The 576,716-nt window shown below is 37.9% G+C and overlaps 16 protein-coding genes and 3 long non-coding RNA genes across 30 annotated transcripts; 13 read left to right on the forward strand and 6 right to left on the reverse strand.

The window, feature by feature from the left end:
• Positions 1-642: 642 nt before the first annotated feature.
• LOC124170309 lies at positions 643-61,182 on the reverse strand. The gene is made up of 6 exons (XM_046549020.1): positions 60,069-61,182; positions 52,821-52,946; positions 43,866-44,032; positions 25,802-25,954; positions 18,476-18,605; positions 643-1,152 (listed from the first exon to the last, which is right to left on the reverse strand). The coding sequence occupies exons 2-6, from the start codon at positions 52,928-52,930 to the stop codon at positions 723-725; spliced, it is 990 nt and encodes a 329-aa protein (XP_046404976.1). The 5' UTR covers positions 52,931-52,946; positions 60,069-61,182; the 3' UTR covers positions 643-722.
• A 13,296-nt stretch (positions 61,183-74,478) lies between these two features.
• LOC124170182 lies at positions 74,479-77,069 on the forward strand. The gene is made up of 2 exons (XR_006867345.1): positions 74,479-74,616; positions 76,775-77,069. It is a non-coding gene; the product is annotated as an uncharacterized LOC124170182 (long non-coding RNA).
• Positions 77,070-95,616: 18,547 nt separating this feature from the next.
• Positions 95,617-120,022, reverse strand: LOC124170178. Of its 4 annotated transcripts, none has more exons than XR_006867342.1 (8): positions 119,931-120,022; positions 119,754-119,833; positions 118,544-118,624; positions 114,165-114,244; positions 109,893-109,991; positions 104,098-104,268; positions 102,516-102,620; positions 95,617-96,502 (listed from the first exon to the last, which is right to left on the reverse strand). XR_006867342.1 is itself a non-coding variant. In XM_046548876.1 (6 exons), exons 4-6 carry the CDS (start codon positions 104,256-104,258, stop codon positions 96,028-96,030), a joined length of 741 nt encoding a protein of 246 aa, XP_046404832.1. In that variant the 5' UTR covers positions 104,259-104,268; positions 109,893-109,991; positions 114,165-114,244; positions 114,341-114,970; the 3' UTR covers positions 95,617-96,027. The 4 variants fall into 4 exon arrangements, 2 of the variants coding, with proteins under 2 accessions (XP_046404832.1, XP_046404833.1); XR_006867343.1 differs by having other exon boundaries at positions 119,754-119,856; XM_046548876.1 differs by lacking the exons at positions 118,544-118,624; positions 119,754-119,833; positions 119,931-120,022 and adding an exon at positions 114,341-114,970.
• An 8,976-nt stretch (positions 120,023-128,998) lies between these two features.
• On the forward strand, positions 128,999-140,822 carry LOC124170247. 3 transcript variants are annotated; one of them, XR_006867378.1, is made up of 4 exons: positions 128,999-129,338; positions 129,433-129,512; positions 131,003-131,071; positions 140,495-140,822. XR_006867378.1 is itself a non-coding variant. In XM_046548970.1 (4 exons), the coding sequence occupies exon 4, from the start codon at positions 133,486-133,488 to the stop codon at positions 134,287-134,289; it is 804 nt and encodes a 267-aa protein (XP_046404926.1). In that variant the 5' UTR covers positions 129,020-129,338; positions 129,433-129,512; positions 131,003-131,071; positions 133,345-133,485; the 3' UTR covers positions 134,290-134,466. The 3 variants fall into 3 exon arrangements, 2 of the variants coding, with proteins under 2 accessions (XP_046404926.1, XP_046404927.1); XM_046548970.1 differs by lacking the exon at positions 140,495-140,822 and adding an exon at positions 133,345-134,466 and having other exon boundaries at positions 129,020-129,338; XM_046548971.1 differs by lacking the exons at positions 129,433-129,512; positions 140,495-140,822 and adding an exon at positions 133,345-134,466 and having other exon boundaries at positions 129,020-129,338.
• Positions 140,823-143,506: 2,684 nt separating this feature from the next.
• On the reverse strand, positions 143,507-174,549 carry LOC124170375 (gastrula zinc finger protein XlCGF57.1-like). Its single transcript, XM_046549097.1, has 9 exons — positions 174,529-174,549; positions 174,273-174,410; positions 162,359-162,532; positions 161,553-161,666; positions 160,337-160,468; positions 156,767-156,895; positions 151,771-151,899; positions 146,087-146,159; positions 143,507-145,258 (listed from the first exon to the last, which is right to left on the reverse strand). The coding sequence occupies exons 4-9, from the start codon at positions 161,613-161,615 to the stop codon at positions 143,847-143,849; spliced, it is 1,938 nt and encodes a 645-aa protein (XP_046405053.1). The 5' UTR covers positions 161,616-161,666; positions 162,359-162,532; positions 174,273-174,410; positions 174,529-174,549; the 3' UTR covers positions 143,507-143,846.
• A 1,794-nt stretch (positions 174,550-176,343) lies between these two features.
• Positions 176,344-439,368, forward strand: LOC124170380. The gene is made up of 7 exons (XM_046549103.1): positions 176,344-176,469; positions 430,760-431,523; positions 432,427-432,594; positions 435,609-435,728; positions 437,081-437,218; positions 438,729-438,848; positions 439,273-439,368. Exons 2-7 carry the CDS (start codon positions 430,981-430,983, stop codon positions 439,366-439,368), a joined length of 1,185 nt encoding a protein of 394 aa, XP_046405059.1. The 5' UTR covers positions 176,344-176,469; positions 430,760-430,980.
• LOC124170376 lies at positions 180,392-208,555 on the forward strand. Its single transcript, XM_046549098.1, has 8 exons — positions 180,392-181,144; positions 182,054-182,221; positions 184,630-184,749; positions 189,603-189,800; positions 196,142-196,261; positions 204,419-204,491; positions 207,149-208,198; positions 208,524-208,555. The coding sequence occupies exons 1-8, from the start codon at positions 180,602-180,604 to the stop codon at positions 208,553-208,555; spliced, it is 2,304 nt and encodes a 767-aa protein (XP_046405054.1). The 5' UTR covers positions 180,392-180,601.
• Positions 213,538-214,674, reverse strand: LOC124170377. Its single transcript, XM_046549099.1, has one exon. The coding sequence runs from the start codon at positions 214,672-214,674 to the stop codon at positions 213,538-213,540; it is 1,137 nt and encodes a 378-aa protein (XP_046405055.1).
• Positions 238,684-241,486, forward strand: LOC124170241 (piggyBac transposable element-derived protein 4-like). Its single transcript, XM_046548962.1, has 2 exons — positions 238,684-239,423; positions 239,668-241,486. Exon 2 carries the CDS (start codon positions 240,200-240,202, stop codon positions 241,472-241,474), a length of 1,275 nt encoding a protein of 424 aa, XP_046404918.1. The 5' UTR covers positions 238,684-239,423; positions 239,668-240,199; the 3' UTR covers positions 241,475-241,486.
• Positions 243,063-285,591, reverse strand: LOC124170378. The gene is made up of 10 exons (XM_046549100.1): positions 285,184-285,591; positions 285,045-285,062; positions 273,002-273,121; positions 270,569-270,736; positions 261,319-261,438; positions 260,253-260,381; positions 258,699-258,830; positions 257,914-257,986; positions 255,000-255,172; positions 243,063-243,137 (listed from the first exon to the last, which is right to left on the reverse strand). Exons 1-10 carry the CDS (start codon positions 285,349-285,351, stop codon positions 243,063-243,065), a joined length of 1,176 nt encoding a protein of 391 aa, XP_046405056.1. The 5' UTR covers positions 285,352-285,591.
• On the forward strand, positions 292,191-324,681 carry LOC124170379. The gene is made up of 8 exons (XM_046549101.1): positions 292,191-292,431; positions 292,552-292,689; positions 295,085-295,252; positions 304,004-304,123; positions 307,693-307,821; positions 314,389-314,461; positions 319,675-320,142; positions 324,542-324,681. The coding sequence occupies exons 1-8, from the start codon at positions 292,264-292,266 to the stop codon at positions 324,679-324,681; spliced, it is 1,404 nt and encodes a 467-aa protein (XP_046405057.1). The 5' UTR covers positions 292,191-292,263.
• LOC124170250 lies at positions 340,342-344,459 on the forward strand. Its single transcript, XM_046548974.1, has 2 exons — positions 340,342-340,376; positions 343,394-344,459. The coding sequence occupies exon 2, from the start codon at positions 343,607-343,609 to the stop codon at positions 344,096-344,098; it is 492 nt and encodes a 163-aa protein (XP_046404930.1). The 5' UTR covers positions 340,342-340,376; positions 343,394-343,606; the 3' UTR covers positions 344,099-344,459.
• Positions 388,030-392,700, forward strand: LOC124170238. The gene is made up of 2 exons (XM_046548956.1): positions 388,030-389,911; positions 390,668-392,700. The coding sequence occupies exons 1-2, from the start codon at positions 388,589-388,591 to the stop codon at positions 390,671-390,673; spliced, it is 1,329 nt and encodes a 442-aa protein (XP_046404912.1). The 5' UTR covers positions 388,030-388,588; the 3' UTR covers positions 390,674-392,700.
• Positions 407,929-424,055, reverse strand: LOC124170229 (zinc finger protein 260-like). The gene is made up of 7 exons (XM_046548937.1): positions 424,020-424,055; positions 418,764-418,931; positions 417,931-418,047; positions 416,110-416,241; positions 413,197-413,328; positions 411,595-411,667; positions 407,929-410,830 (listed from the first exon to the last, which is right to left on the reverse strand). Exons 4-7 carry the CDS (start codon positions 416,164-416,166, stop codon positions 409,113-409,115), a joined length of 1,980 nt encoding a protein of 659 aa, XP_046404893.1. The 5' UTR covers positions 416,167-416,241; positions 417,931-418,047; positions 418,764-418,931; positions 424,020-424,055; the 3' UTR covers positions 407,929-409,112.
• Positions 439,369-454,646: 15,278 nt separating the features above from the next.
• Positions 454,647-456,056, forward strand: LOC124170381 (zinc finger protein 271-like; the record flags this gene model as incomplete). The annotated part of the gene is made up of 1 exon (XM_046549104.1): positions 454,647-456,056. A coding segment is annotated over exon 1 (1,410 nt), but the record flags the coding sequence as incomplete, so codon positions are not given.
• A 16,448-nt stretch (positions 456,057-472,504) lies between these two features.
• LOC124170233 lies at positions 472,505-487,795 on the forward strand. 7 transcript variants are annotated; one of them, XM_046548948.1, is made up of 7 exons: positions 472,505-472,597; positions 472,695-472,774; positions 473,859-473,939; positions 478,264-478,343; positions 479,728-479,807; positions 483,374-484,839; positions 485,661-487,795. In XM_046548948.1, the coding sequence occupies exons 6-7, from the start codon at positions 483,517-483,519 to the stop codon at positions 485,664-485,666; spliced, it is 1,329 nt and encodes a 442-aa protein (XP_046404904.1). In that variant the 5' UTR covers positions 472,505-472,597; positions 472,695-472,774; positions 473,859-473,939; positions 478,264-478,343; positions 479,728-479,807; positions 483,374-483,516; the 3' UTR covers positions 485,667-487,795. The 7 variants fall into 7 exon arrangements, with proteins under 7 accessions (XP_046404904.1, XP_046404898.1, XP_046404900.1 ...); XM_046548942.1 differs by lacking the exon at positions 485,661-487,795 and having other exon boundaries at positions 483,374-485,654; XM_046548944.1 differs by lacking the exons at positions 478,264-478,343; positions 485,661-487,795 and having other exon boundaries at positions 483,374-485,654.
• Positions 487,796-499,429: 11,634 nt separating this feature from the next.
• Positions 499,430-505,093, forward strand: LOC124170249. Its single transcript, XM_046548973.1, has 2 exons — positions 499,430-499,512; positions 502,802-505,093. Exon 2 carries the CDS (start codon positions 502,945-502,947, stop codon positions 503,506-503,508), a length of 564 nt encoding a protein of 187 aa, XP_046404929.1. The 5' UTR covers positions 499,430-499,512; positions 502,802-502,944; the 3' UTR covers positions 503,509-505,093.
• A 34,970-nt stretch (positions 505,094-540,063) lies between these two features.
• Positions 540,064-550,193, forward strand: LOC124170269. Its single transcript, XR_006867404.1, has 2 exons — positions 540,064-540,142; positions 548,748-550,193. It is a non-coding gene; the product is annotated as an uncharacterized LOC124170269 (long non-coding RNA).
• A 12,144-nt stretch (positions 550,194-562,337) lies between these two features.
• On the forward strand, positions 562,338-564,317 carry LOC124170264. The gene is made up of 3 exons (XR_006867400.1): positions 562,338-562,361; positions 562,455-562,526; positions 564,170-564,317. It is a non-coding gene; the product is annotated as an uncharacterized LOC124170264 (long non-coding RNA).
• The last annotated feature ends 12,399 nt before the right edge of the window (positions 564,318-576,716 follow it).

The following is a 576,716-nucleotide window of genomic DNA, read 5'->3' on the forward strand; positions in this document are numbered from 1 at the left end:
ATCAATTTTAATATATATCACCAAGGATATTTGCAGGACTTATGTTATGTCACAGGCCATCCATGCGTTGTGATGATTTTATAATAATAACTACATCTGACGGATTACATAAGATAGAACAATTTTTCCCATCCACCAAACTAAATATCACAATAAATATGAGGCAGTCAATTCAAGTAAACATATTACCCCCGGGGAAATTCCATTTCAACAGGTGCTCACTTTATACTTAATAGTAACAAATCAGATGGGCCTACTCCTTGTGAAAACTTAAATGAACAATTTAAAAAGTTTTTAAATAGTTTTGGAGTTGCAATAATTCCATCAAAACTTTGAACAACGTCTAAATATTCACTCATTGTTACAATCACCATATAAAAATCTATAAATACAACACTGATGTCAACAAATTAGTCGCTCGAGCATAATATGAGTTAACAAAATATTTTTCAGAGCGATCTTAAATTATGGAAATTTAAACATATCTTTTGAATTAAAAAAAATAATATCAATCACCAATTATGTATATGTATATTAAGATGTGGGTGTACATGTACTTCTTCCAAATAAATTAAAAAAATATATAAATAAAAAAAAACTATGAATAAATATTTGACAAAAATAACTTAATGCACTAATGGGTTAAGAAAAACTCCTTTGTTACTAAATACAAAAGCATAAATAATGCGATGCTTCTCTGGCTCTTAATGTAACACAGTTTGCTACATAGTGCCAACAACGGGGGGGATGCCAACAAAGGGGCATTCTATCCTATATGTATATGAAGAGGTGGATGTGGATGAACTTTTTCCAAATGAACTTTCCACCCTGATTTTTACCGCTTTAAGATCCTTCCAGAGTATTTTTCTGAGCGGGAAGGGGTCATAGCCCAAAAAATTAGAAATGAGATAGAGAAGAAGTGGCCAGCTGATAATGTAGCCCATTAACATAAGCCCCGTCGGGAACCATCTGCGGAATGCCGACAGATAACTGTCGTCCAACAGAAATGGCCAAGACACGGTCATCGCAAAGGTCTCGAGATGGAATATGAGGTCGTCATAAGTTTCCATCCTCCAAATTACCATGTTGATTGGCGGGATAAAGATGCGGTAGAGCATCCACAGCGTGTTATATGTATGAGTCATTATTTCTCTGTAGGGATAAAAAAGACATGAATTCATATAAAAAATATATGAATTGCAAAGCAATGCATACATGGCTCTACTGGAAATCGATTGGTACTCATTTTTGCCTTGCAAAACACCCATGAAAAACATAAAGTTAGCATTAAATTCGAAAAAAATGAATCTACGTACATAAACTTTATTTTCTATGATATCCTATGAGATGACGGTGCCTTAAAGGTTATGGCGAGGGTTACTGCTCAAGTAAAGATTCTGCGTTCGAGCCTCACTCTTGGATCTTTTGTATTTTATTTTTCTAGGATTTTATTTTTTTTAATTTTTAAAGATTGTTTCTTATCTTCGTTTACCCAATAAAAATATTTTTAATTATATTTTTCAATAATAAAAAGTGCTGGAAAGAGTAAGAAATGAAGCAAGGGCTATATAACAACCTACCCAAGGGCGATTTTGAATTTACTTGTTCTCTCTAGAGATGTATTAGGGTATCGCGAGCGTAAATTGTCTTCAGTAGGGGTGAGGACAGAATTTATGTTACTGATTGGGAAGGAAAATCCACCATAAAGATTGATTTCTCTTTCATTGGGAAACGGAAATGGATCAGCTTGGGATAAGTAACAGAGTATTAACAGTGGACAGAAACCCGGTGACGGCCTTAGACAACTCTTAACGAATGTCGCCAAGAGGATCACGGCTTAACATCCCATCCGACGGACGGTGTACTGCACTGCCGGTGTAAACCACAATACACGCAGGGATTGAATTCCGAAATGCTCTTAAATTAGTTACAAGATTTGGATGTGGAAGGCCAGTACATTACCTAACCATTCCAGTAAAATCTTTATTTTCAATTTTTAGGATGGTAGTCGAACAAACGGAGAACGCGTTTTTTCCTCTGCCGCAACGACTGCCCTGGATTTTTGACGGAATATACACTTCATTCACGTTTACGAATAACTTTCTCGTGCCACTGAGCTTTGAAGCAAACCATGGATGTTCAATCAATTTTGTTAAACCTGTTTTGTTTTGTATATTACACAGGTGTATATTTTCACATCATCACCCCTCGTGTTTTGTCCTGTAAGTATTTCCTGATGAATCATTTTGTTCTGAGGAACCTTTTCCTGAGACAATAAATGAAAAGTCATGAACGAATATATTCCCTGTGTCTTATTACCTTTTTATTAGTGAAGTGCCACTGTTTGCATAGTTAATGCCATTTTCCGATCATCAATTATACTATTTCAAGAAGCCCTATCCCTGGTGGAGAATGGAAGAACTACAACGGTCCCCTAATTGATTTCTTGAGCATACACATGTATTATCCGTTTTTTTCCGGCATAATATCATTTATACACCAGATTTATTCCGTTTTTACTCCGGGAATAACGGTTTTTACGCGGAATAAAACACGTGTAATGCACGGCCTATAAACTAGTTTGCAATAGATTCTGCTGTATGGGTCGAATCCCTGAATATAAACGTTTATTTACTTAGGCTAGAAAAATGCGATAGTAAATACAGCAAGTTCTCCAGGTACAAGCCACGTCGCAACAACTGGAGTAAGGAATTGAGTTCGCAGTATAATTGAGCATCGTTAATATCTTAAAAAGTATTGATAAACTCCTTTCATCTTCATTACGGGCTGCTATGGCGTTTTCGGGGTCTCATTTTTTAATGTGAAGAAACGAGAAATTTGATTGGTCTATGCACCTAGCCTCGAGGGCGGGTGTCACTTTCCTACCAACAAAAGCATGACATATCGAAGTCGCCGGTTGCACCGACGAGTATCGGTAGGGACGTTCCACCAATCGAGTTTCTGTCAGTGAAAGCGGCGTTGGAGGCTACCGATACCAACGATCGTTGGTAGCCGTGTACAGAATTCCGCCCCTGTTATCAAGACCATGGAAGTACAAAGCAGTGTGAGGAACCACCTTGATCGAAGTCAGTCAATATGTTCCTCGTGCAAAACGCAATTCTCTCTGCCTTTGTCAACAGATTCCCTAATGCTCCTAGCTGTTTTGGTAGAAATCCTAATTTCATTGTGAGTAGAGATGAGTTACTTATTATGGGAAGGTCGGAAGAGGAACATGATCAAGCCCTGCAAAATGTGATGAACACTGCCAAGTTGGTTAATGCAAAATTTAATGGAGGCAATGTACTTTAAGAACTTTAAGGTTAAATGTATGTGATTAATAATTTCTGAACAAGGGATGCGAATTGATTCTCAAAGAGTCGAATCTCTAAAGTCAATTAAGAATCAAAAAAATAACATAGAGTTGCAGCGACTTTTATGCTCATATTATTATGTTAAACGGTATTTTCCAATTACGAATCAGCTCATGAATGCCATCATTTTAATTACATCTCATATGATGTTGGGCATGATGTGGTGTTATTTTTTAATATTTGTAAAATTGGTCATAGCGATATTCCCACCAATGAATTGTAAAAAAGTTGTATCAATTTTATGGATTTGACAGTCAAAAGGGTGGGGAAGAAACATGGTTTTCCCATTTTCAGAAAGCACACATGCACAGACATACAGCAGTTGGAAGATGCATTTGATTTGCATAAAGTTCTCGCTGAATATAATTATAGTCCAATCATAAACCTAGGAGACTCACCCTTTTAAGTACTAAATAATAGCTATATGAGATCTAGTATATGATAATCACTATACTAGTCAGAACCAGAAATACAAATTGATTTGTACGAGAAACTTTGTGAGAGACAAAGTTCGATGGAGGACTGGTTTTATAAGAAAGCTCATAGAAAGGAAGAGGATTTTTTTAGGGAAAGAAGGCAGTTGTAAGAAGTGCAAAAGACAATTATTTGGAAAAAGTGACTATCATGAAGTAGGCAGATGAGCAAAATTCCTATAGGATTAATACAGATAAAACAAGATCAGTGGTTCGACATAATATTTCGCAACTGAAAAATAAACAACCGTCTCCTTGTCAGTGTTTTGTATGGACTTTTTTAATGAATGAAATCTTTGCTTCCTTGGTAAATGTAGTGTTAAACACTTAAAGGATTACAGGGGTCATTTGACCCATTTTCAAAGTTCAAATTAATTTTTCTCCTATTAAAATACATTATAACATTTCGAAATGTTTATATTTTCTTAACTTTGGTCAAAATTTTGAAAAAATAGCGTACATTTTACAATAATATTGTTTTACAATTTTATGACAAGTGGTTATACGTTGAAGAAAAGCTGGGGGTTATTTGACTCACAACTTGTTTTCGTGTTATCTTCTACTCTTTTTCTTGTCCGTAGGCTCTTCTGTGATATACATGTTTCATTTTTCGAAGAGGACTTCTGTGGCAGATGATTTTCTTGATTGTGAACCAGAAAAAAACCGGTGATATGCCGGTTTTATCCCATGGGCTCCACTTGAATTTCAAATCTTTGCATAGTGACTTATTGTACTCCGTCTTCCGATATTTCTCGCGTTTGCTCGCTAGGGGGCTCCGCCCCCTTAGAACCCCCGGATCCGGCTTCGCCGTCTAATTTTGTCGGTGTTTGAAGAATTATTTTCAGGAATAATCCGACCGCAAATGATGAACGAAAACGAAATCTCGGCTACGCCACGGTCGGCTTGGTAACGGCCTCGTACTTAATCAAATCTCAGTCCACTAACTCCAAAGCACCCCTTTTCGGTCCAGGGGGAATGTAAGCACCCGCTGGAGCCGCCTTCGTAAGGACTCGGTCGGCCGAAAGTACTAGATATATTGTGTGAATCTTTTATGAATCGAAATTTATGTGATTTTTGGCATTGTTTTACTTTTATCTCTGCAACATAGGGAAATTAAAACAATCTGTTGCCAACACCCGGTTGAAGATATTGACACTATATATGTTAATCATTTTCATTATTCAACCCACGAAACTACGTAAAGGGCAATGGAACATATTATATTTTTCCATAAAATATATTCACAGACGGATTTTCTGCCGACTTCGCAGAAACATCACTTGGAAGCCCCTTCCCAAAATTACCGGGTTCGGGAAGGTGAGGGGGAGGAAAACAAACACTCTTCTAAGGTACGGTCTGCGTCGCCGGCATATTATTCGGAACGGCTTCGTCGTTCCTCGAAGCTCTGTGCACAAAGTCCTCGGGGCTGTCTTCGCCGTCCAGTGAGGAAGGAAAGCGCACACCGCACCCACCTTCTCCAGCTCATTCCTCGGAACGGTTTGCCGTCCCTCGTAGCTCAGGGAATAAAGTTCTAGGTGTCGGTTTCGGCGGCCGTTGGGTAAGGGTAGCAACCGCTTTGTCCGTCGTCGCCAGCGAACTCCTCGTAACGGCTTTGCCGTTCTTAGAGGCTCCGCTCCCAAATTCCCCGTGACCAGAGGGGAAGGGAGGCCCCCCCGCGGCTAAATTATCTTATTCCGAACAGTAATACATAATTTCATGCAAGTGAAAACTTCATGAGAAATCGGTCGTAAGATCAGCGTCAATTTTTAACTTAGAATCCCCCGGTTTGGCTTCGCTGTCTTAGTTTGTGGTTGTCGTAAAATTTCTAATCGAAAATTCTGACCCAAAAGTGATAGGGGCCGGCTTTGCCGGCCAGGGGGTAGAGAGTCTGCTCCACCACAGGCATCGTCGGCAAGGTCTTCAACACGTCATCGCCCATCCTCCTACCGCTGTCCACAAAGTCCTGCGGGGCAATAGGGCTCGAACCCCTAGAAGCCACTTTGCGGCCAGCTTGGTCGGCCGACTCCCTGGATTGCTTCGCCGTTCCCTGTCGCGGACGGTTGGAGGGAAGAGTCACTAACCGCGGCTACGCCGATCCTCGTTTCAGCGATAACATCGCCGCCCAGGGGCAAGGGAGTCCCCCGAATCTGCACTACTCAGAACTGTGGACTGCTTCGCCATTCCTCGTAGGGGGCACCACGCCGCCCGGAGATAAAGGAGTCTTATCGCCGCTGCCACGCTCATTCCTCGGGACGGTTTCGCAGTTCCTCGTTGAGAGGTGGCTTTGTCGCCCAAGGGGTTGAGTGCGCCCCCCGGGGGTACCCCGCTTAGTCCTCGTAACTGTTTCACCGTTATACGTTGTACGCCGTTATAAGGTTAGAAGCCCCCAGCGGATCCGTCGCGTGTTCTTCGGGATGGCTTCGCAGTTTCTTGTAAAGGGCGGCCCGCCCGAGGGTTACTGACGCCACCCGAACCTAGGCCAGTTAGTCCTCGATACGGCCGTCGCCGTCTAATTTTGTGGGTGTTCATAGAATTTTTATACGAGTAATCTGACCGCAAAATGCCAGTACAGCGGGGAGGGAAGCAGACCCTTGGGTGCGTCACGACCGCCGTTGCCGGTTAACTCCTCGTAAGAGCTTTGCTGTTCCTCGAACGTCTGTCCACTAGGTCCTCGGGGGCTATAGGGCTCGACCCCACTTCGCGGCCAGCTTGGTCGGACACCTCCTCGAACTGCTTCGCCGTTCCCTGCGCGGTCGGTCGGTGGAAAGAGAGTCGCTACCCGCGATTGCGCCGCGCCTTCGCCGATCCTAGTTTCAGGGATAGCTTCGCCGCCAAGGGAGAACGGAGTCGCCTAGAGCTGCAATGCTCAGACCTTGGGCCGGCTTAGTCATTCCTTGTTGGGGGCGCCACGCGCCACGATTAAGGGAGTCCTACCGCGGCTGCCGCTCTCATTCCTCGGAACGGCTTTGCCGTTCCTCGTTATGAGGTGGCTTCGCTGCCAAGGGAAGAGTATGCCCCCCCAGGGGTACTCCGCTCAGTCCTCGGAACGGCATCTAATTCGCCGTTCCTCGTTAGGGGCTGGCTTTGCCGCCTAGAGGGCAGTGGCAGTTCCAAACTGTTCCGAACTGAAAAGTAGGTGGAGGTAGCCACCACCGGCTGTGCCGCTTGTTTCTTGGTTTGGCTTCACCGTTTCTAGTAAATGGGGCTTCGCCGTCAAAGGGTTACTTACGCCCCCGCGCTGCGGCAGTTCATTGAAGGGCGGCGTCGCCGCCTCGGTGGTGAGGAGGCCCCTCGCTGCTGCTCCACTTTACCCCCATTACGGGTTTCTTCCTCCGAGGGGGGCTCCAGAGGGATGCAGGGGTTTTAATGTGTGTTATAAATGCGGTCAACAATAATCCACGCTGATTCTGTAGCGATGATTGGAAAGGGTAGGGAAATGCGGCGTAATGGCGGCCACAAGTACCCATAAAAGGAAACGTAATGGCAAATATTAATTTTTTGGGGAGGTTTCAAAAAAATACCGGGGGTTTCATATTTGTGTTCAACCACTGGTCACAAATCGATCTCATAAATTCCGTGCCGATAGTCGTAGTATTCCGGATAAGTGGTGGAATTCTGACGATAAATACGGAATTATGCGATCATTCAGAAGAATAATCTTTTTGGTAAGTTTCACGGGGTTATCGTGGGTTCTAATAACTCGAAGGTTTGAGGAAAACGGCCTGAATGGTGACGAAAAGTGCCCGGAAAGGAGAACTTAATAACTTTTATTTTTCTGGGAGGTCCCAGAAGGTGATCGAGTGTTTTCAGGTTTAATTTTCCCGCATGGTTTACGGTGGCCCGCTATTAGCAAATATTCCATATCTAGACCTGTGAGGGGACGGACAATGCGGCGTAATGTCGGCCAGAATGTCCCAAAAAGGAGAGTAAATGTCACATTTTACATATTTAGGGGTTTCAGGGGGATGCCAGGGGTTTATATGGGTGTACTGCTAGCCGTCATCAGTCGTTCACTATGAGCACATATAAATGAAATATTCGTTATCCTAAACCTGAATTTAAGTCGCGGGGGTAGGGAGTTATGAAATTTCCAGTAAAGAAGAGTAATTGGTTTCTTATTGACCTTCTTGGGCTCACGAGTTCCTGGAAGTTCCAAGGAGATATATTACTACCACGAATCCCTATTATTTCGACAGATATGCCAATTGAATACATACGGGTTCCATTTCTAATTAGATTGGCATTCGCTGTGTCAATAAATAATACCAAAGTACGTCTGTTTGTGGCTTAGATATTCGAAAAAGATAACAGTGATCTCATATCACCATTCACGTTCTATCCTAAAAATTTCAAAATGGTACGCTCAAAAACAAAAGAAAAAATGAGACCTATCGATATTATTTCATTTCGATATATCTTTATAAGGGACCATTACTCATCAATATAATTTGCATGTACGTAAAGAATGTTGCTGTCTAAGCGAATTATTAAAAATTCTATCCCCGTAACTATGTAAATAAGTATGAAAAAGACATGCATCGATTGCACACTCGGATCGCTAATAACTTCGCCTCTAATTATTCGATCCGCTTGATTTAACTTTTGCCTGATTAAAAATGTCAATTCGCGTTTTCGGAGTTCGGAGTTTCCCGAGTTCGGAGAACCCTAAACGGTTTTTTTTGAAGATTCCAAATTTTCACATGCCAAAGTCTCAAAGCCGAAATCCGAAAGTCTCCTCGACAAAGGAAAATCGAAAATCGTTTATTCCTCGGAATTAGTTCGACTTGTTAATATTCCAAAATAGCCGAAAAATTAAGCAAAAAATCTAGTACCTTGCGTTTCAAGGAATTTGTCCTACAATTATTAGAAGTTGGTCAAAAAAAATTCAAAGATAGGCCCGTAAGAAAAGCATTGGAATTAAAAAAATGATAAAAAATAGTAAATATCAAAATATCGCAATGACAACCACATCAAAAAATCAAACAAAAAATCTACTTTGTGTCCATTGAATGTCATCCCCCTAGGGAAATAAAAAGTCCTCAATCGTTGCTATGCGTATAATACATGCAGTTATATTATTTTTTTTCGATGATTATTGTATTGCCCACACCGAAAAATCACACGTATCCAATGAGTGTTGTCCATAAGCCAAGATTCAGAGGTCTCTTAGATATCATTATTTTGCGTTGCAACATCATGTCTACGAATAAGGGTTTCATTTTTATGGTCATTTGGCCAGTGGCGGTATGCCCATAAGGACTCTCGGACGCCGCTCCTCCGAAATATTTGAAAAAGTAAAAAAATAAATATATATTAATTTAAAACTATACATCTGATTAATTAAAGTGTTTCTCCAGTCCCATACATCGAAAGTGTTGGAAAAAATACGAAAAGAAATAGCGCGAGAAGCTCGTGTTTGTAGCCGTGGGGCGCTGGCCAGAACGTCCCAATCCATCCCCATGCAGTTATATGGAGAGTGGTAGTGGTGGGGGCTGCTGGTGCTATGACGCGTCTAACGTTGTGTCTTACGGAAGTCTTGGGACGTCGTCCGAGATTGCGCAGAGCGACGAGTGAGTTGACATCGCTGCGCAGGCCGGCGGGCGTATAATCTGACGTCTACTTGGTGCTGCTACAGAAAAGGGACCTACGGAATCAGAATGGTCACTGTACTGGGTGTAGTTGTACGATGTTTATTTTTAATTACTGGTAGGTATTGCTACAGTAAATAAATTATCCCATTCTGCTTGCATTTTTTGGAGTTTGAATTCCGGAACACATAAAATCCAACCATTTAAAGGCCGTATTGACGAAGGAAAACTATTCTCGAGTATTTTCCACACTTCTGTTATGATTACGAATTTCTAGAACCCTGGGGAAACTAATATTATAATATTTAGGCCTTAACGATGCATTAATATCGTCCCGATGATTAGAAATGCGGTACCTATTTTTCAGATAAATTTATCAAAAGACCTGCAGTATTAGGAAAAATCAGTTATTATTCCCCACTGATTTAGAATTTAAGATATAGGTGCGTGCGTGATAGGGTGAAGGATTAAACATGATTTTAACCGTAAAACGTGACTTTATATAGAGTCATTCAATGAATGTCAAGAAGTGCCGTGTACATTTTTCATTCATGATTCCACAGTTCATATCAGTGCAGAGATCCTTACAGCTCCTATCTGTGGTTCAGAGTCGTCTTCTTTTACGGTCTAGAATTTATATTCTATTATCTCATGGCAATGATTTCGAAGAGATGGTTATTCCAAATGCGACCCGTTGGCGTCCCGTGTGTTTACCACATATGAATCTTAGACTCAAGGAGATGGTCCGTGACGTCCTTTGTTTGCCTGAATGCCTTTTCTGACCTTAAATTCGTCCCTCAGCTGAATCAGCATTAGTGGACCAAGACTTCTATCTCCTTTGAGTCGTCCTTATAGTAACGGCAAGACTCTCGGAAATAACGGAGTGAAATGAGTTCAGACATCATTTTCGAGGAGTTAATTGTGTTTAATTGCCGATTAAGAAGTTTCTTAGTGCTGCGTGTATGTTCAAGAAGACAATTTTGAATTATTCAACAGTGCTCGTTTTCTTAGGGAAATATGGGGAAAAATGGTCCCAATTTTGTGTCCAGGCACCTTGTTCTCTTTGGTCCTATTTTTCGTCGGCCTATTTTGTGCCGTCCCTTGTTTATTTATAGACTAGTGCCCTTACCATGTGTTCAATCGGAAAGAAATCGTTGTCCGGCGCTGATTTCAACGAACGTGTAATTGATCGCTTTGCTGGACAAAAGGAGAGAAGAATGGACTTCTGCAATATAACGAAAGGCATGTGAGTATTTCAGATTTTGTTAAAAATGTGTGATAAATGTTTTATGATTGATTTTAAAGCATACTGTATTCAAGAAGCAACGCGAACACCGCCATCTATGTTTACATCTGCAATAGTAAAGCGCGCGCATTGTAGTAGTGTTTGTTACCTAGTGGAAGTCAGTGACACTCCCCTCCCTCCTCAGGTGTTGCAAGTGTCATTGCTACCTAAATCATTTTAAATGTTGCATAGATTTGACAAATAACGCATTATGATTGCAAAACGAACAACAGAAGTGTATTGCAGGCATATCCATACGAAGAATGTGGGCGCTAAAACCTAAAGTTACGTATTTTCATTTGTATTTGCAATTTATCGCAGCAAATGTATTTTAATTCTTCAAGATTATTGATCAGTATAATCGTGAGTCCGGACTAAGCCGATTCGTATGACCGAGAGTCTACTGCATTTAGTATTTATTAATCAAGCTTCATTAGGAAAACTAGGTATTTTTGTTAAAAAAACGGAACATATGGCATCACAAAATTTAACTCCTAGATTGCCGTAAAATATTAATGAAATACATGAAATATTAAAAATTATTACCCCCCCCCGGTGGAGTGCGCCCCCCTAGCATTTGACTCACGAGCCGCCACTTCATATGGCATTATCACTCCATCATAGCTTTAGCCAGGTGTCCCGCCGTAGTGCCGCCTGACCCCGTCGGGGTTTGTGGTGGGCGGACTGCACGCTGCCCCCCAGTGCTAACTCCTGTCTCCTTTTGAGGGAGTGGAGGGATTGGATGGATTGTAAAATTCTATTGTATATGTATTCTATGTATTCTTCTCTTCCTTCATGTATACATTTGTTCCCTGTTAAATGAACGTTCGTAAGAAATTGACATGGCGCAGTCGGTAGTGCTCGATCAAGGCCATGTGCTCGATAGTAGGTACTCATCACATCGTAGTCAGACGACGCGACGTGTTGAAAGTAAAGTGTAAGAGAAAGTTTCGAGGATGCAGCAAGCAGGGCCTTCTAATCCGTTAGTCTTAACGGGCAAGGTGAATGATGATTTCTAGAAGTTTAAACAGAACTTGGGCTGCTATTCTGGAAAAGCGTTAAATAGCATATGCTATTCCGCGGGTCATTATTGCAACGACCCCGTATTCTGAATGAAGAGGAGTTATAATTTTGTTCGGAATAGCATCTGGCTATTTATTACCCGAGCTATTTCGAAGTTCCGCCTCTTCCCGTACGAAAAACTTTCTGAACTGTTTTCGCAGCCGATGAGGGAGTAAATATTTTTTACATTTTCTGTATTTAACGGAATATTGACTTACAACTATAAATAATTGCTAAATTTATTATAAAAAATTATATTAAAATCTCGCTGCGCTGCGCGCGCGTGGGGCTACTCCCCCTAAAACCCCCTCATTCTTCTGGTCTTATAGGAAGCTGCGTGAAATTTCGAGGGGTTTTCCTGCATACAATTTGTTTGCCTTCCCACAATAAAAATTCCAGCTCTCTAGCTACACGGGAACAATGAATTTTCCCCTATTACTCACATATAGATAACAAATTCTGTGTTCTCCACATAGCGGTGCGTAGGCGCTGTAATAAGGCATTATTCACGCGAATTTCGTGGCCGTACCTTATGGTGAAGTGGTTTTAAAAAATCGCGTTTAGGTGTCCATGAGCAAGGAGTAGCATTTTGCCTCTACTATTTTGTTAAGAAATGTACATTTAAATATTTGAAGTTTTATTACTGGTATGTGCATGGATAATTGAACATGACGGGTAAATATAGCCGACACAATTCCCATTCCGAATCAATAAAAACGATACAACTGGGATGAATGGTACACGAAATATACGACTTATTAGGTAATTTTTATTTTCTGAGGGGGTCCCAAGGGGTTATCGGGGGATTTCATGTGTTTGTCGAGTAAAACGTGGCATCATTTACCATCAGTTTACCGGCTCTTTGGCTGTAGTGCAAGCAAGGTTTTTCGACGGTGTCACCCGTTTAAATTTAATGTTCTGCGTTCTTCTTTTAGCGGCTCGTAGGGGCACAAGAAAGGCATCACTCACCGGAATTTAGTGTATCTACGTCGTCGGGAAGTGGCAAAAATAAATTCCGAAAAATAAAAAATCGTGTGTTGAGGGAATGCAAACTTCACGGCGGATGTGTTGTAAGTTACCAAACGTTGTAGGAGTCGCGATTTCATTGGAAAATCGATTGTCGTTGATTACTCGTTATTCGTTTGAGTTATGGAAATTGTAAGTAATCCAAAAAATTGAGGAAAAATCTAGTATCTTGCATTTAAAGGAATTTGTCCTACAATTATTGCAGATAGGTCAAAAAATACCGAAGTTCGGCCTATAAGAAAAGCATTGGTAATTTCAAAAAGTTAGAAATAATACTTTAAATCAAAATATTGCAGAGTACCACACCAAAAAATCAACCAAAAATTCTAGTATCTCATACGTTAAGCACTTATTCCTACAACTATTGCTAGTTGATTTTAAAAAAATCCAAAGATAGGCCCGCAAGAAAAGCATTGGAAATTTAAAAAAATTATAAAAAATACTTGTAATCAAAATATGGCAAACTGTTTCACATTAAAAAATCGAAAAAAAATCTATTTTTGGTCATCGAAATTTCATGTTCCTGAGGCATTTGCAAGTAGGCAATACATGGAAAAAGTTGCAGTCCCTTAGGCTCTAATGTTTATTCGGATCGATATATCTCGAAAACCGATCGACTTTTTTGAGTTTTCGGATTTTTCCCCTTTAAAAATTTCGTCTTCCCAGCACGTTGGTCGGGAATTTGTATTCGTGAATCAGTGAGTGAATGAGTGAGATATCAGTCACACATAGAGCTGTATATATTATAGACTTGGATGTATATAATACGCTTTGAAAATCACATTTAGGAAATCAGCTGTTTGTTGTGGGTGTGATAGATTTCACAATTGCTTCAGCCAGGTGGGTTAAATCATCGTTTGATTATGATAATGACGATTTATCGGGCATAAATATTGAATCAATTACCTGTATCCTATCGGTTGTTCAATGTGAGATGTATGTCATGTGAAGTAATCAATGAAATCTAAATATGTTTGATTTCCTTCGTAATTGTGTTAGGCTTCGACGTCTGTTTGTTTGTTGCATGACAAAATAAATATGTATAAACTTTTATTGTAATGCTCGTGACGATATCTCTTTACTATATGAACTAGAAGCTTTCGTTTCTAATGCTATCTTTATATTATATGACTCCCTAATTTCAGTATTCATTCTCTGTTTAGGAAATGAAGTAGGCGGCAACGTCACAGCTGTGCTTTCATGTATTATGATGGAATAGTATCGTAATTTCAGCTACAGATGTAAAAAAAGCAGAGGAAGGTGATGGAGAATTTGAGGATGGATGAATCACCTGTGAAAAAGTAAATCTGACAATAGTGAATCGTACGAAAAGTGCTGTTGTGTCTTCGTATCACCTGATTTTAATATGCTCACTGAAATTTTTCAAAGAACACGAACTGTGCCGATAAACTAAATCATAATTTTTTGAATAATTTCTTGCCTATTGAGGAAACAATATGTATTGAATTCCACATTAAATATATATTGCATTATGTTGTTAATGGACATTCCATTAAACATTTGTGGTGAAACATATTTGTTCAGAAACTTTAATGGTGTTCGGAGAAATCCTTTGCATTCAAGAAAGTAATTCAAGCCAACTACCCGCGTTTTACTTAAGTAAATTTTAAGTTTTAATAGTAGAAGCTAGCGAATAGTGGGGAAACTAATTTTGACTTGTAGCATGTATTTGTATATACTGTCTAATTGAGAAAATAAATGGGTGACCAAAATAATGGTATTATTATGGTAGTATATGGTTTTCATTGAAATCTGTAACCATTATTATAATTGACTGGAACGAATTATTTTTGCTAGGATCATGTACAGCAGGTACAATTGTAATAAATCTGAAACCAGTCTTTGCTACCAATCGTATTCCAAGAGTAATTACTTACGACAATATACCTTTTAATTCTCTTTACTTCGGACATTTTTCAAATGATTGGGGAATATGGTTAAAAACAATTAGTTTGCCTCTTTACCCTAAATCAACTGGACTAGCTGAAAGAGGAGTTCAAATCTGTAAGATGATGCTAAGAAAATGTAATGAGAGTGGAGATGATGTTCATCTCTCACTGTTGGAATATAGAAACACTCCTATCTCTGGCCTAGGTGCATCAGTAGCTCAGTTACTAATGAGCTGAAAGCTAACGTCCAAATTGCCAATTAGTAGCAAATTGTTAAAACCACTGATTAAGAAAAATGTACATAATAAACTGGAGATAAATGTAAGCAATATTATGACAGAGGCGCTGTCACCAGGCAAAAATTTCACCCAGGTGATAACATTGTAATTAAATATAAGAGAGAGGGTACATGGTGTAGTAGGTGCTAAAGATAGAACACCAAGGTCCTACATAGTAAAAAATCATGAGTATTGGATGTTGCGAAGGAATTCATTTTGTTGAAGACAATCTATAACCCCTATGCAAACAAATTATAACAATGTAATTGATAGTGAATACAAAACTAGAACAGGCAGGATTGTGAGAAAAAAAGAGGTACTGCGATTGATTTTATTTTGAATATTATTTCAATGTTAATTTTGTATATGATTATTACCAATAATGTAAATTAGGTGATTTTAAAGTACATCACTTTCTTTAAATTTTAGCACATGTATATTCTAATAGTAATGTCTGAAAAGTTTGTTTGAATAAAATGATCATTATTATTTTATAAAGTGTGATATTAACGTTGGAATTGTTATTTTCGTTTGGGTTGATTTTTTTTAAATTGAAAGGGAAATGTAATGATAAAGTCTTTTGTGTTTTTCAATTGTTTTTAGTGCTGTCTACTTTCCCTGTATTCATCTGCTCACTGTTGAATAGAGGTTCGTAAGAACATGACAAGAAGCATAACTGTAAGATATTGAAATATGCGAATCAGCCCCCGGAGGGAGGTTGAGTCCATACCTTTCGAACGGTGCTTAGCATTACTTTTGAATTTTGATCCATTTGTATGAATTTGAAATGCTCCTCCTCCAATTCAGCTGGAGAAGGGTAGACCATATTTCACTTTTGTTGGAAAATTTTCCGCAGGCAAGTCAGTAGCGAGTTGAAGGAAGTTAGATGTCGACAAGGACATCAAGAGAAAAAGTTCATCAAGAGTTTTCATTCAAATGGCTGCTAGGGAATATTGTACACCATATTGTGTAGCTGCTGTTTTATAGGTGATATAAGAATTCTGGAAGCAAATCGGAGACATCAGTCCAAGGACTGTCCGCCTAATCTATAACCATTAGCGTGTGATGGAAGCAACGATTCCAGTTGCAAAGATCAAGATAGTGAATTCGATGGAGACTTCGGCGTAGCAGCCAATGCATAGCTCTATCCAATGAAACGTCGCTGCCCTTTTATGAGGTACATGCCAAATAAACCAGACAAATTGGGAATTAAGTACTAGGTTTTGACAGATTTTCAATCAATATACTGCCTAAATGCTTTTCCATATTGTGGCAAGGATGAATCTTGGCTACCAAATGAAACGATGGGGAAATACAAAGTTACTAACGTGACCGAAACATCAAATAATTCAGTGATAGATGTAACTTTTAACATTTATTTTCCATCCATTCAGCTAGCAGAAAATTTGAAAAAAAATGGAAAATTTCTCTTATAGGGATGATCGAAAAAAATGGGGATTACGTACGAATATATAATGAACCATTCCATGCGAGAAGACCTTCTCGATGTTCTTGTTACTTAGTTTTATTTAACACACAAGGCATAGGATGAAGAAATATTGAGGATTTTACAGATATTTAACAGATTAAACTATGAATGCACATGCATTTTTTGTGGCATCTCTTGAAAACTGGTACTTAAATAATTACAAGACAAAAAGTTGTTTTCTTGCTTTCCCAGTCAAACATTATAAGTTAAAGATGCAATAACGTCGTACAAAATCGGATCCTGCACAGTTAAAAAGCGTGATGTTATTATTGTTGACTCCTTAAGCTAACGTTCTTCTAACTTTTCGATAGGGCACCAATTTATAATTTAATAAATGAAAAACTAATGATAATATTACAGTGCCCTGGTGTTGTAGTGAACGCTCATAGAAAAATATGGACGAAAACCTGGTGAATTAACGGCAAAAATTACCGTAGGGTCGGATGGATTCTATCTGCGTGAAATTCCATGGTAGCCATTTGCAGCGCTTTTTCTTTTTTTAATTGACTGAAATCCTTTAACACGGCAGTAGACATCTACGAAAGGAAATAACCATGAATATAATAAAATAAAGTTAATATACTGTGAGAAAAAGGTAGCCTGTAGCATTCGGTCTCGATTCCTTAAGGAATTCATTTATTTTTCGGAAGTACCTCTTCTTGCATTTTGATTATGAAATATAATGTCCTATGTAATTTATACGAACTTATAAATACGGCTTGCCTTAATGACAGTTTACATCGCATCTTACGATCAATATTAGCTCATTTCCAGTTTCAGGAACACACCAGGCGACGAAAGAAGCGATAATTGTTTCATGGTCTAAGAGGCTTTATTTCATTCGTTGGTTTAATCCATTTTGTTGGAAATGTAGTACCTGCTCAATCCTGTTGAACCACACCAAATTTGATACGAATGTGTGGACACATAATAGTTTGCCTAGATTAATTAAGGTACACAATCCACCGTGGGAAAGGATAGGAGTTCATTTTGTCAAGATTTGATTTAACCTTTCCCCTACCGTACACGTATATATACGTGTGGACGTTTCCTGACCCGGGAGACCACGGACGTATATATACGTGTGAGAGCTTCCCGGTCAAGAAAACGAAACCCGTATATATACGTTTTCTAGCTCTCCCCCTTTCAGGACGGTCGTGGGTTTAGGTCGCCTTTGTCTCGGGACCCAACGCTTCGGGGTTTAGGATTAACCCTCGGAATCCGGGAGCTGGTACCCGGACCCTTCGTCTTTTTTCATCCCTCTCAGCGGTAAGGGACAGCGGTCATTCAATTGTTTATACAGTCAATTTTAGAAATAAATATTGGTTCATTTCTCAAGGAATATACACTAAGAATTGAATTATTCGTCTTTTGAGCAGCGTTTACAATTTTTAAATGAAATTCTACGACAAATATTAACTTATATCTCGAGTTATGTATAAACATAAACATGGAAATTGTTGCCGCATTAAATGCGTTAATAATGGCCTTAGAACTTCGTTTAAAATTTGACAATGCTCAGATAAAAATGAGGAATTCAATTCAAAGTCTGTAATTTACGTGCAAGGAACAATTATCCATTTGCTAAATACATATAAGCAATACATAAGTTGACCGCGAACCAATGCCGCAGGTATGGTCGTAAACCCGGAAAGGAGGGAGCACAACTACTCTCGGAGTCCGAGATAATGCGGAGTCCCACCGTGGAGGGGTCGAAAAAGGTTCAACGAGACCCTTCTTAAGGAATGCCCTCCAAAAATGCTCCGTACCACGAGAAAGAAGAGTCTCTTGGGGCTCGGTACAGCAGTCAAGCTAAGACGAAAACTCCGCGGTCTCGAAAGGGTTAAAAAGTTGAATTAAATTTTTTGCATCTGATACTAATCTAAATTTTACTATTCATGCCACTACATGAAGGATTGACCGTTGAACAAGAAATATAAACTAAATGATTCTGACTTTTATTGTAATTTAAAATTGCAAAACATTACTTTACCTGTATCTACGTCGGTCGGAACCGCAGTTGTAGAGATAAAAGAAGCGGAATCCCAGGTAGGAAAAAGCAGCCACGGGAAACCATTCTGGATAGGAGGCCATGAGAAACGAGAGTGCAATGATCCTGATACCTATGGATACGGAAGAAAACCACAGGGAAATGCAGGAAGAGAAAGTGAAAATTCTGAAAATTTTATATTATGACACATTTATTGCTCAGCAATACAATTACTCTTGTTTGCCATAAGAAAAAAGTAGAGGATGAAAGGTCGTCCTAGCACAAGGTCCGACCGACAGCAATACATGCGGATTTTTACGGAACAAACCAGCCAGTGCACATCCCGAGGTGACCTCGTCCCCGGCAGAAACACGCGCGACGATGAAAAACATGAAAATGTCTTTTCCCCATGCCACTGAATAAAATAATGGGCATTTGATGTTTGATGCAACTAAACCAACCACTTCCAACGCAAGTTTCATCTTTGTATGTTGCAATTTGACTGGACTTGCGCAACGACTCAGACGCAAGTCGACCCCTTTTCGAGAAAATTTTATTTGTGATTAGATGACCCGGTGTACTTTGTATTATTTATTCAATTATCTACGCATCTGCACTTATTTAAGATTAGTTAAATTATGTCTCACACGAACAAAAAAAATAATTTTATTAGATAGTAATAGTCTTTACTGCCTTGTGAGTGGGAATTGTATGCTGCTACCTTCTTTCATTAAAAACTGCTACCTCTTTATATTTACAATTTTTTCCATATTCCCAGCGGCAGTGACATTCTTTACACATCTATCCCTCGCGTTGAAGACATTCGACTTTTTTCACTTTTTCCTTTCGCGGGGATCTACACCGCATTTCCCATCCACCAGCTGCATTATCCGACTGACTGAGATTGTCATAAGCAAGATGGACTTTCAGTTCGAAAAATAACACCGATTTTTAATGCCAAGGAGTGCCGATGGGCACAAGTATAGTAATGGTTAATGCCTTTTTCCGGGAGAGGTATAAGTGATGCTCGGGATATGGTTGCCGATGTTATTATCTGAAACTAAATAGGTAAGGTAAAATAAATATCACGGCTCTCTTACACATAGGCGGGTTTTACAGGTTTTCGTATGTAAAGACTCCGCACACCATGACTTAAATCGAGTAATCTTCGCTTACGTGCTTCATGAGATCTAGGTTCCGATAATCACCAATAACCATTCCAGTTAGAACCAGATATACAAATAGATGTGCATGGGAAACAGTGCGAGAGACAAAGTAAATGTAGGGATTGTGTAATGAGAGAGCTCATAGGAAGGAAGAGGACTGCGACCTCGGTGATGTAACGTCATTTACTGTTTAGAACACTTGTGGCGTCATTTCTCTCTCTTAATTTTAGAAATCGCTGTTACAACTCTTTCCCATTCGTTTAGATTAATAACTTCTAATTTCATATTTTTATAATTTTCATATTAGTTTATGGAATTTAAATGGAGTTCAGAATGGTGCCTGACCACGTGACCTTCAGGATATTTGTAATTACGTAGTAAAATAAATTTCGTATGAAGCAAATAAAAACTACTATGAATTAAAAAAGGGCATGGCTCACTAGCAAGAGTATTGAAATCCGCAGAGATTTTTCAAATACAAACAAAAGTTTAATGACAAAATATAATGGTGATTTCATCATCAGTGATGAAACTAGGTGCTCATATAGAGTTGGCATTAAGAGAGCGAGAGCCTCAAAGGGGCAAAATTCTGTGCATATGGTAGTTGGGAGTATTAAAAAACTCACCCACTCCTACACGACGCAGTAGGCGATAACTGCGTCCAGGAAAATACTACTAAAAAAAGTGTTTGTGCATGAGAGAGCCAGCCAGTAATTTTGGTTCTCTGGTGTGCTCTATATCTGGAAAACCCACACTTCAATTGAGTTGTCTTACAAATGCTTCTAATACCTTATGTGGCAAGATATTTTTAACTTAAAGTAGATTCCCATGGAGGGCAAACAAGCGGTGTAATGTGGACGAATTGTTAAAAATGACAAAGGAGATGCAAATTCAGAAATAAAAGTTGGAAAACCCCAGTGATGATGATAACATTACCCGGAGAATTACGTGTAGTTAGGTATATACATCCTCAAAATTTGCGTGGGGAGGCACAATTTGGAGTTTCATTTCTAATCCATAAACTAATATGAAAAAAAAGGATTAAACGAATGGGGTTGAGTTGTGACAGTGGTTTCTAAAATTATAAGAGAGAAAAAAAATCAGCATACACCAACACTCTAACCCGGAAGGATCGCATTAAGGGTCCCTGAGAAAGTTCACCAGACCGATACACAACCGAAGTGATTGATATGTGTAAATTACTCAAGCGAAATCACCGAGCGCGAAATCTTTACATTCCAACATTTCTCGAACCCGGACCTATGTGGACGAAAGCCGTGACAACTTTTCTGCCTTACTTATATAGTTTCTGGGAATAACATCGGCATCCAGATCTCAAGCATCACTCTCGCGATGTCTCCTTGTAAGAGCGCTGACGTTTCGTGTTCCGACTCATCACCCATTCTGAAGGAACTGAATGAATATTTGAAGTCACCTATAAAGCTCAACATCAGGAGGGGCGGAGTTTTTCGAGTCCCGATTTTTGTGGTGGAGGAGCGTGGACCAGCGTAAAAATAGCTCTGGAAACCAATATTCTCTTCAGAGCTCGATTCCAAGAACTGCCAATCGGATATCTAGTATCTCTGTTGACAATTTTACATTACATTTTTATCTCTATAACCTATTTAGTTAAACAAAACCCAAAATTTGTTTGGTCACCATAAAACTCTAGTGTTATCCTGGCTTAATTTGTGTAGATTGGTCTGTTATGATTCTGTTTATATTAACAATTTAGCTCAAATAAAATAATACCACTTTATTTCATGACTGCTTATATTGTTGGGTGTTCTGTTAGAGTAAAAAGATGTAAGTAAATTTAATTATCATGTAAATAAGACTATATGCGCAGGGTATCACTGTCAGCGGAAGTTTGTTAACATTATATTTGGACGAGTAATTTTGAAAAAAAGTGAAATAATTTGGGTAGCATGCCGTAATGACTTAGATATATGTTGGTAGTACAATGTATTGGATGGGTGCTTAGGTTTCGAAGTACAACAATTTCTGTAGTTTGATATGCGTTGGCCTTCTATACACCCGCCGCCGTGGTTCACCGTGCGCACGAGGCGTGGCGCTGCGTGCGATTTGCGGTGGAGTGTTCACGGGCGGCGGGACGGGCACTTCGAGTCCGGAGAGGAACGTGAGGCATTTAAAACCTGAATTTTCAACAACATTTATTGTATTTTATTCTATACAAAGTGAATAATTTGTTCAAACGAAACGATAATGTTGAAGTTACTCAAAGAAAATATTTAATTTGCGCGTGAAGAAATATGCTCTCATATGGATATTTTACTTGCTAATTGATTATTCTGTTTTAAATTACGTAGGATTTAATGATTATTTAGTGCAAATATACTACATACTTGCCCTTGTTTTCACTGCTGGTTTCCATGTTACGTATTATAAAGCCATCACAGAAATCAGCTACGATGACCTAGTGGAGTAAACGAGTGGCAGAGAATGCGATGTATATTGGGTCGAATTCCGCAGTAAAATTTTTGTTCATATTTTTTTCGTTTCGTGTTTCTTTATATATTTAAAATAATTTAAAATTTCCTGTAATAAAGCAAAATTTTTCTAACGATTATGAGTCATACAGCTAGGATTTGCATAGGACCAGACGTATAATTTCTATGTATGGCTGTGATGTCATGAAGTTAATGGATTTGCAAAAGATGTTAATTGAAACCGGAGGATGAAGTGTGCATAATATTCAGCGTCGGTGTTACATTATTGTTTAAGACTAGCGACAAAGGGTCATTCATATCAGTGGATTATTGAAAATTTATCAAATTGTTTCCATTGTTTTTTAATGTTGGTTTTTGATGATTTTCCGCTATGAACATCATGCTGATTACCCACTTCGTGTGGTAGTTATAGAAGCAAATGGTTAGACATCGTAAACCTAAATCTCGGTATTCGTAAAAAAGGCAATCCAATGGTAAGGATTGGATAATAACCTCGCCTCGGCGTTGACGTACTCATACCAACGGGAAGTGTCACTCTTTTCCTTACGTTACTAACCACAATATGTTCTGAGTAACTGTAATTAAGAAATAATTTAACGGAAAATATAATAGACTAATTTTATAATTTAAAATGCACAATATTATCAATCTCCCTATGCATTCGTTCACCGATATATCAAATATGATATAATAAACGCATGGATCACCTTCTGTCATAATATAAAAAGGACAAAATATTAGCAATTCACTAAATGTAAGAATTTGTTTCAGATTCTCTGCATGTTTGAATTCCTGTTCTTTCACAGTTTTATTCTTCATTATTTTATGTTGCAAAAATTTATCACGTCAAAGAAAATGGTGAGATTTCAAAAAGCCTATTCCGAAACTATATTATTCCCGCTGAGTAAGAGCATTGAATATTTTTGTAGGTCTGTTAGGAATAGCTTGAGGGTAGGATTGTGGATTTGAACACTAAGCTCCATCACCCGCCTTATATCGGTTGCGTAGCTGCATCGAAATTACCCCTCCCAGGATAAGGCAACTACTCTACGGACACAAATGATTATCCTCGATCAAATGGGGAATCCTGATGGCCTCGAAATTATGGATGGCTCGAGGACAGCCGCTCCTTTGCCCATCGATCAGCGACTCGTCGCATTCCTTGAAACACCTTGCCCCGTAACAAACATTATTCTGGGACAAATTAAGCCGCCCAGCCATTTAGGCAACTGTATTTCCGCCCTCTACCTGTTATGTCTATTATCTGTCTCCGTAAGGCTCAACTGCGTGCTCCTTTGCTCTTCAATAGCTCAGACGTTCAATACTGGTTCTGAATCATCCATTAAGTTGCTTGTGAACCACATGCTTTCCTTAATATTTTTTCTTTCCATTGTTCACGGTTCACAGGTCCTGGCTCTATCATGATTACTCAAAAACAATGTCAACCTTTAATTTTCATATTCTAGAAATTCGTGACAGGATGAAGCGGTATAAGATTTCTGTGATGAAGTCTCCAAACTTTTTACTAAATTGTTTTGGTCATGAAAATCTTTGGCTTCTACGTGTTGATTTTTATTATTATTATTTAGTTTTACCGCGTGGTTTATTAAGAGTTTTAATGCCAACAAATAATAAAAAATAAATGGAAGAAGGGTGAAATTGAGTATTTTAATGTGTTTTTGTTTTGCTCGCTTTTCCGTGGTTTACAGTTCCATGATTTACATTTCAATAGATACCAATCGAAAATTATTTTCTAATCGTTCATTTGCGTTCAATTGAATTGACGAGGTGACATGGTATGCGCGTTGATTAACTTCATTGACCCTGGTTCTTATTCCAAAGAGCTCACATTTTTTGTGAAGAAGCATTTCCTCAAGCGAGGAAAGTTTAGATTACTAAAAAATTAGAATCGTTCTTACTAATTTGCTCACTAAAAAGAAAAATTGAGTATCTTTAATCAAATTTATGCTAGCAGCTATTACTAAAATCAGTAAGGACTCCTATCAGGAATCTTCTATATGATCACCAGTGAAAAAGAAAATGTTATATTTTTATAAATAAAGCCAGAAACATTTTATAAATTACAAAAGAAACAGTTATTATTAGTTAAAGATCCTTATGAATATAGTGATGCTGGAAATACTTAAAATGCGATCGACCTAACGCAATTACGATATGAAAGTTTGTCACTACAATAAGTCTTTAGGTCTTTAGGTCTTCTAGGTTTCGCATTCACAATTGGGAATAACTTCCACAAGTTTTCTTTTTCATCCCACCGATTAATTAATTAGAATCCGTCCTGAGAGATAGGTATGATTATTGCATTAATTGAAAACCATAGAACGCAATTAACTCGAAAAAATAGTTAAGTAATATGTGCTGATAATGAAGGCTTTTGCGCTACTTTACTCAAATAAGACATCACACAATGACGCAAAAAAAGGTAGGTTAACCAATAGCGATGAGCGCAAAATACGCACATTCCATTAAAGTTGAAATAAGTTTTCAAATCTGATAGCACAATCGAAACAACCGAGGATAGTGCGAAGTAAATGAATTAGGACAAATAATTAAGATCAATATTAATAGAAAAAGAATATTATATTTCTACTAATGAAACGAAATATGTTACTCCTTGCGCCAGTCTTTGGACTGTTCAATAACGCTAACACCAGGTTTTAATCCGCTCTTTACCACCGGCTGACAATATTTTTCAAATCCCTTTCCTTTAAATGTAGCCAATTTTATAATGGATTAAGCCACACTAGCCCTCATCTTAAATTATACATGGCGCCTTAGGGTAAAGAAAAGTATGTGATGCTGTTTCAGGAACTTTAAAATGGTTTAAAATGTATAAAGAAACACAAAAAGAGTAGATGACCTGAACAAATGACCATTAAATTCTACGCTTGGGATTCAATCCGCCATACCGCACAATCTCAGCTGCTCATTTACTCCACTAGACCACCGTAACTCATTGCAGTGAAGGCTTTCGTAAAAAAGAAACCAACTGAAAACCGGGGCAAGTACGTAGTACATGCACAAGAAATAATCATTAAATCCGGCATTAAAAAAACAGAATGATCAATTTTTATGTAAATATCCCTCTAAAAGCATGTTTCTTCACGCGCAAATGAAATATTTTCGTTGAGTTACCACGGAAAACAAAAAGAGTAAAAGAAACTAAAATTTCTCGAGAAGCTGAATTGTCACCACAATCTTTGTTCTAAAACTTTTGAGTGACTGCATAATTTTAAGAACTTGTCATTAAAGGAATCGTTAATCGTAGCCTTCTGTTTAAGATAAACTTCAGAAAAAATATACAGGTACTTGACGGTTAACAAGCAGGTAATTTATTGCACATATTGTGATGGCAGCGCCTCCATTGGGTTTCAGGGGCCATACTTACATTAGAACTCCATGTTTACCGTTTATTTCTGAATATTATTCGAAGTACTCCTCCAATGGTAGTAAAAGTATATGAACATTGCATTGTAATCCAGTTTTCAGCTATCCCGAAAATTTCAGCTCTTTAGTTAATCAAGAATTGGTCTTTGGAAAATTTGAGTTGCAAAGTTTTTCTCGTATGGGCAAACAAGAAAGCGAGTATAATGAAATGAGGTAAAATTGGGTGCTCATACAGAAAATAATAGGTAAAATATAATGTAAAATGTTTAAAAGACAGTGCTTACCCACGAATAACAAGTGAGCCCCAAAGTCAAGGGATCTGTGCAACAGATCGAAGTTGTTCAAGAGGCCGTGGTAGTGAAATACGTAGTGGTTCAAATGAAGGGTCGAACAAAAAAATACAAGTGATGCCTGGATTACTATGAGGGTCGACCAACCTGGAAATGACACAAACGTCACACATTAACATCTTTGTATAACAGCGAAAAAGCCATTTTCACACAAGGCACAAAAACCTCCTTAATTTAAAAATAATACTTAATTGATCATATCACCCACACTAATGTTGCCAGTCACGTACCCTGCCAATAACGAAAGCACGTAAGCTGGGAAACAGCACCTACATGGTAATAAATTAATCACGTTGAGAATCAGGGTATGGAAACATAACTCCCATTCTTCAAAACTATATAAAATCCATTATGTGACCTAGAATTCTTTAAAATAATGTACGCACATATTTTAATTTCTTTTATATACAGTTTTGAAAACAGAATCAGGTTGAAGACATCCCCTTTTCCCCGTAGGTTGAGTAAACTGATACATGTCGTTTGCAACGACTATTGCTAGCGTAGCATAGGTATTTCTGTCGATATCTACAAGGATTTTGGTCTTCAAAGCTCATTACGTCCTTGAATTTTTCTCCTTAATATGGGATTCAAGATCGCCTGAGAGAGTAAGCACTAGGGGCCCAATCGGGAGAGCAGGCTTGTCCCTCCAAATTTTCTCTTATTTGGGTGAGTGAGATGGCTCACGAAGTGTTTCCTCAAATCAGCCATCGATGCTCATTATAGTGAACCATTAAACCGCCTTGTAGCCACTGAATGTCCTTAAGTCCAACTTATATAGTCGATGTAAAAAAAAACTCAGGTATCACTTTTACATACCAGTCAAATAATAGAATTTCAAACTGATAGCATATGTGAATATGCACGTAGGTAACAGATTCATAGTTACAGGAAATATTCAGCGAAATATTACTGACATGTTGACGCCATGTTTCATATTTATAATTTCTGTTTTCCACTTATGTGTCGTGTTAGCTCACGATGAAGCATCCAGTGGGGTAAGTCTGTGACTTTAGACGCTGCGTTTTGGAGAAAGATTTCTCTTTCAAACGTTCCTCCTGACCCAAGTCTGTACCTGAGTAGCGCGAGCTGCTTTTCCTGACCAGATGAGAAAAATGTCGTAGTATGAAAATTTCGAAAGGTGACTCTGATGATGGGACGGCAGCCCTTGAATTAATATTGAGAGCCAATAAAAACACTTTTAGAAAAGATATTTCACTAAATATCTAACATTTAACCTGGTCAGAGATTTTTATTTGGAGTTCTTAATAATGTGTCTTGTTATATACGAGGAGCTGGCAATTTCTTTCGTTTTAGGTAACATAGGCGCCTCTAAAATTTACCCCTTATTCAATTACGACGCATATTTTGTGTTATTGGTTACTCGTTTTCCATTTCTTATAATCCCAAATGAACACAAAATTTCGACGAATAACAGGGTCCCCCAATTTCCATCGTATCGGCGATAAATACCGCAAGATAGCGAAAAAAATTTGGTTAAATGAAAAGTAAAACAGTGGAAAAGCAAATTATATCTTACACACAATTCACTAGATAAAATATTCACTTTCCAACGTCCGTCGAGCATGGTAATCCCCGTGGCCAGCTCCGAACTGAGCCACACGTTCAAAAAATCGATCTGAAATTTGGCGTCGCAGGTGGTCGAGATTCTCTTTTTGGTATCATAATCTATAGGTTTTATGGTGTACGCGTAGTTTTACGTGTGTTTTGTTGTAAATATCTCGAGGTATCTCGGAGATCCTTTTTTTATAATCCTAAATGGACACAAAATTTTGACGAAAAACTGGGTCCGCCATTTTGTATCGTATCGGCCACAAGCAATACAAATGAGTCGTGGAAGTTACTAATAATTAACAATAAAAAACGGCATAATAATATTGTAAATTTTTGTTTCTATTGAATAGTTGCAGAAGGTGTGGCATTAGGGTTAACATGAATTTCGAAAAAAAAAATTCAATGCAGTTAATTTTTTCGAAATTTGTTAAAATTTGAGGCCAAGTAAACTGCTTTAAAAATTAAAATTTGAGAAACAGTTTGCGTCAAAAAACGCAATAATGTATTGTAAACAACTGTGTAAAGTTTCAAATTCCGCATTAAAAAATTGATTATGAGGTTTTGTCCAGCTTTTTTCGATTTCAGCCCACTGTGGGCCGTCTGGGCGCGAGCCCCTTTGGCGCGAAGCCATCTCGGCGACGAACGTCTTATAGCCAGGTTCTTATTGAACATTCTGGCCGGCAATTAATTACAGCATTAGCCATCCACCCGCTGTCACTCAACTGCGTAGGCCGGCCCATGGATCCAAACACCCTCTCCTATCTACAAGAAAGAAAAGTGTTACTCTCTAATCTCTCACTAATGCATATTTTTTCCAAGCCAACAGACCTCTTTTTTATCTTATTTCATCCCACTGGAATTCTCCTGCTCCGGACCGGCAGCTCTGCACCACCTATTAGTCCACTACGATGAACGATCGATTTCGCCGAGTTACGCCGACGTCAATTTCCATGTCGTATTACCTCGGCTAGTTGCGTATGTTAACAATTTTCCCGTTGTCTCCAGAAACTCGACCAAACTACGTCCGTGGATTCAGCTCTGGCAGAGCTCGAGTCTTATATTGTAATTCTTGTTGGGCTATTCTTTCTTTACTCTTTTTTTCTCCCTTTGCTCCCTCAGGTAGGACCACGATGGCGTCAAGGAGTCCAAGGAAGTGGGAAGATTTGTGCTTAATTTCTTTCCACTTACAGCTGTGTTTGGCTATATCCGGTTTCCTGGATTGTTTAAAAGTAAACGAGTAACCCTATATTTGGGTCTTTCTCCGTCAGTAGAATTTTTGTAACTAATATCACTACCTATTTTCCTTGGTAAATGCTTCTCGATAATAAAGTACTGCTCGTTACAAGACGGAATTTGCATTATTTTGCAAATACCGTCATTTCTCCTCCAAACTCTGGCCCATTGTTGGATCTAACAACTTCTGGAATTCCAAACCTAGACAAATGGCATAGCTGGATAAGAGGGTGAAAAGTCCCTCCTCCGAGATTTTTCCCATTCTTACACTGAAAGAAAAAATTGGTTGTGGTATCCAAGAGTTGGATCCCACACCCAATTTAAATGGATGCTGGGGCGCCATCCATTTAGTTGGATGAGGCAGCCATTTTAAATGGCTGGGTAAGAGATGGCTGTGACAACCAACTCGTTGGATACCACAGCCAGCGTCGTTGGGTCTTACGCCCATCTATATTGGATGCCGCAGCTTTGCGAAATTGTTGCCGTAACGTTTAATGAATGCGTAATATTTTAGCGGATATTATTATTATTACTAGTGACACCAGTTGAATAGGTTAAATAATAAAAGATAACAATGATATTTTAATATACGCCTTTATTAAAAAATGGAAGAAACTTTTTATAAAGAAATTTAAAAAAACATACATATGCCAAAGGTACTCTTGAAATTTTTCCAAACAGAACATTCTACAATGCCAGATTTATCAATCCTGCCAAGACATCATCATTATCATAACTATCAATATTCTACAATTACACCGTACACTTTCCTTCCTCTCCTGCAAATCTGTGTGACTTGCTTTTGACTTTTACATCAATGACAGAAATAATTGGCTTTAAACTGTATTAACAAAGCCCAATATGTCATTTAACCCCAAATTATCTTCAAGAATTCCAAAGAGAGAAAAAAGAATTCTCTGCTTGCCAACCTCTGCATCAGCCTCAATTCCATACCTTTGCATACAATTTATGCCTTCCACAAGGATGTTTAAGACCTTAGAGTTTTTGTATTTTTTCTATTTGTACAACGAGAAAGAAGGGCTAAAAAGATATTTCCTAATAATGAGGTGTTTAGTGACGAGACATAGAAATTTAAGTATGTATAGTATAAGTGCCCCTCACCTTCTAGCCGTCCTTTTACTTATTTCATGTTCATCAACTTAAAAAGTCAACATTATTCTCCAGTGACGCACTCCCCCCTAACGGCATAGGGACTTTTGTCCGACACCTCCACTTGGGCATGATTTAAGTGGCTTCGAAGAGCTCATATGAGAGCGGATATTCTAACTGCTTCCATCTGTGGCTAAAAGTTTTCTACTTTTACTATCCGGAATTTATTTTCTATTTCATCATGGCAACTATTACGAAGGCGTGACTACTTTAGACGTGATTACTCCCGGCGTGGTCATTCATATCCGCATGGGACCTATGAGATCCATTAGTGTCTCGTGAGTTTACCACACATTAATATTAGGCTCTCAAGGAGATGGCCCGTGACGTCTCTTGTTTACTTAAATGCATTTTTTTGACCTCAATTTCGTCCCCCAGCTGAGTCAGTCTTAGCGGACCATGGCATTAGTGGACTATCCCTCTTGAATCGTCCTTCTAGTAACGGCAAGATTCTCGAGAAGAACGGAGTGAAATGAGTTCACACACGATTTTCAAGGAATTAACTGTGCGTGCTTTGGATTCATGTGTCGAAGATGAAGTGTTTCAGTGTTTCTTGTACATTCAAATGGTTTGAAGTTGTGTGTGCTCGTTTTCGTTTTCTTTGAAAGTGTGGTTAAATAGGCAAAAGTTGTGCCAATTCTGTTCTCAGGTAGCCTTTTATTTTTGTTTGCATTTATAGACTACCTGTTTTATGTCACCTCTAGTTTATGTAATTCAAAAGAGTCCTTTTCTTTCTTAAGTTGAATATTTACCTCCTATAACTTCAGGAAGAAGTGCATAACATAATAGATAAAAACTTCCCAAAACCTCGGTCATTCCTACCCCTGTTTCGACATATACACAGTTCAACAGCCAAATATCGGGAATAGATATCAGGAAGATGAAAATTATGCAAAATGTAAGTACAAATTTAATAAGTGGTAGTCCAAATTCCATGGTATAAATTTTGAATAATGATTAGAATGCTAGAAACATTAGAGCTGGAGGTTTCACTAATTTTCCGATGTCTATCACATAAAATTACCCAAGATATTTTAAATACATCTGATTAATGTAATACTGGAGGCAACGTACGAGCACGTGTAACGCATATTTTGCTTAGGACACTTGTTAGAGGCTAAACATAAATGAAGGCGTATGTGTACACAAACATCGTAATCCCTCAAAATTTCTTAGAAAACATAATTTTTACTGTAGCCATCACTGTATCGCGAGCATATTCAAATTTGACATGTGGCAAATCTTGGCAAGGGGCAGAAAAAATCAGTTGCCTTACACACTCACAATAGAAATTTGATGATATATAGTCACGTACATATATCAAATGACCTTTACGAAAAAGATTTTCAATAGTCACGAAATTAATAAATACATTAAGGTCAATTCAAATAATAAATGATTGTCTATATCCTTTTAAAATGATAATACCTTCGTGCTTCCGAACATGAAGTATTTTATCACCTTTCGTTTACTTTTTCTGCAGGCCTAATGGGAGGCACTTGACATTCAATGTCCTCTCTCGTCAACATCATTAGGTTTGTGTAGTCAATGTATTCATCTGCAAAAAAAATAACTATGCCATTAAAAATACTCGTGCTGGAAAAAGAGCTTATCTAAGATTCCATTTTTAATTATTTCTTAGATCAAAGAAATAATGCTGTTGAATGAATGAATGATGATCAAAGAAAGGTAATACTCTTGCAAAGTAGTGTTATTGACCATACTTAAAATCTCCACACCATTAAATACGTGTTTCGTTTATTGGTTCCTCTTTTACAGTTAGTTGCCTAGGTTATACATGAAAAGACAGCAACTTCCTACTCTTAGCATAAGCCATTAATGCATTACATAAATCAGCATCTATTTTTTGCACGTGTAAACATCAAGAGTAAGTATATCAGGAGAAAAATTATAAATAAAATTCTGTGATATGTTACACAGCTTCGAATACGGGCAGAAAAGGTCTATATCGACCTGAGTTCTAAATTTCGTGATACACAGTTCTGAATTGCAGTTCATACGCATGACAATGTATGCATTTAGGGTACAGGCTAAAATGTATTCATTCATCTAGTAACAAAAAGCATAATTTATATGGCAGTCATTGAAAATTGACCGGAATTATTTCCGAGAAAACAAGGGTTAAAAACACAATATCCAACCTGAGGATAACATCAAATAACAAGATAAAACCTTTAGCGGCGAAATATAATAAGAGTTGCGCATAATAACGGAAGTACAATTAGCAAGCTTACCAGTAAATTTTCCCGCGAGACTGGTCAGGTCCAAAGTATCAAGAAAATCCCTAGTTTGGCTATCCATATCTTCTCGTCTTCAAGTGTACTAGGAATATAAAAAAAGTATTATGCCAATGGATGGCTATATTTTCATAAACGCTAGAGCAAACAGAAAAACCATTTACTTACCTCCAAGCACGCCAAGCACGCTAAACATGTGCACTTAAGAACTGTATGGGATTTTATCGCAAGATGGCTCTGGCGTAGAAGCAATATTCACCACCGAGTTGGCTGTGGGATCCAACTGTTGGATGAGCGATCTCTTCAAGATTGGTGTGGGGACCAACACGTGGACCCTACAACCAAGTTGCGAGCGTCCAATTTAGTTGGATAGTACACCCAATCGCGTTGGCTGCCGTGTCTTTTGCAGTGGATACTGCATCCAACTTTCACTTACCCAATAAAAATTGGATGCCACATCCAATCCTTTTTTTGAGTGTAGGGTATGCTATTTGTGATCAAATAGGTCAAACCTCCCCACATTTTCATTCCGCTAGATTTTGATCTAACCGGCCCACCAGTGCCGGCTAGATCATAAATACGATTTTCACTCTTTTTTAAATATCTTGGTAAAGAAGGCATATTTTTTCATACGGTTTGCGACACATGAAAGCTTATTTAATGAAACAGATGAGCAACAGTTTACAAGAGACATCTCGTTGGGGGGAAACTTTGTGTTCTCGCTCACTTGGAGTGCCACATACTTGTGTGCGATTTTCTTGTACGCCAAGAAAGTTTTCTTTTAATTGTGAATTTATCAATTATCTAATTGGTCGGCGAAAACAACTGCTTGATCAACTATGCCTGGCGAGGACGCCATGGCATCAACGACCTCAGACGACGACGACGCGCTCTCAACTGAGAACGCGTATTCTGACGACGACATCGAATCGATTACTGCTGCCAACGACAACGGTGCCTCTTCCTGCGACGCAACCATCCACGTTCCGGCATCGGTAAGTCAAGTGTGGCTTCCCCTCATTCTATCCCTGATGTGAAAATCCCAAATAGAAAATTTATTACTATATCTGTGCCAGAAAAAGTTACTTACGATCATCGTATCCGTAAACTTGCCGGCCTTCCGCCAATTTCTGCCGCTGTGGCAGCTGCTGTAGATTTTGAATCGACTCAACGACCCTTTCCTTCTAAAACTAACCTTGCATTAGAAACTGACGCCGCTGATGCTAGTGAAGATGATTATTGACTTCCTTTGAGATCATCTAAAAAGAAATGCCTCAAAAAATCACCCACATTGTCAGAATATGCTCCGGTTCCGGTATCAAATCAGTTTGCTGCACTTTCGGATAGCCATTATGATCCCTCAGCTGAACCGCCATCAGTGCCATCTACATCGTCAAACTTGAATCAAAATTTACGTAACAGCCTTCAGCGCCATCTCAACGCCAACCTCGAAATCAACCCAGATCATCTATCCCATTGATATTCCTGAAGGATCCTTCAAACTTGTCTATTAAATTTAGAGCAATTAAATCCGCATGTGAATTTCCGTCAGTATGTCACTCAACTGGCGCGAATATTAAATGTCAACCGACTACAATCTCTGATTTTTGCTCGTTGGTCCGTCTCTTTTCTGAAAAAATGGGAATACTTAACATACCAACTCCCTGAAGATAAGAAGACTTATTTACTTATTCGCGGACTTCTCACGGATACTACCATTGAGGAAATCAAGTCATCTCTAGCTGAAAGAAATATTTTCTCGGAAGATGTTGTGCAGTAGCGCACTACTCGACCAACCCGCCGCGAACAGGAGCGCCGTGATAGAATCCTTGCTGATGATCCCACAGCTATAATTCCAACGCCACCCACTAGACTGCTTTTGCTATTCCAGGTAAAAATTTCTTCGCAAGATGACCGTCCTAGATAATAATCCGTCACCAATCTCTGTGATCTTGGTGTAACCTTTGAGTCTTTCAAACCTTCCCCCGGTCCACCACAGTGTAAGAATTGTCAGCGTTTTGGACACACGCAAAAATCATGCGGTATGTCGCCTAGATGAATCCGCTGTGGTGATCTCCATTCTCATACTGAATGCACTGTCGTCAAACCGGCCCCGGCTACCTGCGCAAATTGTAAGCAAAATCACCCCGCTAACTACCGGCAGTGTTCTGCATATGTTACTTACTCATAGCGTCTGCAAGCTTCTCGCCGTGCAGCCTCCACTCCTTCTGCTCCGCAAATTCAATCAACCAGCGCTTTCCCCTCTCTTCCTACTCCTACCTCCCCTCCTTCTGCTACCCAAACTCAACCGGCTCCTCTACATGAAACCATTAACTCCTTTTTTACCCCATCTGTGAAAAGCAAAGTTTTCCCTTGGCTTTCTCAACTTATTAAAAAAATCAGAGCCCCCTCTGATAAACCTAAAACCGATATCCTATTAGAAGAAATTATTCCAGGCGCTCTCTTGCTATTCAGCGATGGCTAATACAAGAAAAGTCAATCAATTGAGAATCCTTCAATGGAATATCAATGGAATCTCCAACAAAATAGAAGAGCTGTTGCAGTTAATGCAGGAAAATCTAATTGATTTGGCTCTTGTCTCAGAAGCTCATCTCACTTTTGGAAAAAAATATTTTCACTCCCGGATTTAGACAATTTTGTAAGTGTCGTGAGGGAAATCTGGTGGGGGCGTACTAGTCCTGGTAAAATCTTCCCTTCGATCAACTCAACTGTAGTCTCCTGATGTTAAATCACTCGAAGCCGTGAAAACCAGCATCTCTACCGAAATAGGAAAAATCAACACCTGGTCAATATATCACCCGCCAAAAAAGCTTGAAAAGGATGATCTTCGAGTATTCAACTTGCTGCTTACCGAAAGTTCTTTCCTTGGAGGGGACTTAAATGCTAAACACTCCCAACGGGGAGCTTCCACTTCATCGCAAAGGAGTGGTCTGCTTCCATTCCCTCGCCTGCAAGTTTCACACACTACGGCGCTCACGGATGCGACGATATTTTGGATATTGCATTTGCCATAAAGCACCCCCAAATCAACCAGCCCTGCACCATTGATTCTTCAGCCTCCGACCACCTCCCAGTCCTTTTTACACTCCATTGTTCTCCTACTTCCCGCGCTCCTACCCCCAAAACAGCCATCAACTTTAAAAAAATTTCTCGACTTATCAGAGACAAACTGCACAGCCTTCAAAAGCTTCCGCTTACTTCCCGCTCTGATGCCGATACCTGCATAAACAAACTCACCGATACCATCCGCTACTGTTCTGAAAATGCCAAATTCATCATTCCATCGGAGAAATCCAACGATACCTTACCATTGGAAATTCTCCAGACTGTGCGAGAATGAAACAAGGCTCGCAAAGCTTGGCAATCACAAAGGACGAGAGAGAGCCACGAAAAATTCAAAGCGCTCAGAAACAGAGTCAATTCTCTTCTCCGCACGCACCGCCAGACTTTATGGGACAAGAAAATCGCCTCTCTCTCTCTACTTTAGATAATTCAGTATGGAAAATGGCCCGGGCACTCAAAAACCCGCGTCGAGCTACTCCCCCGCCCTCCTGCGAAAACTGCTCCGCTTCCACGGATGACGCAAAAGCTTCACTTTTGCAGTCAATTTTGGAAAAGCGATTCACCAATAACCTCCCGTCAGATATGGAAGAAGAAGCAGAAGAGCATTGGCTGAGCATTCAACATTGCCCTTCCGATCAACCTGCCCCAACGTCTTCCAGTGAACTCACTGACATTATTGCCAACCTAAATACCAAGTCTGCCCCTGGTCCTGATGCAATATCAAATAAACTACTCAAACACCATCCCTCTCCTGCAATAGCCTTCCTTTCCGATTTATTTAACTTTCTCTTTCAAATATCGTATTTCCGAAACTCATGGGAGTGCGCAAAAGTAATTATAACTCTCGAACCATCGAAACCTGCAACAAACCCTTCCTCTTATTGTCCCATTTCCCTCCTGAATACCCTGTCCAAACTATTTGCATCTGTAATCCACTCCAGACTCCTACATCACCTTTCCCTTCACAATTGCATCAGGCCAGATCAGACTGGTTTTCGACGCCATACTTCCACCACGCACCAGATTCTTCGCCTGACGGAATCTATCATCGGCGGCATCAAGCATCGATGGATCACGCAATCCTTATTCTTTGACTTGGAGGCAACATTTGACAGGGTTTGGACTCTGGGCCTTGTACTGAAACTCTCCTTCCTCCCGATGCCTATCTTATTCCAGAAATTAATCCAATCTTTCACCCTTGCCCGCACCTTTTATGTTCAAGTCAACTCCTCATTATCCGATACCGCAGCCATCTCCTCTGGCGTTCCTCAAGGAGCCATTCTCTCCCCCACCCTTTTCAACATCTTTATAAACGACCTTCCCACCATTCCCGGCACTTCATCTTTCCTGTACGCTGATGACACCACCTTTATTGGCCAGGGTTTAAACCCTAGATCGACGGCAGAACTCCTCCAACGGCAGGTTGATGAATACGAAGAATGGGCCAATTCCTGGAAACTGACAACAAACCCGCGAAAATGTGTCAACGTCACATTCTCTCGCCGCCCGAAAGCAGGGATTGGAGAACCATTATTCTACGGCAATACAGAAATTCCTCGAGCTGAAAAAGTCGCATTTCGTGGAGTAATTCTCGACCAAAGAATGCGTTGGAAGCAGCATTTCACCTAGTCTACCGGTAAAGCAATGGCAGCCGCTGCTGCACTTGGACCCCTGCTCCATCGAAACTCGAAACTTTCCCTGAAAACTAAACTGCTTATTTTAAACTCCATGATAAAGCCATTACTTACGTACGCTTCGCCAGTATGGCTCATGGCGGCAAAAACCCACCTGAAGAAAGTGCAAACAACGGAAAATAAGATTGTAAGGAAGATTGCTGGGGCCCCATGGTTCCTGCGCAACAAGAATATCCGGAAAGATTAAAAAATTACCCCAATATTAACAGACCCCAAATCTAACTTATTAACTTTTGAAAAATCTCTGGCATCACATGCTTCCTGGAGCCTCCTAACACGGCTTCAAGGCGTTCGTCGTGCTGCTCCCCCGTTTCACCAAAAACTAAGACATCATCGAGTAAATAGGTGACACCTTCTGAAGGTGACAGTCTAGATGCGCACTCTTTCTATGGAGAAAGAGATTCATCGGGCACTGGAGTGGAACGTAACTGAAGGGCCAATCTCGGGCGCCGGAAGGCGTTTGAGGAGACTTATATGCATGGGCTGGGATACCCTCAGATAATACCCTCCTTCCTCCGGCGAAAAATGTTAGACACAAATGGGAGAAAACATTCGTGCAGGCACTTCACGAATCTCGTATTCCCCGTTTTTTGGGGAAAACCGAGTTAGAGACTGGCCCTTCATCTGTAGTCACCCATCATCCATACTGCACTAGTGCAGTGCATTTGGGCCGGTGGATAGAATCCCAAAAGGGTACTTTGAATTAATCCTCAACCAATAGCTTACTCAAGTAAGTGTGATGAGATTTAGTTTTCTCCAGTGCGTGAGTTTCGGAAGCTTACAGAAGATGCTGCATTATTTTATTATTGCAGTTCTCCATTCCGATCTTCTTTCTAACAGATTTTCAATGGCGACGCATTTATTCACTTTAAAATACTTAATTTTCTGATCCTATGTAACAATATTTGGGCGCCCTTTGGCAAATTTTCCTTCCACATGCCCATTAACGATTATTTTGTCAGTCCATCATGTGTAATGACGGGGCCGATAATGCTGTCTAGTTTTCATTTCTGAGTTTTTAGAAGACTTATTATTTCTTCCACTCTTTTAGCACTCTTTCCACTCATATAATTACTACAAAACTGAAGAAAAAAGATGCTATTTACACGAGATTCGCAATGAATGAATGTTTCATTGGGTTCATATGGATGACCTCTCCACTGGTCTCAATTGGAATCAAATGTCTTCAATAACTGGCTGATTTTTAAGTTGCCGAGTGGTCCACTGTAATGGCCAGATTTGAAATTGCTTTAACACTTAGATTGCGGAAACTTCTTTTGACAATCTGACCAGTGCTCGACAGTATACGGTAGTTTCCAGTATTATTTTTGCCAAGCTAGTAGAGCTCACGTTCATCTCCCTTACTGTAGGGATCGCTAACCGGCTACAAAATACCCCGCAAGGCGCCTAAAAGGCGTGTGGCAGGGGATGTTAGGACATCTGCCGTCTACACATAAATAATGAGTGCTCTAACGAAGTTGGGACTAGCGTTTATTAAAGTCCTTTTTGGTTCGGGGGAAAACGAATTCCCATATCTATCTCTCCGGCAAAACATCTCTCTTAATCTATTGCTCCTATCGGACCTAGAAATATTGTGTGGCTGTACTATTATGTTCTCCGTGTCGCTCTTAAAGATATCCATTCTCATACGTTCAAGCAATTTAAGCCTAGCGCGCAGCCTCTGAGTCTCCAGCGGTTCCCAGCCTAATTTGCCTAACATCTGGGTACGCTGTCTGAACGTCCGTAGCAGTTTTTCCAACCCAGTTCGTAGATGGCCGCTAATTTTTTTCTCAAGTGGTATATGGGAGGAACACTAAAGCCCGTGTGACACTTCTCAATTTATTTTCAAATCCATCGGATATTGGACTGTGGTCCAACTGACACACACCAATTTATATTTTTATATCCTTTTCAAAATATTGGACACAATTTCTTGCCCAATTTGGAATTTAGAACCGGTTATATTTTTACACTGCCAATCTCTAATCAGAAGTCAGTTTTTTGACTCCTAGTGGTCAAAACAAGAAGGTCTTTGCAAAACATTGTTTTTTAAAGAAATTTATAAAATATCGAAGAAAGAAGTTGTTTCACTGCTGATTGTAGCGCACATATCACCTAATGCTTATGCAACGTAAAATCATCAAAATGCAATGGCCTTTCTCTAGCGGGACATTTGAAAACCATTATGGCCAATATAGGTGTGAATATTGATACGTGTCATACGGTACGTAAGCCGAAATTTTAAACTATGCTTCACGCCGATTTATTGGCCAATGAATTGGAAAGTGTCATATGGGCTTAACGGGAGCAACTTGTTAACCAAAAAACTCAAACTTGCAGTCCTTAATGGGGGGCTAGTATTAAAATACCCGTATACACACGGAATTTTTATTTTATAAGTATACTCATTAAACTCAATCTAATTCTCACTCACTCACTATATTTTATTTTGATAAATATTTCTGTATTAATTATCCTATATTTATAGATGATTGTTTATAATTGTACCCTAAAATGTAGCCATTGTTGCCATACCAGAAGTTATTGCGCTATTTCTGTGGAGTTATTCACATATTACTGTACAGAAAAAATCTCAAACTCTTAGTTAATAATAATAAATGAGAGTACCATCACACGGACCTTCCTAAAGAATGAGAAACTTATTGTTAGTCTGCGCACAAACAAAAGTTACTATGGGAGATATCAGATAAACTATTTTCTAACCCTATTTCTTTTTCATTTTTGTACATTATTTAATTTCCATAGTTTTATTTACTCTGCGACTAGTGTACATAACTCAAGTATCATTAATTTATATGCATTACATATGATTCAAAAGTTTAACTAGAAGACTTTTTGTCATACAAAAAATATAAACAGTGTTACGATAGTCTTTATTAAGATGATCCTACCAATTTTCAAGGCCACTGGGCTCAAAATAAATTTGAATTAGGATAAGTACGGAGGCACATTTCTTAGATTTGCTTGGTCCTTCCAAGAACTATGCACTGAAATTGCAAGTTTGAGCTCCACATATTGAACGTGTACTCTATTTTGTCCTCAGGTATGAGGCAGATTTTACAAATATGAACTCGCCTTTGAAAGCTCGCAAAGTTGCTCAGCAAACTTCTGTTAAGTAGAGGATAGATAAGGCAGTAATGTAAGAAAGCAAGTTGGCTGAAACGGCAGGTGGCATCACTGAAGAAAGATATGCCTAGCGAAGGAAAAGCTCTTTAAGTGGTGGTGATGCTGGAGATTTTTTGCAGTTAAGGCAAAAACCTTGCATATCCTTAGTGAATTCAATCCATGCCAAAGTTTAGCCGTATAAAATGTATTTTCATGCTGCCATTTGCCAAATAATTAACTTATTTACGGAAAGTAAAAGAGAATGACGAACCTTGATAACTCAACGTTATGTAACGTTCCCATATCAATTAACTTATTTGCCCCATACAAATCAATATCTTGTTCATTACACTGTTGAAGTGCATAAAAGACTATCATATATAATATTGTTCTGCTTCTGCCTCGACATGAGAGCTTTTTAGCGATAATGAATGTACCTACACTACTTGGTAGATGACAGCGATTGTTTCTTCTTTATTTACCTTGAGCCGTTTCCCTATCAACCCGGCCGAAAATTATCGGTCGTATTATGTCAGTTTTGTAGGTGTTACGCATTTACGCACTTCAATACGCCCATAGAGTAGACACTTGGCATTGCGTCATCATATACGTCATGACCTAAGTTATCTCGGAGAACTACGTGACGAAATAAGCCCCCACCACTTATTAAGGGTTTACTTAGAAACGCATGTAGGAATCTCTTGTCAAGAAGGGACAGATAGGTAGGTTCGTCTGAGAATACGGCCTTACATATTCAAGAGCGGGGGACGCTGATGCATTTCGTTCCATTCATATATGTTGCTGCTTTTAGTGCTGAGTATTGGTCGATGTGTATAATACTTGCTTTGAAAATGCCTATTTGTTTTGTACGACTGTACTCAATTTTTGAGTGCTGAGAAACGATCTTTTTATGACGGTCTAGAGTTGCTCATGGCATTAACTTTGAGTTTGCTTGTTTATTATGTGCCACTGAAAAATTATTTTTTTAGTGCCGAGATACGCTCGTTTCAACTGCGATTCTCACATGCCTAATTCCATTTGTTTATAATGTTACTTTTATTGATGAGGATTAGGGGTGCTCAAGATATTTGCTTTGAAGCTGCCCGTGTATTGGCACCCACCTCCCTCCTTTATCCACCACTGGCTTATGCAACCTCTCTGCAGGACGATTGGAACTTACATCGATCAAACAGCTCGCGGATTAAAATTACGCGCAAAGTATCTCTAGAGATCTACGATTGAATTAAACAAGAGTACAGCTTGAATTATTATAAGACAATCTCTACAAAGAGAAAATTTCTTGTGAACAGAGTCGGAGATGTTGAGAAAATTGGACCTTGAAGTACCAAGGCATTCTTTCCGATTCTTCATATTTCCGCACGCTCTTTTATTTTATCTTGAGAGGGATAATTAATGACCAATGACCATCACCAGTAATTATGTTGCATCCATTAAAAGCCGATCCAAGCCCATCCGATGGAATTTTTTTCTGGATGTTTATTTTGTCATCAAAACCTCACTCCCTGATGAAATTGAATGGCAGCAGGTAAATACCATTAACTCAATGGAAATTGTAAAAACATTCTGCGTGTCATAATATGAAATATGGACCATGTACATTCTAATGAAAACGGGTACCAGGAGGGAAGGATTGAGGAAGTAGAAAGGTGTAGGAGGCGTTGTCGCAATGAGGGCCCTGCGACGTCTCCAGGGAAAATATAAGAATGGAAGGTAGTGCGTAGTAATAAACCCACGCTGACATAGGGACGATGATATTGAAACCATAATTTAATATCCGTACGAAATTGAAATATTTTTCTATAATGAGCATAATCCATCGATCACTTCGTTGGACCTTCAACTCTACGGTGTCACATATTGTCAATCCTAAGAGAGATCCACTCCTGCCAAACCTTGGCAGGATAAGGAACAGGATGGCAGTACTTGGTTAAAGGTTACTTGTTGATGCTTTCTTCTTCTTACTCATTTCAAAGCGTGCATTAGGTTAGATATTTTCTGCATCCAACACAAAACGTCTCCATTTGTTACGGTAGATATTTTGGAATAATGATCTACGATCATTTGCTTGGCGCAAAGAGGAGCCCTCATTTGTGCCGCGCAAGACGAGAAATGGAGAGGGATCAGGTTCCTTTTCATGTTTTATCTTCTGTGTTGAGAACATTTTCAAGTCGTGTAAATGTACTTCAGCTACTAACGACTCTAGTTTAACCCTTTAACCAAAGATGTGCCGATTTCAGCTCATACTTACAGAATCATTCCAACATACCATCAGCGTTCGTCCCCCTGTGGTAATACGGCAATATATCAGTGTAGGACAATACATTTCTATCAAAACCAGATGTCTTATATTTCATAAATATACTTCATGATATCGCCGTATTTATATCATTGAGTAAATGGCAGTTATATGACTAAGATCTAACTTTTATGCGTGACAGTATTAAATAATTTTTATTCTGCTGGAATTTCAAAAATGACTCCCATGACTTTTTATGACAAAAGGAGGAGAAACGTTGTTCAAAATGTGATTTTGCCACCTGAGGAAGCTTGTGAAAACTATAGCAATGAAGATTTGAAATAAGAGTCGCCTGATGACTCCAAGAGTTCTTCAGAAGGTTTTTCAAACCTTTACGAAATGCAATCTTCACTTGTGTTTGAATAATAATTCTTAATTTTCATTACATTTTGTCAAAAATAACTTGGTTTCTTGTTATTTATAACAACCATCTACGGAAATTCTTCAAATGTATCCCCATTGCTTTTATATTTTGCTGAAATGATAACAGCTTATAGTGCATCCAGTTTATAATTGGTGTTTGATTCCATTATGTAACACTCTCCAAATTTCTTTGACTAAAAGGCCTAATTCCATCAGACACGTTATTATGGATGCGTTCTTCTCTGCTTTTTGAAAAAATACCTTTTTTCCTGGCATATTATTTTTATGCTGCCGGCTACTGTTTGATTGTGATAGTGTTATTAATGATTTCCTCATCTCGCACTGGCATATATAATGGAAGGGAAAATTTGAACTAGAATTCTTCAATGCTTTGCTAACAAGGATAAGTATTGTAAATAGGCAGTTCATAATGACTTATTTCTTTAAGATATAACTGTTGTGAGGCAAGTTGCCTACCTTATAACAAAGCCTAACAGTGACGGGAATGCCCAATGTGCCTAATTCTGCATAAACCCTAATTTTAATCTGTTTGAGACAAAGTTATTAAAATGGTAGGGTGTGCTTCCCATGAGCTCCCTTCATTGACATTTTTTCTTCAAGTTAGTAAATTGTATTCCAGAAAAGGATGATAATTTTAACCAGAAAGCAGCCCACTTTTAAAAAGGAGAATAGTTTGGAAAAAAGACCTGTGGATGATCGATGCCGAGTTGAAAATTGCCAATATTATCTGGCATACTTTATTAATGTACCTCAGAATGGGTTTACCAACAACACACTGGTCGTGTTCCGATTCTGTTAATGAACAGTGTCTGCGATTGCCATTGTGACGTCAGTGCTTTGTTGACTGCCATGTTTTACCCTGGGTGACCAATTCGACCCTACTAACTTCCATCTCTTCGCCCATACCTCCGTCAGAGGCGTGTAATGAGAAATGACTCAATTGCAGCCGACCAATTATGCCCGCATACTCATACAGTCTTGTATCTCTCATTTACTGTTGGCAGAGGTTGAAGAAGCAGAAAAAGAAAATATTATTTAACCATTCCATTTCCATTTATAACTTCCCATTCTCCATTTTCAGGGTGTTTAGGCTTTCAGGAGAGTTTCTTTCTATTCCATCGACCAAAGCCAACCCTGATCATACACGCACATCCACTCACCCATCCACTCGCCGTTGAGAACTCGGATTGCGGCGATGACAAATTGGAGGAGAAGCTGCGGTGCCGACTCGTAGAGCGCCTCGTGAATCTTCCAAGGAAGCTGCTCCCGTTCGTTTTCCACCATCGCAGCGAAGGAATACGCGTTTATCAAGGGTATTTCATTCTGTCTGTGAAAGAGAAACAAGAATGAAAACTGTTATTCTGTAAAACATTCACATTCAGGGCTCATGCCCACCTTCAGCAATTTATTTTCCTCCAAGTCAAGTTCCTTGCTACCTGTCAAACCCGTCGAAAAATAAAACCTTTATCGGCCCTTTCATCCATTATTGTAACCCAAGAAATCCCTAAAAATAAATACAGAGTCGCTTGTAATAAAAATAACAACATCTTGGGAATATTATTAAACAATACAAAAGATGTAATTGAACCTAACTTAAAATCTGGTATCTATAAATTAGAGAGTAATAATTGTCATTCATGCTATATCGGCCAAACGGGACGAAACTTCAAGACAAGGATGAAAGACCACGAAGCATGCTGGAAGAAGAAGGATAACATGTCAGCTTTATCTGGAAACCTCTTGGAAATGCGGCGACAAAGAATTTTTGAACCAGAAATAGTCCATTTTACTGGGAAAGGGAGTAGGATGGTAGCCTTAGAAATTGGAAAGACAGCAACAGAAGAACACCTTGTTAACGACGTAATCTTTCCCAATCCATTCCCCTTATTACTCATCACTCTCCCAAATACCTACGCCTTTAGTATATAGTAGGGAAAAGGTAAAATATATTCCACATTTGAATACATACATTTTTCATATAAACGGCATAGCAGTTAGCATTTCATTAACATTTGAATACAACCATCAAAATTTCTGATACTTATTCAGCGTCCATAGCAAGGATACACGGGTATTTTATTTGTAGAGTTAGCCTTTTGTCAGTTATTACAAGGTGTTCATCCTTCAACGTTATATCAGATTCATTGATTATTTTTTTACGTAATGTGTTCGTGTTTACGTTCGTTTTTGTGTTTAACTTACGTGTTTCGTTTATACACATAAATCTCCATAGTGAATGGCGACTCTGACGCATGACGTCACAGCACCATCTACCTTAAATGTCTTTCACATTTTAATAAATATATATTTTTGCTATGAACGGCGAAGCTGTTAGTATTTTATTATCCTTCAAATACTTCCATCGAATTTTCTAGTACTCATTCAAGGTCCAAAGTAAGGGTAAAAGGTATCTTATTTGTAGAGTTAGCATTTTTTCAGTTGCTACAAAAAAGTTCCCCCTTTGTCGTTATATACGAATCAATGTTAATATTTTACGTATGAAACCCGTAAGCCTCAGAAAGTGTATGCCAGAGCTGGTGCTGACGTCACAGCATCATTTACCTTAAATGTCATCCACATTTCAATAGAAAAATGTATGCAGTAAACTATATGGCTATTAGCATTTTATTATCTCTCGGATGAAACATTTAAATTTTCTCAGACACTCGAGGGTGCAATGCCAGGGTCTATGCTATGTAAGGTATGCTGAATTAAGTTGGAGGCTCTTAACCAAATAGTGATTGAAAATTATCTATGAGAAATATAAAAATGAAAAACAATAGGAGGACGCACATTAAAATACATAGATTATAGTAAAAGATTGTGCTTACTTTTGCAATGAAAAACCATTGACTTTTGCAATAAATATGTAATTACTTATATAGATGTATCCTAATGATGATGCAGAATATGCTTAGATTTTTTCACAAAATTAGAAAAGAAAAAAGAATTTGCGGTAACATGAGAGCTTAGGGATCCATAAGAAACGACAGGAAACGGGTGGTCCCAGTCTGAACAAATTAGTGTGCTTCTTGACCAATACGTTATTTGTAGCAATACGTAAAAATCGCTTATGTGATAAATATGGTATTGATGCAATGCATGTGAATATATGTGATATAGGCACGATGGCTGGACTTTTTTGTGGTTTAATCAAGAAATTTGCCTTTTTGATGGTAGAATTCGTAAATTTAGTGACAAGCGATGCTGAAATGCTCTACCGGCACTTACTGCTTATTAACTGGGACTTAAAATAGACCATACAAGCTACACCACCGCCCCCGCCAGCCCCTTTTCGTATTCTTCCGCCTCAAAGGCGCAAAATCGGCGAGTACACCAATTGGAATAAAGAAGCGTTTCCCTCTCTTTACCTTTCCTCCTGATAATGTTTTTTTTCAAATTATGACCTTGACTACGATTATTAAAACGCTACCAAAGATCGTTAGAGATCTAATTCTAACGATAATGATATTTTGTGCTTTGTCTGGTATATCAGTAGGTGCTTGGTTCAATGGAAATATATAAATATGCAGGGTAGACAGGGGTAGGTTTCCACATGGGGTACATGTACGCGAGACATTTTTCCTAACCGAGTTAAAACTAAAGCGAGCCACAAGTCATAAAATAATAATGCTCTTCTTTAGGGACTATTCAAGAGATTTTTAGCGTCAATCAAGAACCTGTCTAGCGTTGCGTAAGCTTGTCCAAAGAACGGGCAAGTTATGACTCCCAACGTACATTGAATAAAGAAAATGTATTTATAGCAAACCATTTTAATACTTACTTTTGAATGCATTGTAGTTTTCTAGAGTGTACATTTTTACTTATTTCCTTACTTTCTTTTTTCCACCACAAAATTATTAAAACTATTCCGTATTTTTTCAAATAACAATGTTTCACCGCAATTTGTCGTCATCTTCTAATAATACATAATGAAAAAAGAAAAGAAAGACGCAAGAAATGCTATAAACTAATTAAAAGTGTTATAAAATTAAAATGAAAGTGCTACTTACACGTATATCCAGTTATAATTGATGCTTCTGGTTTGTTTTGAGGTTTGGTCAATAGGTTTTTAACATCTTTTCCGACTTTTCCATGCGTATTTGTCGCATTCAGATACATCCCACGTCATAAGTATAAGCACCCGAGTTTGAAGCAATATTGTGAGGTAATGGCTCGTCTACTTTTATTTTTTGTTCAATAATAATCCTCATCTAATATAAAAGAGACTTGTATTTCCACAGTTAAAGGCACAACTGGATATATTGTTACGGAGACATGGCCCCTATGATACCCCTTCCCCCAAATTCTATCAATTGGAAAAGTTGCAGAACTACGAAAGGAAAGGAAATAGAAAAATGTCAACTACAAAACCAAAGATAAATAAGAAATTTCCTCTACCGTTTTCATTCGATATTTCGTGGAAACGGGTGGAATAAAATGTTATTTATCATTGTTGTAAACGTTGATATTCAACTTCATGTTGATTATCAATGAAATACACGGAAGTTTACGGGTTGAGAAAATGATCACTTTAATTCATTGCTATAATAATCAATGGAATGATTAATGAGATCACTATATGCTTCTTCCAAAAATAATACAGATACTGGAAGAAAAAATCGGAGTTCTTTAATCTCATTTTTCATTATGATGTTAATTTATCCTCATTCCTTGGCTTTGGAAGGATGGAAATCACAACCACTACAAAAACCGGCACTGCTTACACGATCACTACTTCATACCCTCACTAACACTGCAAGCTCCTCCGACTCATTTGAAAGGGTTTATTTTCTTTTTTGTTATGAAATATATGATTATGTATCTGATTTATAAAAATCTGATATTTCATCTATCCCATTATTCTGGCAGCGATTATTATGGAGAAGATTCCAAGATGCATTCGAGAAGTTCACCTTCCTCAAGAAGTAAGAGGTGAAGAAGGGGGTGAAGTATCGGATGGAGAAGATTTCTACCCGATACGGGAAGGGTTTTGACCCTAATTAATTGTGATGGGGGAGAGAAAATTATACTGTCATCGAATGTTCATGATGCCTGAATGGGGAAAATCTTCATACAATTTAAATGGGGATGAAAAATTTTATGTACGCAAATTCATAAAAAAACATTACATTTGGACTAAAAATGTACTATTTCTTTTTTAATGTATTTACGCCGATCAATGACCATGAATTAGGTTAGAAATTGCATTAAGAGATTGGATACGAATTTTCGATTTAAAAAATAACAGAAAAAATTCAACACAAATTTGGAATATTAGAATATAGTATTAATGTTAGAGAACATAAATGCTAACACAAGGAATGGTCTCGTTTATTACATTGTACGATGTACATTTTCTGTAATAGACGTCGAAGCGATATATCGTCACAAAGGGGTACCGTTAGACCCTGGCATTGCCCCCTCGAGTGTCTGAGGAAATTTAAATGTTTCATCCGAGAGATAATAAAATGCTAACAGCCATATAGTTTAATGCATACATTTTTCTATTGAAATGTGGATGATATTTAAGTTAAATGATGCTGCGTCGTCATGTACTAGTTTTGTGATGCCCTTTTTGAGGCCTACGGGTTGAACACGTAAAAAATAATCAGTGATTCGTATATTACAACAAAGGGGGAACTTTTTTGTAGCAACTGACAAAATGCTAACTCTACAAATAAGATACCCTTTTACCCTTACTATGGATCCTTAATGAATATTAGAAAATTTGATGGTAGTATTCGAAGGATAATAAAATATTAACAGCTTCGCCGTTCATAGCAAAAATGTATTTATTCAAACGTGGAAGATATTTAAGGTAGATGATTCTGTGACGTCATGCGCAAGAGTAGTCATTACGGTACTGCTCTTGACTAACTTTGTTTCTCCCCCTTCTCCTCCAGGAATTACCAACCCCACTCCATCAACAAAAATAGTGTGCATCAACCTGTCCCCAACATGTATTTCATGTACTCTTTACTTGATAATGGTGTAATAGCTGAAAACGGTCAGTAAATAGAAATTTGATATTTTTAGAAGGTACGAAGTGTCTACAATTGATTGTATGGAGCCCTTACACCACGTACAACCATCTTGTTTCCATTTAATTCGGCATGGAGTAGAACTAATTTACTTTCGAGTCAAAAGCTAAGCAAACGTTTCAATCGACCAGTACTCCTTTTGTCACTGATTGACAATAGTATCCTGTAAGAAATTCTGCAACACCTTCATCCTACATGACAGTCTAAAGGCCAGGTTTTAGAAAATGATAACAATAAGTTTTCGGTAGGGAACTTTTCCCGGAGACAGCAGCAGCTCTACGTCAATGGTGGCGCTAAAACAAAGCGTCAGTACTCGCGGAAAATAGTGAAGCGAGTGGGAAAATTTCCATGAAGTGATTTGATTCGTTTTTGAACAAACTGGAAATTTAAGGTGAAACTTAGTGACACGCAAGCAATCGAATTATTAGCTAAGATCGTTTTTCGAACTCATTGTTAAGTGGGTATCCACGGAATTTTGAAATAGCAAAGGTATGAGAGAGATTTAACGTGAATTAGTTTTTTTCAATCCACTGTGTACAGGGAAACAATCTATTAGATCTTTTAAGCCTCTTAACCCATTAATCTCCAGCGTTGCGTAAACGCAACATTATTGAATTGAAATTATTATAAAAAAACTTTGCTTCAGGATAATTTTTTCTCAGGGTTTCTGAATTCCTGAAATACCATTCGCTCTTTTTCTGTTATTTTTGGAAAAATATTCATTAAAATAATAATTTTTATTTTACTTCGAAATTTGCCTATTTCGAAGCGCTGAAGTACTACAAATTGTAAATATTTTTTTACAAAGATTTATTGGGAGATCTTGCTAGAGGTAATGTTTTCTCTTAGTTCTAATCTTCTTTATTCATCATGTTTATTTTTGTCACGAACTTTCATCCCTACTGGTATAAAAATGGTTGTTGTAAATAATGTTGCGTTTACGCAACGATGGGAATTCTCTGGTAGACCAGAGGGCTTGTCTCAAAGCATAACGAAAATCGTCAATATGGCTTTTAATCGACAACGTAGTCTTTTGGAGGCAGTTTAGATGCATTTGTGGCATTCACAGGTTGTGAGTTTGCATAGTAAAGGGTGAATGGTATCTTGAATTCCAACATGGCCATCGGTACGAATTTTACATCGAACACTCTGGTACTTCGTGGAGTCAAACTGTTGCGCACACACGTGGAACCGATACTGGGCAATGTCATTCCCATGTCGTTGAGTGAAAGGATTACTTCGTTGACGTTAAATTCAGCTTCAGATGCATTCATTTTCAGAGATGGTAGAATGAGAGGATGAGAAACCTATTAGTTGAAGCAGGATTGTGATGGAAGGTGGAGCGTTCCTCTAGTCGCTCATTGGAATTTTCTCCGTGCAATCCTGAGTTACCTATTTTTTCTTCTATCGCTTAGGTGATGTAAGGCTAATAATCTAGCTTCAGTTGGGTTCGTATCAGTGAAATTGTCCTCTGAAATGCATCTTTAATTCTCATTCAGTAATTATATCAATCATACCGCAGTAATTTTTGCTCGGCTTTTTGCTCAATAATTTGTTCAGGGGTTTCCTTCAGATTTAAAATTGAAGAAAATTTTATTCGTTATTTCTATGCCTCAGGCGTATACTTTATAAGAAGCGTCAAGAAGGTAACTGAAGAATATAAATTGACAGGAGAGGCGATTTATAATATTTTCTTAACTTTGGAACTACAATGGGGATTACATCTTCTCAGTATTTCGAATATTGCAGGAGGTGCTGCAAGGTAAATCATATTTTACTCGAGCAGTATCAAAAGAAAAATCGTCCAGTAAACGCGCACGCCCAGGTAAAAGATGCAGAGAACAAACAGCGGTTCATCTAAATGTGAAAAAATAGAATCTACCTCCGTAGGAGTCCCGAATTTCTGTGTGAAAAAGGGAATAGAAACACTTATTACTCAGTATGGAGGCCACTCACCAATTAAGCTCCGTCACTTATTTCTCAGTGGAAAATTAATTGAATTAATTTTGAGCTACTCAATAATTACGCTGAGGAGATAAATACCATACATTTACTCAGAGTGAGGCAGATATAAAAAAATGATTGGAATGGAAATGTTGTCGGGGTATCATGTATTACCACGCACTAAGTTGTACTGGACAAGCCAAGAGGAGATGTCTGTCGCAATTGTGAGGCAATTTATGACGAGGATTTGGTTTGATGAATTAAATAAATATCGACAGCTCTCCGATAATTCTCAACTACACAAAGTGATACATTTTTGAAAGTTGGACTTTTTCTCAATAGACTTAACCAAAATTCCATTCAGTTAGGAATTTTCCCAACAAATGGTTTCATATTTCAGGTAGCACGCAGCTAAAATGTTCATTCGTGGGGAACAATTTAGAGTAGGTTATACATTGTGGTGTCTGACCTCATCTACAGGCTATCTCAATCAATTTTTGCCATATGGTGAGGCGGAACTTGAAAGTGAAATGCCTAGGATTTGTAACTTCACTAGAAGAAAGGGTTGTAATAAATTGGCTGAATTTTTTTGTTAGTCTCCGAAAATTCTTGCCAAGTATTTTGATAATTTCTTCATCAGTTACAATCTATTAGTAACTCTTAAGTGATAATTGTTATTTTTCAACGGGAAAAGCAAGAGGAAATCGAACGGAAAACTGCGCACTCATGTCTTCGAGAGATTTGACAAAAAAACCTAACGGGGATTTCTACTATTCGTTTGACAGGTCAAAAAATATTCTCTCAGTGCGATGGCAGGATAACTCTGTCATCGCTGTTGCTCTAAATTATGGGAATATGGTACCCATAGTAAGGACGAAAAGATATTCCCGAAGATTCCCGTAGAAAATCGAAATATCATCAACGATTACAATCAGGGAATGGGAGGGGTAGATTTTCTCGATAATTATGTTGTACGAGTATGTTACCGTATCCACTTTATGAGCAAAAAATGGAGGTGGCCTCTATTCCAAAAAGGGGTTGACAGTGCAGTGGTGAATCCGTGGTGATTTTACGCCTAAGTCACGGGCAAAGCAATTCCTCAGTTAGAATTTCGGTCCGAGATCGTAAAACTTTACTGAGAATAGAAATCGTTTCCAATACAATGGCTGATGACATTTGGCATAAAAATCGATGTCCACATGCGGGACACCTTAGGAAAAATAACATGTATGTGGGGTTAACCGCAGCATGCCCGTGAAGGGAGAATACGGCATTTCATCCGCAGGCTATATATAATTCCCGGGGAAGATGTCAAATTTGCAAATCAAGGATAATTATGTTGTTCAAAGCGCTACGTTTAAATCCGAGCAGCATATTATTGAACATTACATCAGAAAAAACGACTAAAAATAAAATATGCAACCTAAGTTTTCAAAATTTTTTTTTGCTTTTATTTTCCGAAGTTTTCCCAGCGTTGCGTAAACGCAACATTATGCAAATCATATATTATGCTGAATATATTAATTTTGTCCGAAAATTAATCTTAATTAGGCCATAATTAACCGTAAAATACGAAATAACCGGAGTTAAAAGCCCTTTGTGCAGTCTGGGGAATAATGGGTTAATTATTCGAACAACACGTCAGTTTTCTTTAGCAGGGACAAACCCATAGTCATTTATTTATACTTATGAGCAAAATGGTTCTATTACCAAAATTAACATAAGTTCGAATGCAACATCTTTATAGGCTTAACTTGATGTGACATAAATTATGACACACTAACTTTAAATACTAATTTAAAATTTTGTATTTAATCAATGCTTTTGACATCTCCGCCAATAAGTTCCAGTGTGGACTCATGAGAATGGAGCATTTTTATAATAATTAGTTTGACAGTCGGACCCCTGGATTTCATTTCATTTTATAAAACCATAGGCTATATAGTTCAAATTTTCTCAAAATCAGATTAAATTTTGCAATACCATAAGGTTATGGAAGATAAAGCTATCCTAGATAAATTAATAAAAATAATTATTCAATAGCCTATTGAATAACCACATTAAATAGCGAAATATATTTCCATTATTAAAATTAACATGAAGTATGCCAAAGACTACGGTATTTACCTTAGCTTCTCCGCCAATTCCTTGTAATGACCTCCACGTAATCCATTCAGTTCTTTGTAGAATACGTGAAGGTCATGGTCAAATTTTCTCCTCGAATTGATGGAAAACATCACGCTCCTCAATCCTCTGAATGCAAAAGAAAAATATGTAAGTACACTTACAACCAATTTATCATAAGATGCAACAGTAGGTCTGAGTGCCTGCCACTAGCTTTTATTTAAATTAATTCTATTCTATACAGGACCAAAATATCTTCTATAAATAGGCAAAAAAGATGCTACACGATTAAAAAATATGCAATTAAATAGTTAGAGGTGGCTGACGCATTCCATCTTCCATTCCTCTTCCATTTAACCGCAGGGCCCATAACTTTTACTCCCCCAGCCTCCATTGTTCTCCCTCTCCACCCTCCTTTTTCCTCTAATCTGTCTTTTCCTCTACTCGCTTTTATAACGACGTTTTCTGCAATAGAAAATTTTCAAGAAAAAATAGCTGATTACGATACAAATTGTATTAAGCAGATTTAAATATTTCCCATTATATTACTTACTTATTAAAATATAACGGTTAAAAATTGTATTTTGAAAAATACGCCAAAATGACCGGCAGCGATCTCATTTACCATGTGAACTACAGGCGTCGATTATATCTACTGATAATAAATACAATTTTTAATAGACCCTCATCTGAGCTGTTAAACTGAATCGTAATTTAAAAAACTATTTGCTTAGGGGTGCGACTTATATGGAAGTTCACATGGTAAGTATTGCATAATTTTGTTCATGGATATTGCATTAATCTTCTGTCGAGAATATATGTGTTGGGAAACTGAATTAATATAAGGACTTCTCCTTTGTTTTCAAGCTAGTATACAATAAGGCGAATACTCGTGTTATATTTTAATAAATGAAGGTTTTGTAGAAAGTAGGGAATTATTTGCGGAAAAGAATTTCGACTTAAAGTTTGTATATGTATGTATTGTAGGCCGGCCCTTATTTTTCAGAATTGCGAAAAGTTATGTTTTCTTAGTCTCAAAATGATCAAAATGAGGTTTATATTCACATGTTAAAATTTAGTTACCTTAAAATAACGGAAACCCGTGTCCCAAGGGCCCTAAATACTGAGGACCCTCAATTGAGATTTTTTATCAGAATTACAGAAAAGGTGCTCTTTCTACGTAAAACATAAAAGTAAAGTCCCATTGGTCCGATTTTCTGTTTGTTTTGACCTATCTCTAAGCGTTTAGGAGATATCGTCCGTCATAATCCACCCCCCAGGGCGCCACTCCGCACCGCAGGCCCGTGTCCGTGAACTAACTGTCCCATACGAGGCAGTTAGTTCACGGACAGTGGATAGATAGTTCTAGTGTATGTATAGTGTGCTAAGGATAGAAAGTGCTAAGTTTTTTAGGATGTAAGGAGAAATGTGGTGAAATAACTAGTGTATCATGAATACAGGCGACGTTTGTTTTAAAAATAGGCCAACAAGGAAAGGCATGAAATCAAGACTAAATCCAGGCATTGAACTGGTTGGAAAAGAAAGTAAAGAAAAACTTGGCTGAAAGTTACCTACAATGAGAATAGTACTATGTGTTTTCTCCATCACCTGATGGGTTCGAAATGCATGACACTCAGTGCGAGAAAAACTGTTAGAAATTCGTTTCATCCATGGTGCAAAACGAGAATTCCTGTTTTCACGGAACTAAGGCGATTGATAAGTTGGAAAAATTACTCATAAAATGGATGAACGTGCGAACTAAATTGAGGGTCCTCAGTACTTAGGGCCCATGGGGCACGGGTTGCCGTTACTTTAAAGTACCAAATTTTAACATGTGAATATAAACCTTATTTGGATCATTTTGAGACTAGGAAAACGTAACTTTTCGCAATTCTGAAAAATAAGGGCCAGCCTAATGTACAGTCAACTTGAACAACTGATCAAATATGTGGTATTTTTAGTTTCCATTTATAGTTACAATATTTTTTGGCGAGAAACTGAGTCAGTGAGTATACAAAGATTAGAAAAATTCGGGAATGAACTTGAAACGCTACCCTGAGGCTGTTTTCGTCGAACCTAAAATATAACAATAAAATTATAGGTAGTAAATCCTAGGAATGTGTGTAGCACTATTTGATCTCAAGTCGAGTTGAAAACTACTCGCGAGTATCGTAATCGAGTATGGTAAATTCTAGACCAGGCAATGCAACAATGCATGCTCTAATTTATTCTCATTTTTCTGATCCCATCATGAGTTTTTTATTCTAAATGCTTAGCTTTATGCAGAACGAAAAGGATAATGAGGAACTTTAAGGGTAATTGTGCCAGAATTAGGAGATAAATGAATTTAAATTTGTCTTAAAGAGTTCCATAGGCAATATTGAAATGATTTAACCTTTAGAAATTTATCATGTAATCTTTGACCCTTTCAATTTCACGCGGGAAAACAATTTTTCTATTTGATCAGGTAGCAGGTTTTGACGTCTCCATATTTTTGCCTGCTAAAAATAGCCTTTCATGGCAAATTTCTGCCGGCAGTAAAGGCAAGTAAAATTCAAGGCAAGGCAGTTTCTGCACTAGTACTTACTTTCTATCCATAATTGCAAGATTCGGGAACATTGGGAATATATATATCAAAAATTATACCAATGATTGTTATGGGTCTTGAATCTTCATGGAATTTAAGTGGACGAGGTGAACGAACTGTAGAACTTAGTTTTAGCTTTGTAAGGCTAAAATATATACATTTTTCACGTCGTCAAATCAACCTTAGTAACTCTTTTTTGAATTTGTAGAAATAAATTCTCAACAAATAAATAAAAAGAAATTGGCATCCAACGTACGCAGTAATCAAAGGATTGTGAATTAAAGCACCGGGAAAAACTGTCATTGTCCGCCGCAACATTAAAGGTACATATTTCTCTTTATTTCAGAAATCTCAACAATTTATTACGTATTCTCTTGGCGTTTGAGTAAAGAGAAATGAGTAGGCTACAAAGGTTTCGCAAAGAAAAGTATGAGCGATGCAGTGGTCCACTCCGATTACTCCGAATACTCCGCTGGGAAGGAAGACTATTGACTTGTGACTTTAAACACCGGAAAAAAAACTGGCATTGTCCGCTGCAATACGCCGTTGGAATACTCATGAATATATAAATATGTATATACACTTCGAAATGTTCCTCGGCGAGGTAAATATCATAAAAAACCCTAGGGTGGGCAGTATCAGAACACACAATAAAGAATAGAAACTAACACTCACTAAATAACTAAATTTTCGGTGGCATTACCACCTTCCTCGGAGTTAGGTTAAAGACTGTAGGTAGAGGGTAAAGGATAGCTGAGGGAAGGGGAAATAGAGGGGAGGTAGGGTCCAAAGAGGGGGGGAAAAGAAGTGGGTTGAGGCAATTAAGGGATTAGCGGTGGATGTTTAAGCCGGGAGGAAGAAATGCTTTGAATAGCCAAATGTAGCTTAATTCAATAGAATTAAGTTTGAGTGGGTGGTCAGTGGGGGGAAGGGAGGCTAAAACTGAAACATTGTAGCAATCATTGAATTGACGCTGATGAGTGGCCGCATGTTTCGCCACTGGGAAGGATGCAAAGTCAGAGGAAGAGCATGATGCTCTGTGGTTATTAATTCTAAGATTAAGGGGAGTTGAGGATTTGCCTATATAAAAGGAGGGACAGTGCTTGCATTGAATAAGGTAAACTACATTTTTTGAGGTACAGGAGGCCGCAGGAGGTGGTGGTAGGTAGGAGACGAGATGACTGGGGATAGAAGGAGGGGTAAAAATAGGGCAGGTCTTACATCTAGGACGACCGCAGGGCGAAGGTGTGCTAATGGGAGTATTGGGTGACTTCTGTAAGGGGTTAGTAGAACGGAATAAATTTAAAAGGTTTGCAGGTCGTCTGAATGTGATAGTAGGGGGTTTGGCGAAAAGATTGGCCGTCGACTTATTGTTTTTAAGAATAGGGAAGAGGTCTTTAAGAATAGATTGCAGGGATTGTATTCCAGGAAAGTAAGTGGTGCAGAGGGAAAGGTCTCGTGGTTTGTTACTATTGCACGGTTCTGGGGGGCATTTGTGTTTGAGAATTTTTTTACGTAGGAGGGACTCTGGGTAGCCTCTCTGGAGGAGGGAACGGTGAAGGTTGTGCAGAAAATTATTTAAGGCATCAGGATTATTACAGATACGGTGGCCTCGAATGGAAAGGGAATAGGGAAGGGAGCGTTTAGTATGGGAAGGATGACAACTGCTGAAATGAAGGTACTGCTGCTTATTCGTGGGTTTTACATGGACAGAGGTGAGAAATTTGTTGTTGACAAGAGAGATATTGACATCAAGGAAGGTAATCTGGGAATTAGAAATGGTTGAGGTGAAAGAAAGAGAGGATGAGGAATTGAGAGTAGCAATAAACTTTTCGAGGGAATCATTACCATGTGGCCATAGGAGGAATATGTCATCAATAAATCTGAGCCAAAGGAGGGGTTTCAATGGATATTGGGAAAGGAAAATTTGTTCAAAGTGGCCTAGGTAGAGGTTTGCGTAGGAGGGACTGAATCTACTACCCATTGAGCAACCTTTGATCTGTAAATAATGTTTGTTATTAAATGAGAACGAATTGTGCGTTAGGACGATATTAGTTAGGTCTAAGAGGAAGTCGGTGCTAGGGGTATGAGGAGTTGGGCGTTGGGAAAGGAAGTGGCGGAGGGAGGAAAGACCTTCAGAATGAGGAATTGATGTGTAGAGAGAAGTGACATCTATGGTGGCCATGGTAATTTGGGTGTCAGGAGGAATTTGGGTGGATTGGAGACGGTCTAGGAAGTTATATGTGTCTTTGATATGGGATGGTAGAGACAAGACTAGTGGCTGGAGGTAATAGTCAATGAAAGCGGATATTCTTTCCGTGGGTGAGTTGCAAGATGAGACAATAGGACGGCCAGGGTGATTGGGTTTATGTATTTTTGGCAAAATGTAAAAATGTGGAGTATGTGGGTTTGGGGGGGAAAGGATGGAGATGTCAGACGAAGAGAGGCCTTCCGGTGGGGCATGTTCCTTGAGAAAAGACTTGATATTTTCCTGGAAGGTGGGGTTAGGGTCATGAGGCATGAGTGTGTATGAGGAGGTATCAGTCAGTTGTCTTTCAGCTTCCTTAATGTAATCAGAGGTGTTCAGGAGAACTACTGTGGATCCTTTGTCAGCTGAGGTTATGACTATATCAGGATTGTGGATGAGTTTTCGGAGGGCAATGTTCTCCGATTGAGAAAGGTTGGGTTTGGGCTGAAGAGATTTTAGGAAAGAATGGTTGCAGACTTTTGAAAGCAGCAGATCTATAAAAATTTCAATTGGGTGGCCGGTTGGGAGAGGTTTAGGTTCATGGGTCGAGGGTGGTCGAAACCTGGAAAGGGCACTATGGGGAGGAATTGGAGTATTAAGTTCTTTCTGTGTATCCCAAAAGGCTTTCCACCTTAGATTTCTGCAAAATTGCATAATATCCGTGACTAAGGGGACATGGCGCACTTTAGGGGTGGGAGAGAAGGAAAGGCCTTTGCTGAGGAGGGAAAGTTCTTCTTTGTTTAAGGAGGCAGAAGATAGATTGATCACTGGGATGTTTTCATTTTGACGCTCAAGCTCATGGCTTTGGGAGGGGGGGCGTCGAAATTGTTCTCTCTCTGGCAGTCGTCTCGGTGGAGACCAAAGTTGCTGTGGAGGTGGCGGAGGAAGATTAAATAGGGTGGCTAAATCAGGTCTGTAGAGATGTAGAGGAGGTGGGGAGGGAATGACCAAAGCTTTATTGAAAGGTAAAGACAACCCGACTTGAAAATGAGATGCACAAAGGGAGGAGAGCTTTCTTAGGGATTTAGTTCGGCGGAGTTCCAATGAACGGCGGGATGCATGGAGTATTTCATTTATATTATTGAGTAGATGTGGTGCTGTCACAGAAATATTATTAATTAAATTTTTGATAGAATTGTGGAGTGTTTTAGTTAACACATCATATTGATCACGAATAAAACAACAAAGAAGAAATGATTGTTGGAACGAAAAAGCATGAAGGAATGGCCGTAGGTGTGGAGGGAGGCCAGAGAGAGGGTATTTCACATGAAGTCCATTGGGGAAAATACCTAATGCAATGCATGATGATAGAAATTCTGTATGGCAGGTATACTGAGCAAGCTTAAAAGATAATTTACGAATCTGGCGAACATATGAGGCCACTGCATCAACGTCATTCATGATTGGGATTACTAGGAGAGCAAACTGTATGAAATCTAAGTACGAAGAAATAAAACGGAAGGAGGAAAGGAAATAAGGTACAGTGGTAGTAGGAGAGATAGGGAAGTGAGAAAGGTGGTGTCCACTCACGGCCCAGGATGACTCCGTAGCTCCAGGAGTGGCTCAGCAACAGATGAAGGCACAAGTAGATTGCGATGCAACAATACACACTTCGAAATGTTCCTCGGCGAGGTAAATATCATAAAAAACCCTAGGGTGGGCAGTATCAGAACACACAATAAAGAATAGAAACTAACACTCACTAAATAACTAAATTTTCGGTGGCATTACCACCTTCCTCGGAGTTAGGTTAAAGACTGTAGGTAGAGGGTAAAGGATAGCTGAGGGAAGGGGAAATAGAGGGGAGGTAGGGTCCAAAGAGGGGGGGAAAAGAAGTGGGTAGAGATTGCTACAATGATTGCTACAATGTTTCAGTTTTAGCCTCCCTTCCCCCCACTGACCACCCACTCAAACTTAATTCTATTGAATTAAGCTACATTTGGCTATTCAAAGCATTTCTTCCTCCCGGCTTAAACATCCACCGCTAATCCCTTAATTGCCTCAACCCACTTCTTTTCCCCCCCTCTTTGGACCCTACCTCCCCTCTATTTCCCCTTCCCTCAGCTATCCTTTACCCTCTACCTACAGTCTTTAACCTAACTCCGAGGAAGGTGGTAATGCCACCGAAAATTTAGTTATTTAGTGAGTGTTAGTTTCTATTCTTTATTGTGTGTTCTGATACTGCCCACCCTAGGGTTTTTTATGATAAATATGTATATAGATTTTTGTATCTAATTTTGATGCAACACACGCGCACCGTCTCCCACATGGGTCATTGGAACCTGCCTTTTACATTGCGAACGCATTGCACACTTCCAAACTCGCCCAAATCCATGGAATTTAGTCAAATGGTGTTAATGACTAAATTAACACACAGTAGAAGAATCATTATGTAAAAAAAGGATTGTATTCTTACCGAGGTAGCAATTTCAATGAGTCCAGGCTGAACACATCCCTCCAGGTTTTGATGACACGACGCCGAATACTGAAAGGAGTAGGAAGTTTCTTGAACCACAATCAAGACCAATTGATCCAACATTAATGGAAAAAGAGTAGAAGTCATCTAGAAAAAGGAGTATCTTAGGCAAAAACAAAGAATTCATGAATAAAATGGTAATAAACCCAAGAACAAGCAACTACGTTATGTGTCCTTTGATTGGTTTTCGTAGTAGTAGTAAAAACATACATTCCTAAATTTGTTAAATTCAAATTAAATTACTTACACTCACACATACGGCGTTTTAATTCCAATCCTTGTATGAACACATGACGGAAGAGCACACAACACACACAACCACAGGCGCATAAAGACTAAAAATCATGGTAGGGGTTAGAGGGGATGTTAGGGGGGCGATTATTAATAAAATTTTCACACGTATTTATTATTTACTGACGTTTAATGCTATATCCATGATCAACATAATACAACGTTCATCATTTTAAATATGCATAAATTACAAAATTTGACACACTGAAATATTTTCATAAAAGAAATTATCTAAGGTCTGGGGGAGGGTTCCATCGCTAAAATCATCTTGAAAGTATCCCGCCCTACCTGCGCCACTGGTAAACTCAGTAATACAAAACCTAGAATGAATGGCACCAAACTCGGCTGGTCGACTGGTAGTGAGTATTATACGCAGTCGAACTTGTAGGTGGTGCATAACAGTTACGCTACCAAAACGCATAGATTTACTATGACTTCGGCTGGGGATTATGCACAGAAAACTCCCTTTGCTTTTGCTCATGAGAGTAAGTAAAAGATGGCACTGGAACACCTCACCACTCACCAACATTAGCAATGGCAAAGGAAAGAAAAAAGCGAAAATGTTTTTGCGACTTGGACATAAAATAATTGAAACTAGGATTCTGTGTAAAAAATGTTAAAATATGGGACGCTTTTTTATGCTGAAAAGATTTCCACTCAGAAAAAAATAACTTTCTCAGAACGTCATGGAAATAATTGTAAACAGTAGGCTTTTTTATAATGAAAAGTAGAACTCATTACACTGTTCTGCAAAAAAAAGTTCAAAAAATGCTTTGCTACAATTTCCAGTGTTTCTGGCTAATTTTGGGTCGCTAAATTCGAAATTGACCTCCGTTTTTTTCTATCGTCCATTTTCACGCAACCCCTAAATTGGGGAAAATAACCGCTATCTAAACTTATCGCTTTTCAAGGAACTTTTAATTCTGTTATCTGCTTCTGATTGAAAAAAACTAACGTTTTAAAGGAATTAGGCTCAAGAGAGAGACAAACTTCACTGGGGTTGAAAAGATTTAGGGGGTGAAAATTGAAAAAAAAACTTTAAAAATAACTGTAAGTACTAAGCTTATAGGAAGGGCTAGGTTCGTAGAAGGCAGAATGAGATGACAAGTCTGGTTCCACACGTTTAATTGTCAGAGCACAGGTACAAACTCCCCCTCCGAGATACAGCGTAAGACCCCTCGTGTCTATTCCCTCCAAGAGGCTTCCTTCCGTGTCGCGTCCGTCCCGTGACCCTCTCGGCGTCCTCCTATTGTCCGGGAAAGGCCGCATGATAATGCATATCATACGCCTTCCCACGCCAAGATACTGCAACGTGTTACGGCATAAAGTGTTGGAGGAATACGCGGAGACCAATTCCCACGCGAGAGCAAGTTGTTAATCGGATAAGGGTGTCAGAGTCATGCACGAGGATGGATCCCACGCGAGAGGTTGCAACGTGTTATGAGTTTCAGATACTGGACCTATCACTCGAACGTGACTGTGCGATTCTTCCATTACCCCAAGAGCGAAACCGAGCTGACACGAGACGGCAATCGACACCATTACATAACCATTTTTCTTCGTTTTTTATGACATATGATATGGTTGCTAATGATATAATTCTTAAGGGATGAATACACTGTCCCCCCCTATTTTGTACGGGATTTATATAACATAAAATATAACAGGGGAAGGGGGTGTAGGAATGGTATAGGAGGGGGTTTAGGAGGTGGTCTAAAGAGCTGCCACAAAAACTGGAATATGGGTTCCCTTTAAAACAGTGGTGTATCCAACAGGAACCGAAGGTAAATCGTGGCCGTTGTCCGGTAAAACAACCATTCAACTTGCCTTCGATTAGTCCATGAATAGCCTCCATTGGCCTGAATCATTTTTAATCGCTAATTCCCTCATCAGTCATTCAACATCAGTGCAAAAAATCAGATCATCATTTTCATCATCCGTTGACAAAAATTGAGTTAGGGTTGACTGTATGCCTCTGTAGTACGAAACATTCACACTATCGGCCAAAACATTCCACTGCTGCAAATGCGAGCCAAAAAGTTGGGCTTTACCCTTTGGTAAGTCTAAATCTTGTATTAGATCACTTAGGTCCTTGTGTTATGGGATGAGGTGCCTTTTTTGACTAGTCTAGGGTTCTTCTACATCAGAGCTGTGATATATATCTCGATGGCTAGGACCTGCCTCCACTGCCGGTGTGGCTTCGTTCACTAAGACATCAGAATCATCGAGGGTGCTAGTAGCTTGAGGTTTAGGGATGGAAATATCATCAGTATGCTTCACCGGGTGAATTGCTGACGGTAAATTCAAATAAATCATTTCAGGGTTGTTAGTTTTTGATCCATAGTCTTGGTTTTGCAAAAATAAAAAAAATCGTTAAATGGATTGAGGATTATCCAAGAGGATTTATCAGAATGTCATATTTAAAAAGTGCCAAAATCCTGTTCTAGTGGTGATATCTTGGCATAGTGTGTTTTTTACCTTTAACCAACTCGCACTTTGTATGCCTCCCAATGGTTCATTTCAGTGACGATTTTGGTAGTGGACAACTTTCATGAACACAAATTACCTTGAACCTGGGAAATTATGCTGCGTTAAGTGATGGTGAAGAAATTTTAAGATGAAAAAGTAAACTATGTCCAAAAAACTTAGTTCAAATGATTGCTTCTGTTCTAATGAAGTGCATTAACTTCTCTAAAGTGTCATGCTTCTTGAAGATCAATATTTTATTATTACGTTACTATTTCAGGTTGCTTTTTCCTTGGGCTAAAACCTTGTCGAAGTGAAAAAAACTTGCTCGTTCCTATGATCACAAGAGCTTCGCAGGCGGGATACGTTATAAATTACTCCAGGTCGGGCCACAAATGTCAGATAGGTCCTAAGGTATGAGCCGAAAGGTAGTCCAGATGATGGTGTCACATGGACACTCCACCCCCAAAAAAATGGTTGGAAAGGAAGCGGGTAACCCTTCCAACTATTTCTTCCCTGATAACATGGAGTAAAATCGAATGAGCCTCAGAAACACATCTAACGGGACCAGTCCGCGAAGGGCGGGTGTCGTTCACGGCAGCGAGGTCGGCAAGATTTTCGGGGTCATCAACATGCGAAATCCTTGAAGAGACTCATCATCAGCAGCAGCAATGAAGAAAAAAGGAATGAAGACCAGGAAGGTGGAGAAGAAGAAGAAGGTGGCAATAAATATTGGGGGGTGGAATGTGAGGGCAATGATGAGGGCGGGGAATCTAGATAATCTCAAAAGAGAAATGGAGAAAGGATGATAGAATAGATATCTTTGCATTATGCGAAGAGAGGTGGAAAGATGGTGGGGCTTTTGGAGTGATGATATAGGCTTATATATAGTGATGGGGAGGAAAGTCAACGAGGGGTAGCTTTAGTATGAAACGGGAAGAGTGTTAAGCGTGTGGTAGGCATTGATGAGGTGAGCAACAGATTTTTTGGATAGATATTATGGCACAACCCAAAAACTTGTGGTGATTCAAGTTTACATGCCCACTACCAATCATAGGGAGGAGGAAATAGGTAAAGTATATGAAGAGCTAGGGGAAATAATAAGAGGAATCCTCGATAAGAAAAAATTATTATTGATGGGACAGGATAGGGGGGACTGACAAAATTCTGAAATATGCTGAAATGCAGAAACTGAATAGGGCAGTAAGGGTATTAGGAATTGAATTAGCAAAGGAGGTATCATTGAACAGGAAGGAGCTCCTGAGATGATCGATACATAGGCGTTTAAAGAAAAGGTTAGTTACTGATCTGGAGATTCTAGCGCTTTACGGGGCAGGAACGTGGAGACTAAGGAAAGAGGTCGATAGAAGTTTGAAGGCTTTCGAGATGTGGGCGTGGAGAGGAATGGAGAAGTTGGAGTAAACAAAAAGAAGGATGAACCATGTAGGGCTAGTGGATGGCATCAGTAATAGTGGAGCTAGGCATAGTGGATGAGGAGAGGCAGCTTCTATTTGAGATACGAGGGAGACAGAGGCAAGGGTTGGAGTGAGTATTTAGCGGGAGGGGATGTTGAAAATAGTATGAGAATGTTGTTTAAACGGGGGACACGAAGGAGGATAATAGGAATTTTTAATATAATGAAAGTGAGTAGGCCTTATTGTGAATTAAAGAGGGAAGTGGTTGATGGTAAGGGGAACTGCCTGAACGCTTCGTGAATGCTACATACAATCCTACCTTAAACGGTATAGTAATTTCATAATAATATTGCCTTAGATGTTATTTTAATGACTTATATATGCATCAACTTCATTTTTCTAATTATTAGCTATGTGGTTTTGCAGAGATATATGCACAAAATAACATATTGTAAGCTCTTTATTGGAAAAAATATGTTAAGAATTAAAAAAAATTAATGTTCATTTGTAATTGGGAGACTCACTCATCACTTGACGTTATTTTTGTTATTTTTTTATTTAATGCTTCACTCTTTTGCTGAACCATATCGAGTAGGGACGCTCTGAATGCTTAAAGAACCATTTATAGAATCCTCTACACATAATTAGCAGTCGAGTTATGTTCATGCATGCAATGAGCAATAATTTTTTTTATGTCCTTCAGCATTCTATCAGGTTTAGTGCTCATTTACATCAGGTATTCAAGATTAAGCAAAATATGTCAGGCGAGGTGATCTAAAATACTCTGTACCATAATTATTTTAAAAATGTTATCAATATATAACAATTATTAGCTGATGAATATCATGCTGTTAAAAAATAGGCCGTAGTCTTTGCTGGGCAAAAAAGTGTTGCAAGATGTGACATGGAACTTTCGTCGTGAAGTTTCATGCATGAAGTACTTATATAAATATAAATTAAACGATTTTCGTCAACATAGTGACCATGAACATTAAATTTCAGCATATTCATTAATTGAAAATAAAGAAATAAAACTTTCTAAGGCTCACTATTTACCTAAATAATTCCCCGCAAGCCACCTAAAAGGCGTGTGGCAGAGGGTGTTAGGACACCAGCCATATAGAAATTAAAAAATGAAGTGCTCTGACGAACTTGGGACAGGCGTTTATGGCTCAGGGAAAAAACGAATTCTCATATCTATCCGTTCGGGAAAACATCTCTCTTAATTGATCGCCTCTATCGGACCTGGAAATATAGTGTGGCTCTAATATTATATTCTCCGTGTTGCTCTTAAAGGTATCCATTTTCATTTTTTTAAGCAATCTAAGCCTAGCGTGCAGCCTCCGAGTCTCCCAGCCTAATTCGTTTAATATCTGAGTGACGCTGTCTGTACGCCCGTGAAGGTTTTTGACGAACCGCGCAGCCTTCCTTTGTATTTTGCTCAGTTCGCGGATTGTGTCATTCTGCACCGTATCCTATACGCTCGCTACATATTCAAGGTGCGGTCGGACGAGTGTGAAATAGCACCTTTCTTTTACTTTCCCATCCGAAAATTTTCCCATAATGCGCTTGACGAATCCTCATTTCTTGAGAGCTATTCCACAAATATTCCTCAAATGTGTTCCCTACGAAAGGATTAAGGTTATCGTAACTTCCAGGTACTTCATATCGTCATTTGCCTTTATGTTAATACCATCCCTTGCATAAAAATGGTTATAGTTGGAAGAATTCCGCAAGAAATGTACCGTCATGCATTTGCTGAGATTAAGTTCGAGCCCCCACTCTTGGCTCCACAAAAGAACGTTGTTTAAGTCCGATGATAGAATTTCACGCTCAGAGTGATGACTTATTTCACGATGGATGACAGCGTCGTCAGAAAATAAAGCATTTTTAGTGGTAATGCGGGAGCAGAGAATTATTCTACATAATTAACAAAAGAGGACCGATTACGCTTCCTTGTGGAACATCTGATGTTACTTTTACTACATCAGAGCTAACTCTATCGAGAACTACTTTTTGTTTACGATCTCTGAGAAAGCCGCGTATCCAGCTTATCGCTGTTGCGTTTAATCCGCATGACTTAAATTTGTATAAAAGTTCGTTGTGAGGTACAGTGTCGAAAGCTTTCTTCAAATCTAGAAATAATGCGTCAACTTGTCTTTTCGATTCACAAGATTTTAGAAAATCGTGAATAAAGAGCGCGAGCTGTGTTTCGCATGATCTACCTTTTCGGAATCCATGGTGACAGTCTTGGAGGAAGTTACAAATGTTCAAGAAAGTCATGATATTGCTAACGTTGATATGCTCAAGTATCTTGCCTATAATTAATGTTAATGAAATCGGGCGGTCGTTGTCTGGGTCATGTCTTTTTTCCTTTTTAAATATGGTTGTAACGCTTGCGATTCTGCAGTCCAGCGGTACCTTTCCTTCGGAAAGTGAGTTCTTGAATGTTATCTCTCAGTAAGGTGCGATCTGAGGAGCTAAAAATGTATTGGTATTTTTTTAATATGGGCACGATTCGAATTTCGTAAATTGGTTACATGGTCAGGTCACGTTACGAAACCTGGGTCGTTCCCATATTAAAATAATAGTGACCCTTAGAAAATTTTATTTCTTTATTTCTAATATGGAAAGGTTTCCCATGTAAGGCCTGAAATTATCAGTTATAATCATTAACTTTGAGAAAACCGTCCGTAGGCCAACTAGGCAATCCGCCGATTCCGTCAGAAGGGCGAGAGTGGCCTGAAAAAATCTAGAAGCCTTCAATGGAATGTTGCAGCCGTGTACACACAGTGAACATTCAACTCTTACGGGTAAAACGCTCGCTTACCAATGTCCTTCTTGGGAGCAATGAACCTGCTTATAGCCATTCCTGTCTTTTATTACCCGAAGAAATGACTCAATGTGTTATCGCTTCACTATAACTATCTTCCAGCATAGGTCATTGCGGATATTTTGAACGGCCAAATATTTCTCGCTCACATTGCATCATGCGCATACATTAATGATCTCTGCTCCCGCATTAGTAGTAAAATACGTTTATTTGCTGACGACGCTGTCATCTACCGCGAAATTAGTGATCACTCTGACTACGAAATTCTATCATCTGACTTAAACAACGTTTATTTGTGGAGCCAAGAGTGGGGACTCGAACTTAATCTGAGCAAATTCATGGCGGTAAATTTCTTGAGGAATTCGTCCAACTGTAACCATGTTTATGCAGTGGATTGTATTTACATAAAGACAACAGACGAAGTGAAGTACCTGGGAGTTACGATAACCTAGAACCTCACGTGGGGAACACATTTAAAGAATATTTGCGGCATAGCCCTGAAGAAATTAGGATTCGTCAAGCGTATTGTGGGAAGATTTTCGAATGAGAAAGTAAAATAAAGGTGCTATTTCGCTCTCGTCCGACCGCACCTTGAATATGCAGCGAGCGCATGGGATCCGGTGCAGAAAGACTCAATCCACGAACTTAATAAAATACATAGAAGGCTTCGCGTTTCGTCAGAAACTGCTTTGGGCGCACGGACAGTGTTACTCAGATATTAAGCGAATTAGGCTGGGAGCCGCTTGAGACTCGGAGGCTGCACGTTAGGCTTAGATTGCTTGAACAATTGAGAATGGATATCTTTAATAGTGACAAGGAGAACATAATATTAGAGCCACACTATATCTCCAGGTCCGATAGAAGTGATAAATTAAGAGAGATGTTTTTCCGAACGGATAGATACGGGAATTCGTTTTTCCCCCGAATCATAAAGGACTTTAATAAACGCTAGTCCCAACCTCGTGAGAGCTCTTCATTTTTTGTTTTAAACGGCTTGTGTCGTAACACCCCCTGCCACACGCCTTTTAGGTGGCTCGTGGGGTATTATGTAGATGTGGATGTAGATGAAGCCGTTTCGAATCGCACGAATGTGTCAGCCCATCCAATGCCTTGATACATTTCTTAGGGGTGGCATCGAGACTATGCGCATTATGCGTAACTCGGAACGCTCCCTAGTGGTTTGCAAGTTTCTTCACAAACTGAGCGGCATCCCCCCTGAGAAATTGAAATTCAATAATTGATATTGTTGTACATGGTTATGTGCAACAAATATTTATTTTGCTTCTAAATACATATTGTTTTTGAAGGCAAGAGATTAGTATATACGTGTTATTGCATATTTATCTTTCACTCATTGACTTATGTAGATTTCGATGATTTATTCGTGAGCTTTAAATTTTTACTGCAACCCGCAGTTCTTGTCGGTTTTTATTCAGCATATTTTAAGCCTTGTACTTCAAGGAACAACCCCTGTTAAATAATTTTGATTATTATTTCAATTTAACAACATTGGTATGCAAGCCATTTGTAAATTGGGCATGAGATTACTTCTGTGCGTGAAATAGTCCATTGCGATATTTTGTGGAATAGATATTTGAGGTTAGTAAGCATTATTTCGCTTTTATTTTAATTGGGTTTCCTTGAGGTCGATGGCACTTTTTGTATTGTGAAGTGTGCCGAATATCCTGGTTTAACGGAGATTTACTTTGCTTATTCCTATATATAAGTGTCCAAAATGTGTCGAGGGATATCCTTACGATGCGATATACATAAATAGAACCTTTCAGTAGCGGTACTAGTGTGACCGTTGCCTAAGGCATGCATTATTTTCTGTTGATTGAGTATAAAATGTTTTCAATCGTGAATCATTGATTTAAAAAATCATAAAAGGTGCATTTGTTTGGATTTGTTTTCATTTTTCATTTATGGATCAATTGTGATTTGTTGTAAATGATTCGCAGTCATTTTCTACCGAGCCAGGGACTCGCGGAAATAAATCATATAGTATTATTATTAATTTTCCTTTAAATTTTATTCAGTATTCACTGAGTTGTTTTAGTGTAAGAAGCACGGGTTCTCACCGAAATATCTCTCTAATATTGAATTGCGTCGAGAAATTTTCTCGTGATATGACAGGTTGAAATTATTGCAGCCTTTTGCAATTTGATGTATGCATTTCGGTGAAGGTTGAGTATTTTGAAACGTCTCTATATATGTTTTGGGATGAAACCGGTAGCTGAGATGACAATTGGAGCTATATAAAGCTGTTTCATATTCCATATTCTTTTTATTTGTATTGCCAATTCTTGTTACTTATTTATTTTTCCGGCTATTATCTTTTCGATGTTATGCGAAAGTGGCAAAGCAATATCAACGAAGTAACAAGTTCTATATTTCTATTCAATCAAGCTTATATTTGGTCTATTATTAAATATAGTTTTATCTGCTTGGATAGGCAAATCATAGTAAATTTTGAATGCACTGTTTTCAAGCACTGTTTCGGGGTGGTAAATTCATAGTATGGGGTCTAGGTATTTTTTAACTTGTGCTGGTAGGCCATTTTTCGGTGGATAATTTTTGCAACTTGATTAGGTCTATTTAAATATTCTGTATTAATAAACATCTTGCAGCCAAATATAATGTGTTGGATTGTTTCTAGAACTTGAAAACATCTCCTAAATCTGTCATCTGTTGTGCTTTTATCACCTAGGAAGTACTTTGCTTAATTTTTAGTGTGAAAAACCTGGTCCTGCATTGCAAGCATGAACGATTCGGTCACTCCATTAAGTTTACCCAGGCAATTATTATTGTTATTGTTTTAGTCCTTCAATATTTCTACACAAATTAAGTTCATTTGCCAAAATTTATCAAATAAAATTAAAAGTTGACATTTATAATAATTAAATGCTTGATTTAAAGGTAAACCACCTCTTTAGGAGAATAGTCATTATAACTTTTTTAACCGTTCATCCTAGCAGTGATTATGATTATACTTGCCGGAAAATATTTGCAATGATCTCAGTCACCATTGGGCCGAGGATGAACAGGATTGTCAGGGCAAAAGGGATGTAGTGGGATTGGCTGAAGTGCGTAAATGCCACGTAACAATCTGACAGTACGTCCAGAAGGTAGAGAACAGGGAAGAGTATCAGAAAGAAAACCTGTTGGAACAAAAACATCGAGAAATTAGATATACCTTTCATGCTCTTTACATGCAAGCTTGTCTATATCAAACATCTATTTCATGCACGAGTACTAAAACACCTGGTTCAATATATGTGTGTGGTTGAGTTAAAAATATAAAGAAATTATTTGAGTTCCCAACTAATTTCTTTTAATTTGAGTTAAAATGTAGATAATTTAAAATTTTATAGCTATTATAAAGGAGTTTAAACTTGTTAGAATACTTTCTTTGCACATATATCACTTGTTCATGTAAGTAAGAGATAATACGAAAACTTTGACCACCAATTCTCAAGTCTATGAATGTGCCAATCAACGTAGCGGAAATGTACACAGGTATGCCATTCCACTGTCATGCAAAATAAAAACCCGTTTCACATGGCAACAATGACATAATAATCTTTTCACTCAATCATTAAAAATGCCACCAATAAAGTATAACTTGAGTCAAATTTTAAAATTTTCCGTGTAAATAGAAACTATTAGCATTACTGAGTCCTTGAAGAACCCTTCTTTCAGAGGATTGTTTCAATGTAGGTGCATTTAGTGTGTATTAAACTAGTCCTGAAGTGTACATTGTAAAGACCAGGGGTCAATAAAAGTTATCATTACAAGTATAATTACTAAATGCAATAGAATTCATGGCTAAAGAAAGTGGGAGAGGTGGCCTTTTATGAGTGCGCATATAATCTTGGTTGGTTTAGTTGTTGGGATCTGGGGAAAGGGCCGAGGACGTGATGGCTGAATTGAAATTAATATCTCTAAATATTTTATTGGTGAAAAAATTCCCTGAAAATGGAGTGACTCCACGGACCCAAAGTAATTTTACAAAAGAAAGCTGTATCCTTTATAAGCTGTTACGAGCGTAAAACGAAGGTCGGGAGCCGCTAGGTACTCGGAGGCAATATTGAAATGATATCTTACAGATAAATAAAGGGGAATATATATCAGACTCCCACCTTTTTTCCAGGCATCAACTGAAATCATAAATTAAGAGAGGTATTTTACAGGACGAACAGGCATGGAAATTTGTTTTTCCCTTACGTAAAGTACTTAAAAAGGTGCTATGCGGTACTTTTGAGCATTTCCTTTTTATATGTAACCGACTGGACTCCTAACACCCCAAAAAAAGGCCTAAGCTTGCTTGTGACATATTATGCCCACATCTGCGAACTACATGTAGACGTGAAGCTCATGGAAAAAAACCAAGAAATTATCAATTGAAAATTGCATTTGTCACTGAAATTTAATCGGTAGCCAGTCATATTTCCCTTGTTATATCCTACTTTATTCTGCGTCAAGAAAACATGCCAGTGAATTGGAATTTTCGATGACGGAATGGACAGTGAGGCAAGGAAGCTCAATAAACAAACTGATCCATCTATCTAGGTATCATTAAACTCAACCACGGTGCAAAAAAACTTAACCATATCCAATGCTGGGAACGACTAGTATTACAGATACAACAACATATTAAAAGAACCGGATATCGAGTCATTCAATATAACAGAAAAATGTGAACATCGTTGATATTACAATGCCATTAACTCAAAAAGTATTGCTAACAGTTACTATCTATAAAAAAGCAATACACCCCATTTAGAGGAACTCTAGTGTGTAATTGAAGCAAAAAAATTCAATGCAACAAATGCATTAAAATAGAGAATTTGTTCCTGCGATAGATAAAATGCATTTAAAAATTACCCCTTCGTAATATTTCCTTCACTAGAGTTTTACTAAAAACTACCCGTTTTTGCGCGTAACATCAAGTTGCCCAAATTTAAGCGCTTAGTATTCCCCTAGTTTTCGTTTCAATAACTTGGAATTTGATATAATGAATTCATATGTATTATCAGCAATGTGCAGAAAAAAATAGCTTATACAACTGAACTTGATCGGTTTTTGGTAAAGAACGGAAATATCTGCTTACTTCGAAAGCAATGGGTGAATTGATAATTGATTGGTGGGGGATTTCATCTCAAATCAGGCGGAGGGGTGTCAGGTGACCATCGAGGATTTCTCTAAAACTTTAGATATGTGAAAGCAGTATCCTTATGATGAATAGTGATGACTTTATCTCAGCTCAGAACTGAACCGTCATAAAGTTACCGTCCTTTGAACATTGCAGTGTCAGGCCTCAGAGTAAAAAATGAAAAATCACATAAATACTGATTACTAAGGAACGATGGCCCGCAAAGCAGTTGTTATATTTTCATTTTAAAGAGAATTCATTTATGCACATAATAGAATAACTTTCAAGTCATCTGAAGCAATAATAAACAAATAGGACTTGTTTAAACAATAAAAATTAGTCATTATTTAACAATTTATTACTAAAAAAGGCCACCTTTTATTTTCTTTTAAATTTCTCAGAGGATAGCTTAAATGTTCTTCTTTCAATTACAAACATAAAAAAGGCAGTATTTTTATACTTTTTGTTTAAAGGCATGTCAAAGTTAGGCATGTTTTCGACTCTTTTACACCAAGATTGCATACCTTCACGGGGACAAAAAATAAATTTCATTCTACTTAGCATTCATAACAGAGAAAAGTTCATATCTGAATGATTGGTTTCATCTATTGAGCTAAATCAAGTTCAATGTTGTTTACTTCCATGGCATCCAATGTGTGCAAACACCCACTGTTACTGACTGGAAACGGTGAATGAGTCGCAATTTGCACAGAGTATTTTTCAATTAAACTTGACATAAGTCTTCTACTTTGGGCCATGTGGAACAATTCGATGGACCTTGCGGATGAATGAACGAGATACTAATGTCATTCTCTTCTAAACACACTGCAATGATTTTAGGAAATCACCAGGTTTTTCGGAAGCACACGAGGAAGTCATTCATGGTGAGATTTTGAGGACTGTATGTCTATATATCTATGTATATACTGTATGTCTATGGATTTTATTAGTGTCACAGCCTGTTTGATTGTGTGAATTACAGAGAGAGCTATAGTTGTCCCGTGTCTGTTAACTACCAAGACATGAAACTGTTGATGCAATAAAGAGGTGCTCCTTTCACCTAATTATTGTTTTGTCTAAATTGAACCAGAGTCCTCTATATTGCCATATAATAACTACGAAGTTGAGTCGTCGCAGTCGGCCATCTTCACTCTCATCATTAATGGCGGTCTGTGTTGTAGCATAGGCGTAACGTCGAGTTGGTGCAGTTTTTTACATTTTTGTAATTGATAAATAAGAGAGATGGGCGGTTCTTCTGCACCAAACTGTTCCATTAGTTGTAGGGATGTGTTCCGCGCTTTCGTTTTTCCTTGTAATCCTCAGGTAAGGGCTAAATGGCTACAAATGTGGGGGATGGATGAGTGGCACCAAAGCCGTCTTCCACTATTTGTGAGGTGAGTTAGAAGTTGATGTAATTCAATGTATTGGGTAAGTATTCGTATGAAGATCAAGTTCTTACTTAGTTTCGGCATAATTTGATGAAAGGCTGTGATTTACTTCAAGGATTAATACCTTTGCCAATCAGTTTTACGTTGTATACGTAATGTAAACAGAAAAGAGTGCATAATAATTCCTGCTATTGTTGAGAGTTTTTCATGTATAGGTTTAAGGTTATTTGTGTCAATGGTTTTTAAACTTTGATAGTGTCGTAATACTGATACAATTAACCCATGCTACATTCCATTAATTAATTTAAACAATAAACTAGAATACGCATCTTATTCACACAATGGAATGTGGTAAGTTGTTATTATTTCGTCGCGTGAAAGTTATATACTTGTAAGTGTCCTTGAAAGTTATACCTGTAACATATAAGTGCTTTCACGTTTGAAATATCGTGAGGAACTTTACGTGTGATACAATCAATGATACCAGTTTTCATTAAAGACTTACTGAAATCATGTAATATTCATGTCCGTTTTGGAACTATATGTTGTTGGTAACGAATGTTTGTAGTAATTAATTGAATCCATTTTGGATTTTACACCTTGTAATTACATGCAATTTATATAAGCCGCGAAACCTTCCTTAATTAATATTATAGTCAACATATATTACATGCATGTATTTATTTAGCCATTTAATCATTATGAAAACATTTTCCTGCGAGTTTTCCTTGCCACAGGTGCACTTATACGAATCAAAATTTGAATCCATTCGGAAGAGAGGCTGGAAAATATTAAAAGCCCAATCATGTTCCGACGATTTTCGGCGTCGCGAATCGTCCGAAGCCTATTACACCATGAGGAGACCTCTAATATTCGATTGCCGGTCTTGAATTGAAAGTATTTTCCTTTGCTAAAGTTGAAGAGACATCGAGTGTGGTATGTACGTATTGAGGTTGTTCTATTATTCATACTATTGGCATTTGCTGAGAGAGTGTGTTTATGATGTTACCAGTGTCAGTGCATTGTGATGAACGGTATTATTATTGGTGATAACGAAGTATTGTGGCACCGTTCAATTGGGTTATTGTCTATCAGTCATCTGGTTGTTGGGCTTTATTTTCTTTTGTTCATCTTGAGTAGCATTTTCAATTCCATCGTCCTTTGCTGTCACCCACATACCTACGCTCAACAGATAGCACAAGTTTCACTGCCCACTTATCTCTTCTTATGACGATTAAATTATGAAATTATTCAAAAGTAGCGCGAACGGCTGTCCTGTTTAGATTATTAACCAGCCTGAGAGACAATTACCTATTAGCTCTAGGCTGTAAAAATATGATTGTACAAGTACTATCGATCCCTTTATAAATGGGTTCATTGGAAATGTTTCTTACAAACAACTGGTGGATTGATAGTGATATGCCAGGGCATTTATTAGGGAATGGCATCAACAAAGCATTTATGTATCCTCATCGTCCATTCAATAGTTTAGGTTCTCGGTGTCAGGCGCTGCCTGAAGTATTATTATTAAAAGGAAGTGGTAATTAAACATACTCTTTAATTATTGGTTCAAGTTTGTACAAAGTAAGAAGTGGCAAGCATGCACAAGCAAGTGATATCTCTACTTTCCCTTCATAGCTTCATTGTATTCTTGGGGTCTGTGAACTAATTTACAAATCAAAAACATTGCTGATATTGACAATTCAAATGATTTTGAAACTGCCTTCATTTTGTGATACCATATTTGAACTTACTGCGGCTAAAGGAAGAAAATAAAGAGGACTTTTTAGTAATTAATTAAGAAGTACCTCATTGCTATTTTCATTGTTAAAGTCCTATTTTTTTACTTCTTTGAGAGAGTGCTTCAATGCTATATTAAAATGTGAAATGATGCAAATTTTTTGTTTGAAACCAAAACCATTGACTAGGGGTTTCTCGATAGTTTTCCTTGGAAAAAATCACCTGTGTGTAATTCATGTTTGGCATAGTCGAACGCTGGATGAATCCAAGGTCTTGTTTCTAGGATAGGTTAAGTGTTTTTTAAGACTACATGCAGTCTTTTGGGCTGGAGATATTGAGCATGTCTTTATTTGTGTGTTTATTCATGTCATAAGCACCTATATTACCCTGAGTCATGGACTTCTAAAATCTCTTGTACATAGTTTGTCTGTTTCTATTATGCCTCATTTTATTGTCTTTAGGTGGTGTAAGTCAATTCTTTCCTGTCTTCCATACATGTCACCTGGACTTGGTATTTTGCTGAGATATGACTACGTGTGTATATTTTTAAATGACGTATTTGTTAACATTCTCATTCATCTATTATATTTTGAGAAATCAGCACATTTGTTGTAAAATAAGCATGCAGTCTTTGCTAATGCTTATCATCTATCAAATAAGGTAGCTTCTCAAATTGACAAGTTTTCTTGAATGTAAGATTAAACTATATCTATTGCAAGTTCTTTTATTTCACATTGCCTTTGCTTATATTCTGACAATTTTTCAGTTATACCATTTTTCATTACTTCCATAGCATCCAAATTGCTTCTTTACATTGAAAAAGTGTTTTCAAAATACTTCTGGAGTAATTAAATGGAGTCACTGGTTGCTCTTATGTTAAGCTGTTTTGGTGACTGTCTGATTTGAGAACTACCATCGTGTTTGCTAAAGTTATTCTGACACTTTGAAATTCAGTATCGTTTCTTGATTAATATACTTTTGATGCTATTATAATTATGCTTCTATTGCATTAAAATTGAGTGTCTTATTCAATAATGTGCATAAATGTTTCTTCATATCTGGGCTCATCATCTTGTTGCATCATTTAGAGGAACAGGGTGGGCAATATCTTGAATTCAGATCCTCCTAAATGGAGTGCTTAAGAATATTTTGTTACTGAATTTGGCCCATAATATTGTATGGATTAGCTTTTTTTATTTTCTAAGTGGATTGACCTCTTACCAAGGTGTTCTGCAGTGCATATATTGTGCATTAAATTGAAATGCATGTTATGTGAATACCAGTGGTGATTTGTTTTATTCTTATATGTTACTCAAGTTCACTCAGTTGATGTCACCAAGATTATTCCTTTGTTCCAGATTCAATGCTGCCTGTTGTATCATGTTTGGAATTGGTGGCTATATAATGGAACGACTTCTACAATGATAAGATACAATTACTGCATTTCATGTCCAAATAACCTAAGCAGAAGAAGCATGTGCAGCGTTATATTCACAGCAATCATCTTCTGCATTGGCATTGTGGTGTCACCATGTATTTTGCTTAATGAGAGAATATATCTGGAGTAGCAAAATGTATTTTTTCATAAATTTTCTAACTTGTTGTTTGTTTTTTCTATATTCAAGTTCAACGCTCAGTCTAAATCAAATTGAACTTCTATTATGTTAAAACTGATTCCATGGGGTGTAATCTGTATTATTTATTTATGAGCAAGTGTTTGATGTTGCTCCACATAGCTAGTTATTAGAGCATCACCTCTGTCAGTGTTTACCTGGCCTTGATGTATTTTATACAAGAGTAATTTTTTATATGATTACCTCTTAACTACCTGTTACATTGCTTTACTCTGGTAATTCACATAAGTGGTTACATTTTTGAGTTCTTTACATCAAATTTGAAGATGAGTTGCTGATATGGAATTCTCAATCTATTCAATAGCATGGAAGCACCTTTATTCTAATGCTCTGACATAGGTATATTTGGCCTGGTTAAGTGGTTTTCCCTCTTTGTTTGTTGTGTGTTGATACGATGACTAATCAGTTCTTATTGCATATATCCCTCTTTGGCATATACACATTTTATCATTACCAATATGTATAATGTTTATACCATGAATACTTGGTTATCTACCAGTTGAGTCGTGGTTAATGTGGATTGTTGACGGCTTTGCACATTCTAGTGAAACATGTTTGCATTAAGTTGTCTTATATAGAGATATAAAATCAACTGTTTTATCAGATATTTCATTATTTTGGCATTAAAAGAGCAAAGTTTATTATAATTTACCACCTAGTATCAGAGCTTTCTGGTTTAAATATCCTTAGAAGTCCTTAATTTGCAGGAATGATTTCCAAGAACACTTCTTACCTAAGATTTTAATGAATTTTCAAGTGAGAGAAAGATTCTTACATCACTTCTAAAAGGTGCATGGTTCGGTCTTTAAAAAAATTATTTACCTTTGCTTAACATATTGTCAAGATTAAGAGCCATTTTTCACATTTATTCCCATACAGTACTACTACTAGTCCACTTGTTTAGAGAGAACACATGAGATCACATCAAAGGACTTATGAATAAACTTAGGTGATTCATGCATGTTAAATTTTTGTAACTATTATGCAGACGTATGGAAATCATTCTATAATTATGTTAATTATCCTAAGCATATGATGAGGATGTAAAAAATGACTACTAAGATATGGATGTCATTCACATTAATCTCCAATTTAAGGATATTGATACCTAAGTGTATGGAAATTGTATTTTATTCCATGGCATATTTCAGTTAGGCTAACAGAGATGTCCTGTTGTAAATCTTTCGCGGAATTGAATTGAGACAAGAGTGGACTAAATGAGGAGCCTGCTGTTGACAAAAGTCATATCAATCTAGCTGACTTGAAGCTAACTAAGAAGGAAGACTTATTTCCATATCTTATCATATACTTTTGAGTGTTTTGTTACAAAATGCATGGGCATGCTATTACAGGAGTTGTGTCCTGGTCATAAAATACTTCAGTAATCTTTTTTGGGTTAATAGCAAAATAGTTCATGTCATATATAGATTGAATTTTATTCCTACATTAGTGCCCCGGTATATATTAGGCATTTTGGCCTTAATATGAGCACTTTGGTTCTTCTTTATTTATCTTATGTTTCACTTCATTTCACCTTAAGCAGAGATGGGAATTGCTTATAATCACGAATATATTATCTGGGATTGGGATATTATGGGAGAAATGATCTCTATTTCAGTCATAAATAAATTTTTTACCAAATGCGTCTGCTTGGAATTTGAAAGTTAGTACCCTTGTGTCAACTCAGATTGTAGAAGTTAATTTTATATGTCTAGTTAAGTATTACCTACTGCTGCTATTAATCACAATTAACTGTTCACGGAGCTATGTTGTGTTATTAGGCGTTCATTCATTGTATCCCACAAATTTTTTATGTTGATTTAATTGCAAGAGTGCGTCTTAGTGTACGTACTAGGTTTTTTGAGAATGGTCTGACATGATCCCCTGTTAGATTTTGTTCTACTTTTACTTTTCAAGGAATTGTATGGATGTTCATTTTAGAATTGTTTTCTTTTGCTATGTGTTCTCTATTCCAAGGACTTATTTCCCAGGAAAAGACCCCAGTGGTTCACCTAGGCTTGTAGTTATTAAATTTTTTTTCAATTAGTGATGCAGTAAACAGTGGAAGGGCTTGCATAGGGATGATAATAAGCAAGTTGTTAAACCGTGATTCAAGTTTGTTTTTTCTACGTTGCTGCAAGCCTGATTCCGGCTTGCATTGCTATTTGGGTACAAGGGCGGACTGGCCAGGTTGGCAATCTCTGAGTCACCCAAGCTTAGGGGGTCCCTGCTCCATCTTGAGGGGATATTAAAAGTGTAATTAAAAAAAGATATTCATTACTTAGGTTACTTGAACCAATATTTTTTGTAATTATAAAAAGTTTTGTGTTCATTGGTTGCTTTCTTTACTGCATACTCATTGTAAATTAAATGAAGTGAGTTAGGTGTCCAGAAGGTAAAAAAAACTGCAAGTGCTTATTTGGAATGGTTATTTGGAAAGATTGTATTTAGTTTCTTTTTTTAGATTTCAGTGCTGTTTCTGGGACAAATTCATTAAAGAGATATCAGTTCCATAATAAATTATTAATTTTCTCAATTTTCATAGTATTTTTTTATTAACTTTATCTACTATTTAAGAGCGAGGAAATTGTCAAAATCCATTTTCGGGGCATGCAGTTCCCTAAAATTTTCCAAGGAAGACCTCCGAATTCCCCCCATCAGGACCCCAGACCGCTGGATACTACTATCATTGGAACAGATATGCCCTCTGTCTGTTTCTATCATTGGCATTTGGTATTGAGCACATCCATCCATGTGAGTACCCTGCAGGGGCCCAGGTAGTACTTAAGACTGGGGGGGTGGGTTCAGGTGCAACTAATACCAGGGTGTGTGGGGGAACGGAATACCCTCCAGGATAAGCGGTCGGTGCGAGATTAGTAAATTGGCGAATTTTAAGATAAATGGTGAGTTTTATGGCTTTCTGAGGGATATTTTATTAGTCCTTACACTATTCTATTAGTAATATTAATCCAATTAAGTAAAATGGATTAAAATTAAAAATTTCTCTGATCTCTGGGGGAGGAATTTATCCCCCATAACCCCCCTCGCTGCTCCATTGGTACCCAGGATCAAAGCAAGGAGGACATGTCGTGGTCTTTCAAGTAGTAACATTTTTGCAAAGAATGAAGAAGCCAAAATTGTAAGTAAATTATGACAGCGTTTCATTGTTCTATACAATGAAGAGAATGACTTAAATTTGTTACATGTCTTATGCAAATATAATTTTTTTAATAATTTCTTTAAAATTTTCGTTACGAGCTTAATTTATTTTCGCTTCAAAGGGGGGGGGGGGCGTAGCCAGGAATTTCGTTCGGGTTAATGATCGAAAAAACTATTTGTCAAATAAATGTTTTGTAAAATCGTCATTTCTCAATATTTTGTTTTTTAAATTAATCAAAGTAACTGTGTTTTCATATTGTCCGGGGGACAGGGGGGTCCTATCCCACCGCATTACGCCGCTAAAAGGCCGTCTCCAGCTGGTTACGCCCATCTACCCGCTGTCCTACTATCAGATTTCAGTCATTAAACTCGCGGCGGAATTGCTTGTGTCAGTACATATTTTGCAAAGAGCCTTTTCATTGAGGGTAAGAGTTTCCGTTAATAGTATTTTCAGTGATTATTTAGCGCAATTGGGTGTCAACCCATTAAAATAAGGGTTCGATCACGTCGTACTACGTTTAGCCTTTGCCCTGGTTTTACCTTTATTTTCGCCGTTTCCATTGTTGTCATGCCTAGAAAATTTGTACTTATGTTACTGAAGGTTTCGAAAATCAATATCACCTATCCGAAAATTACCAACATTCTTCGCTTACCAAAAAAACGAAGAAATTTTACCACATCTCCTTATGGGAAAACGGAGTATTTACACTGAAAATGGCGGACGTCGTGGTTGCCATAGTGGAAGCCTATGCGACGACTCGACATGATGAGAGAGTAGTGTTGAAAGAGCAATCTAGAGGACTCTGAATTGAACTAATTAGCATGTGGTAATTGAAAATTTCATAGCAGGCAAGAATTTACTTACTTAAATAAAGTGATAAATGTCAAAAATGTACTTCATGGGAAAATAATGTCTCAGCAGCATTTGAAAAAGCGAGATTGAAATGTCTATGAGTGACCATGTTCAACTTTTATCATTCTTTTCCACAAGTTAATCTTAACAACATAATATGGCTGCTTTTCCAGTTTCAACCGAAAATACAATTGACATATCATGCAGAGCTAAAGAAAAGGTTTGTTATATGCAGGTTATACATCCGCAAGGTCCATCGGATTGTTCCATATGGCCCATAGTAGAAGACTTATGTAAAGTGGCATTGAAAAATACTCTGTGCAAATTGCGACTCATTCACCGTTTCCAGCCAGTAGCAGTGGGTGTTTGCACATCATTTCCGTCCGTGCAAAACCTCTCCAACACTAATTTCTCTGACAAAGAGCAATTGCTCTTCTCGGTCTTAACTTTGGTGTCGTTCCCAAAAAAAAGCTTCCTTGAGGACTTAATGGCCAACATTGAATCATCAATCCAATTTCTTGACATGGAGACAAAGAATGGCATCCAAAAAGGCTGCCAAAAAATATTCAAAGCTAATGATTCAAAACCCAAACACGTGATGTCACACCCAAATAAGCATCTACCACGAAATAAATAGCTGAAATCCAAAGAATGCTTAACCTAAAACCTGATGAAGGCAATAGCTGTGTAATTCCAGACAAAAACGCATATCAGCAGAAAATAACATCCCTACTGGAATGCGGTCCTTCCACTAAACTTCCAAAAAGTCCCGCTTTATCCAGGCCGCTAAGGCTACATTGTCCGCCTGAAACGAGCAAAGTTCAAACTTTACGTCTCCTATCTCCGCCTTCCGCGACTATAGGGTCTTTCCGAAATAGCAAAAAAATTGTCCCATGAGACCTATTGTTAAAGCCAGTTACTCTCAAACACACTATCCATCAAAATGGCTTTCTTCGGAGTTTACACGACTTCAACTTCACAGTAATTCCAACTTAAAAAGCACATACGATTTCATGTCAAAACACGACCTTAAAAAGATCCGATATACTAGTTTTCTTTGTGTAGAATCTCTCTTTCCGGGTGTTCCCATTCCAGATACCTTGAAATTCCTAAAACTATGGTTAAGATCTTAATATCTCACAGATGACATAGTTAACGAATATATCAGTCTAACCAACCTCGTTATAAGTGAAAACTATTTCATTTATAACCATAACTGTTACAAACAAGACTTCGGTTCCACATTGGGTGATTCATATCCCCTTCCTGGCTAACGTGTTCATGTCCTTCTTTGAAAAACACTTCCAGGAAATATTTTCCTACTTCCCACGGGTATGGCATAGGTACTTTCTGATATATTTGCTTTTTATGACTCTGAAGCTTGCCCTATCGAGTTGTTCCTTGCACAGCTCAACGACCAGTACCCATCCATTAACTTTACGTGTAAGATTGAAAATAATCTCTCTCTTCCTTTATAGACATTGGAGTTTTCCGAAACAAAGAAAACCAAATTCCCTAAAGCAAATACCATTTATATCCTCACCATATATCCACAACACCTCCTTCGGCCAAAGCAGCCACAAACACGCAGCTTTCTATGCCCTTACTCACCGACTACTCAAAGTACCGATGAGCTAAACAAATTTTGAAAAGTAACTCGAATACATAAAACATACCGCTGCACAGTGGGCTAGAATCGAAAAAATCTGGCTTAAACCTCAAAAACATTTTTTTGAGGCAGAAGGTTGAAATTTCGCATGCATATTTCCAAATAAACTCTGCACAACTACTCAAATTATTTCTCTCCTGTGTCTTCACGTTATCAATATATTTTAGTTATGGGCACTGTGTGAGTGAGTCAGTTCAAATGTGCGACTCAGTAGATTGAGCTGTGAGGCGAGAGTCTTATTCAGTGAGTCGCAGCTCCCTCCCGGCTCTATTCCACCCACTCAATAACTTTCCTTCCCCCTCCACATACCCCTACACATCCCAAATGCCCCGTTTACACCACGATCGTACCGACGTTGATCGCGACTACTGCACGTTTACACGTCTAAAAGTTACCATCGTAACTAAGTGCTACCCTCGTTGTGGAATTGTGTCAGATAACAACTGACGACGACACTGCGTGAGAAAATTGAAATCCTGGAAATTAAGAAGCAAAAGAATATTAATACTTTCATGTGCTAAAACTGAAGCTAGACCGAACTGTCGGTAAAAAGTTAAAGAATGTAGGTTTCTTTATGGGAATCTGTCCAAAGTTTAGCAATATTCATGCGGTAAAGACAGTAGATATGTCTCCTTGCTACGTTCCAAATTGGAATATTTTGCTAACTGGTCACTTTATTATAATATCGACTCAATCCGGATTGAACGTGTCCAAAAAAATTTTTCAAATTAAATAATTGCGATTTATTAATCTCTTTGTCTGATTACAACACTTCATATATTCTTTCCCTAGTTAATTTGAAAACTCTTGCACGACCAAGGATCCTCCAACAATGGCATATTCCTCTACAAAATTATCAAATTATATTTAGATTGTTCCTATCTCCTTTATTAGTAACTTTTAATGGATCCCGTCATAGCTATATAAATCCTCACCTGCTTGTTTTTAATTACCATAGAGCAAATTATGTCTTCAACTCCCAGCTATGATGAGATAAAACTAGTCACAACAGTCCGTGAAGTCTTTAAGAAACTAGATTCTTCGAGAGAATATGTCAAAACATTCAAGAATATTCACGCGTTAAAGACAGTACATATTGCTGTTATAATTTAACTAGAAAAAGCTTACATTTCGGCTTGATTCGGCACAAGTATTGATATCTCCATGTCCTCATCTAAATGTTATGGTTATTTCTGGCGAATTTTATTGTGAAATCCTGTATATAATGATTTAATTGGTTAAAGTTTTGTGCATGTTTGTTATTTTCCATCATCTGTGAAGTATAATGTAAGGATACATGGTTATGGGTTAACCTGTAAATAAAGAAATGCATAAAACTGGTATAGTACAGAATATCCGATATCATTTGGTAAATAGAACATCAGAAAAAAAACTTTCCCCTAACGTCCTTCCATTACCTGCTGAATGATGTCTTCAATCGTTGCCATATATCTTTGATATATTAGAGTTATTTATGAAATATCAGTTATTGTATCAAGATTGCAACGGCGCGAAAGAATCGTATATGCATCGATCTTCATTTCCTAACTCTTTTTTCTTAGCACACTAGCGCTAACCATCGTAAGTTCGGCAGTGTTAGGTACTAAAGCCTACGATGGTAACTCTGCGCGTTTACACGACGTTTTGAGGTTACGATCGTAAGGATCAACGTCGCGACGATCGTTGTGTAAACGGGGCAAAAGTCTTTCCGCACCCCCGCTTCAAATCCCCCGCCTCCCCTCGCAAAACCCGACCCTTCCCCATCATTGGCTCTCCCTGCCTCTGACGTTCGAACAATTGCCTCAACCCGTTCACCGTAATCCATCAATGGTCATTACTTGGCCTATGTTTTCAAACTTAGGGTGCATCCATTTCCACCTTTCTCCCTTTTTTCAATAGGGGAAGAAAAGAAATGATTAAATGCGCATAGCCTTCACAAAAGCGTGCATAATAGTGGCATTGACCAAGAAAGCTACGTGAATGCTTCAAAATTTTTGCGGAGGTGCGTGCTGCACCGCACTTATATATTCTTCGTCCGCTACAACACCTTCAGGAGTAATAATCTGTCCTACGAAAGGAACCGGCAAACGGCAGAAACCAGTTTTTGATAAATTTAATGTAACATTACTAGCTTCGAAACTTCTTGATAATAGTTCCGAATGTTCTCAGTGGGAATCAGAAGTATCTGTCGATACTAACACATCCACATAAATAGTGACAAAATCAGTAATATCGGGACCTAAGATAGCATCAAAACACCTCACCATCGCTTCCCCGCTATTGTTAAGCCCATAAGCCACTCGCTGAAACACATAAGATATAATTCGTATAAAAATGCGGCGTATTTCTGATCAAAAGGATTAAGTCTCATTTTCAAATATGCCGCAGTGATTTCTGTGGCAGAAAAAACATTTTTTCCTCAGAATTTTCTTAGTTATTTATCTATTCAAGGAGGTTTGTAGCATTCCGCATCAGTTAGACCGTTTAACTTCCGGGCGTTTACGCATAAACGAACCCTTGCGTCCGCTTTTTTCACAATAGGGTAATTTCCATCATTTCCATCAAAGAAAACGAAAGGCATTGATTGCGATTCGTAACCCATCATTAGTGTATTCATAATATAAAAATTATCTGGTTGTAGAAATACCGGTTTAGACGAATGGCAATCGTCAATTTTATCCTCATTTGAAAAAGGCCAGATTGGCGCCGTATCAGCGCTCAGAGCCTCACCCCAAGGTCACCTCAGTTGTGGCAGCAGGAACCAGGTGGGGTTTGGGTGTCAAAATTTGGGATATGAAGGTTGTGGAAGATAGAGTCGTTTTTTAGAGTCTCGGTAGATTAGCAGGGAAGGGGGTGAAGAAGAAGGTGTCAAGGTGGGTGAGGGTACTGCGTAGGAAGACTGTGAAGGCTTGCTTGGTACCCTCACCCACCCTGGAAACTTTCTCTCCCCCCCTGACCTGCTCCTCTTCCGAGAGCCGAAAAAACGACTGTTTATCCCACAACCTCCAATATCCCCACTTTTTAACACCCAAACCCAATCCTCCACCTTACCATCTCCTTTCAAGCACCAAGAAATATATGAGGAAGAACTATTAAGACTTTTTACACTCGATGATGAGGTTTGCAACAACGAAACGCGTAGAGTCAGAATAACACTCAGTATAATTATTGCAATATCCAATTTCACTAATCTTTAGAGGAAGGTAATAGGCAGATTATATGGGGGATATGGTGAATGAAAGGATATTCTGCAGTAAGGATCAACACATTATGGGACGGAAGTGGAAAATATGTATTGGTTGGAAAGCCCAGTGGAAATGATGTTATGAAAAGAACACTTTGAAACAAAAAAAGACGCGTGTTTCACAAGTGGAAGTAAGATATTGAAAGTGGAGGCATACGCCTCAAAGAACTGGGAATGATTAATGAATAGGTTATGTTCGGTTAATTGATGCGAGGCAGAGGTGTGAATCAGTGCCGAGGAGGACTTCGAAGGAGTGGGCACTATCGGAGGACAATCAGCATATTTTTCCGACTCTTTTTTCATAACGAGCTCTACGTAGGTTATCTCTTTAAAAAACAAATTTCGAATTTTGGTAATAAAAACTACTTTAAATTTAAAAAATTGCATTACTCACTAAAGAATATATTAAAATCTGCGGGGACTTTTAAATGCAAACTATATATAAAATGACGAAATTTAATAGCGATTTAATCATCACTGATCGAACTAGGTGCTCATATAGAGTAAATATGACGAGAACGCTAACCTCATAGGGGCAAAATTCTGTGCATACTGTAGTTGGGAGTATAAGAAAACTCACACACTCCTACACGGCGCAATATGCAATAACTGCATCCCGGAAAAAACTCCAAGCGTGTTTTTGTGTATAAGAGAGACAGCTAATAAATTTGGTCTTCGTGTGAAGGACACTGTGAGAACGATGGAGGAAGATTATCAAAATATGAATGTGGTGTTCTCTTAATCTTGAAAACTCACAGCTGAATTTTATGGAGTTTTCTTCCAAGTGGTTCTAAAACCTTATGTGGATGACACAATTTTTTCACTGTTAGTGGATTGGAGGGAAGGGTAGAAAATTGGTGCAACGAATGTTTCACAAATGTCGCACGTGATACAAATTGCAAAATAAAAATTATACTACTTCAGCGAAGATGAGCACACTTCCTGGAAATTCACGTGTAAGTAATTGTATGCGTCCTCAAATTCGCATGGTAAGTAACATGCCAGAGTTCCATTTGAAATCCATAAAGTAATATGAAAATAAAAAATTCGCGAAGAAACTAATTAAACGAATTAGCATGAGTTGTAACAGTGATTTTCCTGTGTAAGAGAAAAAAATTAGCCTTCACCGGGACTCGAACTCGAAATCGCACTAGTCTTTAGTCATTGCACCTGTGCCATAAACCGCGACACCACCATGGAAATATTGGAAGAAAATCATGGTGTAGAAATATTTACAGACAAATATCCCTCGAAGCCTATGTGAAAGAAAGCCGCGACACTTTTTCTACCTTACCTATACAGTCTCAGAAAATGGTATTGGCATCCAGATCCCAATAAAACACTCCTGCGATGTCTTCTCGTCAGTTACACTCAAAACTACAAAAATTCATGCAAAATGTGGCGTCGCAGCGATGGAACTACAATCTAGGATATACGACTTGATGTTAACGTTATAACTACAAAATGTTTCCGTATTATTATAAGTTAAATTTAACAACATGATTTACATTTAGCAAGAAACACGACAATGAATAAACTTACGGTCTTGCATAACGTTAGCCCACCTGTAATTTCTCTATCGATTTTCTATTTTTCATTAGTTCTGCTTTCACGGATAAGACATTCAGGTGTTTCTTCGGTAGCGGCCTCGTCATGATATCAGCCATTTGATGTTTTGTGGAGATATTTTGAGCATCAAGCTTGCCTTCTATCATTTTCTTTCTTTTCGTGCGATGAAACTCTGAATTGTTCTAGTCTCACCGCTGCTGAAATGTCAACTTGATTGACTGGAACACTTTTAAGTAGTATATTTTCTATGATAAGTCTGACAAACCAAAATGCCTGTTTGGTCCCTTCATTTGCTGCAATGATTTCTGCTTCAGTTGTGTAAGCTGCTACGACAACTCTTAGTTGGCTCATTCATGAAATCACTCTTCCTGCATACCTAATGATGAACTCCAAGGATAGACGAGCCGTCAAAGTGCATCCTCCAAAATACGCATTGCTGTAGACATCCAGAAAACCCTGAACAACATTGCTTTAATAGACTATCCCCAGTTCCAATGTCCCTTCTTTGTAGTTGATGCGTAGTTTTCCGCGGCGTTATCTGGATGATGTCTCCATGTTCCTGGGTTTCACCGCGTGAATTTTCTTTGTGACGACAGTTTCTCCGGTATTCCAACCGGCGTCATCGACCGCTATTCCAACCGGCGCCTTCAGGTCGATGACCCGAAGACGCCGGTTGGAATACCGAATAAACTGTCGTCACAAAGAAAATCCACTCGATGAAACCCAGAAACATGGAGACATCGTCCCTTCTTTGTGTCTGAAAACTCTCCTGACTCGTACCATATTCTCCGTCACTTGCCTTTTTGAGTGTCCTCTAAAGGAATCCAACCATATAAGCCACGTATGGCCTTGTGCCAAGCATCACATAAATCAATGCTCTAACGGCCTTTCTGTTGGAAAACCTTGGTGCCTCGTCATCTTTCCTTAGTGTGGAAATTTCTGCACCTTTGAACATTGGAGTTTAAACCAGTCTACATTCCGAACATTAAAGCGTTCTATTTTCGCCAGTTCTCTGACTTGAACCTCTCTTCTCGCAGTACTTAAAGGCCCACAAAATAGCTTGCTTGCTTTGCGTGAGTTTTTAACTCCTTCTTCAACTCCTCAATGAAATCTTTATTTCTCATAGATCGGTGGCTGCAATAGAGCCATCACATATGTTAATGGCAAGTATGAGCTGTCTTCCATTTCTATCCAGAATTTACAAACATGGAACTGCATCATTGGTGTAGGACCCATATTGTCAGGAAGGAAGGGTCCAAGTAGTTTATTCCAGCAACTAGGTGCTTGCTAAGTTCCATTAATAGTTCTCTTTATCTGACAAAATTTGCTAATTCCGCTTCAAATCCTTGAGGCTTCTTCTTGAAAAGGATTTCTTCCAGTTCTCGGTAAAAGAATGCTGTTGACTCGACGAATCGTGTCACTAGTTGCTAATTGCTCGGGCTAATTCACGGTGGTACCACACCATAGTCTGAATAAAGCATCATTGCTCAACTCGGTGGATCGTCGATCGATTTATTGTAGTGAAAACCCTTTTCACGGCATTAATTTATTAAGGAAACATTTTGGTCAGTCTCATTTGGGTACTGTATTATAGGTTCCCTTTTATTGACTGCTTAATTACATACATAACTACAAAAAATATCGTAAGAAGCCTGTCTTTGCAGCATCATCTATCGATCACACTGCAACCTAAGAGTTATAACTATATTTTAACATATTCATTTAAACTAGAATCCACTCTTTTGTGCTGCGGTTCGGACTGGGCTCTGGCTTATCTGTAAAGCCGTGGTTACAAGATTCATTAACACGGAGAAGAAGCTAATTTATCTGTTTGTCGTCGCACTTTCCTAACACTCTTTTAACAATACCAAATTTACGATTAGCTTGACCTGTTACTTTCCGAATAAGTATTCCACGATAAATCGTAATTGAGTCTAACTTGAGATATTTAAAGGAATCTAAAGTCTCTAATTGGGAACCCTGATTGACATAGCTATGTTGTAGGGAGTTATTGCTTTTCTAAAAATGCATTACTATTCATTCATTCATATTTAATCCTAACTGCCACGCATTGCACCACGCTAAGATAGCAGCAAGGTTGGTCGTTAGTTCATCCCTATCTTTACTGGCAGGGATTTCCCTCTGAACTGTAGCGTCATCAGTAAATAATAGTCAGTTCACTTCGTACTATTTCACCTCTGTCATTGATAAAAAGATAGGACAGGGTTGGGCCTATGGCACTACTCTGAGGGTCGCCATAATTTACTCTAACCTCGTTCGAGACTGCATTGTGTAATACCACCCTGTGCTCGCATTTTCTTAAAAGATCTCTTACCCAGGATTAGACATCTTCATCTGGGAACGTAGAATATCTCTTGCGTGCCAGAGATCAGTCATCCCCTCCAAAACACCCACGAAATAGCTCAAAGAATATAATGTTGAAGCGGAAACATTTTTGAATTGCTTAAACAGACAAATGGACAAAAAATAAAATTTCCGCTTTCAAAATTAAAGTATGCTCCCATATATCTTAAAATTCGTCCCCACATGGAAGGCAAATGAAAAACGAGACATTCCGTTTTTGTCCAACGGACGAGAAGAAAGACTGCGAGCAGAGCTGCGTGAGAGGACTAATCGGATCAAAAGGGAAGGCACTCTTCTGGCGTCGACGAAATGAAAGCCATGAATCCAAGACCAGAAAAATACAAAAGGAGTGATATGCTAGGAATAAATTTCAACGGAGCTGGCAATGACACATAAGAAAACAAAAAAGGGAAGGAATCGCAAACAAATTTTAGCATTATTACATGTTCCGTCCATTCCAAAAACGTCTCCTATGCAAAGAGACATGAACTCGTATATGTATCGTGTAAACATTAGGGTTGGCCGAGAAAAGTTTTTCTTCCCTGATCAAATTTTCCCAGTGCGGGAAAGTTGCCAAACAATATCATGATCTTGCAAACAAAATGTTTTTCATCGGATGACATTAATCACCCCCGCCCAAACTCAAACGTTCAAAATTTTGCGAAAAAGCAGGCTGATTTCAGAATCAAACGATAATTAAGACTAGTTTTATGCAAATATGGGATAATGAATAATATGAAAGACTGGATACATGTTTATAATTTACAAAAAAAAATTTGAAGTTTATTTGATATAATCTAGGGCTTAAACGGAATAAACAACAAAATTATGGTATAGACTACTTGCAAAGCACTAGGCATTTTTGCCAGCGGAAAGTATAGTTAAGATAATTCCATTTTGGGGACTAAAATGAAGATTAAATAATATTTTTCGATTTTAGTTTGTACTCTAGAACATAATCCATCAAATGATTCTAAATATTCCCGCAAAAAGTAATAATAAGCTTAATTATTTAAATCAACATCGATCATCATTACCAATAACGTACCTGCGGAACCCTTTTCACAAAGAAATTCAGCAAAGGCTGAGAAAGAGCAAAACCTGAACGTCAAGCACGTCACTAAGTAGCTCTCTGCTAGTTTCGTGAAGAAATTACCCAGAGCTCACCACGACGAATTGGCTACCATCGAGTTCCGCCCGTGCCCCCCCCCCAATAACCCTTCCAAAGGACACGTTTGTGTAAGCACATAAATTACTCTGGCAAAATTATATTGTGATTTATTTTCGATTTTGGCTGAATTTCTCTCTCTCTCTCTCTCTCTCTCTCTCTCTCTCTGACGCACGATAATGCTGATCCACGCCTGCGTTCTGCACTGCACTCGGATTTTGATGCTACCGTGATTATTAGTACCATCCTTTTAGCTGTTCCCGTGTGGCAGGGAATAGTAAGTTTTTCTAATACAGCTCTTTTCATAACAACGTCTTCCAAGTCTTTGTTTGCCATCCCAGCTGCAAATGGTGGTTGAGTTACCTCAATTGCTTCCTAGTCAACCAAGTCAATATAATTTTGTGCATCGAAGTTTAGCTCTGGAATTTTGAATTTCCTCGATTCCTCCCGCTGAGTTTCCCTCGATTTCAATATAATTGTTATGGCCATTTCACGAATTTGTCTGCGTTTATTGGCTAACATTACAAGCAGAATATTCTCTGGTTGAGCAAAACATGATTCCTTGAATTATAGAGGCGTAATTTGATGTCACTATCCATATATTTCATTAGAAGTATCATGTTCATAATATTCTTCGGGCCTTTCTTGCAATGGGGTCTGAGTTATATTGAAAACCACATGCAATATTTGATCCTTTTGAATTCTCATGCAGTAAAGTCAATTGTTTCACACGATAAGGTAGCAGGTTTTGATGTCTCCATGTTACAGTAGTAATGAATGCAGAAAATCGTCTTTCGCACCTCGTGTGGCTGGACAAGTACTTTCTTGACAAAATGGCTATATTTTAGACCTACAGGAATTTTTATTTAAAATTATGTCAACGATTTTATTAGGATCTTGAATCCTCATGGAATCTAATTGGGCAATGCCTACGAACTAAAGTAATTACCTTTAAATTTAGAACCACACATTTTTTTCTAAAATTTTCACTTTGTTTAATCAACCATAGCAACTCTTGTTTCGTTAGTTCAAGAAGGAAATAAAATCCACCAAAGGAATAAACGAAAATCAACATCGGACTTAAATAATATTCAAAAAGGCAAAATAACGGCAATATCTGTGACGTCAAACAGGGAAAAACCGCATAGTCCGCAAAAGCCGAAAAGTAGCATGTTTATTCCCAGAAATCTTAACTATTTTTAAGGATTCTACCAACGCTTGAGTTGTGAAAGTCGGATAGGGTATAAAAGTATCGCACAGAAAAGCGAGAGTGAGCGATGCAGAGGTTCACTCCGATTATTCCGAATACGCCGCCAGGTCGGAAGACGGTAAGCCGCAGCGGCTGACTGGTTTTCGGCGCCAACGTACTGGCTACTACGTATACAGCAAGCTGAAACTTCTGAGTCAAGGCATTAATTGACTTTAACAACGATATTATTACATAAGTTTCATGATTGCACCTTCTGTCGGCAGATTTCTGAACTCAATGGCCTCGACAGCTCTGTAACCGAAACTACTCGACTCGACATTCGTAACACTACTCAAAACACTCGAGTGGAGTACCAGCTGCTCGACTCGTCTCGAATTTTTTAGTACTCCCACATCCCTAGAACAAACCAATGCAAATGTATCCTTATGGCCATTCATTTTCCATTCTCCTGATTATTCCGGGACGCCTTCCGGTGTTAACCGCAGTTCTGTCGCACCCAATTGCTTGTAGTCCATCGATATTGATCATTTCCTCCGCTAGAAAGTTCAAGATAAAATCTTAGAGGTCAATAGCTTTGCTGACACATCGAGCATGTGACTTGCGTTCAGTATCTTGAACCGTGCTCTTGAGCGAGAGTTACATGCTCCTGAACAATTTTTTTCGCTTTGACTGAAATAAGAGTTTGAAATAAGTTAAATGAAATAAGAGTTTCCTCCCGTCAAAGTTAACCGCTTGCAGTTAAACACCTCCCACATTCCTCTGCACAGAAATGCACAATATTTCTCTTTCCCTAATGATTTTTTCTTGTTATTGACAAGTAAATCGTGTACTTGAGTAACCAATCTGATTTCTACTAGGAGCGCATATACAAGTGCTGCAGCAGCACGGTTAGATATGCAGAATCGTACACAGGCTGAGGCTATTTCACTATTGTAACCCATTCACACTCTCTCACCCACACTTTCTCATTCCATGGTTCCGAAACCTTCTATCTACATAATACCTTGCGAGCCACCTCTAGGGTGTTTGGCAGGGGGTGATCAATCACCAGCATGCAGAATGCATTTGGACTCCCACATGCACACCACACAGTACAAAAAACGTCACTCTTACTAAGAAGTTATACTACCATATGCTATTAGAAATAAAAATAAAATTAATAAATATGCATTAAGTTTTACATAGGTAAGTAGGCTACACTACAAGTCATGCAATCTATTTCTGAGTTCTATCGCTGCCGTTATAATCTCTTAGTGATCGTGGAAAAAATTATATTCTCAATCTGTCTCTTCTACCATCTATCTCTCTTATTTTATTAATATAATCTGATCTTCCGTAGTACGTTTGCGTCCGCAAGATATGGTTAACTTCGTCAGAAAAGACACTGCTCTTGAATTTATCTAAAAGGTTTAGTCTATTTATACTTTATATACTTTATAAAGTATAAATAGACTAAACTAAAGTATATATACTCTATATATACTTTTAAAAAGACTATCTAATTTGAAAATATCTACTTCTGTTTTACAATGGTTCCGTTCTTACTTGAGTCAACGTTTCCAGGCGGTGAATGATCGGAAAAACAATGTACATTCTGACTTACTCCCTGTTGAACATGGGGTCCCCCAAGGGTCAATAAGGGGGCCATTGCTCTTTGTCATTTACATTCAGGACCTCCCAAATAAGATACGACATTGTAAGTACCATCTATATGCTGATGACTTGCAGATCTATATTGACTGCGATCGCAATGCGATCTCTAGCGCCATTGCACAAGTTAACGAAGATATCTCAATTATATGTCAATGGGCGTCTAAAAATTGTCTGAAACTAAACTCACAGAAAACAAAGAGCATTATAATAGGCAGTGCCAAGGTCTTGTCTTCCATAAACATCGGCTCACTGCCTAAAATTCAAGTTAATGACGTAGAAATAGATTATTCTGAAAAGGTTAAAAATTTAGGCGTTATTCTAAATAAAACACTAACTTGGGACGAACACATAGCATGCATTTCTAATAAGGTAATTAAATCTTTGCACCAATTAAAATGCTTCCGTGACCTAATGCCAATACCATTGAGACTCAAACTAGCGAATGCTTTGTTGATTCCTCATATTGATTACTGTTCTTTGGTGATGTCGAACATTAATATATGTCAGATATCTAAATTACAGAAAATACAAAATTGTATCTTGCGTTATGTGTGTAACATTGGATATTATGAGCATGTCACTCCATATTATAAGGAATTAAAAATTTTAAAAATTGAAAAAAGAAGAAAATTTCAAATGGGTCTATTTATGTATAAACTTTTAAAAACTGAAACTCCCTGTTACATTTTCCAGCCTTACATAGATAACTTTATGAAAAAAACAAGATTTACAAGAAATAAAAATAAATTAATTGTACCTATTCATAAAACAACCATGTACCAAAATTCATTTTATATTAATTCATGTCATGTATGGAATTCGATCCCTCTAGAGTTAAAAAATATCTCAACATTTAATAATTTCAAAAAGTCTTTGTTTTCTTTTTATTTTTATGATACCTAAATTATATAAGCGTCTGCAACTTGCAATTTTTGGGTTTGTATGTTTTTTGTATGGTTTTTCATTTTGTTTTATGACTTTGGAAATCTGTATACAGGTGGTTGTTTGAGTTGGTTGGTTGAGTGTTTCATGATATCTTCTTTTTTTTATGTTAACCTTCTCAGCCTGAGTGTTTATGATTATGTATTAATTTAGGCTCCAAAGGAAAGGATTCCTAGAGCCAATAAAGTTTATTATTATTATTATTTTTCATTCTACGGTCCGACAGAGATTCCCATCCGAGTTTATCTAAGAGGACAGTTACACTAACAAGACTATCGTAACGACCTTTCACGTACCTGGCAGCTCATCTTTGCACGCGTTCTAACTCTGTTTTTAAGCCTTTTTCGTGAGGGTCGCAAACACTGGTAGCGTATTCCAAATGTGGTCTAACGAGGGAAAAGTAGCTTACTTCTCTCACTTTGTCGTTGCACTTTCCTAATATGCTTTTCACAAAACCCATTTTACGATTAGCTTGACCGGTTATTTCTCGAATATGTTTATTTCACGATAGATCATTATTGAGTCTAACTCCGAGATATCTCACGGAATCAACGGTCTCTAATTGGGTACCCAAAATTATATGGCTACGTTTTAGGGAGTTATCCTTCTATCTTATCCAGAAATTCATTACGACGCATTTTTTTCAAATTTAATTCTAACTGCCAACCTTGGGTTGAGGAAGAGGGAGAGGGGGAAGGTATTGAGGATGGGCGGTGTTACATAAGTTAAATGGACCGACACCGTTACAATGGAGAACAGTTAATATAATAGAAGAAGTACCATTCATCAGAAGTGAAAAAATTCTTATTATCTCCAGCGTTAATGTGAAATTAACTCAAAATATTGTAAACAAAATTTTTACGTGATGATTTTCGCTGACATTGTAGTCAGCAAAACTTCTGTCGCCAAAATCCAACGGACGTGGTGGAAACCCGAAGAGAATGCAGAGATCGTCTGATCAACGCCGCGAGAATCTTTGAACCTACATTTTTAAGTGGAATTAAATTTCAGGCCAATATATCGGCACCTTGATCATCTAAGGATAAATAAGAAACAGCCATCCAAATGTTAAGTAGCATTAATAAGACACCCAAATAGGAAATTCTAAGGTAATTTTACCTCCGTGATAGTAACTAATGTGTAAAATTAGCCATGAAATATAGGCAAATGCAGATGTAAACATGGCGAAAACAATAAGCATATACTTACTTGAACCATGTTAGCACGAAAAAATTCTCTGTTTACATTGCATTCCAATGTAGATGTAGATGTCAATGCGTGCGACACATTAGTAATGGCCTTTTTCAATATTTCGTCCTCTCGAGTTTGAATGTTGTCCCTCCATTCCCCTGACTTCTCATCATACCAAATGTTCCGAGCCTCGTTGTAGAAGTTTTCAAGCACATTCTCCTCTCCCGAGTGCGCCAATTTCTTCAGCACATCCCTTTCGGATTTAAAAAGTAGATGGTGTATCGGCAGCTGGGACCACCTGCTTGCGCTAGGACCGAAGGAATTTATTAGTTTCTTCTCCAATTCCATCCGATCTTTATATTTGTCAACGCAGGTGTCCTGGGTCCGTGAGAATTGATCCGTAATCTCTATACTCTGGAATTCCCCGTCCCTGGAAGGAAGTAGTAGTTGTTTAGTAAATCTTTTTTTACATTTCCGCAGGTGAAATATACTTTTGAATATATAATCTATAGCTTTATATGGATTACCTTTGAATTGGGACTCATAATGACTGCGGCTATTCTCTTATGTGTTCTTATCCATTTTTTTCCTGACCTATGAATTTTTTATGCATATATCGTGACCAACAGGCGAGTGAAAATAAAAAAAACCTTCACCTTACTCTTAAAAACCTAAATTTGTAATGGCTGAAGTTACAGGTTTATACTCTAATAATATATTGCTGTGCATCATCTACCGTCTTAATAAATGTTGTTTATTTAGTGACTTTGAGTGTGTTCTACTTAGACATTATTCAACCTAAAACAATGTTGTCATTCTAGGTGACTTAAACATTGGTATTCTCAGAATCAACTACGAAACCTCCTATCTAAATAAACTTCATTTTTAGTATTAACCTACATTTAGTCCCTTTTTAACCTACTCATCACACTTTATCTAGTCATACTCTCTTAGATCTCTGCATAGCTGTTCGTTTATGCTCGCACGAGGCTGACGTGCCTAGCGAACGCTACGTCGAACTTTCACTCTTGTTAGCCCTCTCTCAACCCTGATATCTGCCAGTATGCCGAGGCCCGGCCTGAAGAAGGACTTGGACCGAGACCATGATGATTTTAAGTCCATGGTCGATGGAATAATGAAGACCCTGTCTTCTTTCGAAGAAGATCGGGAGAAGGCGGATAAAGAGAAGACACCAAAAAAGCAGGAAAGCCTGACTGCGCTGGAGAAGAAATTTGTAGCCTTCAAGACGTCGGTTGAACTATTTGCAGCATGTCACGGAAAAAATGGAGAAATAGGAGAAGAAGTCTGAGGACTTTTGACAATAGTCCTGACGCTTTTGAGGAGTACTCAAGATGGAACTGCCTATTGGTTCATGGAATAAAGGAGGATGACCGGGAAGACTGACTGAAGGTGGCTGGAGACTTCTTCTCGAATTAGCTGAGGGTAAAAGTTGTCAACCCAATCCTTCTTGGGAAGGCACACAGGATTGGCCCACACAATACCTCGAATGATTCCTCGAGGCCCATCATAGTGAGATTCCTTTGATACCAGGAGAGAGATAAAGTGTGGAGAGTGAAGAGGAACCTCAAGGCGACGGGCTCCCTAATTACGGAGTCTCTCAGTGCTATCCACAAGAGGATTCTACACGAAGTGAAGAACTGCGTAGGGACCCCTAATGTTTGGACCCAAGATGGAAAAATAGTCATCTTACGAGAAAACGGGTCGAGGGCTTTCAAAACTCAAATAAAATTTAAATGGAAAAAGGAGGTTAAACTTTCTTCATCAACCGATGACGGATCTTTTCGCTAAGTTGTGAGGGTTGAGCAAACAGGCAAGAGAAAGGGTACTTTCCTGATTCTCGTTCCCGGTAGTCCTTCTCAATTTAAAACGTGATTCCTGGTGCATTATCTTATTGAGTGATTTCCAAGTCATCTGTGTTCCTGACGGCCTGCACTCCCATACCTGTTCCTGAGTGTCCAGTCAGCCCTGTTCCAGTCTCATCGTTGCTCGTCTCGAGCCACACCGCTGACCCGGCTTCATCTTTCCATCGGAATATCCTCGTGCTCCCCAAGTTTTAGTGTCCCCAAGTGTCAATAAGTTTTTCCCTTATGTAATCTTGCCCTATCGAAGGGTAAAATTGTGTTATCTAAGTAAGTGTTAGTGCTTACTAAGTGTCTTTGTGTTAAATAAGGCAATCTACTTTACTGTAAATAACTCATAAGTGTGCGTGTGTTCCTAAGTGTTTTTCCATTCCATTTTCAAGTTTTACTCTTCTTGTATATTTTCTATGCCAACATTTCCTTTGTCAGTGCACGGTTATATTACCATTGCAGAATTTGAATAATTTCAATAGTGACACATTTCACTCGCCCTCTCCCGTAATCGGTCAGATTTCGCTTCCAGCCACTGCTGCGATAATCAGCATTCCCTCAACAACTAAAATACCCACAATGCACCCTCGATTCCACAATGCATCTCATGCAGTCCTCAATATATTCCACCTCCAAGCGACTCACAATTCAATCCTCTAGCTGAACTTTTGTCCCTTCCCTGACTCCAACCCCTACGGTCTGTGCTACGGTAGCATTCCACAGCTTATACCTTATCTCGGCAAAATTCCCCCTACCACATGAAATCCCTCTTAACCAACTATTTTTACCTGCACCTGTCCCAATCCCCGTGGACGCACTGAAAACTAACCTAAATCTCAATGCACCTGAATTCATCCCTTAACGCATAAACCAAAAGCATTCTAATTGTTGCCAATTAACATCGAACATGTGTATACATATTCCAAGGGGAAGCTCTTAGGAAACAAAGTGAAATGCTTTCCACGTTCTTTTGAAATGATACACTTAAATGTGCATAGTTTTCCTACGAAATAAGACGAGCTACGTCCACTTCTCTCTAACAAAATGTACAAATCATATCCATGGCTGAAACATGGTTAAAGCCCTCCATGACTTCTAAACTCGTTATACTCTTTTTCGCAATGATCGTGTTGGAAAATGCTGTGGTGACGTAGGAGTGTACGTAAGTAACGACTTAAAATGTAAGGCACTTTCCACTATTTCATTAGAGACCACCTAATTTAGGTCGTTTAGGTGACTTGGATACGGTAGTATCTGAGTATTCCACGGAATATGAACACGTATTAATACCATAAGATTTTAATGCAAACTTTAATACAGGGGTGCACTCATAGACTTTTAAACGAATTTTCACCGAAAACGATATCAAAAATCTTACATCTACATCTACATAATACCGTGCGAGCCACCTCTAGGGTGTTTGGCAGGGGGTGATCAATCACCAGCATGCAGCATGCAATTGGATTTCCACATGCACACCACACGGTCTAAAAAACGTCACTCTTACTAAGAAGTTATACTACCATATGCTGTTAGAAATAAAAATAAAATTAAGAAATATGCATTAAGTTTTACATAGGTAAGTGGGCTACACTACAAGTCATGCAATCTATTTCTGAGTTCTATTGCTACCGTTATAATCTCTTAGTGATCGTGGAAAAAAATAATATTCTGAATCTGTCTCTTCTACAATCGATCTCTCTTATTTGATTTATATGATATGATCTTCTGTAGCATGTTGGCGTCCAATAGATATGGTTAACTTCGTTAGAGAAAACAGTGCTCTTGAATTTATCAAAAAGGTTTAGTCTATTTTTCAATCTACGGTCCGACAGAGATTCCCGTCCGAGTTTATCTAATAGATCAGTTACACTAACAAGATTATCGTAACGACCTTTCACATACCTGGCAGCTCTTCTTTGCACGCGTTCTAACTCTGTTATTAAGCCTTTTTCATGAGGGTCCCAAACACTGGCAGCGTATTCCAAATGTGGTCTAAAGGGGAAAAGTAGCTTACCTCTCTCACTTTGTCGTTGCACTTTCCTAATATACTTTTCACAAAACCCATTTTACGATTAGCTTGACCGGTTATTTCTCGAATATGGTAAGGTCATGTTTATTCCACGATAGATCATTATTGAGTCTAACTCCGAGATATTTCACGGAATCAACGGTCTCTAATTGGGTACCCCGAATTATATGGCTACGTTTTAGGGAGTTATCCTTCTATCTTATCCAGAAATTCATTACGACACATTTTTTTCAAATAAGTAAATTACAACGCATTACACTCGGTTGAAATTCTGGGGGCATTTCTAAATTGCCTAGCCTCGAGTAAGTCGTTTGTTATAGAAATTATCTCGAGCAAACACCTGCGTTTCGTCGATAAAAATTTGATGTCCGATTCCCGAGTAAGCATGCACACCTACGGATGAATTCTCAGTGTCAGGATGAAACATCGCCCGTTTGCGTTCTTTAATACGGGAATTCACGGAACGCCCTGCCTACCCGACGTAAGATTTCCCGCATGAGCACGGGATCCTATAAACGCCTTCCAAGTCGAGGGGATGGAGTCGGTCCTTCGCTGAAGTAGGCAAGTTGCTCATGTTCTTGAATGAATTCATGTGTGGCAATGGATGAAAGCTTACGAATATCCATTCAACCTGAAAATTTCCTTCACGTGATCCCATTGTTTTCTTTACAGCAACATCGCCAAAAAAACCACTCTGCCCTTACGAAGGAGTGTTTTCATGACCGATGCTTTCTGTTGCAGGTGATGGTGGGAGTACATGTGGAGGTTGGTAAATAAAATGGGTATTATTTGTATAACTAAAACTTTAATAGGTCACGCCACCCGTAGACTCGGAATAGAAAGATTTTGGACATCTATCATTTTATAAGTGCCCCAAGGGTAGCTTGAATTCAACCCATTTGATACACATAAATACCTGTGGATTATGAATACATGGAAATCCTTAATTATTTTAATTCATGGTCTCCAATTCATCCCAAACTATTATCAATAGAGTGAGATAGTACAAATGAAATTATATGCAGGTACTATTGCAGAGATAGTTCTTTTTTTAATGTAAGGTGAAGGCAGAAGACACTTTGAAAATGGGTGATTCAATTCGTGTTTAGACATATGCAATGAATTATAACGTATACTCTGAATGAATTGTGGAATTTTAGTAAGGTAATTCCTCGATAAAACTACCGCAGGTACTCGTCATTATGCATTAAAACTTTTGGGCCATGTCGCCGCTTCAATTTTTAGGTGGACCCAAAGTTTCCCGACCAACGCTGGTCGCTTTTTTCAAGGTAATCTGATAAAGAAGACAATTTCATTTCTGTACATATGGCACCGTGTCTGGGAGTTGGGGGAAGGGAGCGAGAGGTTGAAGAAGTGTGTTATCAAGTGTTCCTTCGGATTGCGAGTTGCCAAGTACGACTTATTCTATGGCCGGTGTCCCGGTTGAATTGTTATCTTGTTTTCTACTATGCTAAGGTATTGGGATACTAAAGGGGCCAGCCAGTCGAGATGAACCAGCCAGGATGAAGGATTGCGTTTCGTTGTTGAATTCAGTCAAACGCCAGAGGATAGGTGCCTTCTGAGGTGTGCAGGGAAAAGGTGGCTGGATGATGTAGAGGATATCCTCAATACAAATAGGCGTAAGAAAATGGAAACTCCTTGTTTAGAATTGAGACATAAGTGGCGTAAAATGTCTGCTTCCTATAAAATCTCAGGACTCTAACTTAAGATATAGTGATAGCCACCAAAATATGGAACCAATATCCCAGAGTGAAGATGAATGTGCCGGAGGTAGCGGCAAGATGAAAGCCCGGTTAAGCAAGGATCACGAAGACTACAAAGTAAGGAATGGTATTGTGAGGATCCAGGACCCAAATATTCGATGCTGTTAAGCTTATCCTAACCGCAATCACCGATTTAAGTGCCACTATCGGACAAAGCAGAACCTTATGAAGTCGATATGCAATGCGGCCGCTTAAAATAATTACTTGTTGCTGGTATTACTCTACATGCCCGCCATGGAAGAGTCAGAGAGGGATCTTATGAAATTTCCATTAGATATGGAAAAGAGAGTGGCCTCAAATTACATGCAAAGAAAACCAAGATATTGGTATTTTACATATCAGATTCTGATTCGTGACCCATTTCTAGTTAATGCTGCTGAAAGGTCACAATATCAGGGATGTACGATAGGTCCTCTTCCCTGATCAACTAAAATATTTGCCATGGTTAATGATCGTTATGTACCGACCAGTGGATACAAATTCAAATACTAAGGTTTCAAAGTAAAATGTAGAAGGTATGCTGAGGGAAACATGCACACAAATATGTGAAAATAACAAAGAAAGTTGGATAAATATCCCCGAATTACCCGCTAAGCTTTTATCCATGTCATCACCTTGGAATCCTCCGTACCAAATAGGGGTATTTTATGGAAGGAAAATCTGTCTTTTACTATAGTTTAGAATACATACTTCTTCTTTCGTATTTTTCCGGAGGCTATTTTTATTTTAAGGTGAATTATAAACATCCAGACTCACCCATTGCTTGATGAAGGGGATGAAGGGCTTTCCTGGTGTTCAGCGTCTGCCCCTTGGCCTATTGTCAGTGTATTTCCATCCACTACCTCCAAAGGGTGCTGATCGCTTTAAATATAAAATCATTTTCCACATTAGATGATTTCTCCTTGATTGTTTGATTTGGCAGCTTAAAAATTATAAAAATCCTTTATAAATGGACATTCAAAAATGAACACACGGCTGGGTAGGTGGAAAATTGACTCGTTTGGAATAAAATTCACCCTGTGCGAGAAATTTGTTCATTCAAATCAGGGTCTCAGGGTCTAATGTTTAAAAAAATATAATATTAACCACTGCCGCTAGAGACTTGAAGTTAAACATTTCTTTTTCAGTCTTCAGTGGTCTCGAGAAGTCTTGACCCTTCGAAAAACCCGTCGAGATTCTCGGGTCCCCTCAGAAAATAAAATATTATGCATTGTAATTATCTCTTTTATATACTGAGAATAATTTAATGAAAATATCATTCAAATAGATGGTATATTTATTCAAAACCAATACATATTGTAAAAAAATTGATGTAGCTAGTTTAAGAAATACTATTAATTACTTACGCAACCAAAATTTATTGGTGATTATGACTTTTGTTACCTTAGTTATCATCCATAAACATTGGTAAAATATATGTAGTACTTCAGTGCTCCTTTTTTATTTAAAATTGAATTTTTTTATTTTATTATATTACTGACAAAATAAGCATTGGTGTAACCCTTTAGATAAAATGAAATATATACCTAATTGTACATGGGTAAGGATAAAGGGGCAAGACTTTTCGAGACTGGAGTGGACTATAGTCCCATGGGTTACTCTCGCCGCGGCGAGAGTCTTGTCGACAACGGCGAGAGATTCAAGTCTCGTCTGGACCACCGAGACGAGACTCTCACAGATCACCATTTAAAACCCTACGTAGGATGCGATACTCTTTTGATGTGAAGTATTACAATACGACGGATTAATTTGTTTTAAATGTGCTGAGATTTTGCCATTAATCGAAATATGTACTAGATTGAAACCTTTCATCCATTTCAACCGCCATTCATTCCTAATATGAATCAGTTACTGCAGAAAGTCGTCATTTCCAAGTTGGACGAAATTTAATATTTTTCTCTTAGTTGCAAGAATCAGCGTTTCCTACTGAAAAGAAAACATTTTATGGAAACATATACTTGGTTTTATTGGCATGCGTGTTTCCTTTTAGTAGGAAGCGTTGCGTCTTGCGCGTAGTAACAAATTAGTTAAAAAAAGATTAATTATCAAACTTGGACATGTTTTTCTGCAGTTAGCGATTGATGGGAGGATTTAAAGGAAAAATAAAAGCTATTAGAAAAATTAACTCTAGGATGTTAGAAAAAACGTCTTATAAATATTATCATAGATTTCATTTATCCCATTCCATTGTCTCGGCTCAACTCTCATGCCGACAATTTGTTCCTTCTCTGTGCTCTGAGGTGTATTTTTGATTCAGCAATTCCCTAGTGCTACAGTGCGAGCTCTCTGTTAAACGATACAAAGTAGCGTAAGCTGTAAAAAGTGCTCTCATACGTACCGATCATCCTGTCTGCTTGTTTTTGATGCTGATGTATCAGCCATTAAGGAGGTTGGGTAGTCTTGAATCAGCACATCCAGCTCTCGTAGGCTCGTGTCTAGAGACACCACATCCTCCAGGTCTTCCTGGGATGCCAGGGGAGCAAGCCCTGATTTCAGCATGGCAAAACTCCTTGATCGAGAAAAAAGTATTCGTTTTAGCTAAAAGGAGCTGAAGAGCACCGTGGAATCATTAAAGGTAGTAATCGCTGTGCGTTTCACCATGTTTGACCATTTCAATCCGTCCAAAGTGCTCAATTAATTCAGAAATTTTATCAAGCATATAACTATAATGCGGCCATAAATGCTTGTGAGCTAATTCCTGAATGTCAAAAAATAGAATAAAGTACCACGACAAGAGATAGTTAAGCACAACACACGCTAAGTGTTGAATAGCGTAAGCTAAGGGGGTATTCATGGATACTATGCAGAAAGATCGTATGGCTTGAGATCAGGAAAGAGTGAGTGAAAATATGTGCAATCCTATATGGTTTTGAAGGTTGGGCCATTTTAAGAAGTAATCAGAAAAGAACAGAGCCTTAGAGAGAGAGTGCTGAAAGATAATGCTGAAGATGAAATGGACGGATAGGGTGAGGAATAAGGAGGAAGGAGTTTATGTAGAAGAAAGAACACTAGAGATCGCTGTATGCCGAAGAAGAACAAGGTGAATTGGCCACGGAATCAGAAACTGCAGTTCATAAGTGGGAAACATATAAGATGGATAAATTACTGGAAAAGTCTCCTGAGGAAGACTTGAGGACAAATATTGGAGTCAGGCGAAGAAGGATTCGGGGAAGAAAAGCTTCAAGGAGTTTGAAAAACTGGAGAGATATGGGAATGATGATGAGCTGCAGTGGGTATACTAAACCTAGGATTGAAATACTATGCAAAGATCTATGTATTCACAATAATGAGAAATAGCATTGAAAATTTATGCGTTTGATACATCACACCACCGTGAGAATAAGTTTCAGAGAACGCCCCTAATTCTACCTTATTTCTCCGCAACACATGTATAACTTCTATTTAATTAGGCGAGTGGACACTTTTGTAAGCCCATTTAAATAACCCCAGGTAGCACATTCAGAGAACATGCGGAAATCACTTATCGCAATATTATTGCATAAGTGTTTGAATACAAAGTACTTAATCAAGGCAATCAACCCAGAAAAAAAATATTTTTTCAGCGAAGGCAACTTTTTTAAGATTTTATGATCGATAATTTAATAACACAGTTTCTTCAGTTTTCGATAAGTTAGTAACACAACTAACGCACTGATGTGTGGGCTTCTTTGTTGATGTTGGCGAAACTAACGTTTGTAATATTGATAATGTATTAGAGGGTGCCTTGTTTTGCCACTTTTTTAGGAGCGAATCGTAAAACCGGGCAAAAGTTGCGTAAAAGGGTGGGTATTACAGACATGATTTTTTTAGAATCGGTTTACATCTTAGGTTCGCCATTTTGTCTTGAAATTTCGAAATTTTTATCAAAAAACGGAAAAAATGTAAATAATTTAAATTTCGTTTTATCAAACACTAATTTTTTCCAATGGTGCAAAACATTGGTATTTCCTTGATATTTTAGAATACATCAGCTATATCCCTTTCAATTATCGAGAAAATGACATTTTATCGCGAAAATAGTTTTGTGGGTATGCAACCCGCAACACTTAGTCTCATTCTACGCAATGAATGCGATAAGAGACGCGAAATAGAGATGTTTTTCATTAAAAAACATTTAATTCATGTCTGAAGTTGTCAAGGGTAGTCTCTCCTGGACACGGGAGACCACCTTCCTCCATGTCTTCGATCGACGGAAGCAACGGCGGATTTTAGCATATTGATAAAACTCCTGGATCGAGTGAAAAGTATTAAAAGTGAATAAACAAATAAATAATTAAGTAATAAAAGTCAGCAAAAAGGAGCTGAAGGACACTGTAGAATCATTAAAAGTAGTAATCAGTGTGCATTTACCACTTCGTTCCGTCTATTGCTCACTAAATCAAAACATGTATCAAGTATTCAACGATATTGATGCCATAAATGCATGTGTGACAAATCTTAATTCACATCTAACAGGTTACAGTACCATTACCAGGGATAGCAGAGGCTCGAATGACGTCATGCGTCGAAATATCCAAGCTAAGGTTGTATTCGTGGCCAATGTGCTTGAGATCAGGAAGGAGTGAGTGGAAATATGTTTTTATGTGGTCCTATATGGTTTAGAAAACTGGACTATCGGAGAAAGTGACCAGAAAAGAATAGTGGCCTTGGAGACTTGGTGCTGGAGATGAATGCTGAAGACGAATTGGACGGATGGGGCGAGGAATAAGGAGAAAGGAGATTATGTAGTAGGAAGACCACTAGAGATCGCTGTATGCCGAAGAAGAACAAGATGAATTGGCCACGTAGTTAGAAACAGCGGATAATATGTGGGATACATATTGGAAAGAGAAACTGATGGAAAATTGTCCAGACTAATGTATCATGTACTATTTATTATGTTATTGGCATACATTTTTGTTAATTGATGGTGGCTTAATTCTGGTCCTATGGCCTTCGAGAAGACTTAAACCTCCTTCTCTTTTTCATTGTATTAAGATGTAAAAAACAAATGTAGGAGTAATAAATTGTTATTGTTATTGTTATTATTATTATTACTAAGACATGAGGACAAATATTTTAGTCAGATGAAGAAGGATTCGGGCAAGAAGAGCCCCAAGGAGGTTGAAAATCTTGAGAGATATGGGAATGATGATGAGCTGTAGTGGGCATACTAAACTTAGGATTGAAATACTATGCAGAGATCTATTTATTTACAATCATGAGAAATAGCATTAAAATTTATGTGTTTGATACATCACATCACCGTGAGAATAAGTTTCATAAAGCGCCCCTAATTTTACCTTATTTCTCCGTAACATTTGTATCACTGCTATTCAATTACGCGAGTGGACACTTCTATTAACCCATTAAAATGAACCATAGCACATCCAGAGAACAAGCGGAAAATCCCTTGTTCCAGCATTGGTTCACTTGTGTACGAACGCAAATAATTGAATAAAGAAAATCGATGTATAAAACATATTGAAAAATACTTAACCCAGTGATTGCAATTTTTTACGATGTTATGGTCCATAATTTCATTACGCAATTTCTATAGTTTTCGAGATGTTTGTAACATCGACTGAAACACTGATATGTAGGCTTCTTTGTTGATGTTGGCGAACCTAACATTTGTAATATTTATGACTTATACGGTTGATACTATTTATTAGTTGTCTAGTAGAGTTGGGTTGATGCCATCGGGATAAAAGAATGCCCTTTTAAGTTAGAAGGATGATATTTATGCGAAGAAAAAAAATTCCAAATTAATATAATAATTAAGTTGTTAATGCATTAAAATAATCTATGGAATGCACAACGTAAACATTTATTTCTAACGTCATCGGTAAGCTTCTCGGAGTGATACCTCAAACGCATATTCTATGGAAAAATTATTCACAATATCAGCGGTTATATTTTACTAACAGCTCAGCTGAAAATAAAATTTTACGAGAATAAACTGGTTATTTCTCTGCACTTATAATAGTATTTAATTTTACTACAGCCGATGGACAATTAACAACTACCGTACAAAAGTATACTTTCAAGGATATCCCTACCACTGAATTGGCTAACAGAACACAGAGCTTATACATAAATTGAAGTATCACGGATGATGGGAAAACACCAACGGCAATTACCGGCTAAATACTTGTGATTATGGGAGCATTTTTCACTTAACCCTTTATAACCCAGACTGCTTAAGAGAGAAATCTATTTTCAAGATTTTTAATTGTGAAAAGATGAAAATTTGGCAGTCTATCATAATTATCGAGGTAGATAATTATTTCGTCAACAAAATATGCGCCACAAAATAATATGCAGATTAGATATTTTCTCAAAAGAGCTCAAACTTTATAAGATTTTGATGTTGATTTGAACATTAGGTCATAATGGGTTAATGTAGTTAATTTTTCAGAGCAAAAATTAGCCACTTAAAAATATAAGTCGGAGATTAAGTTCAAAAATTGTCAAACTAATTCGGCGGGACTCTGACCACGCTAAAAACTAAGATACAGCGTCACCAGATAGATAGAATCTCCTTGCTCATTGCAAACAGTGTCAATAGTTATGGAAGGTCGGCCATTTTGTGCAGTGCTATCAAGTCTGTTGGATCTCATTCCACCCCCGTATTGGGCGAATTTCTTCCAGGATAGCATAATCCCACATTGGGTCACACTGTCAACATGCGTCTCAAACAATATAGGTCAGATTGAATAAGGGATGTATGCGGAAAATCAATTAGTAAATCCAGAATCTGACGATCAATTCGTAAGTCCCAAATGATTGATTGCTTAAGCGATAGATTTTCAAGGACGAAAAGAATGATCACTCATTGACCAATCATTTATAAATCACACAATCATTCCTACCGTTCTTTAATCAACCAATTACTCCGTCACTTGACGTATTCACCACTTTCCTTCAATTAAAAGCCTGGAGTGACAATACAATCGCTCAAAGAGGCCTTGGGTTCTCCCTGGATGAAAGAGGGTACAAGAGATCAGGATCGCAGCTAGGAATTAAGTCTGGGGGAGGGTTTAGGTTCCGGGGTGTTTGGGGGATATGGAATACCCACCAGGATAAGTGGTTGGTGCGAGATTAATTAATTTCGGAATTTTAAGATAAATGGTTCAAAATTGTGATCTTTACAGCTTTCTGAGGGGTAATTTATTAAACCTTACACTATTCTATTTACAATATCAATCCAATTAAGTAAAATGGATTAAACTAAAAAATTTCTCTGAGCTCTGGAGGGGGAAAATATCCCTCAAAAACCACCCCTCGCTGCGCCACTGCATGGGACGTTTGCAGCGAGAGAAAAATGGACGGGGAGGTAGTACACCTATATTGAGGCTATCCTTATCGGAACTCATCTGCAGATTAAAATAAAATGTTCAACAGAAAAAAAGCTCAACAAATTTTCAGAGACCATGTCTAATTTATGCACGAGATAAGCAGCCTTAAATGTCCGCTATTAGCTTCGACCACGCCAAGCCCACGAAACGTATTGCCATTAGCCGACGCCGCGCGACTTGTGAACCTCGTGACAGTGAAATGCTAACAGAATCAGAACACGTATTCATCCGGTGAAATAAGTAGCCAAACGTTTCTCATAATGGCGGAAATGGGCATTAACTATTTAACGGTTTATGGCATAAATCTTCAACCTTATCAATAAAGATGCTTTATATATTTTTAACCTCGGATCAAATTATATCGCTCCGCTGAAAGTCGAGGGAAAGGTTTGCAAGGAAGTGTACAGATACTAGTACTGTGAAATGGTTGCTACGGTGGATGAAAAATTTTAATGATGGATAATAAATTAGTCCATTTGCAGATAATGCCGGAAAAAATGTGGGAACAAAATCGTTGGACAACCTACAGCTAAAAGAAGATAAATGCAATAAAGCAAGAAAAGATTCTAGGTTAATAATATGAGCGATTTTTACTTACTTCAGCCCAATTCCTCCTCGCAAAAATCTTTCAATCTTAATCCATACTAAAACCTTGATGTAACGCAGAGAAAATACTTCTTTAAATATTAATAAGGGAACTTTTCTATTCTCATAATTAATAGCATATAAAGAAGCTCAATGTGAGGGGCATTAAAATATCACAAAATTCGCTTAGTATCAAAATTATACTCACAGTGAAATTGGACCTCGAAAATGAAAAAGGCAGGCTTATTCAGAAGTGGTCTTCTTGCTTGCTGTCTGCAAGGAGCTTCTTAAAAGCGTCTTCTTCGGTCTGAAAGAAAGGGCAGGATAATATCACACTCATTCCTAATACTTCGTATCATCTGCTAAATAATAATAGGTAATCGGAGTGCGGGCGATCGCAGATAGCATAAGATTGACACGTTACCAGAATGGCACGAGACGAGAAATTCGCTGTTGGCGTCTTTTTGGGCGGTGGCTCTAATGTCCACCATTGCCAAACCGAAGGCATTTATCTTGAAAGAGGTGTTGCCTCAGAAAACACAGATTACACTGGACGGATGAAAAGGACGCAATTTTTTCACTTATTTTCTTCACATTTCAGCTGCCATTTCATCCTTCAAAATCTGAAATATCCCAGGTTGATGGAAAAGTATATCAACAGCCGTCCAGTGTAATTGACGAATGGAATCGTATTTAGCACTGTCATTCAATTAAAAGCGTGTCCTGGCATTACGATCTCTCCTGGAGGCCGTGGGTTATCATTGGCAGAGAGACGGTGCTACCCTTAGCGAACAAACTGTAACTGTTGAATTAAACACTAAATTGGGGCCAGTGTTAAAACTAACAGTAACTGTTTACCAGTATTCCATATCCTAACAATAACTTTTAACTCTAACTGTAACTGATAAATCCAACAGTTATTGATGAATTCAGCAGTTGCTGTTGGATTCAACAGTGGTCCATATTAACTTTTGAACATTTCAACAGTTTTTTCGCCAAGGGTAGCCACGAATTCAGCGAGGGAAAAAGGGACAAGTCTTCAGGTTAATAAAAAGGGAATGTTATGGGAAATGTTGGATAAGCTAAATCTCAAATAAAGGAGAAAGGTTGTTGTTGGGTTGAGATGATCCCGGATTTTCATGAGCGGAAATCGGGATACACATAACGCATGCATGTATAACGTATTTGTACAATGCATATATATAGGCTATCCTTAACTTGAAATTATCTGCAGATTAAACTGTGATACTCGATAGGAGAAAGTAGTAAAAATTCTTAATTCGTTTTAAATATTTTAAACATGAAAGGTATGAGTGAAACCAGTTAGAGGTAAATATTAAGAGCTCATATCCGATTTTTACTCGAGATAAGCAGCCAGAAATGTGCGATATGAGCTTCGGCCACACGCAGACCACGAGCCGTATCTCTATTGGCTGACGCCGCGTGACGTGTGAACATCTTAATTGCCTCGTGACTAAAGCTTAGAGATTCAGGGCACGCGTTCATCCCGTGGAATGAGTTGGCAAATGTTTCTCAAAATGGCGGAACCATGCAATCATTTTGTTACGGTTGATTCCAAAAGTCTTCGGGTTAATAAATAGGGAATTTCTATATATTTTTAACTCGGATTAAATAATACCGCTCCGCTAAAAATCGAGGAAAAATATGCCAGAGCATGGGTATTAGTACTGTGAGCAAATTGTTATGGTGGATGAATAATGTGAATAATAAATGCTCAATTCGTCTACTTGCAGATAATGCCGGGAAAGTTATGGGAAATGTTGGATAAGCTAAATCTCAAAGAAAGGAGAAAGATTGTTGCTTGGTTGAGATGATCCCGGATTTTCATGAGCGGAAATCGTGATATACACAACGTATGCATAAACGAGAAAAGAAAATTTTTTTCCTACGATTGCATTGAAATGCATAATACGTTTGGATCTTGCTAACTTTCTTGTGAACTGCTTTGTGGGAATATTTATGGTTGTCCCCATTTAAAAATTCATATTTAATCGATATAGTGATAAAATTGCATTTTAATCAACATATTTCATCCATTATGTCTAAAGGATGATGCAAAGGCATTCCTTAAAATTCCTTACTAAGCTTCGAAGATGATTCCTGGATCCTGCTGGGACATTCGCTGTGTTACTGGAAGATAGGTCGTCATTCCATGGTTGGAAGCACTACATTCGCGGGCAAGACTTAATTCACCAGGAAGGCAAATGCAACGAAGCAAGAAAATATTCAAGGGGACAAATGGGAGGGATATATCGGTATCTTCTTTTCAAAATAGAAAGATATTGGGATTGAGGAGAAACAGATCATGACTCACTACAGCCCAATTCATCCTCTCCGATGTCATTCAATATTTGTACATAAAACTTTTAAAACTCAGAGGGTCTCCTTCTTTAAATTTTAATAAGGGAACTTTCCTATTCTCCTAATTAATGGCATATAGTAATCACAGAGGCAGGAATATTAGAGTATCACAGAGTTCACATAGTATCGGTATTATACTCACAGTTAAAATTGGATCTAGCAAATGAAAAGCAAGGCTTATTCAGAAGTTGTCTTCTAGCTCACTGTCCCCAAGATACGTCTTCAAGGTACGTCTTAATGGCGTCGTCTTTGGTCAGAAAGTAAGTGCAGGATTACCTCACACTCGTTCACAAAACTGCGTTTTATCTGCTGTTTATCTAAAGGTACTCGAAATAACGGCAATCGAAGATAGAATGATATTCACACGTTATCAGCATGGCGTCAGACGATAAATTCGTTTTCGGCGACTTTAGTGGCAGTGGGTCTAAGGTCCACAATTTCCAAACCGAAGGAATATTCCTTGGAAGAGGTTTGGACGAAGCAAACACAGATAATTGACATGTTATCTCGGAAGGATTTATAGGAGCAAAAAATTGGTGCAGTGATGAAAATGGATTCGATGAATTGCAAGCTTGAGGTGACTACGAGACTTCTAAAAATAACAATTGTCGGTTTGAGCCCTAACAAATGACTGCTATGAATGATAGTCCAGAACAATATTCTTGCGTTTATCTTTTAATAAAGATCAATTTTTGTCACGAGGTGAATCTAAGGGGCTTAGATAGGGTAAGATAGCTGCTAATTGACGGATGTGAATAAAGGATTTTTTCTAACTCAATGACGTTCTTTCATCTTGCTTAACCAGAGATACAGATGGTCATACGAAGTATTTATTTATTTATCTATCATGTTTTATGTTCGCCCAGCATACAAATAATTATATGGTGAACAATTCAATAATTTAACTAGAGAAAACAAAATTGAAAATAATTTGGTCACAGCCGCAAAAATAGTGACAATCATGATAAAAAACGCTGAAAATATTAATTATGTACTATCACAGTCGCGAAACATATTTTTAACATCTTTAAAAAATAAGTCTTTCTTTTAAACAAGTCTGGATTGTTGAAATTTTTATAATACAGGGTGGTATCCAGAAGTAGAAGGATTGATTTTTTCCGCACGGGCGGAAAGATTGAGGGGGGTCTGCAAGATTGCATATTGTGGTGGGGAGTCTTGGGAACAATTTTCGACATACGGCAGTCGCCTGCAGGCATTAGTTGAGTGTGGACAACTGTTTTAGTGACCTCCTGTTTAGACGCCTCGTCGTTATTTGCGATGGATCAAAATTTAGAGCAGCAGTACGCCATCAAGTTTTGCTGCAAAATTCGAAAATCGGCAACCAAAACCAAGAAAATGCTCACGCAGGCCTATAAGGATGATACCATGAGCCATTCCTCGATATTTGAGTGGTACAAGTTGTTTCGGGATGGCAGGGAGCTCGTCGAGGACGACCGACGCGCCGAGCGTCCGTCAACCTCGAAATCGAAAGTGAAATCGATGTTGATTGCATTTTTCGACCGTTTTGGAATTGTCCATAAGGAGTTTGTACCTCCTGGACATTCTGTAAACGCAAGATTTAACGCGGAAGTGCCGCGAAATCGGATCACACGCGTGCGACCAGACCTGTGGGGCATCGGAAGCTCCACCACAACAATGCACCGTGCCACGGCGCGTGGATTGTGAGGGATATCCTGGCCAAATTCGGCGTTTCCACGTTGCCTCAATCCCCTTTACAGCCCTGATGTGGCACCACCGAACTTCTTCCTGTACCCCAGGATCAAGAGGCAGCTCAAGGGGTATCGTTTCGACTCGGCGGAAGCGGTCCAAGCGGCGACGACGAGGGCGCTGAACAGCATTCCGGAGGACGACTTCCAGAAGGCCTTCACGACGTGGAAGACTCGCTACCAGAAGTGTGTGGATGCCCAAAGGGCCGGTTTTGAAGAGTATTGAGTCGGTATATCAAAATGTTGAATAAATTAATTTAAAAAAAATCAGTCCTACTACTTCTGGATACCACCCTGTATAAAAAAGGCAATCACGCTAATCTGCATAATTCGAAAAAAAGCGTAGCTTAAATTCGTTTGCAATTACTTACCCAATAGAAAAGGCAACCCGTTAGATATCGGTATTTACTCCTTCCTTGGCTCTTCTATTCCCAATGCAGAAAAGGCGACTCTGAAGCGTAAAATAAATTACTTCCGTTACTGACATGAGAAAATTATTACACTCTCATGAAGCAAACCTCATCTTTAAATGCTTTTTTAAACTTACAGAAATCTTAATCCAAAACGACGGAAAAATACTTCTAAGATAACAGGATTTGAACCACAAGATGGCGGATCAGTTCCCCAGACGCAACTCGAACGAGATGTGCTCGTCCGTTGGCTCAGGAAGAGACCTTTATACCCACACACAGCGGACTTATCTAATCTTTAGTGCCTTATAAAAAATGGAGGCGAAGAGATTGCCAATGAACGATGGTGGCATGTCAACGCTTGGGCAAAAATAATTGCAATTCTCTTGACTGAACATAGTGGATAAGAAAGATAAATATCACTTTAAACGTTTTTCCTTCGGATTGATTGTGATCTATTGAGATATTTTTGATACATGGGATCACGAGATGAAGATGAAGGAATCAGAGCTTCCCAATTACTCCATAGGAGTCTCGGCTTGGCAACTGAAAAATTGAAATCCGTCTTTGAAGATTGATGACGTAATTTCGCTAGCTTGCTGCGCCGTCGCAGAAGAATGTATTCGTGTTGTAATTAGGTCTGCGTTTAAAGTGATGGCACTTCCCAATGCAATATTACGACCTTTTAGTTTTATTTTCTAACTCGATATGTTTATGTTTAGAAAAGATACGAAATATCTAAAATTAAAACTTCAAATAATAGTGACTAATAAAATTAGCCACTCCTGAATAATTGTATACCTAAGCTTCCAAAAAAGAAACACCAATTCAAAATCGCATGCTTACTGCCGCCTTCACGCAGAGAAAATCAGACGCGGTCAAATTTTTCTGAGACGACGCACCGAGCTGGCGAGATAGCGTCATCATTTCTCTAATGCAGTCTCTGATTGGCTCGCCAGCCGCGGCGTAAATGCAACGCCAAACTGTGAAGGCATCCTTAATTGAAGATATTATATATTTGACATGGCTGAGCCTAGCTGTTTAGTAAAATAAAAGTTTAATACAGTAAATTTTTACAATAACAGGCAAGTGTCGAAAAAGAACCGAATGCCATCCGTAGATGCCTTCTCCACTCTTCTATTGTTTTGATAAACACTCGGTGTCTCCTGTGACTGTTCGCTCGCCTCCAACACCCTCCATTGTTTGTGGGAAGCCGTGCGAGTCGATTGCTCTTTCCCTACAGCCGTCGCCGTCTCTCGTCTTTTGTGGTGCTTTGATTTGTGTTTCAGATACATTTGATGCGCTGTGACATCCTCATACTATAGCCATCGTGCTTCTAATTAACAAAATCAAGAAATATTGACGAAGATCTCTAAAATTAGCCCCTGTTATATACCGCGCGGTGTACCAAGTGAAACTTTTCCACCCCTTCAGCGGAAGTGATTTCAAAACAGAGCACTAAAATGGGGACAAAAATATGCAAACAAATGTAAAGCGAACAGTTTTGCCTTTTGTTGTAAGAGTGAGAAAGAACGTAGGTGAATTTTGAAATTCTTATCTTGTTCAATATTCAAATGTTTTTCTATATTTATTTTTGAGTTTATTTTTTTCGTTAGAGCGAACATTTTTTGTTCGAAATTCATGGCCAGTTGTGGCTAGAATTGTTTCTTTTAAAGCAAAATATTAAATTGAAACTAAATAATCATACAAGTCGAAGAGTAAATACTTAAAAACCATCCTAAAAATGGTTTTGCCATGCAATCTGTGATAGGTGAAAAAACTAAAGGGAGAACAACTCTTGTTCCAAGAAAAAACTACTTTATCTGAATAATTTGCAACTCGATATTTCACGAATGCGTACGTGACCGAAGACACGATCGTTAAGAAATAAAATCTTGTTTTTTTTCTGTTATCACCAAATGACTCAATGATATCTTTTTGATCCATTTCAATTTCTTTTCACGTGCTTTGGGACGAGAGGTAAGTGGTCACGCACACAGAATTTAGTCTAAAGAAGATGATCGCTTATTTCAACGTAAGATCGAAAGCGGCTGGAGTGGGAGATAAGAGGTGGACAGCAGGAGAATACAAATAAGATAAGAGATAAACACTATGGGGATAAGCAGAGCGACGGCGCATTCCCGAAGGATTGAATCTTGCGAAAGGGGGTCTCCAAGGCAGAGAGGCCTGGCGAGAGGGGAGGTCTGGGGGGTCCGGACACCCCCCCAAATATGGGAACATAAATACTCACCTCCATCAAAGAAAACAAAATATTGAAGAGTAAATAATTTTAAAAAAGATTTCTTTGAAAAAATGAAGTTTTTTTAAAAATGAAAAATATTAAAATTAGTTCAAAACCTTCTGTTTAGTACCCCATCACAAAAAAAAGAATTTCTCCTGGTTTTGGATGCCCCCGAGCGATATTCCCAACAAAACGCCGACAAAATGTCATTTGATTGTCATAATTGACAGTGGTAATAGCTAATCCCACATATCTGCTATAAATTACTTGTATTCAGCAGCATTCACATGTCTAAGTACGTATTTTTCAGCGATTTTCTTTCTAACGAAACTTCTATAAAACGTTAAGACTCATTTGGTTCTTTGAATTGAAGGATTTTTTGCACTTTCCTAATGTGGGGTGGCTCCTAACGGTTGGTCACTACCTAGTCTCAATATCTAGAGGTAGCGTTCTGAATCCTTCAGATTCAGGCATAAAGAAAAGCCATTAATTAATCTTAAAGAAAGCTTAACGCCGGATTAACTACATATCAATGTTCATTGGAAAAATGCTATTTATTAAAGGAATTATTACCGCTCGCTTTTGCAAAGTTAAAAATGCACCGAAAAATATCGAGCCCGTAGGGTCGTAATTATATACTGCTTGAAACGATCATCCGTAATTTTTTCTCCAAGCAGTGACTGATGGAAGAATTCATGTTCTGAGTCTAAATGAAAAGAGAATAAAAGAGACATATCCGTTATCAAATCTTGATTACATTTGAGACGCTAATGGGACGTATCTCTGAAGCAAACAGGAAACATTACTTAAAGTTTCGATAACGTTTATCGATCGTAAGAAGTCATTGAGGATGATATTCGAGCCCATCTTCAAAATTCTCATCGCTCTGCAAGCATTTCAACTCTCGCGGCTAAACTCAGCGTCCAAAGAAAAATGGAGAAGCATTGAGGTCATGAATCTCTCCATTTGCGATATCTTATCTCCGCCTCACATTGACTGTGCCTTCACCTGTATTTGTCACTTCGGAGGAAAGGACTCCCAACATCTATCTATCGCAAAAGCCGCTTTAGAGAAACAATGGAAAAAAATATCCATCGCAAGTTGAAGCACTGAGCTATGTGTGTTCACTTTTAGACAATATGGGAAATAGATTTACAAATCGCGTACATTTAATTGAACATTAATTCCCTTGATTATTCCTTTATCTTAAGAGATAATTGTTGTACTGATAACTGAAGAAATCAAACCCATTTCAGATTTCAGAGGGAATTTTCAGCATTAAAATTCAATGATTTTCATAAAATTTGTCTTTCAGTATTTCATTGGATGTAGCGATATACGCTTGGTAGGAGCTTACTTTGACTGTACAAATATTTAAATACCAGTTATCAATATACTCATATTTTATAGCATTGTGCTCAGAATGAAAGTGCACAGGAAGAGTTGTCCCAACAATATTAATTTAGGTATTTATAGACACAAATTTGTCTTTTGTGTTTTTTACCTTATAATATTATAAACGAAATTCAAATCTGCCTATTTTCATAATATGTGACCCCACCTAGTCGCGTAATTTAAAATATGTTCTGTCAATGTACTTAAAATGTGCGGTAAATTTGTCGAACGGAAGGGAACAAATGCTTCGAATGTCAACGAAGAATATTTATTTGAAAAAGGCTATTCGTGCTTCCAGCCGGGAGGTCTCCCTCCATTTTGCCAAGAGTACCATTTATTTTAAACAAAAGCAGTAAATAATCGGTTCATAAGAACTGCCTTATGCCGGCCTCTGATTGAGGTAGTTAAATATCTATTTTCAACATATTATTTTTCGATAGCACTACGTCTCGTGGAAAAGGAATTGGTGGATTTCATTTTAAAAAAGATTTTCGTAGTAGTGTGTGCAAAAAACGTTTTTAGGATAAAACAAGAGACGTATTTACTATCCATTGTTACCATACATTACGTTCAAACTCAGTTGGTCGATTGTATTAGATAATATCTTGCACTTGAATGGCATGCTTATTTTAAGTAAGACAATGACGCATTAATTGGTAAATCATAAAAAAAGCGTGGATTAAATGCGTTTGCATGTACTTACCCAATAGGTTTAAGCAATCTGGTTGAAATCGATATTCGCTCCTTCCTCAGCTCTCCTATTCCCAATGCAGGGAAGGCAATCCTGAAACGTAAAATAAATTACTTATGTTGCTGACATGGGAAAATTTTGATACTCGTATGAAGCAAACCTCTTCCTTCAATACCTTTTCTAAGCTAACAGGAATCTCAATCCCAAATGATGGACAAATACTTAAAGATAACAGGTGTTGAAGAAAAAATGGCGTATCAATGTGTCACATGCTACTCGCTTGAGATCTACTCATCCTGCGGCTTAGGAAGAGGCCTTTACACCCACAGAGAATGAGCTTATCCAATCTATAGTGCCTTATAAAAAATTTAAGTGTAGGGATTGCCAATTCACGACACTGCTAGTCATCGCTTGGGCGAAAGTAATTACAATCCCCTCGACTGACCTTAATGGATAAGAAGGACATATATCACTTTTTACTATTTATATTCGGATTGATTGCGATTTTTTGCGAGATTATTGAGAAATGGGATCACAAGATGAAGATGAATGTAATGGATTCCAAGCTGAACACACTAAATAGCATCTGCCCCCACGGTCAATCCAGATATGAAAGCTGGTAGGCGTTGTGCTCACAATCAAACAGTGAAGCGAACAAATGCCCAAGAACTGCAAACGCATCTTCTTTAGGTCAACGATTTAAATCAAAACCAAAGAAATTTTTATTAAATAACTGCAGTTAGTAGTGAAAAAACATAAACGGTACTAAAAAAATTATTAATAGGTACTTATTTGTTGATATTGCCTGTATAAATCGAAACTCCATCTGACACAAAAGTAAAAAATAATTGACTAATGAAGGTCTCTGAGTAAGATGGTCCAGACCGCCCACAAGCTATTTTTACAAACTAACGTTGCAATAACTTTTTTCCCCATGAATAAAAAAATGAATATTTCGTTTAAATAGAGTTTCGGAATACCGCATTAAGTCTGTTAACCTTCGAACAAGTATATAATACACAGTGGCAAAAAATTTTCTATAGATATAACACGAGAAATATTTGCTAACCATTCTTATCACAAATTACGTTCAAACTCTGTTCGTCGATTGTATTATATTTAATCTTGCACTTGAAAGGTACTCTTATACAAAAAAGGCAATCAGGCTATTATGCATAATTTGAAAAAAAAAAGTTGATCAAATGCGTTTGCAATTACTCACCCAATAGAAAAGGCAGCCCGTTTGATATCGGTATTCGCTCCTTCCTCGGCTCTCCTATTCCCAATGCAGATAAGGCAATCCTGAAACGTAAAATAAATTACTTCTGTTACTGACTTGAGAAAATTATTTCACTCTCATAAAGCAAACCTCTTCTGTCAATGCCTTTTTTAAACTTACAGAAATTTTAATCCAAAACGATGGTCAAATACTTCTAATATAACAGGATTTGAACCACAAGATGGCGGATCAGTTCCCCAGACGCCACACGAACGAGATATGCTCGTTCTTTGGCTCAGTAAGAGACCTTTATACCCACAGACAGCGGGCTTATCTAATCTTTAGTGCCTTATAAAAAATGGAGGTGAAGGAATGCCAATGAACGATGTTGCCAGTCAACGCTCGGGCGAACATAATTTCGACTGAACTTAGTGGATATGAAGAATAGATATCACTTTTAACGTTTTTTCTTCGGATTGGTTGTGATGTTTTGCGAGATTTTTTATACATGGGATCACGAGATGAAGATAAAGGAATCGGAGCTTCCCAATCACTCCATATAAAGTGCGGCTTGGCAACTGAAAAATTGAAATCCATCTTTGAAAGTTGGTGACGTAATTTCGTCAGCTCGCTGCACCGTCGCAGATAAATGTATTCGCGTTGGATTTTGTCCGCGTTTAGGCGGCAGTGCGCAGGCGATTGCGCATTGGTTGTCGTTTATGGGAAGCTTGGGTACGCTGGAAGCAGATATGGAGGAGTAGCTGAATTGGAAGTGATGAATGCTATAAGTTTCATTATTTATTATTAATTTGTATTTTTTTTCTAACTCGAACGTTATCTCAACATAAGACAGATGTTAAACTCTAACATAGATTACAGTCACTGATGACCGTAGAATAGCATAGCACGCATCCGTTATCGGTATCGCCAGATAAATACAGTTTTGAGACTTCCTTGCTAATGACTACAGTCATTTTAATACCAATTTATATAATATAACTGTACCCTCATGATTGCTCAAGTTGAAGCTATCTGGATAACTTGGCTGCGCATAGCTGTTGTAGCAACGACGATCACAAATAAATTTTCTGATGCCATGTAATGTTACTCATATTCATCGTCTGTACATAATTTGCTATTTTTCATGAAGTTGGATTAAGGAAATAAATAAATATAGCTGTAATACTGCATGGGCAAGTGCCATCACTGATGACACATTAACGACTCTATTATCGACACTTTTAAATTTTAACGCAATCAACATCTAGGAAGAAAATTTTGAGGAATGATGTGGTACGACAGTTTAAAAACAACATTCGTACAATGTTCAGTCTTCATAAATACTAATTGTTAAGCTGTTTTAGAGTTTTTATGTTGTGTTCACTAGCTTTGCTATAATCAATGCAAGAAATAATTTAAAAAGTCCAAAATGCTTAATAAATGTTATTAATTCTTTTAGATGAGTAAATTATCGAAGTTCAAAAGAAATATTTTAATTAAAAACAATGGTAACTCATGAGTTGAGTATGAACTTGCGCAAAGATGGGGTTAGAAGGTCTATTTTGGAGACCTCAAATAACGCATAATTGAATTAAAACACAATGCATAGCTGTGACCGGCGCCGGGCACATGTTGAGTTTTGACTCAAATTCTATCCTACTCGTAAGACGGAAAAGCTTTCCTCTCGTAGGCTACATACAGTAGTAGGATCCTACATAGTTCGGCGTTGAGAAAACAAACGATATGCGAAAATTTTAGGCTCCTAAAAATCTGCCTGAGAGCAAAACATCTTATGATTTCGAGCAAAACGCACCATGCCTATGCTTTTTTGTGCAATTTTATTTCTTAAAATATTCTTATTCAAGCTGTTGAGATATTCAGGGCCAAGATATTATCGTGCTAAATGTGTATTCACGGACATATTTTTCTTCCGCCCATATCCTTCCTTCCCAGGACAAATCCATGAAAAACTAGATCGAAGAGTGCTTCACGAACTTTTCGCTTTTATCTTGTCGCTTCCGTTTACGGTCTCCCATCGCCTAACCGTAGTAAAGTGGCAACGGTCGGACCTACGTGAACTATTGTCAGGACATGCATTCACACGGCTAGTTCGGCCAACTATCGTTAGGACGATTGCTCAGACTACCGTAATGTGAACGATGAATTATTGGGACCGCATTACTGAAGAAGCCGTAGATATTTGTACACACCCAAATAACATCAATAGAGATCGAGGACTAATTTAGGAACCCAGCAATAAATAGGACGAGAAAGGAGGGAATATTTCCAAAACAGAGACCACGTGGGTGAAGGAGGAGAGTCTTAAAATCGGAACACAGTAATATCGGCATCATGAGACCTGAGGTTAATGGGAAAGTCTCTTAACGAAACGCCGACCTAGTCCATGCAGACTCTGACCCGGTTGAAACCCCGAGAAGTTTCCTATCATGTTGTTCACTGGGTAAAGCTCAGAAACTTCTTATACATTTTTGATGTTATTTGGAATCAACATAGTGTTTTAATGGGTTAACACTAGAACCGCGGACGGGATTTTTTTCCCATCGTCCTTTGCAAATGTTTGCCATTCATGTACTAGTAGTTTGATCCCTTTGAAATTTACTGAATTTTGCTCATTTTTTATGGTCTTTCGAATAATCATATTGAAAATATTGTACGATGTTTGGTTCGCGAGAAAAACGACTATTTATATAGAACCGCGGGATGGGACTTTTTTGTCCCAAAATGGGGAAAAACATACAATTTCAGTTTTTCTTTGTACACTTATTTTGTATTTAGCATAATAACAGTTTATTACGAAGGGGATCGATGCACAGATACCGTTATTCTGCCAGTTAGAAGCGCCGAATAATATGTGCACTGCGCCGGCCGCCTACTCTCGCAGCGCCGGCCGCGTCACCTCTGCCCGGCGCGTCTGAAGGTCTGAGCTTGCAAACAAAACGTCCAAATAAGTTTACTGTATTTCTAGATATACTTAATAAAACGCTTTAAACATTACCTAAACACGTGTTTTGTTCACACAAACCACAAAAAACCGTCAATTATTCTTAAACACGACAGGATCAACGTATTCTGTCAATGGGACAAAAAAGTTCCATGCCGCGGTTTTGGTGAGGTTGGAAAGCTCAGCGGTTCTAGTGCTAACAAAAAGAAAACATTTTGCCGACGATCTATAAAATTCTCCCCTGTTCTACTCTGGGCTTGGTGCAAAATGAGAATTTTCCCCCTCTTTAATTATCTTGCCACAGAATAAATTCAAAGTAGCCGAATGGCACAAGCTAGTGTAAAGTCAACAGATTTATCTTTGTGAAAAAAAGTAGGTAAGTGAATATTGGATTTATTATTTTTTCTGCGCTATAAAATAACTTCTTTATATTTTTTCATATGCACCAGTTATTTTTTCTTTATTTTCCCTTTTTTCAGGTTCTTATTACACATTTTTGATGTTATTATCAGTTAACAAAATGAAAAATATTGACGGCAATCGATGAAATTCTCACTTCATCCAAGGGAGGAACCCAGGATTCCTTTTTGGGGGGTCACAAGCGAGGACGTATCCAGGATTTTGTTCTGGGGGGGACAACAATATCTCGTAATAGAAATCGAACGCATTAATGATAAAGGGACCGTATTAAAACTCTGGCATATTTCTGAATGTCTTGGGGGCGCACGTGCCCCCATGCCCCCCCCTGGATCTGCCTATGCCCTTATCTACACTGGCATTAGTACAAAATGAGAATTTTCCGCCTCTTCAGCGATCTCACAAGAGAATGCACTTAAAAGAGACAAATGTCACAAGCTAGTGTAAAGTGAACAGATTTACTTTTCTTTCTTACTGTGAATGAAAGAACGTGAGTGAGTTTTGGAATTATTATTTTTTGCTCTCTAAAATATATTTTTTTTACATTTTTTTTGCAATTTTATTTCCTTTTTCCCTTTTATTGCTACTACTTCTTGATTTTTAGAAAAAAAAATTTTTCTTCGAAATTTATTGCCAGATATGGCTAGAATTAATGTAAAATAAACTAATAAATTTAAATAAACTGTAAATAAAAATAATTTTGAATTGAAACTAAATTATTAGTTAAGTCCCTGAGCGATAGTGGAGGAACAAATTTCAATGGCATCCCTTTTCCCGTCGAACAACAATTCGTGTTTTAAGACTTTTTCTAATAAGTTCCGGGTAGTTTCTTCACGAAACTACCCAGAAGTTTTTGATATAATTTGATTTTTTTAAAATTGAGTACGCGATCCTGATATCATTTTGCAGCTTTCCCGCAACGGGAAAGTTTGATCAGGGAAAAAAGTTTTATTCGGCCCACCGAACTGTTTATCTCCATCGCGTTTATCTCTCATTTTCTTTGTGTCCTCCTTCTCTCATTTCCCACTTATCCCGTTAGGCGACGAATGACATCAACATATACACTTTAGAGGGATTTGGAGGAATTCCTTAAAAGGCAAACACAGACGGAGGAAAAGCATTCCAAGCAATTACCACTAAGTGTCTGCTGGGATTAATTTATTGGGATTAAGGCGGTTTCCTGACTCACTGCAAGTAATTTATCTATGTTTCATTCTTAAAGGAGCCCTAGGAAAGTTTTTAGCGCATCCACTTATATGGATATTCAGGCCTGCGCAATCGTTCGGCTGTTGCTAAGGGGGGCATTCGATAATCACGCCAGTCGTTTAGCCGGTGGGGAGGGGGAGTCGAGCCAAATATCACGTGGGGGAGAGTGGGTCCCTAGAGTATCATTTAATTTTTTTCCGAAAGAAACAAGATCTTAGTCCTTAATTTCTAGTCTTAATTATTATAATTTATAAATAAATAAACAGGAAATAACAAAAATAACGCAATGAAGCATAGACTAAATAGTATTTACACTCCAAATATAGCCAAAATCATCTCACGTAATTAATGGGCAATCCCTTACGTATCTCTGATATTCTCTTTTGCCTTCCGCAAATCGAATATTGTGTACGTGATCACTTACGCCTGTATTCAATCTAACATACTATGAAACCGTAATGGATTAAACGCATTAAGTCGTTGCCATTAAGAATGATCTGGTCATAACCACCTACATGGTAGATTTACTACCTTACATACGTGTCCTGAATGACGTGCTCATCCGCGAAAGATCCTGCCTCTGCCTTTAATAGTAAATTTTATAGATATAAGGGTGTGTCTCGCCTTTTTTTTTACAGCTAATACAGAACATCGCCCCACGTAATTAATGGACAACCCCTTATCTTTCTTGGAAATCCTCTATCGCCTCCTCAAAATCTAATCTTGTGTTTGTGACCACCTACGGCTGTGTCACACAGCACTTGAAATGATACCAAAATGAATCTAACGCGTATATTATCGTTGGAAAATCCTGTTTCCGCTTTAAATAAATAGATTTCATATATGTTAGGGTGGGTCTCGCCTTTTATTCCAGCCTCATTTATTAATCTTATCTTATATATTATGAGTTAGAAGGGAAGGTGTACAAGTGATTATTTCTAAACGGAGTTAGGTGCAGAAATTAATAGAATGCGTGTACGATAGCGCGGTGTCCATGGGATACAAGCGCGTCTCCGTTTTGTGCAGACATCGAGTGGAAAGTAAATTGATCTTTTTAGTATCCAGTTTGCCTTGTTTGATTTCTTTACCTAATATCTGCACCTAAATCCGTTTAGAACAAAATAGCACCAGTACGTATCCCTCGGCTTCTCAGCTCCTTTCATTTACAACGAAGTCGAAAATTGTGCTAGCTGCTCCATTTATAACTCAAGAAGGACTGTACTGATTAGGATGGCATTTGGATTCGTTTCAGACATGGATAACGGAATAAACCTCAATTTCACAAAAAAATTAATCATAATCTCAGAAATATTTTTAGAAGGTTAACACTGATACCCTTTCAGATGAGTCAATATTTCAATAATGGGTCGCTGGTCGGCTTATCTCCATCATGTTTATCTCTTATCTTATTTGTATTCTCCTGCTGTCCACCTCTTATCACACACTCCAACCGCTTTCGATCTTTCTTGGAAATTCGCGATCGCCTTCTCTAGACGGAATTCTGTGTGCGTGACCACTTACACTTGTCTACCCCCACACGTACAAAGAAATTAAAATGGATCAGAGAGATAGCATTGATGGAAAATTTAGTCATCTGGCGATAACGGCAAAAGACGTGATTTTTTTAGTTTAAAGTATACCGGGACTAGCCGCGGTGATAACTTTTACGGGAGTCACTCGCAATGCACAAATTGTGCGAAAGATCCACAGAGAAAAAATCATTCGCCTTGACCGGGATACGAACCCGAATCCCCCGATTTTCGGTCGAGTGCTTTGGCCAGTTAAGCTACCAAGGCGTCATTCTTTGTGGATATTTTCGGACACTACCGGACAAAGTGTTTACTGGACTGCTGAGCATATGATGCCACTAGCAGTCCAAATCGTGCGCATAGCGCCACAGCCGGAGAGCAGGCCCGGACATAGAACACAAATAGGTGTTCGTTCTTGACTAGTTATTAAGTATACCGGGACTAGCCGCGGTGATAACTTTTACGGGAGTCACCCGCAATGCAAAATCCAGATCTCTGTGGATCTTTCGCACGACGTGATTTTGTTCCTTTACGGTCATGTCTTCAGTCACGTAGGTACATATTCATGAAATATCCAGTTTTGAATTATTCAGAAAAAATAGATTTTACAGGTATGAGGGTGATATTTCCTTTTAATTAAGCAACGCAGACTACATGTAAAGGATATTTCTGAATGAATTTATTGATTCTTAGACTTATCATAGTTTTTAGTTTCAATTCAATATTTGGCTTTTACATAAAGAATAATAGCCGCATCTGGCATTGAATTTCGAGGAAAAAAATATTAAAATGAAAAAAGCTGCGATTATAGGGGAAAAAGAAAGAACATCGCACAACAAAAAATGTAAATAACTTATACTATGGTTAGGCGATGGGAGACCGAGAACGGAAGCGACAAGTTAAAAACGAAAAGTTCGTGAAGCTCTCATAGCTGTACTTTTTTATGGATTTGTCCTAGGAACGAAGAATATGGGCGGAGGAAATATTATTCGTTTAATAACCGTTGAACACTGTAATATCTTGTCCCTGTATACCTCAACAGCTTTGCTAACCGTAAATTTCTCGTTCACTATAGATGTCAGCACCAGAGGGCGGCACAGGTTTTGACCATCGTTGTGTGAATGCACGATTGTTCCGACGATTGCTGGAACAATCGTAATATGAGCGATGCATAACCTCTAAGTCCCACCGAGTTGGGCAGTTTCCTCCCAGTGTATGCTATGGTTTTCTTAGGCACAGCATTGGCCGAATTTTCAAAGTGACCGAGTCGGCGTCGATGCCCATTCACCATGGTCCCAAATGCACTCTCCGCCCCTCCAATGCCTAACGAGAGGAAAACTTTATCCCTCTTTCCAGTAGGATAACAATATTTCAACCTTTATCGTCCTAAAGCAGGCCACCCAATGTTTTCGTTCATGGCCTTGCGATCCTTTAAGGGACCACTGAGACACAATGCGTTTAAAATCGTCTTATAATGTGTTTCGTCGCTGAGAAAGCGTAAATTTTATTTTAAGCTCCTGGAATGACACACACTGAGATCATAAAATAGGTTACACTTGCCATTTAAATTAAAGCCGTCCTTTAAATGTAAATTTTCTCTTTGGGGAGCGGTATTTTACGGATATACACCGATTTTCTTCTTTCAGCGACCGTTGCATCCTTGAATATAAACACTTTTTTACTTAGGATGGAAAAAATTCGACTGTAAATACAGCAGAATCTCCAAACACAACCCATATCACAATAACGGGAGCAAGAAATTGTGTTCGCAGAGTAAGTAAATATCGTAAATATCTCACAAAATAGTGAAAAACTCTTTTTAATTTCTTCGCAGGCTGCCGAGTACAATTTGGCGTATTCGGAGCCTCATTTGTATAATGCAAATAAACGAGAAATATCCGTCATCCTGTCGGCACATAATGCCCTCGACAGTTCTGCACATAGAGGTTCTCAATGGCATTGCGAAAACATATGAATGGCGAAACGTGTCGGCTCATGTCCCTGGAGTAGGTCGTCTTATAATTTCGCGTTTATCGCATAATCAGGGTTGCCGACTACCAAAAAAACTTTGGGGGGCCAAACCGGCAATCTTGCCCAGGGAAATTTTATAAGTAGTGATTTTTAAGTTTTTAAGCATTTTAGAAGAGTCATGTAATCAACATTAGAACCCTGATTACATGAATCTCGATATCTGGACACTTCGGGGAAAATCGACAAGCCTGACACATTTTTTCCTCACACCCATAACAAATTTTCGAGGGGGATCGGGCCCCCTCAGGCCCCACGGAGTCGTCGCCACTGCGCACAATACCTATGCTCTTTTTGCATTTTAGCGCCATATCTTTCCTCAAAATTATCTTCTAGCACATGATTTTTTTGAAATGTAAATATGATAATAATCGAGTCAGTTATCATGTATCAGCAGTGATTGCACTTGCCTATGCATTATTGCGGCTATGTTTTTTTCCTAAATCCAACTACATGAAGAATAGCAAATGACGTACAGACAGTGAAAACGAGTAACGTGAAATGTTATCAGAAAAATGTATTTGTGATCATCATTACTAAAATAGCTAGGGCCAGCTATGTTATCCAAATAGGTTGAACGCAATCATGAGGGCACAATTATAAAATAAAAATTGGTATTAAGGCGACCATAGTCACTAGCAAGGAGATCTCACACTGTATTCATCTGGTAATACCGATGACGGACGTGCGTAATGGTAATCCAAGGTCCTTTTATGATTTTAATCTAATTTTGAGTTTAACGTTTGTCTTGTTTTGAGAAAATATTCGAGTTAATTACGAATAAAAATTCAAAATAATATTGAATAATGAAACTAATGGCAATCATCACTCCCAATTCAGCTACTCCTGCACGTCTGCCTCCAACACACCTAAGCTTTCCATAAACGACATCGAATACGAAATTGCCTGCGCACTGCTGCCGAAACACAAAGAAACGCGAATACATTTTCTGCAACGGCGCAGCAAGCTAGCGAACCGTCATCAACTTTCAAAGACGGTTTTAATTTTTCAGTTGCCAAGCCTTCCGTGGCTCAATTGGGAAGCTCCGGCCACCCCTGAGTGGTCAGCTCAAAATCCATAACCTTCATCTTCATCATGTGATCCCGTGCATCAAAAATTTCGCAAAAGATCACAACCAATCCGAAGAAAAAACGTTAAAAATTATATTTATCCTTCTTATCCACTCAGTTCAGTCGAGAGAATCGCAATTATTTTGCCCAATCGTTGATTGGCAGTATCGCAAATTGGCAATCCCTTCACCTCTATTTTTTTAAGCACAAAAGATTAGATAAACCCGATCGCTCTCTGTGGGTATAAAGGCCTCTTCCTAAGTCACAGGACGAGCATATCTCTTTTGAGTTGCATCCGAGGAACTGATCCGCCATCTCGTTGTTCAAATCCTGTTGTCTGAGAAGAATTAGTCCAGCATTTGGGATTGAGATTTATGTAAGTTTAAAAAGGCATTAAAGAAAGGTTTACTTCATACGAGTATAATAATATTCCCATGTCAGTAAGAGAAGTAATTTACTTTATGTTTCAGGATTGCCTTCTCTGCATTGGGAATAGGAGAGCAGAGGATGGAGCGAATACGAATTTCAACGGGATTGCCTTTTCTATCGGGTAAGCACTTGCAAACGCATTCCATTTAAGTTTTCTTTCAATTATGCATAACAGCGTGATTTCTTTACTTAAAATAAGCATGCCTTTCAAGTGCAAGATTATATCTTATACAATTGATCAACAGAGTTTGAACGTAATGTATGGTAAGAATGCAGAAAAAATATTTCTTGAGTTATATCCATAGAAAGTTTTTCGCCACCGTCTATAACATAATTGTTCGAAAGTTTACAGACTTGATATGACATTCCGAAACTCTATTCAAACAAAATTTTTAGTTTTATATTACTAAGAAATAGTCTTGTCATAAAGAACGCGCGTAAAAATAGCTTTTGAGATCTCTAGACCATATTAGTCACAGGCCATCATCAGTCAGTTATTATCAGCTGATTATTTTTGGCTTTTAAATTCAGATAGACTTTTCACCTATAAAGACGTTCGCAATTTTGGCATGCGATCTGAGAGACAGATGCGTTCTTTTAATTCTGAATACTTTTATAATGACTGTTTTTAAGTGTCATTAATCATCGCAATCTTCATATTTTTGAGTAATAAGGACATGAAAGTCTTAAAAAATAACTTTTATTATTATTTGATAGAGGACCCGGTTAGATTCGTATCACCTTCATTTATGAAGTTATGCATACAAAAATGAATTGTTCTTCGTTCGTCTCGCTAAAATCCGAAAACAGCTTAACCGGCTTCCCTCTCTCAACCACGTCACGGATTATCTTCTCATTATATCAAATACAATTATATCTACAAACAGGTACTTGATAACTACTTTTTCTATCGGTACAGTTTATGTGTAATCACTTAAATCTAAACTTGAAGTTTTTTGCGGTTATTACTATTAAATGCGGTTGTTTAATAAAACTTGCTTGCGCTTGGATTTAAATCGTTGTTCTGATGAAAAAGGTTTTGCAGTTCTCTGGCAATAGTTCGCTCCAGTGATGGATTGTGAGCACAACGCCTATCAGCTTTCGTATCTGCATTGTCCGTGGGGATAGAGGTTAACCAGCGTGTTCAGCTAAAAATCCATTACCTTCATCTCGTGATTCTATATCTCAATAATTTCGCAAAAACTCTCAACCAATCCGAAGAAAAACCGTTAACAGTGATATCTATCCTTCTTATCCATTATTTTCCGTTAATAGAGTTGCAACTATTTTCGCCCGAGCGTTGACTGGTAGCATCGTGAATTGGCAATCCCTACACTTCAATTCTTTATGGGTCACAAAAGATTAGATAAGACCGCTCTCTGTGGGTATACTGGCCTCACTCTCTGCCATAGTACGAGCAGATCTCTTTCAAGTTGTGTCTGGCGAATCGATCCGCCATTTTTTTCTTCAACTCCTGTTATCTGAGAAGTATTTTCAATCAATTTGTATTGAGATTTATGTAAGCTTAAAAAGGCATTTAAGAAGGGTTTGCTTCATACGAGTATAACGATTTTCCCAAGTCTGTAACATAAGTAATATTATTCGTTTCAGGATTGTCTTCTCTGCATTGGGAATGAGCGGAGCGAAAAGCGATTACAACCAGACTGACTAACCTATTGGGTAAGGAACTGCAACCTCATTTATTCTACCCCTTTCTTCGAATTATCCAATACTGTCGGCAATATTCAATATCAGAGATATCCAATATCAGCGATTGAGTAATTGGTCGTGCCTGTGGACGGGCTTTACCAAACCTTCTTCACAGGATGTTGCCGCGAATTATTCCAATTAAATTCGCCTTTGTCCTGAAGCTCATAGTCGTGTAAAAACCCTTTCCTCCTGGCGACGTCTTCATTTTTACTGGAAGAGGGAAGCCACACTGCACTAGATTGGCATAACACCGCGGTTGATCGAGAATGTCCCGTTGAAATAGCTCGAGGAGCCATTGCGCTGCATCAGCTATAAGGTGACAATCATTGTCATGGATCAGAACACTTCTTAAGTCTTACAGTACCTTCTTTTGTTATGGATGGGAATAAGTTAGATGTACTGGTTCATACTATTTCATTCTCAAGACACTAGGCATTAAAAATATTTTGTGGGGATAAATTTCAAGACTTCTCAATGCTTAAGCCATTCGGCGAGTTCTCTGGATTTATCTCCGCAGAACGCACTTGGCGGGAGAATTAATTGAGGCTATGCAATTCATGAGATGGCTACTACCTTTAAACTAAAAAGTTATGGTCAGTAATGAATAGCACGTGAGGTGCTGGGGACACGCTCTTTCCATGTCTGCGCTATACCTGCCTGTCACTTGTAAGGTGTATTTGCTGAGCGATGAGACGTTGAAAATAAACTGACCTCGAACAATGGTTCCTTTATAAATATAGCGAAGCAGCCCAGTGAAATTTGCATTGAAATCTAAATTAACCTTTTCGAATGACCCTTTCAAAATAATTTTAGGTTCTCATCTGTCACCTGACTCCTTCATTTCATTTAATTTTTATGGTCACTTGAAATGGTCAAGTGTTAAATGACATAGGTAATGAAAAGTAGAATTTCTTATACCAAAAAGGAGTCAGGTTCAGGTAATCGGAGTTTTATTTTAATAGACCTTTCACACACGCTTTACATTTGATGCAAGTGTTGTGGGGGCCCTTAGCGATTGCCGACCTGGCCAAACTCCCTTTGAAGATAAGAGAAAAATATAAGGAATACGAGCAGAGCAGCTTGTATGCATTACACATTATATATTCGCTTCATAATAAACGCGAGTTTTGTAGCGGCCCTCGGCGATTGTTCACCTGGCCAGAATACCCCCGAAGGTAAGATAAAAATATGGGGTAGATAAGCAGAGCAGCGTGTATACATGACTGAGGGAATATTTTAAACGGAGCTATTCTCCATTGCCAACTTATTTCAAGGTATCGCTGTCGAGTCTGCAGTCTGATGGTTAAGTGCAGTAATGTTATATAGTTGATGGTATAGATGGGAGGACGACCAAGATCAAAGGTAACTTGAATTTCTAAGAGGAGAGAAGGAAGTGAGGAAGATCAGTGGTGCATAAGCGAGGAGGGTTTTGGGGGATAAAACCCCCCAAGAGCTCACAGAAATGTTTAAGTTAAATCTATTTTACTTAATTGGATTAATATTGCTTACATAATAGTGTGAAGATTAATAAAATATCCCTCAGAAGGCCGTAAAAATCACCGTTTTGAACCAATAATATTTTAATTTTTTTCCCGCCGAAGGCCTCCGCATTTCCAGCTTACCCTGGCGGGTATGCAATATCTCAAGCACCCCAGTATTAGTCGCACCTGAAAACCCCCCTAGCCTTAATTTCTAGCTGAGCCCTTGGGGATGATAACCTTGCGTAGGCATACTTTAAATGAATGAAGCCAACATGGACACAGCTAGGAATTAAGGCTGGGGGGTTTGAAATTAAGTTGATACCCAGGAACATGAATTATTGTTTTAGTATCTCTTTTTTCCTTTTCCACATTTATTTTCCCATCTAATAATGTCAGATCATAGATTTTCATGAATAACTTCCCTGTTTTCACATAAAACTGATTTCCCTTGTAATTCTGGGTTCCGTAGTCTACGATCGGTACACCCGCTTGGTTTCACGTAGAAAATTGTCCCAAATACCTTATAGCGTCGCTATATCTATTTTTGTCTCCAGTGGAATTGTTTATTCCATGAAGGAACAATGTTTTTGAGTGATTGCATTTGATGAATGCCATTCTGGAGCATTTTCCTTTTTACTCTTGGTTGCAAAGTAAGCGAGATATTTTTTCTCATGTCACGCTTATGCTTTAGTTGTTATGTTCCCACTCTGCTATTGACAACTTTTAAGGTAATAATTTGAAATTCATTCTTTTTCTTTGCAGTCAACATTTCATCCTTTCATAGCAAAATTGAGATCGTGTTACTCCTCACTGACCAACGCCACCACGTCTGGTTCCCATTGGCAACTTCCTGTATTTTGAATCCAAAATTTTCTAAAGTAATTATTTCAGTCTTTCGAAATAATGGCAAGCAACATTTCTGCTAGCTGCGCTGAGCAATTTGTTGAGGAGAGGCTTTTAAATGGATTGTTTACTGGTCCATTGCTTCAGCATAAAGAGCTGTTGAACATGTTGGAAGATGTTGATGTTCGGTACATGCGGCAAAAAACACTTTTGCATGTTGGTGTGGGACTTGGAAAAACTGACTGGGTGGAGGAGTTATTAGCAAGAGGGGCCGACACAGACATTACAAATGACAGTCAACAGAATGCATTGTCTTCGGCTGAGGAGATGGTGCGGCAGTTCCCTGGTGATTTAGAACGCTCAAAAGTGCTGAATTTGGTGACGTTGGTTCACAGGAGGGACCAAGTTATTTGGCGTCGTCTGGAAGCATCTTCGAGTAGGAACCCTGATCATGCAACGCCCGTGGCTAGCCCAGGATGTGATATTGCATCTATCAAGTTCTCCGTGGACTCATTGAGGCGAGAGATGAAATCTCTTGTGCGACAGCTGACCTCATCCTTGGAGGAGCCCAAGGCGGAAGTTTGTGCACTTGACACAGGGTTGCGTTGCTTGGAAGAGGCCGTTAAGCCATTAGTGGAGGATGTGACCTCAGTCAAGTTTGGTCTAGGAGGGGAGTCTGTCGTGAGAACTCCTCCACCTGATCCAGCCACAGCTAGGCTGGAGTGCATGGACGCCATGTTGCGTAGGACGACGATAGTTTATGGAAATGGAATGGAAGTGATGCGTAGATTGTATGAGAGACAGCATGATGGAGATGAATGTACTGCGTGTATTATTAAGTTCTTAGTGGGGATAAAAATATAGATAGATGATAAAATATAGATTGATATAAAAATGTAATTCCTCTCCCCTCTCCCTCCTCTCCTCCGCCTCCTCTATAGCCTTCATCCACTCACGCTCTCGTTCCACATCTCCCTTGCTATAGGGCCTCCCCTCATTACCAAAAACTAATTTCAGGGATAATTGTGAGAGGGCACAAGCTAACCTACCACATACATCTTTCTCCCAATCACCAGAAGTAACTAATGCACCCAAATATACAGTCTCACTCTCAAAATCACAAAATGAACACCATCCACCTCCATTCACCCGACTCCCATCCAAATCTACAACCTTCTCCTTCATCCTTTCAATGTTCTCCGATTCTAAATACACGATCACCTTCACCCTTATAGCAGGGGAGATGTCGGACGCGAGCGTGAGTGGATGAGGGCTCTAGGGGATGCGGAGGAGAGGAGGAAGAGGGGAGGGGGATTACATTTGTGTATCAAACATGCATTGAATGGGAAGACACTGAAGGCAAAGGTATGATACTTCGCCGCTGTTGTCCCCCGTGTTTTCACTTACAGTAAATCCATCGAAGCAAGAGCTTACCTGCACCAACGTGTCCCTCTCCTCCTCTCCTTTTACACCAAAAACGTGATTCCTGCACTGCTAGCCAAGGCGAGGGTGAGTTCTGTCTCTATTCCTCACCCTTATACTTCCCCTCTCTCAATATTCCCACTGCATCAATTATTTCCTGTCCTTTTCGTTGGCCTCCCTTTCTAATACAAACAATATCAAGAGATGGATTACATTCATTTTTGTCTTGGCATTACAGTCAGGAGTTTGCTAGTTGGGTTAGGAGGTTAAAAAAAATATTTCTGAATGTATAACGGTTGTGCTTATGTGGAATTTTTACGTATGTCATGGTCTTAATCAAAACATTAAAAATCATTATAAAAAGCTTTATTTGAATATAAATCATTCATTCGTAAATTTAAATATCAACTTAGATTTGAATAATTGAAAGATTTGTTCGTAATTTAATTTTCCAAGATTTGCCAAAATATGGCCATTCATTGGAGATATTTTTATATGTGATGGTGAGGTGGAACTTCTCGCACATATTAAAAATTTGTTCTTTGTTGTCTATGAGAAGTTTTATTTTATGCTAGAAAAGTGTAGCTGTTTCACCATATTTAATTGCAATAAAGTTTCGTTTAACATTCTTAAAATTCTTCATGTTCCGTGTTCCAGTTATTTTAAAAAAATGACGAGTGTTACTGCTATAATATGCTCATAGATATCGTAATTTTAAGATGCTTACCGTTAAAAATATTAAACTCAACCAATCTGAGGGATATATAATAAATTTTAAGGTAATATAATATAAGGAAGTAAAAGATCGTCGATATTCAAATCCATGAGACATCATTCTCGTGATATTAAATTCCTCACAGTTGTTAGTCTTACCATTTTTGATTACTAATATAAATGAGTCTCTTAGAACGGAGGTTAGTTTGAGAATATTTTACAACTTTTTTTTAATTATTGCCATCGCCGTTTTGTTAAAGGGGTAATATCTCATCTCACTATGAATTTGGACCTAATGTTCACATTGCATTTTGGTTGTGATTGCATAGGTTTTCCACGGTTGCATAAATTAATTTCTAATCTTTCCTTTCAGAGATGAATTTGGTCTGACATACTTTGGAGGACGTGATGAATCCAGTCCTGAAAAGAAAATTATGTTTACATTCATTAGATTTTCATCTAGCCTCTCAGTTTTTGTACAGTTGGGTTAACTTAATCAGTCTTTTGTTTCCTGCAATTGTTGCAGCTATCATATGTTAACACTCACTTGTCTTTTAGTAATTTCATGTTTGTTACATGGAAGTCACTGCTTTCATTAGGTTGGTAATGGCATTTTGAGGTTTCAGATTTTTTAATTTCCCATATGTTGCACAATTTTACTGTTTTTCTTTATTTTCGGTCTAGTTATATGTTATTCATTCACGTCTTTCAAAAATTATGCTTTTGTTAAGATCTATATATTTTAGTGGTCCCAATTCACTCCTCTCCGTTTTCAGGCTAGACCTTTATGCCTTCCCCACGGGATTTGACCGGGGATGATGAATCGGGGTTCCGCTAAATAAAGGTGGTGCTGTTCGGCCGTGACGGACGATGACACCGCACGGTCGAAGAGGGATTGATGCCCCTCCACAACCAGACTTTTGTCGCGTAAATTAAATGAGGGCACAGATTTGGTTCCCCGGGTTCCGCGTACGCCGCGTTACTACTCTGAGAGGCGATCGAATGAAGAATGTTTCGACGACTTTGGAAAGATAAACAAAATGTGCCCTTTTCACAGCGTATTTAATGAAAAAAATAGAGAAAGAAAAGAAATAACCCTCTTCAACATACACGGCGTCTCATTCAATAAACAAAGAGAATAACGAACCCTTCAAAACACACGGCGTCTCCTTCAATAAACAAATAGAATATTGAGCCCTTCAAAACACACGGCGTCTCCTTAAAATATAAAATATTTGAAATGGGATACCAGATTGGGGGCGAGGCTGAGGACATCGCCTCAAATGATGCCCGTGATGGACACCCTTTCGGAAATGGAGAATTTCACTTAAAGTTCGCTGTCTCTGGTCTTCTATTCATGAGGATTGAATGGAGGACAACACACTGAGATAAGTTTCGAGAGTTCGAAACCCAAAAATACATGCAGGGAGTCAATGATAACTGAAAATGTGGGAACCATGGGCCCATGTGGCGACGAGAATTCTCACGACGTTTTTTAGTTGAGCGAGGATGGATCCTGCGTGAACCTTGGGTGTTGATTGAGGCGTGTCAATGAGGCAATGATGCCTGCCCTCGAATACTGCCCGGCACACCACCTTTTGCGGAATTCTCTTCGCTCTTCTCTTGGCCGCGTTCTCGTGCCTTGGCTAGATGTTCTTGGTTCCACTACGACGGCGGACTCCTTGCTGCGAACCACTCCTCCACAACTGTGGGCACCCATCTCACTCTCTCTCTCTCTCTCAATCCGAGAAATAAACCCTTCTTGCCAAAATCGGGAAAACCTACAACGATCAGCTCTCCGGAATAGGAATTTTACTTTTCAAATATGCAATGGCCTCAGACAATCACAATATACTATGGAGCAATGAACTATTCCTTCCGATATTTTTTGCCATATCTCTGTAGATGAATGGCTGCATCGAATGTAGCACATTCAATGAAATAGCATCTCATTGAATGTGATATCATCAGACTTGGAATTTACTAATGCGTGCAGCTAATTGTTGTGTATCTTTTTCCTACATAGCATTCTGACAAAATAAAATTATTCTAGCTCAGTGTCAATAACTTCTTTTAGATTCGAAATTAGTATCATGTGTGGTATTATGGATTCCACTAAACAACTTCTATAAAAGACAATATTTTTCAGTCTTATAGGCATAAGATATGTATTAACATTGAAAATGAAAATAATTGGGCTTAGCACTTAAAAAGGATTAGTGAAATAGGATGTCTTCCTAATCCAAGGAGGATTAAACTCATTTAAATGGCTGGAGGTAATTCACGTCTAACAGATTGGTGGCATATAGATACATAATACCGTGTTGTGATGGTGCCTGTAAGTTTAACATGGGGAGATAAATGGCCTTATGTACTTATTTTTAAATTTTATTAAATACTCGGATGAATTACTAAAATTTAAGATCTTCCATCAAACCAATTTTTCTGGTATTTATTACCTGGAGGTACAGCTCCCCTTCTTAAGCCATCATTTCTCATTGTGTGTTATTTAGTGGTATCAATAATATTTCATTGATATTGAAGGCCAAATATTGGTATTCGCTCATGATAAAACCATTTACAGAAACATCGAAAATTTAAATTAACTTGATTTCTTTTAAAAAGGTGAATACGGCTTTTCATGCTGATGGACAATGGTTTAAGCCTATGTTGATTTACGATATTTATCATTGTGCTCAAGTTTATAGGAAGTAAGTGAATCAATCAGGTAACCTCGCTATTGGGTTGCGGTCCAACGAAAGCTACATTATCTAGAGACAGAAGTGCTCCGGAGCACAGGTCCATAAGCACTAAGTTCGCTGCGAGAATTTTTCCTTGGACCGGTCATGAGTGAAGTCAAAATGTCGGAAATGAACGAGGGCGGGCTGGCTGGGATTATAAGATCGAAGTCAGGGTTTTAAATGCGAATTGAGGCAATTATAGTCATTGGATACTAATGATTGTGTTCGAGTATCAATTAAATGAGTTTTATTTTCCAATATCTAGGTTCCACAAAGTAAAGCAAGACGCTTTGAACTGTATTTTTCACACCTACCCCTGCATATTCCTTCCAAATAAAACTCATTACCCTGGTAAAGTAAAAAATAGGGCTGTAGCACTTCGTAGCGAATAACGGATTGCTTGGGAGCTCGTAGGTGGCGCTCCAAAGCATTGGTAGCGTTCTTTGGACCGCACCCTGGGAATGGGAATAAAATTTCAAATAAACAAATTCATCTAATATCGTAAATTTATAATGTAGGATATGCTATAAATCTCAATTTATCGAATCCATATTTATAGATAAGTTTTATATGTAAATAGAAATTACAATTGAAATATTTCTTGAAACAGCGCCATAAAAACTTCCAATTCTTACATCACCTCGGACAATCTTGATTAGTTGTCGAAAACTATACACTTATGATTATCAGAACAAATTTGCCACGCCCGCATCTTTTATCGGTCATAAAAATCTTGAATGGTTAAATTAAGGTAAAATATTTGTCGTGATTAACATAACCACAACCTTCACCAGTTCTAAGAATGTTGAACATTTAAAGAAAAGCAATTTAAATTGCGGCATATTCAGTTGAAATTGTCAATTGAATCGGCAGATTTTTTCCAATAAGTCTGTGAAACAATTAAATTTGCAACGGGTTTTGCGTAGCAATTGCCTTGCCGTCTTCATATTGGATGATATTGATTTGTCTTACCATAAAAACAATCTTAAAAAGACGCGTGCAGGGTGTATAAACTTTTGTGCATGCAGCCAATGTGCACCAGAGCTACTTCAGGCTTTCACTACATCACTGGTAACCAGTGGACACGTTTCTCCAGCTCCGCCGGAGCTACCTCGGGGCTAATCACCACACCTGTCCATTGCGGAGATAGTAACAGATACAGAAAAAAATCAAGAGGGGCGCAAATGATACTTTGAGTTATGTATACTTTTATCGTAATAAAAAACAAGTTACACGCAAAATTTAAGAGTTTTATTTTAACTCATTGTACGAATATACTAAGCAATGCTATGTTATGAGTTACAAGTGTGGTTATGCAATATAAAAGAGTTACAAGTGTGGTTATGCAATATAAAAGAGTTACAAGTGTGGTAATGCAATGGCCGGAAATGCGGGTGGCCTTTCTAGAGGGGTAATCGCCCCTTACCCCCAAAATGTAACTGCCACTGTACGGAACTAAGTGTTTATGGTCTCTGAAGTCAATATGGAATTTAGGGATAGAAATTATGGAGGACTTGAGTCACATAATTTGCTATGTGGCTTACTAACTCAGTTTCACGTCTATATTCACCGATTCTGATAAACCTAATTAGGCCTTAAGGCTATGTCAGACATTACGTGCATCACCCAAGTCCTCAACAATATAGTCACTCCGCCTCTATCTCAACTGATGCTGAAATGTATTTCGTATAATAATGTCTTACATCAGCGATTGATTGAGATTTTATCTTATCCGCATTAACAGTACTATATTCTTCCAAGTCATTGTCCATCACTTTACTTACTTCCCCTGCATGGAAAACCGAATTGGGACAGAATTTGTAGTGCTTCATTTTAAAACTGTATTTTTTTTATTTTTCTCTGATACACATTTTTAACCCAGAGAAATTCAGCAAATAACATGTTCTGAAATCCTACTTAAGTTTTAAAATGCATTACGCATTATTTTTTAACTGTGCAAGTGATATTTTTTGTAAAGATCAATTCTTCTAACAATAAATCTAACCGTAAAACTAATGAAAACATGGGAAGAGTAATCAGAACACTCCCATCCTCGTAACGTAAAAATATAAAGGAAAAACGAATGAGGGAGCGCAAGAAAAGGGCAAACGGTCAATCGACCGCTGGCGGTCATTATAGGTATGCGGCTTGCCCCGGTCATTCTAGTGCTAACACGTGTGTTTTACTTGCAGTCAAACTACCTCTTGTGTAGCAATCAAGTCAAGTTGGGTGGTGCACCACTGTGAAAAATCAGAATGTCCCGCATAATGACCGCTTCCCACTTCCCTTGGGTGCAGCAGGTGTTCGAGAAACGGGTCTCCTGCCACTTCGGATCGGAAGAAAGAAAAGTCAACGGTGGGTGTACCCGTTAGTAGTGCAAGCAGATTGTCGTCTTTACATAAAAAAGTTAACCAAAATCCCATTGAAATGGTGCATGCATGCGATAAAATAAAATATTATCCTCCTCCTCCTCCCCCTGCGTCAAATATGCGCGTAACATCGAGAAAAGAAATTATTTCACTGTTACATTTAGTAAGGTTGGATAGTGATAAAATAGAAAATAATGCATAAAATGTGAAACTTCTTTTTATAAATGAATGGACGATCTACGTCTGTTAAACAGCTGAAAGAGAACAAATTCCCCACGGCCGTGCTCTTCGGTGGGCAAAGTGGGGGTTGGGGAGTATTTGTTTGTGTATTCGCGGAAATTTGTTCCTTAGAGCAAATATGCAAGGTGAATGTGTGAGCTGCGCGATTGTTTGCTTTCATAGTGTTTTAGCTTGATTTTCGTGTTTTAACCCCCCCTGTCAGCCTTTTAACTTAGCAGCCTCTACTTTGCCCACTAACGAGTACGGCCTTAGGGAATTTTTTCTCTTTTAATTTTACTTCCTACTTTTTTTTATCTTTTTCAATGAAATATTGGAAGACATATTTGACCACGTGACTACTGTGCGCCAATGCTCGCGTGTACTGCGGATTCGCGCAAAAATCGCTGTTATTTGTCACTTGCATAAACATACAGCTGCTTTTTTTTAAACTAATGTCTTTATAATACTCTACCTTCTTGTCACCAACTTAGGTTTCCGCGCAAATCGACGTCACTCTTTTAAAACTAAACATTTATGCGATTTTTTCGAAAACATTTACTCCTCCTCAGTGGCGCATCGAGGGGGGGAGGATTTTGGGGGATAACCTCCCCCCCAGAGCTCACAGAAATTTTCAAGCTTAATCCATTATACATTGGATCAGTGTTACTTATAGTAGTGATAGGATATATCAAATATCCTTCAAAAAGTAAGCCGTTAAACTCCCCATTTTGAACAATTATTCTTAATATTTTTCCAGAGGAGGGTCCCCGCAATTTCTGCTTACCCTGGCGGGTATGCAACACCCCACACTCCTAAGTATTAATTGCGCCTAAAACCCCTCAATCCTTAATTCTGAGCTGCGCCCGTGCCCCTCTTCCTTCACTCCTGTAGCAATCATCAACATCGCCTAAAGGTTGATATCTAGATTTTACGATAGTATTATCTCCATATTAATATATTAGTAAGTTCTGTCCAAAGTAATTGGCGCAGTAAAGAAAAAATATTATCTAAAATATGTAAATTTTGAAAAACAGAAAAGGCACGTTTCCGTTAGAAAAAGCGCAACAGTGACGCAATTAATCTAACTTCAAATTTTTTTCATAAAAACGTAAGCATGGAATGAGGTACCCCAGACATATAGTAACATAACTCTCTTAGTAACAGAGGTTTTCAAAAATCCAAAAAATCATTTTTGTCCACGTTTCCGGATCCGCACCACTGCGCGGCGCTCACTCGCACCATTTGGATTTCCCGTAGTGTTTTGCATTCCTCTCCCTTCTACTCCCTGTTGAGCCCCACCTATCGCATCGTTACCCCGTGTAAATTCCCGACCCTTCATTTACCACCGACACTCGCTAATCCCTCAATTGGACACCGAAACTCTCCAACCCATTCACGCTCTCCCATTTTTTCTTTTCCAAATTCATTAGGCTTTTGCCTGCCCTTTCTTAACCTCGCCCTCTTTAATGAGCTCTCCGCCCTCTCCTATTCAGGAATATTAATATTTTGTCCAGAGACCTATCCACGGATAATATTTAATTGCCTTATTTAATTTTGCCCCTTTAAGTTTCACAATGTTGCCCAGTACCACGTCTTCCGACAAAATACCATTGGCGATATTAATTCTCAATTTTGCCTATTTTCCAGTACCGCATTGAGGGAGGCTGCAGTACTTTTTCAAACGAATCATTATGGACGCATATTATTAGCATGCTGAATATGAAAACCCCACCAACCTCCATTCGATATTCGAGCATATATCTTCTCACAATTTCGTCATAATCCGTCGTGGTTGAGTGAATATTTTCCTGACACTATTAACTTGAAAGTCTATTCGTTTAGTTTATGAATATATATTTATAGCGCCCAAGGCCCCCTGAAAATTCCCTCCCTCTTCTGCCAGGCATTCAGACTTCGACCTTTGAAGTAAATGAAACCGTTTCAACACTTGCTTACAGCTGTATGCTGTAAAACTGTTTAACAGATAATGATGAAAGCCAAGCAGAAGAGAAGATAGATGGATTCGCGGAGGATGCAGCTCGCCAAGCGTGAAAGAACACCTCTTATAGGACCATGCCGCAAGGTCCCGATTCCGCATGCTGTTAGGAGAGAGTATTAGACTATTCTCTGGGTCCGGATGAAAATCGTCTTCCCTCAGCCGGAGGCAATGGAGACGGACGGAGAGTTAGGAAGAAGGGAGGGAGGGAAGGAAGGGGGAGAAGAGAGAGAACTAGAACGACGTTGAACGATGGATCTCTCGCCTCTTGCTCGCAACTCCGAGGCAATTTTTCTGCTCTTTCAGAATTAAAACAGTCAATACGATTATGCCGTAAGCCCTCTAGAATAAACTTATTCTATAGTTTAGAACTCTCTTAATCAGTCGTGCACTATCATCAACTTGATATTTTCATAAAAAATATATAAAAGCACTACATGAACTAACATCGATCAGATAAACTAACATTATTTAACCATACAATTAGAATTGATACCACATAAAAATTATTCTTGAGACTAAATGCCTTAAACTTTTATCAAAAGTGTTGAAATGCATGGCCTCTATTTAAATTCGAACACTTTTCTACCATTCACTTAATCTACCATTAAAAATAGTAGTTAAAGGTAAAAGAATGATTTATTCAATCCTTGAAAATAAAGTAATGTTAGTTGAACATCGAGAAATTAAATCACAGACCTAAATGAAAATTAGTATTATTTTAACATTATGAGGCAATTCTTTCAATTCTAACATGCAGTTATCGTAGTAATAAGAATTATTAACCTTGATAGCTAATGAACACTAATTTATTAGAATCCTAAGACTGTTTCTAAATGACAGAAAACATGAATATTTTGAGAGAAAGTCTTTTCACAATCAATGCAAGAATGAGGCTTCTTTCCTATGTACACGCATGTGTAAGACAAGGTTTCGTTTGGCAGCATAAGACTTTTCACATTAATTGCATGCATAAAATTTCTCCTCCGTACGAGTCTGCAAGTGGCGGACAAGGCTGCTCCTAACAGAGAAAGACTTTTCACATTCACGGCAGGAATAAGGTTTCTCCTTCGTATGAGTTCGAATGTGATGAACAAGTGTACTCTTTAGAGAGAAAGACTTTCCACATTCACCGCAGGAATAAGGTTTCTCCTTTTTATGAATCCTCATGTGACAGATAAGGTTGCTACTTACAGAGAAAGACTTTTCACATTCGTTACATGAAAAAGGTTTCTCCTTTGTGTGAGTCCGAATGTGATAGACAAGGCTACTCTTTTGAGAGAAAGACTTTTCACATTCACCGCAGGCAAAAGGTTTCTCCTTCGTGTGAGTCCGAATGTGATAGACAAGGCTACTCTTTTGAGAGAAAGACTTTTCACATTCACCGCAGGCAAAAGGTTTCTCCTTCGTATGAGTTCGAATGTGATGAACAAGTGTACTCTTTCGAGAGAAAGACTTTTCACATTCACCGCAGGAATAAGGTTTCTCCTTTTTATGAATCCTCATGTGACAGATAAGGTTGCTACTTACAGAGAAAGACTTTTCACATTCGTTACATGAAAAAGGTTTCTCCTTTGTGTGAGTCCGAATGTGATAGACAAGGCTACTCTTTTGAGAGAAAGACTTTTCACATTCACCGCAGGCAAAAGGTTTCTCCTTCGTGTGAGTCCGAATGTGATAGACAAGGCTACTCTTTTGAGAGAAAGACTTTTCACATTCACCGCAGGCAAAAGGTTTCTCCTTCGTATGAGTTCGAATGTGATGAACAAGTGTACTCTTTCGAGAGAAAGACTTTTCACATTCACCGCAGGAATAAGGTTTCTCCTTTTTATGAATCATCATGTGACAGATAAGGTTGCTACTTACAGAGAAAGACTTTTCACATTCGTTACATGAAAAAGGTTTCTCCTTTGTGTGAGTCCGAATGTGATAGACAAGGCTACTCTTTTGAGAGAAAGACTTTTCACATTCACCGCAGGCAAAAGGTTTCTCCTTCGTGTGAGTCCGAATGTGATAGACAAGGCTACTCTTTTGAGAGAAAGACTTTTCACATTCACCGCAGGCAAAAGGTTTCTCCTTCGTATGAGTTCGAATGTGATGAACAAGTGTACTCTTTCGAGAGAAAGACTTTTCACATTCACTGCAGGAATACGGTTTCTTTGCTGTGTGTGGAGTATCTGTGCATGTTTTTCCATCTATAATGAAGCTTTTCCTCACTTCCCTCACATTTTTCTTCTCCTTTGTTCCTCCAAGGTTTTCCTTGAGAAGCCCTTTCCTTATTTTACCTCTTCTTTCTTTCCTTGAATTTGATGCTATAACATTTGGTTCACGGGGAACTAACAAATCTGAGGCTTTTTCAGAAGCTGGGAGATCTAGAAAAGAATTTTACATTTAAAATAAGTAAAGTCAGACATGTTATCTATGATTCGATAACCTAATTTATAATAACCATTAGACAGATATCAAAGTTGCAACTTTAACCGATCTTTTGGTTAAATGCCACACACATTACAAATGTTGCAATTAATTTTTACGGTTGCTTCCAAATATTGCTTCACAATTGAGTGGCCTTGCTGCTCAGAGAAAATCAGTAAGGTATTACATACTAACCTCTAATATCTACACCATAAAACACCCCACTGCACAATTTCATGCAAAATGGCACTAGAGCATCCTAATGAAAAAATATACATAGCAGTTATATGTAAATTAAATAGCTAAAAAGAATAAGTGAGCATGGGCTGGTCACCTGCTGTCATTATTTTCTAGAACTAAAACTTCTGCACACAAGGGAATGACATTGAGTTTTGCCTATTTTTAGCCAAATTAGTTTTTTTCATATTTATTTATTCCATGAATATATGTTTGACCTAAAAAAGCACAGTTTCCATGAGCACAACAAACTGAATTGGATGGGCTACGTACAAAAGCAAAATTTTCCCAGTATTTCAAAACTGAACCAAACCAAACCGGGGATCGAGCTTTGCATAAGCATAAAATTTTCAGTGAAAATTATAGAAATATTGATGAAAAACAGGCTTCTGTGAAGTACAAAGTAGGATGAAAGTACGTTAAAATTTAATACGAGGATCACAAAATTTGACTGAATCTCAGATCCAGTTTTGGGGCATTTGAATAATCAGAATTAGTTACAAGTCCTTTCTGTGAAGAGAAATTTTCAAGCACTCAAGAGCACTCACCCACTGCCTCCGTCATAGACTCCATGGCCGTTGCCTTATTCTGAATCAGCTCTTCATTTTCCATAGAAGTAGGCTGAAAATAATCATTTAAGTATGAATGGACAGTTGATTGGAACTTTCTTAGCAGGTGATTGAAGACAACCAATTCTTAAACCATGTAAACTCACATATTAGCTTATATTTACAATGTGAACAAGAAATAGAGTAATAATATTTATGATAAAATATGTATTCTCTATTAATGACAGCAAATGTAAGGAAATCTGATTTTACATCCTTTGAAAACAATATAAATCATAAACAGCAAATTGAATCTGTAGTTGACAATCATCACATTCCAAAGTATGCCTTCCTTCTCGACTTTCATACTAAAAATTGTATTAATTTATTTATGCATGAATTTATTATGTGAATTGAGCACTCTCAAAAATCGCCTTAACTATCATGGCATACCTTGTCACTCACGAAACATTGTCTACATATCGATACCATTTTACGCTTTCCTTAGTAAGGACATATAATAGAGAACTGAAGTTTTCTCTAAATCATTCATATAAATTTCGGCTAGGACAGGTGACCCCACAGCTAGGCTATCTAATTATTTAAAGTGCTTGCCAAGATTTTTCTTAGTAAAACATAAGTCAAATACCATGCATGCATGCAACAACAAAAAGAAACAATCAACTTGTCTTGTGATATGAATGCACCTCAAAGAACTCATTTAGGCTGAAGTAACTTAAACCACACAAAGGAGTGTCATTTTATAATTGAAAACATGTCTCAGAGGAGCATATTGTGACCAATCCGGTGTTCGCTCCGGCACTGCCAGCGCCAGCGGCCGTAATAGGAACAAGGAGCAGTTCACGAAACCTGGAGAGGACGGAGGGCGGACAGACAACCGCAGACGTACGGACGATAGGAGAAGGTGCAGGCGGACGGACGGAGGAGAGGCTTATTCACGGAAGAGTCAGGCACCTGAACGCCTCCCGGGATTTTGTTCTTTTCTTCTGTTGTTTAGGCTTATAAGAGTCTGGTTGATTGCATTCAGTGTGGAATTTAATATAACCAAATTGAAAAGTGGAGTCTCTTTCATTCCACAAATTTCTCTCACCAACGACCGCAGGCAACCCACGAACCCAACCCGAGAGAGAGAGGAGTCTGGTTACAGTCTGTCTCAGAGGAGCATATATTAATCTAAGAGGCAAAAGGTTCTTTACTTTTGTGGCCATATGAAAGGGTCTCTTGCTGTACACTGCTGTGTAATCGCAGAACATGAGTACAGCCTCACCATGTCGAGTTAACTGCCCATGCACTTGGGCAATGGTGATGAGCTGTTCCAAGAAGTGTTCTTTGAGCATATGCAGAAGAAGAAGATACATGAAAATTTGTACAAATAATAAAGTGTTTAATAGTATATGACAGTGTAGGCCAGTTTGAATTGATTGGGCTACTTAAAAACCTGTGTAGAAAGTATATAACAAGTTTAATCATTAAAAATACTTGAAATTCAGGATCTCCCCAAACATTATTTTCATCAACAAATTAAATTGAGTTATGTAAATTTCATCCATACCTCAGCAGCATTATTCTCCTCTAAATATTCTTTTACGTACATAAGAAAATTAATAGTATAATATAAGGTAGCAAGTTTGAATCGATTGGGCCACTAAAAAACCTCAGTAGAAAGTATATGCAAGTTCACTCATTTACGATATCATAAATGTGGGCTACTTGAGCCCTGTTGTCTAATTTGAGTCCAAAAATTAAAAAATGAAGTTTAGTTCTCTGTGTGCTCTCAACATCAGCAAAGCAATCTAGTTCAGTGCTCTGCTGGTAAGCATAGGCAGTACATAGGCAATAGATCGAGTCTAGGAGGTTTGGAAAAACACCACCGAGAGCAGTAGTGGTTATTTAACAATCACATGAGTTTGTTTTTCATTCCATTCAGCAAAATTTCATCAGTTAAGACCTCAGGAACAGCCTATAACTAGATATGATTGCACATATTTCATATGTGGTCCGTTACCGAACGAAATTGAGGCATTTTACTGCCCTAACTGACTCATTAACTGTACAGTATGTTGTTAAGTAAAACTGGTACACATTATCCAAAAACCTAGGTCACTTGAGCCCATTGTGCACAGAGTAGGGATATATATACTCTGTGCCTTGGGCTCAAGTAATTTACTAGCTCTTTAATTGTACTTCAGTGTATGACAAGTTTGCACTCATGTTCTCCACGGACAATTTTTTTAAGCTAAAAGTTTTAAGGACTGGGCCACAATTGTCTGCTTCTAATTCTAAGTAAAAAAGATGGGAAGAAGGTGATAATTGGAGACAATTTTACTTCACACCTCATAATCAATGTAATTCAATTCTGCAATGTACACATAATTTTTCTACCCAATTTATTCATCCCACCTCACTCAAGCACAGATGTGGTGTACTTTTGGCGCTCAAATTTAGTGGAAGGGCAAAAATCACCATTGGAAATAGTTCATTCTGGTAAAATGATCGATTCTTCCAAATAATCAGTTCACAATGCTGTAGCAAGTTGTTTTACAATAAATTGGAAAGCCACCTATAGGCAGGCTGAAAGAAAGATGGAATAGTGCTTAAAGAAGACAATCAGATTATAAGCCATTTGCAAATTCAAGAAAAATCCAAAGCCAATGGAGCCTTGTCTATGATTAGGAATGCATTTCTTCAAGGACTGCAAGGTAAGAGAGGAGAGTTAGTGACACTACCCACTACATGGAAGGAATACTCATATGTTACCTAGATAGAGTATAAGAGATAAGGTGTTAAAGTTAACTTAATGGCCTAATCTTGGAGGTGGACCAAAATCAATGATGTCTTGCCGTACAAAGTGTCTAGCAGGTTAAGATTGTGAAAAGTGCCCCCAGATATTTTGAAAAATTTCAGGCTCGGATTCTCGCAATTTCAACAAATGTTTTTAATAATAACCTGCTCAATGCTTTTCCCTACGTAAAACGGGAGTTATGCATATTTGAAATGATGATTTACCAATTATCACCGCTTTTGTCATGTTCATGCAGTACATAGGAAATTAAAGCTTAAAAGTATGGTTATAAACAACGATCAAGATTAATGTTAGTGTGATAGGCATTGTTTATTTAAATTTTTATTCTTAATCAATAATATTAGAAACTGATCAACAATAGTTGCTCTCAAAAATCAAATCAAATATCCTCGTGCAAATGAGACAAAGCAGGTATTCGTTTTTTTGACATTGTTTCACCAGTTTTTAAAATAAAAAAATTTGAATACATTTTAAAGTTGGGGTAACAGCATGTTTTTTGGCGTTTCTATTGTTTCCTTAAGTTTTTAATTTAATTTTGAAAAATGGAACTTAGGAATAAGTTTAGTTTTCGGTCAAAAATTTTTGAAAAACAACAGGATAGTAGAACATAACTGAATTTACTTTTAAAATCAAGGAAACGATTTTACAAAAATAAAAACTGGAGATAAGGTTAAAAAGCAATAAATAGTGTTTCAATGTTTTTGGGGTTATTATCCATTGTAAAGGCCTTCAACTTCGGGGAAACTCATAATTTTGGGTGCAATGTAAGTGCATATTTTTTATTTTTCGAAATATTAAGGGGCACTTTTAACCATCTGAACCGACTAGACCCTTTGGAGAAATAGTAATAGAGCCCCTAAACCAATAAAAAGTATATTTTCTTTTGCTGGACTCTAAACATTGCCATGCACAAATCTAATTTTGTTTGTACAATATCTTTACAGTGTTGCTGGAAGTAATGTTTCAAGTGCTTTTTTGAAATTGAAATTTATAAAATTATGTTTTTTATAATAATTTATGTATGAAATTTATCTTTTGAATCATGCAGGATGATTAGAAATTATTCACTACAATATCAGTCACCCTACTTGAGCCCAAACTGCTCTCAAATGGTAGTTATTATGGGTATTAAAGTTTGGGGTCAAGTAACTCAATATTAAGGTTAACTCAAGCCCAAATAAAATAAACAATTAAAGTATTTACTTTGTAACAAATTATATGTGTAAGTATACATTCATTTTAAACCATAATTTAAGCATATAAAATGAGTATTTCAAAGAAAGCAATACCATAACACCACCATTCACATGAGGACATGACATGGGGGAAGAAAAGGGAGTGGGATGATTCCTTTGGAGGGACGTGGTCACGTACTGTGGATTGGGGAAAAGGGGGAGGGGAAGAAAGGGGGGGAAGGGGAAGGTCCTGTTGTGGAAGGGCTTTTTGCTGATGGCTTGCTGGTGTGCATGAAAGACCATGTGCTTACTACACAGATTATGAATTCAACAAAAAAATATATGCAATTAAACAAGGAAAAATACACACAAATGCATGATATTATTACCCAATTACCTTAACTTTACACACAATACTGGCACCTGAAAAGAAACCAAAATCAATCAAATTAACCCAAAACAAATGACATCCAGAAGATAATTAAAAGATGAAACAAGAATCTTCACTTCTTGTGATTCTTTGGCGTGAATACAAAAACAAATGAAGTGACCACATTAATCCAAAAACTATCCATTAATACATCCTGTCCAAAATAATAAAATATACACTCAGTCACGGGGAAAACAGGAGAACCAAATGAATAAAAAAATACAAGGGAAAAATTTTCTTCGGGAGACTTCTTCACAGTTAGTTCTTCTATTCTTGATTGGGGAATATAGGGGAATTCTTCGTGAATCTTTTTACCTTGGGGGGGAGGGGATGTAATATGGGATAACAGTTCTATTTATCCACTCTTGGTCATAGATGGGTATGACCTCCTTGGCTGAGTCCTGTCACGGTCGCTTAATCTTCATTCGCCGTGGGCTGAGAGAATATTTAATTAATTAAGGGCCTAGTGGGTTGACTTTATTCCTCTTGGCGCAGGAAATCTACCCTTCTGTTCTTCCATTTCCTCTTCTTCACCACTCTTCTCTTCTTGGTCTAACCTCCATGATTCTCTTACCTCTCTACTTCACCCCCACACGACAGACAAGATGCACTCGGCTCTCCATCATAGCATTTGGCCGCAATACAAAGCCGGCGTAAAAGTGTCTTCTCCTGCTGATATTTGTCTGAGATTTACAACCTAGAGAGGGTTAATATTCTGGGATTGTAGCTGGTGGGGGAAACCCTGGAAGAAGTGTGTTTTCCTATAACCTTCACCATGGGCAGGGGGTGTTGCTGAAACATGTTGTCATTTTGTAGAGGGAAGGGGTGCAGATTCCGTCACTCTCCATTCCCTGCTCACAGGTGTTATTTGGAGGGAGGGGATGGGGAAAAATGTAGACCATTCACTGGCCATGTACACAACACGGAAAAAAACCCAAAAATCAGGAAAGCGGGGAATCGTGGGAGAAAGGGGAAACACTTTACACTCCATTCAGGCTTCAATGCACACACACACATACTCACACATGATATTGCATCAGCTCTCCTTCCTTCGTGCACACCAATTAAAAGTTACCCATGAAACATGCCAAGTGGCATTGGTTAAAATACGTTTGGCCATTTTTGAAAATAATGATTTTCAATGGTTTCAATATCTGGACTCAAGAAGGGCATATTTACAGAATTTAAAATTCAGGATTTATCCCAAACATCACTTTCAGTCATTAATTTAATTAAATTTGAATTTCATGCATACCTCAGTGGCATCAGTCTCCTTGGGTGATTCTTTCTTAGCCAAAACCGGCATAGAGTCCAGGTCTATCCCAATGGCTCCTGTGCCTTCAGCATCCACCTCTTCACATTGGGAAGATGTTGAGGCCTGTGCCTGTATATGAGTCCAAAATCAGCATCATTCAAGACAGAGATACAGAAATGTAGAAGTAACTTCGGGAGTTTACCAAAAAATAATGATTCTATTTATTGCATTGATATATATCTACAAATCACCCTAAAATATTCACTTTTGTAATATTCACATGTTAAAAGCTTGTGTGTGACATTTATATGCACTAAATTGTACAATAGTGCATAAACCACATAGTGCTTGAAAAAGAAAAAAAAGCCACTCATCAAGAAAATGTAGGATTAATATCAAGTAAAAAATCACTACTAATTTGAGAATGAATATATTTCTGATGCTTGAATGTGTGACTGAGACTTAGGTGTAATTTGAATTGCTTCAAGATTTTGTTGCCATCATTATTCCTTACTTTGCCTTATCTTCTTCGCATGCAAAAAGTGATTGTACTCAGTTAATTACATCCACTAGGTGTTTTATTTATCTAACATCCTATTAGTCTTTGAAAATATAGATAAAAGTTTCAGTTTTCGGCACACCATATTTTCGTTAGCTCATCATACTGCAATGCCTGGACTTATTACCAACCTTGAATTCCCATGGTAGCCTTTTCAAAACTTCCTGCATTTCCTGGGTAGTAATCACTCTACCTGCTTTTTTTTACATTTACCCTACCATTCTATCATCTTCTAAGATTACCACACTATACCGTGGGGTTGTAGTTCCACATGTCAGTATAGCATAGTTTGGAATTCTGTAGTGAGCTAGGCAGTAAATAGCTAAGGAGTATAAAGGAGCAATTCATATCATGCAAGCAATAACTGCAAGTTTTCCTCATTCCACAGCCCATCTAACCTTAAGTACAATGGATATACTGCCCCTCTTTATGTACAAGAAGTAAGGCTAAAATAATTGTAAAAATGCTATTCCCATAACATTTTCATTTTTGGTGATCTTTTTAGAGGTGCATTGTGTAACTGTATTAAATGCTTATTATTTTAAGCACACAAAATTTTGTTTTTAAGAGAAGAATCCTCACAGTTTTAATAAATGTTAAGGTTTACCAACACATGTGACTCAACAGTGCATGCAACCAGCTCACATTCACTGATCACCCTAAAAAGTAATGTATCTTTTAGAAAAAACCCCCGATGTTCATATCTGAGCGTAAAACTTGATAATGGAGTGTCTTGGGTGCAACATCTGCAGAAGCTCTGCAGAAAACATTAAGTCTACTGGTTTTTTGATTCTATCAGAAAAACTGTAGATATTGATGTATTGTTGTCAACTTATTATGGTGAGTTCTACCAGCCTGCAATGTTCAGTATCCTCCTCTGGGGCCCTAGATCCAATTATAAAATAATTTTCAAAATTCAAAAGAGGATACTGCAGATCTTAAGTAAAATACCTTCATACACACCATGCCACCCTCTACTTCAAAAATTGAGCATATTACCTCATATTTGCATGTTTATGTATGCTGCAATTGCTTGTGCAAAATATTATGCAGTAAAACCTCTATGTAGTGAACCTCTTTACATCATAAACCTCCATACTTCATACCACCCTACGGTTCTGTCTGATTAACATGTAAATTTATAGACAAAGATCTTTGTAGTGAACCTCTTTACATAGTAAAACCTCCACTTATCATACCACGGAGACACCCCCAAGATGGCCTTACTACCTCCCCAAATCGTACTGAGACAACTAGAGACCATTAATGCAGCCATGATTACAAACATGGAATGACATTTTCAGCATTAAATGTATCATGCCTATCTTTTTATTATACACCTTTAAATATGTTGTAATTTTCACATCAATCACTAGTTGTGGCAATTTTGTTCCATATGAGAGCATACCTAAAATTAAATAAGAAAAAAGGTATCCAACTATCCTAATAATTTTAAGTGACTGTTGAATTGAGAGAGATCGCATAGTTTCTTCTTGAATCATGGTAAAATCATGTAAGAGCGCTCCCATTCTAGAATTATTAAATAATAAATGCGTGTTCATTTATGCATGAATACAATGGTTTAAAACACATGAATATGATGGTTGAAAAGACAGTACTGTCTTTCCTTTCTGACGGATATGAAAAAGTGGTGCCTATCACTAAACCTCTCTAAAGCGAACCTCCACACATCAAATTGCCCAAATTTTGGTCCCCTCAATTACGATGTAAAGAGCTTTTACTGTACATTTATAATTTTGCAACCAATGACAATTATCATTCTGAGTAAACTAGTAAAGCTTCAAGCCTCCACAAAACTTTTATAAGAACAAAAACCTTGAGTTATGTCCCTTGGCACATGGCCTTATTGTTATTTAATAGGTTTCCACAGCAAGTTCAGTATGGAAAGACCATATCCCTCTTCATGTGCAAGATTCATGAGTTTACTTTGAAAAACTTTCTTACTCTGTACACAAATTTCTTCATATATAAATTTATTTCTTTCTTAACACATTCAATGCGGATGATATTTTCACCGAAACCTCCAGTGACGGATGGGTGATTTTCCTTCATAACGGTGGTCTTGGAAGTAATACTATAGAATTTGCAATTTTTTTTGTTTCTTTTTCACGCAATTTGTAAAAAAACCCTAATGACATACATGTATGCCACCCGTCACCAGTAATTGACAATTCACGCAACCCGCATTACACACATGCAATTTTCCTTGTATGAAGGAGTGAACTTTTCATATTTCCGTTTATAATACTTCTTCTACCATTGATTCCTTAGGTTAATGGCGGAAATATCTTGGAATTAGTCTTTACGTGTATTTTTTTTTGTTTCAACGGCCATAGATTTAATTTTTTCAAGTCACAGAAGTAGAACACACAATGAACGGCAAGAAAAATATAAATTTATGGGATAAACATTTTTAAAATCTATGTTACCTCAGAGTTATTGCAAAATTGAAACATTTCAATAAAAATTCTCACAAATTTTTATGATATATTTGAAAGCAAGGCCTTAGACAGAGCCCTGGTTGACCTTCACATTCTGGGCATATTGCAGTCACTGTCCTGTGGATGCCTTCACAGTTAGCAGAGAAATGAAGAGCCTGCATCATTCCTAAAAACCTATCACGGCACATTTTCTCCCGAATATTGGCACTCACACTAATTCTGACCTCCAATCGTTAGAAATCATGTTAACCCTAATTGCGCCCATCTGGAGAAGAAGGCCCAGCCAAGTTTCCAGTTCTCCCTGTCCAACAGCTTCCAATCCATTATGCCCTTAGTGAAGGCCCTTGGTGAAGGATTTCGGAGGAAAATGCTTTCTGCATTTTTCTCTGTCTATGAGAGGATTATTTCAACGATAATATCATTGGCAAGTTGAAATAATCTCTGGGAGTACCGCTGGTAGGGAGGGACTCCAACCTTGAGCCTTAAAAATTATCCAGCAAAATAGTACAATTTGTGTAATGGAATGTTGCATATGTGATTAATACCTTAGTTTTTATGAAAATTAAGACTGTATCTGTACCTAACACTAGAATGTATTAATGACCTACAAAATGAAAACACCATAATGATCAGAGGACAAGTAATTGATGCGGAGCAATGACTGAGAAAATATGCTGTAAAATTAGGAAAAAAACCCAAATTATGTAAAAAAAAACGTAATTTAAAATAATTATTTTAAAATTATTAATAAAGTATAAAATACGACCTTTTGGACCGCATGGATACATTTTGGAATAAAATAGTAAGTTTTGAGACCGGAATACACGTTATTAACAAAAAATAAGTCTGATAATAATTTTTGTGGTTGCACATAAGATAGGAATAATTAAAAAAATAAAATAAAAATACTATTTCAAGGGAATAAATAATGGTTAAATGCCGTAATGCTTAAAATACCTCTGAGTTTATCTATTCTTTTCCGCAATTTCGTTTACAAAGCTAAGGAAACAAATAAACAAGTAAAAAAATACAGACCAATACTGTAGATAATGTAATTCAGTGTTGCATACGCCATTAATGTTATTTTTTTTATGAAAAGGAAGAAAATCTGCAACTAACCCAACACGTATGAATAACTAAGAAAATGAAATAAAATCGAAATGAATAGAGGATCGGTAATTGACCTAGGGAAACGAATGGGAAAATATGCCGTAAAAGTAGGAAAAAGACCCAAAAAAATCATCCAGGATAAACGTAATTTGCATTAATAAAAAATGTTCCTAGCAAAAGAAATTCAAATATAACATCATTAACTGAAGCACCGCACTAAGATCATTTTTTATAATGTAGTGCGTACGAAACGGGGATAAATATCTTTAATAAAAAAGTTAGTCTGATCATAATTTTTGTGATAGCACATAAAATATGAATAAATTAAAAATGAAGGTAAAAAAACAAATTAAAAAAGAATAATCCATATGTAAGACATGATTATGATATTTACGATAAGAATGATGAAAAAGAGACGAAGGAAATGAAAAGAAAAATCTCAACCTGCCAAATTGTTCCAAAAACAGCAGTAAAGTAAACAAAAAAACACTAAAAATGAAGGAACACGTAGAACTAGAAACGGACACTTCCGCAATGGTGTAAGGTCAATCCCGAACTGCGGGAGGGTGAAAAAGTAACGCTACGCGCACTCGGAGCACCCTAGTGACCAGCGGAAAAACGTACTCCCGAAGACATACATTTATGTCATCCGCCTGAGTGGAAAAGCCCTCATGACATATATATATATATGTCATTCGCACTGAATGTGTTAATTTGTACTTTTTTGTACCTTAGTCACTCCATGACGTCCTATATTTGTACAAACAAATCACTGGATCAATAAAAATATTATTATTGTTACTATCATCACTGTCACCGCTACCATCGCTATCATTATAATTTACATTAATATCATAATTATTACCTGACTAGAGCCTTGGGGCACAAGTTCATTTGTGGCCCCATCAGTGCCATGAGTGTGCACATCTCGTCCTTCATCATCACTGACCTGATCAGCTTTTACAGAAGGGGACCCACATGCTCCTATGCCACTCTGAGAGAAAGAGAATTGACACTTAACTGTAAATTGTTTTAACCAATTGGTACCAGAAGTAAAAAGATCAAACCAAAACATGAATTACAGGTGCTTGCATAAATCAAAAATTCCCTGAAAAGCTATAGTGACCTCAGAGAAGAAGGCGGGATAAATTTGTTAACTAAGAAAACATGGCCCATTAAAATACTCAGCCTTTTCATTCAGCCATAGAAAACCTTCCTAAGATGGAAAAATAAAATTTATCAGCAATATTTTGAGACATGATGGTCTTATGACATCATTCATCAACAACCAAGAATATTTGTCTAAACAAGCAGAAGGAATACAGAAATGTTGATTTCATCTGTGAAAGGTAATCATCATATTTTGTTTCAATCACAGTAGAATATGTATAATATTAATAATATGTCTTAATTTGATGAGATTGGGACTAGAAAGTCCCGTTTTCCATCTGAGCCCTCATCAAACATGACGTTTATGCAGTGAAATACATAATCAAGTTGACCATGAAATTATATGCAGGGAAATTACATGAACAGATGTGGAAGTTCCATTGTCAAACATCAAAAAAATCATAAGCTAACTAAGTTACCATTAACCAAGTGTAAAAAGATGTAAGCAAACGTGGGAAAAACCTAAGGATATTGATTGTCATCCTTATTGGAAAAAAACCCACTGCAGAACAACACCCACTCAAGGAAAGGGTGTAAAAAACCAGTGAAAACCTACCAACAAAGTGCTAATGTAAACCAGGGTATCTACAAATACAAGAAATTACAAGTAAATTTCACCCAGTACCTGGAAATAAAAGGAAAATTAGATGAAGCCGGAGGATATCAGCGCTGAATCTGTTCCCATGATGTTACCTGTCTCATTGTTGTTCTCAAAGAAGTTTTACGTGTAGTGCCTGTTTGAAACATGCAGTGAAGATGATTTACATAGTGGTTAGTCAATGCAATAAATCTAATGCTTTCCCAGAGAATATACTCGAAAAAGGCAATTCGGGCTTCCAGCCGGGTGGTCTCCCTCCATACTGCCGATGTTTTGGAATACAAGTCGGGTTCCATTGCCATCCTATTAGCCCTGAGGATGGAAGCCAACTTGTGTTCCAAAATGTTGGTGGAATGGAGGGAGACCACCCGGCTGGAAGCCTGAATAGCCTTTTTCGGGTAGTCAATGCTGTTCCATTTGCGACATGCAGTAACAATGAATCATTTATTAAATCTGACTGTCCGATTGCAAGGTATACATAGTTTTTCATTTCCCCCAGTATATGAGTCATGTACTCCACTAATTACAAACATACAACAAGCTCCATCAAAAAAGGCTCATGGAAAAAATTTATACCTCTCAACAACCAACCTCATTTGCCAACACCCAATACCCTTTTCAAAGATGGTGAAGGACAAATCCTGAGTCCCCATATAATTTCCTCTATACCATTCTCACCACATCCACACTTGCTCTAGAAAGAGTACACTTTCTATAAATTATTTTTGGGAACAAGGTTCTGTTTGGCAGACATGGCTAGAAACTGCATCGTCACCTGATTTATGCAACCAACAGCAACCAGTACAACAATTTTTTTATTCACCACCAATGACTGTTCAATTTGAACTTTTTCACCAGGGAAACATGATTCAAATCATTGGGGGTATTCTGTCACACTGTATTCGGCGATCGGTTGTTCATGAAATCACCATCACTAAGTGTGCGAGTACCAAATACTACATTAGGTAGAATGAATTCCACTTATTTTCCTTCCATATAAGGCAAGTTTCTCCATGGGAGTGAGGCGTGGGCGTTGAAAACAGCAGAAAAGTTAAAGTTGAAGCATTGCAAATGTGGAGCTACCGACAAATGATGAAGATAAAATGGATCGACTGTGTATGTAACGAGGAAGTGCTTTGAAGAGTGGGAGAAAAGAGGTCTTCTAAAAAACCCTTAGCAGAAGATGGAACTACATAGGTGGCCACATTATGAGACACGATGGCCAGATGACATCAAGAGTAGAAGGACTGGTGGAAGGGAGGAAGGGTAAGGAATGGCCTTGAATGAGTTTCATATGGCAGGTCATTAAGGATGTATAATAGAAGGAATATGTCACCTAAAAATGTCTATCAGATAGAATATCTGCATGAAACCAATGCTAAGATTGTTGACTAGTGATGTTGATGATGATCCTTCCTTCTGCTTTGTGGTGATCAGAAGTGAGCAAGGTACACATCTGCGCTCACTAAAGTGGAAAGTGCCCTGACGTCAGAGCCCTCACTGGTTCAGTGAGCAATGGTGAGCAATCACCGCGGCTGTATGCCCCCAATCTGTTCAGTACCATGAAAGATATTTTTCAAGAACGACACATAGGGTTCCCCCTCTAACTTAAATATAAAATTAACAGTTTTTTTGGCATCCACGATCTAAATGTTGTCTAATTCATGGTGTGATTATAAGCCATTTTAGGCAGAAATATTGATCAAGTAACAATCACAAGCCTCAAATTAACTAAAAATTTAACTAACGCAACAGACACTGCACATGCAAATGCAGCAATGAAAGTGCTATCTCTCATAAAATTACCTATCATTAGCTAAATTCAGAGCTGTCTTAAAGTTGTGAGTTGGAATATGGAGGGAGCAGGGAAGTTAAGAAGTGTTTGGAATTTCACCAGGGTTAATGAACACTTTCGTTACTGGTCTTCCAGATTTGGTGCAGGCTTGTGGTCAATGTGTCGTCATGGCACACGGACCAATACTTGTGCTTCGAATGTACGTGTGCAGATAAATGCATTACTGACCTTGAAATATAATCAACATATCAATTTTTCTTTTGATCTGTCAATCCTAGTTCTACAATGAAGTGTGAGAGATTTTTCATGTTTTGTGACAAAGTTCACAGCTTATTCACAGTTTTCAAGGTTGAGTGGGAGCCTTGGACATATCTCTATTTTAGTTAGAAATAAAAACTTTTAGGAATATGATTCCCTTAATCTCCCATGAAAAAGTCATCAGAATAAGAGTGGAAATGTTAGAAAGGCTTCAAAATTTACAGCTGCAGAAAAGTTGAGAGTGGAAGCTTTAGAAATGTGTTGCTCCAGAAGAATGTTGACCATAAAGAAATTGATAAAGTAACAAGGAAGTATGAAGGATAAAGGGAGAAAAGAAGTATTCTGAAAACCTTAACTTTATCGCCCACATCATGACATATGATGGCCTCAAAGACAATCGACAGACAAAGAAAAGGAGAGGTGGACAAGAAGGGAAAGGAATGCCTCTGCATGTTTTTCATGGGTCAGGTTATTAAAGATACAAAAAAGAAGACGATATGCATAAAAAGGTAAGCAGATGTTAGACCATAATTGAGGGCTGTATGAAACCAATTTTAGTTTTGTTAAATTATGATGGTGATACAATACAAAATAAAGTTCATTAATAGTATTACCTGATTGGAAGAGTCTTGATGTATCAGTTTGCTTGAGACACCATCAGTGCAATCATTGAGTATATGTCCTTCTTCATCATCGCTAATCTGATCTTCTTTAACAGGAGAGCACTTGTATCTTACCGGATCACTCTATTGGAAAGAGGGACAACGATGGATACCTATTTTATTCAATTGGTTAACAAATAAAAAGTGATCATGAACAAAGCTTGAATTACATGATCTCTGTAGAAAAAAAAATTATTCCTGATGAATGATTTTGGCTTCTTTATAGAAAACAGATTAACTTAATGAACCGTTGCGATTCCATCAATAAAGTCCTTATACCTTCCCATATAATCTAATAATAGCCACAGTATGAAGGAGAAACAACTTCATTGGGAAAATCTTGGAAATAAATAGCTTTTTAAGATGTGATCCTTCCCGATCATTAAAATTAATTTCCAAAAGGGAACAAGGCCAAGAGCACCGACTTATAAAAAAATGATAAAAATCTAAGAATAAGCAAAATCTTAATATTTCATTAAAAGTGGAAGGGTTTCAAGACTATGAACAACAGCAGCAGAAAATTCAGTCAGAGTATATAAAAATCAGTTCACATCACTAAAAATTTATATCTTTTGGCAATCAACTTGCATTGCAAACGTCAAACACCCCATTCAAAAATGGCAAAGAAGGTTGAATCCCTAGCCTACACTATAAATTCCTCTTCATTTTCATCACAAAATCCAAATCTGCAACATTTTGATTCCTATGAACATCAATCCCTCATAAGGAATGCAAGTTATATAGTTGAATTTGGCTAGCAGCTACATCATGATGTCACAGTCAATCTGTTTCACTGTACCTAAGTCAAAAGTACTCAGTTTAATTCTCAATTCCTAACATCCCCCCTTCCACTCCATGGTAAACGGAAGTGAAACTGTGTTTGTGTGATCACATAACAAATGACTGCTCAGTGCCGAGATGACAGAGAGCTTACTTGCACAGAAAGCAAAGTTGAGTGGTCAGTTAGGCAAAATACACCAAATCAGTTCATTACATTTTATTTTAATGATTCAAAGATGAAAGCTCTTCTGTAGTTGTTCATGACTGTTGTTGGCAAAGGCGAGGCAAAATGGTGTAGGTTCCTGCTAAGAGGTGTTGGGAATAATCCATAAAGGAATGGCAATGTGCCATAGGAAATTTAAATTACACTTGGCAAAAGTACACTCACCAGGTCATCAGTGGCCAATGGGTCAGAGGCATCACTTCCAGCTGGATCTGACGTGTACAGCATGGGATTATTCTCCTCACTGAGGTGATCTTCATTCTCATCTTTTATATGAAACTAGAAGAGGATAATGGGCATCACTCAATAAAAGCAAAATATTAATAACCTCATTTGATAATGAAAACTCCTCTTTTAATTGGTACCACTCCAGATGGGCACAATACTCTTGAGATTCTTGCAGCTCACAGATCAAAGTCTAGAATATAAATGTCCAAATAGGGAGAGGGAGCTAGATGACCAAGAGCACACTGAATGAGAGTTATGGTCACTTACAGTAGGGGCATAACAGTGGGAACGATAGGTCGAGGTTCCAGTGTAAATTGAATTGTGCTCATCTTTTCTTTACCCAGGCTTATAAAGAGGTGCTACAACAATTTATGCTAATTCCGTAGTAGAATTAAAGGAGGAAGATGGCTTGAACAAATACGAGGGCAATCATGAGAGACAGCCTAGTTTTAGCCACTACCAATGGCTACCCCACGGGATGAGAGACACTTTTTTCAACAGATTACAAGTGATGTACCACTGATATTGACTTGCATGAATAAAGATTTGTGTGGTATGCCTTTTTACCTCATAGATTACTACTGGACCAGTCCAACAACTGAAGGTTGCATAATGGTGAGTGACTTCCCATAAAAATACTTATATTCACGACAGACACACCCTCTTTCTTCAAGCAACCAAGAAATTTGTACGACTGAAGGTGGTTCACTTAAGGTTTCACTGAGTATAAGAATAAAACTTACCAACTTGTCATCCCTGGGAAGTAGGCAGTCTGGCACAGGAATGTATATTTCAGTGGTTTGGGCTGAGCAAGTGAGCTGTGAATTGTTTTCAATCACGTCTTGAATGCAGTCCGTAGTCTCCACACTGGCCTCAGGCCCCAAATTGTCATCAACTGCCCCTTCTCTTTCAAAACTCTGTAGACAAAGTTCCCACTGTCTGTCAATAGATGGCTATAGCACTTATTGCTGGTCGTTTTTTAAATACCAGAAACATCATGACTCAAGGCTAGACATTTGGTGAACAAACTGCTCAACCACCATGATGAATTTATCTCGGTAATAGGCACTTTGTGTTGTGAGAAAATTTCGAAGATTGAGCCAATTATCCATCATATGTGGGAGTAAATGATTTCCTCCTTTCAATTAAAGAAAACAGGGGATAAAGTGCACCAAGAGTCCCATTAAGTTAACCGAGATGCTGCTCTAAAAGAAACAACGTTAAATGATTGGTATCATTGTTTCAAACTCCGTAATTCTAATTATGACGACCGTCCATTTGAAGGAAGACCAAAAGCCTTCAATGAGACTTAATTGGAGGCATTGCTTGAAGAAGACGAATGGGAAACTCAAGAAGACTTTGCTTTGTATTTGGAGTTACCCACCCAGCCATTGCATGCGTTGGAAATTTAGTATTAAGCAAGGAACTTGGGTTCCCAATGATTCAACAGTAATTCTAAAGCATATAAATGATCCACCTCACATTACAAAATCCATTAAAAACTAGCTGGTAATTATCAAATGTAAAGGCCAAATGTTGCCTGCAAATTCTCCAGGCATTGCACTGTCTGATTATTACTTGTCCCATTCGATGGTACATGGTCTGACAGGTCCGCACTTGCACCCACATGAATACAATGAAAAATGGCTTCATTAACGCATAACCTCAAAAGATGAACACTTTAACCATCACATTATTTAAGCTCTGCCACAATGATACAGAAAAATTGCATCTGACCATGGACAACTTCCTTCCTTTTATATGTGACCCATTATAAATTCGGATATATAGCTCCGTTTTTCTCATAGAGTGGACAGAACCTCATTAATAACCCAGATTTTTATATTATTAATCAAATTGTAATGTATGTAAATGGATGCCGGTTACTAAGTAGCACGATGATTGTTTTTCTTTTAAAAATGTGATTGTCACCAATTTTGATGCAGATGTAATGATGAATTAACTGTGCCTGTGAGAGTTATTGTACATTGGCAATGAGGAAAATTAATTAAATCATATACGGAGTAAAACTTTGGTTGAGAAAATGACTTCACCAGCTGGAGATGATGGAGGCCTTACTAATCCACAAACAGGAACTATGAGTATTGTCCATTTTTCTGCTAGAAGCATTGGTTCCCTGAATGAATACCGAAATGGAGATGATTGAGAGACATACCAAGAAGAAATTAGAACAGTACTTTGTGGCAAACTATATAGATACTGAAAGAAGAGTGGCAGTTTTACTGACTCTGGTTGGTGAAGAGGCATACAAAACACTGAAAGACCTGTGCAACCCGGTACTTCCCAGGGAGAAATCTTATGACCATTTGTGTCTCATTTTAAAGCAGCATTGCTCAAAGAGGATATCAGTATTCAGAGAAAGAATTGAATTTTATGAGGTGCGGCAATCAGCGCAGGAGACTGTTTGGGAATGGTATGCCCGGATGAAGAAGAGGGCCGGTGACTGCAAATTTGGAACTATGCTCGACGAGATGCTAAAGGATGAATTTATTTGTGGATTATCAAGAGGACCGATTCTGGATAAGCCGTGTGAAGAAGACCACACTACACCACAGTAGAACATCTTGGAAATGGCCACTAATGGAAGCGGCATTTTCTACCATGACAGCAGCACGTGAGGAAATGGATTATATTAATGTCAAGAGGAAGCAGTGTCACAACCCAGACCGGGCATTTCAAGTGGCCATGAATATACGAAGCAGGACCTAAAGAGAACTGACCTTCAGACCCACCCTTCATAAGTTATGGGAGAAATGAACAGGTGCAGAAGTTGTGGTGAATGTAACCACAATTTTTCGAGTTGTAAGTTTAAGAAATATAGGTGCCGCAATTGTCAGCAGATAGGACATTTAGCCAAGGCATGTAAAATTTTGGGTAACCATTCTGTTGATATTAGCGACAAGTTGGAGTCTCGTTTGAATTTTGTTCAGATGAATTATTGTGAAAACAGTAAGGTTATAAGGCCTTCGACTGCCAGTGTAGTCATTAATGATAAGCCTTTGTGTATGAAGCTAGACTCGGTTGCAGGGATTTCGGTAATTCCAAATTCGGTATATGATGAGCATTTCTCCATGTATGGGCTTAAAGAAACTGATATTCGATTAAGAAAGTATGACAATCATATTGCAGTTCCTGCTGGTGAGATCAATGTTCAAATATGCTATAATGGTATACGCAAACTTTGTAGGCTTATTGTGGTTGATGGTGGTACCCGCTCCATGTTTGGGAGTTGATGGATGTTTTTGAAATATTTAAAGGTAATTTATTAAACTATTCTTTGAATGCCATGAATTGCAATAGAGATTTAGTGATACTAATTAAGAAACATGGGGATTTGTTTAAATCCGAGCTGGGTAGGTTTAAATATGAAAAGGCTTCTCTAAACACTAATGAGTCAGTCATGCCAATATTTTTTAAACCTCCTCATGTACCATTTGATTTTAAAGCAAAAATGGATGAGGAACTGGACAGATTGGAGAAGGAAGGTGTTATTTCCTTGGTAACTAATTCAGAATGGGGAACACCCTTGGTCCCTGTGATGCAGCCAGATGGCCGATTGAGACTGTGTGTTGATTACAAGGTAACAATAAATAGGCACTTGGATGATATTAAACATCCTTTGCCTCGCATCAAGGAACTCTTTGCTGCTCTGCAGGGTGGGGAGTACTCCACTAAGTTGGATTTTTACCAGGCCTATAATCAATTAGAATTAACAGACGAAAATAAAAAGTTGTTGACTTGGAGCACTCATAGGGGAGTATTTGTTCCTAATAGGCTACCATTTGGTACAAAACCAGCACGTGCACTCTTCCAGAAAAGTGTGAAATTTTTTTTACAAGGGTTGACAGGTGTTATAATTTTTTTGGATGATATAGTGGTTATTGGAAAAAGTACAGAAGAACATTTTAACAATCTGGATATGGGTCCTTCCATGTCAACTCAACCTGGAATTAATCTCACGCTGGAAAATTCACATTTTTTTAAATTCAGAGTAAATCCTGCCTTAGTTAGCCCCTCGCAAACTATATGGGTCATTCCATGTCAACTCAACCAATTTTTGGGGTCCCACGCCCACCATCTCAGATTTTGATCATTTTTCCCTGTTGTTAGTTTCAACCTTAGTTAAGAAAAATCCAAAATATCAAAGACCCATTGCTAGTATTTTCCAAGATATGAGTGTTTGAAGTCAATGAGGCACACAAAAATTGTGTGCACCGATCAAATTATTCATAACTATCATATTTGTGCCCCTGTAAAACCTAAACCAAACTAGTGAAGCTAATAAAAATTTTAGAGGCTATAAAAACGCTGCTATAGTTTTCAAAAATGTGATCAAAACGATTTTCACTTCACAACTTTTTTTTCTATAAATGTTCAAAACTTGCAGTTTTGACAAATTTCGACAAAAAAGTGACATTTTCAAATACCTGCAAAAATCACATATATCAAATGAAAGCCATAAAAATCTCTGTAAGCATGGTAAATACCACCAACTTTAATATAGGGTGCGGTTTTGGGCAATTTTTGATTTATTTGTTAATAAATCTTATGAAAATCATCATTCCGCTAAGGTTTTTTGTTGAAAAATGCCACTTTTTCAACTTCTTATAACAAAAAAGGGACACCAATTAGGTGACTGAGTTTTTTAATATAACTTGCTTTATACTCCCTCTTTCAGGAAAAATTAAACCTGAAGTTGCTCCCATGATGGATAGTGCTTATATGATTTATTTTATTGATGGTTGTAAAATGGCGGGCTACAGCACTTATTTTCAGGACTTCTCTCAAAAGGGGAGTTGTATTTGAGTATCAAAGTTCCTGTAAACCCCTATCATTCTTTAAATTTAGCAGGCAATCTATTGTTAATTACCAAATAGTAGAAAATGGAGACATTTTAGTAAATATATGGATTTACTAGAAATTTTTAATTGGGCAAAAACTGGTTGAATGTGTACATATTACCTAGTACCTATAGTACCTATTTGAAGGATAAGTACATACCTCTGACCTCTAAGCCTGATGGTAAGCATCCCTGGCCTTCTCAATTGCAGTGAATGTGGAATCTGGCAAGGTACACTGCCTTCCTGTGATGGTCTTACGCTCTGGTGCATGCATTAACACATCTGTCAACATTATCCGGCACTAATCCAAATGTTTTGGCAAAATGTTTGACCTAGCCTTACCATCTGGTGTCATGAAATTCACAAGAATTTCACCATCCTCAACTGTTTGAACAACACAGCCAATGCACCATCTGTTTTCATACACAGCAGCGACATAATATCCAGGTGTATGATGAAAATATGAATTCAAATAAAAAATGGGATCCCTGAGGCAACCTGATATCACCATGAAGTATCTCTTACAGTCTCATGGAGACTTTGTGCAAGAGATGTCAAGAAAGAAGATGACACCTTTTTTACTTGAAAGTAGACAATTAGATGGGAATACTGTTGAAGGGTTTTGTCCATATACACCCGGGTTTGAGGGAAAAAAGCATTTAAAATTTAAAAATACGATCACATTGAATTTAATTAAACAATTTGGCTCATTCTTTCAATGCCAGTTTGGCCTAGTGGTAACGCACTGCACTTTCATTTTGAAAGACCAGGGTTTGAGACTCCGAGAGAGTAAATTTTTTCCAGTCAGCCACCTTCATTTTTGTTATGTTCAATCTTCTTCAGATTAGTTGATTTCAGACGTTTTACATTATTTTACTTGACTGCTCCTTGAGAATAAGCCTTATATTGACACTGATATTGCTAAGATTCATCCAAGCATGAGTGTCAAAACTGTGTTACTGGCATCAAAATGAAGGGAACTTATTTTCAGAGCAAAAGATTTTAAACATGCGATCTTTGAAGAGTTGCCCAGGTCCCGTGTGGGAGAAAGATATAAAACCAGGGAGAATGAAAATTGACAAGCTTGAAATGATCGACAGATGGGTATACGATCGCTTTGTGGAAGCCAGGAACAGGAATGAACAGGTGATGATGCGGATTTTACAAGAATAGGCTATTTCAGGGCGATTTCAGCACACATCTCCAGGATTTGAATTCTAAGCCAGTGCTTCATGGGTTGCATCTTACAAGAAGAGACACCGAAGCGTGCAATGAAAAAATATATGTCAACGAGCGAGCGTCTGCTGAAGAAATATTGCACAAAGCATAGTAACACACTCATACACAACAGAGTATGATATTATGGCCTCAGGAAAGCTGCTTCCTAAAGTTTTTTGTGCATGCCATAATCTGGTGGTGATTTTGAAAAGACAGCCATTATAATTAAAATGCTAGATATCCCAAAAATGTACAAGAAAAGAATATCTTCCCATTCATATAGTTCATTCTAATCTCTACTCCAACGATTTTTCCATTCACTTCAAATTCATCAAACAAAATAGATATATAAAATGAAATACATCCCATTCCCTATGCCATGAAGCTATTTGCAAAAACCTTATCTGTACAAATAATAAGCATTTTCAAAAAAGTTGACCGAAAAAATATATCATGAGAATCAAAATCATCACCTCATATTTTTAAGGCTTGTTTACGCCACACAATTGTTAAGATTAAGAACATTTTTGTTAATTACGCAGTTCTTTTGTTTTGTATTTTTGATGTTCGTCTGACTCAGAAATAAAAGTCAGTCTTTCTTCTGCTCGCAACATGAACAGACCTGTTTCATTTCCCTGTGCCCTCTAACTTTTTTATCAGGTTATGGGCCCGGATACGATAGTTTAAATTTTAAACTTAACGAGTTAAGAATGGCGAGCGATCAGGGGACAAATGTGTTAACCGTGGCTTCCAACCACTTGCCTCCAATAGACAAACTTGAAGGAGAGAAAAATTGGGAAAATTGGAAATATTTAATGGAGCTTTACTTGGGATTGGACGATCCTTACGAGTGCGTGTTGAAGCAGCCACCCGAATCAGTCCGAAATAATCCCTCATCTCCTGAAATGAAGAAAGACAATAGAGCCCGCTCGAAAATCTCTCTCATGGTGCAACCTCATCTCATAATTCACGTGAGGTCGGCCAAAACCGCCTACGAAGCATGGAATAACCTGTGTGACGTGTTTGAAGACAGAGGGGCATTCAGGCGCATTTGTCTGTTTGATGAATTGTTGGACACTAAACACGACAATTTTAGTTCACTCTTAGATTATGCTATGGCCATGAAGAATATCATCTATAAAATTGCCGAAACCGGGAAACCTGTTGATGATGAGTTTGCGGCCTTCGTAATGTTAAAAAATTTGAGGCCTGACTACAAATGGCTTCGTCAGCTTACAGAAAAGAGTGTTAAGAAAGAAGAGGACTTGACGCCAATAGCGGTTTGCAATGAGCTTGTGCGAGAAGGACAGAAGGAAGCGGCGGAGACAGGGGGTGCAACCAATCAGGCGCTCCTAGCCGGCACAAGTAGGAACCAGCGTCGCGGTTCGTCATCCAGAGTAAAGTTCAGTGGAAGAGGTGAAGTAGCATGCGGAAGTGCAATGGCAACTTCACCAGGAGCGGTCCAGCAGGCGACAAAACGGCACCAGAACCAGTATCATCGTGGCAGCCAACATGGTGTGACCTGCTATTGTTGTAAGAGACCTGGCCACATAGCTGCCAGGTGCTGGTTTAAAGGAGAAGGTAAGAGAGGATGCAGAAATGATGGTGGTGGAGAAGAGGGTTCAGGCACATCACCCTGGAGCCTTATAGCTGCTATGAGTGCTGTGAGTAACAAAAATTGCTGGTACATTGACTCGGGTGCTTCAACGCATATGAGTGGCAATAAAAGTTGGTTCAATTGGTATATTGAAACAGATAGTAAAGCTGTGAGTTGCGCTGGCAATGAAACACTGAAAACAGCTGGTATTGGTAGTATTAGTGTTAAGGGTATCAACGGCTTAAGTGCCATTAAAGATGTTGTTTATATCCCAAAACTTTCAACTAACTTACTGTCTGTTAGTGCAATGGTTAAGAATGGCCTGATTCCTGTTTTCTCTCCAGATGGTTGTAGTGTATATAATAAACATGATGTCTATATCAAGGGTGTCCCCCTGCTTAAAGTCCCTGAATCGGGTGGAACTTACAAAATAGATTTCGATGTAAATCCAGTAGCCATGCTAGTAGAAGATGCAAAAAATTGTGATTTTAATCTGTGGCATCAAAGGTTAGCTCATTTAAGTAGGAGTAACATGATCCGCATGTCAAAGGGTCTAGTAAATGGTCTTGTCCTGAATCCAGAGTGCATAGACATTGAATGTGATAGCTGCATAAGGGCCAAACAAATAAGAGCTCCATTTCTAAGGGGAAGGGCTGAAAGAGCAAAAATCACTTTAGACCTTATACACTCAGATGTTTGTGGCCCACTAGACTAAACATCCTTTGGAGGGCATCGATATTTTGCAACCTTCATTGACGATAAGACACGATTCACATTTGTAGCCTTACTTAAAACGAAAGGTGAGGTATTTGAAAAATTTAAGTTGCATAAAAAACTGGTGGAGAAGCAAACAGGAAAAGCTATCAAATGTTTAAGGTCTGATAATGGAGGGGAATACTTTTCCAAAGTGTTATCTGAGTTTCTAAACAATGAAGGCATCCAACGGCAGTCTACTATCCCTGGAACACCTTAGCAGAATGGAGTAGCGGAGAGGGCTAACAGAACAATTTTAGAAAAGAGTAGGGCTATGCTAAAACAAGCTGGTCTTGATAACAGGTACTGGGGGGAAGCAGTTAATACTGCAGTTTATCTTAAAAATCTGTCTCCTACAGTGGCATTAAAAGGAAAGGTTCCATTTGAAGCATGGACAGGAAGGAAAGTCAATGTTGGTCATCTTAAAGTTTTTGGATGCAGTGCTTATGTTCATATTCCAAAAGAAAAAAGTAAGAAACTTGGTGATAGAAGTAGAGAGTGTATATTTGTGGGGTACGATAGTGAAAAGAAAGGGTACCGTTTAATTGATCCCAAAAATCCTTATCAAATAGTGTTGGAAAGAAGGGTATTGTTTCACTAAAAAAGATTTCCAATGAAAAATCTACTAGGTGATAATGAGGGTGTTGTTGGGTCTCCTGATACCTCGGAGATATTAATTCATGTCCCAACTAAGCCTAAAGAGATAGATATAGAAATCCAGAGAGACCCTGAAGATGACAATTCGGGGGGATCACAGACCTCTAATGACAATACTGAAAATTCTGTGGAATTAAGAGAACGTAGATATCCATTAAGAGACAGAAAACCCTGTGATTACTCTGACTATTTGGTGTACAAAGCTGAACTGGAGAGCATGAATGATGAACCCGAAAAGCGAGAACAAGCGTTAGCTAAATGGGATAAAGCTCACTGGAAAAATGCAATGGATTAGGAAATGTCGTCCTTAAGAAAGAATAAGGTATTTACTTTAGTTCCTAGACCTACAAATGTGAATGTTGTACAAAATAGGTGGGTATTCAAATTAAAAACTGGTCCTGATGGTACAATTGATAGATATAAGGCTCGTTTGGTGGCAAAAGGATATACTCAGATGCAGGGCTTAGATTATATCGACACATTCTCTCCTGTTGTTAGAGCTGAAAGCTTAAGGTTAATTCTGTCTTTAGCTGTAAACATGAATTTATTTATAAAACATATTGATGTATGTACGGCTTTTCTAAATGCTGAATTAGAAGAAAAAGTGTACATGGAACAGCCAGAGGGTTATGTTGATCTTGACAATCAGGAAAAGGTATGTTTATTAAAAAAGGCTATCTATGGATTGAAACAGTCATCTAGATGTTGGAATGCCAAGTTACATGAGATATTAATGTGTTTAAACTATGTCAGATCAAAGGGTGACCCTTGAGTTTATATGAAGCATAAGACTCATCATGTATTAACTATTATTGCTGTGCATGTGGATGATGTATTTATTATTTCTAATGATCAGGATGAAGTGAAAACTGTAAAATTGACATTTCAAAAGAATTTTGATTGCAGAGATTTGGGAAAACTTTCAAATTTTCTAGGTATTGAAGTGGAATATTGTGAAGATGGGAAAGTCAAGCTTTCTCAAAGATCTTATTTAAATAAGATCCTAGAAGGGTTTAATATGAAGGACTGTAATCCTGTTAGAACACCAATGGAAAAGGGCATTTGTCTGGAAAGAAATGCTGGTCCTAAACCAAATGTACCCTATCAATCTCTAATAGGTTCGTTAATGTACTTAAGTGTATGGACTAGGCCAGATATTGTGCAAGCAGTAAATTACCTAAGTCAATTTAATGCTTATTATGGGGCTCAACATTGGAATTGTGCTAAAAGACTACTTCGATACTTGCAAGGAACCAAAGAATTGGGTTTAATATTTAAAAAGGGTAACAATGAATTGTGTGGTTACAGTGATGCAGATTGGGGAAGTGACACTGTTGATAGAAAATCCTACTCAGGGTACTTCTTTGCATTTTCTGGTGGACCAATTTCTTGGCAGTGCAAAAAGCAGTCTGTGGTAGCACAATCAACAACAGAAGCTGAATACATTGCACTCAGTCAGGCCTCCAATGAGGCCATATACCTGCAAAACTTGTTAAAAGAACTTGTTAAAAAGGATTTTGTTGTGACTATGTTTTGTGATAATAAGTCAGCTGTATTTTTGTCTATGAATGCTGCCTACAAAAGGAGGACAAAACAAATAGATTTGAGTTATCATGTTGTGAGAGACTTGGTGGAAAGAAAAAGGGTGTTAATAGAGCATGTTCCAGGTGAGAAGATGATTGCGGACATTTTCACCAAGCCACTTGTGGGATCACGCTTTAAGTCTTTGGTAGAATTATTGGGAATGCAATAACTGCTGAATTAAAGGGGGTGTGTTAAGATTAAGAACATTTTTGTTAATTACGCAGTTCTTTTGTTTTGTATTTTTGATGTTCGTCTGACTCAGAAATAAAAGTCAGTCTTTCTTCTGCTCGCAACATGAACAGACCTGTTTCATTTCCCTGTGCCCTCTTTAACTTTTTTATCAACAATAACATATGCAAGTTGATGTGCGAATGCATGAAAGATGAATGCAAGGACCAAATCACACTGGTTCTATTTTCTATTCATGCATTCACGCAAGTTGGGTGTGTTACACAATGCATTCTTGTGTACATTTCTGGATTTATTTATTTAGACAATAATTAGCACAGGTGAATTCATGGAGTAAACAGACCTTTAACCATGAATCCTAATGCATCAACCCCCCTATGAAAAAATTGTATAAACCTGTTTCAAAATTTTATACAATCTTATACATTGCCATGGCAATTGTATAAATTGTATAAAATTTTGAAACAGGTTTATACAATTTTTTCATTGGGGCCCCTACCGATTTAAAAAGCAATACAGTGTTTAATACCACCAGCCACAATTATGACGATTCTTACCTGCAACAAACATCTCAATACATAAAAAATAGTATTTCACAACAAAAAAACATCTCTTAATATTAGGATACCTATAGAAATGTACCCATTTTTACAGAGTAATTACTAAAAACCAAACTCTCAATAAATAAAAACAACACTCTCAATAAATAAAGAACACACTTTTATGTGCATGATTTTCATAGCACCAAAATCATGTACACAAAATATTATTATCGAAGAATTGTTTGAAATAACGGTTTATATAAACAAAGTAATAAAACATTTGATAAACAACTGGCAAAGATAATTTTAGTAAATAATATTGTTATCAAATCAATCGGATATGTTACAAATATAAAAAATGCAAACACTTAGTATTGTAACATTGCAACGAACAAGCACATGAAATAGCCAGGTATGTACAATAAATTTTCTTAACCTGTTCTAAACATTTTAGATCGATTTGTTGAAATATTTCATTGGTTATATCTTCGTGCATTTCAACTTCAAAATGGCAAATAAACTTCTTTAAGTCCGCAAGTACGGTTCTATTAATTATCTAAACTGTAAGTGCTGGAATTTAAAACCGAACAGGAGGTAAAAAGCAAAAGAAATACATCGAAAACATATTCCACAAAAATTTTCATGTTCATTGATTTCTTTTTTGAGTTGGTCATTCATGAATTCAAATGATTCACTTTTACGGCTATTATTCAATTGTAAACACTTAGTTATACCAAAATAAAAAAACGACTTCACTCTTCACCATTGAGTAACCAGATGCGACTTAACTAATGCCTCGTCAGGATTAACTAATTCGGAAACACAATGTGGGACATTGGACTCTTTTCACAGTTCAGTCGATCATGCACAAGGGCCTTTAGTACCATCTTATGTTGTTCATTAACAAATTTAATACCCCATTAACTTTTGATGCCTAATCAAAGCGATTTTTAACAAACGTTGCACGTACCAGTTTGCTACAGTCATAAAGCATTATACTTACCCCGTCGTAGCAAGTGATTCATGAAATACACAATTGAGTTACTTTTTAAAGTTACTGTTATAACCAGTTCAACCAACAAATGCAAACATCTTGCTACATTTTTCATTCTCGTTGATATAAAATTAAAACTACTAATACCGGCCTACACGGTGTATACTCACGAACAAGTTAATATCTGTTTGCGAGAATGATTCAACATCATGTGGAAGTTACACGAGGCATCCAATGAAAAAAAAAATTAGAAGCACTCACCCTGAAGTAATTTCTGGACGAAAATTTTCTCAGTTCTGCGTCCGATTCATGACAAATATTCCTGAAATCGTAGAATTCAATGATCTTTTTCAAGCACAGTGGACATAAAGTGGCAGGCAGGCCATCTCCCACAGCAACCTAAGAAAGGAATGAAAACATATGCAAGAGATTTCAGACGTACCAAGGAAAATATGTACTCATAGAACGGAATAAAACAAGAGGTAAGGAAATCGATAACATGTAACCCGCCACTTACTTTTAAGTGGACTAAATCATATAAGGCATCCCCTACAGTTATCTGGCTTGCTACAATTGAAGTGAATATGTTATAATAATAATCATTTTTCTTCATGCAAAGTCTGCATGGGGTGCCCTCAGAATTCCTGTCTAAAGAATCCGAGTAATTCCCGAAGGTAGCACTCATGTTTTCACAGCAATAACTAATTCAGTCTCTAAAACAGTTCACTCCTCAAGCTAAGCATCCACACAGCACTCAGTGATTACTAAATTCCTAATAAATTACGATCATTTCCATGAAGTACACCAATGCAAAAACATTATACTTATTTAGAAAAAGGGCGTGTTAGGCTCACATTTAAATGTGACCTCAAAAAGAAATCACATCGCAGCAGAGTAATCAGCAAATACTTCAACAAATTCTATGTTTATTGACGTTCTACAATATAACAGACCAGGGTAGAAAGTTTTAGTTCAGATACCAGACTTTAGTTGCGTTTCTGACCACTAGAGGATAACGTACGGAATAGGCCTACAATCGATAAATGAGGAATTTGCAACGATGAGTGATATATAATTGAGCTTAATTGCATTATTTTAAACATGAATATTTAAAAAACTCTTTAAATTCAGCGTTCAAGATATTTTGTAACCTTTTTCATATTTAAAGACCGTATATGAACTGTGACCGTGTGGAAGCTGAAGTCGGCCTTAAATTCAGTTTCTGGCCTAAGCATAGAATAATAATTAAACATAAGATATAATACTAACAAAAATTGAAAGAAAATTGACGAATATAAATTAAATTTCCCTTTTTTTTCAAATGGAAAGAAATTTGTCTTGAAACGCGGATGTTTGGCCTGTTCTATAGGTGTGCTGTTTGCGGAAAAAATGAGAACTAGATATCATCGATTCTAATCTGAGGTTTGATGGCATGTTCTTTTATTAACAAATAACAAGTAAACTTTGCGGATCGATCTTTGTCGTGCATGTTGTGTTCGTAAGATTTGCAATCATGTCATAAATTGTTGAAAATATTCTCAGCCCTTGCTATTGAGTCGTGAAATGTCTCTCAGGCGATTGTTGTTCGTTGTTGGCGTCGTTGGTCCTTTCGTTGAGCATAATAATCATAAGTATTTTCATTTTCAAACATCAACGTACTGAATGTAGTTTCTTTGTGTGATTTTGAGATCTTTGTCTGTGAGTAGATAATGTCTTTGACGATATACCTGATTTAAACAGAGAATTTGATTTTGAAGGGAAAACATGAGTCGCACCAGCGGGATTTTCACGGAATCTTCAGGAAGGATTTGCTGACTTAGTAGGAAAAATCATGATAATTATTACAACATATTCACTTCGGATGTAGCATGCAAAATAACTGTGAAGGATGCCCTACATGATTTAGTCGGCTTACATGTGAGTGGCACATTAAATGCTATCGATTTTCTTTAAAATGGTGCTTCCTTCATCTTGTTTTATCCAAGATAATTACGAGATCTGTTGATGCATAATGATGCATGTGCCTTTGTGACCAAAATCACTTTTTTAAATTCACAAAAAATGCTTAGTTTATTTTCTGTTTTTGAGTTCATTTGTTGTTTGTTTTTTATTTGTGAGCATGTTTGCTTTTATTTTTATTTCTTTTATTTCTTTGTTTGAGACGATGCTATGGTGATAAAAGATATATAATAAATTGTCAGTGAGAGAGCCATCTTGAAGTGGGCGTAATAAAAGTGTATTGAGAATAAAACAGAGTGTCTAGTGATATTTACATGAATTTAATCGCTGTGATACGTTAATAATTTGTTTATTAATATCTCAGATTGCTGTGGGAGATGGCCTGCCCACTACCAGACCAGTGTGCTTGAAGAAACTTACGGAATGCAGTGTTTTGAAAAAGATTTTATCATCATCAGACGCGGTTCTGACCGAAAGTTTGCCGAGTAGTTGCTGCAGGGTGAGTACTTTCCCTTTTTTCTTATTTGATGACTGACGTGGTGTAAGTATGGCAGAGTTAAAGGTGACACTCTTCGGTTTTTGTCGACAACAGTAGGAATCTTGAAAGAAAAATTTTGCGGACTGGAATATTTGTTGTATAAAGTTGTGAGGATTAACTCTATATTTTAATCGATTAAATTCTTGGTGATACAATTGGAGAAATATAATGTTGTAGTACTACCGGTGGCCATTAATTGGAACACTAACTATAAAGGCGCTTCCATTAACGGTCAAAAGATAATTTAGCATACCTTTTGGTAATCTAAAATAATAGGGCACATGAAAGGTCCTCGTCCATGGTCTACGGAAAAAATGTAAAAAGTCCAAATTCCCATAAACGGTTTTTCCTTACCTCTGGCAGAATGCTATTCATGTTGCAGTTGGTTTTTCAGTGCCAAAGACTGAAAACATTTCATCTTCTGGTAAAACTTAGTGTTTAATAGACAATGATATTCAGGAAAGTATGGGATTCGAATTCACCTTTTATCAACTTAGCAAGGCAATGCACACACATGACTCTTCCATGCTCTATTTTTTTTTAAGAACAAAGAAACCTCTGACCATATGCTGCTAAATAATGAAATGTGAGAGACCTTGAAAATAGGTTGTTGATCGGTTGTCAATTTTAGTTCCAAGTGAATGTAAACATATTATATTTCTTTTTTCTGTGCAAGAAAATTTTAGAGGGTAATGCATAATTGTTACATGATTGGTTTTGCAAGTTTTAAGGATATGAATATCAGGGTTGTTAAAAAAATATTTTCATGAAATAATTTTGTAAGAGAAGATGACTGAGGTTTCTTTTTTCTTAAATAATGTTCTTGCTGTCTACATGGTACTTACCTGTACTAGTTAATGTCTTCATAAAGGAATGCATAAATGGACACGAAAATGCACAGTTTGACCACCCAAGTCGTATAAATGCATGAAGAAAAAATAGAACCTGTTCTAATATGGTTCATGTGTACTTGTTCCATTCTGGTGTACTATAATCGCCCACACATTATCTTGTTCAAGTGTATGCATGGTGTGCACAGGCCAGAAAAGAACGGTGGTTATATTTTTGCTCATGATTGCTGTGTTATTGTTTTTTTTCAGTTATAAGGGTTATTTGAAAAAAATCATGATAAATAAAATATTTTTAGCATAGAAGATTATTTTGTGTGTCGTTTTTGCAACTGTAATAAGTAGGTTATTAACAGTATTACTCCCACTCATCTCTATGGTTTGGTTGAAGAATAGTGGAAACCATACCTTTGGTCATGAAAATTCTAAAATTTTCTATCCTGGATATAGTGTATCACAACTGTTTAAAAAAATGGTTGTTTACATGCAGGCATACTAAAATTGTAATGATAGAACTCACAATGCTTGTTTAAGTAAAATCTATGGTAACCTGGATAGTCGAAGTTGATGCAAATATAATAAACGTGATTATGATGTCACAAATTAGCAACTTGCATACAAATGGAACAAGTACATGAAGGTCTGTCAGATATATTTTGTTAATTTGTTTATAGAATTTTAATTTCATTTTTTAGAATTCAATGTTGGACATTTTTTACTACGTAAAATAAGTTTTTAGTGCTTGACCTTGTTTTAATTTTTTTATGCTCTAATCAATTCACATGCATAATAGAAAGTGGAAAATAAATTTCTGTAAGCCAGCAAGTATGTTTTTCATAATGATGTAAGCCCCAGAGATAATCTTTAAACATAAAGAAGACATCAAGAATGAAAGAAGTATATCAAAAGCATATGCTATGTCAATGGTTTCTATGGTAAGACTTGGGCTTAAATAAAATATATTAAGTGATATTGATAGTTTATAACTCTTTACTCAGAAATTCCTGATTTTCTAATTGAGTGCAGGAATAAAAAATGTTTCTTTTCATTCACTTAAATGTGAAAATGACAACCTTCATCAACATTGTTGTTAAGAATATAATTACAATTAAATTAAGGGAATAAAACCACATCTTCATGACGTCTAATACTCTAATCCATATGCATAATATATTTTTCTGTGAAAGGGCCCACTTTAAGGCCTTTGAGGGCTCAAAGTTCGTTGCATTGCCTGAATTAGAATCAAGTTTACCTAGTTTCTTCCTGCCAAATTTAGTTTCATTTGGTTCGGTAGTTTTCAAGCCATTTAGCAACAGATGGACAATACTCAGTATTTAGTTGACTGTGTATAAAGAATATTTAGAAATTTCCTGTTTCATCAAGATTAGGAGCATCTCTTCCTTTTTTACTTTGATGGAGGTCAGTTGCTTATCACAGGTACTTTCTCTGAAAGGAAATGAGGCGGCTGGTGACGAGTGGGATTTTTCTTCAGATACGAAGGGCTGCATGGGGGCTGTGAAGTGCCTTCATTCGCATCTGCATTCGAAATGCGGTTGGAGGCACTTCACAGCTCACATACTTTGTCCTTACAACTGTGTCACGCATTCTGTACCAGACTGTAATCTACTGAGAGCCAATGTATTGGTTAGTTTCCTTCTCATCTATTGTGAAACTTGAGATAAAAAACCTCCAGATGCACTAAGTTCTTGGTGAAAGAAAGGAAGTGGGTTCGCCTAGTGGAAATATTTCTGCGGGAAGTCACTGTCAATTGTGCGAACTTCAGGGGTATGAGTTGTATGATATAGGGCAAAAAGCGTAACCGTAATCATTTTAATGTAAGTCACTCTTAGTTTTAAATCACTAAAACACTGCTTACCTCCTAGGAGAAATGTCTTGTATCTAATGTAGTAGGCCAATGGTAAACAATCTCAATTCTATTTTGGAGGCAATAGTATTTGGTAAAACATGGCTGGAATCAAAGATTGCTCTGTAAATGTTCCAGCAATTTTCATGCTTTACATCAGCTAAAGCACTAACTCTAAACCTACTGTCACCTCTTAATTAGAATGGGAAAAGTGAAGGTGAACACAATCCAATGTATTAATGAAGTAAATAGTTCTACTAAAGATAATAATTACCTGGATTTTGTTATCACTGTGCATTAGCAACTTTGCTCTAAAATCTAAAATAGCCCCAGAAAAGTCATCTCGTGGTGCACAGGATATAAATTATATTGTTATGCATTAAAAACACCTCACTCAGCATGAAATGTGCTAGCATGACACTCCATAGGAACATGTTTATAGTTAAGTGAGGGGTACATGAAATAGAATCAAAAAGATTATGGGAAGAATTTTTTTCATTTGCATGGTCTGATTTACTCACGAGAAGGCAAAAAATTAAAATGAGAGTATGGACTTAGTTGTAAATGTATCATTTTTTGCTATGACATTTGAAGACTAATTCATGATAGAGTTTTTGAAATTCCTTTCATCCACAGCTCCAATCCACACTCAGATATTTGGGAGATTACTTTACTCGGTTGCAAATACTTTGGGTACTGTTTGTTAGAAAACTTGTATGTTTACTCAGTGTGGCCCGATGGTGTGCCGTCTATGGCGTGAATGCATCTAGTGCTACATAGAGGCAGCTTTCAGACGAAACAACTTTTCACGGGCCAATATTCACAGAATGATATGGTCAGTGGTACGAAATGGTGACAAGCTCAGTTCCAGTTTAGATTGACCAAATGCTTAAGTCTGCTCCTGAATCATTGAAATTAATCCAAATGATTTAGCCTTAATTTTTCAGCATTCTTTCTGTAGCAGGCATTGGGGTTTATTTTTGGTCTCTCTGTTTATGCCTCAGCATGCCTCATGTTAAAGGAGATTACATGGGTGATGGTGTGATCAGCAACAGCACTAGTTTTTTTTATGAACTGTTTTTCCATTACTATGTTGGGCAGTGTCTTTTACTGTTGTGAATTTATTTAATCTAAATGTGTATAATAACATTTATTTTTTCAGGGTTTGTTGGCGTACTGCTATTAAAATACAAGCCATGGGCATTTAATGATACCCTTACTGGGAAGTGATGCACAGCTGTTGATGTTCATATTTTACATTGCAACTAGTGGAAGATTGATCTGACATTATCCCAAATTTTATGCAAATTATTTGTTGACTAAAAAGCAGATAGTTCTGTTTGATTTGTCTATAGTGTTTATAAATTTGAATAAGGATATCATGAATCAATGTAAATCACCATTATACTCCAAAACTGATAATATGGTAGTGCATCTGGGAAGACTTCCTGAATGGATCAGTGAACAAAAAACGGTGAAAGTGTTGATAAAATCTCAGGAATGTGTAATTACCTCTCTACCATCTTCTGTAACATGGAAGGAGTATCGATTTATGAACAGCTTTTGTGGGAAAAACTTGTTGCCGTCACAAAACCAAGATTTGGTCAATGGCCAGAGGTTAACTCACTCTACTGGTGGGAACGTGACAGTGAATTTCATGGCCAAGTTACCTGATGACATAAATTATTGTTGTAAAGTAATAGGGGCTTGCATTAACCCTTTCTTTGGATTTGATTTGTGTCATCATGCAATCGACTTACTGAACAATGAGGCCTTCCAGTGTCTTAGAAAAGTACAGGAGAACATTGATTTTGTGCTTAGCATGGCCATCACTGAAGCTCAGTGTTCTGATGTAGAGTGCAAAGAATGTATATTGCTGATGGATGCACCGTGGCTAGCAGCATCAAATCCTGGAGGCAGCCTGGTAAGTTTTTGAGAGCACCAGGGAAAAGGTGGGAGTGAAGTTAAGTGGAATACATGTGGTCAAGTTATTAAAGAGTGAGGAGACATAATTTTGTTCTGGTAATGGTCCACTGAGTAATAGGAAAGCAGAATGTGGTAAAGACTTTTGTGGTCGGGGATGCATGGGTTGCAGATAGAAAGTTAAGGGGAAGTGTGTGCATTGTGGCCATGCTGATTGCTGTTTTCAAAACCTTCTTTAACTGCTTCATATTTTACCGCAAGAGACTCCATTTTCCTAACAGATTTTAGTGCTGAGAGATCATCTGAGAAGGGAGGGATCAGTTTGATGGCAGTCAATAGTGCATAGTATTGGGGAAATATTAAGATTCTTTATTGGTAGCCTATTAAGTATTCAGGGAGTGTGTTGTTCTCCAATATGTATCCTGTTACCTGGTCGATGGGAAAAGCTGGTTTGCTTAAAAAGTGTTAAATCTCTTTCTCTCTCCCAATGTTGAAATTTCCTTTGCTGCTTGGTAATTCATGGAAGAGGCTCAGGTATTCAGCCAAAATGACCCTTCTCTGCTTCACGTCTCTCTTTTCCAGCAGTTATATGGGTAGAATTCTTAAATAAACCAAAGAATAAAATGTTAGCTGAAGAGTACACCTTAATAACCATACCTCTGTACGTGTACTATTGTCACCCTGAAATGTCCTCACCAACGCCTCGTGACAGTGTTTTCTAGGTCTTTGTCCTTAAATGCAGTTGAAGTGGAGTGGCTTAGCAATGCATGCTTGGTCCTTCAATCTAACATAATCTTTTCTAGTAATAGAGGTAAGATTTCAAAAATCCTGTTTCATTATATCTAGGTGTGCCCCTAATTTGTTGACTTTGAAGAAGGTGAGTTGTTTATCTCCATTACTTTCTCTGCAGAGTATCAAAGAAGAGGAGACAGGTGATGACAATTTACGGTCTTCTACTGACTCACAGGACTGCTTCCAAAGTGCAAATGAAGGCACTTCACAGCTCCCATGTGCATTCCAAACTACTGAAATATACATTCCTGTGTCAGACTGCCAAGAAACGAGACCAGATGCTTTGGTAAGTTTTATTCTCACCTACAATTACACCTGAGTTGGACGACCTTGTGTTGTGTAAATTTCTCATCTGTATAATGAAAATGGGTGTGCCTGACATGAATAGATGCTATTCTCAATTCTATTCTACAACTCTCAGTTGTACGGAACAGCAAGTTTATGCGAGTCAAATAGCCTAATCACTATTATCTATTTACACTTGTGGCGATGTTTGTTGTGGAACAGTGTTAATCTTATGGCAGAAATTTGCATGGCAAATGAACTGAGATAGCTTGAGTTTGCTTGCAAGCTAATAAATATTCTTATGTATAACACTGATTGGTTTCAAGATACTTCCCTGTTTGTTCAATCTTCCCGCTTCACCTTGATTTTGAAACGTGCCTAAACTCTCATGTTACCTCTTTATATAACGAATGAGGACCGAATAAGTCTTAGATAACCATGTGATATATAATTTTGGTTCACTGTGTCCCCTTATATGTTATATCTTTGCAGTGTACATAGAAGGCTAAGTTCTTAAACGTTAATAATCGAACAGGTGTAGGTGAAGTGAGAAGAGACAAGTGTTACTTTTGTAATTTTTACAGTGATTCTGGCAATCAAGACAAATCTTATGAATATTCTGGGAGCTTATATCCTGCAATTTAAAAAAATTAGGTCTTATGGGTTTAGAAATGTTAAGAATATGGGATAATAAGTAACGTGTCAAATAACCCAATGCCGCTGTGGAGTGGAGTGGAGCTAGAAGAGCTGGTATTTTTTTTCGTACCGCAGAGCCCCATTCCCTCACTGAGGACGTTTCCTTAGAGATGGACGGGTAAATGTGATGTGGTGTAGTGCGGCAGATAAGGTTTCACTCCTGGATTGGTGGGAGATAAAAAAGTATGGGTTATAAATGGTAAGAAAGAAGGAAAACTATGAGCTCTTCTAAGGTGCAGAGAATCCATATGAGGGTTAAGGAAGATTGTTAGGTTCTTGCCCTCTATAAATACTACAGGGTGCATTTCAAAGGTAATTCAATTCATAGCTTTTCTATGCTCTCTCTAGCAACCTTAAACACTCTATTGCCAGTTGTGAGTAGAAATTTTACAATCTACACTTACTGCAGTGTTACCTAAAATGCAGGTCTCAGAGTTGGCGGCAGAATAAAGTACTTGCCTGACTAACTGAAGGTCGTGGGTTCGTGTGATCGTTGTTAAGTTGTTAATATCCGGGATATTTGTGATTATGATCATCTTTCCTTAACATTTGATAGATTTCCCTCCTTTAAAGGCACTGTTTTTGGGGTGGTGAAGATAAATATATGGGTTATTCACCCTTAATTCATTCATTATTGTAAGAAAGCTCAAAGTTACACATAGCATGGAATGAAGTTTTGTGTTTCAAGAGGCAGGCGTAAAACTGTGATTGAAGATGGATATCATTATATTAAGTATCTACTGTCACTTGTAAGAAGTAGCATTTAAGCACTTAAGAATTTGGTGGATTTTGCCCGCCGGAATATAAACCTCATTTTGCAGATCTAAGTACATATTGGATCAACTCGTCAGATATATCATAGAAAACTTAAGCATTTGGTGGAATATGCCATCAGAAATTTTAACTTCATTTTACAGATCTATTGGCAGCTTGGATCAAACAGTTTTTAATATTCAGTATGTGTTTTTAATGCCTAAATACCGAAAAATGCACTGGTTAGAGCCTGAATTGAATATTTTGCTTTGTTATGGAATTCCAATAAAAAACTCTTCTTAAAATAATTGGAAACAATTCTTAAGCTCCTTCTTAAGGTCATGCTCTAAATAAAAAAAGTGTATCAAAATTTCAAAAGTATTAACTCATTCTCTAATCCATTGAATTTTTATGGTCTCATGATTTTGATCAAAAAAAGAAATGACATTGGGCAGAATTATTTATATGAAATTACAAATAATGGAAAGGATCGTAAAATTATTGTGGAGGTTGAACTAAATGTTCCTAACTTTGAAGTGGGAGTGAAAAGAATCTCATGATTACATGCATTTGGTCAGCTTGAGTGGTGTTGAGGTGAAAGAGAAAGTTTTATAGTTATCATTCAACACATTCAGTGCGGAGCACATCAATTGACGTGCTCTACTGGTAGGGTCGGGAGCCCTTTCTCCGCCTCCATATGTAACTAATATCCACTTCCGAGTCTTCCGATGGTGTGTATGGCCTTCAACAAGCTTCCTTCTTTCGAACCGTGTGCGCCGTTTGTAAAAGCAGTATTTGAACGGAAATTATGTTGCAGAAACCTCCTGCTTTTGTTCTCTCTTATTATATCGGCCAATTATGATGACTTTAATGAAAATCAGGCCTACATTGAATGTGTTAAATAGGGTCTTAGTACTATTATTTTGCCTTTATTTAGTGGCACCTAGCATTCTATTCTAGTTTCATGTGAAAAAGGAGAACGAGGACCCTCTCAGTGAAGGGAATTATCCTGTGATGTACACTCCAAATCCACTGGAAATTTCAAGAGATGTAACAGATCCATTGGCAACTGATGAACTGGTGAGTGTACTCTTGCATGGGTCAGTGAAGTTGCACTATCATACAAATTCACTCCATGGTTGAATATTCCCAATGCCCCTCAGCAGGAAACCAACATTTTCCCTAAGTTGATGAAAGTTGAATCATAGAGTACAGAGGTATCATTAGTGACTGCATTCTTCAAAACGAACTGTGCATTTTAATGAAAAGAATAGGTTTGTACTGCCGCTCAACTTTGCTCATTGCTGGGGCGATCCAATGAATGCCACATTCACTCCAAGATACTTTGGACAGAAGTGTTGCAGAGCAGCACGCAGTGGCTATCTTCGCTACAAGAATTTCTTTTCAGATGGGTCAAGAGCAAAGTCAAAATGTAGGATGAATGAGGGGGGCTTAACATATTAAGAGATGCAAATTGAGGCAATAATTGTCACTGAATATTAATAATTATGGTCGAATATCTTTAAAATGAGATTTTTCCAATATTCTGGTTCCACAAAGTTAAGGCTGAATTTGTCACACCTACCCCACCTACCATGAATGTTGATGAAACTCATTACCCTGAACAGTAAAAAGTATTTTATTGCTTTAAAAAATGTTGAAGTTGGCACCTCTTTCTGGTTTTCAAACAATTGGAGCATATATATTTCCCAACCAATTGAAGTTTCAACTTCTTTAATAATATTTCCTGAAAGTAACAACAAATTGATCTCTTACCAGAGTCTTCCAACATGATAGTGTAACTATTGCAAAAATTATAAATAAGTAAAAACTGACTGTTTCCCCTGGGATAAAAAAGGCCATTTTTATAATTTTACTAAATGGCCATTGTGAAATAACGACTTAGATTGATGAAAATGAGTATTATTTTTATTTGCCAAAATTGATGGTAATAAAATGAAGTATTACCCGAAATGCACTAAATCTCTAACTAAATTATCTCATATTGAATATATTTGTTTTCTGTAAATATGTTTTAATGCATGGGTACTGAAATCATATGCCTGGTACTCCCTCGAGCAGTTCTCAAAATAAAAGAATATGATCTCCACGCAATCAGAAAGTAATACATGCATCTAAAATTTTTTCCACTCTAAGCACCAAATTCAAATACTCTTGACCGTTCTAAGCTGATTCCAAAGTACCGACACTATGTGATTTGTTCTTGATACCAGTTCTACAGGGCGAGAACCAGGTACCAGAACTGACCTATCTCTAATTAATAACTTCCACCACATCATCATCAGCTGTTTTTCTGTCTTTCATTGGCAGGTGTCCCAAACACCAAAGAGGTCTTCACCTCATTCTGTTCAAGGCCTCTGTTTTGACTCCCCTTTCGCTTCATCCTAATCTCACCTTGTCCATCATCTTCGGTCCTATTCTTCCTCTTCTCTTTTCTCCTTCCACTGTTCCCTAACTGCTGTATTTAAAATCCCCATCCCTCTGAAAACATGCCTCATCCAAATCTTATTCCACCACATAGTGCCACATAATTCTATGATTGGTTTGACGAAGCTCTGCTATTAGTTGTTCTTGTATAACCTAGCCTTTTAACACTAACATAATTCTTCTACTTTACGTCCTTCCACACCTTTCTGTACTATGGCTTTCCAGAAAATAACATGTTTAGACATACCACATCAGTGGGTGGGCTTAGTGCCACTTTCTTCGCGTACAAGTGCTCCTACACTCCATATGCGACCAGCCGTGGTATCCAGCCAGTTGTGAATTGAGAGTTGTGAAAAGGTTTTCGTCAGCAAAAATCACTAACCTATGGGGTGATTTCCTTTATCAAAGAAAGCAGAAGGCATTGGTTGCGATTTTTTACCCACCGTTAGTGCATTCATAGTATACAAATTGTTTGATTTTAGAAATCCCAGCTTAGATTAATGTTAATGATCAATTTTAACCTCACATGAAAAAGGCCAGATTGGCACCCATGTAATGCCAATCCACGTAACGTCACAGGGACCTAGATGCCATGCGAGTGTCAGAAGTTTTACATCTTCTGAGATTAGCAATGCATGCATGAGGCACAGACCTCAGGGAAACATCTCTTAATAATCACCTTATAAAATTGCCTATGGTCAGAAAGTATCCTCCTTTGATAGGGTATAGGATAGGGTAGGGTAACTCATTAAATCCCAAGCATGTTAACAATTTAAAAATTCCAAATATTTTGATGAATTAGCAATAAAACACTCAAATAAGGCAAATTATCCATTAATATATTTTTATTGTTTTTAGTTTGCCGTTAGTGAAACGTTGCGCATGTGCAACATTGGGATTTCCCATGTCAAATGAGCCGTGTTGCACTTTTTTCAGAACTCTATTATTTTTGCAAATAATTCTTTTTTTTATAACCTAAATGTATAATTCACCTAAAATATTTATTAAATTTTGTATTGTTCTTGAAATTTAGAAGAGCAATCAGCATGTTGATGAATATTGCACTTTTAGTAATCACTTATCCTCTGGCTGCTAGGAACTCGGCATCTTTGTTGTTAATTTTTTCGTCACGATTGTGGCCAACCTGTCTTTCCTTACTGCATTTTGCAAATTATTTAATCTATTATGTCCTATATAATGGCAATTTTAGTGACTATGAGGGTAGTTGTTCAAATTAAAACTTGAAGCTTGTAGGTGGTGGAAGCCTCCATGTTATCAATAAGAGACACTTTGTGACTTCCACTAAGTATTTGTAAAAAATTAAACTATTTGACCCGTTTCGACTATTACACCATTATAAAGTACAGAAAATATAAAGCAACCGATCTAATAATGTAAATTTTATATCGTGGAAGTAACTTAGTGTCTGCTATTGATAAAGAGTTATTGCTCCTTCACTTTTTTCTTTTTTCTTTAGGTAACATAACACTATTTCTTAACAAAAATGTGTAACTGATGGTTAATCCAATCACAACTTCAAATTTACAAATGTATCCAGTGTACCAAAATGTGGTAATACGTTCAGTTACATATCATGACAACTCAAAGAATAATGCATTCTTTTTACCGATCATATGATCAAAAGATCCTTACTTTCACTTGGACAGTTCCTTTTGAGTGCGAAGAGGGCACCTGATGACTCTCTTTTCTCTCGTACAGCAAGGGATTCTATAGTCATAATTTTGAAAAATCCCATTAGAGACAAAAGACTGCAATTTGGAGCCTTACCAGCTCATTATCGTCAGTGGCCAGTGGGCATGAATTTCTCAGAAAATACTGTGATAATGTGATCCCTCCTGACTCTGCCTTCTTTTTGCTCACTCGCCAACCCCCACTGTGCACGGAGACTCACTGGTGCCGGGATGTCCCCGCCCAGCCTAGCTTTTTTCCCTCCCACTGCATTCTCTTTGAATCCTAATCAACAATACCACGTAAATACGACTTTAGGATCTATTTCCTAACCCTCATATACTCACTTGCTTTTAGCATTATTGTCAACTGTGGTGAAAAGATCGTTCTTACCTTAGGATGCCAGCATATCTTGGAATTGCAGATGCTCACAGAAATCATTATATTTTCTGGACACTCTATAGCAAAGTTTTTATGCTTCTTTTATGTTTAGGTCACAGTAAATTCCCACTATAGCAGAAGTAAACGCTGATTTAATCTTGCTCGATACGTGATGTTAAAAATATCAAAGTCACAACTCTGTGAAAACCCACCACCTGCCAAACATTCTATTAACGACCCTACAAAACTTATGAAGATGTATATGTAGGACTAAAATATTGTACAATTGCCTGAAGCTATAGTGTCACCATAAAAATGTAACGTTTTCTTGATAACTTTTTCATTTTTCAGTCCAAAAAGAAAAACTCTAAACGACTACTGCCATGGCTCACCCTTTCCCTGGATTACCGGGGTGCTTCCAATTTTGCATGAACGCAACACTTCTTTATTCTTTAATAATTTGAAAACCACAAAGTCAAATTCACTCAATTAGTTGTAAAGGCCTAAAATACAAATTCATCATTTTATTTGCAGAGAGATATAATCATCAAGAGCGTCAGAATGTACATAATATGTTAACTTAGAAGATAATGTAAACTAATGACTTACATATAAATGAAAAGGTCAATGTAAAAACAAAAATTATAAACTTTCTTCCGTAGAAAAATTCATAACATTTTAGGAAGCATTGAGCTACCTATGTTAAAAATGTTAGCTACTTATCAACGACAAATACGGAGAAAAAAAATTGCAAAGTCTGCATTGCGTTCATGCAACATTGGGAAGAAAAGGATTAATATTTTTAAATGCGAAAAGGGTTAAAACCTTTATTCAACCCAAGTGCTACCTGCAGGCAGGGCACTCTGCAATCCTGCTAGCATCCTGTATTGTAGAAGCATTCATAGCCTTCCACCAAGTTGGCCTCACACAGCTGAGACCAGAATGATGTCGTACGGGCTTTTCTCAGTATTCATACTTAGCCGTTGCGATTTCAGGTGCTTGAAAATTTTCACTTTTCATTTAGTCGCGAAAATTAAATATCATCATTAAAAAATCTAAAAGAGTGTAATCCATACTCCAGGAGTAAATAATCTTTTGATTTAAGCAATTTCTAAAAATTGAAAACCACCCTTTTGTCAAAAAGCACCCCTAGCGATCTACACACCAAAATGGAATTTATTTACAGGATATCCCTCGTATTTTATTAAATTGCTATTTTCAATGCATATTTTTTATTTCAAAATTTCTGTTAGTATCTGGACAGTCCTTGTATGTATCTCGTATGAGGCCCACGTTTGCCATTCTTCCCTTCCACAAGCTCCTCAATTAAATTTTCACTTAACTTTACTGGTCATTGTTTATCTAGCATGTTTGGAACATAATATAATCGCTTACCTCTTTATGCCCCCTTGAAGGAAGAGTATGTGGAGGAATTGGGTGCAGAGGAGGGGCCGTTTGAAGGGACGGTGGGTAAGGAAGAGTGGTATGACGAGTATTATGAAGGGGGTTATGAGGAAATGATGGAAGAGGACACTGCTGAGGAGGGGCAACTAGATGAAGTAATGGATGTGAGAGCCGCTCCTGCAGATGGCAGTGCGGTTGCTGTTGCACTGGTGAGTTCCACACATAAAGGGTGAAGATATCAGTGATAAAATTAATACAACTGAGTCTGATTTTGATTTAACATCTTCGCATTTTATGTTTTTCTGCATTTAATACTTATTTTCTGTGGTCTTGGTTCATTCCATTAGAGAACAATGTACAAATTATCCTCATTTAGCATTTCCACTTTGCACATTAATTACCGTAAAAATGTTTACCCCGTAAACAACCCGCCATGTTGTTGTTTAAATGAATAAATTAAAATTAACAATGGTAGTGAGGGACGCAGAAGGAAAAATATGGCAGTCGTGTATGGAGAGAAGGAAGAGATAGACGTGTTATAAAAACAAAACGTTACAAGCTCTAGTCTATTGAAAAAAGGAATCATATGTCATGAAAAAGTATTATATTTACCCAAAAAATTCAGTACAATGGAACGGATGAATGTGTCTGACTTTGTGACACAGATCCTATTTTCAAGTTACATATATATTATATACAATTGCATACAATGATGTATGTTTTACCAATTCAGAAAGTACCTCACTCAAAAATTTTAAAACAACATATTTAATTTCTAATACTATTTCCCAGTGGGGAAAAGTTAGTTCAAAAGATATGCAAAGAATATTCTCAAGCGAAGCAAGTTTAGTGCAAAGAATGTTCTTCATGAACGTCCAAAGAATCAACAAATGGCGCACTATCCGAGTTCAAAGAACATTCTCCTGCTGTAGTTCAAAGGATGTTCTTTGGTTATTCATCTTGCACTACCTATGGCCAGATCGTTCAATAAGAAGGTTCGAAGTTGCTTCTTTGGATATGCATCGTGAACTATCTCTTGCCAGAGGGTTCAAAGTTGCTTCATAGGACATGCATTTTGCACAACCTCTGGATAGATGCTTCATTGGGAAGGTTCAAAGCTGCTTCATAGGATATGAATTGTGCACAACCCCTGGCTAGATGATTCATTGGGAAGGTTCAAAGCTACTTCATAGGACATGCATTTTGCACAACCTCTGGCTAGATGATTCATTGGGAAGGTTCAAAGTTGCGTCATAGGACATGCATTTTGCACCACCCCTGGCTAGATGCTACATTGAGAAGGTTCAAAGTTGCTTCATAAGACATGCATTTCGCACTACCCCTGGCTAGATGCTACATTGAGGAGGTTCAAAATTGCTTCATAGGATATGCATCATGCTCTACTCCTGGCTAGAAACTACATTGAGAAGGTTCAAAGTTGCGTCATAGGACATGCATTTTGCACTAACCCTGGCTAGATGCTACATTGAGGAGGTTCAAAGTTGCTTCATAGGATATGCATCGTGTACTACCCCTAGCTTGATGCTACATCGAGAAGGTTCAAAGCTACTGCATAGGACATGCATTGTGCACAACCCCTGGCTAGATGATTCATTGGGAAGGTTCAAAGTTGCTTCATTGGATATGCATCGTGTACTACCCCTAGCTTGATGCTACATCGAGAAGGTTCAAAGCTACTTCATAGGACATGCATTTTGCACTACCCCTGGCTAGCTGCTACATTGAGGAGGTTTAAAATTGCTTCATAGGATATGCATTGTGCTCTACCCCTGGCTAGAAACTACATTGAGAAGGTTCAAAGGTGAAGACTTAACCCGCTTATTTTGTGGCAGGTAAATGGAGAAGCAGTCCACACCAATATGTGCAGAACAAACTTGTCATGTCAGCCATAATATGGTAGGAAAATGGCACATATAGATTTAACTTCATATCGACATATCATGATAGGGGGATGTAGTTTTGCAAAATAAGTTATATGTATGAATAGTACGTTGCCTTCTAGCATACTGTTAAAAGCCCTATCCCAGCAACTACAGTAACAGGTCTGCAAAAGATATCTATAAAATGCACAATTTTATCGATCATAATTTCAACTGTAATAACTGCATTAGTTTTCTTTAACTTATATTTTGTTTTGTAACTTATTTTTATTTACCAGTTAGAGTTTCAGTCCCTCACCTAAATAAATAAAAAAGATATAAGGGAAAAATCGAATTTCCAGCATTTTTGATTCGATTTTTTTTTTCAAGAAAATGTGTCAAGCGGAATGTGCATCATTGGTAAATGTGACCTATCTGTCAAAGATTATGTCTTTATATTTTTATTAATATGGCAGGAGAGGAAACTTGTATAAAACGATTTTAGTATATTCCCATTTACTTTACATTGAAAATATATTTCGGCATAAAGTTAAAACTATGGTTGCCATGAGATAACAGAAATCTAAAGTTACCAATCACGTACTATCCTGAAAATTTCGGGCAGGAACGGTCGGGCTTTGTGAACTCCCATGTTAAAACAAGGTAGCCTCCCCTCACCCCCCCCCCCCCCCACTTTTTCCTTAGACGTCGTAGTAATGGTAACTTTCATAGATGGCAGAACTAGCAATTAGCGGAAAAACTGGTTATTCAATTATGTCATCCAGTGTCCGCAGTAATAGTAATACTCGCATTTCCTGAAACACAAAACTTTTTGTTTCTTTTAAATAAAAACCTATATTAATTAAACTTTAAGTCATTTTTATTGATACAAACAGTAATGCATAAAAAACAAGGCAACATTAAAATTTGAAAAAGATCACTAAAAAACGATAGATCACCACTTCAAGGCCTAACGTTCGAAACAGTTTTCTTAAAAATGAAAATATACTAAGGCAGTTAAACAGCGTCACATTCAGGGATAAGGAAAGAAATATCGCTAACTCTAACACATTGAGCAAAAGACAGTTGTGAATGCAATGCATTAATAGGTGCATGAACAATGAATAGCAATCAGACAACTCGCTTAAACACTTGCATATGAAGCAAAAAACAGTACACTCCAGCATAACCATGCAAGACAATTAAACCAACAGGCAGTCAGAGGCACTTCAACACAATCAGCAAAGGACAGTTGTGAATGCAATGCATTAATAGTCATGTGAACACTGAATAGTTATCAGGAAACTCGCTTAAACACTTGGATATGATGCAAATGGCAGTAGGTACATCCCAGCATAACCATACAAGACAATTTAACCAACTGGCAGTCAGGGGCACTTCAACACAATCAACATGAATGGCAGTTGTGAATGCAATGCATTAATAGGCGCATGAGCAATGAATAGCAATCTTACAGTTAGCTCAAACACTAGCATATGAAGTAAAAGTCAGTTCAACGCAGCATAACCATGCAAGACAATTAAATCGACAAGCAGTCGGAGGCACTTCGACACACTCAAGAAAGGGCATTTGAGAATGCAATGTATTAAAATAGGTGCGTGAGCAATGAATAGCAATCAAACAACTAGCTCAACTCTGGCATATGAAGCAAATGGCAGTACACCACAGCATAACCATGCAGGACAATGAAACCAACAGTCGGAGGCACATCAACGCAATCAGCAAATGACAGTTGTAAATGCAATGCACTGAAAGGCGCGTGAGCACTGAATATAAATCAGACAACTGGCTTTAGCACTGACATACGAAGCAAAAGACAGTACGCCACCTCCCATCCGAAATATGGGCACCACTACCCGAAACACTGCGGTAGTGCTTCATTTTCACTTTATAAAAATAAAGACTTATCACACGGATCACGAGAGCTCCCCCCCACGATCGGCGGGACATCTTCCGCCCGGGGGCCCGTCAAAACCGTGTCGGTCCTTAAAACATCTGTCTCTTTCTCATTCAATAGCTAGGCCTTGCTCTTCCGAATACGATGCGGGGCGAAACCCCGACGTTCCTAAGGCCTGCGTGCTTCGTTGGGTTAAAGGATTCCTCGAGTCGCTTTGCCCAAATGGCCAAAATTCAATTTTGCCGACCGGGGCCGAGGCACGGAGACCCTCGCGCGATCCGTCTCGCCACTTCCCCATCGATCTTCGCTAGCCGGTGAGAGTCGAGTGACTCCACATAGCAGTCAAAACGCCAATACAAGGGGAATTCCACTTACGACAACACCGACGTCAAATTCCCTTAAGAAGAATAGATTATTGAGGATGGATGGCTTATGTGAGTAGATGCCTATCATATTGTTTGATGATTTTAATAATGATATCTATTGTGATAGATGGTTGATAAAATCGGTAAACAATACACACGAAAACGGAAAAAAGCGCCAATTTTCTTCTGAAAAGCTTGTATCTCGTGTGACACTCCATTAATAACGCTTGTTTGTATGAAAAAGCCCATTACAAGAACCAAATACTCCAGTGTTTCAATCACGACAACTTCCATATGTGATTATAGCATTCTACTTCATAGCCCTCAACGGAGGACCTCTTGAAGTCTCTATTGAACTCCAGAACGTCAGATGTGGTGAAAATTACTTCATCCATTATTCACAACTGAGATATACATCAGTATTCGCTTCACAAAATTGCTGAAAATACACCCGTTTCGCTCACCGCTAGACTGTAGCGTCAGCATCAGTAAACAAGCCGGCCGATCATCTACGTCTCATTTCTGAAATTGGCCACCAGATGTGAGCTACTTTGATTCCTGTTGCGAATAAGCCTTCGCACAGGCTGGGTACGGTCAATAGCAAATGAGAAAATGAGACATATTGATATTATTTCATTTAGATGTATCTTTATATAGAAACGTTGCTTTTCAAAATAGTTCATATGCATGTAGAGAACATTGCTGTTTAAGCAATCTGTTAGAAATTTTATCCCCGTAACTATGTAAATAAGTCTGAAAAAAGCAATTATCGAATGCACACTTGGATCGATAATATCTTCCACTCTAATCATTCGATCCGCTAGATTTTACTTTTGTCTGATTAAACACGTTAGCAGTAATATTATATTTGAATTTCATATTCATACTTTGAATAACAAAAAAGTTATTAGCGAATAAAGCGTATCTAAAGAGATTTGTATCGATTTAACTCTCACATGAATCAATCAGGTGGAATGGCCAGCATTGTAAAAGTTGACTTTTTTCATAACAGTTTTACCCTGAGAATTTCATTCGTCTAGCTTGAACGGTTGCCAAGTTATTCAAGATCGTGTACTTCACAAAATAATGGCGACTGTGATTTTTCATGTGCAGGATATTTTTTGGAATTTTATTATGAATCAACCAAGAGGTTTACGGGAAAATCAGGGTAAATCGTGAGGATATGAAGTACCCTCAACGGTTTTTCCAGAAGATTCCAAATTTTCATATGGCACATGTCTCAAATCCAAGTTTGAAAATTCGTCATCTCAACAATGGAAAATTGAAAATCGTTTATTCCTCGGAATTCTTTCTACTTATGAATATTCCAAGATAGGCCCGAAAGAAAAGCATAGGAAATTTTCAAAAAATCATAAAAAATACTTTTTGACAAAATATCGCAATGACAACCACATGAAAAAATCAACCAAAAAATCTAGTTTTCGTCATAGGAATTTCATTTTCCTCAGACATTCGTAAATACGCAATAAAAGGAAAAAATTCTTAGTCCCATAAGGCTCCCATCTTAGTTCAAGTTGATATATCTCGAAAACTAATCGACTTTTTCGCATTTTTGGAATTTTCCGCTGGATCACATCCGGTCCCCCTCCTTTGTATTAAATTTCAGCTCTCCAGCTCATCTGGAAGTGAGTGAGTGAGTGGTTAGACATGCGATTGTATATATAAGGAGAAGATTCTGCTGTTGCTGTACATTTTAAAATTATTTATCTGAGCTTTTCTCCCTTTATATGCAGTATAACGTAGATTCTTTAATTGAAATGATAAGTAGTAGACGATTCGCGGCAGTGTTTTTTAAGGTGTAAGGCATTCAAGCCTTAGGACCTGTTTAGTTAGAAAAAATGGCCATGTATAAGCTTGATAATGCACATGTAGGGCAAGATCAGTTTATGCTGGGGCTGATGGTGTTCCAAGGGTCAGGTTGCCCTGCAATGTCGATGAAACAAATGGCCCTTATTCTAAATAAATGTGAACAAATGGTGATAATAGATTTATCTTTATTGATTGATGGAATTCAAGACTTTGAAGTCCTCTCCTACAATCAAGTTGAGAACGTGCAAATATACCAAGGCCTGGACGGGGGAAGGCCACCAATTTGGGATTCGAACCTGTAATACCTGAGTCGAAAGGTGAAGATTTTACCCACTTCTACTGTGACTAGCACATTGAGAAGCATTCCACACCAAGGCGTGCAGAGTAAACTGGTCATGTCAGCCATTTCATTTTAGATTGTCTCTAAAATCTTATGCAAACATGATTTCAGCCAGCTCGAGTAGTCTCAGGTGAAAGAGAAGGTTTTATTGTTATTTTTTATAATTATTTACATTTTTATTTTTCCCCATTGATTGGCACCCAGCATTATCTTCTAGGTATCTGTGAAAGAGGAGAACAAAGACCCTCTCAGATATGATAATTATCCTGAGATATACACACCGTATCCAGCTGCAATTTCAAGTAATGCTTTGGATCCATTGGCAACTGACGACTTGGTAAGTTCATGTTTGCTTTGTTAAGCATAGCTTTGCTACTACACAAATTTAGTCCTCCATGGATAAATTCAATATCATTTGCCATACTAAAAATGCCTTTTCCATTCCTTCATCAAATGATATAGTAAATGTTAGATGTGTCGTAAGTCTTAATTAGAACTTTCAGTGTTACTCATCATGTTGGTTAAAGAAAAGCTCCTCCACTATGTTGACATGCTAATTTTTTGCTAACCCCTATGTTTCCTGACCTATTTTGGTTGCTTTTTCAAGGAAGATTAAGGGAATCACAGTTCCTTAAGTTTTGGAAAATTGGACCAAATGTTTTTTTAAGTAACAAAGTAATATGTCATTCTTGACGAAATCATTCAAAATGAATGGGTCATTGCACTGAACAGAATGGGGGCATACAGCTGCTCTGATCACACACCTTTGCTCACTGAGCAAGTGATACCATCTTTGGAGAGGGTATTGGATGTTGGCAAACCAGGTTGGTTGTTGACAGGCATCAATTATTTTCTGTAAGCTGATTTTGATGGAGCATGCTATATGTTCAACTTTGATTGAAATAAAATGTAATGGTTTCCTTAAATGGATGAAATCAACATTTTTGTCTGGACATGTAGACAAAAATTCTTGGTTGCCAATGAATGATGTCATGAGACAATCATTTCTCAAAATATTGCTGATAAATTTGTTCTTTATTCTTGGGAAGGTTTTCCTATGGCTAATTGGAAAGGCAGAGTAACTTAACGGACCATATCTTTTTGGTCAATAAATTTATCCTGCTTTCCTCTCTGAGGTCAGAATAGCAATTCAGGGAATTTTTCATTTGATTATACATTTGATGTTTTGGTTGTGAACTTTTACTTCTCGTGCCGATTTGTGAAAACCCATAGCAATTTAGTGTTAATTCTCTTTTTATCAGAGTGGAATGGGAACATGTGGGTTCCCTTGTGTAAAAGTAGATCAGATCAGTGATGATGGAGGAGGATATGTGCACAATGATAGCACAGATGGGACCACAAATTGCCTTGTGGCCCAAGCCTCTGTTCAGGTAATTATAATAATAATAATAATAGCAGGACGTGGTGACCATCCCCATAGTAATATCATCAACAAGAATAAAATATTCATCACTCAATTTTGGAATTAAACAATTAAAAATTAAAAGAAACACAATATATAACATTCAAAAATCTGTAATACTGGATACATGTCGAACAGTTAGATTGGTTTTAAATGAATTGTAACTTGAGGCAGCATCTTGGCAAGGCCCGACGCTGGCAGACCTCCAAGTAAATCTTGTGGAATAAAGAATAATAATAATAATAATATTTAAATTGGTCCAGTGATTTGTTTGGACAAATATAGGGCATGTCAGTGAGTATGTAAGACACAAAAACAGTACTAATGAGAAAAGAAAAAAATGTTTTTATGAAGAAATTCATAATAATTATAAACATATATATTTGCACAAACATTAGCAGAAGACATTAATGCACATGTATGAGGTAATATAGTCAATTTTTGAAGTAGAGTGAGTCATGCTGTTTAAGCAGACATTTTACCTATAACCTATAATATCCTCGTATGAATTTTGAAGATTATTTTATAATTGGTTCTAGAGCCCAAGTTGAGGATACTAGACATCACATTCAGGTAGAATTCACTATATTAAATTGACAATAATACATCAATAACTAGTTTCTCTGATAGAATAAAAAAACAAGTAGATGTTATTTTCCTGTATAGCTTCTGAATTTATTGCTCCAAGGAGACTTGATTATTACGTTTTACACCCAGATAAGGAGAACTGTGATTATGTGGATTTCGTATCAGTTTTTACAGAGATAAGTTAGTGTAGAGCTGGTTGCATACACCGTTGAGTCCCATGAATTGGTAAACCTTAAAATTAAGTAAAATTAGTAAGATTAGTATTTTAAAACGTTATATTCTTGTGCTTTAAGTTATACACCAGGGTTCCCACGCAACCGTGAAAACCTTAAAACCGTGAATAAGCGGTGAAAAAGCCTGGCGAAAGCCGTGAATTTTATAATGCAGTTAGAGTGGGACCCCTGTACGCATTTAATACACTACCCACGATGCACCCCTAAAAAAGCACAAAAAAAATTTCGCCATTAAATCTTAGAAATCTCTCAAACCTGAATGTAGAACTTTCATTGGCAGATTGGCATACGTAAGTATGATATAAATGGAATATAAAACCGTCAATAACTTCAAATATAAAAGTTTTCATGGGAATAAAACAATAATGGGTGGTTGATTTTCACGAGAGAGAGAGAGCATGGAAGTTTTCATAATTTTTTAACGTCAAAAGATTAAGAGGAAGAAAAAAAAAGTGAAAAAAACTCTCAGTTTAGATAAGAAAATTAAATCTATCGCTGCATTACGATAATATTATAAGTAAAATCGATATTTCGATCATGTTTTTAGGCCGAGTCATGTGCAGACCCTGCCCAGGCACTTATCTGCGCACGTGTATTCGAAGCACAATTATTAATTGGTCCGTGTGCCATGACAGCACATTGACCTTAAACCTGTGTTTGGAAGACATTAACCCTGGCAAAAAAATTAGGTACTTCTTCACTTCCATGCCACCCTGCTCCCTCCATTTTTGCAACCACACCCTTTAGCCGGACCTGAATTTCGCTAACGAAAGTAGACGTCATGAGAAGTAGCACTTTGATTGTGCGTTTGCATTCAAGGTATAAAATCTTGAAGAACCGAATCCAATTGAAGAATATCCCAGAGTTTTCTCCGCTTAATTGGGACAGCATGCCGCTTTATTGGGCCGTGAGTCGGCGACATTGACTCTATGCCCGCGACGAAATTAAAAGTTTTTCGTATCAGAATACTGTTTATTAAATTTTCCTTCAAAAATTTAGTCTTATTTTTCTCAAGTGTACCTATTCTTGCCTCAATCTTAACCTTTTCCCTACCGTACACGTATATATACGTGTGGACGTTTCCTGACCCGGGAGACCACTGACGTATATATACGTGTGAGAGCTTCCCGGTCAAGAAAACGAAACCCGTATATATACGTTTTCTAGCTCTCCCCCTTTCAGGACGGTCGTGGGTTTGGGTCGCCTTTGTCTCGGGACCCAACGCTTCGGGGTTTAGGATTAACCCTCCGAATCCGCGAGCAGGTACCCGGACCCTTCGTCTTTTATAACCCCTCTCAGCGGTAAGGGACAGCGGTCATACAATTGTTTATAGAGTTAATTTTCGAAATAAATATTTGTTCATTTCTCAAGAAATATAAACTAAGAATTGAATTGTTTGTCTTTTGAGCCACGTTTAGAATTTTTAAACGAAATTCTACGACAAATATTAACTTATATCTCGAGTTATGTATAAACATCAACATGGAAATTGTTGCTGCGTTAAATGCTTTGATAATGGCCTTAGAACTTCGTTTAAAATTTGAAAATGCTCAGATAAAAATGAGGAATTATATTCTATGTCTGTAATTTACGTGCAAGCAAAAATTATTCATTTGCTAAATACATATAAGCAATACATAAGTTGACCGCGAACCAATGCCGCAGGTATGGTCGTAAACCCGGAAAGGAGGGAGCACAACTACTCTCGGAGTCCGAGATAATGCGGAGTCCCACCGTGGAGGGGTCGAAAAAGGTTCAGCGAGACCCTTCTTAACGAATGCCCTCCAAAAATGCTCCGTACCACGAGAAAGAAGAGTCTCTTGGGGCTCGGTACAGCAGTCAAGCTAAGACGAAAACTCCGCGGTCTCGAAAGGGTTAAAACTCTTGTTCTTATATCATCCGTGTGAGGAATCGGATGCTGTTTCCCGACCATGAGACCTCATTCAACGTAGTGATGTGTTCAAGAGGAGAGGACTCATGTGGCAGGCTGTAGGTGATAGAATGAGCCCGGGATAGTTAGAAAGAGCTGATGACACCCGTGGTGAGGGTGTAAGAGCGAGTACGGGCCAATTTCTAGGAATTACAGGCTGATTTTGAACAGAGGAGACAGTACTAGGTGAACAATTTTGCTAACAAAGAGCTTTTTGTTCCCAGCATCTTGAACAAAATTCAACTTACTCATGAAATCTATCCTTTCAATTCCTTTCCCTCTGTACAACTGAGTAGTCACTATCGGAAAATTACGTTTCTTCGTTCCTTTCTCTTTTTCCCATCACTCTCCCAGTAGTCTATGCATGCACAAAAGACATTTTTTTCTTCACTTGTCCTTAGTCATCTGTGAACTAACAGTCTAAAACCAGTTTAAATGGTGCGCATATTTGGTGGGATTTATCTCGTGCTCTACGATCTAAGTGAACCTAGGATAAGTGATATTGTTTTAATTCTGAGATCCAGTGACGCTCCATTTCTTGAATAATATGCCATGTTAAGACCTTTTACTCGCTGAAATTTGCTATACTCGACAAAAATAAAGATTATCCTCAATCCAGTTATCTCCGTTTGGCTGAGATTACCGGGATGCCGAAATTGACGATAGCTCAGATGGAGTCAAAAAGGAAAGCAGGCATCGTCTATGAAACGCAAGCGTCAACGTAAGGATCCAGATGTTGAGGACGCTTTAAGTCAATGGTATTCCATTGTAAGCGATCGAGGGATTTGTGTAAGCGGTCCAATGTTAAATAAGAAGTCGGAGGAACTAGCTTTGAAACTTGGCCATGACCATTTTAAGGCAACAGATGGTTGGCATCTCGATGGAAGACCAGAAACAAAATAAAATTCAAGAGAGCTAACGGAGAAAAAAGTGCTAATGTTGTGAGTGCAGAGGAGCGGAAATTGAACAAACTGCCCAACTCACTCCTGAATTTTTGCGCTTATGGCATTTACAATGCCAATGAAACGGGACTGTAATACCGAGCAACACCAAATGGCTCTTCTTATTACAGTCATGTAGGACCAATGGGCTTCAAAAAATCGATGGATCGCATCACTGTTTAGTATTGTTTAAATGTTACGGGAACTGACAAAAACTCTTCTGGCAATTCTGGAAAGTGCTGAGCTTTAATGCTTTAAAGGGTTAAGAATAAGCAGTTTACCATCAGAGTACGAAGCCAATACTAAGGTAGCGATTACAGTAGGTCTCTTTACGCAATGATTGACCAGTGGGGATATAGAATTAGCATGGAAATCAAGAAAGGTTCTTCGTGTACTTGACAATTGTACGGCACATGCTTATTGCCAAAATGTGTGTTAAAAAATTATCAGTTGGAATTTCTGCTTGGAAACGTAACGTCCTTGGAGCAACCAATGGATATGGGGATCATTAAAAATTTGAGAACACTTTACCGTGGGAAATAAGTAGATAATATTCTAGAATCTATGGAAGATAACCTTCTGATATCATCATCCACCGCCAACGCGCTAAGCTCAAAGGTGAACATTCAGCAAGCAATATTGTTTCTGGCTAAAGGCTGGCCCGATGTCAAATGTCAAAAAATTCAAAATTGTTTTTTCATTGCGATTTCTGAAGTTTCAGTGCAGTGTACAACATTACAGCAGAATCTGAAAATGTATTCAACTCCAAATGGTGCCACATAACAAGCCATGAAGTGCTCGATAATATTCACTGCAATTTGGACCAATGAAAACTGTGAACTTGATATTGCTGAAACCATATTACACAGGCAACAGTGAAGCTGAAGGTGAGGATGGTGATGGAGATGAAATCGCACCTGAACGTAGCTAAGTGATGACTCTGGATGCAAGGAGGTTCATTGAGGGTTTAAGACTCTTCTTCATGTAAAAGGCAATGAAGATAGCCCAAGGTCGTCATTGGATTTCTGTGCCAACTTGGGTCGTACGACGAGGATGACGAGAATGCTGCAGAGAACATTAGACAAATTCCTTGGACGAGGAGATACGATTTGAAATGAAAGTACTTGCATGTTTAGGAATTTAAGGAATCACATATTATAAATTAATTAACCGTGAATTTTTCTTCAATAGGAGTTAGTAAATGACATTCATCCAGCATCGCCTGAGACTGTGAAAAATATTTTCAACTAAGATTTATCTCCACCCCATCCGCGAACCCCTCACTTCTACATACTACCGAAAATTCACAAGGCAAGCAATCCTGGTCGCCCAATCGTCTCCTCTTTAAATTCCCCCACAGAACGAATCTCTTCCTTTGTTGACTATTGTCTTCAGCCTCTTGTACACTCCCTTCCTTCCTACATTAAAGATACGTACGATTTCCTCAATCGCCTCCATTCTACCTCTCTCCCGGTTGATAAAGACATCATTATGGTCACTATCGACGTGACCTCACTATACACCTCTATACCTCATGTAGAAGGCCTTGCCTCCCTTCGACACTTTCTTGACAATCGACCTACACCTCAGATACGCAGCACTGACTTTATAGTCGATCTGTCTCACCTAATCCTCACTAAAAACGCCTTCTCCTTCAACGATAAACATTATCTGCAGATCAAAGGTTGCGCCATGGGAAGCAGATTCAGCCCTTCATACGCAGATTTATTTCTTGGTCTCCTTGAAGAATCCTTCCTATCATCCTACCCACTTCAACCCTCACTTTGGCTTCGCTATATAGACGATATTTTCCTTCTCTGGCCTCATGGAGAAGACTCATTGAGCTCTTTTATTTCAGCACTCAATGAATTCTCCCAACTATCCTTTACCTCTAACCACTCCCCCTCCCGGATTAACGTTTCTCGATGTTACCATTTCCCTAGAAAATAAAAGCTTCATCACTTCAGTCCACATTAAACCTACTAACAAACAACAATATCTTCACTTCAACAGCTGTCACCCCTCACATACTAAACAATCCCTTCCTTACTCTCTCTCAGTAAGAGGCCACAGAATTTGCAATAATCCCGAATCCTTGGACATTTTTCTTAATAATCTTCACCACTCCCTTCTTCGTAGAGGATATCCTGAGAACCTTCTGTGTAAGAAAATCCTACACAATACTTACAAACCCAAAATTCATACCAAGAAACAACCCACACACCTCTCCCTTTCCACCACATACTTCCCGGGCGTGCAGGCTTTGAACAGAATCATCAAAAGCCTTTTTCCGATTCTTTCTAACAATGTCACTACTGGAAAAATCTTCTCTAGCTGTCCATCCTTATCCTTTCGTCGACCGCCAAATCTATCTTCCATTCTCAAAACGACTAAACCACTCTCAAGGTTCACCACCCGTACTAGCTCTTTACCTATCTCTTGCCAACGACCCCGGTGCAAAACGTATGCTATTCTCATTACCCAGTCACTTCCTAACAAATTTCTCACTTTTCCGTTTCCTTCCACTCCATTCCCCACCTGTACAACTAGCAATGTAATTTATATCCTTTTATGCAATTCCTGCCCCGCCTTCTACATTGGTTTAACCACCACCTCACTCAACCTACGGATTAACAACCATCGAGCTTCTTGCAAACCCACTTCCCAATCTGCTTCGCTTCCTGTTCCTACCCACGCCTTTTCCCACAATTTAGAATTTGAAGATTGCTTTCACATAGGAATACTTGCCTCTCTCCCACCCTCCGCCTCACCGTTAGAATTGAAAACTCTTGAGCAGTCTTCCATTTGGCTATACCAAGCTTTCAACCCGCCTGGTCTTAACAGGGCCCACTGATCTCTATAGTCTTCTCCTCTTTCCCATCCCCCATTCCCCACCCTCTCCCATCCCCTATCTTATCCTAATCCCCTCAGCCTTTGGGCATCCTCTGTCCTCCTCCTCAGTATCTCCTAGTCTCCTTCCCGACGAAGACCCTAAGGGGTCGAAAATTTGAAACTAACGTGAGAGTTCTCTTTTATTTGTGTCTATGTTTTTGTGGCCTATTATGGCATATATTTTTTTTTAAGCTAATAATAAATAATAGAAGAACTAACTCTGCAGAAGACCTGTTGCCCCGCAATATTTGTACCGTGCCTTTGTTTATCTTTTTGCCCACCTTTTTCTTCCTGGAAAGGAGTGTATATATTAGTTATTAGGACAGTATATTATTGGAGAGTGTTTAGGATTAATGTTGGTGTTGCAACTTCATATGTTATTTTATTCAAACCAGAGATTAACAAGAATTTAAGATTTTTGTTTCATTATTTTATGATTTTTGAGATGTATTTGTATTTGGTAAATCTGAAATCTGCTTGCTTTCAGCCTGCTGATACAGAGAATGGAGAGCTGATTCAGAATCACTCAATGGCCATGGAGTTTATGACAGAGGCGGGAGGTGAGTGATCTTCAGTGTTTGAAAATGACACTTCACAGAAAAGACTTGTAACTAATTCTGATTAGGCCAAGTCCAAAAACGGGGAATCAGAGTTCAATCAAATTTTGAATTTGAATTTTTTTGTGTTTTATTTCTACACCCTATTTTACAAAAGCTTGTTTTTCCTCAATAATTTCTTTAAGTTCTCTGAAAATTTTATTTTTACATGTGGCCCGACCCCGGGTCCTCGGTGTGACAACTGCGCACTTTAACCACTGGACTAATGATCGCCCTTTGCAGAGTGGCTCTTATGCATAAATGTATTTGAACTTTAAATGTTTAACTCCATTACAGTGCAAACTATTTGGTTATAAATCCCCATATGGGGGCTATTTCAAGAATAGTTCCCAATGGACTATATATAACACAAGAAAATTTCATTGAAATCTGAGACTGTCATCCATGTATACATTCTGTAGTTTATGATTTATAGTTCTGCTTGAGAATGTAATCAGGTCGGCAAATATCTAGTAAATTTTTTTTCATGCTTCAATGACATTAACCAATATATGCAGTCATGTGCATTCATATGGGAATTCCAGTGTACTTTACGTAACAATTTCGTCTTTAAGACTGGGTAATAGAAAATATTCCCAATATATCATTTGTGAAGAATACTAATCATAAGATTCCAGTTATGTACCATATCAATTGAAGCCTCCTTAGACAAAATGAACATGGAACTTGTTGAAATGAGCTGAACTAGTTTTTTTCAGTTTTAAGATGGTAAAATTTTGCTTTGATACAACTCCAATCAATTCACTGTTTTTTGCAACTGTCTTTCGATAAGCCTAACGGTTTTTCATGGAAAAAGTGGGATGTGGAAAACAACTCATTCGGCTACAAATAGGATGAACTCATTTTCAATACCTTATGTGCCGTAGTTGGAGTTCTGCAGAGTAATGAAAGTGGGTAACCAGGCCTTGCTTACTTATTCTCTTTAGCTAAGATTTAAAGGTTATATCTTCATCCAAATCATTAAATTTTGTGCAGGGAAATACAAGGCATCTTTGAGGGTGCATATGAGAAGTTTGAATTATTAGGATGTTAATTTAACTTATAACTATTAAGTGTATTTTTATTAGGATGTTCTAGTGGTATTTTCTACATTGCTTCGCATTCTAAGTACTTTGAGTTTTATGAAAATTCAGTCTGGTCGTATTCAAAATTAAAATATTATTGTGATGATTGCTTATGAAAATCGATAAATTATAAGGGAAGTATTAGGGAATTTGAAAATGGATGCATGTGGACAACCTGGAAATCAGATATCTTTGCCGATTTTAAGCTTTATCATCTGAAGTCTGTGAATTGACGAAGTGAGGAAATTAAATAGGTATTATTACAGACTTGCTCATGAATCAGGCTTCATGGTGATTGCTTGCTAGGCCAAATCCATGGTGAATTTAACCCTTATACTGGGTCAGCAAGTGAAACCAGACGATTGTATATGGCCCTCTAACGGCGTCGGGAAGTAGTGTGGGGGAAAGGCTACTGATATGTTACAAAATGTACTGTCTACCATTTCAGTGCGCCTTTGCATGCAAAGCCTTTTATCAAAATGTTGGACGCATTGTGCAAACATAACAAGTATTTTGTTATGTTAAAATTCTGCATACTTGGTCTGTTCTGATGGTTTTTTAAACCAATCCATCCTGAACCATCCATGCTCTCAAACTAAGACTGGCAGAAAGATATATCAGCGGCACTGTGAGGGCGCATTCAAGGAGAGAGTTAGAACCCTTTCCACTCTTCTCAGATAGGGTGTGCTTTCACTGAGCAGTTATATAAAATTTCGGATCCAGATCCGATGCCTTCCGCAACTTTGGATCCAATGTATCCAATGACGGGCAATTACCATGGATATTTGGATGTGCGGCATCCCATCTACCATGCCTAATGTTAATCTAGGTATGAGATCATTGATACCCCATCCTTTTATACTTGAAATAATTTGATAAATAATGCAAGGCGAAGTGGTTATGAAAATTTCGTTAGAAATATAAAGGTGTGCCACTCAGAGAATTTGATCTTCTTTTACTTCTATTGTTGTTCATACCAAAATTTAATACATATTTATCTTGGAGGTAAGTTCTTATAATATGCCATTTTTGCCCCTCCATCTTTATCTCTATGATTTTTTTAAGCTGGCAATGATTTTTTGTGAGCTTTAATTACCTTCTAGCCCCTCTGCTACCTTTGCATTTCTATATTACATATTTTAAGGTTTGTAAAGTAATGAAGTATTTGTTTTTTTATAATAATGATAATTGTTTCAATTCAATGTTATGTGTATTTTTATGATTTGTATTTTGAGTTTATGATTACCTCTGTGAATGAAAAAGTGCATTGAGGTGTTTTGTGGCGTAGATACTTGAGGTTAGTGCGCAATATTTTGCTCATTTTCTCTTAGAAGCAGTGCCGCTTCATTTGTGAAGAAATATATGGAGACCACCGTATAAAATTAATTGACACCTTGATATAATTATAGCATCTAACTGAAGGATCGGTTTAAGTAGCTACCTTGATATCTGTCTAAATGCTGTTATGAAATAGTTCAACTTATCTTAGAATTCATGCCTGACTTTACTTATTTTTAATGTGAAATTCTTTTCTAGATCTCCCAGCTTCTGAACGAGCCTCAGCCTTGTTTGCAGCCCTTGTACCGAAGATTAGATCATCACATTCAAGGAAAGGAAAGGAGGTGATGGATAAAGACGTTGAAAAATGTGATACCTTGCTTGCTGATAAAATAATGTCGTGTTCAATTCCTAATGATGAACGGTTACATTCTAAATATAGATATGCGTCTAAAATCAGAGGGGATAGAGCAACAATGACTATTGCTGGGAAGAGAGGTGGTTGTGATAATGCAGGCACCGTAACGTTTTTCAGGAGAACTGAGAATGTAAAGAATGGCCCCGAGGCAGTTCTACTGGAAAACAAAGATAGAAGTACTTTCATGGTAAAAAATCCTCGAAAGCTTGCAAGTTCAACGAAAAAGTCTTATCATTGCTTCAACTGCAGAGATGCGTTCCATACCAAATATGATCTCATTAAGCACCTCGAGATTCATTTCGGTTCTGGTAATTTGGATAATGATTTAAATTTGTCAATCGGAAAGGATGCGTCCCTTAAAACCTTTGTTTCTAGAAGAGAAACTAAAACTCCTTGTCTGCCCATCTCCTCCAAAAGTTCAAACCAGCTGATGTGTAAAAGGCAAGGGGTGAGACAAAGAGGAAATGGGCTTCTTAAGGATAACCTCGGAGGAACAAGGAAGAAAAAAAATGTGAGGGAAATGAGGAGAAGCTTCATGGAAGATGGGAAATCATGCACAGGTAGTCCAGACACAGCAAAGAAGCCTTATGTCTGCAGTGAATGTGATAAGTCTTTCACTCAAAAGAGTAACCTCGTCTGTCACATTTGGACTCATACGAAGGAGAAACCTTATACTTGCAATGAATGGGATAAGTCTTTCTCTCACAAGAATACCCTTGTCTGTCACATGCGGACTCATACGAAGGAGAAACCCTATTTGTGCAATGAATGTGATAAGTCTTTCTTTTATAAGAGTCAACTTGTCCGTCACATGCGGACTCATACGAAGGAGAAACCTTATTCTTGCAATGTATGTGATAAGTCTTTCTCTGAAAAGATCACCCTTCTCCGTCACATGCGGACTCATACGAAGGAGAAACCTTATTCTTGCAATGAATGTGAAAAGTCTTTCTCTCAAAAGAGTCACCTTGTCAGTCACATGCGGACTCATACGAAGGAGAAACCTTATTCTTGCAATGTATGTGATAAGTCTTTCTCTGAAAAGATCACCCTTCTCCGTCACATGCGGACTCATACGAAGGAGAAACCTTATTCTTGCGGTGAATGTGATAAGTCTTTCTCTCGAAAGAGCACCCTTGTCTATCACCTTCGGACACATACGAAGGAGAAACCTTCTTCTTGCAATTAATTTGAATAGTCTTTCTCTCAAATTAGTCACCCTGTTCGTCACATTCCGACTCATATGAAGGAGAAACCATGTTCGTGCAGTGAATGTGGAAAGTCTTACGCCACTAAACAATACCTTGTCCTACTCACGCGGGTGCATCGAAAAGAAGCCTTATTCTTGCAATGAATGTGGAAAGACTTTCTCTTAATAGATTCACCTTTTCTTGCATTTGCAAGCACACAGGGTTAAGTTTTAGTTGGCTAGTCATTAGTAATTGTTAGCAATCAAGGTAAATAAATCTTATTATTACCAGAACTGCTTGTATGAAATAAAAAATAATCCCATAATGTTGAGAATTATGTAATAATATTCAATTTGGTCTGTAACCTAATTTAATAAATGTTCAAGTTATTTTGCTGTGCGATATTTTCAAGGACTAAATAATTTATTCCTTTATTTTTAACTGCTATTTTTTTACTGGTAAAAAATTATTTACATTTTAATGTAAGCCATGCATTGCAACACTTTCGATAAAAACTGCAGGCACTTTGTCCCAAGAATGATTTTCATTGTTTTGTCTATGTTAATTGTGTGATTGATCAATGTTTAATTGTCTGATCGATGTTAGTTGATGTAGTGCTTCTATGTAATTTATATGCAAATATCAAGTTAATAATAATACCCGATTGATGGAGAGAGTACTAAGCTGAATGACTGGTCTGTTTAAATTGTTGATTTACCCGCATGAAGAATTGCATCAATATTGCGTTTTACTTTGAGTGCCTGCACCACAATCACCATGCAATTCTTTGTACAAATGACAATAATATTTCCTCTTGAAAACATTGATAGCCATAGTTAAGCCTTAAACTATTAATCAAGGAATTTCTTTCTCAGGCGAATGGCCGTATATTTCCTGGTAACTGTGTCCCGTTGATTGGCACGAAACAACTTCCCTGCAGTGTATAAATAGTTTTTAAAAATTAAAATTGTCGTATTAGACGCGTAGTTTTGCGTGTGGAGATACATCAATTGAGATTATTTAACATGGACAAAATATTTAACTTAAAAATAGTGGCGAATATGCATATTTTTACTGCAGGGAATGAAAAGCCCCGGTTTTCTAAGTCCGCAATAAAGTTATAAAAAATTTCAGAGCTCTCATCACATTACCAATTTTAGTAACTGTAGTTAATCTCATATTTTCCATCATACTTCAGTTATATAGTATTTATAATTTTGAGTGAATTATTTAGATAAATTATTAAATCAACGCTGCGGTAATGATTCTATGCACTTAAAGGGCAGTTGATATATGCCCATGCATTGCATGAAAGAAATTAGGTTGCTGTGGATTTTGCGTTATAAATAATGAGATATTATGTTGACTCGATTTTTAGTGAATTTTTGCCATGTGAATGAAGAATTGAAATAAAGTTACGAAACGGAAATATAGCTCAGATCTTCAGCTTCTGTAGACAGTAATTTTTAAAAAGTGTCCCGACAAACAGCAAAACAATGGTTATATATACGACTTAGCAACAGCCTTGGGCAGATAACCTTTTCCAGTTCTCATATTAACCGGGAGCACTTGAGTATTGCCAGGGCAATTAACAATTTCAATTATTTGTGTTATTATAGTGCTATAAACACTGCGGTTTTATTGCTGGTGATGTGCCTTACGCCTTTTCGATTGGTGCTGTGTTGTTTGCTCGCCGAGTCATGTTTTCACCCACAGTACCTCCTAGAAATTTCATTGTTTTGCCTCGCCAGATTCTATAGGTGCCATAGTAAATCAGGATTCATGTGGAAGGTTCGTTCTTCCTTGTTAACCTCTTCCCTACGCAGAGCGTGATTTCACGGCCTGTATTTTCTGATGCTAAAGAAGGAAGGCAAGATTTTCACGGCCTGAATTTTTTGAAGCAAAAGGCCTAAGGCCGTGTTTTCACGGTTTCGCGGTCAAGAATGCCAAGTGGGTCCCAACCGTCATTAGGGTCCCTCGGCGCGAGAGGTCCGACCCTTTCCTATTGTCCGTGTGGGGATTACCTCGGCCCATTCCGGCTCTCAGTGTCCCACTCAAGGAAGGTGCTCATGGTCACTTATTTGTTTATAAGTTAAAACAACTAAAAACGTTCATGTTACATTTATTGAAAATCAATGCGAGGAATTACATTCTGTTTGTTCTGCTGATTGGTTCCAAATTTTAAACGGAACTAGCGTTCATATTAACGGAGTTGATCATCAACTAGAACAATTTTTGGAGACGCCAAGGTTAGATGTTTAATTGTTATTTTTATAACTCACTAGCAAGTTTATAGGAGCGATGTTGTAATGATTTACATCTAAAAGTATACTTTACTCTGTTAGCTACATTCTAAGTGTACATTTGCGGTGAAATTCGATAGAATATCCGCTTTAACTTCTATGAAAAAAGCCCTCGTAATGTAATAAAATATGATTTTCTCAGTTCTTTGTCGTGAGCCAAAATTACAGCGACTATTTTGAATAACCTCTTACCAACCTTTGAATACAAAAGTATTATAAACGAATTTCGCTAAAAATACTGATTAATGCATATCCTAAAAATTCGCAAATTTAATGTACCAATAGCGAATGTTTTACGTAGACACATGTTGTGAGAAGCATTCCATACCATTGCAGGAAAGAGCACTGCCCTACCCAGGTAATTACTCTTGTAGCAGGCGTCTAAGTAGGCTGCTAACAATGAAGATTCGATGGAATGGTTTGGACGATGTTTATTGATCTGTGTACAATACCACACTGCCCTGCCGGCCGAAAGGCCGCAGTATTTATTCAATTTTGCCAACTTCCAGTATGTTCTATCCTACTTTTCTTGAACATTAAAGAAACTTCTAGAAGGGAATTCTAGAAGGCCAGAAAAATTATATAATAAAACTTTCCGACACGGAGAATCGAACCCGGGCCGCCCGCTTGGGAGGCGACCGCGCTACCGCTGGGCTATCTGGACTGTTAGAAGGAAGCGATGACGGAGCGCGCTTTAACTTGCCTCCGGGCAAGCGGTGTGGCGGCGAGGCAGGAGGTGCGGCCGCCACACTACTCCCCCCCTGGGAAAGACAGCTGGTGTTGTAGCGTACAGGTAAACGAAGAGTCCTACCCGAGCGCGTCGTTGGAGGGGGGTCGGCAAAGGGCGAAGGCGACGTCCCGGTCGATGGCGCGGAAGATGGTTTTCCGGAGGTCGGTTCAGAAGGTCTCGATATCCTTTCTTGAAAATCGTCCGGCTGGAGAATGTGCGCAGGCTTAAGTCGGTCGATGGAGACGACTGTTGGTTTCCCGTTGATGTTGATGGTGAATGTTTTCTCGCTGCGGGTGATGACTGGATATGGCCCTAGATATGGTGGCTGGAGGGCCGTCCGAACTGCGTCTTGTCGCAGGAAGACGTGCGACGTCGTGGCTAGAGCTTTGTGAACAAAGATTTTCCGGCTGTTGGAATGATGATATGCAGGAGTTGGTCTCACTTTTGACATGTGAGTACGCAACCGAGAGACCAGATCCTCAGAACCGATGCTTGCCGGAGAGTCGGCGAAGAAATCACCCGGGAGACGCAGCCGTTCTCCATAGAGGAGTTCCGCTGGTGAAGCCTTCAGGCCCTCGCGCCAGGTGGTGCGGAGTCCGAGGAGAACCATTGGCAGTGCGTCGATCCAGGACTCCGGGGAGTGCGTAATTAGTGCTGTCTTGAGAGGGCGGTGCCAACGTTCTAGTATTCCATCAGCTTGAGGATGGTAGCTTGTGGTAGGGTGAAGAGCAATGCCCAGGGTGGCGCAGAGCTTTTTGAAGAGTCCTGATTCGAACTGTCGTCCTCGATCGCAGGTGAGGCATTTGAGACAACCGTAGTGGGCAACCCATCCTAGGAGAAAACCTCGGCAGACGGATTCGGCAGTGATGTCGGCGAGAGGTTCTGCTGTCGGCCAACGTGATAAGCGGTCGATCATGAGAAGATATCGGAACCCAGAGGCGTAAGGCAGAGGTCCGACGATATCGACGTGGACGTGGTCGAAACGTGCTGTAGGTATGGTTAAGTTAGCCATAGGAGACAATACGTGACGATGCACTTTGGATCGCTGGCATGGAAGGCAATTGCGAACCCAAGTGCGACAGTCCTTGGACATGTACGGCCAAACGTAGCGGTTGGATATGTTTTTAAGAGTGGAGTTTGAACCGGGATGATCAAGACTGTGGACTTGATCAAAGACACGTCGACGGAACGGTGGTGTGATATAGGATCGAGGCGTGTCCTTAGATGTGTCACACCAGAGTTTGACAGTTGTTCCAGGAATTTGCATTTGAGAAAGCTTGAGTGAAGTACCGCTGTCGAGGAGTCCACGAAGTTCTTCGTCGGTGTCCTGCGAACGGGACAAGGCGACGAAGTCTAACGATGTAGAGGCGAGGCGAAGGGGCTGTTGGAGCGACGTGCCGTTCCCTCGCGGAGCATGGCATCGAACTCAGCTTTAGCAGCGCGGAGGCGGTCTGGGACCAGGCGTCGAGCTCGATGATATATGGGAGGTCCAGGTGTAAGTTCGATGTGATGCTGTGTTTGATGGCGCACTTCTCTTGGAGCGCCTGGAGGTTTGGTGATTTCAGGAAACTTGGCGAGCAGGCGGTGATACGCTGTTGTGCCGCGGATTGTCCGAATGCTGGCCTGACGAGAAAAAGCACGGTGTCCCTGAGTACACAGGCCAGTAACTTGGTCGATGAGCTGGGCAGTTTTTAAATCCGGAACCAGGTGAAAATGATCGAGGAAATCCGCTCCAATGAGTGGCTCGCTGACTTTGGCGACGGTGAAACGCCAGACAAAATCACGACGAAGGCCTAAGTTGAGTCGGAGTGGCATCGTCCCATATGTGCTGATCCGGGATTCGTTGGCCACGGAGAGATCGTAGTTGATTTCGACTCGTCTGTCGTTGCAAAACTTTACCGTAAAGATTGACAGATCAGAGCCGGTATCGACGAGAAATCGATGACGGGAGTATTTATCAGTAATGAAAAGGCGGCTGCTCCCTATAGGGCGGGCGGTGGCCGCCGTCACTGCTCGCCGCTGGAGTTTTCCGTAGCTCGGGAGCAGGGCGCTTGGCACCTCCTGGCTGCATTACCGAAGCGCCGATGGTAGTAGCACAAGCTGGCGTCGTCGGCTGGGTGGTAAGTCTTGGAGGGGCTTCTGGACCGTGAGGGAAAATAGTCTCGGCTGCGGGAACTGCTGCGTGAGCGCCGGTGCTGATCGTTTAGTTGCGAGAGGAGAGCCGTTAGCTGTTTTTCGAGGCTCCCCAGTCGTCTGGCCAGCGAAGAGAAATCTGTTGAGCTTGTTGTAGCGCAGACGGCGGGAGCTGAAGTGTCCGTTGAGCTGGCAACAGCGTTGACGGCTAGGGCTGGTGGTGGAGGCAGCGGTGTGATCTCGACGATCCGATCGGCGATTTTGGCGAGTTCGTCTAGCGGCAGTGTTGTCTGTGCTTGTAGAATAGCTTGGACGGTAATTGGAAGGCGCGTCAGCCATATTTGTCGCAAGAGTGTATCCTGGATTTGGAATGATCCGTTGAGTGAGCGCAGATGGCGTAGGAGTTGCGACGGCTGCCTATCCCCAAGTTCTTCAGCCTGAAGGAGTTGCCTAACCCTCTTTTCCTCGGAGAGTGAAAGGCGGCGGATAAGCTCATTCTTCAGGTGTTCATACCGGTTTTGAGCTGGTGGATTTGATAGAATGTCTTCCACTTCCTCGGCGAAATAGTTGTCCAATATGGAGACGGCGTGGTTGTATTTAGTCTCTTCCCGTGTTATGTTGGCAAGTTCGAACTGCGCCTCGGCTTGTGCGAACCAAAATGAAGGCTTACTTGGCCAGAAGGACGGTAGTTTCACGGCTACGCGGCATGCCTCCTGTTGATTGGTTGCCTGGAGTCGTGCGGCATTTGCTTCGGCGTCGTGCTGGGGTGGCGGAGGTTGCGAAGGCTGCTGCTGCGGTGGTTGCTGTGGCGGCAAAAGTGGCTGCGGTTTTTGCTGCTCCGCCGCAAATGCCTGTTGAAATTGTTGGGCCTGATCGGCGAGGGCCTGCTGGTGTTGTCCAACAAGCGCCTGTTGTGCTTCCGCGTTTTGCATAGCCGCCGTCTGGAGTTCTGTTCGAAGGTCGTTCAGTTGACGAGTAAGCTCGGCGATTTCTTCGTCCTTGCTGGGCATTGCTGGTTGCGTTCGTAGTTCGGGGTCACCAATGTAGCAGGCGTCTAAGTAGGCTGCTAACAATGAAGATTCGATGGAATGGTTTGGACGATGTTTATTGATCTGTGTACAATACCACACTGCCCTGCCGGCCGTAAGGCCGCAGTATTTATTCAATTTTGCCAACTTCCAGTATGTTCTATCCTACTTTTCTTGAACATTAAAGAAACTTCTAGAAGGGAATTCTAGAAGGCCAGAAAAATTATATAATAAAACTTTCCGACACGGAGAATCGAACCCGGGCCGCCCGCTTGGGAGGCGACCGCGCTACCGCTGGGCTATCTGGACTGTTAGAAGGAAGCGATGACGGAGCGCGCTTTAACTTGCCTCCGGGCAAGCGGTGTGGCGGCGAGGCAGGAGGTGCGGCAGCCACACTCTCATACCTTGGTTCTCTGATCAAGTTACATTTAGGTGGTCTGCCCTGTGCACCTCACAGGCTTACTTTGGGATGCATTAGCGCATTACTGTTTTCTTGAAAAACTTATTACCCTCCAACTGGCATATCTAAGAGCAGATTGGTGCAAGTAGCCTCCTACTTAAATTTGTGGAAGAAAATAACCTCGCTCTTCTCGGAATAACTCATTTTCTTTTCAAAAATTTCTTGACGTGTATTCAAATATAGCCGTTAACTCTCCGTTCGCATTCCGCTACCTATACAAGTGATGGGTTCCGTAGAACCCTGCTGCGCGACGCAGCCCATACCATGAATGGAAAGAGAACTGCTCTACCTAGGTAATTACTTTCATATCTTGGTTCTCTGGTCAGGATCCATTATAGTGGTTTGCCCTGTGCACCTCACGGGCTTACTTCGGGACACATTAGCGCATTAACGTTTTCTTGGAAAAACTTATTACCCTCCAACTGGCACACCCAAGAGTATATTGGTGCGAGTATCCTCCTACTGAAATATGTCTGTGGAAGATGATAACCTCATTCTTCTCGGAATAGCTCATTTTCTTTTCAAAATTTTCTTGGCGTCTATTCAAATTTAACCGTAAATGTTCTGTACGCATTCCCTTTCCTACTTCTGCGAGGATTGTCTTTCAAATGATATTTTGGTGGAATTACATTTTTTCTTGGAATTATACAGCCAATAGTTTTTTTTGAAGTGCCATTCGATGGTTCCTTAGAGCTTTCGTTAGTTTTGCATACGTTCTCGACGTGTTCAGAGTTACTTGGACGAGTGGAGCACTAGGCAAATTTACTTGACGGGAATTTACTTGCACTGGGAAAATGTCCAGGCTAATTACAGATCAATCGATCCTGGAAATACTCACCACAAGTGTTAATGAAGACAAGGATATTGACTCTAGAGACAGGTTTTTGTTTTTTTATTATTTCGTGCGTAATATTTGTGTATATTTGCATAAGTGAAATTGCTTTATAAATATAATTTTGCAATTTCAAGCAACAAATTTGTTTGACTCAAGTAGTTTTGTGGGAATTTTTCGGGAAAATATTCTTCTTAAAAACTTAGAAATGTTTCATTCCCATGTTTTCAGAGAACTCGTGGAGAGCAGACGCGAATGATGAGTGTGGATTTGGGCATCATGGATATAAGATATGTTAATATCATAAATCGTAAATACCTAGAAATATGCTAGGAACATTGAAAGATTTCATTCCCTTTAAAGTATTTTTTGGTCTATGTCCTAATGCCCTTTTGCTGAAAACCCTAAAAATAACCATAGAACTTCGTTTAAAAGTTCTATAGGCATTGCAAAATGAAAGGTATACATTGATGAACTGACATTTAATGTAATAGTAACAATTTAAAAAAATTGCAATCGAACTAGTAACAATAAACTGACCGCAAAAGTACGCCGTGATGGGCTTCCTTCGGGAAAAGGGTCGAGGATTATATATGCCCAGTTGCCGGGGAAATGGTCCGGCACCCCGCTAGAAAAGGTCATTAAGTGGAGGGAGCGACTACCTGGACGATTCGTTGCCGAGAAACAACTCCGTACGGGGCGAAAAAGAAATGCTCAAAGCCTTCGTACAGCCAAAAGCAACTTCCCGTGAAGGAGCCCAGCGCGAAAAGGTTAACTGTATCACCTGAGTTTTTTAGGGTTAAGTTGAAGCTTCATGGTGGTAATCCAGTCTTCGACGTAGTCCAGGTGTTCTGGGATGCAGTTCACATCCGAGGTTTGGTTGAAGGACGTGCGAAAATGGAGAAGTATTTAGTATGGAGGATAACTGTTAATTCGAGTTAACAGGTCATAAATGAAGTCGTTTGGATTACATTTCCGCAGATGTAGATTGGGGACTGGATTTATCGTTGTGGAGCATGGAATGTGATAGGGTGTACGTAAAAACGTAAATGGTTTACGGGGAAGAATGGCGTTCGATCTAAAAGTTAACATTGGGTGATTATGATGAAATGAATTGGAATAGGAGAGGCGTTCTCAAATGAATCCCTTTCAACAGACTCACGTCGTATCCTTAAGACTTTCCCAGAAACACCCCAGTCAAATATATCCTGATATTGAAGACGGACTGCGTTTGTTCTATGGGACGGGTTATATGGTGTACCGTGGATTGGCCGGCTATGATGCTTGCCTGCCCAAACAAAAAACCTGTGCTGTGACGGCACTAAATCTGCACCATAACTGCAAACTACCTGCAAAATGTGTCCAGCAAAATATTTACGTTTCCATGGTTCGGTAACTAAGGAGTTTCGACCCCATGTTTACTGGACGTATTTAATTTTTTTTCTTCAAGTTTGCATGCTCTTATTTGTGATAGTATATTACGTCAAGTGGATGTCTGTATTCACCGCTTAGCAAATATCTTAGTGTCGGCGTCAAGATGATGTGCCGATGTAATTTGCAAATTTATATATGGACCTTAGTGCATGCCATAATAATGAATAAAACGTCTTTTAAAGGGAATTTAATTTTAAATCCTGATTGTTTTATGAATATTTCAAAATTCAACACACGCGAATGTTAGTTTTGTTATAAAATAACGAAAATGTTTGTACACCATATTGTCGAATGTTCCTAATATTGCATTTTATTTGAATAATAGAAGTATGAGTTCCCAGGATCAGAATGGAGAGGACATTTAATATGATTTAACGTTTTCATTAAAACTTAAAGTATTTTTTGTGAAACTATGAACAAGAATTAAATATTTAAATATCAAAATCTAATAATCAAAAAATATTTGAAAAGACCCTAAAGGGTCTTTTCAAATATTTTTTGATTATTAGATTACCCTAAAGGGTCTTTTCAAATTCACACTTATAAAGGGGCGTAAGATTTCACTTTTTCCCGGCGTATGATGGCGGTGAATTCTTCTCGGCTTTCCATCCGGGTGAGCTCCATCTCCATCGCTGCCGACGTTTCGATAGAATCCTTTTCTATCGTCATCAGGGCCGATGATGCCAGTAGGAAAGTGGTAAAAATTTCTCCCTTGCAACTTGACTGAAACTGGGCTGAAACTACCTTGAAACTCAGTGTCTTGCTTCTAGGCTGAAACTGCATTGAACTTGAAACAAACCATTGGAGTTTGGAAGAGGGATGGCAGTGCAGTAGCAGTGCAATAAAGAACTCCAGCTACTCCAATGAAACTCCCTTGACCTACTAAACTGAAACTTTCTTGGCTAGCTACACTGAAACTCCCTTGGCCACTAACTAGACTGAAACTCCCTTGGCTACCAGCTAGACTGAAACTCCCTTGGTTACAACCTAGACTGAAACTCCATTGGATAGCTAGGCTGAAACTCCCTTGTTTGGCTGAATACATTTCCCCTACCCAATCCATTAAAACTCCCTTGTCAAATCATATGAAACACAGTAAATTAACAACTTGCGCAACTCAGCCAACAGTGGATGATCACATAACAGATTTCTCCCACAATTTTGCATTCATGATAAAAGATTAAGGGTGGACAGGTGATTGCGATCAACATTAGTTGTAACTGCAATGACCACAACATTTTTCAAGACACAATTTATTAGAACATGAAAATACATCAATAAATTAATAACTGTCAAAAGCACATACAAAAACATTCCAAATGAAAGAAATCATAGAAGTTAGATGCTCCTGCAATAGATAAGAAACATGACTGATGAGAATCACAAACGACTTAACTCAAAATCAAATTAGCAAAATTGCACATGAAAAACTCTCCTTTACTTGGCTTATTAGTTATATGGTGCATTAATGTGAACCATTCAAATTATAGAAAGCAAAACTTAAATTATCACTGAGGAAGCATGCGCTTTGCATCATAGTTAAATGAAAAACGAAGCGATGACTCGTTACTTAGGCTATGTGTGAACTCCAAACGAAAACCACGTAAGATTCCAAAACATTCAGCAGTAACTAATAAGTATAAGCAGTAAATATACATTGCACTATAGCGAAACCCACCCGCATTCCTTATTTCTTCGTAAGCCCGCTCGAGCTCACCGTGTCCGGTCCTCCGCAGGATGACTAACGGACGGCGCGGTATCCGCGGCATTGATGACCGGTCGGTGTATTATCCTCCTCGTCCGGGGTATCCATGAGGCAGGAAAAGTGGACGGCAGTCGCCAACGCGTTGAAAGAAGAATTCGTTATTGGCTGCATAACCCCCGAAAAGGAGCTTGAAATCCTTAGACATGCCTGGATTAAAACACGAATTCAATGTCAACGTTCTCATGGCTAAACATGGAAGGAATAAACATGCCATCAGAGAAGTTAAAACGCTTACCTCCAATTTTGACTGCAGTCTCCACTACCGACCTCGTTCTCCCCTTCACCTTAATTTCGATTAATTCTTGCCGTTAACAATCGTCGAAGTACCGGGGAAAGAATTATGCCATATTTTCATGCCAAAACCCACGCTCACCACTCGTCTTTCGCTCCTAGCAACTTGAGAGAAATAACGGCAACCGACAGCTTAACGCGCAGGAAAAGATATACGTGTTGCCAAAAGCTAAATAAAAAATGCATTGCCGCTGAAAACCGGGGTCGCTTATATGTCCGGTAGATGGGTTCCGTACGTTGGCAAAACTTACGAAGGGTAGCACACATGCAGCAAGGGAGTAGCAGTTCAAATACATGAGGGAGAGAGGATACACAAATGCTGCAGCAGTTCTGTGGCAGGGCAGTAAAGGCATTCGGCAAGAGAGATTCAGTGGAGTTATTAAGTTGACCTGGCCTACAAGCCTACCGTCCAGTTCAGTGTCAGTAAAGCTCATGTGCAGCAAGGGAGAAGCAGTTCAAATTCTTAGGGAGAGGGGATACCCAAATGCTGCAGCAGCTCTGTGGCAAGGCAGTAAAGACATGCGGCAAGAGAGATGCAGTGGAGCCATAAATTCGGCCTGGCCTGAGGCTATTGTCCAGTTCAGTATCAGTGGGGCACATATGCAGCAAGGGAGAAGCAGTTCAAATTCAATGGACTTGCAAGGGAGAATGGCATCAGAGTCTCAGTTGAGTGCCCTTTTTCTTGTTGAGGACAAGGCAGTGCAGTGCAGTCACAAGGTTGTTTCAAGGCAGTTTCCACACATTCAGTGGTGTTTCAGTCCAGAATCAGCTCTGTTTCAAGGGAAAAATTTTTACTTGAGTACATTGGTAGATGAACATATGAAATTACTATTTTAGTTCCAACTGTTCTTGTGTGGTATGGTAAAAGTTCTCAATGGCTGTTTTTGAACTGAATTGTGGTCGTAAATGCCGCATTAAGTTATTCCTGCCCAATGTAAATACTTAGATCGAATATGATGCATGTAGCCGAGTGAGTGCGAAAATGTTCGATCAAAATCAACCATGGAGCCACAATACGATGTGTAGGAAGTAATAAATTCTTTGTCAAGGCCAAGAGCCTGTTCTAATTTCGTTTGTGAATCTATTGATAAACTCTTTTTTTTGTTCATGCTAATTTTGTAACAAGGCCATAAAATAATGATAACTGCACCATTTCATGAATGCTAATGTGTATGATGAATTAGCCCTCTCTTTCATGGTATCATTTTGAGGAATAATTAACTAATTTGTAACCAAGTATCATTAACAAACTTATTTTGTGAATAATTTTCGCAGCGAAGTGCTAACAGTAAATATGATTAGTCTCGACAAGGATTCGTGTTAACACAGTTGCACTATGAGATGAGGGAACGAAGCAAAGAAGGCATAGGTTACCCATGGGAATGGCTCAAAAGGTGTGCATGATACGTACTGTCGTCAGTTTTTCCATCAGATTACTAAAAATTTACTTTAGCACTAAGGCGATTCACTCAGAAGTAAGGGGATAAAAATAATCGAGTTGATTTGCAGTATCTACAGTATTCCTATGGTTCGTGCCTCAAATACTAACCAAATCTGGCATATATATTGCTTGGGTTTCACGGATTTCATGACATATGTATTTCAAGACATTGGTATTTATAATTTCATGGACATTAGAGACCAAAGTCACATAATGTGTATCTTAAGCGATTTGTTATGGAATATAAGGCACCACATTTTAGTGGAATTAAATTTAATGTTGTCAATTGAACCGTTTGTTCTGTTAAACATGATATTCTCAGGTTCATCATAATTTTCTTGCTTTCCATATTTCATTACATATTTTAAGCAATGCAAAATCTGTTAATGAGAAATGTCTGTTTAGTCTTGCAAAAAAGGACATTTTTATTTTTTGAAGATCTTCACCCTCTTGCATGGAAAGGAATCGGTGTCTTAAAATGTTCATGACCTCACTAATATATATTAGTATTATATGCATCTAGCACTCAATAATTGTATTATGATGATGTGCTATATGGAAATGTAAATTCGCAAAATTCGCTCATAATTGTGGAATTGTATTCAACAGGTTTATATTGTAGTAAATATGATTCTACCAGCAACAGAAGTACTTTACGTAGTTATACTGCTAAATAGATTAAAATTTTGAGGGCATAATATTCCCTAACTCTTTATTGGTTTCATGTAACCAATAAAGCTGCAGCTGGATCATGAGCTCAAGCGATCCCAAGGACTCGCCACTTCCCTAAACTTTTCGTAGCTATTCCAGCGTAATAAAAAGAGGACCAACTACAAATATCATTCACTCAGACAAAAAGGCACTATATCTGCTCCACTTAAATTTTTTCGAGGAGTGTATATTGCGTTCCACATCTTGTTGACAGTGTGGGCTCTTATGGGCCTTACTTTCCTAAACTACTAAATGTAACGATAAAAATGTTTTTGCTCGATGGTAAGCGCATTTCTGATGCAAGGAGAGGAGGAGGATAATATTTTCTTTCGTCGCATGCATGCACGACTTCAATAGCATTATGGTAATCTTTTGATGTAAAGACGACAGGCTGCTTGCACTACTATTGGGAAAACTTGACTTTTCTTTCATCCGATCCGAAGTGGCAGGAGACCCGTTACTTGAACACCTGCTGCACCCAAGGGAAGTGGGAAGCGGTCCTTCGTCGGGACATTCTGCTATTTCACAATGGTGCACCACCCACATTGACTTGATTGCTACACTAGAGGCAGTTTGGCTGCAAGTAAAACACACGTGTTAACACTAGAATGACCGGGGGAAGCCGCATACCGATAATGACCGCCAGCCGTCAATTGACCGTTCGACCTTTTCTTGCACTCTCTCATTCGTTTTCCCTTCAAATTTTTGCGTAACGAGGATAGAAGTGTTCTGAATAATTTTTCATGTTCTGTTTAGTTTCACGGTCAGATTAAGTGTTTACTTTACAAAAAATATCAATTACATCAAAAACTATTTCTGTAAAATAAAATTCGTGTAACTTGCATAGTTAAAAAATAATCCATGATGTGTTTCAAAACTCAAGTAGTATTTCAGAACATGCTATTTGCTGAAATTTTCTGGGTTAAAAATATGTATATTTGAGATAAAATAAAAAAGAAAGCATTAAAATGAAGCAATAAAAATTTGGTCTCAAGGAATGTATTTCTTAACTCTCTTAGCACGTTTGCAAATATCTTGATTACGTTCACGGAGTTCAAACATGTAGTTATGAAACACTCATAAGAGTTTTAATAAAATAATTTTCCTGAAACGTCGAAAAAAATTTATTTTTGTCCATGTTAATAAAAAAAACGTTGAATTTTTCTGGGTCACAAAAAGTGGTACAAAGGAGATGCAGCATGCCGATATCGGCACTTTTAAAGACGCCCAGTAGGATACTGCAGAAATTGTCTTCACACTGATAAAAATGCGGTGAAAACACGAAGCTTCAACGAATCAAGAACGCCGCGGTAGACTAAAAGACAGTAAAAGAGACAGCGCTTAGATAATGAGACCTAAGTTGTAGATTGGGACGTGTATTTGAATCTCGAAGAGGTAGAAAAAAAGCCTTCGGAATGTGGCGTTTTGCATTTCATTTTATCGTTCCTCTGAGTCTGTGATTAAACTGAAATCTCATAATAAGACGTCTTCTGGAGACCAAGCGCGAAGGGACAATGGGAGTGGCATAGGGAGAACCGATCGACCCATAAATATATTCTAACACGTTCAATGAGAGCGTTGTAGAAAATATCTATGGAACGTGCAGAACGGAGGAATATTTAAGGAAACCATCAAAAGAAGCAGCGATCATGGGAAAGCAAGGCGGATTGAAAGCGAACAAGTTGACTGGGAGGTGGTTGGAAGTATCCGTGATCTTTTATATGACAGGCGACACGAACGCAGCAATGAATTTCAGCCAAATGATTGTTTATCACTGCCCATAGGATGCCTATTAGGCTTGGTTAGTGGTGACTCTTTATGACGACACATACTTTGGTATTGCTTGTGTTTCTTCTTCACATAAACTGTAAAAGCATACGTAAGGAAATAGGAATCAAACTTGAGTATCATTCGTGTGTGTTAAAGTGCACGCTATGATATTTTATGAAACTGACACCAAGGTTGGGCAAAGTGAGCTAAATAACGGTATTTAATACAATAACGGCCATTTCATCGCTCACGGTCATTCTAAGTAAAAGCTGACATTAATCTGGACATGAATTTTTTCCACTCAAAAAACTTTATTTTTAGGTTATGTGTTCCGAAATATCAGAAGTCAAGAATCTCAGCGTTATCGGTCGGAAAATAACAAAATGGTGCTGGAAATAAAATGGCGAAATGTTAATTGATCACCTCTGGTCATTTTAGTGTTAACAGATGTGGTTTTTACCCTCCATCTACTTCCACTTGGATAGGTTTGATTGCAGGTCCGCCGCTAGAATGCAAATCCGCGCAAAATTAAAATACATCACATTTCTTACTATGCGGTCCAACCATACACCTCCAAGTTATACTGGGGAAGACCCAGGTCCCTATGGAATAATTCTCTTTTTTAACTCTTACAAATTTCGGTCGAAACCGTTTGAAACTCTCAGTTGCGCGCTTTCTGCCGATGCCCACCACTTATTGACAAGTACTCTGTTGGTCATACTTTTTTTTGATTTTTAGTGATCTCGCAAGGAAGTTCATGAGTTTGGATAACTATAAATTTTGTGGTTCTATGACTCAATAATTCCTAACGACCACAGAAACAACAATTAGTCATTTGGCACTTTGGCGTCATTTATTTCCGTTTTTAGAAATAGTTTTGAGATGAGGGGAAATACTGAATCGTTAGTTTTCCCTTGAATTAAAAAATGAAATTTTCCTAGCGTGTAGGCTGTTGTGCAGCCTTTGCGAACAAGAGATTTTAGGCGTTGATTTTATCGCAGAGAGTACTGCTGGAAAAAATACAGGAGGTACAAGGGAAAAACGTGGATCCACGAAAAGGGACTTTGAACGAATTTAGAGATAAGTGATTTTGTTCAAAATATTTAACGATCATTTCCACGACAAACTCTAATGCAGAAAATTTATAGAAGATTTGTAAATTTTTACGAGTACTGTGTGGATGATTTCTTCGATGATTATATTGATTTAAGGCCTGAAAAAGTGATTGGAGTGAAAATGTGAGTGCTACTGTGGGAGTTCATCGGAGTCTTCAGGAAGGAATTGTGAGGGTACCCCGTGCGGACTAAGTGCAGACTCCGACCGAGGTTCACCGTTGCACCTTTCTGCAAAACTAATTGACAACAATTTATATGTTAACTGAAAATCCATTTATACACATGTTATCATAACCAAAAAGAGTGGCATTAAGACATAATTTATGTTTCAGTGCCTACTGGAAACCATTGTAATAGAATACATTAATCGTGAAGCATAAATACTTTTTGGGGATGAAATTCTTCCTTTGATTTAAAAAAATAACTAGTGTTACTTGCCAGACAAAAACAAACTCACAGACACCTCTTGCGGCGACGTTATGTTGTGCTGCTCAGATGATCTCTTTTACCAACATCATATTGCTGAGAACATCGTAATTCCTAGATACACGCCGGTTCAAGGTGCACCACTCTCCCGTACTGAAATGCATATTATTTGAATCCCTTCTACAGACAAGAAAATATCTCGAAGGAGTCCTGGTACATGGTCATTGTTTAGAGGATCTGTCATCTTTGATAATTACTGACCAAGATAGAAGAAAAAAGATGCTGAGCGAAGCGCATGGCCCCTTTGAGTGAACTAATGATGTGGACCAAACTCACATGGGGCTGGGTATAGGTTATGAAGCGTGGAAAAGATAGATAAGGCTTTGAACATCTAAGGAAGATATTGTACCTCAAACTCAAGAAGCTGACCCTTTCTGACGTTCAGAAGATAGTGCAGTTGAAGAAAGGCAGTGATTTTGAAGACCAACTTGGTAAACTCGCCGGCTTGAAACAGAATTTCATCAAAACATTTTTAAAAACCTGAACACATAAAAATGATGAGATTTTATTAGAAACAAAAAACATTCCTTGAAAAAACGAAGAAATCAGTTTTTTAGGGATGGACGGATCCAGGATTTTTATCGGATTCGAATTGGATCCTTGATTTTCGGAGCCTGAGCTTTCGGATTGGATATTTTCGGATTAAAAATGCATTTTCAAATTCCTGTCGCCGAGATTCCCCCGATGATTGCTCAACCTTTTGGAAAGAGTCACACTATGTGACAGTCGAATTTTGCCTTTTTTATTTTCCACGGCTGAAATTCTCTTACGTAACCTCTGCGAGAGCTTTCAAACAAAACGCTTCATGTGGTCGACAGCAATCAAATGCGACGGCGCATTCAAAGTTGTGATCGTGAATAGAATCTATATCTACCCTTACGGGCACTGAAGCTATTATTCAAAATTTCGGATCCAGATCCGATGTCATCCGCGTCTTTGGATCCGATGAAGGGCAGTATCCGCGGATATTTGGATCCGAGGTATCCGATCCGACCATCCCTAGTTTTAAGTTAAAATACTATACTCAAGAGAGATAAATTCATGGATACAGAAGTTCAGGACGCGCACTGTTACGCTTAACGGTGGCAAATTGAACTAAGAGGTGGCCCACTGGGTACATGAGAGGTTAATGATTTATCATTTGTGGATTATGTATCCCTATGCCTCAGCTGCTTCCCAAGGCGAAGAAGTGGATGCTGCGATTTGATTTTGCCATTCTGATTCCCGAATTTATTCATTTAAACAATTATTGTAATTATGCTTCTTGCCGCTGTATGTCTCTAACAATTCCTTTATCCTTGTGGGTAGAACATCACTGAAGCTGCCTGAAAGCTAACACCCATGTTATTGTCCAAATTGTCCAAACCAAAATTGTCACTACTTTACCATGCATACTTACTAGCAATTGACAAAATGAAATCTTATATGACTGCTAATCGTTCAAGTGAGGTAATATTCTCGGAAAATCTTAGAAAAAGCTGTAACTAAACCCAATGTCACGTGGCACCTACCAGAATTGATAGATTATATCAGAATTATTTAATCGTATGCTATCGTAGACCCCTGATTACCCGGCTGTGGTTTATCCGTGCATGAGTTTCAAACCTTACTATTCCCAGTCACGGGACAGTGAGCAAGGTAAGCGTTCAGTGTTGCCGAATGCACTCATTTGGCTCGCCATTGTTGGCATACTCCTGATTATCCGGCTGTAATATATCCGTGCATGAGTTTCACACATTACTTTTCCCAGTCACTTGAAGTAACCAAAGGTGAACGTTCACGTTGGCTAAATGCACTCATTTAGCTCGTCATGTGCGGCGACTCCTGATTTTCCGGCTGTGGTTTATCCGTGCATGCGTTCCACACTTAAGTTTCCTTAGTCACTGGACAGTGAACAAAGGTGAGCGTTCAGTGTGGCCGAATGCACTAATTTCGCTCTTCGTGTGCGGCGACTCCTGATTATCAGGCTGTGGTTTATCCGTGCATGTGTTTCACACCTAGCTTTACCAGTCACTTGACAGTGAACAATATTTAGCATTCACTGTGGCCGAATGCACTCATTTCGCCTGTTATGTGCGGCGACTCCAGATCATCCGTCAATGGTTAATTCGTGCAGGAGTTTCACACATTCCTTTTCCCAGTCACTGGACAGTGAGCAAAGGTGAGCGTTCATTGTGGCTGAATGCACTCGTTTGGCTCGTTAAGTGTGGCAAACTTCTGATTATCCGGCTTTGGTTTATCTGCACATGATTTTCAAACATTAGCTTTCCCAGTCACTGGACAGTGAACAAAAATGAGCGTTCAGTGAAGCGGAATGCACTCATTTCGCTTGTAATGTCCGACGAATCATGATTATCCGGCTGTGTTTACCCGTTCTTGAGTTCTACACTTTAGTTTTCCCAATCACTGGTCAGTTAACAAAGGTAGGTATTCAGAGTGGCCGAATGCCCTCATTTTGCGCGTCGGGGGCGTTGACTACTGATTATTAGGCTGTGGTATATCCGTGCATGACATACACACTTTAACTTACCCAGTTACTGGATAGTGAACAAAGGTTGGTGCTCAGTGTGGCCGAATGAACTCATTTGCCTCATGATGTGCGGAAGTCACCTGCTTATCCAGCTGTGTTTTATTCAGCATGAGTTTCACACTTTAGCTCTCCCAGTCACATGAAAGTGAACAAAGTTCAGCCATCAATCTGGCAGAATGCACTCAATTCGCCTTTCATGTTCGGCTAACTCCTGATTATCAGGCTGTCGTTTATCCGAGCATGAGTTTCACACATTACTATTTCCAGTCACCAGACAGTGAGCATAGGTGAAATTTCAGATTTGCTGATTGCACTCACGTGGCTCGTCATGTGCCGCAGACTCCTCAATATCCTTGCATGAATCCACGCTTTAGTTTTCCCAATCAATGAAAAGTGAACAAAGGTTAGCGTTTAGTGTGGAAAAATGCATTCATTTCGCTTGTCATGTGCACCGACTCCTGATTATCCGGCTGTGGTTTATCCAGCATTAGTTTCACACTTTAGCTTTCCCAGTCACATGATTGTGAACAAAGTTTAACCATCACTGTGGCCGAATGCACTCCTTTCGCCTGTCATGAGCGGTGACTCCTCATTATCCGGCTGAGGGTTTTTGCAAAATGAGGCCGAATGCCCTCATTTTGCGCGTCGTGTGCGTTGGCTCCTGATTATCAGGCTGTGGTATATCCGTCATGAGTTTCAAACTTAAGCTTTACCCAGTCACTGGACATTAAACAAATGTTGGCGATTAGTGTGGCCGAATGCACTCATTTGCCTCTTGAAGGTGTGCGTTGAATGTAGCCGAATGCACTCATTTGGCTCGACATATTCGGCAGACACCTGATTATCTGGCTGTGCTGTATCCAGCATTAGTTTCACAATTACTTATCCCAGTCACCAGACTGTGAGCAAAGGCGAACGTTCAGGTTGGCTGAATTCACTCAAGTGCCTCGTCATGTGCGTTGGACTCATTATCTGGCTGTGGTTTATCCGTGCATGAGTGTCACACTTTAGCTTTCCCAGTCGCTTGACAGTGAACAAAGGTTGGCTATCAGTGTGGCCGAATGCACTCAGTTGCATCATGATGTGCGGCATACTCCTGATAATCCGGCTTTGGTGTTCCCGTGAATTAGTCTCACACTTCAGTTTCCCAGTCACTGGACTGTGAGCCAAGGTGAGCGTTCAGTATGGCCGAATGCACTCAATTCGCTCGTCATGTGCGGCGATTCCTGATTATCCGGCTGTGCTTTATCCGTGTATGAGTTTCATAGTTTAGCTTCCCCAGTAACTAGACAGTGAATAAAGTTGTGCGTTGAGTGTAGCCGAATGCATTCATTTGGCTTGTCATGTTCGACAGACTCCTGATTATCCGGCTGTCGTTTTTTCCGTGCATGAGTTCCACATACTAATTTTCCCAGTCACCAGACCGTTAGCAAAGGTGAACGTTCAGGTTGACTGAATGCACTCACGTAGCTCGTCCTGTGCTACAGACTCCTGATTATCTGGCTGTGGTTTATCCGTGCATGAGTGTCACACTTTAGCTTTCCCAGTCACTTGACCGTGAATATAGTCTAGTTATCACTGAGGCCAAATGCAGTCATTTCGCCTGTCATGTGCGGTGACACCTGATTATACGGCTGTGGTGTATCCGTGCATGAGTTTCAAACATTAATTTTCCCCGTCACAGGACTGTGAGCAAAGGTGAGCGTTCAGTGTGGCCGAATTTGCTCGCCATGTGTGGCATACTGCTGATAATCTGGCTGTGGTTTATCTACGCATGAGTTCAGCAATTTAGTTTTCCCAATCAATGGACAGTGAACAAAGGTGTGCGTTCAGTGTGGGAAAATAAACTCATTTCCCACGTCCTGTGCGGCAACTTCTGATCATCAGACCATGGTTAACACGTGCATGAGTTTCACACTTAAACATTCTCAGGCATTGGATAGTGAACAAAGCTTGGCGATCACTTTGGCGGAAAGACACATTTTCCTCATTATGTGCGATGTACTCCTGATTATCTGGCGGTGGTTTATCCGTGCTAGAGTTCCCCACTGTAGTTTCCGCAGTCTCTGGACAGTGAACAAAGTCTAGCCTTCACTATGGCAAATGAACTCATTTGTGTCAATGATGTGCGGTAGACTCCTGATTATCCGGCTATGGTTTATTCGTGCATGAGTTTCAAACATTACTTTTCCCAGTCACTGGACAATGATCAAAGGTGAGGAATTAGTGTGGCCGAATGCATTCATTTTGCTCGCCATGTGTGGCATTTTCCTGATAATCTGACTATGGTTTATCCTGGAATGAAAACCACACTCTAGTTTTTTCAATCACCGGACAGTAAACTAAGGTGAGCGTTCGGTGTGGCAAAATGCACTTATTTCGCTCGTCATATGCGGCTACTCCTGATTATCCGGCTGTGGTTTATCTGTGCATGACTTCCTTAATTCGATTTCCCAAGTCACTGGACAGTGAAACAAGGTGAGCGTTCAGTGAGGCCGAATCCTCATTTCACACGTCATGTGCGGCGACTATTGATTATCAGACTGGTTTATCGGTGCATGAGTTTCACATTTTAGCTTTCCCTGTCACTTGACAGTGAAAAAGTTAAGCCATCACTGTGACCGAATGCGCTCATTTTTCTTGTCATGTGCGGTGACTCTTGATTATCCGCATGTGGTTTATCCGTCCAGGAGTTCACGCTTAACTTTTCTAGTCACTGGACAGTGAACAAAGGTATGGCGATTAGTGTGGCCGAATGCACTCATTGGCCTCATGATGTGCGGAAGCCCTATGATTATCCGGCTGTGGTTTAACCGTGCATGAGTTTCAAACCTTACTATTCCCAGTCACGGGACAGTGAACAAGGTAAGCTTTCAGTGTCCCCGAAAGCACTCATTTGATTCGCCATGGGTGGCATTCCCCTGATTATCCGGCTGTACTATATCCGTGCATGAGTTTCACACATTATTTTCCCCACTCACTTGACAGTAGCCAAAGGTGGATGTTCACGTTGCCTAAATGCACTCCTTTACGCTCGTCCTGTGCGGCACCCCTGATTATCAGGGCGCGCTTTATCTGTACATGAGTTTCACACATTAACTTTCCCATTCATTGGGCAGTGAACAAAATTTGGCGATCACTTTGGCGGAAAGACTCATTTGCCTCATCATGTGCGGCAACTCCTGCTTATCAGGCTGCGGTTTATACGTTCATGAGCTCCATACTTTATTTTCCCAAATCACTGTACAGTGAACAAAGGTGAGCGTTCAGTGAGACCGAATGCACTCATTTCACTCGTCATGTGCGGCGACTCCTGAATATGAGCCTGTGGTTTATTCGTGCATGAGTTTCAAACATAACTTTTCCCATACACTTGACAGTAACCAAAGGTGATCGTTCAGTATGGCACATGTACATCCTTGGCACTATGCTTCCCACTTGGCCTAGGCACTAGCCTATCGCTTGACAGTGAACAAAGTTTAGCCATCACTGTGGCCGAATGTACTCATTTAGGTCGACACGTGCGGCGACATCTTATTATCCGGCTGTGGTTTATCCGTGAATGAGTTCCACACTTTAATTTTCCTAAAAACTAGTCAGTGAGCAAATGTGTGCGTTCGGTGTTATATGCCGTAATATGGCTAGTCATGTGCGGCAGACTTAGAATTATCCGGCTGTCATTTATCCGTCCATGAGATTTACACATTAGTTTTCATAGTCACTATGCAGGGAACAAAGGTGAGCGTTCATTGTGGCTGAATGCACTCATATTTTACGTCATGTTTGTCAGACTTTTATTATCCGGCTGTGGTCTATCCGTGCATGAGTTCCACACTTATGATATCCCAGTCACTGAACAGAGAGGAGGTTATCGTTCAGTGTGGCCGAATGTACCCGTTTCGTTCGTCATCTGTGGCGACTCATCATTATTCGGATGTGCTATATATAGAATGCATTTCACACTTTAGCCTTCCCTATCACTTGACGATGAAAAATGTTAAGCCATGACTGTGGCCGAACGAAATCATTTTCCTCATCATGTACGGCAGACTCCTGATTATCTGGCTGTTGTTTATCCGTGCATGAGTTCAACACTTAGGTTTTCCCAATCGCTAGTCAGTGATCAAAGGTGAGCGTTTAGTGTGGCCAAATGCACTCATTTCCCTCGTAATGTGCGACCACTCCTGATTATCCGCCTGTGGTTTATCCGTGCATGAGATAATCATTTTAGCTTACCCAGTCACTGGACAGTAAACAAAGGTTAAAAATCAGTGTGGCCGAATGCAATCATTTGTTCACTTCCCACTGACTGGGAAATCTAAAGCGTGAAACTCCTGGACGGATAAACCACAGGCGGATAATTAGGAGTCACCGCACACGACAGGCGAAATTAGTGCATACGGCCGCATTGATGGCTAAACATTGTTCACAGGCAAGTGACTGTTTAAGCTAAAGTGTTGTACTCATGCACGGATAAACCACCGCCTGATAATCAAGAGTCGCCGCATGTAAGGAGTGAAATGAGCACATCATGAGGCAAATGGGTTCATTTGGCCACACTGATTGCGAACTTTGGTTCACTGTCCAGTGATTGGGAAAGCTTAGTTGAAAATCATACACGGAGAAACCACAGCCGGATAATTAGAAGTCCCGGCAAAGGACGAGCGAAATGAGTGCAATATGCCACACTGAACGCAAACCTTGGTTCCCTGTCCAGTGATTGGAAAAACTAGAGTTTGGAATTTATTCCAGGATAACCACAGCCAGATTATCAGGAATTTTCCACACATTGCGAGCCAAATGAATGCATTCGGCCACACTGAATGCTCTCCTTTCCTCACTGTCTGGTGACTGGGAATAGTAAGGTTTGAAACTCATGGACAAATAAACCATATCCGGATAATCAGGAATCTGCCGAACATCATGAGGCAAATGAGTGTATTCGGCCGCAATGATGGCTAAACTTTGTTCACTGTCATGTGACTGGTAAACTATAGTCTTTTATTCATGCACGGATGAACCACAGCCTGATAATCAGGAGTCGCAGCACATGTGAGGCCATATGAGAGCATTCGGCCTCAGTGATGGCTTAACTTTGTTCACTCTCAAGCGACAGGGAAGGCTAAAATGTAAAATTCATGAACCGAACAAACCACAGCCTATAATAAATAGTCGCCGCACATGACGTGCAAAATGAGAGAATTCGGCCTCACTGGACGCTCACCTTGTTTCACTGTCTGTGACTTGGGAAATTGAAAAGTTGAACTCATGCACGCATAAACAATAGGTGGATAATGAAAAGTCAACGCTAATGACGAGCAAAAGGAGTATATTTAGCCAACGTGAACGATCACCTTTGATTACTGTCAAGTGTCTGGAAAAAGTAATGTGTTAAACTCATGTACGGATAAATTACAGCCGGATAATCAGGAGTATGCAATACGTGGCGAGCAAAATGAGTGCATTCGGCAACACTGAACGCTTAACTTTGCTTACTGTCCCATGACTGGGAAAAGTTATGTTTATAAGTCATGCACGGATAAACCACAGCCGGATAATCAGGGGTCTTCCGCACATGATAAGGAAAATGAGTGCATTCGGCCACACTGATCGGCAAACCTTTGTGCTCATTTCGCTTCTCATGTGCGGCTTCTCCTGATTATCAGGGTGTGTTTTATCCGTGCATGAGTTTCACACTTTAGCTTTACCAGTCACTTGACTGTGAACAAAGTTTAGCCATCACTGTAGCCGAATGCACTCATTTCTTCTGTCATGTGCGGCAACTCTTGATTACCCGCCTGTGGTTTATCCATCCAGGAGTTTCACGCTTTAGCTTTTCTAGTCACTAGACAGTGAACAAAGGTTTGGCGATCAGTGTGGCCGAATGCACTCATTTTCCTCATGATGTGCGGAAGACGCCCTGATTATCCGGCTGTGGTTTATCCGTGCTTATAGTTTCAAACCTTACTATTCCCATTCACGGGACAGTGAGCAAAGTAAACGTTCAGTGTTTCCGAAAGCACTCATTTGGTTCGCCATGTGTAGCATACTTCTGATTATCCGGCTGTAATTTATCCGAGCATGAGTTTTACACATTATTTTTCAGAGACACTTGATCGTAACCAAAGGTGATCGTTCATGTTGGCTAAATATACACCTTTCGCTAGTCGTGTGCGCGCATGATTATCCGCCTATGGTTTATCTGTTAATGAGTTCAACTTTTCAATTTCCCAAGTCACTTGCCAGGGAAACAAGGTGAGTGTTCAGTCAGGTCGAATGCTCTAATTTCGCACAGCAATTGCGGAAAATATTGATAATCATGCTGTTGTTTATCGATGCATGAGTTTCACATCCTAGCTTTCCCTGCCGCTTGACAGTGAACATAGTTTAGCCATCACTGAGGCCGAATGCTCTCATGTCGCACGTCATGTGTGGCGACTATTGATTATCCGGCTGTGGTATATCCGTGAATGAGTTTCGCACTTCAGCTTTCCCATTCACTGGGCACTGAACAAAGTCGAGCTATCAAAATGGAAGAATGCACTTTTTTGCTCGTCCTGAGCGGCGAAAACACATTATCCGGCTGTTGTGTATCCATACATGAAATATATACTTTAGTTTTTAGAATCACTGGATAGTGAACAAAGTTTGGCGATCACTTTGGCGAAAAGACTCATTTTCCTCATCATGTGCGGTGGACTCCTGATTATACGGCTGTGGTTTATACGTGCTTAAGTCCCCACTTTAGTTTCCCCTGTCACTGGACAGTGAACAAAGGTGAGCGTTCAATGCGACCGAATCCACACATTTCGCTCGCCATGTGCGGCGACTAAGATTATCCGGCTGAGGTTTATCAGTGAATGAGTTTAACAATTTAGCTTTCCCAGTCACTAGACAGTGAACAAAGGCGAGCGTTCAGTATGGCCAAATGCATACTTTTGGCTCGTCCCGTTCGGTGACCACAGATTATCCGCCTGTTGTTCATCCGTACAATAAGATCACGCTTTAGCGTACCCAGTCACTGGACATGTAAGAAATGTTGGCGATGAGTGTGGCCAAATACACTCATTTGCATATTGTTGTGTGGCGACTCCTGATTATCCGTCTGTGGTAAATAAAGCATGAGTTTCACACTTCAGCTTTCCCAGTCACTTGACAGTGAACAAAGTTTAGCCATCACTTTGGGGGATTGAACTCATTTGCCTAATGAATCGCGGTATATTCCTGATTATCCAGCTGTGGTTTACTTGTGCATGAGTTTCAAACATTACTTTTCCCAGTCACTGGACAATAAGCAAAGGTGAGCAATCAGTGTGACCGAATTCATTCATTTGGCTCGCCATGTGTGGCATATTCCTGATAATATGGCTGTGGTTTATCCTGAAGTGAAATCCATACTCTAGTTTTTTCCAATCACTGGACAGTGAACAAAGGTGATCGTTCCGTGCGGCAAAATGCACTCATTTTGCTCGTCCTATGTGGCAACTCCTGCTTATCCGGCTGTGGTTTACATGTGAATGAGTTTTACACTTAGCTTTCCCAATCACTGGACAGTGAACCAAGGTTCGCGATCAGTGTGGCCAAATGCACTCATTTGCCTCATGATTGGCTCATTTCGCTCCTCATGTACGGCGACTTGATTATCAGGCTGTGGATTATCCGAGCATAAGTTTCACACTTTAGCTTTACCAGTCACTTGACTGTGAACAAAGTTTAGCCATCACTGCGGCCGAATGCACTCATTTCCGCCTCTCATGTGCAGTGACTCTTCATTATCCGCCTGTGGTTTATCCGTGAAGGTGTTTTACGGTTTAGCTTTCCCAGTCACTGGACAGTGAACAAAAGTTGGCGATCAGTGTGGCCGAATGCACTCATTTCCTCATGATGTGCTGATTTCGCTCCTCATGTACGGCGACTCTTGATTATCAGGCTGTGGTTTATCCGTGCGTAAGTTTAACACTCTAGTTTTACCAGTAACTTGACTGTGAACAAAGCTCAGCCATAACTGCGGCCGAATGCACTCATATCGCCTGTCATGTGCGGTGAATCCTACTTATCCGCCTGTGGTTATTTGTCCAGGAGTTTTAAGCTTTAGCTTTCCCAGTCACTAGTCAGTGAACAAAGGTTGGCGATCACAATGGCCGAATGCAATCATTTCCTCATGATGTGCTACAGATCCCTGATTATCCTGCTGTGGTTTATCCTTGCATGAGTTTCAAACCTTACAATTCCCAGTCACGGGAAGGTGAGCAAAAGAAGCGTTCAGTGTTGCCGAGAGTACTCATTTGACTCACCATTGGTAATATACCCCCGATAACCCAGATGTTATGTATCCGTGCATGAGTTTCACACCTTACTTTTCCAAGCCACTTCACAGTAACCAAAGGCTAACGTTCATGTTGGCTAAATGCACTCATTTCGCTCGTCTTTGTGGCGACTCCAGATTTTCAGGCCGTGGTTTATCCGTGGCTTAATTGTTACACATTACCTTTCCTATTCGTTGGGCAGTGAACAAAGTTGGCGATCACTTTGGCGGAAAGACACATTTGCCTCATCATGTGCGGTGGACTCTTGATTTTCCGGCAGTGATTTATACGTGCTTGAGTTCCCCACTTTAGTTTCCCCATTCACTGGACAGTGAACAAAGGTGGGCGTTCAATGCTGCCGAACACACTCATTTCGCTCGTCATGTGCGGCGTCTCCTGATTATCAGTCTGTGGTTTATCCAGCATGAGTTTCACACCTGAGCTTTCAATGTCACATGATTGTAAACTAAGTTTACCCATCACTGTGGCCAAATGCAGATATTTCGCTCGTCATGGGTGGCATAGTCTTGATTATCCGGTTGTAACATATCCGTGGAATCTGATGACTGCCTATCGTTCAAGTGAGGTAGTTTTCTACGAAAATCTTAGAAAAAGCAGTAACTTAACCCAATTTCACGTGGCACCTACCAGAAATGTTAAATTATATCAGAATTATTTTATCGTATGCTATCGCAGACCCCTGAATATCCGGCTGTGGTTTATCCGTGCATGAGTTTCAAACCTTACTATTCCCAGTCACGGGACAGTGAGCAAGGTAAGCGTTCAGTGTTGCCGAATGCACTCATTTGGCTCGCCATTGGTGGCATACTCCTGATTATCCGGCTGCAATATATCCGTGAATGAGTTTCACACATTACTTTTACCAGTCACTTGACAGTAACCAAAGGTGACCGCTCACGTTGGTTCAATGCACTCATTTCGCTCGTCATGTGCGGCAACCATTCGGCAACGATGATGGCTAAACTTTGTTTACTGTCACGTGACTGGAAAAGCTAAAGTGGTTAGCTCATGCACCGATAAACCACAGCCGGATAATCAGGAGTCTGCCGCACATCATGACGCAAATGAGTGCGTTTGGCCACACTGATCGCCAACTTTTGCTCACTGTCCAGTGGCTGGGAGTAGTATTATGTGAAACACATGCAAGGATAAACAACAGCCGGATAACGAGGAGTATTCCGGATAATCAGGAATCGCCGCACATGGCGAGCCAAATTAGTGCATTCAGCCACACTGAACGCTCACCATTGCTCACTGTCCAGTGACTGGGAGTAGTATTATGTGAAACACATGCAAGGATAAACAACAGCCGGATAATGAGGAGTATTCCGGATAATCAGGAATCGCCGCACATGGCGAGCCAAATGAGTGCATTCAGCCTCACTGAACGCTCACCATTGCTCACTGTCATGTGACTGGGAAAGCTAATGTGTGAATCTCATACAAGGATATATCACAGCCGGAAAATCAGGAGTATGCCACCCATGGCGAGCGAAATGAGTGCATCCGGCAACAATGAAGGCTTACCTTGCTCACTGTCCCGTGACTGGGAATAGTAAGGTTTGAAACTCATGCACAGGTAAACCACAGCCGGATAATCAGGAGTCTGCCGCACATGATGAGGAATATGAGTGCATTCGGCCACACTAAACGCTCACCTTTGTTTACTGACTAGTAATTGGGAAAACTAAAGTGTGGAACTCATGCACGAATAAACAACAGCCAGATAATCAGGAGTCGCCGCACATGAGGAGCGAAATGAGTGCATTAGGCTATACTTAACGCTCACCTTTGCTCACTGTCCAGTGAGCAAAGGTGAGCGTTAGCATGACTTTCAAACTTTAGCTTTCCTTGTCACTTGACAGTGAACAAAGTTTAGCCATCATTGTGGCCGAATGAACTCATTTGCCTTATCATGTACGGCAGACTCCTGATAATCCGGCTGTTGTTTATCCGTGCATGAGTCCACACTTAATTTTTCCCAATCACTTGTGTGTGAACAAAGGTGAGCGTTCAGTGTGGCCGAATGCACTCATTACGTTCGTCATTGCGGCGACTCCTGATTATCCGGCCATGGTTTATCCGTGCATAAGATAAACACATTAGCTTACCCAGTCACTGGACATTAAACAAAGGTTGGCGAGCAGTGTGGCCGAATGCACTCATTGGCCTCATGATTGTCGGCAGACTCCTAATTATCCGGCTGTGGTTTATCCGTGTATAAGTTTCAAACATTACTTTTCCCAGTCACTGGACAGTGAGCACGGGTTATCGTGAAGTGTGTTCGAATGCACTCATTTGTGTCGCCATGTGTGGCATACTCCAGATTTTCTTGCTGTGGTTTATCCGTGTATGAGTTTCACATATCACTTTTCTCAGTCACTGGACAGTGTGCAAAGGTGAACGTTCCGTGTGGCTAAATGCACTCGTTTGGCTCGTCATGTTTGGCATTCTCCTGACTATCCGGCTATGATCTATCCGTGCAAGAGTTTCACACTTTAATTTTCCCAGTCACTTGACAGTGAACAATGGTTGGCGATCAGTGTGGCCGAATGAACTCCTTTGCCTCATGATGTGCGTGCCATGGGAGTAATATTACGTCCTGCTAATCCTATCAGTGAGGATTGCCATGGACATTATATTACCTCTATCTATTTTATTGACATTATTTGCGTGTAGCAGGAATATTTCGCCCGTGGTACTTTTCCAGTCTACTGCTTAGTGGCTCCTTCATTTCGAAAATCAACTGCTCAATGGAAAAAGAGTTCCTTTAACCCTTAAGTAGGCGCGTGGGGTCTTTAAAGACCCCTTGGGTGTAGCAAACGCAATATTTTATAACAAAAATTGCTTTCGAAGTTGACCTTTTCAGTACCTTCCTAGGACACCTACATACAGCTGATAAATAAAAAACCTCTATTTTTTAATGGATCAATTTCACGCAAAATAATATTTTTAAGCATTCGGGTCTTTTTAGACCCCACGCGCCTACCAACGTTACAAATGTAGTGTACCAGGGACGCCAGGTGGTGCGTTCGTCTTCCTTGTACGCTACCCTCCTCTCATTTCTAACTTAAGTGCTGGTCATGAGATCCTTACTTAACCTAATAGTGGGTTCAAATTTAATTAAAATGTAAGCAATGTGACGCTACGAAGGCCTGCAACATTGAAGATGGAATGGTTAAGTTATATCCAGATCAAGTAGAATCTTGCGGAGTCAGAGGAACACCGCGCGCTCTTTCTCGTGTATTACAATTTATTCATGGAAGATTCAAAAGCGAGGAGGGATAAAATCAAACCGACACATTGTAGAAAATAGGTGCTTAACTTTGAAAGAATCCCCTCACCCCATCATTCCCTCCTAACCAACCGTAGGCTTTTAGATGACCCCCTCCTCCTCTGATTTAGTAAGGTAGTTTATGCTCGTACCCATAACTACTTCCTCTTTTACCGTGAAGAGAACGGTGCTTTGCAGGGGAAACACTTCTTGAGTGAACAAGAAAACTGTGACTGTAGTTGAAGCTTCCTCGGAGTAACTCGGGAACCCGCTGATTTTTCTTCTTCTATCCAGGGTATGTATATGAAGCGCTTGTTCATTTATGGTACTCTTGATAAGATTAAATAATATTGGCAATTTCCACAAAGAAATCATTACCACGACCGATTTCGAAGTGATACTTCGTCATCAGGAAAGATTTATTTGTGGCAAATTGCCAGTATTATTTAATTATTTTATTTCACCACATCACGCCTGAAACGACTCTTTTTTACTCTGATTAGACTCATTTCTTATTTGTGCTGTTTATTTGTTATCAGTTTCATGCCGGCATCGAATTCGACACATATCCTAAAAATATTTGAGTTTGCCCTTCGCGGACAAGATGAATGAGCAAGAGGAAGGAGAAAGAAACCGCATCCTTGACCTTCTTCGGGATATCCCCTCCGAGGATGAAAGAGATTCTACTGCTTCGGAGGAAGAGGATCATCTTAGTGAGTCGGAACATGATACGGGGACAGAAGAAAGTGGTGCATCTGATGATGAGGTGTTAGTGCCAACGACTCTCCCAATAGGTCATCCTCATTAGATTTTGTTGGAAAAGATAAGGTAACGCGTTGGAAAAAGCTTCCACCTTCACGCAGAGTTAGGACCCCACAAGTGAACATTGTGTCTAGTTCGTCGGGACCATTACTGCAGGCAAAAAATGCAAAAACCCCTATCGAATGCTACAGACTATTTTTAGATGATGCTACTGTAAGTATAGTGACCATATGCACAAATATTTACATCTCCCAGATTGCTTTGCTATTCAGTAGAGATCGAGATGCAAAATTGACTGATGAAGAGGAGATGAAGGCTTTCATAGGTCTTCTTATTTTGTCAGGTTCCATTCGTTCTGGACATCAAAATATCCGTGATTTATGGGATAGAGACGGGTTTGGAATCGAAATATTTTATACTACAATGAGTATGAAAAGATTTTTGTTCCTATTGCGTTGCGTCCGCTTTGATGACGTAAAAGACAGACCACAAAGACGTGAGCATGACAAATTCACTGCTTTCCGTAATGTTTTTGAAACTTTTACCTCTAACTGTGAAAAATATTACAATTTAGGAGAGCTAACTACAATTGATGAACAATTGGTTCCATTTCGAGGTAAATGTCCCTTCCGTCAGTTCATCCCAAGCAAGCCGATAAAATATGGGATTAAAGTTTTTACTTTGACGGATGCCAGATCGATGTACACAAAGACTATGGAAGTTTATCTTGGAACACAACCAGAAGGACCTTTCCGCCTGTCAAATCGGCCATGCGATGTTGTGAAGCGTTTAGCGAAAACAATGGCAGGCACTGGACGAAATATTACAGCTGATAATTGGTTCAGCAGTATTCCCTTGGTACAAGACTTGTTAGAGAAAAGGATAACATACTTAGGTACCATGAGGAAAAACAAGGTTGAAATTCCGCCAGAATTATCTAACGCTAAGCAAAGAGCTGTAGGAACTAGCATTTTTGCCTTTCAGAAACACTTGACACTCTTATCTTACATTCCGAAGAAAATCCAGAACGTTATAATGATTTCTTCTATGCATCGTGATGCTTCAATTGACGACAGATCAGGAGAAATGCGTAAGCCTGAAATCATTACTGACTATAATTATACCAAGTCAGGAGTGGACACTGTAGACGAAATGTGTGCGACGTACAGCACTGCGAGACGTTGCAAACGTTGGCCATTAGTTATGTTTTTTAGGATTCTAAATATCGCAGGCATCAACGCGCAAGTAATTTATATGTCCAATAATGCCGAACGTAAGTTGGTTCGGCGGTTATTTCTGAGAGAGGTTGGTCGAGAACTCGTTCATGCACAGATTAGGAAAAGAGCAACATGCAATTCTGTACCTAGATCTCTTCGTGAGAAAGTTTTGAAACTTTCAGGGTCAACATCTTCGGGGCACAGTGAGTTTGATGTGAAAATAAGAGCTAGGTGCACCATTTGCCCTAGAAATATGGACAAAAAAACAAACCAATTTTGCAGCCGCTGTTCAAAAACTATGTGTTTAAAACATATGAAAACTGTATGCCCTCATTGTTTTGATCATTTAAATGAAAATAATAAATGACTTACTTAAAAATTTTCATTGTTTTTGAAATTATTGCTGTAACCCTCCATATTAGTACAGAGTATAAAGTTTTATGTGCAGTATATAATTATATAAAGCCCTTCAAATTGCGATTTGAAAAAATATGTTCTAATAATTAAATAAATAAGAAAAAAATTGTTTACATATAACATAATTCTGAACAATTGATATTTTGATTTGAATACATCTTTAGTCGATAATGAACTACTCCCTAGATGTTAAAGTATGATATTCAGAAATAAAAAAGTGAACATAATTCGACATAAACATTTGCTATATAATAACAATATAAATTATTTTTTTCAGCAAAAATTATTAAAATAATGTCTTTAGAGAAAAATATGCTGCATTAAAATGTTATACACCGTTTAAAACGTTTGTAAATGATAAAATACATGAGTTATGTACCCGCACATAGTGAAATAAGCAATTAGAAGAAAAGAGATCATATTAATTAGCTCAACCAATAGGAAATAATTAAAGGTACTTAAGTCGAACTATCCAACATTCAGCATCTATCGTAAAATATAGCAGTGTAAAATAAACAAATTTGGCGAAGTTATAAACAATTCCGCATGGGGTATTAAAAGACCCCACGCGCCCACTTACGTCACAAAGTGAGGTGCGCCTACTTAAGGGTTAATGTCTCGAGGACGAAAAGTCCTCTGCAGCTACGGGCACCCTTTTCTCAGCCTACTTCGTGTGAAAATTCTTTGGAGGAAAGAACCGTTCGTTGAGGTTGCAGTGACCCTTTTTGTCATCCAGAACTTTTAATAATTCGCTTGTGGAAATGCTTTTTTATGATTTCCCTGGTGTAAATAGCTCAAATTGAGCGTAATAAAAGCAATATTATGCATATTATGGCGGTAATTCATTAGTTGCAACTTTTTCACTTAAAAAATCAATAGGATATCCTTGTTTAAATATATATTTAAAATTTTGCAATTAATGTTACTCAACTCACTTATATTGAAGAGAAAAGTCCATTATAACGAAGTACACATTGGTATAAGTATATTTTTGATGCCATTGTTTTAAAAAATTGCGAATTTAGTAAAAATGGCTGGATTTTTCAGTGGGGCTTTAAACTAGCGGCCGGCACTCTCTGATTGTTAAAGCAATGTAACATGTGAGAAAAAAGAATTTCAACTGTAACAATTGAAGCAAATATGAACCGCAAAAATAAACAATTGTAAGTTAGGAGTCAAAATGACTCCATTAGGTAGTTGTGGTATGGGTGTCAAGTCCAGTTTTCATAGCGTTAACTAACTTATAGGTAAGATTGCTAGATATGTTTTTTGTGGGGAATGTCACCAACAATGGGAAGAAGCATATACCTATTAGAAGTTTGTTTTGAGGTTTTTGTGTACAACTGCATTCTCTTCCCGATGCCCTATTAAAACTTAACTACAACTTGAACAACCATGGCTCGCACCCCTCCCCTCTAGTTTTGATCCTGGGTACGCCCTTGCGTCTGGTACCAAATTAGATACAGCATACAGTTGAAGAACGAAATGTGCTGCTAGCGAGTGAACAGGCAAGTAACCATTGATTTGATTTATTTCTTTTACCTGGCCACCACCTTTACAGATGAGGCTACCACCCAGTCCCCTCTTCCCTGGGCCAGGGCTCTCTTTACATGCTTAAAAATATGGAAATAAAGGAATACAGGTATCAGTATCAGTAAGAAGGCATCGGTAAATATTTGACATGATGGTAGATAAAGTCAGTGGCGCAGCGAGGGGGGTTTTGGGGAATAAAACCCCCTCCAGAACTTAGAGAATTTTTTTAATGTTTAATCCATTTTACGTAATTGCATTGATATTACTAATAAAATAGGGTAGGGATTAATAAAATATCCCTCAGAAAGTCGCAAAACTCACCATTTTGAACCATATATCTTTGAAAATCCGCAATTTATTAATCTCGCACCTACCACTTATCCCGGTTGGTATACTAAACCCCCACACACTCCGATATTAGTTGCACCTAAACCCCCCCCCAACCAGCCTTAATTCCTAGTTGCGCCCCTGGATAAAGTTACCTTATAACTGTGGTTGGGCCACGTTGTAATTTTGAGCAATGGGTGTCGGATGATCTTCGTCCTTGACCAGTCGTGTCTCTGGTCATCCGACAGTGCGTTGATGAGCGGACAAAGACACCACACACACCACATCCCATGAAGCAGGGGCGCAGCTAGGAATTAGGGCCAGGGGGGTTTCGGGTGTAAAACACTGGGATTCTGAGGGTGTGGAATACCCGCAAGGGTCGGCGGGAGGTGCGGGGGCTCTCCCTTGGAAAATTACTCTTATCGATGAGAATGTGGGGACATCTTATTTATTGAATCTGATTGCTTATTATTTTTGGAATATTAGTTAATAATTTCTCAATTTACCTCCCTGATTTAAGCAAATGATACATGATATATCATTTCACATTGAGTAATTACTATTTTCTCTTCAAGGATTGGCAGGATAAACAGACCGAGGATCAGGCTGATGAAAACAATAATTTTGCTTAATAAGTTCATCAGTAACGATCTATAAGTATGTAACCATTTAAGTTCCATGCACAACCTTGTACTCCCATAACTAAACAAGAATTCAAAAGAATGATGTTTTAATTATAAATCCTCAAAGCCAATCAGCGTACTTGTGAATATTTTGATAAAATTCGAGCAATGTTTTTACCTTTTAAGATTTCTGTATTTTAGTTATTACCACGTGTGGCCTAGGGGTTCATAAATTTTTTAGTGTTTCCGTCTTTGATGTTTCCTATTCAGGTTGTAAGTATTTCACTCACTTCATTTATAATGATTAACTATCGATGACTAGATATCTATCTTTGGTATGTCCACCGCTGCCTCAACATGTACATAATTAATGAGAAAAATAAACTCTTCAATATTTATTTGTTGCCCATTTTATTAAGTAAATTTAGCACCCAAATTCTGTGCATGTGAAATGACAAACAATTGATAGAGTGGAAAATTTTCAATTCTGTTATTTTAAATTGATCATTATTTAGGAGAGCATTTTATTTAACAGAAATTTTAAGGCAGTTTTTCCTCAGCAAGTGTCACTACAGAAATGGTAGGTGTGGAACTAGTTTTCCTAGTATGTAGCAGGTTTGACACTACACGTTTTCAGCAGGTTTGTTGCGACAGGTTTGCCGCAGGTTTGTTGCGACAAGTGTGCTGCGACAAGTTTGCTGCAAGTTTGAAAAAGCGTAACTAGGAGGTTTGATTCAAGCTTGCAGGCTTGTCATGACAAGTTTGCTGCAGGTTTTACGCGACAAGTTTGCCGCAGGTTTGTTGCGACAAGTTTGCTGCAAGTTTGAAAAAGCGTAATTAGGAGGTTTGATTCAAGCTTGCCGCAAGCTTGCAGGCTTGTCATGACAAGCTTGCTGCAAACTTGCAACTTTGTCATGACAAGCTTGCAGCAAGTTTAGCATGCTATCTGGGAAAGTCCCTCGGAGATTGCCACACGCCTTCATTCCACAGTATTTTTTCCCACTTATTATTACGCCAACCACCACCGCATTTATAATAAATATAAGTTGCGTAAAAGAAACATTTGGAAAACTGTCGTTATTATACATTTAAGGCACTAATGTTTTCATAAAAATAACTTTACTATTGATACAAGAAGCATATTTCGTAATGGATATGCATTGTTCTTACGAATGATAAGACCCCTTACCTGTCAGACTCTTGTAACTCCCGCCTTAGAAATAAATTCTGGATCCGCCATTGATCAACCACCTTTTAAGCTACATAACGGTTACTCACCTGAATACGAGCCATCTGAAACAAGAGGCTCCTTAGAAGCGTACTGTAGGTAAATTTTGACTTAATTAACTTCATAAAAGAAATTGTAAATTCTTACGGGCAAAGAATACAGAGTAATTTAGTACCCTAAAACAATTTACGCAAATATTATTTTTCTACATCACAGACCTGAAATTTCAAATAGTAATGCACTACAATCTGATTTCTATGCTTGAATTGAAGGAATGAACGCAAAACATCGTTTATATGCAAATAAAATGAGAATGAATGGAAAACTTTACACTCATCGCTGGGATGAAAGCATTTTCAATTTCGCCAAACAGAACAAAAATTAAACAATAACAATTAGCGTCTACGGGATATAGGTGCTAGGGTCACTTCAAATTCACACTAATGATGGGTCGTTAGCAATTGAATGCTACAAAGTGAATAAAAACCCCCATTAATTAGTGATTCCCATTATTCATTGCGCAAAAATAGTGTTTCGTCAATAACTCAGGCTTTCGGCTTAATCAAATGAATATTAGATCAAACGGTTATGCAATGCTGGTAAACTCCTGGGCTTAGTGATTAATTATAATATATCAGTACCAAAAAGCAGTTGCGTATCTAGTAATATACTTGGGGGGAAAGAAGGGTTTTGGGGGAATGAGGAAGTTAGTGGGGGCAACCCCCCTTGGAAACGTGGATTTAAGGGAAAATTTTGAAAAACATTATGCCTCAAAGTGAATTTTACATCATTTTGGCACTTAAAATTTTAGTTGAAGCAGACGCAGTTCGTACATATCAAATCCCGACAGGAAATTCAAATATTTTTTTGATTTCTCTGAGGCTCCCTTGTATGGGGGGGGGGGGGTTAAAGGATGTGTCGCCTTAAATACAATTACGCCATTGCCAAAAAGATTGAAATTTATCGAAAGTAAGTGAGAGACTAGAAAGTTGAGAAGCAGCTGTGACATGAATTACTTGAAAATTATAAATACCTATTAATGATTCTTACATGATACGATATCAGGCAACCATAATGGTAAGAAATTCGTCGGCGATTTAGGAAATGCGACATTATTTCCTTTTTATGCTTTATTATGGGCCCGAAGAGTGTTTTCGAAAACATTAATTACTAAAAGGTAAGTAAATAAACTAACAGGTTAATAGTTATTTCTGATGTCATATCTTCACCAGTTACCTAGTAATTAATGCAGTGTACGAGGTAGAAATAGATTGTAATGGAGAATTCCAAAAACAAAACAAAAATTGAATGGCCAGTTGAAAACTGAGGGTTTCACGTAACGGTGAAAGTGAATTTCAATGACGATTAAAAAGCGATTCTCTAACACTCGATGAGGGGGCCGTGCCTCCCCTTCTCCAACAGATTTTTATAGAAAAAGGGTACAGTTTTTTGTCGTCTCTACGAAAGAATACAATATCTCCCATCGTTATTTAGCGTTAGAAATCCCAGTTTAGATGAATTGCAATGGTCATTTTACCGCATTTGAAAACGGCCATATTTGCGCCCATTTGATGCCACTCCAAGTGACGTCAGAGGGACCTACTTACTATACGAGTAGATAGCAGGTTTACATCGTTTGAGATTCCAAATGCTAGCATGAAGCACAGAGCTCAGGGATACATCTCTTAATAATCATCGGTTAAAACTGCCTACGGTCGGAAAGTTTCCTTTGTTTGATAACGTGTAAATAATCCTTATTTAAGCCAAGTGCTACCTGCTAGCAGCCAGCATCGCAAAAGATTACGTATTATCGCTCCAAGGTCAACTCACATTGCAGTAGCGGGAACCAGAGTGACGTCGTACGGGATTTTCCCAGCGTTCATACTTAGCCGTCGCGTTTCGCGCGCTTGAAAATTTTCACTTCTCATTTAATCGCGAAAAATAAATATCATCATTTAAAAATGTAAAACCGTGAAATGCGTTCTTCAGGAGTAATAATCATTCCATTAAGGCAATAAAAATATAATAGGAAACCACCCTATTGCAATAGGTAAGAGTCAATGGCAACACTATAAACCCTTTCCTGCCGGCGCCTACAGTAGAAAAACGTTTTCGTGCTACAAGTAGCATAAGAATATTTTAAACCTCTCTGCACGGAGCTCTTTTTTGGGGGTGAGTTGCCTGGGTATTTTCGTCCCTCAGATTTGGGGCTCAGCTCAACCCTTACCCCGCCCACTGGACTTCACCCTCTGACCCTATCAAGTCACGAATCCACGGCCAACTGATTGCGTTACCAGTGTTTTTTTCAACCAGACATTGTAGTTGATTTTAAATGATTTCCTCTCTCAAAGAATTACAAAAATATTTGTTAAGCATTCTGGAATTTTAAACGGGTTTCTAGCGTTTATAACAACAAGGTTAGTAAATATAAGGTAATAATACTTAAAGTCCAGAAGTCCGTTATTTTTAACGCTAAAATTCCGTTTAAAAATTGCTTCGGCACAGAAAAAAACTAAGAACTCATTTCAAAGTATAAAAACATAGCAGTAAACAATAAAATCTATTACTGAAAAAACTATTGAAAACATAACTACTATGCATCGGATTCCTGCGGTGAGGATGGTCATAAATGAGTGGGACGGTCGGATTTTATTACCTAGGAGTGGCCCTTAGGACTCGCTTAGCTGGGCCTCAGGCTGGGCCTGAATACATCGGACAATTGCTGCCTCAGCAGCCATTTCCCTTCCATCCCGAAGGCCAGAGCCGGCGTTCAGTCGTCTGCGTAGAAAAATCCGCGACAGCTATACCCGACGTCAGTTGATCTGCGTATGAAAATACCCGTCGGCTCCACCCGACGTCCGGCGGGAAAGGGTTAAAGAGAAATATAACCCTTCAGCTGCGGGATTTCACGACTTTAGCTACCAGCCAGTGCAGAAGAGAAGCAACAAATATTCTTCCCTCTGGCCTGGTGTCTCGAAATCCACAGCCGAGGGCCTCGCAAGGAGTGGACATATATAATCCGGGGCAACCCTTCTTTCTTTCTCATCAACAGATGGGCTTACATTTGGGCATTTTTACTAGGCATATTAACAGCGTGGAGCGGCAAGAAAACAATAAAATATGAACAGCAGGATACGAAATGCGAAGTGGAAAATAAGGCATAAATGGCGACTTCATAGAATGTCACTTTTTGCAAAAGAGGAGGGTACTAACTTAGCATGGGAAAGTAAAATGGGATAGGGCTGACTACCTAACAGGGGAAATTGTCATTACTTTCTATATTCCATTACACATAAATATTATGTAATTTTTGTAATGCAATACCTAAATTGAGATTTTGTCACATTTTTTATCTACTGGCAAGGAAAATAACCAAAAGACTTTCAATTTCGGACTTTTTCAGGAATATTAACGTCGTGGATCCAGAAAGAAACAATACGAAATGGGCATTGCGATAGGAAATACCGTGAAGCATCCATTGCAGTGAAGGATGGCCGGGGAGGCTTAAGCCGCATGAGCGATCCCTAAAGTGAGGAAAAGTCACTTAGACTCTACCCGGGAGACACAAAAAGTATGGGAAATTGACGTATATAGTCTAGCAATGGTCAAACTTCTAAAATCTTTTTTCTTGCAGCTTGAGGCTTAAGCGTTGCGACAATATTTCCTTGGCCTTCTGTCGATTTTTGAGGGGGGTCATTCAATGACTCTTTGTCTTTTCTCGTCTCGTTCACCGTAAACACCGGTGTGAGTGAGTGCGTCAGTCAGTAAAACGTCGGAAGTGCGTCTTAATGTATGCTTACTTTGTGACAAGGATTCTTTTCCAGGTGAACTCACTTTTCGGTGCAGGTTCTTCTAAATACTCGATGGTTGCGTGAGCGTTGACAAAGCGTTGATTGACAAAGACATATGGCAGCGAGCGGTGTAATACGGGAAAACAAGTCGGACGATCAACTCCGGTATCCAAAGGTGGTCACCATGGAGATTCCAGGGGGGCCCAGGCCGCGCAAATTGCCGTCTCCGAGAAAATAGGAGGCCGCACAAAGATAGACGAGCCTGCGTCCAGCCCGTACCACGGCACCAAGGAATGGAGTCATCCGGTGGTCATCCAGGTCACGTAAAGTTATATTGCCCAGACCCCAGTGATACCACCCCTGTGTCCAAGTACTTGTCCCCGTATGCAGCAATACGCCACTGTTAAGGCACCTTGTGCAATTCATCGACGCCTCAGTGATTTTTCTCATTATGCTCAGACTTTGTCAGCAACGGAACTTAAATGTGTAATTGGGACAGACTTGATTACTTTCCAGACATAAAAAGTGTAACGAAGTCTAATAATTGAAATAAGTCCGCTTAACGGTATACATTTTGGCTTTTGTTAGATATTTTTTATTGTTTCATGGTAGTTTCAAATGCCCGTTGCATAAATCATTTATTATTTCATCCATTCATCACTAACCCAACCATGTTCACCTATCAGGTTAAAAATTTCATCTAAGATGTTTCTTATTTTTGAATATATTTGTGCGAATGCTGAATGAAAAGGTCCTTGCATTTCTTTGGGTATTCCTACGAAACCTATTTATCTACCTTCACCTGCCGCCGAGTCGTCACGCGCCTTAAAACAATTTGGATCTCTTCTCCACGAAACAAGCTGTGAACGGGAATCCCCGCATTTATTGCAATGCTTAATTAAATCTTTCGTTAAATCGTCCTGACTGACAACTTAAGGAGGTTTATCATTTGTGGGTGGTTTTCGCGCTTTTCATCCGGGCAACCGACGTTGAACCATTACAATATATATGAATATTAATTATCAAATATTACGATATAAGCCATACTCAAGTAAAAATTTCTCCCTTGAAACAGAGCTGATTCTGGGCTGAAACTCCACTGAATGCGCTCAAACTGCCTTGAAACAACCTTGTCACTGCACTGCACTGCCTTGTCCTCAACAAGAAAAAGAGCACTCAACTGAAACTCTGATGTCATTCTCCCTTGCAAGCCCATTGAATTTGAACTGCTTCTCCCTTGCTGCATATGTGACCCACTGATACTGAAAAGGACAATAGGCTCAGGCCAGGCCGAATTTATGACACCACTGCGTCTCTCTTGCCGCATGTCTTTACTGCCTTGCCACAGAGCTGCGGCAGCATTCGGTATCCCCTCTCCCTCATGGATTTGAACTGCTTCTCCCTTGCTGCACATGAGCTCTACTGGCACTGACCTGGACAGTGGGCTCAAAGGCCAGGCCAACTTAATAACTCCACTGAATCTCTCTTGCCGAATGTCTTAACTGCCCTGCCACAGAGCTGCAGCAGCATTTGGGTATCCCCTCTCCCTCATGAATTTGAACTGCTTCTCCCTTGCTGCGCGTGTGCTACCCATCGTAAGATTTGCCAACATACGGAACCCTTCTACCGGACATATACGCGACCCCTGTTTCCAGCGGCAATGTATTTTTTTTATTTAACTTTTGGCAACACGTATACATTTTCCCGCGCGTCATGCTGTCGGTTGCCGTTATTTCTCTCAAGTTGCTAGGAGCGAGGTGAGCGTGGGTTTTAGTATGAAAAGATTGATGGCATAAATATTTTCCCGGTACTTCGACGGTTGTTAACGGCAAGAATTAATCGAAATTAAGGTGAAGGGAAGAACGAGGTCGGTGGTGATGACTGCAGTCATAATTGGAGGTAAGCGTTTTAACTTCTCTAATGGCATGTTTATTCCTTCCATGTTTAGCCATGAGAACGTTGACATTGAATTCGTGTTTTAATCCAGGCACGTTTAAGGATTTCAAGCTCCCTTTTCGGGGGTCATGCAGCCAATAACGAATTCTTCTTTCAACGCGTTGGCGACTGCCGTCCACTTTTCCTGCCTCATGGATACCCCGGACGAGGAGGATAATACACCGACCGGTCATCAATGCCGCGGATGCCGCGCCGTCCGTTAGTCATCCTGCGGAGGACGGACAGTGAGCTCGAGCGGGCTTTCGAAGAAATAAGGAATGCGGGTATGTTTCGCTATAGTGCAATGTATATTTACTGCTTATACTTATTAGTTACTGCTGAATGTTTTGGAATCTTTCGTGGTTTTCATTTGGAGTTCACACATAGCCTAAGTAACGAGTCATCGCTTCGTTTTTCATTTAACTATGATGCAAAGCGCATGCTTCCTCAGTGATAATTTAAGTTTTGCTTTCTATAATTCGAATAGTTCACATTAATGCACCATATAACTAATAAGCAAAGTAAAGGAGAGTTTTTCATGTGCAATTTTGCTAATTTGATTTTGAGTTAAGTCGTTTGTGACTCTCATCAGTCATGTTTCTTTTCTTTTTCAGGAGCACCTAACTTCCATGACTTCTTTCATTTGGAATATTTTTATATGTGCTTTTAACATTAATTATTGATGTATTTTCATGTTCTAATAAATTGTGTCTTGAAAAATGTTGTGGTCATTGCAGTTATAACTATTGTATATCGCTATCACCTGTCCAACCTTTATCTTTTATCATGCATGCAAAATTGTGGGAGAAACTGTTATGTGATCATCCACTGTTGGCTGGGTTGTGCAAGTTGTTAATTTACAGTTAATTTAGCCAAGTTGTTTCATATGATTTGACAAGGGAATTTTAATGGATTGGGTAGGGGAAACGTATTCAGCCAAACAAGGGAGTTTCAGCCTGGCATACAAGGGAGTTTCAGCCCAGCTATCCAATGGAGTTTCAGTCTAGCTGGCCAAGGGAGTTTCAGTCTAGCTGGTAGCCAAGGGAGTTTCAGTCTAGTTAGTGGCCAAGGGAGTTTCAGTGTAGCTTGCCAAGGGAGTTTCAGTTTAGTCAGCCAAGGGAGTTTCATTGGAGTAGCTGGAGTTCTTAATTGCACTGCTACTGCACTGCCATCCCTCTTCCAAACTCCACTGGTTTATTTCAATTTCAATGCAGTTTCAGCATAGAAGCAAGGCAGTGAGTTTCAAGGTAGTTTCAGCCCAGTTTCAGTCAAGTTGCAAGGGAGAAATTTTTACTTGAGTATACTTGGCAAAGAATGGCGTAGCCTTATATCCGAAAATAAAAACGACATATTCCTACGAAAGAGCAATACATGGTAATGCGGGTGCACAACAGCCTATGAATAGCAAATTCCGTGAAAGTTGTGAAATCTCAACAATTATTTTTTACCACAAGGAATTTTATTTTGAGGGCCCATATTTTCAATTTAAATTTTTTAGAATATCATTAAGTAAAATGAAGAGAGAAAATTGCATATTTTTGGTATTTATTTACTCGGCGTAATGGGTTAATAACTACTGATATTTTGCCAAAAATCATGCATTTTTGAAATTTTAAATTTTTCAACCGTTTTAGATTATTGAATTTTGATATTTTATACTTGTTCATATATTTGGAAATATAACTTGTATTTTAAAGGAAAACGTTAAGTATTATTTAATTTTCTCTGCATTTGGATCCTGGGAACTCAAACATCAAATATTTCAACAAAATGCTAACTAGTAATATAGGACTCGATAGTGTGAACGAAAAATTTTCGTTATTTTACAACAAAACTCGCACTCGCGTGTCTTCAATTTTGAAATTTTCATAACAAAGAAATAAGGATTTATAATAAAATTTCCTTAAAAATGTCCTTTTATTCATTATTATGGCATTCACCAAGATCTAGATATAAATTTGCAAATTACAGCGGCACATCATTTTGACGCTGACGGTAAGATATTTGCAAAGCGGTGAATACAGACAACCACTTGAACGTAATACAGTATCACAATGTAGCGCATGCAAACTTCGTATCCAAAACATCAATATGATAGCAATGCCTTTGCGGACTTAAAAACTGTGCTTTTCATTCCTTGCGATAAAAAATATGTATTTTGTCCAATTTTTACGATAAATATTTTCTCCATGATATAATCATCTCAACTGATATATCTGAACACGCAAAACCACGCGTGTAATACCTAAAAATTATCTAAAAAAAATATTTGTACACATCTTGGAAGTTATTTGTTTCGTGCCTATAAATGGGACAGTTACCAGGAAATATATGGCCATTCACCTGAGAAAAACATTCGTTGCATATATCATTTTAGCATTAACCATGGCTAGCAATGGTTTCAAGAGGACATATTATTGTCATTTGAACAAATAATTGGATATCCAATATCCATATGGTGATTGTGGTGCAGCCATTCAGACTACAACCCAATACTGATGTAGTAATTGAAAGGCATGTGGGTACATCAACAATTAAAACAGACCAGTCACTCAATTAAGCACTCTCTTTCTTAATCGTATGTTGTTATTAACATCATATTTAAATATAAATTACATAGAAGAACTATATCAACTAACATTGATGAGAAAATTAAACAGTGATTAATCACACAATGATTATAGACAATATTTTGAAAATTATTCTTGAGACAAAGTGCCTCAAGTTTTTATTGAAAGTGTTGAAATGCTTCTCTTACTTTTAAATATAAATAATTTTCTACCAGTAAAAAAATTAGCAGTTAAATATATGGGAATAAATTATTAAGTCCTTCAAAATGTAGCAAAATTAATAGACTTAAAATGTAGGAAATAGGTCACAGACCTAACTGAATATTTTATTATCATTTTCAACATTATGGGAGATTTTTTCATTTCATACAAGCAAAACTCATAATATTAAGAATTATTTACCTTTATTACTAATGAATAGAAATTAATTGGACCAATTTATTGGAATACCAATGAAAGAAAAGGTGTATCTAACAGGAGAAAGTATTTTCACAATCATTGAGAGAATAAGGCTTCTTTCCGGTGTACCCGCATGTGTAAGACAAGGTTTTATTTGGTAATGTAAGACTTTTCACATTCATTGCACGAATAAGGTTTCTCATTAGTATGAATCCACATGTAGCAGATAAAGCTGCTTCTTTCGGAAAAAAAACTAATCACATTCATTGCATAGATAAGGTTTCTCCTTAATGTGAGTCCGCATGTGACAGACAAGGTAACTCTTACGAGAGAATGATTTAACACATTTATTGCAAGAATAAGGTTTCTCCTTCGCATGAGTCCGAATGTGATTAACAAGGGTGCTCTTTTGAGAGAAAGACTTATCACATTCATAGCAAGAAAAAGGTTTCTCCTTCGTATGAGTCCGAATGTGACGGACAAAGCTTTCCTTATGAGAGAAAGACTTATCACATTCATTGCAAGAATATGGTTTCTCCTTCGTATGAGTCCGAATGTGACTGACAAGGGTGTTCTTTAGAGAGAAAGACTTATCACATTCATTGCAAGAATAAGGTTTCTCCTTCGCATGAGTCCGAATGTGATTAACAAGGGTGTTATTTAGAGAGAAAGACTTATCACATTCATTGCAAGAATAAGGTTTCTCCTTCGTATGAGTCCGAATGTGACGGACAAGGGTGCTACTTTGAGTGAAAGACTTATCACATTCACAGCAAGAATAAGGTTTCTCCTTCGTATGAGTCCGAATGTGAACTATAAGGTGACTCTTTTCAGAGAAAGACTTATCACATTCATTGCAAGAATAAGGTTTCTTCTTCGTATGAGTTCGAATGTGACGGACAAGGTGGCTGTTTTCAGAGAAAGACTTATCACATTGATTGCAAGAATAAGGTTTCTCCTTCGAATGAGTCCGAATGTGACGGACTAGGTGACTCTTTTGAGAGAAAGACTTATCACATTCATCGCAGGAATAAGGTTTCTCCTTTGTATGAGTCCGAATGTGACGGACAATGGCACTCTTTCGAGTGAAAGACTTTTCACATTCACCGCATGAATAAGGCTTCTTTGCTGTGTGTGGACTACCTGTGCATGATTTCCGATCTACAATTAAGCTTATCCTCACTTCCCTCACATTTTTATTCCCTGCAAACAAGGCTGAGGCTCTTTCAGGAACTGGGGACTCTAGAAAAGAAATTCACATTAAAAATAAGTAAATTCAGGGATGAAATCTATGATTTGTTGAACTATTTTATAGGAGCCATTAGACAGATATCAAGGAAGCTACTTAAACCGATCCTTCGTTTTGATGCTATACACCTAAAAAGATGTCAGTAAAGGTGGTTTCCATACATTTCTTCACATATTGAGCGGCACTGTTCCTAAGAGAAATTGAGCTAAGTATTTGCATAAAAATCTCAAGTATCCACTCCAGAAAACACCTCAATGTACTTTTTTCATGCACAGAAGTAAACATAAACGGAATTTACAAATGGCATGCATACACATAATGTTGAATTTAAACAATTCCCAACATTATTAAATGCAAATACTTTCTAGCAATGCACGACTAAAAATATGCAATAAACAATAAAAATTAACAATAACTTTGGGGGCTAGAAGGTAACTAAAGCTCACAAAAACATCATTGCCAGCTTAATAAATCATAAAGAGGAAGATGGAGGGCCAATAATATGGCATATTATAAGAACTTACCTTCAAGGTCTACATATATTAAAAAAAGAAATATTTGTATGAGAAACAAAAGCAGTTATTGAAGATCACATTCTTTTAAGGGCACTATTCTCCATTTCTAACTAAACTTTCATAACCACAACACCTTGCTTTATTTAAAAAAATTATTTCAAGTATAAAGGAAGGGGGGAATTAATTATCTCATACCTTATGCCATTATATAATGTATAGGGATGGTCAGATGGGATGCATCATATCCAAATATCTGCTGTTATTGCCCTTAATCAGATATATCGGATCCAAAGGAGCGGAGGGAATCGTATCTGGATCCGAAATTTTATATTATGGCTTCAGCGAATGGACCCATATGAGAAGAGTGGATAGGGTTCTAACTCTCTCTTTGAATGTGCTCTCACAGTTCTGCTGATATCTCTTTCTGCCAGTCTCGGTTTGAGAGTCTGGATGGTTCAGAACGGATTGGTTTCAAAAGCCATCAGAACAGACCAGTTACACAGAATGTTAAAATGATAAAAAGTGTCATGTTTGCACAATGAATCCAACATTTTGATAAAAGGCTTTGCATGCAAAGATGCACCGAAATGGCAGACAGCACATTTTGTAACATATCAGTAGCCTCCCCCACACTACTCCCCAACTCCATCTTACGACCATATACAATCGTCTGGTTTCAGTGGCTGACCCTGCATTCAGGGTTGAATTCGCCATGGATTAATTCTAGCAAGTAATCACCATGAAGCATGATTCATGATTCTTGAGTAAGTCTTTAAGAATATCTATTTCATTTTCTCACTTTGTGGATAGAGACTTCACATGAAAAACCAGAAAATTGGCAAAGCTACCTGTTATCCAAGTTGTTCACATGTATCCATTTTCCAAGTTCCTCACTCTTCCCTAAAATTCTTTAATAATTTATCTATTTTTAGAAGCTATCATCACAATAATATTTGAATTTGGAATAAGTCCTAAGTGAATTTTCACAAAACTCAAAGTAACTAAAATGTGAAGAAATGTAGAAAATACCACTAGAACATCATAATAAAAAATAAACTCAACAGTTATAAGTTAAATTAGCATGCAATTAATTCAAACTTCTCATATCCATCCTCAAAGAGAGTGATGCCTTGTACTTTGCTTTACCACCTTTAACAATTTGGATGAAGCTATAAGCTTGAAATCTTAGCTTACGAGAATAAGTAAGCATGGCCTGGGCACCCACTGCATTACTCTCCAGAACTATAACTGCTGCACACAAGGTATTGAAATTGAGTTTAGCCTATTTTCGGCCAAATCAGTTTTTTTCCTTATCTCACTTTTTCCATGATTAACTGTTAAGCCTATTAAAGCACAGTTGCCAATAGCACAAAACAGTGAATTGGTTGGGGTGTCTTTCGAAGCAAAATTTTACCATCATTTCAAAACTGAAAAAATCCACATGAGCTCATTTCAACAAGTTCCATGTTAATTTTGTGTATGGACGCCGCAATTGACATGGTGCATAAACGGAATCTTATTCTTATTATTCTTCACAAGTGATTTATTGGGATTTTTTTCTATTACCCAGTATGAAAGACATAACTGTCAGGTGAAGTACACTGGAATTCCCATATGAATGCACATTACAGCATATATTGTTTAATGTTATTGAAGCATGAAAAAATTTTACTATACACATGCTGACCTGATTATATTCTCAAGCAGAACTATACATCATGAACTAAAGAATTTTTAGATGGATGACATACACAGATGCTACGTCCTTCACATGGGAAGTATCAAAAAACCCGGTTCAGAATTCAATCAAATTTTCTTGTTTTATACATAGCCCATTGGGAGCTGTCCTTGAATCAGCCCGCATATGGGGTTATATAACCAAATAGTTTAAACTGAAATGCAGTTAAACCTATACTGGTTAAATGTATTCATGTATAAGAGCCACTCTCCGAAGAGTGAGCATTAGTCCAGTGGTTAAAGAGCCCAGTTGTCATGCCGAGGACCCCGAGACAAGCCACATGTTAAAATAAAATTTTCAGTAAACTTAATGGGAATATTGACAAAAAAACAAGCTTTTCTAATATAAGAGTGCATTAAGAATGTAGGAAAAAAATCAAATTCAAAATTTTATTGAATTCTGAGACACAGCTTTTGGACATTCGCCTAGTTAAAAATCTTTTCTCTGAAGAGTTATTTTCTAAGCACTGAAGACCACTCACCCACATCCTCCGTCATAGACTCCATGGCCATTGTTCGATTTTGAATCAGTTCCCCATTCTCCACAACAGTAGGCTAAAAGTAAGCAGAATTCAGATTTACAAATGACAACTTTAGGATACTAAAAAAATGAAACAAAAATATTAAATTCTTGGGAATTTCTTGCATGAATACAAAACCAAATGAAGTGACAACACCAACACTAATCCTAAACACTCTCTAATAATACACTGTCCTAAATACTAAAATATATACTTCTTTACAAGGAAAAAGGGTGGGCGAAAAGAATAAACAAAATGCAAGGTAAAATGTTGCTCGGCAACAGGTCTTCTTCAGAGTTTGTTCTTCCATTCTTAATTATACATGGTATTTCGTCGTGAATCTTCTTAACTGAAGAGTGGGAGTCATGTGGGATAAGTTTTACTTATCGGCTCTCTGTTATGGATGGTGATGACTTCCTTGGCTGGCTCCTGCTGCGTTTTCATTTGCCGTGGGCTGAGAGAATATTTAATTCAAGGCGTCATGGGTTGACCTTATTCCTCTTAGCACAAATATTCACACAGGATATTGAATCAGTTCTCCTTACCTTCTGAATGCTGATTTAAAGCTACCCATGAACCATGGCAAGCGGCATTGGTTACAATACATTGTGCAAATTTTTGAAAATAATGATAAAGGTTTCAAAATCTTGGCTCAAGTGCCCAAGTTCACAGTATTTGAAATAGAGGATCTCTACCCCACATCACTTTCATCCATTTATTTTATTGAATGTGAATTTCATGCATACCTCAGTGGCATCAGTCTCCTTGGGAGATAGTTCGTTCTTGGCCAAAATCAGCAGAGTGTCAAGGTCTATCACAATGGCTCCTGTGCCTTCAGCATCCACCTCTTCCCCTTGGGAAGATGTTGAGGCCTGTGCCTGCATATGAGTCCAAAATCAGCATCATTATAAAACAGGGATACAGGTATATAGAAATAGCTTCGTGAGTTCACAAAAAAATTGATTCCTATTTATAGCATTGATAAATATCTACACACCACCTCAAAACATACACTTCTGTAACATTCACATCTTAACCGCTTGTGTTATACATTTACATGCAATAAATTGTACATTAATCTATCATAGTACTCGAAAAAGAAAAAACTCATGTTACCAAGAAAATGTAGGATTAGCCACAGTTAAAAGATCAATACTACTGTGAAAGAATATTTGTCTAATGCCTCAACGTGACTGAGATTTAGGTGTAATTTGTATTGCTTCAAGATATTGATGCCCTTATTATTGTTTACTTTGACAAATATTCTATGAAAGCAAAAAGTGTTTGTATTCTGTGGACTTTATCTACAAGATATTTTTACCACTCAAAATTCTCTTAAGTCTTAAAAAAATGTATATGTAACATTCAATTCCAGGAAAATCACACACAAGAGTACAAAAAAAATACAAAGCATGCTTTGCTGAGACAAAATGAGATATAGTTACTCAATTGACTAAAGTGCATCATATTGTTACCTAATCCTACTGCAATGCCTGGACTAACTACCAACCTTGGCTTCCCCACTAACGATATATAATATATAGTGGGGTTATATATCTAATATATAACCCCACTTTACGTACAAGAAGTAAGCCTAAAACGATCCTGCACATACTTTTATTATAACATTTTGATTTTTGGTGCTTTTTTAGGGGTGCATCGTGGGTAGTAACAGTATTAAATGTGTATTACTTTAAGCACGCGAATATAACTTTTTAAGGCAATAATGTTAATAATTTAACAAAATTTTAAGGTTTAAAAATTCATGCGACTCAATGGTGAATGCAACCAGATTTACACAACCAGATCTCTGTAAAAACTGATGTAAAATCCACAAAATCTCAGTTATCCTTATCTGGGTGTAAAACATGATAATCAAGTCTCCTAGGAGCAACAAAATCAGAGGCTACGCAGAAATTGACATCTACTTGTTTTTTTATTCTATCAGAGAAATTAGTTATTTAGTATCCTCATCTGGGGCCCTAGAACCAATAATTAAAAAAAATTCAAAATTCATACAAGGATACTGTAGCTCATTGTTAAAATGTCTACTTAAACCGCATGACTCACTCTACTTCAAAAATTGACTGCACATACAACCTCATACTTGTGTGTTCATGTATGCTGCAAATTTTTGTGCAAAAAATTATATTTATAATTATGATGAATTTATTCGCATACCTTTTTTTTCTTTTTTAGTTTGTACTGATTTTGTATCTGACCTACTCAGTGACATCTCCTATATTTGTCCAAACAAATCACTGGACCAATTTAAATATTATTACTATGATGATGATTACCTGAGCAGAGGCTTGGGCTACAAGGTCATTTGTGGCCCCATCAGTGCTATCATTGTGCACATATCCTCCTCCATCATCACTGATCTGGTCAGCTTTTACACAAGGGGACCCACATGTTGCCATGCCACTCTGATAGAAAGAGAATTAACACTTCATTGACATGGGTTTTCACCAATTTGTATGAGAAGTAAAAGATCACAACCAAAACATCAAATTTATGCACAAATGAAAAATTCCCTGAATTGCTATTCTGACCTCAGAGAGGAAGGAAGGATAAATTCATTGATCAACAAAATATGGTCCATTAAGTTACTCTGCCTTTCCAATTAGCCAAAGGAAAATCGTCCGAAGAATGAAGAACAAAATTATCGGCAATATTTTGAGATATGATGGTCTCAAGACATCAGTCATCGGCAACCAAGAATTTTTGTCTGCATGTCCACACAAATATGTTGATTTCATTTATTAAAGATAATCATTACATTTCATTTCAATAAAAGTTGACATGCTATGACATATGACATGCTCCATCAAAATCAGCTCACAGAAAATAATTGATGCCTGTCAACAAACAGACTGGTTTGCCAACATCCAATACCCTCTCCAAAGATGGTATCACTTGCTCAGTAAGCAAAGGTGTGAGATCAGAGCAGCTGTATGCCCCCATTCTATTCAGTGCAATTACCCATCCTTTTTGCATGAATTCGTCAAGAATGACACATCTCTTTGTTACTAAAAAAAAGCTTTTGGGCCTATGGGCCAAAACTAAGGCAACTGTGATTTCCTTAATCTTCCTTGAAAAAGCAACCAAAATAGATCAGGAGACATAGATGGTAGACAAAAATTAGCACGTCAACATAGCGGAGATGTTTTTCTTTAACCAACATGATGAGTAACAGTGAAAGTTCTAATGAAGATGTATGGCACATGTAACATTCACTTATTCAGATATGATAAAGGAAGGAAAAAGGTATTGTTATTATGGTAAATGATATTGGATTATTCCATGGAGGACTAAATTTTTGTAGTAAAAAAACTATGCTTTACAAGGCAAAAGTGAACTTACCAAGTCATCAGTTGCCAATGGGTCCACTGCATTACTTGAAATTCCATCTGGATCCGGTGTGTTCATCTCAGGATAATTACATTCACTGAGAGGGTCTTCGTTCTCTTCCTTCACAGTTTCCTAGAAGATAATGCTGTGTGCCAATCAATTGGGGGAAAATAAAAATGTGAATAATTATAAATAATAACAATAAAACCTCCTCTTTCACCTGAGACCACTCAAGCTGGCTGAAATCATGTTTGCACAAGATTTTAGAGACAACCTATAATGAAATTGCAGACATGACCAGTTTACTCTGCACACCTTGGTGTGGAATGTTTCTCAGTGTGCTAGCCACAGTAGAAGTGGGTAAATTCTACACCTTTCAACTCACAGGTTACAGGTTCGAATCCCAAATGGATGGTCTTCCCCCATCCAGGCCTTGGAATATTTGCGTGTCTGTAACTTGATTGTAGGAGAGGACTTCAAAGTCCTGAATTCCATGAATCAATAAAAATGAGCTATTAACATCATTTGTTCACATTTATTTAGAGTAAGGGCCATTTGTTTCATCAACATTGCAGGGCCACCTGACCCTTGGAACATCATCAGCCCCAGCATAAACTGATCATGGCCTACATGTGCATAGTCGAACCTACTAATGCTCTTTTTTTAGCTAAACAGCTCCTAAAGGTTGCATGCCTTACACCCTAAAAACATGGTGGCGAATTGTCATCTACTAATCATTTCAATTTAAGAATCTACTTTATACAGTATAAAAAGGGAGAAAAGCTCACATAAATCATTTTAAAATGTATAGCAACACAGCAGAATAGTAATAATATAACAACATCATATCCATCAAGTGAAATAAATAAAATAATTGGTTGAAATAAAATAATTCAAACATAGTGGCATGCATGCTCCTTGCTTACGCTAATATATAACAACATTTACATGTTTATCATTAGGCATGCTTTTCAATAACCAGGGTTTCCCTTGCTTTAAATCATAGAAAACATATTTTCACAATACTATTAGACAAGTAATTTACTGAACTACAGAAGGTATAAGCCAAAAACTTTGAAAAATGACGAACCTTGATTATGCAACATAAGTTCCTACGTCAATGATGATATTCGCCTTGTACCTATCTTTAATGTGTATAGACCACTTTTGAAGTTATTATAGACATTATGGCTCTACTTTTGGTTGTATATAAAAGTACTTGTGGCGATTAATAATGAACCGACACAACTTGGCTGACAATAACAAATGTTTATTTCACTTGAGTCATTTTCCTGACTATACGCCTAAAAGTTATCAGACATATTCCTTAGTTATATAGTTAGGTCCCATTATGCAACCAGAGTGGAAAATAGGTGCTGCACCATTTTTAAGTCATTTCAGCGAACTTGACAATGGAATCACCCCCACCAATCAATTAGGTAGGACTGATGTCTTGTTATGAAATGACAGATGTGCATGGCCAACTTACCCCTCGGTCATGGGACCGAGGAAAGCAGGCCTAAAAGAGTTTTCTCATAATGCCACATGTTGGGCAAGAGCAAAGCGTTAATAGTTCTGTTTCTACTGTTAACCAAGAAATGTTCTGACATCTTTGTATACCTTAGTTGCAATGCAGTCACATCTAACTCCACTTTTTTATTTGAAGGTAAATAGTTATAATGAAGAGGATAACGTAAGTGGCCAATTACATTGGTGCATGCGTGCAGCCGGCTTGAGTGGCCTCTGGTAAAAGAAAATTCTCTGGGGTACTTTAAGCAATTGCATCGGTCATAGGTGTTGAGTCGCTGATGTGGATGCTGAAGCAGGCTGTATGCATGTTAAAAACATAATAATGGCTGCATGAATTCTGCAATACAGTAAGAAGCATTCCTTTTAAAATACTGAGTCAGGTCACCTTTGAATTCATTGATTGATTCATATATCTCTATTACTTTATTATTTTTTCTTCTACTGCTCAGAATAACATCAACTGAGGGGCAAAACAGACAGAAATTGAGTTGAGTCAACTACTTTTGGGATTCCCACCAGGTCATTTTATCCATGCTGGCCAACGTTTCAGGATCCGAGTCGGGGCTTATCCTCAGGGCTGCTGAATATTCTTTTATAACAAACAAATAAAAAAACATTTATCCCTGAGAATGAGCACCAAGTTGTAGCTTGAAACATAGACTAACATGGATAGGTTATCCTGCATGGAGTCCTGAGAAGAATTTGCCCACATTATCTGCTGGGAAAGCATCAAATAATATTTCCAAAAATTAAATTGCTAACCTCAATCTTATCTGTGTAATGGACAATAATTTTGGAATATAAACTGAGAAAAAAGATACATTATGTGTTCAAAGAAGAATGACTAATAAAATGCTTAGTAATTAATGGATGACCCTAATAGCAAACAGCAATTCCATTAAAAAAATAGCATTTTGAAAACTTCTGGTTACAACTTTTAATGCAGTGGAAGTTTAAGCAACATGATATTCAAAAGCAGTGAAAATTTCCAGTTCTAGACTATAGAGATCAACTGCAGATCACCACTGAGGAGACCCATCTATTCAGTCTATACCGTTCAGTTCCTTTACACTGGTATGTCTAAAACACTGAGCAAAACAAAAGCATACTGCACATCTCCTATTAATTGAAATGGAAAAAAACACACCCCAATGTTTATGATTATTTAGCCAAGTTCAGACCTTATTCTCCATATTGATAACAACAATGACCAGCATTGGCACATGAATCTCACACTAGGTACCATCCAAAATTAATTTGATGCTTTATTTTTCCAGTAAACTGGCCTTTTTATGGATCAAGGTGATATTGAATTTGAGTCAGACATTAATAACCAATAGGTTAACATAAAGTCCCACAACAATTGCATGATGAAATGTATAATTATTTAAAGTTTCCATAGAATGAAATAAGCATCAAATTAAGTTATGTGAAAGACCAAAAACTAATTAATGCCTATTGATAGAGTTAATTTCAATCTCTACATGAATTTCAAAATATATTTCAGCTTTTTTCAAATTATGGATAAATTAATGTTGGATATGCCTTTCTGAATGAAGGGGTGATAAGTGCAGAGCTATTAGTTTCTTCCCGAAATATGAAATAGGGTTTTTAGGATAACAATAGTTAGCAATGACATGTTTTGAATGATATGGATTTTATCACCCTGTACAAAATTTTAGATGAATTGTCTATTCATTGATCAATATCTCATGAAACTTGTGTTTGTCTACCATCACTGACCCAAGTAGCAAATTTTAAAAAACCTTGTCACACACTTTGCGTGAAGCAACGACATCTGGATTCTAATAAGGCATTCGTAAGTTTCTTGCATTGTTAACATGGACAGCTTTGTTTCCCCACACACAAAATGTCATCATACCATCAAAAAGTAATGATTGCAATGTAATAACTAAAAATAGTAACTACGATTTACCAAAGGCTAATACCATGAAGGAAGTTGTAAGTACAAGGTAGGCATCAATAATAAGTACATACAGCAAGGTCTTTGTTACGCACACGTAACCATTTAACCCTTTCGCGCAGGACCTTGGTTCAGGGAAATTCTTCCTCAATACGAGCCTCTTGAAAGTTTTCTTTACTCCCTTGTATGAAGCGTTTTCGCGTCAACTGAAGGCAGTGGTTCCCTCCCTAACCATTTTTGGACCCAACTCGGTGGGGTGCCGATCCCTTTCCTCGGCCTCTGTCCCAGACCCTAGAAGGATTAAAAGCCCCTTCCTAGCACGAGTTCGCGGTCAACTGGCTAAAATGTTAATGCAAAATATATGCAAATACTTTTGTTTGCATCGATTTTTTACATTCAAAATGAATTTTGTGTTGTTATACTGAGCGTGCAGAAATTTAAAACAAACTTCTAACGTTGATAAAGACGGATTTAGTATAGTTACTAGTTGGTCTATAACTCCGTTGATATTAACGTAAGAATTTTGTTTGAAATTTCCATGTGGTCAGCAAAAAAAGATGAATGCATTTCTAGCATTGAATTTCAAAACTAAGCAACAAATATTTTTTTGAAAACACACTGCAAATGACAGTAGTTGACCGCGTGGAGAGGATAGGAAAGGGTCGATCTGAGCGGCCGAAGATGGGACTGGGCTCGCGCTAAGGCGGATCGTAAGGGGCGACCACGTCCGTGGGTCTATTGTGTCAGTCACGGTCACTTTTTTCGACCGGTGCCGCACAGGCATGGCATTCGTTGGTTAGGGTAAGAACATTCAGGACGCACTGGTGTGGCATTTGTTGCATATGGAAGAAAATCCTCGCCGCACAGGTGAGGCATTCGGCGCGAAAGGGTTAATGTACGTAATTAGGTGGAAAATTTAAGTATCAGTGAGCCTAGGAAGAAAAGTTCACCACAATTTAAAATTATATATAATGTATCTAAATATTTTTAACTTTCTTTACCTATAAATAGTCAAGGAGTAAGCTACCCTTGAATGATTTATGGCATGTAAATATATACAGAGTGATAATGCTTGATCACATAATAAACATAACAAATTACAATGTTATCATGGAGACACGAGATGCATGTTGGAATCAAGGCAGTGACGTTATCTGCCTTGAACTTTAATTCCTACTCAAGTAATGAGAATGCAGCTTGGATGCTACCAATGGAGAGTGAAAACAGCATAATAGTCAAAGGGACAACATAAAGGAGACACGATTTCATCCCATAGAAGTTTAATTTATATTGTCATTTGTAGTGCATTATTTTTTGTTTAAAAACTGTCCACAGCACAACAAGGTGCAGAGAGATTAGTGTTTTCCCATTATTTGCAATGGAGTTAAGTAAAATCCTCATTATCTGTAAATCAATTTCAGGATAAATAGATTTTCAAGCAGTCTATGATGACATTGTCTCCTTAAGTCAGTAATTACACAACTTCTAAACAATAATTCTAGTAATTTTTCCTTCATATGAAATCAGGACATTCCATGGAAGAAAAAATTCTTTTCATCAAATATTTGATTGTACTACAGGTATCCCCCACCAAAAACTACTGATATGTTACAAAAAACTTCATGTTAAGGAAATTTAGTGACAGGAAAGAAGCATATACCATTCCAGCAGTAAAAATACCACATTCTGGATCATTGACTGATTTGTTTGTTGGCTCTTTTACATCTATGGGTATCGATGTAGTTGACATGGCACAATGACGGAAAAATCCAAGTGATTCAAGATTGCAAACTACAAAATCTTTGATAAGGCTGTTTTACACTCGGCACGGAATTGCTCAGGTTGGAATGGCATTTATCTCTAAAATGGCGGGGAACTGAACAAATGTATGAACGGCATGAGAACAAGAGCTATTTTGCCATCTCACAGCCATGCATTCGCGCATGTATTCTAGCATTTCCAACCTATACAAGACACAATTTTGACTACACCTTCCATACACTCATTAGATTGTTCTACTTAAAAGGTAAAGCGAGCTCTACAGCTTCAATCCTGAAACATGAAAATAGTCTCTTATGGCCATAACCTAAGGATCAAGCTGCAGGTCAAAACAAATACTGTGTTGGTTTGCTGGAACGGAAGAATTCATAGAAGTGACCAACACGAACCTCTAAACCGGAAACCCATTACATGCACTCAGCTCAGAGGAAGTGTTAGCGATGGATGAAGGTGCTTTGCTAGGGTTTCTTCGGTAGAGTCACAAGCACTCACACAATGCAAAGGAAACTCTTTGTGAGAGTTGATGGGACGGTCCAACAGTTTCTTTGGTTCAGAGACACACACACTCACGCAACATAAAGGTAACGTGCTTCCTCATGTTTAAATTACTATTAAAGACTATTTTTATGCTTTATCTACCTATCTTTTGTAGATTCAATTACTGAATGAATAAATTGAATTTGGGTCTCAATTACGCTTCCCTTACTTATAATAAAGCTACATGAGGGTTCTGGCTACTTCCTATGCTGAGGTCAAGCACGAAGATTGATTAAAGAAAAAGAGAGCAATCTTGAGATTCATCTACGCTGTAGCAAAAACAATAGGCTAGGAAGGAGAATTGAGATAGTCCACCATAAGACTCCTCCATGGGATGTGTGACATATCTCTCACAAGAATGGTGGTATAAGAAAGCTAAGATCCACACACATGCCCATGTAGATTAGGGCCGTTACACTTTTTGCCTCATGTTGTGCAACTGATGGTCACACACAGGGTGACCAGATTTTCCGATTAATCTGGACACGTCAATTAGGACATGATCTCAATTTAAAAAATTCTACTACGAGAACATTTTCATAACTTAACATTAATATTATTGTATCTGCCTATATATTTGGTTCATTGATGTGGAATTCTTCATACATTTTTAAATTTATTATTGAGTGGTTCATTAAATGTGTGTTTCGTCTTTTCTATGGTCTATCATCTGTGATGTTATACATAAGAATATCGTTAATGGGTAATCCCGTACATAAATGAAATGAAATGATGTACTGATGACGCCTTCATATAGGGTAACCAGACATCTGGGTTGGTCTAGACATGTCATCCTTTATAGATACGGTGCCTGGGCAGCTTTTTTAAGAATGGTGAAGAGTCCTCCTTTTTGAAAATCATTATTATAAGTATATAAATGTGTTAATAGCCACTCAGACTTCTCAACAAAATTTCTGAATATTTCTTAAGCTTACCACGGTAAAATACAACTGCAGAAAGGGTATTTTCCCTAATTTCAACCCAGTGGACCACCGAGAGAAACAAACTAAACATTGCCTCAGGCCGTGTTCCAATCCATAGGGTGCACCCTATGTTGTTGTGCTCTAACACTCTTATCAGCTCTTTTGCTCTTTCCTGCTCTGACTGCAAGTGGTGCCACCACTGTACAGTGGCGATTTTTAAACTGAAAAAAGTTGACTAGTGAATTTTGGCGTTAAGAGAATGTTACTGCTGTTGTCTATTAATTATTGCAATATTTACTGCACTAAATGTAAATGTGGAAGTGATAACATATAAAACACAGCAGTGACAATAAGGAGTGGATGCAATTGTAAACATTACACTTCACAATACATTTATTAATTTTGGACACCAATTTCGTAAAGCATAAGGTTCAGGAAAATTTAAGTGGTTTTAAAACAGAAAAAAATTTAATAAATGCGTACTTAAAATTTAAAATATTAATCACTGTGAATAGCTACCCATCACAACATTTCACATGCAGTAAGTTGAAAAATTTAGGGTGTCTAGCCAACCAAAGCAGAAAAATTCTTCTGCTATTTGTGATTTTTCCAGGGAAACTTTTCACCTTGATGTTACGTGATTTCTGTGATAGATAAAAAATTTATAAGGCAAAGGAATGGATCAGTTAACACACACTTCATAATCATATTTAGTTTAATCATTTCAATTTATTCAATGCAAGTCAAGAAGCTACTTCAACATCATAACTAGATGCTGATGCCACCTGTCCTATTCCACCACTTTTTGAATCTTACTTGAGACAATAGTGCTAGGAATTTCGATTCTGTAGTCTTGTCTGACTGTTAATGGTTCGATGCAGCTGTAAAAATTCCACTCAGCTACTGCACTTACGATTATGACAAACACTTTTTACACCAGATAATGGGCGTTGAACTTTAAAAATTATGCCTGAAATGAATTTAACTGCCAGGCTGGAGAAAATTTTCAAGAATAATTCATGCATAATTCCAGACTCTTAAAATGCAATCACAATTCCCGATTTTCCCGGCCACTGGACACAGAGAATCACATGTAACCTAGATTAACTTGGATTTAATATCCACTCTATTCATTATGAACAATTTAAAGAACCAATTCACCACCTCAAATCATATCCTATCCAAATTCACATAATGAACTGAAATTTCTACCTCTAGTGGTCATAGCCAAAGTGCTGAAGAGCAAGTAAGGGTGAATCCTTGCCCTCTCTTGTGCTCTTCGATGATGCACTCTTCAGAGCAGGACCGTAGTGGACTGGAATATCAATAGGTGACAACATCACTTCCCAAATGTGACCATCAAAAAGTGCTGAGTAGAGCGCAAGTGCATTTACGGTGGATTGGAACATGGCCTCAGAAAAAGTTAAAAACTTAGCATTGTCAAGACCACAAAAATTGCTTGAAAAGTTAGATCCACAAGCGAAAACAAACCCACAGTCCTAATTAACTTCTTTTGCTCTAAATTATGAATTTACAATTATGTTTCAAGTGTCCTGCTTATCCTCCATACATCCTTTCCTTTTAATCCTTTCTCACTAGACGTCTGGCCGAGCCAACAGGCATTTTTATTCATAAAACATCTGCCATTGGGTAGAGTTGGGATATTCGTCTGGTATCCGGGTGGATTTTTTATGAATGAGACATTTTCCTTCTTACTGAATATTATGATTTTGTGCATAGTTAATCTGTTACCAGGTACCTAGCAAGCTGTAAAAATGCAAATATAGCTTGAGAAAAGTTTGTCCACAAAATATTTCAATATCATAGGTCTAATTAATTTATACTGTTCTAATTTGTGAAATTGCCGTTATTTTTCAAGTTGCCTAATTTCTCCTTATCTCACTTTAAACACATTCCGTGTGGAACATGTCAATAGACGCAGTCCCATCCAATTCAATACATGTAGCTAGTCAATACAAGTGCTCTGCCAGTCGGGCCAGGAGGCCATTCTCCACCTCTGTAAGTAACTAATATCCATTCCCAAGTTTTTTGATTGTGCGTATTACCTCCAGCAAGGAACCCTTTATCGAACTGTGCATGCCTTTTGTAAATAGCCTTGTTTGAACTGAAGGTATGTTGGTGAAAACTCCCTCTTTGTCTTCCTTATTTTGATTGACCGATTCTGATGACCTTCTTGAAAATCGCATCCATAATGAATGTGGTAATAGCTAGCTAGCTGATACAAATACATAAATTACTCCAGAAAAATAGATACACAGAAAAATATATAAAATCATAATGCAAATTAATTTTACTGTTTCAAACTGTAAAATTGTCATAATTTTTCAATTGGCCTATTATTCCTCTTATTGCTTATTTAATAGGGAGCTGTCCTGCATTTTTCACCTCATGGCATCTGGTCTCCCTATTCACACAAGCGAAGGTGACTTCCTGTAGAAATGCATCCATTTACACAGCACAAAGCCACTTATGTAAAACAACCGAGTATATGTCAACAACTTAGGGTCATTTAACTCAGGTTTCACTGTGGATGATGAATAAAACTTACCAACACATTAGATCCGAGTTGTTGGGAGTCTAGCACAGGAATGTATATTTCAGTCCTTTGGGCTGAGCAAGTGAGAAGTGAGGTGCCTTCTATCTCATCTTGAATGAAGTCTTTTGTGTCAACAGGAGTCCCCAACTTGTCATCAGCTGCATCCTCTCCTTGGATACTCTGTGGAGAGATTAACAGTGATAAGGAATTCACTTAATTCATAGTCAACAATTGAAGCATACTCCCAATATGATGAAATAGGATTTACAATGTGATATCCAAGCATTTGCGTAAAGCTTGACATGTTTCTCTTCATCCAAAACTCAAAAGCTAAAAAGCTGCTGAAACGAAATTAGGCAGGAGATAACTTGGTATAATCAGTTCACATAGTGGGCGTATTACAACATACATGAGGCATGAAAGAAAGATAATACATAAATATTTTCAACAGATGTGCCTCTAAATGTGAATCTCTGATGTGGAATATGTCTTTGATTCATTTCTATTGGAATTGAACTCCTGTTTCTATGTACTCAAATACCAACTCAGGGAGAGAAGAGATATATCTCATATTTTGGCCACTATCTTAGGCAGAAATGTATGAAATCATCAGCTTGATATTGGATGGGAGACTTAAGAAAAGCGGTAAACAGGAGAAAAAATTGTTCTAGGACTCAAAACATTATAGAAGAGACAGCAATTAGAGATACATGGGACCAATTTCAACGGGCAAGAGAGCAATGCCTGAACAGCCAATGCACAGAATAGTGTACGGCATAGCAAAGAAGACAAATGAGGATCTAGGAAATTCTGACAAGTCCACTTCAATCATCTGGTGGATGAAACCTTACTAATTTAGGAGACTTTTTTTTAAAATCTCACCACTTAGTAAAATAAAAGTAAATACAGCTAACATGCTTTTTCAGCTCTGGATTTAGGTGAAAAATTTCTTCTCCAAAGAAACCTGTGTAGAGTTGAAATTTTATCAGAAAAAAATTCTAAAAAAAACTAATTCATTAAACAAAATTTACTTACAAAGTGGAACACCAATCCATTCCCTGTAGAGAAAATCACTAACAAAAAACTTTTCTGAAAAGGTAAATTTCTAACAAAATTACTTATCTGAAAAAATATTGAAGTTAAAAAAAAACAGACCTAAAAATTTATCATAATTATCGAAATGTCCAGTGTAAATTTAGCCCAAAAAATTTTTCCTCAACAACCCCAAAAAATGCAGAAAATCCGATTCAGTGATCATCTTAGTTGGTATTCAAAGAAAAAAACCTGGGGATTTTAAATCACTAAAATTTCCAACAAAGAATGCAGTTTTAACTAATACACTATTCAAAGAAACATTATTTTTACTCAAAAACGAAATTATTTGTAACAGCAGAAGTGACATAGATAATTTTAGCAAATATAATGTTCTCATATCAACATACATTTTTGCTAAAATAAAAATGTAAACATTACCCTGTAACAAAGTAACTGTCCAACAAACTAAACAAATTGCTTTTCAAAAGATACATCACATCCATTTTCTCATTGTGTTTCATTTTATGTACATAGTTTAAAACGTTAGTAATGACATTTTTTGCAACTATCAAGTTCAAAGCTAAAACTTAATTTCAAATACTGGGCCACTTCTATATACATTGCACCTCTAATCTTTTCGCATAACAAGCCGTGAAAATCGACAGAAGTTTTTGAACTGTCAGCACGTGTTTTATTAAAAATAAAGAAAACCTCAAGAATTCACATTTTGTGTGTGTATGTAGTTGAGCCTATGATTGGACACTAACTTTCAGCTGAATTTAAGTTCACAATTTCGATTAGCAGGAACCAGTAAGAGATTTTTTCGTTCGTTTTAACATGCTTCGGTTACCCAGGTGAGTACATTTATTAAAAAGGATTGTTTCATTGCGTTGTGGGTTCATTGCCTTTTTTAGCCATAATTATTTTACAAACACGTGGCTGAATCAGACATCAAAACTTCTTTACATATCACCACCAAAAACACCAACTGCAAGGTAAAAATCACTTTGCATGGAGATTGAGAAACAAAGCTTGCGGGACACTGGGCTAGTTTCACTACTCCGTCAACCATGTACGACGGCCTTGAAAGTACTCCAGTATTTTCCATTGACAAAAATAATGATCTATTTATTTTTAATCTCCACTCAAAGCACTTTTTAAAATAAAGTTGGATTTACCATCTTCAAAAAGTCAAACAACATTCTATTTCCTACGTTACGGCATCAAGTGAATAATCAATCACAATTTTGAGTAAATCCAATCAAACAACTGCTATAACAAGTTTAATCCACAACTAATGGTTCAACAGGATTTCTCACTGCTGTCGATACAAAACAAAGACTCTCACTTATCATTTTCCGAAACATACCATGCACCAGTCTTCATAAGAGAATAAACGAAAATACTCACCCTTAAGCAATCACTCCCACGAAGTTTTCTCAGCTTTGCGTCCGATTGTAAACAAGTCATTTTGAAAACACTGAATTCCGTGAGCTTTTTCAAACATAGTGGACACAGGGTGGTGGGTAGAGTCGCGTTACCTTGGCCCACAGTTTTCCCAACCCACGCATTCATACCAACCCACAAGAGCACAGTCTCTCGCCGCGACCCTGTAACGTGAACGACGGTATTTTGACAGACGGTACTAGTTTGTAATATTTATCATTACTCTGTTATGCGTCCATTCATCTCGCTGCTTTTTTGATATATGGCAGACAAGACATCAATACTTAGTACTATATACAGATATTCTGCGAATCGTCCCTGATTTACAAGTTGAAGGACATTCAATACTTAATATTTTCTGGCCGCGACGCTTTGACTTGAGCGACGGTATGAATTTATAATATTCATCATTACTCTGTTATGCGTCCATTCATCTCGCTCCTTTTTGGATATGTGGCAGACAAGACATCAATACGTAGTACCATAGAAAGATAGTCCGCGAATCGTCCCTGATTTATAAGTTACAAGACCTGCAATACGTAGTATTTTCTCGCCGCGAAGCTGAGACTCGCCGGAAGGTATACCTGTTTAAAAATCATCATTACTCTGTTATGCGTCCATTCATCTCGCTGCTTTTTTCATATATGGCAGACAAGACATCATTACTTAGTACTATTTTCTGATATTCCGCGAATCGTCCCTGATTTATAAGTTACAAGACCTGCAATACGTAGTATTTTCTCGCCGCGAAGCTGAGACTCGCCGGAAGGTATACCTGTTTAAAAATCATCATTACTCTGTTATGCGTCCATTCATCTCGCTGCTTTTTTCATATATGGCAGACAAGACATCATTACTTAGTACTATTTTCTGATATTCCGCGAATCGTCCCTTGATTTATAAGTTACATGACCTGCAATACATAGTAATTTCTCGCCGCGAAGTTGAGACTCGCCGGAAGGTATACCAGTTTAAAAATCATCATTACTCTGTTATGCGCCCATTCATCTCGCTGATTTTTGCATATATGGCAGACAAGACATCAATACTTAGTACTATATACAGATATTCTGCGAATCGTCCCTGATTTACAAGTTAAAGGACCTACAATACTTAAAATTTTCTCGCCGCGACGCTTTGATTTGACCGACGGTATGACTTTATAATATTCATCATTACTCTGTTATGCGTCCATTCATCTCGCTGCTTTTTTGATGTATGGCAGACAAGACATCAATACTTAGTACTATATACCGATATTCTGCGAATCGTCCCTGATTTACAAGTTGAAGGACATTCAATACTTAATATTTTCTGGCCGCGACGCTTTGACTTGAGCGACGGTATGACTTTATAATATTCATCATTACTCTGTTATGCGTCCATTCATCTCGCTCCTTTTTGGATATGTGGCAGACAAGACATCAATACGTAGTACCATAGAAAGATAGTCCGCGAATCGTCCCTGATTTATAAGTTACAAGACCTGCAATACGTAGTATTTTCTCGCCGCGAAGCTGAGACTCGCCGGAAGGTATACCTGTTTAAAAATCATCATTACTCTGTTATGCGTCCATTCATCTCGCTGCTTTTTTCATATATGGCAGACAAGACATCATTACTTAGTACTATTTTCTGATATTCCGCGAATCGTCCCTGATTTATAAGTTACAAGACCTGCAATACGTAGTATTTTTTCGCCGCGAAGCTGAGACTCGCCGGAAGGTATACCTGTTTAAAAATCATCATTACTCTGTTATGCGTCCATTCATCTCGCTGCTTTTTTCATATATGGCTGACAAGACATCATTACTTAGTACAATACTCTGATATTCCGCGAATCGTCCCTGATTTATAAGTTACATGACCTGCAATACATAGTAATTTCTCGCCGCGAAGTTGAGACTCGCCGGAAGGTATACCAGTTTAAAAATCATCATTACTCTGTTATGCGCCCATTCATCTCGCTGATTTTTGCATATATGGAACACAAGACATCAATACTTAGTACTATATACAGATATTCTGCGAATCGTCCCTGATTTACAAGTTAAAGGACCTACAATACTTAAAATTTTCTCGCCGCGACGCTTTGATTTGACCGACGGTATGACTTTATAATATTCATCATTACTCTGTTATGCGTCCATTCATCTCGCTGCTTTTTTGATGTATGGCAGACAAGACATCAATACTTAGTACTATATACCGATATTCTGCGAATCGTCCCTGATTTACAAGTTGAAGGACATTCAATACTTAATATTTTCTGGCCGCGACGCTTTGACTTGAGCGACGGTATGACTTTATAATATTCATCATTACTCTGTTATGCGTCCATTCATCTCGCTCCTTTTTGGATATGTGGCAGACAAGACATCAATACGTAGTACCATAGAAAGATAGTCCGCGAATCGTCCCTGATTTATAAGTTACAAGACCTGCAATACGTAGTATTTTCTCGCCGCGAAGCTGAGACTCGCCGGAAGGTATACCTGTTCAAAAATCATCATTACTCTGTTATGCGTCCATTCATCTCGCTGCTTTTTTCATATATGGCAGACAAGACATCATTACTTAGTACTATACTCTGATATTCCGCGAATCGTCCCTAATTTATAAGTTACAAGACCTGCAATACGTAGTATTTTTTCGCCGCGAAGCTGAGACTCGCCGGAAGGTATACCTGTTTAAAAATCATCATTACTCTGTTATGCGTCCATTCATCTCGCTGCTTTTTTCATATATGGCAGACAAGACATCATTACTTAGTACTATACTCTGATATTCCGCGAATCGTCCCTGATTTATAAGTTACATGACCTGCAATACATAGTAATTTCTCGCCGCGAAGTTGAGACTCGCCGGAAGGTATACCAGTTTAAAAATCATCATTACTCTGTTATGCGCCCATTCATCTCGCTGAATTTTGCATATATGGCAGACAAGACATCAATACTTAGTACTATATACAGATATTCTGCGAATCGTCCCTGATTTACAAGTTAAAGGACCTACAATACTTAAAATTTTCTCGCCGCGACGCTTTGATTTGACCGACGGTATGACTTTATAATATTCATCAATACTCTGTTATGCGTCCATTCATCTCATTGCTTTTTTGATGTATGGCAGACAAGACATCAATACTTAGTACTATATACAGATATTCTGCGAATCGTCCCTGATTTACAAGTTGAAGGACATTCAATACTTAATATTTTCTGGCCGCGACGCTTTGACTTGAGCGACGGTATGAATTTATAATATTCATTATTACTCTGTTATGCGTCCATTCATCTCGCTCCTTTTTGGATATGTGGCAGACAAGACATCAATACGTAGTACCATAGAAAGATAGTCCGCGAATCGTCCCTGATTTATAAGTTACAAGACCTGCAATACGTAGTATTTTCTCGCCGCGAAGCTGAGACTCGCCGGAAGGTATACCTGTTTAAAAATCATCATTACTCTGTTATGCGTCCATTCATCTCGCTGCTTTTTTCATATATGGCAGACAAGACATCATTACTTAGTACTATTTTCTGATATTCCGCGAATCGTCCCTGATTTATAAGTTACAAGACCTGCAATACGTAGTATTTTTTCGCCGCGAAGCTGAGACTCGCCGGAAGGTATACCTGTTTAAAAATCATCATTACTCTGTTATGCGTCCATTCATCTCGCTGCTTTTTTCATATATGGCTGACAAGACATCATTACTTAGTACTTTACTCTGATATTCCGCGAATCGTCCCTGATTTATAAGTTACATGACCTGCAATACATAGTAATTTCTCGCCGCGAAGTTGAGACTCGCCGGAAGGTATACCAGTTTAAAAATCATCATTACTCTGTTATGCGCCCATTCATCTCGCTGATTTTTGCATATATGGAACACAAGACATCAATACTTAGTACTATATACAGATATTCTGCGAATCGTCCCTGATTTACAAGTTAAAGGACCTACAATACTTAAAATTTTCTCGCCGCGACGCTTTGATTTGACCGACGGTATGACTTTATAATATTCATCATTACTCTGTTATGCGTCCATTCATCTCGCTGCTTTTTTGATGTATGGCAGACAAGACATCAATACTTAGTACTATATACCGATATTCTGCGAATCGTCCCTGATTTACAAGTTGAAGGACATTCAATACTTAATATTTTCTGGCCGCGACGCTTTGACTTGAGCGACGGTATGACTTTATAATATTCATCATTACTCTGTTATGCGTCCATTCATCTCGCTCCTTTTTGGATATGTGGCAGACAAGACATCAATACGTAGTACCATAGAAAGATAGTCCGCGAATCGTCCCTGATTTATAAGTTACAAGACCTGCAATACGTAGTATTTTCTCGCCGCGAAGCTGAGACTCGCCGGAAGGTATACCTGTTTAAAAATCATCATTACTCTGTTATGCGTCCATTCATCTCGCTGCTTTTTTCATATATGGCAGACAAGACATCATTACTTAGTACTATTTTCTGATATTCCGCGAATCGTCCCTGATTTATAAGTTACAAGACCTGCAATACGTAGTATTTTTTCGCCGCGAAGCTGAGACTCGCCGGAAGGTATACCTGTTTAAAAATCATCATTACTCTGTTATGCGTCCATTCATCTCGCTGCTTTTTTCATATATGGCTGACAAGACATCATTACTTAGTACAATACTCTGATATTCCGCGAATCGTCCCTGATTTATAAGTTACATGACCTGCAATACATAGTAATTTCTCGCCGCGAAGTTGAGACTCGCCGGAAGGTATACCAGTTTAAAAATCATCATTACTCTGTTATGCGCCCATTCATCTCGCTGATTTTTGCATATATGGAACACAAGACATCAATACTTAGTACTATATACAGATATTCTGCGAATCGTCCCTGATTTACAAGTTAAAGGACCTACAATACTTAAAATTTTCTCGCCGCGACGCTTTGATTTGACCGACGGTATGACTTTATAATATTCATCATTACTCTGTTATGCGTCCATTCATCTCGCTGCTTTTTTGATGTATGGCAGACAAGACATCAATACTTAGTACTATATACCGATATTCTGCGAATCGTCCCTGATTTACAAGTTGAAGGACATTCAATACTTAATATTTTCTGGCCGCGACGCTTTGACTTGAGCGACGGTATGACTTTATAATATTCATCATTACTCTGTTATGCGTCCATTCATCTCGCTCCTTTTTGGATATGTGGCAGACAAGACATCAATACGTAGTACCATAGAAAGATAGTCCGCGAATCGTCCCTGATTTATAAGTTACAAGACCTGCAATACGTAGTATTTTCTCGCCGCGAAGCTGAGACTCGCCGGAAGGTATACCTGTTTAAAAATCATCATTACTCTGTTATGCGTCCATTCATCTCGCTGCTTTTTTCATATATGGCAGACAAGACATCATTACTTAGTACTATACTCTGATATTCCGCGAATCGTCCCTAATTTATAAGTTACAAGACCTGCAATACGTAGTATTTTTTCGCCGCGAAGCTGAGACTCGCCGGAAGGTATACCTGTTTAAAAATCATCATTACTCTGTTATGCGTCCATTCATCTCGCTGCTTTTTTCATATATGGCAGACAAGACATCATTACTTAGTACTATACTCTGATATTCCGCGAATCGTCCCTGATTTATAAGTTACATGACCTGCAATACATAGTAATTTCTCGCCGCGAAGTTGAGACTCGCCGGAAGGTATACCAGTTTAAAAATCATCATTACTCTGTTATGCGCCCATTCATCTCGCTGATTTTTGCATATATGGCAGACAAGACATCAATACTTAGTACTATATACAGATATTCTGCGAATCGTCCCTGATTTACAAGTTAAAGGACCTACAATACTTAAAATTTTCTCGCCGCGACGCTTTGATTTGACCGACGGTATGACTTTATAATATTCATCAATACTCTGTTATGCGTCCATTCATCTCATTGCTTTTTTGATGTATGGCAGACAAGACATCAATACTTAGTACTATATACAGATATTCTGCGAATCGTCCCTGATTTACAAGTTGAAGGACATTCAATACTTAATATTTTCTGGCCGCGACGCTTTGACTTGAGCGACGGTATGAATTTATAATATTCATTATTACTCTGTTATGCGTCCATTCATCTCGCTCCTTTTTGGATATGTGGCAGACAAGACATCAATACGTAGTACCATAGAAAGATAGTCCGCGAATCGTCCCTGATTTATAAGTTACAAGACCTGCAATACGTAGTATTTTCTCGCCGCGAAGCTGAGACTCGCCGGAAGGTATACCTGTTTAAAAATCATCATTACTCTGTTATGCGTCCATTCATCTCGCTGCTTTTTTCATATATGGCAGACAAGACATCATTACTTAGTACTATTTTCTGATATTCCGCGAATCGTCCCTGATTTATAAGTTACAAGACCTGCAATACGTAGTATTTTTTCGCCGCGAAGCTGAGACTCGCCGGAAGGTATACCTGTTTAAAAATCATCATTACTCTGTTATGCGTCCATTCATCTCGCTGCTTTTTTCATATATGGCTGACAAGACATCATTACTTAGTACTTTACTCTGATATTCCGCGAATCGTCCCTGATTTATAAGTTACATGACCTGCAATACATAGTAATTTCTCGCCGCGAAGTTGAGACTCGCCGGAAGGTATACCAGTTTAAAAATCATCATTACTCTGTTATGCGCCCATTCATCTCGCTGATTTTTGCATATATGGCAGACAAGACATCAATACTTAGTACTATATACAGATATTCTGCGAATCGTCCCTGATTTACAAGTTAAAGGACCTACAATACTTAAAATTTTCTCGCCGCGACGCTTTGATTTGACCGACGGTATGACTTTATAATATTCATCAATACTCTGTTATGCGTCCATTCATCTCATTGCTTTTTTTGATGTATGGCAGACAAGACATCAATACTTAGTACTATATACAGATATTCTGCGAATCGTCCCTGATTTACAAGTTGAAGGACATTCAATACTTAATATTTTCTGGCCGCGACGCTTTGACTTGAGCGACGGTATGAATTTATAATATTCATTATTACTCTGTTATGCGTCCATTCATCTCGCTCCTTTTTGGATATGTGGCAGACAAGACATCAATACGTAGTACCATAGAAAGATAGTCCGCGAATCGTCCCTGATTTATAAGTTACAAGACCTGCAATACGTAGTATTTTCTCGCCGCGAAGCTGAGACTCGCCGGAAGGTATACCTGTTTAAAAATCATCATTACTCTGTTATGCGTCCATTCATCTCGCTGCTTTTTTCATATATGGCAGACAAGACATCATTACTTAGTACTATTTTCTGATATTCCGCGAATCGTCCCTGATTTATAAGTTACAAGACCTGCAATACGTAGTATTTTTTCGCCGCGAAGCTGAGACTCGCCGGAAGGTATACCTGTTTAAAAATCATCATTACTCTGTTATGCGTCCATTCATCTCGCTGCTTTTTTCATATATGGCTGACAAGACATCATTACTTAGTACTTTACTCTGATATTCCGCGAATCGTCCCTGATTTATAAGTTACATGACCTGCAATACATAGTAATTTCTCGCCGCGAAGTTGAGACTCGCCGGAAGGTATACCAGTTTAAAAATCATCATTACTCTGTTATGCGCCCATTCATCTCGCTGATTTTTGCATATATGGCAGACAAGACATCAATACTTAGTACTATATACAGATATTCTGCGAATCGTCCCTGATTTACAAGTTAAAGGACCTACAATACTTAAAATTTTCTCGCCGCGACGCTTTGATTTGACCGACGGTATGACTTTATAATATTCATCATTACTCTGTTATGCGTCCATTCATCTCGCTGCTTTTTTGATGTATGGCAGACAAGACATCAATACTTAGTACTATATACAGATTTTCTGCGAATCGTCCCTGATTTACAAGTTGAAGGACATTCAATACTTAATATTTTCTGGCCGCGACGCTTTGACTTGAGCGACGGTATGACTTTATAATATTCATCATTACTCTGTTATGCGTCCATTCATCTCGCTCCTTTTTGGATATGTGGCAGACAAGACATCAATACGTAGTACCATAGAAAGATAGTCCGCGAATCGTCCCTGATTTATAAGTTACAAGACCTGCAATACGTAGTATTTTCTCGCCGCGAAGCTGAGACTCGCCGGAAGGTTTACCTGTTTAAAAATCATCATTACTCTGTTATGCGTCCATTCATCTCGCTCTTTTTTCATATATGGCAGACAAGACATCATTACTTAGTACTATACTCTGATATTACGCGAATCGTCCCTTGATTTATAAGTTACATGACCTGCAATACATAGTAATTTCTCGCCGCGAAGCTGAGACTCGCCGGAAGGTATATCTGTTTAAAAATCATCATTACTCTGTTATGCGTCCATTCATCTCGCTGATTTTTTCATATATGGTAGACAAGACATCAATACTTAATACTATACTCTGATAGATAAGAAGATCCATTAACTGTTGTTCCTATGCACTAGCAAATACTCCCTTTCACCTCATGCAACCCCACCCTCGTTACCCCGTCCGGTCCTCACGTATTTCTTCCTATGCTGGTCAAGGACACTTCGAGAATGGGATAGGTGGGGGAGTAGCGGCCTAACGTTGAGGGGATTCCTCAGGAGTTCTCTCTCATTGTCAATTTTCAAGCCTTATCTCTGAGCTTTTTGTGCGTCATTCGCCGCCAACTTCTTTACCAAGAGGAGCTCAAGGAACATATTCCCATCGTACACGCCCCATCACTGAAGAACGGTAGGGTCACCCTTTTAGATAAATTCAACAGCAGTGTCTTTTCTGACGAAGTTAACTATATCTTGCGGACGCCAACGTACTACGGAAGATCAGATCATATAAATAAAATAAGAGAGATAGATTGCAGAACAGACAGATTCCGAATGTCATTTCTTCCACGATCAATAAGAGATTTTATTGGCAGCAATAGAACTCGTAAATAGATTGCATGACTTGTAGTGTAGCCTACTAACCTATGTAAAACTTAATGCATGTTTCTGAATTTCTAGTCCATATTTTTTTCTAACATAAACGGAATTATGATAAAACTTCTTCACAGAGGTTCCGGGTTTCATGCTCTTATTTTGAAAATTAAGTTTCTAAATCACCGATAATTGTGCATCTAAAATAACAATAAAGCATAATATTTCAAATTTAAGTCAATTTTCAGCAACCGTACTCTAGGACAACAATTTTATAATTATTTAAAATAAACCTAAAATTTTCCACTCCGTTTTCAGTAACATAATTTCAACGCATGAATCAACACATGGATTTGTATTTTAAATTATGAATAAATTATTCGAGCATTCCTCTAAAATTTGCGACACAACATTTTTATAAACTTTCCCCAGGAAATGCGATTATATGCAGAGCATTCAACCTGAGAGGAAGTAAAGAAAACCTTTGTAAGAAACAGTTACAAAAAAAATATTACTGCCATGGATCGCGATTTTTCGTATCTGCGGAAATGCGACCATTGCAAACACTCTATTCCAGGAAGATATTAATGCACACACTGGTTAATGGTCACTGAGACACATCACCGTAAATCCTCCCTTATGGGGTTGAAAAAGAGTGGGATTCATTTCCAGGAATCCATTACCTAATGCCCGAATCGTCCACGCCAGGACGAAAGAAGATCCATTAACTGTTGTTCCTATGCACTAGCAAATACTCCCTTTCACCTCATGCAACCCCACCCTCGTTACCCCGTCCGGTCCTCACGTATTTCTTCCTATGCTGGTCAAGGACACTTCGAGAATGGGATAGGTGGGGGAGGAGCGGCCTAACGATGAGGGGATTCCTCAGGAGTTCTCTCTCATTGTCAATTTTCAAGCCTTATCTCTGAGCTTTTTGTGCGTCATTCGCCACCAACTTCTTTACCAAGAGGAGCTCAAGGAACATATTCCCATCGTACACGCCCCATCACGGAAGCACGGAAGGGTCACCACGGGGCGTTTCGCTTACTGCCCCCATGGAGCGATGGAAGGCTAGGGAGAGGCTATTGTTAAAGACGAAGTATGCCTGAAAGAACATACCCTTTTCAGGAAAAAGACCCATGGCCAAGATAGCATAACGATCACGGAAATACCCAAAGAAAGTAGAAGTTATCGTATAATGGACCTAAAACAAGAAAATAAGGGACAATTCGCGGAATGTCTGTGTATGGTACCAAGTACTTCTGTCTTCATTTATGTAGAGAAATTACAAGGCATTGTAGGTCCTACATCTAGAATATATGGGACAATTCGCATAATATACCTATGCAGTAACGGAGTAATGATAAATATTATAAACTAATACCGTCGGTCAAGTTACAGCGTCGCGGCGAGAAATTACTACGTATTGCAGGTCTTGTAACATGTAAATCAGGAACGATTCGCGGAATATCTGTATACAGTACTAAGTATTAATGTCTTGTCTGACATATTTGAAAAAAAAACGAGATGAATGGACGCATAACAGAGTAATGATGATTTTTAAACAGGTTTACCTTCCGGCGAGTCTCAGCTTCGCGGCGAAAAAATACTACGTATTGCAGGTCTTGTAACTTATAAATCAGGGACGATTCGCGGAATATCAGAGTACAGTACTAAGTATTGATGTCATGTCTACCATATATCAAAAAAGCAGCGAGATGAATGGACGCAAAACCGAGTAATGATGATTTTTAAACAGGTATACCTTCAAGCGAGTCTCAGCTTCGCGGCGAGAAAATACTACGTATTGCAGGTCTTGTAACTTATAAATCAGGGACGATTCGCGGACTATCTTTCTATGGTACTACGTATTGATGTCTTGTCTGCCACATATCACAAAAGGAGCGAGATGAATGGAAGCATAACAGTGTAATGGTGAATATTATAAAGTCATACCGTCGGTCAAGTCAAAGCGTCGCGGCGAGAAAATACTACGTATTGCAGGTCTTGTAACTTGTAAATCAGGGACGATTCGCGGAATATCAGAGTATAGTACTAAGTATTGATGTCTTGTCTACCATATTTGAAAAAAGCAGCGACATGAATGGACGCATAACAGAGTAATGATAATTTTTAAACAGGTATACCTTCTGGCGGGTCTCAGCTTCGCGGCGAGAAATTACTATGTATTGCATGTCATGTAAATTTTAAATTAGGGACGATTCGCGGAATATCAGAGTATAGTACTAAGTAATGATGTCTTATCTGCCATATATGAAAAAAGCAGCGACATGAATGGACGCATGTCAGAGTAATGATGATTTTTATACAGGTATACCTTCCGGCGAGTCTCAGCTTCGCGGCGAAAAAATACTACGTATTGCAGGTCTTGTTACTTATAAATCAGGGACGATTCGCGGAATATCAGAGTATAGTATTAAGTATTGATGTCTTGTCTACCATATATGAAAAAATCAGCGAGATGAATGGACGCATAACAGAGTAATGATGATTTTTAAACAGGTATACCTTCCGGCGAGTCTCAGCTTCGCGGCGAAAAAATACTACGTATTGCAGGCCTCGTAACTTATAAATCAGGGACGATTCGCGGAATATCAGAGTACAGTACTAAGTATTGATGTCATGTCTACCATATATAAAAAAACCAGCGAGATGAATGGACGCATAACAGAGTAATGATGATTTTTAAACAGGTATACCTTCCGGCGAGTCTCAGCTTCGCGGCGAGAAATTACTACGTATTGCAGGTCTTGTAACTTTTAAATCAGGGACGATTCGCGGAATATCAGAGTATAGTACTAAGTATTGATGTCTTGTTTGCCATGTATAAAAAAACCAGCGATGTCAATGGACGCATTTGTGAGTAATGGTAAATATAGTACAGTGATACCGTGACCTGAGTTTTAAGCTAAATGTTGGCATCACTGCAGATTGTTGGGATAAAACTGTGGGCCAAGGTAACACAAGTGGTGGGTAGGCCATCTCCCACAGCAACCTAAGATAGCAATCAACATGTTATACATTGAAGAAGTGCGAAATAATGTTCATAACACGGAATACAGATAGCAATATAAATAAAAGATAAATCAATAAGATGTAGGTAACGTTTCACTTACTTCTAAACCGAGTAAACCATTTATAGCATCCTTCACAGTTATTCTGCAAGCTACGTTGGAAGTGAATATGTTGTAAAAATAATCATTATTCTCCATGCATAGTCTGCACAAGATATGCTCAGAATTCCTTCCTGATGAAGGGCTGAAAATCTCAGCGGTACGATTCATGTTTCAACCTCAATCACTCGTTCAATCTTTAAATATGTTAAATCGTCGATGAAATTATCAACGCGCAACAGAATGAGATCTTCAGATTCGTCATGGGAACTACATATAATTCGATGATATAATCTATATTTAGAATGCTCGCGGTGAAAGACAAGTTTAAATTTTAAAATTTAAATAACTCATAAGCACCTCAACGGAAAAATACACCACAACAAAATGGATAAGACGGTTGACCTTGTAATTCTCTGCAACAATGACAATATAAGATCATGCAAGCAAAGATTTGTTTACTTTCCGTAAAATTTAGTTTACATTTTGGCCGCTAGAGGCACAAATACATAGCAGGCCTCTAATCAATGCGCGTTCCGAAATTCAACGGCATTAGCATGGAAGAAGGAGGAGACTTTTCATTTAAGACTATGCAAGCAATATTAATGCAATTTGGAAGCATAGCAGTGTTGCACGGTGTTATTAAGACACATTAAACGACCATGGAAGAAGGAGGGGGCTCCTCCTTCTCACATGAAACGACTATACAATGGTAGAATTTTTAGAGGCATATGGGTAAAGCAACCATGGAAGAAGTCTTCCATGAAGCAACATTAAAACAAGTCTGCAAAGAGTAGATAAGGTGAAAAACTATCTCTGTAAATGATACATTATATTTTAACTGATATTTATTCAGGAAAATACGTTAATGACACAAAAATAACTTTGAAAGAAAGCCTTAGAAAACATCTTTTTAATTTGAATTTTATAAGTGATGTTTTGAGTGGAATATTTTATAAAGAGAGAAGGAAGAACAACACTTGAAGTACCAAGAATATAAAGATACTAGCCTTATTCAATTTCTTGGCAAACTCAGTCTCCTACTTCATTTTCACCTCTGCCGGAACGCGCCTTGATTAGTGGCCTGTTATGAATACCAGTCTCTAGCGGTAAAAATTAAAACTAACACTCAGCCAAAGCAAACCAATCTTTATTTCATGATCTTATAGTAACATTTTATTACAGTGAACAAGGTCAACCATAATATCAATTTTCCTGTGTATTTTATCGTTGAGGTGATTTTGAGTTATTTAAATATTAAAATTTGAAGTTATCTTTCACCGTAAGCTTTCTAAATATATGTTGTATAATTGAAATCATTGTAGCTCCCGTGACGAATCTGGAGATCTCAGCACGGCGAGTAGACTTGTAGGTGAGGGGGGGAGAAATTCGCGGCGAAGCGGGGTTGCGCCGCTACCCCGGCCACCGTGGCGTGGCAATCGCGTGACGTCAGGATAACAGCCAATCGGAATTGACTGCCAATGTCGTCTGCATATATTGCTGTATTTACGTATTACTTATTAATTTTTCTTATTCCCTTTAACCAGCGCGAATTTAGGGACAGGATTTTGTAGGGATCTTATAAGGATAGGGGTATTACTGCTTCAAATAAGTAAAAAATCCGATTACGCTTCAAAAGCCTTTATTTTGAGCTGGTGTCTGTACATGAAAAATCGTTATTACAACAGAAATTATTCTTTAACAAGCAGGACAGGAGTCCACAAAATTCACACGTAAAGCGGATAAGAATTAGTTTGTAAGAATTAATTGGAACGAAACTCCTATGTACCACTCGTACGTTCTACCAGTCTAAACTAACATTGTAAAAAGTTAGGAAAGCTCAAATCAATAAACATGGGTTACAACCAACACACATTAAAATAATATTTATACATTGAAAATGTAGTCATTATATTAACAAATAAGCTTCCATCATAACAATTAATGTACAAAATTTTATTGTAAATATCAGGCTATATACCGTAATGTGTACTACAGTATAATGTCCTACGTTTGATGCAATATAATTAAATTAGAAGTTGAAACGAAAACCAAATACTGTTTCACAAACTTTTTATATGCTATCAAGACAAATTGTCTTGGTAATGATGTTGAAACTAGTTGATAGCATTAGTAAAATAAGACATTGCAATATTTCCACTGAGTTTTATTATGACACTACGTGTTCCGTCGTTACAAACAACGTTATCAAGTATGGCCAAGCAACACCTGATAATGTTGTTTGTAATGACGAAATGTTAGTGTCATAATAAAAGTCAGTGGAAATATTGCAATGTCTTATTTTACTAATATTAAAACTTCCACCATATCGTGCCCAACATCATACAAGATAGTTGATACCAAATAAAAAGTTTTTGGAACAGTACTTTGTTTTTGTTTCACCATGAATATTTCATCATTCTACTAAGTAACGCCCAAATCAGTTGAGTTTAAATGAGAAGGCTTCAGACATTTTGGTAAGGGTGGAAATCAAATTGGAAATGGGAAGAATTCACTCAGGCAGATGATTCTCGGTAGCCTACTGAACCCGGTCGGCTACAGATGATGTTCGGTTGTCAACCAAATCGGGATTGTTACTGACGATTTTTAGTTGCCTACCTACCAAACATAGTAGGATGTTTCAAAAAGCATATAGCCTACTGTAACCGGTTGGAAAAATTTTCAGCTGCAGTTATCCATTCATATCTCAAAGTGCATTCGTATCAATGAAAAGTAACAAAGTGAATCTTTCCTATTTCCAATTTGGTTTCCACACACACTATTATGGCTGAATCTCTCAAATGTACTTATCATATATCAAACTTAGGAGATTATACTGCACTGTACAGTGTAGAGTACGATGAACAGAAAACCACTACTAATCCATGGTATCTCATTCCAGTTTTTAATCCATATTGCACAAAATTAGTAATCAAATCAAAATTTCTAAACACAGGAGAAATTACTGTAGTGAAAGGGATGTTATTACATATCACATGAATTGAGGTGACTTTTGAAGTTGAAGTAAAGCCAAGGTACAAAACATATTATTATGAAAATATCTTACCATTGTCAATAATGTCACATGATTTAAGACTCCCTTAAAAATTCAAATGTGTTTTGCTGTTAGGATTATGTACATATGCAGTAAAACCTCTATGCAGTGAACCTCTTTACATCATAAACCTCCACACTTCATACCACCCCTGCGGTCAGTTTTACATGTAAATTTATAGGCAAACCTCTCTGTAATGTTAGAGCGTAGGTTTCCGTGGCGATGGTTTGATCTCTGCATTTCTCCAGGGTTTTCTTCCGCGTCAGATTGTTGAAACTGTTGTCAACCAACAATCTGACGCGGAAGAAAACCCTGGAGAAATGCAGAGATCAAACCTCTTTGTAGTGAACCTCTTTATCTCATAAAATACTTATCATACCAAGGAGATACTCCCGAGACAGCCTAACTACCTCCAAACATCAAATTGCCCAAATTTTGGTCCCCTCCATTGCGATGTAAAGAGGTTTTACTGAATAATTGAGGATCTTAGAAACCAAGAAAGATAAGTGCAATTAATTACCAAGAATTATCAGCTATTATGTAAAAAAATTGCACTAGTCCCCCTAGGCTTCTATGGTCCTCATTTGTTATGTAAAATGAATGACTAAATGAATTAATCTAAAAAATCTTTACACGTGAGAATACAACTCAAAGCAAATTAGCAGTAGGAACACTCGTGTATTTAAAAATTTTGACTGCAGTAACTTTTCAACAGTCTGACTGAACTATTAAATAAAAGCAAACAAAACAATGAGGTGGGAACGGGAAAGATTTTTCTGATTACAGAAAAACCCAACTCTCTGTCTTACTTTGAAATTTGATTAATTTACCCAGCCTTAAATATTTATTTATTTATTTCAAAGGATGGAAAAAATACACTTTTGCATTCAAAAGAATCCTAAGTCTGGAATAATGAACAGTAGTCTCCATGTAAACTTACTAGGAATTTCCAAATTAATCAATTTTAGGGGCGTACAATCCACATCGAAATCATGTAAAACTCAAGGTCGGAAAATGTCAGAAAATTGCAAATGCCCTACTACATGCTTCAAAATTTCCATTAAAAGCTGTCCAGATTTGCCAAAGCAGTATCCACTCCTTTGTTTGAAAAATTTTTTTGAGTGACCTTAAGTGTTTAGGGTGGTAAAACATTTATCCTTGTGCATTTCTTATGGAACAACCGTTTTGGTTACCAAAAATCGAAGGCAGCATTTCTTTACTACCTCCTTTAGGCAAGTTTCATTTGAGATATGAAGTTATAATTTTCACATTTATGCTGACAAATAGATGAGATTCACTTGTCTAGCAATCCGTTTCTTCCCACGATAATATCTCCCTTGATAAATGCAGTTATACTGATTAAATAATTCATATTCCCCCAACATCAATAAGGACATAGATATTTACTTCCTAACCATAAATACCAAGGGCAGGAAACAGTAATCTCATCTTCTGAAATCCATCACTTAGAAAACCAGATTATCAATGCACTAGATAATAAAATGGAAGTTGCTACAATATTTTTTGATTTCTCAAAAGTTTTTAACACTGTGGACCACCAATTGATACTCAATAAACTTGACTTGATGGTTTTTGTGTCATAGCTAATTTTGATTGAAACCTACTTGTCGGACCATATTCAATTTGTCATTACCTCAGGAAATGGTGTAACTTTCATTTGCCTGGGTACAGGCCTGAAGCAAGGAGTTCCATTAAGCTCCTTCCCTGTGCCTATCCTATCACTTTCAGACATAAATGATCATATAAATAGTTTTCTACAAATAAATGGTTCCAATCCATTCCCTATGCTGTTGACACCAATATTGTTCTCACAGCAACAATAATTTTGGAGAATTGAAAGAAAAATGCAAAAAGTGAGTCATACTTTCTCTACCTATCTCATTGAATACATTGGAGTTCCTCGTCTCAGACAATGGCCATTTTTATAGATCAAAAAAAAAGAGGCATTTAGGCTATGAATTTTTAAAAAACATGATGCCCTTTACTGTCCTCTGTTCAAAAAGTTGGCTGTATTACCACTGCCATGCAAAAATTAGAGGCTTTGGTACTCGTTGTCTTTAAGTAATGGTTATTTTATTAAAGTTGGTAGCAAAAACTGTAACTACTGTTTTCACTAATATTTCTCATATCTTGCTCACTAAGGGTGAGGCCTTAAGACAAAGTTTCATTACACTTCCCTAAAAGACAGAGAAAAGAATATCTCATAAGATACAAAGAAATAATATCTCCTTCATCTTACACAGGAAACAGTATGTTTATACATATCTTGAATGGTATTCCCATCGTTGATTGTTGAAATAAGTCAGGCCATTATATGTACCGAATAATTTTGTAAGGTGTGCTAAGAATGTTGGCTATGTTGTGTAATCTGACTGATGTGTTCTATTGAATCTTGGTGCATGAGTAATTAAACAGACTAAATGAGTAACAGGGAAAGATACTTTCCAAAAAACCATACCATACAACTTTGTGAAAACATCAGGAGAGGTACAGGCTAATGCTTGGTCAGAGAAATGCAAATTGTTAGAGAAATGCAATTTGATAAATAAAATATACAACATAATATAGAAATACCCACTATAGAGACTGCACAGAATTGGCGAATCACAAATATATAAACTTTTTCAATACCTTCTTCCTAAAATTCCAGATGCTGACATTTATCATGCAAGAGGCCACAAGATTTCCATTCGAGTTCTTCTGTTGGGCACTTCCATTAAAGCTGCAAAACTGCTTTATGAATTGAACGATTTCTGCAGTCACACTCACACCTTAATCAATCCACCCTGCAATAGACAGTAAAAATAACATGGATGTCTCCCTTACTAAATTTATCTATTTACAGTTTCTCAAATCTGTATGAAATCATACTCACCTAACCGAACAAAAATGTCCAAATGGAGAAGACAGTAATCGACAGAATGCATGGGCGGCAAGGCTCCCTTTCATTTTCTCTCTTCACCTAGGATTAAGAGTAGAGGTGGATATCTTGGGGAAGTGAACGATATTCCCAGTGTCTTCCACTCAGATTCTTTAGTCTCCTCATTGTGGGTCTATTTTCCAACCCTTGTAATAGCTACACCACCAACTGTCATCTACAACAAAATTTATAATTAATTATGGTTATTTACATAATACTGACAATTTTGAAGTATTTGCTAATGTTTATACCTCTTCTTTATTGTCATATTCCATGTACATGTTTCGTGGGCACTTCAGGAGATGTGGAGGGTCATCGATGGTGAACATTTTTTCACCCGCAAATCTGAAATAAAGATAGGATATCTTTGCCAAAGTGTTGGAGGAGTAGAAAGGACGATCTTCAAAGGGATTACTCATCACGCCAGCTTCCCTAATATAAGGGTACTCCCGTGGAAAATTATCTTATAGTGAATGACTGTCTCTCGCATGGAAGAAAATAATGCCCTAATAGTACTTAAGTCCCCACCCTTTGCACTTGCATTTACCCCGTCATAACACCATTTACAGCACATATATAGCATGACACTAATGAAAAAAATCCACAGATACTCCAAGAACATAAGAATATTATACGCTAAGTACGATATGTCACATAAAAACAGATTGTTTTTATGTGACATATCGTACAGTGCATTAATGGCCAACTTATACTACAAGATTCTTTCACTTTGTACTTACAGACGTTCATTCCGAGGAAATGAATGCAATTTGATAGGGTTATCAGGAGTTTTCCGCGCGCCGTATCCAAAGGCATGACAACGGTGAGACGAAGGCAATCAGTTTAGATTCAAACGATTACAAACGGTTTGCTGTTGTCTGCTAGTCGTTGCCGATTGGCTGTTATCCTGACGTCACGCGATTGCCACGCCACGGTGGCCGGGGTAGCGGCGCAACCCCGCTTCGCCGCGAATTTCTCCCCCCCTCACCTACAAGTCTACTCGCCGTGATCTCAGTCTGTTGTGTGTTAATGATTTCATCGACGATTAAACATATTTGAAGATTGAATGAGTGATTGAAATTAAAATATGAATCGTAGCGCCGGGATTTTCACAGCTTCATCAGAAAGGGATTCTGTGGGTACCTTATGCAGACTATGCATGAAGAATAATGATTATTATTACAATATATTCACTTTCAACGTAGCTTGCAGAATGACTGTGAAGGATGCTATATATGGTTTACTCGGTTTAGAAGTAAGTGACACGTTACCTACATCTTATTGATTTATCTTTTTTTATGATGCTATCTGTATTCCGTGTTATGAGCATTATTTCGCACTTCTTCAATGTATAGCGTGTTGATTTCTATCTTAGGTTGCTGTGGGAGATGGCCTGCCCACCACCCTGTGTCCACTATGCTTGAAACAGCTCACGGAATTCAGTATTTTCAAAATGACTTCTTTACAATCGGACGCAAAGCTGAGAAAACTTTCTGGGGTGAATTGCTTTAGGGTGAGTACTTTCGTTTATTCTCTTATGAAGACTGGTGCATGGTATGTTTCGGAAAATGTTAAGTGAGAGTCTTTGTTTTGTGTCGACAGCAGTGAGAAATCCACGTGAATCATTATTTGTGGATTCAACTTGTCAAAGCACTTGTTTGATTGGATTTGCTCAAAGTTGTGATTGATTATTCTCTTGATACCACTACTTGAGATATACAATATTGCATGACTTCTTGAAAGTGGTGAATCTAACTTAATTTTATAAAGTACTTGGATTAGAGATAAAAAATAAATGGAGCATTATTTTTGTTAAGTCCTTATATTGGAGAACTTTAAAGGCCGTCGTAAATGGTTGACAAAATAGTGAAACTAGCCCAGTTTCCCGCAATCTGTGTTTCTCAATCTCCGTGCGAAGTGCTTGTTACCTTGCAGTTGATGTTTCAGTGGTGATACGCAAAGAGGTTTTGTTGTCTCATTCGAGTATGTGTTTCTAAAACAATCATAGCTAACATGGTAGCTAAGTGGGGCATTCAAGTTCACCAACTCATAAAAGGCAATGAACCCACTACGCTGTGAAACAATACCTTTTAATATATTTACTCACTTGGGTAACCGAAGCATGTTAAAGTGAACAAAAAATCTCTTACCATTTCCTGCTATTTGTAAGGGTGAACTGAAATGGATCTGTGAGTTGGTGTCCAATCACAGGCTCAACTGCACACGCACAAAATGTGAATTCTTTATGTTTTCTCTATTTTATAACAATATATACCTGCTGATGGTCAAAAACTTTTCTCGATTGACACGGCTTATAATGCGAAAAGAGGAGAGGTACAATGAATGCATAAGTGTTTAAAATTACTTTTGCGCTTAGGAGATGATTGTTGCAAAAATGTCATTACAAACGTTGTAAACAATCGACGTAGAATCAAGAATGATAAGATGATAGAAGTTACGTATCTTTTAAGTATCAATATGTTAGTATGTTTGTTAGTTACTTTGATACAAGATTGTATTTACATTTTTATTTTTGCATAAATATTTTTTTATTATGAGTATATTGAGCTAGAACAATGTATATAACTTCAGCTATTACTACTAATTTTCTTTATGAGTAAAAATAAAGTTTATTTGAATAATCTATTAGTTAAAATTGCATTCTCGGTTTCAAATTTTTGTGATATTAAATTCTTAAGATCGATTTCTATGAATACCAACTACGATATGCACTGAATGTGATGTGCTCTGTTTATTTGATTTTAAAGATTGCTTATTCGGTGAAATACCATATCTTATTAATTGATATGGTTAACCCATGTAACAGTCTTCACTATCGTGGCTTGCCATATCATAACCTTCATTTTTAGGGGTTGTTCAGGAAAGTTTTTTTTGTGTAAAATTGGCCCTGGGTATTTTGATGATTATGATAAATTTTGCGGACAGTTTCTTTAAACCTAACTATTTTTATAGATAGGTAATTTTGTTAGTTATTTACCTTTCCAGGAAAATATTTTTGTAAGCATTTCTTTGAACAGGGAATGGATTGTTATTCCAGTTTGTAAGTAAATTTTGTTTAATGAATTATGATTATATAGTCAAAAAATAACTCTTGAGCACAGAATGGAATGAATTTGATGTTTTGTGTTTTTTTTTCTTTTTTACTTTCAAATTCATGCAGATTACTTTGGCCAAGAACTTTTGACATATATCTAGAACTCAAATAGCATGTTAACTGTATATACTTTTATAAGTGATGTGATTTTAAAATTAAAAATCTCCTAAATTATTGAATGTTTCATCCACCAGATTATTCATGTGGAGCTATCAGAATTTCTTAGATTCCTGTTTATGTTCTTTGATGTGCTGTACACTATTCAGTACTTTCTCTAGCTGCTGTCCCATCTTTTATGTTTTGTGACTTTGAACATTTTCTCCTCATCTTTAGCTCTTTCCTATAACACTCCCATCCAGGATCAGACAGATGATTTCATACTTTTCCGCCTCAGAAAAGAGACAACATATGAGACATATTTCTTCTCTCCTACGGTTGGTATTTGAGTACATAGAAACAGGTGTTCAATTACAAAAAAAATTAATCAAAAACATATACTACATGATAGATTCACATTTTAAAACACTATCGTTGAAAACATTTATTTTCCTCTTCCCTTGCCCCAAGAATGTTGTAATACACCCACTATGTGAACCAAGTATACCAAGTATCTTCCTGCCTAATTTGGTTTCAACAGCTGTGTAGCTTTTGAGTTTTGGATTAAGAGAAACATGTCAAGTTTTACGCAAATTCTTGGATGTCACATTGAAAATCCTATTTCATCAATATTACGAGTGTGCTTCATTTGTTGACATTGAAGGAGGTGAGTTTATCACAGTTACTGTCTCCACAGAGTATCCAAGGGGATGAGGCAACTGATGACGAACTGGGGTCTTCTGCTGACACGAAAGACTTCATTCAAAATGAGATAGAAGGCACCTCTCATCTCACTCATTCAGTCCAAAGGACTGAAATATACATTCCTGTGCCAGACTCCTATCAATTCAGAGATAATATTTTGGTAAGTTTTTTTCTCATCCAAAGTGAAACCTTGTTATACGACCTTAATTTATAGATATATACTATGTTGCTAGACAAAATTGCTTTAGCCCAGTGTAACTGAATGCATTTCTACGGGAAGTCACCCTTGCTTGTGTGACTATGGAGAACAGGTGCCATGAGGTGAAAAAGGAGGACAGCACCCTTTTAAAAAGGGATGAGAGGAAAAGTAGGCCACTTGGAAAATAATGTCAATTTTATTAGTTGGATCAATAAAATTAATTTTCTGTATGAATTTATATATTTTTCTGTGGATCTAATTTTCTTAAGTATTTTATTTATTTGTATCATCTTGTTAGCTATTAACATGTTGCACATTCAATGTGGATGTAATTTTCATGAAAGTCATTAGAATTGGTCAATAAATTAAGAAAGAAAATCAGAGGGAGTTAACCATAACATACCTTCCATTCGAACTCTGCTTTTTACAAATGGTGCACATGGTTTATAATAGGGATCCTTGTTGAAGGTCATAAGGCCTGGTTACACGGTGCATTAACCCGTACGGGTTAATGTATGAATGCGTGTCTGTTTGCATGTCTGAATTCATGGACGTTTGCGTGAACGAGGAGCATGAATGAGCGGTTACACGGTACATGCGTTCGCACAAGTTTTCACACATTTTCTTGTAACGCGAGGCGTTTAGTTTTTGTTTATTCCCTTTACAGTGCGCAAAATTTAAATGTGAAAACAGTATCATTAGGTAGGAAGCAGACGATACCTACCAGAAAATAATTCCCTTTTCGTTGTTTCCTGTAGGACCAGGAAATTTCACATACTGGTAATATATTTGCGCTGCCGTGTGAACAGTGGTTTTCATTGTAGTTGCCGAAGTTGTTTCATTTCGTGCCAGTAATATTTATTTATATTTAATATTTATCGTTATCGCTCGCTTAATGCTATATCTCAATAGTACTCTATTTATTTCAAACCGTTATCAAAGTTAATACTTAGGCTGAAAATTTGCAGACGCATCTTGTTTTAAACCGTGTTTACTAGACATTTTTCTGTCATCTGTTTCACTGAGTGTAGATTATGTATGAGAGTAGATATTTTTAATACTTTGTTCTACTTTTGTCCGGGACGGTTATAAAGTTAAGAAGATATTTGCTGTTGATGGAAAAGATGTTGGTTTAGAGGTCTTGTCGATTTATGAACTTGCGTAATGTGAGTCATATTTTTGTGGTGGGCCAGCGCATTCCCACCTCGGACGTATAAAAGGTAGAATCGTCGTTAATTCGTATGATATTAATTATGTTTAAATGTGTTCTATAAGTCGTATGATAGCCGTTGTATTTCACAAATGTCGTGTTGAAAACTCTGTGACAACCTCATCGATTGTTTTGTTCCGGCATACATACAGGGATAATCTATACGAATATTAGTGTAGATGCAAATGGTGAGTTTGTGGTAGGATTCAAGCACTTACGATGCAGTACAAATGAACAAATACGCGTAAAGAGTTACTGAATAGCCAAGACGGCCGTGGAATAGCCCTGCAGATGACAACTATATGTGTTGTTTCCCACCAGGTGGCTCTGTTATCAACTTGTGCGAATGCATGAACGAAATTAGAACAGGTTCTATTTTCCGTTCACGCGTTCATGCATTTGTACATTTTGGGGTGGTTACACGGTGAATTTTTCCGTTCATTCTCGCGTTCATACATTTAGACATTAACCCGTACGGGTTAATGCACCATGTAACCAGGCCTATACACTCGGTAAAAGAACTTGGATTGGATATTAATGACGTACCAAGGTGGAGAGAGGACTCCTGGCTTGACTGGCAGAGTCTGTCAATTGACTTGCTCTGCACTGAATGTTTTTAAAATAAGATAAGAAGAAATATAGTACCAATTTCATAATTTAGATAAATAAAAATTGATTAGACCTATGATCATATTTCATGGACCTAATTTTCTCAAGCAATTTTTACATTTTTTACACCTAGCAAGGTAGCTGTTAACAGATTTTCAATACACGTAATCAATATTTTCAACTAAAAGTACAATTTCCCACTTTTCAAAAATCCACGTGGATATTGGACAAACATCTGCACTGTACACACTGGTAGGTGTTCTATGAATAAAAATATCCGCTGGCTCCTCCTGGCTTCAGGGTGTGAAAGGGTTAAAAGGAAAGGATGAATGGAGGTTAAGCAGGACACTTGAAACGTAATTGCGAATTCGCAATATAGAATAAAGAAATTATCAGCATTGTGATTTTGTGTTTTGTTTGTGTATATTACTTTTTCAAGCAATTTTTGCAATTTTAAAAGTGTTCTGTTTTTAAATATTTACTGAGGAAATGTTTATTTTGTTTCTCTCGGTGGTCCACATGGATGAAATCTGGGAAAATACCCTTTCTGCAGGTGTATTTTACCATGTTAGGCTGAAGAAATATTTAGAAATTTTGAGAAGTTCTGAGTTTCTATTAGCGGATTAATATGCTTAATATAACATAATTTTTGAAAAGGAGGAAAATTCCCCATTCTTAAAAGATCTGCCCAGGCACTGGACGTACATCTACAAAGGATGAAATGGCTAGACCAACCCGGATGTCTGGTCACCCTATATGAAGTCGTCATCAATACATTATTTCATTTCATTTATCTGCGGGATAACTCAATTACGATATTCTTATGTATAACATCACAGATGAGAGACCATTGAAAAGAGTAAACACATTTAATGAAACCATTAAATTAAAAAGATCTATAAAGAATTGCTCATTAATGACCAAATTATATAGGAAGATACAATAATATAAATATTTAGTTATAAAAGTATTCTCGTAGAATTTTTGACACTGAGGTCACATCCGAATTGACATGAGGTCATTCCATTTTAAATCAACCAGGCCATGACACCCACCGACTCGGATTGTCATAAAACTTGCCGTGATCATACATCCTCGTATAATTAGATATTGTACACAATTTTAGCCTCCAATTGTCAATTTTTAATGAAATATGAGCAATTGAACATTTGGTGTGACCCCTAAAGTGCCGCAACGTGCAACACATTGTGATTTTTATTTTCATCCATAATTCCATTCCTGTGAGATGAAAAGCCATTATAATTTTCTATAGCTAAGTGGTCCATAATGATCCCACGACTATCTTAAATATTCAGCTGCAAAAAAGCAAAGTGTACAAAAAAATCTCGCTTGTAACTATTTAATTTTCAGCATCCACAGGACAAGGCCGTGCAAATACAGTCTCATGGTTCAGTTAAAAGTAATCATTAATGTATGAGCAAAGATTCTGATGAAAAGTCGGACGTTCCTTTTAGTAAAAAAAATACTCATTCATTGTCACAATAAAAAATTGCTCTTTTTCAAGTCACATAGAATTTACACAATTTAGAGGAGAAATAAGCTTATACTCATGATTAAATATTATTGAAGCTTGCATTATCTAACTATAGCGTATGCTACTGGCTCTTAGAGTAGGAAGCACATAAGCAATCATGTGAATGTACTTCCCAACGTACTGCTAATTTTGTGCTTTCAGGACTATTCCTAACAAGCTATCTCTTACAAGGGTATTGGGTAACCGAATAGTATGGTATAAAACACAAAGGCAGAGGAGGGCTATCAGAAAGTTTTCTCCAATTTCAGTCCAAGTGGAGTTAATTCAATTCTCATTCATATGGTGCTGCCTTAGTGATTTTCTGTGTTGAATTTCAGACTAAGCAACTCGTGTGTGTGATTGATAGCCAGGCTTACATTGTAACATGTCTTATTCGTATTGAGGTGTGTCTTGCCTTGTAAGAGATAGCATTGTGCAATGTAGGCAAAGAACTCAGTTCTGAATTTCACTAAAAGAGCTACACAAACACAGCCCAAACTTTTTATTTCAAATAACTACCAGAAGTGGACAGAGAATTCATTGCCCTGCGGTGCAATATTCCTATTTCATCACTGTTGACAGTGTGCTCTCATCATCTTCATTGCTACTTAAAGAAATACGATTGTTATAAGCTTTAATGCTGTACCCTTTTGCCATACATAAAGGTCCTATGAGGAAATTTCTGAGGACCATACCTCTAAAAAAGTGTAAGTCCGTGAGAGCAGCAGGCATCTTGGTGAAGCCTGGAGAAAATTTGCTGTATGTGTGACATGAGGATTTCCAAAATTTGTAAAAGTGAAATTGTTTCCAATGGCATTGACGAAAGCGATAAAGAACTTTCATCAGTTAAGTCTGGGTAGAAGGTCATAGGAAATAAGATGAAGGAAACTGCAGCTTGGAGGCTTTAAACTGCTCTCCTTTGAAACTACATTCTTTGTCATCTCATAGCAGACACTCATATGGAAAAGGATATATGTAATTATTGAATCTAAAAAAAGACAACAATACAAATAATGTAAACATGAAGGAAACATGTTTCCTCTATGTTGAGTGAATGTGTCTTTCTCAAGTAAAGGAAGTTTTGCAAGGTCCCTTCCACTCTTGCAGTTTTCTTTGCGTTGTGTGAGTGCACATTAGGGCGGATCGAAAAAATCGATTTTTTTCAAATCCATCTGGCCCAATGAAAAAAAGTTGTGGGACCGATCAAAAATAAGGCCTGAAAAATTTGAGACCTCTAGGTGAACCCCTGACCCTCGCTCAAATGCAATTTAGGGGGGAAGGTCGAAATTCGAAAAATATGATATTTTATGGTCATTTCCTATAGATTTTGCCGAGTTACTGTCCTTCTAGGACAAAAATTTCGTGCATTTTGACGTATCTGCCACCGTTTAGCCACAAAATGCCTAATTTGAGTCCGCGCCCGCGAAGAAAATATTCCAACGCCCACGCAGCGTCGCGGATACAAGAGCCGCAGGCCGATCCCCTCCCCTCCCCGCTCGCTTCTACCCCTCCCACGCCTCAAATACAGCAAAATTCATCCCGCGTATGCTGCTAGGAGGTCATTTATCTTTGATAATATACATCGGAAGATGTAAGAAGGTAATAAAGGAAGCTTAGTGAGACGACTTGTTCCTTATTAGGCGCCTCGTCGAGGTTAAACAAATCGATGTTACCAACTTTTAGAGAAGGGATGAAATATTTTTACATCCGAGAACGCAGGAAAGGAGCCTACGGTCCATGAAAAGGCCTCTTAGAGTGGCTATAAAGGTGTGCTAACTTCGGATATGCGCTCCAATTTCGGCTTTGTCCGACAGATGTGATTAAATGGATTTTGGGCGAAAGCCGCTCGCGTCCCCTCCCCGCAAGCTTCTCCCACGCGCCAAATGCACCAATATTCACACCAAGTGCGTCTTACTTTGTTAGTCTAAATATTTAATGTTTCAGTATCGTCATTGGAGGAACAATCACGAAAGATTTTTTCAATTACCTGCTTTCCAATCTGTATTTCTTATGTCAGTGTCTTTCCTCGTCTTTCGCAGTTGTCAACAAAGTTTTGGTGAATTTCTTCACGAATCTTTCGTCCGTATCTATAATAAAAAGAAATATTTAACTTCAAATTTGAAAGTTAATCAATAGATTTTTGAAAATCCACAGCACTAAGGTCAGATGTAGCCGGAGGTACTGTGGTCTATCTCCAATATGTCATCAGCGAGTAGTCATTAAAGTTGATATTAAAATCCAGCACTTTAAAAAATCTCGGATCGGCCGCCAAACGCATACTTGCAACAACGCAAATTCGGTCCTTAGATTGCCCTCCCAATGTTTATGCCGCAAATCTAAGTCAACTTAGTGCAATTAGCAAATAGACCTCTATAAGGGATGAAATATGATTTGATGCTTTCCCGGCGAATGATGTGGGTAAATTCTTCTCGGGTTTCAACGAAATTTATCCCTGATGATGAGCCCCGAGTCGGAGCTTGAAACGTTTGCCATTATGGAAAATTTAACCCGGTGGGAATCCCGAAAGTTTACTCACATAGCAAGGGATGTTGGAATTATGCTTGTAGCATAGGGATGATGCCTCCTTTTTGGGCGGTAATCACCATCGCATTCAAATTCTTTTTATTTTTGTGTATCTAATTTTCACTCGGAAAGGAATCGAGAATCGCAGATTTTATAACTTTTGCTAATCCTCCGACGGGGGAGACAAACCCAAAGGTGGGGCCCTGTTTCTTCAACTAACATCACACATTCCCCTCTAAACTTGGATTGATAAGTGCTCTTACCTTTTTTCATCAGACAAAAGTATAGTCTTTCACTCCATAAAAATGTTGCCCTTTGTTGACACCCTTTGATACCTCTCTTTTCGTATTCACAATAATTAGCATCTTTTTCTGTCTACGTAAGTAATCTTGCAAACTACCTTGGATGTTTCTTACGAAGCTATGATTTTTGCGTTAACTAAAGTTGCGGGGACGGTCATTGCTGTTTCTTGGTTCTTGCATATCGCTCTATCACATATGGCAGACGCATTTTCCACGCAGAAGTTCCAGTTTGAGTTTAGTCCTGAATTTTTATTTGATGAGGAACGTAGAGATAAAAATCGGATGATTTCTCTTCAGTTTAATTTTCTTCGGATGAATTGATGAAGAAAATTTTTGATACTATTTCCCCATACAAGAATTGACGATGTCTACTCAACACTCTCCGACCATTCTATTTTTTTTCCTCAGTTGTCGAGTTTCTTTAGGACTCAATCCAGCAGCCATCATCTTTGGTTTCATCCGCTGGTTTCTCAACATACTTCTTCATTGGGATTGGGAAACATTATGCTCCTTCTTGCACTTACACGCAAAAATATGGCATAATTTCAAATGTTCTTTCAAAAGTGCTTGAGTTTTGTACTTAAGCAAAAACCCTACTTTTGGCCATTTCGCATTTTCCGTAAGTTTTAGTACTTCCTGTTGTACCGCTAAATCTATTTTGTCACACACATAATGGAAGGGAAGCGTCACCATAGTTCGCACACCTTTATAGCCACTCTAGAGGCCTTTTCATGGACCGTAGGCTCCTTTCCTGCGTTCTCGGATGTAAAAATATTTCATCCCTTCTCTAAAAGTTGGTAACATCGATTTGTTTAACCTCGACGAGGCGCCTAATAAGGAACAAGTCTCACTAAGCTTCCTTTATTACCTTCTACCATCTTCCGATTTATATTATCAAAGATAAATGACCTCCTAGCAGCATACGCGGGATGCATTTTGCTGTGTTTGAGGCGTGGGAGGGGTAGAAGCGAGCGGGGAGGGGAGGGGATCGGCCTGCGGCTCTTGTATCCGCGACGCTGCGTGGGCGTTGGAATATTTTCTTCGCGGGCGCGGACTCAAATTAGGCATTTTGTGGCTAAACGGTGGCAGATACGTCAAAATGCACGAAATTTTTGCCCTACAAGGGCAGTAACTCGGCAAAATCTATAGGAAATGACCATAAAATATCATATTTTTCGAATTTCGACCTTCCCCCCCTAAATTGCATTTGAGCGAGGGTCAGGGGTTCACCTAGAGGTCTCAAATTTTTCAGGCCTTATTTTTGATCGGTCCCACAACTTTTTTTCATTGGGCCAGATGGATTTGAAAAAAATCGATTTTTCCGATCCGCCCTAGTGCACATGCCTCAACTGAAACCCTAGCAAAGTACCTTCATCCATTGTAAAGGCTACTTCTGAGCTGAGTGCTTGTAATGTGTTTCCATTTAAGTTTCACTACTATGAAAGGTTGACTTCTATGAATTCTTCCCTTCCAGTTAACCAACACAGTATTTGTTTTTTCCTGCCTCTTGATCCTTACATTACAGCCATAGGAGACTATTTTCATGTTTCAGGATCGAAGCTGTGAGGCTCTCTTTACCTTTTTGTAGCAGAATTTGACGTGTGTGCAAAGTTGCAGTCATAAAATTCGTCGTGTATAGCAGTGAAATGCTAGAACACATACAACAATCGGTGGGTGTGAGATGGCAAGAAAGCCCCTGTTCTAATTTTGTTCATGCATTTGTGCAATTCCAAGCCATTTTAGAAATAAATGCCGTTTTAATCTGAGCAATTCCGTGACCCAAGTAAAATGGCTATCAAAGATTTTGGATGTTTGCAATCTTGAATCACTTGCATTTTCCTTCTCTTTGTCATGTCAACTACATAGATGCCCATAGATGTAAAACAGCCCACAAACAAAGCAGTCAATGATCCAGAATGTGGACATTTTACTTCTGGAGTGTAATATGCTTCTTTCCTGTCACTAAATTTCCTTAACATGACGTTTTTTGTAACATATCTGTAGTTTTTGGTGAGGGATTCCGGTAATAGATTCAAATATTTGATGAATATAATTTTTTTTACATGGAACGTCTTGATGTGCTCATAAAAAGAGTAAAAATTATTAAAGTTATTGTTTAGATAAATGGATTCACAGATAATGAGGGTTTTACTTCTCACCTTTGGTAATAATAAGAAAACACTAATCCCTCTGCCCCCATGTTGTGCCCTGGACAATTTCAATACAACATATAATGCATTATAAATGGCAATATAAATCCAGGTTCTACAGGATAGAATAATGTCTGAGTTGGAAGGGGAAGAATTTTCCCACCTATACTGTGGATAGCACATTGAGAAGCATTCCACACCAAGGTGTGCAGAGTAAACTGGACATGTCTGCCATTTCATTTTAGGTTGTCACTAAAATCTTGTGCAAACATGATTTCAGCCAGCTTGAGTGGTCTCAGGTGAAAGAGTTTTATTGTTATCATTTATAGTTATTTACATTTTTATTTTGACCTCCATTGATTGGCACCCAGCATTATCTTCTAGGTACCTTTGAAAGAGGAGGACAAAGACCCTCTCAGTGAAGGTAATTATCCAGTGATGTACACACCGAATCCAGCTGGAATGTCAAGTAATTGTTTAGACCCATTGGCAACTGATGACTTGGTATGTTCACGTTTGCCTTGTTAAGCACATTTTTGCTGCTACACATATTCAATCCTCTATGTATTATTCCAATATAATTTACTGTAATAACAATACCTTTTCCCTTCCTTTATCAAATATGGAATAGGAATATGATCACAGGAATATTTCCTCCACGGAATATTCCTGTACCAGTTGCCAGAAAAGCCAAACCTTTACCCTAACTTTGTAAAATGTGAATAAGTAAACTTGAGCTGTGCCATAAGTCTTCATTAGAACTTTCACAGTTAGTCATGTTAGTTAAAGATATGCTTCTAGGTAGGGATGGGTCGAATAGTAGATTTCTCGAATTCGAATATTAAATCATTGCTCGAATATTCGAATACCTCGAATTTCGAATACCTCGAATACTAAACGATGAATGTGAAAATGTTTGACTAGGTCGCCTATGCAGCAGGAAACCCAAGATTTTGGCGAGTAATTGTGATTGCCTTTAAAGGATTCAAACAGGAATTTAGCTGATTATTGGAATATTTTAATTTTATGTAAACAATAGGGTAGTTTCATTCATTAAAGAAAACGAAAGGTATTGATTGTGATTCGTTACCCACCATTAGTGTATTCATAATATACAAATTATTTCGTTCCAGAAATACCGGTTTAGACTAATGGCAATGTTCAATTTTACCTCATTTGAAAAAGGCCAGATTGCCGCCTATGCGATGCCACTCCACGTGAATCACAGGGACTTAGTTTTTACACGAGAGGATCAGAGTTTTACATCGTCTGAGGTTACCAATGCATGCATGAGGCACAGAGCTCAGGGAGACATGTCTTAATAATCACACAGTCTGTTTGATAAGGTATTAATAAACCTTATTTAAGCCAAGCGCTACCAGCTAGCATGGTAGTCGGCTACCTGCTAGCATCCTGCGTCGTAATAGCGCTCAGATCCTCGCCCCAAGGTCACCTCACTTGCGGCAGCGGGAACCAGAACGACGTCACGCGGAGTTTTTCCCGGCATTCATACTTACCCGTCGCGTTTTCGCGCGCTTGAAAATTTTCACTTTTAATTTAATCGCGAAATATCGTCTTATAAAACTCTAAAAGCGTTAAATACGTACTTAAGGAGTATTAATATTTCGATTTAGGCAATAAAAAATAATAGGAAACCACCCTATTTGAGCATTACGCCTCCGTCGTATTTCTTCTTCTTCCCGGTATTTATTTTCCGGCGCAAAATGCTTAAATAAAGTCAGAAATATGTCGTGTTTGGTCTTATTCTTTTTTAAATTACGCGCACATTACTAATATTTCAATCCAATAAATGTGTAATAACAATTGCCGAAAGTCATTGTTAGACACCTTTCGGGCTAGTAGATGACTCATGCAGCAGTTGACCTCGAGAAAGGGGGAAATTCGAAGCAGGTAGGTAGAAAAAGGTCAGTGGGTGAGAAAAGGGGGTGGGTGCGAGACACGTTTTTATTTTTCTCGCGTAACTTGATATTTTTTGAAGCTAAGGTTTTTGTAATACAATCCCTGCGCGAGCTGGGATCTTTATTTTGATTTCGGAGAAGAGGAAATCGTCAAGAGTGGGTGAGGCGAATGCTGAATGGAGGGGAATAGCAGATCGTGGGAAATGCGCCAATGTCACTATCCCACGGCACTGAGTTCTTCCCTATGGTAGTTTCATCTCCTGGGGAAGATTCAAAATAAGTGCCTGTCATTATTAGCCACAAAGGACACACGGCAAACACCTCCTCTCATTTTATCAAAAGATGGATGCGGGAAAATGGTCAGTGGGGAGAAAGAGGGAAGGGTGAAACAAGATTCTATTATTTTCCGGTAACTTGATATTTTTTTCAAAGCTGAGGTCTTCGTAATACGATCCCTGCACGAGCCGGGACCTTTTTTTTGTTTTCGGGGAAGAGGAAATCGTTTGAGGGGGTGGGGCGAACGCTGAATGGATGGGGATAGCGGATCGTGGGAAATGCGCCAATGTTGCTATCCCACGGAACTGAGGTTCTCCTGATAAGGGACACCTGGGATTTTCGGATTTTTTTCATCCGATCAATTTCGGTTCCCCACGTCGAACTCTTTTCACCGCTCGAACCCGTGAATTTGATGTATTTCGTCAGCTTGCTTAAAACGGCGCTGCATGCACTAGACGACTTGAGTTCTCATTTTTCCGAGTCAACTACCAACGACGTGCGAGCGATAGTGTATGACGCGAAATTCATAGTATTCGAGGTATTCGAGACGGTACCTTTGGCATAACTATTCGAGATCTCGAATATCGAATACTTTCTATTATTCGAGGTATTCGACTATTCGCGGATACTATTCGCACATCTCTACTTCTAGGCTATGTTACCTTGCAAATTTTTGGGTGACCCCAACGTTTCCTGACCAATTCTGGTTTCTTTTTCAAGGGAGATTAAGGGAATCAAAATTCCCAAAAGTTTAGGCCCATTTGCCCAAAAGTTTTTTCAGCTAACATAGGCATGTGTCATTCTTGAAGAAATCGTTCAAAATGAATGGTTTATTTTTTTGAACAGAATGGGGGCATACAGATGCTCTGATCACTCACCTTAGCTCACTGATCAAGTGAGGGCTCTGACGTCATGGCATTTCCCATTTATGTGAGCAAGGAAACACCATTTTCACTTCCAATAACCACAAAACCGAAGGACGGATCAACTTCATAAGTCCTAAGATATCTTTGAGGCAACTCTACTGTCCACTATTTCATTGGGATGTATTTCGTCTCTTTTACATCTTTTATAACTTTTACTATTCTTCCAGCAGTCCGTCTACAGCTGTTTTTATCAGGCCATCATGTCTCATTATGTGGTCAACTACTGGTGAAGTCGTTTAAAATGTGAAAAAACTTTCATGGTGAATGATAAATCCTGTTGTGTTAGTTCTGGCTGGCTGTATTGCCACATAATTAGGTGATGCAGTTTCTAGCCAATCCTACCAAACAAGAATTGCTCCCAAAAAAGAATTTATATAAGGCATATTGTAACTGTTGCAGATGTGGATGTAGTGAGAACAATATTGAGTAAATGATAAGGGGGACTCAGGATTTGTCCTTCACCATCTTTGGAAAGGGTATTAGATGTTGGCAAACCAGGGTGGTTGTCAAGAGGCATCAATTTCTTTCCATGAGGTGATTTTAATGGAACTTGTTATGTATTCATCTTTGATTGAAATAAAATATAATGATCACGTTTAATGGATGAAATCAACTTTTTCGTACTTCATCTGCACAAGTAGACAAAAAATCTTGGTTGTCAATGAATATGTCATGAGATCATGATTTCACAAATTATTGCTGATAAATTTGTTGTTCCTTTTTAGGAAGGGTTTCCTATGGCTAATTGAAAAGGCAGAGTATCTTAATGGGCCATATTTTGTTAGTTAATGAATTTCTCCCGTATTCCTCTTTGAGGTCAGAATAGCTTTTCAGGGAATTTTTCAATTATGCATATGTCCTATATTTGTTGTTTTGGCTGTGATCTTTTTGCTTCTAATAGCAATTGGTGCAAACCTGTATCAATGAAGATTTAATTCTCTTTTTTTCTCAGAGTGGCATGGCAACATGTGGGTCCCCTTCTGTAAAAGCAGATGAGTTCAGTGATGATGGAGGTGGATATGCACACAGTAATAGCACTATTTGGGCCACAAATGACCTCGTGTCCCAAGCCTCTGATCAGGTAATCATAATAATAATAACAATATTTTAATTGGTCCAGTGACTTGTTTGAACAAACATAAGACATGTCAAGGAGTATATAATATACAAAAACAGTACTAATTAAGAAAGAAACAAATTTGTATAGGAAGAAATTCGTCGTAGTTATGTACATAGTTTTTTGCACAAAAAGTTGCTGTATTCATGAACACAGAGGGGTGATGTAATATAGTTAATTTTTGAAGTAGAGGGTGACATGCTGTGTAAGGAGACATTTTACCAGAGAGCTGCAGTATCCCTTTTGAATTTTGAAGATTATTTTAGAATTGGGTCTAGGGCCCCAGATGAGGACACTTAACATCACATTCAGGTAGAATTCACCATTATAAATTGACAATAATACATTAATGTCTACAGTTTATCTGAGAGAATCAGGACACAAGTAGAGATCATATTTCTTCAGACCTTTTGAATATGTTCCTCCAAGGAGACTTTATTATCAAGTTTTACACCCAGGTAGGAGAACTAAGATTTTGTGGACTCTACATAAATTTTTACAGAGATCAGTTAGTGTGAAGCTGGTTGCATATACTGTTGAGTCACATGCATTGGTAAACCTTAAAATTTCTTAAAATTACAAATTTAGATTATTACCTTAAAAAGTTATATTCGTGTGCTTAAAGTAATACACATTTAATAGAATTACTACCTGTGATGCACCCTTAAAAAGGCACCAAATATCAAAATGTTATGATAATAGCATGCAAACGATCGTTTAAGGCTTACTTCGTGTATGTAAAGAGGAAGGTATGATACCCACTGTACTTAAGGTTAGGTTGTCAGTGAGTAAATGAGTAAAACTTGCCGTTATTGTTTGCTAGCTATGAATTGCTCCTTTATACTCCTGAGCTATTTATTGCTTGCCTCACTACAGAATAAAAAACTGTCATACCAACATATGGAATTACAACCCCTTGGATTATCATAGTAACCTTTGGTAGATGAAAGACCTGTAGGGTAATAGTCAAATAAATCAGGGACTATGATTATCATCCACTAAACGCAGAAGAATTTGAAAATGCTACCATGGGAATTCAAGGTTGGTAATAAGTCCAGGCATTGCAGTAGGATGATCTAACGATATTATGCACTCTTGGCAAGTGAGTAAACACATCTCATCCATCTCTCAGCAAAGAATGCTTTGTATTTTTCTGTACTCTAGTGTGTGATTTGCCCAAAAGTTAATTTAATATCTATATTTTGAAAAACCAGTTAGAATTTTGATTATGATGTAAAACATCTAGCAGATAAAATCCACGGAATATAAGCACTTTTTGCATGTGTGTAAGATAAGTCAAAGTAAAGAATAATGACGGCGAAAATGTTTTTAAGCAATTAAAATTAAACAAGTTTCAGTCACACATTCAACCGTTAGAAAAATCATTATTCACGCATTAGTTGTTTTTTTTTACTTCATACTAATCCTGCATTTTCTTGATAAAATGAGTTATTTCCTTTTTTGAGCACTGTGATACATAATAACTATTGTAAAATTTAGTGCATATAAATGTGACACACAAGCTGTGCATGTGAATATTATCAAGTGAATTTTTTTTGGTGGTGTGTAGATAGTTATCAATGCTATATGTGGGATTTATTATTTTTTTGGCGAACTAATGCATCTATTTAATGCATATATTCAACTAACCCATTATTCCCCAGACTTCATGAAGGGCTTTTACCTTCTGTTATTTGGTATTTTACCATTTATTTTGAGCTAATTAAGATTAATTTTCAGAAAAAGATATTATTTTCATCATAATAAATGATTTGCATAATGCTGCACTTACGCAAAGCTGGGAAAACTCCGGAAAATAAAAACAAAAAAGAACTTTTTGAAACTCAGGTTGCATATTTTATTTTTCATCGTCTTTTCTGGTGCTATGTTCAATAATATTCTGTGTGGAATTAAACATAGCTCTTTTCACAACATAACTTATCTTTGATTTGCACACTCAACATCTTTGCCGGGAATTATGAGTATGCCTGAGGATGAAATGCCCTATTCTCCCTTGACGAGCATGCTGGGGTATGTCATTTTTCTTAAGGTGTCCTGCCATTGGGCACAGATTTTTATGTGAAATGTCATCAGCAATTGTATTGGAAACGATTTCTTACCTAAGTAAAATTTTACGATCTTGGACGAAATTCTAACAAAGGAATTTCTTTTCACACAACTTAAACGTAAAATCACCACGGGTTCACCACTGCACTATCGAGTAAATCTACCCCTCCCATTCCCTGATTGTAATTGTTGATGACATTTCGATTTTCTTCAGGAGTCTTTCTTAATACCTTTTCCTCTTTACTATGGGTTCCATATTTCCATAATTTAAAGCAACAGCGATGACAGTTATCATGCCATTGCACTAAGAGAATATGTTTTGACCTATCAAACGAATAGTAGAAATCCCCGTTTTTTTTGTTTTTTGTCAGATCTCTCGAAGACATGAGTAGGTAGTTTTCAGTTTTATTTTCTGTTACTGCCCCTGTTGCAAAATAACAGTTGTCACTTGAAAGCTGCTAATAGAATGTGACCGGTGAAGAAATTATAAAAATTCTTGGCATGTTATTTTGGAGACTTGCAAAATATTCAGCAAATTTAGAGCAACCCTTTCTCGTGGTGAATTTATAAATCATATATATATATATATATATATATATATATATATATATATATATATATATATATATATATATATATATATATATATATATATATATATATATATATATATTATATATATATATATATTAAATATAGAAATATCACTTTCAAGTACCACCTTTCCATATGGCAAAAATTGATAGCCTGTAGATAAGGTACACTTCGATGTATAACCATTTCTAAATTGTTCCCCACGAATGAACATTTTAGCTGTGGCACCTGTTATATGGAACCATTTGTTGGGAAAATTCCTAATTGAATAGAATTTTGGTTTATTCTTTTGCGGACTGTCAAAAATGTATCTCTTTTGTGTAGTTGAGAATTATCGGAAAGCTGCGTCATACATTGCCTCACAATTCTGACAGACATCCTTTTGGCTTGTCCAGTACTACATAGTGCAGAGTAATATATGTTACCCCAACAACATTATCACTCCAATTATTTTTTTTAATCTGCCTTACTGAGTAAATTTATGGTTATTTATCTCCTCAGCGCAGTTATTTGAGTAGCTCAAAATTAATTCATGTAGTTTTCCACCGAGAAATAAGCGACAGATCTCAGTTGGTGAGTGGCCTCCATACTGAGTAATAAGTGTTTCTAATGCTTTTTTTCATGTAGAAATTTGGGACTACTTCAGAAGTAGATTCTATTTTTTCAAGTTAGATGAGCCTGTTTGTCCTCTGCATCTTTTACTTGGGCATTCACATTTAATGGACGATTTTTCTTTACATACTGCATGAGTAAACTGATTTGCCTTGTAGCACCTCCTGCAATCATTCATATTTGAAATGCTGAAGAAGAGGTAATCTCCCGAAAAAGTGGTAATCTCCATTGTAGTTCAAACTTTATAAAATATCAAACAATAACTCTCCTGTTAATTTATATTTTTCAATTACCTCGTTGATGCTTCTTCTAAAGTATACGTCTGAGGTGTAGAAATAACAGGTAAAATTTGAATGAAACCACTGGATGAATTGTTTGGCAAAACGCTGAGCAAAAACTACTGCGGCATTATTGATAAAATTACTGGATGAGAGATAGATATGCATTTCAGAGGAATATTTAACTGATATGGACCCAACTGAAGCTAGATTATTAGCCTTACAACACCTAAGCGATAGAAGAAAAGAGGTAACTCAGGATTGCACGGAGAAAATTCCAAAGAGTTACATGAGGCTCCACCTTCCATCACAATCCTGCTTCGACTAATACGTTTCTCACCCTCTGATTCTACCGTCTTTGAAACCGAATGCATCTGAAGCTGAATTTTACATCTACAAAGAAATACTTCCACTCAATGACATGGGAATGACATTGCCCTTTATCGGTTCCATGTGTGCGCCTAGCAGTTTGACTCTAGGAAGTACCAGAGTGTTTGATGTAAAATTAGTACGGATGGCCATCTTGGAATTCAAAATACTATTCACGCTTTACTTTATAAACTCACAACTTACCTGTGAGTGCCAAAAAAGCAGCTGAACTGCCTCCGAAAGACTACATTGTCGATTAAAAGCCATACTTATAAGTTTTGTTATGCTTTGGAGCAGCCCTCTAGTCTACCAGTGAATTCCCATAACTGACTGAACGCATCATTCTTTACAACAACCATATTTATGCCAAGAATGGCGAAAGTTAGTGAAAAAAATAAACATTATGAATAAAGAAACAGAACTTAGAGAAAAAATTACTTCTAGTAGGAGTACTCAATAAATATTTGTAAAATATCATTTTCAATTTGCAGTACTTCAATGCTTCGAAATGGGCAAATTTTAAAGTAAAATAAAAAGCATTATTTTAGTGAAAATTTTACAAAATTAACTGAACAAGAACGAAAGTTAATTCAGAAAACCTGAGAAAAAATTATCCTGCACAAAGGTTTTTTTTAAAATTACGATTCAATAATGTTGCGTTTACGCAATGCTGGGGATTAATGGGTTAAATTAATGGATGAAAGTCATGTTTGGGGGAAATCCTGAATTTGAAGTATTGTAAACACGGGCACTTGAGCCAAAATTTTGTGATCTACATCATTATTTTCTAATATGTGGAAGACATATTGTAACCGTTGCCGCTTGGCATTTTTCGTGGGTAACTTTAAATCAGCGCTCACTACGTAAGGAAAACTGCTTCAATACCATGTGTGAATGTGTGTGTGTATACAGTGAAGGTTGAATTGAGTGTTGAATGTTTCCCCCTACCCCCACGATTCCCCGCTTTCCCGATTTTGTGGTTTTTCCGTGATGTGTACGCGACCAGTGGAAGGTCCACATTTTTTCCAATCTCCCCCCCCCCCTCCAAAACAACAACCGTGAGCAGCGAATGGAGGGTGACGGAATCCGCACCCCTTTCCTCTACAAAATGAGAACATGCTTAGGCAATCCCCCCTCCCGGTGGTTGTGGCGGCTGTCCGTCTCAACGCTACTGCGTTCGTCGCTCTTCTTTTGTCCTCATTATATTCCACCCCTGACCGCGGTGGTGGCGCATCGGACGGTAGAGAGGAGGTGAGCCGGTGAGGCAGTAAGCAAGGCAGTGCTTGAAGTAGACCCGAGGGCGAAGATTGCCGTAGTCAGTGAGTTTTTAATGTTCGATAGCGTTGTTTTTTTGGCGAGTGACCTGCTGTTCAGATTCTCGCTTCGAGTAAGCCCATTCTGTTTGGTGAAAGGCTAGTCTATACGTAATTTTTTTCATCCCGATTCCCTTCCCCTTATTCCCGGTGATGAAAAGGGAGTGGTTTGATCGCTAGCGCGATCCTCCCAATATACAGAGGGAATTACATTCCACTACAGGGGAGTTGGTATAACTGCGAGTACGGGCGGAATAATTTCTCCCTTGCTCAGCATCCCGTACTGTTTAATAGTTTATCGCGACGATCGTAGACCCAAAGCTTAACCCGCGGCACAACTGTCACATGGTGAGGATTCCATGAAATCCGCTTCATCCTGAGTTTCCTCCAGTGTCCCCAACCTCAGAAAATAACACTCCCTGGTTAATAAAATACAGACGAATTTCAGCTTGAGGAGATATATCGACCGCATCTTCATGTTGCAGCCAAAGGCAATGACCGACAGCTGGAGATGTGTTGCCTGTCAGTTGGAGGAGAGGTGGAAAGAGAAGAGAATCGTGGAGGTTAGACTGTGAGGTGAAGAGTGGCAAAGAACAGGACATAAGAGAAGAGAATGGTAGATTTCCCATAACAAGAGGAATAAGGTCAACCCACGACGCCTTGAATTAAATATTCTCTCAGCCCATGGTGAATGAAGACGCTGCAGAAGACAGCTGAGGAGGTCATCCACATATATGACGGAGAGCCGATAAGTAAAACTGTAATCCCACATGACTTCTCCCCCCAGTTAAGAAGATTCACGAAGAAATCCCATATATAAGTAGAAGCACTAAGTCTGAAGAAGACCTGTTGCCCCGCAATTGGTGCTTTCCATTCATTGACATACGTCGACTCAAGTCGACTTTCGTCGCGGTTTTCGTGTTCCATTCTGTGCGTGTCGCCGACTGTTGTGACACAAGTCAACAAACGGTAACGCACAGGAATAGGAGAGTTATAAACAGTTACCGCGAGTCGACACAAGTCGACGCGTGTGTCGCATGAATGGAAAGCACCCAATATTTGTACCTTGCATTTTGTTTATTCTTTTGGCCCACCCTTTTTCCCCGGAAGGAAGTGTATATTTTAGTATTTAGGACAGTGTATGATTGAAGTGAGTTTAGAATTAGTGCTGGTGTTTTTACTTCATTTCTTTTTGTATTCTCGCCACAGATTCACATGAATATAAGATTTTTGTTTCATTCTTTTATTATTTTATAGTTGTCATTTGTTTTTGGTAAATCTGAAATTCATACTTTCAGCCTACTGTTACGGAAAATGGAGAGCTGATTCAGAAGTACACGACGGCCATGGAGTTTATGACGGAGGATGTGGGTGAGTGCTCTTCAGTGCTTGAAAGTGTCTCTTCACAGAAAAGGCTAGTAACTATCCGGACAAGGGAATATTAAAAAACAGGACTCGGAATTCAATAAAATTTTGCGAACCTGGCATGATATTTTTTTATATATTTTTTGTATTGTCTATGTTACAGATAAATTCATCAATATATCCATAAGTTGCACTGATAATTTTAAATGTTTTTCTCGACCCCAAATCCTTGGCGCGACAACTGGTCACTTTAACCACTAGACTAATGCTCACCCTTCTCAGAGTGGCTCTTATACATGAATGTTTTTGACCTGTAAATTTTAAACTGCATTTAAGTCTAAACTATTTGGTTATATACCCTCTTATGGGGGCTATTTCAAAAATAGCTCCAAATGGACTATGTATAACTCAAGAAAATTAGATTGAAATCTGACACCCGGTTTTTAGACACTTCCCTTGTGAAGGATGCAGCATCTGTATTTTTCACCCACCTAAAAATTCTTTGGTTTATGATTTATAGTTGTGCATGAGACTGTAATCAGGTCGGCAAATGTCTAGTAAAAATTTCGTCATGCTTCAGTGACATTAACCAATATATGCAGTCATATGCATTCACATAGGGATTCCAGTGTACTTTACCGGACAATTTTGTCTTTAACCTCTTCCCTACGCAGTGCGTGATTTCACGGCCTGAATTTTCTGATGCTAAAGAAGGAAGGCCGGCTTTTCACGGCTTGAATTTTTCGAAGCACAAGGCCAAAGGGCGTGTTTTCACGGTTTCGCGGTCAAGCATGCCAAGTAGGTCCCAACTGCCATTAGGGTCCCTCGGCGCGAGAGGTCCGACCCTTTCCTATTGTCCGTGTGGGGATTACCTCGGCCCATTCCGGCTCTTAGTGTCCCACCCAAAGAAGGTGATCATGGTCACTTATTTGTTTATAAGGTGGAATAACTAAAAACGTAAATGTTGCATTTTTTGAAAATCAATGCGAATAATTACATTCTGTATGTTCTGCTGATTGGTTCTAAATTTTAAACGGAATTCTAGCGTTCATATTAACGGAGTTGATCATCACCTAGAACAACTTTTGGAGACGCTAAGGTTAGATGTTTAATTGTTATTTTTATAACTTACTAGCAAGTTTATAGGAGCGATATTGTAATGATTTACATCTAAAATATACGTTACTCTGTTAGCTACATTCTAAGTGTACATATGCGGTGAAATTCGATAGAATATCCGATTTAACTTCTATGAAAAAAAGCCCGCGTAATGTAATAAAATTTGATTCTCTCAGTTCTTTGTCGTGAGCCAAAATTACAGCGGCTATTTTTAATAACCTCTTACCAACCTTTGAATACAAAGGTATTATAAATGAATTTCGCTATAAATACTGATTTATGCATATCCTAAAAATTCGTAAATTTAATGTACCAATAGGGAATGTTTTACGTAGACATGTTGTGAGAAGCATTGCAGGAATAAGAACTGCTCTGCCCAGGTAATTACTCTCATATTGTAAGTACTCTCATTGGTGTAAGTATTCTCCTACTGAAATATGTACGTGGAAGATGATAACCTCATTCTTCTTGGAAAAGCTCATTTGGCTATGATATAGTGCCGTTTTGCTGAAAACCCTAAAAATAACCGTAGAACTTGGTTTAAAAGTTCTACAGGCATTAAAAAATGAAAGGAATATATTGATGAACTGACATTTAATGCAACAGTAGCAATTTAAAAAATTAAAATTGCACTGGCAACAATAAACTGACCGCAAAAGTACGCCGGGATGGGCTGCCCTCGGGGAAAAGGGTCGAGGATTATATTTGTTCAGTTGCCGCGGAAAGGGTCCGGGACCCCGCTAGGAAAGGTCATTAAGGGGAGAAAGCGACTACCTGGTCAGTGCCAAGCCGAAAAAAAACTCCGTATGGGGCGAAAAAGAAAATCTCAAACCCTTCATAGAGCCAAAAGCAACTTCCCGCGAAGGAGCTCGGCGCAAAAAGGTTAAGACTGGGTAATAAAAAAAATCCCAATATATCACTTGTGAAGAATACTAAGCATAAGAATCCAGTTATGTACCTTGTCAATTGTAGCGTCTATAAATAAAAATAACATGGAACTTGTTGAAATGAGCTCAAGTGTTTTTTTTCGGGTTTGAAATGATGGTAAAATTTTGCTTTGATAGACACTCCAAACAATACACTGTTTTGCGCTCTTAGGAACTGTGCTTTAATAGGCCTAATAGTTTTTCATGGAAAAAGTGAGATATGAAAAAAACTGATTTGGCTAAAAAAGGCTGAACTCAATTTTAATACCTTGCGTGCATAAGTTGCAGTTCTGTAGAGTAATGGCAGTGGGTGACCAGGCCATGCTTAATTATGCTCGTAAGCTAAGATTTCAAGGTTGTGGCTTTATTCAAATTGTGAAAGGTGATACAGCAAAGTACAAGGCATCACTCCCTTCGAGGGTGGATATGAGAATTTTGAATTAATTGGATGTTGCTTTAACGATTAACTGCTAAGTTTATTTTTTATTAGGATGTTCTACACCATTTTTCTGAACTGATGGGGGCTGACTTTGAGCGCGCTCGAAACCCACCCACTCCTCTAGCCAATCACAGAAGAGCGATGGTAGAAAGTGTGTAGGAGCCCGCAGTCTCTCTCCAAACTCTGTACAGTGCAGATCGCTCTCCAGCTAGCAGTGTTGCCAAATCGAATAACTCAGCGTTCGTCCGAAAATATTCCCCCGCCCCCGAAAGTACCGTTATTCTCAAGGCTGGCAACGCCGGTCGGCCGGATGGAGGGGAGTGTAGCGGAAAAGGGAAGGGGATGGAGGGGAAAATAGAGGTGGAAGGGGCAGCGCTTCTGATTGGCCAATTGCTATTTTCCAACCAGCCGCTATCAGTTCAGAAAAATGGTATAGTGGTACATTGCTTCACATTTTCAGTACTTTGAGTTTTATGAAAATTCACTCTAGACGTATTCAAAATTAAAATAGCATTGTGATGATTGCTTCTGAAAATAGATAAATTATAAGGGAAGTGTTAGGGAATTGGAAAATGGATACATGCTGACAACCTGGAAATCAGGTATCTTTTACCAATTTTCAGCTTTTTCATATAAAGTCTATGAATCGACCAAGTGAGGAAATGAAATAGATATTCTTACACACTTACTCACGAATCAGGCTTCATGGTGATTGCTTGCTAGACTTAATCCATGATGAATTCAACCCTGAATACTGGGTCAGCTAGTGAAACCAGACGGTTTTATATGGCCCTGAGACAGAGTTGGGAAGTAATGTGGGGGAAGGCTACTTATATTTTACAAAATATACTGTCTAACATTTCAGTGCGTCTTTGCGTGCAAAGCCTTTTATCAAAATGTTGGACGCATTGTGCAAACACGACAATCTCTTTCTCATTTTAACATTCTTCATAACTGGTCTGTTCTGATGGTTCATGATACCAATCCATCCTGTACCATCCAGGTTCTCAAACTAAGACTGGCAAAAAGAGATATCAGCAGCACTATGAGGGCACATGCAAAGAGAGAGTTGGAACCCTTTCCACTCTTCTCATTCGGGGTGTGCATTCACTGAAGCCATAAAATATAATTTCGGATCCAGATCCGATGCCTTTAGTAACTTTGGAACATCTGACCATGTCTAATGTTAATCTAGGTATGAGATCATTAATACCCCATTCCCTTATACTTGAAATCGTTTAATAAATAATGCAAGGTGTTGTGGCTAGGAAAGAAAGAAATAGAGAAGTGTGCCCCTAAGAGAATGTGATCTTCATCTACTGCTATTGTTGTTCTTAAAAATTTTTCTTTTTTTAATATATGTTGTCCTTGAAGGTAATTTCTTATAATATGCAATACTATTGCCCCTCCATCTTCCTGTCTATGGTTTATTAACCCTTTCGAGATGGCGGAGTTTTCGTCTTAGCGTGACTGCAGTACTGAGCCCGAAGAGACTCTTCTTTCTTGTGGCATGGAGCATTTTTGGAGAGCATTCCTTAAGAAGGGTCTCGCTGAACCTTTTGCGACCCCTCCACGCAGGGACATCGCATTATCTTGGAGTCCGAGAGTATTTGTGCTCCCTCCTTTCCGGGTTTACGACCATACCTGCGGCATTGGTTCGCGGTCAACTTATGTTTGGCTTTTATGTATTTAGCAAATGGATAATTGTTGCTTGCACGTAAATTACATACTTTGAATTGAATTCCTCATTTTTATCTGAGCATTGTCAAATTTTAAACGAAGTTCTAAGACCTTTATTAACGCATTTAACGCAGCAACAATTTCCATGTTGATGTTTATACATAACTCGAGATATAAGTTAATATTTGTCACAGAATTTCTTTTAAAAATTGTAAACGCTGCTCAAAAGACTAAGAATTCAATTCTTTATGTATATTTCTTGAGAAATAAACAAATATTTATTTCGAAAATTGACTGTATAAACAATTGAATGACCGCTGTCCCGTACCGCTGAAAGGGGTTCTAAAAGACGAAGAGTCCGGGTACCTGCTCCCGGATTCCGAAGGTTAAACCTAAACCCCGAAGCGTTGGGTACCGAGACAAACACATCGTAAACCCACGACCGTCCTAAAAGGGGGGGAGCTAGAAAACGTATATATACGGCTTTCAATCTCCTGGCCGGGAAAATCTCACACGTATATATACGCCTGTCGTCTCCCAGGTCAGGAAACGTCCACACGTATATATACGTGTACAGTAGGGAAAAGGTTAAGCTGGCAATATTTTTTGTGTGAGCTTTAATTACCTTCTGGCCAGTGTACTTGCTTTACATTTCTATATTGCATATTTTAAGCTTTGTAAAGGAAGGAAGTATTTTTTTTACAATTAGAATGATAATCGTTTCAATTCAACATTATGTCTATGCATGCCATTTGTGAACTGAGTTTGTGATTAATTCTGTGCATGACAGAGTGCATTGAGGTGTTTTCTGGAGTAGATACTTGAGATTAGTATGCAATATTTTCTCAATTTTTATGAGGAGTAGTGCCATTCAATTTGTGAATAAATGTACGGAAAACACCATATAAAATTAATTGACACCTTGTTTAGCATTTTACCGTAGAATCGGTTAAAGAGGCTCCCTTGATATGTCTAATGGCTGTTATAAATTAGTTCAACGAGTCATAGATTCCATGCCTAACCTTACTTATTTTTAATTTGAAATTCTTTTCTAGAGTCCCCAGCTCCTGAAAGGGCCTCAGCCTTGTTTTCAGTCCTTGAACCAAAAATGAGAGCATCACATTCAAGGAAAAGAAAGGATGTGATGGATAAAGACACTAATAAATGTGATAACTTGCTTGCTGATCAAATAACGTCTTGCTCCATTCCTAATGATGGACGGTTACATTCGAAATCGAGGTACGTGTATAAAATTGGAGGGAATAGAGCAACAACGACCAATGCTGAGAAGAGAGGTGGTTGTGATAATGCAGACACCACAAAGTTTTCCAGGAGCACTGATAATGGGAAGAATGACCCCGAGGCAATCATACGGGAAAACAAAGTGAAAAGTACTTACATGATCAATAATCCTGGGAATTGTGCCAGTTCAACGAAAAACTCTTATCATTGCTTCATCTGCAGAGATGTATTCAACGCCAAACATGATCTCATTAACCACCTCAAGATTCATTTCGGTTCTGGTAAATTGGATATTGATTCAAATTTGTCAATCGGAAAAGATTTTTCCCTCAAAAGCGTTGTTTCTAGCATAGATAATAATGGTTTTTGTCTGCCCTTCCCGAAAAGTTTAAATCAGCTGATGTGTAAAAGCCAAGAGGTGGGGAAAAAAGGAAATTTGCTTCTTAATGATAACTTCGGAGGGACAAGGGGGAATAAAAATGCGAAGGAAGTGAAGAAAAGCTTTATTGTAGATGGGAAACCATGCACAGTTATTCCAACCATAGCAAAGAAGTCTTATTTTTGCAGTGAATGTGAAAAGCCTTTCTCTGAAAAGAGTCACCTTGTCACTCACATTCGGAATCATACGAAGGAGAAACCGTATTCATGCAGTGAATGTGAAAAGTCCTTCCATAAAAAAAGCGACCTTGTCCGACACATGCGAACTCATACGAAGGAGAAACCTCATTCGTGCTGTGAATGTGAAAAGTCTTTCTCTGATAAGAGTAACCTTGTCAGTCACATTCGGACTCATACTAAGTCGAAACCGTATTCATGCAGTGAATGTGAAAAGTCCTTCCATAAAAAAAGCGACCTTGTCCGGCACATGCGAACTCATACGAAGGAAAAACCTCATTCGTGCTGTGAATGTGAAAAGTCTTTCTCTGAAAAGAGTCACCTTGTCAGTCACATCCGGACTCATACGAAGGAGAAACCTTTTTCTTGCAAAGAATGTGATAAGTCTTTCTCTCGAAAGAGCACCCTTGTCACTCACATTCGGACTCATACGAAGGAGAAACCTTTTTCATGCAATGAATGTGATAAGTCTTTCTCAGGTAAGGGTAACCTTGTCATTCACATTCGGACACATACGAAGGAGAGACCTTATTCATGCAGTCAATGTGAAAAGTCTTTCTCTCAAAGCAGTAATCTTGTCAGTCACATTCGGACCCATACGAAGGAGAAACCGTATTCATGCAATGAATGTGATAAGTGTTTCTCTCAAAAGATCAATCTTGTCTGTCACGCGCGGACTCACACGAAGGGGAAACATTATTCTTGTAATCAATGTGATAAGTCTTTCTCTGATAAGAGTAACCTTGTCAGTCACATTCGGAGTCATACGAACTAGAAACCTTATACTTGCAATGAATGTGATATCTTTCTCTGAAAGAAGTGGTCTTGTCTGTTACTTGCGGATTCATAAAAAGGAGACGCCTTATTTGTGCATTGAATGTGAAAATATTTCTCTCAAAAGAGTTACCTTGTCCGTCAAATTCCGACTTATATGAAGGAGAAAATTTATTCGTGCAATGAATGTGAATAGTCTTACGATACCAAAGAAAACCTTGTCCCACACATGCGGGTACATCAGAAAGAAGCCTTATTCTTTCAATGAATGTGAAAAGACTTTCTCCTGATAGATCCACCTTTTCTTTCATTTGCAAATACGCAGGGTAAGGTCTAACAAGGGGAATGCACGATCTTCGGGTGGCCGATTGAGCTCAAATTTTCAGATTCGGTAGATCATGGCTATCAATTAAATATGCAGAAGCAAGACGACGCACTTCTAAAAAATGTTCGAGAAAATAGCAATTAAAAAATTGTAAAAACGGGTCTAGGCTATATATCCGGTATTTCCTCAACTTCACTTACGACAGTGGTGGCCCAGCGGTTAAGGTGATTGACTGTGGATATGAGGGTGGCGTGCTCGATCCTCATCAATGGATCTACTTTTTATTTTATTTTTTAAGGATTTTATTGTTTGCATTTTTAAAGATTGTTTTCATATCTTCGTTTGCTCAACGACATTATTTTTAATTCATTTTTTAAATAATAGTGAGTGCTGAAAAGGGTAGAAAATGAAGCAAGGATGTGTAATTGCCTCTCCAAGGGCGCTTTTGTATTTATTTGTTCTCTCTACGTGTATTATGGTATTGCGAGTGTAAATTGTCTTCTGTAGAGGTGGGGACAGAATAATTACATTTAAATTATTAATTGGGAGGGAAAGCCACCCTATCCACGGATTATGATTTCATTGGGAGTGTCATTGAGAAAATTATTCGTAAGCGAGAATGACGCGTGAATACCGTCAAAATAACAGGGTAGACGTTGCGGCGGATGAAAGAACGCGTTCTCCGTTTGTTCTAGTAGTATCCCGAACCTTGCAAACGAAGAATTTACTGGAATGGTCAGGTAGTGTACTGGCCTCTACGTCCAAATCTCGGTAAATAATTTGAGAGCAACTAGAAATTTAATCCCTGCGTGTAATGTGGATTAAACCAGAAGTGCAGTAATCCGTCCGTCGGATGGGACGTTAAACTGTTTTCCCCTTGGCGCCATTCGTTAACAGTTGCATAATGCCGATGCCGGGTTTCTGTGCACTTTTCATCCTGTTACTTATCCCAAGCTGATCCACTTCCATTTCCCAATGAAAGCATTATCCATCTATCACATCCACATCCAATCCATCCATCCTCGCATCCATAGTCAATCACCGTAACCGCTGGGCCACCGCTGTCTTAAGGAGAAGGTGAGGAAATACCGGATATATAGCGTAGACCAGTTTTTAGGTTTTTTAATTGCTTTTTTTCTCGAATATTTTTGAGAAGTACGTCGTCTTGCTTCGGCATATTTAATTGATAGCCATGATCTACCGAATCTGAAAAATTGAGCTCAATCGGCCACCCGAAGATCGTGTATTCCCCTTGTTATTTGTCTTATCAATTGGTATACATTAGTAATCAAGGTAAATAATTCTTTAAGTACGAGTACTGCTTGTATGAAATGAAAAATGTCCCATTATGTTGAAAAATATGTAATAATATTCAGTTAGGTTTGTGACCTAATTTGATAGATGTTCAAGTTGATATACTATGCTATATTTTTAAGGGCTAAATACTGTATTCTTGTATATTTAACGGCTATTTTTTTACTGTTAGAAAAATATTTACATTAAAATGTAAGCCAGGCATTTTAACACTTCCGATAAAAACCAGAGGCACTTTGTCTCATGAGTTATTTTCAATGTAATGTCAATGTTACATGTGTGATTAATCAATGTTTAATTGTCTTATCAATGTTAGTTGATGTAGTGCTTCTATGTAATTTATATGCGAATATCAAGTTAATAATAATATACGATTGATGAAGAGAGTGCTGAACTGAGGTACTGGTCTGTTTTAATTGTTGATGTACCCACATGCCTGTCAATGATTACATCAGTATTGGTTTGTAGTTTTAATGCTTGCACCACAACCCCAATGCAATTATTTGTTCAAATGACAATAATATGTCCTTTTGAAAACATTGGTAGCCATGGTTTAGGCTTTAATGATCAATGAAAGAAATTTCTTTCTCAGGTGAATGGCCATATATTTCATGTTAACTGTGTCCCGTTTATAGGCCTCAAGCAAATAACCTCCCTGATGTGTATAAATAGATTTTTAGGTAATTGGTGGTGTAACACACGTGGTTTTGCGTGTCGAAATGTATCACTTGAAAAGATTTTATCATGGACAATACATGTCACGTAAAAAATGTGGTCAATATACATATTTTTATCACAGGGATTGAAAAGACCCGGTATTTTCAAGTCCGAAAATGCATTGCTATCATGTAGATATTTTGGAAACGAAGTCATAAATATTTAATCATACACCTTGTCTATCTGACATTTTGGTGTTACCTTTCCCAAAATTTATGTCAAGTCCATCAAGAAAAAGATTCAGGCGGAAGGAATTCCTTTGGCATTTACAATTGCATTTTATAATTTCAAATTATAGAGCTCTGTTCACATTACTAATTTTAGTCACTGCCGTTAATATCTCATAATTTTCATCATAATTTTTTACGTTTTATTTAGTATTTATAATTTGTTTCGAGTAAATGATTTAGATAAATAATTGAACTTATGCTGCATAAATAATTCTATGCGCTTAAAGGGCAGTTAGTCTATGCCCATGCAGCGTATGAAAGAAATTAGGTTGCTGTGAATTTTTTAATAAATGATGAGATTTTATGTTGACTCGGGTTTTAGAGAATTTTTGCCGTGTGAATGAAAAATTGAAATAAAGTTACGAAACGCAAAGGTAGCTCGGATCTTCAACTGTTGTTAACAATAATAAAAAATGTCCTGACACACCGCAAAATAATGGTTATATATACGACTTGTCTACAGCTTTGGACTGATAACCTTCTCCTTTGGCTGGACCTTAACCATATAAAAAAAATTTCAGTGTTATTGCTGGTGATGCACCTTACGCCGTTTTGATTGGTGCTGTGATGTTAGCGCGCCGAGTCATGTTTCCATCCACAGTAACTCCTAGAAATTTGATTTGTTTTGCCTCGCCTGATTCTATAAGTGCCATAGTAAATGAGGATTCATGTGGAGCGTTTAATCTTCCTTGTGAACTGTATCAGCTAATTATTTTAGAGTTAAGTTGAAGCTTCCTGGCGGTAATCCAGTCTTCAACTTAGCCCAGGTGTACCGGGATGCAGTTCACATCCGTGATTTGGTTGAAGGACGTTCGACAAGAAGAAGTATTCAGTGTGGAGGCTGAATGTTCATCCGAGTGGATAGGTCATAAATGAAGACGTTTGGATTACATTTCCGCAGATGTAGATTGGGGACTGGAATTATCGTTGTTGAGCCTTGCATGTGATAGGGTACACGTAAAAAAGTAAATGTTTTAGGGGGAAGAATGGCGTTGGATCTGAAAGTTAACATGGGGTGATTCTGATGAAATGAATCGGGATAGGAGAGGGGTTCACCAATGAATCCCTTTTAACAGACTCATGTCATATCCTTTGGACTGGTCCAGAAACACCCCAGTCAAATATTTCCTGGTATTGAAGAGACACTGCATTTTTTCCCTGGGCCGGGTTATTTTGTGTACCATGGATTGGCCGGCTATGATGCTTACCTGCCCATTCAAGAAGATCTGTACTGTGACAGCACTCAATTTACACCGTAACTGGACTTACTGCTAAGTGTGTTCAACAAAATATTTTCGTTTCCATGGCTCGGTAACTAAGGAGTATCGACCCCATGTTTGTTGGACGTATTTAATTTTTTTCAACAAAATGATGTGCCGCTGTTATTTGTAAATTTATATCTGGACCTAAGTGCATGCCATAATAATGAATAATACGTCATTTTAAAGGAAATTTTATTATAAATCCTGATTTATTTTTTTATGAAAATTTAAAATTAAGGACATGCGAGTGCGTGTTGATGACGTCTAACGTTGAAACCATGGTCGTGAATAAATATTAATGTGAAAGCACAAAGTTTTTCTTTTTTAATTTAATTATGAATCGCTTTCACTTAGTTAAGCCTCAAACAATTAAAATATCAGTAGTTATTAACCCATTAGGCCAGATAAATAAATACCTAAAAATGTATTATTTTCTCCCTTCATTTTACTTAATAATATGGTAAATAATGTAAACTGAAAATATGGGCCTTCAAAAAAATTTGCTTATGGTAAAACATAAATGTTGAGTTTCGGCAACTTTGGCGGAATTAGTATCTATAGGCAGTTGTGCAACCCGCATTACCATATATTGCTCCCTCTTAGGAATATGCCGTTTATATTGTCGGATATAATCCTACTCTATTTTATGCCACGTGTATGGCTTACATCGTCATATTAGATAATTAATATTCTTATATATCATGTTTCCAATGGGATGTTGTATAATTAAAGACATAAATTCTCCATAAAATAGGCCTGCTTTACGGTTTGAAATAAATTTGTCAAAGTGAATATTTTCGCTGAAGACCGTGCATTTTTATTTTTTTAATTGACATTAATTTTATCATTGCAGATTAACTCGATGGCAAAATTCGTCTTCTCTTACGTCACGAATCCGCGAAGAACTACATGGACTGCATTTTCTGTTTATGGACGTGAATTGCATGGGGGTACGGCTACTGACTCCTTCGCTTCACATTTTAGATGCGTCCCTGCTAGATACGACTTGAAGTCTACCAGTGACATTTACTTCCGTTGCATAACGTGTACTATTTCCAGACGTTATTGCAAACGCTGTTCAGTAAGTGGATGTACTGGGTCTTTTTTCCTTGTATTCCAGTGCGGTAATTTACATTCGCATTTCGTGTAGGCCTACACCTCGAAGGTATTTACTATACTCCCCAATAACTCGAGGCTGTGGAAAGTATTTAATTTTTTTCTTAAACGTTTCCTTGCGCACAATGGAAGCGCAGAACTTGTATTGCTGTCTACAGTGACAACCAAGTTATGATTCCATCGAACCTTACTAAGACCTACAGCTTCATCAAATGCTTATTTTTATGTTCCTCTCTGTCTTATGCCGATGGTTTTACTAAATTCTATCATACACTTCTCCCTTCTATTTTCACGGTGAACTCCACCCAGACGGCACAGAACCCTCCGTATCTAATTCGTATGTAGACAGTATCCATTGACTACGGGGACACTATGCCACTCCGTCGCTTTTCGTACTTGCTTAGAAACTTGATGTGTTAATAAGAGTAAATTCTTATTAATTTTGACACTAAATAAGACATCACATTGACATAACCATGAGCATTGAAAAGCTTACCCTAAAGCCTGACGAAATAAGATTTTTTCAATAAAAATTGCCGATGAAACGAGATTGCTGACACATCTGCTATTATTATGATTGAATTCATCAAAATGCAAGCAAAAATTAACGAATAGTTCAGTCTCAGCTACTAAAACGTACCCGTACTAGGCGCTTAAGTATTGGAACAATTATTTGGGATGAGTAAAAGTCTCTATGTCACTGCAGTAGATGTATCAACCTATTAAAAAATATGAAAGTACTGCCAAATCACCAGAATAAACATTTGTAAAATAAAACCTGGTGTCTCTAAGAGCACACCTCCGAGTTTATACTTACTTTGCATGAAGTCATCACCACAAGAAATATTTAGAAAAAAACACAGAAATACAACACAGATATTATGTATTTTCTTTAGTTAATCACAATAATATTTCCAATTTTCTTTTCTAACCCATATCTACTTTGGCGAAACAATTACTTCGTATTCTCTTTTGAATATTAAATTATTTAAAAGAGGACTGGCCGATACGTACTATAACTATCATCATTACCTTCTCCGATGAACGTCCACTATCACAGCATCCACTTGCACAAAACAAATCCATATCCACTATAAATCTGTATGTCCCTTCTGCCACAATGTCCGCCTTCTTGACGACAGGTAAGAGTGAAGCAATTGTAACTTCCTCCAATCTGGGCACCTTCAATTCAACAAGAATTTTCTCCCCGTCTTCTCGTCCAAGGCCACAGATTATTTTCTGATATCACGAGGTGTGATGTGAAGCTCACACACCTAAAATTAATAAATAATAAAATACCATGTCACTTACTAGGTCACATCATTTCCAAGTTTTGGTATTTCTGCATGAAAAATCAAATTACTGCCCTCGTATATATAGTAAATAATTGCTTCTCTGAATATTTTTTATTTAAAATTATAGCTTAAGATAGTTTGAAATGATGAAAGACGACATATAACACACCATAGGGAAAGCTAAGAAACAATATTCGATTCTATAAACTTGGCTGCTTATTCCTAGTTTCTCCTTTAACCACACGTTTACCGAATGAATTAATACAAGATAGGCAACTAAAATGCAACAATTTTCAAATGAATTGCTGCTACAATATTTTGAATCGCCATTTCAGTGCTGAAGTGATTCATCAACATAGCGAAGCCGCTTCTAACTTAAATCCCCGTTTCCAAAGCGTATTCCCCCAAGCGCATTCCTCCACTTATTGGTAATGATATATTGTAGTTTATCAGCTGGCCCAGGATTTTACCAGCTTTGCATAACCGTTTGATCTAATATTGATATTATTATACCGGAAGCCTGAGTGATTGACGACCCACTGTCTTTCGCATTGAATAATGGGTTATTTGAATCGCTAAGTAATCGTGTCTTTTATTCACTTTGTATGAATCAATCGCGAATGTCTTATTGTTGGTGTGAATTTGAAGAGACCCTAGTACCTATATGCTTGGGACGCTAATTGTATTTGTTTAATTTTTGTTCTTCTGTTGTGAGTAATTGAAAAGGCTTTTATCCCAGCGATGAGTTTAGATCTACATTCATCTCTGGGATCGAATGATCCATTTATCTAAATTTTATTTGCATGCAATACGATATTTTGCGCTCATTCGGCTCTGCACAGGAGAAAAATAACAGTTGCGTGAACTACATATTTTACTCCACTAAATTACTCTATATTCTTTAACCGTAAGAATTTACGATTTCGTTGGTGAATTTAATAAAATCAAAATTTGTCTACAAAACGCTGAAACGGAGCCTTTTGTTTCAGATGGCTCGTATTCAGGTGAGTAACCGTTATGTAGCTGAAAAGCTGGTTGATCGCTGGCGAATCCAGAATTTATTTCTATGGCGGAGTTAAAAGGGTCTGACAGGTAAGCGGTCTTCTCATACTTGAGCTTAAGAACAATGTATATCCCTTACGAAATACACTTCTAGTAGGTAATAATCTTAAAGTTATTTTTTATGAAAACATAAGTACCTTAAATGTATGATAACTACAGTTCTCCAAAATGTTTCTTTTACACAACTTAAGTTTATTATTATTAAGTCGTGATCAATATCAGATAAACCGCAATGGATTACTCTCATCTTTTCATGGTATGCTTCCTATCGCCTAAAAGATTTTCTGAATTTCGCCTCTCACCATCTCCATTCGCAGCCTCTTTTTCATTTAAATTGGGAAATGACTTTTGATCCTTGAATTTACGTGCGAAAGAAAAGCTTAAGAAGTACCTCTACCTTCAACTCTGTTTCTGACTATGCTAAGCATAACGAACGTAATGACAACGGAACCGAATTAGAAATCTTAAACCGAATTAAAGATTAGTCATTTCTTTCCTATTCGCGCCAAACCCGGGGTGGAGCCGACGGGCAGCTTTAAACGCAGAGCACGAGACGTCGGGTATAGCTGTCGCTGTTTTTTCAACAGAAATGATGGCTCCGTCCGACATGCCATAATTGTCGGAAACATTTAGGCCCGGCCTGAGACCCAGGTTATCGAGTCCTTTGGGGCAACTCCCCTGCGATTAAACCCGATCCTCCCACTCATTTAAATTACGACCATCCTCACCGCAGGAATCAGATGCAAAGTGGTTACATTGCCAATAGTTCGTTATACGATATATATTTCTGCATACTACAAATGTTTATCCTTTGAAATGAATTTTTCGTCTTATTCTGTGCGCAAGCAATTTTTAAGATAAATTACAGCGTTAACCTTTTCCCTACTGTACACGTATATATACGTGTGGACGTTTCCTGACCCGGGAGACCACGGCCGTATATGTACGTGTGAGATTTACCCGGCCAGGAGAACAAAAGCCGTATATATACGTTTTCCAGCTTCCCCCCTTTAGGACGGTCGTGGTTTACGACGTCTTTGTCTCGGGACCCAACGCTTCGGGATTTAGGTTTAACCCTCGGAATCCGGGAACAGGTACCCGGACCCTCTAATCTATACCGGGAGCGGATACCCTATAAAAATCAACATGGAAATTTTTGCTGCGTTAAATGCGTTAATAATGGCCTTAGAACTTCGTTTAAAATTTGACAATGCTCAGATAATAATGAGGAATACAATTCAAAGTCTGTAATTTACGTGCAAGCAACAATTATCCATTTGCTAAATACATATAAGCAATACATAAGTTGACCGCGAACCCATGCCGCAGGCATGGTCGTTAACCCGGAAAGGAGGGAGCACAACTACTCTCGGTGTCCGAGATAATGCAAAGTCCCTGCGTGGAGGGGTCGAAAAAGGTTCAGCGAGACCCTTCTTAACGAATGTCCTCCAAAAATGCTCCGTACCACGAGAAAGAAGAGTCTCTTGGGACTCAGTGCAGCAGTCATGCTAAGACGAAAACTCCGCCATCTCGAAAGGGTTAAAAAATAACGGACTTCCGGACTTATAGTCACTTAACTTTATATTTACTGTATTTGATGTAATTAACGGTAGAGAAATACGTTAAAAATTCCACAGTGCTTAAAAAATGTAGTCCTTTTTTTAGAAGATAAGTCATAGAAAATCAAAGGCAAGGTATACTTGAAAAATGGTACCAGTAATGCAAGAAGTTGATTGTGGATTTGGGCTGTGATAGGGTTAGGTGATAGTCCAGAGGCTAGAGTAAGGGACGGAATCTAAGGGACGTTAATATTAGGGTAACTCCCCCCTAAAGCGTCCATTATATTATGTCTGTGGTACCTAGAGTTCGGCAAGTGGATATCCCGAAGGCGGCGGGCTTCGTATCATGGTGTGCGTGTATTCTTAGTTTGCCCTACTTCCTCATTAAAGATATCGTGACTCGAAATAGTAAGTGGGCAATAATACAGTGGGATGAAGGCGTGTGGCAATCTCAGAGGGACTTCACCTGTTATACCCTGATATTCGACGTGTTTGCGGACGCCACTCCCTTTCAGGTGGCATGGACCATCCCGACATTACAGATCACCGAAATTTGGAGTCTGCCGGAGCAGTTAAGCATTTACGAGGCGGAATGCTGGGCGGCCTTAATGGCGGCTATCCACGCCATCACTGTCCTTCCTAAATCCTCTGAGATAATTGTTCACTCTGATAATCAATCTGTTGTTCACGCCTTGGAGAAAGGAAAGGGTATTATATTTTATGTAACGGAAATTGTATTCTTGTTTTTGAAACTAATAAAGGATAAGTAACGTCACGTGACCTGGCGGTACATCCCCACTGCCGACAATCCGGCCGGCCGTCCTTCCCGGACCGTCCTGCCACCGTATGCATGCTCGGCCTCCTATTCTCTCTTTGATTACGTTTCAGATCCGATGTTCGCCACGAGACTCCTCGGTGAAGAAATCGGGCGGCAAGTGAAAGGTATTTTATTGCATTTGTTGTTGTCATGATTTATTATTAGTGAGTTAAGCTTGAAATTTCGAGATGTGGAGAGAGAATATGACTTCTACGGTAAGGACACTTGGTGAGTGAACTTGCCGGTCGAAGCATTTCCTTTCTCATTTAATATTTTTTACAAGTTATATGGATTTATTTGTCTTTTGCATTTATTTGTTACATTTCCTTATTATTAGTTATTTAAGCTTGTGATTGTGTGAAAGGGAGATAGAGTACGAAATGGAGATAGGACGAACTCGCATCAAGTCATCCCAAATTGCGGGATAGGAACACCACAAATAGAATTATTTTGCCAGTGGCACTTCACTGCACTGAGTATGAGATTATTGATTACTCATACGTGACTACTTTAGATGATCACTTTTTCAAAATTATACCCACACAGCACAAAGTGAATAATATGCACATAATATTCAAATTTTATGCGAATATAATGCCACCACAATGGTGTAAATGGTGCATAAAATGTACATAATATGTGCATATAAATGGTATAATGCCCTCATAAATTGCGATATATGCGCATAATATGTGGAATATATGCACTGATGGAATGGCATAATGTTTGCATATATACGGAATATATGAGGACATTATACCATTTATATGCTCCTTTTATGTACATACTATGCAAGATTTACACCATTGATGTGGTTATATATACATGCACATATTATACCTTTTATGTACATATTATGCACAATTATACCATGGATGTGGCTATATATATGCACATATTATACCCATATATACTATTTATATGCACCTTTTATGCGTATATTATGCACAATATATACCATGGGTGTGGCCTAAAATATATGCGCATATTATGCCCACATATACCATTTATATACTCCTTTTATGTACATTTTATACCACTGATGTGGCTACATATATGCATATATTATACCATTTATATGCACCTTTTATGTACACATTATGCACATTTTATACCATTGATGTGGGCTTCCGTATAGTTGCATATTGTGCACATATATTCGTACCTTTTATACCATTTATGTGTGATAATATGCAGTTGCATTATATTCAAAAATTACATAAATAAAGAGTGATTTCTGGAAACGAGGAGAAATTTAATGAATCTTTCATCTAGAGACAACATAGGTAAATTGCACTAAAACAGGACACAATCCTCCTACATTCAGCGTTGTATCACATAAGTTACAAATATTCAGCTAGAGTCCTATATTATTGAAATGACACATTGCAATATTTCCACTTATATATTTATTTGACACAACGCGTTTCGTCGTTACAACGACATTTTCAAGTGTGAAAATTCATGCATGCAATTCATGCTTTCACACTTGAAAATGTCGTAGTAACGACGAAACTATTATGTCGAAGGAAGCTGCCTACAAGAAGAACAATCTTACACTTTGGCTTTTAGACTTTATTTCACTTTGGGTCTCACAGACATGAGTAACGAAAGACTGCGACCTCTCTCAACTCGTCAACCGCCCGAACAGCACTCAGCCCGGACGTAACACTCGGCAGCGCGCAGGCTGCCCACATGACTCACAGCGCGCAGGCTGCCAACATAACACTACTCACAGCGCGCAGGCTGCCAACATAACACTACTCACAGCGCGCAGGCTGCCAACATAACACTACTCTCCCCTCTTAGTTGACAAATAATAAAACAATAGCAAAATGACAATCGACATGATAACTGTCAACCTGACAAAAGATACAATAAAACAAATGACAAGATTGGTTTATATTTTAACAGACTGACTAGATAAGAAATGACTTAACACCGAATACTTAACAAAAGACATTACTACAATAATAATGGGCATATCCCAGATTCAAGCTAATACAAATTTAAGCAAAGTTCGAGTCGGAATACCTATTCGGTTTCCTTATGACTCGTCCAGACCTCCGCAATTCGTTTTGTGTCTCCTTATAATCATTCACCTCACATTGCTCACTCTCATCACTACTAGTTTGCAAATTGCGAACTTTAGCGGCCAGAGAATTGCGTAGCTGGGCATTATCATAAAATTCTCTGAGCTGATTTACATGTACTTTAACCACAACATCATTGGACAATTTTACTATATAAACAAAATTGCTAACCTTCTCTATAACCTTTCCCAATTCGAATTTGACACCAAATTCTTGCTTTTTATTAGGGTTAACCCATACTACTTGGCCTACCTCAAATATTTTGAATGATTTCCTGTGTTCTGTGACCTTTTCATCAATTAAACCACTCTTAAATGTAACTTTTTTTTTGAGACCCGACAGTGGTGAGAGTGAGCAATGTGAGGTGAATGATTATAAGGAGACACAAAACGAATTGCGGAGGTCTGGACGAGTCATAAGGAAACCGAATAGGTATTCCGACTCAAACTTTGCTTAAATTTGTAATAGCTTGAATCTGGGATATGCCCATTATTATTGTAGTAATGTCTTTTGTTAAGTATTCGGTGTTAAGTCATTTCTTATAATTACAGCGGAAAATATTGTACTCAACTTGCCGTAGCAAATACTAACCTCACACTTTCCAATCACATCTAATAAGTGATTCCCAACACCTTTTATAGTACCATAGTAGGGCAACATTTTCGACAATAACTGCAATTCCTTTGCAACATCATAACTCAAAATCGAAATAGAGCTCCCAGTATCAACAAGGAACCGCACAGATTTACCGTTAATAACAATATTCACAAATAATGAATCAGACTGAGACTTTAACACATTCACAGATACATTGACTCCAGTAACAACAAAATTCACTTGTTGCTTGCCACAGAATTCAGCTGTATGACCTTGACATTCACAATTGTAACACAACCACTTATTAGCTGGACACTTATCTGGAGTATGTCTGGAATAGCAATACTGGCACCTCTTCTTCTGACCTCCTTCCGAGCGTTGACTAGGTGATGGCGAACGCCCCCGGAATGGAGACCCTCGTCTCGGCGATGACCCCCTCCTCGACTGGTATGACGTCGACCTCACGGGAGAACGAAAACTCTTCCTCGCGGCAACACGTTCAAATGAAGGAGAACCCTCAGACTTGGAGGAAACCATAAAAGAGTCAGAACTCGAACCGGCCATCACCAATGTTGACTGCTCTACCGCTTCCATCTCGAAAATAATACTGCAAGCCTCGTCGAATGACATTGTGTCCTTCTCTGATAATAGACGACTTACCATAGACGTGTTCCGTAGACCCGACACCAGCCTGTCACGCAATGCTTGATCCAGGAACGAGCCATAGTTGCACTTCGTTGATAAACGCTTGATCTCAGAAACATAGTCTTGTAAGGATTCCCATGATTGTTGCTTACGAGAATTGAACTTTTAACGCTCAGGTATAACCTTACTTATCTTTTTATACCTAGTACTCAAAGCCTGCACACACTGATAATATGTAGCCTTAGCGAAATCTACTGGAGCTAATAAAATTTTTAACTCTGCATAAACGCCCGGATTCAGATTCACACAGAAATGACCTTTCTTGAGTCTGTCTTCGGTGCCATTTATGAGAAAGAATAACTCAGTCTTTCCACGAAGGAATCAAAGTCCTCGATTCCGGGTTCAAATATAGGAGGTTTCGACATGACTAAAAAAACCTCAATTACAATCACGCTCTTTTAACATGGATATTACTGTTGAGAGATAGCACACGTTCGCCAGTTTTCCTCGTCGCCAGATATTATATCGAAGGAAGCTGTCTACAAGAAGAACAATCTTACACTTTGGCTTTTAGACTTTATTTCACTTTGGGTCTCACAGACATGAGTAACGAAAGACTTCGACCTCTCTCAACTCGTCAACCGCCCGAACAGCCCTCTGCCCGGACGTAACACTCGGCAGCGCGCAGGCTGCCCACATGACTCACAGCGCGCAGGCTGCCAACATAACACTACTCACAGCGCGCAGGCTGCCAACATAACAGCAGAGTAGGTAAATATCGTAAATATCTCAAAAATCAGAGATAAACTCTTTTTAACTCGCGGGCTGCCGAGTTCCATTTGGCGTATTCGGAGCCTCATTTGTGTAATGCAAAGAAACGAGAAATATAGAGGTTCTCAATGGCATTGCGAAAACATATGAATGGCGAAACGTGTCGGCTCATGAAAATTGTCCCTGGAGCAGGTCGTCTTATTATTTCGAGTTTATCGCACAATTAGGGTTGCCTACTTATAAAAAATATTGGGAGGGGTCAAAATGGCGGTCTTGCCCCGGGAAATTTTATAAGTAATGAGTTTTAAGTTTTTAAGCATTTTAGAAGAGTCATTAAAGCAATATTAGAACCCGGCAGGGGTTATTTAACTCGAATCTCAATATCTGGACTCTCCGGGGAAAATAGAAAAGCTTGAGACATTTTTTTCTTACACCTATAACAAATTTTTGGACGGGGATCGGGCCCCCTCAGTCCCCATGGAGTCGTCGCCACTACGCAAAATACCTATGCTCTTTTTGCATTTTAGTGCCATATATTTCGTCAAAATTATCTTCTTAGCAGACGATTTTTTTGAAATGTAAATATGGTAATAATAGAGCCGTTAATCATGTATCATCAGTGATTGAACTTGCCTATGCATTATTGCAGCTATGATTTTTTCTAACTCCAACTACATGAAGAATAGCCAATTACGTACGGACAGTGAAAACAAGTAAAGTGAAATGTCATCAGAAAATTTATTTATGATTATCCCCTACAAACACAGAAAGGATTAAATCTGTATTAAACACGTATTTTGAAATCCACGAAATCTCAATTATATCAAGATTTAATCTGTTGCAAAGGTGTTGCTATGTCCTCTTTTTCTCATATTATATCTAGATTTAATACATGAAATATCTTGCCCCACAATACAGATTTTTCAGGGATTAAATCCAGATTTCAGTATCTAGATTTTCCAGGGATACATTATAGTACTGCTTTTCATTTGAACTTTTATCAAGAAACCTTTGCGTTACAATTAATGAAATATATTGAGGAAGCTTCCCTGAAGGGAAAACCCTCTGACCACCACAATAAGATCTCTACCTATTCACCCCTTAGCTTCAACAATAATTATATCATCAAGCACCCAATAAGCAAAATCTTTAAAAATTAACTAACCACTATGCGATAATAAACTGACTTGAAGGAAAAAGATTGTTTATTTGGATTGAGAAAACATGACTCATAATAATTGATATTTTATTAAAAAGGTACAAATATCTATTTATATCACATACAAATTCCAAGCATTTCAAATTAAAGTGAAATTAATAATTTATTAATTCAACTAGCTTTTAATGTGCCCATATCAATGTCATAGATTTTTAGGTGGAAAAATACATTAAGTAACCACTTCGCAATAATACACTGACTTGAGGAAAAAGGTTAATAATATGGATTAAAAAACATGAGATAGAGTAATTGATGCTTTATTAAAAAATCACAAGTATTTTTTATTATCATTATGTATGAATTCCAAATTACTATGAATCTAATTGATGTTGAGCATCATTTGCCTCCTCCTGCCCCTTGCACTGGCCTGCCACAGCCAGAAAGGGAGGAAAGATAAACACAATATACTACATAGAAAAGTGGCAGGTGGATAAAGTGAAAGGCTTTGCAGTCAATATAAAATAAATTTTTAAAGTACTAGTTCAGGGAGAAAGCAGATCAATAAAAACAAAGGCATTGAAATCAACAAACATGACGACACTCACGGCAGAGATAAATGCTTACAATACAAGGTTAAGATAGAAAGCAGATTTATAAAAACAAAGCCATTTAAGTCAATATAAGTGAGCCCATTGAAGTCACAGTTTAACCATGGGCCCAATAACGGTCACTCTAGTGAATTTTTAGGGAGAGAAATGATAAAATTTTTATATTGCAAGGTTCAGTTAGAAAACAAGTTCATAATAACAAAGCCATTGAAGTTAACATACCTGAGGACACTAAAAGCACAGTTCAACCATGGGCTTAGCAAGAAAAAAGTTAATGGAGAAACCAGGTTCAAAAGAAGGAATCTGAAGGGAATTATGGAAACCGAGTTCAGACTTCAGAGTTCAATAAGCCCACCGAATAACATTGAGAAACGAAAAATTTCTCCTCGTCGTCGTTTTTGTTGACAAGACCATCCCTCGTTGCTATTTTCAGAGGCACTTCACAAATTGAAACATTACGATACAGTCATAAAATGAAGCTCATAATGAACCAACGTAATAGATAAATGTGCACCAACGTAATGGATTATGGTTTTAAAAAACTATGCATGTATATTGAATGATAAAGTTCACTACATACGGAAGATCCAGGTTACTGTGAGGTGCAAATACGATACTTATGCAATCGATGGATATTAAGGAAAAATATAACAGATAATGGAGCAAATAAACCATATGCAGCTCGTGTCGGTCAAAACCAGTCGTTTAGTAACAATAACAAAACACACTTTCACAGTTCATCACTAATGTTTCGGCCATTTTGCAAAATCACGTCATCGACGCTAGCGCCGCTTGTGGCGCAGAAACTTCGGAAACAGATTTAATCCGTATTTAAAAAGGATTTGGAAATCTAGATTTGATGTATTATGAAATCTCCCTAAAATACAGATTTGATCTTTTTTGTGTTTGTAGGGTCATTGCTAAAATAGCTACTACCAGACATGTTATCCAAATAGGTTGAACGCAATCATGAGGGCACAATTATATAATAAAAATTGGTATTAAGGCGACCATAGTCACTAGCAAGGAGATCTCACACTGTATTCATCTGGTAATACCGATGGCGGATGTGTGTTATGGTAATCCATGGCCATATGTGATTGTAATCTAATTTAGAGTTTAAAATTTGTCTTGTTTTGAGAAAAAATTCGAGTTAATTACGAATAAAAATTCAAAATAATATTTTACGATGAAACTAATGGCAATCATCACTCCCAATTCAGCTAATCCTGCATGTCTGCTTCCAGCATACCTAAGCTTCCCATTAACGGAAACCAATGCGCAATAGCCTGCGCACTGCTGCCTAAACGCGGAGAAAATCCAACTGGAATACGTTTTTCTGCGAAGGCGAAGCGAGCTAGTGAATCGTCAACAATTTTCAAAGACGGGTTTTAATTTTTCAGTTGCCAGCCTTCCGTGGCGTAATTGGGAAGCTTAGGCCGCCCTTGAGTGGTCAGCTTAAAATCCATTACCTTCATCTTCATCTCGTGATCCCATATATAAAAAATCTCGCAGAAGATCCGCAACCAATCCGATGAAAAAAAAAGTTATAAATAATATTTATCCTTCTTATCCACTAAGTTCAGCCGAGAGAATCGCAATTATTTTGCCCGAGCGTTGATTGGCATTATTTTCAAATTTGCAATCCCTTCACCTCTATTTTTTATAAGGCACAAAATATTAGATAAGCCCGCTCGCTCTCTTTGGGTATAAAGGCCTCTTCCTGAGCCATAGGACGAGCATATCTCTTTTGAGTTGCATCTGAGGAACCAATCCGCCATATTGGGGTCAAATCCTGTTGTCTGAGAAGAATTAGTCCATCATTTTGGATTGAGGTTTCTGTAAGTATAAAAAGGCATCGAAAGACGAGGTTTACTTCATGAAAGTGAAATAATTTTCCCATGTCAGTAACAGAAGTACTTTACGTTTCAGGATTGCCAATTCTGCAATGGGAATAGGAGAGCCGAGGAAGGAGCGAATACCGATTTCAACGGAATTGTCTTTTCTATTGGGTAAGTATTTGAAAACGCATTCCATATAAGTTGCATTATTTATTCCATATAAGTTTATTCCGCATAACAGCGTGATTGCTTTACTTAAAATAAGCATGCCTTTCAAGTGCAAGATTAAATCTAATACAACCGATCAACAGAGTTTGAACTTAATGTATGGTAAGAATGCAGAGAAAATAATTCTTGTGTTATATCCATAGAAAGTTTTTCGCCACCGTCTATACCATAATTGTTCGAAAGTTTACAGACTTAATACGATATTCCGAAACTCTATTAAAAAAATTTCAGTTTTATACTCATGGGAAATAGTCTAATCGTAAAGAATGCGCGTAAAAATAGTTTTTGAGATCTATAGACCGTATTAATCAGAGTCCATCATTAGCCAGTTCTTATGAGCTGACTATCCTTGGCTTTTAAATTCAGATAGAATTTTGGCATGCGATTTGAGAGACGGATGCGTTTTTTTAACTCTGAATACTTTTACAATGACTGTTTTAAGTGTCAATAATCATCGCAATCTTCATACTTTTGAGTAATAAGGACATGAAAGTTTTAAAAATTAACTTTTATTATTATTTATTAGAGGACCCAGTTAGATTCGCAATACTTTCATTTATGAAGCCATGCATACAAAAATCCATTGTTCTTCGTTCGTCTCGCTAAAATCCTAAAACAGCTAAACCATGTCGCGGATTATCTTCTCATTATGTTGAATACAATTATATCAACAAACAGGTACCAGCCAACAAATTTTTCTGTCACTACAGTTTATGTGTAATCACTTAAATCGAAACTTTAAGTTTGTTGTGGTTATTATTATTAAATGCGGTTGTTTAATAAAACTTGCTTACGTTTGGATTTAAATCGTTGTTCTGGTAAAAAAGGTTTTGCAGTTCTCTGCCAATAGTTCGCTTCACTGATGAATTGTGAGCAAAAAGACTAGCAGCTTTCGTATCTTCATTGTCCGTGGGGATAGAGGCTAACCAGTGAGTTCAGCTAAAAATCCATTGCCATCATCTTCATCTCGTGATCCCACATCTCAATAATTTCGCAAAACTGTCTACCAATCCGAAGAAAAACGGTTAAGAGTGATATCTATCCTTCTAATTCGTCATTTTCAGTTAAGAAAATCTCAACTATTTTCGCCCTAGCATTGACTGGTAGTATCGTTATTTGGCAATCCCTACACTTCAATTCTTTATGCGTCACAAAAGATTAGATAAGACCGTTCTCTGTGAGTACACAGGCCTCACCCTATGCAACAGCACGAGCAGATCTCTCTCAAGTTGTGTCTGACCAATTGATCCGCCATTTTTTTATTCAATTCCTGTTATCTTAGAAGTATTTTCCATCAATTTTTATTGAGATTTATGTAAGCTTAAAAAGGCATTAAAGAATGGTTTGCTTCATACGAGTATAACAATTTTCCCAAGTCGGTAACAGACGTAATTTTTTTCGTTTCAGGATTGTCTTCTCTGCATTGGGAATAGAATAGCTAAGAGAGGAGCGAAATTCGATCAAAACCAGACTGACTAACCTATTGGGTAAGTAATTGCAAACTCATTTATTCTACGCCTTTCTTCGAATTATCCAATACTATCGGCGACATCCAATATCAGAGATTGAGGAATTGGTCGTGCCTGTGGACGGGCTTTACCAAACCTTCTTCATAGGATGTTGCCGTGAATTATTTCCAATTAAATTCGCCTTTGTCCTGAAGCTCACCGTCGTGTAAAAACCCTTTCCTCTTGTCTTCATTTTTACTTGAAGGTGGAAGTCACACTGCACTAGATCGGAGTAACACCGCGGTTGATCGAGAATGTCCCGTTGAAATAGCTCGAGGCGTAGTTGAGCTGCATCAGCTATAAGGAGACAATCACTGTCATGGATCAGAACACTTTCTCAAGTCTGGCAGTACCTTCTTTTGTTTTGTATGGGAATGGAATAGATATACTGGTTCACACTGTTTCATACTCAAGCCACAAGGCATTAAAAATATTTTGTCGGGATAAATGTCAAGACTTCTCAATGCTGGGTGCTTTCCATTCGTCGACGCAAGTTGACATGCGTCGACACAAGTCGTGTTTTCTGCTTTCCATTTGTTGGAGTTGCCGATAAAGGTGGGCTCACACTGACTCTGACGAGAAGCTGAGTCTGAGACAGCGGACAGAGAAATTGCGCATGCATAGTTGTTTTCACGCCTTTCACCTGCATTGGAGATAACACTATTGTCATAAGAGATCAATTTTTGTACTGGAGTTGAAACATTTTTTAAATAAGTTATTGGCAAGTGTGCGATATGTTCAAGGTATGACTATTTAAATAAATAGGTTATATGCAGAGATAATAATGCATTTTTTTAAAATTTGCAGTAGTTATTATACAACTGTGTGATGATTCTTATTGTTATTTTAAAATTTTGTGATTTTGAGTGATATTATTTTTAAATATACCTGCCATGCCTATAACTAAGTCGAATTACATAGGCTATAAACTGCTCTTCGTTTGTCTAAAATAAAAGACAATTTTCAGCACAAGTTTTACTTTAAACGGTGAAGAGAGCAATCCAAATGTCCAATGATCAGAATCCAACATTGGTCAATGATATAAACAAAAAACATTCCAGATCTTCATTCTGAATCACTTACATCGATCTCTTTGGATAAATTTTCCGGTGTTCTGAACTCGTGTTCCACGCGCATCAACCACTGCGCATACGGTGCTTTCCATTCGTGGCTGGCTAGGAGTTGACTAGAGTTAACACAAGGTGACGCGAGAGTCGCCTAAATCGAAAGCACCCGCTAAAGCCATTCGGCGAGTTCTCTGGATTTATGTCCGCAGCACGCACTTGGCGGGAGAATTAATTGAGGCTATGCATTTCATGAGAATGTACCCATTACCTTTAAACTAAGAACTTATGGTCAGTAATGAATAGTGCACGTGAGGTGCTGAGGACACGCTCTTTCCATGTCTGTGCTGTACCTGCCTGTCACTTGTAAGGTGTATTTGCTGAGAAATGAGAGTTTGAAAATAAACTTCCCTCGAATAATGGTTCTTTTATCAATATAGTGAAGCAGCCCAGTGAAATTTGCACTGAAATCTAAATTAACCTTTTTGAATGACCCTTTTGAAAACATTTTAGGTTCTCATCTGTCATCTGTCTCCTTCATTTCATTTAATTTTTATATGGTCATTTGACACTATGTGTTAAATAAAATAGGTAATGAAAAGTAGAATTTCTTACACCAAAAAAGAGTCAGGTTCAGGCAATCGGAGTTTTATTTTAATAGACCTTTCAAATAAGCTTTACAATTGACGCGAGTGTTGTTTGGGCCCTTAGCGTTTGCCGACCTGGCCAGACTCCCTTTGAAGACAAGAGAAAAATATAAGGGGTGTAAGTAGAGCAGCTTGTATGCATTACACATTTTATATTCGCTTCATGATAAACGCGAGTTTTGTAGGGGCCCTCGGCGATTGTTCACCTGGCCAGAATACCCCCGAAGATAAGAGAAAAATATGGGGGAGATAAGCAGAGCAGCATTTATTCTTGACTGAGGGAATATTTTGAACGGAGCTATTCTCCATTGTCAACATCTTTCAAGGTTTCGCTATCGAGTCTGTAGTCTGATGGTTAAGTGCAGTTATATTATATAGTTGATGGTATAGACGGGAGGACAACCAAGAGCAAAGGTAACTTGAATTTCTAAGAGGAGAGAAGGAAGTGAAAGATCAGTGGCGCAGGGAGGGGGGTTTTGAGGGATAAAACCCTCCCAGAGCTAACAGAAATTTTTAAGTTAAATCTATTTGACTTAATTGGATTAATATTGCTTACAGAATAATGTGACGATTAGTAAAATATCCCTCATAAGGCCGTAAAAATACCATTTTGAACCAATAATATCTTTTTTTCCGGCAGAAGGCCTCCGTACCTCCCACTAACCCTGGCGAGTATGCAATATCTCAAGCACCCCAATATTAGTGGCGCCTGAAACCGCCCCTAGCCTTAATCCCTAGCTGCGCCCCTGAGGTGGATAACCAGGCGTAAGCATACATTCAATGAATGAAACCAACATGGACACAACTAGGAATTAAGGCTGGGGGGTTTCAAATTAAGTTGATACTCAGGAACATGAATCATTGTTTTAATTTCTGTTTTTTCCTTTTTCACATCTATTTTCCCATCTTATAATGTCAGATCATAGATTTTCATGAGTATCTTCCCTATTTTCATATAAACCTGGCTTCCCTTGTAATTATAGGTTCCATAGTATACGATCGGTACACCCGCTTGCTTTCACGTAGAAAACTGTCCTAAGTACCTTTTAGCGTCGCTGTATCTATTTTTGTCTCCAGCGGAATTGTTTATTCCATGAAGAAACGATCGCTTTGAGTGATTGCATTTAAAGAATGCCATTCTGGGGCATTTTCCTTTTCAATCTTGGTTGCATAGTAAGCGAGGTATTTTTTCTCAAGTCACGCTTATGCTTTAATTGTTATGTTCCCACTCTGCTATTGACAACTTATAAGGTAATAATTTCCTATTCATTCCGTTTCTTTGCAGTCAATACTTCATCCTTTCGTATCAACGCTGATATCGTGTGTTACTCCTTGCTGACCAACACCATCACGCCTGGTTCCCATTGGGAACTCCCTGTGTCCTGAATCCAACATTTTCTTAAGTAATTACTTCATTCTTTCGAAATAATGGCAAGCAACATTTCTACTAGCGGCGCAGAGCAATTTGCTGTGGAGAGGCTCTTCTCTGGATTGCTGAATGGCTCATTCATCCAGCATAAGGAGCTATTGGACATGTTGGAAGATGTGGATGTACGGCACGCGCGGCAAAGAACTCTTGCACCTTGGGGTGGGACTTGGTAAGGCCGATTGGGTGCAGGAGTTATTGGCAAGAGGGGCTCATACAGAGATTACAGATGACAGTCAACGGAATGCATTTTCTTTGGCTGAGGCGATGGTGCGGCAGTTCCCTGATGATGTGGACCGTGCAAAAGTGCTGAATTTGGTGTCGTTGGTTCACAGGAGAGACCAAGTGATTTTGTGTCATCTGGAAGCATCTTCGAGTAGAAGCACTGATCATGTGACACCCGTGGCTATCCCAGAATGTGATATTGCATCTCTCAAATCCTCCGTGGACTCATTGAGGCGAGAGATGAAATCTCTTGCGCGACATCTGACCCCATCGCTGGAGGAACTCAAGGCGGAATTTGTGAACTTGACTCAGGGTTGCGTTGCTTGGAAGAGGCCGTGAAGTCAACAGTGGAGGATGTGACCTCAGTCAAGTTTGGACTAGGAAGGGAGTCTGTCGTGAGAACTCCTCCACCTGATCCAGCCAAGGCTAGGTTGGAGTGCGTGGACGCCATGTTGCGTAGGACGACGATAGTTTATGGAAATGGAATGGAAGTGATGCGTAGATTGTATGAGAGACTGTATGATGGAGATAAATGTACTTCGTGTAGTATTAAGTTTTTGAGTGGGGATGATCGGGTGAAGGTGATCGTGGATTCAGAATCCGAGGAAATTGAAAGAATGAAGGAGAAGGTTGTGGGTTTGGATGGGAGTCGGGTGAATGGGAGCGGATGGTGTTCATTTTGCGATTTTGAGAGTATGACCATATATTTGGGTGCTTAATAGTGAGAAATTCGTATGCACTGAGTTAGCTTGGGCCCTCTCACAATTATCTCTCAAGTTAGTTTTTGATAATGAGGGGAGGCCGTATAGCAGGGGAGATGTGGAACGAGAGCGTGAGTGGATGAGGGCTATAGAGGAGGCGGAGGAAAGGAGGAAGAGGGGAGAGGGATTAGATTTGTGTATCAAACATGCATTGAATGGGAAGACACTGAAGGCAAAGGTATGTCGGCTTGCCACAGCTGTTCCTCTTATTATCACTTATTATGGATTCACAGAAGGAAGAGCTAATCAATGATCTGACATTATAAGATAGCTCTTCCTTCTGTGGATCCATAATAAGTGATGATTGGAGGGACAGCTGCCGCAAGCAAACATACCTTTGCCTTCAGTGTCTTCCCATCCAATGCATAATCGATATTCCAATCTAACACCTCTCCCCTCTTCCTCCTCTCCTCCAACTCCTCCAGAGCTATTATCCACTCACGCTCTCGTTCCACATCTCCCTTGCTATATGGCCTCCCCTCATTACCAAAAACTAATTTCAGAGATAATTGTGAGAGAGCCCAAGCTATATTAGCACATATTATTTTCTCCCAATTACCAGAACATTCATCTGCACCCAAATACACAGTCTCACTCTCAAAATCACAAAATGAACACCATTCACTCCCATTCACCCGACTCCCATCCAAATCCACAACCTTCTCCTTCATCCTTTCAATGTTCTCAGATTCTAAATCCACCATCACCTTCACCCTTATAGCAGGGGAGATGTCGGACGCGAGTGTGAGTGGATGAGGGCTATAGAGGAGGAAGAGGGGAGGGGGATTTGATATGTATGTCGATTATGCATTGGATCGGAGGATATAGTCGGCGAAGGTATGTTACCTCGCCGCTGTTGTCCCTCGTGTTTTCACTTACAGAAAATCCATCGAAGCAAGAGCTTTCCTGCAGCACAGTGTCCCTCTCCTCCTCTCCTTTTACACCAAAAACGTGATGCCTGCACTGCTACCCAAGGCGGGGGTGAGTTCTGTCTCTATTCCTCACACTTGTACTTCCCCTCTCTCAATATTCCCACTGCATCAATTATTTCCAGTCCTTTTCTATCGCCTCCCTTTGGCTCCTATTCTAATACAAACAATATCAAGAGATAGATTACATTCACTTTTTCTTGGCATTACAGTCGGGAGTCTTTTTGTCGCTGCTATTTGGTTTAAGATGTTAAAAATAACCTTTCCCAATACATAATGGTTGTGCTTATGTGGAATTTGTACGTATGTCATGGTCTTAATCAAAATATTAAAAATCATTAAAAAAAGCTTCATTAGAATATAAATCGTTTATTCGTAAATTTAAATATCAACGCAGTTTTGAATAATTGAAAGATTTGTTCGTAATTTAGTTTTTCAAGATTTACCAAAATTGGGCCATTCATTGGAGATATTTTTATAAGTGATGGTGAAGTGGAACTTCTCGCACATATTGAAAATTTGTTCCATGTTGTCTACGAGAAGTTTTATTTTATGCAAGAAAAGCGTAGCCGTTTCACCAAATTTCATAGCAATAAAGATTCGTTTAACATTCTTCTACTCCATATTCCGAGGTGCAGTTATTTAAAAATAAATGACGAGTGTTATTGCTATAACATGCTCATAGATATCGTAGTTTTAAAATGTTTACTGTTAAAAATATTAAACTCCACCTATCTGAGGGATATATAATAAATTATAAGGTAATATAATATTAGGAAGTAAAAGATTGTCAATATTCAAATCCATAAGACATCAATCTAGTGATATAAAATTCCACACAGTTTTTAGTCTTGCCATTTTTTTATTACTAAAATAAATGATTCTCTTAGAACGGAGGTTAGTTTGAGAATATTTTAAAACTTTTTCTTTAATTATTGCCATCGCCGTTTTGTTAAAGGGGTAATATCTCATCTCACTATGAATTTGGACCTAATGTTAACATTGCATTTTGGTTGTGATTGCATAGTTTTCCACGGTTGCGATAAATTAATTTCTAATATTTTCTTCCAGAGATGAATTTGGTCTGACATACTTTGGAGGACGTGATGAAGCCAGTCCTGAAAAGAAAATTGTTTACATTCATAAGATTTTCATCTAGCCTCTCATTTTTTGTACAGTTGGGTTAACTTCATTAGTCTTTTGTTTCCTGCACTTGTCACAGCTATCATATGTTAACACTCACTTGTCTTTTAGTAATTTCATGTTTCTTACATGAAATTCACTGCTTTCATTACGTTGGTATTTTGAGATTTTAGATTTTTTCATATGTTGCACAATTTTATTTTATTTCTTTATTTTCGGTGTAATTATATGTTATTCGCTCACGCCTTTCAGAAGTTTTACTTTTGTTAAGATCTATATATTGTAGTGGTCCCAATTCACTCCCCTCCCTTTTCAGGCTAGACCTTTAAGCCTTACCCGCAGGATTTGACCGGAGATGATGAGTCGGTGTTCCGCTAAATAAAAGTGGTGCTGTTCGGCCGTGACGGACGATGACACCGCACGGTCGAAGAGCGATTGATGCCCCTCCACAACCAGACTTTTGTCGCGTAAATGAAATGAGGGCACAGATTTGGTTCCCCGGGTTCCGCGTACGCCGCGTTACTACTCTGAGAGGCGATCGAATGAAGAATGTTTCGACGACTTTGGAAAGATAAACAAAATATGCCCTTTTCACAGTGAATTTAATGAAAAAAATAGATAAAGAAAAGAAATAACCCTATTCAACATACACAATGTCTCCTTCAATAAACAAAGAGAATAATGAACCCTTCAAAACACACGGCGTCTCCTTTAAATATAAAATATTAGAAATGGGATACCTGATTGGGGGCAAAGGCGCAGGACAACGCCTCAATTGATGCCCGTGATGGACACCCTTTCGGAAATAGAGAATTTCACTTAAAGTTCACGGTCTATGGTCTTCTATTTCTGAGGATTGAATGACCAAGAGAGGACAACACACTGAGTTAAGTTTCGAGAGGTCGAAACCCATAAATACATGCAGGGAGTCAATGATAACTGAAAATGTGGGAACCATGGGCCCATGTGGCGACGAGAATTCTCACGTTTTTTTAGTTGAGCGAGGATGGATCCTGCATGAACCTTGGGTGTTGATAGGCGTGTCAATGAGGCAATGATGCCTGCCCTCGAATACTGCCTGGTACACCACCTTTTGCGGAATTCTCTTCGCTCTTCTCTTGGCCGCGTTCTCGTGCCTTGGCTAGATGTTCTTAGTTCCACTACGACGGCGGACTCCTGGCTGTGAACCACTCCTCCACAACTGTGGGCACCCATCTCACTCTCTCTCTCAATCCGAGAAATAAACCCTTCTTGCCAAAATCGCAAAAATCTCCAACGATCCGCTCTCTACATTAGGAATTTTACTTTTTAAATATGCGATGGCCTCAGACAATCACAATGCACTATGGATCGATGGACTATTCCTTCCGATATTTGTTGCCATATCTCTGTAGATGAATGGCTGCATCGAATGTATCACATTCAATGAAATAGCATCTCATTCAATGTGATATCATCAAACTTGGAATTTATTAATGCGTGCAGCTAAATGTTGTGAATCTTTTTCCAACATAGCAAATGATGTACCATTCTGATAAAATAAAATTATTCTAGCTCAAAGTGTCAATAATTTCTTTAAGATTAGAGATTAGTATCATGTTTGGTATATTGGATTCCACTAAAAAATTCTATAAGAGACAATATTTTTCTATTTTATAGACATAAGATATGTATTAACATTGAAAATGAAAATAGTTGGGCTTAGCACTTAAAAAGGATTAGTGAAAATATGATGTCCTCCTAATCCAAGGAGGATTAAACTCATTTTAATGGCTGGAGGTGGCATAATTTAATTAGTTTTAATCGGTGGTAAATACATACATACTACCGTGTTGTGATGGTGCCTGTAAGTTTAATATGGGGAGATAATTGGCCTTATGTATTTATTTTTAAATGTTATTGCATACTATGACGAATTACTAAAATTGAAGATCCTCCGTCAAACCAATTTTTCTGGTATTTATTACCTGGAGGAACACTCCCCCTCTTAAGCCATCATTTCTCACTATGTGTTATTTAGTGGCATTAATAATATTTCATTGATATTGAAGGCCAAATATTGGTTTCCACTCATGATAAGTTAATAAAACCATTCACAGAAATATCGAAAATTTAAAAAGCCTCGATTTCTTTTAAAAAAATGAATACGGCTTTTCATGCTGACGGACAAAGGGTTGAAGCTGTGTTGATTCACGATATTTACCATTGTGCTCAAGTTTAAAGGAAGTAAGTGAATCAATCAGATAACCTCGCTATTGGGGTGCGGCCCAACGAACGCTACATTATCTAGAGACGGAAGTGCTCCGGAGCACAGGTCCATAAGCACTAAGTTCGCTGCGAGAATTTTTCCTTGGTCCGGTCATGAGCGAAGTCAAAATGTCGGAAATGAACGAGGGCGGGCCAGCTGGGTTAATAAGATCGAAGTCGTGGTTTTAATTGCGAATTCAGGCAATTATAGTCATTGGATATTAATGATTGTGTTCGAGTATCAATGAAATGAATTTCATTTTCCAGTATCGAGGTTCCACAAAGTAAAGCAAGACGCTTTGAACTGTATTTTTCACACCTACCCCTGCATTTTCCTTCCAAATAAAACTCATTACCCTGGTAAAGTAAAAAGTAGGGCTGTAGCACTTCGTAGCGAATAACGGAATGCTTGGGTGCTCGTAGGTGGCGCTCCAAAGCATTGGTAGCGTTCTTTGGACCGCACCCTGGGAATGGGAAAAATTTTTTCAAATAAACAAATTCATCCATTGTTGTAAATTTATAATGTATGATATGCTTAAAATCTCAATTTCACGAATCCATATTTAAAGATAAGTTTCATATGTAAATAGAAATTACAATGAAATATTTCTTGAAACAGCGCCATAAAAACTTCCAATTCTTACATCACCCCGGACAATCTTGATTAGTTCTCGAAAACTATACACTTATGATTATCAGAACAAATTTGCCACGCCCGCATCTTTTATCAGTCATAACAATCTTGAATGGTCAACTTAGGGTAAAATATGTGTCGTGATTAACATAACCACAACCTTCACTAGTTCTAACAATGTTGAACATTTAAAGAAAAGCAATTTTAATAGCGGCATATTTAGTTGAAATTGTCAATGGAATTGGCAGATTGTTTCCCACAAGTCTGTGAGGCAATTAAAGTTGCAGTGGGTATTGCGTAGCAATTGCTTATTCTTCATATCGGATGCTTTTGATTTGTCTTACTTTAAACACAATCTTAAAGAGACGCGTGCAGGGTGTAAAAACTTTTGTGCATGCAATCAATTCGCACCAGAGCTACTTTAGGCTTTCACTACATCATTGGTAACCAGTGGACACGTTTCTCCAGCTCCGCCGAAGCTACCTCGTGGCCAATTAACACACCTTTCCATTGCGGAAATGGTAACGGATACAGAAAAAACTCAAAGGGGGGAGCAAATGATATTTTTAGTTATGCATACTTTTATCGCAATAAAAAACAACTTACACGCAAAATTTAAGTTTTATTTAAACTCATGATACGAATATACTAAGCAATACTGACTTAAGATATAAAAAAGTTACAATTGTGGTAATGCAATGTTCGTCAATGCGGGCGGCCCCGCTAGAGGGGGGCGCCCCCTTACCCCCCAAAATGTAACTGACACTGTGTGGATTTAAGTGTTTATGGTCTCTGAAGTCTATATGGAATTTAGGGATAGAAATTATGGAGGACTTGAGTCACATAATTTGCTATGTGGCTTACTAACTCAGTGTCACGTCTATACTCACCGATTCTGATAAACCTAATTAGGCCTTAAGGCTATGTCAGATATTACGTGCATCACCCAAGTCCTCAACAATATAGTCACTCCGCCTCTATCTCAACTGATGCTGAAATGTATTTCGTATAATAATGTCTTACATCAGCGATTGATTGAGATTTTATCTTATCCGCATTAACAGTACTATATTCTTCCAAGTCATTGTCCATCACTTTCCTTACTTCCCCTGCATGGAAAATCGAATTGGGACAGAATTTGTAGTGCTTCATTTTAAAGCTGTATTTTTTTAATTTTTCTCTGATACACATTTTTAACCCAGAGAAATTCAGCAAATAACATGTTCTGAAATCCTACTTAAGTTTTAAAATGCATTACGCATTATTTTTTAACTGTGCAAGTGATATTTTTTTGTAAAGATCAATTCTTCTAACAATAAATCTAACCCTTAAACTAATCAACACATGAAAAAGTAATCAGAACACTTCTATCCTCGTCACGTAAAAATATAAAGGGAAAACGAATGAGGGAGCGCAAGAAAAGGGCGAATGGTAAATTGACCGCTGGCGGTCATTATAGGTATGCGGCTTGCCCCGGTCTTTCTAGTGCTAACACGTGTGTTTTACTTGCAGTCAAACTACCTCTTGTGTAGCAGTCAAGTCAAGTTGGGTGGTGCACCACTGTGAAAAATCAGAATGTCCCGCATAATGACCGCTTCCCACTTCCCTTGGGTACAGCAGGTGTTCGAGAAACGGGTCTCCTGCCACTTCGGATCGGAAGAAAGAAAAGTCAACGGTGGGTGTACCCGTTAGTAGTGCAAGCAGATTGTCGTCTTTACATAAAAAAAGTTAACCAAAATCCCATTGAAATGGTGCATGCATGCGATAAAATAAAATATCCTCCTGCTCCCCCTGCGTCAAAAATGCGCTTAACATGGAGAAACGAAATTATTTTATTGTTACATTTAGTAAGTTTGAGTAGGGATAAAATAGAAAATAATGCATAAAATGTAAAACTTCTTTTTTATAAATGAATGGACGATCTACGTCTGTTGAACAGCTGAAAGAGAACAAATTCCCCTTGCCCGTACTCTTCGGTGGGCAAAGCGGGGGTTGGGGAGTATTTGTTTGTGTATTCGCGGAAATTTGTTCCTTAGAGCAAATATGCAAGGTGAATGTGTGAGCTGCGCGATTGTTTGGTGTTCCTTGTGTTTTAGCTTGATTTCCGTGTTTTAACCCCCCCTGTCAGCCTTTTAACTTAGCAGCCTCTACTTTGCCCACTAACGAGTACGGCCTTAGGGAATTTTTTCTCTTTTAATTTTACTTCCTACTTTTTTTTATCTTTTTCAATGAAATATAGGAAGACATATTTGACCACGTGACTACTGTGCGCCAATGCTCGCGTGTACTGCGGATTCGCGCAAAAATCGCTGTTATTTGTCACTTGCATAAACATACAGCTGCTTTTTTTTAAACTAATGTCTTTATAATACTCTACCTTCTTGTCACCAACTTAGGTTTCCGCGCAAATCGACGTCACTCTTTTAAAACTAAACATTTATGCGATTTTTTCGAAAACATTTACTCCTCCTCAGTGGCGCATCGAGGGGGGGAGGATTTTGGGGGATAACCTCCCCCCCAGAGCTCACAGAAATGTTCAAGCTTAATCCATTATACATTGGATCAGTGTTACTTATAGTAGTGATAGGATAAATCAAATATCCTTCAGAAAGTAAGCCGTTAAACTCCCCATTTTGAACAATTCTTCTTAATTTTTTTCTAGAGGAGGGTCCCCACAATTCCTGCTTACCCTGGCGGGTATGCAACACCCCACACTCCTAAGTATTAATTGCGCCTAAAACCCCTCAATCCTTAATTCTGAGCTACGCCCGTGCCCCTCTTCCTTCACTCCTGTAGCAATCATCAACATCGCCTAAAGGTTGATATCTAGATTTTACGATAGTATTATCTCCATATTAATATATTAGTAAGTTCTGTCCAAAATAATTGGCGCAGTAAAGAAAAAATATTATCTAAAATATGTAAATTTTGAAAAACAGAAAAAGCACGTTTCCGTTAGAAAAAGCGCAACAGTGACGCAATTAATCTAACTTTAAATTTTTTTCATAAAAACGTAAGCATGGAATGAGGTACCCCAGACATATAGTAACATAACTCTCATAGTAACAGAGGGTTTCAAAAATCCAAAAAATCATTTTTGTCCACGTTTCCGGATCCGCACCACTGCGCGGCGCTCTCTCGCACCATTTGGATTTCCCGTTGTGTTTTGCATTCCTCTCCCTTCTACTCCCTGTTGAGCCCCACCTATCGCATCGTTACCCCGTGTAAATTCCCGACCCTTCATTTACCACCGACAATCGCAAATCCTTCAATTGGACACCGAAACTCTCCAACCCATTCACGCTCTCTCCCATTTTTTCTTTTCCAAATTCATTAGGCTTTTGCCTGCCCTTTCTTAACCTCGCCCTCTTTAATGAGCTCTCCGCCCTCTCCTATTCAGGAATATTAATATTTTGTCCAGAGACCTATCCACGGATAATATTTAATTGCCTTATTTAATTTTGCCCCTTTAAGTTTCACAATGTTGCCCAGTACCACGTCTTCCGACAAAATACCATTGGCGATATTAATTCTCAATTTTGCCTATTTTCCAGTACCGCATTGAGGGAGGCTGCAGTACTTTTTCAAACGAATCATTATGGACGCATATTATTAGCATGCTGAATATGAAAACCCCACCAACCTCCATTCGATATTCGAGCATATATCTTCTCACAATTTCGTCATAATCCGTCGTGGTTGAGTGAATATTTTCCTGACACTATTAACTTGAAAGTCTATTCGTTTAGTTTATGAATATATATTTATAGCGCCCAAGGCCCCCTGAAAATTCCCTCCCTCTTCTGCCAGGCATTCAGACTTCGATCTTTGAAGTACATGAAACCGTTTCAACACTTGCTTACAGCTGTATGCTGTAAAACTGTTTTACAGATAATGATGAAAGCCAAGCAGAAGAGAAGATAGATGGATTCGCGGAGGATGCAGCTCGCCAAGCGTGAAAGAACACCTCTTATAGGACCATGCCGCAAGGTCCCGATTCCGCATGCTGTTAGGAGAGAGTATTAGACTATTCTCTGGGTCCGGATGAAAATCGTCTTCCCTCAGCCGGAGGCAATGGAGACGGACGGAGAGTTAGGAAGAAGGGAGGGAGGGAAGGAAGGGGGAGAAGAGAGAGAACTAGAACGACGTTGAACGATGGATCTCTCGCCTCTTGCTCGCAACTCCGAGGCCATTTTTCTGCTCTTTCAGAATTAAAACAGTCAATACGATTATGCCGTAAGCCCTCTAGAATAAACTTATTCTATAGTTTAGAACTCTCTAAATTAGTCGTGCACTATCATCAACTTGATATTTTCATAAAAAATATATAAAAGCACTACATGAACTAACATCGATCAGATAAACTAACATTATTTAACCATACAATTAGAATTGATACCACATAAAAATTATTCTTGAGACTAAATGCCTTAAACTTTTATCAAAAGTGTTGAAATGCATGGCTTCTATTTAAATTCGAACACTTTTCTACCATTCACTTAATCTACCATTAAAAATAGTAGTTACAGGTAAAAGAATGATTTATTCAATCCTTGAAAATAAAGTAATGTTAGTTGAACATCGAGAAATTAAATCACAGACCTAAATGAAAATTAGTATTATTTTAACATTATGAGGCAATTCTTTCAATTCTAACATGCAGTTATCGTAGTAATAAGAATTATTAACCTTGATAGCTAATGAACACTAATTTATTAGAATCCTAAGACTGTTTCTAAATGACAGAAAACATGAATATTTTGAGAGAAAGTCTTTTCACAATCAATGCAAGAATGAGGCTTCTTTCCTATGTACACGCATGTGTAAGACAAGGTTTCGTTTGGCAGCATAAGACTTTTCACATTAATTGCATGCATAAAATTTCTCCTCCGTATGAGTCTGCAAGTGGCGGACAAGGCTGCTCCTAACAGAGAAAGACTTTTCACATTCACGGCAGGAATAAGGTTTCTCCTTCGTATGAGTTCGAATGTGATGAACAAGTGTACTCTTTAGAGAGAAAGACTTTCCACATTCACCGCAGGAATAAGGTTTCTCCTTTTTATGAATCCTCATGTGACAGATAAGGTTGCTACTTACAGAGAAAGACTTTTCACATTCGTTACATGAAAAAGGTTTCTCCTTTGTGTGAGTCCGAATGTGATAGACAAGGCTACTCTTTTGAGAGAAAGACTTTTCACATTCACCGCAGGCAAAAGGTTTCTCCTTCGTGTGAGTCCGAAAGTGATAGACAAGGCTACTCTTTTGAGAGAAAGACTTTTCACATTCACCGCAGGCAAAAGGTTTCTCCTTCGTATGAGTTCGAATGTGATGAACAAGTGTACTCTTTCGAGAGAAAGACTTTTCACATTCACCGCAGGAATAAGGTTTCTCCTTTTTATGAATCCTCATGTGACAGATAAGGTTGCTACTTACAGAGAAAGACTTTTCACATTCGTTACATGAAAAAGGTTTCTCCTTTGTGTGAGTCCGAATGTGATAGACAAGGCTACTCTTTTGAGAGAAAGACTTTTCACATTCACCGCAGGCAAAAGGTTTCTCCTTCGTATGAGTTCGAATGTGATGAACAAGTGTACTCTTTCGAGAGAAAGACTTTTCACATTCACTGCAGGAATACGGTTTCTTTGCTGTGTGTGGAGTATCTGTGCATGTTTTCCCATCTATAATGAAGCTTCTCCTCACTTCCCTCACATTTTTCTTCTCCTTTGTTCCTCCAAGGTTTTCCTTGAGAAGCCCTTTCCTTATTTTACTTCTTCTCTCTTTCCTTGAATTTGATGCTATAACATTTGGTTCACGGGGAACTAACAAATCTGAGGCTTTTTCAGAAGCTGGGAGATCTAGAAAAGAATTTTACATTTAAAATAAGTAAAGTCAGACATGTTATCTATGATTCAATAACCTAATTTATAATAACCATTAGACAGATATCAAAGTTGCAACTTTAACCGATCTTTTGGTTAAATGCCACACATATTACAAATGTTGCAATTAATTTTTACGGTTGCTTCCAAATATTGCTTCACAATTGAGTGGCCTTGCTGCTCAGAGAAAATCAGTAAGGTATTACATACTAACCTTTAATATCTACACCATAAAACACCCCACTGCACAATTTCATGCAAAATGGCACTAGAGCATCCTAATGAAATAATATACATAGCAGTTATATGTAAATTAAATAGCTAACAAGAATAAGTGAGCATGGGCTGGTCACCTGCTGTCATTATTTTCTAGAACTAAAACTTCTGCACACAAGGGAATGACATTGAGTTTTGCCTATTTTTAGCCAAATTAGTTTTTTTCATATTTATTTATTCCATGAATATATGTTTGACCTAACAAAGCACAGTTTCCATAAGCACAACAAACTGAATTGGATGGGCTATGTACAAAAGCAAAATTTTCCCAGTATTTCAAAACTGAACCAAACCAAACCGGGGATCGAGCTTTGCATAAGCATAAAATTTTCAGTGAAAATTATAGTAATATTGATGAAAAACAGGCTTCTGTGAAGTACAAAGTAGGATGAAAGTACGTTAAAATTTAATACGAGGATCACAAAATTTGACTGAATCTCAGATCCAGTTTTGGGGCATTTGAATAATCAGAATTAGTTACAAGTCCTTTCTGTGAAGAGAAATTTTCAAGCACTCAAGAGCACTCACCCACTGCCTCCGTCATAGACTCCATGGCCGTTGCCTTATTCTGAATCAGCTCTTCATTTTCCATAGAAGTAGGCTGAAAATAATCATTTAAGTATGAATGGACAGTTGATTGGAACTTTCTTAGCAGGTGATTGAAGACAACCAATTCTTAAACCATGTAAACTCACATATTAGCTTATATTTACAATGTGAACAAGAAATAGAGTAATAATATTTATGATAAAATATGTATTCTCTATTAATGACAGCAAATGTAAGGAAATCTGATTTTACATCCTTTGAAAACAATATAAATCATAAACAGCAAATTGAATCTGTAGTTGACAATCATCACATTCCAAAGTATGCCTTCCTTCTCGACTTTCATACTAAAAATTGTATTAATTTATTTATGCATGAATTTATTATGTGAATTGAGCACTCTCAAAAATCGCCTTAACTATCATGACATACCTTGTCACTCACGAAACATTGTCTACATATCGATACCATTTTACGCTTTCCTTAGTAAGGACATATAATAGAGAACTGAAGTTTTCTCTAAATCATCCATATAAATTTCGGCTAGGACAGGTGACCCCACAGCTAGGCTATCTAATTATTTGAAGTGCTTGCCAAGATTTTTCTTAGTAAAACATAAGTCAAATACAATGCATGCATGCAACAACAAAAAGAAACAATCAACTTGTCTTGTGATATGAATGCACCTCAAAGAACTCATTTAGGCTGAAGTAACTTAAACCACACAAAGGAGTGTCATTTTATACTTGAAAACATGTCTCAGAGGAGCATATTGTGACCAATCCGGTGTTCGCTCCGGCACTGCCAGCGCCAGCGGCCGTAATAGGAACAAGGAGCAGTTCACGAAACCTGGTGAGGACGGACAGACAACCGCAGACGTACGGACGATAGGAGAAGGTGCAGGCGGACGGACGGAGGAGAGGCTTATTCACGGAAGAGTCAGGCACCTGAACGCCTCCCGGGATTTTGTTCTTTTCTTCTGTTGTTTAGGCTTATAAGAGTCTGGTTGATTGCATTCAGTGTGGAATTTAATATAACCAAATTGAAAAGTGGAGTCTCTTTCATTCCACAAATTTCTCTCACCAACGACCGCAGGCAACCCACGAACCCAACCCGAGAGAGAGAGGAGTCTGGTTACAGTCTGTCTCAGAGGAGCATATATTAATCTAAGAGGCAAAAGGTTCTTTACTTTTGTGGCCATATGAAAGGGTCTCTTGTTGTACACTGCTGTGTAATCGCAGAACATGAGTACAGCCTCACCATGTCGAGTTAACTGCCCATGCACTTGGGCAATGGTGATGAGCTGTTCCAAGAAGTGTTCTTTGAGCATATGCAGAAGAAGAAGATACATGAAAATTTGTACAAATAATAAAGTGTTTAATAGTATATGACAGTGTAGGCCAGTTTGAATTGATTGGGCTACTTAAAAACCTGTGTAGAAAGTATATAACAAGTTTAATCATTAAAAATACTTAAAATTCAGGATCTCCCCCAAACATTATTTTCATCAACAAATTAAATTGAGTTATGTAAATTTCATCCATACCTCAGCAGCATTATTCTCCTCTAAATATTCTTTTACGTACATAAGAAAATTAATAGTTTAATATAAGGTAGCAAGTTTGAATCGATTGGGCCACTAAAAAACCTCAGTAGAAAGTATATGCAAGTTCACTCATTTACGATATCATAAATGTGGGCTACTTGAGCCCTGTTGTCTAATTTGAGTCCAAAAATTAAAAAATGAAGTTTAGTTCTCTGTGTGCTCTCAACATCAGCAAAGCAATCTAGTTCAGTGCTCTGCTGGTAAGCATAGGCAGTACATAGGCATTAGATCGAGTCTAGGAGGTTTGGAAAAACACCACCGAGAGCAGTAGTGGTTATTTAACAATCACATGAGTTTGTTTTTCATTCCATTCAGCAAAATTTCATCAGTTAAGACCTCAGGAACAGCCTATAACTAGATATGATTGCACATATTTCATATGTGCTCCGTTACCGAACGAAATTGAGGCATTTTACTGCCCCAACTGACTCATTAACTGTACAGTATGTTGTTAAGTAAAACTGGTACACATTATCCAAAAACCTAGGTCACTTGAGCCCATTGTGCACAGAGTAGGGATATATATACTCTGTGCCTTGGGCTCAAGTAATTTACTACCTCTTTAATTGTACTTCAGTGTATGACAAGTTTGCACTCAAGTTCTCCACGGACAATTTTTTTAAGCTAAAATTTTTAAGGACTGGGCCACAATTGTCTGCTTCTAATTCTAAGTAAACAAGATGGGAAGAAGGTGATAATTGGAGACAATCTTACTTCACACCTCATAATCAATGTAATTCAATTCTGTAATGTACACATCATTTTTCTACCCAATTTATTCATCCCACCTCACTCAAGCACAGATGTGGTGTACTTTTGGCGCTCAAATTTAGTGGAAGGGCAAAAATCACCATTGGAAATAGTTCATTCTGGTAAAATGATCGGTTCTTCCAAATAATCAGTTCACAATGCTGTAGCAAGTTGTTTTACAAGAAATTGGAAAGCCACCTATAGGCAGGCTGAAAGAAAGATGGAATAGTGCTTAAAGAAGACAATCAGATTATAAGCCATTTGCCAATTCAAGAAAAATCCAAAGCCAATGGAGCCTTGTCTATGATTAGGAATGCATTTCTTCAAGGACTGCAAGGTAAGAGAGGAGAGTTAGTGACACTACCCACTACATGGAAGGAATACTCATATGTTACCTAGATAGAGTATAAGAGATAAGGTGTTAAAGTTAACTTAATGGCCTAATCTTGGAGGTGGACCAAAATCAATGATGTCTTGCCGTACAAATTGTCTAGCAGGTTAAGATTGTGAAAAGTGCCCCCAGATATTTTGAAAAATTTCAGGCTCGGATTCTCGCAATTTCAACAAATGTTTTTAATAATAACCTGCTCAATGCTTTTCCCTATGTAAAACGGGAGTTATGCATATTTGAAATGATGATTTACCAATTATCACCGCTTTCGTCATGTTCATGCAGTAAATAGGAAATTAAAGCTTAAAAGTATGGTTATAAACAACGATCAAGATTAATGTTAGTGTGATAGGCATTGTTTATTTAAATTTTTATTCTTAATCAATAATATTAGAAACTGATCAACAATAGTTGCTCTCAAAAATCAAATCAAATATCCTCGTGCAAATGAGACAAAGCAGGTATTCGTTTTTTTGACATGGTTTCACCAGTTTTTAAAATAAAAAAATTGGAATACATTTTAAAGTTGGGGTAACAGCATGTTTTTTGGCGTTTCTATTGTTTCCTTAAGTTTTTAATTTAATTTTGAAAAATGGAACTTAGGAATAAGTTTAGTTTTCGGTCAAAAATGTTTGAAAAACAACAGGATAGTAGAACATAACTGAATTTACTTTTAAAATCAAGGAAACGATTTCACAAAAATAAAAACTGGAGATAAGGTTAGAAAGCAATAAATAGTGTTTCAATGTTTTTGGGGTTATTATCCATTGTAAAGGCCTTCAACTTCGGGGAAACTCATAATTTTGGGTGCAATGTAAGTGCATATTTTTTATTTTTCGAAATATCAAGGGGCACTTTTCACCATTTCAACTGGCTAGACCCTTTGGAGAAATAGTAATAGAGCCCCTAAACCAATAAAAAGTATATTTTCTTTTGCTGGACTCTAAACATTGCCATACACAAATCTAATTTTGTTTGTACAATATCTTTACAGTGTTGCCGGAAGTAATGTTTCAAGTGCTTTTTTGAAATTGAAATTTATAAAATTATGTTTTTTATAATAATTTATTAATGAAATTTATCTTTTGAATCATGCAGGATGATTAGAAATTATTCACTACAATATCAGTCACCCTACTTGAACCCAAACTGCTCTCAAATGGTAGTTATTATGGGTATTAAAGTTTGGGGTCAAGTAACTCAATATTAAGGTTAACTGAAGCCCAAATAAAATAAACAATTAAAGTATTTACTTTGTAACAAATTATATGTTTAAGTATAGATTCATTTTAAACCATAATTTAAGCATATAAAATGAGTATTTCAAAGAAAGCAATACCATAACACCACCATTCACATGAGGACATGACATGGGGGAAGAAAAGGGAGTGGGATGATTCCTTTGGAGGGACGTGGTCACGTACTGTGGATTGGGGAAAAGGGGGAGGGGAAGAAAGGGGGGGAAGGGGATGGTCCTGTTGTGGAAGGGCTTTTTGCTGATGGCTTGCTGGTGTGCATGAAAGACCATGTGCTTACTACACAGATTATGAATTCAACAAAAATTAAATGCAATTAAACAAGGAAAAATACACACAAATGCATGATATTATTACCCAATTACCTTAACTTTACACACAATACTGGCACCTGAAAAGAAACCAAAATCAATCAAATTAACCCAAAACAAATGACATCCAGAAGATAATTAAAAGATGAAACAAGAATCTTCACTTCTTGTGATACTCTGGCGTGAATACAAAAACAAATTAAGTGACCACATTAATCCAAAAACTATCCATTAATACATCCTGTCCAAAATAATAAAATATACAGTCAGTCACGGGGAAAACAGGAGGACCAAATGAATAAAAAATACAAGGGAATAATTTTCCAGGGCAACGAGACTTCTTCACAGTTAGTTCTTCTATTCTTGATTGGGGAATATAGGGGAATTCTTCGTGAATCTTTTTACCTTGGGGGGGAGGGGATGTAATATGGGATAACAGTTCTATTTATCCACTCTTGGTCATAGATGGGTATGACCTCCTTGGCTGACTCCTGTCACGGTCGCTTAATCTTCATTCGCCGTGGGCTGAGAGAATATTTAATTAATTAAGGGCGTAGTGGGTTGACTTTATTCCTCTTGGCGCAGGAAATCTACCCTTCTGTTCTTCCATTTCCTCTTCTTCACCACTCTTCTCTGATTAACCTCCATGATTCTCTTACCTCTCTACTTCACCCCCACACGACAGACAAGATGCACTCGGCTCTCCATCATAGCATTTGGCCGCAATACAAAGCCGGCGTAAAAGTGTCTTCTCCTGCTGATATTTGCCTGAGATTTACAACCTAGAGAGGGTTAATATTCTGGGATTGTAGCTGGTGGGGGAAACCCTGGAAGAAGTGTGTTTTCCTATAACCTTCACCATGGGCAGGGGGTGTTGCTGAAACATGTTGTCATTTTGTAGAGGGAAGGGGTGCAGATTCCGTCACTCTCAATTCCCTGCTCACAGGTGTTATTTGGAGGGAGGGGATGGGGAAAAATGTAGACCATTCACTGGCCATGTACACAACACGGAAAAAAAAACAAAAATCAGGAAAGCGGGGAATCGTGGGAGAAAGGGGAAACACTTTACACTCCATTCAGGCTTCAATGCACACACACACATACTCACACATGATATTGCATCAGCTCTCCTTCCTTCGTGCACACCAATTAAAAGTTACCCATGAAACATGCCAAGTGGCATTGGTTAAAATACGTTTGGCCATTTTTGAAAATAATGATTTTCAATGGTTTCAATATCTGGACTCAAGAAGGGCATATTTACAGAATTTAAAATTCAGGATTTATCCCAAACATCACTTTCAGTCATTAATTTAATTGAATTTGAATTTCATGCATACCTCAGTGGCATCAGTGTCCTTGGGTGATTCTTTCTTAGCCAAAAGCGGCATAGAGTCCAGGTCTATCCCAATGGCTCCTGTGCCTTCAGCATCCACCTCTTCACATTGGGAAGATGTTGAGGCCTGTGCCTGTATATGAGTCTAAAATCAGCATCATTCAAGACAGAGATACAGAAATGTAGAAGTAACTTCGGGAGTTTACCAAAAAATAATGATTTTATTTATTGCATTGATATATATCTACAAAGCACCCTAAAATATTCACTTTTGTAATATTCACATGTTAAAAGCTTGTGTGTGACATTTATATGCACTAAATTGTACAATAGTGCATATACCACATAGTGCTTGAAAAAGAAAAAAAAGCCACTCATCAAGAAAATGTAGGATTAATATCAAGTAAAAAATCACTACTAATTTGAGAATGAATATATTTCTAATGCTTGAATGTGTGACTGAGACTTAGGTGTAATTTGAATTGCTTCAAGATTTTGTTGCCATCATTATTCCTTACTTTGCCTTATCTTCTTTGCATGCAAAAAGTGATTGTACTCAGTTAATTACATCCACTAGGTGTTTTATTTATCTAACATCCTCTTAGTCTTTGAAAATATAGATAAAAGTTTGTTTTCGGCACACCATATTTTCGTTAGCTCATCATACTGCAATGCCTGGACTTATTACCAACCTTGAATTCCCATGGTAGCCTTTTCAAAACTTCCTGCATTTCCTGGGTAGTAATCACTCTACCTGCTTTTTTTACATTTACCCTACCATTCTATCATCTTCTAAGATTACCACACTATACCGTGGGGTTGTAGTTCCACATGTCAGTATAGCATAGTTTGGAATTCTGTAGTGAGCTAGGCAGTAAATAGCTAAGGAGTATAAAGGAGCAATTCATAGCATGCAAGCAATAACTGCAAGTTTTCCTCATTCCACAGCCCATCTAACCTTAAGTACAATGAATACACTGCCCCTCTTTATGTACAAGAAGTAAGGCTAAAATAATTGTAAAAATGCTATTCCCATAACATTTTCATTTTTGGTGATCTTTTTAGAGGTGCATTGTGTAACTGTATTAAATGCTTATTATTTAAGGCACACAAAATTTTGTTTTTAAGAGAAGAATCCTAACAGTTTTAATAAATGTTAAGGTTTACCAACGCATGTGACTCAACAGTGCATGCAACCAGCTCACATTCACTGATCACCCTAAAAAGTAATGTATCTTTTAGAAAAAATCCCCGATGTTCATATCTGAGCGTAAAACTTGATAATGGAGTGTCCTGGGAGCAACATCTGCAGAAGCTCTGCAGAAAAAAATAAGTCTACTGGTTTTTTGATTCTATCAGAAAAACTGTAGATATTGATGTATTATTGTCAACTTATTATGGTGAGTTCTACCAGCCTGCAATGTTCAGTATCCTCTTCTGGGGCCCTAGATCCAATTATAAAATAATTTTCAAAATTAAAAAGAGGATACTGCAGATCTTAAGTAAAATACCTTCGTACACACCATGCCACCATCTACTTCAAAAATTGAGTATATTACCTCATCTTTGCGTGTTTATGTATGCTGCAATTGCTTGCGCAAAATATTTTGCAGTAAAACCTCTATGTAGTGAACCTCTTTACATCATAAACCTCCATACTTCATACCACCCTATGGTTCTGTCTGATTAACATGTAAATTTATAGACAAAGCTCTTTGTAGTGAACCTCTTTACATAGTAAAACCTCCACTTATCATACCATGGAGACACCCCCAAGATGGCCTTACTACCTCCCCAAATCGTACTGAGACAACTAGAGACCATTAATGCAGCCATGATTACAAACATGGAATGACATTTTCAGCATTAAATGTATCATGCCTATCTTTTTCTTATACACCTTTAAATATGTTGTAATTTTCACATCAATCACTAGTTGTGGCAATTTTGTTCCATATGAGAGCATACCTAAAAGTAAATAAGAAAAAAGGTATCCAAATATCCTAATAATTTTAAGTGACTGTTGAATTGAGAGAGATCGCATAGTTTCTTCTTGAATCATGGTAAAATCATGTAAGAGCGCTCCCATTCTAGAATTATTAAATAATAAATGCGTGTTCATTTATGCATGAATACAATGGTTTAAAACACATGAATATGATGGTTGAAAAGACAGTACTGTCTTTCATTTCTGACGGATATGAAAAAATGGTGCCTATCACTAAAAACTCTCTAAAGCGAACCTCCACACATCAAATAGCCCAAATTTTGGTCCCCTCAATTACGATGTAAAGAGCTTTTACTGTACATTTATAATTTTGCAACCAATGACAATTATCATTCTGAGTAAACTAGTAAAGCTTCAAGCCTCCACAAAACTTTTATAAGAACAAAAACCTTGAGTTATGTCCCTTGGCACATGGCCTTATTGTTATTTAATAGGTTTCCACAGCAAGTTCAGTATGGAAAGACCATATCCCTCTTCATGTGCAAGATTCATGAGTTTACTTTGAAAAACTTTCTTACTCTGTACACAAATTTCTTCATATATAAATTTATTTCTTTCTTAATTTGTACTTTTTTGTACCTTAGTCACTCCATGACGTCCTATATTTGTACAAACAAATCACTGGATCAATAAAAATATTATTATTGTTACTATCATCACTGTCACCGCTACCATCGCTATCATCATAATTAACATTATTATCATAATTATTACCTGACTAGAGCCTTGGGGCACAAGTTCATTTGTGGCCCCATCAGTGCCATGAGTGTGCAAATCTCGCCCTTCATCATCACTGACCTGATCAGCTTTTACAGAAGGGGACCCACATGTTCCTATGCCACTCTGAGAGAAAGAGAATTAACACTTCATTGTAATGGGTTTTAACCAATTGGTACCAGAAGTAAAAAGATCAAACCAAAACATGAATTACAGGTGCTTGCATAAATCAAAAATTCCCCGAAAAGCTATAGTGACCTCAGAGAAGAAGGCGGGATAAATTTGTTAACTAAGAAAACATGGCCCATTAAAATACTCAGCCTTTTCATTCAGCCATAGAAAACCTTCCTAAGATGGAGAAATAAAATTTATCAGCAATATTTTGAGACATGATGGTCTTATGACATCATTCATCAACAACCAAGAATATTTGTCTAAACAAGCAGAAGGAATACAGAAATGTTGATTTCATCTGTGAAAGGTAATCATCATATTTTGTTTCAATCACAGTAGAATATGTATAATATTAATAATATGTCTTAATTTGATGAGATTGGGACTAGAAAGTCCCGTTTTCCATCTGAGCCCTCATCAAACATGACGTTTATGCAGTGAAATACATAATCAAGTTGACCATGAAATTATATGCAGAGAAATTACATGAACAGATGTGGAAGTTCCATTGTCAAACATCAAAAAAATCATAAGCTAACTAAGTTACCATTAACCAAGTGTAAAAAGATGTAAGCAAACGTGGGAAAAACCTAAGGATATTGACTGTCATCCTTATTGGAAAAAAACCCACTGCAGAACAACACCCACTCAAGGAAAGGGTGTAAAAAACCAGTGAAAACCTACCAACAAAGTGCTAATGTAAACCAGGGTATCTACAAATACAAGAAATTACAAGTAAATTTCACCCAGTACCTGGAAATAAAAGGAAAATTAGATGAAGCCGGAGGATATCAGCGCTGAATCTGTTCCCATGATGTTACTTGTCTCATTGTTGTTCTCAAAGAAGTTTTACGTGTAGTGCCTGTTTGAAACATGCAGTGAAGATGATTTACATAGTGGTTAGTCAATGCAATAAATCTAATGCTTTCCCAGAGAATATACTCGAAAAAGGCAATTCGGGCTTCCAGCCAGGTGGTCTCCCTCCACACTGCCGATGTTTTGGAATACAAGTCGGGTTCCATTGCCATCCTATTAGCCCTGAGGATGGAAGCCAACTTGTGTTCCAAAATGTTGGTGGAATGGAGGGAGACCACCCGGCTGGAAGCCTGAATAGCCTTTTTCGGGTAGTCAATGCTGTCCCATTTGCGACATGCAGTAACAATGAATCATTTATTAAATCTGACGGTCCGATTGCAAGGTATACATAGTTTTTCATTTCCCCCAGTATATGAGTCATGTACTCCACTAATTACAAACATACAACAAGCTCCATCAAAAAAGGCTCATGGAAAAAATTTATACCTCTCAACAACCAACCTCATTTGCCAACATCCAATACCCTTTTCAAAGATGGTGAAGGACAAATCCTGAGTCCCCATATAATTTCCTCTATACCATTCTCACCACATCCACACTTGCTCTAGAAAGAGTACACTTTCTATAAATTATTTTTGGGAACAAGGTTCTGTTTGGCAGACATGGCTAGAAACTGCATCGTCACCTGATTTATGCAACCAACAGAAACCAGCACAACAATTTTTTTATTCACCACCAATGACTGTTCAATTTGAACTTTTTCACCAGGGAAACATGATTCAAATCATTGGGGGTATTCTGTCACACTGTATTCGGCGATCGGTTGTTCATGAAATCACCATCACTAAGTGTGCGAGTACCAAATACTACATTAGGTAGAATGAATTCCACTTATTTTCCTTCCATATAAGGCAAGTTTCTCCATGGGAGTGAGGCGTGGGCATTGAAAACAGCAGAAAAGTTAAGAGTTGAAGCATTGCAAATGTGGAGCTACCGACAAATGATGAAGATAAAATGGATCGACTGTGTATGTAACGAGGAAGTGCTTTGAAGAGTGGGAGAAAAGAGGTCTTCTAAAAAACCCTTAGCAGAAGATGGAACTACATAGTTGGCCACATTATGAGACACGATGGCCAGATGACATCAAGAGTAGAAGGACTGGTGGAAGGGAGGAAGGGTAAGGAATGGCCTTGAATGAGTTTCATATGGCAGGTCATTAAGGATGTATAATAGAAGGAATATGTCACCTAAAAATGTCTATCAGATAGAATATCTGCATGAAACCAATGCTAAGATTGTTGACTAGTGATGATGATCCTTCCTTCTGCTTTGTGGTGATCAGAAGTGAGCAAGGTACACATATCTGCGCTCACTAAAGTGGAAAGTGCCCTGACGTCAGAGCCCTCACTGGTTCAGTGAGCAAAGGTGAGCAATCACCGCGGCTGTATGCCCCCAATCTGTTCAGTACCATGAAAGATATTTTTCAAGAACGACACATAGGGTTCCCCCTCTAACTTAAATATAAAATTAACAGTTTTTTTGGCATCCACGATCTAAATGTTGTCTAATTCATGGTGTGATTAAAAGCCATTTTAGGCAGAAATATTGATCAAGTAACAATCACAAGCCTCAAATTAACTAAAAATTTAACTAACGCAACAGACACTGCACATGCAAATGCAGCAATGACAGTGCTATCCCTCATAAGATTACCTATCATTAGCTAAATTCAGAGCTGTCTTAAAGTTGTGAGTTGGAAAATGGAGGGAGCCGGGAAGTTAAGAAGTGTCTGAAATTTCACCAGGGTTAATGAACACTTTGGTTACTGGTCCTCCAGATTTGGTGCAGGCTTATGGTCAATATGTCGTCATGGCACATGGACCAATACTTGTACTTCCAATATAAGTGTGCAGATAAATGCATTACTGACCTTGAAATATATTCAATATATCAATTTTTCTTTTGATCTGTCAATGTCCTAGTTCTACAATGAAGTGTGAGTAATTTTTCATGTTTTATGACAAAATTCATGGCTTATTCACGGTTTTCAAGGTTGAGTGGGAGCCCTGGACATATCTCTATTTTAGTTAGAAATAAAAACTTTTAGGAATATGATTCCCTTAATCTTCCATGAAAAAGTAATCAGAATCAGAGTGGAAATGTTAGAAAGGGTTCAAAATTTACAGCTGCAGAAAAGTTGAGAGTGGAAGCTTTGGAATGTGTTGCTCCAGAAGAATGTTGACCATAAAGAAATTGATAAAGTAACAAGGAAGTATGAAGGAGAATGGGAGAAAAGAAGTCTTCTGAAAATCTTAACTTTATCGCCCACATAATGAGATATGATGTCCTCAAAGACAATCGACAGACAAAGAAAAGGAGAGGTGGACAGGAAGAAGGGAAAGGAATGGCTCTGCATGTTTTTCATGGTTCAGGTTATTAATGATATAAAAAAGAAGACCATATGTATGAAAAGATAAGCAGATGTTAGACCGGAATTGAGGGATGAAACCAATTTTAGTTTTGTTAAGTTATAATGGTGATACAGTACAAAATATAATTCATTAGTAGTATTACCTGATCAAAAGAGTCTTGATGTATCAGTTTGCTTGAGACACCATCAGTGCAATCATTGAGTACATGTCCTTCTTCATCGCTAATCTGATCTTCTTTAACAGAAGAGCACTTGTATGTTACCGGATCACTCTATTGGAAAGAGGGACAACGATGGATCCCCATTTTAATCAATTGGTATACAAATAGAAAGTGATCATGAACAAAGCTTGAATTACATGATCTCTGTAGAAAATAAATTATTCCTGATGAATGATTTTGGCTTCTTTGAAGAAAACAGATTAACTTAATGAACCGTTGTGATTCAACCAATAAAGGCCTTATATCTTCCCATATAATCTAATAATAGCCATAGTATGAAGGAGAAACAACTTCATTGCGAAAATCTTGGAAATAAATAGCTTTTTAAGTTGTGAACCTCCCCGATCATTAAAATTAATTTCCAAAAGGGAACAAGGCCAAGAGCACTGACTTCTAAAAAAATGATAAAATCTAAGAGTAAGCAAAATCTTAATATTTCATTAAAAGTGGAAGGGTTTCAAGACTATGAACAACAGCAGCAGAAAATTCCGTCAGAGTAAAGAAAAATCAGTTCACGTCACTAAAAATTTATATCTTTTGGCAATCAACTTGCATTGCAAACGTCAAACACGCCATTCAAAAATGGCAAAGAAGGTTGAATCCCTAGCCAACACTATAAATTCCTCTTCACTTTCATCACAAAATCTGCAACATTTTGATTCCTATGAACATCAATCCCTCATAAGGAATGCAAGTTATGTAGTTGAATTTGGCTAGCATATACATCATGATGTCACGGTCAATCTGTTTCACTTTACCTAAGTCAAAAGTAATCGGTGTAACTCTCAATTCCTAACATCCCCCCTTCCATTCCATGGTAAACGGAAGTGAAACTGTGTTTGTGTGATCACTTAACAAATGACTGCTCAGTGCCGAGATGACAGAGAGCTTACTTGCACAGAGAGCAAAGTTGAGTGGTCAGTTGGGCAAAATACACCAAATCTGTTCATTACATTTTATTTTAATGATTCAAACATGAAAGCTCTTCTGTAGTTATTCATGACTGCAGTTGGCAAAGGCGAGGCAAAATGGTGTACGTTCCTGCTGAGGGGTGTTGGGAATAATCCATAAAGGAATGACAATGTGCCATAGGAAAATTAAATTATACTTTGCAAAAGTACACTCACCAGGTCATCAGTGGCCAATGGGTCTGCGGCATCACTTCCAGCTGGATCTGACTTGTACAGCATGGTATTATTCTCCTCACTGAGGTGATCTTCACTCTCATCTTTTATGTGAAACTAGAAGAGGATAATGAGCATCACTCAATAAAAGCAAAATAACCTAATTCGATAATGAAAACTCCTCTTTTAATTGGTACCACTCCAGATGGGCAAAATACTTGTGAGATTCTTGCAGCTCACAAATCAAAGTCTAGAATATAAATGTCCAAATAGGGAGAGGGAGCTGGATGACCAAGAGCACACTGAATGAGAGTTATTGTCACTTACAGTAGGGGCATAACAGTGGGAACGATAGGTCGAGGTTCCAGTGTACATTGAATTGTGATCATCTTTTCTTCACCCAGGCTTATAAAGAGGTGCCACAACAATTTATGCTAATTCCGTTGTAAAATTAAAGGAGGAAGACGGCTGGAACAAATACGAGGGCAATCATGAGACAGCCTAGTTTTAGCCACTACCAATGGCTACACCACGGGATAAGAGACACTTTTTTCAACAGATTAGAAGTGATGTACAACTAATATTGACTTGCATGAATAAAGATTTGTGTGGTATGACTTTTTGCCTCATAGATTACAACTGGACCAGTCCAACAACTGAAGGTTGCATAATGGTGAGTGACTTCCCATAAAAATACTTATATTCACGACAGACACACCCTCTTTCTTCAAGCAACCAAGAAATTTCCACAACTGAAGGTGGTTCACTTAAGGTTTCACTGAGCATTAGAATAAAACTTACCAACTTGTCATCCCTGGGTAGAAGGCAGTCTGGCACAGGAATGTATATTTCAGTGGTTTGGGCTGAGCATGTGGGCTGTGAATTGTTTTCAATCGCGTCTTGAATGCAGTCCGTAGTCTCCACACAAGGCCCCAAATTGTCATCAACTGCCCCTCCTCCTTCAAAACTCTGCAGACAAAGTCACAGTGATGAAAAAATTATATCCTCAAAAACAATAGAAGAGAATAATGGGCATCACTCAATAAAGGCAAAACAATAATTCCCTCAATCGATAATGAAAACTCCTGTTTTATGTGAGACCATTGCAGCTGGCCAAAATACTCATGAGATTCTTGCGACTCACATATGTATCAAACTCCAGCATATTAACGCTCAACTAGGGAGGGGAGATCTACGCCACCAACATCACATGCTTAGAATGAGAGTATTGGCCACTTACATTAAGGGCACAACAATGGGAACGATTCATCGAGGTTCCACTGTACATTGAATTGTCTGCATCATTTCTTCACCTAGGCTTATAAAAAGGATTCACAATAGTTTATGCTGGTTCCTCAGTTGAAACAATGGAGGATGATGGCTTGAACAAATAGAGGGCAATCATGTGGCAGCCTTGTTATAGCCACCACTAATGGCTTGAACAGAGATTTGACATGGTATCCAAAATTATACTCCATAGGATAAGAGACATTTCTGTCAACAGATTATCAATGCTGTACAACTGCTATTGACCTTCATGAAAAACATTTGTGAGATTCCACTTCCTGCCTCATGTGTCACTACTGGAAAGAACAGCATCTGAAGGTTGCATTATGCCAGTGACTTCCCACAAAATACTTAAATTTTTAACAGACACACCCCCATTCCTCATACAACCGAGAAATTTGTAAAACTGAAGGTGATTAGACTCAGTTTTCACTGTGAATGAGATTATAACTGACCAACTTATTGTCCCTGGGCAATAAGCAGTCTGGCACAGGAATGTACACTCCAGTCATTTGGGCTGAGCATGCGAACTCTGAAGTGTTTTCAATCACATCTTGAATGCAGTCCTTAGTCTCCACACAAGGCTCCGACTCCTCATCATCTGCCCCTCCTCCTTCAAAACTCTGCAGAAAAAGTAACATGGATACACATTTATATCTTTAAAAACACATATATGGGATACTCAAAGCATTGCAGAGAAAAATGTTACACATACTGCCTCTGCTATCACATAAAAATGGCATGGTCTCTGCATGCCTTTTAATCAAATACTGAAAAGGTACAGCGCAAACTGAAAAAAAATAACAGGAAGATTTCTGATATTCCAAGTAAACACAGTGTCTTTTCTAATTATCTTAGGGACCATGGAAGCTGCCCCTTCACAGCATAATACACGACTGAGAATGGAGATTATTCAGATGTATCATTTTTCCATTATTTTTTTCAAATCACAAGAAATCAAATGAGAGACCGAAGATTCAATTTTCTGCAGTTAAGAAAATGAATTGATCAAGTTTCTTATTCTTGCACTCAATTTGCTTCTGCAATTATCATTTTTGTAGTAGTAGCTGTTACCTGGCCAATATCACTATTTATTCTTTTCTCAATAGTAGAGTCATGGAAAAAAAAGTGGAGCATGTGTTCAATGTACCTATTATGCTATTTTACCTCTTGTTAATACTCAAATATAAACTCTGAATGAGAATACAGGGTGTAATATTTATGCAGAAAGAAAACAGACCTCAAAATCATCTTCTCTTCCATAACTATTTCATGAAATGGATTTTTAAATTACCCTCTTATTCTTATCCTTAAAGCATGCAAAACCAATCACACAGCAATTACGTATTATTCTCGAAACAAAGTTCCTACTGCCTGTCAATAGATGACTATAGCACTGATTGTTGGTCAATTTTGAACTACCAGAATAATCATGACTCAAGCTTAGACATTAGGTAAACAAACTGCTCAACAACCATGATAAATATGTCACAGCATTAGATACTTAGTGTTGAGAGAAGAGCACCATAAAGTTAACCGAGATGCTGCTATAACAGAAACACTGTTACACAATTGGTATCATTGCTTCAAAGACAATCATGTCAATGATGACCCCTCTCTAGGTGTAGAAAGGCCAAAAACCTCCAGAGAAAATCAATTGGGGGCATTGCTCAATGAAGATCAAGAAGAGACTGCTTAGTATTTGTTGTTGCCCACTAAGCCATTTCCAAGGGATTGCATGCATTGGGAATTTATTGTCAAGCAAGGAAATTGTGTTTTCAATTGTTCAACAGTAATTGCACAGCAGGAAACCTCACATTACAACGCCTAGAACATTAAACATTAAAACCTCGCTGGAAACACTCAAATGCAAATGCCGAACGCACCCACCAAATTCCCCAGACATTGAAGCATCTGATTATTATTTGTTGCATTCAATATTACATGGTCTGGCAGATCAGCAGTTGCACTCAAATGAATACCTTGAAAAATGGTTTCATTCATGCCTAACCTAAAAAAAGAGGAACATTTAAACTATTCCAGTATCCAAGCTCTGCCACAATGATGAGAAAAATTTGCAGCTAGCAATGGACAACATCCTTCCTTTTACACCACACCCACAAGATATTGTAATAGCTCCATTTCTATCATAGGGTGGTCAGAGCCTTATTAATCAACCACAATTATAAGTTATTAATCACATCAACCATTAAAATACAAAATAATTACACATCACGAACTAAATCATTAACTCTACAGTTGGGTGAAAAAGTTTCTCACCACAGTAACCTGCATAAATACAAAGGTATTTAAAAAAATCAGCAAAATGCATTATTTATGCCTCATGCACTAAGAAAATATTTCTGTGAACACACTCCAAACTCATTGAGCAAAATTGATCCACAAAATAAAACAGCATTCCATTCTAGTATCATGCAATTAGTACACAAAACATTATCAAAACAAATTAAAAAAATGTTTCAAGAGAATGGACCTCAAAATAGATTGTAAGAATTAAGCTACTTTGAGCATGAATTTAGAGCCCTTATTTATGCCAATAGCCCCCAAAAAATTAAGAACGCAGTAACCTTGCCAGGCATGCGTATCATAAAAAGAATTGTCACAGGTTTTCCCTGTGTATAGAATCGTCAAAGGTTACATGGGAATTCCAATGGGTCAGGTTCTCCAACTCTATCTTACAATCAGCCGAAGTTTCTTTGTATGAGTTGTCCATCATCATCAGGGCACCAGGACAACTCGTCGAAATAGAAACGTCGGCCATGATGGAGTAGGAGAATCTGGCCTGGCGTAACTCCTGACTAAGCTTCTGCATGCCATATCCTTTGCAAAGATTTTGAAGACTTCTATGAAGGATAAACATCTCAGTACCTAAAAAATATATTTCCTAACACAGGTAACCTTTGAAATTATTTATGCTAAGGTCATATTTAAACTTTCTAACCACAAAATTTATAGAAAACTATCAAATTTTATAGTGTATCTTTAGAAACAAAATAGAGTTTATCTAAAAGATTGTGTAAAAAACTGTTTTTCTAAGTAAAACGAAAATAATTTTAAAAAGGGCACTAACAGAAATGGTTCTAGCCAAATATGCTGTGATTTAAATAATCAAAGTTGTTGCAAATATAATAATTATATTCCAATATTGTAAAATAGTAAACTAAATAAAAATAAACTTAACAAATGCAGAAAAGATATACAAAATCAAAATTCCTAATTGGCTTTCTAATTTTACATTTTTGATGAAAATGTTTTCTGTGTTAATTTCTCTGCACTTACATTAATTTCTAATACTTTGCCAATCTTGCCTTCATTGTAACCATCATCTACTCATACAAGATGACTTGAAAATAAACAATCAATTTCAGAAACTTCGCAAAGATATTTTTAGTTACACATAACCATAGCCTAATGAGATCATAATTAAAGGTAAGGAAGGGGCTCTGAGCTAAACAAAGATAATATGTTTACGTGCACCTGTGACTTTATTTGACAACGCATAGACAAACCAATTTCTGGGTCTCTGACACTTCAATCTTTAGCAGCAAATCGTCAGGGATTTTTTGTTCCCTTTAACATGCTCCGATTACCTAATCAAATACTTAAAAAGGTAGCGTGGTAGGGCACAGAGGGTGGATTGCCTTTTTGAGTTGATAAATAGTGAGTTTGAATGCCATTCTTTCCTGGATATCGTAGTTTAGCACACACTTAATTTCACTAGAAGACAAAATGTCTTCAATCGTTGCCATTGTAACACCAACAGCAACATTAATGGGACCTTGCCAACGATTGACGGATAGGGAAAAACCCAATTTACGGGATTTTGGACTTGTTACACTTTTCCGTAAAACGTTTCGCAAATTATATCATTCTTGATTCCTACTTTTGTCTACATAAACCAAAGAGTTTCACCTTTAACTCTGCAATACTTATACTACACCAGTCTTCAAATAAGAAATTACGATAAGTACTCACCCTGAAGCAACTTTTTCTAAGAACTGCGTCTGATTCTAAACAAATCTTTTTGAAAACACTGAATTCCGTAAGTTTCTTCAAACACAGTGGACACATGGTAGTGGGCAGGCCATCTCCCACAGTAATCTGAGATTTTAATAAAGAAGTTACACATCAATAGAGTTGGGAATCAAAACATGAAATGAAGCACCATTTTAAATAAAATCGATAACATTTAATGTGCTACTTACTTGTAAGCCAACTAAATCATGTAGGGCATCCTTGACAGTTATATTGTACGCTACATTTGAAGTGAATATGCTGTAAAAACAATCATGCTTCTCCCTACAAAGTCTGCAAAGGTCTATTTTTGGATTCCTATCTGAAGATTCCGTGAAAATCCCGTTGGTGCGACTCATGTTTTCGATTCAAAATCTTATTTACTTTTCAAATCAGGTTTATCGTCAAAGAAATCATCTACTCAGCATTGACAAAGATCACAAATTCCAACAAGGAAACTACATTGACTAAGATGACGAGTGAAAATATAATACTTTAGAATGCAAAACGAAAGGAACACAAAATCCAACAATTGATGAATCGACGGAAAGATATATCACGACTCACTAGCATGGATTGAGAAATTTTTCAACAATTTATGACACAATTGTAAATTCTTTGGACAAGCATCCACGCCAAGATTAATCCACAACGTTCACTTGTTATTATCTGACTATACAATCAATCTCTGTATAGAACCGACGATTTCTAGTTGCCATTTTATCCGCCAAAAGCACACCTATAGAGCAGGCCAAACATCCGAGTTTGAAGAGTGTTTTCTTGCCATTTCAAAAAATAAAGGACCATTTCATTTAAAATTCGTCACATTTTCGATAATTGTAGTGTAAAAATGTTTGTTTAAAGGTTATTCAATCACCTTTAAAAACAAAATTTAAACCCAACTTCGGCGTCCGCTAGGTCAGATTACATCTACAGTCTTTAAATATGAGAAAGAGTTAAAAATTCTGAAATGTAGAATCAAAAAAGTTTTAAAATACTTTTTTTTTCAAATAATGTAATTAACTAGCATAATATATCTCTTATTGTTGGAAATATTTCATTTTTGGATTTTAGACCTTCTGCATACGCAGTACTCTAGCGGTGCTATATGCAAATGAAGTCCAGTATGTAAGCTAATCCGTGCTATCATGGTCAGTTAATAGAAAGGCGTCAATGAGCATGGAGTTCGTAGAAAATATTTGATGTCTTTTCTGCTGAAATGCGATTTATTTTTGAGGTCCTTGTCAATGTGAGATTTTTAAGCCCTTCTCCTGGATTATTCTCAAGTTTTTGCGTTATCGTAAGTCATAGAAATGAACGTAATGTATTAGAAATTTGTAAATAACTGAGTGCTGTGTGGATGGTTTGTTTGAGGAGTGAACTGGTTTTACAGATAAAATGAGTTATTGCTGTGAAAACATGAGTATTACCACTGGGAATTGATCTGAGTCTTCAGAAGGAATTCTAAGGGTACTCCGTGCAGACGTTGCATGAAGAAAAATTATTATTGTTACAACATATTCTTTTCCATTGCAGGAAGCCAGATAACTGTAAAGGATGCCTTAGGTGATTTTGTTGACTTACAAGTAAGTGAGGGTTTACATTTTATTGATCTCCTCAGTTATTGTTTTAATCCGTTGTATGAGCATGTTTTCCACTGCAAGTCTAAAATCTCTTGCGCATATGTTTTAATTCATTTCGTAGGTTGCTGTTGGAGATGACCTGCCTGCCAGCCCACTGTGCTTGAAAAAGCTCATTGAATTCAAAAATTTCATAAGTATTTGTCACAAATCGGACGGAGAACTGAGAAAATTTTCGTGTAGAAATTAGTTTAGGGTGAGTGCATCTTATTATATTTCATTGGAAGCCTCGTATAACTTTCAAATAATGTGAAATCATTCACGTAACCAGATGTGTACTTGTTCGTGTTACCTTACCGGTGACAGTATACTTTTATCGAATCTGCTATTATCGTCCAATCTTCACCAAATTTTGGATTTATAACTTATTTCACGTTGTGAACAAACCTAGAGGTGGGCGGAAGCGCTACGATGACAATACAGATAAAAATAACACCATACATAACTTGATTTCGGAGTTGTAACTTTCACGGTCAGGCAGCCATCTTGGACGACAAAAGAGGATCGGTGACAGTATACTTTTATCGAATCTGCTATTATCGTCCAATCTTCACCAAATTTTGGATTTATAACTTATTTCACGTTGTGAACAAACCTAGAGGTGGGCGGAAGCGCTACGATGACAATACAGATAAAAATAACACCATACATAACTTGATTTCGGAGTTGTAACTTTCACGGTCAGGCAGCCATCTTGGACGACAAAAGAGGATCGAAAGCAATTTACATACGAATATAATATGAAAGACATGGCGGCATCACTTTCCGGGTATATGTACGGGCTGGTCAACTAGAAAAAAATATCCTTCGAGCTGGTCCAATACATAACAAAGTGGGAGGTAGAAGTGGGTAAATCACTTTCCGGGCACATGTACGGGCTGGTCAACTAGAAAAAAATATCCTTCGAGCTGGTCCAATACATAACAAAGTGGGAGGTAGAAGTGGGTAAATCACTTTCCGGGCACATGTACGGGCTGGCCAACTAGAAAAAAATATCCTTAGAGCTGGTCCAATACATAACAAAGTGGGAGGTAGAAGTGGGTAAATCACTTTCCGGGCACAGGTAGAAGGTATGGTCAACTAGAAAAAAATATCCTTCGAGCTGGTCCAATACATAACAAAGTGGGAGGTAGAAGTGGGCAAATCACTTTCCGGGCACAGGTAGAAGGTATCCAAATATGACTTTAATATTTTAATTCTGAAAAGATTTCTGCATATTTCTACAGCGATTTTGGGGGCACTTTCGCAATTTTTGTAAAAATCCTTCTTCTTGCGATTTATGCAAAACAGTCTTCACATTCTGTGAGAAAAAGTGGTAAATATCTTTAACTGAGGAAAAACTGAGCAGGTTTCTTCTTTCGTCAACGATTCAACGAGTTTAAAAGCCCGCTTGTTGATGGCTGGTCGTCGTAGCAACCAATGGGTGTCGGTTATAATCATATTTTCGATCGTCTTCTGTCGTCCTAGATGGCTGCCTGACCGTGAAAGTTACAACTCCGAAATCAAGTTATGTATGGTGTTATTTTTATTTGTGTTGTCATCGTAACGCTTCCGCCCACCTCTAGGTTTGTTCACAGCGTGAAATAAGTTGTAAATCCAAAATTTGGTGAAGATTGGACGATAATAGCAGATTCGATAAAAGTATACCGTAGCCACCTTACCGTGTAGCCCGGCCTCAATAGTTCCAACTTCATGTGGGCTAGAATAAAAGTTTTGCCAAATGTTTGTATTTGTGGTTTCAACAGATTATAGCAATAACTTGAAAATGTTATTAATCATGTATTTGATGACTCACTTGCCATGACGGGCATCAGGGGCGGATCCAGGATTTCTTTCTGGGAGGGGCACAAGCAAGGCCGTATCCATGATTTTGTTCAGGGGGGGGGCACAAGGATACCTCGTTATACAAAACGAACGAAATGATAATGGGACCGTATTAAAAATCTAGCATATTTTTAAGGGTCTGGGGGGAGGCACGTGCCCCCGTGCCCCCCCCCTGGATCCGCCTATGACGGGCATAGTATTTGTTTATACGGTACATTAACACGTGCGGGTTGATGTCTAAATGTACGAACGCCAAAATACACCGTGAAAACCACATAACTTGTGTGATTAATGCATGAATAGAAAATAGAACCTGTTCTGGTATGGTCAACGCATATGTACACATTCCATTCTGGTCTGCTAAAGTCGTTTATGCATTCAATCAATAACTTGTATATGTTTGTGTGTGGTGTTAACAGGTGTTAAAAATATGAGGTGATGATTTTGATTCTCATGATATATTTTTTTGTCTTCTTTATGGAAACGCTTATTATTTGTACACAAGTTTTTTCGTAATCAGACTCATGGATTAGAGAATGGGCTGTACTTTATTTTATTGATCAGATTTGTTTAATTAATTTTGAGTACATGGAAAATTGTTTGTTTTTTAATTTGTTACACTCAAAGTTAAGGTTATTTCTAGAATCATATCTGCGCCCATTTTTGAAGTTTATTTACTGATGAGATGTGTTTTTTTAATATAAATTTTGTTTATTTAATTTGGAGTACATGAAAAAAATAATTGCTGGTGTACAGATGGTAATGAACTACTTGAACGGGAAAGTCTTCTTTTCTAATATATTTTGCGATATTTTGCAGTTTTATTTTAATGACTGTCTTCGTGGGCAGTTCTGAGTATTGGTGGTGAATGACATTGTTGAAGAAGCAATTTGTGATAGTTCATGTAGCAATCACTGAGTCCCAGAGATACTTCATGGCTTCCACTTGGTCACATTTCATCAATGGTCTTTAAATGTGAAAAAGAGTCAAAAATTTCATTAATGCGGTATGAAAAAAGTTCATGTTTAAATATCCATGTTTAAAATAATGCAATGCACCTCAATAATGTATCACTCATCGTTGGTAATACCTCATTTTTCGATTGTAAGCCTGTTGCATACGTAAACCTCTAGTGGTGCAATGCGCAAATGAAGTCTGGTATCTAAACTAAACAATTATCTATTATTACAAAAATGCCCTTTGATATCAGAATGCGAGTAAGCAGACTCGCTCTGTGGCAATAACAAAACAGTAACGACGGTAACAAACATCTACGACGATATTGATTCAGAACGTGAAGGGTGTGTGAAAGCATGTGAATTGTTCAAAAGTTTTTACGGTGTTTGTATTGAGCAATGGTTGACTCCGACTTCGTAAAGACGCATCCTGGGAACATTCTGAAGGTAGATTAGTTCATAGCAACTTATTTCTTCTCCAGTAATGAAGATTTCTTTGTGCAGAGTTGTGAAGCTGCAAAATTGAAATGTAACATAAATCAATAATCTCATTCACTTATAATCTAAAACTTGGTTTGTGTCTCATTTAACTAATGTCATTTACTCATTGATTTTAATGTGTACTTGGCGCAATATTGGAATATGTGGTGTTAACGTTTCGGAGAAATACAACGGATAATATTTTATGCCGATTTACTTAGCATTCTTAAGGTCTGGAAGAGAGACATACCGTGTTTCAGCAGGTTGTTAGGTTCATGTGCTAATAAATTTGAACGTTTGCACTGTTGAAGCTAAGGTGACACCAGAACATTAAGTGACAACAATAAGCCTATACTGTGGAAATTGCTGTGGATGAGGAGGATGAGAAAGTAATAAGCGCTTTATGTCAAGATGGTGCTGCATCTTCCAGTTTGCTTACATTCTTTAAACCTATCAATTATTCAGGATAAATATTTCACATTACTGATGATGGAATTGACATATAAAAAATTAATTGTAAAGAGGGATACATAGGTTTTTCTAAAACATGGATAAATAGTCTACTGGCACCACTTAAACCTATTGTTTACTGGCCTCTGATGACACGCTCAGCCAACATAGCAATGGGTCGTTTTGAGCGCAAGATTAATGTAAAATTTTCAAAGTGAAATTTTACGAATAATATGCAGCTTAGAGAAGAACTGCTTTAACTTTAATTTGCTGCATGAAGGATATTTTTTTATCGCATAATCATTCAGTTTCAGTAGAATTCCCCATTCCGAGGGTACCCCTGTGCCGACTTTGTGTGAAGAAAAATGATTATTGTTACAACATTTTCTTTTCAATTGCAGCAAGCCAGATAACTGTAGAGGATGCCTTGTATGATTTTGTCGACTTAGAAGTGAGGGGTTACATTTTATTGATTTCCTTAGTTATTGTTTTATTCCATTCTATGGGCATGCTTTCCACGACAAGTCTGAAATGTCTTCCATATGTTTTCATTCCTTTCGTAGGTTGCCTTTGGAAGTGGCCAACCAGCCACTTTATGCCCACTGTGCTTGAAAAAGCTCATCAAAATCAATGATTTCAGATATATTTGTCATATTTTGGACGCAGAATGTTGTCTGAAAAATTTTGTGTGGAAATTTCTTCAGTTTGATTGATTCTTTTTTCATTGTAAGCCCTGTGAAATCATTCAGGCAAGCAGATATTAACTTGTTCGTGTTGATGTACTATGTAGCCCGGCCTTAATAGTTTCAAGTGCATATCATCGAGAATGAAAAATTTAGCAAAATGCTTGTATCTGTGGGCTCAACAGATTCTAGCAATAGAAAAAGTAACTTAATCTTGTATTTGATGAATCACTTGCCACAAAGGGCAAAGTATAATGCTTAGTGACAGCATCAAAGTATTACGTGCAAAATTTACAAAAAAGCAATTCAATTAGAGATCAAAACTTAATGGAACATTAAAGTTTTTAATGAATAAAATTAAATGTCATGAAAGGACCTTTACAATTCTCGATAGAGCAGTGAAAAATGTTCAGCATTCAACAAAAAAAATGAATTGATTAATATTTGCAAATTTAACCTGCAAATTTGATGTTTGAATTGAATGAAACAAATATCTTGAATTCTATATTCTTTGAGTTATCACAGGCAGTTCCGTCTGGTTTTAGTTTTAGCTCATTATAACGTTAATAACCTGGCGTTACTCACGCGAGATTCCCGATCGAGATTACTCAAGTGGGGTGCTCCTGACACCACGTAGAACATTTAAAAAAATGTGTAAGACAACATTTTATTTGAAAAAATTGCTAAGATTAATGTATTTTTAAGTATAGCATTATTGAATCTACAATAAGTCATGGCATAAAAGAGTAAACAATTTAATTATGGTTATTAGCAGTGCCCAAATGCAATGCAATAAAGATGTACAAATGGAATTAGATTTTATAGTGAATCTAATAGAAGGGAAGGAATCTAAAAGAAGGGAAAAATTTAAGTTTGAGTTTAGCATTTAATAACCTGAAAGTAAAAATTATGATTTGAATCAATTTTTACTTGCTGTTTTAATGTGAAGGGAGAATGTCATCCTCATGGTAGAGATGACCTACAATTTCCCAGAAAAGCGATGCTCGGTTGTAGTGTTGACATGTCTGAAACAATGACCACTGTGACTCGGTGTTCCATCTGAGAAATTTTGTTCACACTTCTAATACGTACCTGATAATACTTGGATTATCCTGAGACTATACTTGGGGGTGGTGTTCCCACCAAAATTTATAGCCTAATCCTCATCTGTCTCCTACAAAAATTACTTCCTCGGAATCTTAAATATGCACAGTGAATAATGTTATCGTGGCATTAGCACGGTAGTCCTTTTCTACTGCGTGCTGACTCATATTTCCGTAACTTATCAAAGTTTCGTAGTCTAGGTTCCTAATGAAGATAAACACATATTGATAATTTTACACTTTATTTTCCTCGTCACTGATCCTTAGAATTTTTCTTACAGTCCTTGGAAATACAAATCATATTACTCATGCACATCCAATTATTGCATGAGCAACTCAACAATTTTGTTTTAATGTCTTTATTCTGCAGACAAATGATACATCTACCACTTATTTATTTTCTTTTCTCCGTAGCACTTTCACGTGTTGATAAATCAGCAAATAAGCTGTCTTTCTTTTCAGCTCATTTGAGATCATTTTATTTCTGATCTCCTTATAAATGACTACCAACTCCCTCAAAATTTTTCGCAGGAATTTTGATCTATACATCTTGCTTCCTGGATTTGCGTTATTGTACAGACTGTCCCAATGGTGGTGCGTCATCTTTGACCTCTAATTTTAGTAACTCCCACTCCAGCAAATATTCGTGAAAATTGGCATACTTGTGGGGAAAGGTTCTATGTTTTGTTGAATGCAAGCAAATTTTTAGAATTTTGATCATTTGACCTCACAATGTTGGCCCAAACCAAAATTTTGAATTAACCTTTTGGGGTTTCAATGTTAAAAAAATCGAGATAGAAAAAAGTCAGAATTTCATTGATCAGAAGGTCGATTCTTAGGTTTTCGGATACGAGGAAACCGAAAATAACAATTTCGTTCACGAAAAGTCAACTGTTGACCCGGTAAGGTCACAGTCAAGGACATAAGGATGCTTTAGTCATTTTTGCAGTTCATTTATCAGTATTGTTGATAGTTTGACCTTAGGAGGTCACAATGGGGGTAAAGGGTCTTAGAGGTAAACGTCGGGCCATCGTGACAACCAGCGTGTCGAACCATGGATTTTTAACGGTTCTTACGACAGTTTTGCAGTTCATTTATCAGTATTGTTGATAGTTTGACCTTAGGAGGTCACAATGGGGGTAAAGGGTCTTAGAGGTAAACGTCGGGCCATCGTGACAACCAGCGTGTCGAACCATGGGTTTTTAACGGTTCTTACGACAGTTTTGCAGTTCATTTATCAGTATTGTTGATAGTTTGACCTTAGGAGGTCACAATGGGGGTAAAGGGTCTTAGAGGTAAACGTCGGGCCATCGTGACAACCAGCGTGTCGAACCATGGGTATTTAACGGTTCTTATGACAGTTTTGCAGTTCATTTATCAGTATTGTTGATTTTTTGACCTCCATAAGTTATAATGGGAGTCAAAGATCATGAAGGCATGCTTTGATATACCAACGAAACCAATGTCCCCTACCAAAGGGTGACCAAGTGAGTGAATAGTGCCCATTTTGTTAAGTCGTTACCCTCCTGAGGTCATAAGGTGGCCAACATTCACTGAGGTTTGCAGAAAAATATCCAGGAAAAATCCTAGCTGGAAGGTTTTCAAGGATGCCCCAAGACAATGGAGCGGTGAACACCATGCTAAATTAAAGGTTTAAAATGTGTTGTAAAGGGTGGTGCCGTTCCCATTTCAATATTACTAAATTAGTGATTAAGAAGGGGATGTTGGGTTGAGTTGAGCCAATTTCAAACTTAACTGTGCATTAAAATGAAAGTAAAATTTTGGTTTAAATTGATGAGAAAGTCAAAGTCATATTTATAAATAATAATAAATAATAAATATAAAGCACCCATTATTCAATGTGCCCTCCCTCCCCTGCCTGGCATAATTTAATCCACTTGACAATTGATCCAGTAAAAATGTCCTCAAGCATAATTGGGGTAATAAACTGTGCACATCTTATTCTCTCTTTTTTTAATTCTTCAACATTAGTAAATGTTTTTTTATACACTAACTGCTTTAAAAATCCCCATAAAAAGAAATCGCACGAAGTGAGGTTGAGGTTTCTTGGTGGCCACTCAACTTCTGTCCCCATGGACACCAGCCGATTTCCAAACTTCTCTTTCAGCACGTTGAGGCTGCCTTAGACCTGTGTGCAGGAGCTCCATCCTGCTGCAACCACACTTACTCTGCATTTCCAAAGTTTTCACGCTCCATATCCCGGGATAGGCTTTCCTCCAGCATAGTGTTTGTCCTCACGTTCTTTTCGAAAAAGTATGTCCCAAAAACATGGCCAGCTTAAATGGCCATGAACACCATTACACCATTTCTGTTTAACGACTGCTCATGCCGTTCCTTGGGATTACATGTCGCCCAATATCGCGCGTGGGTTTAAGACACAGCACCATTTAAAAAATATTGCTTCGTCCGAAAGCATAAGCTGAAACATAAAAGCGGTGGATGATTTTCATTTTTAATTTAGATACATCAAACAAGTTGATATAATATTATCAAAAGACATAAAGAGCAAAGGAAAATAACATAAAACAACAGAATGAATGAGATATTAACCTGAAATGCGAACATAGGGTTTTCAATAAGCTTGTCACTCATCCAGTTGCTGAAATGCTTTCGATAGCCATGATCTCCTTCACAAAGCTCCTGCACCACTCTCACTTTATAAGGCTTCAAGTTTAGAATTTTTAAAGTGTGTTGTAACACAGGACTGGAAATGTCCAATAAAAGTGTGCGATGGTGGATGGATCCTGATGGAGATGCAAAGACTGAAGCCATAACTGCGTTTCTGTTCTTTGATAAGATTTTTGGGTGCCCTTTACAATTCCTCTTCATAAGATGTTCCACGATGAAACAATTTCTATTTCCAATACATTTACTCCATGCTTTTCTTTGAATTATCCATTACTGCATGATTGCCTTACTTTAATTGAGCATGCCATCAATTGAAACATTTCATCTTATACAATCGACCAACAGAGTTTAAACATCATGCACGTTAAGGGTGGACAGCAAGTATTTCTTTTGTTATATCCGAAAAAAGTTTTCCACAACAGTGTACCTATTACTTATTCCACAGTTGCAGAACATTGTTACAAAAATTTATTTCAAATGTAATCCACCAATTTCTATTCCACGAGACGTAGTGCTATCGCAAAATGATATGTACGAAATAACTTTTTAACTGCCTCAATCAGAGGTTAGCATTAGTCAGTTCTTATGATCTGATTATTCTTGGCTTTTGTATAATATGCTGTTAAAATCTATAATATACTCTCATCTTGCTATCAAGAATATCCACCATATCATTTTTAAAACAATGGGTGTTACTTTAAATGTTATAGAAAGGTCATATGTTACTGTAAAAATGGAGAAAATGTTGAAGGTGCTGTCTCACTGATAATTTGTGCATAAAATGTATTTAATTATTCTGCAAATATTTCCTGAGAAAATAGGTTAGAAAAATGAAATAAAGATAAAGTAGGTACGTCCTGAAAAGGCATAATTCCCAATTTTACTATTTCATTTCTTCAGAGAAGCAGAACAAAATTTTCCTTGCAACCAAAACCAAACAGCACCAACTGAAATAATTAAATCTCAAAAATGGATTAACTTCAATTTCAAAGTCTGGCTGAACACGAAAAGTCTTGCAAGTTTGACACCTGAAGTTCTTTCATTTTATGCAATTATCACAATCCTAAATACTCTGAGAAAATTACGCTCAGTTTGAAAGTTAAAGATACGACCTTCAGTGAGCTACTCTTCATGGTGAGGTGATAGAGTATAATTCTGAAAGTGGATAAGACTATTTAGACATCTCCGATACCATTGGGAATGGTTCAATGAATGCTACACTGCACTCTCCACGGAAGTACTCCAGAGCACTGGTCCACAGGTGATACGTTGGCTACGAGAATTTCTTTTCGGAGCGGTCAAGAGCAAAGTCAAAATGGCAGAATGGATAAGGGCGTGATAGCTGTATTATGAGATTGAGGAGATGGTTCTTAGAATATTAATGGTTATGGTCGAATATAATTTGAATAAACTTCATTTCGAATGTTGTGGTTCCACAAAGTAAAACAAGGAACTTGGGACTACATCTCTCACACCTACCCCTGCATACCTCATCTTAAATAAACTCATTATCTTAGTAAAGTAAAAAGTGGGTACTCTACGGTTTATACGCTTGTAATATATTTACTAATTATGGCTGAGGACTGTTATAAAACATTCATCCATTCCAATTTTTTTATATCCTTCTTTTCTTCAGATTATAATTTTTGGCATGATTTGATGGTCGTAATATGCACATAAAACTTTTCCATGTAGTACTATTTGTCCTTTTTAACAATTTTTTGTGGCCTTCTGTGCGTAAAGGATGCTTCCAGAGACATTTGAGTTTATTTTGTAGGAGATAAGAGAATGTCTATGGGGAGATAGTGCTTGCTATATATTCATTTAAATCACAGTTAAATTAATATCCTACCTGTGAACGCCAGTGCTTTCGTATATTTGGGATAATGAGCAACATACAGAATTAAAGTAATAAGTATTATATTAATTTCAATAGCAATGTTTTAAATATCATATTTTGTGATTGATACACAAACCAAAACAAACGCAATTATAACCATATTAAATTCTAGTCTATTTTTAAAGAATCAGGTGGGAATGTGCACCTGTACCCATCCCCAAAATCAGGACTGTACTCACGTTGTCTGAGCATTGTGAAACTAAAGAAATTTTGGTCTTTAATAGGAGACAGAATCGTTCTTTTCTATCTAATTTTCTAGTAAAAATATTCAACGTGTAATGAGTGAAAGATAGTAAAGTTTTGCTCCAATATAATAAATACAATATTAGGCCGCCTCTAACATCTGTGTAGACTTCTTTTTTACTGAAGAAACTGGACGAGATGGTGTATGTTAGCAGGGCCACGAGCGTGAAGAATTTGAATCATAATTTATGCCATGAAAACCAGGTAACTGAAATTTCCAACAATGTTATCCGTATGATCCATTTTTGGTTCAATTCATGTACACCAAGACACTGGTGATGAGGAATTTCCAATACAGATTATTGGGATATCAGGGGGAGATAAGATGTGGACGGGAGGAGTATACAAGGAAGATAAGCAGGGGCGGTGCGGGGTGATTGGGGCCCTCGGCTGGGGCTCAAGTGGGGCCTATCTTCTCGGGGGGGCCCTCCATTTGAATATTTAAGGAATCCCATGCTCAGAAATGTTTTTTGACACCATTCTGCTTCTTAAAACTAGATAAAATTTCATGAAAAATAGCAATTTCGTATGAAAAAGTACTGCGAAAAGTGGGAATTACACAGATTATGAAATTTATTGATGTACGAGGATTGTTTTTCTTCAACCTCTGATGGGTCATGAAGAGAAGGGAAGTGATTGATTAATAATTATTCCATTCTAAACGTTGAGCACACTTGTGGTGTCCTTTCGACGTAATCGCCTCGGCAATTGAGGAATTGGTCGTGCCTCTAGACAGGATTTACTATACCTTCTTTTTAGGATGTTGCCACCAATTACTTACATTAATTTTGGCTTTTTCCTAAAGCTCATCACCCGTTAGAAAATGCTTCCATCCTAGCCACGTTTTCACTTTAGCGTAAAAATGGAATGATGGATAGATTGAAATAAGAGAATCACCAATTGTGCATGTCAGATGGCATCTTTTAAAAGGAGCTATTGTCCATTTTCAACATATTTCAAGGTTACGCAGTTGATTCGGTAGTCCCATGGTTAAGTAAAGTAACATAATATAAGTGACGGTGTGTATGGGGAAGACAATTGAGAGCAAAGACTTGCATTTCTTAAAGGAGATAAGGAAGTGAAGAGGAAAACCTGGCATAAGCATGCTTTCAATGAATGGCACCAAGGGGAATAAGACTGCGTTTCATTTAATGGACAAAATACTACACTTGAATTGCCCTCCAGAAAGTAACGTAGCAAATAATGATAATTTTATGATGCATTTCCACCCATGCCGCCATCCGCTGTTTAGTCATTACTCAGCAATATTTATTCTATATGAATACAAGTGGGTAGCACTTTTCCACAACATTTCAATGCATATGAGGCGTTTCGCCTCACAGAGTCATCATCTGGTACAAGAATTGTACATGAAATATTGTGGAAAAGTGTTACCATCTTCAATTAAAATATTTCAAACTTCCACCATGTAGCACCTGCATCTGTTTAATTTCTTCTATTATTCCAATTTCTTTTTTTTCTGTTTTCCTCTTTTTCAGCAGCCTATTTTTCAATCTTATCATGTCACACCGTAGATTTTCGAGCATATAATCTCTATTTTCATTCTAACCTCACTTCCCTCATTATTATTGGTTCCGTAGTAAACGATGGGTACTCCTGCTTGGTAGAAAACTGTCCCAACATTTTTAGCATTGTTACATCTGTATTGGTCTCCAGCGGAATTATTTACTCATAAAAACGACGGTTGTGAGTGATTGAATTTCAAAAATGGCATTCCTGAGCAGTTTCCTTTTTATTCTGGGTTGCATAGTAAGCGATATATTTTTTTCTTGAGTCCAGCTTATGCTAGTTGTCATGTCCTCACACTGCTGTTGACAAATTATAGGATAGTAATTTGATGTTTCTTCTTTCTCATTGCAGGCATTATTTCTTCTTTTCGAACCTATGCTGAGATTGTGAGTTACTCCTTGCTGACCATTGTCACCACGCCTGCTTCATACAGCCAACTTCTGCTGAATCCAACACCCGCTCAAATAAGTTATTCCTTTTTTTCTCAATAATGGCAAGAAACATTTCTGCTAGCGGTGCAGAGCAATTTGTTGAGGAGAGGCTCATTTCTGGATTGCTGACTGGCTCATTGCTCCAGCATAAAGAGCTGCTGGACATGTTGGAAGATGTGGATAGCAGACTGATAAAGGGGAAAACACTCTTGCATGTTGGTGTGGGACTTGGAAAGGCTGATTGGGTGGAGGAGTTATTGGCGAGAGGGGCCGACACAGACATTACAGATGACAGTGAACAGAATGCATTGTCTTTGGCTGAGGAGATGGTGCAGCAGTTCCCTGATGATGTGGAATGCTCAAAAGTTTGGAATTTGGTGAAGTTGGTTCATCGGAGAGACCAAGTTATTTTGCATCGTCTGGAAGCATCTTCAAGTAGGAGCACTGATCATGTGACATCCGTGGCTAGCCCAGAATGTGACATTGCATCTCTCAAGTCCTCTGTGGACTCATTGAGGCGAGAGATGAAATCTCTTATGCGACAGCTGAGCTCATCCTTGGAGGAACTCAAGGAGCAAGTGTGTGGACGCGATGCACTGTTGCGTTGTCTGGAAGAATCCGTGACGTCAACAGCGGAGAATGTGACGTGTATCAAGTGTGGTCTTATTGGGGAGGCATCTTTAATTCAACCTATATTCGATCCGGCCAGAGCAAGGCAGGAGTGCGTGGACGCCATAGTGCGAAAGACTAGGATAGTATATGGAAGTGGAGTTGATGAAATGCGTAGATTGTATGAGAGACTGTATGATGGAGATGAAATCACTGCGTGTATTATTAAGTTTTTAAGTGGGAATCATCGGGTGAAGGTGATGGTGGACTTAGATTGTCATAACATTGGAAGGATGGAGGAGAAGGTTGTGCCATTGGATGGGACTCAGTGGAATGGGAATGAATGGAGATCATTTTGTGATTTTGAGAGTGAGACTGTATATTTGGCTACAAAGGTTACTTCTGATGATAGTGAGAAATTCGAATGTCATAGGTTAGCTTGGGCCCTCTCACAATTATCCCTGAAGTTAGTTTTTGATAATGAGGGGAGGCCCTATAGCAAGGGAGATGTCGAACGAGAGTGTGAGTGGGTGAGGGCTCTAGAGGAGTTTGAGGAGAGGAGAAAGAGGGGAGAGGGATTAGATTCTTGTATCAATTATGCATTGAATGGGAAGACACTGAAGGCAAAGGTATGTTGGCTGGCCGCAGCTGTACCTTGGATTATCGCTTCTGATGGATCCACAAATGGAAGAGCTAGACTGCTGCAAGATTACTCCCTCCTCTTCTCTCTGTATTCTAACAATGTGAATGGAACTCTGCTATCCAAGGCAAAGGTGGGTCTTATATCTATTTCTCACGCTTTTTTCTTTTACTTCATGGTCTTCATTAAAACATTGAAATCATTATTTGAAGCTGTATTAGCAAATAAATCTGTAAATAATAAATTTAAATATCAACGCAGTGATGAGTAATTGAAAGTTGTTCGTGATTTAATATTCCAAGTTTTCGCAAAAGTGGGCCACTCATTGGAGATAAGTTTGGTATGAAGAGGTGGAATGAAACTTCTGGTGCATTTCCTTTGTCCCTCCCAAGTGTTCTTGATGAGTATTTTGGTTTAATGGTAGAGAGGTTGTCAATTTAACATGTATAATTAATAGCAATTACTTTTACTGGAAAATTCTACCTATCCATATTCGGAATTGCAATTTCTTTTGAAAAGATAATGTATTTTTAAGCTGTAATATGCTCAAAGATTTCATAAGTTTAAGATGGTGACTATTCAAAACCATCAAAATCTAATCTAATCTATTGAAGTTCAAGGCAAAAAATAATGCAAGGAAGTTGAAGATGTCAATATTCAAATCCATGATATATCAATCTAGTGATGCACAAGTAAACTCCAAACAGTAGTGAAAGTCTTCCAATATTTTTCACTCATAAAATAAAATATGGTTATAATTATTTCCATTGTATTTTGTTAAATTGTGGTAATATTTTATCTCACTATGAATATTGACCTAATATTGACATTGCATTTTGTTTGTGATTGCACTACTTTTAATTCCATTAATTTATATTTTTTGTTTCAGAGATGAAAATGGCCTGACATACGTCGGAGATTGTGATGGAGCTGGTCGTAGAGTGGAATATTCTGTTTAAATTCATTTATTTTCATAGAGCCTCATATGTTGTTGTTGGGTTAACTTAAACACTATTGTTTCGTGCAATCATTACAGTGTTTACACGCAGTCATTTTCGTTGATTTCATGTTAGGTATATGGCATTTTTTAAAATTAGGTTGGCAATCAAATTTTGAGGTGCATGTTGTTATAATTTTGTGGACACATAATTTAATCAGTCTTGTCTTAGTTAATCAGTAGGGATATTTGTATTTTTGATAATATTGCACTTAAGATCTCATTTACACTTGAAATCTTTGGAAGCAACGTACCATTTTGGCTTATCAATGTAATCCTAAACTTTATTTTGCTGAAAGCCATTGTGCTCATATATCTATTTGCAATATTTGCTGCTCTCTTCTTATTGTTAGAATTATATTTTTCCGGATGCTCTCATGTTTGTGTTGCCCTTAAGTGAACATTGGTTTGTTTTGGTTCATTGCTCTGGCCTTGTTTGACCCGCGCACTTGAAAGACTTTTCCCTGTAGTTTGCAACTATAATGATGTGGTCATTATATTTTATTGTGCAGTATATTCGTCAAAGATTGCTTATTTCAAGGATATGGTGTATTATTCAAATGTGATGTAGAATTTAATTTTACAATCTTCATTCATACCTAAAGTGTAGATGCGATTTTTGTTTCAATTTTTTATACGTTGGAAGACAATTAAGAAATGTCGTAATTAAGTAATTTAAATAGTTATTAAATTCAAATTCCTATGTGTTTGTGGCCTTAGTACATTTTTATTCTATTTGGTCGTTCTCAAATTTTCAATGGTGAAAGAGGAGATCATTGCCTTCATTGATGCACATATATATTTGAACATTCACTTATCCTTTGAATAGTATTCAGTTGACTGGAAATAGGCATTTGCTTATTTATTAGCAACAGTAAATATCTCCTAATCCGCCCAATTGCTGACTTGGTTTGCAAGGAGTAAAGCGAGTATAATGTTTAAATATTTTACCTGTTCACTTAATATGAAATGTAGCTATTATTGTTTCATGCCTTTGTGATGCCATCATTCTTTGGGATTCCTTGTAATTGTAGGGCCTATTGTTTATGATGGCCGTTTATTCATAAATTCTTTCATTGGAATGAGCCCTAATCCAAGGAGGATTTGGGTTTTTTTAAATTATTTATTGTTTCTCAGTTTTACAGCATTTTTTATTTTTGGCATTATTTATTGATACTTATTCATTTCTGTAATTATATTTTTTGATAAACAATATCTTTTGTCTCTCTGCTACCTGGGGGTAACAAAAATTTGGTTCTAATGATGTATAGTTTTTTTCCAAAGGAATATATATTAATGTTGCTAATATCATACTAAGGAATATTTACTTGGTGTTCTTAGTACTTTATTTTAAAGCGTATTTCCTGAGGGATAATAATTATGCCTTTGCTACACCATGCCAGTTGGTACAGCCAGATTAGCCATCCAGATTAACTACCCAGATTTTGTAACTTTGTTCCATTATATATGAATAGAATATAATTATTTCATTATCTCATCTGAAATTGTCTTATTATATCTGGATTAAAAAAAAAATATTTCATAATAATGTCTGGAGGTACAAATATAACATGTTAATTACTTACTGATGTAAATAATAATATAGTATAATGAAAGCGCATTTATGAGAAAAAATATTCACCTCTAAATTATTTTCATTCATATCTGTTGGTTTATCTCTGTATTTGAATGGCAATATACCCTCACTTGAGGTATTTCTTGATTTCATTTCTTTTTGTTTAATTTTCTTCGCAATTATGTATTTGTATTTTTTAAATATTCCCGTACATGATACAATAAATACCCAATATATTTATTTTTTTCAATGATCATGTAGTTGTAACTGAATACCTATTTTTTGTATTATTCAATAGTTTTATTGAGTGGTACATGTACTCATTCTGAGTGGTTCATTATATTCTGTTGCAAAGCAATATGGTGGTTTCCTATTGTTTTTTCGTTGCCTAAATTGAAAGATCATCACTCCTGGAGTGAGTATTTCACGCTCTTAGATTTTTGAATGATGATATCTATTTTTTGCGATTTAATTAAAAGTGGAAATTTTCAAGCGCGCGAAAACGCGAGGGCTAAGTTGGAATGATGGGGAAAGTCCACGTGACATATTTCTGGTACTAGCTGTCGGCATGTGAGGTGACCTTGGGGCGAGGCTCGAGTGCTGATACGATGCAGGCTGCTAGCAGGTAGTGAGTACCCTCTAACTCTAATCTACTAACGAGCATAACACATGATTATTGTAATTAAAAGAGTATTTGTAATTCTTCATGTTCTCCCTTTATGCTTTTCATACAGCTGATTATAGGTCTTCATATATTGCTAAGGTGAAAGCCGGTGTCCCGATTGAAATTTCTGGGATTGAGGCGGATCTCTATTGCTTCCTTAATTGTGCGGTCCCAGTGACGTTGTGCGTGGCAAAGGAACTTTGTGTCTTCCCATTTAATACCATACGGTCTTCATTAATTCTGTGTTCCGCCACGGCCGACTTTTATGGTTGCGCTAATCTGAAAAATCTTCGGTGTTCTTTTAGCCTCGTCTCAATCGTTGGGCTTGTCTCCCCTTCACACATTTTACCACATTCGAGAGGAATTCCATAAATACCCTGTGTCTTCAGGCCGATCGGATCTTTCGCCCTCACCAAGCAGTGCCTGAACACAGAATTCAATGTGACCCAAAAGATAATATTAATGTTGATTATTTTGGAAGGAAGAAAAATTTTAGACTCATATTTCATGGCTTTTAATTATTCAGTTGGGTTTACCACTGCAAAAGTTAGGCCTGATATTATTGTTTTTTCTCATCACTTATACCTGCCATGTCTGGATGGCTCATTTTGACCCAGACTATGAAAAATCCATTTAATGCCTTTCTAATTTTCATTTTGTAAAAATCTTTGTATTCAATGTAATGTTTTATGCCGATTTTTTGTCAAAATGTTACTGTATTTTTTTTACCTAATACCATTGAAATTCTTTGTACCTACCAAACCCATCAGAGGAAAAGTAATAGGTTTTCGCAAATTTGTGGGAGCTAGTTTCCATAAAGCCATAGAGATTGTTGAGCAACTAAAATTTAAATATTTTTCATCTAATTAAATTTTCTACTACCCTCCCAAATGCTTTATAAACAATATTAATAAATAAACTGGGAAAGAATTAAATATTTTGAGTGAAATAGTCAAACCTGATCATATTGGATCAAATTGATCCACTCGGGCGTAATAGGGTGTAAGGATTGGTCGGACATGCTAGTGTTGATGTAGTTGGTGGCAGATGGATGGTTTTTATGTCGTTACATATTTCAGTTAAGTTCTCCTCCATTGGATTGTATGTTTGTACCCCTGAGTCGGCTTATACGAAGGAATTGACCTGACTGAGAACCTGAGAAATATTCATCAACCCTATGCAATGTTCGGCTACGCGGGTGGACCTGCAAGAAGGGGAGGAGGAGCCTGCGACGTGAGGAAAGTGACCGCTGATCTCGGATGCAATGAGGACCATCGTGAGACCCAGATTAGCGAGTCCTCACCACCGCTCCTCGGTAATTTCGCCCCTCTCTATCTCACTCATTTACGATCATCGACTCACCGCAGGTATCAGTTGCGAAGAGATTATATTATTAATGTTTTTTTGCGATGATATATTTTGTTGCATGTTACAATTTTTCGTCTTGTCCTGTCACAAACCACTTTTCAAACGAAATTTTATTGTTAAGGCTAACGAAATTCTGGACTTACAGCCTTATCAGGGGCACAGATAAGAAATGAGACTTTGGGTGTGGATTTAGGCGCAACTAATACTTAGTGTTGTGAGTATTGTATATTCTTCAGGGTAAGCGGGAGGGGGGCCGCCCTCCAGAAATTTTTTATGATAAATGGTTCAAAATGGTGAGTTTTACGGCTTTCCGAGGGAAATTTCATTAATCCTAACACTATTCTATAAGTAATACAGATCCAATTAAGTAAAATGGATTGAGCTTAAAAATCTCTCTGAGCTCAGAATTATATCCATACACATTTCATTAATGCTCTCTTTCTTCACTGGCTCTTTCTGGCACTGTTTGTTACTCAGAACTTCTCATGATCCTCTCATCTCTTGTGGGCCCTCTCTTTCCTGGCATATTTGCATTTTGTCCGTGTCCATTTTCTACTTTTGCACAGCGACCATATCAAACTGTTAAATGACACGTGTCCTTGTATTTTTACTATTCATTGTTTATTATTATACTTAGTGTAATGTTAGGGTAATTCGTGTGATCATTGTTCAGCTGTGTTTTTGTAGTCTATGATAGTGCTCACTATCAACCATTATGGGTCATTCCATTTCAAATCAAAACAATCTTGCTTGTACCATTTTTCATTGTCAGCATCCACAGGGAAAAGCCATGTGTATACAGACTCATGGTTCACTTCAGAGTAATCATGAATGTATGAGAAAAGATCCTGTTAAAAAAATTGCGAATCCGACGTTCCTTTAAGTAAAAAAAATATTAATTGTCACGGGAAAGAAATGGCTCTTTTTCAAGGCACATGGAAACTACACAATTTAGAGGAGATATAAGCTTATATTCATGATTAAACAATATTGGCGCATGCATTATCTCACTATAGCGTATGCAGCTGGCTCTTTAATTAAAAAAATATAGTTAAAACTCCCTCTGCTGGAATCGTTCAAACAGTACGAAATTAGCAGTACGTGGGGGAGTACATTCACATGATTGCTTATGTGTCTCGTACTCTATGAGCTAGTGGCATACGCTATAGAGGGATAATGCACACTCCAATATTTTTTAATTGACTATTGGAGGCTAAAATTGTACAAAATTCCTAATCATACCAGAATGTATAGCCATTGCAAGTTTCATGAAAATCTGAGTCGGCGGGTGTCATGACCTGGTTGATTTGAAATGGAATGACCCTTATCTGGTGCATACATTAGACTTGAGATCCTTTTTGCATGGTTTTCGTGGCTTAGTGGCTAAAATATTAGTATTTTTGATAACAGTTTCCATCTTTACATCAGTTTTTTTGATGCATGAAGTTAAATCTACTGGAAACATTGTGCATATTTAGTCTCTGCAATTTATTTTAACTCACCAAATCACAATATGGCATTTTATTTTTAAATCCATTTTTAACATTCTCTATTGTTGACTCATGCTGGGTTTTGATGGTTTGCGTAATGTTTATGTTGGTTATTATCCCCTCAGCAAGCCTTCCGCAGAAAAGAAAATTTGTGTTCCTAAGTTAATTTTTGTGGTGTTAACACAAAGTTTTTCTGTTAAATAAATTTGTGAAAAGTATTATTATCCGAAGTACTCATCTATTTTATAATTTGTTGACTTAATGTTTAATTTTACATTTTTTCATTCATTTGTTAAGAAGAATCTGTTCAGTCATTTAAGGCAATTCCCATCTTTGTATTTACTATTATATGCATGTGATAATGATTCGTTTTCGACCATAATGCTGTCTGTTTTTTTCTGAAGGGTTCCTTTTTTAATTTTGGTAGTGTTTGAGCGGCGCATTGCGTTCATTCAGAAGTGCACAGTTTCAATATTGTTATTTTTCTCTTTGGTCAGTGGAGTAGAAATACTTCAAGTGCGCTTGTATTTATAATCAACAATAAATGTCAATGAACGTACTTCTCTTGCACCAACGCTGTTCTCCCGAAGTTTTATGAATCTTTTCATTTTGTATTTTATTGCTACGCATTAAATTATTTGAAGCTATTTCTATTTTTGGTTTTCATTTAATTGTCCTCCTCTTGGAATTACTGCATGCCTATAGTTCCAGAGAATAATAAATCAATTTGGGTTTTTGAGTTGTTTCGTATTTTGCGTAATATGTACCTCAGATTCTTAACCATGCCCATTCTGCAAGATGCTAGTTTAGTTCAGTTTATAATGCAATTATTTAATAAGTAATGCATTTTTTCTGCATCTGTTATGGCCATTAAAAATATATGTGATTGTTATAATATTTATTTTGCAGTTCAAGTACATAACTTGTTTTATGGTCCTATTTAATGGTGTTTATATAAAAGCCATCAGTATTGTCAAAACCTCTCCTCTGGTGCTTTTATCTTAATGATTTACTCTTAATTGCAGCAGTCAGCTGTCGACCATGATCTTATCCAGCTTCTCCAAGTAATGTAAATGGTTTTCCTGTATGGACTTGTTTATTGTTTTGGACATTAGGCTTACGGATTTTATTTTTGCTGATTCCATCAGACCCTGTTATAGTCCTTAGCATAATAATTCCATCGATTCGTCTTTTTGATTGCGCAAGTTCTTCTAATAGTTTCAGTCATTAAAAATCTTATGAATGTGCTCCATAGGTAAATAACGCCTGATATACTGATGTAACCAGTAGTTAAACGCCCACGATAGGACTTTTAGTTCTGCTAGCATGGCATGCTTCTCTTTTTTATTCCCAACTACTTTTTGTGATCTTTTCACTTTATATATGACTGTATTTTGCTGTTTTTTTATTTGTCATTATATTCCATTGTATCACATTTGAAAGGTTAATCTTACTTTCCATTCCTTCTGCATTTTGTAACTAGTTTTTTAAGAAGCTATGTGCGTGTTTCTCTGTGTAATTGTTTTGTAAGCTACTCAATTCCCCTAGTTATTGTTCTTTGCATTATCCTGTAAGCAGAAACTAGGTGCATATATTTACGAATGCAAAATTTACAGTTCATCGATTTTCCTATCTCTGGTTTATTAATGATGCCTAGAGATGAGGTGGTCTATTAATTCCCCTGCCTTTTCCATTCTAAACTTGCCTTATATCTAACGCATGTGATTCGCTCGGACGTTGGTTGATGTTGGCACCAAATGTAGCTACTGATCAATATAGTGGGACTGTTTGAAAAAATATCTCCATTTTTTTAATAAATAAAATTCTAAGGCAGATTCACAAAATTTACGAGGGAGATTATTTTTTCAACCCCCAAAAGCTCAACAAAAGCACCATACAAGCAACAGGCGGGTACTGCGTGGTTAGGGCAATTGCGTGTCCTCTGCACCTCACGTTCACGTCATTTATGACCGTAAATTGGTAGTTCAAGGTTAGTTGCAATCTCATGAACCACACTGCCTCAATCGATATTCCCACCAAGTGAGCGCTGCGGAGCGACAGCCAGAAAACTCGACAAATAGCTACAAAATTTAAATGTCTTGACCTTTATGCCGATAAACAGAGAATTTTTCTTTAATGCATTGTGGCCAGAGTGTAAATCAGTGTGATCAATTATTTCCATTCCTATACCAAACAAAAGAGGAGGCATGCTGACTTCTGGAAGTTTTCTGATCCGTGACAACACCAGTAATCTCAGAGCTGATGCAGCCCAACTGCTCCTTAAGCAGTTTCAATGGGACATTTTTGATCACCCGCCGTGAAATGCAGAACTAGTGCTATTAACCCATTTAGTGCGGTTGGCCGATATATCGGCTTTTGAGTAATACGTTATTTAATTTGCTATAACTTATTACATTGATATATTTTGTTTCATTGAACGTAAAAATATTATGTCAATATAAACCAGTTTAACCTAAATAATAAAAAATGCTTATGTATATGTTATAAAATAGCTTTTTAATGTTTTTTCCTAGTTGCTACATTTTATGAAAATACCCTCTGCATTTCTCGCCGATACCCCAGGAAGAAGGATACCTCTAAGAGGGTTAACTTCCACATTTACGCTGAAATGAAGGTGTGGCTAGGAGGGAATCGTTCTCAAACAGGCGATGTGCTTTGGGATATTTAGGATAAAGGCAAAATTCCATGGAACTCATAGGTGACAACATCCTATGAAGTAGGTGAAGTAAAGCTTGTACACAGGCATGACCAATTCCTCAATCGCCATGGCGATTATGTCCAAAGTAAATTACAAGTTTGCCCAACAATGAAATAATATTTAATCAATAATTTCCTCTTCTGATCATGACCTTTCGGTGGTTGAAAAAAATGGCCCTCTTATTTCATGTGAAAATTTTAATACTACGAATTTCCTTTACTTTTCAACATAATTTCCTCGAGCATTTAAGCACTTATTATACCTATGAAATAAATTTGAAATTCAATTTGCAAATATATCCCCTGCCTGCGCCTTGGGCCATCCAGTGACCTCATCTTTGATCTTTTCGTCTTCCTCAAAGTGCTGGCAGCCAAACCATTTCTTCATATGCATGAACCCATTCCAAAACAACTCCATCACCATAATCTTTGGGCCATACGCAGCGCAAAGTTCCGTATGAATTACTGCTGCAGATTATTGCTTTGCTGTGAACAATCGAGAATAGCACGTCACACTTGACAGGCCATTCTAATGCAGTGCACACTTTGACAAGCTTCCTACCAAAACCAACAAGCAATCAGACGACCTTCACTCTGACACGACAATCAGAAGACTGACCTGCCGTGCGTGCCAAGGCAACGGACAGATTATTCACATGTTCTTTGCTTGAATATTTTACATATTATTTGCTGTTGATTGGCATTTCATGCCATAACCTGTCTCATCCTTCAACTTGATAGTATTTATTTTGCACAGAATAGTTTCCAGAGGCACATTCAAAATTTCAAACTGTTGACCGATTGGATGTAACAGAATTATAGACTGGTTTAACGTCTTGTTTTTTAGCCTGGAAAGTCAATTGCTATTGTACATAATGAAAGGCTTCCCATCATTTTCACATTTTTGTATGTGGTTCCTTAATTATGTGGTTAATTTTGTCTTGTGCATGGATGATTGAGAAGTATGGTGCATTATAAATGTAGGCCTCATCTGACAGAGACAGGTTTCAAACAGAACGATTGTGTTTCAATGTATAATCAGCATGATTACGGCATTACCATGGGACGTAAGCATTGTCAAGTAAAGAGCTGTTCTGTAACATCTGATTAAACTAGATATTTATAAAGTATAGCGTTGGTTAAGTCCCAAAATTGGAATCTGGCTGTTATTGTGGCTATCAAGTAAAACCAAGGCTTTCCATGGGTGAAAAGGTGCGTGTGGGGATTAAATTATTGAAAATAGCAAATGTTTGGGTTAATGTTGAATTAGCCAACAATGTCGGAGAAAAAATAATCGACCAAAAATGACGACCCAAATATTTTTCCATTTTTACAATATCAGCAATCAATTTTCATTCTCATCAGACAGATATTTCTATTACCACTTGCATTGGTGGATTTAGGAGAGCCCCCCTCCCAGATGCTTAAGAAATTGAAAAGTTTTTTAATACAGTTATTAGGTTTATTTTCTTTTGTGTATTACGGAGCCTCAATCATTTTAATTTAATATTAATAAATTTCTAATCAAAAAAGGAAATATTTTCTACAGTAATTGTTGTATTTCGTTTATAATGTCATAGATGAGAAGATCCGTCAGACCCCTGTGACCCCCAGAAAAAATCCTGGATCTGCCCCTGACAACTAGTGATATCACTGAAGTGGACCGAGTCCTCAAGTTTGATAAAACTCAACCTCATTGAGAATAAAGCGTGTAATTGGTGTACTAAAAATTGGAGATTTCGTGGTCAACCCATGGAATTTGCATAGGTTGGTAATATTAGTAGTTGCAAACATCAGAAAATGTTCCAAGAATATTTTCGAATGTGCGTTTTACTCACTTCCCCGTTTGTCTACTCTATTTGTGTACCTGCAAGGGAATTCATCTCTTTGCGACTTAATGTAGCTAATGTAGGATTGAGTTTGAGGTCTTAAGTAGAAGTGGAATATGAGGAAGTCAGTGATGGGTCGAAAGTGGTGAGCTGCATTAAGAGATTAATTATTAGTTGATAACGTAATTCATTGAATCGCATGTATTGTTAAAGAAAGGTCTTTTTCAGAAGTTCCGCATGTGCTCCATTAATACTGCACCTTTAATGAAAAACGAGGTATCATTTTAAACTTTGTCTCACCAGTTTCGGACGTAAAATACAACCTCAACCCCGAATTTCACTATTCACTTATTAATTTGGCTTAAAAGTTTCGATAAGAAATGCATTGACATGTGTATTATTAATACCTGTAGACCTTTCTTTCTTTTGCATATTTATATTAATTGTAATGGTAACATATAGTTGAAACATATACCATTGGAAAGATAAATAAATTCACGTTCTCACTCTTGCATTCGAGGTTTGTTTCCCAAGTGATTAATTGTGAATTTTGAAAAATGAACATATAAATGGGTGATTTTAGCGTTTCTTGCTTACTGTCCCCTGTCTATGTCCTATGTCCCCTGTACTGTCCTGTCTTTTTCTAAGTTAAGTAAAAAAACAAATCCCTTATTCTTTGTATTATTATAGAAAGGTCTTTTCTGTCACTCTGCATGTGTTCCGTTAATACTGCACATACAGTGATGTGTGATGTATCATTTTAAACGTTGAATCACCGGGGTCAGACGAAAAACACAATCTTAATCTTAACACCTTGAGTGCCGACAGCCAAATTTAAAGCCCTACTGAAAAATGCAGCCATTTTTACTATAATGGTTAATTTTTTTAAAACATTAGAATCAAAAATATATTTATATCAAAGTGCATTTCTATAAAAATGGACTTCGCTCTTCTTTATGAAAGAGTTGAATAACATTTATTGCTAATTTTAAAATACATAATTAACAATGAAAACCCACTGTTTTTGAAAAAAAAGTTGCAACCGCCATATCATGCATAATAATTTTTAAATACGCTCAATTTGAACTATTTAAAACATGGAAATCTTAAAAAAGCAAAGCTTTATAAATCCTGGATGACAAAAATAGTCAATGCACCCTCAACGAACGGTCCATTGGCCCACAGAATTTTCACACTAAGTGGCCAAAGATGAGGATGCCGGTAGCTACAGAGGGCTTTTCGTCCCCAAGACATAAAGTGAACTCTTTTTCTATCGAGCAGTTGATTTTTGAAAAAAAAACAGAACCACTAAGCAGTAAACTGGGAAAGTACCACGGGCGAAATATAACGGCTTCACCCATAAAAAGCCAATTAAATGGAAAGACGTAATATTACGTCCATGGCAATCCACAGAAGGATTAGCAGGACGTAATATTACGTCCATGGCACGCAAAGTGTTAAGTTGCACAATTTAACTTTTAATTTCACTTGAAATATTCGTTTTTTTTCATATGGAAATATATTGAATCCACACATTTTTCTATTCTAAACTTCAATATAAAGTTTAAAAACCCATGAAGCCCATAACTAAAGCAAAGAAAAGAAACATAACATAAGCACGCAAAAATATTAAAAATAAAACCTAAGAAGTATGAAAAATGTTAAACAACAATGTTACTTCTAGTATTATCTTTAAAAAAGTTTTGTGAATTGCGTGCCATTACCCATTAACAGATGCCATTAACCATTCTAGTGGTAAAAAACTCTCATGTCTGTAATGTATTCATATATTTTGTGTATTTTTGCAAGAGAGGAAAAGTACAGGGAAAGTACTTTATGTTACGATTTCTTCTCTCTTTGAAACCCAACTATACTGTTTCCTTAAATTACTGATTCCGTGATACATACCGGAATTTTCGCTCGTATTATCGAGTATTATTTATTTTCCCTCAATGCAATTTGGCCGGTTTGCACCAAACAAAAGGGGTCGCTGCTTTGACTTTTCATTTTCCTGTGCGCCAGACTGCGCGGCGATACAATAGTGAATTAGTGTGTAGCATATACGGCAGGATGCAAATACATACTATTAACACTCGAGCTATGTAGCTTTTTGGCGAATAAAGTTCACCAGTCTTCAAAAACCAAGGATTTCATCATTGTACTTACATTCTGGTCTAAATTGGCCTCGTGTATTCCTATATTTTACTTTAACTGTCTACAGTGTGATTTTTCAAAGCTCGAAGTATTGTAGCAGATTTTTTTACGATCGACAATAGGAACTCAACACCTATGGCCTATAAAGTATGCCGCACAACCGGCTGTGTATCAAATCTGTACCGACATATCAGTCTCAACTACCAGCTTGAAGTAATTTCTACAAAGAAAGATAAATTTTAACAAAAATCGAGCGTTATCATATAAAATCGTGGTTAAAGTACGCCAAGTGCCCAGCCATGTAAAAATATCATGCTTGCCTGCATGAGGTTTAACGTACAGTACAGTCTCAGGACCATGACACTTGGACAATATCTGGATGGATTGTACATTACACCCAGGTACTATGTTTTTCACTAAAAATATACCAATACTCTGAATATTCTCAGGAATTTCTCCATACACAGTCTCAAAAAGATAAATCCAAGTTTTCAATGGAGTCACTATCAAAATCAGGCAGGGATGGGCAAAGCAACAGACTTATTTTCAACTTTGATTAGAGGAGTTGCAATCGCTCGAGAACAGACATTTTTTGCTCATGTTTGCTCTTGCACTTCATTCAAATTTTCCGTCTTTTATGTAGAAGTGGGAGTCTCATTTGTGTTGGAAAGAATGCGGTCCTCTTGCATCAATCCATTCGAATTATGCATCTTCATCAGCCTCCTCGTAACCGTTTCCGGGGATCTCATGCTCCATTTGCACGTCCTCAGGCTACATCATTCATTCTCCTTCAGGAGCTCCAGAATTTTCCTCTTCCTAATCACGGGGCGATCTGGAGATAATGTAATGTCCTGATCCGTGTATTCTATTACCATTATTCTCAAAGGGTCCTACATCATTTTCCAGCTCATGTACTGTCTGTAAAAAAGCAAGATACCCGAGTTTGAGGAGCTCTAGCGTCTAAACGAAGCAAACAACTTCAATGCAACAAAAAGCATGCGAAAGAGAATTCATTTCTGTGTCGGCGTGTCACAAAAAATCTTCGGCGTCATAGTATTTCCAGTTCTTAATATTTTTTTCCCGAAAAGTACCCGTTTTATGCGCGTAAAATCAAGTTTCCATAATTTGAGCGCTTGACATTACCGTAGTTTTCGTTCCTATGACTATAATCTTGATATGAACAAGCCACATCTATCGCTAGTTGTTAGCCGAAATCAAGCTGTTTATGCCACTAAAATTAACGGAGTTGTTGTATACCTACAACGCAAACACCTGCTAACTTCCAAACCAGGGGGTCAATTGAAAATTGATATGTACTGTTGTCTTCCGTAGAATGTTAGTAATACATAAACGTATATCATACACGTTAAACGTCAGCGGTAATACAAAAGTAATAAACAGGCAGCGAACCGACAGCGCAGTCCCCCACCTGTCTACTGGCTGTGGTCCAACAAGTAAGGAGTAGAAAAAGCCGCTTCCGTAACAGGGAGAGAACAGTCCAAGTAATATTAGCCTCTTGGTGCAGCTTGGCTTCCTAGTTACCCTCAGCGCCGATTCCCCGTTCAACGATAGTTTCGCCAGCGTTGCTGCAGGCGTCTTTAGGTTTGAAATGTCGGATTCAGATGTTTTGCAGTCTTATATAAGGCTTAATTATGGTAAGGTGCGGCAAGGTATGGCAATTCGCTGGTTTGGGAAAGAGTTTCTTCGAGGCGTTGGAGAGCGAGTGGCTGTCCTCCCTGTTGAAGCTTGGTGTTTTGGCTATTTCGATAGCCTCTTTAATCAGCCGGGTAAATTATTGCTTCTGTATGGTGATGAGTTTCCGAAGTACACGTTGTGCATTGGACTTCCTCATACATGCTCGGCGATGGCGGATAAAGAAAATTATCTATTCTTGGTAGCTCTTTGGGGTTCTTTCATTCTACATTTCAAGGCTCGTGATGTTTGGCACATGCACGAGTCTCCGCAAGAGCACTCCACTCGGTATATTCGTCTTTATATCTGAATGGAACTTGACCTTTCATATGGGGTCGTCTGTCTCCTTGCCACAGAATTCTTGCAGAACACGACAAAGTCACAAAAGTGTCACTATGCCGTGTTTTGCCAGAACCCTCGCACCTTTTTCCGATGTCTCGGATGCATACATCCTTGAAATGCAGAATGGAAACGCGCCAAAGGCCCACCAAAATAGACAATTTCGTTTATTCGCCATCGCGAAGCACGCCCAAGATTGACTTCGAAAACGCTAAAGCCTAGCAAATTTTGGAAGACGAGTGGTTCCTGAACTGGCCGCTTTCAGACGCTGATGAGCTGTGCGTCAATTTTTCCGCCACTATACCTATCTTCAAAACTTTATCGCAGGTGACTATTAAAACCTCTCGGGCAGTATCCTCCCGGACATCAGAATGAGGGACTACTTTTACCTCCGGAATGTTTTACCCAAGGGAATTCCATCGTGAGTGATAATTTAACTTTGGAGAGACGGCGACTCCTCGGGATATTAATGTGGTTGTTTCCCCTTGCCTTCCTCATCGCAGTATTACAGCCGTTCACGTAAACGTTCTCACGCCTGCAGTGAAATGAGTGTCGCTGTACTGACCGCCGTGGCCTCTATCTTTCCTCATTTGAAGATGACCCGCTGCCTTCTCCTCCAGATGATGCGAGGCATATTTAGAAGCCTCCATCGCCAAATCACGGCTTTGTGTATTATTTAGTTGGCCTATCTTGCCCAGGGATAGGCTCATATCTACTCGAATTACTGCTGCCTTTTCTCCATGACTGCTTATTCGACATATAAACTTGCTTATGTCGCAGCTTAACTTAATGATTACATGTTGACACAACATCTTCATCTTCGGCGGACGCAGCCGGTAGCTTTAAACCTTCAACTGCGGGAGTGTCAACATTTTTCTGCCACTGTGTGCGGGACCTGAGCGGGAAAGATATTTATTCGTGGACCCCGGGCGTGTCTGGCAGGTGATAAACCCTCTTAATTCGGGACTGCCCACCCTACCCCCTGACGACAGACCGTATATGTAATATGTCCTTGGTAATTACGCGGGGACGAAAGACCCACCGCCGATAGTACAAGAAGGAGAGACCAATGCATTCAAATAAGTTTCCCTGGCTAATGTACAACAGCAACATAAGTAAATTCCTAGGAAATGCTAGGAATCGTTGGAATTGTTTTCATCGTGAATGCGCCGCGGAAAGTAGCGAGCTCTTTCCCTCTCAGAGAAGGGAAAATCCGGGCAGCGCTCCCCGTGATGAGGGTATCCAGTCCCCGAAAGACACCTTTGTGCTCTCTGCCACTATACCCTTTTTCCGAACTGATGGCGGCTGGGTGGAAAATAGACCATCAGAAGCGCTGCCCCTTCCACTTCTCCTTTCTCCTCCATCCCCTTCCCTTTTACCCTCCATTTGGTCGACCGGCGTTGCCAGCCTTGGGAATAACGGTACTTTCGGGAGCGGCGGAAGGTAGAACGAACGCTGTGCGGTTCCAACGGTTAGATTTGGCAACACTGCGAGCTGGAGAGGGATCAGCACTGCACGGAGCTCGGAGAGAGACTGCGGGCTCCTATACACTTTCTTCTGTCATTGGCTAGAAGAGTGGGTGGATTTCGAGCAAGCTCACGGTCAGCCGCCGACAGTTCAGAAAAAAGGGTATAGGTTTGGCCGAGTTCAAGCGACCGCGGAAAGGACGACGTTGAAATCTTAAGATATGGCTGCCAGTGGCGAGAAAATTGGTCAAATGTTGACACACGTTCTCCCCGCAATCACAATGCAGACCATTTAAAAACGTTTCCGCAGCTTAAGGTATAACTCATTAGTGCATAGCGTCCGATTCGTCGAACCTCCGTATATAATTTCTTTCTGGGCTCCAATTGACATGCGCTACATAGTGATACTATATTAAGTTGACATGGATGTCTGTCTTTACTGCGCTGGTAATATTTCAGCTGACTACTTGAATGTATCGACTTAAGAAGGATTTATGTAAGATATGGCATTCAAAGAACTTTCAGTCGTCCCACAGGGTAATTAAATTATTTTTATTGAATTTTTTCTCAATATGTTAATAACTTTTATCTTATCCGATATATCAGACGCCATGCACGGGGGTCAGTTCTCGTTGTTTATCTAAAGATGGCTGATCTAATATTTTGGCCACATACTTTTATTTGAATATAGTACATTTAATTTTCAAATTACGTTAATTTTATTTTACAGTGGAATGTAAGCATAATGTAAGTAACTATCCATAAAAAGATTGTTGGTCTTGGCAATAAACAAATATAAACACCCAATAGCATCTGTGGAGGTGACAAATTATGCAAGGTAGCCCTCTAATGTAACATCATGTAATCTTTGTGAGTGGAGAAAGGGGAAACCTCTAGTTAACCTAAAATGCATATCTTCATTCTGAAAAGGTATTGAAATTTGAAAGTAGACTGGACGTTTTCTTTATTTTCCTCAGATAAATTGTTAAACCACATTTGTGTACAAAGTAGCATAAATTCTAATTATAAAAATGTAAACCTAGCTTTTGAGGAGGAGGAACGTGTGGCATTCCTCAGCGATAAGATAATGTAAGGATACGCTTAATCTTTTGTATAAGTTATCTTTAATACATGTTTATCTGTCCGCTATGTGCTTCCAGACGGCTGAACGGATTGCGGCCAAAGTTTGTACATATATGAATCCCCTGCTCACTCACTCCGTAGTACTACTTTTGGCTGCGTCCGACGTGTCCTCTGAATCATTTTCTCATTACCAAACCCTGCAAGTGCGCTCAGCGCCACCTAGCATCCACCTTCTGTCCTCTACTTACTCTCCCACCCTCCGATAACATCCCCATTTACTCTGCCAATGTTTGTACACCTTCCACCTCCATTGCTGGCTTTTTTCGCAACTTCACCGTTCTAATGTTAATGGTCCACGATTATCCTTGCTGTCCTATTGACGGTGCATTCCGACAAATAGTGTCGAATCGCTCAGCCGCGAGTGAAAACAGAGAAATAGGAATAAAATTGCATATATTTTGACAATGAAAATAAATAACATGCTGAATTCATTAAATTAACAAACTCGGCCATAAGCCTTTTATTGTTCACTAATATCACATTATTTACAAAATGTGGACATGATAAATATTTATACAAAGAATATTCAAAGAACACATGATTAATTCTAAGAAAATTCGGAACCAATTAGAAGATGCCAATTAAGACTGGACTTAGAGCCAGAAACATTGGAGTGAATACTGTGGACGTGTTTAATCAAAAATGTGTAGTGTAGGCTGCTTCATCCTAATCTGATAACCTGGGTGTGCCCTTTTCTGCAACTACTCTCTTTCAATATTCATTACGAAAATCCAGAAACACATTGCTAAGCACGCATTTCATAGAAACAATTAGATAGCCCATCATCCCTATTGACACAATATCATCATTTATTTCTCGTTGTGCAGGCGAAAATTAACGATTACTCCGTGCAGCTTTGCATGAGGTTCAATTGGAACATTTGTAATATTTATTTAAATTATCCTGTCCGCAAGAAAATGTTTCATGCGTAAACGTGACTTATCAGAGTGAAACCACGCAACATACACAACATGAATAGTCTCTCAATTAAGAGCGCGTGTGGAGGTTGGGATTGGAACTAACAGTGGAAGACTTGGTGCAAAATACGAAATAATAATAATGCATCACAATTGTACGTTTACACTTGTGGTGGTCAGGGCCTCTGTTTGCAGTGATGGACGGGATGGGGACTATGCATAAACAAGGCTGCGCTCACACGTGTGAGCATGTATGTTTATCTGTCAAGGAAACCACTCACTGCAAAACACTTCCAACAAATGTTACATTGACAAGGTTTATCTGCTGTGTGTGTACGAATGGGTTACTAGGTCGCATCATGGAGTGACAGACTCGCTGCATACGTCGCAGAAATAAAGCAACTCTCGGTTTTTTTGTACATATGTCTATATCAAAGAGGCTATTTGTCGAGAGGGACACTCTAATTCGCCGCACGAGTAGAGTTTCTCCTACGTGTTGTTTCGCATGTGACTCTTAAGTGAACGACTCTGAGTAAAAGATTATTTTTGTGGATTCTGCGTGAAAAAGGTCCCTCTTCTGCGTGCGTTTGCATGTGTCCCACCAGATACCTTCTACAAAAAGAATTTTCGCACATTTTGCACGACTAAGGCTTCTCTCCCGAGGGTATACGAAAATGTGTCTCTAAGTGGTTCTCATTCGAGAAAGACTTTTCACACTCATGTCATGATTTAAGGCTTCTCTGTCGTATGCAAACGCATGTGAGTGTTGAGAGAACATCTCTTTATGAAATGATCGCAGCAAATGCTACAAGAATAAGGCTTCTCTCCCGAGTGTGCTCGAATGTGTGAGGTGAGGTGACTTTTCCTAGTGATGGACCTGCTGCACATGTTGCAGATAAAAGGCTTCTCTCCCGTTTGTGTTCGCAAGTGACTCTTGAGATTACCCTTCTGAGTGAAACACTTGCGGCAAATACTACAAGATTAAGGCTTCTCCCCCGAGTGTCTTTGAATGTGTGAGGTGAGCTGACTTTTCCTAGCGAAGGCCTTGCTGCACAGGTGGCAGAAAAAAGGCTTCTCTCCCGTGTGTGTTCGCAAGTGACTCTTGAGATGACATCTCCGAGTGAAACACTTGCCGCAAATGCTACAAGAATACGGTTTATCCCCCGTATGCGTACGTACATGTCTAACTAAGGTACTCTTATCCGAGAAAGACTTTTCACACTCACTGCATGAAAATGGCTTCTCTCCCGTGTGTTTTCGCGAGTGTCTTTTGAGATTACTCTTCTCAGTGAAAGATTTCTCGCAGATTCTGCACGAAAAAGTTTTCTCTCCCGTATGCGTACGTACATGTCTAACTAAGTCGCTCTTCCACAAGAAAGACTTTTCACACTCGTCGCAAGAAAACGGTTTCTCTCCCGCGTGCCTGCGTACATGTCTAACTAAGGTACTCTTATCCGAGAAAGACATTTCACACACGTCGCAAGAAAATGGTTTCTTTCCCGTGTGCGTGCGCACATATCTAACTAAGTTGCTCTTAATCGAAAAAGACTTTTCACACACGTTGCATGAATAAGGCCTTTCTCCTGGGTGTTTACGTACGTGCGCGTAGAGAATGTCTTTCCTAGAGAAGGACTTGCTGCAGACCTTACATATAAAAGGCTTCTCTACTGCGTGTGTTCGCGAGTGAATGTCGAGATGACCTCTACGAGTGAAAGGCTTCCTGCAAGTGCTACAAGAATACGTTTTTCCTCCTGCGTGTGTAAGTTTGTGTACGGTGAGGTCCCTTTTCTGAGCGAAGGAATCAGTGCACTCGCTGCATGAATACAGTCTCTCTTCCATTCTCGGACCCACGTGATTGCGCAGATTTCTAATGCTAGATGACCTTGAAGATAAACGCTGTGAAGTTGAGTTCTCTTCCAGAGTGAAACTTCTCGTCAATAGTCTTGTATTTGTCTCATCCCCTTTTCCTCCGCTGGTTTCCTTGTTGAGCACATTCTCTTTTGGCATGGGATCTAGTCTTTTCCTCTCCTGCTCACTTAAACCCTTTGAGGTGGTAGGCTCGCAAGAACTGCTATGTCCGCTTGATGAATGTCCTTCCAGAGACACATCTACGACAGATGATTCTGCTGCAGCGTCAAAATTACGAGCAACAAAATGAATTTTCATGTGTTTCATTAGCTCCTTCTTGTTGTTGAACACATCTCTGCAATTGAAGCAATTGTATGAATCTTCGTTTGAACTGTAACTGTTCCCTGGATTTTTCATCAAGCAATTAAGTATCTTCTCACTGCCTCCCATGATGGTCTCACAGCCACTTCTGTCATTTCCACTTATTCTGATACACCTAAGGTTATGCGTGGAATTTGGTGCATCACAACCACTTTTCTCCCCAACAACAGCCATTGCGGCTCCACCTCTGCTGCTTTCAAGTGATTCTATGTCTTTGGTATTACATTGTCTGTCTTCAGGAATTGAGCAACTTGATATCTCGTAAGTTTCAGAAGCACCACATTTTTCCAAGTCTTTATCCATAAGATTTCTTCCTATCCCTACATGGGATGCTCCAGCCTTGTTTGCTTGTGTCACCATATATGTCGGACCAATGCATTCATCGATTGAATGATTCAATACATTTCCTTTCGCAAGCAGATATGAAGTTGATGTTGTTTGAATGGGCATTTCTTCAGGAGCAGGGAGCCCTGGAAAAATAATTAAAATTATCTCAGTCAAATATGAACTTTTCGACTCCTAAACCTACCATTTAAAATCGATTGAATGGATTGAAGAAGCCAGAAATCAGGTGGCTAAAATGCTAAATGACATGAACTTGAACCCAGAAACTCTCGGTATAAATTAATAGAAGGGAGAAGAGAGAGAAAGGAACACATTACATAAAAACGATGAGGATAACAGGGTTGTGGAGGAATGAAAAAGACAGAAATAACAAGGTAAAATGATGTATATATAACTACATAGATACACATACATACTCTTCACAGAACTGGCTTACAATCGAAGCAGAAAGAAATCAGGCCCCTTTCAGAATTGGTCCTTTGCATGACAGTTAGTGATTTAATCGATTTTGTTTTATACTGGTTCGTCCCATAGAAGATATTTTAAAAATTGGCAAATAATTTTTTTGCCATTGAATATTTTATGATTGTCCAATATTTTGTTAATTAAAAATGTTTCAAACAATGACAATTTTAAATTTTGTGGCACTACGTATGAGTACATACAAAAAATATCTTGATATTTTCCTGAATTATTTCTATTTTAACCCTTGAAAGCACTCACCCCCTGTTTCCGTTGTGGATTCATGGGCTACTGTCAAATTCTCAATCAGTGATCTAGTCAAAGTAAAAGTTGCTACTAATAAAGCATCAACAAATACATCATCCACAATTAGTAACATCAATTCCTCCATATATACAGTAACTTGCAAGCCTTTTAGAGTACTCACAAAATGCCTCTGTTGTAGTCTTCTGGGGCACAGTCAAACTCTCAATTGGCTCCCCATCCAAACGTGCAGTAGGCTAAAAGTAAGCATCCAAATAAGAATAATGTATTAACAGCGGATTTAGAACTTTTATGGATAGGATTTACCAAAACTTATTTTACACATTGATTTCCTATGGATATGTTCTTCAGGCTATCCTGTAAGCTGCCTCAAGGAAATTATTGTCAGGAATTGAAATTGCTTCAAGTTAGATTTTTAAAATTACCACTTAACTATACACTTACTACCTCTTTTTTACATAGCAAAATCCATGTGATGAACCTCAGAGCATTAGCATATGGAGATGTAAAATGTCTTATTTAATCTTATTCATGATGATTTAACTCCAGATTTTATCTTCATGACATACATTCATGTAAAAAAATAGGGTTAACAACGGAGAATAAACTTCAGCATATTTTGGATTACTATTCATTTTAATAACACCAAACATTTTGACAAGTATATATAAATTAAGCAGACGAGATATAATGGAGGGCCATTCTGATTTAGGTAATGAAAATCAGAAATATGTAGATGACGACCTTATGGGACAAAAGGTGCATAACTCCAATGGGGAAATATGATGGTTCAATTTACTCTGCAATGACATTTGATATTTGTGCTTACTTTAGGTGCTGTTACATCTATGGACTGAATACAAATTCTATTATGTATATTTCAGTAAAACGTCATTAGTTTAGTGCTTACTTTAGGTGATGTTATATCTATGGACTGATTACAAATTTTATTATTTTTATTTTAGTAGGACATCATCAGTTTTTCTGGAAATTGATCAACCATTCACAATTTATTTGCTAAAATGGTATAAGACACTGCTTTCTTGTATATGACATTGTTTCACGAGTAATTGCAATATACCCGTGATAAAATATAAACAAAAAATGAATATTTCCACACTTAAATATGTAACTCCACCACTGACCAAGGTTACAAAAAACTACGTCATTTTCAAGGTCTCATATCCTCACAGTCAGTTGGATATGTTAAGCAATGGGAAGCCAAGTTACAACTAATGGATCAAACAAGCAAAAATAAAGTGAGTTGACTAGTACAGGCACAGAGTGCATTCCACAAAAAAAGAATCTGATCACAGGAGAGAATAATGATACTAAAATAAGGAAACAATACATCTGACATTACATTTGAAGCATATTTAAAAATGGTAGCAAAGTTTCAAAATGGAAACCTGCAGAAAAGTCAAAGCTTTGAATGGATTGCTCCCGAAGAATGTTAAGGATAAAAGGGATTGAACAAGTAAGTACAGAAAGGAGCGGAAAATAAGAAGAGTATTGGGTAAATCTTAACTTAAAAGGTCAGGTGGAATGTGAGTGGGGAACGTTATGCTTTTGAATGTGTTTCAGATGTCAGATTATTAAGGGTTTAAAAGAGATAAATACCATAAATATTAATAGGTACGCAGATAGGAGAGAGGAATGGGAGGGCTGAATGAAACCAATTCTAGGATTGAAGACTTATAATGACAATACAGTTCATAAGCTAATCAAGGTCAACGTTCAATAAATAGTTCATTAATAGTATTACCTGATTAGAAGAGTCTTGATGCATCAGGTTGCTTGTGGTGACATAAGTGCAATCGTTAAGCACGCATCCTTCGTCATAATCGCTACTCTGATCTTCTTTCACAGAAGAGCACTTGTATGTTACTGGATCACTCTATTGGAAAGAGGAAAACCCATTGATAATCTCTTTAAGGAATTGATACAAGAAGCAAAAGAGATGATGATCAAAGCTTGAATTACAGAGTGTCTGTACAAAATAAATAACCCCTGATGAAATATTCTGGCATATTGATCAATGGGCATAAAAACAATTGAGAAGGAAAGTCAAGTCAAAGAGTATGATTGAAATCTTCAATCATAGTACACGACTATGATGATACAATTAAAGTTCTGGAATTTACAATATTCACACAGAGCTTACAAAAATTGCGAAGGAAAAGATAGTAGCTCCACTCTTGTCTAGCAGCTCTTTTAGAGTCGACACAATGCAGAGCAGAGAAGGCACTCTTTCTCCCATAATTTCTTCAGGTTATCAACAAGAATTGTTGCAAAGAATTAGTCCATTTTATTTAACCTAATATTAAAAGTTAGTCACAGGAATAAATTTAGAGTTCATTTTTTCATCATGCATCAACATACTACACCACAAGCTGCCTTCGCCTTTTTCTGCCTATGAGAGGAAAACGTTTTCTTTTTGGGTACTCTCTTTTCCTTAGATGAGGGTCCCTAATCAACGGGGCACGTGGCCCTTACCCCCACGACTGGACCTGATCCTCTAACCCTATCTCAACACAAATCCATGGTCAACTTATTGCAATACTAGCGTTTTTTTCAAACAAATATGGTTTTGGGGTGCAGTTTCACATAGAAACTTGGAAGTCATTGGTCAATCGATACATTTGAGTTATGAAACCATGACTATTAAAGTTAAACAATGTCAGAATTGTAATTGTAATTCTGACATTATTTACCAATGCTAAACTCTGGAGAAAAAACGATAGGAATTGATCAAAGAGTAAAAAGAAAAGCATAGTAAAGAGTTTGATCTGGAGCTCTCTATGGTGCGGAAACGTGGACAGTGTGGAAAGAAGACGAGGGAAGATTGGAGGCATTTGAGATGTGGGTATGGAGAAGAATGGAGAAGGTTAAATGGACAGAAAGGAAAAGGAACGACCAAGTGCTGGATATTGTTGGCGAGGCGAGGCAGCTTTTAAATGAGATACGGAGGAGGCAGAAGGTATAGAAGGGAGGAGCACTTAGCGGTGAGGGGATGTTGAGAATGGAGTTAGAGGGTAGAATGTTTGGGAAACGAGGGAGGGGAAGGAAAAGAATAGGATTTTTAGATAGATTGAAAGGGAGTAGGCCTTACACTGACTTGAAGAAGGCTGTGCTAGAACTAAAGGGAGGCTCCCAATGTGGAAAAATGGTGAGCAGCTTGCATTAAAAATTGGAGGAATCCTGTTATCCGCAAACACCCTTTTTCACTGGCATTTATGGAAAAAAGGTGTGTGGCTTCACTGAGTAACTATGGTAACTCTTCTAAAAGAATAACATTTTTTGAGCACTGGAATTTTACACTGATTTCTTGCGTTGATAACAACAAAGTTAGTTAACACAAGGCACTAAGACTATAAGCCCTGCAGTCTGTTATTTTTAACACTAAACTTTTGTTTCAAAGTTGCTTACGCACACAACAAAGTGAAGAATTCATTTATTGTATAGAGTAAATTGCAGTATGCAACAAAATATATCACTGCAAAAACTAGGCAATATAACCACTTCACAATGGATTATTGCAGTGAGGATGATCATTAATGATAGGGAGGATCAGACTCAACTGCCAAAGAGTGGCCCTAAGGTCTCGCTTAGCTGGGTCTCAGGCCGCGATGGAATGCAAACGACAATTGCTTCCCCAGCGGTTCCCTCACATTGGCTATAGCCGACATCTGCTCGTTTTCCATTGGAAAATCCATGACAACTGTACCTAACAACAGGTCTTCTGCATATAAAAATGCCCGTCAGCTCCACCCACCATTTGGTGCAAAAGGATTAAGGAAAGTAGTGCAAGGAATTTTATTTTCTTGTAAATTCGGTTTGCAAGTTTGACACTAGGGCATCTTGGCTACATACTTAATACACCACTTTTGTAATACAAAATCTCTCAGATGATCCCCAGAGAAAAAGATCCTGGTGTTTTCAACCTCCAGGTACCACGTTCTTTGTCATGACAAAATGTGTATGGGTATTTGCTTTGCTTACATCAGTGCTGCCCTCATACTGGAATTTTGTCAGTTAACAACTGACGAAATGGTGAGTGAATGCATGTGAAATCCAGGAAATTAGACGGGGAAAGGATATTTAAGATTTCATGCATTAAAACTGCTTTTTTGTATTACTTCCACTATGATTTCCACAATAAATATGCCTCTGTTGAATACTAATAAATGAGTTTCCAGTCAACATACTTAATTCCTACCTCCAAAGAAAACTTCCCAACTAGAAAACATTTTAACTTAATAAACAAACAATATTCCACCATTAAAGGTCTTATTTGTTCTAAATATAATCTAATGAAATCCTTCGTAACAATCCTTAGTCACCACATGAACAACAGCACACACATGAAATACTACGGGGCACCGAGGTGCCCCTCGTGCCCACTGAAGGACTAATATGACATAATTTAATGGTCCCATGATTTATTAACTTAAATATAAGGCAAGTAAACTTTAACACAAATAAAGAACATATAAAGGAAAAAAGCTTATTTTGAGATAATAAAAACATGTTTGAGTTATTAGTAACTTAGAATCCAATGGGTTACCTTTAAACTTGGGAAGAAGGTACAACGTCCTACAATGATGATAATTTATTTTTCAACCTATTATTGGATTCGTTCATGAATTAAAGTCCATAACAAGGATTCTGTACATACCTGGGCATTCTCCTCGGGAGATGGTTCCTCCTTTGCCCCAACCAGCGTCCAGTCCATGTCTGCAAAATTTGCTCCTGTGCCCTGAGCTTCCACCTTTTTGCCTTGGGAAGCAGTTAAGGCATTGGGCTGCAACTTAATCCACAATCATCATCATTCATGATTGAAATAAAGTAATATAGAAAAACTTCAGCAAATATGTCACAGGAATAAAATTAAAGTTCGTTTCATATGGATATATTTTTCATACTTTCCTGCAAGCTGCCTTAATGTAATTAATGTCAGGAGTTCATAATTTTTGTAATTATGTCTTTAAATTTACCACTTTATACCTCTCTTTTCACTGCAAAATCCCTGCAAAAGCCACGTGATGGCTCTCAGGGCAATGGTTTCTGGAGATACAAAACTCCAGTTATAACCTTATTCGTAACAGACACTAATTTTATGGGAGAACTCTGTATGAGAATCCAGGGCCCATAGTAACAACACACACTCATGGAAAATAAATATGGTCAATAACGAAGGACAAATTTAGTGTATTTCGGTTTATTATGCAGTTTAGAGACTAATATATAACTGTTTCAAAATAGTTTAAAAATCTCCTTATAGGCCAAATGTTGCATTACTTCAATTTGAAAATATGAAGGTTCATTTACTCTGCACAGAGATCTGATAAGCGGTGTTTTCTTGAGGTGTTTCTACATCCAGATACTAAACAAAAATGTATAATGCATATTTAAGTAGTGCATCATTAGTTTGCCTGAAAGTGACAAAATCTCTTACAACTTATTTGCTCGAAAGGTATACGACAGTGCTTTCAAGCATATGAAAGTGTTTCAGGTGTAAATGCATTATATCCATGATAAAATATAAACAACAAATGATAACTTCACCATTATTAAAGTATATATCAACATCTTACCATGGCTGCTGTATTATGTCATTTTCACATCTAATAACCACACAAATAGACTAATATGTTAAGCCACAGAAAGCAGAGTAAACAATGATGGATGAAGCAAGAAAAAAATGACAATAAGAAAAGGCACGGGGAGAATTCCACAAAAAAGAACAACCTACAAACAGCTGAGAATACAAATAGAGAAGCATGGAAACAATGCATCAGACACTATGTAAGGAAAATACTTATAATTGGTAGGCAGGCTTCAAAATTTACAGCTGTCATGAATATATATAAATAGTAAATAAAAATCAGTTCACATCACTAACAACTGATGTCTTTTGGCAATCGATTTGCACTGCCAATGTCCAACACCCCATTCAAATATGGTAAGAGGGGCAAATCCCTAGTCCCCATAGTAAATGCCTGCTCACTTTCATCACAAAATCCCAATCTGCACAACCTAATTCCTGTGAATAACAAATCCCTAATTAGGGACTCATTTTACTGTCAGATCTGTATAGCAGCTGCATCATGATGTCATGGTCATTCTATCAGAGTACCAAATTAAACAGAGCAGAAAATAAAATTGTATTCATATGATCACAAAAAATATAACTGCTCAGTGCCGTGATGATACAGAGCTGATACAAAAACCTTAACTTAATCGCCAGAAGATAAATGATGATACTTGCTCCATGAGCAAAGTTAACTGTCAGTTTGGCAAAATACACCTAATCCGTTTGTTACAATGAATCACTCATTTTAAACAATTATTCATTAAGGCTCTTCTGTATTTGTTTATTACTTATCAGGCAAAGAAAATGCTGTAGGTTTCTGCTGAGAGGTATTGTGAATATTCCACAACAGAATGATATTTTGCCCTAAGAAAAAAGAACTATACAAGGCAAGAGTTGACTCACCAAGTCAGTTGCCAATGGGTCTGAGCCATCATTTCTTATTCCAGCTGGATCTGATGAGTACAGCTGAGGATTATTCCCTTCACTGAGAGGGTCTTTGTTCTCCTCTTTCACATGAAACTAGAAGACAAAAATGGGCGTCACTTCAAAGCAAAACAATAATAACCTCGTTTTATAGTGAAAACTACTCTTTTAATTGAGACCACTCCAGCTGGCCCAAATAATCGTTTTTTTCTATTCTAGTAACTCACAATTCAAACTCCAGAATATTAACATCCAACTAGTGAGGGGGGAGCTACGTCACCAAGAGCAGTTTATTGATAGTTTTGGAGGTTTGAATGAGAGTTTTGGCCATTTACACTAGTGGCACAACAGCAGGAACGATAGATCAAAGTTCCACTGTACATTGATTTGCCTTCATCTTTTCTTCACCTAGGCTTACAAAGAGGTGCTACAACAATCTATGCTAATTCCGTAGTAGAATTAAAGGAGGAAGATGGCTTGAACAAATACGAGGGCAATCATGAGACAGCCTAGCGTAAGCCACTACCAATGGCTACCCCACGGGATAAGAGACACTTCTGTCAACAGATTAGAAGTGTTGTACAACGGATATAGACTTACATGAAAAAAGATGTGTGTGTACGGCTTTTTGCCTCATAGTTTACTACTGGACCAGTCCAGCAACTGAAGGTTGCACAATGGTGAGTGACTTTCCATAAAAAATACTTATTATATTCATGACAGACACACCCTCTTTCTTCAAGCAACCAAGAAATGTGTACAACTGAATGTGGTTCACTTAAGTTTTCACTGAGTATAAGATTAAAACTCACCAACTTGTCATCCCTGGGCAGTCGGCAGTCTGCAACAGGAATGTATATTTCAGTGGTTTGGGCTGAGCAAGTGAGCTGTGAATTGTTTTCAATCGCATCTTGAATGCAGTCCGTAGTCTCCACACAAGGCCCCAAATTATCATCAACTGCCCCTTCTCCTTCAAAACTCTGCAGACAAAGTAACAGTGACAAAACACTCATCACCTCAAAAACACATACATGAGATGCACTAAAGCATTACAAAAAAGGATTCTGAACATAATGTATCTGCTTTCATGTAAAAATGGAGAGGTGCCTGCATGCCACTTAATCAATCACTGAAAAGCTACAGCACTGACTGAAACGAAATTTAGCAAGAAGATCCATGATATTCCGAGTTCATGCAGCGTCTTTTTAAAACTTATTTTGGGCCATGGTAGACCCTTCACTGCAAACTGTACCATAGACAATGTAGATCATTCAGATATATCATTTTTCAAATTATGAGAAATCAAACTACAGATTAAGGATTCAAATTTTTGTTATTAAAAAACCAAATACTCGAGTTTCATACTGTTACACACAAAATTCGCTTCTGCAATTATAATTCCTGGAGTAGTGGCTTCTGTTAGGGCAAATCACTATAAATTCTTTTCTCAACAGTACAGCTATGGAAAAAACAAGTGGAACATGCTTTCAATGCATTTATTATGTTCTAGACCTCCAGCTAATATTTAAATATAAACTCTGTAGGAGAATACTGGGTATAATATTTATGCAAAAAGAAACGAAACCTCAAAGTCATCTTGTTTTCCAAATCCTTTTTTATGAAACTGTTTTTTAAATAACACTGATACTATTATTCTTAAAACTTGCAAAACCAGTCATACAACAATTATGTATTATGCACTATGCAAAGTTCTTGCTGTCTGTCAATAGATGGCTATAGAACTGATTGCTCGGCGTTTTTGAAATACCAGAAACATCATGACTCGAGCTAAGACATTTGGTAGACAAACAGCTCGGTGACCATGATGAATACATCTCGGTAATAGATACTTAGTGTTGTGAGAAAATGTCTAAGTTTGAGCCAATTAACCATCATTTGTGAAAGGAAATGATTACCTTCTTTCATTAAAAGAAAACAGGGGATAAAGTTCATCAAGAGTCCCATTAAGTTAACCGAGATGCTGCCACACAAGAAGCAATGTTAAATGATTGGTATCATTGCTTCAAACAGTAATTCTAACGATGATGACCATCCATTTGAAGGAAGATGAAAAGCCTTCAATGGAACTTAATTGGAGGCATTGCTTGAAGAAGACGAATGGAAAACTTAAGAAGAGTTTGCTTTGTACTTGGAGTTACCCACCCAGCCATTGCATGCGTTGGTAATTTAGTATTAAGCAAGGAACTTGAGTTTCCAATGATTCAACAGTAATTATAAAGCATATAAATGATCCACCTCACATTAAAAAATCCTTTAGAACCAAGCTGGAAATAATCAAATGTTAGGGCCAATCAATGCTTGCAGATTCTCCAGGCATTGCACTGTCTGATTATTACTTGTCCCATTCGATTGTACATGGTCTGACAGGTCCGCACTTGCACCCACGTGAATACATTGAAAAATGGCTTCATTCATGCAAAACCTCAAAAGATGAACACTTTAACCATCATGATTGAAGCTCTGCCACAATTATACAGAATTGCATCTGATGATGGACAGCTTCCTTCCTTTTATATGTAACCCATTAGAAATTTGGATACATAGCTCCGTTTTTATCATAGGGTGGACAGAACCTTATTAATCACCCAGATTTTTTAATTATTAATCAAATGAACCATTAAAATACAAAATAAATACATACACCTAGCAAACAAAATCTTTAACTCTACAGTTACATGAAAAAGTTTCTCAACACAGTTATCTACATAAACTCAAAAACACTAGAAAAATATGAGCAAAAAACATTAACCATTCCAATTAGTACTTAGAAAATATTTCTGTCTTCACCCTTCAAACTCCAAGAATAAAATTGAACCACAAATTAAAACAGTATCCCATTCAAATTTTCACACAATCACTACACAAATGTCATAAAAGCAGATTTAAAAAAGGTTTCAAGAAATTGACCTCAAAATAGATTAAAGGAATTTAAATACTTTGATCATACATTATTACACCTTAATAAAGTCGATAGCCCCAAAAAATTATACCATACCTTGCCAGGCATGCATATCACATAAAGGGTTATCACAGGTTTTCCAAGCGTAGAGATTTGTGGAAGGTTACTCAGGAATTCTGCCGGGTCAGGGGCCGTATTCTGTATCTCCAAACTGATCTGTGCGGCACCGATTGGCCAGGTGGGACATCATACAGACTCGCGGTAAGTAGTCCTGCGATTCTGTAAGAAGCCGATGGGTGCAGCACCGACGTGAAAATAGAAGGTCATCGCTAGCCATACCAACACAAAAAAGGTGTCTATACAGCCACCGACTAGTCGGTTTCATGAATACCCCATGCAAATCATGTGTTTTATTTCGTTTTCCCCTCATCGCCAAGTCATTAAAGAGGTTTGTCACAATTTATCTTTTTCTCCATTCTATTTCTAATTATCTCTCTCTTTTATTATGTGAAGGGAGTAAATAAATTATGATTGAGTGAAATAAAGCCTATTCTAAGTGAGTGAAAGTGATATCATTAATGAGAGAAAATGATAAAATGATGGCAGATCTCATATTTATTAACCAATACCTTATATTTATGCTAAGGTAATGAGTATTTGATGTTACAGTAAATTATACTGGCCTATTCAAAGGTTGACAAAGATAAAACATGCAGAAAGCCTCACATTTATTTGTTGATGAGGGAAAAACAAAATAAAATGTACAATGGGCATGGGGGGATTCATGAAACCCTCTACTCGGTGGCCATTCCGATACATTTTAGGTGTCCGTACAGCTATCAATGATCTCTCTTTTTCTTGTTTGTGCTGTACCGCTTGGGTTTGTACAGAATCACACGACTGCTTACCGGGAGTCGGTGTGAAGTCCCACCCAATGATCGGTGCCACACTGATCGGTTTGGAGATACGTAATACAGCTCCTGGAAAACTCGAACAAAGAAATGTCAGCCAAGATGGAGTTGGAGAATCTGACCAGGTGTAATTACAGGGCAACCTTCTGCATATCATATATTTGCCACGATTTTGGAGACTGTTATGTGGGATGAAAAACTCAGTACCTAAAAATGTATTTCCCAAAACAGGTAACCTTTAAACTTATTTATATTAAGGTTATATTTAAAGTTGTAAGCCACAAAATTCAAAGAAAACTTTTAAATTTTATAATGCATTTTTAAAATCAGAATACAGTTTATCTGAGAGATTTTTTTAAGAAACTGTTTTTATAACCACAAATACAAATTATTTTAATGAAGGCACTAATAGAAATGCAAATATAAAAATAATATTCAAATATAGGAAGATTTTATGTAAAATAGAGTTAGCAATTACAGATAAGATGTATCACATCAAAAATCCTATTTTCTTTTATTTTACACCTAAGGATGAATATGTTTTCTAGCATAATTTTTGCTCACTTAAATTAATTTCCAATACTTTACCCATCATGCCTTCATTGTACCCACCATGAAATGCCATGAATAGAAACAATGAATTTCCGAAACGTCGCAAAAATGCTTAATTATAAATAACCTTAGCCTCATGAGATCACAGTTAAAGGTGAGGGAGAGGCCCCGAACAAAAGAAAGAAAATATGTTTAAATGCACATGAGACTTTATTTGACAACGCATAAACAATTTCCGGGTCTCTGACACTTCAATCTTTAGCAGCAAATCGTCATGGATTTCTTTTTTCACTTTAGCATGCTCCGATTACATTATCAAATAGGGTCATTCCAATATAAATCAACCAGGCCATGACACCCACCAACTCGGATTTTCATGAAACTTACCATGGTCATACATTTTGGCATGATTAGAAATTGTGTGCAATTTTAGCCTTCAATTGTCATTTGTTCATGAAATATGAGCAATTGAAATTTGGGCGTGACCCCTAAAGTGCCGCAACGTGCAACACATGTTTATTTTTATTTCCATCCGTAACTCCATTCCTGTGACATGAAAAGCCATGATTTTTTTTCTAATGCTAAGTGGTCCATAATGATCCCACTATTATCATTAAATATTCACTGGTTGAAGTAATTCAGCTGCAAAAAAATAAAGTTTACAAAAAAATCTCCCTTTTTACACATCTCTCAAAAATCTCCCTTTTCTCCCTTTTTTCTCCCTCCCGTTTACACAATGCATTCTTGTGTAGATGTCTGGTAACTAGCACAGGTAAATTCATGGAGTAAACAGACCTTTAACCACGAACCGTAATGTAACATCTCCTATCAATTTAAAAAGCAATGCAGTGTTTAATATCCCCAGCCACAAATATTACGATTCTTACAGGGGAAAAACATCTCAATGCATAAAAAATAGTGTTTCACAGCGAGAAACATCTCTTAAAATTAGGATACCTATAGAAATGTACCCATTTTTACAGAGTGATAACTAAAAACGAAACTCTCAATAAATAAAAACCACACTCTCAATAAATAAAAAAACACAATTTTGTGTACATGATTTTTGATATCACCAAAATCATGTACAGAAAATATTATTATTGAAGAATTGTATGAATTAACGGTTTATAGAAGCAAATACATAAAAAATTTGATAAACAGCTGACAAAGATAATTTTAGCAAATAATATTGTTATTAAATCAATCAGATATGTAACAAAAATAAAAAATGCATACACTTAATATTTTAACATTGCAACGAACAAGTACACTAAATAGCCAGGTATGTCGATCATGCACAAGGGCCTTTAGCGCCATCTTACGTTTTTCATTAACAAATTTAATACCCCATTAACTTTTGATGCCTAATCAAAGCAATTTTTAACAAACGTTGCACGTACCAGTTTGATACAGTCATTAAGCATTATACTTACCCCGTCGTAGCAAGTGATTCATCAAATACACAATTAAGTTACTTTTTAAAGTAACTGTTATAACCAGTTCAACCAACGAACACAAACATCTTGCTACATTTTTCATTCTCGTTGATATAAACTTAAAACTACTAATACCGGGCTACACGGTACATAATCACGAACAAGTTAATATCTGTTTGCGAGAATGATTTAACATCATATGGAAGTTAAACGAGGCATCCAATGAAAAAAATAAGAAGCACTCACCTTGAAGTAATTTCTGGAAGAAAATTTTCTCAGTTCTGCGTCCGATTCATGACAAATATTTCTGAAATCGTAGAATTCGATGAGCTTTTTCAAGCACAGTGGACATAAAGTGGCAGGCAGGCCATCTCCCACAGCAATCTAAGAAAGGAATAAAAATATTTTCAAGAGATATCAGACGTACCGTGGAAAACATGTACTCATAGAACGGAATAAAACAAGAGGCAAGGAAATGGATAACATGTAACCCGCCACTTACTTTTCAGTCGACTAAATCATATAAGGCATCCTCTACAGTTATCTGGCTTGCCACAATTGAAGTGAATATGTTGTAATAATAATCATTTTTCTTCATGCAAAGTCTGCACGGGGTGCCCTCGGAATTCCTGTCTTGAGAATCCGAATAATTCCCAGTGGTAGCATTCATGTTGTCACAGTCTCTTAATCAGTTCATTCCTCAAACTAAGCATCCACACAGCACTCAGTGATTACTAAATTCCTAATAAATTACGATCATTTCCATGAAGTATAACAATGCAAAAACATGAGACTTATTAAGAAAAAGGGCGTGTTAGGCTCATATTTAAATGTGACCTCAAAAAGAAATCACATCGCAGCAGAGTAATCAGCAAATACTTCAACAGATTTCATGTTTATTGACGTTCTACGATATAACAGACCAAGGTAGAAAGGTTTAGTTCAGATACCACACTTTAGTTACGTTTCTGACCACAAGAGGATAACGTACGCAATAGGCCTACAATCGATAAATGAGGTATTTGCAACGAGGAGATATATCTAATTGAGCTTAATTGCATTTTTTTAAACATGAATATTTTAAAACTCTTTAAATTCAGCGTTCAAGATGTTTTGTAACATTTTTCATATTTAAAGACCGTAAATGAACTGTGACCGTGTGGAAGCTGAAGTCGGCCTTAAATTCAGTTTCTGGTCTAAGCATAGAATAATAATTAAACATAAATTATAATACTACCAAAAATTGAAAGAAAATTGACGAATATATATTAAATATCCCTTTATTTTTTCAAATGGAAAGAAATTTGTCTTAAACGCGGATGCTTGGCCTGTTCTATAGGTGTGCTATTTGCGGATAAAATGATAACTAGATATCATCGATTCTGATCTGAGGCTTGGCATGTTCTTGTATTAACAAGTAAACGTTGCGGATCGATCTTTGTCGTGCATGTTGTGTTCTTAATATTTACAATCATGTCATAAATTGTTTAAATATTCTCAGCCCTTGCTATTTAGTCGTGAAATGTCACTCAGGCGATTGTTGTTCGTTGTTGGCGTCGTTGGTCCTTTCGTTGAGCATAATAATCATAAGTATTTTCATTTTCAAACATCAACGTCTTGAATGTAGTTTCCTTGTGTGATTTTGAGATCTTTGTCAGTGAGTAGATGATGTCTTTGACGATGTACCTGATTTAAACAGTGAATGAGATTTTGAAGTGAAAACATGAGTCGCACCAGCGGGATTTTCACGGAATCTTCAGGAAGGAATTGCTGACTTAGTAGGAAAAATCATGATTATTATTACAACATATTCACTTCGGATGTAGCATGCAATAGTAACTGTGAAGTATGCCCTACATCAGTCAGTCGGCTTATATGTGAGTGGCACATTAAATGCTATCGATTTTCTTTACAATGGTGCTTCATTCATTTTGTTTTTTCCAAGATAATTACGAGATCTGTTGATGTATAATGATGCATGTGCCTTTATGACCAAAATCACTTTTGTAAACGCTTAGTTTATTTTCTGTTTTTAAGTTCATTTGTTGTTTTTTTTATTTGTGAGCATGTTTGCTTTTATTTTGATTTCTTATATTTCTTTGTTTGAGACGATGCTATGGTGATAAAAGATATATAATGAATTGTTAATGAGAGAGCCATCTTGAAGTGGGTGTAAAAAAAGTGTATGGAGAATAAAACAGAGTGTCAAGTGATATTTACATGAATTTAATCGCTGTGATACGTTAATAATTTGTTTAATAATATCTCAGATTGCTGTGGGAGATGGCCTGCCCACTACCAGACCAGTGTGCTTGAAGAAACTTACGGAATGCAGTGTTTTGAAAAAGATTTTATCATCACCAGACGCAGTTCTGACAGAAAGTTTGCCGAATATTTGCTGCAGGGTGAGTAGTTTTTCTTTTTTGATGACTGACGTGGTGTAAGTATGGCAGAGTTAAGGGTGACACCCTTCGGTTTTTGTCGAAAACAGGAGGAATCTTGAAAGATAAATTTTGCGGACTGAAATATTTGTTTTATAAAGTTGTGAGGATTAACTCTATATTTTAATCGATTAAATTCTTGGTGATACAATTGGGGAAATATAATGTTGTAGTACTACGGGTGGCCATTAATTGGAATACTAACTATAAAGGCGCTACCATTAACGGTCAAAAGATAATTTAGCATACCTTTTGGTAATCTACAATAATAGGGCACATGAAAGGTCCTCGTCCATGGTCTACGGAAAAAATGTAACAAGTCCAAATTCTAATAAATGGTTTTTCCTTATCTTTGAGCACTTGGCAGGATGCTATTTATGTTGCAGTTGGTTTTTCAGTGCCAAAGACTGAAGACATTTCATCTTCTGGTAAAACATAGTGTTTAATAGACAATGATATTCAGGAAAGTATGGGATTCGAATTCACCCTTTATCAACTTAGCAAGGGAATTCACACACATGGCTCTTCCATACTCCATTTTTTTCAGAACAAAGAAACTTCTGACCATATGCTGCTAAATAATGAAATGTGAGAGACCTTGAAAGTAGTTTGTTGATCGGTGGTTAATTTTAGTTCCAAGCGCATGTAAACTTATTATATTTCTTTTTTCTGTGTAAGAAAAGCTTAGAGGGTAATGCATAATTGTTGCATGATTGGTTTTGCAAGTTTTAAGGATATGAATATCAGGGTTATTTAAAAAAATATTTTAATGAAATAATTTTGTAAGAGAAGATGACTTTGAGGTTTCTTTTTTCTTAAATAATGTTCTTGGTGCAACAGTAAAGGCCTGTTTACATGGTACTTACCTGTACTAGTTAATGTCTTCATGTAGGAATGCATAAATGGACACGAAAATGCAGTTTGACCACCCAAGTCGTATAAATGCATGAAGAAAAAATAGAACCTGTTCTAATATGGTTCATACATATGTACTTTTTCCATTCTGGTCCACTAAAATCGCCCACACATTATCTTATACATGTGCATGCATGGTGTACGCAGGCCTGAAAAGAGTGAGGTGGGTATTTTTTTTTGCACATGATTGCTGTGTTATTGTTTTTTTTCAGTTATAAGAGTTATTTGAAAAAAACCATGATAAATAAAATATTTTTAGCATAGAAGATTAATATGTGTGTCGTTTTTGCAACTGTATTAAGTAGGCAATTAACGGTATTACTCCCACTCATCTCTATGGTTTGGTTGAAGAATAGTGGAATTAGAATCTAAAATTTTCTATCCTAGATATAGTGTATCACAACTGTTTAAAAAAAGGGTTGGTTATTTGCAGGCATACTAAAATTGTAACGATAGAACTCACAATGCTGGTTTAAGTAAAATCTATGGTAATCTGGACAGTCGAAGTTGATGTAAATATAATAAACGTGATTATGATGTCACAAATTAGCAATTTGCATACAAATGGAACAAGTCCATGAAGGTATGTCAGATATATTTAGTTAATTTGTTTATAGAAGTTTAATTTCATTTTTTAGAATTCAATATTGGACATTTTTTACTATGTAAAATAAGTTTTTTGTGCTTCACCACTTTTAAGTTTTTATGCTCTAATCAATTCACATGCATAATAGAAAGTAGAAAATAAAATTCTGTAAGCCAGTAAGTATGTTTTTCATAATGATGTAAGCCCCAGAGATAATCTTTAGACATAAAGAAGAGATCAAGAATGAAAGAATATGCTTTGTCAATGGTTTCTATGGTAAGACTTGGGCTTAAATAAAATATGTTAAGTGATATTGATAGTTTATAACTCTACTCAGAAATTACTGATTTTCTAATTGAGTGCGGGAATAAAAAATTTATTTTCATGCACTTAAATGTGAAAATGACAACCTTCATCAACATTGCTGTTATGAATATAATTTAAATTAAATTAAGGGAATAAAACCATATCTGCATGACGTCTAATACTCTAATCCATATGCATAATATATTTTTCTGTGAAAGGGCCTACTTTAAGGCCTTTGAGGGCTCAAAGGTCGTTGCATTGCCTGAATAAGAATCATGTTTACCTAGTTTCTTCCTGCCAAATTTAATTTCATTTGGTTCGGTAGTTTTCAAGCCATTTAGCAAAGAGATGGACAATACTCAATATTTAGTTGACTGTATATAAAGAATATTTAGAAATCCTGTTTCATCAAGATTAGGAGCATCTTTTCCTTTATTTACTTTGATGGAGGTGAGTTGCTTATCATAGGTACTTTCTCTGAAAGGAAAGGAGGCGGCTGGTGACGAGTTGGATTTTTCTTCGGAGACAAAGGACTGCATGGGGGCTGTGAAGTGTCTTCAATCGCATCTGCATTCAAAATGCGGTTGGAGGCACTTCACAGCTACCATGCTTTGTCCTTACAACTGTGACACACATTCCTGTACCGGACTGTAATCTACTGAGAGCCAAGGTGTTGGTCAGTTTCTTTCTCATCTATTGTGAAACCTGAGATAAAAAACCTCCAGATGCACTAAGTTCTTGGTGAAAGAAAGGAAGTGAGTTCGCCTAGTGGAAATATTTCTGCGGGAAGTCACTGTCAATTGTGCAAACTTCAGGGGTATGACTTGTATGATATGAGGCAAAAAGCGTAACCGTAATTATTTTGATTTAAGTCACTCTTAGTTTTAAATCACTAAAACACTGCTTATCTCCTAGGAGAAATGTCTTGTATCTAATGTTGTAGGCCAATGGTAAACAATCTCAATTCTTTTTTCAAGGCAATAATATTTGGTAAAACATGGCTGGAATGAAAGATTGTTCTGTAAATGTTCAAGCAAAATTCATGCTTAACTCAGCTAAAGCACTAACTCTAAACCTACTGTCACCTCTTAATTAGAATGAGAAAATCGAAGGAGAACACAATCCAATGTATGAAGTAAATGGTTCTACAAAAGGTAATAATTACCTGGATTTTGTTATCACTGTGCATTAGCAACTTTGCTCTAAAATCTAAAATAGCCCCAGAAAAGTCATCTTGTGGTGCACAGGATATAAATTATATTGTTATGCATTAAAAACATCTCACTTAGCATGAAATGTGCTAGCATGACACTCCATAGGAACATGTTTATAGTGAAGTGAGGGGTACCTGAAATAGAAACAAAAATATTATGGGAGGAATTTTTTCATTTGCATGGTCTGATTTACTCCCGAGAAGGAAAGAAATTAAAATGAGAGTATGGACTTAGTTGTAAATATATCATTTTTTGCTATGAAATTTGAAGTCTAATTCATGATAGAGTTTTTGAAATTCCTTTCATCCACAGCTCAAATCCACACTCAGATATTTGGGAGATCACTTTACTCGGTTGCAAATACTTTGGGTACTGTTTGTTAGAAAACTTGTATGTTTACTCAGTGTGGCCCGATGGTGTGCCGTCTATGGCGTGGAATGCAGCCAGCGCTACATTAAGGCAGCTTTCAGACGAAACAACTTTTCACGGGCCAATATTCACAGAATGATATGCTCAGTGGTACGAAATGGTGACAAGCTAAGTTCCAGTTTAGATTGACCAAATGCTTAAGTCTGCTCCTGAATCATTGAAATTAAGCCAAATGATTTAGCCTTAATTTTTCAGCATTCTTTCTGTAGTAGGCATTGGGGTTTATTTTTGGTCTCTATGTTTATGCCTCAGCATGCATACATATGTTAAAGGAGATTACATGGGTGATGGTGTGATCAGCAACAGCACTAGTTTTTTTTACCTAAAATAATTGAAGGTTAAGGTTGACTGATTCTCTCTTTTATAAACTCTTACCAGCTGCATTGAAGACATTATGCATTGCATAACAGTACCAATAGGTATTCAATTCAGCCATTGGTTCTAAAGCTAGCAGACATTTGCATCGTTAAAGCATCATCTTCAATTTTCATGGTTTTTAAAATTTGTCACTCTCAAACAGATGGGAATAATTTTAGCGTCCTTGCATCCAAACTGTGAGTCATTGGAATGATGAATAAGGGATATAAAGGCATGCAAACTTGGGGAACATGAATTTAAGTGCAATAATTATAATGAGATATAAACTAACATGCAATGAATGAAGCACTATGGAACAGAGGATTTTTATGACCCATCACAGCTGTGTACTGTCTCTCATGCTTCTGGTGGCTTTGAAATTGATTGCTTTGTTCAGGCAAAAGAGCTCTTCAGAATTGGTTTTCTTGTTTAGTTATACACTCTGAATTAAATTTATCACATTCGTATGTACAATATAATCTTGAATTCTTTGAATGAGGACCTTTTTCCTGATGACCTTTGGTCATTAACCTCGTCGTTTGATATCCACTCACTGCATTGGAAGGTTTCCCACTTCTTCATTTTTGAATTGTTTGTAATTGGTAAGCAAGATATAATAACATGTATCATAATAAGATAACAGTGTCTCCATGGGTTTCCATTACTATGTTGGGCAGTGTCTTTTACTGTTGTGAATTTATTTTATCTGAATGTGTATAATAACGTTTATCTTTTCAGGGTTTGTCAGCCTGCTGCTATTAAAATACAAGCCATGGACATTTAATGATACCCTTCCTGGGAAGTGATGCACAGCTGTTGATGTTCATATTTTACATTGCAACTAGTGCCAGATTGATCTCAAACATCATCCCAAATTTTATGCAAATTATTTGTTGACTAAAAAGCAGATAGTTCTGTTTGATTTGTCTGCAGTGTTTATAAATTTGTATTAGGATATCATGAATCAATATAAATCACCATTATACTCCAAAACTGATAATGTGGTAGTGCATCTGGGAAGACTTCCTGAATGGATCAGTGAACAAAAAACGGTGAAAGTGTTCATAAAATCTCAGGAATGTGTAATTACCTCTCTACCATCTTCTATAGCATGGAAGGAGTATCGATTTATGAACAGCTTTTGTGGGAAAAACATGTTGCCGTCACAAAACCAAGATTTGGTCAATGTTCAGAGGTTAACTCACTCTACTGGTGGGAACTTGATAGTGAATTTCATGGCCAAGTTACCTGATGACATAAATTATTGTTGTAAAATAATAGGGGCTTGCATTAACCCTTTCCTTGGATTTGATTGGTGTCATCATGCAATCGACTTACTGAACAATGAGGCCTTCCAGTGTCTTAGAAAAGTACAGGAGAACATGGATTTTGTGCTTAGTATGGCCATCACTGAAGCTCAGTGTTCTGATGTAGAGTGCAAAGAATGTTCATTGCTGATGGATGCACCCTGGCTAGCAGCATCAAATCCTGGAGGCAGCCTGGTAAGTTGTTGAGAGCACCAGGGAAAAGGTGGGAGTGAAGTTTAGTGGAACACATGTGGTAAAGTTATTAAAGAGTGAGGAGACATAATTTTGTTATGGTAATGGTCCACTGAGTAATAGGAAAGCAGAATGTGGTAAAGACTTTTGTGGTCTGGGATGCATGGGTTGCAGATAGAAAGGTAAGGGGAAGTGCGTGCATTGTGGCCATGCTGATTGCATGTTTTCAAAACCTTCTTTAACTGTTTCTAATTTTACCGCAAGAGACTCCATTTTGTTAACAGATTTTAGTGCTGAGAGGTCATCTGAGAAGGGAGGGATCATTTTGATGGCAGTCAATAGTGCGTAGTATTGGGGAAGTATTAAGATTCTGTATTGCTAGCCTATTAAGTGTTCAGGGAGTGTGTTGTTCTCCAATATGTATCCTGTTACCTGGTCGGTGGGAAAAGCTGGTTTGCTAAAATACTTTTAAATCTCATTCTCTCTCCCAATGTTGAAATTTCCCTTGCTGCTTGGTAATTCATGGAAGAGGCTCAGGTATTCAGCCAAAATGACCCTTCTCTGCTTCACGTCTTCAGCAGTTATTTGGGTAGAATTCTTAAATAAACCAAAGAATAAAATGTTAGCTTAAGAGTACACCTTAATAACCATACCTCTGTACGTTTACTATTGTCACCCTGAAATATCCTCACCAATGCCTCATGACAGTGTTTTCTAGGTCTTTTGTCCTAAATGCAGTTCAAGTGGAGTGGATTAGCAATGCATGCATGGCCCTTCAAACTAACATAATCTTTTCTAGTATTAGAGGTAAGATTTCAATAATCCTGTTTCATTTTTTTTGGGTGTGCCCCTAATTTGTTAACTTTTAAGAAGGTGATCTGTTTATCTCCATTACTTTCTCTGCAGAGTATCAAAGAAGAGGGGACAGGTGATGACAATTTACGGTCTTCTACTTACTCACAGGACTGCTTGCAAAGTGCGAATGAAGGCACTTCACAGCTCCCATGTGCATTCCAACCTACTGAAGTATACATTCCTGTGTCAAACTGCCTAGAAACGAGACCAGATGCTTTGGTAAGTTTTATTCTCACCTACAGTAACACCTGAGTTGTACGACCTTGTGTTGTGTAAATTTCTCATCTGTATAATGATAATGGGTGTGCCTGACATGAATAGATACTATTCCCAATTCTATTCTACAACTCTCCGTTGTACGGAACAGCAAGTTTATGTGAGTCAAATAGCCTAATCACTATTATCTATTTACACCTGTGGCGATGTTTGTTGCGGAACAGTGTTAATCTTATGGCAGAAATTTGCATGGCAAATGAACTTAGATAGCTTGAGTTTGCTTGCAAGCTAATAAATATTCTTATGTATAACACTGATTGGTCTCAAGATAGTTCCCTGTTTGTTCAATCTTCCCGCTTCACCTTGATGAAGAAACGTGCCTAAACTCTCATGTTACCTCTTTATAGGCATAGGAAAAGCAAAGTAGAACACAGTTCTATGTATATCAACTGATATGAAGTAATAATCTCTACAAAATTCAATCCCTACCCATCCTTTTCCCCTATTCTGGTGTAAATTTTAAAATTCATCGAGTAACAAGGAAAAAATAAGATAAACAAATCATAATTTGCACCTGAAGTTGATGATAATCTGTTGAAACTCGGGAGTCGCGCTCTGTTAAAAAATAGGCGGTATAAGTAATTGTGTGATATCCAGGAAAACTGATATGAAGTTTCTCATCTTCCTGCTTTACCTCAACTAAGGAACTGGCGAAAACTCATGGCACCTCTTTTTAAGCACAGAAAAGGTAAGAAGAACACAATTCAATGAAAAAACAGAACAACTAAGCAGTGCATTGGAAAAGGACCGCGGGGAAATATTATGGCTTCACGCAAACAAAGTCAATAGAATAGACAGACGTAATATTACATCAATGGCATTCTTCAGAAAGATTAAAAGGATGTTATATTACATCCATGGCACGCAAAGTGTTAATTTTGTGTGTGATGGATGATTGGAATACTTTTTTTGATATGCAGCGCTGGAAAAACTCCGCTTTTTAATGTTTACATTGTCTTATTATTTATTCTGAAAACGAGGGCCGAATAAGTCTTGAGGACCATGTGATATGTAATTTTGCTTCCCTGTGTCCCCTTATATGCTATATCTTAGCAGTGTACATAGAAGGCTAAGATCTTAAACATTAATAATCGAACAGGTGCAGGTGAAGTGAAAAGAGAAAAGTGTTACTTTTGTAATTTTTACAGTGATTCTGGCAACCAAGACAAATCTTATGAATATTCTGGTAGCTTATATCCTGCAATTTAAAAAAAATTAGGTCTAATGGGTTTTGAAATGTAAAGAATATGGGATATAAGCAACGTGTCAAATAACCCAATGCCGCTGTGGAGTGGAGCTAGAAGAGCTGGTATTTTTTTCGTACCGCAGAGCCCCATTCCCTCACTGAGGACGTTTCCTTAGAGATGGACGGGTAAACGTGATGTGGTGTAGTGCGGCAGATAAGGTTTCACTACTGGATTGGTGGGAGATAAAAAAAGTATGGGTTATAGATGGTAAGAAAGAAGGAAAACTAAGAGCTCTTCTACGGTGCATAGAATCCATATGAGGGTTAAGGAAGATTGTTAGGTTCTTGCCCTCTATAAATACTACAGGGTGCATTTCAAAGGTAATTCAATTCATAGCTTTTCCATGCTTTCTCTAGCAACCTTAAACACTCTATTGCCAGTATTGAGTAGGAATTTTACAATCTACACTTACTGCAGTGTTACCTAAAATGCAGGTCTCAGAAGTGGTGGCAGAATAAAGTACTTGCCTGACTAACTGAAGGTCGTGGGTTCGTGTGATCGTTGTTAAGTTGTTAATATCCGGGATATTGGTGATTATGATCATCTTTTCTTAACACTTGCTAGATTTCCCTCCTTTAAAGGCACTGTTTTTGGGGTGGTGAAGATAAATATATGGGTTATTCACCCTTAATTCATTCATTATTGTAAGAAAGCTCAAATTTACACGTAGCATGGAATGAAGTTTTGTGATTCAAGAGGTAGGTGTAAAACTGTGATTGAAGATGGATATCATTATATAAGTACCAATCGTCACTTGTAAGAAGTATCCTAGAATACTTAAGGATTTGGTGGATCTTGCCCGCCGGAATATAAACCTCATTTTACAGATCTAAGTATATATTGCATTAACTCGTAAGATATATCATAGAAAACTTAAGTATTTGGTGGAATATGCCATCAGAAATATTAACTTCATTTTACAGATCTATTAGCAGCTTGGATCAAAAAGTAATTAATATTCAGTATGTGTTTTTAATGCCTAAATATTGTAAATTCATTGGTTAGAGCCTGAATTGAATATTTTGCTTTGTTATGGAATTCCAATAAAAAACTCCTTAAAATAATAAGAAAAAATGCTTAAGCGCCTCCTAAAGGTCATGCTCTAAATAAAAAAAGTATCAAAATTTCAAAAGTATTAACTCATTCTCTAATCCATTGAATTTTTATGGTGTCATGATTTGGATCAAAAAAAGAAATGACATTGAGCATAATTGTTTATATGAAATTAAAAATAATGGAAAGGATCGTAAAATTATTGTGGAGGTTGAACTAAATGTTCCTATCTTTGAAGTGGGAGTGACAAGAATCTCATGATTACATGCATTTGGTCAGCTTGAGTGGCCTTGAGGTGAAAAAGGAAGTTTTGTAATTATCAACACAATCAGTGCGGAGCACCTCAGTTGACGTGCTCTGCTAGTAGGGCTGGGAGCCCTTTCTCCACCTCTATATGTAACCAATATCCACTTCCGAATCTTCCGATGGTGTGTATGGCCTTCAACAAGCTTCCCTCTTTCGAACCATGTGCGCCGTTTGTAACAGCAGTATTTGAACGGAAATTATGTTGCAGAAACCTCCTGCTATTTTTCTTTCTTGTTATTTTGGCCAATTTTGATCACTTTAATGAAAATCGGGCTTGCATTGAATGTGTTGAAGAGGGTCTTAGTACTATTATTTTGCCTCAATTTAGTGACATGTAGCATTCTATTCTAGTTTCATGTGAAAGTGGAGAACGAAGACCCTCTCAGTGAAGGAAAGTATCCAGCGATGTTCACACCAGATCCACTGGAAATTTTAAGGGATGTCACAGATCCATTGGCAACTGATGAATTGGTGAGTGTACTCTTGCGTGGTTCAGTGCAGTTGTGCTATCAAACAAATTCATTCCCTGGTTAAATATTCCCAGGAAAACTCAACATTTTCCCTAAGTTGATAAAAGTTGGATCATAGAGTACAGAGGTGTCATTTTTGACTGTATCCTTCAAAATGAACTATGCATTGTAATGAAAAGAATAGGTGTGTTCTGCCACCCAACTTTGCTCTTTGCTGCTGCGATCCAATGAATGCCACATTCACTCCAAGACAGTTAAGACAGAAGTGCTGCAGAGCACCATGCATGGGCTATGTTTGCTACAAGAATTTCTTTTCAGATGGGTCAAGAGCAAAGTCAAAATGTAGAATGAATGAGGGAGGCTAAAAATATTAAGAGATGGTTTTGATTGCAAATTGAGGCTATAATTATCATTGAATATTAATGATTATGGTGTAATATCTTTAAAATGAGATTTTTCCAATATCCTGGTTCCACAAAGAAAAGCAACAAACTTAAGACTGAATTTGTCTCACCTACCCCACATACCATGAATGTTGATGAAACTCATTACCCTGGACAGTAAAAAGTATTTAATTGCTTTAAAAAATGTTGAACTTGGCACTTTTTTCTGGTTTTCCAACAATGGGAGCATATATATTTCCCTACCAATTGAAGTTTCAACTTCTTTAATAATATTTCCAGAAATTGTCAATAAATTGATCTCTTACAAGAAACGTCCACCATGATAGTGTAAAAATTATAAACCAGTGAAAACTGACTTTTTTCCCTGGGATCAAAGAAATAGGCCATTTTTAGAATTTTATTAAGTGGCCATTTTGAAATAATGACATAGAAATATGAAAATGAGTATTATTTTTATTTGCCAAAGTTGATGTTAATGAAACAATGTATAACCCGAAATGCACTAAATCTCTAACTAAATTCTCTGATATTGAATATATATGTTTTCTGTAAATATGTTTTAATGCATGGGTACTGAAATCATATGCCAGGTACTCCCTACAGATAAGTCATCATTACAAATAAGATGGTATCAGGAGGTAGACATCTCCAGAATATTGCTCTGAGGATCATTTTTGGCTTTTCACAAATTTTGCAGTGCAAAAAAGAGGCGTTATGAGTATGGCAAAGATAACCAAATGGCAAACATGCAAACCAATTTTTAAGCAGTTAAATTTCCTTACCATTACTTCCTTGAGACAGCTTGCAGAGTAGACTGTAGATTTAGACAAACACTATACATAAAAATCAACCTCTAATTTTATTCCTGTGAGTAACTCAACAAGGTGTTTCCTGATTTTTCTAACTCTCTCATTATTTGTGTACTTATTATATGTGGATTCTTGTGCAGCCTTTGACCTCTACTCCTTTCCAAGAAGAACGGTTGGAATGTATGGCTGAAAGCACAGGAGCCATCATGGCAGACTTTGACTGGAAGCTAGTTGGAGTTAAGGAAGAACCATCCCTAGAGGAGAAAGATGCTGCCAAGGTATGCCAGACATTCATCTAATCTATTGATATTTAGGTGTAGGTGATACTATAAGGAGACATGGTGACTGATGTTCATGACTTGAATGCTAATCAGAAGTGATAAATTTTAATGTAGTAAACCGTAATGCACAAACTGTAGGAATTTTTTCTCTTTGGATTTTTTTCACAATTTGTGCTTTGTGGGTGACTCCTGCTACAGTTATTGCCGTGGCTAATCCCGGTGTACTTAAAAGTAGTCAAGACTGAACGCCTCTGTGTGTTCAAAGTTCAGACTTTGCTCTCCGCCTGTGGTGCCATGTGCACAACTTGGAGTGCTTTTGGCATCATATGCTCAGCATTCCAGCATCACCTTGTGCAGTATAGTCCACAAATATCCAGAGGGGACGGCTTGGAATGTTCACTGGCTAAAAACACTCAGGTGGAAATCGAGGGATTGGAGCTCGAATCCAGGTGTAGGTGAATGACTTTTTCCCTCTGTGGATTTTTTCATGCAATGGGGTGGTTTCCTTTTATTATTTTATTGCCTAAATCGAAAGATTATTACTCTTGGAGTACGTATTTCACGCTTTTAGATTTTTAAATGACAGTATCTATTTTTCGTGATTAAATGAAAAGTGAAAATTTTCAAGCGCACGAAAACGCGATGCATAAGTATGAATGCCGGGAAATCTGTCGGTGCATCGTATTTCTGGTTCCCCCTCCCACCCGGTGAGGTGACCTTGAGGCGAGGCTTAGCGCTGATATGTCGCAGGATGCTAGCAGGTAGCTGAGTACCCTTCTTGCAGGTAGCGCTTTGCTCAATTAAGGATTATTAATACCTCATCAAACGAAGAAAACTTTCCGACCCTATCCAGTTTTAATAAGTGATTATTAAGTTATGTTTTCCTGAGCTCTGTGCCTCATGCGTGCATTGGTAACCTCAGACGATGTATAACTCCTATCTTCTCCTATAGAAACTAGGTCCCTGTGAAGTCACGTGGAGTGGCATCGCATGGACACCAATCTGGACCTTTTCAAATGAGGATAAAAATGAACCATTGCCATTCGTCTAAACCAGCATTTCTAAAACGAAATAATTAGTATACTGTGAATACACTAATGGTGGGTAACGAGTTGCAATTATTTCCTTTTGTTTTCTTTGATGAAGGAAACTACCCTATTTACAACTTTCATTCAGTTGAGAGCCAATTGTGGTGTTGCAATTACTGGTAGAGGCTATGCATTGTAATTGGCTGAAAGAAAATACTAGCAACAGAAAAAGAGATGGGATTTCCATCCCTCGAACTGTTGAGATAATTATCTGTAAGAAATAATAAATAATGGAAAGAGCAGTTAAATACTACTGGAGTTGAACTGCAAGCAAGGAGTCATAAAAAAACTTATGAGTACATACATGCTTTTGGCTAGCTGAAGTGGTCTCAGCTAGTAGAGGAGGTTTTATTATTATTTTATAGGGGTTATTTTTATTGTTTGACCTATATTTAGTGACACTCAGCATTCTCTTTTAGTGTCATGTGAAAGAGGAGAACAGAGACCATCTTATGGAAGAGAATTATCCCATGCTGCACGTACGAAACCTTGCCAGAATTTCGACTGATGTCACGGATCCATTGGCAACGGATGACGTGGTGAGTGTACTTTTGCATTGTTTAGCTCAGTTGTGCGATGACACAAATCCATTCTCGGGTGGAACATCCCCAGCACCACTCAGCAGAAAGGCGAGACATTTTTCCTCCCTTGACCTAACAGGAGCAGAAATGCTGTGTTTTTCATGAACGAATCATTTAAAATGAATGAATCGTTGCGAAAAATAATTAGGTGTATTTTACTATACTGGTAGCTTATCTTACTGTTATTTTTAGGTTTGAAACTATTTCATTGATTTTCATCAATTTTTATTAGAAAATCACAAGGAATTTTTATAATTAAGTGGGCAGGGGCCATGAGAGGCGGAGATACCAGGAATTGACCCACTGGATGTATCAAATCATCCACTTTCAGGGCCACTAGATCACACCAGGGTAGTATAAGTCTTTGGCTCAATGTGGGCAGACTCAGGCTGTGCTTCCTCCATACAGCTCTCCTCACCCATATCCTTCTCCTCATGCTCTTCTTCTTACTCTGGTGGCGAAGTCATCTGTGGGTTGAAATACGCCATTCGATGCATTATAAGGTGTCCCTCAACAGAAGTCATATGATCAGTCTCAACATCTCCTTCAACTGAGCGGCAAGCATTGAAAGTTTTACCCTAGTCGCGACATGTACCATTAATCACATAATACTTCTGGGGAAACTGAGGATCAATGTCACCCCTAAATCCCTCAGATGCCAATGTGCACTGCATCTCAGCTGCTTGTATTTTCTCCATTCCATTACAGCCATGAAAAGGGGCCAAGCGATTGAAATGGACTACTCTTTGCTTCCCTCTTGGAGGTTTCTTGATCGTGTACACCACATCATTGATCCTGGTAACTACCTCATGCGGTCCTTCCCACTGTTTCTAGAGCTTTGCAGAGTACCCACAAATCCTTTTTGGGTTGTAGGGCCACACCAAATCTTCATCCTGGTAGCCACCCTGGTCAGTCTTGATATCATACCTCTCCTTCATTTTGCCACTTGCTTCCTCAAGATTGGAATGCACTCTTTGATGGGTTTCATCCATACTCTTCCTGAGCTTTGTGATGTAGTCTTCTATCTCAACATCCTCCCCAGGCCTGCACCCAAATTGGAGATCACAAGGCAAACGCAGATCTCTCCCAAAAATGATGCAAGCGGGTGTCTCTTTGGTTATCTCATTGAGAGAACTTCGGTAGACCACAAGGAAGAATGGAGATGCAGATCCCAATCATGTGTATTGTCTGGAACCATTTTTGTCAGGTATCTACCTAGGGTTCGGTTCATACGCTCAACCATGCAATCAGACTGTGGCTGAAGTGTTAATGTCCTGGTTTTCCTGATACCCATCAACTCACACACTCGGGTGAATACTTCTAACTCAAAGTTTCTTCCCTGATCAGAGTGAAGCTCTAATGGGACACCAAAGCGACTGAAGAATTGTTTCACAAACACATCAGATCAGCTTAAGGTTGGAAGGCGATATTTGGTGGAACTTGTTCACAGGAAACATAATGAAATACAATTTTGTATGTTCCACAAAATTTTTTTATCCCGACCCAGGTTTTGGCAGTACACACTGTCATTACCTTGATAATGACAGTGTGTACTGCCGAAACCTGGGTCGGGATTAAAGACTATTGTGGAACATACAAAAGTGTATTTCATTAAACACATCAGACACTGTAGTAGCCTCTTCATTTGGAGAGGCATATGCTTCAACCCACTTACTGAAAGGGTCCATGGCTACAAGGATGTATTTGTTCCCATCCCTTGTCAGAGGAAAAGGTCCAGCTATATCAATAGCCACATGCTCAAAAGGTGCCCTTACATTGTAGGTCCTCATTGGTGCTCTTCTCTTTTTCAGTGGACCATTTGCCGCTGAACACACTGTACACTTCCTACACCATTCTCTGACGTCCTTCAAATTTGGCCAGAATCTCTCTCAAACTTTTTCTAGTGTCTTGTGTACACCAAGATGTCCTCCAGAAGCACCATCGTGCAGACTCCTCAAAACCTCAGACATAGGGTTTTGTGGAACAATAACCTGATGCCTCTTTATGCCTCCAGTTGAATTTTCAATCACCCTTTTCAGCACACCAGCATCTTCCACAATCGAGTTCCACTGAGCCCAGTATGTCTTAACACATGGTGAGAGAGGAGCCACTTCCTGCCAAGCTGGTCTTCCTTCACGAGAAAATTTCCATCTCCAGAGATATTTGAGGTTAGGATCTTCCTCCTGGTGTTCCCGAAGTGTGTCACTTTCCCAAAGATCAGCAATGACAGTAGTTCTTCTCAAGGTGCCTTCCTTGTTGTCATGATGTTAGCAAAAGGATGCTACTTTTTTTATTGTTTTCGGGGTCTTCTTGTCGCGGGTTGACAGCTGCCCCTCCCTATCAACCCTATTTAGCTTACCTGCACCTTATCAACTGATTTCGCAGTGCACTTATTCCTTTTGTGCCCAACCTCACCACAAGCCCAGCATCGAATTTTCCTCTTCTTATTTTTTTAAATTTCCAACAACATCTTCAATATCTCTTGAATACTACAAGCTCCAATGTCGTCAGCTTCCATAGCTCGTACTTGGAAATGTCCTGTCACTGATTGCCCAGACGATTGAGAAACTCCAATGGATTCGGTCACCTTTCCTTGATTAGTGGAAATTCCGGTCCCACACTCAAGCCGCCTTAGTCGATCCCCAATGGCTTTCAAATCATCTTTGATTTTATTCAATTCTTCATTCATAACATCTCCAAGTCCTGCAATTTTTTTGTCCAAAGAGTCTTGCAATACATTCATGTCCCCTTGGAGAGCTGAAATACTTTCATGAACTATCTCCTGCCAATTTTTCAAGGAAGTGAGCAATTGGCTTATGTCTGCTGTCTTGAACAGAAAACTAAAAGGGTCCTTTCCTTCCTCCAATAAGGCTTCTCTAAGTCGGTCTTGTAACGCAGAGTTCTTGCCAGAAGTATCCAAATCGCGTTCCTCCAACGTTTTAGGTCGGCCACTTTTAATTGACTGAGTGTAATTTTTCCAGCCATTTCAATTTAATCAAAAAAATATCCCGCTTCTGAAACCAATTGTTACAGGTTTTCAACTAAATAAGCTGGTTACACTAGGGAATAATGCCTAACTTTAATTAAAACACTTTAAAACAGCACGATATAATATCACAACCATTTACTTCCATCACAGGAATCAATCCATGTCCATAAACAACTCATTACCGAGCGATGCCACAGTGCACCCAGGCGCCGCTACACTATATTAATTGCTAAAGTTATCTATGTCAGTTGTTTATAAAAAAATTTAAGTGCTTGCTTACTTAAATTACTTGCTTATTCAAATAATTTTTTGATAAATGTAATTTTGTGTACATAACTTTGGTGCTAACAAAGATGGAAGTATGGTTTTTATTTATTTCATGGTAAAAGTGGAACATTCCTATAGGTATGATATTTCTAATAGATTCTTTTGTTTGGAAGTACCATTTTCTATGTATATATTGAGTAATTTGTCCCATATAAGAGTCCTCATTATTGTAGGAGTGGATATTAACCTCTTCCGTACGTAGGGCGTGATTTCACGGCCTGAATTTTCTGATGCTAAAGAAGGAAGGCCAGATTTTCACGGCTTGAATTTTTTGAAGCAAAAGGGAAAAAGCTGTGTTTTCACGGTTTCGCGGTCAAGCATACCAAGTGAGTCCCAACTGCCATTAGGGTCCCTCGGCGTGAGAGGTCCGACCCTTTCCTATTGTCTGTGTGGGGATTACCTCTTCCCATTCCGGCTCTCAGTGTCTCACTCAAGGAAGGTACTCATGGTCACTTATTTGTTTATAAGTTAAAATAACTAAAAACGTTCATGTTGCATTTATTGAAAATCAATGCAAGGAATTACATTCTGTATGTTCTGCTGATAGGTTCCAAATGTTAATTGGAATTCTAGCCTTCATATTAACGGAGTGAATCATCACCTTCAGCAATTTTGGGAGACGCTAAGGTTAGATGTTTAATTGTTATTTTCATAACTTACTAGCAAGTTTAAGGGACGATATTGTAATGATTTACATCTAAAAATATATGTAACTCTGTTAGCTACATTCTAAGTGTTCATTTGTGGTGAAATTCGATAGAATATCTGATTTAACTTCTATGAAAAAAAGCCCTCGTAATGTAATAAAATATGATTCTCTCAGTTCATTGTCGTGAGCCAAAATTACAGTGGCTATTTTTAATAACCTCTTGCCAACCTTTGAATACAAAGGTATTATAAACGAATTTCGCTATAAGTACTGATTAATGCATATCCTAAAAATTCGAAAATTTAATGTACCGATAGGGAATGTTTTATGTAGACATTCATTCCGTGTCTTCTCTTCCTGAAATATGTATGTGGAAGATGATAACCTCACGCTTCTCGGAAAAGCTCATTTGGCTATGATATAGTGCCGTTTTGCTGAAAACCCTAAAAAAAATGGTAGAACTTTGTTTAAAAGTTCTACAGGCATTGCAAAATGAAAGGAATACATTGATGAACTAACATTTAATGCAACAGTAACAATTTAAAAAAATCAAAATTGCACTGACAACAATTAACTAACCGCAAAAGTACGCCGGAATGGGCTGCCTTCTGGGAAAAGAGTCGAGGATAATATTTGCCCAGTTTCCAAAGAAAGGGTCCAGGAACCTGCTAGGAAAGGTCATTAAGGGGAGGAAGCGACTACCTGCACAGTCCCAAGCCAAGAAAAAACTCTGTACGGGGTGAAAAAGAATTTCTCAAACCCTTCGCACAGCCAAAAGCAACTTCCCTTGAAGGATCTCGGCGCGAAAAGGTTAAACTCTGCATTGCTTTTTAAATAGGTAGGAGTTGTTGCTTTACCGTTCTTGTTCAAAGGTTTGTTTACACCATACTTTTACCTGTTAGGTGGGATGAGTGCCACCCCTAAATAGCATATATCAACTTTAACTAGCCTAGGAAATTTTTCTAGGCTTGCTAAAATCCTGAGATTCAGCGTAAAATATATGTATTATTGACCAAAAAAGAAAATTATATATACGTTCCTCTCTCAGTGAAGTGGTAATTTTTATAAATCATTTCTTAAAATCTTGTAAAAGGGATCGCACTTGCCCTGTGCATGGAGCAAGTGCACCCCATGGCTGATGTGTCATATATTTCCACATGAAGTGGCACATGGGGTAAGTGTGATTTGCCCAGAAATTCAGCATTACATTGCTTTTTAAGGTACCAAATTATGTTTAACCATTCTTTAGAAATTGGCTTTTATCTAAGGTAATGGAAGTAGTTTTTTTTTGCATCTTCTGGTTAATTAGGTATTACACTAAGGAATTTAGTCATTGATCGATGGTGACAGTATTCCAATTTCATAAATTAATTTACAAGCATATTACAAATAGCTAATGTGTATAGAAGCTGAATAAATAGTAGGAAAAATAGCATAGAATTTGTATATGACAAATACCTGAATGTAAACTAGGTTGAAAGAAACAAAAAATTCATTCTATAATGTAGCTTGCATTATCAGTGTAAAAAAACAAAATGAAGAAAAACTCATGGTCTTAAAACAATTGAGCCTTCAATATTGATTAATTTTTAACTCAGGTTTTAACCCGAGAAAGATAGGGAAAATGTTAACTTATCCTCCACAGCCAACCAAAGGATTAGGCAATATTTTTACAACATCTTTCCTTGGTATTTCGCTTGAATTCTTAATCTGTGGATAGGTGATACTTATTTCAGTCCCACAACATGTTCTCAGAAAGCAAACCATGGGATCACCTGATTCATTGTTCTCCAGAATTCTCCCTATATAGTGAGCAACTGACTTCTTACCACTGAATATAGCCAGAAACCAATCTCCACTACTATCCTGTATTTTCTGGAGGGCACCAACTATCCCAAACGTATTTTTCTCTGAACACTAGGGATGTGGAACGAGAATTCAAGGGAAAATATTGTTGGCTCTTGTTCCATTACAATGTGTGGAATATGTTGTACGACCACCACGTGCTTCGAGAATGGAAATACCATCTTCCGTGAGGGAGGTCACATTTACCCCACCTCACCTTACTAGTTATTGTCCAATAAATTAACCCATGAAAGTACACTGGAATAAATGTACACATAAATGTAATTTACTTGTGAAAATTGTGACCCTAAATCTCTATTTTAAGTAAAAGCTTGTAATTTTAAAAGAAGGGAGTTAAGATACTTATCATGACCTTGATATTCCAGGGGTTATATGAATTTGAGGTGAATGGCATGATTTGAAGGCATTATTATGATCCCAATGATACTGTAATAAAGCCATAATAGTATGAACTGAGTTTCACCAAGAATCTTCTTGCCCAATTTGGTTTCTAGCGGCCATGTATTTTTTGAGTGATTTATTTACAGAAACGTTTCAATTTTTATTTAATGACATAGATACCATTTCTAAAATACTGTTTCATAAATATTAGCAGCAGTCCATAGTTGTTGATTTTGAAGTAGGTGAGTTGTTATATCGGCGTTACTCTGTTTGCAGAGTGTTACATGAGAGGGGGCAGTTAATGACAATTTTAAGTTTTCTCCTGATACAAAGGACTGCGTTCAAGAAGCGGTTTTAGGCACCGCACAGGTAGCATACTCAGTCCAGCCTGCTGAAATATTCATTCCTGTGCCAGATATCCAACTGCCCACAGCCAATATGTTGGTAAGTTTTATTCTCATATACAGTGAAACCTGTGTTTTAAGATTCATTATTTTAGCTTTTTTTATATTAATGCATCGTGTGTATGATGAAAATAGGTTTGCCTAGCATATGTACATGCATTTCTATTGGAGTCTTCTTTAACCCCTCAAGCGCGGCAGGCATTTAATTAAATCCCATCTCAGCAGCCGGATGAGATTTAAAAATCTTTGCCTTTTTGGTATACTATCATTCAATAATTTATATCTTTCATAATATACGATCAGTATCATTGAAATTTTTAGTAAACTTGCGTATTATAATGCGCTACTATATAATAATTTTTCGAGCTATTGGAAAAATATTTATTGTTTTATGTATCTCTTTTGATGAACTAATGAATAAATTTTCAATTTTGAAAGATTTTTATTTGGTTTCGAATAAGCTATGAGATCTCTAACATTCCATGCATTTAAAAAATACAATTACATGATGTAATGGTTGAAAATTTCATAACAGATTGGATACTTTCGATAGGATTACCCGTTTTGCCTACTTGAAAATTTACCACTCCGCCCACTTCTCTGACTTTGTTCCATTATTACCGTATCATTTCATATAAGTAATCACATGCTAATGCTTCAAACGTCAATATCCAAATATTCAAATGATTTACCTTAGAAAATCTGCTCTGACATGATTTGAAGCAATCCAAACATAATCCCACTTCACATTTTTCACAACAGTACACGCAAACTCTTCATTTCCCATGTTACGCACAAACTGCACACCTCCTTTGAGACTTTGATTTCTTCCCAGCTGCTGGAATTGTCTTTAGGAAATCAATTATTGTGAGTCTTGGTACTAAATTGTGTAATGAGTGACGGCCAAGTCCAAGCAGTTCGTATGACGTTGGATATTTCAAAAATATTATCTCGCCCAATGGCACGCGAAATAATAAGTCAAATTTTTATACGTGTTTTTCCTGTAAACAACATATGAATTTAGGACTACCTCATTCAATAGTCTCCTAAATAACTTCATACGTCACTTGTAATGGCGTTTTCTTTCCATTACGAACGAATGCAATAACAGGTCCTTGAAATTCACCCCACCAATGATTTTACTATAGCCTAACACACAAACAGACTTCCGAGTCTCTTTTATGCCTTTCAATACTATTCCCATTTCGTAGGATCCCCAATTATAAAAAAATACCACACACAGTAAGTACACCCGATGAGAATTTCAGCACACTGCCTGAACGAACACCACACAGAATGAGTGACTCTGGTGGACTGAAGCTCGTGGTTTAGAAGCTCCCTCAAGAGAAAAGAAAATATCTCGAAGGGGCCCTGGCATACGCTGACTGTTTAGATGGAATCTTATCTTCGTTGATTACTGTCCAGAAAAAAAATAAATGCAGAGCGAAGCACATGGCCCCTTTGCTTAGGATGCTTAGGACTGACGAGGCGGACCAAACACACTTGGGGCTCGAGGTGACGACAAACAAGGAGAAGACGGAGAGATGGCATTGAGCTTAGAAGATATCGTATCTCAAGCTAAAGTAGCTGACCCTTCTAGACGTCTCTCAAGCAGAACAGGCAGAAGTTTTCATGATAGAACAGCTGAAAGAAGGCGATGAGTTTTTGGACCGAAGTCGTCAAGGCACTGGTTTAAAACGGAATTTTATCGAAGCATTTTTTTTTAAACTTGAAGGCATAAAACCGCTATGAGTATTTTATTGGAAAGAAAAAACATTTCTTCAAAAGATAGAGTAATTAGCTTTAATTTAACATACAATTTCTGGTGGAGAAAAATATTATAAACAGTAGGTCAGGAAGCGTGCTGGGTACGCATGACGGCGGCATACGAAATTTAAAGGGTGCGTACTGAGTATGCATGACGGCGTTGAGGGGTTAACATTTGGATCATAAGTTGTATGATAGGAGGTAAATTGCTTATCCGTTTACTCATAATTCAATCTTAGTTGCGCAACACGGCTAATGGGATGAAATAAATGTTGCACGTCTCATGTAGTAAGTCTATAGTGAATTCTCTCAATTCTACTTACAAGCCAGTAGTCTTGGCTGTTACACAGCTATTTGTTTAAGCAATATCCCTTCATAAAGTCAGTAAGGGAAATTGCCTTAATATAAGCATGGAAGAGCAAAGGAGAATACAGTTACCGATATAAATAAATATATATACATCTCATACAAGTAATTATCTCCAAGTTTATTACAGCTAGGATTTTCAACCACTTTGCAATATCAGCTTAACCTTTAAGGGACAGCTTTAAATCCCAGATGTATCACAGCATGGCAGGGCATTTAAATGGCCTTGCTTTAACATATAAGCAGCTCTCCAGTTAACTCTTGAGCGATAAAACTCATTAGAAGCCGATTTTATACGAAGTGTGTCTCGTTGGTCCTGAAATTACCGGAGGGTCATGAACGAAAACACTTGGTGGTCCTGTTTGGGACTGCAATGATGATAAGGTTAATTTATGTGCATGGCTGTGAAATAGCCCCTCTAAAGCCATCCTATGGTGCACAGAATTTAAGTTATACTGCCTGAAATGTATCTCTCACTTACCAATGCACTTTTTAGGACAATATCTGTAGTGTTCAGTGGGGGTGTCTGTTAAAGTTACAAATATTCAATGGTAAGAATTTTTTAGGCAGACCCTGATTTCCTTTTAAGAAGAAAAGTATTTCATAAGGCTGTCAACCGGTTGTGGCTTCATTGAAGTCCTTTCTCCCTCATGTTGCCATCCTTGATAAATGGTGAGGGCCTAAAATGTGATAACGTTAGCATTGGTGCAGTAGCCGTAGGAATCTGCATTGTGATCTGCACTGTTGGCTGGTTAACTATGGTCGATTTGCAGTATAAGGGATTTTTTTCTTATTGCAATTCATGTGTATTCCTTTGTAATTGTAACTGAAACACGAATAGGAAACTTTTTTCAGTGAGCATGCCCTGATTTCCTCATTTGAAAGAGAAAAAATTAACGTAAGTGTACCTAAGTGTTAACTGTGCATTAAGCGTCACTGTAGAAGACAATTTCATGTTAGATTTGGTGAAATTCTGTTCATCAACAACTCAAAGTCTATGAGCAGGTAATTGGAAGTTTATTCTGTGACAAATATCAGGAGGGAATGCAACTCTCTTCTCTCACTTCCATGCTGCAGAAATTTCTGTGAACCATTTATAATACATCTTATATGACAACATCAGTTAAGGTTGTACGCATTGGAATGGGGTCCCTTTTACGTTGTCACTTCGCCAATAATGCTGTATATACTCTTGTCATTGCGGGCATCCAAGCCTAATTCTAATTCTCGGAGTAAGGATATCAGTAGAAGAGGGGAAGCCGGCAACCGCTCTGGTTAACACATGTGCCATTCATATCCATCAAGTGAGTTTGGGGAATGTCCTCACCAATGAGCCCCAAAGGAATAGTACTGAAAGTATAGAAAAATAGCACCAATAGTACTGAGAATACTCTTATCTCTGCTCTCATCCATACCTCGTTCTCAATCTTAGAGAGGAGGACCGTAATAAGATTAGAATAGTGGAATCTGGCAATCACTCCCGTTAAAACATATCCCAATCATTCGCATCAAGTGAGTTACTGTGAGAGAATATTTGTTCACCAACGAGCCCTATAGGAGAAATTAAGCAACTCCCCTAAGAAATAATGTACTATAAAACTCTATTTAGTGGTTATGTATAGTTATATACTCTCTTTAGTACTATAAAACTCTATTTAGTGGTTATGTATAGTTATATACTCACTTTAATACTTGTATTCATTGCCTAATATCGTTATTTTATGGCTTGTAGAAGCATATAAAATGTAAATGTTGTGAATTACATGGCAAATGGTGTATCAAAACTGAGGGTTTGTTAAGTCCCCTAGTAATAGACCATCAAACAATTGGCAGATATGAGTGAAGGGTTAAAATTTATTTATACTCAGTGTTTTTCAACAACAAATACATCCATCCATATCTGATAATAACAATTAAAATAAGAGTGTGACTGTAGTACTGTAAAAATCGGGTTTAATGGAGAAAAATTAAGATTCATTTTTTCTAGATTATTTGTAAAGACGTGATAAATAATACATAAAATAGATGTAAGGGCTTGCTGGAAATTCGGAAATAAGGAGGGAAGGGGAATTTTTATGGGTAAGGACAGAGAACTGCATAGATTACAACCAGAGATAAGTAAAGGTTAAGATTGCAGGCTGCGAAATATTTCGTGACTTTTAATCACTTTTAGGGCTTGATAAAACAACAGTATTAGGGATACCCTGCTCTCCTTTTTCGGTCTTAAATATTCAAATTTACCTTGAATGCAGGAGGGTGTCATTTTGACACCCAGTATATTTTATGATTTCTTCGTTCGGTTTAGGTGTTTCATGGGATGCAGTTTGATTATTACTAGCCAAATCAGTATTTTAAAATAATATATTACCTTCACGATTGTTAATGTTTTACATAATTTCAATAAATAACAGCTGTTATCATTTTTTTGAAAATTTATTGGCTCGTAAGGCAAGTATATTCCGCTTCATTTGCCATGAAACATAAGTGTAGTGACGGGTGCAACAATGCACTTCACTTCTTCCGAGCCTCTGTGACCGGCTGCCTGGCGCGGAATTTGACAAACTGGCTCGCTAGCATGTCACGACCAGTCAAGATGTGCTTCTTGACTTGCATCAGCAGTTTGGTCTTGATAATGGCACTGTATAGACGTGTTACGCCAGAGAAAATTATTGCAATATTGAATGATATTCTTGTCTTAGATGCCATGAATTGCATGTATGGACATCTAGCTATATTTGGAAACAGCTGTTCGTCAATGGTTGTGTGTGGTCCAGGCTATGGTAAGGGCATTTTAGTACTTCAGTTACGAAGGAAAAACATCTTAGCATGTAGGGGAGACTGGGGCACAGTGGGACACGGGGCACAGTGGGACAATTGATTTATTTTAAAAATTTACTCGGTCAAAGGGCAAATGCATTAAAATTAAGGAAGTCATATCACGAGGAATAATGCACAAAAATCTTATTTCTTAATCTTATGTAGCTCCGCGTAAATGTTATAAAATATGTTTTTTGCCATAATTTTCGTAACTTTCATGTTATGAATATTTATGCAATTCTCTTAATTATAGCAAGTTTCATAAGGAATGACTTGGTGAATACATTATTTAGAGACTTTATAATATTTTTCTAAACATATTTTACGAAAGTAACATGTTTAAAATTTTTGCTGACAAATACAAGACTTCAGGACATGCGGGGCACAGTGGGACAGCTGAAATTGGGGCACAGTGGGACAACTTGGATTGGGGTACAGCGGGACAACTCGAATTGGGGCACAGTTGGATGCCGACTTACAGCTCAGGAGCTTCGAACTATCAATATCCGTTACCTAAACGCAATCAAATTTCATATCATGCTTACTTAATAATGTTTTGGCTCCATAATTGGCACATGGCTATCGGACAGAAGAAATTTATGCGTAGTCTTGAGGTTGTGTGCCGACGTGGAAGGGGTGCTCGCCAGGCTTCAAAGCGACGACACCTTCTCGTTCAAGATCCTACCTGAGAAGGAGATGGCCATTCTGTGGAACCATAGCCTGGGCCACACATAACCTTTGACGAACAGCTGTTTCCAAACAAAGCTAGATGTCCATTCACGCAATTCATGGCATCACAGCCTGATAAATATGGACAAAATACTGGTTTGTAGCGGATAAGGATAGTAATTATCTGATTAACGGATTTCATTACCTTGGCAAGGACGGCTCTCGTCAAGCTGGGAATCGCTTTACAGATCATGCTGTATTGAAACTTATGCGGCCCTACTTGACCAAAGGCAGAAATATCACTAATGGTCAATTTCTCACCACTTGGCTTGGTTTTGCTTGAAAGAAAGGGTACAAACCTTTTGGGTGCCATAAAGAAGAGAAAGAAATATATCTCTGCTGGAATAAAAGCCTTTGTATTTAAATAATAATAATAATAATATTTTCGTAAACCTTCTTATTCTGCATATACTCAAAGAATACTTCTTGAAACAGCTCATCACAATTGCCCAAGTTCATGGGAAACTAACTCGACATGGTGAGGATGTAATCATGCTCTCCAATTACTTAGTAGTGTACAACAAGGTACCCTTTCTTATGGCCACAAAAGTAAAGAACCTTTTGCCTCTGAACATCATATATATTCCTTTGAGACATGAGTTCAAGTATAAAATGAAACTTGTTCGAGTAATTTAAGTTACTTCAGCCTTAAAGAGTTCTTCGAGTTGTATTCATATCACAGGGCTAGTAGATTGTTTCCTTATGTTGCTGCATGCATGCATTGTATTTGACTCATATTTTACTAAGTAAAATAATCGGACCTATAAATCATATCTGATAATGGTATAGATTTAAATGAAGTGTAATATTAATATAATTGATAGTAGTACTGACACTTGGTGGAAATCCTTTATTGTGGGAGTTGAAGAAATAAAATCTTGGCTTTTTCTTTTAAGTGATTTATTGTGATGATGAACTTGCAAGCATGCTCTCACAACAACTGTTACAACATAGTTGCGTGTTAGTTTGATTCAACGTAGTGAATCTATTTCCAAGTACCCCAAGAAAGTACATAGCACTTTTAGTGGAAATCATCCTAATCAAGTCAGATACACCGCATCCAGTGATAAGTGAAGTTTGTTAACTCCTGAATTTGTGCACAAATCAACACAGTTTTTTCTTCATTGGCAGGCATTACAAACAGTTAGATAGCCTAGCTATGGGGTCACCTTTGTCCCCTGTCATAGCCGAAATTTGTTTGGATAATTTTGAAAAACTTCAGTTCTCTACTATATGCCCTCCTAAAAAAAGCATAAAGTGATATCAATATGTAGACAATGTGTTTTGAGAGTCACAAGGTATCTCATTAAAGCTAATGAGATTTCTGAGAGTGCTCAATTCACAGGATAAATACATGTTTAAATAAATAAATACAATTTTTAGTATGGAAGTCGAGACAGAAGGCATACAATGGAATGTAATGGGTGTAGACCACAGAGTCAATTGGATTACGTATCCACTGCTCTTTATGATTTTTTTATCGTTTTGAAAGGATGGAAATTCAGATATATATACATTTGCTGTCATCCATTGAGAATTCATATTTTATCATAAATATTATTGATTTACTTCTTGTTCACATGGAAAATATAAGCTAATATGCGAGTTTATATGGTTTAAGAATAAGTTGTACGTAATCACCTGCTAAGTTAGTTTTAATTCCCTGACCATTCATATTTTTGCCTACTTTCAGCCTACTTCTATGGAGAATGGAGAGCTGATTCAGAATCAAACAATGGCCATGGAGTCTATGACGGAGGCAGTAGGTGAGTGCTCTTAAGTGCTTGAAAATAACTTTTCGCAGAAAAGACTTGTAACAAATTCTGACCAGGCAAATGTTCCAATACTGGATCTCAGAATTCAATCAAATTTTGTGATCCCAGAATTCAATCAAATTTTGTGATCCCAAAATTCAATCAAATTTTGTGATCCCAGAATTTGATCAAATTTTGTGATGAAATTTTTCGTACTTTCATTTTACTTTTTATTTTACAGAAGCCTGTTATTCACCAATATTTCCATAAATTTGAAGAAATTTTTATTTTTATGAGTGGGTCGACACCGTGACCGCTCTGGGTGACAACTGGGCATTTTAAGCACGGGACTAATGCTAACCCTTTGCAGAGTGTCTCTTATTTATTAATATGTTTGACCCTCAAATGCTTAACTGGATTTGTAGTTTAAAATATTGGTTGTACATGTTACCCCGTATGGGGGATGATTCGAGGACAACTCACAATGGACTGCAAAAACAAAATTTGGTTAAATTCTTACATCAGCTTTTTGGACACTCCACTTGTGAAGGATGTAGCATGTGAATTTTTCACCCTGCGATACTTTCTTTAGTTTATGTTAATAGTTCTGCTGGATAATTTAATCAGGTTGGCGAATTTCTAGTAAAATTTTTTTCGTGTTTCAGTGAAATATATTAATATTTCACTGAAATATTGCTATATAGAAAAATTCATAGCCTTCTATTTCTTGATAGTCATGGTACCGATAGACAAAGTTAACATGGAACTTGTTAAAATGAGGACAAAAGGTTTGGTTCAGTTTTGAAATAATAGAAAAAATTTAATTTGATACATAACGCTTCCAATTCACTCTGTTGTGCTCATGGAAACTGTGCTTTATTAGGTCAATTACATATTCATGGAAGAAGTGAAATATGGAAAAACACTGATTTGGCTAAAAATAGGCAAAACTCAATTTCAATGTCTTGTGTGCAGAAGTTCTGGTTCTGGAGATAAAGGACAGTAAGCGACCAGCCCATGCTTACTTATTGTTGTTAGCTAAGATTTCAAGGCTCTAGTTTCATCAAAATTTTTCATGGTTGTACAATGATGTACAGGGCATCACCCACATTGAGGGTGGATATGAGAGGTTTGAATAATTTGTATGTAGTTTTACAAATAACTGCATGGTATATTTTTTATAAGGATGCTCTACTGCCATTTTGTATGAAATGGTGCTCTGGGGTGTTTTTTGGAGTAGATATTTGAGGTTATTATGTAATGCATTACTTAATCTCTCTGAGTTGCAGTGCCACGCAATTTGTGAAGAAATGTTTGGAAAACAGTATAAAAAATCATTTGCAACATTGGTGATGTGTATGGCATTGAACAAGAAGATCGTTTGAAGTTGCAATTTTGATATCTGACTAATGGTTGTTATACATTAGGTCAACGAATCATATATTACATGACTAACATTACTTATTTTAAATGTGAATTTCTTTTCTAGATCTCCCAGCTTCTGAAAGAGCCTCAGCTTTGTTTGCTCTCCTTGAACCAAAAATTACAGCATCAAATTCAAAGAAAGAAAGGAAGGTGATGGATAAAGACATTGAAAAATGTGGTACCCTGCTTGCTGACAAAATAACTTCATGCTCAATTCCTGGTGATGTACAGCTTCATTCGAAATCTAAGCAAGTGTCTAAAATCAGAGGAAATAGAGCAACAATGACTGTTCCTGGGGAAGCAAGTAGTTGTGAGAATCCAGACAGCATAAATTTTTTCAGGGTCACTGACAGTAGAAAGAGTTGCCATGAGGCAGTCATGCGAGAAAACAAAGAGAGGAGTACTAGCATGATAAACAATCCTGGGAAGCGTGCCAAATCAAATGACAATTCATATCCTTGCTCCGACTGTGGAGATGCATTCAATGCCAAGAATGATCTCATCAAGCACCTCAAAATTCATTTTGATTCTGGCAATTTCGATATTGATGCTAATTTGACAATTGGGAAAGATTTGACCCTCAAAACTCTTGTTTCAGGAGGGGAAACAAATAGTTCTTATCGGTCCACCTCCAAGAGTTTAAATAAGCTGATATGTAACAGACAAGGGATGAGACAAAACGTAAATGGGCTTTTTAAGGCAAACTTTGGAGGAACAAGGGAGGAGAAAAACGTGAGGGAAATGAGGAGAAGCTTCATTGTAGATGGGAAATCATGCACAGATAGTCCACATAGAGCAAAGAAACCTTATTCCTGCAATGAATGTGAGAAGTCTTTCTCTCAAAAGAGTCACCTTGTCCTTCACATTCGGACTCATACGAAGGAGTACCCTTATACCTGCTGTGAATGTGAAAAGTCTTTCTCCCAAAAGAGTGTCCTTGTCCGTCACATTCGGACTCATACGAAGGAGACACCTTATTCCTGCGATGAATGTGAAAAGTCTTTCTCTCTAAAGGGTAGCCTTGTCCTTCACATTCGGACTCATACGAAGGAGAAGCCTTATGCCTGCGGTGAATGTGAAAAGTCATTCTCCCAAAAGAGTAACCTTGTCCGTCACATTCGGACTCATACGAAGAAGACACCTTATTCCTGCGGTGAATGTGAAAAGTCTTTCTCCCAAAAGAGTGTCCTTGTCCGTCACATTCGGACTCATACGAAGGAGACACCTTATGCCTGCGGTGAATGTGAAAAGTCTTTCTCCCAAAAGAGTGACCTTGTCCGTCACATTCGGACTCATACGAAGGAGACACCTTATTCCTGCGGTGAATGTGAAAAGTCTTTCTCCCAAAAGAGTGTCCTTGTCCGTCACATTCGGACTCATACGAAGGAGACACCTTATGCCTGCGGTGAATGTGAAAAGTCTATCTCCCAAAAGAGTGACCTTGGCCGTCACATTCGGACTCATACGAAGGAGACACCTTATTCCTGCGGTGAATGTGAAAAGTCTTTCTCCCAAAAGAGTGTCCTTGTCCGTCACATTCGGACTCATACGAAGGAGAAACCTTATGCCTGCGGTGAATGTGAAAAGTCTTTCTCTCGAAAGAGAAACCTTTTCCTTCACATTCGGACTCATACGAAGGAGAAGCCTTATTCCTGCGGTGAATGTGAAAAGTCTTTCTCTGATAGGAGCAACCTTCTCCGTCACATTCGGACTCATACGAAGGAGAAATCTTATTCCTGCGGTGAATGTGAAAAGTCTTTCTCTCAAAAGATTGACCTTGGCCGTCACATTCGGACTCATACAAAGGAGAAACCTTATTCTTGCGGTGAATGTGAAAAGTCTTTCTCTCGAAAGAGTCACCTTGTCCGTCACATACTGACTCATACGAAGGAAAAGCCTTATTCCTGCGGTGAATGCAAAAAGTCTTTCTCTCAAAAGATTGACCTTGGCCGTCACATTCGGACTCATACGAAGGAGAAGCCTTATTCCTGCGGTGAATGTGAAAAGTCTTTCTCTCGAAAGAGTATCCTTGTCCATCACATTCGGACTCATGCAAAGGAGAAACCATATTAATGCAATGAATGTGAAAAGTCTATCCCTGTAAGGAGCAACCTTGTCTGTCACATGAGGATTCATACAAAGGAGAAACCTTATTCCTGCGGTGAATGTGAAAAGTCTTTCCCTTTTAGGAGCAACCTTGTCCGTCATTTGCAGACTCATGCGGATGAGAAATGCTATTCATGCAATGAATGTGAAAAGTCTTATGCTACCAAACGAAACCTTGTCTTACACTTGCGTGTACATAGGAAAGAAGCCTTATTGTTGCATTGATTGTGAATAGACTTTCTCTCAATTGATTCATGTTTTCTATCATTTAAAACAGTGTTAGGTCTTAGTAGTCTAATTAATTAGTGTTCATTAGTCATCAACATAAATAATTCTCATTACTACCATATCTGCATGTTTGAAATCGGAGAATTGCCTCATATAGTTCATGTAATACAACAATATTGAATTAAGTCTGTGACCTAATTTCTTAATGTTCGAGCAAATTTACTCTACTATATTGTCAAGGATCAATAAATTATTAAATTTTCTTTAACTGCTATTTTTAATGGTAGTAAAGTGTTTAAATTTATGTGGCTTTTTTTCATTGTACCCCTCCCCTAAATATCTGGTGTCCCCGCCCCCCCCCCAGAAATTTCTCCGAACTTCCTCCGAACTTATCCGCAGAACTTCTCCCGCTAAGGACTTTTCGCGCTAAGGTTTTTCGCGCAAAGAATTTTCGCGCAAAGGCCCTTCGAATCAAAGGCTTGGAGACTCGAAGTATCGGAAACTCTTGTCTCCTAAAAATCCGGCCTCCGGAAAATCCTGCCTCCGGAAACCCAGCACCCGGAAAACCAGCCCCGAATCCAGCCATACGTGGAGAGAAAGACTTACATAGGACTACTGCGGAGGAATACCTACTCCTTGGCAATTAAAGGGAAATGGGTGCTGAGGCACCAATATGGAGTGTGGAGTGAGAAGTATTACCATAGTCCTATCACTACTCTCTCTCCAACACCTCACCCCACTATCTCTCTCCCCTCCATGTTTTCCAATGAATTTCCCTCTGAATCGAGTGATGTCTCCAACCCAGAAGATTGAGGAGAAAATTCCGGCATGCACGCTGTTCCCCCTTCTACTCCGGGTAGGGTGACTAATGCTTGGCGGAGCTGCTAGTCAACAGGGTCAGATACGGAGCTGACTGAACATTGCCCTTTTTACCCCTCCACTCCTTTGCAAAATCCCTCCCCTCCACCCTGACAGGTCGTGGAGTATGCAAGACCTCTCTTTTGCTCGGGCGCTCGTTGTGGATGGATGGCGTGACTGACAAGGGTGATTTTAGAAAAAATATACAGCTGGTACTTAGTTTAACAATGTTTCCTATGGGATCATTAGTTGTCATTGATGTTCTCTGTAATTATTCTGATTTTGAATACTTCTACTTTCGATAGATATTGATTGAAAATAACTCTTAAATATTTTGACAATTGTTTCGTGAGTGCTGAATTCTAGTTTGTGGAGTCTTTTCCTGAACCAGCTTGCGACCGACGACTGGAGTTCCCTATATCTGGGCTTACGTGGACAATCTCCAAGATTTAACGACGTAACGCTACATGTATATAAAAGCCATTCATTTCAACACTTTTGATAGAAGTTTGAGGCACTTAGGCTCAAGAATAATTCTCTATGTGGCATTAATTCTAATTGTATGATAAAGTAATGTTTGTTTGTCTGATAGATGTTAGTTCATGTAGTGCTTCTATGTAATATTTATGAAAATGTCAAGTTAATGATAATGTACGATTGATTAAGAGAGATCTTAAGTATATAGTAAGTATACTAGAGGGCTAACGTCATAGGAGGGAATCGTATTGACTGTTTTAATTCTGAAAGAGCCGATAAATGGCCTCGGAGTTGCGAGCAAGAGGCGAGAGATCCATCCTTCAAGGTCGTTCTAGTTCTTTCTCTTCTCTCCCTTCCTTCCCTGCCTCCCCTCTTCCTAACTCTTCGTCCGTCTTCATCGCCTCCGGCCGAGGAAAGACGATCTTCACCTCGGAGCGAGAGAATAGTCAAATAGTCTCTCTCCTGCCAGCATGCGGAATCGGGACCTTGCGGCAGGGTCCTATAAGGGGGTTCTTTTACGCGTGGCGAGCTGCGTCCTCCGCGAGTCCATCGATCTTCTCTTCTGCTTAGCTTTCCCCATTATCACTTAAACAGTTTCACAGCATACAGCTGTGAACAAGTGTTGAAACGGTCACTTGGACGTCAAAGATCGTAGTCTGAATACCTGTCAGAAGAGGGAGGGAATTTTCAGGGGGCCTTGGGTGCTATAAATATATATTCATAAACTATACGAATAGACTTTCAAGTTAATAGCGTTAGGAAAATATTCACTCAACCACCACGGATTATGACGAATTTGTGGAAGAGATATGCTCAAATATCGAATGGAGGTTGGTAGGGTTTTCATATGCAGCATGCGTCCAATAATTTGCGACCATAATGATTCGTTTGGCAAAGTACTGCAGCCTCCCTCAATGCGGTACTGGAAAATAGGCAAAATTGAGATTTAATATCGCCAATGGTATTTTGTCGGAAGACGTGGTACTGAGTCACATCGTAAAATTTAAAGGGGCACAATTAAAGAAAGCAATTTAATATTATCCGTGGACAGGTTTCATTGAAAAAATATTAATATTCCTGAATAGGAGAGGGCGGATAGGTCGTTATAGAGGGCGAGGTCATTAAAGGGCAGGCAAAAACGTAATAAATTTGGAAAAGAAAAAATGGGAGAGCGTGAATAGGTTAGAGAGTTAAGGTGTCCCATTGAGGGCTTAGTGAGAGTCGGTGGTAAAGGAAGGGTCGGGAATTTACACAGGGTAACGACGCGGTAGGTGGGGCTCAACAGGGATTAGAAGGGAGAGGACCGCAAAACACGACGGGAAATCCAAATGGTGCGAGAGAGCGTCGCACAGTGGTGCGGATCCGGAAAAATGTAGATAAAATTACAATTTTTTGACTTTTTTGGAACCCTCTTTTATGATGAGAGTTATGTTGCAATATGTCTGGAGCACCACACTTCATGCTTATTTTTTATGACAGAAATTTAACTTAGATATATTGCGTCACTTTTGCGCTATTTTAACGGAAACGTGCTTATTCTGTTTTTTTTTTGTTCGAAATATGTGTTTTAGATATAATTTTTTACCTTACTCTGCCATTGATTTTGGACAAAACAACTTCGCACTATACTCATATAGACAATATACTATCATAAATTCTAGATATCAACTTTTTAGCGATGTTGATGACTGCTGCAGGAGTGAGTGAAAGGGAGTAAAATGTTTTCGAAAAAAATTGCATAAAGGTTGAGTTATAAAAAAGTGACGTCGGTTTGCGCTTCGATTTGGTGACAAGAAAGTACAATATTAAAAAGACATAAGTTAAAAAAAGCAGCTGCAAGATTTTGCAAGTAACCGAATGACAGCAATTTTCGTGCGTATCCACCGTACGCACGAGCGTCAACGCGCGAGCATCAACGGAGTGTAGTCGTGCGGTCAAATGTGTCTTCCTATATTTCGTTGAAAAGGATTAAAAAAGTAAGAATTAAAATTGAAGGGGAACAAATTCCCCAAAGCCGTACTCTTTGGTGGGCATAGTGGGGAGGGGAGTGGGTTGGGAAGTGAAAAGGCTGACAGGGGGGGTAAAACACGGATATCAAGCTAAAATACTGTGAAACTAAACAATCGCGCAGCACACACACTCACCAGGTTGCAGTTCTCTAAGGAATAAATGACCGCGAAGGTCTCATTCACACAAACATACTTCCCAACCTCATACTTTGCCCACCAAAGAGTACGGCCTTGGGGAATTTTTTTTCTCTTCCAACTGTTCAGCAGCCGTTTATCGTTCTATCGCTTAAAAAAAGAAGTTAAACATTTTATGTATTATTTTATATTTTATCACTATCCAAACTTACTAAATGTAACGATTAAGTAATTGTGTTGATCGATGTTAAGCGCATTTCTGACGCAGGGAGAGGAGGAGGATAATATTTTCTTTCATCGCATGCATGCACGACTTCAGTAGCGTTTTGGTAATCTTTTGATGTAAAGACGACAGGCTGCTTGCACTACTATTGGGAAAACCCACCATTGACTTTTCTTTCTTCCGATCCGAAGTGGCAGGAGACCCGTTACTCGAACACCTGCTGCACCCAAGGGATGTGTGAAGCGGTCCTTAGTCGGGACATTCTGCTATTTCGCATTGGTGCGCCATCCAACTTGACTTGGTTGCTACAATAGAGGCAGTTTGACTGCAAGTAAAACCACGTGTTAGCATTAGTATGACCGGGGCAAGCTGCATACCTATAATGACCTCCAGCGGTCAATTGACCATTCGCCCTTTTCTTGCGCTCTCTCATTCGTTCTACCTTCAAATTTTACGTAACGAGGATAGAAATGTTCTGATTAGTTTTTAATGTGTTGATTTGTTTAACGGTTACATTTATTGTTAGCAAAAATGGATCTTTACAAAAACTATCATTTGCACAGATAAAAAATATAAGTTATGCATTTTTAAACTCAAGTAGGATTTAAGAACACGTTATTTCCTGAATTTCTCTGGGTTAAAAACATGTATCAGAGAAAAAAATTCAAAAAAGACAGCGTTAAAATAAAGGACTACGAATTCTGTCCCAATTCGGTTTTCGATGCAGGGGAAGTAAGGAAAGTGATGGATAATGACTTGGAAGAATATAGTACTCTTAATGCTGATAAGATAACATCTCAAGCAATCGCTGATGTAAGACATTACTATACCAAATACATTCCAGCATCAGTTGAGGTAGAGGCGGATTGACAATATTGGTGAGGACTTGGGTGATGCACGTAATATCAGATATAGCCTTAAGGCCTAATTAGGTTTATCAGAATCGGTGAATATAGACGTGACACTGAGTAAGTAAGCCACATAGCAAATTATGTGACTCAAGAACTCCATAATTTCTATCCCTAAATTCCATATAGACTTCAGAGACCATAGACACTTAGTTCCGTACAGTGGCAGTTACATTTTGGGGGAAAGGGGGCGCTTGCCCCCTCTAGCGGGGCCTCCCGCATAGCCGAACATTGCATAACCACAATTGTAACTTTTTTATATCATAAGATAGCATTGTGTAGGGTAATCGTATAATGAGTTTAAATAAACTCATAAATTTTGCGTGTAACTTGTTCTTTATTACGATAAAAGTATCCAAAACTAAAAATATCATTTGCGCCCCTCTTGAGTTTGTTCTCTATCTGTTACTATTTCCGCAATGAACATATGTGATGATTAGCCCCGAGGGAACTCCGGCGGAGTTAGAGAAACGGGCCCACTGGTTACCAATGATGTCGTGAAAGCCTGAAGTAGCTCCGGTGCACATTGACTGCATGCACAAAAGTTTTTACACCCTGCACGCGTCTTCTTAAGATTGTTTTTAAGGTAAGACAAATCAATATCATCCAATATGAAGATGGCTAGGCAATTGCTACGCAAAACCCATTGCAACTTTAATTGCCTCACAGACTTATTGGAAAAAATCTGCCAAATCAATTGACAACAATTTTCAACTGAATATGCCGCTATTATAATTGGTTTTCTTGAAATGTTCAACATTGTTAGAACTAGTAAAGGTTGTGGTTGTGTTAATCACGACAAATATTTTACCTAAATTTGACCATTCAAGATTTTTATGACTGATAAAAGATGCGGTCGTGGCAAATCTGTTCTGATAATCATAAGTGCATAGTTTTCGACAACTAATCAAGATCGTCCGAGGTGATGAAAGAATTGGAAGTTTTATTGGCGCTGTTTCAAGAAATATATCAATTGTAACTTCTGTTTACATATGAAACTAATTCATAAATACGGATTCCAGAAATTGAGGTTTTAAGCATATCCTACGTTATAAATTTACAATATTGGATGAATTTGTTTATTTGAAAATTTTTTCCCATTCCCAGGGTGCGGTCCATAGAACGCTACCAATGCTTTGGAGCACCACCAACGAGCTCCCAAGCAATCCGTTATTCGCTACGAAGTGCTACAGCCCTACTTTTTACTTTACTAGGGTAATGTGTTTTATTTGGAAGGAATATGCAGGGGTAGGTGTGAAAAATACAGTTTAAAGCGTCTTGCTTTACTTTGTGGAACCTAGATGTTGGAAAATAAAACTCATTCAATTGATACTCGAAAACAATCATTAATATCCAATGACTATAATTGCCTCAATTCGCATTTAAAACCATGACTTCCATCTTATAATCCCAGCTAGACCGCCCTTGTTCATTTCCGACATTTTGACGTCGCTCATGACCGGTCCAAGGAAAAATTCTCGCAGCGAACTTAGTGCTTATGGACCTGTGCTCCGGAGCAATTCCGTCTCTAGATAATGTAGCGTTCGTTGGACCGCACCCCAATAGCGAGGTTATCTTATTGATTCACTTACTTCCTTTAACTTGAGCACAATGATAAGTATCGTAAATCAACATAGGCTTAAACCATTATCCATCACCATGAAAAGCCGTATTCACATTTTTAACCTTAATCTACATCCATACCTTCGGTCTCCTTGTTATTGTATTTCGTAGCTGCAATTCTTTACCCACCATGTCCTGCACTTTATACCTCATTAGAAAATATATCAATCATTAGCACTGTTTTCATCATTCCTTCTATTTTAAGCAGTCGCTTATCCATATATTTGGTCCCCATGTTAATATACTTAGCAGCTGCAATTCCTTACACACCATGTCCTGCACTTCATACCTCATTTCAACATATCTCAATCATTAGATCTATTTTCGTTATCCCTTATATTTTAAGCACTCGCTACATCCATACCTTCGGTATCCTGGATATTATATTTAGAAACTGCAATACATAACCCACCATGTGCTGCTTTTCATACCTCATTAAAATATGTATCAATCATTATCACTATTTTCATCATACATTCTTGTTAAAGCATTCGCTACATCCATACCTTCGGTCTCCTTGTTATTATATTTAGGAGCTGCAATTCCTAACCCACCATGTCCTGCACTTCATACCTCATCACAACATATATCAATCACTAACCTGTTTTCATCATCCCTTCAACTCTAAGCACTCGCCACATCAATACCTTCGATATCGTTGTTATTATATTTAGAAGCTAAAATTCCTAACCCACCGTGTTCTGCACTTCATACCTCATTGCAAAATATATCAATCATTAGCACTGTTTTCATCATGCCTTCTATTTTAAGCACTCGCTACATACATATCTTCGGTCTCCTAGTTAAATATATTTATAAGCTGCAATTCCTAACCCACCTTGTCCTGCACTTCATACCTCATTACAACATGTATCAACCATTAGCACTATTTTCATCATTCATTCTAGTTTAAGCACTCGCTACATCCATACCTTTGGTCTCCTTGTTTTTATATTTTGATGCTGCATTCCTAACCCACCATGTCCTGCACTTCATACCTTAATATAACATATCTCAATCATTAGCACTTTTTTCATCATTCCTTATCTTTTAAGCACTCGCTACATCCATACCTTCGGTCCCCTTGTTATTATATTTAGAAGCTGCAATTCTTAACACACCATGTCCTGCACTTCATACCTCGTCACAACATGTATCAATCATTAGCACTGTTTTCATCATTCCTTCTATTTAAAGCACTCGCTACATCCATACCTTCGGTCTCCTTGTTATTATATTTAGATGCTGCAATTCCTAACCCACCATGTCCTGCACTTCATACCTCATTACAACATATCTCAATCATTAGCACTATATTCATCATTCCTTCTATTTTAAGCACATTATACATGCATACATTCGGTCTCCTTGTTGTTATATTTAGAATCTGCAATTCCTAACCCACCATGTCCTGGACTTCATATTCATTACAACATATATCAATTATTAGCACTTTTTTCATCATCCCTTCTATTTTAAGCACTCGCTAGATCCATACCTTCGGTCTCATTGTTATTACATTTTGAGGCTGCAATTCCTAACCCACCATGTCCTGCACGTCGTACCTCATCTTATCATATTGCCATCTTTTGCGTTCTTTCCATCATTCCTTATCCTTTAAACATTCACTCCGTCCCAAGGCATGTAATAGCGTATTCATTCATTCATTTACTCTTTGTTTACCAAATTCTATGAATTAATCGGGGCATAAATATATTACTCGTAGTTTAAACATCTATGGAATTCAAAAAAGAAGGTACAACAAATGGTAACTACTAAGACTCCCGTATAGAAATAAACTAAAAATTAACTAAGATTGTTCTTATTTTCTCCATATCCTTGACAACCCGTGTCATAAATAAAATCCACCATCAATAGTAAATTTAAATCGAGAGCTACATGTATGCAATCGGTGTAATTGTACATCCATGACATTTAATTTCCATAACTCGCGATGTTATACACGAATATCTGTGCTAAAACACGTTAAAATGACAATAAATTACTGAATATATGTCAAACGAACCACTAAGTTTGAAAGAAGTAAGTAAAGTAAGTCGTTCAATTAATTTTGTAGGGAAAACTCTTTTGATTCACTTTCATTCTCATTGCAATTCTATAAAATATGAGTAAACTGATAAAATGGCATTTAAATATTTCCATAGTAAAAGCGATCTACTACAAAGATTGTATCGCCGCATCCAATGAAATATTGAAATACAAATTTTATTAAAATCTTTGAATGTTAATGCTAAAATCTCCGTCTCAAATGTTAAATGGGTTTGATTTCTTCAGTTATCAGTGCAACTATAATCTCTGAAGATGAATGAAAAATCACAGGAAATAATGTTCAATTAAATGTACGCGATTTGTAAATATATATCTCATATTACCCAAAAGTGAACCCATGTAGCTCGGTGCGTCAATTTGCGAAGGATATTTTTTTCCATCGTTTCTCCAAAGCGGCGTTTGCGATGGATAATGTTGGGAGTCATTTCCTCCGAAATTACAAAAACAGGTGAAGGCAGAGGCAATGTGAAGCGCAGATAAGATATCGCAAATAGAGAGAGATTCACGAACTCAATGCTTCTCCATTTATCTTTAGACGCTGAGTTTAGCCACGAGAGTTGAAATAGTTGCAGTGCGATAAGAATTTTGAAGATGGGCTAGAATATCATCCTCAACGACTTCTTATGAGCTTTTTACGGTAAGCTTTTTTTAAGATGAATTTATAGCTTTTTATCATGTCTGAACCTGAAGAATTCTGAAAGCTACCGCTATATGTTGCAACGCTGGTTATTGACCAATCGCTTCATTACCCCACAGCAGGAAAGTGTAAAAAATCGTGTCTTTCAAAGAACCAAATGAGTCTTAACGTTTTTTTTAAATATCATTCGAAAAAAATAAACCGAAAAATACGTATTCAGACATGCTTTTTCATTTTAATTCATATTCATTAGTCATTTATTAAAAATTGTGCGATTAGCTATTGCCACTGTCAATGATGACAATCAAATGATATTTTGTCGGAGTTATGCGTAAAAAAATTGAATTTCCTTCGAATTTCCTGATAAGGAGTTATTTGAAACGTCACAGCCGTGAGGCACAATATTCAAATACGGTTATCAAGTAAACATTTAGCGCGTTTAATTGAAAAGTTACACAAATATTATACTAAATTATTAAATGGATAGTTACAAATACAATAATAATTGGGAGATAAATATTGATGCTTTTTGTCTTTTTGTAATCTTTGCTTTATTTAAATATTCACATCAAATCGAAGACACATTATTTTTACTCATACAACAGTCTCATTACTCTTCTGCTATTATCTAACCACTTTCTGTTTTCAGTGTACGTTACCTCTGTATGAATTTATTTTCCCAGAAATTTCAGCCCCTGCAATTCCGCGACAATTCGACCTACTTTTCTTCATTCAATCTGAATGAAAATGCATTTCAATGTCTGCAGTCAATAGCATTTCAAAGAAACGATTCGAAACCTTTTCAATGCAAATAATATGTACTGAAGATGAGCACTTCACTCCAATGTATGTAGATATTATGTCCTCCAACTCAACTGTATTCTTCTGAGTTTCCCATCCAATCTGCAAATTGGCTGTCTTTTTCTCTCTGAATACAACTTTTTTGAATTGCGTAGGGTATTTTGAAAGCAATTCCGTTTGCTGTTTTCATGCCGCGAAGAAATGTTAATAGGAACTCACGGAACGATCCCAACATGCATCGCCTTATACAGTTCAGCATAGTTTACAAAAAAGTAACGGCCGTCATGATACGAGCTCGTGAGAATAGACACCAGTATATCAGTCACTTATTCGGACGGAGATAAAATATAGATAGTTTGTCTTGTTCAAATTTTTCCCGTCGAAACATGTTTAACGACAAATAGTTCTATAAATACATTTTTCACTTGAGCGATGGTGGCGTAATAAATTTCATTGGGACCCTTTTTTCCCAATGCACAACAATTAGTACTTTAAAAACATATTTTGTCTATTTTTTTTAAAAATGTCGGCAAAATAGCTATTCCCAATAATAATGAAAATAATTGAGAAATATCTAAGAAATTAACCTCGATTTAAAATGTATTTCCAATGATTTTCTCTTCCGATCCTATCTTCTTTAGTGCTACCACAAGCAAAGAATATTTTTCCATCACATTCATAAAGCGGCCTTTGCAGTAAGTACAGTGACGTAGCAAGGGATATGCTACGGGGGAATGGGAAGTGACCCCCCTTGTAAACAGGGAGTTCGGGAAAATTTTAAATGTCAGGAAATATATTTCATACCATTTTGGCAATTGAAATTTCACTTAAATCAGACGAAGGTGTTGGGGATGTGCGAGGAGAACTTTTTGATCTCGGTTCGAGTATCGAGTAGGAGTGTGCGAGACTCTCGAGACCACCGAGACGAGTCTCGAGACGCGAATTCCATGTCTCGGCGTTGTCGGGACGAGTCTCGTCAAGACTCTCGACTGCCAGGCGAGACTTTCGCCGCGCCGAGGGAGTCTCGTCCCGACAATGCTGAGAAATGAAATTCCCGTCTCGACCGCCGAGACGAGACTCTCGCCCATCACTAGTATCGAGTCAAGTCGAGTGCGGCAAATGTGAACTACGCAACGAGACAATACATTCTCCAACATATTCTCATTTTTCGAATCCCCTTGTAAATATCCAATACTCTGAATGCTTAATATGTTATAACATGGAAAAACTAATGAGGATGGTTGATGGCAATAGTGTCAGAATAGGGTAGTTTCCTTCATTTTCCTTTTCTAAAGAAAACGAAAGGCATTGATTGCGATTCCTTTCCCACCACTGGTGTATTCATAATGTACAAATTATTTGGTTTTAGAAATCCCAGTTTATACGAATGTTAATGGTCAATTTTAACCTCATTAGAAAAAAGGCCAGTTTTGCGTCCATGCGATTCCACTGCATTTGACGTCACAGGGATCTACTTTCTATACGAGTAAATAGGAGTTCTACATCGTCTCTACCGGTGCACGCATGAGGCACAGAGCTCAGGGAAAAATCTCTTTATAATCACTTATTAAAATTTCCTAAGGTCGGAAAGTTTCCTTCGCTTGATAGGGTAATAATAATCCTTATTAAGGCCAAATGATTCCTGCTATCAGGGTACTCTGCCACCTGCTAGCAGCCTTCATAGCAGCAGCGCACATACCCTCGCCTCAATGTCACCTAACACAGTAACAGCGGGAACCTGAACGACGTCACACGGGGTTTTCCCAGCATTCATAATTACCCGTCACGTTTTCGCGCGCTTGAAAATTTCGCATTTGCTTTACCGCAAAAAATATCTTGATTTAAAAATCTAAAAGCTTGAATTGCGTACTCCAGGAGTAATAATCTTTCGATTTAGACACTAAAAGCAAAATAGAAAACGACCCTATTGTGAACTAGGCAATAAGACAATGCATTCTCCCGCATATTCTCATTTTTTCGATTACCTTTGTGAATATTCAATACTCTGAATGCGTAATATGATATAACAGGGAAAAAATATTGAGGATAATTGATAGTAATAGTGTCAGAATAGGAGAGTTTCCTTCATCAAAGAAAACAAAAGGCATTAATTGCTATTCCTTACCCACAATTTGTGTATTCATAACATTCATATTATTTGGTTTTAGAAATCCCAGTTTATACGTATGTTAATGGTCAGTTTTAACTTCGTTTGGAAAAAGCCAGATTGGCGCCCATGCGATACCACTCCACGTGACGTCACAGGGACCTAGAATCTAAACGACCAGATAATGGTTTTTCATAGTTTGAGATTACCAAACCATACATGAGGCAAAGAGCTCAGGGAAACATCTCATAGTATTCACCCATTAAAATTTCCTATGGTTTCTTCGTTTGATAAGGTATTAGTAATCCTAATAAAATAAGCCAAGCGCTTTCTGCAAGCTGGTTACTCTGCCACCTGCTAGCAGCCTTCATCGCAGCAGCGCCGGGATTTCCTACGCACTGTCTTCTCATCTTTCACCCCTATAAATGTCCATGACCATCCGACAACTGAGTCATAAACATTACCTTGGAAATGTAGGGTAGTCAGTTATTTCGTTCTGGGGCATCCAAAACAGGATTTTTTTAAACAGGCTACTAAACAGAATAGTTTCAACTAATTTTTATTTTTGAAAATAACTTCATTTTTTCAAAGAAATCTTTTCAAAATTATTGAATTTTCAATATTTTGTTTTCTTTGATGGATGTGAGTAATTGTGTTCCCATATTTTAGGGGGGGTGTCCGGACCCCCCGGACCTCCCCTCTCGCCAGGCCACTGCCTTGGAGACCCCCTTTCACAGGATTCAATCTTTCAGGATTGCGCCGTCGCTCTGCTTATCCCCATCGTGTTTATTTCTTATCTTATTTGTATTCTCCTGCTGTCAACCTCTTATCTCCCACTCCAACCTCTTTTGATCTTTCTCGGAAATTAGCGATCGCTTTTTCTAGACAGAATTCTGTGTGCGTGACCACTTACTCTTTTCTCCCACCGAACGTGCGAAGAAATTGAAATGGATCAGAGAGATAACATTGAGTGATTTGGTGATAACGAAAAAAAACAACATTTTACTTCTTAACGATCGTGTCTTCGGTCACGTACGCATTCGTGAAATATCGAGTTGTAAAACATCCAGAAAAAGCAGTTTTTCTTGGAACAAGAGTTAATCTCCCTTAATTTTTTTCACCTTTCACAGATTGTATGGCAATATTATTTTGGAATGAACTTTAAGTATTTATTGTTCGACTTATCTCTGATTATTCAGTTTGAATTTAATAAATTCTTTGAAAGAAACGATACTAGCCGCAACTGAGAATGAATTTCGAAGAAAACATATTCACTCAAACGAAAAATTAAGTTGCATTTAATAAGAAAAGAGATAAAATATTGCTCTATAATAAATGTAAAAAACTTCATTAACTGACATCACTTGTGCCCATTTTACTGCTCTCTGTTGTGCAATCACTTCCGTGGAAGGGCTGTTTGTAAAGTTTCATTTTGCACTCCGCGCGGTATATAACGGGGAGGAATTTTAGAGATCGTAATCAACATTTCTTGATTTTGTTAACTATGAGTACGATGGCTATCCCTGATTTTATGAGGGTGTCACAGCGCATCAAATGCATCGGAAACTTAAATGAAGGTGCCGCACAAGACAAGAGAAGGCAACGGTTGTAGGGAAAGAGCGATCGACTCGCACGGCTTCCCGCTAACAATGGAGGGCTTAGAGGCGAGCGAACAGTCACAGGAGACACCGAGTGTTTATCAAAACCTCAGAAGAGCGGAGAAGGCATCTACGAATGGCATTTGTCTCTTCTTCGGCAATTGCCTGCTATGGTAAAAATTTTACTGTTTACATTCCTGGTATCGAATGGCATGAATATCATAAGATTATATCATTTCAAGTTTTCAGAAAAAAATATTTGAGCTAACTTACTTGGATACAGCCTAGAGTTATTCAATTGTTTTAATCTTGTGTTTACGGATATTTGACGGAATTTAGTAATTTTCGCAGTTAAAGCTTCAGATGTTAAGGTACAAAAACAAAACAATGGACAGTAAATATCAATTGCTATGGTAAAAAAGTTGCCATGACTTCGGTAATTTTATATGTTTTAAAGTATCCGTAGTTATTAAAATCATACCAAATGAGACCATTTTATTATGTATTATCATAAAATTCCAAGGTGGTGCCAGTAGCAAGATGGACTCCGCACGCTCATATCATTCATGGAAATCATTCAAGCAAATATGAACATGGTCTAAATTTTATTCCAATAATCATTTGAATGCAGAGAATTTCAGTTTCAGACGGTGAATGATGGTAATTCGCAAGGTCATTCCCTAAATCATTCGCATGGCCATTCGATTTAATACCCACTGAGTAAAACATCTATAGCACTTTCCTGCCGGCGCCTGCGAGAGGAAAACTTTTTCCGTCTTACGATTAGGATAAAATTTGAGACAAAACTCAACATGTGCCCGCCCTGGTCACTGGGCTATTCATTGTGTTTTAATTTGGTTATGCGTTATTTGACGTCACTAAAATATACATTCTAACCCCACCTTTGCGTAAGTCCATGGTCAAGTCATTGAGTTACCAGTGTTTTTAAATATAACATTTCTTTTGTTTATCAATAATTAACTCTTCTGAAAGAATTAATGACATTTTTAAGCATTTTGCATTTTTTAAATGATTTCTTGCATTGATTACAGCAATGTTAGTGATCACAATAGGAAAACTCTAATTAGACATCCATAATTAGTATGCATGTCCACTGTACATTGTACAGGTGACTAGGGTGCCTTCACAGCATTGCGTTGCGTCGACGCGACGACAGCTCTAGCCCCATCGGCAAATATTGCCCTTGACAGCTCTGAATTGCGAAAAGAAATGAATTGCGAGAGTCGTCGGCTCTCTAAACATTGGCCCGGGAACAGGTCGATTCATGATTTCGATAATCGCGCAATATGAATGTTGTTTTTATATTTTCGCGACACATCATTCCTCAAAATTTACTTCCTTGCTTTTGATTGCGTTAAAATTAGAAGTGTCGATTATAGTAGTAAATCATGTATCATCAGTGATGGCACTTGCCTATGCATTATTATGGCTACATTCTATCTCCTAAATCTAACTACATGAAAAATAGAAAATAACGTACAGATAGTGAAAATGAGTAACGTGAAATGGTATCAGAAAAATTTATTTGGGATCATCATTGCTAAAACAACTAGGCGCAGCCAAGTTACCCAAATTGCTTCAACTTCCGCAATCATGAGGGTACAGTTATATTATATAAATTGGTATTTAAGAGACCGTAGTCACTAACAAGGAGCTCTCACACTGTGTTCAGCTGGTAATACCGATGACGGATGTGTGTTATGGTAATTCAATTCAATTCTTATGTGATTTCGGTCTAATTTAGAGCTTAACACTTGTCTTATGTTGAGAAAATATTCGAGTTATTTATGATTAAAACTTCAATGTAATATTGAATGATGAAACTATTGGCAATCATCACTACTAATTCAGCTACTCCTGCATGCCTGCTTCCATCATACCTAAGCTTCCCATAAACGACAAGCAATTCGCAACCGCCTGTGCGCTGCTGCCGAAACGCGGACATTATTCAACGCGAATACATTTTTCTGTGACAGCGCAGCGTGCTGGCGAAAATACGTCATCAATTTTCAAAGTCAAATTACAATTTTTCAGTTGCCAAGCTGCACCTTCTATGGAGTGATTGGGAAGCTTCGATTCCTTTATCTTCATCTCGTGATCCCATATATCAAAAATCTCGCAAAAGATCACAACCAATCCGGAGAAAAAATGTTAAAAGTGATATCTATCATTCTTATCCACTAAGTTCAGTCGAATTTATGTTCGCCCGAGCGTTCAGTAGCACCATCGATCATTGGCAATCCCTACGACTCCATTTTTTATAAGGCACTAAAGATTAGATAAGCCCGCTGTCTGCGGGTATAAAGGCCTCTTCCTGAGCCAAAGGACGAGCATATCTCGTTCGTGTTGCATCTGGGAACTGTTCAGCCATCTTGTTGTTCAAATCCTGTTATCTTAGAAGCATTTGTCCATCGTTTTGGATAAAGATTTCTGTAAGGTTAAAAATGGCATTGAAAGGAGAGGTTTGCTTCATGAGAGTGAAGTAGTTTTCTCAAGTCAGTAACACAAGTAATTTATTTTACGTTTCAGGATTGCCTTCTCTGCATTGGGAGTAGGAGAGCCGAGGAAGGAGCGAATACCGATAACTAACGGGTTGCCTTTTATATTGGGTAAGTAAATGCAAACGCATTTAATCTAAACATTTTTTCAAATTATGCATAAAAGCGTGAATATCGATCAACGGAGATTGAAGGTAATTTTTGATAAGAATGTTGACCAAATGTTTCACGTGTTTTATGCATAGAAAGTTTTTCGCCACCGTCTATTACGTACTTTTTCGAAGGCTCTTAGAATTAATGCGATATTTTGAAACTCTATTTAAACGAAATCTTCATTTTTTATTCATGGGGCAAGAAGTAATTGCAACGTTATAAAAATAGCTTGTGGGCGGTATGGACCATCCTACTCTGAGATCTTAACTAGTCAATTGTTTTTTAATTTTGTGTCAGATAGAGTTTCGATTCATACAGGCAATATCGACAAATAAGTACCTATTTATAACTTTTTTACTACCGTTTATGTTTTTTCACTACTAAATGCAGTTATTTAACAAAAATTTCTTTGGTTTTGATTTAAATCGTTGACCTAAAGAAGATGCATTTGCAGTTCTTGGGCATTTGTTCGCTTCACTGTTTGATTGTGAGCACAATGCCTACAAGATTTCATATCTGGATTGACCGTGGGGGTAGAAGCTAGTCAGTGTGTGTTCAGCTTAGAATCCATTACATTCATCTTCATCTCGTGATCCCATTTCTTAATAATCTCGCAAAAAATCGCAATCTATCCAAATATGAATCGTAAAAAGTGATATATGTCCTTCTAATCCATTAAGTTCAGTCGATAGGATTGTAATTACTTTCGTCCAAGCGATGACTGGCAGTGTCGTGAATTGGCAATCCATACACTTCAATTTCTTAAAAGGCACTATAGATTAGAGAAGCTCATTCTCTCCTCTCTTGGGTGTAAAGGCCTCTTCCTAAGCCGCAGGATGAGTAGATCTCGAGCGAGGAGCATGTGACACATTGATACGCCATTTTTTCTTCAACACCTGTTATCTTTAAGTATTTTATCATCATTTGGGATTGAGATTTCTGTTAGCTTAGAAAAGGAATTGAAGGAAGAGGTTTGCTTCATACGAGTATAATCATTTTCCCATTTCGTAACAGAAGTAAATTATTGTAATTTACGTTTCAGGATTGCCTTTTCTGCATTGGGAATAGGAGAGCTGAGGAAGGAACGAATATCGATTTCAACCAGATTGCCTAAACCTATTGGGTAAGTACATGCAAACGTATTTAATCCACGCTTTTTTTATGATTTACCAATTAATGCGTGATTGTCTTACTTAAAATAAGCATGCCATTCAAGTGCAAGATTTTATCTAATACAATCGACCAACTGAGTTTGAACGTAATGTATGGTAAGAATGGATAGTAAATACGTCTCTTGTTTTATCCTAAAAACGTTTTTTGCACACACTACTACGAAAATCTTTTTTTTAATGAAATCCACCAATTCCTTTTCCACGAGACGTAGTGCTATCGAAAAATAATATGTTCAAAATTGATTTTTAACTACCTCAATCAGGGGCCGGCATAAGGCAGTTCTTATGAACCGATTATTTACTGCTTTTGTTTAAAATAAATTGTACTCCTGGCAAAATGGAGGGAGACCTCCCGGCTGGAAGCACGAATAGCCTTTTTTGAATAAATATTCTTCGTTGACATTCGAAGCATTTGTTCCCTTCCGTTCGACAAATTTACCGCTCATTTTAAGTTCATTGACAGAACATATCTTAAATTACGCGACTAGGTGGGGTCACATATTATGAAAATAGGCAGAATTGAATTTAGTTTATAATATTATAAGGTAAAAAACACAAAAGACAAATTTGTGCCTACAAATACCTAAATTAATTTTGTTGGGACAACTCTTCCTGTGCACTTTCATTCTCAGCACAATGCTATAAAATATGAGTAAATTGATAACTGGCATTTAAATATTTGCACAGTCAAAGTGAGCTCCTACCAATCGTATATCGCTACATCCAATGAAATACTGAAAGACAAATTTTATGAAAATCATTGAATATTAATGCTGAAAATTCCCTCTGAAATCTGAAATGGGTTTGATTTCTTCAGTTATCAGTACAACAATTATCTCTTAAGATATAGGAATAATCAAGGGAAATAATGTTCAATTAAATGTACGCGATTTGTAAATCTATTTCCCATATTGTCTAAAAGTGAACACACATAGCTCAGTGCTTCAACTTGCGATGGATATTTTTTTCCCATTGTTTCTCTAAAGCGGCGTTTGCGATAGATAGATGTTGGGAGTCCTTTCCTCCGAAGTGACAAATACAGGTGAAGGCACAGTCAATGTGAGGCGGAGATAAGATATCGCAAATGGAGAGATTCATGACCTCAATGCTTCTCCATTTTTCTTTGGACGCTGAGTTTAGCCACGAGAGTTGAAATGATTGCAGAGCGATGAGAATTTTGAAAATGGGCTCGAATATCATCCTCAATGACTTCTTACGATCCATAAACGTTATCGAAACTTTAAGTAATGTTTCCTGTTTGCTCCAAAGATACGTCCCATTAGCGTCTCAAACATAATCAAGATTTCATAACGGATAACTCTCTTTCATACTCTTTTTTACTACGACATAGAAAAAGAATTCTTCCATCAGTCACGGCTTGGAGAAAAAAATACGGATTATCGTCTGGAGGAGTATATAATTACGACCCTATGGCCTCGATATTTTTCGGTGCATTTCTAACTCGGCAAACGCGAGCGGTAATAATTCCTTTAATAAATAGCATTTTTTCCAATGAACAGTTATATGTAGTTCATCCGGCATTAAGCTTTCTTTAAGATTAATTAATGGCTTTTCTTTATGCCTGAACCTGAAGGATTCAGAAAGCTACCTCTAGATATTGAGACGCTAGGTATTGACCAATCGCTAGGAGCCACCCTACATTAGGAAAGTGCAAAAATTCGTTTAATTCAAAGAACCAAATGAGTCTTAACGTTTTATAGAAGTATCATTAGAAAGAAAATCGCCGAAAAATACCTACTTAGACATGCGATTGCAGCAGAATGCAAGTCATTTATAGAAGATATGTGGGATTAGCTATTACCACTATCAATGATAACAATCAAATAACATTTTTTCGGAGTTATGTCGGGAATTTCGTTCGGGACATCAAAAACCAGTAGGAATTCTTTTTTGTTACAGGGTACTTAACAGAAGTTCGTAAACTAATTTTAATATTTTTCGTTGTTGAAAAAAAACTTCATTAATTCAAAGAATTTTTTTTAAATTAATGACTATTAAATATTTTGTTTTCTTTTATGGAGGCAAGTAATTGAGTCCTCATTTTTAGAGAAGGGGGTCCGGACCCCCCGGACCTCTCCTCTCTTCACGGCATTGCCTTGGAGACCCCCTTTCAAAAGATTCAATCTTTCAGGAATGCGTCGCTGCTCTGCTTATCGCCATCGTGTTTATCGCTTATCTTATTTGTATTCTCCTGCTGTCCACCTCTTATCTCCTAATCCAACCTGTTTCGATCTTTCTTTAAAATTCGCGTTCTCTTTCTCAAGATGGAATTCTGCGTACGTGATCACTTACTCTTGTCTCCCACCGAACGCGCAAATTGAAATTGAAATAGATCAGAGAGATATCATTGAGTCATTTGGTGATACCGGAAAAAAACTACATTTTATTTCTTAACGATCGTGTCTTCGGTCACGTACGCATTCGTGAAATATCGAGTTTTGAAATATCCAGAAAAAGTAGTTTTTCTTGGAATAAGAGTTATTCTCCCTTTTGTTTTTTCACCTATCACAGATTGCATGGCAATATTATTTTCGGAATGGATTTTAAGTATTAATTGTTCGACTAATCTCTGATTATTCAGTTATAAATAATATTGTATTTGAAAGAAACAATTCTATCTGCAAATGGCAATGAATTTCGAAGAAAAAATATTCGCTTAAACGGAAAATAAAGTTTCATGTAAAAGAAATAAGAAAAAAATTTGCTCAATAATAAATGTAAAACAAACATTTGAATATTGTACAAGATAAGAATTTCAAAATTCACCTACGTTCTTTCTCACTCTTACAATAAACGGCAAAACTGTTCCCTTTACATTTTCTTGCATCACTCGTCCCCATTTTAGTGCTCTCTGTTTAGCAATCACTTCCGCTGAAGAGGTGGAAAAGTTTCACTTTGTACTCCGCGCTGTATATAACAGGGGCGAATTTTAGAGATCGTCGTCAATATATCTTGATTTTGTTAACTATAACCACGATGGCTATAGTGTCAGGATGTCACAGCATATCAAATGCATTGAACACTTAAATCAAAGGGCCAAAGAAGAAGAGAGAAGGCGACGGTTGTAGGGAAAGAGCGATGGACTCGCACAGCTTCCCGCAAACAATGGAGGGCTGAGAGGCGAGCGAACAGTCACAGGAGACACCGAGTGTTTATCAAAACAATAGAAGAGCGGAGAAGGCATCTACGAATGGCATTTGGTTCTTCTTTGACAATTTCTTATCATTGTAAAGACTTTAATATATTAAAATTTTACTTTACTAAACAGCTAGGCTCAGCCATGTAGAATATATAATATCTTCAACTAAGGATGCCTTCTCAGTTTGGCATTGCATTTATACCGCGGCTGGCGAGCCAATCAGAGACTCTATTAGGGAAATGATGACGCCATCTCGCCAGATCGGTGCGTCGTCTCAGAAAAATTTGACCGTGCCGGATTTTCTCTGCCTGAAGGTGGCTGTAAGCCGGCGATTCCGAATCGGTGTTTGTTCATGGGAAGCTTAGGTATACAATTATGCAGGAGTGGCTAATTTTATTAGTCAGTATTATTTGAAGTTTTAATTTTGGATATGTCGTATCTTTTCTGAACATATACATATCGAGTTAGAAAATAAAACTAAAAGGGCGTAATATTGCATTGGGAAGTGCCATCACTTGAAACGCAGACGAATTTACAACACGAATACATTTTTCTGGGACGGCGCAGCAAGCTAGCGAAATTACGTCACCAACTTTCAAAGCCGGATTTCAATTTTTCAGCTGCCAAGCCGCACCTTCTATGGAGTAATTGGGAAGCTCTGATTCCATCACCTTCATCTCATGATCCCATACATAAAAAATCTCGCAAAACATCACAACCAATCCGAAGAAAAAACGTTAAAACTGATATTTATCCTTCTTATCCACTTAGTTCATTCGAAATTATGTTCGCCCGATGTTGACAGTCAGTAACGTGTATTGGCAATCCCTTCATCTCCATTTTTTATAAGGCACTAAAGATTAGATAAGCCCGCTGTCTGTGGTTATAAAGGCCTCTTCCTGAGCCAAAGGATGAGCATATCTCGTTTGCGTTGCGTCTGAGGAACTGGTCCGCCATCTTGTGGTTCAAATCTTGTTATCTAGGAAGTTTTTTCCGTCGTTTTGGATTAAGATTTCTGTAAGTTTTAAAGAAAGCATTGAAGGAAGAGGTTTGCTTCATGAGAGTGAAATAATCTTCTAACGTCAGTAACAGAAGTAATTTATTTTACGTTTCAGGATTGCCTTCGCTGCTTTCGGAAAAGGAGAGCCGAGGAAGGAGCGAACACCGATATCAAACGGGTTGCCTTTTCTATTGGGTAAGTAATTGCAAACGCATTTAAGCTACGCTTTTTTTCGAATTATGCAGAATAGCGAGATTGCCTTTTTAATATAAGAATGCCTTTAAAGTACAAGATTAAATCTAATGCAATTGAACAACAGAGTTTGAACGTAATTTATGATAAGGACATATAGCAAATATATTTTTAATGTTTTATCCATAGAAAGTTTTTCACCGTAAGTGTATTACGTACTTATTTGAAGGTATATAGACTTAATGCGATATTCCAAAACTCTATAAAAATGAAGTCTTCATTTTTATTCATGAGGCAATAACTTATTGCAACGTTAGTGCGTAAAAATAGCTTGTAGGAGTTCTAGACCATCTTACTCAGAGGCCATCTTTAGTCAGTTCTCATGAGCTGATTATTTTTTACTTTTGTTTCAGATTTAGTTTCGATTTATACAGGCATTCCCAATTTTGACATGTGGTCTGAGGAACCGCTGCGTTTCTTAATGGTGAATACTTTCAAAATTAATATTTTAAATGTCAATTATCATCGCTATCTTCATATTTTTGTGTAATAAGGACATGAGAGACTGAAAAATTAACTTTTATCATTACTTAGTAGAGGATCCGGTAAACTTCACATCACCTTCATTTATCAAGCTATGTGTACAAAAATCTATTTTTCTTCGTTCGTTTCCCTAAAATCCGAAGATGGATAAACCGACCTTCTTCTCTCGACCACGTCACGGATTATGTTCTCATTGTGATATTAATAGTTATATCAACGATTAAGTACGTACTATTGATTTTTTTGTAAGTACCGTTTATGGGTTACCACTATTAATTGCAGTTATTTAATGATACTTGCTTACGTTTTGATTTGAGTCGTTGATCTGATGAGATGCGTTTGCAGTTTTTGGGCAATAGTTTGCTTCACTGTTTGATTGTGAGCACAACGCCTATCAGCATTCGTATCTTGATTGACCGTGGGGGAAGATGCTAGCCAGTGTGTTCAGCTTAGAATCCATTATTTCATCTTCATCTTGTAATCCTCAATAATCTCGCAAAAAATCGCAAGAAATGCAAATATAAATATTAAAAAGTGATATCTGCTATTTTTTATCTATAATGTGCAGTCGAGAAAATGGCAATAATTTTCGCCCAAGTCATGACTGGCAATGTCGTAATTTGGCAATACCTACTCCTCCACTTTTTATGAGTTACTAAAGATTAGATAAGCTCGTTCTATGTTTGCGTAAAGGCCATTTCATCAACACCTGTTATCTGAAAGTCCATCATATTGGATTTTAATTTCTGTAAGTTAAAAAAAATGCATTAAAGAAAGGTTTGCTTCATACGAGTATAATAATTTTCCCATTTAAGTAACATAAGTAATTTATTTTACGTTTCAGGATTGCCTTCTCTGCATTGGAAAAAGGAGAGCCGAGGAAGAAGCGAATATCGATTTCAATCAGATTGCCTAAACTATTGAGTAAGTAATTGCAAACAAATTTAATCTACGCTTTTCTTTGAATTATCCATGGCTGTGTGATTGCCTTACTCTTAAGAAGTATGCCCTTCAAGTGGAAGATTTTCTGTAATGCATTCGACCAACAGAGTTTGAACGTAATGTATGGTAAGAACGGATAGTAAATATTTCTCTCGTACTTGTTCCATAGGTGAAAAACACTGCTACGAAAATCTAATTTAAATGTAATTCACTAATTCCACAGGGCGTAGTCCAATCGCAACATAATATGTACCTAATAGCTATTGAACTACCTCAACCAGAGGCCATCATTAGTCAGTTCTTATGAACTGATTATTTTTTGCTTTTTTTAAAATGGTGATAAAATCTATAATACACTCTCATCTCACTATCGTGAATATATAAAATTTAATTTTTCAAAAAATGGGTGATTAAAGTCATTCTTTAATAAGGCCATCTGTTTCTGTAAAAATGGGGAAAATGTTCAGGTTGCGGTCTCACTGATTCTTGATACATAAAACTTATTTAAATATTCTGCAAATATTGCCGGATAAAATAAGCAAGAAAAGTTAAATAAAGAAAAGCACGTCATGAAAAGGCATTATTTCCCATTTCACTGTTTAATTTTTTTAGAGGTGGAGACAACTAAATTTTCCCAACAACTAAAACAAAACAGACCTGCTGCAATAATATTCGTAGTTAACAGTTTAAAATTCAATAACATGGAAAAACTTTGCTGTTATATGAATGAACAACTGAAATTATTCAAGGCCCACACGATAAAATATTGATGAATTTTAATTTATCGCCTGGTAACGCGTTGAATACAATATGTATTTTAAAGATTCCTAACGGCATTTTTATATTATTCTACGTCACTAATCGTGTGAAATTCTTTTTTCTTCCGTACGTCTTTACTTTTGACCATTGTTTTGCCATCAGTTCATAAACATGAATGATTTTCAAATTATGGCCATTTGATGCTATTTCTACTCATATTATCGAAGGGCCAAGAATGGAAACATTTTTCTTTTGCATAAATCCCTTACTGAATACTCTAAATCTATAAAATAATTTACGGAACTGCTGAAAGTTTGGCATCCATTTTGTCATTGCTCTGGATGTTTGTCGGCATGCCTGTAAGAAACCCATAAAAAGCTTACTTGATAATCGCCCTCCATATTTCTTCCTTTCACCTTATCTCAATGGCTTATAATGTGCTAGCTGGGATGCAATCAGCAAAATCCAAAATACCCTAAAAACAATACACTGAGTTTGAAAGTTAAAGACACAATGTTCAGTGAGCTACTCTTCGAGGTGATAGGAGTATAATTCTGAAAGTGGATAAGACTATTTATAAATCTCCATTACCATGGGGTAAGGTCCAAAGAACGCTACATTCGATACAGTGCGCTCTCGACGAAAGTACTCCGGAGCAGCGGTCCACAGGCGATACGTTCGCCACGAGAATTTCTTTCCGAAGCGGTCATGAGCGAAGTCAAAATGACGGAATGAAAAAGGGCAGGCTAGCTGGATTATGAGATCGGGGAGATTGTTTCAATTGCGACAAGAGGCGATCAAGGTCGTTGAATATAAATGGTTGTGGTCGAATATAATTAGTTTAAACTATATTTGGTTGATCGTGGTTCCACAAAGTAAAACAAGGAACTTGGGGCTCATTCATTTCTCATACCTAACCCCGCACCTCTTCCTTTATAAATTCATTACCTTACTAAGGAGAAATATGGTTGATCTGCAGTTTAACAACTTGTAATATTTCACTTATTATGACTAGCGACTATTATAAAACTTTAATACATTCCATTTACTTCATATATCTTCTTTTCTTTCAAATTTTACTTTGTGGAGGGGATGATGTGTCTGAATATGTTCTTATAATATTTTCTACTGCTGCATGTCCCTTTAAATAATTTCTGTGGCCTTCCGTGCGTAAGGGATGCTTCCAGAGACATTTGAGTTTATTTTGTAGGAGATAGGAGAATGTCTAAGGAGTGATAGTGCTTGCTATATATTCATTTAAATCAAAGTTAAATTAATATCCTACCTGTGAATGCCAGTGTCTTCCTATTATTAGGATTATGATCAACATACGACAATTATTGTACCTTAATATTCTCTTTAATATTAATGATATTTTATGATTGATAATCAAACTAAAACAAACGCAATGATAACCATATTATAAATCTTTTTTTTTAAGAATCAGGGGGAAACGTGCACCTGTACTCCTCCCCGAAATCTAGATATTTTTTCACGTTGTCTGAGCATTGTGCAACTAAGGAATTTTATTCTTTAATAGGAAACAGACTTGTTTTTTCCCTAATTTTAAAGTAAACATATTCAAAGTTTAATGAGCGAAAGATAGTAAATTTTTGCTCCAGTATATAATATGTACAATATGAGGCGGCCTCTAAAATCTGTATAGGCTTCTTTTTTACTGAAGAGTCAGGGGGAGATAAAAAGTGGACGGGAGGAGTTCGTAAGGAAGACAAGCAGGGGTGGCGTGGGGTGATTGGGGCCCTCAGCTGGGGCTAAAAATCTTATCTTTTATTTCCTTACCCGAGGTGCCCTGCCTTGGAATATTTAGGAAATCCTTTGCTAAGAAATTGATTTTGATAGGGTTCTGCTTCCCAATAACTGGATATAAATTTATGAAAAATAATAAATTCATAAGATTAAGTTCTGTGAAATGTGGGAATATCACAGATCATAAAATTCAATAGTGTAGTAGGGCTGTTTTTCTTCAACTTCCGATGTGTTATGAACAGAAGAGGAAGTGATTAATTAGAAATTATTCCTTCGCTAAATATTGAGCACACTTGTGGGGTCCTTTCGACATAATCGACTCGGTGTTTGAGGAATTGGTTGTGCCTACGGACACGATTTACTATACCTTCTTCAAAGGATGTTTCCTCCAATGACTTCCATTAATTTTGGCTTTGTCCTGAAGCTCATCGCCCTCTTGAAAATGCTTCCATCCTAGCCACGTCTTCACTTTAGCGTAATGTTGGAATGATGGATGGAAGAAGATAAGAGGATCGCCAATTATGCATATCAGATGGAATCTTTTAAAAGGGGCTATTGTCCGTTTTCAATGTATTTCAAGGTTACGTAGTCGATTCGGTAGTCCCATGGTTAAGTAATGTTACATAATATAAGTGATGGTGTGTATGGGGAAGGCAATAGAGAACTAAGATAATTTGCATTTCTTAGAGGAGATAAGGAAGTGAGGAAAACCTGGACTTCGCTTGATTTGACAAAAGAGAAATTACACTTTACTTGCCGTTCAGAAAGTAACAATGCAAATATTTTTCATTTTTAATGCATTTCCATCCATGCCGGCATCCGCTATTAAGTTGTTACTCAGGAACATTTTTTTGTTTGAATACAAGAGGGCAGCACTTTTCCACAACAATTCAATGCGTATGACCCGTTTCGGCTCACAGAGTCATCATCTGATACAAGATTGTGCTTTATTTGTTATGTTTGCACACTGTTATTGGCAACTTTCATGGTAATAATTTTATATTCATTCTGTTTCTTTGCAGTCAACGTTTCATCCTTTCGTAGCAACACTGAGATCGTGTGTTACTCCTCGCTGACCAACGCTACCACGCCTGGTTCCCATTGGCTACTCCCTGTATTCTGAATCCAACACACTCTTAAATAATTATTTCATTCTTTCGAAATAATGGCAAGGAACATTTCTGCTAGCGGCGCTGAGCAATTTGTTGAGGAGAGACTTCTTGCTGGATTGGTGAATGGTTCACTACTCCAGCATAAAGAGCTGCTTGACATGTTGGAAGATGTAGATGTACGGCACGCACGGCAAAGAACACTCTTGCATGTTGGTGTGGGACTTGGGAAGGCTGACTGGGTGCAGGAGTTACTGGCGAGAGGCGCAGACACAGACATAACAGATGACAGTCAACAGAATGCATTGTCTTCAGCTGAGGAGATGGTGCGCCAGTTCCCTGATGATGTAGAACGCTCAAAAGTGCTGAATTTGGTGACATTGGTTCACAGAAGAGACCAAGTTATTTTGCGTCGTCTCGAAGCATCTTCGAGTAGGAGCACTGATCATGTAACACCCGTGGCTAGCCCAGAATGTGATATTGCATCTCTCAAGTCATCTGTTGGCTCATTGAGGCGAGAAATGAAATCTCTTGTAAATCGGTTGGCCTCATCCTTGGAGGAACTGAAAGCGAATGTGTGTGGGCGTGACGCTCTGTTGCGTTGTCTAGAAGAAGCAGTGACGTCAACAGCGGATGATGTGACGTGTATCAAGTGTGGTCTTATTGGGGAGGCATCTATAAGTCAACCTATATCCGATCCGGCCAGAGCAAGGCAGGAGTGTGTGAACGCCATGATGCGAAAGACTAGGATAGTGTATGGAAGTGGAGTTGATGAAATGCGTAGATTGTATGAGAGACTGTATGATGAAGATGAATTCACTGCTTTCATAATTAAATATTTGTGTGGGAATGATCGGGTGAATGTGATGGTGGATTTCGAATCTGAGAACATTGAAAGGATGAAGGAGAAGGTTGTGGATTTGGATGGGAGTCAGGGGAATGGGAGTGAATGGAGATCATTTTATGATTTTGAGAGTGAGACTGTGTATTTAGGTGCAAAGGAGTGTTTTAGTTATTGGGAGAAATACGTCTGTGCTGAGTTAGCTTGGGCCCTCACCCAATTATCCCTGAAATTATTTTACGATAATGAGGGGAGGCCTTACAGCAAGGGACATGTGGAACGAGAGCGTGAGTGGATGAGGGCTCTAGAGGAGGCGGAGGAGAGGAGGAAGAGGGGAGAGGGATATGATTGGAGTATCAATCGTGCATTGTATAGGAAGACACCGAAGGCAAAGGTATGTTGGCTGGCTGCAGCTGTCCCTACTATTATCGCTGAATATGGATCCACAGAAAGAAGAGCTATACTGCAGCAACAAGCCCCTCTCCTCTTCTCTCTCTATTCTAACAATGTGATGGGAACACTTCTAGCCAGTGCAAAGGTGGGTCCTATGTCTATTTCTTACGATTTTTTCTTTACATCATGGTCTTCATTAAAACATTGAAATCATTATTTGAAGCTGTTTTAGCCAATAAATCGGTAAATAATAAATGAAAATGTAAACATCCTTTTGAATAATTAAAAGAATTGTTCGTAATTTAATTGTCCATGATTTCCCAAAAGTGGGCAACTCATTGGTTGGCATGCAGAGGTGAAATGAAGCTTCTGGTACATTGGTTGGCATGTAGAGGTGAAATGAAACTTCTGGTACATTGGAGTTCATCCTCTCATGTGTTCTATAAGTAGTTTGATTTAATGAGTGTCGGGTTTTGTAGTATTAGAATATTTAAATGCAATTCATTTTTGGCAAACAATCTACTTCTCAATATTCCAAGATGAAGATTTCTTGTTAAAAGGTAACATGTTTTTGAGATCTTATGTGTCATAAGTTTAAGAAAGTGGCTTCAAAACTAACAAACTCTAACCTAATGGATAAATATCGAGGTTAAAGATAAAATAATATCAGGAAATTAAAGAGTCCCTAAATTCAAATCTATGATATATCAATCTAGTGATTTTTTTGTGAATTCCAAACAATAGTGAAAGTCTTCCAATATTTTTCACTTATAAAATGAATGATTCTTGTGGAACATGGGTTTGTTCGAGGATGTTTAATAATTGTTGCTTATGGATACTGCCATTGCATTCTTGAAAATGGAAGTAATATTTTATCTCACTACGAATATTGACCTAATTCTGACATTGCATTTTGTTTGTGATTGCACTACTTTTCATTCCATTAATTTATATTTTCTGTTTCAGAGATGAATTTGGCCTGGTATACATAGGAGATTGTGATGGAGCCAGTCCTGAAGATGAAATTTTCTTCATATTCATTTATTTACTTTAAGCCTCTCAGTTTTTATTGGGTTATTTGAATAACTTTTATTGGGTTATTTGAATAACTTGTGTATTTAGTGCAATCGTAAAACCTATTTTATGATTATACTCAGACATTCATGTTGATTTCTTGCTTGCTACATGGCACTTTTTCGTTCGGTAGGTAATCACATTTTGAGATGCATATTGTTTTAACCTTCTGGGCACACAATTTAGTCAGTCTTTTCCTAGTCATGTCGTTGGGATATTTGTATTTTTGATAATATATCATATTGCATCGCATTTGCGCTATTAGTAAATGGAAGGAATGGTCCATTTTAGCTTACCAATGTAATGCTACAATTTATCTGAAAGCCATTGTGCACATAAATCTATTTGGATCATATACAGCTCTTTCCAGATTTATAATCATATTTTGCCGGATGTACTCATGTTTGTGTAGCCCTTTGATAAACATTAGTTTGTTTTGGTTCATTGCTCTGACCTTGTTTGGCCTCATTCACATGTGAGACATTTCCCTGTAGTTTGCAATTATAATGATGTAAGCATAAAATTGTGTAGTAGGCAAAACACTTTATTCGCCAAAGATTATTAATTTCAAAGATATGCTATACAATTTAAATGTGATGTAGAATATCAATTTACAATCTTGTCATATTTGACATAAAATAGTTAACATGGGATTTTTTTCCGTTTTTACTAGTTGGAAGGCATTTATGAAATGTCGTAATTAAGTAAATAGGTTCTTAAATGCATTTTCCTACATGTTTGTGACCTAAGTCCATTTATATTCTTGCTGGTCTTTTTCAAACATTCACTGACGTTAGAGAAGATCATTGCAATCATTCATGCACGTATATATTTCCAACATTCACATATCCTTGGTATAGTATTCAGTTGACTGGAAATGTGCATTTGCTTATTTATAAGCAAACAGTAAATGTCTCGAAATCCTCAGGATTGCTGCTTGGTTTTCAAGGATTTAAGTGAATATAATGGTTAAACATGTTACCAGTTATCTTCATAAGAAACATATCTATTCCTATTTCATGGCTTTGTGATGCCTCCTTTCTTTGAGTTTCATCGTATGTCTAGTTTTTTTTCTTAAATGGCTCTTCATTTGTCCAATCTCCAATCGGTAAATGAGTTTGGGTTTTTTTTTATTGCTTTTCATGTTTCACAATTTTACTTTTTCTATTTTTTGCATTTGTATTTGTTGCTCATTCGTGTCGGTAATTATATAATTTGGTGTTATTTTATTGTCTCTCTGCTACCTGGTGGCAACAGAAATGTAGTTGTAATGATGTGTAGTTGTTTCCAAAAGAAAATCCATTTACAACTATTGATTTTTTTCTAAGGTATTTCTGAATTGATAATTTTACCTGTGCTACACCACTCTTGTTGGTAAGGTAAGATTAACCATCCAGATTTTGTAAATATGATCCATTAGATATGAATATAATATATTTATGTCGTTAACTAATCTGCAGTAGTGTCATTATATGTGGATTAAAAAAAAATATTTTATAATCATATATGATGGTAAATAATTTACATGTAAATTGCTTTATGATTATTACTTGATTTTGATAATCTAGGATAATGAATGCATATCTATGAGAAAAACAATGCATTTCTGAATAATTCTCTTTTTAATTTTTCTCAGTTGGCTTATCTCTGAAGAGGAATTGCAAGATATCCTCACTTAAGGTATTGCTTGTTCTCATTTATTTTGCATTATTTTTCATCACATTTATTTTTCTTTTTAAAAATGTCATGATACTATGAGGAAGTAATGTATTTATTTTTTCAATAATCAAATGGATTATCATGTAGTTGTAAATGTATGCATATTGTTTTTATAATTAAATTACTTATGTGGTATCACACTATATTCTGTACGATGCCATTCAAGGCACATTTGTAGAAATAGTATTTCATTGAATGTGATATGATTAAACCAGTTTTTTTATTTTTGCTGCAAACTGTTATGGACCTTTATCCAATATTGCATTTCATGCTCCACACAGATAAAATAAATTTTGTAATACTCAAAGTTTCAGTGATTTCTTTTGGTTTGATATCAGTATCCCATGTGGTGCATAAGATTCAATGATGACAAATTTTGTAAGAAAATGCAGAAGGACCTCCTGATGTTCGCCTCGTATTTGCCATGATGCTTTTTAGTGCTGTGCTCCATAGCCCACCTTATCCTTAAAATATTAAGTATAATCGCTAATCAAAGGTAGATATTATTATATTTTTAAAATTTTGTTATGCATATGATATGAATCCATTTTAAGAGTAAAAATGATAATTATCCAGCTCAACCCACAGTTATTGTAACTACATTGCATTCCCTTCCAATCATGGGTTCATAATCTAGGACCTCCTTTCCCTACGAATTTTAATGTGGTATTTTGAATTTGCATTATCATTTATGTGCAGACCTTTAATCTATTTACTACACTCCCCAATAACTCGAGGCAGTGGAATAGTATTTTTGCCTGCTGAAACGCTTCCCTTTTGCCCAATGTAAGCACAGAACATGTATTGCTGTCTACAGTGACATTCGAGTTATCATTCCATCAAACAATACTGACCTACAGCTTCATCAAATGCTTGTTTTTACGTTTCCCTCGGTTTTATACCGAAGTTTTCACTAAATTATATCAGGCACCCCCTATCTATTTTCACGTATGAAGGCAGTGTAAAAATCCTTTTTCTTTCAAAACAAATGTAGTTTTTTAAGATGTAAGGAAGTTATTGAAAAACATATGCTGATTAGTGGGATCAGGGAAAAAATTGAGAAATTTACTTAATTAAAAAAATTGCTTATTTTCATGTTTCTCTCGGTTTTATGTCGACGTTTTTACCATATTCTATCAGACACTTCCGCATTCCAGTGCCAAAAATCCTTTTTCTTTCAAAACAATAAATAGTATGCGCGATATAACGAAGTCATTGAAAAACATGCGATTGTTAGTAGGCTAAGGGAAAACCTTGAGAAATTCCAGAATAACACTTGCTTCCTAGCCTTACTTTCGATCAAAGTCGTTTACCATCGCCTGGTTGAATCTTAAAGTCGTCTAAAAAACATAATCACCGAAGTTTAAAGCCAAATCTAAACGGCTTGTTTTTAAAGAAAATTTTTGCACCGCGGCGAAGAGATGTATCAATTGCTCATCAATTGACAAATGAAGCGCAAGTATTCCGAATGTAAAAAATTTAAAATTCAAGTCATCAAATATAGGCCATGATTTATAAATGTATCTTTTTCGTTCAGACAGGATTTGTTTCAAAAGTGTATTTTTTCAATAATATAAATATGCTTTGGCTGAATGATTTCCTAACCAAATCCACGCCTTATTGTCCTCTTTCGACCAATATATTGTTGTGAAAGTCAGTGATAACTCAAATCACATAAAAAAACGGAATTTTTCTGATATATTTTACTGATAAACGCAAAATATTCCTACTGCGGTCAATAGAATATCTATTTGAGAAATAAGTAATTTTTCTTACACAAAATCATTAAAAGACCTGGTGACATTTTTTAATTGAAGGGTGTCAACTCAATTCTTTTTTAATTTCTTTCCGCACATTACGATTAAAGAATAAGGAGAAATATTTAATGCAATATTTTAGTTCTTCCTCTACTCAGGACACAACTCCGCTTTTTGAAAATGAGTTAACTGAAAAGTACTAATACCTTTTCATAGGTGTTTAGAAAGAGGACCGCCATGATGCACTACACCAGATGTCTCTTCCTTTATTTCAAAGGCTCCGTCAATATCAGCATCTATATTTACGTCACCAACCTCATTTTCAAAATTTATATGAGTGTACAAATTTTGTGTTCCATTGCCCTTAAAGGCATTCATGTATTTCATAAATACATGCCGCGCGTTCGAAGTGCGAAGCGCTTCGTTCGCGTGGTCAACTCAAAGGTTGTTTTGGCGCTCTTACTTCGCAGTCCTAGAGATTTTCCGCATTGAAACATTACCTTCGATGAAGTATGGATTCATCACTATACTACGTAGACAAATGAACAGGTAAAACAAGGGATTTTTTTGAAGATAAAGGCTACTTAGCAAGCGAAGATGGTAAAATGGGCCAGTCAGGTCATGGCATCGACGATTTGGATGCATATGGAATAATCTACATCGAATACGTGGAAAAAGGAAAAACGGTTACAGGGGAGCTTTATGATCGTTTTCGGCATTGGTGCAGCGAGAGGGGGATATGGGGGATACATCCCCTCCCCCCGAAGGCTCAGAGAAATTTTTAACATTAGTCCATTTTACTTATTCGGATCGCTATTACTTATAGAATAGTGTTAGGGTTAATCAAACATCCCTCAGAAAGCCGTAAAACACGCAAATTCGAACCACTTTTCATAAAAAGTTTTGGAGGAGAGCCCCCTAAACTCCTGTTTATCCTGGCGGGTATGCTTAACCTCCACTCCCCTAAGTATTAGTTGTGCCTAAACCCCCCTAGCCTTAATTATTAGCTGCGCCCCTGCAACGCTTAAAATCATTGGCAATTTGAGTTATCTGCTCATAACAGCATAAATCGTAGCTTTTTTTCCCTAACATCCGTGATCTCGGTCATGTATATTCATCCATGAAAGGTCTTGTTTCTGACTTAAAGGAGAGATTTTATAGAATAATATAAAAAAATTCTAATCTATTATAGGTATGTCATTCGAGTCCGTGCGTGGCAATGTCTACTGAGGTATTTTTTGATATTACTTAAAAATATCCTGCTATCCAGCAACGACGTAATATTTCTTGTCAATGGTAAACCTACCACGGCTGGCAATGAATTATAAGGAGAAATAATTTTTAGAGAGTTAGAAAATTTTCAAAGGGGCAGAAAAAGAGTAAACGTATTTTAAATAAGAGTGGTCCAAAAAGATTGCTCTAAGTTCTGTGATCATTAGTAATAAAAGTTCAGCGTAAAGAGTACTCTTACTACACTTTTCGCAGAGATTGATCTGACTTCTTCTTTGCCAATTTCACTTGCTTAGAATTTCTCGGAGTTAAGCATTTCATATCTTTTGTTCGAAAAATCATAAAGGGCCAGCGCTAAGGAAATGTAGTCCTAAATTATCAAGACTTTCATGCAATGAGTTGGGTTGACCACAAACGAGAACCCTCGTGACGTCATCGACTCATGGTAGGTGGGGGGCAGCCTTTGGGTTTTCTTGATTTTCGCTTGCAAGAAAATGGCTGCAGAGGGAAGACTTTTATTCGTTGGTACTTATCTCTGCCCATATAGCTATTGTTGCTGTAGCTATACCTGTTGTTTAATGCTTCCACATGAAAAGGGTATTTTTCCCATCATTCCTAGAGAGCGGCCTTTGAAAGAAAGAGATAATGGGAATTATTTCATCTGAACACGTTCCCTACCGCTGATTTTTAAACGAATTCACCCATTGCGCCGACGTTCTTTTTCTCTTCTTCCTTTCCTTTCAATACTTGGATCCTTTCCATTTGAGTTTCGTGTTCATTCGCCTGTGTGCACCGTGTCGGTCAAATCATATACTGAAGCAGCTATGACCAACGGCGTGCTACGAGAGGCAAAAAGAAAGTGACTCACTCTTCAATCATAATGACCGAAACGGTGCGAAGATGAAGTACGTGTTTCGGTCATTATGACCGAATCGGCAGCGAACTTGTTAAGTGACAAAAGACAGGTGAGGGCAGAGTGAATGTGGTGGGGAGATAAGATATCAGGAGTGGAAAGATATCCCCATTCACGATCTCAACGCTTCTCCATTTATCTTTGGACGCTGATTCTAGCCAAGAGAGTTGAAATACTCGCATTGCGATGAGAATTTGGAAGATGGGCTAGAATGTAACTTCCTCAAGGACTTCATACCAACCAAAAACTACATAGATAAGAACATCTCATCAGCGTTACAAATGCGATATAGATAAGGATTACGGTTACATTTTTTTGTGCTCTTTTTACGGCGTAGTATACGAATTCTTCCATCATTCACGGTTGGCATAAAATCATTGATGATCGTCTAAAGGAGCAAATACTTACGACCCTACGCACTCGATATTTTTCGGTGGATTTTCTCTGAAAACAGTTTTCATTCTAATTTTTTCGATGCTTAAACAAACTGCCATAGTAATTTTTCCTATGAACGTTGGTCCATCGTTGATCCCGCGCAAAGTTTTCTTTGCGAATAATTAATGGCCTCTGTTATTGCCTTTCCCTCAAGGACTAAGAACTCAGACTCATGTGCAATTGACATGAATTTTAATTTAAAACTATGAATATTCTTCCTTAATATTCGAGTCGCTTATATGTACGTTCCGTTTGACGTGTATACCACAGATTTTTTCACGTTGGCGTAGTGCAATTTTTTGTGAATAAAACCTCTCTAATGAAAGCGACTACGCAGGGTCAAATATTATGCGATAACCCGAAGGTCATTGAGCTTATAATTTTCTAGTATAACTAAATGAAATTACAAATTTGCATTTTCAAATTTCCTTAATTGAATTTGTTGAGACAACTCTTCCTGTGTACGTTTTAATTCTCTGTACAATCCTGTAAAATGTAATTAAGCATATAACATAAGAATGAAATTTTTGCGGAATTGTAGTGAGCTCTTACCAATCATGTATCGCTCCATCCAATCAGGGGCGCAGCTAGGAATTCAGTCTAGGGGGGTTTAGGTGCAACTAATACTAAGGGGTATGTGGTGGTATGGTATACCCACCAGGATAAGCGGTAGGTGCGAGGTTGAAAATGTTTTGTTTTACGGCTTTCTGAGGGATATTTTATTAATCTTTTCAATATTCTTACAATATCCTTATATATTATAATATAATATGGATTAAATTTAAAATTTTCTCTGAGCTCTGGGGGTGGTTTTATCCCCCAAAATCCCACCCTCGCTGCGCCACTGCATCCGATGACATATCGAAGGCATTTATGTTTGAAATCTATTGTATGTAAATGCTAAAATGTACCATCTTCAAATAATGTTAATATGTACCAGGAATTTATAAAGCTCGCGTAAATAAATCATACATACACACACATCTCAGACATAACAAGATTAGAGTAAAAGGCATTAAAATGACGAAAGTTGATAGATAGACTTAGAAGGAGAATAAGAAATGTGTTCCATGAGTCGCGTAAGTTATCACTGGGGTTGAGTTTTTCGATTACAAGTACAACATTAATCTCAGACGATAAAGGAATAATCTTAAGGAAATAATGTCATCCCAAACATGTGCCATTTGTAAATCTCTTTCCCATATTCTTCTCTATAGTGAACCTATAGCACTTTCAGCCGGAAGAAAAATTTTTTTACTTCGCCGTGATCCGAAATTGTTTTCGTCATTTAGGCTGTTAAATTTTAACAAAATTAATCTAAATAAGTCGTTATTCACAAAACTGTTTGCATTGTTTAAGATTTGTTTGCCGTCGTGTATACACGACGCTCGGATCTAGGTGAGGAAAGAGGTTTCGGCGCTAGGAGTACTCTTACGTAAATATCCTGCGGAATCTTATTGCAGTCTTATTTTCAAACTATATTACATTTTTTACGTCTATGATTGATTTATAAGGCCGCAGGTTAAGAATTGAGTATGCTTTTAGTTTTAAGTAGGGAATTTTTAATTTATCATACTAAGCTATTATTCCTTTTTATTGTAATATTTTATCTATAAGATTATTCATTTTACCGTTCTCCGCTGAGATTAAGTAGCTTTAATTACTCGTTACTTCCTACTTATGAATATGCAGTTTGTTTTAGTAGTGCCGATACGACAAACGATTTATTTTCGTTCCACCGCACAATGGGCTGAAAACGAAAAAAGCTGGACAAAATTCCAAAAAGACGTTTTTTGAGATATAGACTTTAAAGTCAGCGTAAATACTTATAAACGATTACCAATTATATATGCATATGCCATTTTACATCAATTCGACTCGTTCCTGAGATACAGTGGCCCAAACATGACCAAAAGTTTTAAAAAACGATCGAAAAATCGCTCTCATTTCCTTCGTCGCTGACTTTTTTTTTCCAAGATTTGTACTTAATGTTCTTCAGAAATCTCTACTTTACACCGTGATGCGAATTTTTTGTGTTACATATTTCGTAAACGAAAGATAATGTCTTTTTCACACGGACGTGGACGGTCTGCGCTCCGCAATGGGCGCGCGAATACGATTCCATTGTCGTCAGTGGAAGCTTACGCAGAGAGTGCGTCCCCACGCGGAGGAGACATCCGCTTTGCCCCTCCGCCCCTTTGCCCCGCCTATCATCCGCGCGAGTTAAGGCCATGGAGTCAGGTTTTCGTGCTTACACATGAACACAGTACACGTGCTCCAGGAAAGCCTATTTTTTAACGCGGTTTGCGGCATTTGAAAGCTTCTTAATGGAACAGGTTTCCAATTGTTTTCTAGGAAGAGAAAAGGAGAAATGACGTAGATTTGAAAATTTCAAACGCACGTTTTCATAAAGTATTTTTTAAGGGCCACCAATGAGAAATGTTTTCATGGGACGATTTTTTATTCCTTTGGGCTAGTGTATCGGAATTTTTTCTAAGGTGGTGGTTCATCGCGAAAAAATAAGAATATAGGATGCGATTTAGACCTGTTTACTCTATGTTCTGGCCCTCCATAAAACCCTTTGCAGACCATTTTGTAAACTCTTACTTCTCTCGCAAACGGAAACGCTCATACCGATTGTAATACGCACCAGAGGGAGTGATTTTGTGAAAACTGGTCCCAAAAATTGCTCCAAAAACTGCCAGATTTCGTGAGAATGTAGATTATGAAAATGAGCTCAATTTGAGTTCCCCTCGCGATATATCTACGCACAAGTGAGGATGCGTCTTTTCACCATGGATAGTGAAAGTGGACATGCGAAAATAATTTTAAATTGAGAAAATAATTAATTTATTTTAAAGATAAAAATTTTTTTTAAAGGAATTTGCGAGTGCGAATGTGTGTGTGTGTGTGTGTGTGTGTGTTGATTAAGCTACTTAGAATGTTATATACTAAATAAACGTCGACGTTATCGCATAATATTCAACCCTGCCTAGTTGCATTTGAACTTTATGAATGAATAATTGCGAAAAAGTATGTTCCACCTATGAACTAAAAATGTGCAATAAATTTGTCGAACGGAATGGAACTAGCTGATGGAATGTCAACGAAGAATATTAATAGTTTTTGAATTCCAAATGAAGTCTACGGCACATGTCTCTGGTCCTGAATTAGCAGAAAAAATGCACTTCTTTGAGGATGACGCTGTCGTCATATATCGCAATATGAATGATCAAAACATGACTTTGAAATAATATCTTTGGATTAAAAAACGCTAATCTGTGCAGCCAAGAGTGGGGTCTCAAAATTAGTTTAGCAAAATTTGTGTATATTCACCTTGATAATGACGTAGTGTACAGTCGAAACCTGGGTCGGTATTAACCCTTAGGCTGCGGGAACGTTTTTAAACGTTCTGCATGGTGAGTGCGGGAAAAACGTTTTTCTACGTTTGACCAGATTTTCTTACCACTGGCAGTTTTCCTTAGGATTTTATTGCCATCCTTTCCGCGGTTGCTTGAACTCGGCCCAACCTAGTGGCAGAGAGCACAAAGGCGTCTTTCGAGGACTGGGCACCCTCACCACGGGGAGCGCTACCCAGATTATCCCTTCTTCGAGAGAGAGGTCTCTCTGCTCTCCGCGGCACATTCACGAAGAAAACAATTCCAATGAATCCTTGCAGTTCCTAGGAATTTTTTAATCTTGTCATTGTCCATTAGCCGGGGAAACTTATTTGAAAGCATTGGTTATTCTTTCTTATACTTTCGGTGGTGGGTCTGTCGCACCTGCGTTATTACCTAGGACATTTCTTTCCTTTGAGTATTATAATCTCGTTCTGGATTTCCCACCGAATGGGTTTCCCCTCGAATATCCTGTCTTTTCCACATGCTCTATTGATCTATGCTCAGTTTTTCCAGAGTTTCGGTGGTGTACGTTTGCTCCTTATCAAGTACCTACTCGAGTGACTACATTTTGTGAATCTCTTCATTTATTTTCACTATGGATAGTGAAAATTTGCCATCTCGGCCAAAAAGGAGAAAGGTTTCTCTCGAGGATGAAGGTCTCAATATTTTATTCGACTCTAATTGTGAGAGTGAGGACGGAAATTTTTCCGATGTGTCTATGTCTACCAGGGATACTGAGTCGGATGAGGTTGTGAAAATGATTCCAGTGATGGTGGTCCATTCAATTTGGCTGAAGACATTGCATCCACATCATCTTCTTGGTCCAGGACTGATGATTTTACTCCTCAGATTTTCCAGTTCGACAGCTCCTCATCTGGTTTAATATCGGACCACCTTCATGAGAATGCCTATTTTAACCTTTATTATCCATTACCTTTACCTACCGCATCCAAACATACGTTCCAAATGCTCCCCAAAGTTCAAATCGGCTGAAGTATGGTTGAAATATTCAGGAATATGGTTAAAAATCAATGGATTTTATTACTGTTTGATATCAAATCGCTCATAAAAATTTCATGCTGGCCTAATTTGAGGAAAAAATTCATTTACATCCAATTTAGAAAAAGTAACGTTCAAATATTTTAATTCCAATTATGATTCTTAGAAAGGGCTCAATTGTATTCATGGTCTGTCGTCAGGGGGTAGGGTGGGTAGTCCCGGATTATGAGGGCCCACTACCTGCTAGACACACGCCCGAAGTCGACGGAAAAATATCTTCCCCGCTCATGTCCCGCACACAGTGGCAGAAAAATTTTGACGCTCCCGCAGCTAAAGGGTTAAAAACTCTTGTGGAACATACAATAGTGTCGCTTCATTATGTTTCCTGTCAACAAGCTCCACCAAGTATCGCCTTCCAACCTTAAGCTGTTCACATTACGATTGTCCGAGCGATCGTCCTAACGATAGTTGGCCGAACTAGCCGTGTGAATGCATGTCCTGACAATAGTTCTGAACGTTGCCACTTTACCATGGTTAGGCAATGGGAGACCGTAAACGGAAGCAACAAGAGAAAAGCAAAAGTTCGTGAAGCTCTGTTCGCTCTATCTTTTTCATTGATTTGTCCTAGGAAGGAAGAATATGGGCGGGAGAAAAATTATTCGTTAAATGCAAGTTGATCACTGTAATATCTTGTCCCTGTATACCTCAACAGCTTTGCTAACCGTCAATTTCTCGTTCACTTAAGATTTCAGCACAAGAGGGCGGCACATGTTTTGACCATCGTCGTGTGAATGCACGATTGTTTCGACGATTGCTGGAACAATCGTAATCTGAACAAAGCATAACCTCTAAGTCCTACCGAGTTGGGCAGTTTCCTCCCAGTGTATGCTGTGGTTTTCCCAGGCACAGCATTTGCCCAATTATCAAAGTTACCGAGTCGGCGTCGATGCCCATTCACCATGGTCTCAATGGCACTCTCCGCCCCTCCAATGCCTAACGAGAGGAAAGCTTTTTCCATCTTTGTAGTACGATAACAATATACCTCTATCGTCCCAAAACGGACCACCTAATGGTTTCTTCTATGGCCTTGCAATCCCTTCAGGGACGACTGAGACACATTGCGTTTAAAATCGTCTTATAATGAGTTTCGTCGCTGAGATAGCGTAAATATTATTTTAAGCTCCTGGAATGACACACGCTGAGATCATAAAATAGGTTACACTTGCCATTTGTATTAAATCTGTCCTTAAAATGTCAATTTTTTCTGTAAGGAGCTGTATTTTATGGAGATACGCCGATATTCTTCTTTCAGCGACCGTTGAATCCTTGAATATATACACTTTTTTACTTAGGCTGGAAAAAAATCAATGGTAAATACAACAAAATCTCCGAACACAAGCCATATTACAATAACGGGAGTAAGAAATTGTGTTCGCAGAGTAAGTAAATATCGTAAATATCTCACAAAACAGTGATAAACTCTTTTTAACTTCTTCGCGGGCTGCCGAGTCCAATTTTGCATATTCGGAGCCTCATTTGTATAATGCAAAGAAACGAGAAATATCCGTCATCCTATCGGCATAAAATGCTTTCGACAGTTCTGCCCATAGAGGTTCTCTATGGCATTGCGAAAACATGAATGGCGAAACGTGTCGGCTCATGAAAATTTTCCCTGGAGCAGGTCGCCTTATGATTTCGAGTTTATCACACAATCAGGGTTGCCGACTTAAAAAAAATATAGGGGGGGGGGGCAAACCGGCGATCTTGCACCGGGAAATTTTATAAGTAGTGAGTTTAAAGTTTTTTGAGCATTTTAAAAGACTCATATGATCAAAATTAGAACCCTGATAACACGAATCTCGATATCTGGACTCTCCGGGGAAAATAGACAAGCTTGACACATTTTCTCATCACACCCAGAACGAATTTTTGGAGGGGGATCGGGCCCCCTCAGGCCCCATGGAGTTTTCGCCACTGCGCACAATACCTAAAAATTATCTTCTTAGCAGATGATTTTTTTGAATGTAAATATGTTATTAATAGAGTCGTTAATCTTGTATCATCAGTGACTGCACTTTCCTATGCATTATTGCGGCGATGTTTTTTTTCTAAATCGAACTACATGAAGATAGCAAATTACGTACAGTCAGTGAAAACGAGTAAAACGAAATGTTATCAGAAAAATGTATTTATGATCATCATTGCTAAAATAGCTAGGCCCAGCCTTGTTATCCAAATAGGTTCAACGCTATCATAAGGGTACAGTTATATACTTTGATATTTACGAGACCGTAGTCACAAACAAGGAGGTATCACAATGTAGGTATTCATCTGGCAAATACCGATGACGGAAGTGTGTTATGGTAATCTATGGCCCTATGTGATTGTAATCTAATTTTGAGTTTAACATTTGCCTTGGTTTGAGGAAATATTCGAGTAAATTATGATTAAAACTTCAAAATAATATTGAATGATGAAACTAATAGCAATCATCACTCCCAATTCAGCTACTCCTGCACGTCTGCTTCCAGCATACCCAAGCTTCCCATAAACGACAACCAATGCGCAATCGCCTGCGCACTGCTGCCAAAACGCGGAGAAAATCAAACGCAAATACGTTTTTCTGTGACGGCGCAGCGAGCTAGCGAGCCGTCATCAACTTTCAAAGACGGGTTTTAATTTTTCAGTTGCCAAGCCTTCCGTGGCTCAATTGGGAAGCTCCGGCCGCCCTTGAGTGGTCAGCTCAAAATCCATTACCTTCTTCTTCATCTCGTGATCGCATGCATCAAAAATTTCGCAAATACTCTCAACCAATCCGAATAAAAACCGTTAACAGTGATATCTATCCTTCTTATCCACTATTTTCAGTTAAGAGAATCGCAACTATTTTCGCCCGAGCGTTGACTGGTAGCATCTTGAATTGGCAATCCCTGCACTTCAATTCTTTATGTGTCACCAAAGATTAGATAAGACCGTTCTCTGTGGGTATACAGGCCTCACTCTATGCCACTGTACGAGTAGATGTCTTTCAAGTTGTGTCTGACGAATATATCCGCCATTTTTTTCTTCAACTCCCGTTATTTGAGAAGTATTTTCCATCAATTTGTATTGAGATTTATGTAAGCTCAAAGAGGCAGTAAAAAAAGGGTTTGCTTCATACGAGTATAATTATTTTCCCAAGTCGGTAACAGAAGTAATTTTTTTCGTTTCAGGATTGTTATCTCTGCATTGGGAATAGAATAGCTAAGAGGAGCGAAAAGCGATTACAACCACATTGACTAACCTATTGGGTAAGTAATTTCAAACTCATTTATTCTACGCCTTTCTTGGAATTGTCCAATACTATCGGCGATATCCAAAATCAGCGATTGAGGAATTGTTCGTGCCTGTGGATGGGCTTTACCAAACCTTCTTCATGGGATGTTGCCGCGAATTATTTCCAATTAAATTCCCCTTTGTCCTGAAACACATAGTCGTGTAAAAGCCCTTTCCTCCAAGCCACGTCTTCAATTTTACTTAAAGGTGGAAGTCAGACTGCACTAGATCGGAATGACACCGCGGTTGATCGAGAATGTCCCGTTGAAATAGCTCGAGGAGCCGTTGCGCAGCATCAGCTATAAGGTTCATGATCAGAACACTTCCTCAAGTCTGACAGTACTTTCTTTTGTTTTGGATGGGAATGGAATAGATGTACTGGTTCACACTGTTTCATACTCAATCCAGAAAGCATTAAAAATACTTTGTCGGGATAAATGTCAAGACTTCTCAATGCTGGGTGATTTCTTTTCGTCGACGCAAGTTGACACTCGTCGACACAAGTCGTGTTTTCTGCTTTCCATTCGTTGGAGGTGCTCAGGGATGCCGACTTACAAAAAATATTGGGGGGCCCAAACTCGGGATCTTGCCCCGGGAAATTTTATAATTAGTGAGTTTTAAGATTTTATGCATTTTAGAAGAGTCATATGATCAACATTAGAACCCTGATTACTCGAATCTCGATATCTGGACACTCCGGGGAAAATTAAAAAGCATGACACATTTATTCCTCACACCCTTAACGAATTTTTGAGGGGGCTCGGGCCCCCTCAGGCCCCATGGAGTCTGTGCCACTGGAGGTGCCGACACAGGCGGACTCACACCGACTCTGACGAAAATCTGAGTTTGAGACAGTGGACAGGGAAATTGCGCATGCATAAATGTTTAGGCGCCTTAGACCAGTATTGGAGATAACACTATTTTTATAAGATTACAAGTTTTGTACTGGAGTTGAAACATTTTTTAAAATAAGTTATTGGCAAGTGTGCGATATGTTCAAGGTATGGCGTTTTAAATAAATGGGTTATATGCAGAGATAATAAAGCATTTTTTTAAATTTGCAGTAGTTATTATAGAATGGTGAGTTGATTCTTATCGTTATTTTAAAGTTTTGTGATTTTGAGTGATATTATTTCTAAATATACCTGCCATGCCTATAACTAAGTCGAATTACATTGGCTATAAACTGCTCTTCGTTCCTCTAAAATAAAAGACAATTTTCAGCGCAAGTTTTACTTTAAACGGTCAAGAGAACAATCCAAATGTCCAATGATCAGAATCCAACATTGGTCAATAATATCAACAAAAAACATTCCAGATCTTCATTCTGAATCACTTACATCGTTCTCTTTGGATAAATTTCCCGGTGTTCTGAACTCGTGTTCTACCAAGTTTTATGCGCATCAACCACTGCGCACACGGTGCTTTCCATTCGTTGCTGGCTAGGAGTTGACTAGAGTTAACACAAGGTGACGCGAGAGTCGCCTGAATGGAAAGCACACGCTAAAACCATTCGGCGAGTTCTCTGGATTTATCTCCGCTGCACGCACTTGGCGGGAGAATTAATTGAGGCTATGCAACTTATGAGATTGTACCCACTACCTTTAAACTAAGAACTTATGGTCAGCAATGAATAGCACGTGAGGTGCTGAGGACACGCTCTTTCTATGTGTTCGCTGTACCTGCCTGTCACTAGTAAGGTGTTTTTGCTGAACGATGAGAGGTTGAAAATAAACTGCCCTCGAATAATGGTTCTTTTATCAATATAGTGAAGCAGCCCAGTGAAACTCGCAATGAAATCTAAATTAACCTTTTCGAATGACCCTTTCGAAAAACTTTTAGGTTCTCTTCTGTCATCTGACTCCTTCATTTCATTTGATTTTTATATGGTCATTTGACACTATGTGTTAAATGAAATAGGTAATGAAAAGTAGAATTTCTTATACCAAAAAGGACTCAGGTTCAGGTAATCGGAGTTTTACTTTAATAGACCTTTCTCATACGCTTTACAATTGACGCAAGTGTTGTGGGGGCCCTCAGCGATTGCCGACCTGGCCAAACTCCCTTTGAAGATAAGAGAAAAATGTAAGGGGTATAATCAGAGCAGCTTGTATGCATTACACATTTTATATTCGCTTCATGATAAACGCGAGTTTTGTAGGGGCCCTCGGCAATTTTTCACCTGGCCAGAATACCCCCGAAGATAGGAGAAAAATATGGGGGAGATATGCAGAGCAGCGTGTATACATGACTGAGGGAATATTTTAAACGGAGCTATTCTCCATTGTCAACATCTTTCAAGGTTTCGCTATCGAGTCTGTAGTCTGATGGTTAAGTGCAGTAATGTTATATAGTTGATGGCATAGATGGGAGGACGACCAAGAGCAAAGTTAACTTGAATTTCTAAGAGGAGAGAAGTAAGTGAGGAAGATCAGTGGCGCAGCGAGGGGGTTCTGGTAGATAAAACCCCCCAAATCTCACAGAAATTTTTAAGTTAAATCTATTTTACTTAATTGGATTAATATTGCTTACATAATAGTGTTAAGATTAATAAAATATCCCTCAGAAGGCCGTAAAAATCACCATTTTTAACCATTTACCTTAATTTTTTCCGGCTGAAGGCCTCCGCACTTCCTGCTTACCCTGGCGGGTATGCAGTATCTCAATCACCCAAGTATTAGTTGCGCCTGATACCCCCCCTAGCCTTAATTCCTAGCTGCGCCCCTGAGGTGGATAACCTGGCGTAAGCATACTTTCAATGAATGAAACCAACATGGACGCATCTAGGAATTAAGGCTGGGTGGAGTTTCAAATTAAGTTGATACTCAGGAACATGAATATTGTTTTAATATCTGTTTTTTCCTTGTCCACATCTACTTTCCCATCTTATAATGTCAGATCATAGATTTTCATGAGTACATTCCCTATTTTCATATAAACCTGACTTCCGTTGTAATTCTAGGTTCCGTAGTATACGATCGGTACACCCGCTTGGTTTCACGTAGAAAATTGTCCCAAATACCTTTTGGCGTCGCCATATCTATTTTTGTCTCCAGCGGAATTGTTTAATCCATGAAGAAACGATCGTTTTGAGTGATTGCGTTTAAAGAATGCCATTCTGGAGCATTTTCCTTTTTACTCTTGGTTGCATGGTAAGCGAGATATTTTTTCTCAAGTCACGCTTATGCTTTAGTTGTTATGTTTCCACTCTGCTATTGACCACTTTTAAGGTAATAATTTCATATTCATTCTTTTTCTTTGCAGTCAATACATCATCCTTTCGTAGCAACATTGGGATCGTGTGTTACTCCTTGCTGACCATTGCCATCACGCCTGGTTCCCATTGGCAACTCCCTGTGTTCTGAATCCAACATTTTCTTAAGTAATTGTTTCAGTCTTTCGAAATAATGGCAAGCAACATTTCTGCTAGCGGCGCAGAGCAATTTGTTGTGGAGAGGCTCATTTCTGGATTGGTGACTGGTTCATTCCTCCAGCATAAGGAGCTATTGGACATGTTGGAAGACGTGTATGTGCGGCACGCGCGACAAAGAACACTCTTGCACCTTGGGGTGGGACTTGGTAAGGCCGATTGGGTGCAGGAGTTATTGGCAAGAGGGGCTGATACAGACATTGCAGATGACAGTCAACAGAATGCACTTTCTTCAGCCGAAGAGATGGTGCAGCAGTTCCCTGATGATGTGGACCGTGAAAAAGTTCTAAATTTGGTGAAGTTGGTTCACAGGAGAGACCAAGTTATTTTGCGTCGTCTGGGATCATCTTCGAGTAGGAGCACTGATCATGTAATACCCGTGGCTAGCCCAGAATGTGATATTGCATCTCCCAAGTCCTCCATGGACTCGTTGAGGCGAGAGATGAAAGCTCTTGTGCGACAGCTGAGCTCATCGCTGGAGGAGCTCAAGGCGGAAGTTTGTGCACTTGCTCAGGGTTGCGTTGCTTGGAAGAGGCCGTGAAGTCAACAGTGGAGGATGTGACCTCAGTCAAGTTTGGTCTAGGAGGGGAGTCTGTCGTGAGAACTCCTCCACCTGATCCAGCCACGGCTAGGTTGGAGTGCGTGGACGCCATGTTGCGTAGGACGACGATAGTTTATGGAAATGGAATGGAAGTGATCTGTAGATTGTATGAGAGACTGTATGATGGATATGAATATACTGCGTGTATTATTAAGTTTTTGAGTGGGGATGATCGGGTGAAGGAGATGGTGGATTTAGAATCTGAGAACATTGAAAGGATGAAGGAGAAGGTTGTAGATTTGGATGGGGCTCAGAGGAAAGGGATTTATTGGTATTCATTTTATGATTTTGAGAGTGAGACTATATTTGGGTGCAGAGGATTGTTCTGGTAATTAGGAGATAATCATATGTGCTAATTTAGCTTTGGCTCTCTCACAATTATCTCTCAAGTTAGTTTTTGTTAATGAGTGGAGGCCATATAGCTCTTTGTTTTGTGGATCCATAATAAGTGATAATAAGAGGGGCAGCTGCCGCAAGCCAACATGCCTTTGCCTTCAGTGTCTTCCCATCCAATGCATAATTGATGAACCATTCTATATCCTCTCCCCTCTTCCTCCTCTCCTCCAACTCCTCTATAGCCTTCATCCACTCACGCTCTCGTTCCTCATCTCCCTTGCTATATGGCCTCCCCTCATTACCAAAAACTAATTTCAGAGATAATTGTGAGAGGGTCCGAGATTTATTAGCACATACGGCTTTCTCTCTATCACCAGAACAATCCTTTGCACCCAAATACACAGTCTCACTCTCAAAATCACAAAATGAACACCATTCACTCCCATTCAGCCGACTCCCATCCAAATCGACAACCTTCTCCTTCATCCTTTCAATGTTCTCAGATTCTAAGTCCACCATCACTTTCACCCTTACAGCAGGGGAGATGTCGGACGCGAGTGTGAGTGGATGAGGGCTCTAGAGGAGGCGGAGGAGAGGAGGAAGAGGGGAGGGGGATTTGATATGTATGTCGATTATGCATTGGATCGGAGGATACAGTCGGCGAAGTTATGTTACCTCGCCGCTGTTGTCCCTCGTGTTTTCAGTTACAGTAAATCCATCGAAGCAAGAGCTTTCCTCCAGCACCGTGTCCCTCTCCTCTCCTTTTACACAAAAAAACGTGATGCACTGCTAGCCAAGGCGAGGGTGAGTTCTGTCTCTATTTATCACATTTAAACTTCCCCTCTCTCAATATTCCCACTGCATCGATTATTTCCTTTCCTTTTCGTTGGCCTCCCTTTCTAATACAAACAATATCAAGAGATGGATTACATTCATTTTTGTCTTGGCATTACAGTCTGGAGTCTGCTAGTTGGGTTAGGAGGTTAAAAAAATATTTCCGAATATATAATGGTTGTGCTTATGTGGAATGTTTACGTATGTCATGGTCTTAATCAAAATATTAAAAATCATAATAAAAAGCTTTATTAGAATATAAATCGTTTATTCGTAAATTTAAATATCAACGTAGTTTAAATTATTAAAAGATTTGTTCGTAATTTAATTTTCCAAGATTTGCCAAAATATGGCCATTCATTGGAGATATTTTATATGTGATGGTGAAGTGGAACTCCTCGACATATTAAATATTTGTTCCTTGTTGTCTATGAGAAGTTTAATTTTATGTTAGAAAAGTGTAGCTGTTTCACCATATTTAATGGCAATAAAGTTTCGTTTAACATTCTTAAAATTCTTCATATTCCGAGTTGCAGTTATTTTAAAAAAATGACGAGTGTTACTGCCATAATATGCTCAAAGATGTCGTAATTTTAAAATTTTCACTGTTAAAATATTAAACTCCACCTATCTGAGGGATATATAATAAATTATAAGGTAATACAATATAAGGAAGTAAAAGATCGTCAATATTCAAATCCATAAGACATTAATCTAGTGATATGAAATTCCACACAGTTGTTGGTCTTGCCATTTTTTGATTAGTAAAATAAATGATTCTCTTAGAACGGAGGTTAGTTTGAGAATACTTTACAACTTTTTCTTTAATTATTGCCATCACCGTTTTGTTAAAGGGGTAATATCTCATCTCACTATGAATTTGGACCTAATGTTAACATTGCATTTTGGTTGTGATTGCATAGGTTTTCCACGGTTGCATAAATTAATTTCAAATCTTTTCTTGCAGAGATGAATTTGGTCTGACATACTTTGGAGGACATGATGAAGCCAGTCCTAAAAAGAAAATTATGTTTACATTCATTAGATATTCATCTAGCCTCAGTTTTTGTACAGTTGGGTTAACTTAATCAGTGTTTTGTTTCCTGCTATTGTTACAGCTATCATATGTTAACACTCACTTGTCTTTTAGTTATTTCATGTTTGTTACATGGAATTCACTGCTTTCATTAGGTTGGTATTAACATTTTGAGATTTTAGATTTTTTTAATTTTTCATATGTTGCACCATTTGACTGTATTTCTTTATTTTCGGTCTAATTATATGTTATTCATTCACGCCTTTCAAAAATTTTACTTTTGTTAAGATCAATATATTGTAGTGGTCCCAATTCACTCCTCTCCGTTTTCAGGCTAGACCTTTAAGCCTTCCCCACGGGATTTGACCGGGGATGATGAGTCGGGGTTCCGCTAAATAAAGGTGGCGCTGTTCGGCCGTGACGGACGATGACACCGTACGGTCGAAGAGCGATTGATGCCCCTCCACAACCAGACTTATGTCGCGTAAATGAAATGAGGGCACAGATTTGGTTCCCCGGGTTCCATGTACGCAGCGTTACTACTCTGAGAGGCGATCGAATGAAGGATGTTTCGACGACTTTGGAAAGATAAACAAAATATGTCCTTTTCACAGCGCATTTATTGAAAAAAAATAAAGAAAGAAAAGAAATAGCCCTCTTCAACATACACGGCGTCTCCTTCAATAAACAAAGAGAATAATGAACTCTTCAAAACGCACGGCGTCTCCTTTAAATATAAAATATTAGAAATGGGATACCAGATTGGGGGCGAGGCCCAGGAAATCGCCTCAAATGATGCCCGTGATGGACACCCATTCGAAAATGGAGAATTTCACTTAAAGCTCACTGTCTCTGGCCTTCTATTTCTGACGATTGAATTACCAAGGGATGACAACACACTGAGATAAGTTTCGAGAGTTCGAAACTCAAAAATACATGTAGGGAGTCAATGATAACTGAAAATGTGGGAACCGTCGGCCCATGTGGCGTAGAGAATTCTCGCGACGTTTGTTTAGTTGGATCCTGCATGAACCTTGGGTGTTGATTGAGGCGTGTCAATGAGGCAATGATGCCTGCCCTCGAATACTGCCCGGCACACCACCTTTTGCAGAGTGCTCTTCGCTCTTCTCTTGGCCGCGCTCTCGTGCCTTGGCTAGATGTTCTTGGTTCCACTACGACGGCGGACTCCTTGCTGTGAACCACTCCTCCACAACTGTGGGCACCCATCTCACTCTCTCTCAATCCGAGAAATAATCCTTACTGGCCAAAATCGCGAAAACCTCTAATAATCGGCTCTCCGGAATAGGGATTTTACTTTTTAAATATGCGATGTTCTCAGACCATCACAATATGCTATGTATCGATGGACTATTCCTTCCGATATTTGTTGCCCTATCTCTGTAGATGAATGACTGCATCGAATGAAGCACATTCAATGAATTTGCGTCTCATTGAATGTGATATCATCAAATTTGGAATTTATTAATGAGTGCAGCTAATTGTTGTGAATCTTTTTCTAACAAAGCAAATGATGTACCATTCGGATAAAATAAAATTATTCTAGCTCAAAATGTCAATAATTTCTTTTAGATTAGAAATTGGAATCATGTGTGGTATATTGGGTTCCAATAAAAAAATTCTATCCCTCATCAAAGCCGAGGCAATATTTTTCAATTTTATAGGCATAAGATATGTATTAACATTGAAAATGAAAATAATTGGGCTTAGCACTTAAAAAGGATTAGTGAAATAGGATGTCCTCCTAATCCAAGGAGGATTAAACTCATTTTAATGGCTGGAGGTAATTCACGTCTAACAGACTGGTGGCATATACATACATAATACCGTGTTGTGATGGTGACTGTAAGTTTAACATGGGGAGATAAATGGCCTTATGTATTTATTTTTAAATATTATTACATACTCGGATGAATTACTAAAATTGAAGATCCTCCATTTAACCAATTTCTCTGGTATTTATTACCTGGAGGTACAGCTCCCCCTCTTAAGGCATCATTTCTCATTGTGTGTAATTTAGTGGTATCAATAATATTTCATTGATATTGAAGGCCAAATGTTGGTTTCCGCTCATGATAAGTTAATAAAACCATTTACAGAAACATCGAAAGTTTAAAACAACTTGTTTTCTTTTAGAAAGGTGAATATGGCTCTTCATGCTGATGGACAATGGTTTAAGACTATGTTCATTCACGATATTTAACATTGTGCTCAAGTTTAAAGGAAGTAAGTGAATCAATCAGGTAACCTCGCTATTGGGGTGCGGTCCAACGAACGCTACATTATCTAGAGACGGAAGTGCTCCGGAGCACAGGCCCATAAGCACTAAGTTCGCTGCAAGAATTTTTCCTTGGACCGGTCATGAGCCAAGTCAAAATGTCGGAAATGAACGAGGGCGGGCTAGCTGGGATTATAAGATCGAAGTCATGGTTTTAATTGCGAATTGAGGCCATTATAGTCATTGGATATTAATGATTGTGTTCGAGTATCAATGAAATGAATTTTATTTTCCAGTATCGAGGTTCCACAAAGTACAGCAAGACGCTTTGAACTGTATTTTTCACACCTACCCCTGCAAATTCCTTCTGAATAAAACTCATTATATTGGTAAAGTAAAAAGTAGGCCTGTAGCACTTTGTAGCGAATAACGGAATGCTTGAGAGCTCGTTGGTGGCGCTCCAAAGCATTGGTAACGTTCTTTGGACCGCACCCTGGGAGTGGGAAAAAAATTTCAAATAAACAAATTCATCCAATATTTTAAATTTATAATTTAGGATATGCTTAAAATCTCAATTTAACTAATCCATATTTATAAATAAGTTTCATGTGTAAATAGAAATTACAGATGAGATATTTCTTGAAACAGCGCCATAAAAACGTCCAATTCTTACATCACCCCGGACAATCTTGATTAGTTGTCGAAAACTAAACACTTATGGCTATCAGAACAAATTTGCCACAGACGCATCTTTTATCAGTCATAACAATCTTGAATGGTCAACTTCAGGTAAAATATTTGTCGTGATTAACGTTACCACAACCTTCACTAGTTCTAACAATGTTGAACATTTAAAGAAAATCAATTTTAATAGCGGCATATTCAGTTGAAATTGTCAATCGAATAGGCAGATTTTTTCCAATAAGTCTGTGAGGCAATTAAAGTTGCAATGGGTATTGCGTAGCAATTGTCTTATTGGATGCTTTTGATTTGTCTTAACTTAACCCTTAAGCTGCGGGAGCGTCAAAATTTTTCTGCCACTGTGTGCGGGACATGAACGGGGAAGATATTTTTCCGTCGACCCCGGGCGTGTGTCTAGCAGGTAGTGGACCCTCATAATCCGGGACTGCCCACCCTACCCCCTGATGACAGACCATAAATACAATTGAGCCCTTTCTAAGAATCGTAATTGGAATTAAAATATTTGAACGTTACTTTTTCTAAATTGAATCTAAATGAATTTTTTCCTCAAATTTGGCCAGCATGACATTTTTATGAGCGATTTGATATCAAACAGTAATAAAATCCATTGATTTTTAACCATATCCCTCAATATTACAACCACACTTCAGCCGATTTGAACTTTGGGGAGCAATCAGATGCGGTAGGTAAAGGTAATAGATAATTAAGGTTAAAATAGGCATTCTTTTTAGAAATTATTGTATTTATGGCACTTAGAAATCAATATTTGAATGATAATCTCTAAAACAACCCATACATAGAGCCTTCTCACAGTCTCTGCACCAAAAGCGCGTGTCTTTTCTCTTTTGATCCCTTTTTTTGGTATTATTACACTTGAAACATGCTCTCTGGGGTTTTTTGTGCCCTCACAATCAGGTATTTTTTCAATAAAATGCCTAGCTTTTAATCTTTCAGGAACGTTAGCACCAACCTGAAAGTTTTCTGTCAATATTGTGTCGTCGGTTCCTAAGAAACTATATTTTTTTTAGTAGCTAGTCTGCAACAGCCCGTACCAATTTTCTATAAATAATTTTCTTTTTAGTTTTCAACTTGAATACATAAAAGGCGTTTAACAAAGTTACATCAAGCAGGTGGAAAAACAGTTTCTTGTACCACTTCACTGACTACCTCATACATTCCAATGATCCAATCACCATATCGGATTTGTCAACCAATCTCATATTTTTTACGTAATCAACAACAGCGTCTGGTTTGAAAATTACGTTGTTTGTCCGATAACATATATTTCTCCAACAGTGCCACCAAGCGACTAATCTATTGCCATATTGAGTTAATCCTTATGAATTTATGCTGTAACCATTTCTGTCAGCAAACATTTCCTCCCTAGATTCCTACTATTGTAGACAAAAACCAAAGAGAGTCACTTTTAACTGTACTACATTTATACTACACCAGTCTTCAAATAAGAAAAAAAGAAAAGTACTCACCCTGCAACATTTACTCGTCAAACTTTTTCTCAGAACTGCGTTTGATTCTAAACAAATCTTTTTGAAAACACTGAATTCCGTCAGTTTCTTCAAACACAGTGGGCACATGGTAGTGGGCAGGCCATCTCCCACAGCAACCTGAGATGTTAATAAACAAGTTAAACGTCAACAGAATTCGGAATTATCTTGGAAAACAAAATGAAGTAAGCAGCATTGTAAAGGAAATGAATAACATATAATGCGTAACTTACATGTAAACCGACTAAATCATGCAGGGTATCCTTCACAGTTATTTTGCATGCTACACTCGAAGAGAATATGTTGTAATAATAATCATGATTCTTCATACAAAGTCTGCAAAGGTCAATTTCTGAATTCCTTAGTGAAGATTCCGTTAATATCCCGCTGGTACGACTCATGTTTTCACTTCAAAATATCATTCAAAATTTAATTCAGGTCTATCGTCAAAGAAATCATCCACTCAGCATTAACAAACATCACAAAATCCCACAAGGAAAGTGCATTCACTACGAGTATGTGCGAAAATGAAATACTTTAGAATGCTCAACGAAAGGAACATAAAAGCCAACAATTAATGAATCGCCTGAAAGATATACCAGGACGAAATAGCACGGACCGAGAATATTTTCAACAATTTTGGACACGATTACAAATTCCGTGGACACGACATACACAACAAAGATTGATCCACAACGTTACTTGTTAATATGAGACAATACAATTAAACCTCAGTATAGAATCGATGTTTTATAGTTGCCATTTTATCCACCAACAGCAGACCTATAGAACAGGCCAAACATCCGCGTTTGAAGACAATTTTCTTTCCATTTGATAAAATAAATATAGAATACGTTGATATTCATATTTTTTTTCAACTTGTTGTAAAATAACGGTTTTTTGTTATATTTATTCATTAATTTGTCCAGAAACGGAATTTAAGTCCAATTTCAGCTTGCACTAGGTCACATTCCATCTACGCTCTTGAAATCTGAAAAATGATTCTAACCTTTCTTTGATGTAACATTAATCGTTAAAAAATATCTTTGCATTAAACTTATCAATAAATCTCTATTTTATACCACTAATCGTTGAAAAAACCTAATTTTTCGATTGTAGAGCTGTTGCATAGGTTATCCTCTAGCGGTGCAATACACAACTAAAGTCCGGTATCTGACCTAAATCTCGCTTGCCTGGTCAGTTACTAAGTACGGTGTCTTGAATAACATTAAAATTCATGTGAAGTATTTGCTGTTAATTCTGCTGCAATGTGATTTATTTTTGAGGCCATATTTAAATATGAGCTTATTACGCCCTTTTCTTTGATAAGGCCAATGTTTTTGCATTGGTGTACGTCATGGAAATGATCTTAATGTATTAGGAATTTGGAAATCACTGAGTGGTACGTGGATGATTTGTTGGAGTGAACTGGTTTAGAGATGGAATGAGTTATTGCAGTGAAAGCATTAGTATTACCATTGGAGATTTCTCGGAGTCTTCAGGAAAGTATTCAGAGAGTACCCCGTGCAGACTGTGCTTGAAGAAAAATGATTATTATTTCAACATATTCACTTCAATTGTGGCAAGCCTGATAACTGTAGAGGATGCCTTATATGACTTAGGGTGCGATTCATAGACGGCACTTTAGGCTAAAGTATACTTTAGCCGGGCTAAAGTCTGCTTTTTCCGTTTCATAAACGCCACTTTAGAGGAAAAATGGCCGAATCGTCACTTTACCGTAAAGTGCCCAACCGGAGCTCACTTTAGGCGTAGCCTACGTTATATACAAGGCCGTCCAACGTGAGCTGAAAACGGGCAGAATGAGCATGTCTGGAGTTAGTTCCAGTTGTCGCCGCTGGCGCTGTTTTGAGAACAAAATTCGTATGGGAATGAATGGCGAACATTTGAAACAGACACTATTTTGTTCAAAATTAGTCCTCTTTTCGTGATTAGGGTAAAAGATAACAGTTTAATGTAATGTTGGCACTTATTTTCGCTATTTTTATGTGAAAAAATGTCTTCAAAATTTTAGGTACTTCCGACATAGTGGTTTTTTCGTAAATGCAGGACTTTTTACAGTGTCAGTTTCCTTTTTAGCATAATTGTCCAGCAGTGGCCTCAAAAACTTTTGTAAAATTACGGGAAGCAATACTTGATTTGTGCACTGCTTACAAGCAAACTCCTTCCGAAATCTAGGTAAAATGAAAGTCACTAATTGTTCTACAAGTAACTGGCGATGCAGAAACAGTATTGCCCGAATAGAAAATTTTGCAGCCATGTCTAAGAAATATATAAACTTTTTGCTCGGATAACGAAGGCCACCTCTATCCAAATGCTTCACTAATAACAGTAAGGGAGCACTTTGTTGACATCCGGCGAGAGGCTCCAGACACCCGATGCACTCAGTTCTCTCCTCTGCGATGCGGACTAAGTAACCCGCCACGAAAGCTACTGCAGCTTCGCTCATAGTGGCCACGGTGGCTTCTGAAATAAACATTTTAAAAATTCATAAGCGATGGTCACTTGGTGAAATTTGTCAGCAATAATTAAACAAACACCTTTTTAGTTACCTTACCTGGAATAGGGCTATTTAATATCTCGAGAATATCTTCCGGTAGCGTAGGAGCGTTAGGAGTTTCATGCACCTTTGGGATGTTATTGACCTTCCTGATAGGCAACAGTGACTTTGGGTCCGGGCCAGCTTCTCCTCCCTCGGCAAATAGTTCCGGATCAACATTGGCATCAGATGATGCGGATATCAAACCGGTCACCAGTGTTGACTCGATGGCAAATATCGATGCCCTAGCGTCCATTGTATCGTTGTAACCTCCCATTTGTCGCAGGTGCGAGAAGAGGGACTCAATAGGATCACTATTAAATTTCCTGGTTAAAATGTAGTGAAATCCAATTCCCAGCAAATACTTCACGCAGTGAACAGTAGACAATGTTGTTAATGTCAATGCGTTGTACGTTTCTTCGGTCAGCTTATTCCCCGCTAGACCACTCTTCTGAATGTTTTTGATGTAATCCAAAAAATCGTTTTCCAACCAGTCTAATCGCTCATCCGTGATTTCCTTGAAAATCGCTTTGTCGTCACATCTTGCATGCACACTGTGCGTGGTGTTCGCGATGTCATGAATATCGAACCATTTTTTAATTATTTTAATAAATTTAATGGTTTCGTCAAAACTGGCAATGTCCTCAGTTTTCTCCGGCTCGATTGCTTTCAAGGTCTCCAGAGCTGCGAGCACTTCAGCAGAAAATATATTTTTTGCCCTCTTAACGTTCATTTTCTCTATCGGAGACGGGTACACAGTTTTGAAATTCAAATTTCTGACTGGTTTTATCACACTGTTTTTCTGCAATCGGTAGAGTAACCTGACGAAGTCACTGGATATGTCTACCCCGTTAGATGTCAGTCTACGGTCAAGAAACTGATTTCGTATGTTCTTAAGGATGTGACAAGAATCGTAACTCAGAAAAAGAGGCCGAAATGGGGCCACAGGGTGCGCAATGGAATACTCTGCGTCCTTTCTTCCACTCATCAGCTCAAACATACAAGTGTTCACTTTATGGCCATCAGTGCAAATTCTCACCACAGAGAAACCTGCCATTTCCACCGATCGAAGAACATCCTGCGTCAGTCTGAACAAGTCAGCTCCCGTTAGTTGGCTAACGAAATAGTAAGCCACAGGGATTGTCACATGCGTGGAGAGGCCGTGCATAACGTAGCACAGCAACTTGTTGGCAATTTTGTTTGACCCCTGGTTAGAGGGAACAAGGTCATTCGTTCCAAGGAACATGTCCAAATTTCTATCATAAATCATCTTCGGCTTAATGGCCATTTCGTCGATGATCAATGAACATACTCTCTCGTGGGGATGGCGCAGTCTCTCCGATTCGACATTCAGTCTTTGACGAATAAGAGTAGTCACCCCTGTCGACCCGCTGGACCGACCTACATACGATTTCAGGGTACTTTTGCAGGGCAGTGTTAGTATATCTAATTGCCGCACCACTCTATAGCCTTTTGGACTCTTTACAGACCACATGATGCACGATTTTATTGTGCTTTCGTTGTACATCTTCGTTTTTCTGGCAGAAAACATTTTAATTTGTTCCAGAAGGAAGTGGGCCTTGTGGTTTCCTTCCTCAGAAGCCTCTTCCAGCTTTCGAACATTTTTTCTGACAAGATCATCTTTTCCATGGGGGCACAATTTTTGCAGTTTTCTTCTCAGTCGGGCGTGAGCGATCCTCAGTCGTTCTAAGCGGATGGCTTTCCGCTTGTAAATTTTCAGCCTCAGGCGCAATTCAGATATTGTGTTCATGCACTTATTTGTGCAGTCTCCACGTCCGCTTTCTTTCACATTCACGTGCAATCCAACATTTACCTGCTGCGTGTTATGTGAAGGTGACAATTGCTCGGGGATAGGTGAAAGTGGATCCTTGGTAGCCCGTGATGATTCCTGATGACCCTCGATACGCCTCCTTTTCGGTGGTCGTCGTGGATTCACCGGGGTAACTTGTTTGTGCGCTGGATAAAACGGGAAAATCGAAGGAATGACGTCAGGCAAAAGACATCTTTTAGTCGTGCTGGAACTAAAATCTTCGGCCCTAAAATGAAGACTGCAGATTCTTGCCCACGACGATGGTGACCACGGAGTGCCCTTTTCACCTTTCCTCGATATAACAGCAAGCCACTTCGATCTCAACCCAGGATTTGAGGGAAGAGAATGAAAAGTCACACCTTCACTATTTTCACTGCGCGACTTGCAGAATGGAACACAACAAAGCACCATGGCGAATTGTCACAAACTAAATTTTCGACGAGAATATTCAGGGAGAGATCTTCAGTCGAGACCCGTCAGAAGGCGTGTGTTCCCTGTCCCCCATGCAGCGATGGAAGGGTAATGAATGAGCAGGCTTTTGTGTCTAACTGCTCCTTGTATTCTCAAAATTTTTCACAATAAGGGTTTTCCGCGCTTACCTGGCATAACGACCTGGGGATTCCCTAATCCTTGGCAATCGACACACCACTCCTCCACCCCTTCACCTCAAAACCCCTATACACAGAAGCATTATTCTACGAATTCGGATAACACATTGTGTTTAAATTTTCTTAGAATTGCCGCACGGTGTAATTCTATACATAGAAACCCTTGAATTCCCCCAAATATGACCATCACCGCGGCAGGTACGCGGACGCGGAGTGGAGAGAGTGTCCAAGCAAAACTAAACCGGAGGCCAAGAAAAAACAACCTTGGCTAGCCATGAGTTTCTATGAATAATTCATGCAAATAGACGAAGTTTTTTCAATGAACACCATAAAGATGCAAACATTATGATCCTTAGCTAAAAGACAAAGCAAAATTGGAATAATAATATTTCCCTTTCATTAAACAATTTCATTTTGTTGATAAATTTCAAAAAATTAAATAATATGATAATAAATAGATTATAGCATTTCATACGAAGCATAATTACATAGTGGTTAGTCATGTTATTTATCTATGGAAGTTATTAGTTATCTATCCGCTGGTTGTGTATAATTCACGTAACTTTCCCCCCGGTCCCCCTTTGTGTAGACCAAGATCCCCCACTGCTAAATGTTAAGCCCTTGAGGTTCATCAAGTCAACGCGAGGGAAAAAGGAAGCCACCACCCGAGATGGAAACTAGGGCGGTGCAGGGGGCACGTGCCTCTGGAGGCATATTTCAAGGAGGGGAGCTAGAAATTTTTTAAAATTTATTGAAAAGTTGTTTAACTTTGATAATTGAATTAGTTAAAAATAATAATTCCTAAATTATTAAGAAAAATGTTAAACAAAACTTCTTAATAGCAACACTCGGTGAGTAATTTCAACTACCGCACCATAAAAAATTGCTTAAGGGGGTACTATATTTTAGAAGTGGAGATAGGAAGGAATGGAGAGAGGGGATCGAGGGAGGGGTGGCGTCAACCTGATCTTTGCACCCCCAGACAAAACTCCGCCTACGCGTGCGTGTCTTTTTAACAGTGTCTTTTTTATCAAAGAATTAGTTTAAAACAGCCGTTTTTGAGTCTGGAAAATCCTAAATTTCAAAATCCCCGAACCCCCCTTCGGCTAGGGGGAATTCTCCTGGTTGTGCAGCAATTCATGTAGCAAAGCCCCTCACCCCCACCTAGTTGGTGCAGATCTGGATCCGTCACTGCTAGATGTTAAACCCTTGGTGTTCGTCAAGGATATCAACGCGGGGAAAAAGGACTTTAATGAAGCCACAGCCCAAGACTAGAGCTAGGGCGTTGCAGGGGGGCGTATGCCTCTAGCGAAGATTTCAGGGAGAGCAGCAGAAAAATTTTAAACATTTATTGGAGGGTTTATTTGATTTTTATAATCAATTTAGTTAGCAACAATAATTAAAAATCATTAAAAAATAACATTAGTAAAAGTTCTTCATAGCAAACATACGACGAGTAATTTCAACTAACGCACCACAAAAAAATGGTTTACAGAGGTAATATATTTTAGGGATTTTAGGAGTGGAGGAAAGAAGGGGATCACGGGAGAGATGGTGGGAAACTGTTCGTTGCACCCCCTGACAAAGCTCCTAATTCTGGCCCCTTCACGACCAGTTAATAGCCTCAAACCTGCGCTGAAGACGCGCATGGCGTTATGACCGCGGTTCGATTCGCGGTTCAGGAGATATTTTTCTCGTGGCATATCTTATATATTTGGTAAGTTTTTGGTTAGTAAGTAATCATTTTCATCGAAAAATATTTTGCAATCGGGTCCAAAATCAATCGCCTAAGGACTAATTTTCTCGAGACCTCGTTAAAATAAATATCCTCGCTTTTTATCATACTTCATTATTTTCCCCTGCCAAACACCCTAGAGTTGGCTTTCTGGGTATTATGTAGATTTACATGCATTAGAAAGAATTTAGAGCCTCTCTTAAGATAAAAATTACGTAATTTCATCAGTTCCGTTGCTATTTCCCGTAAGATCTCATGTAATTCATGTTCTCAAAAGAGCGCCTCTACCGGCCGAAGACTCAACTACGTGCGCTGTCCCAGCTTTTTCCCGACGTTGGACGGCCTTGTATATAACGTAGGCTACGCTTTAGGAGTCGTTCCGAATGGAGGAAGAGATAACCTCACAGGCATACCTACGTCACAGAAAATGGCGGCGGGCGCCAAACATATTCAAAATGAAATGCCGTACAAGTATGATGCCGTAAAAGATAGAAAGGAATGATTAAAAACCGTGGGACGTACATGTTTTTAATTTTATACAAGAAAATATAGAATTATCGCACACATTTTGTAGTCTTACTCATTAAAAGCCGAAACATAGGAAGGATAACCTTAAAGGAATACCGCAGTCTTCAATGCATACCTGTAATGCAATCCTAATAATGGACAATTTAAGAAAAAATTACAATTTTTAGCGTACGGATAACCTTTAGGCATACTTCAGTCTCTAATTTGAACATGAAAATCAATTCATAGATTGCAAAATCTATTAAGAACTTAGGCGTTGAAGACGGGATAACCATCGGGCATACCTCTGTCTGTAATGCAAACACGACAAACAATGCACAATAAATATCAAAATTCCAGTTATCGGACGAAAGATAACCTTCAGATATATTACAGTCTTTCACGTAAATGTGCAAAAGTATCCTAAGAAAGGACAATTTATGTAAAATTATAATTATCGGAGTAGGGATAACTTTCAGGCATACCTCGGTCTCTAGTGTAAACATGACAAATTATGGACAATTAACATCAAAATTTTAACTTTTGGTTGATAATTACTTTCCGTAATACCTAAGTCTTTAATATAAATGCACAAAACTATCCTAATATTGGACAATTTATGTAAAATAGTTGTTATCGGAGTAGGGATAACTTTCAGGCATACCTCTGTCTCTACTGTAAACATGACTAACTATGGACAATTATTATAAAAATTCTAGCTTTTGGTTGAAAGATAACTTTCTGGAAAAGCTAAGCCATTAATATAAATGTGAAAAACTATCCTAAAAATGGACAATTTATCTAAAATTATAATTATTGTAGTAGGGATAACTTTCAGGCATACCTCGGTCTCTAGTGTAAACATGACTAACTATGGACAGTTATTATAAAAATTCTAGCTTTTGGTTGATAGATAACTTTCTGGAAAAGCTTAGCCATTAATATAAATGTGAAAAACTATCCTAAGATTAAACAATTTATGCAAAATAGTTGTTATCGGAGTAGGGATAACTTTCAGGCATACCTCTGTCTCTACTGTAAACATGACTAACTATGGACAATTATTATAAAAATTCTAGCTTTTAGTTGATAGATAACTTTCTGGAAAAGCTTAGCCATTAATATAAATGTGAAAAACTATCCTAAGAATGGACAATTTATGAAAAATTATAATTATTGGAGTAGGGATAACCGTCAGGCATACCCTGATAAAAATAAACTCCCCCATGATGGGTAAAGGAAAGGTAAAGGAATGGTAGTAGCCATCATATGGTGGGTAGTTACCCTTGTACAAACCATGCCCTACCTTCTGAGGAGGGTAAGGGAAGGAAAGAACAAACCTTCGTCTACACCTCCTGCAAACTCCTTCGCTTACCATCCGTCTACACTGCATTAAGGGTAAGGTAAGGGATAGGCCTATACTTCATCCTCCCTTCCTTGGCACTCCTTCACTTACCATTCCTCTATCCTTTGTCCAACATGTATTATGGGTTACGGAAGGGTAGGCCTATACTTCGTCCACCCTTCCTTGGAACTCCTTCCCTTACCATCCGTCTACCCTTCCTCTACATGCCATTAAGGGCAAGGGAAGTGTAGGGCTATCCTTCGTCTACCATTCCTTGGAACTCCTTCCCATACCATTCGTCAATCCTTCCTCTAACTCAATTAATGGAATGGCAAGTATAGGAATATCCTTCGTCTACCTTTCCTTGGGACTTGGCATTTATTTCTGAGGAAAATATAGCCTGAAATTGTCTCCTCAGCTACGTTCACCAGCTAAAGAGTATTGAGTTCTGTACAAGAACATAAGCAGTCTTTGAAAGCAAAGATGGATGGGCTGCACAACTTATCTTTAAAAGTCTCCTAAGGAAAGCAATAATATATACTCAACAGTTTCTATAAGTGTGTGAAAAAAGCTCATTCAGAAGAGCTTTCATTCACATTACTAGGATGTAACCTATTTGTGTGGCTGACAATGAGACATCCTGGGAGTGATGTTCGGTATTTGAATGCCGATGTTATTTTCTGAAAAGAAATAGGTATGGTAGAAAAAAGTCACTGCTTTCTTCCACATAGGTCCAGGTGCAAAAGGTATTCTCATATAAAGATTTTGTACTATAAGACCCATTGAGAAACTCCAGCACACAAGTACCTTGAAAGCCGAGGTTGTTAAGGCGCTACTTCAGCATCCCCCAATATGTGAGTCCTGGGTTTTAATACCACATGAAGGTTAACTTTTTTCTGTCTCATAATTTTAGAAATCACTGTTACAACTCATCCCCATTCATTTAATTGAGTTGCTTAGCGATTTTTTAAATTTTCATATTAATATATGGATTTTTAGTTTTTATATTAGTCCTACCCTCCCTCTACACTCCAGGAAGGATAATACCTACCCGCCAATGTTCTAAAATATGCTCTGTCTCCCCTTGCTGAAGGGTAGAGGAAGGGTAGGCCTATCCTTCCTATACCCTTCATTGAGACTGGCCCAACCCTTCCTCTACCTTTCTCCTACACTCCAGGAAGGATAATGCCTACCCGCTAATGTTCTAAAATACGCTCCGTCTACCCTTGATGAAGTGTATAGGAAGGATAATCCGACCCTTCCCTTACCCTCATTAGAGGGTAGACCTCCCCACAATGGAGGAGTTTATTTTTATCAGGGTACCTCTGTCTTTAATGTAAACATGGAAATTATAGACAACTAATATCAATATTCTAGTCATTGGATGACAGATAGGTGTTACATTTGATTCATCCCTGACATTTCAGTATCATATCCAATCCATAGCCATAAAAGCTACTAAAACAATGGGTTTCATATTCAGAATTTCAAGAGATTTTGATAATATTCATACTTATAAGATCCTCTATTGCACTTTAATCCGCCCTATTCTTGAGTATGCCTCTATTGCATGGTCCCCGTTCTATAACATTCACATCAAAGCTATTGAGAGTGTGCAACGCAGATTCATAAGATTAGTATCCTACAGATTTAACATCCTCCCTATTATTCCCTCCCTATTATATGACTTAACACTATCCCTTCTTAATCTGTTACCTTTGGCAACCCGTCGATTACACCTGGACATAACATTCCTTCACCGTCTACTGCATGGAGACATTGACTCTATTCATCTGGTAGAAATGATCCCTTTCCATGTCCCCATTTTAAACACTAGGCAAACATTCATGTTTTCACTCCCTCACTCTAATAGAAATTACACCTTCCCCTCACCCTTAACCAGAACTATGCGGAGCTTTAACTACAAATGTAGTAACATTGACCTTTGTAATTTAAATCCAAAGAATTTAAAGAGAAAACTACCTTTGTTTGTGCATTGACTTAAATAATTTGTTCTTGTGTATAATGATAATGTCTATTTCCACTGTTTAAGAGATACGTGACTTTTCAATCTATTATTCTTAACTACTGTGTTTATTTTTTCTATTGTTGGTTTTTACAGCAAGTTTATACGATTATTATTGTATTTTTAAGAGCTTAAAAATATTTCATTCTTATGATAATTGTTCATTTTTGTAATTGGATAATTTTCCCGTCAATAAACCATTAAACATAGATAACTTTCTGGAATACCTGTATTTAATGTAAACATTAAAATCATTTCAAAGATGGCAAAATTTATTAAGAACTTTGGTAAATGAAGACAGGATAACCTACAGAAATACCTCAGCCTTTATTTAAAACCAAATATTATATAGTGTTGTAAATCAGGAAATCTGAGTTACTGTAATGGAGACAACTCCTTATTAATTATTAATTCCGACTGTGTATGAATATAAATTATGACACACAAATCAGCCTCCTTGGCATAACAATCCGTCAATAGCAACCACAAACAAAAACCTAGATATAACGAGATCCCACGGTGCTCCAATAAATACTCGCTATAGCGAGTATTAGCTATAGCTATATCCTTTATGTCATTTTCATCAACTGGTAGTCGAGATAATGCATCTGCCAGATTACTGCTGCCTTTAACGTATTTTATTGTATCGTCATATCCAGACAGAAACAACGCCCACCTCTGCAACCCATTAGCTCCCATTTGTGGAATACCTTTATGTTCACCAAATATTGCTAACATAGGCATGTGATCTGTCTCCAAAATGAATTTTCTTCCCAACAAGTATTGAGAAAAATTTTTTATTGACCAATAAATTGCTAAGGCTTCTTTGTGAATTACAGAATAATTCATTTCAGCAGGCGATAGAACTCTTGACACAAAGCTTATAGGTTTTTCCTCACCATTCTCAAAAATATGCACCAACACCCCAGCAATTCCCTTACTGCTGGCATCGCAAATCAATTTTACTGGTAAATCAGGATTATAATGCACTAATATCACATCTGATGACATAATTCTTTTAACTTGAATGAAAGCTCTCTCACAATCATCATTCCATTCATATTTTACTCCTTTTCACAACAATTTATCCATTGGACCTAAAACTTTCGACATATTAGGAACGATTTTCCCATAGTGACTGCAGGTACCAACGAAAGATCTAACCTCAGATACATCAGTAGGGCTGGTGGCCTTAACTATAGCTTTCACTTTGCAAGGATCCTTCCTAATTCCTGCAGCATCAATAATATGACCTAAATATGAAATTTCTGTTTCAAAAAATTAACTTTAAAACTTTAAGAGGAAGGGATGTATCCTCAGGTTATAGTGATTTATCCCCATGTATAGGTATATGTCCTTACATTGTAATCTTTAGGCATACCTCATTCAATAATTTAATCATGAATACTTCTCCTGATAATGCAAAAATAATTGACTGCTCTTGATATTGGAATTAGGGATAACTTTCCAGGCATACCTCACTCCTTCATGTAAACATGAAAAACTATTTCACGTACATAACCTTAAAATGAAAATTTATTGAAAACTCTTGATATAGGAGTCATTGAAATCCTTCCATTCACACCTCTGTTATCCTTCTCCTGCGCCTATGGTGTGAAAATATTAACCATAAGATTTTATGGTTTATAGGATATAACTCTAATGTACATCTAGGTACATACCTAATAGGTGTACTTATTTATATCTGTAGCACACTTTAAATAAGGGAATGAACTATTCAACCATAAATGCATATATTATTTGGAGAGATAACTTTCTAGGAATACATACACATAACAGGTCATATATTAATCTCTGTAGCAAGCTTAATATTATGGGTGTGAAAAATCAAACATAAAATATTTTTGGAGGAGGAAATAACTTTTTAGGTATACATCCAAATAATGGTTGCATATATTAATCTCTGAAGCATACTTGTATTAAGGGAGTGAACAAATTGACCATCACAGGTTATAGTAGTATGAGATAACTTTTTAGGCATGCATCTACATAATGGGTGTACATATATCAATATCTGTATGGCATACTTGTAGGCACTAAGGGAGTGATATTATCCACCATAAAAGTTATTTTCAAAAGAGAACTTATTAGGCATACTACATACACATAAAAGGTGTATACCTATATATTAATCTCTGAAGGATACTTGTCCTAAGGGAGGGAACAAATGAACCATAAAAGATATATAGTAATATAATATCGGATGATAGAAATAATAATGAACCTATAATATTAATGGAGGAAGAGATAGTAAATTTGGCATACGCCTACCTATAAAGGGTGTATATTTTACCTCTGAATTAATAAGAATTAGGATATCATATAGGTTTGAATGTTTTTATCAAGGGCTCAGGAGTAGCAAACCACTTTAGTGGTTTGCTGGTGGTTTTGCTAAGTGGTTCATCTTAGCCTCAATTAACGATAATGTGATTAAATTTTCCATTCTAAGATTATATAGTACTATAAGTAGGTTATCCTTTTTTACATGAAGTACTCATGTTTAACTGAAGGTTATCCCTGCCTCCAGTATTAAGAGTGTTAGTAATATATTGAATTCTAGAATGAGGAATTTGAAAAAAGCTTTTACATTTTCATAAAGGAATGAGGTATGCCTGGTAGGTTATCACCCAAGCCTTCAATAATAACAGTTTTAACTGAATCATTTCACTTTAAACTAAATTATTTTCATTCTAAAATAGATAATAATGACAATTATTATTTCATAGTTACGTGACAGACTGATATGCCTGAAGGTTTTCCCAACCTCTCAAAATCAAGACATTTCAATATTTTTGCATTCAATACATAGGTATGTAATTCTTTTTTAGTTTAAATGAAGGACTGAGGAAAGCCAGGATGATAATTCCAACCTAAAATATAATGAGAATTCAAAAAACTTATGCATTTTGTGGTTAAGTGTATGAAATAGGTTTTCATATTAACATGAGGGTCTGAGGTATGCCTACAAGGTTATCTCTACCATGAATATAAAGAAATTTCAATAAATTTTGCAAAAATTGGATAGGTCATCATATTTACATGAAAATTTTGCAAAAGTTGGACAGGTCATCATATTTACATGAAAGACTGACGCACTTTCTCCAATACCAAAAGTTCCATATATTTTGCATTCTAAGGATAGATATTCATGTTTACATTGAGAACTGAGGTATGCCTGAAGGTTATCCTCTCTCCAATAGCAAACGTTCCCACTATATTTTGCATTTTAAGGATAGATTTTCATGTTTACATTGAAAAATGAGGTATACCTAAAAAGTTATCCTCTCTCGTACAACATAAGTTCTCCGTATACTTTGCATGCGAGGGATAGATTTTCATGTTTATAATGAGAACTGAGGTATGCCTGAAGGTTATCTTATCTCCAATAACAAAAGTTCTCAGTATATTTTGCATTCTAAGGATATATTTTTATATTTTCATGTTTACAATGAAAACTGAGGTATGCCTGAAGGTTATCTTATCTCCAATAACAAAAGTTCTCAGTATATATTGCATTCTAAGGATATATTTTTATATTTTCATGTTTACAATGAAAACTGAGGTATGCCTGAAGGTAATCCTCTTTCCAATAGCCCAGATTTAAATGTTTACATGCCCGATTTTTGTGTCACCTATTTGAATTTTTTGGAATTTATCGCTATAATTAGTATTAAATTGCACTTTATTTACCTGTAATAATTTATAAATAGACAGTATACCTATATGATCGCTTTTACTTCATTTATATCGCCTTTTACCGCTGGATTCCATTGAGTAAAAACAGTTGAGGGTGTATTTAGAATAGTAGTTTGACGTTGGCCGTATTCGTCACAGTGGCGCTGGCGTCAGGTATGCCAAAAAGGTTATCCCTTCCTCCGGTCTCTAAAACTGACGCTTTTAGGGCTAAAGTGTCCTTTACGGATGAATAAATATGGCTGCACCGGCTGTTATTGAAGTTGAAATATGAAGATATTTGGGTTACGGAAATGAATATGAACTAATTTTTTGGTGAGAACACAGCAGCAAACTGGCGCGTTTCAAGAAATAACCAGACAAGTAATATATGTCTTTTCCCTGAATATATATCGAGTCGGTATTGATGGAGATGACCCAATTCTTATATTTTGAAGTTTAACTCTATCGGTCGTGTGATAATTACAACACAGTAAGTGGTTGAACAGGTTGGCATAATTTATGTTGATTTTATATACAAGTTAATTGTTAAGTTCTTAGGTTATTTATACGTTCATATTCTAGAATTTTCCTTAAAGATACTTGAATATGATAGCAAAATTCTGTTTATACATTGGCGTCAATAGCCTTCGTAAACAAAGACTTGATTTTCATATCGTTTGGCCAGCCAAATACTAGTTTCTACACCTTGTATTGCATTTTAAGCGTTTTCATTCAATATTTGCTTAATGTACTCTTTCCGTATGCCTCCATATCACACTTAACATGTTTCTGTGATTGTGAAACTAGAGTCGAGTTTCTGTTTCGTTTTTCGACTATGCATTTGCATGTTTACAATGATGATAAAAGATCTCGTCATGAAAGGCAGCAATAAAAAGTAAAACGTACTTTCCTTCATAGCCATATTATCAGCAGCAAAGCAATGTTTCCTCGAGGATGTAGGATTGTTATGAAATGTTATTTACACAGCATCACAGACTTCACTGACATTTTCTACTGCAAAATTCGTGAATGGATACTCGGGTTAGGTATTCACATATGTCGAGGCATCTTTTAAAGTAGACAAAGAGATATTTATTGATATAAGTCCATTCTCACATTCAACATGTTTCATTGCGTGGCCATTCATTCATTGGTTTTGATGATATAGATATTCTTGACTGTACATTCTCGTCCATTTCTCTAGAATATATAACCCCTTAGGTCAACATTCCAAGAATTAAAATATTGGTAAGCACAAAAGAATTCAACAAACACCCATACCTCATTCAAAATATGCGTCCAACTGAGACAACCACTGATCGGTAAATCTTCAAATTAATTGGTAGTTTCAAGTTAACGCGAGAGAATTTCACTATTTCACCCACCTTCAATGAACGTACACCATCAAACTTCGACTAACATGTAGTCCAAACAACCGTATGCAGTTAATCATAGAAAATGATCATAAAATGACGTGAAAATATCAGCATTTGAATATTTACTTCGCTGGGAACATCGAAGGGCATTACCAATACACGAAGCTAATTAAAAGTGAGCTTTTATTCAGCCAACTCAGTCATTAACGTACAAAAAAGCTAGTGGGGAAAAGCTTTCAATGACGCAGTATTCATTTACATTTGCTCATAATATGAGAAAACGAGAAAATACAGCTTAATAAATCTTAGCAAAATACAACACGAAAACCCAGTCGCTAGAAACATGTAAACAAGTACGCATTTAATATCGTGTGTCATCTTTTTCTTCACTTTTTCGCAGCGTTCATTGCCAACACTCAAAAATTTCAATGCATGATCGAGACTTTAGGAGCTAAAGTTCCACTTTATAAAGTGAGATCCTTGGGACGACTCTGAAACGAAATTTAGCTAAAGTCTCACTTTACCGTAAAGAGAGACTTTGTAAAGTGAGCAATTTCAGTGTCGTCTATGAATCGCACCCTTAGTCGACTAAAAAGTAAGTGACGGTGTACATTTTATTGATTTCCTTAGTTCTTTTTTTATTCCGTTGTATGAACTTTCTTTCCACGATAAGTCTGACGTCTCTTGCATATGATTTCATTGATTTCTTAGGTTGCTGTGGGAGATGGCCTGCCTTGCACTTTATGTGCTCTGCGCTTGGAAAAGCTCATCGAATTCAATGATTTCAGAAATATTTGTCATAAGGCGGACGCAGAGCTGAGAAATGTTTCGTGTATAAATTACTCAAGGGTGAGTGCATCTTTTTTTCATTGGAATTCTAGTGTAACTTACAAATTATGTGAAGTCATTCACGTAAGTAGATATTAACTTGATCGTGTTAGTTCACCGTGTAGCCACGCTTTAATAGTTTAAAGTTCATATAGTTGAAAGTTCAAAATTTAGCAAAATGTTCGTTTTTGTGGGTTCGACAGGTTATGGCAACAACTTCAAAAAGTAACTTAATAGTGTATTTGATGAAGCCACGACGGGTAAAGTATTAAGATATACCTATGTCTGCATCAAAGACGTGCATGTATAATTTATTAAAAAGCACTTTGATCAGCATACAAAAGTTAATGGAGCATTAAATTAGTTCATAAGCAATATTGGTAAATTTTTACAAGTACAACAATCCGGATTTCGCCTTCAAACCTTCACTTTCCTGTAGTATTTTTGCCTCTTGATTAACGTGGTGACATTCATTCCTGGCGGAAATCAATAGTTTTCGAGATATTTTAACTTTTATGGATAGCGATTTTCGGGTTCTGCGCATGCGCGGCCATGTTGGAATGGCGGTAAATGAGTTTCACGGAACATGTTTGAAATTGTAAACAAGAGAAAAATATCCCTAGTGATGGTCCAATACATAACAAAGTGGGAGGTAGAAGTGGATAAATCACTTTCTGGGCACATGTACGGGCTGGTCAACTAGAAAAAAATATCCTTCGAGCTGGTCCAGTTGGTGAAGTGGGTAAATCACTTTCCGGGCACATGTACGATTTGGTCAACTAGAAAAAAATATCCTTCGAGCTGGTCCAGTTGGTAAAGTGGGTAAATCACTTTCCGGGCACATGTACGATTTGGTCAACTAGAAAAAAATATCCTTCGAGCTGGTCCAGTTGGTAAAGTGGGTAAATCACTTTCCCATGACTCTTCTTTTATTATGATGGTAATGTTTGCGCATGCGCAGAAGGTGAAGTGCGTAAAGTAAAGGGTGAGTAAGTGAAGATCGTAAATGGCGGCGCATGCGCAGAACCCGAAAATCGCTATCCATAAAAGTTAAAATATCTCGAAAACTATTGATTTCCGCCAGGAATGAATGTCACCACGTTAATCAGGAGGCAAAAATACTACAGGAAAGTGAAGGTTTGAAGGCGAAATCCGGATTGTTGCACTTGTAAAATAATACCGCAATATTAAATGATATGAAAGGACCTCTCCAATGATCGACGGAATAGTGAAATAAGTCCAGTTTGCCACGTAGTGTTTCCGATTTTGGTTATTCAGTGGTGAGGACCGCAGACGTTTTGTCTTTTCGTACAAGTATGTGTTTAAAATTCAATCCTAGCCAAAAAATTGGATAATTGGAATTCAACTGTGACCTACGAATTAAGGATATCAATGAATAAGAAGATTTTTAAAAAATGTGTTTTCGATACATACATTTCTCTTACTTAAAACCTCCTGTTTGGATTTAAATTTTAAGTCTTGAAGTTAAGGTCATTAATAGAATCGTATTTTCGGACGTTTTCTAAGCTCAATTGACAGTCGGATTAAACAGTAAGAGATGAGAGAAACGCAATAGTATAAAACTACTAAAGGGTAAATTAGCTACTCAAAAAGTATCCAATAAAATATTTCAACTAAAAGATTGCAAATTATTTTATGGTAAATAATAGTTAGTTTACATAATTAAGGTGAGGTAAGTGCTACACGTAGATAGCATATATCAACTTAAACTACATTAGGAAATTTTTCTAGGCTTGTTAAAATCCTCAGATTCATTGGAAAATATATGTATTAATAACCAAAAAGGAGTTTTGGGTTTACATTCCTCTCTCTGTGAAGTGGTAATTTTATAAATTATTTCTTAAAGCCTTCTCAAGAGATCACACCTTCCCCGTGCACGGGGCAATTGCGTCCCATGACTGATGTGCAATATATTTCCACATTGCATGGCACATGGGCTAAGTGCGATTTGTCCAGATATTCAGCTTTACATTGCTTTTTATGGTACCAACTTTCGTTTATCCATTCTTGAAAAATTCACTTACCACTTCCAATACCTTATCCAAGGTATTGGAGTTTTGTCTAAGTATTTGAAGGAACTTTATTGATTATTGTAATGATCATAGCTACCAAAATTACATTATATGTTTATCTGCGAATAACATATATTGCATTTACTATAAACAATATATCTACAATTTCAATAAATCAGAACAACAATAAATCAATTATATTCATATCAGCATTGATTTCAATAGCAGGAATTTCTCTAATTGTGGTAATTAATTTATGTGAAGATCTTATGTTAAGTAAACAAGTAGCCTTCAAAGCTTAAATTAAAAGTAATAATCATTTAGGTCTTAGTTTATATAAACAACTGTAGAATTGCAGTCTAACATCATTTCTTTTGACTATAAACCCAATGGCAAGTGCTTTTTGCATCTTCTGGTTAATTAGATATTACACTAAGGAATTTTTGTGAAATTGGTTTTACTAATGATGGTGACAGTATTCGAATTGCATACATTAATTTATGAGCATATTACAAATAGCTAATGTGTTTAGAAGCTGAATAATTAATGACAAAAATAGCATCAAGTTTTTATGTGACAAGATATATATAAATAGATTAGATTAAAAGGAACAACTCAAACTATTTCTTCAAACTATTCAGCGTTGAATATTGATTTGTTCATTTTAAGTTGGGTTTTTACCCGAGAAAGATGGGCAAATGGTTAACTTATCCTTAACAGCCAACAGAAGGCTTAGGTAATATTTTTACGTCTTACCTAGGTATTTCGCTTGATCCCTCATTCTGTGGATAGGTGAAACTTTTTTTCAGTTCGGCAACATGTCCTCAGAAAGCAAACCACGGGATCACCTGATTCATTGATCTCCAGAATTTTCCTGATATAGTGAGCATCTGACATTTTTTCACTGAATATAGCTAGAATCCAATCTCCACTACTATCCTGTATTTTTTGGGAGTGCACCAACTATCTCAATCATATTTCCCTTCGATTACTATCAAAAGAGGGGCTTTGATCTCATTTGCACTGTGCGCCATTAACAATGATGCTCAAACGACCTAATAAACTAATTGTATGAGTCGAGGGAAATACACTCTTGCCAACAACTCTTGTCTTCCCTGGGTATGTAGAAAATTTGGTTCAGATTCTATACATACATTCCGGTTTATTATTATGGTTCAATTCATGGATTGTCTTTTGCAACAAGTCAAATTGAGCATTTATCACAAAAGGTCAGAAATCTTTTTTGTTGTATGCTCTATCCTTTGAGGTTTTTTAATTGTAATGTTTTGCCATGAAATAAGGCCATAAAACCAATCTTCTGGAGGTGAGTCGTCTTTGAAAGGTATTTTATGCTATTTTTACGAGTATGATCAGCTACTATTTCCAAATCCACTTATGTAGACAACTTTAATCCATATTTATTCATACTGTAACGTTACGTCGTAAAATCTGGTTGATTTTTCACGTAAGTCCAGACAGGGGAAATACTCCAACCGTCGGTCACATGCTGGATCAGGGAAAAGACTCCACAAACAGAAAAACAGCTCACAAGAAAAAGGTAGCCAAAAACAATTTACGAGTTATTACCGTACGATATCTATTCAAAGTAGAGTATTCAAAAAAATCAGAAGTATTACAGAAAACAATGATAGTAAATTCATGATCCCAAGGAAACATTACCAGCAGAAAATTGCTCTAAAAATCTCATGGCTCACAAGACATGTGACTCCCATGCAGGTCAGGAAGAAAAAGGGCTCGCCTAAGCAAGGCGAGACAGCATTTGAGGGGAGGGCTTCTTCCAGGGAGTGGAGGGGTAGCCAGGCGAATTCAACAACCGCCCACTGATGCGTCACTGCCCCTGCAGAAACGGCCGCTCCGCAAAACACCATTCCCTGGTTTTTGAGACAAAGCCAGCACCCAGAATTTTCCCCTCAACATCTGGGTTGGAGACCTCAGAGGAATCGTTCATTGGAACACATGGAGGGGAAGGAGATACTGGGGTGAGGTGTTGGAGGGAGAGAGAGTTTGTGATAGGACAATGGTAAAACTTCTCACTCCAAGTGCAATACTAAGGCCTTAGCACCGATTTCCCCTTGCTTGCCAAGGAGAAGTATTTCTCCGCAGTAGTCCTATATAAGTCTTGCATTGCAGGTAGGCTGGTTCGGAGGCTGGTTCGGAGGCTGCTTCGGAGGCTGTTTCAGAGACTGTTTCCAGAGACAGGATTTTCCAGAGACAGGATTTTCCAGAGACAGGATTTTGCGAGACAGGGCACTTTGCTACAGGGACCCTTTGCGCAAAAAATCCTTTGCGCGAAAAAACCTTAGCGCGAAAAGTTCTTGGCGGGAGAAGTTCTGCGGATAAGTTCGGAGGAAGTTCGAGGAAGTTCGAGGAATTTCTGGGGGGGGGGGTACCAGAAATTTTGGGGGGGGGGGGGACACTAAAAAATGCCACATCCTCTGTGGGAAAATGACCACAAAAATTGCTTGAACTTGGGGACCAAGACACGTCCACCAAGAACTGATTAATGCCTAGAAAACTTATCGAGGCATCACAGGTCCACTGGTTTTCACTGGATGAACCCCCACTGTTTAACCCCCATGTTTTTCACAAAAACCATTATTCAGTGGTTAGAATTGAACTGAATATAAAAAGTTTATTGATTGAGACAATAGTATTGAAGAAATATCACTCAAAAATAGTTTTGACAAGAACATACATTTTTATCACTCTGTAAATAATAACCTCAGGAGTGATGTTTGGAATTCAACAGAATTCTTAAGTGAGTAACATGACATAATTACAAGAGTGAGACAAGAAATATTGCTGAATTGATATAGAGTAGATTATTTAGTATTACATAGCAAGAAAATGAAATTAACAATCAATATGTCAAAATGTGATGCTTGTTTCGGTGAACAGTGAATCAAAATTACAAATAATTATCATCAGCGACCAGAAGGAACTGGGAAGATTTTTATTGGTATAACACCAGGATATCTTTACCAAACTCAAATGTTCCTTTTCTCATCAGAGATATTTTGTGGTTTTTTTTTTTTTAAACCAAGTAAAGCAATACAATAACCAACCACTTAGTAAATGGGCAAGATTGGGTTGGTGAAGCAGTTGGGTTCATCAGAACCCTGGGTTGTCCCATTAGTTGGGTTCAACCACCTTATCAAAAATCAACGATTGACAAAAATGGGTTTTAACTTCTACCCAAAATTCATATTGCAACCCAAGAGAAAGTTAGGGTCGACCAACAAAATATATACCCCATATTATATAATCATTAAGTACAAGTTTATTCAAAAATACGGTTATTCACTAAATAATTATTAGTTATCAAAATACCAGCAAAATATTCAGCATAATATGTGTCTCACTTAATAATATACATTGGCATTAGTATTTCTCCCATTTAAACCCTCCATGTTTGTAAATATTATCAGTCCATAATTAATTATCAATAAAGAATCCTCCAAAATTCAACAAGATTACGTAAATGACAATAGATTGCACTAAATTCCTCGATTTTCCAATAATTATTAACAATTTATAAGGCATATGGTATTCATGTCAGCTATTGAACAAGTACTGACTAAATTTAATCAAGATGTGTATATATATCTCTCAGTATTAATTAAACAAGTCAAAAAAGAATCATAGGCGATGCTAACAAAATGAGAACTGCATATTGCATCAACAAAAGAAATCACTCTAAATTTCACTCTTCAATTAACAATAGAAATGAGAGCTACATGCTGGTTGCGACAAGATGAAAGTTCATACTTGTCGGGCGATGAAGGTCGCAACTCAACGCCAAAGCCACACTAAAACACAGTAGGCAGTCTTAAGATCAGCTGATCAATTCAATCACTCAGCCATCGATAGAATATCGAACACTGCAAAATCACGACACTTATCACTGTCCAGAATTGTGAGAATGTCCATAAAGTCTTGGTGGAGAAAAGGTGACACAAAACACAATTGAATCTTAATAACTGGGGCCACCTCCACAGCTTATCTGGAAACGAGCCATCTCGGGGATTTCCCCCCAAGTTAATCTCCCGTCCTCTCCCTCCAAGCACCCATACTTCCTCCACCTTACCCCATCTCACAATCACAGTAGACCAACACTAAATTACATGAGTGAATTAAGCAGATGAGAATAAGCAAGTACAATACAATATTTCAGAACAATTTCAATTACAAGCATAGAAATAGACTTATTATTCATTAATCAAAACAATATTATTAGAAATCAATAGAAATACAACACCGAAATCAAGCATCAAATAGTATTTGAGAGAGCAAACATTAGCATTCATTGAAAAAAAAAAGAATAAAAAAAAAATCAATGATATTTCTCTCCTTTTAATTACTGGAATTAGCAATGCCACCATGATATGCCTTTAAATGAGAAACATGACAAATTTTCTCTTTCCCAGGAGAAACTTCCAGAACAACTGTTACAGGAGAGAGATACTTTTTAAGGACGAAAGGTCCTTTCCACAGAGGTTCCAGTTTTGCCATTTTCTGTTCACCTTTAGAACTGACAGGATGGTTTTTGCAGAGAACAAGATCTCCCACACAGAAAGTGATTTGGGAGTGAGATTTATTATAGGATTCTTTATACCTGTTTCTGGCCTTTTTTAAATTAGCAATAACATGATTCAGGCAGGCTTGCCTGTCATTTACTTTGAGATCATTCTCGAATAAAGATTTTGGAATGTCCCACTGATTAATTAAAGGATGCTTAAGTTCTCTGCCGAAAATTATTTTGGCAGGAGAATATCCACTGCTCTCATGAGAGGCAGTGTTCAGGGCAAAATTTAAGTCAGCCAGCATAGTGTCCCACATATGGTGAGCATTATTGCACAAAATAGCAAGTGCAGATTTTAGATTTCTATGCAATCTCTCTACCTGATTAGAACAGGGATAGTATGGAGAAACAAAAATTTGCTTAACCCCCAGTTGCAAACACATCTCCTTAACGGCATGAGATTTGAAAACTTGTGCATTATCAGAAACCAAATATTTTGGAAAACCGAATTTTGGAAACACTCTTTGAGTGAGTATTGAAACAACTGAACCAGCAGTAGCCTTACGAACTGGCTCAAGAAAACAGAATTTAGAAAAACCATCAATAAGAGAAAGTATATATTGGTGTCCACCTTTAGTCAAAGGTAAAGGACCCACAAAGTCAATATAAAGTCTTTCCCAAACCTCAGAAGGATTTTTCGATGATAGCATGCCAGGAGGTGGAGCATTTCTGGGTTTACAAGTTTGACACAGATGGCATTTTCTGACCATGTCATAAACCTCTCTTTTCATATCCTTCCACCAAAAGTGTCTGCTAATCTTATCATAAGTTTTAGCCATGCCCAAGTGAGCAGACATACTAGAGCAGTGAAAATATTGAAAAATCATAGGCCTCAAGACCGTAGGCAGAACAGCTCTTCCTCGCTTAATTTTAGAATTCCCATAACATAATAGCTGTCCCTTCAGAAAATAGTTTTTGTCGTTCAAGGAATTATTATTAATCTGATTGAAAATATCCTTTAGAACGAGATCAGTTTCTTGGTGTTTTCGAATGTCAACGAATGACAAAGGCAATTTATGTAACACACAAGAATAAGGAACAGCTGACTCCTTATGAGTGATTGATTCCACATCTAAATGACTATTTGTAGATGAGGATGGCTCAATGCGAGAAAGACAATCTGCGACAGAATTAGCTGATCCTCGAACATGATGCACAGTGAATTTATAAGAGGATAATTTAAGAACCATCCGGCCTAATTTGCCCAACTGCTTAGGATGAGAGAAAAGCCATGTCAAGGCACCATTATCAGTGTACAAGTGAAATGGTTTTACTTGTAAGTAAACACTGAATTTTTGAATTCCAAAATGAATTGCGTGACACTCCAATTCATAAGAAGAAAATTTACGTTCATGTTCCAAGAGTGCCTTACTAGCGAAAGCCACAGGGACAAAATCACCATTTACTTTGTGATTCAGAACGGCACCAACCGCCAAATTACTGGCATCGACAAATAAATGAAATTCCTCGTCAAATCGAGGGAAAGATAATACTGGTGGATTGGTGAGAGCTTTCTTCAACTGACAGAAAGCCTCATTTTCAACAGCTGTCCATTGAAAAGGAACATTTTTACGTTTTAAGCGATTCAGTGGCATAGAAATTTCAGAATACCTTGGAATAAATTTGCAGTAAAACCCACAAAGTCCAATGAATCTGGCCACTTCCTTCACATTTCTGGGAACTGGGAATTGTTCAATTGGTCTCACTCTCTCAGGATCAACTTGCAAGGTTCCATTTGTGATGAGATGGCCCAGAAAAGTGAGTGATTCCACACCAAGCTTAACCTTGTCCTCGCACACCGTCAAACCGGCACTGCGTAGTTTGTTGAGGACAGCATTAACATGAGATACATGGTCTTCAGCAGACTTGGAATAGATACACAAGTCATCAATATATGGGTAGACACATGAATATTTCAAATCGCCCAATACTTCATTAATGAGACGAGTGAATATTTGAGGAGAATTTACAAAACCAAATGGCAATCTATTATATTGGTACACTCCGAACGGCGTCACAAAAGCAGTTAATTTCTTAGAATTCTCAGATAATGGTATTTGATGAAAGGCAGAATTGAGATCAAGAACAGTGAAATATTTTGCATCAGCAAGATATTGGAATGCATGTTCAACAGAAGGTGTTGGATAACCGTCTGATTTAACAACTTTGTTCAACTTACGGTAATCAACCACTAATCTTTCAGATCCATCCTTTTTAGGCACTAGAAAAGCTGGCGAACACCAGTTTGAATTGGAAACCTCAATCACTTTCTTATCAAGTAAAGATTGGATGTGCTTCTTCATTAAATTTGCCTTTGGAGGTGACAATGAGTAAGGATGGGATCGAATCGGAGTAGAATCTAGCAGTTCAATTTCGTAGGTCATAACAGATGTGACCCCCAATTCTTGAGAAATCACATCAGGATACTTTGACAATAAACCCTTCAACTTATCACACAACGTAATTTCAGTGGACGACAGAACATGAGATTCGGACGAGTTACTAACTGGCGCCGATTTAAACGCTTCGCAATTGTCCGTAAAAGAAAAAAGAGAATTCGGGGCAATTTCAAAACTGACGTTCGCCGGACGAATAATCATCTTTGAATTACAAATGAAATCCACACCCAGTAACACGGGAAACGGGATTTTAGCTAGATAAAACACGTGGTTCCAAGAAAACTTGCCTATTTGAACCTTGAGTGAGACAGAGGAATTAATATGAAAAGGCTGCCCCGACACAGTGATTAAATCGACGTCAACATTCTTACGAATAACCTTTCTCCGGCAACATTTCAGAGAAGCAAAGAAATCTTCATCACACAGTGAAACTGAACACCCAGTGTCAATTAAAGCCTGGCATGGCATAGAATGAAGATTAATAGATAATATTGGCAATCGAGTCGAACACTTGTCACGGACGCTCATCAAACTCACGGCAGGCTGAGTAAATCGTCGTCTTTTGCGACACTCGTTCACTTTGTGGCCAGGTTTATGACAGTAAGAACAATTAATAGGAAAAGAAACTTCCCTAGGCGCACTGGAAGAGGCAACAGAAGACGGATTCCTAGAGATACGATGGAAAGTGTTGGAATATTCAGCACAGTCCATTAAATGTTTAGAAGCCTGCGTGATAACAGAGTCCAATTCTACAAATGTGTTAGGCTGATTTGAGAACATAATTGCAGATTTTGTTAAAGGATTTAACCCTTGAATAATGAGTCGCACAATAGAAGACTCGGAATACTGCAAACCCAGCACCTGAGTGGCATTACGCACAGAACACACGAAATCGTGGGGCGTTTCGCGAGGGAACTGAAATCTCTTAACTTTCGTAGTGATCAAGCGATCAAACTCTCTGTCACTAACAATTCTAGCCCAAACTTTTTCTGTGATTTGAGACCATGCGAGATTCAAGTTTAACATAGACAACCAAAAATGACGAGAGCTGGCAGGTAGTTTAGATACTACAAGGTACAATAACGTTGACAGAGGAACCAAAGACAAAGAAACGATTTCATTAACTTTTAACATGAAATTAAACCAATTCTCACTGTTTGACACCTCAAATGGCGGAAAATCACTGAGTAATTGTTTGACAGTTACTAACCCTTCAGAAACTGGCAATGTCTGAGAAGCAGACATTTCGTGAGAGACGTGAACATTACTACTTTCCTCGTGCGTTGGGCGAGGTGGAACCACCTCTAAAGAAGATTCCCGTTCATTATTAGAAACTTCACTTCCTACGGACACATTAGCCGTACCCCTGGCCTTACGATCAGTACCTCCAGGCATTTAGAAAAGTGAAGTGACGACAACGAGAAAAAGAGAGAGAAAAAGCGAGAAATAAAACTATCTCTCATTACTGGAAGAATCCAATAAGAAAAGAGGGGTGCGAGAATAACTAGCTGCTATCCAAATTATCAAGAACATTACGAGCATTACGAACATTAATGTCAAATGGCATAGGACCACGAGGAAAAGTCGGCAACACTAGTCACGTAATCCCACACGAACCAAAAAGCACTTAATGGAACATAAAATAACTCACTTTTAAGAGGAGAAACAACCAGAAACTGCAAAAAGTGGAGAAATAGTGGAGAAATGTCACCATTGTCCAGCACTCGGAGACCTCGACGAAAGGACAGGAAATCGAACCTCAACTCTGCTACCAATATGTAACGTTACGTCGTAAAATCTGGTTGATTTTTCACGTAAGTCCAGACAGGGGAAATACTCCAACCGTCGGTCACATGCTGGATCAGGGAAAAGACTCCACAAACAGAAAAACAGCTCACAAGAAAAAGGTAGCCAAAAACAATTTACGAGTTATTACCGTACGATATCTATTCAAAGTAGAGTATTCAAAAAAATCAGAAGTATTACAGAAAACAATGATAGTAAATTCATGATCCCAAGGAAACATTACCAGCAGAAAATTGCTCTAAAAATCTCATGGCTCACAAGACATGTGACTCCCATGCAGGTCAGGAAGAAAAAGGGCTCGCCTAAGCAAGGCGAGACAGCATTTGAGGGGAGGGCTTCTTCCAGGGAGTGGAGGGGTAGCCAGGCGAATTCAACAACCGCCCACTGATGCGTCACTGCCCCTGCAGAAACGGCCGCTCCGCAAAACACCATTCCCTGGTTTTTGAGACAAAGCCAGCACCCAGAATTTTCCCCTCAACATCTGGGTTGGAGACCTCAGAGGAATCGTTCATTGGAACACATGGAGGGGAAGGAGATACTGGGGTGAGGTGTTGGAGGGAGAGAGAGTTTGTGATAGGACAATGGTAAAACTTCTCACTCCAAGTGCAATACTAAGGCCTTAGCACCGATTTCCCCTTGCTTGCCAAGGAGAAGTATTTCTCCGCAGTAGTCCTATATAAGTCTTGCATTGCAGGTAGGCTGGTTCGGAGGCTGGTTCGGAGGCTGCTTCGGAGGCTGTTTCAGAGACTGTTTCCAGAGACAGGATTTTCCAGAGACAGGATTTTCCAGAGACAGGATTTTGCGAGACAGGGCACTTTGCTACAGGGACCCTTTGCGCAAAAAATCCTTTGCGCGAAAAAACCTTAGCGCGAAAAGTTCTTGGCGGGAGAAGTTCTGCGGATAAGTTCGGAGGAAGTTCGAGGAAGTTCGAGGAATTTCTGGGGGGGGGGTACCAGAAATTTTGGGGGGGGGGGGACACTAAAAAATGCCACAATACTAGCACATTTTTTCCCCATTCTTCCAATTATAAATTTGTCAAGTGCTTCTTTAGGTCATCATTGCTATAAGGCAGTCTTTTTTGGGTTATTCTTACATAATTGTGCACCGTTTCACCTTGCAATAATAATTATTGATCATATTATGACAGCAATCCCCATAAAATGCACGCAATTATTGAATATATGCAACCAGATCTTAAACACAGCGAAGGAAATACACACAATATGTCTACTTAAAATGTTTGCTTGATTTTGGTAGGGCTACAGGAAAGGTCTCAAGTTTAACTTTGCATAAACAATTTCACCTGAATAGAACTTACGTTCTGACACTTAAAAAGATGCAATTGTTACGGTGAGAGCAAAATGCAAGGTAATTATTTCATGAAAACTAACTAAAGAAAGCTTTCTTTATAAAAAAAACCATTAAAATAAAAGTTGTTATGAGGACTCTCATTAAACAACCTAGTTTTGTGTCCAAATTGATTTGTAATATTTATACAAAAAAAGTTTAACTCAAGAATTGCCAGACAGAAACTAAAAATTTAAGCCATACTACAATCATGTCGCCCCATAAGGAAGGAATGATTGGATATGGCGGGAAATGTGTGTCCCCCCATCTAAACTAAATGTAATGATCTGAGTCCTAAAATTTAAGGTAACCAAGAAAACTAATCCATGAAGCAGAGAAAACAAGATATAGTTCTTACCTAGCACCTCTCGTACGTAGATGCTGAAGGAACTGGTGTTACCTGTCCTCACAACCTACAACAACTGCCAGATGAACTGAAGGGTAAATTTTCTAAGAGTGTGGAATGAGAATTCGAGGGATAAATATTTCAAAGTAGTTGGCTCTGGTTCCCTTAAAATATGTGGAATATGTTGTACGACCGCCACGTGCCTCGCGAACGGAAATACGATCTTCTTGAGTGTGGTCGCAGTTACACCACCTCACCTTACTAGTAATTATCCAAATAAATGAACCCATGAAAAAACACTTGAATGAATGTACACATAAATGTAATTTACCTGTGAAAATTGTCACCCTAAATTTCTATTTTATGTACTAGCTTGCAACTTTAAAAGAAGGGAGTTACGATTCTTTGCATGACCTTGATATTCCAGGGGTAACATGAGTTTGCTGTGAATGACACGATTGAAGGCCTTCTCATGGCCCATGTGATGCTATAGTAAAGCCATAATAGTATGACCTGAGTTACACCAAGAATCTTCTTGCCCAATGTTGATTCTAACAGCCATTTAGTTTATGGGTGATTGATTTGCAGACACGTTTCGATTTTTATTTAATGGCATTGATAAGATAAAAATCCTGTTTCATCGAGATTATCAGCATTCCTTATTTGTTGATTTTGAAGTATGTGAGTTGTTTATCTCTGTTACTCTCTTTGCAGAGTATTGGTGGAGAGGGGGCAGTTCATGACAATTTGAGGTTTTCTACTGAAACTAAGGACTTTGTTCCTGATGCAATTATAAGAACTTTAGAGAAAGCATGCTCAGTCCAACTAAATGAAATATTCATCCCTGTGCCAGACATCCAACTGCCCACTGCCAATATGTTGGTAAGTTTTATTCTCATCTACAGTAAAGCCTGTGTCGGAAGATTCATTAATTTAGCTTTTGTTACATTACTATATCAATTGTATGATGAAAATAGGTTTGCCTAGCATAAGTATATGCATTTCCATGGGGAGTCTTCTTTATCATTTGGATCATAAGTTGTATGATAGAAGGTAAAATGCTTTTATCCATTCCTTGTATGATAAAAGGTAAAATCCATTTACTCATAATTCAATTTAACCTTTTCCCTAGTACACACATGTATACATGTGTGGACGTTTCCTGACCCAGGAGACGACAGCCGTATATTTATGTGTGACATTTTCCTGGCCAGGAGAACAAAAGCCGTATGTGCATTTTCTAGCTCTCCCCCACTTAGGACGGTTGTGGGTTTATGTTGCCTTTGTCTCGGGACCCAACCCTGCGGGGCTTAGGAATAAGCCTCGGAATCTGGGAGCAGGTACCCGGACCCCTCGTCTTTTATAACCCCTCTTAGCAGTAAGGGACAGCAGCCATACAATTGTTTATCCAGTCAGTTTTCCAAATAAATATTTGTTCATTTCTCAAGAAAAATAGACTAAGAATTGAATTCTTGGTCTTTTGAACAGCATTTCCAATTTTTAAACGAAATTCTACAATAAATATTAACTTAAATCTCGAGTTATGTATAAACATCAACATGGAAATTGTTGTTGCATTAAATGCTTTAATATTGACCGTAGAACTTTGCTTAAATTTTGACAATGTTCAGAAAAAAATGAGGAATTCAATTCAAAGTCTGCAATTTACGTGCAAGCAACAGTTATCCGTATTCTAAATACGAATAAGCAATACATAAGTTGACCGCGAACCAATGCCGCAGGTGTGGTCGTAAACCCGGAAAGGAGGGAGCACAACTACTCTCGGAGTCCAAGATAATGCGAAGTCCCTGCGTGGAGGGGTCGAAAAAGTTTCCGTGAGATCCTTCTTAACGAATGCCCTCCAAAAATGCTCCGTACCACGAGAAAGAAGAGTCTCTTGGGGCTCAGTACAGCAGTCATGCGAAGACAGAAATTCTGTACTCTCGAAAGGGTTAAGTTGTACAATACCACCAATGTTAAATGACCTTGGTTTAAAATATAAGCGGCTCTCAAGTGAACTCTCGAGCGATGAAACTCATTATTAGCCGATTAAAAATGAAGTGTGTCTCATTGATCCCGAAAGGAACTGGTGGGTCATAAAGGAAACCATTAGGTGGCCCTCTTTGGGACTGCAAGGATGATAAAGGTTATTTTATGTGCATTACTTTGAAATAGCCACAGTAAATTAATCCTATGGTGCACAGAATTTAAATTAAACTGTCTGAAATGCATCTCTCACTTACCATGGCACTTTTTGGGACGATATCTGCAGTGTTCAGTGGGAGTGACTGTTACAGTTACAAATATTAGAGGGAAAGAATTATTTGTGGGAGACCCCAATTTCCTTTTAAGAAGAAAAGTATTTCGTGAGGCTCTCAACTGTTTGCGGGTTCATTAACCCGGCGGTAGTCGCGCCCATTTTCCCAACATAAACGGTCGCGTGGGGTGTCTCTGTCACCCCAAAAGATTTTCTTCAATTTCATTCTAATAGTATATATTATTTAAAAATTTTGCATCTCGACGTATCCTTTGTTTATTTAGGAATGACTATACTATATATTTCAAACCATAAATTCAACTTTCATTAATTTAAGAAAATATTTTTGAATGCCCTATTTTCCAGTAGGCAGTCCCAGTTCCTCCGGAAAAATTGCCAATTGTTTTTGTTTCAGCCAAAGAACACAGTTAAATGTTGAGGTATAAATACATGGCATACACTTTTATACACATCAATCACTGTATATCATCATATTTTCAGCATCGACCTCTATTTGCCTTACGTAAATACTAATAAATGTACTAAATTAGTTTACTTATCTATATTGAATCGATTTCCCAAAATGTATTCTTGAGGAAAATTTTTCGATGATATTACGGTCACTTATTACTATTGAAATACTCCTGTTACAAATTATATACAGGATTGGAGAGAAAAACTAACAAATATGTAGTCCTCAGCAGAGGTTCAATTTCGCACTATTGAAAAGTTTTATTGAGTCTAAAGAATGCAGAAAATAAATCATGTAAACTATTTATTTCCTTCTAATCACTTCTCAAAATTTTAAGCAAAAGTGTACCACGCGTTAGTTTCTAACACAGTTCACAGTATATTTTTGTTTTTATATCCGTCGGAAAAAAAAAACATCTTCCAACTTTTTTCTTTTTTTCTCCTCATCCTTTTCTCAGGCTCATTTTACGCATATTCCTCTATTTTTCAAGTCTCTAGAGATCGTGTTCAATATCGATCTAATTTTGCTGTATGGAAAAGTTAACGATCGAGTTATCTCACGAAGATAACTTCTTTGCAATGTGATAGTGAATTGGAATACCAAGGTATAACAAATGCACTGATGTCAGCAGTGTTTGGCAAATGAAAGAAAATGGCTATGGACCATCTCCTGATGTTTCTGCTTGCACGATAGGTGCTGCCTATTTTGTCTAATGTGGCTAGACCTCCTTCAGTGCAGTTATAAAAGGTCAATATTTCCGTTTTTCTTTTTTATCTGTTCGTCTTGGATTCATTGACAGAAATAGCTGTGTGAATTGTTGGCATAAGAATTACATTCTTTGACCATTTTACGACGCAGGAAACTAGAGCTTTTTTCTTCCTAAACCAAAATAAGCTGCTATTTTCTTCTTTCTTTTACATATATGGCTTTCAATGCTAAATCTCTTTTATTTTTTACGTTCAGTTCTCGCAACCGTCAAATTAAAGTGTCGAATTACATATGCTTGCGGAATATTATTGAACCAGTAGTTCAAATTATGTTCCTCCCATTTCTGATTACAAAAGAAAATATTCGCTTTAACTCCTCTTTTGGACTGGTATCTACAAAAAATGGACCCTCTGGTTGCCACCCTGAGTAGGTACATTTTCAAATACAATCAAATTTGCCAATGCAAAAATTTTGATGCTGTATTTTGTGTGTTTGGAAGGTAAATATTGCCTATATGAACATCTTCTTTGAAAAGGAATCAATTGCTCATCAGCTTTTTTTTCATGGCCCAATTATATAATGTTGCCGTGCATTGCGAGCAAACATCTCAAATACATCTCTACTTTGTACTAATTTGCCACTTTTCATTTTCTCTACTCTAGCAGTCTCGTTGTCGAGACGAAAAGATAAAGGGGAAAAGAGAAATATGTTATGGCTCATGGTGGAATAACATATTTCCACTTCTAATCCATTGTGGTTCCATAACAATAAAAAATTCTGTTATTCAGTTTTATTTGCCCTGGCTAAAAGTAAAATACTATTCAGGAACACTTCTTCTTCTTCTTAAGTCTTTCCTGTCTGTTTCATAGAGAATAAGACAAAGAAAGAGAATAATTTTTAGTAACTTTCTCTACCTGAATATTGGTGTAATTTACAATTTTCTCTGCCATTCTTTCAATGAACATCATACGAAAACAAACCATTCATGTTTTGAATCCAATTTATTTAGCTAATAAGTCCACTCCTCTCAGTAACACTGCTACAATTTTATGTTCTCATGTTTGGTCTTGATCCCTGCGTATTACACGTTGCAACTCTATACTTCCCGACGTACGTAAGCTCCCTTCCCTTTTACAAAAGTTCATCATCTCTGCACTGTTGTTCAGTGTAAGTGTCATGCACAGCTATATGACACCCGTCTTCGTTTTCATCAGAATCAATCTTCTTCCCTCAAAGATTCATTCAAAAGACAAAGACTCTTTCTTTTAATCTAGAGGTAGTTGACATCTAGTATGAATTGAAAACGATGAATGTAAGTATTACAAGGCCAACCTACAATGGTAAATTCACAGAAACATGTAAATAATGAATTTTTTAATAACTACTGCACCAACGTAATTGAACGAAGTCTTCAAAAAATCACTTCTAAAAATCGCATTTCCTACAAAAGTTGACATCAGAAACAAATAATTCCTCATCCAAATTTTCAATCAAAAGTCAAAGTATATTAGCTTTTTCCTTTTTTTAGAAAGACTGCAGGAATCCATAGTGTACTGAATGAACGTGCTATAAGTATTACATGACCGATTTTTTCGTGGCTCACTGTAACATTATAAGAAATTACTAACTTTCTATTTGTTTACCTACATTTAGGCAAACAATATACGAATAAATAAATATTTATTGATGTAAACGCAAAAAGACAACTTTCATGGCCAGTTTCCGAAAAGAAGCTATCATATCAACATGGGTTCAGGAAGGGCTTTTCTTGTGAGACCCAGTTACTAGGGTTATCGCAAGACATTGCTGAAGTCCTGGATCAAGGCAGTGAAATTGATGCGGTGATCATTGACTTCAAAAAAGCTCTTGATACAGTGCCACACGTTCAGTAGATAGAGAAAATTAGTAGGCTGCAGATAGATGATAGGATTAAAGTATGGATTAAGGAATTTTTGAAAGGTAGATCTCAGAGGGTAAGAGTAGGTGAAGGATATTCTATGGAGATAGCAGTAACATCAGGGGTCCCGCAAGGAAGCGTATTAGGTCCGCTATTGTTTCTAATTTATATTAATGACATCCATGTGGGAGTTGACTCCAATATACAACTTTTCGCAGATGATTGCATAATCTACCGAAGGATCAAAGCCAGGGAAGACCCGGGTATCCTTCAAAATGACCTGAAAAAAGTATCTTCATGGATAATCTCCAACAAAATGGATGTGAATACGGGAAAATGGAAGCAAATTACATTCATGAGAAGGAAGAACACGGAGAGTCGGTCATACAGCTTGCTCGGGGAGAAAATTCCCAAAGTTAGGGACTTAAAATACTTGGGGGTTAATTTCACATCTAATCTTGATTGGGGAGTGCATATTGATCAGGTGGTAGGGAGATCATTTAAAACCCTGCATTGGGTCATGCGGAATATAAAAGAGAGCAAAAAAGAAACTAAAGAAATGGCCTACATGACCATGGTTCGTCCTGTACTTGAATATGCAACTTCTGTGTGGGATCCCTACTATAACAATGAATCTTCTAAGCTTGAAAGGGTTCAGCAAAAGGCAGCCAGGTTCACTTTAGGGAAACATGGAAGAAGGGAAAGTGTATCAGCAATGCTAGGGAGCTTAGAATGGAAACCTCTAAAAGTGATAAGAACCATTAATAGGCTATGCGGCGTATACAAAGCATTCACAAAAGAGCAGGGTTGGAAAGAATTAGGTCTAAAGTTGGGCTCACCCTGCTACATAGGAAGGAAAGACCATAAATTTAAAATTCAATTGAAAAAACAGAAAACAGACATTTTGAGAAAATCCTTCCTACATAGAGGAATAAAAGAGTGGAATGACCTACCTGAAGTGATTTTTAAGATCTTCCCTTCAAATGCCAAAATTTTTAGGAAGAAGTGTGAAGCACTTACCTATTGATTAGTACATGTTGGTTCAAAAAGAAAGTTTGAAGTTGGGTCAATGCTCATTTTTTAGTTGTATTATATTAGAATTAATGAATTTAATGGATTGTTTTAAATTTTTTTATTGGGATAATGTTAAATTCTTAGTTGTATGAGATTAGAATAAGGGCATTGTTTTCATCATGGATATATATTCTGGTTCTGTTTCTTTGTATTATGTACTTCCTGATTTATGTTACCATCCGACGTTATGGTCGACTTGTAACAATTTATGTAATGATAATAATAATAAATGTGATGAAAATGGATGAAAAACATTCAAGGCAACTTTAAATACTAAAGCCCGTATGACACTTGCCAATTTATTGGCCAATATATTGGCGCGCAATATTGGTTAAAATTTTGGGCTTTAGGCATCGTATGACACGTACCAATATTTACACCAATATTGGCCGTTATAGTGTTCTATTACCCCACTAGAGAACGCCACATAACACAAAATGACGAAAGAGCATCTCAAGACGCAGATTGATTGCCAATGAGCTACAGAATGGGAGATGGCATAATAATTGTAAATTTAATAACTATTTTGAGGGGCTGCAAAGATATTTTCGAATTGCTCGAAATTTCATTCGGGTGAGTTCCTTGAATGATGAGAGATAGGAAATATTGTGATCTCATAGGTGAGCCAAGATAACGTAGCGGCTCGTTTTGGCTGGAATATGTTCATCGAATAAACAGAGATTGTGTCATCAATTGGGACTTTCACCCGAAACTTTAGCGCTCAAATCATGAAAAATAGTTTCATAATTGTAATTTAAACAAAACATAGACGCAATCGAGGAGAATCACGACGTTTTTATTCATTAAATATCCGAAATGTTATTTCCGAATTACCCACTTTAGACAGTTGATGTTTGTGAATTTATGTTCTCTCATAGTACATATTAATTATTTGAGCTATTCCATGGATTGCTATGCTTCTAAAGTTTTTATATATGATATTAAAATTCCGAGGTGAAATGTTTTGCAAAGAGCTTCTAGATTTGGCCACTAGGAGTCGACAAGACTGAGTTCTGATTGGAGATTGGCCTCGAGAAAATAGAACCCGTTCTAAAATCTAGATTGGCCAAGAAATTGTGCCCAATATTGTGAAACGGAGATTGGGCTAGAAATTGGTGTGTGTCAGTGGGTCCACAATCCAATATCCAATGGATTGGCTAATAAATTGGGAAGTGTCATACGGGCTTAAGCGGCAAACCGTAACGAGAATGGTCGCGTGGGGTGTCTGGGGCACCCCACTCTGCAGAGCTTTGACGAAAGCAATTTTTCTTAAAAACTTGCATTGATTTTATAATAATCATTTATATTTATCCTCAGAAAGCGTAAAAAATCAGCTAGAGGAGGTTACTGGTCATTTCAGTCACAATTACAGGAAAAAATAGCGCTTATTTAAGGCTGGGTTGTCTGGGACACCCCACGCGACCACTGCCAGGTGAAAGAATAATGCAGCTGCTGAAAGTTTTAGTTAGGATTTCCACAAAATAGTTTCATTGTCAGAAAATTCAATTTTCTAGAAAAACAAACGGCCCACTAAAAAGGTCACCACCAAAATTCATAAAAAAACATTCAATTTGACGAAATTTTCAAATATTTTCACTTAAAACCCCAAATGTCCGCTTCTTTAAAAAATGAAAAAAAAATAATTTTTCCCTCGCTCTCCTCAACACAGGTGTAGCAGAATATGAGATCATTTTTAAAATGTATATACTTATTTGAACTGCCGGACGGGAGTTAAAAATTTGGTATAGTTTTATCCAATTACAACTCTATGAGGGTGAGCCAATATAAATAAGTCGAAAATGAGTGTGTGCCATATGCCGTTAGAAATTACGCGCCCACCTTTTGCTAGCAGATCCATCCAACGTACAGTCCTCACTTAATTGTGTGATTTTTTCTGTTTTGGCTCCTATAATATCATTTGGGTGACCGTCACTTTGGTACAGATGATGCTGTAATCTAACTCGGCTGCAAGAGCAACCATAGAACTTCCTTGCTATTCGCTTTCAAGGACTTGTGAAGAGGTGGCATAAATGCCTGAATGTACGTGTTGACTATCTGAAATAGTAATATAAATTTCAGAAAATTACTTGGGTCATTTTTTCCTCAATGTAGTTTTGCGACTTGAGCTAGAGTGTTGGCTTCCTACCCGGTTGGCTGGGGTTCAAATCCTGGTGGTGGCATAGAATTTTCCGACAGTAGAACATTCCCTGCTTGAATGTTGTGTGGAGGACATTTCAAACACAACCCTCCGTCCGACGGATACGTGGTCCCCTTGGCGCCTTTCGTTGAGAGCAGGCGGATGCCGACGCCACATTCCTCTCTACTCCTCCTTACCTACCCTACCCTAGTGGCGCAAATGACCTCAGCTATCGATCGCCCCATCCAAATACTATGCCATGCTGAAACGTTGTAAAAAAATGCATTTAATTTGGAAGTGCTTGCCTTTTCCTTCAACACGCTTAAGAGGGCTACTTTAAACCCGAAATACGTATAGGTACGTCTGTTACCTCGTCCCCTTGGAGATCCTTGACCACGCTCTTTTTGGAGCTATTTGTTCTCCCGTAAGTGTGAATCCATCTGTGGGTGATTGAATGTGTGTGCGGCTGCTTATTGAGTACACACGTTTCTGCAAACCACTGGCTATCCTTTGCAGGCCTTTACTGTGAAGATTCCCGATGTTTTTGTAGAACAAGAAGCCTTTGTGGAGGTCCATACAGCCCTCACAAAGGATCCTGTTTTGTGTGTTTGTTCTGGGTAATGTGTGTGTGTGATTTTGGTCTATTCGGGTTGAGAGGCTGGGGTTTGGCCCCTGCGGTCTCCCCTTCTCACTCACCAACACAGTGTCAATTTCTACTCGCAGGGCGGACGAGCTGTGGGAGAATTATACGGCCATTTGAGTATCTCCCTTTTCTACATCTTTGAGGTCGTAGAGCTCATTTAAATACTTTAAGACCTTAATCTCAAACACACTAATCGATAAATAAACATTAAAACATAGTGGTCAAGGGGAAGAAAAAGTTAACCAATTTATAAAAATCAAGTGGAAGCTAATTAAATGCCTTACTTTTTTACTTTTCAGGATGAAGACGTCCTCTCCAAGATGGCTCTATCTATGGATTTTTGTTATCTTCTTGATTGTATCGATTTTGGTTTTGTGTTATTTTTGCGTTACTGAATTGATCTCAACTATCGAACAGGATCTCTAGACATGACTGGACATCATGGTGTTATTTACACACCAGTCCTGTAATTGAATTGAAATTTTAAAATGATTTTTTGCTCAATTCCTGATTTTACATATTTTGTTTTGTAGCGTGGTGACAATGTTTTATTATTACTGGGCTATTCCATTTGTGACAGAATAACTTTTAGAGAAAACTATACATTAGGATAATTAGATAAAATTGTAAAATACGAAAAAAATCAAAAATTCTAACTGTGCATGATATGGGCTAAAAATATTTATGAAGGTGATTTTCGTACACAGAAAGAAAACTAATTATAGAAATACCTTCTTAATATTTCCTAATTAATATGTGACGAAATTACCATCAGGTGAACCTCCTATGTGTGGTGAATTCAAACATCTTCAACCCTCAGTGAATTTAAGTGGAATTTGAAAACTTTTAATAAGGCTGTGAACAATGTTTGAGTCATTGCTTATGATAACACAATTTGTCGAAACTACAAATTATGCAGAATGAATTATTTGTAGTTTCGACAGCATAAAATGTATATCACAGTCTTATACAAACACGTGACGGAACTACCAATTTCTTCTTGTTTCAAGTTATTACAAGATAGAATAAAAAAATGTAGCTTCTACATAATCAAATTCTCACATCCAGTGTACTCTGAGCTTTCTGCAGTTTCAAGTCTGTGTCAGGCTAACTAGCCCTTCTGGTCCCAAGACACGCTAGCAAGTTTTTCCAGGCATTTGCCTACTTCTATATGGAGATGCTAAATTTGAAGACATGAAATTGAGACAGTATTAATTGAACCTGAGTTTGTAGATATTTTATTTGTGCTCATGCACATGTTCCGTCTGCGCAGTCAATTTTAAATCAATGCATTATTATGGTAGGGATAAGGAGATATTAATCAACTGTTCATAAAATGGTTTTTACAGCTTACCCACAAATAATTTATCTCTTTACCTAGCATAACCTTGTTACAAAGTTAATTATATAACTTAAAATATCAGCTCAGATGTAGGCGACTATGCGCTTTATTCAACGCAGATATATAAAATGAATTCTTATTAAAAACACTTATTGCCTAACTTTAGGTAATTCCGTCACGCAGTTATGTGACCTCAATTAAGCATAGCCCTACTGCAAAAGCAAAATGTCTCCATTGAATGGCTGCTTTTTCGCTTCTATTTCCATATGATTCTGGCATTCACAACATGAGTCAACGCATGCCGAAAATAATTAGCCCCATATCATTGAAATTTGTAATATTTGTTACAAGAATGTAAAACTCCTAATGTTTTCTTTTGCATGATATAATAAATTGTTTGAACAACGCTTGAGTTTTATTTCAGTTTAATCCAAAGGACCTAAATGGCACTGAAATTGGGTATTTTAATTAAAAATATCATTTCTATTCATAAAAGCACCTGAAGGCTTTTATTAAGGCTCACATTTTTACAATGAGTCATTTAATGTGTTATACTAATTTATGTAATGAATATTTTTTCTGTCTCAGGTTTCATTAGATGCTCATGATGAATTTTAAAACGCGCTCTTGAATTTTATCGCGTTGTTGCTCACTTTTTCGACTTCAGTATTTATAAGGCTTTTTATATCTTTATTGCCGCGGACGGTTATTGGATGCTACGATCAGTCTACTACGTTGATTAAAGTTGATAATGGCCAATAGTTTGTTAAAACGATTATTATCTCCAAAGCGATGGAAATCCTTTACGACGATAGTTCAGTACCATCATAAACTTTTGAATTTATTTGGACATCGAGAGAAAATAATGATTTCAAGGTAAAATACGGAGTGATGGCTGGGCCCACTTGAGGCCTGACGGGTCTGTTGATTTACTGGCGTATGATCAAAATTTCCCGCCCCTAAAAGATGAAAATCCTTTACCAAAACTGTAAAACGATGTACAAAAACGTCGGACTTTAACCCTCATTTGAAAATAAAAACGATGAAATAACAGTTGTAGGCGATTTATTGCATCAGGTATGTCCAGGTTTATCCATGAAATACACTTCATTTTCCGATACAGCTTCCGCGAAATATATCCTAGTATCATTCAGATTTCCCCAGTATTCTGCATGCTAATCATGCGTCATTAAAAATTAGCCAATAAAGGAATGCATAGGGAAATGTTGTATTATGTTAGGGAACCATACGTTGTGTTCATAAAGGAAATCTGTAGGTAATCTATTAAAAGATACGGTTTTCCGATCAAAGTCGATGTCTTAGAAACTATAAACTAGCCACCAGTCATTTAACATCGCGTAAATTAAAGGAAAGGTTTTCAGAAAGTGTACTCTTAATGTACCGACACAACTTCACGAACCTCAATTCCAGCACCACACAACTAACCAAAGAACACAGTCATAAAAAGACTAATAATAGCTAATGTTGACGTAACATCGTCCATAACACTAAGTGACACCGAAACATGAGCTTTAATAACACTGGGGAACAGCCATTTTGTCGTCTTGGATCTATGACTTGTTTATGACTAACTATTGGCCACTGAATGATAAAAATACCTCTTTTTTTTGGTCTCTCACGTGAACTTTTTAAGGTACAAGATAACCTCTTTTGTCCTATAGCTCATTAAGAATATGCAAATAAAAACATGCAAAAAAGAATCTAAAGGGAAAAATTACCTTTCATAATGTCCATTCAGGAAATTTGTAGGTAATTTATTAGCAGATATAGTTTACTAATGCGCGTGGATTTAAAATAGTTATATATCCTTTTATGCAACCCGCAAAATTCCAAAGCTTCACCCACTTTCTGGAAAGAAGTCTCATAATAGTGTCTCCTGCATAGCTTCACTGATATGAACATGTCACTGGGATCCTATGGCGCACCGTGGTGGTATAGTATGGTATTTGGGTGAGGCGATCGACAGCCAAGGTCATTTGCGCCATTAGGGCAGTGTATGGGAGGAAGGTAGGAGGAGAAACCGGCATCGGCATTAGCCTGCCCTCAACGAAAGGCGCCAAGGGGACCACGGCTGACGTACCATCCGTCGGACGGATTGTTGTGCCTGAAATGTCCTCCACACAACATTCAAGCAGGGATCGGGTAGTGTCTGAAAATTCTATGCCACCGCCGGGATTTGAACCCGAGCCCACAGAGTAGGAAGCCACCACGCCCAGGGGTGCAGCGAGGAGGGGTTTTGGGGGATAAAACCCTTCCAGAGCTCAGAGAAATTTATAAGCTTAATCCATTTCACTTAGTTGGATTGATATTACTTATAGAATAGTGTAAGAATTAATTGAATATCCCTCAGAAAGCAGTAAAAATCACCATTTGAGCTATTTGTCCGCAAAATGTTCTAGGGGAGGGCCCCCGGCCTTCCCGCTTAGCCTCGCAGGAATTCCACACCCTCATGCCCCCCAATGCTAGTTGCGCCTAAAACCCCCCTAGCCTGCGACCCTGACCACGCCAACCCATTCCCTGCGCCCCGTGACGTCGTCCGCCATTCTGATAAGGCTTACGTGGGCCAATAGGGTGGTTTCCTATTATTTTTCATTGCCTAAATCGAAAGACTATTACTGCTGGAGTACGTATTTCACGCTTTTAGTTTTTTAAATGACGATATCTATTTTTCGCGATTAAATGAAAAGTGAAAATTTTCAAGCGCACGAAAACGCGACGAAAAATGAGATAAAGTATGAATCTCTCCGTGTGACGTAATTCTGGTTCCCGCTGCCGCTCTGTGAGGTGACCTTGAGGCGAGCTTAGCGCTGATACGACGCAGGCTGCTAACGGGTAGCTGAGTACCCTGCTGGCTGGTAGCGCTTGGCTTAAATAAGGATTATTAATACCTTATCAAATGAAGAAAACTTTCCGACCTTAGCCAGTTTCAATAAGTGATTATTAAGACATGATTCCCTGAGCTCTGCGCCTCATGCATGCATTGGTAACCTCAGACGATGTATAACTCCTATCTTCTCGTATAGAAACTAGGTCCCTGTGACGTCACGTGGAGTGGCATCGCATGGGCGCCAATCTCGCCCTTTTCGAATGAGGATAAAAATGGACCATTGCCATTCGTCTAAACCGGTATTTCTAAAACCAAATGAATTGTATATTATGAATACAGTAATGGTGGGTAACGAATCGCAATCAATGCCTTTCATTTTCTTTGATGAAGGAAACTACCCTATTGGAGAGCAATAATGCCCCATTCTCAATCTAGCAGTGTGGTGGCAATCAGAAGAGGTGTAGTGAAAGTAATTATCTTGGTAGAAGAATAATGACTTTGGTTTTGAGATCAGCGTTCCCATTTAAGCACAAATTAGCTCGAAAATTGAAGGAAACAGAAAATGTGTTGCAAAATTTTCCCAAGTGTGATAGAAGTATGAACTTCTTTTGGGACCAAGCGGCCATGGCGGTACGCCATACGGGAGGGAGAGTGTGAACGTCAGTGTTGCGTTCGCCGGAAGTTATAGATACAGAAAAATTAGCTATATCCTCGGATAATTTCAGCTGACAAAAAAAATATTTGCTCCCTCGCTCTACTAGTTGGTTTCACCAGATGCTTATGAATAGGTAATTCCTCACCTATATTAATTAAATAAATTCACTTCGTTTTGAATTTTTTAAACTTTAATATCTATAAATTATTTTATATGTCTGTTGCCACTGACAATAAAATATAACTGCTGTGATATGGTGATTGAAGTTGATAATAACTAATAGTTTATTCAAAATGGTAAGTATCCCCAAAACGATGATAATCCTATTATAAAAGTGTGAATTGATATCAATGACTGGATTAATGGGCACTTAAAGATAATTTATCAATAGCAAGGTAATATGGTATGTATAATATTATAATAATATGGTATAAATTGCAAGGCCGACCTGATGCTTGAAAGTAATGGCGTTTTCGCCGTGTATAATGCTGACGACTCGAGAAGCATTTTGATTTGTTCATTTAATTTTTTAATGATGACAAATCGTGTTAATACTCTGATAATTATCTCCAAAAAGAGTAAAATTCTGTGGGACTAGTGTCCTTTAATATCAATGACTGGATTATGAGCCCGTCATTACAATGAATTAAAATCAAAGTAAACCAGGCATGACCAACCAGAAGCCCGAAGGGTCTCGTTTCCCCAAATAAATATTTGTTAATTTATAAATTTCCAAGAGCCTTTTAATTAGTGCCTCTAAGAATATTATTGCAAATAACTGTTGATTACTGAAGAATAAGTAATATACTGGGAAAAAACATAATGGAGGTGCATTTAGCAGCTGTACTATATCCCAACAAAAAAATCCTAAAAAATATAAAATTTTATATCTCATAATTTATTTTTTCATTTTCTTTGTCCATCGTGTTAATCAATATTACTACTAAATGTCTAATAACGGCATATTTAAAATCCTTGATAAAAATCCTGTAAAACGATAAAATATAACTATTTTGTCCACTAAAAAGAGAAAATAACATTTTAATGTTATATAATATGATGTTATTTAGCATGATATAGTTTTTTCTTTCTATTTGAGCCTTGTGTTACCTAATATTAGTGCAAATATTATTATTATATTTGTATGTACTACTACTTGAATTGTATTCGTGAGCCTTTCAATGTCAAATAAAGTGATGCATCTACAAAATAATACATTATATCTAGAGTGAAACCCTAAACTTTCCAACAAATTTCAAAAATATATCCTCCCTCTATGCATACGTAAAACACATTACTTCTCTTGCTGACATGGGAAAATTATTTCACTCCCACGAATCAAACCTCTTCTTTCACTGCCTTTTTAAACTTACATAAATCTCAATCCAAAATAATGGACTAATTGTTGTCAGACAAAAGGATTTAAACACCGCGATGGCGGATCAGTTCCTCAGATGCAACTCAAAAGAGATCTGCTCGACCTGTGACGTAGGAAGAGGCCTTTACACCCGAAGAGAGCGAGCGGGCTTATCTAATCTTTTGTGCTTAATAGAGGTGAAGGTATTGCCAGTTTGCGATACTGCCAATCAACGCTTGGGCAAAATAATTGCGATTCTCTCGACTGATTTTTGATGCATGCGATCACAAGATGAAGATGAAGGTAATGGATTTTGAGCTCACAACTCAAGTGCGGCCGAAGCTTCCCAATTGAGCCACGGAAGGCTTGGCAACTGAAAAATTAAAACCCGTCTTTGAAAGTTGATGACGGCTCGCTAGCTCGCTGCGCATTCGCAGAAAATGTATTCGCGTTTCTTTGCGTTTCGGCAGCAGCGCGCAGGCGATTGCGCATTCGTTGTCGTTTATGGGAAGCTTAGGTATGCTGGATGCAGACGTGCAGAAGTAGCTGAATTGGGAGTGATGATTGCCATAAGTTTCATTATTCAATATTATTTTGAATTTTTATTCGTAATTAACTCGAATATTTACTCAATACAAGACGAATGTTAAACTCAAAATTAGATTACAATCACATAGGGCCATGGATTACCATAACACACATCCGTCATCGGTATTATCAGATGAATACCTACGGTGTGATATCTCCTTGCTAGTGACTACAGTCTTTTAAATAACAAATTATATAATATAACTGTACCCTTATGATTGCATTGAACCTATTTGGATACCAAGGCTGGGCCTAGCTATTTTAGCAATGATGATCATAAATATATTTTTCCGATAGCATTTCACGTTACTCGTTTTCTCTGTCTGTACGTAATTTGCTATTTTTCATGTAGTTGGATTTAGGAAAAAAACATCGCCGCAATAATGCATAGGAAAGTGCAATCACTGATGATGCAGGATTAACGACTCTATTAATAAAATATTTAAAAATCATTTGCCAAGAAGATAATTTTAAGGAGATATATGGCACTAAAATGATAAAAGAGCATAGGTATTGTGTGCAGTGGCGAAGACTCCATGGGGCCTGAGGGGACCCGATCCCCCTCCAAAAATTCGTTGTACGTGTGAGGAAAAAATGTGTCAAGCTTGTCTATTTTGCCCGGAGAGTTCAAATATCGAGATTCGTGTTATCAGGGTTCTAATGTTGATCGTATGACTCTTCTTAAATGCTTATAAAACTTAAAACTCACTACTTATAAAATATTCCGGGGCAAGATCGTGGGTTTGCCCCCCCCCAATAATTTTTGTAAGTCGGCAACCCTGATTGTGCGATAAACTCGAAGTAATAAGACGACCTGCTCCAGGGACAATTTTCATGAGCCGACACGTTTCGCCATTCATATATCTTCTCTATGCGCAGAACTGTCGAGGGCATTATGTGCCGATAGGATGACGGATATTTTTCGTTTATTTGCATTATACAAATGAGGCTTCGAATACGCCAAATTGTACTCGGCAGCCTGCGAAGAAATTAAAAAGATTTTTTCACTAATTTGTGAGATATTTACCATATTTACTTACTCTGCGAACACAATTTCTTGCTCCCGTTATTGTGATATGGCTTGTGTTTGGAGATTTTGCTGTATTTACCATCGAATTTTTTCCAGCCTAAGTAAAAAAAGTGTTTATATTCAAGGATGCAACGGTCGCTGAAAGAAGAAAATCGGCGTATATCCGTAAAATACAGCTCCCCAAAGAGAAAATTAACATTTAAAGGACGGCTTTAATTCAAATGGCATGTGTAACCTATTTTATGATCTCAGCGTGTGTCATTCCAGGAGCTTAAAATAAAATTTACGCTTTCTCAGCGACGAAACTCATTATGAGACGATTTTAAACGCAATGTGTCTCAGTGGTCCCTTAAAGGATCGCAAGGCCATGAACGAAAACATTGGGTGGCCTGCTTTAGGACGATAAAGGTTGAAATATTGTTATCCTACTGGAAAGAGGGATAAAGTTTTCCTCTCGTTAGGCATTGGAGGGGCGGAGAGTGCATTTGGGACCATGGTGAATGGGCATCGACGCCGACTCGGTCATCTTGAAAATTCGGCCAATGCGGAACACTGTGCCCAGGAAAACCATAGAATACACTGGGAGGAAACTGCCCAACTCGGTAGGACTTAGAGGTTATGCCTCGCTCAGATTACGATTGTTCCAGCAATCGTCGAAACAATCGTGCATTCACACAACGATGGTCAAAACCTGTGCCGCCCTCTTATGCTGACATCTAAAGTGAACGAGAAATTTACGGTTAGCAAAGCTGTTGAGGTATACAGGGACAAGATATTACAGTGTTCAACGGTTATTAAACGAATAATATTTCCTCCGCCCATATTCTTCGTTCCTAGGACAAATCCATAAAAAAGTACAGCTATGAGAGCTTCACGAACTTTTCGTTTTTATCTTGTCGCTTCCGTTCTCGGTCTCCCATCGCCTAACCATAGTAAAGTGGCAACGTTCGGACCTACGTGAACTATTGTCACGACATGCATTCACGCGGCTAGTTTGACCAACTATCTTTAGGACGCTCGCTCGGACAATTGTGATGTGAACGATGACTTATTGGGACCGCATTACTAAAGAAGCCGTAGAGATTTGTACACACCCAAATAACATCAATAGAGATCGAGGTGTAAACATCGCTTGGAACCCAGCAATAAATAGGACGAGGAAGGAGGGAATGTTTCCAAAACAGAGACCACGTAGGTGAAGGAGGAGGGTGTTATTATCGGAACAGAGCAATATCGGCATCATGAGACCTGAGGATGTAGGGAAAGTCTCTCAACGAAACGTAGGCCTACTCCATGCAGATCCTGACCCGGTTGGAAACCCGAGAACCTTTAATTCATTCTATTCACCGGAAAAAGCTCACGCACACAGAATTCCATCTAGAGGAGGCGATGGCGAATTTCCAAAAAAAGATCGAAGGCGGTTGGAGTGGGAGATAGAGGTGGACAGCAGGAGAATACAAATAAGATAGGAGATAAATACGATGGAGGCAAGCAGAGCAGCGACGCATTCCTAAAAGATTGACTCATCTGAGAGGGTATCAGTGTTAACCTTCTAAAAATACTTCAAAGATTATGATTAATTTTTTTGTGAAATTGAGGTATATTCCGTTATCCATGCCTGAGACGAATCCAAATACCATCATAATCAGTGCAGTCCTTCTCGAGTTATAAATGGAGCAACTAACACAATTTTCGACTTCGTTGTAAATTAAAGGAGATGAGAAGCCGAGGGATACCTACCCGTACTTTTTTGTTCTAAACGGATTTAGGTGCAGATATTAGGTAAAGAAAGCAAACATGGCAAACTGGATACTAAAAAAAAAACATTTTAGTTTCCACTCGATACATGCACAAAATGGAGACTCACTTGTATCCCCTGGCCACCGCATTATTGTATAATCATTCTAAATAATTTCTGCACGTCACTCCGTTTAAAACAAATCACATATACACCTTCCCTTCTAACCAGGGGCGGATCCAGGATTTTTTTCTGGGAGGGGCACAAGTAAGGCCGTATCCAGGATTTTGTTCTGGGTGGGGCACAAGGATACCTCGTAATACAAAACGAACGCAATGATAATGGGACCGTATTAAAAATCATGCATATTTTTGAGGGTCTGGGGAGGGCACGTGCCCCCGTGCCCCCCCCCTGGATCCGCCTATGCTTCTAACTCATCATATATAAGATTGGAATAATAAATGATGCTGGAATAAATCCGTGACCCACCCATACATCTGCAAAATCTATTTATTTAAGGCGGAAACAGGATTTTATACATATATTTTATATAAACAGGATATTATACGCATTGGATTCATTTTGCTATGATTGCAAGTGCTTTGTGACACAGCCGTAGGTGGTCACAAACAAAGGATTCGATTTTGAGGAGGCGATAAATCATTTCAAAGAAAGATAAGGGGTTTTCCATCAACTACGTGAGGCGATTTTCTGTATTAGCTGTAAAAAAAGGCGGGACACACCCTTATATCTAAAATATCTACCTTTAAGGCAGATATTTCGTGGATGAGCGCGTCATTCAGGACACGAATGTAAGGTAGTAAAACTACCACATATGTGGTTATGACCAGTTCATTCAAAATGGCAACGACGTTTTGCGTTTAATCCATTACGGTATCATAGCATGTTAGGTTGAACACAGGCGTAAGTGGTCACGTACACAATATTCGATTTGCGGAAGGCGAAACAGAATATCCAAGATGAGCAAGGGATTGCCCATTAATTACGTGAGGTGATTTCGGCAATATTTGATGTGCAAATACTATTTAGTCCATGCTTCATTGCGTTATATTTGTTATTGCCTGTTTAGTCATTTATACTTTAGAATATTTAAGACTAGAAATTAAGATCACGAAGATCTTGTTTCTTTCAGAAAAAAATTGAATGATGCTTGCCAAGACCCCCACTCCCCCACGTGACATTTGGCTCGACTCCACCCCCCCCTCCGCTAAACGACTGACGTGATTATCGAATGTCCCCTTAGCAACAGCCGAACAATTGCGCAGGCTTGAATATCCATATAAGTGGATGTGCTTAAAACTTTCCTAGTGGCTCCTTTAAGAGTGAAACATAGTAAAATTACTTCTAGTGAGTCAGGAAACCGCTTTAATTCCAATAAATCAATCCCAGCAGACACTTAGTAGTAATTGCTTGGAATGCTTGTCCTCCGTCGGTGTTTGTCTTTTAAGGAACTCCTCCAAATCCCTCAAAAGTGTATATGTTGATCTCATTCGCCACCTTACGGGATAAGTTGGAAATGAGAGAAAAAGGACGCAAAGAAAATGAGAGATAAACGCGATGGAGATAAGCAGTTCGGTGGGCCGAAAAAAAAGTTTCATCCCTGATCAAAGTTTCCCTTTGAGGGAAAGCTGCAAAATGATATCAGGATCTCGCACTCAATCCAAGATACGTAAGGGATTGCCCATTAATTACGTGAGGTGATTTTGGCAATATTTGGAGTGTAAATACTATTTAGTCCATGTTTCATTGCGTTGTATTTGTAATGCCTGTTTATTCATTTATACATTAGAATATTTAAGACTAGAAATTAAGATCACGAAGATCTTGTTTCTTTCACAAAAAAATTAAATGATACTTCAGGGACCCACACTGCCCCACGTGATATTTGGCTCGACTCCCCCCCCCCCCCCCCGCTAAGCGACTGACGTGATTATTGAATGCTTTTAAAATCGGATTACGTCAAAAACAGGCGCCCGAGCTCTAAAGTTTAAAATTTTGTGAAAAATCCGACTAATTTCAGAATCAAACGGTTATGAGGACTAATTTAATCCAAATTTGGGACAGTGGATAATATTGAAGACAAGGATACACGTTTACAGCTTACAATTATGAAAGTTGAAGTTTATTGGACAAAATCTATGGCTCAAACAATTCCTTTGAATAAACAATAAAATTGGAGCAAAGAACACCCGCAAAGCGCAATACATAATTACCTACGTTGAGCATCGTTTCAAGTATTCAAAATTTATGATCAAATGAATTTTATTTCGATTTAATTCCATTTTTTAATGAATAAGTCATCACTTGATATGAATAATCTCACAAAATAAAATAATGAGGTCAATTATTTTAAATTGATATCTTTTGTAATAACGAATTACATATACCTGCGGAGCTCTTTTCACCAATAAATTCAGCCAAGGGCGAGAAAGAGCAGAACCTGAAAACCACACAATTCACTACAAATAAGTATCCCTCTCTCTCTCTCTCTCTCTGCTAGTTTCGTGAAGAAACTACCCAGAAATCATTAGTCAAATGTCTTAAAACACGAATCGTTGTTCGACTGGAAAAGGAATGCCATTGAAATTTGTTTCTCCAGTATTGGCCTTGTAATACTTACTTTTATCGTTTTCAATTCATACTAGATGTCAGCTACCTCTAGATTAAAAGAAAGTCTTTGTCTTTTGAATGAATCTTTGAGGGAAGAAGATTGATTCTGATGAAAACGAAGACGGGTGTCATATAGCTGTGCATGACACTTACACTGAACAACAGTGCAGAGATGATGAACTTTTGTAAAAGGGAAGGGAGCTTAACGTCGGGAAATATGGAATTGCAACGTGTAATACGCAGGGATCAAGACCAAACATGAGAACATAAAATTGTAGCAGTGTTACTGAGAGGAGTGGACTTATTAGCAAAATAAATTGGATTCGAAACACGAATGGTTTGTTTTCATATGACGTTCATTGAAAGAATGGCAGAGAAACTTGTAAATTGCACTAATATTCAGGTAGAGAAAGTTACAAAAAATTATTCTCGTAAAAGAGATAGTGAAACAGACAGGAAAGACTGAGTGTTCCTGAATAGTATTTTACTTTTAGCCAGGGCAAATCAAACTGAGTAACAGAATTTTTTATTGTTTTGGAACCACAATGGATTAGAAGTGAAAATATGTTATTCCTTCATGAGCCGTAACATATTTCTCTTTTCCCCATTATCTTCTTGTTTCGACAACGTGACTGCTAGAGTAAATAAAATGAAAAGTGGCAAATTAGCACAAAGTAGAGATGTATTTGAGATGTTTGCTCGCAATACACGGCAACATTATAGAATTGGGCCATGAAAAAAAGCTGATGAGCAATTGATTCCTTTTCAAAGAAGATGTTCATATAGGCAATATTTACCTTCCAAACCCGCCAAATATAGCATCAAATCTTTTGCATCGGCAAATTCGATTGTATTTGAAAATGTACCTACTCAGGGTGGCAACCACAGGGTCCATTTTTTGTAGATACCAGTCCAAAAGAGGAGTTAAGGCGAAAGGTGATTGCCCGGTAAACGCGTTTTCTAATTTAAGCGGTGATAATGAAAATATCGGAGTGAAATTTTCGCCATTGTATAAAATTTACTGTATATGTTCTCCCTAGCTTACCCAAATTTACATAAAGTGGAAATTGCAATTTTAACACGTTGTAATTAAGTGAACGCATTGTTTTAAGCAAAAACCAATCACAACGGAAAATCGTAAGCTACGTTAATAGTAGATTTCGAGTTTTAAAACCAAGAAATACGCATGCATTAAGTCATAAATTACCGAAAATTAATGACTAAAACAGGAGCCGTCGTAGGGCGTCGCCTGCGGCGAGGTGAGGGTACTAGAAGAACTCGATCGCTCGGCAAGAGGAAGGGGAGGCAGCGGAAGCACGGCAGGGGGAGGGGTCGGGTAGGGAAAGGAGCGCCCTCCCTCTTTCTTTGAAGCTTTGACGTTCTTGATGGACTTGAGGGGAGGTAACGAACGACTAAGGAGCGCACAGGATAAGCAGATCATCTTGCAGTCGTGTGATCTTGTCACTTCTAGACAACTATGACAGAGTTATCAAGTTTTGATTTTCTCAGCTGGGGATTCTGGTCTCACTTTCTTCGATCGTGCCCATGCGACGCTAATTTTTTTCATTGTTGAATTTTGGTTTTGCCTGAGTCAAACAAGAAAGATTATCGATGGAAACTACTAATTCTAAGAGGGACTATCGACGCAGCAAAAAGGGAGCCTTATTCCTGTCGGCAAAGAGGAAGAAGAGGTCAGCATAAAGTATCAGGAAGTGGCGAATGAAGTGAGTATTCAGATATGGTAATACAATGAATATATTATTATCTATTTGTAGCCAATTTTTATATTTTTTAACGTTTATCCACCGACTTATCAGGAAATTAAGCACCACTGTAGATAATCCAGAATATTTAGACCCAACTCATCATTTGAATTCTGAAGGCTTAATGTAAGTATACAACTTATTTCATATTTTTTCTTTGAGTAATAGTTGAAATACGAATTTTTATCTTATTTATAAAATCATGCTCCATTACAAAATCACATACCCCAATCAAAGAAAATCGACTTTGTTACTGTAGAATGAGTACCATATCTAAGTTCCAGAGGATGTTCTGAGAATTATTCTTAGAATTCCACTTCTGTACGGTAAAAAAACTCATATTCCGTAAAGGTCTTTAGAAATAATATCCGTAAAATGAATTTATGCCCTGAGTAATACTTAACTATCTATAACGTATGGTAATCGTATTCGACCTTCCTTTTGTGAAGCTTTGGAATAGACGGGATTTGGGAGGTGTAAGGGCGGACGAAAATAGATTGGTTGATGATAGTCGATGTTCTAGGCTTCCGATATTATTGAAGGAAAAACTAAATTTTTCGCGTACCAAGTTCAAAGAAGCCTCCACCGGGGTCTGATATTCTTCATTTAAAGTCTCATATTTAGTCTTGAGACAAATTTAACTGCACAGACGCCAATTTAGCAAAAATGTATGTTTTTCCGCGGGTTGGCCTGTCAAATAAGAAGATAATAAAATTTCTTTCCACTCGAATGAAGTATCTTTTATTTTCATTTTAGTCCATCCCGCTGTTTTATGCTTCAAATAATAGAGACAAAAACAAATCTTCCTAACACACACACACCGCACTTCGCACGAGCCTTGCGCGACCACACGGACCACACATCCTCCCATTTAGCCGGCATGCGAGTCTCACTGCGCACGTGGGTTGGCAACGGCAGCGGCCGCTCGAACTGAGAGGGGAAATAGCGAAGGCAGGGTGACTGGCGTCAGGCAGTCGACACACCTGATCCAACCTCCAGCTCATATTCTGGAGTGTATGATCATGTTACATAAATAGCTGAGAGCGTGTTGTCATGGGGATTCGTTTCACGTAATGGCAAGTCCAACTTGACAACACGATCGGAGCTAGGATGAAATGCAAAGAGCGAAGAAATAATTTCAACAATACACTTTATACGGTAGATGAAATACATGAATACCTTTTATTTGGGATGAATAAATTACATCGTATGCTTTTGCAAGCAAGTTTGATGCAAATGAAACGCAATAAAGAATCCTTATTTTCTGTGTGATAAAGATTTCGTTTCTAGCGGACACAATCATGCACAAAGGACATTGCTAGAAAATAATGTTTTAGCCTGGTTAATTATGGCTAAAAATTTGGCGATTAAGTACAATTCACTTCTAATTCAATCCCATCCAAGACGCCTTTACGAAGTATTGTATAGCGCCAGATTCAATGAAAGCTTTTCCCCAGAGATTATTTGAGACGAAAGTTCGTATAGGTTCGCTGGACGATGGACAGAAAACTCTCGGGATATATCCCCTTGGAACAAGAATACTTTTACCCCAGGTTCATAAATACCTTGAATCCGTTCACGTTCTCTGTAGCTTTGAGCATTTTGCGTGCTGAACTCAAATTTCATTAATTACGTAAATTCAACGATATAATTCCATCTGGGAATTGCAGCACACCATTAGTGTATAATTTTCTAAGCTGCTTAATATGATATAGTTGCTGCATTAAGTACTATTGCTTTAATACATATGGATTTGTTTTATATTTCAGGGACTCATTGGACTTAAGTACAGAAGAAGTGCATAATCCGGGTCTTGATTCAGCAATCAGCCTGATTAATGGGAAATTTATCGTTGACGGACAGCATTTCTTGAGAGAAATTCGATCTCTTGAATTCCATCGAACGACGCACAGTGGTCCCAAATCGAAAAAAGCTGGCCAAAATTAATTACGCCGTTTTTATTATCTACATATACTTGACCTAAAGGTCTATTCTTATTGTTTTTGACCCGCTTATTCTTAATTTATTACTAATTTTTTAGTATTTGCAATAACTTTATTGTTATTTCACATTTTGTTTAAAAAATTAATTTTTAACATTGGAATTTGAGATTATACTGGTGATAGTAAATAAAAATTATACAAATCATAAAACTGAATTAGTTATTTAAAACATACATAAATGCATATAAAATGACTGCATTGTTTATTTTTGGACAATTTTGAACAACTGAATTTGAATGAACCAAGAGAACATTTTCTACTTTCTCATAATATGTTTGATCGTATTTGAAACGAAAAATAAGTTAATATTAATTGGAAATTTATATTATAAGTATATTATTAATATTACTGTACTGCATTAATTGTTTAAAAATTATAATATCTAATTCTAATTAAGTATACAATTTTATAGTACCTTGTAACGTGCCAATGGATTTGGAAGCAATTTTAAACGGGGTTCCTTATTTCACAAGTTTCAACGATGGCATTATTACAATCATTGAAATATTAAAAGCAATATTTCATAACTCCTATAACTCAAGTTAAACGCCAAATTTATTGATACGCTTGCAATAAGCTCTTTACGCAGTGAGGCATCAATTTCACGAGCACATGATTTGGTACGAAAAATTAAATGAGATTTTCCATTAATTTGGGCTTTTTTAACTATCAAAAAATAAGTTAACATTTCTCCTTATCTTTCTCAGTCATTGTTGCGAAAAAAATGTAAATACATTCATTATCACTATCCGACAAATTCTCATCACAGTCGTCATCCACTCAATTCTTCCAGGATTGATAAACTCTTTACCTCGACTGGTAATTGAAGTAATATCCTTCTTTGAGCCTTAGAAATACTTGATATCATTGCATCTGAAGTTAGGAGTAATCTTTTAAACAGGTCTTCATTCGTTGCTATCCAGGAAAATTTCCTTGCATGGTGCTCCCTGAATCTTCTTATGTCCTTATTCCTCGCCTCCATTGCCCCTTTGTATTGGTGCAAAAGACACCGTGATGGAACGTGCTTCTCTAAACGATATTGTAGTTTATTTGAAAATTCGGTCAAAAATCACTTAAAGTTACAAAATATGTATAAAATAGTAAACATAGTAAAATCCGAATAAAATTTATGTCCCACTATGTAATAATGTTTATATTTGTAGTTAAAATGTTTTTTGGCAAATTTATCGCGTAAAGGTTGTCCTGCATGACGCTGAACTTCATCAAAATCGACCGATTTCACGCAACTGTGATTTTTACGGTGAATGCTCCATGTTTGACGGATCACTGCAGCCGCTCTGATGAACAAAAATACTAACTTAGTAGTGTACTTTGTAGACCATATCCTGTAGAATCCGAATATAAGGTCCAAAAATTCCTTGAAAAAATTCGAAAAAACGACTTTTGGCCAGCTTTTTTCGATTTGGGACCACTATGCGACGTGCCTACAGAGCAGTAATGGATATTTCAGGCTATTGTCTACATCCACAAAATCTCTGGTTTTGCGCTAGGATTTTCAGCATCACGAATGCGCTCAACATTGAAAATCAATTTTTTTTATTGCTCCATATGGGCAGTGATAAAATAGAAAATAATATATAAAATGAAAATTCTTTTTTTGTAATTCTCGTCAATGAAATGAAGACACATTTTACCGTGAGCCTAGACTAAGCTGATGCTCGCGGGTTGACACTCACACGTGCGGCATATAGGCACAAAATGGTTGTTATTCAAATACTTGCAAAACCTTGAAGTTGATTTTTTTTACTATCATCTTAATAATACCTTACGATCTTTTCACCGGTTTACATTTCCGCGTAAATTGACGCCAAATTGTTTATAACTCAACATTTATGAAAATTTTTTGCGAAAAAAATGACGGCTATATTATTATTTTACTAAGTAAATTTTCCGGTTCAATGCGTGCGGACCGTGGGGTCGACTGCGGTTCTGGCTGGCGGCGGCGGAGAGTACGGCGACGGGGCAAGCGTGTGGATGCGATATGACCACATTCACTTTTATATCTGAATAATAGATATAATCGTGATAGAAAACGATCACCAAAAAGTAAAATTAATAAATATTGCTACGAATGATACTTATTATGCAATCGCTGGGCACTGCAAGAGGTACACTGAGAGGTTTCTTTCTTTGAGTGTATTTCATATACTACTGCGGAGAATTGACTAACGTCGTCGTGTGCTTAAAGTATGGTAACGGTTCTTTTATTAACAAACTCTCTATCTAGGCAAGAGCTGTCTGTGATCCATGGCCTCCACTTCCTAGCCTCCCATACCTGTCTAAAGGTCTACCGACAATGTTCATGGGAGTAGTTTTTTGCTAAGATATTCGCAGGAATATTTTCTATTTCCTATGGAAATGCATTTTCACATTTGGTTGTTCTCATACTACGATGCCGAACGGTTCTATTTGTTGTGTTCCTGTTGCTTTTCTTGAAAACCGAATACTTAGATTTTTTCTGTGTTGGTTATATTAATACATCCAACTGTAAAAGGATCTATTTTGGTCGAAGTAACGTTGATATTCCATTTTGACTGCATTGCAAATAATGGTTTCTCATTTTATTTTTGCTAAAGGTCTTTTTGTTCTTTTGATTGAAAACTTTAATTCACTTCACGTAATTTCGGATTTTATTTGTAACTAAACTTTTTTTCTCATTTATATTTCCTACTTGGAACACCATCTTTTCCATTTTATTTTGTTTATATTTTTCGAAATTTCTCTCTTTAATTCCATCTAATTTTAGGATCTGTTTTAATTTACGTAAAACTTTAGGTATAAATATCTCCCAAAGAAATTTCACACTTGCAGATGCATGATATTCTATTGAAATGTAGGAAGCAAAAATCTAATGCAAAATTATTTATGTGGCGAAATATATTGCTACAAAATTGCATTTTGCACCTGATAAGGATAGCATTGTATCTTCATAGTGAATTCTTGAATGGATTTATTTTGAAATACGTGAGGAGGTGGAATGAACGTTCAAGAGTGAGCAATAGATTCCATAAAACGTGATGGCAAATGGCTCAAGACAGTAATTGATTTTCCGAAAAACTTTCTTGAATGCTTGCAGGGTACATCATCCTTATCCAGTAAGTTTATTAGGTTTATATTCTTGATTTTAAGTAATCTATAGCCATTCCTTATAGAGCATTATGTGCATGCTGCTCTAGTTTAGCCAGTGCATGTGCACGTCCAGTCGTATGTTTTAAGGGAGGAAAACGAAAGGCTTTATCCTCCCATTCCGCTGAAGTTCTTTCATTTTCAGCAGTTATTAATGTAAGGGATGGGGGCTATGAGGCCACCTCCAAGCTAATAAATGAAGCTACAATGACCACACCACGGAGGCAAGAGGGACCCTTGCCAAGTGGAGAAAATGCAACCCCGAGTCGTATATGATGTCAGATGAAGAGGCCCACTCACTAAGTAATTGCGTCCATGCAGCTCTCAAAATTTCAGTACAAGGGTATTCGAAAATCTGTGAAATGCCATGGACATAATCTTTACCCCAGTTATGAGAGTGTGTGGTGAACATAGGATTCAATTTACCCGAGTGATATTATTGTGGGAAAGGGTATATATGAAGTTACCGAAAGTCGTCTGGAAATTGCATCTCGAATCATAACTTGCATTTATACAGACCCAAGTCCCTCGTTGCATATAAAGAGCATTTTAATTTGCAAATACGGCTTTGACAGCAGTTAGGACATGCACAATATAACCATATGTGGGAACGAGAGCATATGTCTCATGAATTCTTGTTAGTAAGCTCCCCTATTCCTCTCCGTTGGGTGAAGGATAAAACAGGTACCTAAAATTATAAAGTCATCACAATTATTCTAGAAGCCATCTCTGGTCCTTAAAAAAACTATTATTGTATGCCACCGTCCGTACATAAAGTCTTCTTTAACGGATCTGATATTGCAAATGAGTCCATTTTACCCTTGGGACAACTGTCAGAGAAAGCAATGGAGGCGCGAAATGAGGACGTGGACTATTCATGAAACCACTGCACGAGGGTAAATTTGGCAATTTTCAGGAAAAATCGAGGGTGGTAGTTTCCCGCTAAATTTGTTCAACTTTTTATTTTCAGCGTTTTTCGCTTTTAGCCCACTCTGCACCTCCACGATAGGAGCCCGAGGACGCGCACAAGGGGGGTAGCGACGGAATGGAAACATCCCACGCCGTCATTTCGGTGACGTGTGCTACCACTAGCTAAACTGAATTCACAGTACTTAAAGAAATGGCCGATCATCCAATGCACAGAATAACATACAGATATGTCTCTAGAATCTGTTTTCGGGCAGAAACATCGTGCGGCCCGCACGCCACCTTACGTATCTGAAACGATTAGAGAGAAGGGGGGTTTGAGGGAGAGAACCGAGAGAGAACCGTCACGGCGGCTGACCGAGTCGGAAGTTCGGGTCTTTGAGAGGGGAGGGTCGTTGTGAGGGGAAGTTGTCCTGGGATGAGGGGAATAAACTTGGAGGGGGTGATCTATGATCGCACGAAGTTCCTCCAGTGGTCATAGTGGTTCGCTCATGCCATTCGACGGAGCCCCATCTCTACCTCGAGAATCTCCCCACGTGCCTGTCGTGTTTAGCCTTTAATTAATAAATTCGGAAATCAGAATGGCAAAATCAAATTCCAGCATCAACTTCTTCGTCTTGGGAAGCAGCTGAGGCATAGGGATGCATAATCCACAAATGATAAATGATTAACCTCTCATTACTGCCATATGTACCCAGTGGGCCACCTCTTAGTTCAATTTGCCACCGTTAAGCGTACTCAGTACGCGTTCTGAACTGCTGTATCTATGAATTTATCTCTTTCGAGTATAGTGTTTTAACTTAAAACTAGGGATGGTCGGATCGGATAGCTCGGATCCAAACATCCGCGGATACTGCCCTTCATCGGATCCAAAGACGCGGAAGACATCGGATCTGGATCCGAAATTTTGAATAATAGCTTCAGTGCCCGTAAGGGTGGATATAGATTCTATTCACGATTATATCTTCGAATTCGCCGTCGCATTTGATTGTTCTACTACACAGGAACCGTTTTGTTTGAAAGCTCTCGCAGAGGTTACGTAGGAGATTTTCAGTTGTGAAAAATAAAAAAGGCAAAATATGACTGGCACAGAGGAAGAGGTTGAGCAATCATCGGGGGAATCTCAGCGATAGGAATTTGAAAATGCATTTGGATCTGAAAATATGCAATCCGAAAGATCCGGCTCCGAAAATCAAGGATCCGATTCGAATCCGATAAAAATCCTGGATCCGTCCGTCCCTAAAAAACTGATTACTTCGTTTTTTCAAGGAATGTTTTTTTTTCTAATAAAATCTCATCATGATTTTTATGTGTTCAGGTTTTTAAAAGCATTTTTCATGAAATTCTGTTTCAAGCCGGCGAGCTTACTAAGGTGGTCTTCAAAATCACTGCCTTTCTTCAACTGCACTATCTTTTGAACGTCAAAAAGGGTTAGCTTCTTGAGTTTGAGGTACAATATCTTCCTTAGATGTTCAAAGCCTTATCTGTCTTTTCCACTCTTCATCAGCTAGAGCCAGCCCCACGTGAGTTTGTTCCACATCATTAGTTCACTCAAAGGGGCCATGCGCTTCGCTCAGCATCTTTTTTCTTCTATCTTGGTCAGCAATCAACAAAGATGAACAATCTAAACAATCACCATATACCAGGACTCCGACATATTTTCTTGCCTGTAGAAGGGGTTCAAATAATATGCATTTCAGCAGAAGAGAGCGGTGCACATTGAACTTACGCGTACGTACGCATTATGATGTTCTCAGCAACATGATGTTGGTAAAACAGATCATCTGAGCAGCACAACATAACCTCGCCGCAAGAGGTGACTGATAGTTATGTTTGTCTGGCAAGTAACACTAGTTATTTTTTAAAAGAAAGGAAGAATTTCATTCCCAAAAATGATTTATGCTTCTTGATTAATGTATTCTATTACAATGGTTCACAGTAAGCAGTGAAACATAAATTATGTCTTAATGCCACTCTTTTTGGTTATGAGAACATGTGTTTCATTGGATCTTCAGTTAACATATAAATTGTTGTCAATCAGTTTTTGCAGAAAGGTGCAACGGTGCACCTCGGTCGGAGATTTAGTCTGCACGGGGTACGCTCAGAATTCCTTCCTGAAGACTCCGATAAACTCCCACAGTAGCACTCACAATTTCACTCCAACTACTTTTTCTGGCCTAAAATCAATTTACTCATCAAAGAAATCATCCACACAGCACTCGTAAAAATTTACAAATCTCTATAAATTTTCTGCATTGAAGTTTGTCGTGGAAATGATCGTTATATATTTTGAACAAAATCTATTACTAAGCTCTAAGTTCGTTCAAAATCCCTTTTCGTGGGTCCACGTTTTTCCCTTGTATCTCCTGTATTTTTTCCAGCAGTACTCTCCACGAGAAAATCAACTACTAAAAATCTCTTGCTCGCAAAGTCTACACAACAACCTACACGCTAGGAATATTTCATTTTTAATTCAAGGGAAAATCCAACGATTTAGTATCTCTCCTCATCTCAAAACTATTTCTAAAAACGGAAATAAATGACGCCAAGGTGCCAAATGAATAATTTTTGTTTCTGTGGTCGTTAGGAATTATTGAGTCACAGAACCACAAGATTTATAGTTATCCAAACTCATGAACTTCCTTGCGAGATCACTACAAATCACAAAAAAGTATAACCAATAGAGCACTCGTCAATAAGTGGTGGGCATCAACAGAAAGCGTGCAACTGAAAGTTTCAAACAGTTTCGACCGAAATTTGTAAGAGTTAAAAAAGGGAATTTATCCATAGGGACCTGGGTCTTCCCCAGTATAACTTGGAGGGATATGGTTGGACCGCATAGTAAGAAATGTGATATATTTTAATTTTGCGCGGATTTGCATTCTAGCGGCGGACCTGCAATCAAACCTATCCAAATGGAAGTATATGGAGGGTAAAAACCACATCTTTTAACACTAAAATGACCGGAGGTGGTCAATTAACCGATTGCGATTTCATTTCGCGCACCTTTTTGTTATTTTCCGACCGATAACGCTGAGATTTTTTACTTCTGACATTTTGGAACACAACCTGAAAATGAAGTATTTTGAGTGGAAAAAATTCAAATCAAGTTTAATGGCGGCTTTTACCTAGAATGACCGTGAGCGGTCAAATGGCCGTTTTTGTATTTAATACCGTAATTTAGCTCACTTTGCCCATTCTTGGTGTCAGTCTCACCAAATATCATAGCGTGCACTTTAAAACACACGACTGATACTCAAGTTTGATTCTCATTTTCTTACGTATGAGTTTACAGTTTATGTGAAGGAGAGACACAAGCAATACCATAGCATGCGTCGTCGTAGAGAGTCACCACTAACCAAGCCTAATAGGCATACTATGGGTAGTGATAAACAATCATTTAGCTGAAATTCCTCGTTGCGTTCGTTGTGCCTGTCTTATAAACGATCATGGATACTTCCAACCACCTCCCCGTCAACTTGTTCGCTTTCACTCCGCCTTGCTTTCCCGTGATCGCTGCTTCTTCTGATGGTTTCCTTTAATATTCCTCTGTTCTGCACGTTCCATAGATATTGTCAACAACGCTCTAAATGCCACTCTCATTGTCCCTTCGCGCTTGGTCTCCAGAATATATCTTACTGAGAGGTTTCAGTTTAGTCACAGACTCAGAGTAACGATAAAATGAAATGCATAACGCCATATCCCGAAGGATTCTTTTCTACCTCCTCGAGATTCAAATACGCGTCTTAATCTATAACTTAGGTCACATTATATAAGCGCTGCCTCTTTCACTGTCTCGTAGTCTACCTTGGCGTTCTTGATTCGTTCAAGATTCGAGTTTGCGAAGAGTTGTTTGTCCTAGGGTGACGACACTTTATCCTGGAACCCACTTGGCGTGTTTATAAGTGCCGATATCGGCATTTTGCATCTCCTTCGTACCACTTTTTGTGACCCAGAAAAATCCAAAGTTTTTTTTTATTACGGAAAAATTTCACAGGCAACCGCAAACCTTTTTCCCAGAGAAGACTTTAAAATTTCATATTATAACACATCTAACTTAAGGGCGTTATTATGCAATACGAAAGATAAAATTGACATAAATGATAGAAGTGGCATATACAAAATCAAATGCAGTGACTGTGAGACCTGTTACATAGGGCAGACTGGACGTTCGTTCCGATTAGGAACAGAGGAACACGGAAGGCATTTGAAAAACGGGGAGATAGACAAATCGCATTTCGCGAAACACTTATGGGAGAGTGACCACAGGAGAGATTTTGTTCCGGAAGTTCTCCACCTTGAGAAAAAGGGAAGAAGGATGGACTGCTTGGAGGAGTTGGAAATTAGGAAACACATCAAGAGTGGAATTTTAGCGAATGAGAATATTTTTTATCAACTATTTCCCCCACTTGGAAATTCCCCTGAAGTAGAGTAACGCTCCAACCTCAACGCAACCCTCCCCTACCAACGCGTATTAGCAACCGGATAAACAACAACTAAATAACTGTTAATATAACGATTTCTGTACCTGATGATGTCGCCTCTGCGACGAAACCGGTCGTAAGGAATAAATCGTGTGAAAAGCTACCAAAACTCCTATTTGTTCAGAGTGGATTTTCACAAGGTAAAGTCAGAAACAATCGAGTTTATTGAACTCTCTATTTCATACTCTTTTTATTAAGAATCAGTTCAAGAATTCTTCCATCGTTCTCAGTCTGAAAAAAAACGGATGATCATCTGAAGGAGTGAATAATTGCGTCCCTAAGTGCTCGATATTTTTCGGTGTACTTAAAACTGACCAGATCATATGGTATTTTTTCCTTTGCTTAAACCAACTTTCATGCCAATATTCCCGACAAACGTTGGTTTAAGTTTTCGCGCTATGATTTCTTTACGACTACTTTTTATTTACGCCTATACCTCAAGGATTTAGAAAGATACCGCTGATTGCTGAGCTGGAAGTTACAATAGTCACTCCCAGACTATTCATCACCAGACGCCATCGCACATTAGGATAGCCAAAAAATAGTTAAATTCTAAGATCCATATGAAAGATGTCTTTTTTGCAGTTTCATTAGAAATAAAACTAGAAAAAATACCTCATCATAGAAGACATTGCAGTAAATTAAAACAATTACACCAAAATGTGGGTTTAGCTTTTGTCACCGTCCATGATTTCAATTAATTGGAATTTTTTCGGAGTTGTGTTTAAGCAAAATTGAAATTTCCCTACTTGCTGAAAAACAGTAATTTTTAACGTCACCACCGTGATAAATACTATTCATATTAGTTTATCAATGAAAAATGTACTGCGAAACAATGCAGAATTATATATGAAAAATATTTATGAAATTTGTTTTTACATGTGGTTATACAAATGAAGCTTCAATAAAGGTACTGAGAATAAAAAACTCTTCTGCATACATTGTGTAATACTTTCGTGGCAGAAAATAAAAATTAATTGTCAAAGACATGGAAATAGTAGTAAATTCCTAAATCATAGAAACTACATTTGCACAGCAGATAATAACCAAAGAAGCACAAAAGCGTTTTAAAGGCAACAATCGGTTTTGAAGTGCTCTTCAATAATTATGGAAAAATAGCAAAGGGAAATATTTAATTTATGAAAACTTCTGAATGATAACAAATTAATCACTTGCGCATTTAGCAAAATGTTATGTAATTGCCGGAATTGAACTTTAAGTTATGAAATTTTGTGGAATCCTACCGCAAGCATTAGCTGCACAAAAAATGCATTCATCCTATTTTTCAGGAATGCTCTGAATAGTCACATTAAATACTGAAACAGTTACAATACTACGGGAGTTGCAAATTTATCTCTTCGGCACATGCCTCACACAGTGCACGTTATGACTGAACACCATACTATGTTCCTTTTTCCGAATTTTACAACCACTAAACTTGAAAACGGAATTTTGGTAAAAGTAAAACTATTTTCATCATGAAAACGAAAGTTTTCTTAAATATTTTTTTAACCATCTGCATTAATATCTTACCTGTTTCTGCATTCACTAAGTGCTGTCTCCGGCAAGCGTCGATCCAAATTCTCCTCTCTAAACCTTTGGGAAAACGATAAAACTTCACACTTCCTTTGCATTTGCGATAGCTATTGCTGCAGCCAGAAACCGAGCAAAAAGACATCGGAGTTCCTTGGGTGCGATTTCCTGTAAACAAAAGTTGTTCGCCACGATATCCAGTTGTCTTCCCAAGATGCACGTTGGAAATGGAATCCGGTTGACCGCACTCGATCGTCTGCATGCGCAATGGCTTACCCATTTCAGTAGTACCAAGCAGAATAAGTACTCATACGGAAGTAGGGGGAAAGTTAATTTGGTCAAGAAAGTCCACATCCAAAGCTAAACTCAGGTCTTACTTGGTTGGCGTGTTAATTTCTGAGTGAAATGCCTCCATTTTTCGATATTTTTTCTTGAGAACCGTCATGTTAAAAAAAACCGAAAATCCGATGCAACATGCGGAAATGTTCCTTTCGGGATATCTGAAATTGTCTCAATACCGCGACATTGAAACAGATTTTCGAAGGAGGGATTCATTTTTTGCGTAAATTAAGTCCTGCAATACGGAGCAAAATATGCGCATAAACCATTGCCCGGGGATGAGGAATACAATGCGTCGACCGGTTTGTTTAATGTATGTAATCGATGCAAAACACTAATTCTTTCGAAAATATTAAAAAGAATTGACGAACATTTTCAAAAAGTACCGCAAAATTCAAAATTTGAGTGCGAAATATACTTCGAAAGCATTGATGTTTTTACAATAATAAATTAATTAATTCAACTTGGAAACGCCAAAAAAACACCATCATTAACGAAATTTGCTATGAAGTAGCTATTTAACCCATTAATGCCCAGACGTATCTTTAGATACGTCACACTTTAAAAATTCCTAAATACTCTGTGGTTTGTTGTTAATGCGCTTTCTTTACGTAATATGACAGAATAAAGTCTTCAAATGGTATACAAGTGATTTAGATTATTTAAGCCAATATTTACAATTGTTATGCTTACTTAAACATGGCTGGTCATGAACTACTCAGAAATCGCTACGCTATGGTCATGTGAAAATTAAATTTTCACATAAACCATTGAGTTATCTGAATCCAGTTTTTACCTGTTTTATTTTAAATGTATAAGAAATATTATCTTTTTAAAGGGATTCATTTTTCTTTCAAGCTCCTCACAAAACTAATCAGTAAAGTTTTGACGTATCTAAAGATACGTCTGGGCACTTGTGGCACTAAAAATTCAAGTTTTGACTTATAGGTATGTTTCATTCTCTTTATTGATTAGATGAATAATTAATAATTTTATAAACCTAATTATGTGATAGATTGAAGACAGTTTTATATTCCTGCCATTTTATGAAGTATAATATTGAACAATTAGGAAAATACTGCAAAACAGGAATTTTCTCAGAATTATTGTGCATCCTCATTTGAATTGTGATAAAGTGCCTTCATTGGAAGCAGAAAATGAGTCAGTATTGGATTTTTGGAAATGCAAATACTCGCAATATCAAGTTGCCTATCCTGGCACAGTAGCGGATAAAGAAAAGAATTCAAGGGGGGTACAAAAGATATCTTGAGCTATATTTACTTGTATCGTAATGAAAAATAATCAAGTCACGTGCAAAGTTTAGGAAAGTTTTATTTAAAATGATTATAAACAAGGCATTATTATTATTATATATATTATATAATTATTAAATATACAAGGCAATGCCATCTCATGATATGAAAGAGTTACAATTGTAGTTCTGCCCTGTTAGGCAATGCGGGCGGCCACGAAATAGGGGGGCGCGCTCCCCCTTCGCCTCCCATATTTATCTGCCGCTGTCATGGTATTACTTGTATTCTGTATCGCCAACGGTGGAATGGATTGATTACTTTGTTTCTCGTTCAACTTTCCCCTGGCAATAATATCCAATTTGCAAGCCGGAAATCAGTGTACAAAATAAGCAACTTTGGTGAACATTGATAAAGAAACTTTGTACTACGCTCCATCAACAAAAACTCTGTACTTTGTATTCAAATTCGAGTCTCCGAAAGATATACCTGGCATAAGGGGGAATCTGCGCTTTAAAAACGTTTCAATCGTCTCTTCTGTAAATACATTTTTGTTACTTTTGTTGCACACCCATTGCTATATAAGTCAAGAAAACAGCATAGGGGCTCCCATTTACCGCTGAGAAGAGAAGA

Source organism: Ischnura elegans, chromosome 13, assembly GCF_921293095.1.
Source record: "Ischnura elegans chromosome 13, ioIscEleg1.1, whole genome shotgun sequence".
Taxonomy (NCBI): Eukaryota; Metazoa; Arthropoda; class Insecta; order Odonata; family Coenagrionidae; genus Ischnura; species Ischnura elegans.

Coding starts and splice junctions, on each gene's coding strand:
- LOC124170238 (XM_046548956.1), top strand. CDS start 388,589: ATGGCAAGAAACATTTCTGCTAGCGGTGCAGAGCAATTTGTTGAGGAG.
- LOC124170249 (XM_046548973.1), top strand. CDS start 502,945: ATGGCAAGCAACATTTCTGCTAGCGGCGCAGAGCAATTTGTTGTGGAG.
- LOC124170375 (XM_046549097.1), bottom strand. CDS start 161,615: ATGCTGTACACGTCAGATCCAGCTGGAAGTGATGCCTCTGACCCATTG. Junction 160,469..161,552: donor CATTGGCCACTGATGACCTG/GTGAGTGTACTT, acceptor TCTTTCCAATAG/AGTGATCCGGTAAGATACAA. Junction 146,160..151,770: donor AGGAGACTGATGCCACTGAG/GTATGCATGAAA, acceptor GATTATTTTCAG/CCTACTTCTATGGAAAATGA.
- LOC124170250 (XM_046548974.1), top strand. CDS start 343,607: ATGGCTCATTCATCCAGCATAAGGAGCTATTGGACATGTTGGAAGATG.
- LOC124170233 (XM_046548942.1), top strand. CDS start 483,517: ATGGCAAGGAACATTTCTGCTAGCGGCGCTGAGCAATTTGTTGAGGAG.
- LOC124170241 (XM_046548962.1), top strand. CDS start 240,200: ATGAAGGCTTTCATAGGTCTTCTTATTTTGTCAGGTTCCATTCGTTCT.
- LOC124170380 (XM_046549103.1), top strand. CDS start 430,981: ATGAATCAATATAAATCACCATTATACTCCAAAACTGATAATGTGGTA. Junction 431,524..432,426: donor CAAATCCTGGAGGCAGCCTG/GTAAGTTGTTGA, acceptor CTTTCTCTGCAG/AGTATCAAAGAAGAGGGGAC. Junction 435,729..437,080: donor CATTGGCAACTGATGAATTG/GTGAGTGTACTC, acceptor ATTCTTGTGCAG/CCTTTGACCTCTACTCCTTT.
- LOC124170377 (XM_046549099.1), bottom strand. CDS start 214,674: ATGCCCAGCAAGGACGAAGAAATCGCCGAGCTTACTCGTCAACTGAAC.
- LOC124170178 (XM_046548876.1), bottom strand. CDS start 104,258: ATGCTGAAATCAGGGCTTGCTCCCCTGGCATCCCAGGAAGACCTGGAG. Junction 102,621..104,097: donor ACAAGCAGACAGGATGATCG/GTACGTATGAGA, acceptor TTATATTTAAAG/CGATCAGCACCCTTTGGAGG. Junction 96,503..102,515: donor TCCCCTTCATCAAGCAATGG/GTGAGTCTGGAT, acceptor ACTTCCTTCCAG/GGACGGGGAATTCCAGAGTA.
- LOC124170376 (XM_046549098.1), top strand. CDS start 180,602: ATGAATCAATGTAAATCACCATTATACTCCAAAACTGATAATATGGTA. Junction 182,222..184,629: donor AAACGAGACCAGATGCTTTG/GTAAGTTTTATT, acceptor ATTCTATTCTAG/TTTCATGTGAAAAAGGAGAA. Junction 196,262..204,418: donor CATTGGCAACTGACGACTTG/GTAAGTTCATGT, acceptor GCTTGCTTTCAG/CCTGCTGATACAGAGAATGG.
- LOC124170378 (XM_046549100.1), bottom strand. CDS start 285,351: ATGAATCGTACCGCTGAGATTTTCAGCCCTTCATCAGGAAGGAATTCT. Junction 270,737..273,001: donor GTGGGAGTGATTGCTTAAGG/GTGAGTATTTTC, acceptor ATCTCTCCACAG/AGTATCCAAGGAGAGGATGC. Junction 243,138..254,999: donor TCACTCGAAAGAGTGCCATT/GTCCGTCACATT, acceptor CATATTTTTAAG/CATGTAAAGAGAGCCCTGGC.
- LOC124170229 (XM_046548937.1), bottom strand. CDS start 416,166: ATGGACTGGACGCTGGTTGGGGCAAAGGAGGAACCATCTCCCGAGGAG. Junction 413,329..416,109: donor CTCCCGAGGAGAATGCCCAG/GTATGTACAGAA, acceptor TCTTTCCAATAG/AGTGATCCAGTAACATACAA. Junction 411,668..413,196: donor ATCAAGACTCTTCTAATCAG/GTAATACTATTA, acceptor GCTTACTTTTAG/CCTACTGCACGTTTGGATGG.
- LOC124170247 (XM_046548970.1), top strand. CDS start 133,486: ATGGCAAGCAACATTTCTGCTAGCTGCGCTGAGCAATTTGTTGAGGAG.
- LOC124170309 (XM_046549020.1), bottom strand. CDS start 52,930: ATGTTTTCCATCAATTCGAGGAGAAAATTTGACCATGACCTTCACGTA. Junction 44,033..52,820: donor GAATTGGCGGAGAAGCTAAG/GTAAATACCGTA, acceptor TCTCTTTCACAG/ACAGAATGAAATACCCTTGA. Junction 25,955..43,865: donor TCTCAACGGCGAGTGGATGG/GTGAGTGGATGT, acceptor TGTCATTTCCAG/GTTGGTCGACCCTCATAGTA.
- LOC124170379 (XM_046549101.1), top strand. CDS start 292,264: ATGAATCGTAGCGCCGGGATTTTCACAGCTTCATCAGAAAGGGATTCT. Junction 292,690..295,084: donor CTGGGGTGAATTGCTTTAGG/GTGAGTACTTTC, acceptor CTGTCTCCACAG/AGTATCCAAGGGGATGAGGC. Junction 304,124..307,692: donor CATTGGCAACTGATGACTTG/GTATGTTCACGT, acceptor TTTTTTTCTCAG/AGTGGCATGGCAACATGTGG.